The following is a 506239-nucleotide window of genomic DNA, read 5'->3' on the forward strand; positions in this document are numbered from 1 at the left end:
TCACTGACATTTTCAACCTTTCCCTGTCTGAGTTTCAAGCAGACCACCATAGTCCCTGTTCCCAAGAACACTAAGGTAACCTGCCTAAATGATGACTGACCCGAAGCACTCAAGTCTGTAGCCATGAAATGCTTTGAAAAGCTGATCATTGCTCACACCAGTATCCCAGAAACCCTAGACCCACTCCAATTTGCATACCGCACCAACAGATCCACAGATCATGCAATCTCTATTATATGCCACACTGCCCTTTCCCATCTGGACAAAAGGAACACCTATGTGAGAATGCTATTCATTGACTACAGCCCACCGTTCAACACCATAGTGCCCTCAAAGCTCATCACTAAGCTAAGGACCTTGGGACTAAACACCTCCCTCTGCAACTATATCCTGGACTCCCTGATGGGCTGCCCCCAAGTGGTAAGGGTAGGTAACAACACATCCGCCACGCTGATCCTCCACACAGGGATCCCTCAGGGGTGCGTGCTCAGTCCCCTCCTGTACTCCCTGTTCCTCATGACTGCACAGCCAGGTACGACTCCAACACTATCGTTAAGTTTGCTGATGACACAACAGCCTGATCATCGACAACGATGAGACAGTCTATAGGGAGGAGGTCAGAGACCTGACCGTGTGGTGCAAGGACAACAACCTCTCCCTCAATGTGATCAAGACAAAGGAGATGATTGTGGACAACAGGAAAGGAGGACCGAGCACGCCCCCATTATCATCGACGGGGCTGTAGTGGAGAAGGTTGAGAGCTTCAAGTTCCTTGGTGTCCACATCACCAACAAACTAACATGGTCCAAGCACACCAAGACAGTAGTGAAGAGGGCACAACAAAAGCTATTCCCCCTCAGGAGACTGAAAAGATTTGGCATGGGTCCTCAGATCCTCAAAAGAGTTTACGGCTGCACCATCGAGAGCATCCTGACTGGTTGCATCACTGCCTGGTATGGCAGCTGCTCGGCCTCCGACCGCAAGGCACTACAGAGGGTAGTGTGTACGGCCCAGTACATCACCGGGGCCAAGCTTCCATCCTGGACCTCTATACCAGGCGTTGTCAGAGGAAGGCCCTAAAAATTGTCAAAGACTGTTCTCTCTGCTACCGCACAGCAAGCGGTACCGGAGCGCAAAGTCTAGGTCCAAGAGGCTTCTAAACAGCTTCTACCCTCAAGCCATAAGACTCCTGAACAGCTAATCAAATGGCTACCCAGACTATTTGCATTGCCCCCCCCTTACGCTGCTGCTACTCTCTGTTATTATCTTTGCATAGCCACTTTAATTACTCTACCTACATGTACATAATTATCTCAATTACCTCGACACCGGTGCCCCCCGCACATTGACACTGTACTGGTACCCCCCTTGATTACCAACAATGACGAGATGGCCTACAGAGAGGAGGTGAGGGCCCTCGGAGTGTGGTGTCAGGAAAATAACCTCACACTCAACGTCAACAAAACAAAGGAGATGATTGTGGACTTCAGGAAACAGCAGAGGGAGCACCTCCCTATCCACATCGATGGGACAGTAGTGGAGAGGGTAGTAAGTTTTAAGTTCCTCGGCGTACACATCACGGACAAACTGAATTGGTCCACCCACACAGACAGCGTCGTGAAGAAGGCGCAGCAGCGCCTCTTCAACCTCAGGAGGCTGAAGAAATTTGGCTTGTCACCAAAAGCACTCACAAACTTCTACAGATGCACAATCGAGAGCATCCTGTCGGGCTGTATCACCGCCTGGTACGGCAACTGCTCCGCCCACAACCATAAGGCTCTCAGAAGGTAGTGAGATCTGCACAACGCATCACCGGGGGCAAACTACCTGCCCTCCAGGACACCTACACCACCCGATGTCACAGGAAGGCCATAAAGATCATCAAGGACAACAACCACCTGAGCCACTGCCTGTTTACCCCACTATCATCCAGAAGGCGAGGTCAGTACAGGTGCATCAAAGCAGGGACCGAGAGACTGAAAAACAGCTTCTATCTCAAGGCCATCAGACTGTTAAACAGCCACCACTAACATTGAGTGGCTGCTGCCAACACACTGACTCAACTCCAGCCACTTTAATAATGGAAATTGATGTAAAATATATCACTAGCCACTTTAAACAATGCTACTTAATATAATGTTTACATACCCTACATTACTCATCTCATATGTATATGTATATACTGTACTCTATATCATCTACTGCATCTTTATGTAATACATGTATCACTAGCCACTTTAAACTATGCCACTTTGTTTACATACCCTACATTACTCATCACATATGTATACACTGTACTCGATACCATCTACTGCATCTTGCCTATGCCGTTCTGTACCATCGCTCATTCATATATCTGTATGTACATATTCTTTATCCCTTTACACTTGTGTGTATAAGGTAGTAGTTTTGGAATTGTTAGGCTAGATTACTCGTTGGTTATTACTGCATTGTCGGAACTAGAAGCACAAGCATTTCGCTACACTCGCATTAACATCTGCTAACCATGTGTATGTGACAAATACATTTGATTTTATTTGATTTGTACATGGCCCCACTATTGTTATTTACTGCTGCTCTTTTATTATTTGTTATTCTTATCTCTTACTTTTTTGGGGGGGTGGGATTTTCTTAAAACTGCATTGTTGGTTAAGGGCTTGTAAGTAATCATTTCACTGTAAGGTCAAACACCTGTTTGATTTGATTTGATTTGACGTTGGTTCGCTTGAAAAGGCTACATGGACTGAACATGGATTAAGAGCGAGGTCAGGTTTCAATGTGTTGATACACTGCACAGCCCTAACACTTGGCTGCCACTGAACGAGGAGAAGCAAAGTTCAAGCAAACATTGCATCACATAATTCTGCGTGATCATCAGCAGAAAGTAACTGTAGTCTACCTAGGTTTTGTTTTTGACGCAATGACAGTTTTTTCCCCCCCTAACATAAACTATTGTTTCAAAACAAAAGTGTAGTTTGTGTCATTATTTAGGCTTTTGTAATTAATGTCGAGGTCCCTTAATTGCAGACATATGATATGCATGATAATACAACTCTAGTAGTCCTAATATAGTCTACATTGCTTAAAAAAAGGAACTGTAGCCCTAGAAATAGTAGGGTCAAATTCATAATATAAATAATAAATATTTGCATTTTTATGTAAAAAATACAATATCTAAACGCGAATGAGTATTTTTTTATATCATGAATTTGGCGTACTGTTTAAGGCTAGGGAAACCACAAAATAATGACTGTAAAACTTTGATTTATAAATGATGTAGGATCTTCATTTGATCACTCTTTTGTTGCTGAGAATTGTCCTGCACAGTAGGAAATGCAAACTTGTGGTGTATTTGAGTTTTAAAAATGCTTCTAAAGCTTGTTATTTCCAGTAACCAAAAACGTATCAACCCCCATAAAAATGTCCATTCATTAAAATCCACATAATAATTCTAATTTCCTATTGCTGCAGGATTATTTTCCCGCTGTAGCAAACTGGCTCAAATTAAGATCCTATATCTGTATATTTTCCACCTTTGCTCACTATTGCCTTTGTCAAAACATTACTCTTGATGTCTGTGTGTGGACTTCAGTCCCTTGCATGCAGCCAGGGAATGTTGACTTTCTGTTCAAAGACGAGGGTCAGATTCAATCACAAAACGTAGGCGGCCTGGACAGTGGACTCCTAGGAGTGACGAACTGGGACCATGGGATGTGAACTCCAGTGGCATATTTGGATGTGAGAAGATAGACAGTTTACTGTTGAACCTACAGAGGAGATGACCAACAAACTGAGAGAGCATCAGTTGCTCTCATCACTTACCTTTTCTTGCCCCTGACCGTCCCTTATCCATGACGTCACTGAACGGGTCTGCCTCTGTGGGATGAGGAAGTTCTACCTGTAGACGACCTGCTCTTGTTTGAGGCAGCCTGGCAGGTTACTAATAAACGTTAGTATTACTTGACCGAGAATTATCTGCATGGAGATAGACAATTCACTGTAAAGTCTCTTTTAATGGTCTTGGTTCTTGGAGTATAATTGTTTTGTGTCCCTCTTCAGTAAATGTTATAGTGACAGTGGATGCAAAGTTGTATGCATTGTCTACAGATACCATTGATGATCATGCAATTTTAATAGCACATCACTTATTTTAGGCAATGTTACTACTTTTGTGTAAAGATGGGTCGCAGTGAAGTGTACAAATATGGAGCAACTCTTAAAGAGTTCACGACCCCTGGATTATTGGTCCAGAGTGGTCAGATATGGGATACTATCATGATTGGGAGCATCATCTTAAAATTCCTCTGGAGCTGTGACAGTTTAGCCTAATGCCAGTGTCACCTGTCATCTTCTTTTTGCTAAATATGGTCATCTTTGAATCGTTGGTCCCAAAAGAGCAAATATTGAAATACATTGAAAATACAGTGTGATTGGAGAATATTAACTGTCTCACTGTCTGAAATGTTAGACATTTAATTGAAGACAAATACACAATCTCTGTCAAATACATTTGTCTTAATGTTTGTGTAACAGGATGTCTATCCTGTTCTTGTTGTGAAGAGTTCAGAAGTCATCACTTATGCAGTGTTGGGTATTAGTGAACCACTGTATATGCAGTCAACTAGTTCAATCCACAAAGCTCATCACTAAGCTAAGGACCTTGGGACTAAACACCTCCCTCTGCAACTATATCCTGGACTTCGTGATGGGCTGCCCCCAAGTGGTAAGGGTAGGTAACAACACATCCGCCACGCTGATCCTCCACACAGGGATCCCTCAGGGGTGCGTGCTCTGTCCCCTCCTGTACTCCCTGTTCCCTCATGACTGCACAGCCAGGTACGACTCCAACACTATCGTTAAGTTTGCTGATGACACAACAGCCTGATCATCGACAACGATGAGACAGTCTATAGAGAGGAGGTCAGAGACCTGGCCGTGGGGTGCAAGGACAACAACCTCTCCCTCAATGTGATCAAGACAAAGGAGATGATTGTGGACAACAGGAAAGGAGGACCGAGCACGCCCCCATTATCATCGACGGGGCTGTAGTGGAGAAGGTTGAGAGCTACCGGAGCGCAAAGTCTAGGTCCAAGAGGCTTCTAAACAGCTTCTACCCCCAAGCCATAAGACTCCTGAACAGCTAATCAAATGGCTACCCAGACTATTTGCATTGCCCCCCCTTACGCTGCTGCTACTCTCTGTTATTATCTTTGCATAGCCACTTTAATTACTCTACCTACATGTACATAATTATCTCAATTACCTCGACACCGGTGCCCCCCGCACATTGACACTGTACTGGTACCCCCCTTGATTACCAACAATGACGAGATGGCCTACAGGGAGGAGGTGAGGGCCCTCGGAGTGTGGTGTCAGGAAAATAACCTCACACTCAATGTCAACAAAACAAAGGAGATGATTGTGGACTTCAGGAAACAGCAGAGGAGCACCTCCCTATCCACATCGATGGGACAGTAGTGGAGAGGGTAGTAAGTTTTAAGTTCCTCGGCGTACACATCACGGACAAACTGAATTGGTCCACCCACACAGACAGCGTCGTGAAGAAGGCGCAGCAGCGCCTCTTCAACCTCAGGAGGCTGAAGAAATTTGGCTTGTCACCAAAAGCACTCACAAACTTCTACAGATGCACAATCGAGAGCATCCTGTCGGGCTGTATCACCGCCTGGTACGGCAACTGCTCCGCCCACAACCATAAGGCTCTCCAGAAGGTAGTGAGATCTGCACAACGCATCACCGGGGGCAAACTACCTGCCCTCCAGGACACCTACACCACCCGATGTCACAGGAAGGCCATAAAGATCATCAAGGACAACAACCACCTGAGCCACTGCCTGTTTACCCCACTATCATCCAGAAGGCGAGGTCAGTACAGGTGCATCAAAGCAGGGACCGAGAGACTGAAAAACAGCTTCTATCTCAAGGCCATCAGACTGTTAAACAGCCACCACTAACATTGAGTGGCTGCTGCCAACACACTGACTCAACTCCAGCCACTTTAATAATGGAAATTGATGTAAAATATATCACTAGCCACTTTAAACAATGCTACTTAATATAATGTTTACATACCCTACATTACTCATCTCATATGTATATGTATATACTGTACTCTATATCATCTACTGCATCTTTATGTAATACATGTATCACTAGCCACTTTAAACTATGCCACTTTGTTTACATACCCTACATTACTCATCACATATGTATATACTGTACTCGATACCATCTACTGCATCTTGCCTATGCCGTTCTGTACCATCGCTCATTCATATATCTGTATGTACATATTCTTTATCCCTTTACACTTGTGTGTATAAGGTAGTAGTTTTGGAATTGTTAGGCTAGATTACTCGTTGGTTATTACTGCATTGTCGGAACTAGAAGCACAAGCATTTCGCTACACTCGCATTAACATCTGCTAACCATGTGTATGTGACAAATACATTTGATTTTATTTGATTTGTACATGGCCCCACTATTGTTATTTACTGCTGCTCTTTTATTATTTGTTATTCTTATCTCTTACTTTTTTGGGGGTGGGATTTTCTTAAAACTGCATTGTTGGTTAAGGGCTTGTAAGTAATCATTTCACTGTAAGGTCAAACACCTGTTTGATTTGATTTGATTTGACGTTGGTTCGCTTGAAAAGGCTACATGGACTGAACATGGATTAAGAGCGAGGTCAGGTTTCAATGTGTTGATACACTGCACAGCCCTAACACTTGGCTGCCACTGAACGAGGAGAAGCAAAGTTCAAGCAAACATTGCATCACATAATTCTGCGTGATCATCAGCAGAAAGTAACTGTAGTCTACCTAGGTTTTGTTTTTGACGCAATGACAGTTTTTTCCCCCCCTAACATAAACTATTGTTTCAAAACAAAAGTGTAGTTTGTGTCATTATTTAGGCTTTTGTAATTAATGTCGAGGTCCCTTAATTGCAGACATATGATATGCATGATAATACAACTCTAGTAGTCCTAATATAGTCTACATTGCTTAAAAAAGGAACTGTAGCCCTAGAAATAGTAGGGTCAAATTCATAATATAAATAATAAATATTTGCATTTTTATGTAAAAAATACAATATCTAAACGCGAATGAGTATTTTTTATATCATGAATTTGGCGTACTGTTTAAGGCTAGGGAAACCACAAAATAATGACTGTAAAACTTTGATTTATAAATGATGTAGGATCTTCATTTGATCACTCTTTTGTTGCTGAGAATTGTCCTGCACAGTAGGAAATGCAAACTTGTGGTGTATTTGAGTTTTAAAAATGCTTCTAAAGCTTGTTATTTCCAGTAACCAAAAACGTATCAACCCCATAAAAATGTCCATTCATTAAAATCCACATAATAATTCTAATTTCCTATTGCTGCAGGATTATTTTCCCGCTGTAGCAAACTGGCTCAAATTAAGATCCTATATCTGTATATTTTCCACCTTTGCTCACTATTGCCTTTGTCAAAACATTACTCTTGATGTCTGTGTGTGGACTTCAGTCCCTTGCATGCAGCCAGGGAATGTTGACTTTCTGTTCAAAGACGAGGGTCAGATTCAATCACAAAACGTAGGCGGCCTGGACAGTGGACTCCTAGGAGTGACGAACTGGGACCATGGGATGTGAACTCCAGTGGCATATTTGGATGTGAGAAGATAGACAGTTTACTGTTGAACCTACAGAGGAGATGACCAACAAACTGAGAGAGCATCAGTTGCTCTCATCACTTACCTTTTCTTGCCCCTGACCCGTCCCTTATCCATGACGTCACTGAACGGGTCTGCCTCTGTGGGATGAGGAAGTTCTACCTGTAGACGACCTGCTCTTGTTTGAGGCAGCCTGGCAGGTTACTAATAAACGTTAGTATTACTTGACCGAGAATTATCTGCATGGAGATAGACAATTCACTGTAAAGTCTCTTTTAATGGTCTTGGTTCTTGGAGTATAATTGTTTTGTGTCCCTCTTCAGTAAATGTTATAGTGACAGTGGATGCAAAGTTGTATGCATTGTCTACAGATACCATTGATGATCATGCAATTTTAATAGCACATCACTTATTTTAGGCAATGTTACTACTTTTGTGTAAAGATGGGTCGCAGTGAAGTGTACAAATATGGAGCAACTCTTAAAGAGTTCACGACCCCTGGATTATTGGTCCAGAGTGGTCAGATATGGGATACTATCATGATTGGGAGCATCATCTTAAAATTCCTCTGGAGCTGTGACAGTTTAGCCTAATGCCAGTGTCACCTGTCATCTTCTTTTTGCTAAATATGGTCATCTTTGAATCGTTGGTCCCAAAAGAGCAAATATTGAAATACATTGAAAATACAGTGTGATTGGAGAATATTAACTGTCTCACTGTCTGAACTGTTAGACATTTAATTGAAGACAAATACACAATCTCTGTCAAATACATTTGTCTTAATGTTTGTGTAACAGGATGTCTATCCTGTTCTTGTTGTGAAGAGTTCAGAAGTCATCACTTATGCAGTGTTGGGTATTAGTGAACCACTGTATATGCAGTCAACTAGTTCAATCCACAAAGCTCATCACTAAGCTAAGGACCTTGGGACTAAACACCTCCCTCTGCAACTATATCCTGGACTTCGTGATGGGCTGCCCCCAAGTGGTAAGGGTAGGTAACAACACATCCGCCACGCTGATCCTCCACACAGGGATCCCTCAGGGGTGCGTGCTCTGTCCCCTCCTGTACTCCCTGTTCCCTCATGACTGCACAGCCAGGTACGACTCCAACACTATCGTTAAGTTTGCTGATGACACAACAGCCTGATCATCGACAACGATGAGACAGTCTATAGAGAGGAGGTCAGAGACCTGGCCGTGGGGTGCAAGGACAACAACCTCTCCCTCAATGTGATCAAGACAAAGGAGATGATTGTGGACAACAGGAAAGGAGGACCGAGCACGCCCCCATTATCATCGACGGGGCTGTAGTGGAGAAGGTTGAGAGCTACCGGAGCGCAAAGTCTAGGTCCAAGAGGCTTCTAAACAGCTTCTACCCCCAAGCCATAAGACTCCTGAACAGCTAATCAAATGGCTACCCAGACTATTTGCATTGCCCCCCCTTACGCTGCTGCTACTCTCTGTTATTATCTTTGCATAGCCACTTTAATTACTCTACCTACATGTACATAATTATCTCAATTACCTCGACACCGGTGCCCCCCGCACATTGACACTGTACTGGTACCCCCCTTGATTACCAACAATGACGAGATGGCCTACAGGGAGGAGGTGAGGGCCCTCGGAGTGTGGTGTCAGGAAAATAACCTCACACTCAATGTCAACAAAACAAAGGAGATGATTGTGGACTTCAGGAAACAGCAGAGGGAGCACCTCCCTATCCACATCGATGGGACAGTAGTGGAGAGGGTAGTAAGTTTTAAGTTCCTCGGCGTACACATCACGGACAAACTGAATTGGTCCACCCACACAGACAGCGTCGTGAAGAAGGCGCAGCAGCGCCTCTTCAACCTCAGGAGGCTGAAGAAATTTGGCTTGTCACCAAAAGCACTCACAAACTTCTACAGATGCACAATCGAGAGCATCCTGTCGGGCTGTATCACCGCCTGGTACGGCAACTGCTCCGCCCACAACCATAAGGCTCTCCAGAAGGTAGTGAGATCTGCACAACGCATCACCGGGGGCAAACTACCTGCCCTCCAGGACACCTACACCACCCGATGTCACAGGAAGGCCATAAAGATCATCAAGGACAACAACCACCTGAGCCACTGCCTGTTTACCCCACTATCATCCAGAAGGCGAGGTCAGTACAGGTGCATCAAAGCAGGGACCGAGAGACTGAAAACAGCTTCTATCTCAAGGCCATCAGACTGTTAAACAGCCACCACTAACATTGAGTGGCTGCTGCCAACACACTGACTCAACTCCAGCCACTTTAATAATGGAAATTGATGTAAAATATATCACTAGCCACTTTAAACAATGCTACTTAATATAATGTTTACATACCCTACATTACTCATCTCATATGTATATGTATATACTGTACTCTATATCATCTACTGCATCTTTATGTAATACATGTATCACTAGCCACTTTAAACTATGCCACTTTGTTTACATACCCTACATTACTCATCACATATGTATATACTGTACTCGATACCATCTACTGCATCTTGCCTATGCCGTTCTGTACCATCGCTCATTCATATATCTGTATGTACATATTCTTTATCCCTTTACACTTGTGTGTATAAGGTAGTAGTTTTGGAATTGTTAGGCTAGATTACTCGTTGGTTATTACTGCATTGTCGGAACTAGAAGCACAAGCATTTCGCTACACTCGCATTAACATCTGCTAACCATGTGTATGTGACAAATACATTTGATTTTATTTGATTTGTACATGGCCCCACTATTGTTATTTACTGCTGCTCTTTTATTATTTGTTATTCTTATCTCTTACTTTTTTTGGGGGGTGGGATTTTCTTAAAACTGCATTGTTGGTTAAGGGCTTGTAAGTAATCATTTCACTGTAAGGTCAAACACCTGTTTGATTTGATTTGATTTGACGTTGGTTCGCTTGAAAAGGCTACATGGACTGAACATGGATTAAGAGCGAGGTCAGGTTTCAATGTGTTGATCCACTGCACAGCCCTAACACTTGGCTGCCACTGAACGAGGAGAAGCAAAGTTCAAGCAAACATTGCGTCACATAATTCTGCGTGATCATCAGCAGAAAGTAACTGTAGTCTACCTAGGTTTTGTTTTTGACGCAATGACAGTTTTTTCCCCCCCTAACATAAACTATTGTTTCAAAACAAAAGTGTAGTTTGTGTCATTATTTAGGCTTTTGTAATTAATGTCGAGGTCCCTTAATTGCAGACATATGATATGCATGATAATACAACTCTAGTAGTCCTAATATAGTCTACATTGCTTAAAAAAGGAACTGTAGCCCTAGAAATAGTAGGGTCAAATTCATAATATAAATAATAAATATTTGCATTTTTATGTAAAAAATACAATATCTAAACGCGAATGAGTATTTTTTTATATCATGAATTTGGCGTACTGTTTAAGGCTAGGGAAACCACAAAATAATGACTGTAAAACTTTGATTTATAAATGATGTAGGATCTTCATTTGATCACTCTTTTGTTGCTGAGAATTGTCCTGCACAGTAGGAAATGCAAACTTGTGGTGTATTTGAGTTTTAAAAATGCTTCTAAAGCTTGTTATTTCCAGTAACCAAAAACGTATCAACCCCCATAAAAATGTCCATTCATTAAAATCCACATAATAATTCTAATTTCCTATTGCTGCAGGATTATTTTCCCGCTGTAGCAAACTGGCTCAAATTAAGATCCTATATCTGTATATTTTCCACCTTTGCTCACTATTGCCTTTGTCAAAACATTACTCTTGATGTCTGTGTGTGGACTTCAGTCCCTTGCATGCAGCCAGGGAATGTTGACTTTCTGTTCAAAGACGAGGGTCAGATTCAATCACAAAACGTAGGCGGCCTGGACAGTGGACTCCTAGGAGTGACGAACTGGGACCATGGGATGTGTGTTGCATCCTCTTCTGAGTCCAACTGAACTCCAGTGGCATATTTGGATGTGAGAAGATAGACAGTTTACTGTTGAACCTACAGAGGAGATGACCAACAAACTGAGAGAGCATCAGTTGCTCTCATCACTTACCTTTTCTTGCCCCTGACCCGTCCCTTATCCATGACGTCACTGAACGGGTCTGCCTCTGTGGGATGAGGAAGTTCTACCTGTAGACGACCTGCTCTTGTTTGAGGCAGCCTGGCAGGTTACTAATAAACGTTAGTATTACTTGACCGAGAATTATCTGCATGGAGATAGACAATTCACTGTAAAGTCTCTTTTAATGGTCTTGGTTCTTGGAGTATAATTGTTTTGTGTCCCTCTTCAGTAAATGTTATAGTGACAGTGGATGCAAAGTTGTATGCATTGTCTACAGATACCATTGATGATCATGCAATTTTAATAGCACATCACTTATTTTAGGCAATGTTACTACTTTTGTGTAAAGATGGGTCGCAGTGAAGTGTACAAATATGGAGCAACTCTTAAAGAGTTCACGACCCCTGGATTATTGGTCCAGAGTGGTCAGATATGGGATACTATCATGATTGGGAGCATCATCTTAAAATTCCTCTGGAGCTGTGACAGTTTAGCCTAATGCCAGTGTCACCTGTCATCTTCTTTTTGCTAAATATGGTCATCTTTGAATCGTTGGTCCCAAAAGAACAAATATTGAAATACATTGAAAATACAGTGTGATTGGAGAATATTAACTGTCTCACTGTCTGAACTGTTAGACATTTAATTGAAGACAAATACACAATCTCTGTCAAATACATTTGTCTTAATGTTTGTGTAACAGGATGTCTATCCTGTTCTTGTTGTGAAGAGTTCAGAAGTCATCACTTATGCAGTGTTGGGTATTAGTGAACCACTGTATATGCAGTCAACTAGTTCAATCCACAAAGCTCATCACTAAGCTAAGGACCTTGGGACTAAACACCTCCCTCTGCAACTATATCCTGGACTTCGTGATGGGCTGCCCCCAAGTGGTAAGGGTAGGTAACAACACATCCGCCACGCTGATCCTCCACACAGGGATCCCTCAGGGTGCGTGCTCTGTCCCCTCCTGTACTCCCTGTTCCCTCATGACTGCACAGCCAGGTACGACTCCAACACTATCGTTAAGTTTGCTGATGACACAACAGCCTGATCATCGACAACGATGAGACAGTCTATAGAGAGGAGGTCAGAGACCTGGCCGTGGGGTGCAAGGACAACAACCTCTCCTCAATGTGATCAAGACAAAGGAGATGATTGTGGACAACAGGAAAGGAGGACCGAGCACGCCCCCATTATCATCGACGGGGCTGTAGTGGAGAAGGTTGAGAGCTACCGGAGCGCAAAGTCTAGGTCCAAGAGGCTTCTAAACAGCTTCTACCCCCAAGCCATAAGACTCCGGAACAGCTAATCAAATGGCTACCCAGACTATTTGCATTGCCCCCCCTTACGCTGCTGCTACTCTCTGTTATTATCTTTGCATAGCCACTTTAATTACTCTACCTACATGTACATAATTATCTCAATTACCTCGACACCGGTGCCCCCCGCACATTGACACTGTACTGGTACCCCCCTTGATTACCAACAATGACGAGATGGCCTACAGGGAGGAGGTGAGGGGCCTCGGAGTGTGGTGTCAGGAAAATAACCTCACACTCAACGTCAACAAAACAAAGGAGATGATTGTGGACTTCAGGAAACAGCAGAGGGAGCACCTCCCTATCCACATCGATGGGACAGTAGTGGAGAGGGTAGTAAGTTTTAAGTTCCTCGGCGTACACATCACGGACAAACTGAATTGGTCCACCCACACAGACAGCGTCGTGAAGAAGGCGCAGCAGCGCCTCTTCAACCTCAGGAGGCTGAAGAAATTTGGCTTGTCACCAAAAGCACTCACAAACTTCTACAGATGCACAATCGAGAGCATCCTGTCGGGCTGTATCCCCGCCTGGTACGGCAACTGCTCCGCCCACAACCATAAGGCTCTCCAGAAGGTAGTGAGATCTGCACAACGCATCACCGGGGGCAAACTACCTGCCCTCCAGGACACCTACACCACCCGATGTCACAGGAAGGCCATAAAGATCATCAAGGACAACAACCACCTGAGCCACTGCCTGTTTACCCCACTATCATCCAGAAGGCGAGGTCAGTACAGGTGCATCAAAGCAGGGACCGAGAGACTGAAAAACAGCTTCTATCTCAAGGCCATCAGACTGTTAAACAGCCACCACTAACATTGAGTGGCTGCTGCCAACACACTGACTCAACTCCAGCCACTTTAATAATGGAAATTGATGTAAAATATATCACTAGCCACTTTAAACAATGCTACTTAATATAATGTTTACATACCCTACATTACTCATCTCATATGTATATGTATATACTGTACTCTATATCATCTACTGCATCTTTATGTAATACATGTATCACTAGCCACTTTAAACTATGCCACTTTGTTTACATACCCTACATTACTCATCTCATATGTACATACTGTACTCGATACCATCTACTGCATCTTGCCTATGCCGTTCTGTACCATCACTCATTCATATATCTGTATGTACATATTCTTTATCCCTTTACACTTGTGTGTATAAGGTAGTAGTTTTGGAATTGTTAGGCTAGATTACTCGTTGGTTATTACTGCGTTGTCGGAACTAGAAGCACAAGCATTTCGCTACACTCGCATTAACATCTGCTAACCATGTGTATGTGACAAATACATTTGATTTTATTTGATTTGTACATGGCCCCACTATTGTTATTTACTGCTGCTCTTTTATTATTTGTTATTCTTATCTCTTACTTTTTTTGGGGGGGTGGGATTTTCTTAAAACTGCATTGTTGGTTAAGGGCTTGTAAGTAAGCATTTCACTGTAAGGTCAAACACCTGTTTGATTTGATTTGATTTGATGTTGGTTCGCTTGAAAAGGCTACATGGACTGAACATGGATTAAGAGCGAGGTCAGGTTTCAATGTGTTGATACACTGCACAGCCCTAACACTTGGCTGCCACTGAACGAGGAGAAGCAAAGTTCAAGCAAACATTGCGTCACATAATTCTGCCTGATCATCAGCAGAAAGTAACTGTAGTCTACCTAGGTTTTGATTTTGACGCAATGACAGTTTTTCCCCCCCCTAACATAAACTATTGTTTCAAAACAAAAGTGTAGTTTGTGTCATTATTTAGGCTTTTGTAATTAATGTCGAGGTCCCTTAATTGCAGACATATGATATGCATGATAATACAACTCCAGTAGTCCTAATATAGTCTACATTGCTTAAAAAAGGAACTGTAGCCCTAGAAATAGTAGGGTCAAATTCATAATATAAATAATAAATATTTGCATTTTTATGTAAAAAATACAATATCTAAACGTGAATGAGTATTTTTTTATATCATGAATTTGGCGTACTGTTTAAGGCTAGGGAAACCACAAAATAATGACTGTAAAACTTTGATTTATAAATGATGTAGGATCTTCATTTGATCACTCTTCTTTTGTTGCTGAGAATTGTCCTGCACAGTAGGAAATGCAAACTTGTGGTGTATTTGAGTTTTAATGCTTCTAAAGCTTGTTATTTCCAGTAACCAAAAACGTATCAACCCCCATAAAAATGTCCATTCATTAAAATCCACATAATAATTCTAATTTCCTATTGCTGCAGGATTATTTTCCCGCTGTAGCAAACTGGCTCAAATTAAGATCCTACATCTGTATATTTTCCACCTTTGCTCACTATTGCCTTTGTCAAAACATTACTCTTGATGTCTGTGTGTGGACTTCAGTCCCTTGCATGCAGCCAGGGAATGTTGACTTTCTGTTCAAAGACGAGGGTCAGATTCAATCACAAAACGTAGGCGGCCTGGACAGTGGACTTCTAGGAGTGACGAACTGGGATCATGGGATGTGTGTTGCATCCTCTTCTGAGTCCAACTGAACTCCAGTGGCATATTTGGATGTGAGAAGATAGACAGTTTACTGTTGAACCTACAGAGGAGAGGACCAGCAAACTGAGAGAGCATCAGTTGCTCTCATCACTTACCTTTTCTTGCCCCTGACCCGTCCCTTATCCATGACGTCACTGAATGGGTCTGCCTCTGTGGGATGAGGAAGTTCTACCTGTAGACGACCTGCTCTTGTTTGAGGCAGCCTGGGAGGTTACTAATAAACGTTAGTATTACTTGACCGAGAATTATCTGCATGGAGATAGACAATTCACTGTAAAGTCTCTTTTAATGGTCTTGGTTCTTGGAGTATAATTGTTTTGTGTCCCTCTTCAGTAAATGTTATAGTGACAGTGGATGCAAAGTTGTGTGCATTGTCTACAGATACCATTGATGATCATGCAATTTTAATAGCACATCACTTATTTTAGGCAATGTTACTACTTTTGTGTAAAGATGGGGCGCAGTGAAGTGTACAAATATGGAGCAAGTATTAAAAAGTTCACGACCCCTGGATTATTGGTCCAGAGTGGTCAGATATGGGATACTATCATGATTGGGAGCATCATCTTAAAATTCCTCTGGAGCTGTGACAGTTTAGCCTAATGCCAGTGTCACCTGTCATCTTCTTTTTGCTAAATATGGTCATCTTTGAATCTTTGGTCCCAAAAGAGCAAATATTGAAATACATTGAAAATACAGTGTGATTGGAGAATATTAACTGTCTCACTGTCTGAACTGTTAGACATTTATTTGAAGACAAATACACAATATCTGTCAAATACATTTGTCTTAATGTTTGTGTAACAGGATGTGTGAACCATATGTACTATTGTTGTATACACTGTATGAACCTTAACCTTACTGAACTAGACATGAGAGTCCCAATGATCATAGAAACAATGGACGTTTTGTAGTGTAGGGCTCTTCAGTTCTGTGTACTGTATATGGACGGATCTGTTGTCTGAGTCTATCCTGTTGTTGTTGTGAAGAGTTCAGAGGTCATCACTTATGCAGTGTTGGGGATTAGTGAACCACTGTATATGCAGTCAACTAGTTCAATCCACAAAGCTCATCACTAAGCTAAGTACCCTGGGACTAAACACCTCCCTCTGCAACTGAATCCGGGACTTCCTGACCGGCCGCCCCCGGGTGGTAAGGGTAGGCAACAACACATCTGCCACGCTGATGTACTCCTGTACTCCCTGTTTACCCACGACTGCGTGGTGAGACAGCCTATAGGGAGGAGGCCAGAGACCTGGCAGTGTGGTGCCAGGACAACAACCTCTCCCTCAACGTGAGCAAGACAAAGGAGAAGATCGACTATAGGAAAAGGGGTGCCGAAACGCCCCATTCACATCGACAGGGCTGTAGTTGAGTGGGTCAAGAGTTTCAAGTTCCTTGGTGTCCACAATACCAACAAACCATCATGGTCCAAACACCCCAAGAAAGTCGTGAAGAACGCCTTTTCACCTTCAGGAGACTGAAAAGATTTGGCATGGGTCCCCAGATCCTCAAAAAGACCTACAGCTGCACCATCGAGAGCATCCTGACCAGTTGCATCACCGCCTGGTATAGCAACTGCTCAGCATCTGACCGCAAGGCGCTACAGAGTGTAGTGAGTACAGCCCAGTGTAACGGATGTGAAACGGCTAGCTTAGTTAGTGGTGCGCGCTAAATAGCGTTTCAATCGGTGACGTCACTTGCTCTGAGACCTTGAAGTAGTAGTTCCCCTTGCTCTGCAAGGGCCGCGGCTTTTGTGGAGCGATGGGTAACGATGCTTCGAGGGTGACTGTTATTGATGTGTGCAGAGGGTCCCTGGTTCACGCCCGGGTATGGGCGAGGGGACGGTCTAAAGTTATACTGTTACACCAGGGGCCAAGCTTCCTGCCATCCAGGACCTATATACTAGGAGGTGTCAGAGGAAGGCCCCAAAAATTGCCAAAGACTCCAGTCACCCTAGTCATAGACTGTTTTCTCTGCTACCGCATGGCAAGCAATACCAGAGAGCCAAGTCTAGGTCCAAAAGGCTCCTTAACAGCTTCTACCCCAAAGCCATAAGACTGCTGAACAATTACTAAAATGGCCACACGGACTACTTGCATTGACCCCCCCTTTTGTTTTTACACTGCAGCTACTCGCTGGTTTATTAGCTATGCATAGTCATTTGACCCCGTCCTACATGTACAAATTACCTCAACTAACCTGTACCCCCGCACATTGACTCTGTACCGCAACCCCCTGTATATAGCATCATTCTTGTTGTTTTATTGTGTTACTTTTTAACATTTTTACTTTGATTTAGACTGTACCGCAACCCCCTGTATATAGCATCATTCTTGTTGTTTTATTGTGTTACTTTTTAACATTTTTACTTTCGTTGATTTAGACTATTAATCGTGCAAAATACACAATATCACGCAGAACTATATCTTAATATGTGGACACACCCCTTATGTGTGTTGTGTGTTGGTTGGTACTGTCTTCTAGAACCACACATATCTTTCCCTTATGTTGGGATTATGCTGTATGTTTTAGGTTGATTTTGGGCGCTGGCTGATCGAGGGCAGTCCCTATGTGATCCTATTTGACACGGGGTCAGCAGCCTGGAACCTGGACCGATGGAAGGGGGATCTGTGGGACACCTGGGGTTATCGGTATGCCCGCTCATGACAGTGAGGCAAACGTTTTTGGAACCATGGTTGCCTGGTTCTTTAAAAAGGTAATTTGTCAGCTTGTTAAGGATGCTGTGAAAAATACTCTGAAAGAGGTTTAAAGATTGCTGTATGGGTTTGTTTTTTGAAGTCACGGATATCTGCTCGATGTGAATACTTTAATGTCCGATACCTTTAAAAATAAATGATACAGTAGCCTACTTCTTTTTACTCAAAACATATTCACCCTCTTGGGTAATATGAGATGATAGAGCTAATCATCAGTAATTTGTTGCTTTCATTCCTAGTTAACCGACCAGCTTGGAGACTCGCCCAATGTCCTCGACCATTTCCATGAGTGGCAGGCAGGGGGAGGACTTATTCTCTGTCGCTTGCGGAAGATTCCCTTGGCAACCATCCTCACAACCTATGCCACTCTGTTGGGACAATACCTCTGTGCCGGAAATGTGGACTTCTACAACAAATTGGACAAGGTAAAGAGGCCACACACGCACACACACAAACCTATAAACTTTTGTTATTTAAATTCCTCACTAACCCTTTTCAGCTTTAACAATGTTGGGGTAATAATACATTAAGCGTTGTTTGAGTTAGTTTGAGTTTTGTTTCCCCCAGTATCTCTCCAGTGCGTCAGTGAGCTATAGGTCTGTGGCTTTGTTATTCAAATGACTCAGAAAATGTTTTGCTTGTCACAGAGTCAGGTGTTTTTGTTAGATTTAGAGTTTCTCCCAGTATCTCCCCTGTGTGTCAGTAAGCTATGGGTCTGTGTTGTGTTTGCGCTGGTTGTATGGTACTGTAATTGGCCCTCAGGCTAAGTGTACAAAGGTCATTGTGGACCTAAAGGTCATTCACTGAGCAGGCTGGGTAATTGACAGCAGCTTCTCATTATGGAGAGGAACAGGAAGCCTCCTCCTCGCTGGCAGACAGGTTACTCAAGGGAGAGCCTACTTCAAACATTTGTCAAACTCAAAATTAACCCCATAGCCCCAATAATAGTTAGTGTAGAACATTTCAAAGAGTTTTAATCAAAGGTTTCATTCAGTATTTAACTGATATTTACTTAGAATGTGCATGACAATTGGTAAATACACAATAGTTATCTCTTAATAATGACATATTAATGACTCTTGTGTTGATTTCTGATGTGCCCCTGTCAGCTCAACATAGACCAGGATGCTGGTGAGGGGCAGATCTACCATCGCTACTGTCTGGAGAGAGCTGCTGTCCACTGTGCCCATGTCTTTGCAACTGTACTTTACAACTGTACTCCTATTGAACATAAATTGACGGAGCAGGGATATTTGATATTGAATAGGCTGGGTTTCTCTCTATCTACTGTACAGCTATGGTGATGCCGAACGGATTGAACATCAAGAAGTTCTCAGCCATGCACGAGTTCCCAGAACCTTCACTCCACTAGCCAGGGTCCGATTCAGGAATTTATCAGGGGACACTTCTATGGGTAATAATTAAGTCCTATGTTTTCAAGTTTGTTATCCAATATACTGCTAACTACAGTACCAGTCAAAAGTTTAGACACACCTACTCATTCAAGGGTTTTTCTTTATTTCTACTATTTTCTACATTGTAGAATAATAGTGAAGACATCAAAACTATGAAATAACGCATATGGAATCATGTAGTAACCAAAAAAGTGTTAAACAAATCAAAATATATATTTTATTCAAGACTATTTAAAGTGGTCACCCTTTGCCTGCCTTGATGATAGCTTGCACACTCTTGGCATTCTCTCAACCAGCTTCACCTGTAATGCTTTTCCAGCAGTCTTGAAGGAGTTCCCACATATGCTGAGCACTTGTTGGCTGCTTTTCCTTCACTCTGCCATCAACTCATCCCAAACCATCTCAATTGGGTTGAAGTCAGGGGATTTTGAGGGCCAGGTCATCTGATGCAGCACTCCATCACTCCTTCTTGGTGAAATAGCCCTTACACAGCCTGGATGTGTTTTGGGTCATTGTCCTGTTGATGTATTGTTGCAGAATGCTGCGGTAGCCATGCTGGTTAAGTGTGCCTTGAATTCTAAATAAATCACTGACAGTGTCACCAGCAAAGCAACCCCACACCATCACACCTCCTCCTCCATGCCTCATGGTGTGAACCACACATGCGGAGATCATCCGTTCACCTACTCTGCGTCTCACAAAGACAAGGCGGTTGGAACCAAAATTCTCAAATTTGGACGCATCAGACCAAAGGACAGATTTACACCGGTCTAATGTCCATTGCTCGTGTTTCTTGGCCCAAGCAAGTCTCTTCTTCTTATTGGTGTCCTTTAGTAGTGGTTTCTTTGCAGAAATTTGTCCATGAGATTTTTGGGCGGCAGGTAGCCTAGTGGTTACTAGTGTTGGACTAGTAACCGAAAGGTTGTAAGATTAAATCCCCGAGCTGACATGGTAAATAAATCTGTTGTTCTGCCCCTGAACAACATCCCACTGTTCCTCGGCTGTCATTGAAAATAAGAATTTGTTCTTAACTGACTTGCCTAGTTAAATAAAGGTAAAATGAAGTCCTGATTCACAAAGTCTCCTCTGAACAGTTGATGTTGACATGTGTCTGTTACTTGAACTCTGTGAAGTATTTACTTGGGTTGCAGCTCTAATGAACTTATCCTTTGCAGCAGAGGTAACTTTGGCTCTCCCTTTCCTGTGGCGGTCCTTATGAGAGCCAGTTTCATCATAGCGCTTGATGGTTTTTGCGACCGCACTTGAGGAAACCTTCAAAGTTCTTGACATTTTCCGTATTGACTGACCTTCATGTCTTAAAGTAATGATGGACTGTCGTTTCTCTTTGCTTATTTGAGCTGTTCTTGCCATAATATGGACTTGGTCTTTTAGCAAATAGGGCTGTCTTCTGTATATCACCCCTACCTTGTCACAACCCAACTGATTGGCTCAAACACATTAAGATGGAAAGAAATTCCACAAATTAACTTTTTACTTTTGACTTTTAACACCAGTTAATTGAAATGCATTCATGAAGCTGGCTGAGAGAATGCCAAGAGTGTGTAAAGCTGTCATCTAGGCAAACGTTGGCTACTTTGTAGAATCTCAAATATAAAATAATATTTTGATTTGTTTAACACTTTTTTGCTTACTACATGATCCCATATGTGTTCTTTCATAGTTTTGATGTCTGCACTATTATTCTGCAAAGTAGAAAATAGTAAAAATAATGGGCCTCTAATCCATACTGCACTTCTACTGGTCTCTCTCAAAACAAAATGACAGTTTAATCCTAAATTCTTCATCTCATTTATGCTTTTTTTCCTTCTCTCCCAGGTGCATAAGAATGACGTCACAGTGGTGGTTTTCTTCATCATGCCAGCCAAGACCAACAACTTTAACGTGGAGATGCTGAAGGGACAGGCGGTATGCAAACAGCTCTGGTACGTCTCTGCAACCCACAATGGTACACCTCATGGAGTTCTGCAAAATGTCTGCAATGTTAGCACCCATCATTTAATGAAAATAACATTCTAATTTGCATTCTTCTTAGAATTTTGCCTTGGAACTCGAATTGCCAACATGGTTCCTATTAACATGTTCAATCTCAAACAGTTTGCTCATTATCTACTGTATGTATCTCTCTCTGACAGGGACACTGTGAAAGATACTGTAAGTTTGGCAAGAGGCTTTACGAGGCTTTGTTAAATTAAGTTAATTAAAAACAATTTAAAAAATATAGAGGCTCTCTTCCACCAGTGTATTCGCCATACCTGTACTGTATGTCATATCAGTGTAACACCCCTCTATTTGACAACCCTGCCATTTAGCCAGGAAATCATTAGCAGGCTTTTGTTATGAATGAACTAAGGCTGCACTTCAAATTAAATCAAATCCAATGTTATTTGTCACATGCGCCGAATACAACAAGTGTAGACCTTACCCTGAAATGCTTACTTACAAGCCCTTAACCAACAGTGCAGTTCAAGAAGAGTTAAGAAAATATTTACCAAAAATAATAAAAAGTAACACAATAAAATAACAATAACTAGTCTATATACAGGGGGTACCAGTCAGTGAGAAGGGGTACAGTTTAGTTGAGGTAATTTGTACATGTAGGTAGGGGTGAAGTGACTATGCATAGATAATAAACAGCTAGTAGCAGCAGTGTACAAAACAAATGGGGGAGGGTCAATTCATAGGGATGGTGTGTGACCTTTGGGTCTTCCACGTTACCAAAGTGTGGAACGAGCTTCCGTGTTAATGAAGGGCTTGTCAATGCGGGTTCTAATGTGATTACTTGAGTGTTGCTTTTCTGACCTGCTGATGACCTCATGATGTCTTCAGAGGAGACATCCCTGTATTGGACACCTTCCTGGACAGAGACGACTTCACCGTCACGAAGAGAGCCATCTATGCCACACAGGTAGGAGTTGAGACAGATCATGTATGAAATATACTGCGGTAAAGGTTATAGAATAGAATAGTTGTAAGAAGTGCATTATACACAGTAATAAAGCCATTAAGTGTTAGGTTGTTGAGAATGCTGACAGTCACCATGTTGTAGATTGGGTCAGGTCTACACTATGATTAAAATACTGGCGTATAGACATTTGTGTGATGAACATCAAATAAAACAGAGTTGGGGTGTGAGACAACCAGAGTGGTAGAAAGACAGAGAAAACTGGACAACAAGGTAAATAAAGTGATGTATCGTCCAGAGAATCCCCATACGCTGTACCCTGCTGTTTTCTGAATGGAGTAACTAAACATTGACGTGGTGGAATGGGCCGATAGGGTCAATGTGAGCTATGACCCTGTAAGGTGATCAATTCAGAATGGGACTGGGGGACACCTGGTGCTAAAACCATGAATGAATGGACCCTGCAGTTATACAGCCCAGCGTGAATCATTGAACCTCCATAACACCAGGCCATGGGCCAATAGATTGGATGGTGTTGCAGTGTTTAATAGCGAAGTGCCAATAACAATGGCGTTGTCACATAGATTTATTCATGTCACACGTGTTCAGGCGTTAAAAGGATGACACAGGTGTTTGATTGGTGGACAGATGGTGGCCGTTGACGTTTCCGTTGGCCCTGAGATGGACCAGTGCAGAATGACTTGTCTGTCTGCACTTCTGCTGCATTCACACAGTGGTTAGGGTGACAAATGGCTTTGCATGTCTGCTAAGTTCTTACGCCTCAGAGCTGACGTGAGATGTAGCAGCCTGTTCACTTGTGACATGTATTTCGCATTACTGTCTGTTCAGCAACTCTTTTACAAGCAAGTTAATATCTTCTGGGAGAAAGGCTTGTGTTTCTTTTGAGGGTAATCCCAAGAGAAGAGAATCATTAAATACCATTAGGCCAATGGATAGATATTCTTCTTCAGATCCATATTCCTGATGTCTACCCGTAAAGGTTATTAGTCATGGATCAGTGACTTATAGATGTTGATATACGTGCCGTGTTTACTGCTCAAGGCACGTGCACACTGATGACGCAGTCACAGCACATGCACGTGCATGCACGTACACAGACACACACACACACACACACTGTACTCTGTCTGTCTCTCTCTCTCTGCAGAGACACACCCTTCCTCCAGTGACCACTCACAGCGTGCGGGATGACACCTCTGACCCCATCGGCCTCTTCAGCGCTCGCACTGACCGAGTCAAGGTCTGCAGGATGTTCGTTCGATGTCCGTGTTTGTTTATGATAATGTTTTGCCTCGTTTATTGTGTTAAACCAGTTGAAGAATTGTCTGGAGAAGGTCTGGCAGCCGAGACATTGACAATATAGAAAGTATCATAAAGGCTCATGCGTGCTTATGATAAGTAATACCTGTTGCTTTTATGTAAGGTACTATCAAAGTGTTTTTTCTTCTTCCATTAGAGCAGTGGTTCCCAAACTGTTGGTCGGGATGACATTGGTATAGAAAAACGCTTTCATTGTAAACTTAAAGGACTAAAATCAAATAGAAAGTATGTGGAAAAGATAATGGACTTACACATTTTTCTAAAATAACTTATAATGGTTGAGAATTTACAATCAACTAAATAAAAGCTAGACAATTAGGCCCCCATTGACTTTGTTATAATGTTTGAGCATAAGAACAAACCATTAGCCATGGCAAACTGTATAGAATTTCAGGAAACTGGCTTTAAAACTGCAACATTTTCTTTCAGCTCCATGGCAGGATGTGTGCAATTGCAAGAGATCAGCTTTGAAATTTCCTCTCCGCTGCCATGAGCAGAGAGGTCTGTGTATGTCTTTTTTATGTATGGTCTGTGTATGTCTTTTCACCGCACAACACTTATGGTGGGTTACGGCTCAAAAGACTGTTCAATTGGTGGGCCACGAACCAAAAAGTTTGGGAACCCCTGCATTAGAGTATACACTATATGCCATTTAGCAGACACTTTTATCCTTAGTTACTTACAGTCATGCGTGCATAGATTTGACATATGTTTGGTCCTGGAAATCGAACCCACTATCCTAGTGTTGCCAGCGCCATGCTCTACTAACTGAGCTACAGAGGACCCTTGGAGCATACAGTATAGCCAGTGTAGTGCTGATCTATATTTTATTCTAAATGGTACTAACAGACATGTTTCCTGATACTATCAGATAGTGTTCCACCCAGAGTTCCTGTCCCCCACCAGTCCCCTGCTTCCTATGGACAGTGGGGAGTTTGTACGAGGCTGTCGCCTGGGGGTCTTCCCTTCTTACTACGAGCCCTGGGGATACACACCAGGTGACCTGTCACACTTACACAGCCTGCAAACATAAACTCCATCACTTTGGTTTTCTCTGGCTAATGTTTATGTCTATGTTTTTGTGTATTCCTTCATGTGTGTGATGTGTGGGTGCACTATTATGTTGTCGTTGTTATTGTTCCCCAGCTGAGTGTACTGTGATGGGGGATACCCAGTGTGACCACCAACCTGTCTGGCTTCGGCTGCTTTTTGGAGGAACATGTGTCAGACACCACAGCATGTGGTATGTACAGCACATGCGTACACACCTCTTCAGTTTCATAACCAAATCAGTGCATAGTTTGATTGACCTCTTGTGGAAGAGCTATGATATATTTGGGGAGTTCCCCGAAAACCCAGAAGAACAGAGAGACTCTCTCTTTTATAGCCCCTACTTCAAGTCAGCAGTTTAGAATAGAATAAATACTCTGTTTATAATAGAATGGAATACATTATTCCTGCATCTCACTGGTCCGTACCTGTCCCGCTCCTCTCAGGAATCTACATAGTGGACCGGCAGTTTAGTAAATGACAAGACATCCTTTGGTATTTGTCCAATCTGTTACTACTGTTTTCTGAGCACTTCCTTTTTTACTTTTAAATTTGTATTTTATTTGATTTATTTCACCTTTATTTAACCAGGTAGGCTAGTTGAGAACACCTTTATTTAACCAGGTAGGCTAGTTGAGAACACCTTTATTTAACCAGGTAGGCTAGTTGAGAACACCTTTATTTAACCAGGTAGGCTAGTTGAGAACACCTTTATTTAACCAGGTAGGCTAGTTGAGAACACCTTTATTTAACCAGGTAGGCTAGTTGAGAACACCTTTATTTAACCAGGTAGGCTAGTTGAGAACACCTTTATTTAACCAGGTAGGCTAGTTGAGAACACCTTTATTTAACCAGGTAGGCTAGTTGAGAACACCTTTATTTAACCAGGTAGGCTAGTTGAGAACAAGTTCTCATTTGCAACTGCGACCTGGCCAAGATAAAGCATAGCAGTGTGAACAGACAACAACACAGAGTTACACATGGAGTAAACAATAAACAATAAACAAGTCAATAACAGTAGAAAAAAAAGAGAATCTATATACATTGTGTGCAAAAGGCATGAGGAATAATTACAATTTAGCAGATTAACACTGGAGTGATAAATGATCAGATGAACATGTGCAGGTAGAGATACTGGTGTGCAAAAGAGCAGAAAAGTAAATACAATAAAAACAGTATAGGGATGAGGTAGGTAAATTGGGTGGGCTATATACCGATGGACTATGTACAGCTGCAGCGATCAGTTAGCTGCTCAGATAGCAGATGTTTAAAGTTGGTGAGGGAGATAAAAGTCTCCAACTTCAGAGATTTTTGCAATTCGTTCCAGTCGCAGGCAGCAGAGAACTGGAAGGAAAGGCAGCCAAATGAGGTTTTGGCTTTAGGGATGATCAGTGAGATACACCTGCTGGAGCGCGTGCTACGGGTAGGTGTTGCCATTGTGACCAGTGAACTGACATAAGGCGGAGCTTTACCTAGCATATACTTGTAGATGACCTGGAGCCAGTGGGTCTGGCGGTGAACATGTAGTGAGGGCCAGCCGACTAGAGCATACAGGTCGTAGTGGTGGGTGGTATAAGGTGCTTTAGTAACAAAACGGATGGCACTGTGATAAACTGCATCCAGTTTGCTGAGTAGAGTATTGGAAGCTATTTTGTAGATGACATCGCCGAAGTCGAGGATCGGTAGGATAGTCAGTTTTACTAGGGTAAGTTTGGCGGCATGAGTGAAGGAGGCTTTGTTGCGAAATAGAAAGCCGACTCTAGATTTGATTTTGGATTGGAGATGTTTGATATGAGTCTGGAAGGAGAGTTTGCAGTCTAGCCAGACACCTAGGTACTTATAGATGTCCACATATTCTAGGTCGGAACCATCCAGGGTGGTGATGCTAGTCGGGCGTGCGGGTGCAGGCAGCGAAAGGTTGAAAAGCATGCATTTGGTTTTACTAGCGTTTAAGAGCAGTTGGAGGCCATGGAAGGAGTGTTGTATGGCATTGAAGCTCGTTTGGAGGTTAGATAGCACAGTGTTCAAGGAAGGGCCAGAAGTATACAGAATGGTGTCGTCTGCGTAGAGGTGGATCAGGGAATCGCCCGCAGCAAGAGCAACATCATTGATATATACAGAGAAAAGAGTCGGCCCGAGAATTGAACACTGTGGTACCTCCATAGAGACTGCCAGAGGACCGGACAACATGCCCTCCGATTTGACACACTGAACTCTGTCTGCAAAGTAGTTGGTGAACCAGGCAAGGCAGTCATTAGAAAAACCGAGGCTACTGAGTCTGTCGATAAGAATATGGTGATTGACAGAGTCGAAAGCCTTGGCCAGGTCGATGAAGACGGCTGCACAGTACTGTCTTTTATCGATGGCGGTTATGATATCGTTTAGTACCTTGAGCGTGGCTGAGGTGCACACGTGACCGGCTCGGAAACCGCATTGCACAGTGGAGAAGGTTCCTTCTTGAGTAAAACATCTCCCTGTATCTCTCTCTCTGCTCATGTGTTCACGGTTTGTATGTTGTATGTATTGTACAGGTGCAGTTGCGCTGTGGTTTGTCCAGAGACATTAATAATTTGTCTCTCTCTTTTTCTCTCTCTCTCTGTGCCCCCCTCCCCCTCGGCGTCAGTGCACTCTAACCCCCACCACAGTGATGAGGAGGATGATGACGAAGAGCCATATGATGAAGATGAGTTGGCAGAGCGGGACAGGTAGAACATCAAAGCCCCCTTCACTGTGGGTTTCACCCCCGAGGGCAAGAAGACACACCCAGAAGAGACTGCCAACCGAGAGATCTCTCGCTACTAGCCTGGGATGGCCAACCCTGGTCCTTGAGAGCTGCAGTATGTGCAGGTTTTTGTTCCAGCCCAGAACGTACAATATTGGATCTGTTTTAGGGACACTGAGCCTTAAACAGCTGTTACACATACCACCTTTGCATATTTTCTAAGAGAAAATAGCTATTCTTTTGATGATCAAGTCCCCTCACGCCCATAGGAAATGAGACATGAATCGTTTAATCAATAATTATATATCAGGAATTGCATTGAGAGGTCTCTCTCTCTATAGCCTAGGATGGCCAACCCTAGTCCTGAGTACATTACTTCTATGATCAGATACCCTTAGACAAGTGTTGCTATGAATTCAAAATAATTTTATTAAACATTTTCTTGAAATAATACATTCAAACATTTTCAGTGTAGCCGTACTTAAGAGTCCAGTGTTTTTCTCACGTCGCATTAAATAGTCTACATCCAACAACAAGAGATCAACAGATGCAATAGATTAGAATGTTGTCAACAATAATAAATACATGATAAAATGCATCAGAAGTACTCTCTTTTCCATGCCGGCAAGTCTTGAAAGTACAGCTGTTCAGGATTTTCTTCTCCTGAAACGAAAAAAGATAAGTGCAATTAACTTTATGGCAATTTCAAACCTATAGCTTGGATGTAGTTAAGGGAACCCGATGCCTGAATTAGCGCTTATTGAGGTGCGCTCCCTGGCTAGCTTGGATGTGTCCTTAACCATTACCGTAGGCTGCAATATGACCCAACTCACCATCCTCCTTGGCTTGCTGCAGGAAATTGAGCAGGACTGTGGCTGCCTGGTTCACACTGAGTTTCTCTGTGTTTTGACTCCGAGTCTCTGAAAAGAGGATGCCATACAGAGTAATGACAGGTAAAAGATGATGGTAAAATCTCACATCACCCTATTCCCCATACAGTGCACTACTTTACAGAGCCATACAGGAGCAGAGCCATACAAAGTAAGAATATGTGCATACTGCCAAATACAAGTGTATTGTATTTACCTAAATGTAATGTGTCATATACGTCTCCCTCTTTCCTGTCCTCGCTGATAAACCGCCGTCCCTCTGTAAAAACATACACAGTCACACAGTTATGAAATACAATATATTTTAGTTGCATTCATAAATAAACATACATAATTAGGAAATAATAGGACAACTTCAGATTTAAATTATGTTAATCCCTTTACATTAAAGATTATTATAGCCACAAAAACAGCTTATAAATGCATATTATTTCCAATTATTCTGTGTGGAGGACATAAATGCAGAAACACATTTGAAAGGTATGTCAAAGGAATGCAAAGTATGATTAGGCTAATATAGGTAGAAGACATACGGGTGCCCTTGAGGTACAGCATTGCCTGAGGTGACCAATTTCTCCTCTGGAAACTGCCCTTCGGTGCGCTCCACGAATGGGAGACGAGAGTTACCAGAAGTAAAAGAGCAAGTGCATAAGCTGTAATAGTCCTCACGCCCTGAAACAGTCAAAAGTAGAGCTATATGAACAAGCAGACAATGTAAAACAAATATGCGTTCAAAATGAATGACAAGGTAATCATTTGCATGTGCCATGCTCATCTCCATTCATAAAAACGCAAAAGATCAAAATGTACCTCAACAGGCAACTTACCTTCATTGCGACGGACGATATTAGATCCCTGTAATGCCAGTAGAGATCCGTTTCAAGTGGAAAAGGGCAGAAGTTGTGTGCCTTGGCAAATGTTACCCCTGTATTTATATTGGACTGGTGAGGGAGACCTCGTAGCCCACAGCGCAACGCGTTATGGATGTCAACAGCAATAGGTCATGTCAATTTGATGAAAGAGAGGTGGACTCCAAGCGCAGAGAGGGAATGCAGAGAGGAACCAATCAAATCAATTACTCACATTTTAATGTACACAATACACATTTTATGTATACAATTAGCTGCCAAAGGCAATCATAGATCTACAGTGCCTTCAAAGTATTCACACCCCTTGAATTTTTACACATTTATTGTGTTACAAAGGTGGGATGATTTACAATGGATTTAATTGTCATTTTTTGTTAATGATCTACACAAAATACCCTGTAATGGCAAAGTTGAAAAAAATGCAAAAGTTTGTTAAAAAGTCATTAAAAATTAAACAGTAATACAGTATATCTTCATTACGTAATTATTCGACCCACCGAGTCAATACGTGTTAGTAATTACAGCTGTGAGTCTTTCTGGGTCTTTAAAAGCTTTCAATACCTTGATTGTACAATATTTGCATGTCAACATCTAAATTCTTCAAGCTCTATCAAGTTGGTTGTTGATCTTTGTTAGACAGCCATTTTCAAGTCTTGCCATATATTTTCAAGACGATTTAAGTCAAAACTGTAGGAACATTAGATGGACATTGGTAAGCAACTCCAGTGTATATTTGGCCTTGTGTTTTAGGTTATTTTCCTGCTGAAAGGTGAATTTGTCTCACAGTGTCTGTTGGAAAGCAGACTGAACCAGGTTTTCCTCTAGGATTTTGCTGGTGCTTAGCTCTATTACATATATTTTTGTCCTAAAAAAAAATCCCTAGTCCTTGCCGATGACAAGCATACCCATAACATTCAGCCACCACCGTGCTTGAAAATATGAATAGTGGTACTCAGTGAGTTAGGAAGGACGCCTTAATCTTTGTAGTGATTGGGTATATTGATACACCATTCAAAGTGTAATGAATAACTTCACCATGCTCAAAGGGATATTCAATGTCTGCTTTTATGAGAAAAGAAATGCCATCTACCAATAGGTGCCCTTCTTAGAGAAACCTTCCTGGTCTTTGTGGTTTTTATCTGTGTTTTAAATTCACTGCTCGACTGAGGGACCTTACAGATAATGAATTGTATGTGTGGGGTACAGAGATGAGGTACTCATTCAAAAATAATGTACAAAATCTATTATTGCAAACAGAGTGAGTCCATGCAACTTAATATGTGACTTGTTAGACACATTTTTACTCCTGAACTTATTTAGGCTTGCTATAACGAAGAGGTTGAATTCTTATTGACTCAAAACATTTCAGCTTTTTAACATTTTATTTGTAAAAATGTCAAAAAATATACAGCACCGGTCAAAAGTTTGGACACACCTACTCATTGAAGGATTTTCTATATTTTTACAATTTTCTACATTGTAGAATAATAGTGAAGACATCAAACCTATGAAATAACACATATGGAATCATGTAGTAACCAAAAACGTGTTAAACAAATTATAATATATTTTATATTTGAAATTCTTTAAAGTAGCCACCCTTTGCCTTGATGACAGCTTTGCACATGCTTGGCATTCTCTCAACCAGCTTCATGAAGTAGTCACCTGGAATGCATTTCAATTAACAGGTGTCCCTTGTTAAAAGATCATTTGTGGAATTGCTTTCCTTCTTAATGTGTTTGAGCCAATCAGTTGTGTTGTGACAAGGTAGGGGTGGTATACAGAAGAAGATAGCCATTGTGACGTAGAAGTCCATCACTGCCCGCGGGCAGCATTTGGTACTTTAACGCACGCACACATTCATTCATTACTCCTCCCTGCTCCATTATCAGATAAGTTAACAATGTGGGTCGACACACAAGTTAACTTCTCTATCTTAGTACATACATTTCACACTTACTTCAGCAACCAGTTATGGGATAAAGAAATAATCAGACGTGGACATATTTAACATAAGCAATATTTATTATACTTATCAATGTTATGGATGAGCGTGTTTGTTTGTTTGTTTGTTTGTTTGTTCTGTTCCTCTCTCTCTCCATCTCTGTAGCTTCCGGGTATGCTGGATAAGGACCCGAGCTAAGGGAATGGGATGACTTTGTAGTGCCTGTCCCGAATGGCTCATTAATGTAAATGGGAATATAGACAGACACTATGTCAGTAGTGATGTAATTTTGTAAATGTTATATTGGGATATTGTTTCATAAAAAACGTGTTGCAATGTATATACTTTAGTATGCTTAGTGAATGGAAAATGTAGGTTTTAATAGGTAATTGCTTAATTAATTAGTGTTCATTGTTCTGAGGGGAGGGGCTAGTCCTTCAAAAGGAGCCTCTCTTTCAGTTCATGAAGAGGCATTTTGGATTGAGCTGTGGATGGGGGCAGCATTGTTTTTAGCTGTCCCATAAGGTATATGTTTGATGGAAGTACTGTTGTTTTTGTTCTGGAATCACTATGTAAATAAACACCCTTGCACAGAATAACTTTTGCACCTCTGCCATCTTTTTATTTTGATAGAGGTTAGGTTTTCCAGTTTAGCCTTCTGGCCCACTCTACGTGACAGCCCTATTTGGTAAAAGACCAAGTCCATATTATGGCAAGCGCTATGATGAAACCACAGGAAAGGAAGACCCAGAGTTACCTCTGCTGCAGAGGATAAGTTCATTAGAGTTAACTGCACCTCAGATTGCAACCCAAATAAATGATTCATGGAGTTCAACTAACAGACACATCTCAACATCGACTGTTCATGCCTTCATGGTCAAATTGCTGCGAAGAAACCACTACTAAAGGACACCACTAAGAAGAAGAGACTTGCTTGGGCCAATGAACACGCACAATGCACATTAGACCGGTGAAAATCTGTCCTTTGGTTTGATGAGTCAAAATTTGAGATTTTTGGTTCCAACCGCCATGTCTTTGTGAGATTTTTGGTTCCCACCGTGAAGCATGGAAGAGGAGATGTGGGGGTGCTTTGTTGGTTACACTCTGATTTATTTAAAATTGAAGGCACACTTAACCAGCATGGTTACAACAACATTCTGCAGCGATACGCCATCCCATCTGGTTTGCGCTTAGTAGGACTATCATTTGTTTTTCAACAGTACAATGACCCAAAACACACCTCCAGGCTGTGTAAGGGCTATTTGACCAAGAAGGAAAGTGATGGAGTGCTGCATCAGATGACCTGGCCTCCACAATAACCCAACCTCAACCCAAGTGAGATGGTTTGGGATGAGTTTGACTGCAGAGGGAAGGAAATGCAGCCAACAAGTGCTCAGCATATGTGGGAACTCCTTCAAAACTGTTGGAAAAGCTGGTGGCTAATTTGAAGAATCTCAAATATAAAATATAATATATAAAATAAGTTAACACTTTTTTGTTTACTACATGATTCCATATGTGTTATTTCATTGTTTTGATTTCTTCACTATTATTCTACAGTGTAGAATAGTACAAATAAAGAAAAACCCTTGAATGAGTAGGTGTGTCCTAACTTTTGACTGGTACTGTAATTCCACTTTGACATTATGGGGTATTGTATGGAGTCCAGTGACAAACAAACATCTAAATTTAATAACTTTTAAATTCAGGCTGTAACACAACATTTGGAAAAAGTCAAGGGGTGTGACTATTTTCTAAAGCCACTGTTTAAGGTCATATTTTATCAAAATTAAAGAAAGAAGCCATTTCATGCAAAATGCTGAGACACTATCAGTATTCTTACTGTTGTAAAAAATGAAAGTAATTGCTTTGGAAATATTGATATGTTTACTTCTTGTGCAGTGAAGCGGTTCATGGATAGATGCCTGGTCGTTTTTATGAATGAACAGCTGACAGTCTCCCAATGAATGTAGGAGTGTTTGATTGGGATAGACTCAGGGAAGCTGGAGGTGATGGGTTCCCTGGGATTCTCATTGACATTACCATCAATGATTATATCTAGCCTAATGCTGGTAAACAATCCACAACTAAAACTAAACAATTGCAGAGAAGTTTAGCAGTAGGCCTAGCATATGCCTACAGTGAAATGTGTATTGAGACAAAGAATACATTCTTCCAAAAGTTATTCATACATTAAAAATGAACAAAATGATAGTAGGACCATCTGGACCTGTGATAGTTAAATAAAAGAGTACAAAGAAAAGCTCTACAAACATACAACTTATGTGGATAAATGTTGGGATAAATAGGCCTGCCATTATTATGTGTTCCATTTTCATTTTTTGGGGTCCCGAGTGGCGCTGTGGCCTAAGGCACTGCATCTCAATGCTAGAGGTATCACAACAGACACTCTGGTTCGAATCCAGGCCATGATTGGGAGTCCCATAGGGCGGCGCAGAATTGGCCCACTGTCGTCCAGGTTTGCCGGTGTTGGCCGTTATTGAAAAATAAGAATTTGTTCATAACGGACTTGCCAAGTTAAGTAAAGGTTAAATAAAAAGTCCATTCATGTGAGTAGTGATGTCATGTTTTTGACCCTGTGAGACTATTACCATAGTGTATACAAGTGCCTTGTTTGGCCTATGCCATTGTGTAGATTGATGAGGGAAAATAACTATTTAATACATTTTAGAATTAGACTGTAGCGTAACAAAATGTGAAAAAAAGTCAAGGGGTTTCAGAACAAAAATATGAACGCAAAATGCAACAATTTTACTGAGTTACAAGTCATATAAGGAAATCAGCCAATTGAAATAAATAAATTAGGATTTCACATGACTGGGCAGGGCCGCAGCCATGGGTGGGAAAAGGCCCACCCACTGGGGTGCCAGGCCCACCCACTGGGGAGCCAGCCCCAGTCAATCAGAATGATTTTTTCCCCACAAAAGGGCTTTATTGGAGACAGAAATACTCAAGTTTCATCAGCTGTTCGGGTGGCTGGTCTCAGACGATCCCGCAGGTGAAGAAGCCGGACGGGGAGGTCCTAGGCTGGCGTGGTCGGAGTAGAGTTTGGGTTGGTCTGCGGTTGTGAGGCCGGTTGGACGTACTGCCAAATTCATTAAAACGACTTTGGAGGCGGCTTATGGTAGGCAAATTCAATTATCTGGCAACAGCTCTGGTGGACATTCCTGCAGTCAGCATACCAATTGCACACTCCCTCAAAACGTGAGACATCTGTGACATTGTGTTGTGTGACAAAACTGCACATTTTAAAGTGGTCTTTTATTGTCCCCAGCACAAGGTGCACCTGTGTAATGATCATGCTGTTTAATTAGTTTCTTGATATGCGACATCTGTCAGGTGGGTGGATTATCTTGGCAAATTATAAATATTGACTAACAGGGATGTAAACAAATGTGTGCACATCATTTGAGAGAATTAAGATTTGTGCTCGTATGGAACATTTCTGGGATCTTTTATTTCAGCTCATGAAACATGGGACCAACACTTAAGATGTTGCATTTATGTTTTTGTTCAGTATATTTGCAATTTGTCACAATCAAAACACAATGAATGACAGACAACGGCACAAGGCAAGTTCTTTTAAAAGTGTAATTACAAAAGTGTCAGACAAAACATTGTCAAACCATTGTCATTTCACATATAACCATTCCATTCAGTTCCTCCATTCCTATAGTTTAGATTGATACAATTCCAACTCAAATGTAGCTCTTTAAAAAAAATCAAAACAAAATCTACAGAAGTTCTCATCCAGTCATACACAGAAATTACAGAAAAATAAAGGGGAAAATATGCAACTGCCAGATCTGGTACTCATAACAGGCGTGAGAGAAAAGGAAAGTAAACCTATTTTCTTTCACAGGACTCAAGTTGTAGTCCAGAAAGTACAGGCACCATAAGTAAGACCAGGAGTCTTTCCAATACCTGACCAGGAAACCACCTATAACTACGGCTTTGAGCTTTCCCTGGTCATATTGTCAAGAAACCCTAACATGGTCTGAGATCTGTTTGTGCCATCTTGCTAACCCCTAGTTCATTTTTGGCAAGACAGCACAGCATTAGGAAAACCCCCTGGCCACATCTACATTGTAATAATAGGACTAGCTCTCCTCCACACCTCTTCTGAGATTGTCCAGAGGCTATCTTCAGAGGCGATGACATGGTGAGTTTGTCTGTACATTCAATAGTAGAGTAAGAGAGCCAAAATGCTTCTCTTCAGTCCATTAGAGGGACTCTCCTCCTCGTGGGGAGTTCTCCAGTAGAGGAGAGCAGCATTCAACAACGACATGTAAAACATTCTGGGGTAGCCATCGTAACCAACTCCAGATTCATTAGTAACTGTCGCCCGTAGCAACCAGGACTGGTACGGACCTTAAAACTGCAGAATCAAGATACAAAAAAGCAGACAGTTTTCCCTTTAAATGGGAAGAGGTCTTCATATACAAAGTCTCATGAAAATGACCTAGCTAACTGTTGGAAGTAAGCAATTGACCAATGGGGGTTAAGTGGCTTTATGAGAACCTCTGTATCATAAATATAATAGAGATTTATTTTCTTCATAAACAAAAAGTCACTGTTATACCATGGTGTTGCTCTCTCCCACTTTGTCCACAAACTGAAAGAGAGAGAGAAAATAAACAAATATAAGTCAACAGTTTACTGTCCCCTTTGCAAAGTAGAGCAAAATAGATGACATATACAAGCTTCACTAAAACGTTTAGTGCATAGTTGTACACGGGAAATGAAATGTTTGCTTGACGTGACTGAGTAGACTATACAAAACAGTGTGAAGGATAAATGCTGTTGCTGGTGTCCTAGTATAAATTACTTCCAATACCAATGGCTCCCTACTCTGGTCAGGCATAAGGCAACATTACAATATAACATACATTATAAACAGATGTGGATCATGCTCACATGCAAGTGAAAATCTGCAGTGACTGACCAAGACTGCGGATTGTCCTCAGAGTTAATTACGAAGGCTTTAAAGAGAGAGACACATTCTCCTCAAAACAAGTGACTCCACGAACATACACCTCAGAACATATATACACACACACACACACACGCTCTTATATGAGAAGATTGAGTGACACTGTATGAGACACTACAGCCTTCCAGAACCACTGTCAGAAACAAAGTGGACCCTGTGTTGTCTTTAGTGTAACCACCTCAGCCCACACAGCACCCACTGCATTGTAGCTCCTGTTCCCATACTCTTACTCACCCAGTGGTGCAGTGGAGGGTAAACGCAAGTAAACACAGTTTACCCACCGGGAAAAATACATCGAAACTATAGGAGCGTTACTTTTTCGCCACAACCGGCGTTCAGAATTAACCCAACATCACTGTACTCACCCCACTGATGAATGGGAGGTTTAGCAGGGAGCCCAGGATGGGTATCCTTCTGATGAAGCCTACTGCCACTGGGAAGAAACCCCTGGAGAAGATAAAGAGAAAGACAGAGAGAGGGGCAGAGAAAGAGAGTTAGTTGATAACAGCAAGCACATGATGATGGACTACGACTCTTTACACGCAGCAAGCCCTTGCATTAAATGGGGGCTGCACTCAACAGGGGGTGGGGGCGAGACACAGTTGACAGGATAAAACAAAGTTTGGCTTGATTCCCTCCAGACTAGATCTTATTCTAAAGATAAGCTTAACAAACTGAGCCTGTTGCCTGTACTGTACTGTCCCCACCTGAATAAAAGGAAGAAGCCATAGACCTCCAGGACCACTCCCACAATGGGCCAGCCTATAAGAACGATCAACACTCCACCCAGGAAGAAGCTGGTGGCCTTCATCTTGTGTTTCTGGAAGAAGAAGCGGAACGTCCTCTCCAGACCGATCACAAACGACAGGCCAGCCACAAACAAGATCTAAAGAGACAGAAGGGACAGGGAACGGACAATGTCAATGTTTGTTGACAATGACAGAGTACTTCACAATTACTACTCTATAAGGTGGTGATTGTTGAGAGAGAGAGGCACACACTGATAGAGGGTGAACTGTTAACCCTCAAGCAAGGAGCTCTGACTGCAGCTGTGTGTTTCTTCAGTGTCACTCAGAGATAATGGAATTGCAGATCACACCAACATCCAATAAATATAGCAAAACATAAGCCTCATGTATGTAGCTGCAGAAGGTAGGCAAACATCCTGAATATGAACTGTGGATGGTGATGATGAAATCACTCACATTTCCTATTGCAAGGAGGGCTTTGTCAAAAAACAGGATCATTCCAAAGAAGAGGAAAAACACACCGAAGCCTGTAAGTCCCATTCCGATCTCTGCAAGAAAAAGGAATCACATTATTTCAAGTATCCAAGCACACTAACGTTAATACGTTTCAAATCACCGGAGGCTGCTGGGGGGAGGACGGCTCGTTATAATGGCCGGAACGGAGCGAATGGATGGCATCCAACATACCATTCCACGAGCCTGTCCTCCCCAATTAGGTGCCACCAACCTCCTGTGGTTTCAATGTACGTCATCGCTCCCTTGCCAGCCATCTGGCTCAGAATTAATGTCATTAATTCGCTAGCTAACGTTAGCTTTCAATGGTCACTCTATCTAGCAAAACAGCTAGCTAGCTGTTTCTAGCTGGTTTCCTCACATAAAAGAATAGCCTAGCTTAATTTAGCTAGTAATGTAGCTGAGAGAGGCTAGCTTGCTAACGTTAGCTAGAGAGCTGGAACAAGTTGGCCAGCAGCAACAGCCGTTAGATAAAATAGAAATCGCCTTACTCTGTGAGTCCGTTAGAGAGATCATTTTGTCAATGAATCAACAGCTTGTAAAATTTACAAGTTGACACTGTTAATTGTACTGTACTAAAATACAAGTTAAATTACTATTACAACAGCTGCCACTGTAGCACTAGCCACGTCTTCCGGAAACACGCCTTCTTGGTTACATTAGAAAGATTATTCTTCCGGACAAAATCAGGGGGGCATTCAACATTCTTAAATGTTGTATCAAAAATGTTGGTGAAAAGGTTAAGGAGAGAACTTCTCTGCTGAATATAACTAGGTAGTTGTTGGAAAATATCTGCCCTGCCTACATACACTTGTCCATTTTCCGGATGGAAAATGTATTCTAGGTTGTATTGTATTGTAAAATAAAGGTTAAATAAAATAAAACATTGATTCAGCATTGATTGCAGTTGGTTTGTTGAATGTACCCCATACGTGGAGATAGTGAAAGCAACCGCAATTTGATTGGTCTCCACAACATTATTTTTTTCACCGGCGGGAGCTGTGGAGCAACCATCACGAAAAAAGCGAGTGCAAATGAACAGTGCAAACTCAAGAAGTAGGGAGAGTGAATGGTCAACGGTGAGTGTTGCTTTGCTTTGTCATATCAATTCTACTTTCCATAATTTCGTTACACACGTTAGTATCATTAATGGCTCGCCAAATATGTAGCTGTCAAAAAGTTGAAGTATAATTTGCTAGCTGGTCGGCTATGTTGGCTAACGTTAGCTGTTTGGAGCAGGTGGCTGATTCCCGATGGAGGCTTGTTATCGTACTGCTAGGGTGGTTGATTATTGGTAGTCTATTAGCTATCTAACTATCATTGGCTAGCTATCTAATGTGATGAAGAAAAGTATAAGACAAAGAGTAAAGCCACATGGAGGAAGAGGACGGGTGGGGGCTTTCCCGGTTCACACACATGTCCGTTTACTTTACACAATGAATGTGTACATTCCGGCCTGCTTGTCAAAGCTCAAGGAAACCGCTTGTTCATGTATGGATAGATTATACGTGTATTTTATGCATGGTATATTGTATATCAGACCATATACCACGGGTATGGCAAAACATTTAGTTTTACTACTCTAATTGCATTGGTAACTAGTTTATAGTTACAATACGGCTCCTCGGGGGTTTGTGATATATGGCCAATATAACAAGGTTACTCCGCGTTGCGTTGTGCCGTGGTAAGAACATACTTTAGTCATGCTTAAGAACAGCCTTTAGCCGTGGTATATTGGCCATATACCACACCTTTTCGGGCCTTATTGTTTAAAATTAAATGATGCACAGTATATTTGCACGCTAGAATTCAATGGCAATAGTTCATTATTACATGTTCTATGTTTGAGCTGCTTTTGAAAGCAATAGTCGAATTGAAAACATTATTGGCATTGTTGAATTCGATTTTCATAATGGAAAGCTAAGACTGATGGCTTGATTAGCTAAACTAGCGGGTCTGTTTGTTTGGTAACCATAGCAACTACTGTAGCTATCTAGTAAGTTTGCTAGCTGCTTCAGTGAATGTTGAACACATTTCTAGCGGCAAATGTGTTAAATTATAGCCATGGTGTAAAAGGGATATTCAACCCGGGACTCGTTCTACTTTCTGAAGGCACTGTAAATAACATGTAAAGCATTGCTTACAATCTGTATCCCTTAACATTGCATATGTAAGGGATAATCAACGAGGGGCTATGCGTTCTCTGTGCCTTCAGAAAGTATTAACACCCCTGGACTTTTTCCACATTTTGTTGTGTTACAAGGTGAGATTAAAATGGATTTTAATTGTCATTTTCTGTCAAATATCTACACAAAATACTGTAATATCTACTATAGAGTCTTCTAAAGACTCCCACCATTGATTATGTTGTTATTCATTTGCTTACGTGCCATTGTACTTATGCTCACTGTATAGCTGAATATTGAGGCCTTTGTGTCTAGCTCTCTGCCAAAACTCGCAGCCCCGCGTTGGTGAGAAAAGGGACTGAGGGTGATAGCCAGACAGAGACAGCGTCTGTTTTTCTTTGAAACAAGGGCAGATTTGCATACTGCAGAGACAGGTTCTCAGAAACCTTGTGTTAAGAATAACTTGTTCTTTTAGCTGCACATGCAGGGTTTGACATAGGAGATCATACCATAAGGTGTGATCTCGGGTATATAATATATATAATAATATTTATTTTGTTTGGGGCAGAACTCAGGAGAGACATCAGTTTTATGTCTGATGTTTGATCTTTGACTTCTGTCTACAGCTGTATTTTGATAAAAATTGTTATGATTAATAAGTGCACATTTTGAGTGTTCCTTATTTGTAAATAACAGAGCCCAGAAAAGTGGAACCAACGCTACACAAAAAAATCTAACATTTGTAATCACCTTTGGCAGCAATTACAGCTGTCTTTCTCAGTAAGTCTCCAGCTTGTACACCTGTATTGTACAATATTTGCACATTTATTATTTTTTACATTTCTTCAAGCCCTGTCAAGTTGATTGTTGATCATTGGTAGACAGCCTTTTTCCAGCCTTGCCATAGATTTGCAAGCCATTTTGTCAAAACGGTAACTAGGCCACTCAGGAACATTCAATGTTGTCTTAGTAAGCATGCATGCCGATGACATGCATACCCATAACATTCAGACAACACCATGCTTGAAAATATGGAGTTCTACTCAAGATGTGTTGTGTTGGATTTGCCCCAAACATAACACTTTGTATTCAGGACATAAAGTTAATTTCTTTGCCACATTCTATGCAATTTTACTTTAGTGCCTTATTGCAAACAGGATGCATGTTTTGGAATATATTTTATTCTGTACAAGCTTCTTTCTTTTCACTCTGACATTTAGGTTAGTGTTGTGGATTAACTACAGTGATGTTGATCCATCCTCAGTTTTCTCATATCAAAACCATTAAACGCTGTAACTGTTTTAAAGTCACCATTGGCCTCATGTAGGACTGGGCGATATGGCCTAAAAATCATATCTCTATTTTTTTCCTTCTAACTTATGGGCGATTCTCGTTTAAAAAAAAAAAATACAAGTTTTCTCTAAGGGTTGTTGTACTATTAAAGGTCAAATACACAGCATTTCAAACAATCAGCAATAATGTCATGAATTCAGGGCTTTTGATGTTATACCTAGGCTAAATATAAGCCTTTCCTCAACCATAAAAACCACTAATAATTGAATTAATTTATCAAAATAGTTTAACCTGCTTTTTTTGTCGTTGCAATAATCAGTGATCTGGCTTTCAAGTCTGCCTATGAAAACGCCCCATTTTCTTTTCACTAATGTAACTAGAATTATGCATAATGCACATTCACTAATAATGACTAACTTATTGTAGAAGGCATTAGGCTATAGAACATTAACACAGGTCTCATCATCAATCTTTGTATTTAAAGTTTAGCCAACTTGGATCTATTTGCTAGCTAACAGAGTTGAACAGTTGTATTGTTATGAACACAACCTTCTCTCTGTCTCCAACTGTTTGAAAAGCATGTTTGCATGTCCACTTTGTTCAGATGTTAAAATCAAGTGGCCTACCTTATTTCTCAGAATGAGTACGAGTTTCCAATTCCTCATAGAATTGTGTTTTATGCTTATTGCACATTTATAAATCAGACTAAATAGCTAGTATAATAACAGCCTTTGGCTAAAATGATGCTAGCGGTACGTGGTACCCCAATGCCGCGTACGACAAACTGAGCAATCATTTTCCAGAATCTATGTACATTGATACTCTCGTTTTAGTATTCTACTCTGTGCGCAATTTGAGCAGTTGAGACAACTTTTTTTTATTGAAAAACATTTGAACTTCTCTATTACAGTAAAAATAATGTCTCAATGTGTTTTGGTTTCCATATGTCTTATTCTGCTGGACCAAACCTCAAATGCAAATAGTGAGACTGCTTGTCGGAGAGGAAGATGTGATCTCTCATCTTTGTTGGCATGAGAGGCAGGGTCTTGGTGTGTGTGTGTGTGTAAACCATAGAGGAAGAGACGAAGCGAGAGGTTTGACTTTCGCTAAAATCTGTCAAAAAATAAAGCCAATGTGTTTCTATGGGCTTATTTTGGACCTAATCTTGTCTACTGCCTCTCCGCTTTTGGGACAATGACCCCCATTGTTAGGGTGGAGACGTGTATCTCATCATTATATACAGATCTGTGGTGTAAATGGGAAGGTGCACAGAGGAATGAAGGAGATGAGACCATCTACTGATAGGTGCCCTTTGAGAGGCATTGGAAAACCTCCCTGGTCTTTGGGGTTGAATCTGTTTTTGAAATTCACTCCTCGACTGCAGGGACCTTACCGATAATTGTTTGTGTTGGGTACAGAGATGATCTAGTCATTCAAAATATCATGTTAACCACTATTATTGCACACAGTGAGTCCATGCAACTTATTATGTGACTTGATAAACACCGTTTTACTTCTGAACTTATTTAGGCTTGCCATTGCAAAGGGTTTGAATACTTTTTGACAAGACATTTCAGCTTTTAATTTGTAAACATTTCTAAAAACGTAATTCCACTTTGACATTGTCTGGTATTGTGTGTAGGCCAGTGACACACAATCTCATTTTAATCATTTTTAAATTCAGGCTGCCTGTAACACAACAAAAGTAAGGGGTGGGAATTCTTTCTGAAGACACTATCTTGCTAGCTACATTGCATAACACTGACATTTCCCCCCTTATTCAACAGAGTGTTAACTCTGCAAGGTGGTTGATTGGATTGTAGATTTACCTTGGAAATGGACAGTGACAGTGCCAATGGTAAGTGACTGATCTCACATTTCTATCCCCCTTCCTCAAAAGTATGGTACAAACCCCATAGAGAAACAGACAGAGCTGAGCTTGGATCTCATCATCCAAGGTATTGGATATGTTACTGTTTTTGAGAGTCCACAGGGACGGGTGCTCCTCCCCCAGACGGTGTAGGGGTGACTGTAAGAGACTGACGTGTCTGACACCATTAGCGCCCTACCTGTGAAACATAGGTCGTTAGTGACTTGGAGGTGTCAGACTTGACAGTCTCCTTGTGTAGGATCGCATGACATTGGTCCCACAGGAAAGCTAACCAGGGCAGATTGTGGCAAACTTTGAAATGGATTGATATTAGGCCCTGGCCATCAAATATGTATGGTGTTTATCTACAAGGATTTAGCAAAGCATTTGAAAGAGAAGTGCGCTTGCTGTTTTCCATTTCTGATTCACGGTACCACTCTTGTCTTTGTGCATGTGTGTTCAATGCATATTCTATATTATTTATATGTAGGGCCTAGATACTGTAGAGAATGTTGACTGCAGTGTATGGAAAAAGTAATTAAAAGTTAAAATGGTGATTAGCCTGTTGTTCTCCTCCCTACCAGAGGGGCATGTGTGTTACATGATTGCTCCATCGTAAGCATATACAAAATCTTTGTTAAATAATTGTTTTTATTTTTTTGTTAATATTCTCCTCCCCAGATGTGCAGGCAGAGCTGGACTCTGTGGAGGCAGAGCTGGAGGTGGTGGAGCTGCAGATAGCTGAGCTGCTGGAGAAGCAGGCTAGCCTGACCTCCAGGAGGAAACGGCTGCTCCGCAAGCTGGAGGAGGCATGTGACTCCGCCCAGCCCTCTGGATCCTCCTCAGGCTCTGGAGCTGGCCCTGCAATGACCAAGCAGGAGCTGCTGCGCTATGAGAATGATGGTACAGTAGAGGCTACAATGTATAGGATGTGGCACATGCGTACAATATACACTGAGTGTACAAAACATTAAGAACACCTTCCTAATATTGAGTTGCACTTTTGCCCTCAGAACAGCCTCAAATTGTCAGGGCATGGACTCTATAATGTGTCTAAATCATTCAACAGGGATGCTGGTGAATGTTGTCAAGTTTTCTGAATGTCCTTTGGTTGGTGGACTATTCTTGATACACACGGGAAACTGTTGAGTGTGAAAAACCCAGCAGCGTTGCAGTTCTTGACACACTCAAACTAGTGTGCCTGGCATCTACTAACATTCACCCTCCTGAATGGCACACATGCAGAATCCATGCCTCAATTGTCTCAAGGTTTAAAAATCCTTCTTTAATCTGTCACCTCCCCTTCATCTACACTGTTTGAAGTGGATTTAAGAGATGATAGCGTTTACCTGGATTCACCTGGTCAGTCTGTTAGGGATGCAAATTTTCTGTATATAATGAGATCTGTATATAATGACGAGATACTTGTTTTTCCCGCCCTAACAATGGGAGTCGTCCCAAGACGGGAAGGCAGGGACAAGTTTAGGCCCAAAATAATCCCATATCAATTTTGGACAGATTTTTGTCGAGAGTGAAACCTCTTGCTTCGTCGCCTCTTCCTCTCTGATACTATGCATGCGTACAAGGACTGGACATTTTTCATTAAAAGCCTAATGGAAACATGCAACAATAACAAGCCTATTGTCTTACAGTCAAAAGGCGATTTAACATGCAACTCCTGTAATGAAGCAGCTAATAAAACCACATTTTCAAACATTTGCCCAAATGCAAATAGAGGAAAACATCGTTCTAAAGTAGGCACCTAATGCGAAGAAAAGTAAAACGTTCAGGTTTCAAACTATTATCTGCCTCACGCTCACATTGCAAAGTGGTGGGTGACGCACTGATAGTCAATGGTTGGCATGCTATAGCCTACAGTATGCATCCGAATGGGAGGCACGCTTTACGAGTTGCTTGAGAAATAAAAATAGCTCCTTTTTAATCGTGGCCACAAATTAACACGCAATTGCATTTAGAATTATGATGGGCTTACAATGACTGGGCTTACAAAAGCAGGTTTTATTCCAGTAGCCTACAGTCTTTTTGAGGTGCAACTCTTTCTGACAGGTGGTAGGCTATTCTGCTCCTCAAACTAGGCTCTGTATGTTGTGCACGTGTGATAAATCAAATGGATAATGACTAACGAAAATATACATGCGGCAATTTTAATTCCACCAAATTATGATAATTAACCTTTTGATCGAGAAGCATGACCGGTCAGGTTTATTTTTGGCTAACCGAGTTATCTTAACATCCCCAGTCTATGTCATGGAAAGAGCAGGTGTTCCTAATGTTTTGTACATTGTGTGTGTGTGTGTGTGCACAACCGTTCAAAAGTTTGGGGTCACTTAGAAATTTAAAATAACATCAAATTGATCAGAAATACAGTGTAGACATTGTTAATGTTGTAAATGACTATTGTAGCTGGAAACGGCAGATTTAGTTTTTAATGGAATATCTACATAGGTGTACAGAGGTCCATTATCAGCAACCATCACTCCTATTCAAAGATTTGCAAAGAAAAAGCCATATCTCTAACTGGCCAATAACAAAAAAAACAATTTAAGATGGGCAAAAGAACACCGACATTGGACAGAGGAACTCTGCCTAGAAGGCCAGCATCCCGGAGTCGCTTCACTGTTGACGTTGAAACTGGTGTTTTGCGGGTACTATTTAATGAAGCTGCCATTTGAGGACTTGTGAGAGGCGTCTGTTTCTCAAACTAAACACTAATGTACATGTCCTCTTGCTCAGTTGTGCACTCTCCCACTTTCAATCTGTTAGAGACAGTAATTTACAATCTTCAACTTGGCAATTTCTCACATGGAATAGCCTTCATTTCTCAACAAGAATAGACAATTTGATGTTATGTTAATGGACCTAAAACCCACAAATGTGATGCTTTTCTTTAAAAAAATTGCAAATCAGACATTTCTAAGTGACCGTAATTGCAAAAAGGGTTTTCTACCGAAACTTTTAAAATGATAAACTTGGATTAGCTAACACAGCATGCCATTGGAACACAGGAGTGATGGTTGCTGATAATGGGCCCCTGTACGCTTACGTATCTCTCACATCAATTTGATGTTATGTTAACACAATGTGCAAAAAAACAAGGACATTTCGTTTTTGTGTATTTGTGAGCTATATCTAAGGATCCCCCATTCGCTCCTGCCAATGCACCAGCTACTCTATCTGGGGTCCAGAAACATTAAGGCAGTTATATACAATTTAAAATATTACATTACATTTCATAACACTTTAGTCAATACAGTTAGTGTGTTCCCTCAGGCCTCTACGCCACTCCTATATTTACAATACAACATCCATGTGTTTTATTGTGTGTCTGCCTGTCTCTTTACAGTCCTTGCTATTCCATAAGGTGTATTTTATCTGATTCTACTGCTTGCATCAGCATCAGCCATGGCTCTATGTAGTACTGTGCGCATGACCAAAAGTATGTGGACACCTGCTCGTCGAACATCTCATTCCAAAATCATGGGCATTGATATGGAGTTGGTTCCCCTTTTGCTGACATACCAGCCTCCACTCTTCTGGGAAGGCTTTCCACCAGATGTTTGAACATTGCTGCAGGGACTTGCTTCCATTTAGCCACGAGCATTAATGAGGGTGGGGGGTTCCGTTCTGTGAACTTGTGGCCTACCACTACGTGGCTGAGCCGTTGTTGCTCCTAGACGTTTCCACTTCACAATAACAGCACTTACAGTTGACAGGGCAGAAATTTGACGAACTGATTTGTTGGAAAACTGGCATCCTATGATAATGCCACATTGAAAGTCACTGAGCTCTTCAGTAAGGCCATTCTACTGCCAATGTTTGGTTATGGAGATTGCATGGCTGTGTGCTCGATTTTATACACCTGTCAGCAACAGGTGTGGCTGACAGCCGAATCCACTAATTTGAAGGGGTGTTCACTGAATTTTAAATATTGTTAATCCTCAGTTATACTAGAGACATGAGGGGTGCATAGTCTAGGGTTTTACACCAGAAGTTAATGGTTATCTGTAGGAGGAATGTATATGGTGAATGCAATTATTAAGCTTAGAATGAATGTACAGAGTGCAGGGAAGACGATCACGTGTTGGCAGGCACTGATAAGGGTGGAGAGCTGTGGATTTGTGTGGAAGGGGGTCGAGGTCAGGTCAGGTCACATTATGGGAGAAGGAACAGTTTATTGCCCGTATCACTTGTCTTTATTGTTAGGCATGAAGTTAATGTAATGTTTAGAGAGAAGGAGGAGACTTCACCTAAATTGGGTTACATATATTTTATTACTGGAGGAAATATGTTTTTGTCTTATGTACAGTTGAAGTCGGAAGTTCACATACACTTAGATTGGAGTCATTAACTCGTTTTTCAACCACTCCACAAATTTCTTGTTAACAAACTAGTTTTGGCAAGTTGGTTAGGACATCTACTTTGTGCATGACACAAGTGGTTTTTCCAACATTTGTTTAACAGACAGATTATTTCACGTATAATTCACTATCATAATTCCAGTGGGTCAGAAATATACATACACAAAGTTGACTGTGCCTTTTAACAGCTTGGAAAATTCCAGAAAATGATGTCATGGCTTTAGAAGCATCTGATAGGCTAATTGACATAATTTGAGTCAATTGGAGGTGTACCTGTGGATGTATTTCAAGGCCTACCTTCAAACTCAGTGCCTCTTTGCTTGACATCATGGGGAAATCAGCCAAGACCTCAGAAAAAATAATTGTAGACCTCCACAGTCTAGTTCGTCCTTGGGAGCAATTCCCAAACGCCTGAAGATACCACGTTCATCTGTACAAACAATAGTACGCATGTATAAACACCATGGGACCACGCAGCCGTCATACCGCTCAGGAAGGAGATGCGTTCTGTCCCCTAGAGATGAACTTTGGTGCGAAAAGTGCAAATCAATCCCAGAACAACACAGCAAAGGACCTTGTGAAGAAGCTGGAGGAAACGGGTACAAAAGTATCTATATCCACAGTAAAACGAGTCCTATATCGACATAACCTGAAAGGCCGCTCAGCAAGGAAGAAGCCACTGCTCTAAAACCACAATTTAAAAAAGCCAGACTAGGGTTTGCAACCGCACATGGGGACAAAGATCGTACTGTTTGGAGAAATGTCCTCTGGTCTGATGAAACAAAAACAGAACTGTTAGGCCATAATGGCCATTGTTATGTTTGGAGGAAAAAGGGGGAGGCTTGCAAGCCAAAGAACACCATCCCAATCGTGAAGCATGGGGGTGGCAGCATCATGTTGTGGGGGTGCTTTGCTGCAGGAGGGACTGGTGCACTTCACAAAATAGATGGCATCATGATTAAGGAAAAATGTATGTGGATATATTAAAGCAACATCTCAAGACATCTGTCAGGAAGTTAAAGCTTGGTCGAAAATGTGTCTTCCAAATGGACAATAACCCCAAGCACACTTCCAAAGTTGTGGCAAAATGGCTTAAGGATAACATAGTGAATGTATTGGAGTGGCCATCACAAAGCTCTGACCTCAATCCGATAGAACATTTGTGGGCAGAACTGAAAGTGTGTGCGAGCAAGGAGGCCAACAAACCTGACTTAGTTACACCAGCTTTGTCAGGAGGAATGGGCAAAAAAATCACCCAACTTATTGTGAGAACCTTGTGGAAGGCTACCTGAAACGTTTGACCCAAGTTAAACAATTTAAAGGCAATGCTACCAAATACTAATTGAGTGCATGTAAACTTCTGACACACTGGGAATGTGATGAAATAAATAAAAGCTGAAATAAATCATTCACTCTACTATTGTTCTGACATTTAACATTCTTAAAATAAAGTGGTGATCCTAAGACAGGGCATTTTTACTAGGATTAAATGTCAGGAATTGTGAAACTGCGTTTACATACACCTTAGCCAAATATATTTCAACTTCCGACTTCAACTGTATATATATATATATATATGTGTGTGTGTGTGTGTTTAGTTAAATGAATTAAGAAGCACAAACACACTGCTGTGTGCGTAGTATGTTCCAGACCTGGGTTCAAATACTATTTTAAAAATCTCAACTACTTTCACATACATTTCTAAGTAGGTATTCAGATATTTCTTTTTTGATAAGACAAGTAGTTGAATATTGATATGTATTTGACAATACTCATACATTGACTCAAATACACTCCCATTCATTTAAATCAGGTATTTAGAAAAAGTATTTGAAAATATTTTCAAATATAAAGTCTATTTCGGAAATTAAAATACTTCCAATAGAAGTATTTGATTCCGGCCACATTTATTTGAAAATACACAACTACCTAGAAAATATATATTTCAATAACAAATAATCAAATAAACTCTGGTCTGATATGTTCACATCCAATAAAGATGGGCAATCTTTCAAGGCGCTGAATTGAGCACACAGTTCAATTACAGCAAGAATAAATATGTAGGTTGTGTCCGAAGTGCTATTTTATTAGGTAGGCTACAATCTTGAAGGCTGAATATATTGCTGTACTGTATTTTGACATGCTTGAATGTTTTCTTTCCAAACCTAGATTTCTCGTGGTCTACAGAGCTGCAGCAGAATCTGAAGGATGCGTTCCAGCTCTCTAAGTTTCGTTCTCTCCAGCTGAAGGCCATCAACCTTAGTATGTCTGGTAAAGACCTCTTCCTAGTGATGCCCACTGGACGAGGGAAAAGCCTCTGCTATCAGCTACCTGCAGTCTGCTCTGAGGGTAAGGGGAGAATGCACAAAGGCGCACACACACAAAATTCATACATGCGTATATAGATGCAGACACACATGCACACCAGGTGACGTGCATATACTGAAAAGCCTAATGTTACAGTTCATTGAATGATTGTGTATCGTGACTTTTTACTTTAATTATTTATTTAATCCACTAACTGTTTAATTGTTACCTTATTTTAAATTAATAATGTAGCAATTAACTCATTAGGTTTTGGGGCACCACGGAAGAAGTTGTTTACAGCGTTACCATCTCCCAAATTAAACTCCTAAGGTCTATAACATCGATAAACAGTCATCTTGTTAAACACTACCTCTTATCAAATACTCATTCTGAACGATTGTAACCTTGGATCTGCAAAAACCCCAGCATTATTCACTACTACACATTTACTAGCTAACTAAATAATAATGCAGAATACACACACACACTTACAGTTGAAGTCGGAAGTTTACATAGACCTGAGCCAAATACATTTAAACTCAGTTTTTCACAATCCCTGACATTTAATCCTAGTAAAAATTCCCTGTCTTAGGTCAGTTAGGATCACCACTTTATTTTAAGAATGTGAAATGTCAGAATAATAGTAGAGAGAATGATCCATTTCAGCTTTTATTTCTTTCATCACATTCCCAGTGTGTCAGAAGTTTACATGCACTCAATTAGTATTTGGTAGCATTGCCTTTGTCACGCCCTGGTCGAAGTATTTTGTGTTTATCTTCATGTATTGGGTCAGGCCAGGGTGTGGCATGGGGTTTTTGTATTGTGGTGTGTTTTGTCTTGGGGTTTTGGTGTGTATGTATTGGGATTGTAGCTAGTGGGGTGATCTAGCAAAGTCTATGGCTGTCTGGAGTGGTTCTCAATCAGAGGCAGGTGTTTATCGTTGTCTCTGATTGGGAACCATATTTAGGCAGCCATATTCTTTGAGTGTCTTGTGGGTGATTGTCCTTAGTGTCTTTGTTCCTGTCGCTGTGTTAGTTGACAAGTATAGGCTGTTTCGGTTTTCGTTACGTTTATTGTTTTGTAGTGTTTGTGTTGATTCGTGTTACGTTTGTTTTGATTAAACATGGATCGCAATCTACACGCTGCAGTTTGGTCCGACTCTCCTTCACCACACCTAGAAAACCGTTACAGAATCACCCAACTAGCTACAATCCCAATACATACACACCAAAACCCCAAGACAAAACACACCACAATACAAAAACCCCATGCCACACCCTGGCCTGACCCAATATATGATGATAAACACAAAATACTTCGACCAGGGCGTGACAGCCTTTCAATTGTTTAACTTGGGTCAAATGTTTTGGGTAGCCTTCCACAAGCTTCCCACACTAAGTTAGGTGAATTTTAGCCAATTCCTCCTGACAGAGCTGGTGTAACTGTGTCAGGTTTGTAGGCCTCATTGCTCGTACACGCTTTTTGAGTTCTGCCCACAATTTCTATAGGTTTGAGGTCAGGGCTTTGTGATGGCCACTCCAATACCTCGACTTTGTTGTCCTTAAGCCATTTTTCCACAACTTTGGAAGTATGCTTGGGGTCATTGTTCATTTGATAGACCCATTTGCGACCAAACTTTAACTTCCTGACTGATGTCTTGAGATGTTGCTTTTAATATATCCACATACATTTTTCCTTAATCATGAAGCCATCTATTTTGTGAAGTGCACCAGTCCCTCCTGCAGCAAAGCCCCCCCACAACATGATGCTGCCTCCCCCGTGCTTCATGGTTGACATGGTGTTCTTTGGCTTGCAAGCCTCCCCCTTTTTCCTCCAAACATAACGATGGTCATTATGGCCAAACATTTATACTTTTGTTTCATCAGACCAGAGGATATTTCTCCAAAAAGTATGATATTTGTCCCCATGTACAGTTGCAAACCATAGTCTGGCTTTTTTTATGACGGTTTTGGAGCAGTGACTTCTTCCTTGCTGAGCGGCCTTTCAGGTTATGTCGATATAGGACTCGTTTTACTGTGGATATAGATACTTTTGTACCTGTTTCCTCCAGCTTCTTCACAAGGTCCTTTGCTGTTGTTCTGGGATTGATTTGCACTTTTCGCACCAAAGTACGTTCATCTCTAGGAGACAGAACGCATCTCCTTCCTGAGTGGTATGATGGCTGTGTGGTCCCATGGTGTTTATACTTGCATACTATTGTTTGTACAGATGAACGTGGTACCTTCAGGTGTTTGTGGAGGTCTACAATTTTTTTCCTGAGGTCTTGGCTAATTTCTTTTGATTTCCCATGATGTCAAGCAAAGAGGCACTGACTTTGAAGGTAGGCCTTGCAATACATCCACAGGTACACCTCAATTGACTCAAATTATGTCAATTAGCCAGATCAGATGCTTCTAAAGCCATGACATAATTTTCGATTGTCGTAACTTTAATCATATAGTTTGCTCACGAACTGCAACCTGTTTGGAGTACGAAATCATGAATGTATTTACGTGTGAAATGCTTTGTTTCGTTGTTTATCTCTGTCGGAACCAAGCCTTATTGGAGAGGGTTGGTGGGCATTTCCTGTGAGCCACTTGTACATGGTCTGATTTTCCACCAGAGGTCACAATGTCCTTCTTAGTTGTCCAGTCTCCATGAAGTGTTACCTCAGAACTTCCTCTTAGCTGTGCCAGTGATTTGTCTGGGAGGGGAGTTCTCCTCTCTCCACCTCTGGTAGATAGTCAAAGTTTCAAATCACTTTTCACACGCAGCTACAGATTGGTGTCCTGGTCTGGTAGGTGAGTTAATTTCCTTCACCTCGTGTTGTGGTTGAACGTTTCAACCATTTCAAACATGTAGCTCTCCGCCTCACGTTTCCTGGTCTAAAGGTTGATTCCTCTTCCAAGCCTTTATGCACTCTTGGTAAAAAGGGATGTTACTGTTACATGCTAACAAGCTCTCTGAACTCCCTCGAGGCGTGGCTACTTAATGTGTAAAGGATATGATTAGAAGTTGTATCACGACTCCTAAAATCTCCGATCTTAACAAAAATAGTTTCATATTTATTTTCAAATAATTTGCACAACACATTGGATGGGAACTTGACAGATGAAGGGGGCATCCTTTCCAAGTTACAGTTTTTAATAACATCGCAAAATGAAAAACAACATGACATTAGTTTTCTTCATCTCCCCACTAACCATTCCCCAAGTGTCTGTGAACTAAGTCATTCCTTTGGTTGATATTAAAGGGTAGAGAGAGACTTCTCTCCTGCTTAAATTTACGATGGGGTGTGGAGGTGTCAAACCCCCCCCTTTGCGGGTGGGAAAGGGTCTGGTTATTGTCAGCCATTGCTAAGCTGATCTGACCTATTGTGATCCTCACAGGACAGTCATGATGTGTGTGCTGTGCAAACACGTACTGCAGACAGGGCTCTAAATAAATAAAAATCCTTGGTAGCACTGGTGCTCCCAACTTAAAGTTAGGAGCACCAGAAAATACGATTTTTTTATTTTATTGAGATACAGCCTATGAATTTTTAATTACTTTTGAACCACACGTTGTGCCCTAGAAACTAATATGTAACACTGTAAAGACATTTGTTTATTACAAAAGTTAAAATGTTGACACGAATACCTGTCATTGGAATTACAAAGTCATTTGGAGAATGTTCGTTTTTCTAAATTATGTAAAAGCACTGTTTTCCAATTGAGATGCATTACATTTTAGAACTATACACTATCTTTAAGAACGTCAGGTTTGTGATGACATGCAGGAGATAGCTTTTTCAGGAGAGCAATGACTGAATGACTATCTATTTTCCTTTCTGTTCCCCCAGATGTTTGGATATACTGGTGAAGTTACCAGGGTGTTAGCTAGCTAGCCAATGAGGTAAACAAATGGTTAACGACAAGCAAATAGCTTTAGAACGGCCCATGACGTGGTTCATGAATATAAAATGTGATCCGCTATAGGAAAGTAAGAATGTTGCCCTGGTAATATGGGTCAGATCCTTTGACCAGGTTGTTCTAGAAGTAAGCCATTTTCGCTGTGGTAATGGAGCAACAATGATGCTAACGAATCTGCACTCCCTTTTTCTCTAGGGAATTTGGAAACAACGGTACAGCCTTTATTACAACTATTATTATAAGGGAGATTTTTTTTTCCCTTTGATTTTTTCCCCCCTAGGCGCATTGTGCTCCCAAAATAAAACTCCTGGTCACACAGCAAAATATTTGGTCACATATGCGACTAAATTGGTCTGACTTTAAAGCTCTGATCGCAGATGGTTGCAGCCATTACTCACTGCAGTGTTATTTTAATGTGTGTTTGTGTGTTTCCAGGTTTCACTCTGGTCGTAACTCCTCTAGTTTCTCTGATGGAGGATCAGCTCATGTATTTAAAGTCCATTGACGTTGACGCCGTCTCTCTCAACGCATCCAGCAGTAAGGTAATAACCAACACAAACATTTTTGACATATTGACACTTGGCTGGTATTGATTATACCTTTTAGGACTTCTGTTTTATTAGACTTCTGCTGTGTACCTCAGGAACATGCTAAAATGGTCCTAGCGGGGATGACGGACACCAAATCGCTTTTCAAGCTGCTGTATGTGACTCCAGAGAAGATAGCGAAGAGCAAGCTGCTGATGTCGAGGCTGGAGAAGGCCTACAACGCAGGAAGGCTTAGCCGTATTGCTGTGGACGAGGTGCACTGCTGCAGCCAGTGGGGACACGACTTCAGACCTGGTGAGAGACCGTACAACTGTACTGTATATGGGCTACTTACTTTTTATTAGTCTCCTTACTTTGTTGTGGAAGGTAAAGGGCTACTCCAACAAATCACTCATTGTAGAATTCCCAAACAATACCCAAACAAGGATATCCTCATAATTAAACAGTACACTTCAATGTATCTTTATGCATGCCACTTAGATTGCTTAATTCTAAGTAGTATGCTCAGGTTTGTGTGGGGCTGATAGCCAACTACCCTTCCTCTCCTGCCAGACTACAAGCTCCTGGGGATCCTGAAGAGGCAATTCCCAAAGGTTCCATTGCTAGGGCTGACTGCCACAGCAACCAGCAGTGTTCTAAAGGACTGTCAGAAGATCCTGTGTGTCCCTGAGCCAGTCACACTCACTGCCTCCTTCAACCGCACCAACCTCTACTACGAGGTGGGCGTCATGGCAACCTTACACACCTGGCCGCCACCTGCTTGGCAAACACCTGTTGTTCTTTTGACCTTTAAAAATACACACACTTGTTTTGCTAAAGGGGATGCTTGTTAAGATTCCCGCTGTGTCTCTGCACTGAAGTATTGAGGATCTGTACTGTTTTTGTGTCTCGCAGGTACTTCTTAAAGACTCGAACAGTGTTGATTCAATCAGTGACATTTCAGCACTGATCAAAGAGAGATATAAGGACCAGTCAGGTACTTTGAAAGGGAAAAACAAAGAATAGTTCAGCATTCAGTTTGTCACATTTTTTAAACATCAGCAGCTTGTTATCCAGACTTGAGGTGTTATGCTTCTGATTTTGGCAGGGATAGTGTACGTGTTTTCCCAGAAGGATGCAGAAACGGTGTCAACAGACCTACAGAAGAAAGGCATCAATGCATATCCATACCACGGTAACATGAATCCAGAGGACAAGTCACGGGTTCACCGCAAATGGGCCAACAACAAGATCCAGGTGGTGGTAGCTACTGTGGCGTTTGGGATGGGGATCGACAAGCCTGACGTCAGATTTGTCATCCATCACACCATCAGCAAGTCCATAGAGAACTACTATCAGGAGAGCGGACGAGCAGGTAGACGACTCTATTTTTTTTTCCTTCTTCCCCCACTCAAAAATGTGATAATTTAAGAACACCTGATCCCTTTACTCCCCAGTTTTTAAACTCTTCCTCTTAACTCCTAATTTATTTTCCCCTTATCTTTTAACATGATCCTCTCTCCGTTCCTCCAGGCAGAGACGATAAGCCGGCTGACTGCATTGTGTACTTTGGCTTCAACGACATCTTCAGGATCAGCACCATGGTTGTCATGGAGAATGTAGGACAACAGAAGCTGCTGACCATGGTCGACTACTGTCAGAACGTAGACAGGTACTGACTGAGCTGGACCAGTCACAATGCTCTCATTGACATCACTAGATTACTTGTGACCATTTCAGTTGTGTAGATAGCTGTTTGAGGATCTCAAGGGTACAGTACAATGTATCTCTATTGTTTTAAGGTGTCGGCGCTCAGTGATCGCTGTTCACTTTGATGAGGTTTGGGATAATGAAGGATGCAACAAGATGTGTGATGTCTGTCGCCGTGGCAATGGTAGGAGTACAATATGGTGAACATACCACTTTTCAAATCCAACATACATGGCATGCTAGGGGCATAGGGGTAGAATTGGAATTGGGCACATGAGTTACTCTCCCATCTAATCGAAAGAGCTGGCATAATTTATGTTGAGTCTTCATACCTAGTATCCCTGTGTTTCCTTCCAGACTACATCACGGTGGACATCACGCAGCATGCTAAAGATGTGGTCCAGATTGTGGAGCTGGCGGGCTCTCTGGACGAGAAGCTGACCCCCCTGAAGGTGACTGAGGCGTGGATGGGGAAGGGTCCGGCCAAACGCAGGAAGATGATCCAGACCACCACCTTGTCTCGCCTGGAGGTGGAGGCCATCATCACAAGCCTATTGCTGCAGGGATATCTCAGGTACTGGCTGACTTAACTTTAAACCCTTTTCCAGTTCAATATGCTTACTGCTGCAGGGCTACCTCAGGTAGGCCTATGACCTAGGGCATATTCAGTGGGGCACATCATAGGAAAGACTTTTGCATCAAAAATGTGTTTTCATTTCAGGCAGTACCTCCCAAAAGAACATATCCTTGTCTTACACCAGGTACTGACTAAGGACAAATAGGGTTGTCGAGAGTGGAGGCTGGAGAGAATTGTGAGCAGGTCATAATGGACTTGCTTTTAGAATGTTGATCTTTGTTTACCCCTTTTTTAAAATGTTCTCCACAGTGAAGACTTCAGTTTCACTCCATACACTACCTACTTCTACCTGAAGCTGGGTCGTAAGGCCCCAATGCTGAAGAACCAGAGTCACTCCATCACCATGAAGAGGAGGAGGACAGGCCTGGAAGCAAACACGGTCAGTACTACACAGCAAACGGTACAGAAATCATTCAGGAAGGCCTTTGGGTGCATCTCAATAGACTAAAGTGGCCTCCTTTCATCTGCACGGAATCGATATGATAATTGACTACCCGGTAACTTTTTTTCCTTTTTTTTTCCTAATCCGTGCAGACTAAGGCTAGGAAGCCACTTTTGTCTGAAATACATCATCCTGGGATGTCTTATCTTTTCTGCGTATCACATTTTATTTGTCTATTTCTCCTTCTGCACTTCTGACTGAAATGTTTCAGTTTAACGTAATTATTTCCCCGTTTTAAAGTAGTACTTTACTCAACCTATTTCTCATCGTCTCAATCCTCATCGCCGATGTCTTTGCCCCATCTTCTCTGCTCTTTCAATCTGTTTTTTTTGTCTTCTCTGTTTCTGCTCTGAGTACCTCTATTGTTTACCTGCAGGTAAGTGAACTATGTTTGTCAGTTTCTTTTCCTTTCAGGCCAGCGGATGAAGACCTGGATATTTTTTTCTTCGTCATTTTGATTGATTGTTTTATTCAATCACCAGCTAAATCAGAGCGTTTCCCTTTTTATCAATGTTAATTATTATTTTAAATATTGAGTAGAATCATTCTTACCATCACCCTTGATTGTCATTAGCACACTTACTGTAAACAAAACAGATTTCCCTAATCACTGTATATGTAAATCACTGTAGTTCTAATGCTGTAGGTTTTCTAAACAATGTAGTGTTGCGTAATACCAGACAGGCGCCAGTGTCAGGGCTCCAAGTGCAGGACAACAGCTGTGGTTTTGGGTGTTGCTGAGCTCTTATCTAATCCATGTTGACATTTGCTAAATGTGACCAAGGTGCTGGTAATGGTTGATAATCAATCCTAACACCTTGATATGGGAATGATTCATGTTTCTGGTTCTCATGTCAATTCTTAAACCCTTCTCTGCTTACGTTATCACCCACACCTAGCTTAGCTTAGCTGTGTGTGTGTGTGTGTGTGTGTGTGTGTGAGAGAGAGAGAGACAGGCAGGTTAAAGCTGTTGTTGATGACCTACAGGTAAAAGTGTCCCAGGTAAAGACCAAAGCAGGAAAGAGATCTGATGACAATGCTACAAACTCCCCTGTCAGCAAGAAAGTCAAGAAAGACCTCTAGTGCCCTTCTGAAGATGCCAAAGAAAAAGTACAGTTCCCTGATTCTCTATTCAACCCACTGCATCTATGGCATGGCACTGTCTGGACAACCATGTGTATGTCAATTAGGTTAAAGACATGCGTAATGTTTGGTCCTGAATGATGTCCTTACAGAATGCATAATTATTCCTAAAGTAATTATATATGCATGATGTCATACAGTATCAGTCAAAAGTTTGGACACCTACTCATTCCAGGGTTTTTTATTTGTAATATTTTCTACATTGTAGAATAATAGTGAAGACATCAAAACTATGAAATAACACATGGAATCATGTAGTAACCAAAAAAGTGTTAAACCAAAATATATTTTATATTTGAGATTCTTCAAAGTAACCACCCTTTGTCTTGATGACAGCTTTGCACATGCTTGGCATTCTCTCAACCAGCTTCATGAGGTAGTCACCTGGAATGCATTTCAATTAACAGCTGTGCCTTGTCAAAAGTTAATTTGTGGAATTTCTTTCCTTAATGTGTTTGAGCCGATCAGTTGTGTTGTGACAAGGTAGGGTTGGTATACATAGCCCTATTTGGTAAAAGACCAAGTCCATATTATGGCAATAACAGCTCAAATAAGCAAAGAGAAACGACAGTCCATCATTACTTTAAGACATAAAGGTCAGTCAAGTGCAGTTGCAAAAACAATCGAGCGCTATGATGAAACTGGCTCTCATGAGGACCGCTACTGGAAAGGAAGACCCAGAGTTACCTCTGCTGCAGAGGATAAGTTCATTAGAGTTAACTGCACCTCAGATTACAGCCCAAATAAATGTTTCTGAGTTCAAGTAACAGACACATCTCAACATCAACTGTTCAGAGGAGGCTGCGTGAATCAGGCCTTCATGGAAGAATTGCTGCAACGGAACCACTACTAAAGGACACCAATAATAAGAAGAGGAGACTTGCTTGGGCCAAGAAACACGAGCAATGGACTTTAGACTGGTGGAAATCTGTCCTTTGGTCCGATGAGTCCAAATGTTTGGTTTTTGGTTCCAACCGCTTTGTCTTTGAGATGCAGAGTAGGTGAACTGATGAACCTCGCATGTGTGGTTTCCCCTGTGAAACATGGAGGTGGTGTGGGGGTGCTTTGCTGGTTACACGGTCAATGATTTATTTAGAATCCAAGGCACTTAATCAGCATGGCTACAACAGCATTCTGCAGCGATACGCCATCCCATCTGGTTTGCACTTAGTCCCACTATCATTTGTTTTTCGACAGTACAATGACCCAACACACCTCCAGGCTATGTAAGGGCTATTTGACCAAGAAGGAGAGTGATGGAGTGCTGCATCAGATGACCTGGCCTCCACAATCATCTGACCTCAACCCAATTGACATGGTTTGGGATGAGTTGGACCGTAGAGTGAAGGAAAAGAAGCCAACAAGTGCTCAGCCAATGTGGGAACTCCTTCAAGACTATTGGAAAAGCATTCCTCATGAAGCTGGTTGAGAGAATGTCAAGAGTGTGCAAAGCTGTCATCAAGACAAAGGGTGGCTACTTTGAAAAATATAAAATAGATTTTGATTGGTTTAACACTTTTTTTTTTTTTTTTTTGTTACTACAGTACATGATTCCATGTGTGTTATTTCATAGGTTGTCTTCACTATTAATCTAAAATGTAGAAAATAGTAAAAATAAAGAAAAACCCTTGAATGAGTAGGTGTGTCTCAACTTTTGACTGGTACTGTATTTCTGTACACTCAACCATTGTTACTGCTTTCATGGTTTGTGTCGTAACTCAGCCCTGTGTGTATGTCCTGTCAATGTCTACACACATGGCTGTAGATTCATTATGGAGCATGCTTTCACTAACTCATGCTATGCTACACTAACATTGGGGTTCACTAACATGGTTCTGTATAACAGCATGCCCAGTCCCAAGTCAACCCGTCTTCGATTTTATATGATTGTTTCTTCAGTTAAGTCAGGGGTCACTGACACTTCCTTTTGTCTCCCACAGGAGGACCAATTAGCTGGTGGAGCTAAAGAGGTGGTGGTGACCTCCCAGTCCCCTCCTCCCGTTGCCCCCAACGACAGCAGCACTCCCCCTCCCAGACACAACAAACTGATCAAGATGCATAAAGAGCAGCAGAATCTGGCCAGGAAACGAGACGAGAACCATGACCAGACAGAAAGCCAGACACGGGAGGACCAGAATGACCCTGCTGCTGCCCAGCCCACTGCCATTGAAGTAGACGTAGAGATCAATATTGTAGAGAAAGTTAATGACAGCGAATCCCCATTACCGCCATTAAAACGCAATTCTAAACCTAAATCAACAACTCCTCAAAAGAAGCGGAGGAAACCCTGTACTGCTGCTCTTGCTGCAGTCCTAGCTCCCTCAGAAGCTGTGGTTACAGACTCTGAACACCAGAGGCCAGCATTGGTCAACTCTCCCTCCCAGGTCTCCATCTCCGAGGCTGCAGTGGAGGAGCTCTGTGACCTGAGGAACTACTACAGCAAACAGCTGAGGCAGATAAACAACATTTCCCATGAGTACTTGCAGAATCAGGGGTGCTCAGACTCGGGGTGCTGGCCTGTATCAGAGAGCCACTAAAGAGCCTGCACATCCCCCGTGGCTCAACCATCGCCCGGACGGCACGCAACCTGTGGAACCGAGTCAGCTCCAGAAGGAAACTCATGCAAAGATGACCATTGACCTTCCCTGGGACAGTTGCCGTTCAAATATGGACACTCCTGTATCTCTCTTTTCCAGGTTTCACGTTGCCAGACCTAGAGCCCTGGGGCAGACAAGTCTACTTTCTTTTTGTAACACCTGTTCTATTTTTCTGGACTGAGAGAATATCCCCATCCAAGTTAATTTGAGATTGTAATATTTTACTGTTGGATCAATACCACTTGTTCGCCTAAGATAAAGAATGAAGAGATGGTTTTGTTTTGGATAAACTTACCACACGTGAACTGAAAGGTTAGTTTGAACTGAATAATGTTTTCACAATGTATTATTTGTAAATATATATTAGAGCATTCCCTAATCTAACAGCCACAATGTGCACGTTCATGAATTTGATTCGCTCTAATACGTTTTATAATACTGCGCTGCAGCTTTGAGAAGGTCCATTCACATTTGTGGAGCACAGTATAATCTTTAGCTATCATTAATAAACATTGATTTAAAATAGAAATGTTTCATGTGACCATTTCAATCTTTTTAAGTTATTTTATTTGCATCCTATTCTGGTATATTTTCTAATTCCTTTTGCGTTCCATTAACCCCCCAAAAACACAGTAAGAGCACTTACCTGGAAAATAATTAAATTTAAAAAATAATATTGAATCTACATACGCTGTAAAAAAATTAAAAAATGGGATGAATCTGCTTAAACAAATTTAAGGCATCAATTTACACTATTATTGAGTAGGTGCAATTGCCTTTTGTTTTTGAATAAAACACTTCAATAAGTTATTCAAATGTACACAAAGTCCAGGGAAATAAGAATAGCTGTAATATGAATGAGATTTACTTCATTTCTGATTAGTTACTTTCAGTGATGATGTCTTAATGTTTAACTTTGTTAATTTGCCATTTACCAGCTTTGGCATGTATTGTTAAGTGCTCAATCCACCTGCAGTAATTGGAGGTAGAACTGCAAGCATTACAATGTGCTGGATTTGCCTCTGTCATTTAGGGTGCTGATGGTATCACCATTAGGTCAATTTGTCTGACTTTTGATATCCGTTCATCATGATCCATTACACCTCATGCCACAACAAGCTGCTTAATCTTAATAAATAAATATACTAGTCTTTCTTCAAACATGTACATAACATTGTGTAAAAAAAAAAGTCTACAAATGTTTAATTACCCACAATCCTCTAAAAACAGAGCCACTTGGCAAGTTGTTGCAAGAATTAAAAATGTTAAAATTAAGTAAATTAAATCAACTCTTTGGTTATCGTCAAAATATACTTACATTGAGTTGGATTTATTCTTAACCTGTTTGGTAAAATTACTTGCATTGATTTTTATTAAGTATATTTTGGTTCAATTCACCCCAGATTTTTTTATTTTTACAGTGTACAGCAGATGAATCATAACACTTGGCTTGATATTGATACAAATGTTCTTAGCCCTGCATGATTCAGTCAAGAGCCCCGTTTATACCTGGTGATAACACACGTCCTAATATTGTCCAAATTTTTAGACGATTAAAATAACTGATTGTGATCAGATTTTTCGGACTGTTTCCCCGAGGTAGTTGGGGGCGAATTGATTGGTTGGATGAAAGCTCGATGGACAGGTCAAAGGGTGGAGTGTACAGGTGATAGAAATAAAGAATAGCCACCTTTAGGGAGGTTGGGTTGCGACACACAAGGTCCCAGTTCGAATGCCAATGCAGGTTTTGTTTTCCAACCTTACTAATTACAAGTCTACTTGACTGAACAGCTTTGTATAGGTAAAACATTTATTGTTGTGCCCTCCCAATTGCTTGCGCAGTAGACTAGGCACTGGGATAGGGACCAGAACGTCACAAGTTCTAAACTTGCCAATGCCCTTTCTCAACAAAGGTATATTTATAGCCCTGGTTACACCTTGCATTAACATGAGGTTTTCGTGATCAAACACATGGATCACACACAAGCGGGTTGACTCATAACCCGCAATCTTGTCACGTTCTTTCAAAATCGAACCCAGAAGCAGACAAGGAGAGTAAGGAAGAAGGTGAGTATTTATTTACAAGTGAATGTGAATGGGTAGATATATCCAGGTGGCGTAGCGGGCAGCGATGGTGAGTTGATGGGAGTAAATAGGTGGATCCAATGGGGTAGCGGAATCCTCAGACGACCAGGCGGGAATGGGGTAAATGATCCGGGTGAGTAACTGAAGACAGAACAAACGGAGGTAAGTTTAAGGCAAGCAATACGTAATGAAAATAAAAATTATATCCAACTTGAGGCTGATACTATGGCACAACATACTGTTCATGGCTAACGATCCGGCAGGGAATGGATGTCAGGTCAGAGCTTTTGAAGGGGAGAGGTGATGATCAGGACAGGTGTGCAGATTATTGATGGGATACAGGTGCGGGTGAACATCGATCTCCCAACAAGCTAATTCGCCCGGCAACCAGACAGGGTTCGTTCCAGGACACCGGAAACACATTCCAGGACAGAAACACAGGCAGACTCAGGAAGCGGGATTCGTGACAAATCTGCTGTTATATCTGGGTTTAGGGTCATGAAATAGTGTGGATGATTGGGGGAGTGGGTTGTAATGCAGTTTGAATAAAGAAAAAAATGCATAATAAAAATTATTGTGCAATTCATATCTATAGGCTACATTGCAATTTTTTAAAACATTTTTATTTCATTATTTTTTTATCTGGCATTAGTGCGTAGGCCCTAAAGCGTCGGCCTAACTATGCGCGCATCAAATGTTTTGGGGAAAAAGTTATCAATCCGCCAAGGCAGAAAGGGAACTGTAAAGCGCATTCTCTATATTTGCGGGTTTAGGTTCGGCTCTGGGCCTCAGAGTTTCACTATCACATATAGTTGGGCGGTTGTGGATGGGTTATTAGCAATTACTGATGGGTGCTGGTGAACAAACAGCTGACCCGCGCATCACTAGTCTACACATTTGCAGCATCTAAACATTGTATTAAAATGTGTCTCTTAAGCCTTGTTCACATTGGCAGTTTTAAAGCGACTCAAAATAAAGAAAAAAATGCATATCTGATTTTAAACTGTTCTTTTTCTTTCAGTCTGAACAGCCAAAAAGCACATGGAATCTGATGTTTCAAACCACCTTCGTAAGTGATTTGAAATAAGATACAAATCTGATTTATTTGCTCTCAAGTGGTTTTTGGACTTATTTGGCATATCGTGTTACTTGCTCACTACAGTGTTGACAGTTTGGCAAGAATATGTGGTAGCTAACGAGCTTGTTAATTGTTTACAAAAACATTTGTGAATGTGCTAGAAAGCTAAATGGCTACCTAGCGTCTGTTCTTCCACTATAATTTTGAACATTTAAAGCAACTGGGAAATGTCCATGGCAGGCATTGTTGTTAATTTAGCTTGCTACAGTACATAACTTTGAGTGATAGGAAGCAAGAGCAAGACCACCAATCAGTCTGCACCCCTGCACACACACTCGTTGTTACTATGACAACTAGCGTAGGCATGTTAGCAAATGATTGCTGTATGACCACATTCGATTTGGTCACTTGTAACTTGCTGTTTGGACAGTCAGTGTTCCAAAATGTATTTGAAAAATTAAACTGATTTCAGCATTGAGGGCTGCAGTGTGAACAAGACTTTCTATCTACTGTGTCTGCATTGTGTTTGAGAGCCATTGTTTCAAAATAATGTGTTATGTTAAAACAAATACTGACACATTGAGTCAATAGTGCCACCTGTCAATGATTTTAGAGGGACAATTTTAAATGGTTTGATAATCCAGATCTGTTTACACTATCCAGATACAATGTGTCCCTGACGACTTCCGGAGGTGGTCAAGAAGATCAGATCACAATCAGTTTTTTTAATCGCCTACACCGATCTAAAAATGTGGGCAAGATCAGGACATGTTAGCACCAGATATAAACGGGGCTAAAGCCGACATTAGTATTGATTTACGAGGAAGTTCTTGGCCCCTCAGTCAAAGTAGTCCTTTATGTTGGGGTTGAGTAGCTCTTCTCTGTAGGGTGTTAGGTCCATCTGGTTGAGGATGAGGTTCTCAAAGGTCTCCTCCAGGTCAGTCTCTCCAATAAAGACTGCTCCCAACATCCTCCCTCCGCTCAGCACCATCTTGACATACTCATGTCCCTTAATACAGCGCACTAACAACTCCTGGTTCAGACCCAGACCCTGGCCGGTAAACTTCCCCAGCAGAACCACCGGGAGGAAAAACAGCACAGCAAGTGGACACACCTTATTTAGCAAGTCAAGTGATGATGTATTATTACAGGAAATTCATGTAGTTGCAGGGAACACACCATAAAAGCAGATTTAACACGTATCAACATCTGACGCAGAAAGGCATAGCAACTTTGCCTTCACATACCTTGTAGTTTAAGAACTTTGTAATGTGAGAGAAGAGAGCCTCCCGAGTGGTGCAGTGGTCTAAGGCACTGCATCGCAGTGCTAGCTGTGCCACTTGAGATTCTGAGTCCACGCTCTGTCGCAGCTGGCCGCGACCGGGAGACCCATGGGGCGGCGCACAATTGGCCCAGCGTCATCCGGGTTAGGGAAGGGTTTGGCCGGCAGGGATGTCCTTGTCCCATCGCGCACTAGCGACTCCTGTGGCGGGCCGGGTGCAAGTGCATGCTGACACGGTAGCCAGGTGTACGGTGTTTCCTCCGACCCATTGGTGTGGCTGGCTTCTGGGTTAAAGTGGGCAATGTGTCAAGAAACAGTGCGGCTTGGTTGGGTTGTGTTTTGGAGGACGCACAGCTCTCGACCTTCGCCTCTTCCGAGTCCGTACGGGAGTTGCAGCGATGAGACAAGACTAACTACCAATTGGATACTATGAAATTGGGGATTTTAAAAAAAAAGTGAGAGAAGAGTTCAAAGCAGAAGTCCAGCTCTATGGTTTCAGACAGAATATCAGCAGACATACATCGCCCTGCGTACCAGCCCACCTGACGAGCCTGCGTCTAGACACATATACGGCGGAGAGATGTATACAGGATATCATGTCATATCACAACTGAATTGATGACAGGATCAAATCAAATTTCATTGGTCACATGCAGATATTAATGTGAGTGTAGCAAACTGCTTGTGTTTCTAGTAGTGACAGTGGAGTAATATCTAACAATTTCACAACAACTACCTAATACACACAAATGTGTAAAGGGATGGAATAAGAATATGTACATATAAATATATGGATGACGAGCGGCATAGGCAAGATGCAATAGATGGTATAAAATACAGTATATACATTTGAGATGAGTAATGTAAAATATGTAAACATTATTTAAAGTGACTAGTGATCCATTTATTAAAGTGGCCAGTGATATGAGTCTGTATGTAGGCAGCAGCCTCTCTGAGTTCGTGATGGCTGTTTATCAGTCTGATGGCCTTGAGATAGAAGCTGTCTTTGTCTCTCGGTTCTAGCTTTGATGCACCTGTACTGACCTCATCTCCAGGATGGTAGCGGGGTGAACAGGCAGTGGCTCGGGTGGCTGTTTGTCCTTGATCTTTTTGGCCTTCCTGTGACATCGGGTGCTGTAGGTGTCCTGTAGGGCAGGTAGTTTGCCCCCGGTAATGCGTTGTGCAGACCTTACCACCCTCTGGAGAACCTTGCGGGTTGAGGGCGGTGATACAGCCCGACGGGATGCTCTCAATTGTGCATCTGTAAAAGTTTGAGTGTTTTAGGTAACAAGCCAAATTTCTACAGCCTCCTGAGGTTGAAGAGGCGCTGTTGCGCCTTCTTCGCCACACTGTCCGTGTGGGTGGACCATTTCAGTTTGCCCATGATGTGTATGCCGAGGAACTTAACTTTCCACTTTTTCCACTACTGTCCCGTAGACCTGGATAGGGGGGTGCTCCCTCTGCTGTTTCCTGAAGTCCAAGATCATCTCCTATGTTTTGTTGACGTTGAGTGAAAGGTTGTTTTCCTGACAACACACTCCAAGTGCCCTCACCTCCTCCCTGTAGACTGTCTCATCGTTGTTGGTAATCAAGCCCACTACTGTTGTGTCATCTGCAAACTTGATGATTGAGTTGGTGGTGTGCATGGCCACACAGTCATGGGTGAACAGAGAGTACAGGAGGGGGCTGAATATGCACCCATGTGGGGCCCAAGTGTTGAGGGTCAGTGGAGTGGAGATGTTGTTTCATACCTTCACCACCTGGGGGCGGCCCGTCAGAAAGTCCAGGACCCAATTGCACAGGGCAGGGTTGAGACCCAGGGCCTCAAGCTAAATGATGAGCTTGGATGGTACTATGGTGTTGAATGCTGAGCTGTAGTCAATAAACAGCATTCTTACATAGCTATTCCTCTTGTCCAGATGGGATAGGGCAGTGTGTAGTGTGATGGCGATTGCATCGTCTGTGGACCTGTTGGGGCGGTATGCAAACTGAAGTGGGTCTTGGGTGGCAGGTAAGGTGGAGGTGATATGATCCTTGACTAGTTTCTCAAAGCACTTCATGATGACAGAAGTGAGTGCTATGGGGCGATAGTCATTTAGTTCAGTTATCTTTGCCTTCTTGGGTACAGGAACAGTGGTGGCCATCTTGAAGCATGTGGGGACAGCAGACTGGGATAGGGAGCGATTGAATATGTCCAGCCAGCTGGTCTGCGCATGCTCTGAGGACGCGGCTCGGGATGCCGTCTGGGCCAGCAGCCTTGCGAGGGTTATCACATTTAAATGTCTTACTCACGTCGACCACAGAGAAGGAGAGGGGGGCCCGCAGTCCTTGGACGCGGGCCGCATCGGTGGCACTGTATTATCCTGAAAGAAAGTGTTTAGTTTGTCTGTAAGCAAGACGTTGGTGTCCGTGACGTGGACGGTTTTCTTTTTGTAGTCCGTAATTGCCTGTAGACCCTGCCACATACGTCTCATGTCTGAGCCATTGAATTGCGACTCCACTTTGTCCCTATACCGACATTTCGCTTGTTTGATTGCCTTGCGGAGGGAATAAATATACTGTTAATATTTGGCCATATTCATCGTCATCTTTCCATGTTTGAATGCTGTGGTTTGTGCTTTCAGTTTTGCGCAAATGCCGCCATCTATCCACGGTTTCTGGTTAGGGTAGGTTTTAATAGTCACAATTGGTACAACATCTCCAATGCACTTCCTTAAAAACTCAGTCACCGAGTCAGCATATAGATCGATGTCATTCTCTGAGGCTTCCTGGAACATTTCCCGGTCCGTGTGATCAAAACAATCTTGAAGCGTGGATTCCGATTGGTCTGACCAGCATTGAATGGTTCTAGTCACGGGGTACATCCTGTTTGTGCTTCTGCCTGTATGACGGTAGAAGCAAAATGGAGTCGTGGTCGGATTTGCCGAAGGGAGGGCGGGGGAGGGCCTTGTATGCTTTGCGGTAGTTAGAGAAGCAGTGGTCCCGTGTATTGCCCGTGCGCGTGCTACAGTTAATGTGCTGATCGATTTTAGGTAGCCTTGTTCTCAAATTAGCTTTGTTAAAATCCCCAGCTACAATAAATGGAGCCTCAGGAAATATGGTTTCCAGGATAGTTCACCACAAAATCCAAAGGCCTCATACCCAAAGAAATAGTCAGACGCAGCATAACATCATTAGAAGAGATTCAGTGTGGTTTGTGTACCTGCTGCCAGAGGTGGCTTGGCTCCCAGCCTGCTGTACATACGTTTCCAGCAGAGTAAATGTCTGGTTCTGTCATCATGTGATCGTCCACTCTCCGCCCAGAGTCCTCAGCCAATGCAAACGGAACAGAATATGTATAGACAAATATTGGTAAATATTGCTTCTGTGTGGAAGTGGCATGAGTTGTCATGAAGTAATGGATTATATGAAACATCTAGCATCTGTTTTACTTATGTTGTTTCCATGGAGAAAAGGTTTGGTGTTTGGCACAACTCCTGTGGCACTGACAATGAAGTCACAGCCAAACGTCTTCCGATTGGTCAGCTGAGCGTACACTGGCCAAGAGCCTATAGTTGGGGAAAACAGCACAGTGGATGAAAAGATAAATCAACTAAACAAACAAAAATGTAAAGTGTTGGTCCCATGTTTCATGAGCTAAAATAAAAGATCCCGGAAATGTTCCATAAGCACAAAAAGCTTATTTCTCTCAAATCTTTGGCACAAATTTGTTTACATCCCTGTTAGTGAGAATTTCTCCTTTGCCAAGATAATCCATCCACCTGACAGGTGTGGCATATCAAAAAGCTGATTAAACAGCATGATCATTACCCAGGTGCACCTTGTGCTGGGGACAAAATACCACTCTAAAATGTGCAGTTTTGTCACACAACACAATGCCACAGATGTCTCAAGTTTTGACTGCAAAAATGTCTACCAGAGCTGTTGCCAGAGAATGTAATTTGTAAGTACATCCGCAGACCAAGTGTATGGCGTTGTGTTGTCGAGCGGTGTGCTAATGTCAACGTTGTGAACAGAGTGCCCCAAACTATGGACACTTATTTCCATCTCTTTCACACTGGTATGGTCCACTGTCATAGGTTCCACTCACCAGTGTCTGCTGTCTGTGAGGCAAGTGGTGACAGCAGGAAGTCCTGGTGAGTGTAGATCTGTTTCACCTCAGACTGGTACTCCACTGACACCCTGTGAGACACCTGGCCACAGCAAGAGTTAAAACAACTTAGGTCACTATGAATTACTACTCCAGGCTGACCTTTCTTTCCTCGTTCCAGACAAATTCCCACCTCTGGATGGATACATTTCAACCAATGTGTTATCTTTTTATAACAGATTTATTAACCATCTATAAACTAATAAAATTGCTTTACTAAAACAAAATAACATTGTGAACACAAAGAGGCACACTTACCTCCTCTGCTCCTCTCAGACTGATGCCTTCATGCCAGTATGGTCCCAGGGCACTGCCTGGCTCTTCCAACCCTCTACTCTGGCCTTGTCTGTTGCCACTTACAGCAAGGCCCTGTGTAGCCGCAGCCCCCTCTATGGTGTAGCGAGCCCTCTTACAGGTAGCAGCTCTCTCTGGTTTGTCTGTGTGTCCAGGGGGGGATGAGGAACTGGTCGGCTCCCGCGTCAAAGAAGGTGTTTCCTATGGCCTTGTCTTTCACTGCCCAGATCACCTCACAACCTCCCACCTCATACCTGAACACAAAATATACAGTACATTTAACTATAATATATACACATTTGAGATTTTAGAACAAGACCAATTCAGACAAAACAATGGCAGAATGTCGATATACTCACACTTGGAAATCCCTCCGTTTCCAACGACTACAATTCGCTTGGCTTTGGATAACCGCGTCTAATTCTCCTGCCAGCACAAAATACATCATGAGTACTAGATTAACTGAACTGAATGGGTGCTAAACAAGAACATCTGTACTAGGAAGCCATTGTCAAGTACCTGGGCACAGTTTGTGTCTCGTATCCCCAGCACATAGGGGTTATCCTGGGTAAGGAGTTTGGGTCTGCCCCCACTACAGATACACAGCTTCTCATAGTGGATCTCCAGACCATTCACTGTTTGCAGAGTTTGAGAGAAGGAACATCCCATTATGCTTGCATTTTAATAGCACATACTGTACAGTATTGTATGCATGCTCTGTATGACAGGTGACATAGTAATTATTGAAAAGACATCCACAAGGTGGTAGTGTTGGATAGGGATTTATGCTTGGGACCTAATGGTACACTATATATACATACAGTGGGGCAAAAAAGTATTTAGTCAGCTACCAATTGTGCAAGTTCTCCCACTTAAAAAGATGAGAGAGGCCTGTAATTTTGATCATAGGTACACGTCAACTATGACTGACAAAATGAGAGAGAAAAAATTCCAGAAAATCACATTGTAGGATTTTTTATTAATTTATTTGCAAATTATGGTGGAAAATAAGTATTTGGTCACCTACAAACAAGCAAGATTTCTGGCTCTCACAGACCTGTAACTTCTTCTTTAAGAGGCTCCTCTGTCCTCCACTCGTTACTTGTATTGTTATCAGTATAAAAGACACCTGTCCACAACCTCAAACAGTCACACTCCAAACTCCACTATGGCCAAGACCAAAGAGATGTCAAAGGACACCAGAAACAAAATTGTAGACCTGCACCAGGCTGGGAAGACTGAATCTGCAATAGGTAAGCAGCTTGGTTTGACAAAATCAACTGTGGGAGCAATTATTAGGCAATGGAAGACATACAAGACCACTGATAATCTCCCTCGATCTGGGGCTCCACGCAAGATCTCACCCCGTGGGGTCAAAATGATCACAAGAACGGTGAGCAAAAATCCCAGAACCACACGGGGGGACCTAGTGAATGACCTGCAGAGAGCTGGGACCAAAGTAACAAAGCCTACCATCAGCAAGGGCATTGAAGATGAAACGTGGCTGGGTCTTTCAGCATGACAATGATCCCAAACACACCGCCCGGACAACGAAGGAGTGGCTTCGTAAGAAGCATTTCAAGGTCCTGGAGTGGCCTGTCTCCAGACCTCAACCCCATAGAAAATCTTTGGAGGGAGTTGAAAGTCCATGTTGCCCAGCAACAGCCCCAAAACATCACTGCTCTAGAGGAGATCTGCATGGAGGAATGGGCCAAAATACCAGCAACAGTGTGTGAAAACCTTGCGAAGACATACAGAAAACGTTTGACCTCTGTCATTGCCAACAAAGGGTATATAACAAAGTATTGAGATAAACTTTTGTTATTGACCAAATACTTATTTTCCACCATAATTTGCAAATACATTCATTAAAAATCCTACAATGTGATTTTCTGGATTTTTTCCTTCTCATTTTGTCTGTCATAGTTGAAGTGTACCTATGATGAAAATGACAGGCCTCTCTCATCTTTTTAAGTGGGAGAACTTGCACAATTGGTGGCTGACTAAATACTTTTTTGCCCCACTGTAAGTATGTGGACATCCCTTCAAATTAGTGGATTTGGCTATTTCAGCCACACCCATTGCTGACAGGTTTTTTTAAATCGAGCAAACAGCCATGTAATCTCCATAGACAAACATTGGCAGTAGAATGGCTTTACTGAAGAGCTCAGTGACTTTCAATGTGGCAATGTCGTAGAATGCCACCTTTCCAACAAGTCAGTTAGTGCCCCGGTCAACTGTAAGTGCTGGAATTGTGAAGTGGAAATGTCTAGGAGCAACAACGGCTCAGCTACGAAGTGGTAGGCCACACAAGCTCACAGAACGCGACCATGGAGTGCTGAAGCACGTAAAAATCGTCTGTTCCAACACTCAGTTCCAAACTGCCTCTGGAAGTAACATCAGCAGAAAAACTGTTCGTCGGGACCTTCATGAAATGGATTTCCATGGCCGAGCAACCGCACACAAGCCTAAAATTACAATGTGCAATGTCAACCGTCGGCTGGAGTGGTGTAAAGTTCGCCGCCATTGGACTCTGGAGCAGTGGAAACGCGCTCTCTGGAGTGATGAATCACGCTTCACCATCTGGCAGTCCGACGGACAAATATGGGTTTGGCGGATGCCAGGAGAAACGCTACCTGCCCAAATGCATAGTGCCAACTGTAAAGTTTGGTGGAGGAGGAATAATGGTCTGTTGCTGTGTTTCATGGTTCGGCCTAGGCCCCTTAGTTCCAGTGAAGGTAAATCTTAACGCTACAGCATACAATGACATTCTAGACGATTCTTCGCTTCCAACTTTGTGGCAACAGTTTCGGGAGGTCCTTTCCTGTTTCAGCATCACAATGTGGTCCAAGAGGCTATGTTGAAAGGGCGTTCAATCGGAGGGACTGAAATTGAAACCGTCAGGGTGGTGGTAATGTTGGTTTGTATGCTTGACAGATTGCCCAGACACTCTCCCTATATTGATGGAGGGAAACTAGGTCATTCCTTATCACTGTTTCTACAATGTTTTCTTTTTCCAAAGTGGTTTTTCTCATTCTGAAGGTTTTATTTCTGTCTGGATGCCTCCACTCTCTATTTGTTAACCGGTGTGGCATGTTGGTGGCATCACTGTTTTGGCTAAAGGAGAGAGAGCCATTGATTGTCCCAATAAAAAGGCCACAGCAATTTTGTGTTTTGAAAAAAATAAACATATAGTTTGAATATCATGAAAAATATTCCGTTGTAAAACATGCATGCTTTTGCTAGTAGAGAGTTTTTTTTTCAATTTGCAAAGGAGAAAATCCATATTCTGTCCTTTACGATCCATTATATACAGGTTTCTCTCTGCATAATGAAATGTACTTTTGACCCAGCCGCTTGCCATAAATTTGGTCACCAACAAGGAAGTATATTGCGTTGAAAATTCAGAGCAACAAACTAGTGAATATAATGCATTTAAACACTGTATAGTTTATTTGACATAAAACAATTTGGATGCATACAGCGCAGTCCAGTAGAAACTGGTACACTGAAATGGACTATTATGGGTTACGGACATTGCGCGAGAACTTCTGTCAATGCAGGCATGCTAGCTAGCTAGCATGCTACTTTGATGGGTGAAACAGTGATTGGTGAAAATGCACTCCCCTCCCTGGCCAGGTATCTAAAACGTTGGAGGAGTTTGATGTGGAGGAGAGGCCCTCCAGTGTTCTTGAGAAAAAGTGCCCTAACCTGAGAGTCATCCAGTCTGCAGTGAAGGCCCTTCATGCACAACAACATTGTAAACACACACAGGCTGAAATGCATTAGATTAGGCTAATACTGTACATGGTATACTTATAATAATGTATACAGTTATATTATAGTTATCTATATTAATATAACCTTTCAAATGTATTAATGTACACTACATGACCAAAAATATGTGGACACCTGGTTGTCGAACATCTTATTCCAAAATCATGGGCATAAATATGGAGTTGGTCCCCCTTTGCTGCTATAACAGCCTCCACTCTTCTGGGAAGGCTTTCCACTAGATGTTGGAACATTGCTGAAGGGACTTGCTTCCATTCAGCCACAAGAGCATTAGTGAGTTGAGGTCAGGGCTCTGTGCAGGCCAGTTAAGTTCTTCCAGACCGGACCATTTCTGTATGGACCTCGCTTTGTAGGGGGCTATGTGAAAACCCAGGTTTTAAATGTCATTGAGAAAATGTAACATTAAAAGGCATAATTGACAGACATTTTATTTTGTGAATGCAGCCATACACATATTTTAGTCATGTAGCAGACACTCTTATCCAGAGCATCTTACAGTTATGAGTGCATGCATTTTCATATTTTTTTTCCAAATACTGGTTCCCCGTGGGAATCAAAATCCACTACCCTGGCATTGCAAGCACCATGCTCTACCAACTGATCCACAGTGGACCTGTATTACCAAAATAATGCACACTAAATGCTGAAAGTAGTAGCCTAGTTATTCATGCATGCAAACAAAAATATTGCATTTTGGCTTAGAATACTGGCAAAAATGCAAATGAATGAATGTGAACAGAACAAAACTGGTCCCAAATATGCCTAGTAAGCAAAATATAAGATCAATAAAGGCATGGTACAATCTATATTTAGGCTAGTTACATTAACAGTATATAAATGTAGTAGACAAAGGGTGAATGGATATCCAAATAACCAAAACATAGCCTACAGCCTACCACAGTGAGATGCAGCTATGCACAACTGTCTTGCCAAAAAATATGCCTATAGGCCCGCTTCAAACATGGAAAATCATACTACTCATGAGTACAGCAACACGTTGTGATATGGCACAATATAGTGAGCTCCAAAAGTACTGGGACATTGACACATTGTTTGTTTTGGCTCTGTACTCCTGCACTTTGGATTTGAAATGATGCAATGACTATGAACCGTTTAGAAATTACAGCACTTTTTGTAGGCTACTGTACATAGTCCCCCAATTTTATAGGACAAAAAGTATTGGGACAAATTCACTTATACAGTGCATTCGGAAAGTATTCAGACCCCTTCACTTTTTCCACATTTTGTCACGTTACAGCCTTATTCTAAAAATGATTCAATAGTTTTTTCCCTCACCAATTTACACACATTACCCCACAATGACAAAGCAAAATCAGGTTTTTGTAAATGTTTGCTAATTATTATAAATAAAAACTGAAATAACATTTACATAAGTATTCAGACCCTTTACTCAGTACTTTGTTGATGCACCTTTGGCAATAACTACAGCCTCGAGTCTTCTTGGGTATGACACTACACGCTTGGCACACATGTATTTGGGGAGTTTCTCCCATTCTTCTCTGCAGATCCTCTCCAGCTCTGTCTGGTTAGATGGGGAGCCTTGCTGTTCAAGTCCAGCCTCTGGCTGGGCCACTCTAGGACATTAAGACACTTGTCCCGAAGCCACTCCTGCATTGTCTTGGCTGTGTGCTTAGGATTGTTGTCCTGTTGGAAGGTGAACCTTCGCCCCAGTCTGAAGTCTTGAGTGCTCTGGAGCAGGTTTACATCAAGGATCTCTCTGAAGTTTGCTCCGTTCACCTTTCCCTCGATCCTGACTAGTCTCCCAGTCCTTGTTGCTGAAAAACATCCCCCCAGCGTGACGCTGCCACTTCCATGCTTCACTGTAGGGATGGTGCCAGGTTTCCTACAGACGTGACGCTTAGCATTCAGGTTGAAGAGTTTAATCTTGGTTCCATCAGTCCAGAGCATCTTGTTTCTCATGATGTGAGAGTCTTTAGGTGCCTTTTGGAAAACTCAAAGTGGGCTGTCATGTGCCTTTTACTGAGTAGTGGCTTCCTTCTGGCCAGTCTACCATAAAGGCCTGATTTGTGGAATGCCGGAGAGATGGTTTTCCTTCTGGAATGTTCTCTTTTCTCTAGAGCTCTGTCAGACTGACCATCGGGTTTTGGTCACCTCCCTGACCATGGCCCTTCTCCCCCAATTACTCAGTTTGGCCAGGTGGCCAGCTCTAGGAAGAGTCTTGGTGGTTCCAAACTTCTTTAATTTAAGAATAATGGTGGCCACTGTGTTCTTGGGGACCTTCAATGCCTCATACATTTTTTCCCCCCAGGTCTGTGCCTTGACACAATCCTGTCTCGGAGCTCCATGGACAATTCCTTCGACCCCATGGCTTGGTTTTTGCTCTGACATGTATCGTTAACTGTGGGACCTTATATAGACAGGTGTGTGCCTTTCCAAATCATGCCCAATAAATTGAATTTACCGCAGGTTGACTCCAATCAAGTTGAAGAAACATTGCAAGGATGATAAATGATAACAAGATGCACCTGAGCTCAATGTCAAGTCCCATAGCAAAGGGTCTGAATACTTATGCAAGTAAGGTATCTTTGTTTTTATTTTTAATAAATGTGCATTTTTTCTAGTGTTTTTCTTGAATTTTCTTACTCTGTTTCGTGTATTACTTCATACACCCAGGTAGAACTATTGGAATATGAATTGCTGGGTACACACTGCGGCGTAACAAAAGTCTAGCCTCTTAGGTGAGGCGCCGGGCAGCCTGGGAGTCCTACCAGAGAGAAGGAAATGAAGATGCTGACTGAGAGGCAGATATGACGGGGTCTTATTGAGTTTGAGATGCCGGGCAACCCATCCTCCATTACTGAGCATACTACTGGCCAATGTTCAATTATTAGTGAATGAACTTGGCGAACTCAGAGCAAGGTACTCCTTACAGAGGGAGATCAGATTCTGCAACATTCTCGCTTTTGCTGAGACTTGGCTTTCCTCCGACATGCAAATGGAATATATAAAACCAGCAGGTTTTACAGTTCATCAAGCAGATAGGAAGTGGACTCTCTCTGGCAAGAACAAAGACGGTGGTGTCAGCTTCATGACCAATTACAAGTGGTGCGATGGGAGAAACGTACAGGAACTTCGAGCTTGTGCTCTCTCGACTTGGAATACTTGATCATCAAATGCTGCTCTTTTTACCTTCCAAGAGAGTTCTCAGGCATTATTGCCATGGCTGTCTAAATCCCGCCCGAAGTCGACACGAAAAATCTTAATTGGACCCTAAACAAACTGGAGACTGCGTACCTGGATGCAGAGTTCATTGTAACGGGGGACTTTAATAAAAGTAATTTGATGTCCGTGCTCCCGAATTACTATCAACACAGTGACTGTCCAACTCATGGATATTTCACTCTTGACCACTGCTACACGCCTTTTTTGACAAGGATATAAGGCCATCTCTCATCCTCCTTTCAGCAAATCTGACTATGACTCCATTTTGCTCCTCCCCGCCTATAAACAAAGACTCAAGAGGGAAGTTCTGATGGTCAGATCTGTACAACCACTCAGAATCCATGCTCAAGACTGTTTTGATCACATGGACTATGGTGTGTGTGATGTCATCTAATAATAATTTAAATTATTTTGACCAGCATGTGCCAAATCAAATCAAATTGTATTTGTCACATACACATGGTTAGCAGATGTTAATGCGAGTGTAAATGCTTGTGCTTCTAGTTCCGACCATGTAGTAATATCTAACAAGTAATCTAACCGAACAATTTCACAACAACTACCTTATACACACATGGCTGTTTAACAGTCTGATGGCCTTGAGATAGAAGATGTTTTTCAGTCTCTCGGTCCCCGCTTTGATGCACTTGTATTGACCTCGCCTTCTGGATGATAGCGTGGTGAACAAGCAGTGGCTCAGGTGGTTGTTGTCTTTGATGATCTTTTTGGCCTTCCTGTGACATCGGGTAGTGTAGGTGTCCTGGAGGGCAGTTAGTTTGCCCCCGGTGATGCGTTGTGCAGACCTCACTACCCTCTGGAGAGCCTTACAGTTGTGGACGGAGCAGTTGCCGTACCAGGCGGAGATACAGGCCAACAGGATTGTGCATCTGTAAAAGTTTGAGTGTTTTTGGTGACAAGCCGAATTTCTTCAGTCTCCTGAGGTTGAAGAGGCGCTTCTGCGCCTTCTTCACCACGCTGTCTGTGTGGATGGACCATTTCAGTTTGTCCATGATGTGTACGCTGAGGAACTTAAAACTTTCCACCTTCTCCACTGCTGTTCTGTCGATGTGGATAGGGGGCTGCTCACTCTGCTGTTTCCTGAAGTCCACGATCATCTCCTTTGTTTTGTTAACATTGAGTGTGAGGTTATTTTCCTGTCTCTATGCATTTCAGTAACGGGTGCAGGAATTCAATGATTGGATTAGTTTAGAAAATAATTACTTATCTTTGTGTAGCATAATATTTCATAAACTATTCACTCAATGTACATGCAAAAACACATGAAAAACTATTCCAAAAAAATCTACCTGCGTTAGAGTTCAAAATACCTTGAGAATTACAGTGTAGCAGCAACAGCATATCAGATGATTGCAGGTGTGGCTTATTAATGTGGCATTCAGCTGGCTCTTTTTGGTCTCCCATGAGAGGGAATTTTGTCCCAGTTAATCTGCTCTGTTGTATTCTGTTCATGAACATTAAACTTGAACATGGTTAGTTCTCCAGCTTTGTTAAAGGCTGACATAAGTGCATGTGATACCAAACACCCATCCAAAATTTAATTTATAGATAGTTACCATGTCATTGTAATAACAACTTCTCGGCTACACCATCAGGTCAGTGAGTGACAGGTTAGCTACAGTAAATTACTGTGAATTTTACAATAACACACTTGTAACTGTTAGAAAATAAGTTATTGAAAACTAAACATTAAGTGTGTGTGTACCAGCTGCCATTAAGCTACAGGAAAATGCATAGGAACTTCTTAACAGTGCAACTCTGGATTGTCACAAGTACTTACACCAATTGAAGAACTAACATGTCAAAATATGTGCTCAACTTTCATCAACATAACGATACACCCTTTAAACTGGTACAATATTTCCACTGATGGATGGCACAAACATATTTTAGACCAAAATGCTAATGAACCCCACCAGTACATTGCCCCACATACCTTATATCGAATATATTGGGCAGAAAATGTACCTTTATACTTGATTATCTGCACATGTACCCTTAATGGTACTGACCAAGTGGCACAGTGCTGAGGTGCCACTATGGCCTGGGTCACAGCTGACCGGAACCTCTGTAGGAAGGCACACAATTGTGCCGTCCGGTTTAGGGGAGGGTTTTGCTCATTTTGCTCTTGCTAGTCCTTGTGGCAGGCCATATGCCTGCAAGCTGACGTCAGTTGAACGGCTTTTCGTCTGACCCGTACTGCTACTTTTTTGTTGGTGCTGTCAGATAATCACACAATTATTGACTTAATTCTAGGCAACCTTTAGCAGTGCAGAAATGTATTCTTGACAATAAATCTGTTGCCGATCTTTGTCATGGCCACAGACCTGGTGCCGTGGTAAGAAATTCAGGTTGCTAGCATCCCCTTTATGAAAAAAAAATATTTCACATGGAAAATCACAATTTCACATGTGAAATGTCACATTTGAAGTGCCACATGTGAAGTGTTCCAAAAACACATTTTCACATGAAATGTCACATGTGAAGTTGTAATGGCCACTCACCTGGTGGCGTAGCAAGACATTCAGGTTGCTGGTAATCCCCCTATGGGAAAAAGCATGTGAAATCATGTGAAAACGTTTTTTTTGGGACACTTCACATGTGACATTTTTCAATGTTACATACGCAAGTACAGTGAAATGCCTTTCTTCCAAGCTCTAACCCAAACAATGCAGTTATCAATAACAATGTAATACAAAAAATAACAAGGTAGAACAAAAACATGAGAAAAGATGAGATATAAAAATAAGAAATAAGAAGAACATGATAAAGTAACTAAGCATACAATATACAGGGTCAGCACATTTACAATGTGCGGGGATACTGGATTGATATGTATAAGGGTACGGTGACAAGGCATCAGGATACATGATAAACAGAGTAGCAGGAGTGTATATGATAATTGTATGTAAGTGGGTAAATGTAGAGTCAGTATTATAAATGTATGTGAAAATTATGGAGTGAGTGTTTTTATGTGTGAGTATCAGTGTGTGTAGTGTGTAGGGCCTTGTGAGTGTGCATAGTTCCAGTGCAAAAATAAGACTAAAATACAAAGGTCAAAAGTCTGTAGCCATTTTGTAAGCTATTCAGTTGGCTAATTAGCAGACTTATGGCATGGGGATATAAGCTAGGATCAGGATCCTGTTAGTGTCAGACTTGATGCACCGGTACCGCTTGCCATGCGGAAGCAGAGAGAACAGTTTATGGCTTGGGTGGTTGGAGTCTTTAACAATTTTCCAGGCTTTCCTTTCACACCGCCTGATATAGAGTTCCTGGATGGCAGGGAGCTTGGCCCCAGTGATGTACTTGCCTGTCCGCACTACCCTTTGTAGCGTCATGCGATAGAGGTCAGTGTTATTGCCATACCAAGCAGTGATACAGCTCTAAACCTTTTTGAGGACTTGAGGTCCAATGCCAAGCCTTTTCATCCTCCTGAGGGGGAATAGGCCCTGTCACACCTTCTTCACGACCGTGTGCGTGTGTGTGGACCATTTTTAAGTTCTTAGTGATCTGGACATCAAGGAACTTGAAGCCCTCGTCCCGCTCCACTGCAGCCCGGTCAATGTGGATGGGGGCGTGCTCGCCCTCCCATTTCCTGTAGTCCACGATCAGCTCCTTGATCTTACTGACGTTGAGGGAGAGGTTGTTGTTCCGCCCCCACAATGCCAGGTCACTGACTTCCTCCCTGTAGGCTGTCTCATCGTCGCCAGTGATCAAGCCTACCACCCTCGTGTCATCAGAGTCATTGGTGGCCACACTGTTGTGGGTGAACAGGAAGGACAGGAGGGGACTAAGCACACACCCCTGTGGGGCCACTGTGTTGAGGGTCAACATGGCGGAGGTAATCTTGCCTACCCTCACCACCTGGGGTCAGCCATTCAGGAAGTCCAGGATCCAGTTGCTGAGGGAGGTGTTCAGGGTCCTATGCTTTGTGTCGAGCTTGGAGGGGACAATGGTGCTGAATACTGAGCTGTAGTCAATGGACAGCATTCTCACATAGGTATTCCTCTTATTGTCTATGGATCTGTTGGGGCGGTATGCAAATTGGAGTGGGTCTAGGGTGTCTGGGATGATGGAGTGGATGTGTGCCATAACCAGCCTCTCAAAGCACTTCATGATTACAGATGTGAGTGCTACAGGGTGGTAGTCATTGTGGCATGAAGCCTTAGAATTCTTGGGAACAGGAATGATGGTGGTCATCTTAAAACATGTAGGCATTACAGACTGGGAAAAGGAGAGGTTGAAAATTCCCGTGAATATACACCTGCCAGCTGTTCTGCTCATGTTCTTAGAACGCGCCCTGGAATACAATCGGCCTTGCGGGTATTTACCTGATTAAAGACTCACGTCAGCCTCTAAGAGTGAGATCACCCAATCTTCTGGGTTGGTGGCAGCCCTCACATCCGGCATGATGTTGTTATTATCAAAGCGTGCATAAAATGCTTTGAGTTCGTCTGGTAGAGAGGCACCGTTGGGCAGATCAGAGCTGAGTCATCCTTTGTAATCCGTAATGGACTGTAGCCCTTGCCATATGCGGTGGTCGGCGGAGCCTGTGTAATATGGTTCCACCTTATTCCGATTTTGTGCTTTTGCTCGCTGTGGAGGTCATAGCGGGACTTTTGTACTAGTTCCTGTCCTCAGCTGTAGCCTCAGGGTTGTCTGCGATAGCCCTGTGTGCGGTAGACCTATCCTTTAGTTTAGCACCAATCTCAGTGGTAATCCAGGGCTTTTGATGAGGAAAGAAGCAAACCATAACTGTGGGGACAACATCGCCAATGCATTTCCTAATGACGCCGGATATGGAGGTGGTTAGGTTGTTGTTTGCCGTTGTTATCAGCGGAGTCCCGAAACAGCGCTAGCAAAGCAGTTTTGTAGCATAATCTCATTCTGGAGACAATTTCTCCATGGAGCGAGTCATGGGTAATTCCTGTTTGAGCTTCTGTTTGTAAATAGGAAGCAGGAGTACAGAGTATGCTTGCTCGTGAGTAGAATTATAGTGGTCTAGGACTTTATCACCCCTAGTGGCGAGAGAAACTTGTCGAAGGCAGTTGGGCGTTACGTGTCTTAATGACGTGGAATTAAAATCGTAGGAAATCAGAAAAGCAGCCTCTGGATGTATGTTTTCCTACTTGGCTTTAGCCTCATGCAGTTTGTTAACTGCCAGCTTGTTATTTTTCTTGTCTTGAGTTGGAATGTATAGAACAGTCACAGCTGAAGACCGTGGGAGGTGAAAGGGTCGGGCATTTGACTAATCCAAGATGGGTGAACAGGTGAATGGGTCGACACTTCCACTGCGCTTGAGTCAGCACACCAGTTGTTGTTGATGAAGAGGCAAACCCCTTTACCCTCGATATCCCCGACTCCACTGTCCTGTCTGCACAGTGAATGGAAAATCCATCAAATTGAACAGCCATGGAGGGTATTTTATCCGAAAGACATGTTTCAGAAAATCAGAGAATGTTGCAGTGTCAAGACTCCTGTTGATAGCAAATCCGCAATCGGAGATCATCCATCTTATTTTCAAGTGACTGGCCAGTAGAATGGAGGGAAGAGGTGGCCGGTTGTCTCTTTGCCTTAATCTCATCGGGATCCCCCCTCTCTTGCCTTTGTAAATCTGCTTTTCCTCTTGGACTGCCCAAAAATGGGGTCGGAATTATAGAAAGAGCAGATGAGACGAAGTTGAAGCTGGAATAGCTGGAAACTATGAAATAACACACATGGAATCATGTAATAACCAAAAAAGTGTTAAACAAATCAAAATATATTTTATATTTGATATACTTCAGAGTAGCCACCCTTTGCCTTGATGACAACTTTGCACATTCTTGGCATTCTCTCAACCAGCTTCATGAGGTAGTCACCTGGAATGCATTTCAATTAACAGGTGTGCCTTGTTAAAGGTTAATTTGTGGAATTTTTTCCTTCTTAATGCGTTTTGAGCTGATCAGTTGTGTTGTGACCAGGTAGGGTGGTATACATGGCAGGAACAGCTCAAATAAGCAAAGAGAAACGACAGTCCATCATTACTTTAAGACATGAAGGTCAGTCAATCTGGAACATTTCAAGAACTTTGAAAGTTTCTTCAAGTACATGAAATGTTTTTCTTGGCCCTGGAAACAATTACAGAGTTCAGACAGAAGGAAAGATCTCACCAGATTTCATCACCAATCAGACGTCATACTCTTATGAGTGTGCCCATGTGTCAATTAGTGATACAAATCAGAGTTAAACAGACTTACGTTTCTACATCCAGACAGAGTAGAATCGACTTAATGTGCCGAGCATGTTAATTACCCTGTGACAAGGGACCGTAACCTCTGACCCTCCTGATATGGAATTGTGTAGACATTCACGGCGATGTGAGAGATATAAAACAGTGTGTGAGATATAATAGCCAGCCAGATATCCATGACTGCTGTTACATGTTTGATTAAGGGCTAATGTCAGAGTCTGGGGTGTTGTTTAAATGCTGGGATTATTAAAAGAGAAGTGATCTGACATTAGATGGGAAAACACATTTCCATTAGCTGCCTGGTATAATTATGCTGTGGGAGTATAACACAGGTGAAGGGTGAAGTGCTACTGATGTGACATTATAATGAACGGGCCTCTCCTCTCTGCTCCATCCACACTATTTTTAGAACACAGTTATGTGTAGCATTAGTAAAGATATGATCAATAAACTTGGAAGATATAGTTCCTGTTCTGTTTGTAAATGCTCTGGTAGGTTATAATAGCTCTATCCAGTGAATAGCTCTATCCAGCATATCTGACTGCCCCCCCCCCACATCACTGGATTCCTGCCGTAATAGACTGCAAAGCATTGCTTTGCTTTATATTGGCCAGGTCACAGTTGTAAATGAGAACTTGTTCTCAACTGGCCTACCTGGTTAAATAAATGTGAAATAAAAAACTTTAAAAATACAATTTGAGTAATAGGCTACACTATCAACAGTATTAATGGAATTAGCTCAAACAATCCATAGAGATAAAGCTTTTATCAACCTACCAGTGTGTTTACAGAAATTACAGGAACTACATCATACAAGAGTATTGATCATATCTTTACTAATGCTGCAGAACTTTGTTCTAAAGCTGTATCCACACCCATTTGATGTATTGACCATAATATAGTGGCTATATCCAGAAAAGCCAAGGTTCCAAATGCTGAGCCTAAAACATTGTATAGAAGATCATAAAACAAGGTTTTCCTATGTTGAATGTAAATAAGATTTGGTAACCTGATGTGCCTAATGAGGAGCATCCCGGCACTGCTTTTGATGCATTTATGAAATTTTTACTTTCAGTTATCAATAAGCATGCACCTATTAGGAAACTGACTGTTAAAACTGTTATGGCCCCCTGGATTGATAAGGAATTGAAAAACTGTATGGTTGAGAGAAATCAAGCAAAGGGAGTGGCGAATACGTCTGGCTGCACATCTGATTGGAAGACATATTGTAAATTGAGAAATTACGGGACTAAACTGAACATTTTATTATAAAATTAAGATAAATTATATAAAGTATGACGGAAAAAAGCTTCGGAGTACTTTAAATGAAATTATGGGCAGAGAGACTAATTCAACTTCAATCTTTCATTGCATCTGAGGGCTCATTCATCATAAAACCTTTTGATATTGACACATTTATTTAGAACTATTTCATTGGCAAAGTTGGCAAATGTAGGCATGAAATGTCAACAACAAACTGAGACCATAATTTTCATGCATAAAATACCTAATAATGAAAGAAAAGCATTGTAATTTAGACTTTTATAAAGTTAGTGTGGGAGAGGTTGAAAAGTAATTGCTGTCAATCAATAATGAGAAACCACCTGGTAATGACAACCTAGATGGAAAGCTACTGAGGAAGATAGCGGACTGTATTGCCACATCTTTATTCTGAGCCTGGAGAAAAGTTTGTCGACAGACCTTTAGGGAAGCTACAGTCATTCCGGTACCCAAAAATGTGTAAAGCTCCCTTTGCTGGCTTTAACAGCCGACCAATCAACTTGCTGCCAGTTCTTAGCAAACTCATTGAAAAGATTGTGTTTGACCAGATACAATGCTATCTCTGTGAACAATTTAACAACTGACTTTCAGCAAGCTTATAGGGAACGACACTCAACATGTACTGCACTGACACAAATGACTGATGATTGGTTGAAAGATATCGATAATAAGATACTGACTGTCATTTGTTCTATTTTTTTGTTTTTGCATGATCTGCCATATCATGGATAGAGAGCTATCTACCTAATAGAACACAGAGGGTTTTCTTTCATGGAAGCTTCTCTAACGTAAAACATGTAAAATGTGGTATTCCACAAGGGAGCTGTCTTGGCCCTTTACTGTTCTCAATTTTTACAAATAATCTACCATTAACGTTAAACATAACCTGTGTGTCTATGTATGCAGATGATTCAATACTATACACGTCAGCACCCACAGCTAGTAAAAACCCTAAACAAATATTTGCAGTCAGTTTTATAATGGGTGGTTAGGAATCAATTTGGCATGAACAAACAGTATTTAAAACCTAAAGAATTGCATTTAGCACAAATCACTTTCTAGGTACTGGACCTCAGCTGAATCTGGTTGTGAATAATGTGGCTGTAGAGCAAGTAGAAGAGACTAAACTTCTTGGTGTTACCTTAGATTGTAAACTGTTATGGGCGGCAGGGTAGTCTAGTGGTTAGAGCGTTGGACTAGTAACCGAAAGGTTGCAAGTTCAAATCCCCGAGCTGATAAGGTACAAATCTGTCGTTCTGCCCCTGAACAGGCAGTTAACCCACTGTTCCTAGGCCGTCATTGAAAGTACGAATTTGTTCTTAATTGACTTGCCTAGTAAAATAAATAAAAAACATATTGATTATATTGTTGTAAAGATGGGGAGAAGTTTGTCTGTGCTGAATACATGCTCTGCTTTTTAAACATCATATGCAACCAAACTAGTCCTGTAAGCTCTGATTTGATCGTATCTTGACTATTGCCCAGTTGTATGGGCAGGAATGGCGAAAAAGGACCTAGAAAAGCTTCAGCTGGCCCAGAACAGAGCAGCACATCTGGCCCTCAAATGTACATGGAGGGCCAATGTCAATAACATGCATGTCAGTCTCTTCTGGTGGAGGAGAGATTGACTGCATCACTCATTGTTGGTCTTTATAAGAAGCATTGACGTGCTGAAAGTACTGTCTGTTCAGCAAGTTTACACACAGCTCAAAAACCAATAAATACCCCACAACACACGTAGTCATTGGCCTCTTCACAGTCCCCAAGTCCGGAACAGAGGCTGGGAGATGCACAGTACTGTATAGAGCAATGACTATATGTATCAGGTTTGAAGGTAAGACCCAGGTGCAGACTGTTAAAGTAACAAAAGTTTATTCAATCGAACACGGGCAGGCAAAGGTACAGGACGGCAGACAGGCTCAGGGTCAGGTCAGGCAGAGGTCGGTAATACAGAGTTGTAGGGCAAAGGTACAGGACGGCAGACAGGCTCAGGGTCAGGTCAGGCAGAGGTCGGTAATACAGAGTTGTAGGGCAAATGTACAGGACGGCAGGCAGGCTCAGGGCAGGCAGAAAAGTCAAAACAGGGAAAACTATAAAAACAGGAACTATAGACAAGACAGGAGCAATGAGAAAAACGCTGGTAAGTTAGATGAACAAACAAACTGGCAACAGATAAACAGAGAACAAAGGTATAAATACACAGGACAATGGGGAAGATGGGCAATACCTGGAGTGGGGAAGAGACATTCACAAAGACAGGTGAAACAGATGTGACAATTCCGTGTGACAAGGAATTCTCTTTTTCACCTCAGGCAACTCAGGCAAGCAATAAAATCAGTTTAAAAAAAACAACACATGAAACAACACCCCAAGAAACACACACACACACACACACACACACACACACACACACACACACACACACACACACACTATTCTTAGTACTATTTATTCTTCTTCTTTTTTTAAGGAGTTGTATTGTTCTTTAGTCATAGTCTTAGTTTAAATTTGTGTTGCTTTTCCTGTCCATCAGTGTTCTGTATTTTGTCATGTTCTATGTTTTGTGTGGACCCCAGGACGGACACCTGCTGTTTCTTCAACAGCTAATGGGGATCTGAATATAAATCAATATCTGTATTATTTTGATTGAGGACCTTGATGTTTTCATTATATTATGGCCATTGACGCAAAGATGGCCTAAAAAGGAAAGGTTGTACTTGTCATCTCTGTACTTATGGTTATATTTGACAAACGAATGCTCAACCTGTGGTGCCTGAAGGTGCTATAGCCACACTGAATTGGTTATTTCACTCATGCATACTCTATCCCTCCCTGCTGTGATATTGATGTGTTTTATTCATTTCTGGACCTCATACCTATCTACAACATTTCTATGAGCTATTCGGAAGGGCCTATTACTTTTCTTCTGGAATGCTGTTAAAAGACATGTCCAACTTGTTGTCAGCAGCAAGTAATGATCTCTAAATGGAAGTAATATGGTGAGTGAGAGTGTGTGTGAGAGAGTGTGTGTATGTGTGTGTGTGTGTGTGTGAGAGAGAGAGAGAGAGAGAGAGAGAGAGATTAATGGAGTAGTTCAAAATGTCATCTGTGGTATTGTCACAGGTAGACAACTCTCATCAGAAATCAGTATTGCAGTGCATCAACAACATCTCCGTCGATGTGAATGACCCCTGTCTAATTGACTACTCTTGATGTACATTATCCTAGAGGTAGGCTATATGCTTGTTATTCATATGAATAGCTTGACACACCTCTGAACCCTATCCCACAGTGTCAGCCATGTTTTGGGGGCTTAATGGCTGGTCTGTGTATGGCATCATCAGCTAAATTAACTTCTGTGCTATTTTTTTAAAATATCCTCTCATGTCTGGGTTAAAAAGCAGTGGAATACAGGTGTAATTTTCTGCTCGCACTGGGAATGGTATTAATCAAACACAGATTAATTAATGTAGTGTCACACCTTTCCCCTCCAATACCTGAAAGTACATGTATCTGTTGAGTAACTCATGTATTATACTGTATGCCTGCGTGTATATGCCTTATTGAGTCTACATGTTGCCTTTCATTCATGAGCACACCATTTAATTATAATTTATAAAGCATTTACGAGTATTCATAAGCATACTGGTTTGTTAAGTTAATAAGTTAATGCTTTATTTAAGTTATCAAAGAGCTCAACATTGTATCTGCATGACTGAAACTATTAATGACGTGCGGTGAAACCAGCGACTTTTAAAAATCTTTCAACTTTATTACAAAAACAAATAACCTACACAACAGTCAAACAGAAGGACAAAACTTGTATTTTATATGCCTTCTGCACCCGTTTACTTTTGACTTGTTTTTAATTCACATGCCGTGGTGGGGTTAGTGTTGAGTTGAACCAGCTGGGCTCACAGAACAGAGACTAGAATCTCATCAGCCTCTAGTCTGATTTGTGTAACAAATACTTCTTTATTATTATTCTATACCAAAAGGCACTGTTTTTTTTTCTGAAGTTCATAAAAGAAAGAAAAGCTCAAGTTAATGATACACAACCATCCTTGTTGTTTACATGGTGGTGTGGTCATTTCAGCTGAGCATATCCTACATCAGTGGGCTTTGAACCCATGCATCACTAGAGAGGCATATAGCTGCGAGGCTGCAGAAGATCCCGTTTCCCGTAGGTGCTGGAGCCTACGTTGGTGGGGGCGTACACCGTGCCAATGGTGTTGCTGGAGCGGGTCAGGAAGTCGGCCAGTCGCTGGGTTACACAGGTAGCCGTGTTGCACTTCCTTTTCTCCATGTGGTGGCTGATGGGATTATCAGAGGACAGCAATCAATGAATCCAATATGTCGAACAAATTATGCATGACTTATCTAAACATTTATAGAGTGGTAGAGATCAGGAAAATATAGCAAATGTATTGGCCTACCAGACATACTGTATAGTAAGTGGATAAAAATAGCCACTATATGATACTAATAGTCAAAGTGCCCAAACTGAGCTCTAACTTGAGAAAACTCTCAAACACAGTGCTTTTAACATTCAATGTTTTTTACCTACATATTTCACACATGTTCATTTATAGATGGCGGCATAGTAGGAAGATAGGAATTTGTGAACCAAGAGGTTGTTAGTTCAAATCCCAGGTGAGGACATGTTGAATAATAATTACTGTATAAAATGAACATGCACAATGTAAACATGTTTATGTCAATGTGTGTCAAATATATAGGTTGAAAACATTGCATGTTAAAAGCACTATATGAATGTGTGGGTGTCCCTAACCTAGATTTTTCTTAAATCAGAGTTAATTTTGGGCCAACCAAAAATGTTCAGTTCAGATAATATTTTAGTATATTTTGACTGACAAGTTGAGTAAAATCCATGGATCCATTTACTAAATAATAATTAGTTTAATCAACTCGATTATTTTACATTGTTTTGTCTGCAAAATTATCAACATTTGCACTCAATCAACAAATCAATAAATGAGGTGCAACTTATATAATAAGGTGCAACCTTACCTGTTGACAGGTGTGAGCCCTCTCTGGAGCCGCACGCCAATGAGGCCAAGGTAGTGGTTGGAGACGATCCCGGGCACGAGCCAGCCTTCTCTGTCCGGGAGCGCGCTTTCTTGCTCCCTAGATGAGGTGAAGTACCTGAATCAGGATGAGGAAAGAGCCAAACCGTCACTCCGACTGGTGACTGATGCCCACTTCAAAACATAATCTCAATTCTCGAGGGCGCAATGGAGTGGCCACGATTCACATATTCCTGTCTCTGCCTTGGCAGGACAAAACCCGACCTCTCGGATGTCACGATTGCAATGGATATTCATCTCAATGATCTCATCAATGTCATTAGCCGGTTGTAGAGTTAGACTACCCACGTCGTTAATTGATTTTTACTGTTCAAGATGGATGTGCCAAATTACGTACAACTTAAAACCGGTGCTATATCAGTTGAGTGATTAATTCACCTGCAAAATTAAACCCACTTCCTAGTGTCAATTGAACTTTGGACGACACTTGTAACTGTACATCACAGAAGTGACACTCAGAAATAACGGAAATAACTGAGGCAGCTTTGCGCTCTCACCTGTTGCTAGGGAGGGTGGCGACACATGGCAGCAGCACGAGAAGGAACACGGGCAGCTTCAGGTAATACATCGTGCACGCGGGATCCCTGCACGAAAACAAAAGATGGTAAGTCAATAATCACACACACTGTTGAATTACACAAGTAGAGGGATGCACATGCCTGTGAATAGTGTAACCCTCACCCATCAAGTATTCAGTTTATGCTACTAGAACACTTTAGAATAGAATGACAGCAGAAACGGCCAAAGTTCTGTAGAACAGCTAAGCATGCAAACCAACGACCACAAAACAGACAAGCCACTCAACAGCCTACCCTCAACCACACAGGGAAAAGAGAGACAAATACTTGGGATAGTATAGTGTAGTGTCCTGGTCTCCATCTCTCTCAGATCAATATGCATTCTAATGGTCTGGTTAACTCACCCTCAGTAGTTAAACCCAATCGCCAGTGGATCCAAAGACAGACACTGCTACTGTCAGTGGTTTCTTAGACTGTCACAGACACACACACTCTCACACAGATATAGGCTTCACCGTCAACCACTTGTGACATCACCCCTCCAAATATAGTCCTGCGTTTCCATTAGCAGGGATGAGGTTCACTGAAAGAAACTCAAATCCACAGCAAGAGTCACCTACTCCACACACACACACGCACACACACACGCACACAACATCATCTTCGTCATTCTCATCATCAGCGTCATCGAACTGTGGTTGGACTGGTCTGCTGTAAACTCACACTGGGGGAGACAACACAGCCGGGGCGGAAACCACACATACATTTTACATCAAAATATTGCATTAAGTTCTTAGGGCAGAAAGTTTATTTTTCTCCAATAATGGAGGTAATCGCTTGGCAAAATTATGGGATAACAACTACAATATTGCGGATAAAGGGTTCAGGAGCTAGGTTTCACCCCCAGTTCGTTTTCAAATGTAGTTACTGGTGAGTGTAGGAATTAGTATGTACTATCAATACCTCATCATGTCACCCACTTCTCCTCCATCCCACTACCTAGTCTGCAGTACCTATAGTCCACACGCTCCACAACCCACTCTGGTGGGAGGGGAATGATTTAAGCGGTGAAAGGAACCACAGTAACTATACTAAACAAAAATATAAACGCAACATTTTAAGTGTTGGTCCCATGTTTCATGAGCTGAAATGAAAGATCCCAGAAATTGTCCATGGACACAAACAGCTTATTTCTCAAAAATGTTGTGCACAAATGTGTTTACATCCCAGTTAGTGTTTCTCCATTGCCAAGATAGTCCATCCACCTGACAGGTGTAGCATATCAAGAAGCTGATTAAACAGCATTATCATTACACAGGTGCACCTTGTGCTGGGGACAATAAAAGGCCACTCTAAAATGTGCAGTTTAGTCACACAACACAATGCCACAGATGCCTCAAGTCTTGAGGGAGCGCACAATTGGCATAATGACTGTAGGAATGTCCACCAGAGCTGTTGCCAGAGAATTTAATGTTAATTTCCCTACCATAAACATCCTCCAACGTCTTTTTAAAGAATTTGGCAGTACGTCCAACCAGCCTCACAACCGCAGACCACGTGTAACCACGCCAGCCTAGGAACTCCACATCCGGCTTCTTCACCTGTGGAATCGTCTGAGATCAGCCATCCGGACAGCTGATGAAACTGAGGAGTACCTCTGTCTGTAACGAAAGGTTTTTTGTGGGTAAAAACTCATTCTGATTGGCTAGGCCTGGCTCCCCAGTGGGTGTGCCTATGCCCTCCCAGGTCCACACATGGCTGCACCCCTGCCCAGTCATGTGAAGTCCATAGATTAGGGCCTATTGAATTAATTTAAATTGACTGATTTCCTTATATGAACTGTAACTCAATATATAACCTTAGAAATTGTTGCATGTTGCGCTTATAATTTTGTTCAGTATAGTTCAAGTTAAACTCCATGGAAGTTGCTAGCATGGATATCTCTGAGGTTGTTTTGCGCTCACACACACCCTGATTACCCAGAATCCTCCCCTCAGAGACTCTTTCTTCACCACCACATACAGGCTCGTAGGGTGGTCTGTAGACAGAGACATGGTCCTAGTCAAGTGCAGAGTTTTACCAACAGGCCTAAGTTAGGGGAGACATGACTTACGCTTACGACTTACGTGTGGTTTAGCTAGGCCTGTTGGATGCAAGATTCTCCCCCTGTTTCTCCAGTGATCCTGTAACACATACACACTCACCCCATTTATGGAAGCGTTTGACCCAAAACTGTTCTACCATGATGTCCTTATGTTCATCTAATTCTAAAATTCTGTGAGATAATATGATTTCTCTCTCAGGACAATCTTACATTACATGTGTTTTATTATAAGACAATACGTATGGCTCGATGGTACACTGTCCTTCTCTCAGCACATATCCAAGCTGCAGGCTAAGGTTAATATAAACTTGGTTTTCCCTATCGTAATCGCTCCTTTTTTTAACCCAGCTGCCAAACTAACCCTGATTTAGATGGCCATCCTTCCCATGCTAGATTACGGAGACGTCATTCATAGATCGGCAGGTAGGGTGCTCTCGAGCGGCTAGATGTTCTTTACTATTCGGCCATCAAATTTGCCACCAATGCTCCTTATTGGACACATCACTGCACTCCATGATCCTCTGCAAACGGGTCATCTCTGCATACTCAACGCAAAACCCACTGGTTGATGCTTATTTATAAATCCCTCTTAGGCCTCACTTCCCCCTATCTGAGATACATAATACAACCCTCATCCACATACAACACCTGTTCTGCCAGTAACATTCTGTTAAAGGCCCCAAAGCACATACATCCCTGGGTTGCTCCTCTTTTCAGTTTGCTGCAGCTAGCAACTGGAACAAGCTGCAAAAAACGCTCAAACTGGACAGTTTTACATCCATCTCTTCAGATAAAGACTCAATCAATCTTACTGACACTTGTGGCTGCTTTGTGTGATGTATTGTTGTTTCTACCTTGTTGCCCTGTGCTGTTTGTACCAGGTTTTGTGCTGCTACCATGTTGTGCTGCTGCCATGTTGTGTTGCTACCGTGTTATTGTCATGTTGTGTTGCTGCCATGCTGTGTTGTTGTCTTAGTTCTCTCTTCATGTAGTGTTGTGGTGTCTCTCTTGTCGTAATGTATGTTTTGTCCAACATTTCTATTTTTAATCCCAGCCCCCGTATACATAATGGTTAATGTGAGACGTTTTCTGATGCCTAATGGAAGAAAATTAGACTGTTGAGAGTGTTATTGACGACCTGGTGAATTGAGAGACAGTGAAAGGGTGGATTAAGAAGATTGGATAAGGAGAGAAAGAGGTGATGAAGGAGTCTGGGGTGTGAACGAGTGGGAGGTGGAGAGACAACGATGACAGAGCAAAGAGAGAAAATACTTGTATTGTATAATTGAATGAGTCTATCAAAAGTTGGGATGAGCTAACAATACGGCGTTAGTGCTTGAAACAAGAACTGAGGAAAGAGACAGGCGTGCAAACATGAAAAAGGACACCAAGCACATTCTTAATGTCTCATGTAACAATTAGTCTTTGGCCCCCCAAAAAGATGTGAGGCTCTTTTTGATAAAATATTTTGACAGACATGACACATTAGCTCTGTGCTATCACCAAGTGGTGACTAATGTTCATTACAGTAATAGTTGTAATCCTCATCATAATAATGGAAAAAAATAGAGGAAAACAACACCAACTCCTTAAAACAACAGTTGTTGAGACAAATAACCTTTAACCTAGCACATGGTTATTGTTAAATGTAGTGCTGCACTAGACTAGCTTCCTCTTAATCAGCAGGATGACAAGGCCCAGTAGCACGTAGGCACATGCATCCAGAGCCAGCACCACACCTAAGAGTGAAAGAGATCTGTGACCCCGCTAGCCAGCCTGGTCTCATAGACAAGACGTAGCATAGTAAATGTAAATCTGCCTAACAATTTCGTATCATATGTTACGTTTTGGTATGGTTAAACAAGACAGATGGTTACTTAAGGCAAAAACCAAAGTAAGGTGCTTGGTTAGGGTGGATGGGTTGGCATATAACGTCTAGCAACCCGAATGTTGCAAGTTTGAATCTCATCATGGCCAACTTCAGCATTTTAGCTAGCTAGCAACTTTTAAAGTACTTTTTAGCTAATATTGCAACTACTTAGCATGTTAGCTAACACTTACCCTAACTTGTTGAGGTTAGGGGGCAGTATTTTCACTTTGGATGAACTGTGTGTTCACCATAGTGAACTGCATCCTACTCAGTCCTAAATTGCTAATATATGCATATTATTATTACTATTGAATAGAAAACACTCTGAAGTTTCTAAAACGGTTTGAATTATGTCTGTGAGTATAACAGAACTCATAGGGCAGGCAATCTTCCAAACAAGAAGTGAAATTCTGAATGTGGGGCAACTTTGACGTCATCGCCCCCTCGTTTCCCAACAATATATGGATCTGGTAGCACCTACGCCTTCCACTAGATGTCCTCATTCAGTAGAAAGTGGAATGGAGCATTTGCTGTGAACTTTGACCGAATGGGAGGGGAAATAGTCAGTGTCCCGACAGAATGCCATTTTCCTGTGGCGCATTTCTCTGGGGGTGCTACCGCTGTTCCATTTGGCTCCCTTTCAAAAAATGTAGAACGAAGGCCAGATATAGCCCTTGGTTCACTCCAGACCTGACTGCCCTCGACCAGCACAAAAACATGCTGTGGCGGACTGCACTAGCATCGAATAGTCCCGCGATATGCAACTTTTCAGGGAAGTCAGGAACCAATACACGCAGTCAGTCAGGAAAGCAAAGGCTAGCTTTTTCAAACAGAAATTTGCATCCTGTAGCTCTCACTCCAAAAAGTTTTGGGACACTGTAAAATCCATAGAGAATAATAGCACCTCCTCCCAGCCGCCCACTGCACTGAGGCTAGGTAACACTGTCACCACCGATGAATCCATGATAATCGAGAATTTCAATTCGCATTTCTCTATGGCTGGCCATACTTTCCTCCTGGCTACTCCAATCCCGGCCAACAGCGCGGCACCCCCCCGCAGCTACTTGGCCAAGCCTCCCCAGCTTCTCCTTCACCCAAATACAGATAGCAGATGTTCTGAAAGAGCTGCAAAACTTGGACCCGTACAAATCATCTGGGCTAGACAATCTGGACCCTCTCTTACTAAAATTATCCGCCGCCATTTTTGCAACCCCTATTACAAATCAAATCAAATGTATTTATATAGCCCTTCGTACATCAGCTGATATCTCAAAGTGCTGTACAGAAACCCAGCCTAAACCCCCAAACAGCAAGCAATGCAGGTGTAGAAGCACGGTGGCTAGGAAAAACTCCCTAGAAAGGCCAAAACCTAGGAAGAAACCTAGAGAGGAACCAGGCTATGTGGGGTGGCCAGTCCTCTTCTGGCTGTGCCGGGTGGAGATTATAACAGAACATGGCCAAGATGTTCAAATGTTCATAAATGACCAGCATGGTCTAATAATAATAAGGCAGAACAGTTGAAACTGGAGCAGCAGCACGATCAGGTGGACTGGGGACAGCAAGGAGTCATCATGTCAGGTAGTCCTGGGGCATGGTCCTAGGGCTCAGGTCCTCCGAGAGAGAGAAAGAAAGAGAGAAGGAGAGAATTAGAGAACGCACACTTAGATTCACACAGGACACCGAATAGGACAGGAGAAGTACTCCAGATATAACAAACTGACCCTAGCCCCCCGACACATAAACTACTGCAGCATAAATACTGGAGGCTGAGACAGGAGGGGTCAGGAGACACTGTGGCCCCATCCGAGGACACCCCCGGACAGGGCCAAACAGGAAGGATATAACCCCACCCACTTTGCCAAAGCACAGCCCCCACACCACTAGAGGGATATCTTCAACCACCAACTTACCATCCTGAGACAAGGCTGAGTATAGCCCACAAAGATCTCCGCCACGGCACAACCCAAGGGGGGGGGGGGGGGGGGCGCCAACCCAGACAGGATGACCACATCAGTGAATCAACCCACTCAGGTGATGCACCCCTTCCAGGGACGGCATGAGAGAGCCCCAGTAAGCCAGTGACTAAGCCCCTGTAATAGGGTTAGAGGCAGAGAATCCCAGTGGAAAGAGGGGAACCGGCCAGGCAGAGACAGCAAGGGCGGTTTCATTGCTCCAGAGCCTTTCCGTTCACCTTCCCACTCCTGGGCCAGACTACACTCAATCATATGACCCACTGAAGAGATGAGTCTTCAGTAAAGACTTAAAGGTTGAGACCGAGTTTGTGTCTCTGACATGGGTAGGCAGACCGTTCCATAAAAATGGAGCTCTATAGGAGAAAGCCCTGCCTCCAGCTGTTTGCTTAGAAATTCTAGGGACAATTAGGAGGCCTGCGTCTTGTGACATACGTGTAGGTATGTATGGCAGGACCAAATCAGAGAGATAGGTAGGAGCAAGCCCATGTAATGCTTTGTAGGTTAGCAGTAAAACCTTGAAATCAGCCCTTGCTTTGACAGGAAGCCAGTGTAGAGAGGCTAGCACTGGAGTAATATGATCAAATTTTTTGGTTCTAGTCAGGATTCTAGCAGCCGTATTTAGCACTAACTGAAGTTTATTTAGTGCTTTATCCGGGTAGCCGGAAAGTAGAGCATTGCAGTAGTCTAACCTAGAAGTGACAAAAGCATGGATAAATTTTTCTGCATCATTTTTTGACCGAAAGTTTCTGATTTTTGCAATGTTACGTAGATGGAAAAAAGCTGTCCTTGAAATGGTCTTGATATGTTCTTCAAAAGAGAGATCAGGGTCCAGAGTAACGCCGAGGTCCTTCACAGTTTTATTTGAGACGACTGTACAACCATTAAGATTAATTGTCAGATTCAACAGAAGATCTCTTTGTTTCTTGGGACCTAGAACAAGCATCTCTGTTTTGTCCAAGTTTAAAAGTAGAAAGTTTGCAGCCATCCACTTCCTTATGTCTGAAACACATGCTTCTAGCAAGGGCAATTTTGGGGCTTCACCATGTTTCATTGAAATGTACAGCTGTGTGTCATCCGCATAGCAGTGAAAGTTAACATTATGTTTTCGAATAACATCCCCAAGAGGTAAAATATATAGTGAAAACAATAGTGGTCCTAAAACGGAACCTTGAGGAACACCGAAATTTACAGTTGATTTGTCAGAGGACAAACCATTCACAGAGACAAACTGATATCTTTTCGACAGATAAGATCTAAACCAGGCCAGAACTTGTCCGTGTCGACCAATTTGGGTTTCCAATCTCTCCAAAAGAATGTGGTGATCGATGGTATCAAAAGCAGCACTAAGGTCTAGGAGCACGAGGACAGATGCAGAGCCTCGGTCCGATGCCATTAAAATGTCATTTACCACCTTCACAAGTGCCGTCTCAGTGCTATGATGGGGTCTAAAACCAGACTGAAGCATTTCGTATACATTGTTTGTCTTCAGGAATGCAGTGAGTTGCTGCGCAATAGCCTTTTCTAAAATCTTTGTGAGGAATGGAAGATTCGATATAGGCCGATAGTTTTTTATATTTTCTGGGTCAAGGTTTGGCTTTTTCAAGAGAGGCTTTATTACTGCCACTTTTAGTGAGTTTGGTACACATCCGGTGGATAGAGAGCCGTTTATTATGTTCAACATAGGAGGGCCAAGCACAGGAAGCAGCTCTTTCAGTAGTTTAGTTGGAATAGGGTCCAGTATGCAGCTTGAAGGTTTAGAGGCCATGATTATTTTCATCATTGTGTCAAGAGATATAGTACTAAAACACTTGAGTGTCTCTCTTGATCCTAGGTCCTGGCAGAGTTGTGCAGACTCAGGACAACTGAGCTTTGAAGGAATACGCAGATTTAAAGAGGAGTCCGTCATTTGCTTTCTAATAATCGTAATCTTTTCCTCAAAGAAGTTCATGAATTTATCACTGCTAAAGTGAAAGTCATCCTCTCTTGGGGAATGCTGCTTTTTAGTTAGCTTTGCGACAGTATCAAAAAGGAATTTCGGATTGTTCTTATTTTCCTCAATTAAGTTAGAAAAATAGGATGATCGGGCAGCAGTAAGGGCTCTTCGGTACTGCACGGTACTGTCTTTCCAAGCTAGTCGGAAGACTTCCAGTTTGGCGTGGCGCCATTTCCGTTCCAATTTTCTGGAAGCTTGCTTCAGAGCTCGGGTATTTTCTGTGTACCAGGGAGCTAGTTTCTTATGAGAAATGTTTTTAGTTTTTAGGGGTGCAACTGCATCTAGGGTATTGCGCAAGGTTAAATTGAGTTCCTCAGTTAGGTGGTTAACTGATTTTTGTCCTCTGGCGTCCTTGGGTAGACAGAGGGAATCTGGAAGGACATCAAGGAATCTTTGTGTTGTCTGTGAATTTATAGCATGACTTTTGATGTTCCTTGGTTGGGGTCTGACCAGATTATTTGTTGCAATTGCAAACGTAATAAAATGGGGGTCCGATAGTCCAGGATTATGAGGAAAAACATTAAGATCCACAACATTTATTCCATGGGACAAAACTAGGTCCAGCGTATGACTGTGACAGTGAGTGGGTCCAGAGACATGTTGGACAAAACCCACTGAGTCGATGATGGCTCCGAAAGACTTTTGGAGTGGGTCTGTGGACATTTCCACGTGAATATTATAGTCACCAAAGATTAGAATATTATCTGCTATGACTACAAGGTCCGATAGGAATTCAGGGAACTCAGTGAGGAACGCTGTATATGGCCCAGGAGGCCTGTAAACAGTAGCTATAAAAAGTGATTGAGTAGGCTGCATAGATTTCATGACTAGAAGCTCAAAAGACGAAAACGTCTTTTTTTTTTGTAAATTGAAATTTGCTATCGTAAATGTTAGCAACACCTCCGCCTTTGCGGGATGCACGGGGGATATGGTCACTAGTGTAGCCAGGAGGTGAGGCCTCATTTAAAACAGTAAATTCATCAGGCTTAAGCCATGTTTCAGTCAGGCCAATCACATCAAGATTATGATCAGTGATTAGTTCATTGACTATAATTGCCGTTGAAGTAAGGGATCTAACATTAAGTAGCCCTATTTTGAGATGTGAGGTATCATGATCTCTTTCAATAATGACAGGAATGGAGGTGGTCTTTATCCTAGTGAGATTGCTAAGGCGAACACATTTACATTTACATTTAAGTCATTTAGCAGACGCTCTTATCCAGAGCGACTTACAAATTGGTGCGTTCACCTTAAGAACACCGCCATGTTTAGTTTTGCCCAACCTAGGTCGAGGCACAGACACAGTCTCAATGGTGATAGCTGAGCTGACTACACTGACTGTGCTAGTGGCAGACTCCACTATGCTGGCAGGCTGGCTAACAGCCTGCTGCCTGGCCTGCACCCTATTTCATTGTGGAGCTAGAGGAGTTAGAGCCCTGTCTATGTTGGTAGATAAGATGAGAGCACCCCTCCAGCTAGGATGGAGTCCGTCACTCCTCAGCAGGTCAGGCTTGGTCCTGTTTGTGGGTGAGTCCCAGAAAAAGGGCCAATTATCTACAAATTCTATCTTTTGGGAGGGGCAGAAAATGCAGGTGTAGAACCAGCGATTGAGTTGTGAGACTCTGCTGTAGAGCTCATCACTCCCCCTAACTGGGAGGGGGCCAGAGACAATTACTCGATGCCGACACATCTTTCTAGCTGATTTACACGCAGAAGCTATGTTGCGCTTGGTGATCTCTGACTGTTTCATCCTAACATCGTTGGTGCCGACGTGGATAACAATATCTCTATACTCTCTACACTCGCCAGTTTTAGCTTTAGCCAGCACCATCTTCAGATTAGCCTTAACGTCGGTAGCCCTGCCCCCTGGGCCTTACTCGCCGTAAGGTGAGTACAGCGACTGCAATTAGAAGGCATCATGTTAATGTTACTACTTAGCTTCGGCTGTTGGAGGTCCTGACGAATCGTGTCCAGATAAAGCGTCCGGAGTGAAAAAGTTGAGGGAAAAAAATGATATATATAAACGGTAATTAAAAAGTAAAAACCGTAAAGTTGACAGGTAGCAAAATAGGTTGGCAACAAAACGCACAGCAACTCGAAAACAAGTCTGGAAGTTGTGACCGGAAATGACGTCCATTACCAGTCTGTTCAACCTCTATTTCGTATCGCCTGAGATCCCTAAAGATTGAAAAACTGCCGCGGTCATTCCCCTCTTCAAAGGGGGTGACACCCTAGACCCAAACTGTTAAAGACCTATATCCATCCTGCCCTGCCTTTCTAAAGTCTTCGAAAGTCAAGATAATAAACAGATCACTGACCATTTTGAATACCACCGTACCTTCTGCGCTGTGCAATCCGCTTTCCGAGGTAGTCACTGGTGCACCTCAGCCACGCTCAAGGTACTAAATGATATCATAACCGCTATCGATAAAAGACAGTACTGTGCAGCCGTCTTCATCGACCTGGTCAAGGCTTTCGACTCTGTCAATCACCGTATTCCTATCGGCAGACTCAACAGCCTTGGTTTCTCAAATAACTGCCTCACCTGGTTCACCAACTACTTCTCAGACAGACCTCTGGCAGTCTCTATGGGGGTACCACAGGGTTCAATTCTTGGGCTGACTCTTTTCTCTGTATATATCAACGATGTCACTCTTGCTGCGGGTGATCCCCTGATCCACCTCTACGCAGACGACACCATTTTGTATACATGTGGCCCTTCTTCGGACACTGTGTTAACCTCCAAACGTGCTTCAATGCCAGACAACACTCCTTCAGTGGCCTCCAACTGCTCTTAAACGCTAGTAAAACTAAATGCATGCTTTTCAACCGTTCGCTGCCCGACTAGCATCACTATTTTGGACGATTCTGACTTATATGAATATGTGGACAACTACAAATACCTAGGTGTCTGGCTAGACTGTAAACTCTCCTTCCAGACTCATATTACGCATCTTCAATCCAAAATTAAATCTAGAATCGGCTTCCTATTTTGCAACAAAGCCTCCTTCACTCATGCCTCCAAACATACCCTCGTAAAACTGACTATCCTACCGATCCTCGACTTTGGAGATGTCATTTACAAAATAGCTTCCAATACTCTACTTAGCAAACTGGATGCAGTCTATCACAGTGCCATCCGTTTAGTCACCAAAGCCCCTTATACCACCCACCACTGCGACCTGTATGCTCTAGTCGGCTGGCCCTCACTACATATTCGTCGCCAGACCCACTGGCTCCAGATCTTCTATAAGTCTATGCTAGGTAAAGCTCTGCCTTATCTCAGCTCACTGGTCACGATAACAACACCCACCTGTAGCACGTGCTCCAGCAGGTATATCTCACTGGTCATCCCCAAAGTCAACACCTACTTTGGCCACCTTTCCTTCCAGTGCTCTGCTGCCAATGACTGGAACGAATTGCAAAAATCGCTGAAGCTGGAGACTTATATTTCCCTCACTAACTTTAAACATCAGCTATCTGAGCAGCTAACCGATCGCTGCAGCTGTACATAGCCCATCTGTAAAAAGCCCACCCAATCTACCTACCTCATCCCCATATTATTTTTATTTACTTTTCTGCTTTTTTTGCACATCAGTATTTCTACTTGCACATCATCATCTGCTATTTATCAGTCCAGTGTTAATTTGCTAAACTGTAATTACTTCGCTACTATGGCCTATTTATTGCCTTACCTCCTGTCGCCATTTGCACAGACTGTATATATACTTTTTTCTATTGTGTTATTGACTGTACGCTTGTTTAGTCTATGTGTAACTCTGTGTTGTTGTTGTGTCACACTATCTTGGCCAGGTCGCAGTTCTAAATGAGAACTTGTTCTCAACTAGCTTACCTGGTTATATGAAGGTGAAATAAAAAATAAATTAAACAATTCTGGTAAAATAACAACTATGTTAGCAACAGCAAGCTAGCTAAATAGGACAAATTAGCTAGCAAGTGCAAGCTAGCTAGCTAAATTGCCATAAATGTTTAATGCTTTTCGACCTGTCCCCAAATGAATGTAATTGGTTCAGAGTTCGTTTTGATATTTTAACCTGCGTGTCGTGATCACGTTTGGTGTGGGGAGACAACATAAATGTATGCACGATGGCGCACGATGGCGCACGCTCGCACACAGCTGGTTTGGGTTCCATGTTACACGTTGTCTGCGGTTGCCTCTGCTTATGGTAGAGAAATTAACATTCAATTCTCGGGCAACAGCTCTGGTGGACATTCCTGCAGTCAGTAAGCCAATTGCACGCTCCGTCAAAACACGAAACATCTCTGACATTGTGTTGTGTGACAAAACTGCACATTTTAGACTGGCCTTTTATTGTCACCAGCACAAGGTGCACCTGTGTAATGATCATGCTGTTTAATCAGCTTCTTAATGTCACACCTGTCAGGTGGACGGATTATCTTGGCAATGGAGAAATACTCACTAGCAGGAATGTAAACAAGTTTGTGTACACAATTTGAGAGAACTTTTGTGCGTATGGAACATTTCTGGAATCTTTTATTTCAGCTCATGAAACCAGCATTTTACATATTGGGACCAACACTTTACATATTGTGTTTATATTTTTGTTCAGTGTAGTTATTCGGTTGGTAGATTGGGAACCTATCTGGGCTAGCTAAAGCCAACTTCATGGCTAGTAGTATCACAGAGAAAATACAACAGGAAAAATTTTAACATCAAATCTGAGGGGGCAAGTGACCCTGTGACCTCTATGGGGATGATTCCTCTGCTATCAACCACATCATTCTGTATCTGTGACAAAACAGACACCTTCATTCAGCTCTGGTACTGGTCCTACCATATAGATCAGGGATGGGAAATTCCAGTCCGGAAAGGAACAACATTGAGGAACAACATTAACAAGTGTTCAAAGATGGCGCCGGAGAAGAAGGCAGACGTTTTACAGCCGATTGTTTTAAAAAATATATATATATCTGTTTTATTGACTTATTTTGTACATAATGTTGCCGCTACCGTCTCTTATGACCGAAAATAACTTCTAGACATCAGGACTGCGATTACTCACCACGGACTAGTATAATAGTTTTTTTTCCTTTCACGACTCTGACAAGCCCGACACGAAGGATATACTGCTTTCTCGGGAACAGGCCCCGATCCCCGAGATCTGCGTGAAGAGGAGGCAGAAAAAGAGAAGCCGAAGGTCGGGCTGCCTTCGGAGAATTTGTAGGCGATCTAATAAACCCCCACTTCCCTCCATTCTACTAGCAAACGTGCAATCTTTCTAGAATAAAATCGACGAGTTATGCGGAAGATTAAACTACCAATGGGACATTAAAAACTAACATCTTATGCTTCACAGAATCGTGGCTGAACGACGACAATATCAACATACAGGACTGTCACGCCCTGGCCATAGAGAGGCTTTTATTCTCTATTTTGGTTAGGCCAGGGTGTGACTAACATTTTCTATGTTTTGTATTTCTTTGTTGTTTGGCCGGGTGTGGTTCTCAATCAGAGGCAGCTGTCTTTTGTTGTCTCTGATTGAGAACTATACTTAGGTAGCTTTTTCCCACATGGGTTTTGTGGGTAGTTGATTTCTGTTTAGTGTTTTTCACCTTTCAGGACTGTTTCGGTTATTCCCTTTGTTATTTTTGCATTTAGTGTTCAGTGTCAATAAAGAAACATAAATACGTACCACACTGCACCTTGGTCCTCACCTTCTTCCACCAACAGACTGGCCTGTTATATGATGTACCGGCAGGATAGAACAGCGGTGTCTGGTAAAGACAAGGGGCGGGGTCTATGTATTTTTGTAAACAACAGCTGGTGCACGATATCGAAGGATGTCTCGAGCTATTGCTCGCCTGAGGTACAGTATCTCATGATAAGCTGTAGACTACACTACCTACCGAGAGAGTTTTCATCTGTATTCTTTGTTGCTGTTTACATACCATCACAGTCAGAGGCTGGCACTAAGACAGCATTGAATGAGCTGTATTTCCGCCATAAGCAAACAAGAAAACCCTCACCCAGAGGCGGCGCTCCTAGTAGCCGGGGACTTTAATCTGTTTTACCAAATTTCTATCAGCATGTTAAACGTGCAACCAGAGGAAAAATATCTCTGGACCACCTGTACTCCACACACAGAGATACATACAAAGCTCTCCCTCGCCCTCCATTTGGCAAATCTGACCATAATTCTATCCTCCTGATTCCTGCTTACAAGCAAAAATTAAAGCAGGAAGCACCCGTGACTAGATCAATAAAAAAGTGTTCAGAGGAAGCAGATGCTCTGCTACAGGACTGTTTTGCTAGCACAGACTGGAATATGTTCCGGGATTCCTCCGATGGCAATGAGGAGTACACCACATCAGTCATTGGCTTCATCAATAAGTGCATCAATGACATTGTCCCCAAGGTGACCGTAAGTACATACCCCAACCAGAAGCCATGGATTACAGGCAGCATCCGCACTGAGCTAAAGGCTAGAGATGCTGCTTTCAAGGAGCGGGACTCTAACCCAGAAGCGTATCAGTAATCCTGCTATACCCTCCGATGAACCATCAAACAGGCAAAGCATCAATACAGGACTAAGATCGAATCTTGCTACACTGGCTCTGACGCTCGTCGAATGTGGCAGGGCTTGCAAACCATTACAGACTACGAAGGGAAGCACAGCCGAGAGCTGCCCAGTGACACGAGCCTACCAGACAAGCTAAACTACTTCTATGCTCGCTTCGAGGCAAATAACACTGAAACATGCATGAGAGCACAAGCTGTCCCGGACAATCAATTTTGAATCTCCGTTCTGGCTTAAACAAAGCAATCTGATCATGCTCCAGTAAAATACACGCTATAGGTAATGGCACAAAATGGCTTCTGTAAAGCACCTATACATTGTCCAATCAACATCCACACAATGATTTCATTTTTCGCATCCTTATTCAAACACAAACACATTTGGAATTAAGTGCTCTTTCAGTGTCTTGTTGCAGGTTGTGCAATGTTCAAAAGTGTGTGTGAGTTTATCATTAACGTATGTGTGTGTGTGTGTGTGTGTGTGTGTGTGTGTGTGTGTGTGTGTGTGGTGTCAAGTATGGATGGTTGTACATATGCAAATAGCCAAGATTGGATATTTCAGCACCATGGACAGCAGAGAAATTGGAATATCGAGATCTGTCATTCAGCACCACATGACATCAGACAGCGACCATCTCTTGTGAAATTGGTGCTGAGAAAATCCCATGTAATGGGAAATGAGGCCTAGGAGGCAAAACGACTGAAGGAGAAGACTCACATGAACTCTCGTGCCTTAGAGGACCATGACAATGTAGGCACGCAACAGGGTAACACAACAACCACATTTTCAATTGATAATCATTGCTTTAAATGGATGTGGCCAATAGATTTGTATAGGAATATATAAAAAATTATAATATTTCACTTGTAGGCCACTGTTGGATTAGTAGGTCTAGGCAACATGCACCTGGATAAACGTGTCATTTTAACATCTGCTTCCAACTCACACTCTCAAACAAGTATATCCCCTGAACGCAGCTCACTTTCCAGCCCACTTTCCAGCTCAAGCTCTCAAACACATAGATACCCTGAACACGCTCATTCTACAGGGGCCGGATTCACAAAACATTACTTACAAAAAAAATTAAGAAGCTGCTTAAGACAAAAAATAAGAAGTTCACAAGATAGTTCGTAAATGCAATTCCTCAAAATGTTCTTAGGAATTCGTAGTTTTCTTAAGAACTTCGTAAAATATCTTCTTATGTTGCATTGACATTAGTGACGTGCTTGAAACTAATAAATACGCCTATGTGACAGGGATGATACGTCCCTTCTGTCTTCAAGAGAGCGAGAGTTGCACCCCTTCTGAAAAAACCTACACTCGATCCCTCCGATGTCAACAACTACAGACCAGTATCCCTTCTTTCTTTTCTCTCCAAAACTCTTGAACGTGCCGTCCTTGGCCAGCTCTCCCGCTATCTCTCTCAGAATGACCTTCTTGATCCAAATCAGTCAGGTTTCAAGACTAGTCATTCAACTGAGACTGCTCTTCTCTGTATCACGGAGGCCCTCCGCACTGCTAAAGCTAACTCTCTCTCCTCTGCTCTCATCCTTCTAGACCTATCGGCTGCCTTCGATACTGTGAACCATCAGATCCTCCTCTCCACCCTCTCCGAGTTGGGCATCTCCGGCGCGGCCCACGCTTGGTTGCGTCCTACCTGACAGGTCGCTCCTACCAGGTGGCGTGGCGAGAATCTGTCTCCTCACCACGCGCTCTCACCACTGGCGTCCCCAGGGCTCTGTTCTAGGCCCTCTCCTATTCTCGCTATACACCAAGTCACTTGGCTCTGTCATAACCTCACATGGTCTCTCCTATCATTGCTATGCAGACGACACACAATTAATCTTCTCCTTTCCCCCTTCTGATGACCAGGTGGCGAATCGCATCTCTGCATGTCTGGCAGACATATCAGTGTGGATGACAGATCACCACCTCAAGCTGAACCTCGGCAAGACGGAGCTGCTCTTCCTCCCGGGGAAGGACTGCCCATTCCATGATCTCGCCATCACGGTTGACAACTCCATTGTGTCCTCCTCCCAGAGCGCTAAGAACCTTGGCGTGATCCTGGACAACACCCTGTCGTTCTCAACTAACATCAAGGCGGTGGCCCGTTCTTGTAGGTTCATGCTCTACAACATCCGCAGAGTACGACCCTGCCTCACACAGGAAGCAGCGCAGGTCCTAATCCAGGCACTTGTCATCTCCCGTCTGGATTACTGCAACTCGCTGTTGGCTGGGCTCCCTGCCTGTGCCATTAAACCCTACAACTCATCCAGAACGCCGCAGCCCGTCTGGTGTTCAACCTTCCCAAGTTCTCTCACGTCACCCCGCTCCTCCGCTCTCTCCACTGGCTTCCAGTTGAAGCTCGCATCCGCTACAAGACCATGGTGCTTGCCTACGGAGCTGTGAGGGAACGGCACCTCAGTACCTCCAGGCTCTGATCAGGCCCTACACCCAAACAAGGGCACTGCGTTCATCCACCTCTGGCCTGCTCGCCTCCCTACCACTGAGGAAGTACAGTTCCTGCGCAGCCCAGTCAAAACTGTTCGCTGCTCTGGCCCCCCAATGGTGGAACAAACTCCCTCACGACGCCAGGACAGCGGAGTCAATCACCACCTTCCGGAGACACCTGAAACCCCACCTCTTTCAGGAATACCTAGGATAGGATAAAGTAATCCTTCTCACCCCCCTTAAAATATTTAGATGCACTATTGTAAAGTGGCTGTTCCACTGGATGTCTTAAGGTGAACGCACCAATTTGTAAGTCGCTCTGGATAAGAGCGTCTGCTAAATGACTTAAATGTAAATGTAAATGATATGATTTGGCCCACTATAAGTGTTGATATTTACATTTTATTGCATTCATTTTTTTGCTTTATGTCTCGAGAAACATTTTTTTTAGTTGGCTCGCGATCAGACTAACGTTAGCTACTGTACATCAAAATAAAAAATGGATAACCAAGGAAAGCGCGGTAAAAACAAACAAGAGCTTGAAGTGATGGTGGGGGAAATAGCAGCAAGGAAAAGGTTGCTGTTGGGGAAACCTGATAACTGCGGGGTCACTGCAAACACCAAAAAGAGAGGATGGGCGAGAGTGGCCGAGTCTGTCTCTGCCGTCGGGGGTATGGCAAAAGACAGGGATAACGTTAGACAAGTTCTTCTTTGCAAATTGACGAGATAACGCAAGCTATTTAACACTTCTAGAATATTGTAATATATTGTTGATTACTAGCTAGTGTGAGGTTTGAAAATATGCTTGGCCTATCATGAGGGTGTCTGTGTGTGTTAGAACTAACATTTTGCAACATATGGTGTGACTAGCGGAAAGGCTGTGGCTGGCCTTGGGTGTAGGCAGTTATCATGAATTGTTGGGGGCACATACAGAACATAGTGTTGCGAGAACAAACAGTCTTTTGTTAGATAACAGGAGCCAGATGTGTGATAACTATATCGAGAGTATGAGCTCATAGATATTCTACACAGCAACAGTTACATCTATCAACTGGAGCGCCTGGGGGACTGGGACCAGCCTGTGCGCCAACGATAGGCTGGTGAGTTTAAACCAGTCTCTACTCTGTGACAGGCCAGCTCAGAAGCAGGAACTACTTCTGTCAGAGTATTTTAGAAGAAAATATTAGTGTATTGGCTAGTTCTCTGTACTGCCCTGCGTGGTGTTACAGCGAACCCGTATATACGAAAATTGCATTTACCATTTATTGCTTAGCAAATAAAAGTACATAGTATACAATCGGTGACTCAGTGTCATACTTGTTCTGATACCAGTTTCGAATTGACGCAACCCTAACACTAGCTAGATAATGCACGTTTAATTTGTTTTCTTGCTGTATTTAAATATCCGGTAGCCAACTGTGTCTGTGGTGCAAGAAAATGTTAAATGTTTACAAAAGTATCCATTCGTCTCAAGACAAGGGTTTAGCTGTCCTAAAGTTAAGTAGATTTTCAAGAAGGAATCCTAAAGCATTATTTTCAAGAATCCCATTTCTTCTTAACTTTTTTATCAGGAAGATACTTAGGAAAAACCTTAAGAATATTTCCAAGAACTTTATTGAGAAATAGCAACTTTGTAAATGGCAGTTAAGAAGTCATTTCTTCTTAATTAAGAAGGTTTTGTGAATCCGGCCCCAGATCCCAAAACACCTGAATTCTGATCACTTGCTCACACACCTGTATGTCATTATCACACATTATTTAGTTCAGTTCTTTGCACCCCATCATTGTGAGCTATTGTTTGTTTTGTGACACATTTCTATTCAGAGCTCTGGTTGTTCCCGTAATTTAATCCTCCCGTGTATGATAGTTTTTGCCTGCCTCACTAACGGCGCCTTTTGCCTATTCCCTGTCTGTACTTTAACCTATTGGATTTCCTGTAATCAACCTATTGCCTGATTTCCCGGACGACGTTACTAGCCTTTTCCCTGCCTGTACTATTGCCTTTTTGGACCCCCTGTGTATGACCTCCTGCCTGCCCCTGGACCCATCTACCTGCCTCCTCTTGAGGTCCTTTACAAAAAAACACCCTGCGCTTGAAACCAGCTCTCTGTCTCCCATTGTGTTCATTACAGTCATGAATCGGAACGGGCTCCAACTTCCTCATATACTCATGTCATAACTCTGCTGTGAAGATCTGAAGGATCAGGTTACAGTGGGTCCTGTCTACAGCGCCCTCTCTCTCCCCCAGAGGTGGAAGGGGCCGCTTTATGGCAGTCGTAAAATACTCTGCTTCTGGGCTCTGTAGTATCGAGATTGGAATGTGACTGTGGACATAGAGCAACACTTGGACATCAAAATGCTGAATAATTTAACAGTATCTCTGTATTCCAAGCAGTTGGAGTGGTCTGTGGACACTTAAGGAACAGTCATGTCGAGTTTGTTTCATTTGGTGACCTCATGAGGGACAGGAGACACGCATTACTGTTTCTTTGTTTGTATACACTTCTCAATTATGGGGTTTGTATCTGAATGTTGTATAAAATAAATGATTGAGTATAGGAATACTTTAGGAACGTTAACAATGTGATCTTAGTCTTCTAAGTGAGAATTGTTTTTCATAGTAACTTAGGATCAATCAGTGGCCACGCCCTCGTGATCACAGACATTACACAGCGTCATGGAACGCCCCCTTTTCTACTAAAATACAGGGATGGGAGTTCCCACGTTGAAATGGCTAAGAAATCTACAAACTAAATACCAATTATTCAGGCTGCAGCTGTTTAAGTACATTAGTCTGGTAAACACAATCGGTCGAACGACCGAATGGGACTCTGATGTACCCATAATAACAAGCTACAACTACGAAAGACTGATCTCTGGTGGATAAACCTGACTATTCATCAGACGGACCGGCGATCGCAGAGAGGGACAACAAAGACATACACTCGTAAATATGTCAATTGCATTTTCTTTTCAAATGAGCGGTTGTTCATGTTCAAAGTATTAGCATTTCCATGAGTGTAGTATCCACTCTGAATTTCCCACTCTTGAGCTGTCCCCACCCCTTTCCTTTGTCTACTAAGCCGTCATATCGGTTTTGTCCACCACTTTTCTTTGTGTCATGTTAGTAACCAATGTATGAGCTACTGTGTGTGTGTTTATGTAATTCTGTGATTGATTAGTAAGTTAGTAAATAAATAATTAAGCCAATTTGTATATCGCTGATTTATGTCAGGGTTCGTGCAGATATCCAAGGGTTTGCGACATTCAAGAATGAGACTGATGAGGTAATAATACATCAATAGAAGACTGTAATCGATAAGATAATAAAATATCTGAAGAGTTAAATTCGGGAAATTGTAACTCTATAAAAAACTCTGTGATTAGTTTAATCACAGAATAATTACACCGAGAATTGATTTGATAATATAACAGTCTTCACATTTAATGAATAAGACACATTACGACACACATTAGGACAAAATAAAGAGCTTAATCTTTCACGAAAAAAGACATTGGAGCAAACCCATTTATACAGGTTCTACACATTCCATAATGATAGAATGTAAACATTATATTTTGTGCCAAACATTGCCTACAACTCAATTCTCAGTGTAGCATTTTGGATAACTCCACAGTCATTGATCATTTGCGTCTTTAAGTCATTCCTGTTATCTCTAGAGCATCCCGTATATATATAGTGCTGCATTTCTTCCCCGTCTGACCATGAATAGGGGTGGGAGCATTCCGGATGGTCCCATTAACTTGTTAGAGAAGCGGTCCCGTTGTGGGAATCAAATCAGCGGAAATTTCAAGTGCGCCACGTATAGTTTTTGATAAAACTCAAACTTTCATTAAAATACACATACAAGGTACTGAATTAAAGCTACACTCGTTGTGAATCTAGCTACCGAGTCAGATTTGTAAAATGCTTTTCGGCGAAAGCATGAGAAGCTATTATCTGATAGCATGTACCCCCAAAATACTGCAACGTCACCTAACGACAGATTTTGCGGTAGCCGGGGCTACCCAAAACGCAGAAATAAAATATAAAACATTCATTACCTTTGACGAGCTTCTTTCTTGGCACTCCTAGATGTCCCATAAACATCATTTTGGGTCTTTTTTCGATTAAATCGGTCCATATATAGCCTAGATATCGATCTATGAAGACTGTGTGAACAACGAAAAAAATAGCGTTTTCTAACGTAACGTCATTTTTTTTAATTAAAAAAGTCGACGATAAACTTTCACAAAACACTTCGAAATAGTTTTGTAATGCAACTTTAGGTATTAGTAAACGTTAATAAGCGATCAAATTGATTATGTATATTCTATAGCTGTCCGCAAAATATCCGGTCGGATACCTGAAGAAATGGGCTGTCTCTTCTTCGTTTGACCAAGAAACAAAGCCTAGGCAAATGACAAGACTGTTGACATCGTGTGGAAACTGTAGGTATTGCAACCTCGGCCTCATTTAATCTGGGTCACCTTTAACAATCGGTTGAAGTGACGCATGGATATATTTGTCAATTTTCAGTGATTTTCCTGCACTTTTCGATTTAACCAGTTTTAGAAACGTCTGAGTGTTTTCTATCCACACATACTAATCATATGCATATACTATATTCCTGGCATGAGTAGCAGGGCGCTGAAATGTTGCGCGATTTTTAACAAAAAGCTGCGAAAATTCGCAACAGCCTTAAGAGGTTTTAAGGTAATCTTAGGAGATATTGATTTTTAGCATACTGTAAATGCCTGTGCATAATGTGCCTAATAAAGCATAATTCGTTTTATTCTCTTCAAAGGAATTCTGTAGCAGCAGCCTTTATTTTCAGACTCTGCAGGCCTGCTGGGAGGCAACATATTATAATAAACAGGTAAGATTCATCCCACAAAAACAGGAACAACAGAAAGAAGAGAGAGATTCATCCCAAAACAAGTTTTATTTCAAGGCAGTTTAGAGAAGGTGGTCATAAGATGTAATGTCGTGTGTGTAGGTGGCAGGGAAGTCAGGCGCAGGAGAATCGAACTTGGTATAAATGGAATCGTTTAATAGACTTGACAAAACTCCATAATCAAAAATACAAGATAAAATAAAAGTGGGTACAAGAACGCGTCGCGTACCAATACATAATACACAAATATACAAACAAACTATCTCTGACAAGGACATGAGGGGAAACAGAGGGTTAAATACACAACATGTAATGAATGGGATTGGAACCAGGTGTGTAGGAAGACAAGACAAAACCAATGGAAAATGATAAATGGATCAATGATGGCTAGAAGACCGGTGACGTCGACCGCCGAGTACCGCCCGAACAAGGAGAGGCATCGACTTCGGCAGAAGTCGTGACATAAGAGTTCTAAATATCACTTGCAAATTGTGAGGCATGAGCAGTTGTGAAATGTTGTGAGAGGCCCTTCTGAAAGCACATTATATGTTATTTCGTGGCACGTTCTCACACCTTACCTCATCTTGTGCAAAAGAAGCTCATGGTTCACTATCTGTTGCTCCTGAGTCAAGGTCAGGTCCCGCCCCATGTGACCACGGAGCGACTGGCTGGTGTCTCAGGGCAAAAAATCCCTTAGGGAGAGGTGAGTACCACATCAGCACTCACCCTCTTTGCCAAAATAAACAACAGAACAATAGGAAGTCAGGAAAGTTTAATTTATCTGTGTTTTATTTAAAGGGTGTGGAAGGAAACCCTGGAGGAGGTCAACGACCTTGCTCGGCTGGTAAGAGAATGAGAGTTAGAGACATACTACAAACCAGTGCGCTCTTTTCTAGCCTTTCAACAACTAGTTATTACAGTAGAATATATCTGTTGTGAAATTACACTAATGGGACTTCCTGTATCCTACGGCAGGCCTGGGAAGTAAACACTTGCCTAATAATGATGTATTTAGAGCACGAGGCTTTCTGCACCCCACCTCTCCAGCTGACATGTGTTCCATGTACTGCCCTGCAAACGGCTTGATCCATTCATCAACACATCTGGAGCTATGCAGAAAAAGACTAGGGCAGTGTCCTCTGTGCACATTGCACGTCGTTTAGCTTTGTCTTCTCCTTTTTGTTGATTTCAGCGACCCTAAGGTCCACAGCATTGTGGAGAAAGCTGTGACGAGCATTCCGTGCGAGCTGTCCAATGAGCCGGTATCAACCTGCTCAGCCCATCACAAGTGGTGGTGGAGGTGGTGCCCAGGCTCCTCCTGGCGCTGTGGCTTCAGCCAGAGGAAGGCCATTCAGAGCACCCTATCCTCCTAAGCAGGATGGCCGTGTGCACAGTGGCGGCCAGAGGGGGGAAGCTCTCCACTATGTTGAAGGCCCCTTCCTCTCAAATCCCTTTCTCCCGGGCTGCTGCTTTTGACACTATGCGGTTGATCCTCGGGAGAATCAGTCAGTCCTTCTCCACGCACTGCCTTTATTAATGAGCTCTGTCTGTGCCTTTGTGGCGGACGAGGTGCAGAGCTGCTTCCAGCCCACTGCAGCCACCCTACCAGTCCCCCCTGTCCTCGCGGTGGACGTCTCCACCACACTACCAGCTGATATCCAAGCAGGTGAGTAGCACTGATAGAGAGCACTCTGACAGATGCCTATCAGGATTGTTGTTGTCACCCCTAACACAGAGGCAGACCAGGCTTCTTCCCACCTGGAGGTTGTGGACATTGGCCCTAACACAGAGGCAGAACCCGTCTCTTCCTACCTGGAGGTTGTTGTAAACCCCCCTAACACAGAGGCAGACCAGGCTTCTTCCCACCTGGAGGTTGTGGACATTGTCCCTAACACAGAGGCAGAGCCCATCTCTTCCCTCTTGGAGGTTGTGGATGTCACACCTGAAGAAAAGACTCTCACGACGTCTGTCTTCGCCACTCTGCCAGCTGACATCCAAGCAGGTGAGTAACACTTACAGAGAGCACTCTGACAGGTGCCGTTTATCATGACATCTTGGTAGAACCTTTCAACTGGCCAGAGTTTAGAACCTACAGTTTGCATTTGTTTACATTCTGTCCCTCTTTTCCCTTTCTGTTGCTGTGGTCACCCCAGATGTCACCCTGGATTTTCCATGCAGAGCGAGGAAAGGGGCAGTCCGGCAATTTTTCATTTTTTAAAATAAAAATAAAAACATTTGAGGGCAGTGTGCTGCTGCTCCTGCCACAAGGAAGAGGAGTAACAATATGAATTATTCATCAGACTTTCAGAAATGGAATTGATCCATAGACCATTAAATTATTTGCATTATAATTGGCTTCAATTCTGCTTTTCTTCTGTTTACTACTTAATTCATTTCAGAAAATGTCTATAAACTTTCACTTTGAAAGTGTGGAGTAGGTTGTGTAAATAAGTGGGAAACATCCCAATTGCAATTTTAATGATTTTAATCATTTACTTATTACATTTTTATTTATTACAGTATTATTTGCCCAAAAAATGGAGGGTGCTCAACCAACGTTGAGGTGCAACCAAATACTTTAATCAAAATGCGTTGTTTTATTCAAGCAAAGTTAACGTTTCGGCCTGGTCTATGATGATATGCAAGTTGTGTTTGCCCAGTAAAAGGGAGACCCAGACTCACCCTGCTTCTTAAGGGTTGCAGACAGTGAAAATTTATACTTTTAAGTAAATGGCACATTTAAATTATTGAGTACAAATCTTTAATGAACATGAATTTAAATACAATTGACTTGAGGAGCAGGCAGGCCGACTGGCTAGCCCTGAAGGCCCTCTACCTCTGTGTGGTTCATCTCAGCCAAGAGGTTGTGTGGGTTGTCTTTCTCTCTGTGGGTGTGAATCACTATGACCTCTCCCTCCGCCTGCTCGTTGGCCTGATCAGAAGGCTTCTCGTCTTCCTTGCTCACAGGAGCAGGAGGGATGGCATCTGGAGTAACATCCTCCTCTCTTCTACTGAACACCTCTTCCACCTCCTCTTTCTGGCTGTGAGTTAGACTGAGGTCACTCGTTCTCTCTACTTGGGTGTTGGATAGTTCCTCCTCCACCTCTGTGTCTTTTTGAGTTTGGAGGGAGTTATCCTGTTCCGGCTCTCCCTCTCTTTCTCCCTCTTTAGGGGTGTGCACCTCAATTTCCTTCGGTGTGTTGAGGGGTTCAGTGGTTTTTGGGGGAGTCTGAAGTTCGATCGCTAGCGATGAGTGTGGGGGCTGTCCCGTTGTGGTGTCCCCCTCCTTCCTAAACTGTATCCTCAGCAGGGCAATGACTGCGATGATGAAAAAGTAGGAGGAGCCACTGAGACATGTGATGAGGCCAAGGAAGATCACCCTGCAAGGATGGGATAGGACACATCACAACACTGCTGCTCATTCATATTCAAACACACCTCAGAGTATGCACACACACATGGACGCACGCACACATTGGCGTGAGCCCACACACACAATGAACTTACCTGTACATATCAGAGTCATACATTCGACAGGCACCTCTGCCCCCGCATTTCTTGATCCCCCACCTCAAACATGTTGAGTCAATCAAAGCCCCGAAGTACACTGGTGCTGGAATACCCCCTACAAAGAGATCAGAGTTCAGTAGGCTGTATTAAGGACCTCTATGATATCAAGGGGTCTTTACGTACAACAGAGAAAATTAAGACTTACCTAGGGTTCTCATCACCAAAGTTTGGATACCTAACGCCAGGGATTTTAGCTCGGGCTTGATGCACCTACAAACACACATTACACATCACATACACAGTCTAACACAGTCTTGTGGCAGCAGGTGTCCCAGGTTCCAACCCCGGTTGGTCACACAAGTATTGGAACATGGCGACTGACCGTATGATGACCATGTATCCAGGCGTGGTCCCAAGGGAGTTGATAAAGGAGCTGAGTACGGACACAGCCATGTAGGAAGTGAAGCTGCGGCTGCACTCTCTGCTGCGAGGACACTGGCCTAATATTACTGACATGCTGCCCTCTGGTGCAGAGGAGGACAGCACACAGCTACAGTTGTGGAATACCTTGTAGAACAACAACAAATACAGTAGTTATAGTTTCTCTGTTATGGTCTATAATCTCTCTCTCTATATATATATAGTATATAGCTGTTTTTTTCCCACTATTTTATAACCTATTTATTATCTTTACAGTTTGCTGATAATTTCACAGTTAGACGATGACTGACGTTGTACTCTTATTGCAATTATGAGAGTGCACATATCACATACTTTTCTACTATTTCACAGTGTCAACATAGTTCAGTGGAGATAAGAGCACACACGGTCAATTATTTACACCTTGTAGTTCAAACAATAGACAAAACATGGCTGTAAACCGAAGGAGGCAGCTGAGGGGAGGACGGCTCATAATAACGTCTTGAACGGAGCGAATGGAATGGCATTCCGTTCCAGCCATTACCAGGAGCCCATCCTCCTCAATTTAGGTGCCACCAACCTCCTGTGCTGTAGACTCACCAAACCCATGTCTAAGGGTTAGGGTTACCCTGGGGGACTTCCAATGCTCTGATCAGGTAAAGTATTTGCTCTTTGACACGACTGTCAAAGCCACAGGAGTCTACAGCCTTGTCTCGGGGCAGTAGGGCCTAGTATGTAATGACGTAATACCATGTTTACCCCATATCCTGTGTTTGTGTTGAACTTTCTCTACATGGGAATTGAATACCAACTTTTTTTCCGTACATCAAAATAATACTTGATTGCCAATCAGCAATTACTTAGTCCTCTTCGTCCCGGGTGGGAGATAAGGCCCAAGGTAATTGTTGAAAATAACTTTTTTCAATGCCGGTTTTTGTTAAGAACTGACACACTGCTGGGTTTTTTACGCTCAAAAGTTTCCCGTGTGCATCAAGACAAAGGACATAGCCAACTTGACCCAACTGTGGGAAGCATTGGAGTCAACATGGGCCAGCATCCCTGTGAAGGTTTTGTACACTCAGTACATTAATAGTATTTGTACCGTGTTCTTGCCGTATCCTGTAGAGCTGGAGCAGCCTGCGAGGCAGGGGGAGGTGTACGTGATGCCGTTGTCTGAACACACAGGGTCCCACTCCCCAGCCAAGCAGGAGCAATCTCTGTTACACTCTGACCACAGGTTGCCGTTGTACACTACACCAGGGGTCCTGGGGGACAGAGAAAATGGATGCCAATCATAATGATGTTTAAATAATTGTTGCTGAACTATCAATGACATAGGCACAGTGACACAACAGGCAGGGATCCTGGCTCAGTAACAACCATACTGTATATTCCCACAAGAGGGAGCCCCGGCACAAGCCCATGTGTGTTTTGGTCTCACTCTCCCTCATATTCCACTGATTAAAACTTTTTTTGTTTTTATATAAATGAATTAACTCAATGATTGAATGAATTAATCAACCTACCTACCAACCAACCAACCAACTAATCAGATGTCATATTTACCCATTGTAGGACACGGTCAGCCCAGCCACCTGAACGTTGTCACACTTAGTGCCAAACTGCAGAAGGAGGAGGAGGTAGGCCATGAAGGAGGTGACGAAAGACAGCTGGGCTCCAGACACAACACCAAGCTTATACCTCTTCATCAGTAGACCGCCCAGGAATATCCCCACGGCAACCACAGGCAGGTTCAACACACCTGGAAAAGTAATACTTCCATCTATAGTGTTACCAGAAAAATATATATACTGCATCTAAAGATGCATTAGATCACCAGTGTACTGGAGTTTCTTTTCTACTCAGTCACAACAAACCTACATTTTTTATTTATTTAATGCCATTCAACATCAATGCTGACATGAGGGAACATTTCAGTTGGAGCATGTCCAGGTTTCTATGGCTTTGTTTAGACAGGCAGCCCAATTCAGATCTTTTTTTGAGCAATTGGTCTTTTGACCAATCAGATCAAATCTGAAAAATATCTGATGTGAAAATATCTGATGTGATTGGTCAAAAGACCAATTAGTGGAAAAAATATAATTTGGGCTGCCTGTCTAAAACGCAGCCCTTATGTCTCTGTCTTTGACCCAAACCTCAGGTCCAATCCAACCACTAGAGTTTGACTTTACAATGAAAACGAAGCAGAAAGAAACGTGACGGAGGGGCCACAGTTGGTTTATAAAGACGGTAGCTGATTGAGAAACATGTAGCTACAGTATCTAACCAATGAGGAAGTTGGCTCTGGCTGCTGATTGGCCAAACTGCTGTTCCATGTACTTGGCTTTGAACGTGAGCAGGCCAATGAAGGAGTTGAACTTCAGGAGGCTGCCACACAGAAGCAGAAAGTACGCTGGTGTGCTCAGCAGCTTCTTCAGTGATGGTATGAAACCTGAAGATACACGAGAAAAACATACAACACAGTTACTTTTTCTGGTTTTGGTTATGTGAATGCTTTGAGTCTTTATTATTTACAGTTAGAGGGCCCTGTATATAATGTATGGTTCCTGTATTGGAATATAAATGTCCATCATAAAATATACAGGATTCTATTTCCTGTACATAAATAGGGCCAGGCATTTTCTTGTTCACTTGACCTGAGTGACTGGGCTCTATTCATAAGCGATCTGAAAATCGCCAATGAAAGACTGACCACCTTTTGCAATTTCAGCCAGCGCCATGGCCTGATGTGAGGTGGCGTCGTTGTTCTCTGTCCCATCCTGAGTAGGGGGGCTAGGGGGCAGCTTGTTCTCCTCTCCCTGCTTTGGCAGCGAGCGGGGAAGAAACCAGAAGGGGATGCCTGACAGGAGCATGATGACAGAGGAGACCAGGAAGCCCAGCCACCAGGCCCCCACCCAGCGGGCATCCTTGGGAGTGATGGTCACAGTCTCTGGAAGTGTGAGAGACATCTCTATCATAAGCACTGATACACATACTATACTGAGAATACAAATAACATAAATATAATTATTTGAGTCTTTTTGAGTGGTTTTGAATTCATTTGGATCCAAAATGAATATACATTGCTTAGTAGAAAGGACCCTAACACAATAATGTGTACAGTATGTGATTCTCTTACCCAGATCGACATATCCAATGTCTACATAGAGACTGGCACACAACGACCCCAGCAGGAAACCGAACATGGGACCTAGCAGTGTGATGGTCTGTAGACATGCTGTCAATCATAAAACACACAGTTAGGCCTACAGCCCGATCTACTCAGTTTACTGTACATAAGTCACAACTAGGGTTGTAAAATTCCTGGAACTTTCAATAAATGCGAAACCTAGTCATGACATATTTACAATACATGACTCACACTCATTTGACGGTTAACACACACACACACACACACACACACACACACACACACACACAGTGGCTTCTGCTCTGCTGCGAGTCAAATTAACGCACCAATGTAAAAAGCAGAGTTTTCAGCTTTAGCGAAGTCGTCGATGTAGGAGATGCCTAGTGGGGTGACGGGGGTCTCTCCTATGCCCCTCAGAGCGTTTCCCAGAAACACATAAATCCACATGTGGGAGCTGGAGTCCCTCACACAGTCTACAGAGGGAATCATACAGAGACACACAGGTGCACAGTATAACTCCTCTATCAGGGATGACGTATGTACAACTTGTACGCTGCACCATGGTTCCCTATGAAGCCAATAGGGCATCTGTAGGGCCTGCAGAAATAGCATTGTAAGTAAAGTCTCATGCTGGTTCAGCCTTTGACAAGACTCCTGCTGTAAGGTACAAACAGGTGAAGATGTTTCTCTGTGATTGGTACCTGTGTTGATGTCCGAAGGTGTCTCCCTCTGGATCTCAGGGATGTCTGTCTGATTTAGAAGATCCAGACATGGAGTTATACTGACACTGTCATTCATTGAGCCTTGGATGACTGTGTCAAATGTGTAGCTGTAGAAGAGACAGACCAGTTAGTAGTCATGTCATGTTCTACGGGCCATGTGATGAATACGGATTCAAAAGATGTGATTCGTTGAGATGAGACGCTGATCAACAACTAATCTTTCGTGGACAGATCTACGTAAACACAACTGATTACGCAGAACCCGTGAGGAAGGAATGGGATGCATAGGCTAACGAGCAGCAGTAGTTTCTGTGGTTTTGTTGTTACTGGTTATTTTGTGTGTTAGCAGATTTCCAATTTCGAAAGGGGAGGGGACATTTGGCCCGTTGACTTGGACTTGTAAAGAGAGAAGGCGGAGCTCCTCATTCCGATTACGCTCCTTCTTATAGCATCTGCTAATCTGTTAACATGTATAGCTCCATAACACAATCAAGCAGCTGACCAATTACGCAATACTTTAGTTCTTAGTTAACCGAGATTAATCAGCAACTGCATACATTTCTTTATTTCTAAAGTGAAACTATCATCCGTATAGGAGTATCTCGACAATATAAGTTTAACCAGTATTTCAATTGTTTTACCGTTCCATGAAGAAGTGTGGCAGGCCTGTGAGGAATGATCCTACAGCCATGAGGAAACAGCCCACAGCAATGAGCCTGGGCCGGTGCATCTTTGCGCCAAAATGGCTGACCACAGCCAGGAACAGCAGGTTACCTGCAAGAAACCACAATACTACAGTAGCCTGGAAACGCAAATTTAAGCTCAAATTTAAGCTCTGTTTTTTTTCAACTAAAAATAGCATAACAGTTTGGGTTCCAGGCTACCGCAACATAGCAGCACATAAAACAATGTTAGGGGTTTGACAGTAGAGGTGTGGACAAACTGCCAGTTAATCAATTAATAGGAACAACTACAAAACAGAACAGTATTGAGAGCAGACTGACTGAATCACAACAAAAATGGACCACCCTGTAGTCTGTAGTGAAGATCTAGTTTTCACGACATGAATTCTCAAGCAACTTAATGTTATTGTTGATACCCATCTCAAAGCTGCCGTCTATGAGTCCGATGAGAGAGCTGGACAGGTCAAAGCGTCTCTCTATCTGAGTGATGGCACTCTTCATGTAGGTCCCTGACAGAACCTTGGAGAAGTAGGCGAATGACAGGGCCACGATGAACAGCTGACAAACACAAGGGAGAGAACATTAGTGTGTGTTTCTCCGGGTCTATGTGCTTGCCAATGGTTGTTTGTCAACGTGTGTGTGTGTGTGCATGCTTATGTGCGTGCCAATGTGTACTCATGGGAATGACGTGAGTGCATATGTTTCGCACATCTGTCTGTGTGTGTGCACATGCGTGGATGCGTGTGCAGACAGAGTGCATGCACATTAATTTGTGTGCATTTTAAAGCATTATTAAGCACCTTGAGTGTGGAACAGCAGGGGCGTTTGGTGGCCTGCTTGTCAGAAACACATAGCTCCTGTTGGCTGGTCAGCTTCCCTCTGTCCTCCGCTGGATCGCCCATTCTATCCAGTCAGATACAGGACAGCCCACTGCCTCTCAGCTTGCTCACCCTTACGCAAAAAAACACATGAATTTCACACGTGAAGTGTTCCAAAAACATGTTTTCATGTGATCACGTGATCTTATGTGAAGTTAATGTGATAACATGTAAAGCAACATGTGATTACACAAAACTACACATGTGAAAACGTGATCACTTGAAGTGTTTCAAAACATGTTTTCACATGATTTCGCATAAAATATCACATGTGAAATCATGTGACTTTCAACAAGTGAAATAATGTGGTTTTTCTGTAAGGGCAGAAATATAAGATGCATTTTGATGTTATGTTTGATGTTACATGATCTTGAAAAGGCAATGTTCTTTGAGGTTCTTCCATGTTCCTTTCCATTTATTTTCCATTTTACTCGTTTTCACTTTCCTTGGCAAAACAAGCTAAGTCAAGACTTGTTCAGAGCCAACATGAATTGAAAGCAGCTTTCAATGGATTTTAAACCATTCAACAAATAGTTTTATAAAGAGTAGACCCAACTAAACACTTTTGATTCTTTACACACACATCAAGAGCCTACACGACCGTAATTATCCCCAAACTGAGCATGGTAATATGAGTAAGAAAATACTGACTTAATAACTTACCTCTGGAGTATGAGATTCCAAAAGTGGCTATTCACAAACACCTCGGCACAGTTACTGTCAGGTACTGGAAATCAAATCCATGTTCTGAGATGACGAAGATGATTCTGGCTTCATTTAAATGCTAGTAACAATAGGAAACACAGGCCAACACAATGCAAATATGTACATGAGTTAGATGGTGGATCAGGGAGCATAGCTGGACAAAGGAACTAGCACTTTTTCTGTTTTCTGATAATCCCCCCCCAGATTTAGCCTGGCTAATTCTCTCTCCCCTCCCAAATTCTCAGCACTCCAACCTGAAGTCTCATAATAGCAGAGTCAGAATCCATCAAGTACCCCCAAAACACACACACACACACACACACACACACACACACACACACACACACACAGAGAACCTCACTGGATAAATGTTAAAGTACCTGACCTGAGTTGGGGCTCCTCTCTCCTCCTGTGTATCCCAGACAAACAGTCTCCCGCCTCTTTCCCTCCTTGATTATGGTGGCAGACCTTTCCCCTCCTACTCTCTGCCCCCTGAGCCTGAGCCTGAGCTCCTATTATATGAGCGGGTGGCAGTGGAGGTACTGAGGACCGGCCTAACAAAAGGCCTGGAACATTTCTATTCCACACACATGCCTAAATAGAAACAAGTGGAGAGAGTGTGGAGAGAGAGAGAGAGAGAGAGAGAGAGACGCAAATCAACTTAGTTACCTCTTGAGAGGCTGCACAGCATCTCCCTTTCTCACACAGCCTGCTTTCCTCAAACCAACCTTTCTGGGTGCCAAACATCAAGCACCCCTAAGGGTCCTTGGGGGCGCCTGTAAGTGCAGGCTGCAGGTTTTGTACACCACCAAAACCTCAGCTGCACGTGTTAAGCATTTACAGTTTTTTCCAACTGCTTACACACAAAATCTTTTCATGTCACACGATTTTTGAAACCTCTCACTCAAAGTGCAAAACTACACACCAAATATCCAAAACCATAAGCTATTTCTCAGCGTTTGACTCAGTTGTCAATTGCATAAAACACTTTTTTCAAAACACTACACACAATTATCTACCTGAAACACAAAAATCGAACAGGAAGTGACTTGCTTTCCTTTTCCAAACACAACCAATCAAAATGCTACACTTATTCACCAGGTCACACACACACTCCTCACATGTGCAAACACTAATAGCTTAACTGATCACTAACCAATCACTGCTTTACTGTAGTATAAGCCTATAAATAGGTCAAAGGTCAGATGACCTGTTTTGAACAATGGATGCCAACAATGGACAGAGAGCAAGAGGAGTAGGAGGGAGAGGAAGAGGGCAAAGAAGAGAAGGAAGGAGAGCCGTCTCTGATGAGATTAGGGCAAAACTTGTTGATCATGTGATCAACCACGGTTTGACCATGAGAGAGGCTGGACTGAGAGTCCAGCCCAACTTGAGTCGATTTACAGTGGCATCCATAATTCGAACCTTCAGAAATGAGAACAGGTATGCAACTATCTAATGACTATTTTAGCATTACAGCAATGTACTGTAAAAATACGTACGACTGCATAGTATTGCATAAACATTTGTAACTTTAAGCCATCCATTTACTGCACTGCATTGAATGAATGAGGTTGGTTATCATGCTGTACTACATTTTTTTGTACATTGTTTACAGTTCCTATGCTGAACACATACTGTGTTTGAATTCTGTACAGAGTGGAAAGGCAAAGCCATGGAGGACGAGGACGCTTGTTTACAGATGTACAAGCGACTCCAATTATAAATATGGTCTATGTGGGGACATAGAGGTTGCCTCTGTCCAAGGTTGGATACGCCATGCTAGGAGATACTTCCCTCAATGTTTGGCAAGAGAAAACGTATCCTGTGAGTCTGGCCAAGTATTGTGGCCAGACTCCGGCTGGAGAAGAGATGAAGCGTAGCTTAGCACTGGTGATCCCCCCCCTACCAATTCCTGGACTGACCCCCCGGGACCCCACACACACATTGTGTTCTTTACTGTATTCTAAAGAATATACTTTTGGTTTACATATGTTTATGGTTTTGTTGTATGCTACTGTATACAACAGTAATGTTTGGCCTAATAAATATTTTCTGTTTCTACATTGCATTGGTGTTTACAGTGTACTTGTTACCCCTCTCAGCAGATTACCTTCACTGTAGAACATTGTATTGAAATATAGATATAAGCCTATGAAAGACCAAAGAGCTTTAGATTTAGAACAACAGTGTTTACATGGTATATCCAAAAAATGTACTATTATGAAAGCAGTGTTTGCCATTTGATGCAAATGCTTCATTCTGACATGTGTTTATGGCATTTTGAATGCAGTGTTACATTTTGAAGGAGATGTGAGGCATTTTGTGTGTGCAGTTTTGGGAATTGTGTGTAGAGTTTTGAAAAAAAAGGAGACAGTTTTGAAAACTTGTGTAAGCAGTTGGAAAAAACTGTAATCTGTCAAAGAGGACTATAAGGCAACATTGCTGGTTACAAAACCAGCTCGGCCAAATGTGTCCCAATGGGTGGACCCAGCTGAGTCTGAGTCAGGGGAATGTGTTATTAGCATGTTTAACCAGCATGCATGTGGTGCAGGCAGACAGGTCGCCCTGAAAGCAGCTTTGCCCCAACAGGAGTTTTAGGGATTAACAGTTAAGAACCTGACACATTTCTGGGCACCAACCAAGGGAAAGTGCCCTTTGTGTTGAGACCTTACTATTGCTTCACGCTTTTGTCAAATGGCATGGCAGAGACACATTTATGTTTAAGTTCCATACTGTAGGTAATAGAAGTGCCAGCGGGTGACGTTAGGAAGGTACTGCAGGTTAAGATATATATTGAACATACAGGTTTAACACTTAGGTGGATTTTGCGTTGTTTGTACTACAACGCATGTGCAGACTCAAGGTCTAGTTGACCTTCATTCCTTTCCTTTCATCGTACTGTTCAGCAGAATAACAGTGGAAAGAAGATGTTATACTTTCTGTAGACAGTGCAGCCTTCTGGTGATATTGGTTACTGCTTATTTTCACCAGTTGTTGAAGCCATATCAATGGTTGAGATTAAAGTAAAATATCAACAGGGCACAATCCCCACATAAATTATTTACTAGAAGTTATACACTTAATGGCCAATTTACAAATCCTTGGAAATCATTGAAAATGACAAGAATATGCAAGGTTAACAACGGCACAACAATATCACCATAACAGTATATGTCCTAATCACTGGCTACAGTACTGTATATACAGCATTCTCAATGTTGACAATAATTATTTATATTAATTCACAAGATCGCTTAAAAACAGGGCTTTACAAGGTAAAAAATAGTACTACCAACAACATTCCATCACCACTGATATGTTCTCAAACTAATATTCTTCAATTGCAAAAAAATAGATTACAACATTTAGAACAAAGCTAAAATTGAGGGTCAACAAACCAACAAGCAGGTTAAATGGAAGGATGAAATAGTATGAAATTGCTTATCAAAATTTAAATCTCAATGAAAACATGTCATCTTTACCAGTAAATGTGTGCTTGTTTTCTTTGGCAACTGTGGTGTAAGCGGGATAAACGCCTCTGCTCCGCACATTATCTGGAACGAATCAAATCGGGCAGTAGCAAGTCGTCCATTATTTCCATATAATGTACAAAGCTTCAGTGTTTATCCCTTACATGTACGTGTGTATGTAAATGTGTCTGTCTCCCTGGATCTATCCGCCCTTTCCTTGCTGTGTTTAGTCCTCTCCTTTCTCTTTCTGGTACAAGCTACAGCCACCTTATGACAAACTTCTCCGTCTCTCCATCTCTCCACCTTTTGAATAACAGAAAAAAAGAGCAAAATAAGTAGTTACAACAATTAGTCAGATTTTGACACCACACAAAAATCCTAGGAATCACAATCCAGACCTCAAACACGAAGCACATGAACACAACACAATAACCACAGAGGTTTTCAATTTCAACAGATCAATTTTCAATTTCAACAGATCAATTTTCAATTTCAACAGATCAAGAGATATAAATATGTTCCCGTTGTAGCGCCACCGTGTGGTCAATTTGAAAACTTGCATATGTGGAGTCTTGACAGGGTTTGGAACATGTGCACCAAGTTTAGTTACATTACAAATATCCGTGTCTGATTTATGCACATTTATGTGCCAGACTACACCCACATTAATGTTTTTGTTTGAAATACTAGTCTGTAAAATATTGCGTTGAAAGACACTTGTCCATAGATGCCATATATCAAGTTTCATCCACATTGGCGGGCCCCAAAGGACTCGGATCAATTTCCTGGATTTTTTTATTTTATTTTTTTTACTTTTAATTAACTAGGCAAGTCAGTTAAGAATAAATTCTTATTTACAATGATGACCTACCCTGGCCAAACCCAGACGATGCTGGGACAATTGTGCGCTGCCCTATGGGACTCCCAATCATGGCCAGATGTGATACAGCCTGGAATCAAACCAGGGACTGTAGTGACACCTCTTGCACTGAGATGCAGTGCCTTAAACCACTGCGCCACTCGGGAGCCCAGATGCAAGGTCCGGCCATCCATTATGTAAAAATTCTAGTTAACCATGTTTTGAGGCTACAAGGTGTTTGTTTTCAGTTAAACAGGTATATGTTTGGTTCTGATGGGGATGTGGCAGCTGTGGCAGCTAGTAGACCGGTGACGACGACCGCCGAGCGCCGCCCGAACAGGCAGGTGAGCCACCTTCGGTGGAAGTCGTGGCATAATTAGAATTGATTGAGTGAAACTGTTAAAAACAATTTTTTGTAGCATATTGAAAATAATAGGCTAGTGTTATCATATGGTAACACAATTAAATATTGTACATAATATTAACATCAACATACATTATTGTTTAATTCAATTTCACATATATATTTAATTGTTTCCTATTTCCTATTATTTTTTGTTACATGTAATCTTTTGGTTCAACCATAATAATAAGCATCAATAACAGGGGGAACATATTGGGTGTCTGCTGATAAGCTGTAGAAATAATATGTCCATTGATAAGACTTGTTCACAAGAAGGGCCTGAGATCAAAGTCAATATTCAGACCACCAGGGGTGAATGTGTTTAGAAAGAATATCCAGTAAGCCTCCCTTTGTAGTAGTTGGATCTCGATGTTACCTCCTTTGCTTGGTAGTGCAGCATGCTCAATGCCTGTGTATTTGAGGGAGGAGATAGGATGGTTCGCTTCAACTGCTACTGGATAGTCAATGTTCTTACACCTGATTGAGCTGTGGTGTTCAGCTATGTGTTGTTTTAATTGTCTTTTCGTTTGTCCTACGCAGGCTTTCCCACATGAACGGGTTATGAGTTAGATTACTCCCTTTGTCTTGCATGAGATGATACCCCTAACAGGGATTTTTTGACCTGTATGTGGGTGTCTGAAGGATGTTTTTATAGTGCTATTGCACTGTCGGCATGAGCCACATTTTGTAGTTCCCATTTGGAATGGGTGTCAAGAGTGTCTGAGTGGGCTCAGGGGGCAGGTCAGATCTCACCATGCTATTGGGGTGGCAGGGTAGCCTAGTGGTTAGAGCGTTGGACTAGTAACCGCAAGGTTGCGAGTTCAAACCCCTGAGCTGACAAGGTACAAATCTGTCGTTCTGCCCCTGAACAGGCAGTTAACCCACTGTTCCCAGGCTGTCATTGAAATAAAGAATGTGTTCTTAACTGACTTGCCTGGTTAAATAAAGGTAAAAAAAAAAAACTCCAATATTGGGACCATGCTTATAGACCACCAGTGGGGGTTCCTTGAAGAGGTGTGCAATTGTTTTTTGTCTGCACTAAGCCAGTGTTTTTTCAGGATTTCTTTTATTTTCTCCGAACACTTTCTCCGAAGACTGTTGCATTGTTTTTCTTCTTTGGTTGAGTTTTTAGCAATTCCTCTCCTGGTTTTTGAGATATTTTTTTTAATCATTGCAGCATCAAGAGGTTTGTCCTTGTAGCCTCTCATTTTGAATTTATCTGTCATTTTTTTAGCATTGTTGTCAAAATCTGTCTGGTGGCCACAGTTTTGTTTAACACTGCATTACTGCCATTCTACAGCGTAAGAGATGAGGTCTCATGCTGGGTGGAAGTTTGCATCACCAGAGGACATCGCACCCTGATTCCAGAGGTCCTGAAAGTGTGAGCGCTTCGCATGGCACTTGAGCGGCACCTGGGCATCTTTAAGGGGAAGCAAAGGCGCAGGGACACGGTCTGGTAGCGAAATATTGACAGTGATATTGAGGTCTTGTGAAGGACTGCACAGCATGTCCGATGAGTGGGAAATCAGGCAGAACCACTCCTGCACCCCTGACACCAGTGGAATGGCCAAAGGCTCCCTGTGACCAGCTTGAGGTGGATATATGTGGAGAGTTGCATGGGGCCCTGTCATGCCAAATAGTGTCCCCCTCTACGTCACAATGGGATTCGATAAACTATTAGCGTCCGTTGCTATATCAACGGTGTGATGACCTAATGATTAGAATTTTGGAGATCATTACAGCCTAAATTACGTTCTCTTCGTCATCGCTATGCAAACAAGGCTGATTTCCACAACCATTTCACTTTTTAATCCTGAGTGGCAGTCTAAGGCACTGTGTCTCAGTGCAAGAGGTGTCACTATTGCACCTGGTTTGAATCCAGGCTGTATCACATCTGGCTATGATTGGGAGTCCCATAAGGTGGCGCACAATTGGCCCAGCGTCATCCGGTTTTGGCCGGAGTAGGCCGTCATTGTGAATAAGAATTTGTTCTTCACTGACTTGCCTAGTTATATAAAGGTTAATAAGAATTAAACACGTTTTGTTTAGATAATAAAATGAAAACATTAATTCTAACTACTTTTTGGTACCTTGTTAACATTACAACATGAAATCCATGTCTTAAACATTGCTACGTTTCGGAAATGGCCATGGCCATCCGCCTGGATACTCTCATGCGTGCCCGTCGTCGCCCATCCCGGGGGTCCGGGTCTCTCCCAGGAACCTCCAGCGAGACTGAGTCCATGGAGGTGGGCACGACGCACCTTCACCCTGTGGAACGTCAACGCCGCCGTCAACAGGGTCTCTGCTCCTACTGCCGGGAGTCGGACCACCCCTGGAACACCTGACACAGAACGAGAACAAGGCGAGGAAGCGACAGGCCGAGGAGAGCTCCTGCACCTTCCCAGGTAGGCGTGGACATGCCTTGCTCCTCTCTGGCCACCCACCCAGCCCGTCCTCCTCCCTATCACCTTCCCTGACTATCCTGGCCCCCCACTGAGTCCTGCCCTAGTGGACTCAGGTGCTGCAGACCGGTCAGTGGCCTTATCATTGCGCATTCCTCTAGTTCCTTTACAACCCCCCATCCCAGTCCTTTCCCTAGACAACCGTCCCCTAGGAACAGGACTGGTGCAACAGACCACGATTCCCATTTCCCTCACAGTTACTCACAAACACCATGAACGCATCACTTTCCTCATCTTAGACTCTCCTGCACACCCCGTAGTTTTAGGTTTCCTCTGGCTCTAAAATATTGTAATTGACATTTAAGACACCTGGGGTTTCAAGTGCTCAAATGGTGTCACGTGTAGTGTCATGGTATCACATGTTGACATTTTGCATCCCCATGTTGTCACATTTATTTTTCATTTATTTCACAAGATTTTATTTTCACGTGCTCACATGTTGTCACGTATAGTTTCATGTATCACATGTTGAGATGTTGCATCCCCATGTTACATTTAATTCACATGAGATCATGTTCTCACATGTTGTCACGTGTAGCTTTATGTTATCACATGTTGCTTCACATGTCACATGTTATCACATTAACTTCACATCAAATCACATGTCATCACATGTGATTTTCAATTCTTGCCATAGCTTTTCGGGCAGATTTAAGTCAAAACTGTAACTTGGCCACTCAGGAACATTCACTGACTTCTTGGTAAGCAGCTCCTTGTGTTGTTTGGCCTTGTGTTGTTGGTTAGTGTCCTTCTGAAATGTGAATTCCTCTCCGAGTCTCTGGTGTAAAGCAGACTGAAGCAGGTTTTCTTCTAGGATTTTGCCTGTGCTTAGCTCCATCCCTTGTATTTTAATCCTGAAAAACTCCCCAGTATTTGCTGGTCAAAGCATAGCCATTCAATGATGCAGCCACCACAATGTGGGAAAATAAAGAGTAAGTTACTCAGTGATTTGCCCCAAACATAAGACTCTGCATTTAGACCAAAACTGCCTTGTTGCGTACAATATGCATGTTTTGGGATATTCTCTATATTTGTATTTTTTTCACTCATTATTGTGGAGTCAGTGCAATGTTGTTGATCCATCCTCAGTTTTCTCCCATCACAGACATTGAACTCTGTGGCTGTTTTACAATCACCAATATCCTCATAGTAACAGTTTAATTCCTGTCCAGCAGCTCAGATCAGAAGGACGGCTCTATCTTTGATGTGTCTGGGTGGTTTAATAAATCATTCACAGCATAATTACTAACTTGACCATGCTTAAAGAGATATTCCATTTCTGATTTGTTGTTACCCATCCACCAATCACTGCCCATCTTTATGAGGCTTTCGAAAAGGTCTTTGTAGTTGAATCTGTGCCCGAAATTCAATACTTGACTGAGGGACGTTAAAGATGTATGTATGGGGGACAGAGGAAGGTTAAGTCATATAAACCTCATGTCAACCCCTATTATTTCACACAGACTGAGGCCATGTAACTTATTATGTGATTTATTAAGCCTCATTTTACTCTTGAACTCATTTAGGTTTGCCTAAACAAAGGGGCTGAATCCTTATGCAACGACTGTATTTTAGTTATGATTTTCTTTATTTATATATATTTTTAAATTAAGATATTCCACTTTGACATTAATGTTGACAAATAAATTACAATTAAATACATTTTAATCCCTCTTTGTAACACAATAAAATGTGAACAAATACAAGGGGTCTGAATACTTTTGCATGGCAGTGTATGTAACAAGAGAGCAATCGAAATAGGACAGAAGTCGAGTTTTGAAAGCAGTTGTAAGAAGTTTTTGGTATATAGTATGTACAAGGGTCCTTCAGATAGGAAAGGGGGTGATAGAAACACGTAATAGTGGTTGTGGTTGGTAAACTACTTTCAATGAACTCATATGGAGAAATACTTCATTGGGATCATATTTTAACATTAAGAGGATGGTAAAATGCATCGGGGCTTCGGTCGAAGAAGTCTAGCAGCAAAATCATTGTTACCCAAATAGCGACCAATTCCTACCAATGCACTGGGTCTTGGCTTAAGACCGTACCGAGTTGTGGCAAAAAAATCTACTTGTTAATTTGACAAGTGGGTCACCAAATACCCCAAAACACTTTGGGTGGATCATGGCCGTGGCATAAAACAGGATCAGAAACCATTGGTTTTGGAAACCTCTTTTCGGTATCTCAGATAGTGCTCTCCCTGTCCCTGTCCAGATCATCTTTCTTCTTAAAAATGCTGACCATGGCATGTCCATTGTGATTGTTGTTCCCATTGGCCTCCAGTGCTGTAGCCTTGGCCTTCCTCAAGGTTCTAAGATTGTTCATACCTTCCACAAACTTCTCTTACTTACCCAGAGTTCTGACTATCCATGTCTGCATTCCAAGAGCCAGTGTATAGATCGGGGTGTATAGATCTGAAACAAAATAAAAGCAACACATTGAGGGTAAACAAAGGTTGCAAACAAATCAATACAAAAGTGATTCCAATCCCCACTGCCTCCACAGGCCCCAAGGACAGAGACAGCCATGTAGAACTTAAAAAATCCTGTCACAGTCACTCTTCCTGGGGCACTGGCCCAAGATGGCTGACATGTTGGTTGGTGGAGCCACCTTGTACGCATCTGTAAGTGAATGTATGTGTGTGGACAGTATGTATGGCTGAATAAATGCAGACACAATCACTGTAATCCCATTTGCCATAGTCAACAGCAGCAAATATAAAAGCCAGGCGGCCTTTCAAAACTTATTAACTTACTTAGTCGTCTTCATTCCTATGTGGAACATAAGGCTTCCACAAGATAATGCCACTATTCCCTAGCTTCTGCTTGTCTGGCCAATACTTCAATCAGGCTTATTTAATCTAATTTAACCTTTATTTTTCTCTTTTCAGGATACGTATTTTTCAAAAGAGACACCAGAATGTTCTCCTTGCATGTTCTGTGTGGACCACTATTAATTCCAAATGCTTATTTCCAAGTGCATCTAATTTGACTGTTTCTCATCATCATCTACTAGGAGGCATACATCCTTACTAACCTGAATGCCCTGATGATGAAATGAGTACCAACTAGTTACCATCACAGAGATTCATGATATTATTATGAATTATAACACCAACTGTCACGCCCTGACCATAGAGAGCCTTTTTATGTCTCTATTTGGTTTGGTCAGGGTGTGATTTGGGGTGGGCATTCTATGTTTTGTTTTCTATGATTTTGTGTTTCTATGTTTTGGCCGGGTATGGTTCTCAATCAGGGACAGCTGTCTATCGTTGTCTCTGATTGGGAACCATACTTAGGTAGCCCTTTTGCCCTCCTTTCTGTGTGGGATGTTGTCTTTGTTTGTGGCACTTAGTGTGTAAGCGTCACGGTTATTTTGGATTGTTTATTGTCAAATCAATCAATCAATCAATCAACATACTGTGAGCAACACACATGATCTAACACAAGGAATGTTGTGAAATACAATATATTGATAAAAACATTTTTTTTACCAGTGTAGCAGCAGAGGTCCCACGAGGAGATGGAGAGATGTGTTAGATTGGTAGAGGATTTCACTGACTGGACTTTGGTCAAAGAGCAAACCTTTATCTCAAAGAGGTATTATAACACAGGTAGTTTGGATCCTGGACGTTGATTGGCTGAAACTATAACATCCATTCTACAGTAGTGAGTAACCGCAGGCCACCACTCGCGAACTCTTTGATCATGTCAACATGCAGGTCTTCCCCTAAAAAACATGAGTGTCCATGAGAGAGGTAGGACCCATCCATAGGTATCCTGGAGAAGAGAGTCCACAAGGTTCACGGAACACTATGGCACAGATGCAAAACACAATTACACACAGAAACACGCTCACACATTTACACACACACAACTGCTGTACTCATGGAGAGAATATCATATGAGAGACTCCATGATACACTGTAAATCCTCTCCTTGAGTCCTACTACTAAAAACAACGTATTTTACAAGCCTGTCATGCAGAGTTAAAGTACAAATCTTCTACAGACTTGCAGTGATTAAGGTCCTTTTTCCTCCCTCGTGAAACTCACAAATGTTTTTCTCAGGCAGGGTGTAGCCATGCGAATTCAAAGTCTTCCAGTCTTCTTTGATATAGAGTTTCAAACAATGTCGCTCTCCCTCAACTGAGGATGAGACAGGAGGCTGTGGAACAATGGTTCTCAACCAGGGGAGCTAGAACACCTAGTGGGCTTACAGAGTTCTGACGGGTCTATGGAAAAGCGTGGAAAAACAAAATATACTATCAACATGCCAACATGAATAGAACAACATCAGCAACAAGAAGGAAACATTTTATGGAAGAGCACTGTTGTTTCAAATGTAAATATATTATTCTTGTTTAATATGAAGACTAAAGGGTTAGTGTTAGTGACATTGAGCCATTTAATTTCAGTAGGGTTTCATCTTTAAAATATTATCTCAGAAAATATATGTATTATTCTTACAGGGTCTCCAGATTTGACGGGTGTCTCAGTATGCCCCAGAGAGGAAAGGTTGAGAACCCATGGCAGCCATAGAATTGCCCTAGAAACTGATCCTGATTGGTAGGTAATAGCGTACCTATACATCTCTGATAGGATTAGCACTGAATTAGCAACTTTCGTTGAATTCAGCTAATCAATACTGATGTTAATGTATCAGATTCATCTTAATAAATACTTATGCTAGTGCAAATGAATCAATGAAAGTCAACTGATTGTGTTAAGTAAATGGTTATTCAATGTAGAAGCTTCAGTACTTTATTTAAAATAAATCAGCAAAACCAATGTGGTTACAGTTCATGAAACGATTGGCAAACATACAGTACTCGTATAACTAAAATAAAAATTTCAATAAAATAAGAAAATCATTTTCAAATTGGAGATGCAGTCTTTTAGATTAAAAAGTGCTAAAAGTGCTGTGTTGATCATTAGAAGATGTCCTATGTGAAATCTAATGAATACATACAATCAACAATATGCTACATACAATGGTTAACTTCCTGCACTGGAACAGAGTAGATGCAATATAGAAAAAGGCCTTTCGACCGATGTGCACTAGCTGAAAAAACAGAATTCAGTTACCCTCCACAACAGTAGTCATCCAACTGGCCCTGACACTCAATGTGTCAGGGCCATCTCTGTTGGGCACCCGACAACTGAAAAATGTACAAAGTTATTTAGTGAATAAATGTTATTTCTCCCTTCTTATCCTTGGATCTTAATGAATTTCCCCTGCACCAGTACACCATGTTGGATGAATGATTGTTTTTTAAATACACAAATACAAATACATTATTAAATTTTTTAAAATCAATGTCTCAGTTGATTTTCCAAGCACCAATACATATTTTAGGAAGCTTAAGAATAAAATAAAAAGTTTAATTACCACAGGTCCTATTGGTGAGTTGTCTCCAGTCCACACAGATTATAAATGCTATTTATAGTCATTTGGGAAAATGTGTCCATACATCACAGATTTTTGTTGATATTCTGACCCCTCAGTCCCATTAAAGGGGCAATAAGCAGCTGAGGGATGGGGCTAGTCTTCCACACTACCCTAACCATTAAAGACATAATTAGGCATTATACCTGTTATTTATATAATTTGGCCCCATGAAGTTTGGTTGGCGGCCATTTTGGAAAACTATTGCCCTACAGGTAAAATCTGCATTTGGCACTATACAGTAGCTGGACATCTGTAGTAAAGACTGGCTTTTTGTAAGTTTTGTGGTCTCATCATAAAGGGATTTTGTTAAAATGGGTTAACTCTATTCCTGCTGGACATAAAAGTGACAATAATATAATATGATATAATTTATAAACTGGGTGGTTCGAGCCCAGAATGCTGATTGATTGACAGCCGTGGTATATCAGACCGTATACAACGGCTATGACAGAACAATTATTTTTACTGCTCTAATTACGTTGGTAACCAGTTTATAATAGCAATAAGGCACCTTGGTGGTTGCGGTATACAGAATGGCCAATATACCACTGCTAAGGGCTGTGTCCAGGCGTTCCGCGATGTGTCGTGCCTAAGAACAGCCCTTAGCCGTGGTATATTGGCCATATACCACACCCCCTTTTGCCTTGTTGCTTTAATATACAGTGCCTTCAAAAGTATTCAGACCCCTTGACTTTTTCCACATTTTGTTACATTACAGCCTTGTTCAAAAAGTTATCAAATTGTGTTTTCTCCCCTCATCATTCTACACATAATATCCCATAATGACAAAGCAAAATCAGATTTTTGCAAATTTTTGCTAATTTATTACAAATAAAAAACTTAAATGTCACATTTACATATGTATTCAGACCCTTTACTCAGTACTTTGTTGAAGCACATTTAGCAACGATTACAGCCTCGAGTCTTCTTGGGTATGACGCTACAAGCTTGGCACAGCTGTATTTGGGGAGTTTCTCCCATTCCTCTCTGCAGATGCTCTCAAGCTCTGTCAGGTTGGATGGGGAGCGTTGCTGCACAGCTATTTTCAGGTCTCGTCACAGATGTTTGATCGGGTTGAAGTCCAGGCTATGGCTGGGCCACTCAAGGACATTCAGAGACTTCAAATCAAATTGTATTTGTCACCGAATATAACAAGTATAGACCTTACAGTGAAATGCATACTTACGAGTATTTAACCTACAATGCCGTTAGGAAAAAAATGGTTTTAAGTATAAAATAGACAAATAAAAAATAACAGTAGCAAATAATTAAAGAGCAGCAGTAAAATAACAATTGCGAGGCTATATACAGGAGGTACCGGTACAGAGTCAATGTGCGGGGGCACCAGTTAGTCGAGGTAATTGAGGTAAAATCTACATGTAGATAGTTAAAGTGACCATGCATAGATTTAAAAAAACAGAGAGTAGCAGCAGCATAAAAGAGGGGAGGGGGCAATGCAAATAGTCTGGTTAGCCATTTGATTAGCTGTTCAGAAGTCTTATGGCTTGGGGGGTAGAAGCTGTTAAGTTAAGAAGTCTTTTGGACCTAGACTTGGCGCTCCAGTACCGTTTGCATTGCGGTAGCAGAGAGAACAGTCTGTGTGGCTGGAGTCATTTAATATTTTTAGGGCCTTCCTCTGACACCGCCTGGTATAGAGGAGACTGGCAGGAAGCTTGGCCCTAGTGATATCCTGGGCTCTACGTACTACCCCCTGTAGAGCCTTGCGGCCGAAGGCCAAGCAGTTCCCATACCAGGCAGTGATGCAACCCGTCAGGATGCTCTCGACGGTGCAGCTGTAGAACTTTGAGGATCTGAGGGCCCATGCCAAATCTTTTCAGTCTCCTGAGGGGGAATAGGCTTTGTCGTGCCCGCTTCACGACTGTCATGATGTGCTTGGACCATGTTAGTTTGTTGTTGATGTGGACACCAAGGAACTAGACGCTCTCAACCTGCTCCACTACAGCCCCGTTGATGAGAATGGGGGCGTGCTCGGTCCTCCTTTTCCTGTTGTCCACAATCATCTACTTTGTCTTGTTCACGTTGAGGGAGAAGTTGTCTGGCCTCATCCCTATAGGCTGTCTCATGGTTGTCGGTGATCAGGCCTGCCACTGTTGTGTCATTGGCAAACTTAATGATGGTGTTGGAGTTGTGCTTGGCCATGTCGTCATGAGTGAACAGGGAATATAGGAGGGGACTGAGCACGCACACCTGAGGGGCCCCCTTGTTGAGGATCAGCGTGTTGTACCTACCCTTTCTACTTGGGGGCAGCCCGTCAGGAAGTCCAGAATCCAGTTGCAGAGGGAGGTGTTTAGTTCCAGGGTCCTTAGCTTATTGATGAGCTTTGAGGGTTCTATGGTATTGAATGTTGAGCTGTAGTCAATGAATAGCATTCTCACATAGGTGTTCCTTTTGTCCAGGTGTGAAAGGGCAGTTTGGAGTGCAATAGAGATGGCATCATCTGTGGATCTGTTGGAGCGGTATGCAAATTGAGGGGGTCTAGGATTTCTGGGACAATGGTGTTGATGTGAGCCATGACCAGCCTTTCAAAGCACTTCATGGCTACATACGTGATTGCTACGAGTTGGCAGTGATTTAGGAAGGTTATGTCAGTGGTCTTTGGAGCAGGGACTGTGGTGGTCTGGTTGAAACATGTTGGTATTACAGACTCAGTCAGGGACAGGTTGAAAATGTCAGTGAAGACACTTGCCAGTTGGCCACACTACGGGAGTCTTTACGTAGCTGGTGCAGCTAACGAGCATCCTCTCTCCCGGACAACGGAGAATCAAACACCTTACGAACTTCCTCCACAAAGTCCTCCAGACTGAGGCAGACGGCGGACTGTTGCTCCCACACCGACGTGGCCCAGGCGAGTACCCTTCCAAACATCAGCGTTATGATGTACGCTATCCTCGAGCGGTCCGAGTGGAACGAAGAAGGCTGCAGCTTGAAAATGATGGTGCACTGAGAGAGAAATGCCCGACAGGTTCTGGAATCTCCAGCGTAGCACTCCAGAGGAGGTAGGCGGGGTTCTTGGACACTGGAGTAGGCTGGGAGATTATGGGTGTGACCTTAATTGCACCTCTGTCACTCGGTCGCGTCATGTCATTGTTATGAACGGTCTCAAATCACCCTCTGCCGGCGACATAGTGTTACCCTAAAGGGCTACCGAGTGGCGCAGCAGTCATTGCATCTCAGTGCAAGAGGTGTCACTACAGTTTCTGGTTCAAATCCAGGCTGTATCACATCTGGCCATGATTGGGAGTCCCATTGGGCGGTGCACAATTGGCCCAGCGTCGTCCGGGTTTGGCCGGGGTAGGCCATCATTGTAAATAAGACTTTGTTCTTAACTGACTTGACTAGTAAAATAAAGGTTAAATACAAAATACAAATAAAAGTGGTAAACTCAGTCATTCTGGATGGAGGCTAACTACTATTGTCTAAATTACACTATAGTGCCTGGAAATACAATGACATTGCTAAAGTAGTCAAATGTTTAGTAGGAAACAACTTTGCCAGCATTATCATGTCATCAAATTTACTTCAGACATATGGCAATGTTGTCATTAGTTAGCAAAGTTAGTCAATGCTAACGTTAGCTAGCTAAAATCCGGTGGCGTCCACACAATTTGAACTAGCTAACGTTATACTGCATCTAAAGTCAATCTGGGGACATCAAAATTATGACAATTATTTGCCTCTTTTGAATATCATAGTATTTCCCCGCCACTGTAATGCACTTTTTATGAAATCTTCATCTGTGCTCATTGACATGCATTGAGTAGAACCAGTGGAGGCTGCTGAGGGTTTATAATGTCTGGAATGGAGCGAATGGAATTGTAGCAAAACCCATGGAAACTTGTGTTTGACGTATTTGATACCATTCTACTTATTCTGCTCGAGCCATTACCACGAGCCCGTCATCCCCAATTAAAGTGCCACCAACTTCCTGTGAGTAGAAAGCTCAGTCGGGCATCAGTTCAAAACAATATTGTGACGAAACATGCAAAGAATTTTGAGCATAAACAAAGAAATGCAAGCGCAAATAAAGCACTTTCCTTAAAATTCAATGTTGCTAAAAGTAATTTGCATAGAAGTGGAGAGCACTCAACCAACGTGAATCCATGTGCAACCCCAAAATGTGATCATCATAGAAAAGGCACAATGCTTGTTCACCATTATGTTTTATTTAAAATATTATTCAAAGTAATACGTCATTTTGAAAGAAGCATGCTTTGAATTCGTGTCCCTCAGTCATTAGGCACGTTTTTTTTGTCACACTCCCTTCTAACAAGTCCTTGTCCAGAAAGGGAAACAGAAGCCACATATGTGTTAGACTGGCAGCTTTCAGGAATGGGGTCCTAATATTTTGTAGCTTAAACCGTTCAAGTGCTAGAGCCAAATTCATATGAAGAAAACAACAACAAAAAATCAATATGCCACAAAGGTGCAAGAAACCACAAAAAAACGCTAGTGCTTGTCCTTTGGGCCGCCAGTTGAATAGCCCTGCACTATAGGTTATTTATGATGCAAGGTGATAGGTAAATCAGTCAGTAGGCAGTCACCTGCAGTAATTTTGATTCTCTGGAACACGGCCAGTGTCTATATGGCAGCTTGCAGCAAAGCAATACCTCTACGTCAGAGCGCGAGAGAGAGACAGAGAATTAAAGAGTAACCCTCATCAGTACCACTTCTGTAGCCTGTGACCACGGCTACAGACCAACTTCTGTCAACTCGAATTATTAATAATTAACGGTTTTTGGACCAGTTGCTCGACTGTGAGGACAACAAACATCTCTTAACAATTAACCAACCAATTACAGTCCTGTGAACATTTCGTCGGTGCGTTTGTTTCCCTTATGTCCCGAAAATCGAGCGACAATGACTATAATCTTCGTAGTATGAGCAACCTGATGGGTGAGAGGAGGAAGAAAGTGAACGATGACGGAGAGCGGAGCCTCATCAAAGCTTCGTCCAACGCGAGCATCAACAGCCAGGCTGCCGATGTCCCTGCCAATGCCACTGCCGCCACCTCCACCCGGGACCTGGAGAGAGAGGCGCGTAAACAGTTCCAGCAAGATGTCACACCTGTGTTTGTTTATGTTCTAGCTGCGTTCTCCGCGCTGGGTGGCTTTCTGTTCGGCTATGACACCGGGGTAATCTCGGGAGCGATGCTCCTGCTCAAGAGGGAGATGAATCTCAGCGCCCTATGGCAGGAGGTTCTGATCTCTAGTACTGTGGCTACCGCCGCGCTGTCCGCGTTGGCTGGCGGGTTGTTGAACGGAGTTTTCGGGCGCAGGGTCTGCATCCTCCTGGCTAGTTTTATCTTCACAGCTGGGGGAATAGTGCTTAGCGCAGCTCCTGATAAGGAGGTTCTACTGGTCGGACGTCTCATTGTCGGGCTTGGACTTGGTAAGGTTTCTGCAACTTTTCACTTGTTTACTTATCTCATTCACAAGACACCATGCGCAATTAGCATGGGAGACACAGTTGACAACGTTTTAGTTATTAAAATAAAAATGATAGAAAAGGGGTGTCTTGCCCAACTATTGGGGCAAGAGGTCCGCTGAAAATTACTGTGATAAAACCCATTTTATCAGTTTAATTTAGTCATTTTTGAGTAATTGACTTTTGAAAGCTAGTTATCATTTTTATTAGACTAATCAAATATAGAAACAAAATGGCATTGCACATCTCACTAATAACCTATGCGTAGGTTTTTATGTAGACCTAACACATGCATTTTTTTTACCTGCAAATTCTCTTAATTCCCAGCAGATGCTAACTAACTAGCTAGCTAACTCATCAAAATCAACATTTCTAAAGATATTGTACGATTTATTTCTGCACATTAAGATATTGTATGATTTATAACCTCCAGATTCACCAGAAATGTTCTTACATTAATATTAGAAACAAATTTCCAACCTAAAATGGGTAATGTGCCCCAGAGGTTTTCAGAGTTTTACATATAGAATATTAGAGGAGGTGTTTAGCAGTAGGGCCTAGGCTATGTATATTAAAATGGCCGCCTATCTGTCAGGTTTTTGCAACTGATTGCAACCAATCACATCATGTTTTGTGTCCGATTGTGATTGATCCCCTAGCCTATAGGAGGCCATTTTGAAATATATAAAAGCATCTTCCTTTTTCATCTACAACCAACACAGAAGGCCAGAACCGAAGATCTGGTATGTCAATGAGAGATTAGTAAAACCTTGATGAAGGCCAATGACCAAAATGCGTGGGTTTTACTTTTAACAATAAAGAATCTCCTTTATCAACTTCCACTGTCCTCAGAGAGTTGCTGAATTTACTTTTCACTTCAGGCTAATCTCGTTCACCTAGACAAGGTTATCTGTGTACGGGTAGGCCATGACAGCACATTTTCACCTTTATTTAACCAGGTAGGCTAGTTGAGAACAAGTTCTCATTTACAACTGCGACCTGGCCAAGATAAAGCAAAGCAGTTCGACACATACAACCACACAGAGTTACACATGGAATAAACAAACATACAGTAGAAAAAGTTTATATACAGTGTGTGCAAATGAGGTAAGATAAGGGAGGTAAAGGCAATAAATAGGCCATGGTGGGGAAGTAATTACAATATAGCAATTAAACACTGAAATGGTAGATGTGCAGAAGATGAATGTGCAAGTAGAGATACTGGGATGCAAAGGAGCAAGATAAATAAACTACAGTATGGGGATGGGCTATTTACAGATGACAGGTGCAGTGATCTGTGAGCTGCTCTGACAGCTGGTGCTTAAAGCTAGTGAGGGAGATATGAGTCTCCAGCTTCAGTGATTTTTGCAGTTCGTTCCAGTTATTGGCAGCAGAGAACTGGAAGGAAAGGCGGCCAAAGGAAGAATTGGCTTTGGGGGTGACCAGTGAGATATACCTGCTAGAGCGTGTGCTACGGGTGGGTGCTGCTATGGTGACCAGTGAGCTGAGATAAGGCGGGGCTTTACCTAGCAGAGACTTGTAGATGACCTGGAGTCAGTGGGTTTGGCGACGAGTATGAAGCAAGGGCCAGCCAACGAGAGCGTACAGGTCGCAGTGGTGGGTAGTATATGGGGCTTTGGTGACAAAACAGGATGGCACTGTGATAGACTGCATCCAATTTGTTGAGTAGAGTATTGGAGGCTATTATGGAAATGACATTGCTGAATTCGAGGATCGGTAGGATGGTCAGTTTTATGAGGTTATGTTTGGCAGTATGAGTGAAGTATGCTTTGTTGCGAAATAGGAAGCCGATTTTAGATTTAATTTTGGATTGAATATGCTTAATGTGAGTCTGGAAGGAGAGTTTACAGTCTATCCAGACACCTAGGTATTTGTAGTGTTCCACGTATTCTAAGTCAGAACCGTGCAGAGTAGTGATGCTGGGCGGGCAGGCAGGTGCGGGCAGCGATCGGTTGAAGAGCATGCATTTAGTTTGACTTGCATTTGCCTTGTAGGCTGCAGTATTTTGATTGGCAAACTTGATACAAAACTGAAAAGACTTCTTAAGCTATCGAGTCATCTAACATGAGAAATAAGTGAGACGTGTGCCAGTAGTATCCTCGTGGGCGGGCCTAACTAGTTGTGAATGTGATGGGTTATATTGCCCAACATCTATGTAGGTTAAATTTAAAGGATAGTCAATACTTTATTTAGCCATATACCAAAACAATAATCAAACCAGATGTTGCTAACTTCATCCCATTACTTTGGGACTGCTTGTTTCCAGGGTTACTGATATTTGACTTCAGTGCCTAGGCCTATGGTCTTTTTGGAGGTAGGAGGCTTTTACAAGATTTCATGCTGTTTGGCATTCAATGAGAATTCGACGTACCAAAGGAATTTCTAGCAACTTCTGGGTGACTCATAGTCTTGACCTTGTCTTTGATTGGGAATGAAGATTTGCGTGTCGTGCTTAGTAGAATAATGTTCATAGTCTGGAGTTACTTTGGGCAGGAAAATCATGTAGTGGTAAAGTAGTGTGCCGTGCTTGGAAGTCATCACTGTAAAAAGCCTTGTCTTAATTCTCGCTTTCATTGAGCACAATAAGTGGAGGAATGGATGAAGAGTGCTATGCTTTGTGCGTTTTTGCTGTTTGAATGTACTAGTCATAGTGATTTAGCTCATCTTTTTTTTTGGACACCACTAGACCCAGTGAGTAAGCCTGTGAGAATATGAATCAGCCTTTTATCTTTCAAGTACAAAAACTACTCACTCACACACACACACACACACACACAGTGAACTCTCTCAATATTACCCCACAGACCCATCAATCTTTCAAAACATTGAATGGTTGCTATTTTCCCAAGATTGAAAGAGGCAATTTATCAGGCCATTTAAATAGTTAATTGATCAGGTCACGCGGGTTTACATTGATATCATTTGCCTCTCCATCTCTAGGTATGGGGTTTATTTCTGCTCATGTGTTACTCATTTTGATGCCAAACCTACCACTGGTGTGGGGGTGGCTAAAGAGCTCTATTTTCATGTCATCCCAACAAATGTAAATGCCTGGAGTTTGCTAAACAGCATTGTCACTTGGATTGGAACCGGTACTTTGGTCAGATGACATGAAAATAGAGCTCTTTGGCCACACACACCAGTGGTGGGTTTGGCATTGAAATGAAAATGCGTGAGCATAAGGCTGCATACCTATTGTAAAAAAAATAGTGGTGGACCTTTGACGTTATGGAGCTGTTTTGCTCACATATGGATATCAAGGATCTGGAAGGATTCTGTGTGGAGAAATGGTCTAAGATCCCTCCCATTTTAGAAAAAGACTTAATGCCATTATCCTTGCAGGGTAAGGTATTGCACCTGGGGTATGAGAAAAACAATTATTACTCGTAAAAAAAAATCTTTCTCGGGGCAATTGTATTATTATAACAGAATATAATTTCCCTTGTTTGAGTATACAATATACCTCAGTATTTTATACAGTCATTTTTGCTAATCTTTACCAAGTGTGTCAATAATTTCGGACCCCACTGTATTCCGAACCTATCCTGTCACACATCCAATCACATTTACATGGTGGCAGGCCGGGCTCTTCATACATTTAATTGCTTAGCATTTCTGAGGGAAAGCGGGAAGGTCATTCTTGCCGTTTGTCAGGAGGAGGCAGAAATGAATACCTTTGACTGGTCTTTAACACAAGCCTGGGGTGTGGTCCATCTCACCATCTTGGGAAAATTATTGGTGAGCTGACCTTTAGGTGAGCACATGGGAGAGCTAGGGGTGAACTGTGCATAGTCCCAAATTGCACCCTATTCCCTTCATAGTGCACTACTTTTGACCAGGGCCTATAGGGCTCTGGTCAATAGTGCACTAAATAAGGAATAGGATGCTATTTTGGATGCATACTTGTTCTGTGGTTTGTCTATAAGGTACAGAATGATTATGATCTGTTTCTAATGAATGATATTGTCAGTTGTATTATTAGTGATGCACCGATATTACGTTTTTGGCCGATATCCGATATTTTCCTTGCCCTCAAAAAACTGATACCGATAACTGATGTATATATATCTTTGGGCCTTTTAAGCATTCTAGTACATTTAAATAGTTAGACCACTGCGTCCATGTGTGTGTGCTAAGGCACTGCATCACAGTGCAAGAGGCGTCACTACAGTCCCTGGTTCAAATCCAGGCTGTATCACATCCGGCTGTGATTGGGAGTCCCATAGGGTGGCGCACAATTGGCCCAGCGTCGTCTGGGTTTGGCTGGGGTAGGCCGTCATTGTAAATGTGTTCTTAACTGACTTGCCTAGTTAAATAAAGGACACACACACACACACACACACACACACACACACACACACACACACACACACACACACACCGACCAACAAGTTATTTTGTTGGCATTTACGTATGTCCCCATTACCAGTATAAACATAATCAAAACCTATTTTTTTCACTTACTTGCTGTGCTGTTTCGTTGTTAATTTGTTTAGTCATTTCGTTCTCAACCAGGTTTTCATCATACATGTCAAGCAGTGAAGTTTCAGTTCTGTCTGTCCGTGGCCTCTCTTCCTCGGTGCTCACTGTCACTGTGTCCGTTTCCAACTTGTCCAGCTGTGTCTGTATTTCACATAAACCCTGTTTCTTGTCTTCATTGAAGCAGCGATTCTTGTACATAGCATCGAGCATGGTGGCGACACAGTAAAGAGAGAATGCCACCGAGTTGCTTGTTCACATCCTGTCTTCAACTGGCTTCAAAAGGCAGCTTCATTAAATGATAACCTGCTGATGATACTGTTGTGTATTCTATTGGCCCCATGGTCTGACTTCATTGTATTACAGAAACACTTTGTTGACCTCTAGAGTTCATAAAAATAAGTTTGATATGACATATTTTGGGGGGAATCTTTACCCCCTTTCTCCCCAATTACGTGGTCTCCAATTGTTAGTAGTTACTGTCTTGTCTCATCACTACAACTCCTGTTGACGAAGGTCGAAAGCCATGCATCCTCCGAAACACAACCCAACCAAGCCGCACTGCTTCTTAACACAGCACTCATCCAACCCGGAAGCCAGCCGCACCAGTGTGTCGGAGGAAACACCTGGTGACCTGGTTAGTGTGCACTGTGACCGGCCCGCCACAGGAGTCGCTAGTGCGCGATGAGACAAGGATATCCCCACCGGCCTAACCCAGACGATACTAGGCCAATTGTGCGTCGCCCCATGGACCTCCCGGTCGCGGCAGAGCCTGGGCGCGAACCCAGAGTCTCTGGTGGCACAGCTAGCACTGCGATGCAGTGCCCTAGACCACTGCACCGCCTGGGAGGCTTGATATCGCATATTGATGTGTTAGTTTAGAAGCTGAGAATAAAAATGGTCTTCTATTAGAAATCGGTCCTGCCTCTCGCTAAATAGATTATTCAGTCCACGTTCCTATCGGTCCTAGACTATGGCGACAGGGCCAAAAGAGCCAGGGCCAAAAGAGGAAGAGGTGCCAGCTCTGCCCAAGAGCAAAGGATAGAGAAGTCAGCTGCTGGTGTTCTCAGTGCAATTCACCCGTCTGCAAAGAGCACCGTCACATGCTTGTGGTTTGTAACTTAAGACAGCTTAAGGAAGCATCACACACATGCACACTTTGTTCCTTTTGTTCATGTTTTCTAAATGGTTTTTTATATTGATGATGAACTTTGGACTTTCAAATAAATGTTTTTTTGCAGGTGCATGGAAATAGTTGAACAAAATGAGAAGAAATAAGGGACCCGCTCTGACGAAGGCCGTTGGGCCGATACGTAAAGCTTATTAAAGAGCAGTGATACTATCAAGACCCATATAAATAAAACACAGATATTACATTATCGGGTCATTTTGACCCGGCATATGCATTCTTGGGGCTTCATGTTTATTATGCATCCTAGGGTTAAAGCCATCATAGAGCATTGCACTTTATTACAGGTGACAATTGTAGTACTCGTCACTGCATTCTCTCCCAGAAAGTTGGTTGGCCCTCTTTGATGTCACGTAGGTTATATTGCACGATACAATGCTATGTTTTCACTTATAGAGCCCTTTTACAAAAAAGTAATTGCTAAACTTTAGACATATGGGTTAGCCATACCGGAGACGGGGTGTGGTAACTGAAAATTCCTTTGGTCTCTACTGAGGTAGGTAAATCAGCTTTTAGTTGTGTTTCACAAATAAGGTGCAAGAATCTTCAAAATGTTCTTACATTTGATGTTGTGCCTTGAGGGCAGTTCAGAAAGCTGATTGAGGACCTTATTATTACTGATGAATGTGTTTTGTTTTTTATGACCATTGTGAGAGTTCCGTGACCGGCCGGAGGAAGACGACACGACAGCACCCTCCTCAGGGGATAGGTACTCAGTATAAAGTCAATCCTCACAGGTCCCCGTCTCTACTCCCAATCCTGCACATCTGGGCCCACTAATTGCTTTGTGTCTATATTAGGTGTGCCTGGAGGGGGGTGGGATTGGGAGTAGAGACGGGGACCTGTGAGAATGTCGGATTTTCCTACCACAGAAAAAGCTTATTTTACTGGCTCTCTGTTAACCAAGGCAGGCTATAGGTCGAGGAAGTGTTCCTCCCGTAACAGTTATGTGTAGACGATAGTCTAAAGACAGGACTAGCCGTTTGTTTTGTTTTCCCTTTTTGGCCACAGCCTTTTGGTCAACGGCTAAGTGTAGGTTTATTTTGTTTTGTTACACCGGCGTTTCAGTGTTGGACGTTACCCTGTGCTGGAGTTATTTTGTCGGGCAAAAGAAGACCCGTTTAGAAAACAATAACAAGAAAAGGAATCACAACCACTGCCTCTCGTCTGTTCATTTTGTGCCTCCCGCCTGTGTTAGGGTGTTTCGGACAAGCTGATTCGTTCACACCGTGTTTTTCTTTCTGCTTGCATTTTGTATTTATATTTTGATGTTTGTATTTATGTCATTCAGGGCTCATCTGTAAAAGAGACCTTGGTCTTAGTATGACTCCCTGATAGAATAAAGGTTAAATAAAATACGAGTCTTGGTGGTGGTGGACTCCACATGTGTCTGAGTAGAGGCCTGGGGAGACCGGAGGGACTGACCAAAGGCTGTCGCTGATAACAGGAGTAGGGAGTGATTGGGAGGAAAGGAGGGCTCTCCCACTCTCAGCAAACCGGGAACATTTCTTTGAACATTAGTTAAGATTTACATTAAGTTTTAGTTATGCTGGGCATGCACTACACAACTTCTAAAATCTTAACTTGGACACGCTCACATTTTCAGATTTCCTTGTCCCAAATCTTTAATTCCGCCCATCCTCAACCCCAGGATGGTGGTACTCACATTACACAATGACTCCCTAATTGATCTTGCACTGCATTTCTCAGTTGTCTTAGGAAAAAAATTCCAACGCAAACAGCAAGCTGCTTTTTATTACTGTGCACATTATGTGCAGAAACATTTTTAAAAAAGAGACAGAGATACAGAATATTGACTTAATATGAAAATATCTTCTTGGTTTCTGTCACGGTAAGACGTGGAGGTAATATTGAAAAGGCAGTTGTGTTCTGTCCACAGCTCCACCAATCACCAGTCTTCCACCACCTCGGTCCACATGGTGTATGTTGTTTCTTTCCAATTCGCCATCATTGTTTTGGTCTCACATGCTGAGTGCTCATTGGCTATTCGCAGTAATCCTTGCCCAATTGCGTTATAGCACTTCTCATACTGCAAGGTGCACAACCAACATTTCTGACGTCAGAAAATTATCGGGACATCCAACAGGGGTCTGGAAAACGGAACAGCCATCATCGGTGCGCCCCAGACCCGCTCAAACGAGGCGTGTCCCGACGTACTGCTCCTATCCCAAGTTCATAGGATTTCACCCCGTCATGAATATTCACCTGGGACGGCAAAAACATGGCAAATATATAGTGCATGTCCTGCATTAGGGTTTTATCTAATATTAGGATAACATCCCAAAAACATGAACACACTCTCTCTCCTTTATTATATTTTACTCTCCACTACTCTTAATTCCATTCAAAACCACGTGTTTGGTTCAGTTATTTGTTCTGCTCTCTGCATGTGTATGATGAAAATAAAATGACAAACATGTCAAATGTGATGTGTAGAGGAGCAGCCTTTTGACAGAAAGAGCAAACAGAGGAGAACCTGTTAGCTATGTTGAAGCATGCGCCGCTCTAGTTGTTTACTTGGTAGTGTTGCCCACTGGAGTATGTGTGGGTATGCATGCTTTTGCTCTAGCCCTGCATTAACACTCCTGACTGAAATAGTAAACTAATCAAGGCCCTCACTCTGAGTCTGGACCATGATCAGCTGAATCAGGTGTGTTAGGTCACTGCAGGGCTGGAGCAAAAAATCTGCACAGCTAGTAGCTCTACAGGTGTAGTTGGAAACTCTTATCAACCACACCTCTAGGGTTGGTCACCCCAGGTGTGTACCGTATGAGCGGCAACCCTAGGGCCACTCCCTTTAACAGTAGGACCCATCCCTCAAGTCCTCACACCTGTGTTTAAAAGAAAATGAATGAAATGCTAATAAAACGTCTCGCGTCTCCCAGATATTAACTCCAGCCGGTGTCTTATAATTGAGTGGTTGCATGGCGAAGCAAGCGGTTCCCACGGCAACAGGTAGCTACGTCGTCTGCCGGATAACTGGAGGAGAGACGGGAAGTAGTGCACTCTGGGTGCTGTTAATAGTCCCTTATCGGTGTGGCGCGGAGTGGTGATGTCACGGCCCTTGTCAGATGAATCCGGGCAAACACATGCTGTTTGTTCTAACAGTCAGTGTAAATATGTAGTCGTTTTGGCGTGGTCAGTGGCTGCAGCAGCTGAGAACAACACTGACTTACATGCTGGTATAGGCTACAATATCTCTTATGTAGGTGATGCACTTGAGATCTATGTTGTAGATCTGCTTACAGAGATGACCGATGTGATTGATGTTGTTCAGTCTGCCAGACATGATTGATGTTGTGTGAAATGATGAGGGCTCTTTAGTGCCCTAATGGCTAGTGTGTGATTGGTGCAGCAGCTCTGTGGTTGAGTGTTTTGATTAGGTTCTCTAGATGAGAGATGTGACTGAAGACACTCCGATTCCGCTTGATTGACAGAGGTAGGGGAGTGTGGAGAGGATATGTTGTTTCATGCCTAACTCAGATCCTATACCATTGTTCTTGAATTAGGTAAACCAGTGAACTGAATTGATCATAAAAGCTGAATTTGCACTTATCCATAAACTTTGACTGTATTATATGCTCCAGGGTGAAGTTTCCCCTAGGTGCAGATCTAGTATCAGCTTCCCCTCCCCTAATCCTAACCTTAACCATTAGTGGAGGAAATGCTAAACTGATCCAAGATTAGCATCTAGGGGCATCTTCACCCTACACTACAGTTCTACACTCCTCATTGTGTCTTCACTATTCCTCTGACCCATCCCACGTGAGTAGGTATTGCGTCCATGACGGTGCCAGTGTACATAGCCGAGACGTCCCCCCCCCACCTGAGAGGCCAGCTGGTGACAGTAAACACACTGTTTATCACAGGAGGCCAGTTCACTGCCAGCATCATAGACGGGGCCTTCAGCTACCTACGCCATGATGGATGGAGGTGAGACACACACACACACACACACACAAAGTATTTAGTCAGCCCCCAATTGTGCAAGTTCTCCCACTTAAAAAGATGAGAGGCCTGTAATTTTCATCATAGGTACACTTCAACTATGACAGACAAAATGAGCAAAAAAAATCCAGAAAATCACATTGTAGGATTTTTAATGAATTTATTTGCAAATTATGGTGGAAAAGTATTTGGTCAATAACAAAAGTTTATCTCAATACTTTGTTATATACCCTTTGTTGGCAATGACAGAGGTCAAACGTTTTCTGTAAGTCTTCACAAGGTTTTCACACACTGTTGCTGGAATTTTGGCCCATTCCTCCATGCAGATCTCCTCTAGAGCAGTGATGTTTTGGGGCTGTTGCTGGGCAACATGGACTTTCAACTCCCTCCAAAGATTTTCTATGGGGTTGAGATCTGGAGACTGGCTAGGCCACTCCAGGACCTTGAAATGCTTCTTACGAAGCCACTCCTTCGTTGTCCGGGCGGTGTGTTTGGGATCATTGTCATGCTGAAAGACCCAGCCACGTTTCATCTTCAATGCCCTTTGATGGAAGGAGGTTTTCACTCACAATCTCACGATACATGGCCCCATTCATTCTTTCCTTTACACGGATCAGTCGTCCTGGTCCCTTTGCAGAAAAACAGCCCGAAAGCATGATGTTTCCACCCCCATGCTTCGCAGTAGGTATGGTGTTCTTTGGATGCAACTCAGCATTCTTTGTCCTCCAAACACGACGAGTTGAGTTTTTACCAAAACGTTCTATTTTGGTTTCATCTGACCATATGACATTCTCCCAATCTTCTTCTGGATCATCCAAATGCTCTCTAGCAAACTTCAGACGGGCCTGGACATGTACTGGCTTAAGCAGGGGGACACGTCTGGCACTGCAGGAATTGAGTCCCTGGTGGCGTAGTGTGTTACTGATGGTAGGCTTTGTTACTTTGGTCCCAGCTCTCTGTAGGTATTCACTAGGTCCCCCTGTGTGGTTCTGTGATTTTTGCTCACCGTTCTTGTGATAATTTTGACCCCACGGGGTGAGATCTTGCGTGGAGCCCCAGATCGAGGGAGATTATCAGTGGTCTTGTATGTCTTCCGTGTCCTAATCATTTCTCCCACAGTTGATTTCTTCAAACCAAGCTGCTTACCTATTGCAGAGTCAGTCTTCCCAGTGGTTCAGTCTTCCCTGGTGCAGGTCTACAATTTTGTTTCTGGTGTCCTTTGACAGCTCTTTGGTCTTGGCCATAGTGGAGTTTGGAGTGTGACTGTTTGAGGTTGTGGACAGGTGTCTTTTATATTAGATAACAAGTTCAAACAGGTGCCATTAATACAGGTAATGAGTGGAGGACAGAGGAGCCTCTTAAAGAAGAAGTTACAGGTCTGTGAGAGCCAGAAATCTTGCTTGTTTGTAGGTGACCAAATACTTATTTTCCACCATAATTTGCAAATAAATTAATAAAAAATCCTACAATGTGATTTTCTGGATTTTTTTCTTCTCATTTTGTCTGTCATAGTTGAAGTGTACCTATGATGAAAATGACAGGCCTCTCTCATCTTTTTAAGTAGGAGAACTTGCTCAATTGTTGGCTGACTAAATACTTTTTTGCCCCACTGTACATACATACATACATACATACATACATGCTCTACATGCCTCATCTTTGAATATCAACGATTTTACATGGTCCATCATTTACCCAATTTGATTATTATTATATATTATTTTATTTTTGGGGGGTAGATCAGCTTTAATAGTGCAGATAGATTGTCGATTCCATCAATATAATTGTCTGCATAATTTACAATTCCCCATATAATTGTTGGTAAAAATATACAGTTTTCACTGTATATATACAGTACTAGTCAAAAGTTTGGACACCTACTCATTCAAGGGTTTTTCTTTATTTTTACTGTTTTCTACATTGTAGAATAATAGGGAAGACATCAAAACTATAGAATCGTGTAGTAACCAAAAATCAAAAATATAATCCATATTTGAGATTCTTCAAAGTAGCCATCCTTTGCACTCTTGGCATTCTCTTAACCAGCTTCACCTGGAATGCTTTTCCAACCGTCTTGAAGGAGTTCCCACATACGCTTAGCAGTTGTTGGCTGCTTTTCCTTCACTCTACAGTCCAACTCATCCCAAACCATCTCAATTGGATTAAGGTCGGGTGATTGTGGAGGCCAGGTCATCTGATGCAGCACTCCATCACTCTCATTCTTGGTCAAATAGCCCTTACACAGCCTGGAGGTGTGTTTGGTCATTGTCCTGTTGAAAACAAATGATAGTCCCACTAAGCCCAAACCAGATGGGATGGCGTATCTCTGTAGAATGCTGTGGTAGCCATGCGGGTTAAGTGTGCCTTGAATTCTAAATAAATCACAGACAGTGTCACCAGCAAAGCACCCCCGCTCTATAACACCTCCTCCTCCATGCTTTACGGTGGGAAACTACACATGCGGAGATCATCTGTCACCCACACCTAGTCTCACAAAGGAATGGCGGTCCAAATTTCCAATTTGGACTCCAGACCAAAGGACAAATTTCCACCAGTCTAATGTCCATTGCTCGTGTTTCTTGGCCCAAGCAAGTCTCTTCTTATTATTGGTATCGTTTAGTAGTTGTTTCTTTGCAGCAAATCGACCTCCCCCCCCCCAGCCCCCACCTTGTCACAACACAACTGATTGGCTCAAACGCATTAATATGGAAAGAAATTCAACAAATGAACTTTTAACAAGGCTCACCAGTTAAATTAAATGCATTCCAGGTGACTACCTAATGAAGCTGGTTGAGAATGCCAAGAATGTGCAAAGCTTTCATCAAGGCAAAGGGTGGTGACTTTGAAGAATCTCAAATATAAAATATATTTTGATTTGTTTAACACCTTTTGGTTACTACATGATTCCATATGTGCTGTTTCATAGTTTTGATGTCTTCACTATTATTCTACAGTGTAGAAAATAGTAAAAAATAAAAATAAGAAAACCCCTTGAACAAGTAGGTGTTCTAAAACTTTTCACCGGTAGTGTATGTTCTCAGTAGCCTACCTGGTTATATTTTGAGAAAACCATCACAAAAATGCTCCTCACCAATTGCAACTTGAAGTCAGAACCAAAGCATTGTGGGAAAAAGAGCATGGGCTTGTATCTTATTTCCTTATCATCAGGATAATAATTCCTTGGACGACACAAGGTTGAAAACATTTTAAGGTATGTCCATCTCGCAACAGAGCCTTCAAATGCAATGGGGCATTGCCATTCCACTCCGTTGTGGACCTACCCATTGAAGTGCATGACTCCCGAGTGGCGCAGCAGTCTAAGGAACTGCATCTCAGTGCTAGAGGTGTCACTACAGACCTTGGTTCAATTCCAGACTGTATCACAACCGGACATGATTGGGAGTCCCATAGGGCGGAACACAATTGGCCCAGCGTCGTCCGGCTTAGGGTGTGGCCGGGGTCGGCCGTCATTATAAATAAGAATGTGTTCTTAACTGGCTTGCCTAGTTAAATAAAGAATACATTTTAAAAAATGATGTTCATCATATGTTGAGCTTTATGTAGGAGAAGTGGCATTTTGATAGCATCCACTTCATTGGCAATAACGAAGGCGATTGCCATATCTGCCATTGTCAAGTTTCCCAGAAACAGCAGAAGATGTACCTTCCCCAGCTTAATAATCATCATAAAAAACAAACGTCATTACCATATCATCACAATAAACTTAAAAGTGGGCAACAGAATAACATAATTGGCTTATTATTTAACATTTTAAAATAGTTCTCACTTATAGGAATGGATAATTGTTTAAAAGTTGCTACCTGTTCCATAAAGCCATCACCGAAAACAGAATTTTCATTTTCGGTGTTTTTTGTTGTTGTTGGTAACTAGACGACACAACGTTTGGAACATTTTAAAGTGTGCGGCGTCGGTCTCACAACGGAGCCTTCAACTGTAAGGGGGCATTGCCATTCCACTCCGTCGTGCATGACATCCAGCACAACGTAACAGAGTGTTTATGGGTAATGTGAACGAGGCTTAAGTAGGCTACAGACATGTATGTTGGAACATTGCTACATTGTGGGAGGCAACCCATCAGTGGTCCCTGCTACGCTCCAGCTCATGGGGTTTCTCCTCTCTCATCCTCTCAGATGAAACAGCTAATTGATCTCTCTCTCCCCCCTTTCTCCTCCTCCCCTTTTCCACCCCCCCCCCTCTCTCCCTATCCTCTCCAAGTATACTTTATTGGTGGTTCCTGCTGTGCTGCAGTTCATGGAGTTTCTCCTCTCAAAGATGAAACAACTGATATATTACATTTTCTCTCTCCCTCGCACCCCACTCCTGCCAGTGGTTCTTGCTGTATTCAGGTTCATGGGGTTCCTCCTTTTGCCAGAGAGTCACTCTCACAGATGAAACAACTAATATATCGCTCTCTCCCTCTCTCTCTCTCTCTCTCTCCCTCACCGTCACCTCCCCCCTCTCTCTGCCTTTTCTCCTCTTCTCCAGGTATATGTTGGGTCTGTCGATGGTCCCTGCGGTGCTTCAGTTCGTGGGGTTTCTGTTCCTGCCAGAGAGCCCCCGCTGGCTGATCCAGAAAGGCCTTACCCAGAAGGCCCGGCGCGTGCTCAGCCAGATTAGAGGCAATCAGAACATAGACGAGGAGTACGACAGCATCAAGAACAGCATCGAGGAGGAGGAGAAAGACTGCGGAGGAGGTGAGAGGGGAGCAGGTGAGAGGGGAGCAGGAGGCGCAGGAGAAGCACACACGCATATAAACACACCTCACACCTGGGAAAACAGGTGCTTCCTTTGTCCGCTTGCTCCCTGACTTGTTTTCCGTGATGTCCTCATCCCTTTCTTCCCTGTCTCCATCACCTCTGATGTGATGATAGTGAGTGTCACTCTAAACACCAGTCACTCATCCACCCGTACACAGCCAGGATTAAAGAGCAATAATAAACACAATGACACATACTGTACACAGTGACAGAGCAACACAACATCAACAACACAACTAACAACTATATCTGATGATTCATGTTTTCTTTTAAAACCACAATTAGAATCCCTCCACAGCCTCATAGAGGATCTAGATACTTTTGCTAACCTCTCTGGATTAGTGTACTATATTACGTATTGGATCACAAAAAAAATTCTACTTTTACATTACTGTGTAGTTTACCAATAAAATGGTCTGATGGAGATGTGGACATACTCAGTATACAAATCCTGAAAGAAAGAAATTCTCACTCCAATAGAGTTTTATAGAAAGTTTAGCAACAATGGATAAGATCTTGCTACCATGGAAAGGAAAATACCTGTCTATTTGTGGAAATATCACCCTGATGAACTCTTTAGTCATATCACAGTTTACCTATTTGCTTATGGTTTATCCTACACCTAGTGACCTGCTTTTTAAATTATATGAACAAAATAATATTCAATTTGATTTGGAATGGCAAGCCAGACAAAATGAATAGGGCCTATTTATATATGATTAAATATTAAAGCATTAGACCTCTCACTAAAGGCATCAGTCATACAAAAGTTATACTTAATTCCGAAATGGTTTTCTAGTAAATTGGTAGGAATGTCTCACCCCATGTTAAGAATGGCCTTTTCCCCTTTATTCAGCAAACAACTGCTCACTTTCGGTTGTTTGAAAATGAAATCCTCTCCAAAATATCATTATTTTTTAAACAAGCCTTAGAAAGTTGGTTGCAATTTCAATTTAATGCACCTGAAAAGACAGACCAAATAATGCAACAAATATTTTAAACTCAAATATACTAATAGATTTTTAAAAAAGAGCTTATTTTTCGATAAAATGTTTAAAAAGGTATTTTTGTCAATTATATCATAAATAGGACTGGTGGAGTTATGTCACACATGCAGCTATCACAGAAATTGAAGAAGCAAGTAGAAGGAGGAAAAGTAAGGAACGTGCCTGTCGGCCCTGCATTAAAGAACATAAATGGTTAAAGAAAATTGTGATAAATAAAAACATATATGTGCCATATAAATGACAAAATAGTTGGGAAGAGATACCCATTCCATGGCACATGGTTTATGAATTGACACGCAAAACAACGCCTGATTCAAAACTTCACATTTTTTCAATTTAAATTATTATACAAAATTCTTGCAACCAATAGAATGTTATATATATGGGGGATACAATCTTCCCAGCTCTGCAGATTTTGCTGTGAGGAGGCAGAGTCATTAGATCATTTATTTTGGTACTGTCCATATGTAGCTCGTTTTTGGTAACAGGTCCAGGAATGGTTGAAAAATTGCCAACATTTTCCTAGAACTAATGCTGCAGATAGCAATACTGAGGGATTTGAAAAGTCAGTCAATCAATCAATAATACAATAATTATTTTAGCAATAACGTTTATCTTTAATTTGCCATCTGTAGAAGCTATGAGAATAGAAAGGTTCAGTACTTTTGTGAAGCATCACAGCACAGTTGAAAAATATATGGCAAATAGAAATCCAAAATGGATGGTGTTAAGAGATAGATGGGAGAGGTTGAATGGAGCTGAAGGGTGGGACTAATAACAAGATAACCAATGTAAAACATACAGGGTCTGTAAAATGTATATAGGTTCAGAAATGTTGTGAAATAGCACAGTTACAAATATAAATCAAACTGGATGGACATCAGAAATAGAGGAAGGACTAAAAACAAACAAAATATAACTATTGTAAAATAGATTGTGTCTGTAAAAAATGTATAAACTGAAGGAAGAAGCCTAAGTATTATTGTTAATTAATTGACTGCAATTGGGGGAAGGGTGGTAGGGTTTGCGGGGAATAATAAAGGTATATTCTAAAATAAAGTATGCATATATTTACCCCCCAAAAATATGGGGGATTGAAAATGATGCAGACAATTACACTGATGGAAGCAACAATCTTCCCGCAATATTAAAGCTGATCCACCCCTTAAGAAATATCTGTATCAACCACTGCTCTCTGATCTCTGTTTCTCTTTGCTGGAGTATATCTTATTAAAGCGTTGGGCTTCCATCTCTACCGTAGAATATATTAGAAATGCCTGTCATGGATGAATTCCCTGCCATCTTAGTACTACTAAGATAATATTTAATCTAAGATAATCTTTCCTGATATTATTTTATCTTAATCATATATGAAGCTTCCAGGAAACTCACCCCGTGTTTTTATTCAGGCCTACTGAACGTATTATATCTACATATATTAACCTATTTTACCTGGTGTATATGGCTGGGAACAAGCCTATTACCAGTCAACATGATAATGTTTTCCTCTTTAGAAGAGCGTTTTATCTCAGCGTTAGTTAGACACCGTAGTAGCCTAATAGGGTGAAGGAGGCTCACACACAGTAAGTCAGACACACAGGTAAGTCAATCAACAGAAGAGGCACCACGCTTCTTTAAGCTGTTTCCTTTGTGATAATGACCTCTGTGTGACGGTGGAACGACATCCGCTGAGCTACTCACTGACCTAGGATTGTTGGTCTTTTATATGACTGAGTTTCAGACAGGAGAGGATTCAATATATTTTTAAATATTGATGGGTCTGTGGGGTAATATTCTGAGAAGAGAGTGAGAGTGTCGTTTGCGTGGGTGTATCCATGTGTCTGTGTCTCTCTCTCTCTCTGTGTGTACAGTATATCCACATGTCTCTGTGTGTGTTTCTCCGTTTGTGTGTGCTGTTTTGATGTGCAGCGGCTGTGTGATCAAGACTACAGGTTGATTTGGAGAGAGAGGCAGAGGAGCTGTTAGAGCCCCTGATGATACTAATCACAGGACTGATACTAACACAACACACTAGTCAATGGACTCTGATTACGGTGTTCTTAGAGGGGGAGAGAGGGGAGAGGGTGGGGGGTGAAAGATGGAGAGAAATAGACAAAAGGGTGAGGGAAAAAAAGAGAGTGAGAGAGATAGACAACAGAGAGAGAGAACAAACAGGTTCTCTTCCAGCGAGGTACAGAATTAGAGAGGCTAAGAAAAGAGAATGTGAGGTTTAGAGAGAAAGGGATGGCAAGGAAGAGTGAAATTAGAGGCTTTTAATTTTTTTTTTAGCTAAAGCTTTCTTTGACATCCGAAAGGGTTCTTTGGCTGTTCCCATAGGATAACACTTTTGTTCCAGGTAGAACCTTTTTTGCTTTCAGGTAGAACTCTTTTGAGGTCCATGTAGAACCCTCTGTGTAAAGGGTTATACTATGGGGACAGCCAAAGCACCATTTTAGGTTCTAGCTAGCAACTTTTTTTCTAAGAGTGTATGTACTGCATAAAGTACTAATAATTTCTTACATTTGTGAAGCGGTTTTCATTATACAGAATAATCTCAAAGGGCATAGACAGGGCAACTGACACAAGGAACACAGCTGACACAACAAGGGACAAGGACACCAAGGAGCCCAGCTATCAACAGAAACCTTCCTAAGGAGAAAAGCCTTTAGGCCCGTTTTAAAGGAGCCCAGAGTCTGTGGTGCCTTCAGGTGACCTGGGAGAGCATTCCAGAGGATGGGGGCGGTCGAGCTGAAAGCCCGATTCCCCCTTGGCGCAGTGCTTGGTCCTTGGGCCATAGAGGAGCAGGCTATTGCTTGACCATAGGGTGCGGGTGGGGTTATAGAGGGAGAGTAGTTTGAGATCAGGCGGGGCATTGCCATGACTTTCCATACACTGGAAAGTCAGCAGGGGGGTTTTGAATTCGATCCGGAATGAGATGGGGAGCCAGTGCAGAGGTGCCAGGATGAGGGGGGGTGTGATGGCGTTTCCGCTCTCTCATCAGGATCCTGGCAGCGTTGTTCAGGATGTATTGGAGCTTATGGAGACTCCTGCCAGGGATCCCGATGAAGAGTGCATTGCAGTAGTGCAGCATTGAGAAGATAAGGCATGGATGAAATTCTCTGCATCAGACTGAGTGAAGGTAGGACGGAGTTTGGCAATGTTCTTGAGGTGCTAGAATTCCGCTTTACACAGTTGTTTGATGTGGCTGTCAAAGGTCAGGAAGGAATCCAGTTTTAACACCCAGATTGGAAACTGAGTGGGAGAGCGGGATGTTCTGTCCTGGACTACTGTATAGATGTTACAGCTGTCAAAGGCTTTGTCTTTCAACTGTATAATTAACTAATCTTCAACGGGTTTCTTGACAGGTTCTGAGATACCTCACAGCTAACTGCCTCAGAAATGATTGTTACAGCCCTTTTTATTTCTTTATTTTTTTAAACCATATTTTTCAGCCATGAAGAAATGTTTTATCCTATGCTTACCATCCCACGGCAATTTCCCCACAGCACAATCTCCCCATTTGATTCATAATTGCCATTTTGCTCTCAATGGCTGCTGCGCTTTCAGGTAATTGAATCATGCAGTATGTCATTCATAACGAATACAAGGTACTGTATGCTACTATATTTGTTATCTGTTCGCTGTACAAATTTACAATGAAGTTTTATGCAATATCCCTCTCTCTTTCTCTCTTTCTTTCTTTCTTTCTTTCTTTCTCTCTCTCTCTCTCTCTCTCTCTCTCTCTCTCTCTCTCTCTCATTCTCTCTCTCTCATTCTCTCTCTCATTCTCTCTCTCATTCTCTCTCTCATTCTCTCTCTCATTCTCTCTCTCATTCTCTCTCTCTCTCATTCTCTCATTCTCGCTCACCGAGATATGGGCAAAAGAAGCAGATAAGAAATGAGATATTACACAGTTAGACATTAATCCAGGAGATAGAGAGTGTAGCACACGTCATGCCTCTTCTACTGCTTAATTCATAATGGACCATTTTTACCATTTTATGGAATCCTGTTGGTTGGTGCCTTAGATCTGATTAAATCCTGTATCTGTTGAACTATGATCATTTGGATTTATGTCATGTAGATGTTCACATAGATTCCTTCAGTTATTATTGCCTGAAGATAGGATGCATCCCAAATGGTACCCTATATAGCCCCATAGGTATTTGGTATTTTATTAGGATCCCCATTAGCTGCTGCAAAAGCAACTCTTCCTGGGGTCCACACAAAACATAATACAGAATGACATAATACAGAACATCAATAGACAAGAACAGCTCAAGGACAGAACTACATTATTATTTTTTTGCTTACATATCAATGCATACACAAAACTGTCAAGGTCAAATACGGGAGAGGCGTTGTGCTGCATGGTGTTGCTATTTCTGTTTTTTGAAACCAGGTTTGGTGTTTATTTCTGCAATATGAGACGGAAGGAAGTTCCATGCAATAAGGGCTCTATATAATACTGTACGCTTTCTTGAATTTGTTCTGGATTTGGGGACTGTGAAAAGACCCCTGGTTGCATGTCTGGTGGGATAAGTGTGTGTGACAGAGCTGTGTGGAAGTTGACTGTGAAAAGACCCCTGGTTGCATGTCTGGTGGGATAAGTGTGTGTGTCAGAGCTGTGTGGAAGTTGACTGTGAAAAGACCCCTGGTTGCATGTCTGGTGGGATAAGTGTGTGTGTCAGAGCTGTGTGGAAGTTGACTGTGCAAACAATTTGGGATTTTCAACACAATGTTTCGTATAAAAAGAAGAAGTGATGCAGTCAGTCTCTCCTCAACTCTTAGCCAAGAGAGACTGGCATGCATAGTATTTATATCAGCCCTCTGATTACAATTAAGAGCAAAATGTGTCACTCTGTTCTGGACCAGCTGCAGCTTAAATAGTTCTTTCCTTGCAGCACTGGACCACACGACTGGACAATAATCAAGATTAGACAAAACTAGAGCCTGCAGAACTTGCTTTTTGGAGTGTAGTGTCAAAAAAAACAGAGCATCTCTTTATTATGGCTATACCTCTCCCCATCTTTACACCCATTGAATCTATATGTTTTGACCATGACAGTTTACAATCTAAGGTAATGCCAAGTAACTTAGTCTCATCAACTTGTTCAGCAGCCACACAATTCATTACCAGATTCAGCTGAGGTCTAGAACTTAAGGAATGATTTGTACCAAATACAATGCTCTTAGTTTTATTATCACTTTCTTTCAACCAATCATCAGTCATTTGTGTCAGTGCAGTACATGTTGAGTGCCCTTCTCTTTAAGCATGCTTAAAATGTGTTGTTCATTTGTTTATAGAGAAATAGCATTGTATTTGGTCAAACACCATTTTTTCCAACAGTTTGCTAAGAGCTGGCAGCAAGCTTATAGGTCTGCTGTTAGAACCAGTAAAGGCCGCTTTACCACTCTTGGGTAGCGGAATTACTTTGGCTTCTCTCCAGGCCTGAGGACTCTGGTACTGCACTATGTTGTGAATAGAGTGCCATTTGGTACACAGACAAACTCATTCACCCGTTGTATTATTGTCTTATTCATCGGTAATTTGGATTCCGTATGAGGTGTTTCGTGGTATGTTACAGTCCAATGACACCCATGTTAATTTCCTAGCTTCGTTATCTGGAGACACAAGGGGATTTGCATTGTTATTTGAAATGAGGGATAATTTAATATTAACATTGCTAGAGGGATAATTTAATATTAACATTGCTAGCGGGGTTATCTTCTAATTTAGTTCAGCTAATCGAGTTTTGAATAAATATTCCTTTTCTTCCACTGTCATTTATTCTGTTTATTTTTAAGCTCAAGGAAACAATTTTGAAACAAACTGAATTTATCTTGCTGAATATGTTTTCAATGATTTTACCCATAAATATTTTTGACATGTGGATAAAAACAACAATTTTCACAGACAACAACTATTACCTACTTTATGATATTAGATGAGCTGTAAAAAAAAAAGTAGTCAGATGAAGCAGATGCTAAACTAGAGGAACGTTTTGCTAGCACAGACTGGAATATGTTCCGGAATTATTCCGATGGCATTGAGGAGTACACCACACCAGTCACTGGCTTTATCAGTAAGTGCATCGAGGACGTCATCCCTACAGTGACTGTACGTACATACCCCAACCAGAAACCATGGATTACTACAGGAAACATTCACACTGAGCTAAAGGGAAGAGCTGCCGCTTTCAAGGAGTGGGACTCTAACCCGGATGCTTATAAGAAATCCCGCTATGCCCTCTGACGAACCATCAAACAGACAAAGCGTCAATACAGGACTAAGGTCGAATCGTACTACACCGGCTCCAATGCTCATCGGATGTGGCAGGGCCTGTAAACTATTACAGACTACAAAGGGAAAAACAGTCAAAAGCTGCCCAGTGGCACGAGCCTCCCAGACGAGCTAAATTACTTCTATGCTTGCTTCGAGGCAAGTAACACTGAAACATGCATGAGAGCATCAGCTGTTCCAGACGATTGTGTGATCACGCTCTTCGCAGCCGATGTGAGTAAGACCTTTAAACAGGTCAACATTCACAAGGCCGCAGGGCCAGACGGACATGTACTCCAAGCATGCGCTGACCAACTGGCAAGTGTCTTCATGGACATTTTAAACCTCTCTCGGTCTGAGTCTGTAATACCAACATGTTTCAAGTAGACTGTGCCCAAGAACACTAAGGTAACCTGCCTAAATGACTACCACGTCTGTAGCCATGAAGTGCTTTGAAAGGCTGGTCATGGCTCACATCGGCGATGTCATTTACAAAATAGCCTCCAACACTCTACTCAGCAAATTGGATGCAGTCTTTCACAGTGCCAACCGTTTTGTCACCAAAGCCCCATATACTACCCACCCCTGCGACCTGTATGCTCTCGTTGGCTGGTCCTCACTACATATTCGTCGCAAAACTCACTGGCTCCAGGTCTATAAGTCTTTGCTATGTAAAGTTCAGCCTTATCTCAGCTCACTGGTCACCATAGCAACACCCACCTGTAGCACACGCTCCAGCAGGTATATTTCACAAGTCATCCCCAAAGCCTACAGCTCATTTGGCCGCCTTTCCTTCCAGTTCTCTTATGCCAATGACTGGAATGAATTGCAAAAATCACTGAAGTTGGAGACTTATATCTCCCTCACTAACTAGCATCAGCTGTCAGAGCAGCTTACCGATCGCTGCAGCTGGACACAGCCCAACTGTAAATAGCCTATCCAACCAACTACCTATTTCATCCCCATATTTGTTTTTCTGCTATTTTGCACACCAGCACATCTGCTCATCTGCACATCTACCACTCCAGTGTTAATTGCTAAATTGTAATTACTTTACAACTATGGCCTATTTATTGCCTTACCTCCTTACTTCATTTGCACACTGTTTACAGATTTTTCTATTGTGTTATTGACTGTACGTTTGTTTATCCCATGTGTAACTTGTCGCACTGCTTTGCTTTAATCTTGGTCAGCTCGCAGTTGTAGATGAGAACTTGTTATTGTTATTTACTGCTGCTCTTTAATCATTTGTTATTCTTATCTCTTACTTTTTTTTTGGTATTTGCTTAAAACTGCATTGTTGGTTAAGGGCTTGTAAGTAAGCATTTCACTGTAAGGTCTACCTACACCTGTTGTATTCGGCGCATGTAACAAATAGAATTCGATTTGATATTGTACAGAGAGGGCCATTAAATTCAACACAGATCCCAATCAAGTCATTATGTAAGGATGTAAAGGAAGCATTAAAGGACAATGGAAGGCAGATGATCTTTATCAAAGCAGATGAAAGCATAATGAATGAAGATTTAGGACTGACCTTTTGTGTTGAGATGTGAATGAAGACAGAGCTATACTCTCACACTCCACCAGTCTGATACTGGCCCACTTATATGCTCTCTTCCCCTCTGTTATTTGATGTCTGTGAAGCATAGGAACACAACCCTGTACATTTGTATTAGTCATACCCCATAACACAGTGTTGCTGGTGGATTGGAAATTATTTTTGCCTTGATTCACCCATATCCACTTTTCCAATTAAAGTATTTGTTTAATGAATATTACATCCTTAACAGTACCAAGTCCCCATAATAATAGCCATCCAAGAACAACCTACGCACAAACCTCTCGGTACTCAAATGGCTCCTAGTAAACACAGGTTATTAGCTCTTCAATGATCTCAGTGCACTTACATCACAATATTCATTATTGCTAAGAGAACATTGTGTGAGTAGTAATATCCAGAGTTGTAAATGCTCTCTTGCTCGCTCGCTCTCTCGCTCTCTCACTCTCTCGCTCTCTCTCCCATTTGTATTGGGGTAGGGGTTAGTTGGGGAACCATTTTTTTTCCAGACGAAACACATAATGGGCCCAGATATTAACCTCTAGACTCACAGCTCCTAGCCAGAGCAACGCCTTAGGGGCTGAGTTGATTGGTTGAAACTGGAGGTGTGTGTGTTGCGCATGTCTTTTTGGAACAGCTCACATGTGATCACGTGAAATTCATCTGGTTTTTCTGTAAGGGTTCACATGGGGACGGAACCCTATGACGTTGTCCAGTTAGTGTTTGTCACGTGTATGTGAGGGTGGTGAGTGACGTATGTACTGTGCGTTAGTCATTTCCTCCTGTACCCAGAGATAGCCCCATACCTGCTTTGATTGAATGGATCAGTTTGACCATTGATTTTTGTCCTGTTTTTGTGAAGAAAATGCTTTGTTTTTTGTCTTCTGAAAGCACCACAGAATGCCTTCTTTTAAAGGGCCCCAAATGACTTTGTAGCAGACATCTTTTGGCAAGATTTCAGAATCCTATCCAACAGATAGTGGTATACAAGCCTTTTTGTCAGGTTTCAAGCTTCTGCTTAATGAATAAGGGGACTCAATCATGGGGAAAGTAGCTCTTATAGCAAGGCTGTCTTTTTGTATTCACCAGCAAGGACCGAGGCATCACATTTTAAAGAGAGACAGAGGCAGTAGTTAGAAACAGTTAACATAAGTATTCCTGCAACATTATTTAGCTGAAATATAGTTTAATCTCTAAAAAAATAAAGCAACTTGATTTGACCCAAATTGGCCATTTTAATTTTTAGGATTCATATAATATTTTCTAAATATAGTACACAACATCTGACTTTGACCATAGTCCTTCCTAATAATAATTAAGACCTAAGCAATCCCCAAAACATTTCAAATGTATCCCATGGAAGCCCAGTTCCCACACCAATCCCACCCAAAATGGACAGTATACAATATCAGTTCTCTATGTCTGAGAAGAGGTATGGAGCTGTGGCTTGGAGTATGGAGCTGTGGCTTGGAGTCTTTCTTCGTACAGTTGAAGTCGGACGTTTACATATACTTAGGTTGTAGCCATTAAAACTAGTTGTTCAACCACTCCACAAATGTCTTGTTAACAAACTATAGTTTTGGCAAGTCGGTTAGGACATCTACTTTGTGCATGACACAAGTAATTTTTCCAGTAATTGTTTACAGACAGATTATTTCACTTATAATTCACTGTATCACAATTCCAGTGGGTCAGAAGTTTACATACACTAAGTTGACTGTGCCTTTAAACATCTTGGAAAATTCCAGAAAATGATGTCATAGCTTTAGAAGCTTCTGATAGGCTAATTGACATCATTTGAGTCAATTGGAGGTGTACCTGTGGATGTATTTCAAGGCCTACCTTCACACTCAGTGCCTCTTTGCTTGACATCATGGGAAAATAAAAAGAAATAAGACCTCATAAAAAAAATTGTAGACCTCCACAAGTCTGGTTCATCCTTTTGAAATGCTTGAACGTACCATGTTCGTCTGTACAAACATTAGTGTGCAAGTATAAACACCATTGGACCACAGAGCCGTCACACCGCTCAGGAAGGAGATGCATTCTGTCTCCTAGAGATGAACATACTTTGGTGCGAAAAGTGCAAATCAATCCCAGAACAACATCAAAGGACCTTGTGAAGATGCTGGAGGAAACAAGTACAAAAGTATCTTTATCCACAGTAAAACAAGTGTTCCTCTCTCTCTCTCCTCGCCCCAACCCAGGGACTCTCTGCACACATCGATAACAGCCACCCTCGAAGCATCGTTACCCATCGCTCCAACAAAATCCGCGGCCCTTGCAGAGCAAGGGGAACAACTACTTCAAGGTCTCAGAGCGAGTGACGTCACGATTGAACTGTATATGCTCAATATGAATGCTCAGTGTCAATGCAATCATAACGGTCCACAGGTGGGCTAGAGGAAAGTATCATCATTTCAGTGAATGAATGATCACGAATGAAGGGAGATGGGAATACAGATTGTAATCTTAAACTATGAAATGCAGTAAACGTACACTGTGTCGTGACTTTACTTTCATTACTCTGATGACTGTTATTTATTGAATCAACCATGTTTAAATGCTACTCGATTTAAATGAATCATGTAACAACTAACTCATTACGTATTTGGAGCACCACGAGAGTAGTTGTTTAAAGAGTTACCATCTCCCGAATTTAACTCTAAAGGTCTTTTACCGATCATATCCATAAAACAGTCAATGTATTAATCATTACCTCGTATCATATCATCATTCTGAACAGTCGTAATGTCCTGCACCTGCAAAAACCCCAGCCTTACTTAAGATTCAGTGCTACACATTGGTTTAATTATTTATTTACTAGCTACTAAATGATAACACAGGATAAACATACACACTTAATACATTAGAAAAGGTCCCGAGTGGACTGGCACAACCTATGGCGGCTTGTTACCAAGGAGAATGACAGGGAGGGAGAGCTAGAGAGCGAATAAGACACATATCGTTGATACATTTTAGGAACTACTCTCACAGTAATCATATACTTTGCACATGAACTGCTGCCCGTATGGAGTAAGAAATCATGAATCTATTTATGTGTGAATGCCTTCGTTCGCCATTAATCTTTGTCGGAACCAGACCTTCTTAGAAAGGGTGTTGGGCCTTTCCTCTGCACGTTTGTAAGGCTCTGATTGTCCAAGAGGTGTTTCTCTGTTCTCCTCTCATTCGCTCCTGAAGCTTCATTGAAGATAGGCTAGCCAGCCATGTTGATGGTTCCAGTTGGGTGATGAGAGTAGCGTACTACGGTGATTTGACAGAGTGTTAGAATGTTCCCACTTAAATTCACTTTCGAAGAGATTTTACTTAGGACAGCTAATCAGCCGTACCAGTGGTTGTCCAGGAGGTGACTTTATTGTCTCAACCACGTTTGAGATTCAGAGTTCAAACCACTTTATAAGTTGGCTGAAACTCTGTCTTTCCTGGTCTACATGTCAGGCTGACGCACTCTCTGACCTCAGTCGGAGCGTGGCTACTTACAGTGCAAAGTTTATTGAAGACAATTATCTCTTATGGCTCTAAAATCACATTCCTATCTTAACAAACATATTGTCATAATTGTTAATATTTCATGCACAACATAAAGGATGGAGACTTTGTGCATGTAGTGTACATAGTTTTCAAGTTACAGTATTTCCTTCATTACACTTTTAATGACATCACAAAATAACAACCCATATGACATTATAATTCTTTAGCTCGCCTCTGACCATTCCCCACATTCTCTGTTAGGAATATTTTTTCAGTATTCCCTTTAGAACGTGTTAGAGTTTCGTCAGGAAAAGTCTCTGGAGACAATTTGGAGAGGGGTGTTCTCTGGATCTCATTTAATTTATGACAGGTTGTGAGCTGTCCCCACCAGCTCCCTCTGTGGGTGAGAGAGGGTCTGGTTACTGTCATCCATTGCCAAGCTGATTTGACCCATTCGGATCCTTACAGGACAGTCATGACAACTGAAAAGCTTAACTAACTGTTAAATAATACAAGTACTAAAACTGAGCTAGAGAGTGGAGATGTAAAAAAAATGCATCCCTCCTGTCTCCTGGCTATCTGTGTGAAATGTGATCTAACTCTCACCAGTCTCCCTTTTGTACTCTTAGCTAACCTGGAAAAGATTTCTAACTAGGAAGACAAGATTTCTTAACACGTCAACCTCAAAGGGAACAACTACCTAACTGTAGCTCTCTGCTCTCTCCATGCATGATGAAATTACACTGAGATAAGCTTTCTCATCTAATTGATCAATTGATCATTGAGATGTTTGTTGCATTGTTCTATTTGCCTGTTTGTACAGGGAGGTTTTAAAACAGTATCAGTCTTTTTACTGACATCAACAACTCCGTTTGCTTCAAAGTAAAGTCATGTCTTCTGCTCTTCTGTCATCCTGATTGTGCTCTTGTCTTCTGTTCTTTTCTCTTCTCATTCATATTAAACTGTACATCAGTGTCTCATGAGAAGACAGCAGAGTGTTATTGTCCGTAACTCAGTGACAGTGTTTGTTCTTCTGTAAAGCTAAATGCAATGGAACATAACAGAACAGGCCTGATCATAAAGGATGGATAACTAGATCTGTGTCTCACAGACCGGACAGCAGAGCTATCACACAGGGATAGGTTTACAGACAAAAGGACAACGTCAGCGAACAGAGAGTCCAGACAGACTAGGAGAATTGGGCATACATGTGTGTGTGTGTATTCAGACCCCTTGACCCTTTACACATTTTGTTAAGTTACAGCCTTATTCTAAAATTGATTCAATCGTTTTTTCACCCTCATCAATCTACACACAATATAATGACAAAGGAAAATCTATAATGACAAAGGAAAAACAGGTTTTTAGAAATTTTTATTAATTTATGAAATATCACATTTGCATAAGTATTCAGACTCTTTACTCAGTACTTTGTTGAAGCACATTTGGCAGCGATAACAGCCTCGAGTCTTCTTTGGTATGACGCTAAAAGCTTGGCACACTTGCATTCTTCTCTGCAGATCCTCTCAAGCTCTGTCAGGTTGGATGGTGAGCTATTTTCAGGTTTTTCCAGATATGTTTGATCGGGTTCAAGTCCGCACTCTGGCTGGGCCACTCAAGGACATTCAGAGGCTTGTACTGAAGCCACTCCTGCGTTGTCTTGGCTGAGTGCTTAAGGTAGTTGTCCTGATGGAAGGTGAACCTTCGCACCGGTGTTAGGTCCTGTGCGCTCTGGAGCAGGTTTTCATCAAGGATCTCTCTGTACTTTGCTCCGTTCATCTTTGCCTCGATCCCGACTAGTCTCCCAATCCCTGCCACTAAAAAACATCCCCACAGCATGATGCTGCCATCACCATGCTTCACCGTAGGCATGGTGCCAGATTTCCTCCAGACGTAACGCTTGGAATTCAGGCAAAAGATTTCAAGAGTTCGAAGGCCACTTTGTTCTTGGGGACTTTCGATACTGCAGACATTTTTGGTACCCTCTCCCAAATCTCTGCCTCGACACAATCCTGTCTCGAAGCTCTTCAGACAATTCCTTCAACCTTATGGCTTGATTTTTGCTCTGACATTCACTGTCAACTGTGGGACCTTTATATAGACAGGTGTGTGCCTTTCCAAATCATGTGCAATCAATTGACTTTACCACAGGTGGACTCCAATCAAGTTGTAGAAACATCTCAAGGATGATCAATAGAAACAGGATGGACATGAGCTCAATTTCGAGTCTCATAGCAAAGGATCTGAATACTAATGTAAATAAGGTATCTGTTTTCAAAAACACTGTTTTTGCTTTGTCATTATGGGGTATTGTGTGTAGATTGCTTAGGATTTTAAAAATGTAATACATATTTGAATAAGGCTGTGTCGTGTCTTTACTATCATTAAATGAAGACTTTTAGTTTTTATCAAAGATTCTCTGTAATTAGTATTACGCGATTAAACTGATTAATCATGTAACTGTAATTAACTAGGAAGTCGGGGCACCAAGGAAAATATTCAGATTACAAAGTTATCATTTTGCTAAAATAATTGTTCAGATATTTTCATATCTGATCCATAGTCTTCTGATTAATTAATTATTTACTTTACCTCACGTTAGTCTCATTCCAAATGTCGTAAATTGTTGGTTATCTGCACGAACCCAGTCTTCACTATGAGTCATCCATACATCTATTGTCTTAAATCATTTATTTATTACTAACTAAGTAATCCACAGAAATGCATAAACAAACAGTAAATATAGTTACAAGAAATTATAGGAGAATGTGCCCTAGTGGGCTAAACCGGCATCGTGGCTTTGTGGACAAAAAGAGAAGTGGGGGTCGACTGAGACGCCACCTCAGATTTAATAATTATAACAATTGAAATGTTAATCCTTTGCAGATGAACGCTAACTCATTCGGGAACAATTGCAATCAATATATATTTACGCTCAGTGTGTCTTCTTGATCGCTGTTGAAAAGTTGTTTCTTTTGTAGAATTGTCCGTCTCTCTCCCAATCTCTCTGTTGTGGTGGTTAGAGTGGATTTTTCAGAGTGACATTCCTTCAGTCGTTATAGAATGGATGTTTCGGCGATTGTCGTTCTTCGTTTTCAATGATACCGAATTCCTAGCTGCAGACTAGTAATTAATATTACAAGACGGAGCTGCTCTTCCTCCCGGGGAAGGACTGCCCGTTCCATGATCTCGCCATCACGGTTGACAACTCCATTGTGTCCTCCTCCCAGAGCGCTAAGAACCTTGGCGTGATCCTGGACAACACCCTGTCGTTCTCAACTAACATCAAGGCGGTGGCCCGTTCTTGTAGGTTCATGCTCTACAACATCCGCAGAGTACGACCCTGCCTCACACAGGAAGCAGCGCAGGTCCTAATCCAGGCACTTGTCATCTCCCGTCTGGATTACTGCAACTCGCTGTTGGCTGGGCTCCCTGCCTGTGCCATTAAACCCCTACAACTCATCCAGAACGCCGCAGCCCGTCTGGTGTTCAACCTTCCCAAGTTCTCTCACGTCACCCCGCTCCTCCGCTCTCTCCACTGGCTTCCAGTTGAAGCTCGCATCCGCTACAAGACCATGGTGCTTGCCTACGGAGCTGTGAGGGGAACGGCACCTCAGTACCTCCAGGCTCTGATCAGGCCCTACACCCAAACAAGGGCACTGCGTTCATCCACCTCTGGCCTGCTCGCCTCCCTACCACTGAGGAAGTACAGTTCCCGCGCAGCCCAGTCAAAACTGTTCGCTGCTCTGGCCCCCCAATGGTGGAACAAACTCCCTCACGACGCCAGGACAGCGGAGTCAATCACCACCTTCCGGAGACACCTGAAACCCCACCTCTTTCAGGAATACCTAGGATAGGATAAAGTAATCCTTCTCACCCCCCCCCTTAAAAGATTTAGATGCACTATTGTAAAGTGGCTGTTCCACTGGATGTCTTAAGGTGAACGCACCAATTTGTAAGTCGCTCTGGATAAGAGCGTCTGCTAAATGACTTAAATGTAATGTAAATGTAATATCAAAGACTTGTTCTCATTCTGTCGGTATCGATAGTCTAAGAGTTTAACCACGTGGTATGGTTAAAAGATTCAGCAATGGTTTGCAACCTTCGTCCCCTCCTAAGGGAGAAAAACATGGTCTGGTGATAATTTCTCAAAGTTGGTTTTATTCGAAATTGCAGAAAAGGGCTGTCCCAGGATGCCTGACCCTAACTGGGCTCATGGGCGGTCCTCTGATTTAGTTCAACTCAAAAGGGAATTGGAGTTTCCTTCATTAAACAGTCCAAAATCACATCACACAATTTTACAAACAGTATCATACTCACTCATTCATCTTATACAACAATTAGATGTAAGCCTCATATCTGAGGCTATTATATAAACAGCGTTAGGGCAATGTGGCCACACCGTCTCCCATGAACTTCCCCAAAATGTAACAAACGGACCAGTTCGTAGCTGGATTCTTCACCGATTTTTATTTATTTTTATACCTTGCCCCGGAACATGAAATTTGTTCGGACCTCAAGTTCTGTGAGGTGGAAGAAATTCCTTTGTTCTCTATGAAAATTCACTCTGTCTCTTATACTGTGTGGCCATGAGGCAGGGTCTTCTCAGGAATTTACGACCTCTCTCTGACCACAGCAGCATAGTTGAAGGAGGCAGAGGGAGGCAGGGAGAGTGGGATGGGCTTGCTGTACCCAAAGAGGGCAACGTCATGACAGCTGTAACGTAACGGAATGTGGAAAAAGTCAAGGGGTCTGAATACTCTCCGAAGGCACTGTATGTGTGTGTGTGCTCTCGAAGATACCGTATGTGTCTGTCTTACTGTCTGTCTGACTGGGCTTGGCAACCGCCAGCGGCCGGCCTTCGGTGCCCTCGGATAACCGACCCAGCTACTACCCTCATACATCTGTAGAGATGGAACAACAAAGCAGGAAAGGAGGAGAGGAGAGATGGAGATGTACTGACCTTGCGGAAATCTCTTACAGACACTTAGTTAAATGACATGTGGGACAGAAAGAGCTATTTCCATAAAATCAAAGGAATGGACTTGGTTGTTAATCTTCCTGTAGATGGGAGTTCCATTGATCTCTTCATTAAGTTCCTTGGGTTATCTTGATTGGGTATTATCCAAGGTCCTGTCTGTCCCGAACCTAATCAAACTATCTATTCACGACAGAGGATGACATTCCACAACCTTACAAATTACTTATTGATCAATAATAAGATGGGGACATTAATCTCCATTGCTTATCAGTAGCTGGATTGGAATCCTAATCAGTATACTGAAAAGTTGTTGAATCCTTCTCAAAGGAACGTAAAATAATCAACATGTTGTCAAACGTCTCGGTCTCTTCCACTCACTCCCCCATCCCTTCCTCTCTCTTTCTGTTATTTGCTTTCTCCCCCTCTTCCTCCCCCACATGCCCTCTTTGTCGTTCTCCACCTCTCTCCTTGCTCACTCTCCGTCTCTCGCTTTCGCTCTCTCTTGGCACTGTGGCTACATTCATCCTGTCACTCTCCTTTGTGTAGCCTAAGACATGCAGTGGAGAGAGATCAATTAAATGTTTCCACTGTAGTAATCAAACAGTGATGCGTGCCTGTGCAGAAGGTTCCATGAGAGAACATCTAGGAACCCTTTCTGGGTTATTTGATGTGCAGAATAAAACATCCCAGCTCGTGAAGCTATCGCTATACCAACATTGGAAAATTCACTCTAATTGGAGTCGCTTGGGTGTTTCCCTGGCGAAGTTTGCCAAGGGGAAATTGGATAATTGGGGATTCCATTGGTGGGTATCAAAGGGGAGAAGATACCCCATAACACTGGCCTCATCTGACTGTACACTAATTAGGTTTTAACTCAGCGGTGTCTATTGTGTTTCCTTTTTACTGTATGGCTACTGCACTCTGTAGGTTTGATATGAGTAATATGGAATTAAATTAAAGAGAGGAGCAGTGTCTTTGTGGTAGACTTTTAAAGGATAGGTGGTGCGAGTATAATGGCTAAAACGGCTTTTATGGTACAGCGGAACACATTACTTGGACAGACAGACCGTCGTGAACCAACCGGGACAGATCTAGATAAATTGGAAGCTACACTCACTCAAATGAACACAACATTAAGATGGAAAGGACATTCTATCCATGTTCCCTGCTTTCCATCCTAATGTAGTGTTCATTTGAGTGAGTTTAGCTTCCAATTTATCTCTGTCCCTCACCCCCCTATTCCTCTCTCACTCATCAATCATTCTCTCAATCTCCCCTCTATCTATCACCCCCCTTTTTCTCCCCTCTCAGTCTCTCTCTCGCTGGACTCATCTGTTCTCTGATTAGGTTAGAGGGGAGCGCTGTTCATGCCCGTGTGTGTGTGTGTGTGTGTGTGTCTCTGCCTGCGTATGTTACGTTCCCCAGCAAGAAAACCAAAAATGTCACTCAAACAGAATTGGGAAATAACAGAATCACTGACTAACGGCCACAACGAAACAGGTGTGGTTTAAGGAAGACACTCATGGGGGTGTCCACTGATAGTTGACTAGCAACAACAACTGGAACCTAAAAGCCACCCACCATGAGTGCCCACTAAACTTGCCCAATTAGAAGCAAACAAAAGAACCCCCCCCCACCCACACAAAACTTAAAGACAACAAGCAAACCAAAATCAGATAAAGGATTGCTTGTCTAGAACTCAAAATAGGGCGTGCCAACTAAAGGTGTTAACCCACTGCATCTATCAAGACAACTGAAGCATTAGGCCAGCCACTTAATATCACCTGGGCCAGCACAGGTGAAACACCTTCCCACTAACGAGATGGCAACCAGCACAGGTGTAAAACATACAGACTACGAGGTGACACCAATCGGTGTGCACTACGTGCTAACGAGCTACATTGTACGTGCTAAAGTCCAACCTCAAAACATAAATGGAAAAACCAAAGCCTGTAAAACCTTCTCCCTTAAGACATCAAATATATCCTATCCTAAGTTTGCTCACAGCAAACAACTTCTATTTCACAACATGGTCAACTTAAATGCGCCGCATTCTCCAATGTAAGCATGGCGTCTGCCGGGGGTCAACAATTAAATATAAGACATAACACATTTTTTTTAAATATACAGTACCATTCAAAGGTTTGGACACACCTATTCATTCAAGGGTTTTTCTTTATTTGTACTATTTTCTACAATGTAGAATAACGGTGAAGATATCAAAACTATGAAATAACACATATGGAATCATTTATATTTGAGATTCTTCAAAGTAGCAACCCTTTGCCTTGATGACAGCTTTGAAAACTCTTGGCATTCTCTCAACCAGCTTCATGAGGTAGTCACCTGGAATGCATTTCAACTAACAGGTGTGCCTTGTTAGAAGTTCATTTGTAGAATTTCTTTCCATCTTAATGCATTTGAGCCAATCAGTTGTGTTGTGACAGGGTAGGGGTGATATACAGAATATTGCCCTATTTGGTAAAAGACCAAGTCCATATTATGGCAAGAACAGCTCAAATAAGCAAAGAGAAACGACAGTCCATCAGTATTTTTAGACATGAAGGTCAGTCAATCCGGAAAATCTCAAGAACTTTGAAAGCTTGTTCAAGTACAGTCTTAAAAACCATCAAGCACTATGATGAAAGTGGTTTTCATGAGGACCGGCACAGGAAAAGAAGACCCAGAGTTACCTCTGCTGCAGAGGATAAGTTCATTACAGTTAACTGCACCTCAGATTGCAGCCCAAATAAATGCTTCACAGAGTTCAAGTAAGAGACACATCTCAACATCAACTGTTCAGATGAGACCGTGTGAATCAGGCCTTCGTGTTCGAATTGCTGAAAAGAAGCCACTACTGAAGGACACCAATAACAAGAAGAGACTTGCTTGGACCAAGAAACATGAGATATGGACATTAGACCGGTGGAAATCTGTCCTTTGGTATGATGACCCAACACACCTCCAGGCTGTGTAAGGACTATTTAACCAATAAGGAGAGTGATGGAGTGCTACATCAGAAGACCTGCCTCCACAATCACCTGACCTCAACCCAATTGAGATGGTTTGGGATGAGTTGGACTGCAGAGGGAAGGAAAAGCAGCCAAAAAGTCCTCAGCATGTGTGGGATGTCCTTCAAGACTGTTGGAAAAGCCTTCCAGGTGAAGCTAGTTGAGAGAATGCCAAGAGTGTGCAAAGCTGTCATCAAGGCAAAGGGTGGCTACTTTGAAGAATGTTACATTTAACAGATATTTAGATTTGTTTAACACTTTTTGGGTTACTACATGATTCCATTTGTGTTATTTCACAGTTTTGATGTCTTCACTATTATTCTACAATGTAGAAAATAATAAAAATAAAGAAAAACCATGGAATGGTTTTGACTGGTAGTGTATATACAAATGATCTTCTTATTTCACAAGTTTTTGAAAAACTCACATGTTGATATAACTCGTGTCCCCTTGGAACGAGCCCAAACAAAAGAAAATTGATCTCCAATACAGAAAAACGTGCAATCAAAATCAATTGTGAGCCAGGGCAACACACTAGCTAAACGCAAAACACAAAACTTATTGACTGCCCACCCTTGAGGCACAATCAGTAACCAAGTTGGCCTTTCAAGGGGAAACTCCTGCAATATCCTCAGTAACTTTCCTCCCATGATTTTCCTCAGTGGAATTGTCTCAGGGAAACGAGTGGCAGTGCACATGATGGTTAAGAGAAACTGGTTGCCACTCTTGGCTTTGGGCAAAGGACCAACACAGTCCACCAGAACCCTGCTGAAATGCAGTAATAGGCTGCAGAGGGGCAACTGGCACAGCTTTGTTCGGTTTTACTATCTGCTGGTAAACAGGATTTACAGTAAGACATAACATCCTGTTTCAGACCAGGCCAGAAGTGTTATGTGGAGTGGAACAAGGGAACCCAAGAGCAGACTCAGATGAGGAAACTGGGATGAAGTAACCAAGGTATTTATTGAACACAGGGGGAGATGGAGTGCAGGTCAGGGGTTGCTCGGGCGGGTTGCTGGAAACCAGGTGCGGAGGCTGAGGCAAGAGCAAGAGGGGTTGAGACAGGGTAAGCAAGTCCGGAGGGGAATCTAAGAAAGTAGTAGAGTGGGGAAACCAGGACAGAGTAGCAGGATGACGAGACGTGTGCCTGGAAACAGGGAGCAGAGTCAGAGCAGGCATAATGAGCAGAGATTACGATCTAGCAGCGTGGAAGTGGCAGGGCTGAGTATTTGTAGAGGTCTTGATTATGGAACAGGTTGCAGCTGGTGGGGATCTGCTCTGACTCCAGCACAGCTGTCTCCGCCCACACAATCACACACACACACACACACACACAGAGGGAGAGGGACAGAGTACTGGGGAGTGGCGGCAGGCCAAGAAGACACAGGATGAGCAATAGAGGGCTTTGCAGGAGTAGATGTGACAAGAAGTTACGCACGATACAGTCATTTGTCTTGTTGACCCCAAGATGGCCTGCCACTACCATCATGAGCTAGCCTCAGTATCTCTTGTCGAAGAGTAACTGGAACGACAATTTGAGATACACTGGGCCAATTGTCCTGCCCATAACTGGCGCAAGAACACCATTTTGTCATTTGAACACCATCTCTGTCAAAGTAACCCACATAAACGTCATCAAACTCCTCTGGACATACATTTGAAGTCGGAAGTTTACATACACCTTAGCCAAATACATTTCAACTCAGATTTTCACAATTCCTGACATTTAGTCCTTATAAACATTCCCTGTCTTAGGTCAGATAGGATCACCGCTTTATTTTAAGAATGAGAAATGTCCGAATAATAGTAGAGTGAATTTGGGCCATTCCTCCTGACAGAGCTGATGTAACTGAGTCAGGTTTGTAGGCCTCCTTGCTCGCACATGTTTTTTCAGTTCTGCCCACAAATATTCTAAGGGATTGAGGTCAGGACTTTGTGATGGACACTCCAATACCTTGACTTTGTTGTCCTTAAGCCATTTTGCCACAACTTTGGAAGTATGCTTGGGGTCATTGGCCATTTGGAAGACCCATTTGCGACCAAGCTTTAACTTCCTGTCACGTTCTGACCTTAGTTCTTTTATTATGTCTTTGTTTTAGTATGGTCAGGGCGTTAGTTGGGTGGGTTCTCTATGTTCCTTTTTCTAAGTTTTGTGATTTCTGTGTTTGGCCTGGTATGGTTCTCAATCAGAGGCAGCTGTTTATCGTTGTCCCTGATTGAGAACCATATTTAGATAGGCTGGTTTCACTTTTGAGTTGTCGGTGATTAATTTCCGTGTTAGTGTTTGTTACCTCACGGGACTGTTTCCTTTGTTTCACTTTGTTATTTTGTATTTTTGTAGTGTTCAGTTTATCTTATTAAAATGGACACTTACCACGCTGCAAATTGGTCCAACCTCTCTTACTCCTCATCAGAGGAATACGACAAACGTTACAGAATCACCCACCACCAAAGGACCAAGCAGCGTGGTAAAGGGCAGCAGCAGCAATCTCAGGACTCCTGGACATGGGAGGAGATTCTGGACGGAAAGGGACCCTGGGCACAGGCTGGAGAATATCGCCGCCCCAAGGCTGAGCTGGAGGCAGCGAAAGCCGAGAGGCTGTGGTATAAGGAGGCAGCACGGTAGCGCGGCTGGAAGCCCGAGAGGCAGCCCCAAAAATGTATTGGGGGAGGCACACAGGGAGTGTGGCTAAGTCAGGTAGGAGACCTGCGCCAACTCCCCGTGCTTACCGTGGAGAGAGAGGGACCGGGCAGGCACCGTGTTATGCCGTGAGGCGCACGGTGTCCCCGGTGCACAGGCATAGCCCGGTGCGATACATAGCAGCGCTTCGTATCGGCCGGGCTAGAGTGGGCATCGAGCCAGGTGCCATGAAGCCGGCTCAGCGCATCTGGTCTCCAGTGCGTCTCCTCGGGCCGGAGTACATGGCACCAGCCTTACGCATGGTGTCCCCGGTTCGCCAGCACAGCACTGTTTGGGCTATTCCACCTCGCCGCACTGGCCTGGCTACGTGGAGCATTCAACCAGGTAAGGTTGGGCAGGCTCGGTGCTCAAGAGCTCCAGTGCGCCTTCACGGTCCGGTCTATCCGGTGCCACCTCCACGCACCAGCCCTCCGGTGGCAGCCCCCCGCACCAGGCTGTCTCTCTGTCTCCTTGCTACAGGTGCTCCCGCCTGTCCAGCGCTGCCAGAGTCCCCCTCCTGCCCTGCGCCGCCGGAGTCCCCCTCCTGCCCTGCGCCGCCGGAGTCCCCCTCCTGCCCTGCGCCGCCGGAGTCCCCCTCCTGCCCTGCGCCGCCGGAGTCCCCCTCCTGCCCTGCGCCGCCGGAGTCCCCCTCCTGCCCTGCGCCGCCGGAGTCCCCCTCCTGCCCTGCGCCGCCGGAGTCCCCCTCCTGCCCTGCGCCGCCGGATACCCCGGCCAGGTCGATTAGAAAGGCCTGCTTGCAGAAGTGTTTTAGGGAGCTTTTGACAGTGATGAGGGGTGTTCGTTTGACCGCAGACCCATTACCGATGCAGGCAATGAGGCAGTGATCGCTGAGATCTTGATTGAAAACAGCCGAGGTGTATTTGGAGGGCGAGTTAGTTAGGATGACATCTATGAGGGTGCCCGTGTTTACTGATTTGGGGTTGAACCTGGTAGGTTCATTGATAATTTGTGTGAGATTCAGGGCATCAAGCTTAGTTTGTAGGATGGCCAGTTAAGCATGTTCCAGTTTAGGTCACCTAGTAGCACGAGCTCAGAAGATAGATGGGGGGCAATCAACTCACATATGGTATCGAGGGCACAGCTGGGGGCAGAGGGAGGCTTGTTTCTGGAAAGGTGCATTTTTAGAAGTAGAAGCTCAAATTGTTTGGGTACAGACTTAGATAGTAATACAGAACTCTGATGGCTGCGTGGTCCCATGGTGTTTATACTTGCATACTATTGTTTGTACAGATGAACGTGGCACCTTCAGGCATTTGGAAAGTGCTCCCAAGGATGTACCAGACTTATGGAGGTCTACAATTATTTTCTGAGGTCTTGGCTGATTTCCTTTGATTTTCCCATGATGTCAAACAAAGAGGCACGGATTTTGAAGGTAGGCCTTTGAAATACATCCACAGGTACACCTCCAATTGACTCAAATGATGTCAATTAGTCTATCAGAAGCTTCTAAAGCCATGACATATTTTTTCTGGAATTTTCCAAGCTGTTTAAAGGCACTGTCAACTTAGTGTATGTAAACTTCTGACCCACTGGAATTGTGATACAATTAACTTTAAGTGAAATAATCTGTCTGTAAACAATTGTTGGAAAAATTTATTGTGTCATGCACAAAGTAGATGTCCTAACCGACTTGCCAAAACTATAGTTTGTTAACAAGAAATTTGTGGAGTGGTTGAAAAACGAGTTTTAATGACTCCAACCTAAGTGTATGTTAACTTCCGACTTCAACTGCATCTCAGCAAAAAGAGGAGCGAGGGAAACATCTTTACTCTGTTCCACTATCAGCTAGACAATGGGGACAAGACCCCATTTTGTTTCATTCCCCCTTCTGTTTGAGCGACATTTTTGGTTTTCTTGCTTGGGAATGTGAGTGTATGCACAAGCAGTGTCTGTGTTTATCAGTCTGTGTGTGTATTTGTGCGTCTCTGTGAAGTTTGCCCACCATTCATTGACAGACCCATTTCCTAGGTTGGTTGGTTCACAGCGATCTGTCTGTCCATCTCTCAGGATCTGAGCTGCAGCTAATCAGTTCTCTGTCCTCTGGTATTGTCTCCTGGGCCCATTCAATCCTGCCTCTACAATGTTAGTGCTCTACAAATAGTTGACTCTCATAAACACATCACTTCCTATCAGTTCCTGATGGCTACATTTGTAACCTGGCAGCTCATGTCCACACTCACTTTACTCACGCAGTCGATAAACACACACACACACACAGTCCAAGTCAACATTCACTTCCGTCAGCTATAAATAATAAGGTGTACCGGTAACATTTGGAGACTGTCAACATGAATGTTTATGGCATCTTTGTGTTATTTTGTGATACACACGATATGAACAGATCTATATTTTGATTAATAACTTAGCTAAGCTTATGAGGCATAAGATGGGACATCCATACATGCATTCAAAGATAATGACAGCAGTAATAGTCAGGAAGCGTTGTGCTGGGAAAAACGGCGTGATTTGATTGGTCTCCCCAGTGTGTGTGGCTAAGTGCAGAGTGGCTCGGTCAGTGTTGAATAGTTATCGGGAGAGCCTGCTGTGACTGGTCCTGGAGAGAGTGTTTTCTGTTTCAGTGAGGCGCTGTCCGGTAGCTGTGCGTGTGTGTGTGTGTGTTCAGCCTGTCTCAGAGCTAAAGGAGCTCTTCCCAGCCCAGCGAGCATCCACCCCCTCACAGCTGCTCCAGGCCAACACTGTGTGTGTTTGTCTGTGTTTGTCTGTGTTTGTGTATGTTTGTCAGCATGTGTCTGTCTGTCTGTGTGTGTGTGTGTTTGTCCATATTTGTCCATTATTGTGTGTGTTTGATATCTCAGTGGAGTTATCAAAGCTCTGCATGCCAGACGTTCTGTCCTATTATGACTGCTTCTCCCTGGAGTCTCTGTTTGAAGGTCTCAGCTGTAAGCCTGCTGCTTCTGCTCCTTCTGCCTCAGACACAACTTTACTTTCAGACAGAACAGAACAAACTTCAGCCACTTGTTGGTGTCGCTGTTGGCCTGTTTCATGTGTATTGTGTTTGTCCATTGATAGGTTGATGATTCTAACCTCTGCTAACCTCTGCTCCTTTGTTTGTGTGTGTGTGTGTGTGTGTGTCCAGATGGCCCGGTGATCTGGAGGATGCTGACCTACCCCCCCACTCGGAGAGCACTCCTGGTGGGATGTGGACTGCAGATGTTCCAACAGCTCTCTGGGATCAACACTGTCATGTGAGTAGCCTAAGCTTTAGTATCTAAGTGGCCTGAGTGGCCCCTGCACATTGAATATGGTACTGGCACTGATCTGTATATACTTGCAGTTTCTTTCTTTTCTTTCTCATGTTTCTTTTCTTTTTCTCCGTATTCCTTGTGTTTTATGTTTGACTTTTTATTATCTAGATATATTTGTTTCTGCACTGTTTGGGAAAGAGCTCACAAGTAAGCATTTCACTGTACTGTTTCACACCTGTTGGATCCTTTGCACGTGGTGAATAACTTTGAAACTTGTTGGTTAGAGTTTCCACATTAAGGAGATTTTTCTTATTTAACTCTGCATCGTTGGGAAAGAGCAAGTAAGAATTTTACTGTAAGGTCTTCACTTGTTGTATTTGGCGCATGTGACAAATAAAGTTAGATTTTGATGTAAGTGGTAAGGCCCTGTTATAGACTAGCGTCCTGTCCAGGGGATGTACTTGTACATCAAGCTGCCTCACGCTACAGAAACAGGAGATATGCTCTGTCTCAGAGATATGCTCTGTCTCAGAGATATGCTCTGTCTCAGAGATATGCTCTGTCTCAGAGATATGCTCAGAGATATGCTCTGTCTCAGAGATATGCTCTGTCTCAGAGATATGCTCTGTCTCAGAGATATGCTCTGTCTCAGAGATATGCTCTGTCTCAGAGATATGCTCTGTCTCAGAGATATGCTCTGTCTCAGAGATATGCTCTGTCTCAGAGATATGCTCTGTCTACGATGTGCCGTTTCGGCTTGCACAAACCAAGGCTCTTGTGCAAATTCGCTGGTCTAACATGCCTAAGCTATAGCTAAGTGAGGTAACATGGTTTTGATTAAGGTACATTCATATTTACAGGATCAACACCGTCATGTGAGTGGTATAGTAACATGCCTATGTAGCCTTCAGCTTAGTGGGCTTGCAAGGTCCTATGAATCATGTCGAATACCAGTTCAATGGCCCAGTCAACGCTTAGACAATGACATGCAGGATCTACACTATCATGTGCTGTAAAGGAGATAGTTCACAGAGCCACACCTGTGTGATTGGTAAGCAACTTTGCCCGAAGAAAATTGACAATTGACAGTGGTAACCTACATTATACATTTTTTGGGGTGTATCAAATTCTTTCACGTAACACACCCCTTTTTCTGTTGCTTTTAATGCTTCATGCACTTTTATGCACTTTTCAGGGTCAATCGCTCACGGAATTTCCTTCGTGCCTGTAAGGTGTTAGACCAATAAGTCTTTATTTCCATCTCAAGTGAGATTGCCTCGTCTAGCTCTCTCTCATCCCCCCTGATCTCAAGCATATTCTGGGCATTGTAAACAATCTTGCGATATGTGCTGTTGCTAAGCAACCATTCGAGGTGAGAGGAATAGGACAAGTGGGTGTGCGTGGGTGTCGGTTTGGTGTGCGGGTGTGCTAGCGTGTGTTTGTGTGTACGTGCGTGTGGGTGATAACCAAGGTTTTACGTGTGTGTGTGTGAATCTATTAAGGCAGCTAGTGTGTGTTTTGGTCCGTTGCTGTGTTTACTTCTCCCTCTGGTCATTTGTAAAGCCACAGGTGGTGGCAGAGACAGCCAAGTGACAACAAATCAGGTTGATGGGTTGTCTGCCTCAGTGGGATCCGACATGGGGCACATGCCTATGTGTCACTCACTCCTCACCCAGCCCCAGCCAGAGCCCTAGTCCCAGCCAGAGCCCTAGTCCCAGCCAGAGCCCTAGCACCAGCCCCAGCACCAGCCCTAGCCCTAGCCAGAGCCCTAGTCCCAGCCAGAGCCCTAGTCCCAGCCCCAGCACCAGCCCAAGCACCAGCCCTAGCCCCAGCCCCAGCACCAGCCCAAGCACCAGCCCAAGCACCAGCCCTAGCCCCAGCCCTAGCCCAGATAGAACAGCAGCACCGAGAGTCACAATGGTGCAGGGCAGTCACACAGAGACACTCGCTCTTTCCTTGTCCAGCCCAAGATCATCTCAGCTGGCTAAGGAGTATATGGAGAGACAATCCCGCATCCTCTGTTCAACTCAGACCTGTTTGTGTTACTTACTCATCCTCTGCTCAGCCCTCAAATGAAACAGCATGATTCCTCTTCCTAAGATGCTTTGGAAGAGTTTCATATGGTATGAATCCTGTCACCCACTCTGAGTACCTCTTTCTTTGTTCTGACCCTGTCACGAAGAGATTACTCTAAATGCTGTTCAGCCAACATCCCAGCTTTGGTTCCTCTCAGACCCTCTCAGGCACACTCCTATAGCGGACTCATAGATACAAGTATACACACACACACAGACACACACAGACGTTGTTGTGAACTGAACTCAGAGTGCTGTCGGATTGACGTCTCCACCTGCCAGAGAGCGTCGGGATGAGAGATGTATTGATGCATATCTCTCATGGACTTAAGGTCTCCCGGGATGTGCCGATTTTATGGCAGTTTGGGATATGTTTGTGGTTCCTTGTGGACTTCTCTCTCTCTCTCTGAATCGCTCTCTCTCTCTGGCTCTCTCTCTCTGGCTCTCTCTCTTTGGCTCTCTCTCTCTGGCTCTCTCTCTCTGGCTCTCTCTCTCTGGCTCTCTCTCTCTGGCTCTCTCTCTCTGGCTCTCTCTCTCTCTCTCTCTCTCTCTCTGGCTCTCTCTCTCTGGCTCTCTCTGGCTCTCTCTCTCTCTCTCTGGCTCTCTCTCTCTCTCTCTGGCTCTCTCTCTCTCTCTGGCTCTCTCTCTCTCTCTGGCTCTCTCTCTCTCTCTCTGGCTCTCTCTCTGGCTCTCTCTCTCTCTCTCTCTGGCTCTCTCTCTCTCTCTCTCTGGCTCTCTCTCTCTCTCTCTCTCTCTGGCTCTCTCTCTCTCTCTCTCTGGCTCTCTCTCTCTCTCTCTCTGGCTCTCTCTCTCTCTCTGGCTCTCTCTGGCTCTCTCTGGCTCTCTCTCTCTGGCTCTCTCTCTCTCTCTCTGGCTCTCTCTCTCTCTCTGGCTCTCTCTCTCTCTCTGGCTCTCTCTCTCTCTCTGGCTCTCTCTCTCTCTCTCTGGCTCTCTCTCTCTCTCTCTGGCTCTCTCTCTCTCTGGCTCTCTCTCTCTCTCTGGCTCTCTCTCTCTCTCCCTCTCTGGCTCTCTCTCTCTCTGGCTCTCTCTCTCTGGCTCTCTCTCTGGCTCTCTCTCTCTCTCTTTCTCTCTCTCTCTGGCTCTGTCTCTCTCTCTCGGGCTCTCTCTCTGGCTCTCTCTCTCTGGCTCTGCCCGTCCGTTTATTTGTCTGTCTGTCATTGTGAGCCACAATGAGGAACAAGAATGAACTGGCCTGTCTTGTCAGTGAGGATGTGTCCTCTTTCTATTAGATCTGGAATCATAATGATTCGATTAGCCACATTATCCAGCACGCAAAGGTCACTGTAGGAGAGAGAGGGAGGTAAAGAAGGAAGGAGAGAGTGGGAGGGAGGTAGAGAGAGTTACATGCAGGCAGAAGAGAGAGTAAGGTGATTTAAGAAGTGGACAGAGAGAGAGAGGGGGGAGATAAAGGGAAAGAGAGAGAATTAATGAGAGAATGAGGGGCCAAGAGGGAAGGTCATCTGTCTGTTTCTCCTCTGCCAGAAGTTAAGCATGAGAGCACAGCAGAGGCCACAGGTGTTGTTGATCCATCCATAATTTAACAATGTCAATTAGTGATGGTGTCACTGAACATTGGCCATGTTTTGCTCTGGTCTCAACATGATACTCATGTACACAGATTACTTACAGTATATTTCAAAGTTTGTATTTATTACTGTAAAATTATACATGATTTGGAATTAACCAGCATAGGGTAACCTTTCATATTATATTGTTTATATCTTAATCTTTTGGTTTGTCATATTTCAGTGTATAATTTAGTTTTTATGTGTGCATGTTTGTTTTACAGGGGGCAGTTGGCAGACAGATGGTCAGCTATAGAAATGTCATATTGGAGATGTTGAGACATGCCAATTAAACTAGTGACTCAAATCAAATCAAATTGTATTTGTCACATACACATGGTTAGCAGATGTTAGTGCGAGTGTAGCGAAATGCTTGTGCTTCTAGTTCCGACAATGCAGTAATAACCAACAAGTAATCTAGCTAACAATTCCAAAACTACTACCTTATAGACACAAGTGTAAGGGGATAAAGAATATGTACATAAAGATATATGAATGAGTGATGGTACAGAGCGGCATAAGCAAGATACAGTAGATGGTATTGAGTGCAGTATATACATATGAGATGAGTATGTAAACAAAGTGGCATAGTTAAAGTGGCTAGTGATACATGTATTACATAAGGATGCAGTAGATGATATAGAGTACAGTATATACGTATACATATGAGATGAATAATGTAGGGTATGTAAACATTATATTAGGTAGCATTGTTTAAAGTGGCTAGTGATATATTTTACATCATTTCCCATCAATTCCCATTATTAAAGTGACTGGAGTTGAGTCAGTGTGTTGGCAGCAGCCACTCAATGTTAGTGGTGGCTGTTTAACAGTTTGATGGCCTTGAGATAGAAGCTGTTTTTCAGTCTCGCGGTCTCAGCTTTGATGCACCTGTACTGACCTCGCCTTCTGGATGATAGCGGGGTGAACAGGCAGTGGCTCGGGTGGTTGCTGTCCTTGATGATCTTTATGGCCTTCCTGTGACATCGGGTGGTGTAGGTGTCCTGGAGGGCAGGTAGTTTGCCCCCGGTGATGTGTTGTGCAGACCTCACTACCCTCTGGAGAGCCTTACGGTTGTGGGCGGAGCAGTTGCCGTACCAGGCGGTGATACAGCCTGACAGGATGCTCTCGATTGTGCATCTGTAGAAGTTTGTGAGTGCTTTTGGTGACAAGCCGAATTTCTTCAGCCTCCTGAGGTTGAAGAGGCGCTGCTGCGCCTTCTTCACGATGCTGTCTGTGTGGGTGGACCAATTCAGTTTGTCTGTGAAGTGTACGCCGAGGAACTTAAAACTTACTACCCTCTCCACTACTGTTCCATCGATGTGGATAGGGGGGTGTTCCCTCTGCTGTTTCCTGAAGTCCACAATCATCTCCTTAGTTTTGTTGACGTTGAGTGTGAGGTTATTTTCCTGACACCACACTCCGAGGGCCCTCACCTCCTCCCTGTAGGCCGTCTCGTCGTTGTTGGTAATCAAGCCTACCACTGTTGTGTCGTCCGCTAACTTGATGATTGAGTTGGAGGCGTGCGTGGCCATGCAGTCGTGGGTGAACAGGGAGTACAGGAGAGGGCTCAGAACGCACCCTTGTGGGGCCCCAGTGTTGAGGATCAGCGGGGTGGAGATGTTGTTGCCTACCCTCACCACCTGGGGGCGGCCCGTCAGGAAGTCCAGTACCCAGTTGCACAGGGCGGGGTTGAGACCCAGGGTCTCGAGCTTGATGACGAGCTTGGAGGGTACTATGGTGTTAAATGCTGAGCTGTAGTCGATGAACAGCATTCTCACATAGGTATTCCTCTTGTCCAGATGGGTTAGGGCAGTGTGCAGTGTGGTTGAGATTGCATCGTCTGTGGACCTATTTGGGCGGTAAGCAAATTGGAGTGGGTCTAGGGTGTCAGGTAGGGTGGAGGTGATATGATCCTTGACTAGTCTCTCAAAGCACTTCATGTTGACGGAAGTGAGTGCTACGGGGCGGTAGTCGTTTAGCTCAGTTACCTTAGCTTTCTTGGGAACAGGAACAATGGTGGCCCTCTTGAAGCATGTGGGAACAACAGACTGGGATAGGGATTGATTGAATATGTCCGTAAACACACCAGCCAGCTGGTCTGCGCATGCTCTGAGGCTGGGGATGCCGTCTGGGCCTGCAGCCTTGCGAGGGTTGACACGTTTAAATGTTTTCCTCACGTCGGCTGCAGTGAAGGAGAGTCCGCATGTTTTAGTTGCGGGCAGTGTCAGTGGCACTGTATTGTCCTCAAAGCGGGCAAAAAAGTTATTTAGTATGCATGGGATCAAGACATCCTGGTCCGTGACAGTGCTGGTTTTCTTTTTGTAATCCGTGATTGACTGTAGACCCTGCCACATACCTCTTGTGTCTGAGCCGTTGAATTGAGATTCTACTTTGTCTCTATACTGACGCTTAGCTTGTTTGATTGCCTTGCGGAGGGAATAGTTACACTGTTTGTATTCCGTCATGTTTCCAGTCACCTTGCCCTGATTTAAAGCAGTGGTTCGCGCTTTCAGTTTCACGTGAATGCTGCCATCAATCCACGGTTTCTGGTTTGGGAATGTTTTAATCGTTGCTATGGGAACGACATCTTCAACGCACGTTCTAATGAACTCGCACACCGAATCAGCGTATTCGTCAATGTTGTCGTCTGACGCAATACGGAACATATCCCAGTCCACGTGATGGAAGCAGTCTTGGAGTGTGGAATCAGATTGGTCGGACCAGCGTTGAACAGACCTCAGCGCGGGAGCTTCTTGTTTTAGTTTCTGTCTGTAGGCAGGGATCAACAAAATGGAGTCGTGGTCAGCTTTTCCGAAAGGAGGGCGGGGCAGGGCCTTATATGCGTCGCGGAAGTTGGAATAGCAATGATCCAAGGTTTTTCTTGCCCTGGTTGCGCAATCGATATGCTGATAAAATTTAGGGAGTCTTGTTTTCAGATTAGCCTTGTTAAAATCCCCAGCTACAATGAATGCAGCCTCCGGATATATGGATTCCAGTTTGCAAAGAGTCAAATAAAGTTCGTTCAGAGCCATCGATGTGTCTGCTTGGGGGGGAATATATACGGCTGTGATTATAATCGAAGAGAATTCCCTTGGTAGATAATGCGGTCTACATTTGATTGTGAGGAATTGTAAATCAGGTGAACAGAAGGACTTGAGTTCCTGTATGTTGTTTTGGCCACACCACGTCCCATTAACCATAAAGCATACGCCCCCGCTGGACAGCCTGGGAGGAGAGCTGTAAAGGTCCAGTCGTTCATGTTTGTTTGTGTCTGTCTCTGTGTGTGTCACCCTTGTATTGCCCTTGATGACTGATGACAGTCAGTTGTGTATTTCTTATAGTTGATAAGCAGCTTGTAGGCTATCGTAGTAGAAAGGCCTCATGCCGCTTATGCAGATCACATAGCTGTGATCACATAGCTGTATGTAATTAGCCTATGGTAATATTCACACACAATAACACCCATCCACAACAACCTATTTTTTAATTTTTTTTTAGATGTGCTAATTGTTCTTTTATTATCTTCTCTAAGTTTGTCAAAGTTTATGTTGTTGTGGTGTGTGTTGCTTTTGCTGTTGTAGTTCATTTTCGGAGACTGTTATGACTTTGTTGTGGTACTTGTTTAGTTTTTTTGACTGTCTGGCCCACCTGACCAGGAAAAACTCTGGACGCTAGCATACAGTAGTTGCTGTTGTTTTCCTTTAGAGGTGTGTAGGCGTCACCGTGTTTGTTAGTGTAGTTGTACAGGCTTGAGCAGAGTTGAGCAGTATCCTGGTGTTCTCTGTGTTTAGTGAACTCTGTCTCTGTGCGTCTCATTGTTCAGCAGCATTCGACATGAGTGTGATAATGCATTCGTCTCCTTTCATGAGAGAAATAGGCCAGTTCCCAAGAGAGACATTTCTCGCCTCCATCTCTCCATGTCTATCGCTCCCTCTGAGTGCTCTTAGGCCCCTATGCTTTCTAACTCTCTTGTTTCTCTCTCTTTCCCTCCCCTCCTCCCTCTCTTGCATTGGTATGATTGCATTATTGTTACCTGGTTAGTGTGCTGTCTGTGAGTATCAATGTGTTTAAATGATTGTGCCATTGAACTCCCAGTAATGAGTGGTTATTGGTTAGGGATGTGATAGCTGGTCCTCTCACTCCTCGCGTCTCACACACACACACACACACACACACACACACACATACACGGTCAACGCTGCTTCTCTAGTATACACTATCTATTCAACTGTGTGACCAAAACACTATCCAATATATTTGTAAATACTGTCATGCTTGACATAGCGGTAGCACATTCATTATCTATACTGTATATAATATCGTGTCAATATCAGGCTATTACTATGCATACTACCTATACTATTATTATTATAATTTGTATTTTTTTTACTCTTATTATTGATTATTGTACTGCAATGTTATGGGAGCTAGCACACAAGCATTTTGCTGAACTTTTTATACCTGCTGTAAACCGTGTACGTGACGAATATTTGATTTGAGTTGACATACACAAACACACACTCCTCGTGTCACACTGAGGCTGCCAATGCATCCATCCGCTTTAACGATCAGGCCATCATGACCTTTCCAAACAATATCATCTTGTTTTGTCTTTATGTCAGCTAACAGCATAGCCAGCCTTAATAAAGGAGCTCTGATGGTGTTATTGTTTGCTGAGTCCTTAGACCCTCCAAGTACCTTTCTCTGGCTGCGTCCCTATATATATATATATATATATATATATATATTGCACTACTTTTGACAAGAGCCCTCGCAGCACTGGTCAAAAGTAGTGCGCTATGTAGGAAATAGGGTGTCATTTGGGACCCAGAATCTATCTCTTGGGAAGGAGTGGGCTTTTCAGCTAGCTCTCTCTTTCCCTCTTTAATCCTTTACAATCGGGAGCATATTCAATGAAGCTCCAGTAATGCATTTGTAAATGTCAGCCGTAAGTGAACAATTTATGTCCCTCTCACCTTAAGAGTGAAATGGACTGGAGCACGACAGGTAGTCAGAGAGAGGTGAGAGGGGGAGCAGAGGGGTGAGGATGAAGGCGAGAGGGGAGGAGAGGTGAGGGGGAAACATTTTCTTTCTTATGAGTAGAATTCATTGTACAGGAGTTCTTCCTGGCCATGTGATTAACTCCAGGTCACACACAAACACGTACAGGCCCACTCCTCTCTGTGTTTTCTTCCTCTCATCCACCTATCTCTCTTTAGCCCGCGCAGCCAAGCCTCAGAGGTGAGTGCACACAAACATATCTCTTTCAGACACCACTTCCATCCTTCTCCCTTCCACCCTGACGTTCCATTCCTCATACTCCACCTCATACCCCTCTTTCCCCTCCTCCACTCTCTCTTCCTCCCCTCTCTCTGACATCTTTGTTGTCACCTTGTCTTCATGTCGGAGAGAGGAGAAAGGTGTGAAGTGAATATACTACAGAGGATAGCCAGTGGAGTGCAGACAGAGTGCAAGTTCTATTTTTAGAACAGAGGTTCTGAAGGCCATTTTACACCTTCTGTCTGCTCCTCTCACATTACATACAGCCACTGGCACAATCTGAAATGGAACTATATTCCCTATATAGTGCACTGCTTTTGACCAGAGCCTATAGTGAGTAGGGTGCCACTCTGTTACATAACCTCCATCTTGGATCTTTGATCTTTGATCTTGGATCATCTTGGAGAAGGTCAAGGGGTCCGTGTTGGTGGCACACTGGAATCTTGTTCATGTCGACGTTGTTGTAGTTGTTGTGTTTTTGTGTATTTACACAATCTACAGTCTACCATGTCACCTTGTGTGTTTTGGTTTTCAAGAGCCAGCTTGTGTGTCCTCCTTCAAACCCAATCAAAGTCAGCCAATGTTTATCTAGCTACACTTTTTTCCTAACATCTCAAGTAGGAGATGAGTGTTTCTTGTTTATGTAATGATTTGTTTGTCTCTCCACTCCACTGTGATGTTCCTATTGAGCTTGTTATACTTGCATAAGTGCACAATCTTACACTGAGAGAATGTAATAATGTAATAGTCACAGCGTAACAGCTTGAAAATGCATTACAGCAGTCGTTGCCGCACAATTTGAGCATAAGCACCATAGCTAATGCAGTGGAATACTTGATTATTACACTTGATGACTCTCACTCAGTCACTCAGTCACTTTCCACATCCGTTTCAGTCTATCTACCTCTCGTCTCTTCTCCATCTTCCTGTCTTTCTCTTAGCTGTATGGCGTCTTGTGGTGTCTTGTACTATTTGCATTCCAGAGTTCACTCTCAGACCAATATATGGAACAGTCCTGTGTATTTGTCCCTATCCTACACTTGGCCCAAGTGATTCCCACCGACCTCAGATGTACAGGGCTATAGATGGATGTAGAGGGGTGTGCAATTGTGGGGTGCAGAAGGGTGTGCGTGTGCGGAAGAGTGTGTTAGAGGGTTGGAATTGAACATGTCCATGGCATATTTCTGACGTATTACTAGATATCACTTATTAAAGATGGTGGTTACCATGGTGAATGGAACTGGCTTTTTTCTCCTCCCATACTCGCTCGACTTTTTTCTCCTCCCATACTCGCTCGCTCTCAGCTTTGATCCATATTATCACACTGTGGTAAGTCTGTTATTGTGTCCATGCAGTCTCACGGTAATTGAGCATTAATTAACATAAACACGTTTAGCATCTCTAGGCCTCCACGCATGCAAGCTGCTGATGCCGCCTTTGGAACATCTACATTTGAAGTGAATATACACCATCACAGTAAATCCATTATTTATTTTAGGCAGATTTAAAGAAACATTATGATACGAAGAAAATGTATTTCAAAAGAACAGAATATGAGTTTGCCTACTGATTGTTATCTGGCTATGTGCCATGTCATAGGCTGTAGGCTTGTTCATTTCGCTGACAAGACATTCTCATAAGTCCCTTGCCATTATTTTATGTTAAATTATTTTATAATAAGAAGATTATAACTGAACTTAGCTGAATAAAATAGAAAGGATATTTTTCCCATTTAGAGCGAGAGTGCACATATGAAGTGGCTATTTTGAGCATAGAAGTGATGATTTGAAACAGGTCCTATACCCTTGATTTAGAGTTATTTGGCAACTTTAGTTGTGAATGATACAATCCATAAAATTTCTTAGAAGTCAAAAGATATATAGGCTGCATGATGCAACTTTAGGCTATTGATGTTTTGCGAAAGTCACACAAAAGATTGTGCTCTGTTCCTTGCCTCAGGCTGCACAATTGTGCTCTGTTCCTTGTCTCAGGCTGCACACACTGTTCTCCTGTCAAGTTATCATATTTTCACTCAACAGACTATTCTCAATTTAATATTGTCTTTAATAACCAGAGACTCTGGGTTCGCGCCCAGAGTCTCACGAGACCGCGAGGTCCGTGGGGCGACACACAATCACAATTGGTCTAGCGCCGTCCGGGTTAGGGAGGGTTTGGCCGGTAGGGATATCCTTGTCTCATCGAGCACCAGCGACTCCTTTGGCGGGCCGGGCGCAGTGCGCGCTAACTAAGGTCGCCAGGTGCACGGTGTTTCCACCGACACATTGGTACGGCTGGCTTCCGGGTTGGATGCGCGCTGTGTTAAGAAGCAGTGCGGCTTGGTTGGGTTGTGTTTCAGAGGACGCATGACTTTCGACCTTCGTCTCTCCCGAGCCCGTACGGGAGTTGTAGCGATGGGACAAGATAGTAGCTACTAACAATTGGATACCACGAAATTGGGGAGAAAAAGGGGGTAAAATTCAAATAAAAAAAATAATATGTCAAATTTGTTTCGATTTAGAATGACCCATTATCAAATGGGCAGGAACAGTGACAAGAGAAAAAATACATTTAATCCGTATTTAAACTCAAATAGCGAATAGGGGCCGGTTCGTTTCACTCATGTCAGGTAGCTAACTCCGGTTACTTTGCTTCGTGACAGGTGATATTCCGCCCAAACTCTGTATGCCATGGGCTCTCCAACCCTGTTCCTGTAGCTACCCAGTGCTTGATTTGGGAAAGCAAGTGAAATCTGTTCTGGAACATCTATAGTAACATGTTTACATTAAGCAGATGGAAACACATGGTAGTGAGATACTCTGTAGCTAAAGGTAATGTGTCAGCCTATTAATTAGGCTATCGCCCTATTACTAGGCTATTCAAAATCCAGTACAAATTAACTAATTGTAGGCTAACTCTGAATTTGTTTAAGTTAAAATTGACCAATTATGTATCAAAGATAAAACCCTGGGTGTTTTTTAGTTGTGTTGGATTAATAGCAGTGTTGGTTACAGAGCTTCAGACTTCTCGTCCACTCATACATAGGCTATATCATTTGAATGTTGTTTTTATGAATGACAGCTTTATTGAGTGTCTGAGACCTTCCAGACTGGTCAGAAATGACAAATGACATCTGTGTCCAGTTCAGAGTAGTTACCCTGGTCTAAAATGTATTACGTTTAATTACAAATTGAACACAGCCATTTCAATTAGCACAGGCTGTTATTATCTACAATCTACAGTATCATCGCCATTTGTTCATCTCACCACCTGTGATAGAGGGCCACATGGACGTTGTTAGCAGAATGTTTTAGTGGGCAGTGTAATTTATGTAATTGGGCTGTGAGCTCCCCGGGAGTCCAAGAATGAACCTGCAGCTTCATCGTTAGAAGAGTCTGGGGAAGGTTCATTCTTCCCTCTGCAAGTGGCCTGGGAGGGGGTCTCACCCACAAAAAGAAATCAATTTTTATTCCACATTTCTGGAATGAACCCAGAGCCTAAAGATACACACAATTTGGCAAACTCTGTTTGAGACTATGATTTTTCACTGGCACCATGTGGTTTCCACCCAATAGTCTGTATTATGGCAGTATTTGGATGCCATGTTGGAAGTGTTTCAAAGTACACTGTTTTACAGCACTCTTTGTAGCTGGTTATATCATGTTTGTTGTGGATGTGGTGTGGTGGTGATGCTGTGTTCTGTTAGAGCAGAGGGTAGCTGACTGGGCTGGTTAGCTGTGCTTCCCTTCCAGCTGGCCTTGCTGCTTCTTAATCAATCTGATTCAGACCTGAGATGGAGCTTAGCGGGCCTCTACTGCAGAGAGCTTTTACACCCGATGCTACTACAAACCCCTTATCAGTCATACTATGTTTCTGTGTGTGTGTGGGCAGATGCATACTGAGATTGAAAGCCTTTGAGAAGCGAGACAGAAATCAGGCGGCTTTGTTGCCTTCCGCCCAAACATGTTACATCGCTGCATGTGGTTATTGCCCTTGCTGTGGGCTTTGCTTGACTTTTATTGACCCTGTGTGTGGTCCTCGTGACCCCTTACACCTGTACTTTAACTCTGAAGTATTGAAGTTAGTCTCAAGTTGAGAAACATGTTGGCTGACTTACATAAAGGAAAGATTTATGCAAATAGGCAATCGGTAGGAGTGTTTTGTTTTGAAAAAGAGCAGACGGGTGCAGATGCTTTTTAAGAGATGGGAAAAACAAAATGCTAATTCACTGCTCTCTGCAGAGAATGAGTGACAAAGTGAGGGAGCAAGAGAGAAAGGAAAGGGAATGCCTTTTATTTTTAACTTTTAATGAATGTTTTCCTCTCGTCTTTTTTTGGTACGAATCGTTGCGTTGCGTTCCGAGTGTCTGTATTTTCTCATTTAACCTGGAGAGCAGACAGTGTTTTTCTACAGAGGCTGGGATGCTGCCTTGTGAGGCAGGGAGAGGGTTGATCAGAGAGCGGCGTAGTTTCCCTTAACCACTGATGTGCGGTCCGAGTTCTTTTTGTCAGCCACTGTAGGGTAATCTGATCCTAGATCTGTGTCAACTTCTACCTTGAGCAGCTCTCTGGGCGTCTACAAGTTCCACAGGGCTAGGATCTTCCTCCCCCGTCTCTATCACCTGGCGCCCTAGCAATGAAGCAAGTCAAGGAGAGAATGTTTAGAGGCCCTGTCTGTCGAGCTTGATGAGGTGTAATCTGCCTAGTTGAAGAGTTCAGCATCCTCCAGGCAGAAAAGTGGCACTTTAATTAGACAGTGACACCAGAGTGTGTGCGTCCCTAATGGCACCCTAAATAGTGCACTACTTTTGACCAGGACCCATAGGGCTCTGGACAAAGGTAGTGCACTATGTAGGGATTAGGGTGCCATTTGGGACACATGCAGACACGAGTGAAGGGGGTGGATGGATGGAGACTCGGCTCATTGTGTCTATTTAGGGTTGATTGCCTTACCAGTGATTGATTGGTGGTCACTCAACTAAAGAACATAATGGAGTGTACCTCTTCTCTATGGAGAGAATCATTAGTACATGATGATCTGTCTCTTTCGATCTGTTTCCTAGTTCTGTTTCGCTCTCTCAAGCTTTATTGGCATGAGAGGGACAATCCAATGCAATACAACACACAATTGAAATGACCTTTGGGTTTCCTGTCCTGTCCTCAATAGTCTGTAGATGGCCATTCCAGAAGGACATTACTACCTGGCTCTTCTTTCCAGCATGGCCAGATAGTGGCCACCACCCTATTGTCTTTGTGCATCAACATGGCGTCCAGCTAGTGTCAAACTTAGCCAAACTCTCTCTTTACATGGTAGCCATGTGGTGTCTGATGATGACCATATCCTGTCCTCTGTGTGCAGGTACTGCGGCACCACCATAGAGATACATTATATCAAGATGGGCCAAATTCTCTCTCTTTCTCCATGGTTCTTTTGACTGATGGAACACCTTCTCCTCTTTGTGCAGGTACTACGGCGCCACCATCCTGCAGATGTCGGGAGTGCGGGATGACAAGGTGGCCATCTGGTTGGCTGGGGTCACAGCCTTCACCAACTTTCTGTTCACCCTACTGGGGGTGTGGCTAGTGGAGAGGGTTGGCCGCAGGAAACTCACCCTGGGGAGCATCATTGGTAAGGGTCAGAGGGTCAGGGTAAAGATGAACGCATGGATCCTGATGATTCAGGGACACATTTAGTGTATGTGAAAAGGCATATTGGATCACAGTATACGTTTCACAGATAGCTCCACAGATAGATTTGAATGGAATTACATGGACTATGTGAAATTGTAATACATGTAACTACACAGGCACTAGTAGTAACCCATATTATGTCTAAAGCAGTACACTGTTTGTTTAGACTGTATGTGTATGACTGTGTTGTTTCTCCTAGGTACATGTCTGAGTCTGTCTCTGCTGGCCATTGGGTTTCTGCTGTCTGCCCAACACACCCCTCCTGTCACCCTCCACACCACTGACCCCTCAATGGTCAACTCCACCTGCAACAGACACCTGTGAGTACTCCCTACTATACTACTGTATCATACTGTACTCTATCTGCACTGTATTCTACTGTCTGACTCAATACTGAATATGCCGTACTATTCTGAATATTAATGGTTAAGTGTAATGTTCTGGGGGGCCTCCCGAGTGGCGCAGTGGTCTAAGGCACTGCATCACAGTGCTTGAAGCGTCACCACAGACCCGGGTTTGCTGGCCGTGACCGAGAGTCCCATAGGGTGGCGCACAATTGGCCCAGCATCGTCCGGGTTAGGGGAAGGGCCGGAGGGGCTTTACTTGTCTCATCACGCTCTAGCGACTCCTTGTGGCGTGCCGGGTGCCTGCAGAACGGTGTTTCCTCCGAAACTTTGGTGTGGCTGGCTTCCGGGTCAAGCGGGCTCGACCTTTGCCTCTCCCGAGGGGGGAGTTGCAGCGATGAGACAAGATCATCATTGGATATGACGAAATTGAGAGAAAAGTGGGGTAAAAATAAAATAAACATGTTCTGAAGGTAACATTGACATATGCACATCATTTTATTGTTTAGTGCAGGAGTAAAAAAAAATCTCAGTATGAACCTGATCCACCATGAATTGAAGCATGGTCACTAATGAGGGTGATCTTTAATGGAAGCCTCTCCAACAAAATCCAGGTAGAATAAGGAATTCCCCAGGGCAGCTGTTTAGGCCCCTTACTTTTTTCAATCTTTACTAACAACATGCCACTGGTTTTGAGTAAAGCCAGTGTGTCTATGTATGCAGATGACTCAACACTATACACGACATCTACCAGAGGCGACTGAAATTACCACGACACTTAACAAAGAGCTGCAGTTAGTTTCGGAATGGGTGGCAAGGACTTGGTTCATCCTGAATTTTTCAAAAACTAAAAGCATTGTATTTGGAACAAATCATTCACTGAACCCTAAACCTCAACTAAATATTGTAATGAATAATGTGGAAATAGAGCAAGTTGAGGAGACTAAAATATATGATTAAATATGTAAATACTTTTGTGAAGACAGCAATGTGATTTTGGCCTTATAAATGAGATAATTGATTTTCCTATAAACTGTGCCCAGTCAGTAGCCATGCCCAAGTGAGCTCAGAGTTCGTGACCGCATGACGGAACGCCACTTTGGCCAGAGTGCTTAAAAGGACTCGCTAAGAATCAACATACAGACCAAAACTTGCCGGGTTGCTGCTGGCATGTAAAGTGGTCAGGAGCTGAACCTTGAATAACCAACCATTGAGACCAAGCAGACGGACGGTGTAAACCGGACGTCACGAATGGTTAAAACTATAAGACCAAGAAGACATGAGGTTGTGGTCCACACGTTGAAATGGTTAGAAACTTTGTACTGAGACCAGACAGCGTGGAGCAGTGGCTACACAACTGAAAATGTTTTAAACTCTACAGACCAGCCGACAGTGGGAGCTGAACGTTACGAAATGGTTAGAAACGCTGAAACTCTCAACACAAGTGAAGAAGGTAAAGACTAGACCAGAACATTCAGTCTGCAGTGGTGCATGAAAAAATGGTCCTACATTTTTTTACTAAAGACACAAGGGGGGAAGGAAGACAATCCCCTCTGATACAACTGTTGGTACGTCTGAAGTAACTATTCCAATGAACACTTCAAGCAGAGAAGCTCTACAACTAAGAAGGACATTGTGACCTCTGGTGGACCACCAGAGCCTTACATCAAGCCACAACCCATAGACGGGGTAGTGGCTACGTGTAATTATATATTGTATTCCTAATCCGAATGAGTGGTGGTTAGGGTGCTAAGTATTCTGGTTACTGTAAGTGTAGTTTCCAAATACATGTACGATAAGTTGACTCTCTTTGTCTCTCCCTCTCTTTGTCTTTTCCCACCCCCTTTCCATTGTGTAACAAGCCGTCATATCGTATCAGTCCACTATGGACTTTTACCTCATGTAAGTGTATATGGTATTCTGTGTTGTTATTTAGTTAGTTAATAAATAAATGATTAAATCAATTTGTGTAGTCCTGAATATTCAAAAGCACTAGGGTTCTTGCGGATCCACGGATTATGCAATGTTCAGAATGAGACTGATGAGGTACTAATGAATACTTGCCTGTTATTGATGTAAGAGATATCGGTATATCTTTAGAGTTTAAGTCGGGAGATAGTAACTTGTTAAACATCTCTTCTCTTAAAAAAAAAACATATCTTCCCTAATGAGTTAATTGTTACATGATTAATTTAATCGGCTAACAATTAAACATAATTCATTTGATTCAATAAATAACAGTCATCAGATTAATGATAGTCACGTCACGACAACAGAGAGCTAACTTTAATAAATGCATGTCAATCTCTCCTGGCTACGTGTATTTGTGAGAGGTATTGACTGTTTGAACTACTGGCACACAGCTCGGACACCCGTGCATACCCCACAAGATATGCCACCAGAGGTCTTTTCACTGTCCCCAAGTCCAGATCAGGCGCACAGTACTACATAGAGCCATGACTACATCGAACTCTATTCCACATCAAGTAACTCATGAATGCAGTAAACACATAACATACACACTAATTACACACATTATAGATATGTGGTAGTAGAGTAGGGGCCTGAGGACACACTTAATATGTTGTGAAATCTGTTATGATTCTATTGTAATGTTTTTAAAATGTATAATGCCTTAATTTTGCTGGACCCCAGGATGAGTAGCTGCTGCAAAGGCAGCAGCTAATGGGGATCCATAATAAAAACAAATTAACATTTTACAGGGTTTGTTTCTTAATACATTTTCCCTGTTCTTCCATCTAGGATTAAATTAATGTTATGTCCATATTAACTGTACATGCTTCTGAACACTTACCTAGCAGATTATTCTAATATCTCAGCTCTGGTCATATTTTTATTCTACCAGGGGTTCATTTTAACTGCAACAACAGACTCTATTAGCGACAGTGCTGCAGGCGTTGGGTCTCTGTTAATAGAAATGATGGCGAGGGAGAGATAGAGACCCTGTCTGCCCTCTGAAAGACTGAGCCACTCTCTGTCCTAATTTACACAACAGCATGTAGACTGAGTGTACAAAACAGGAACACATGCTCTGTCCATGACATAGACTGACCAGGTGGATCCAGGTGAAATCTATGATCCCTTACTGATGTTACACTTCAATCAGTGTAGAGGAAGAGGAGGAGACAAGTTAAAGAAGGATTTTTAAGCCTTGAGCCAGTTAAGACATGGATTGTGTATGTGTGCCATTCAGAGAGTGAATGGGTAAGACAAAATATTTACAGTGCCTTCGGAAAGTAATCAGACCCCTTGACTTTTTCAACATTTTGTTACGTTACAGCCTTATTCTAAAATTGATTACATCTTTTTTTCCTCCTCATCAACCTACACACAATACCCCAGAAGGACAACGCAAAAACAGGTTTTTAGAATTTATTGCTAATTTATGAAAAACCAAAAAATGAAATATAACATTTACATAAGTATTCAGACCCTTTACTCAGTACTTTGTTGAAGCACTTTTGGCAGTGATTATAGCATGAAGTATTCTTGGGTATGACACTACAAGCTTGGCACACCTGATTTGGGGAGTTTTTCCCATTCCTCTCTGCAGATGCTCTCAAGCTCTGTCAGGTTGGATGGGGAGCGTTGCTGCACAGCTATTTTCAGGTCTCTCCAGAGATGTTCGATCGATCGGGTTCAAGTCCGGGCTCTGGCTGGGCCAATCAAGGATGTCCTCGATCCTAACTAGTCTCCCTGTCCCTGACGCTGAAAAACCTCCCCACAGCATGATGCTGCCACCACCATGCTTCACTGTAGAGATGGTGCCTTGTTTCCTCCAGACGTGAAACTTGGCATTCAGGCCAAAGAGTTCAATCTTGGTTTCATCAGACCAGAGAATCTGGTTTCTCATGGTCTGAGAGTCTTTGGGTGACATTTGGAAATCTCCAAGCGCACTCCAATCAAGTTGTAGAAACATCTCAAGGATGATCAATGGAAACAGGATGCACCTGAGCTCAATCTCGAGTCTCATAGCAAAGGGTCTGAATACTTATGTAAATAAGGTATTTGTTTTTTATGTTTAATAAATGAGCAACAATGTCTAAAAACCTGTTTTCAGTTAGTCATTATGGGGTATTGTGTGTAGATTGCTGAGGATTTTCTTTTGCTGAAGATTTTTTTTCAAACTGGTGTGCCAGGCACCTCCTACCATACCCCATTCCATTTTAGAATAGGGCTGTATAACGTAACAAAATTTGGAAAAAGTCAAGTGGTCTGAATACTTCCCGAAGGCACTGTGAGTGGAACGGGGTATGGTAGGAGGTGCCAGGCGCATCGGTTTGAGTGTATCAAGAACTGCAACGTTGCTGGGGTTTTCACAATCAACAGTTTCCTGTGTGTATCAAGAATGGTTCACCACCCAAAGGACATCCAGCCAACTTGATAGAACTGTGGGAGGCATTGGAGTCAACATAGACCAGTATCCCCGTGGAACGCATTCGATACCTTGTAAAGTCTTGCCCTCACGAATTGAGGCTGTTCTAAAGGCAAAAGGGGGTGAAACTGAATATTAGGAAGGTGTTCCTAATGTTTTGAACACCAGTGTATATTTACCAGCACTCTCTCTGGTCACATAATTTGCAAATAAATTCATTAAAAATCCTACAATGTGATTTTCTGGATTTTTCTTCTCATTTTGTCTGTCATAATTGAAGTGTACCTATGATGAAAATTACAGGCCTCTCGTCTTTTTAAGTGGGAGAACTTGCACAATTGGTGGCTGACTAAATACTTTTTTGCCCCACTGTAGCCCATCTGTAAATAGCCTACCCCACTACCTCATCCCCATATTGTTATTAATTTTGTTTTTCTCTTTTGCACCCCAGTATCTCTACTTGCACATCATCATCTGCACATCCATCACTCCATTGTTTAATGCTAAATTGTAATTATTTCGCCACTATGGCCTATTCTTTGCCTTCCTAATCTTACTAATTTGCACACACTGTACATACACTGCTCAAAAAAATAAAGGGAACACTTAAACAACACAATGTAACTCCAAGTCAATCACACTTCTGTGAAATCAAACTGTCCACTTAGGAAGCAACACAGATTGACAATAAATTTCACATGCTGTTGTGCAAATGGAATAGACAACAGGTGGAAATTATAGGCAATTAGCAAGACACCCCCAATAAAGGAGTGGTTCTGCAGACCACTTCTCAGTTCCTATGCTTGATGTTTTGGTTACTTTTGAATGCTGGCGGTGCTTTCACTCTAGTGGTAGCATGAGACGGAGTCTACAACCCACACAAGTGGCTCAGGTAGTGCAGCTCATCCAGGATGGCACATCAATGCGAGCTGTGGCAAGAAGGTTTGCTGTGTCTGTCAGCGTAGTGTCCAGAGCATGGAGGCGCTACCAGGAGACAGGCCAGTACATCAGGAGATGTGGAGGAGGCCGTAGGAGGGCAACAACCCAGCAGCAAGACCGCTACCTCCGCCTTTGTGCAAGAAGGAGCAGGAGGAGCACTGCCAGAGCCCTGCTAAATGACCTCCAGCAGGCCACAAATGTGCATGTGTCTGCTCAAACGGTCAGAAACAGACTCCATGAGGGTGGTATGAGGGCCCGACATCCACAGGTGGGGGTTGTGCTTACAGCCCAACACTGTGCAGGACGTTTGGCATTTGCCAGAGAACACCAAGATTGGCAAATTCGCCACTGGCGCCCTGTGCCCTTCACAGATGAAGCACATGTGAGCACATGTGACAAACGTGACAGAGTCTGGAGACGCCGTGGAGAACGTTCTGCTGCCTGCAACATCCTCTAGCATGACCGGTTTGGCGGTGGGTCAGTCATGGTGTGGGGTGGCATTTCTTTGGGGGGCCGCACAGCCCTTCATGTGCTCACCAGAGGTAGCCTGACTGCCATTAGGTACCGAGATGAGATCCTCAGACCCCTTGTGAGACCATATGCTGGTGCGGTTGGCCCTGGGTTCCTCCTAATGCAAGACAATGCTAGACCTCATGTGGCTGGACTGTGTCAGCAGTTCCTGCAAGAGGAAGGCATTGATGCTATGGAATGGCCCGCCCGTTCCCCAGACCTGAATCCAATTGAGCACATCTGGGACATCATGTCTCGCTCCATCCACCAACGCCATGTTACACCACAGACTATCCAGGAGTTGGCAGATGCTTTAGTCCAGGTCTGGGAGGAGATCCCTCAGGAGACCATCCGCCACCTCATCAGGAGCATGCCCAGGTGTTGTAGGGAGGTCATACAGGCACGTGGAGGCCACACACACTACTGAGCCTCATTTTTACTTGTTTTAAGGACATTACATCAAAGTTGGATCAGCCTGTAGTGTGGTTTTCCACTTTAATTTTTGAGTGTGACTCCAAATCCAGACCACCATGGGTTGATACATTTGATTTCCATTGATAATTTTTGGGTGATTTTGTTGTCAGCACATTCAACTATGTAAAGAAAAAAGTATTTAATAACAATATTTCATTCATTCAGATCTAGGATGTGTTATTTTAGTGTTCCCTTTATTTTTTTGAGCAGTGTATATTTTTCTATTGTGTTATTCACTGTACATTTGTTTATCCCATGTGTAACTCTTTGTTGTTGTTTTTGTCGAGCTGCATTGCTTTATCTTTGCCAGCTCGCAGTTGTAAATGAGAACTTGTTATCAACTTATCTACCTGGTTAAATAAAGGTGAATTGTTTAAAAAAATTGTTTTCATGAGAGCTACTCTCTCTGTGAATGAAATGGGTCTGCCATATGCTCGCCACACTACACACTCACGCATGCCCACACATGGATGCACAAACACACACACAAATACTGTACGTACTCACACAGACATAGATTATTCTCATGTTATCAGAGTAAAAGCTCAAGATAGCATCTTCTCCATTCACAGTGAGTAAATGTGTTCTGTTATACCTCCTCAAGGATCTTGTCTCTGTTTATGACATCTCTGTCCAATCCTCCTTGTCATCCCAGGCTGTGTGAGCCGTGTATGCTGGACCCGGGGTGTGGCTTCTGTTACCGTGAGAACAGCACAGCTCTGTTCGCCTCCTCGTGTGTACCTGTCAATACAGCCTCCACTGAGAAGGCAGCCTGGGGCAGGTGAGCTATGTATCTGTCAATACAGCCTCCACTGAGAAGGCAGCCTGGGCAGGTGAGCTACAGGCGGCACTAAGGGGAGGGAGTGTGTTTGCGCATAAGGCAGCAGGGGGCAGGTGAGTCATAGAATGTGCTCTGTGTGTGGGTTTATTTGTTGTGTGTTTGTGAAGGGGATGGAGGGGGTTAGTGGAAGAAGGCTGGAGAAGTGGTTATTCTATAATACTGTACTCATAGTACCCCTCTATCCATAACATAACTACTGTTGCTACAATACAATAACTGTCTTGTACCATGTTATTCCAGGTGTTCCAACTCGACCCAGTTGAGAGTCCATACGTACTGGGCCTATAACTACTGTCCCACCTCCTACTCCTGGGTGGTCCTACTGGGTCTTGTTCTCTATCTGGCCTTCTTCGCCCCAGGTGAGAGGCAACACTGATCTATGTCGAGATTCAATTTACGCTGTATTTCACTTTCACTGTGAGGCAGCTACTAACTAAAGAAATGCATTATTATAAAATGTGATCTCATTTCAAGTTTGGCGTTAACCATGCATTGATGTCATTTGGTATACTTGCTTAAAGGTTTGTATGCTTACTGTATTTGTATGCTTACTGTATATACATCTTGATTCAACATTGTTTGCATGCGGGGGGTAGTTACTGTACTGTGGAGCTATCGTAAGCCCTGTGCCATCCCTCTACTTCCAGGTTTGGGTCCAATGCCATGGACAATCAACTCTGAGATTTACCCCCTGTGGGCACGGAGCACAGGGAACGCCTGTTCAGCTGGAGTCAACTGGACGTTTAACTTCCTGGTCTCCCTCACCTTCCTCCATGTGGCTCAGAACCTCACCTACTACGGTAACACACATCCTCCTCCACGTGGCCCAGTCCCTCACCTACTACGGTACAAACCGTAGGCACTGATCAATACCTCACTTACAGGACATCCTTGATCAATCAACCTGAACAGCATGTATGCTTCTACTGCAGGATCTGACCTGTTGGACATTTGATTAATCTAGAGAGACTAGAGATATCTTATGATAGGCTCGATGTGTAATGAATGTAGTTTCATCATGTTTGATTACTTGCTGTCATTTAATAATGTGCAGTAGATACTGGATAGCGTTTGACAGAATTGTACTGTTGCAGACTAGAACTGATCTCTGCTGTCAGCACAGGAAAACCTCTGGGCACTTCTTGGTCAAGTCACGTACGGTAGTCAGGGAAAAACTGCAGGCCCTATTAATGACTGACAATGATGTGTAGTTGTTGTTATTGTTATTTCCCAGGAGTGTTTTTCCTTTACTCCAGCCTGGCTCTGCTTGGGTTCTTCTTCATCTACGGCTGTCTGCCTGAAACAAAGAACCGGAGGCTGGAGGAGATTGAGTCCCTGTTCGACAACCAGCTGTGCTCCTGCGGGGCCACAGACTCTGATGAGGACCGGCAGGTGGAGTACATCAGGGTGAAGGGGAGCAACTACCACCTCTCTGATAACGATGCCTCTGACGTGGATTAGCCCTAGCCTGAGTGCCAGTCAGTTTGTGCTTTCATGCCAACTCATTGTCATGCCAAATGGCTTGATGATGACAGCCATGGAGTTGGCAAGAGCACACATAGATCTGGTCCCAGTCTAGTTTGTAACTTTGGCCTTGGATTTTGTCCCTGTTCTCTCAACTCAGAAAGTATGTATCAAGTGTTTCGGAGTAGGTGTGTTGATTTAGGATTAGTTTGGCCTTTTATCATAATTAATAATATTACATGGACAGGAAGCTTGATACATACAGCCCCTGATCTACAACCTCTCTGAGTCCTGTTCTCTGGTTTGCCTCAGTCACGTAGGTTACATTGCTCCATCTTTTTCACACACAGGGTAGCTATTTATAACACAAGTTACTTACACATTTGATGTTGCCAATGTAATGTTGTAGTTACTTCTATAGTTTGATAAGAATCTTCTTTTTGATTTATAAACCATAATGTAAATAGTATTAAGCATACATTACATTCAAAATTATCCTCAGCATTTAGACATCCATTTTACTGTTCATATGTCGCATTATTATGAATTTCCATATATGAGGCAGACCAACAATTAACAAAACTATTGCCTTTTCCCTCACATAAAAAACCCTATGATTAGAGATAAAAACCTCTTCAAAACAAAACCTTTATTGTAGGAGTCCAAACGTCCACTAAAATGGCCATGATATTACAAGTTTTAAAATCAGAGAGAGGGATTGTAATATAGTGTTGATACCAGTATGCCTTTCTATATGAAACACAACTCAGAACAATATTGTCTCAGCTTGTCTGTAGCATCACAAATGGGGTGTCAGACACTAGTAGTACACCTGGGCTTTGCATCCCAAACGGCACCCTATTCCTAGTGCACTACTTTTAACCAGAGCCCTATGGGCCTTGGTCAAAAGTAGTGCAGTATAAAGGGAATAGCATGCCATTTGGGACTTAACCTGTTCTCTGTCTATGATGTTCAGTCTTGCTTTGCTATTTGTTTTATCATGTTGGTTGGTAAGCTACAGTAGCACATGACCCATCTGTTTTCTCATTAGTAAACCTATGGATTATTATGCTATTTATTCTAATATATTTTACCCATGATGTCGGTGCCTGTACTGAAGTGAAATGTATGAAGGAGTTGACTATATGGCCAGCCAGCGTGATGATAGCCTTTCAGAAGTTGCGTATGTTTTTATTGATCGATGTAGACTAGACTATTCATTGGGTTGTACCTCAGTCTCCGAGGGAATAACCATGCATTGAAATGGACAGTTTAGTCAGTTAATGTCACACACAGTTGTTCTTTGGGAAAACAAATGTCAGAAAGAATGTCTTATTTTGTCTCCATTTTACGTTGTCTTCCTCCACAGCCTTATGTACAAATTGCAATGCATACTCTTCACGTGAAAGAGCTGGGGTTCTCGTGTTCTAAAGGGTCGAGGAGTACTGTATTGTACTTGCTAATGTTGTTTTATATATCGTAAAACTATGTAAGGTGACACCTTTTTAGTTGAGTACTTGAGTACACATAGATTTGAGTGTAGCAGACTGGTTGAAAGTGGTCAACATAATGTCGCTGAGAATATGTCTGTGTATTATTGTCTGTGACAAAACAAGATAGATAGCTACTATTGGGAATTCAAATAGGATTTTCTCCAGACTGAAATGAAATGACAGCATTTCCAAGGATCACAGTTCATTGGAACATCAGTGTCAATACTAGATTATTGAGTATTTATTATCAATATTTGAGTATTTGATTAGAAAAGAGAGGATACTAGAGGTAGTCTAAACTGGAGGTTCACTGGAAGATATGTCTTTTTTATTTTATTATCACAGTGTTTTATAGAGAAAACACTTTATTGCACAGCCCCTTCACAAAGGTGACAACATTGCCGTCATGTAACAAACTTGAGATAGTGTCAAACAAGTTATTTGATGTTTTGTGATTTTATGAAAAATGCTCAACAACCCCTTGACAACCCATTGTGTTATTATTATATTGCCTTCTTTGCTTTAATTCCTAAATGGGGACATCCAATGTGTTTATGGTGAACGGGTGCAATTGTTTCTATGTGAAAACAAATTAAATGCATTGTTTCTATTCTAGATTATGAAGAAGAACTAGTGAAGAATTTAAAAAAAAATGCATCCAGTGCTGTATAGTATACATTTGATTATTGTTGCTGTAAATGTTTTGCTAGAATTTATATTCTATCAAAGTAAATATATTCATGAGAATCTAGAACACTTAAATATGTATTGGGAAAAAATAAACTAATTATCTTGCAATGTCTGGCTTTCGTTTTAATGTAGAATCCCAAGGGCATTGTTATAAACCTTTAAATATGCAGAAACAGATTCTGTAGTAATGGGATGTAGTTGATAGTATTGTCCACAACTCTTAAAGGGATACTCTCCTCTCCTGTCCTTCCCACCTCTAATCTTTTTTCCTCTGCTTCAGCATGAGCAGAATGTCTGCTATTTCCTGAAGTGTCTCAACCTCCTCTGAAAGCCTGTTAACTCCGCTCTCAGCAGTGACCTCCTCCCTCTCCTCTGCACTCCCTCTCCGTTTCTCCTCTTTGTCATCTGGAAGGTCTTCTCTAAGAGGAACATTCTCAACAGGTTCCAGGACCTCTCTTTCATCTTCCTGTTCTCTATGCTGCAGCTGCTCATCTCTCAAGTCTGGAAGGAATAGAGAAAAACATCATCAGGGAGCAACATCCATTTTCAAAATACTACTGAAAATACAAAAAAATAACACCATTATGAATCTCGGTCCGTAAGAAAATAACTGCAATAAACTATATGGAAGAATGTAAACATATTGGGGACACTGCCCTGTGTAGGGTGCCGTCTTTCGGATGGGACATTAAACGGGTGTCCTGACTCTGAGGTCATTAAAGATCCCATGGCACTCATCGTAAGAGTAGGGGTGTTAACCCCGGTGTCCTGGCTAAATTCCCAATCTGGCCCTCAAACCATCACGGCCACCTAATAATACCCAGTTTACGATTGGCTCATTCATCCCCCTCCTCTCCCCTGTAACTATTCCCCAGGTCGTTGATGTAAATAAGAACATGTTCTCAGTCAACCTACCTGGTAAAATAACAGATAAATAAAATAAATATACAGATCAGAGTAAATATAATTGCAGTATAACGTGTGCTTGTTACACGCATTCACTAGCTTTACAATCAATCGATTATCTATGACAAATTACACCACATATGAAGTTGTTTGCATTAATTTGGAAATCATCTGCCATTAGATATGTCTATATCGGCTACACTGATTTGTTAATTACATTTAAAAACATTTGCTATTTATACCTTTTACATCATTGGTGGTGAGAACGTCTAGTATAGAGGTAGTGGGTCTCTGAATAAACACTCTACTCTCAGTGTTAGTGTTACGACACTTGTTAGAAGGGATGATTGATGGATGGTGCCCAGTTCCAGCCTTGAGCTCTCTGGCTGTTGATTTTCTCCATGGCGTTTGCTCTTCTCCCTCCTTCCTGGATCTGTCTGATAATGCTCTGTGTGTCTGTTGTCTCATAGACTCATCTCTGTGACTTGACTGCCCTCTGGTAGTTGGGGTCGGTATTACATTGTAAGCAGACTTGTGGGATTCAGAGTCCATGAGGTTGTTCTCTTTACACTCCAGTCCAAAACTGCACTGAGTTGAAATGTCCGATGTTGGACATTTCGAGGTGATGGTGGTGACAGTCTGTGTTCCCATTTCTCGTGTTTGTGTTTCTCGTGTTCCAGTGGCTTCCATCTTTTGTTGGTGAATCTCAGAGCACTGTGATTCAGACAGAGGACAAGATGGGACATACTGATCACTTATAACCCTAACCTGGCCGTTACTGTCATCTGTAACTGTACAGCCTGACCGTCTCTCAGTGTAGCCGGAGCTCTCCAAAGCTCTCTGGTCGTTTCCACAGTTCCCTGTGCATTGAGGCCTAATGGGTGGGGTGTAAGGTCTGGGTTGAGACTGAGGGTGACCCAGTTGTTGTGTGTTCCAATGTGATGAACCTTGGCTGAGGATAGGGAACTCTTCACTACAGGACCTCACTGTGTGTGACTGTGAGGATCCACCCTGGTGACACTGGTGATAATCCTCCACCTCCTGATATGACATTTAAAGATTAGTATGAAAATATGCAGCCTAAGTCCCAGATCTGTATGTGCTGTCTTGTCAACTCCATTGCTGTCATTGTCATGCTACGTGACAGCAATGGAGTTGACAAGACAGCACAAACAGATCTGGGACTCAGGCTAAGAAATATGTTGATATTACCATGTAAATGCAAAGCAGTTACTATGTAACAACATGTTATAAACAGTAATTATGCAAACTTATAAGAGCAACTAAATGCAAAGTGTTACCAAGTCAGTAATGGTAGGCCTATGGGATCTATGGAAAATCAAAGCATCCCCTTACAGTATATTAACCAAAGCAGATGTAAACAGTATTAATTGTTGTTTACTTACGTCATCATCAGAGTCTGAACTAAAGTAACCTCCTCTTGGAGAGTAACTGGGCGATGATTCGCAGAATTCCTTAGGACCATGATGAGTGTTTCCAGGACAAGCTGAAGACAGATCGGCAAGTAAGTCTCTACCAGGTTGCATCCCAAATGACACCCTATTATTCCTCATTAAATTCCTAATTTGGCACTACAGTGCCTTGCGAAAGTATTCGGCCCCCTTGAACTTTGCGACCTTTTGCCACCACATTTCAGGCTTCAAACATAAAGATATAAAACTGTATTTTTTTTGTGAAGAATCAACAACAAGTGGGACACAATCATGAAGTGGAACGACATTTATTGGATATTTAAAACTTTTTTAACAAATCAAAAACTGAAAAATTGGGCGTGCAAAATTATTCAGCCCCTTTTACTTTCAGTGAAGCAAACTCTCTCCAGAGGTTCAGTGAGGATCTCTGAATGATCCAATGTTGACCTAAATGACTAATGATGATAAATACAATCCACCTGTGTGTAATCAAGTCTCCGTATAAATGCACCTGCACTGTGATAGTCTCTGAGGTCCGTTAAAAGCGCAGAGAGCATCATGAAGAACAAGGAACACACCAGGCAGGTCCGAGATACTGTTGTGAAGAACTTTAAAGCCGGATTTGGATACAAAAAGATTTCCCAAGCTTTAAACATCCCAAGGAGCACTGTGCAAGCGATAATATTGAGATGGAAGGAGTATCAGACCACTGCAAATCTACCAAGACCTGGCCGTCCCTCTAAACTTTCAGCTCATACAAGGAGAAGACTGATCAGAGATGCAGCCAAGAGGCCCATGATCACTCTGGATGAACTGCAGAGATCTACAGCTGAGGTGGGAGACTCTGTCCATAGGACAACAATCAGTCTTATATTGCACAAATCTGGCCTTTATGGAAGAGTGGCAAGAAGAAAGCCATTTCCTAAAGATATCCATAAAAAGTGTTGTTTAAAGTTTGCCACAAGCCACCTGGGAGACACACCAAACATGTGGAAGAAGGTGCTCTGGTCAGATGAAACCAAAATTGAACTTTTTGGCAACAATGCAAAACGTAAAAGTGTAAAAGCAACACAGCTCATCACCCTGAACACACCATCCCCACTGTCAAACATGGTGGTGGCAGCATCATGGTTTGGGCCTGATTTTCTTCAGCAGGGACAGGGAAGATGGTTAAAATTGATGGGAAGATCGATGGAGCCAAATACAGGACCATTCTGGAAGAAAACCTGATGGAGTCTGCAAAAGACCTGAGACTGGGATGGAGATTTGTCTTCCAACAAGACAATGATCCAAAACATAAAGCAAAATCTACAATGGAATGGTTCAAAAATAAACATATCGAGGTGTTAGAATGGCCAAGTCAAAGTCCAGACCTGAATCCAATCGAGAATCTGTGGAAAGAACTGAAAACTGCTGTTCACAAATGCTCTCCATCCAACCTCACTGAGCTCGAGCTGTTTTGCAAGGAGGAATGGGAAAAAATGTCAGTCTCTCGATGTGCAAAACTGATAGAGACATACCCCAAGCGACTTACAGCTGTAATCGCAGCAAAAGGTGGCGCTACAAAGTATTAACTTAAGGGGGCTGAATAATTTTGCACGCCCAATTTCAGTTTTTGATTTGTTAAAAAAGTTTGAAATATCCAATAAATGTCGTTCCACTTCATGATTGTGTCCCACTTGTTGATTCTTCACAAAATAATATAGTTTTATATCTTTATGTTTGAAGCCTGAAATGTGGTGGCAAAAGGTCGCAAAGTTCAAGGGGGCCGAATACTTTCGCAAGGCACTGTATATAGGGAGTACGGTGCCATCAGTGTCAGACAGATGGTGAACAGCAGATGATTTTGAATATACTGTGGAAACTTACATGAACTGACATCAGTGCAGTTGGAAACCTGTTGGAATACAGGCGTAACAATGAAACAGGCTAGCCTTGACTGTATGAACACATTTCCCCTTACCTTTACCTACTATCATTCTCTCATCAGGTCCTCAGTGGCTCAGTTGGTAGACCATGGTACTTGCAACGCCAGGATAGTGGGCTCGATTTCCGAGACCACCAGTATGTAAAATGTTTGCACGCATGACTGTAGTAGCTTTAGAAAAACTGTCTGCTAAATGGTACTGTATTTTATCGTCATCATTGTTTAGCTCTGAAATGATTCCAATTCTGCCACTAGGTGGCATTAGACACCTGATGTAATGCTGCTGCCTGCAATTACCTGAGTCAGAAAATCAGGTTCAGGGTCTTGGCTCTGTGATTCATTCACATCTCTGGAAGACGTTGGTACTTCCTCCTTGAGATATATCTTAGACATCCCCTTCTTAAAATTAGCTGCTGGGATGAATTGACATACATACAGTACCAATCAAAAGTTTGGACACACCTACTCATTCAAGGGTTTTTCTTTATTTTCACTATTTTCTACATTGAAATAACATATATGGAATCATGTAGTAACCAAAAAAGTGTTAAACAAATCCAAATATATTTTACATTTGAGATTCTTCAAAGTAGCCACCCTTTGCCTTGCTGACAGCTTTGCACACTCTTGGCATTCTCTCAACCAGCTTCCCCCTGTGTAATGTGGACGCTGGGAGTCGGGAAGCAAGTGCAGGTGCCGACCCCCACGATGTCGGGAGTCCAGTAGGGATCTGACGGCATAGGCGAGACCTCCCTCGACATCCAGTGGGGTGGGTGGGTGTTGTGGGGGACAGCATCAGCCAGGGGACCAGGAACCACCAGAAGGGAGACATGAAATGAAGGTGAGATACGGTAATCACTGGGAAGCTGTAACCTATAAGTCACCTCGTTAACCCTCTGGAGAACTTTGGACGGCCCCACAAACCGGGGACTCAGCTTCTTACAGGGCAGGCTGAGTGGGAGGTTCCTGGTGGAAAGCCAGACGATCACCAGGATGGAACATGGGCGCCACACTGAGGTGGCGATCCGCCTGCTCCTTCTGGTGATGGACGACATGCTGGATCCTCACATGAGCATCACTCCAAACCTCCTCTGTGCCCTGGAATCATTCGTCCACAGCAGGGGCCTTGGTATGGCTCGGAGTCCATGGAGCCAGTGAGTAAGCCCAGTGGAGGAGTGACGTAATGAATTCTGTGGATATTCCACCCAGGGAAGGAATCGGGCCCACTTCCCCTGCCGGTCCTGGCAGTGACTCATCAGGAACCTCCCCAGCTTCTGGTTCATCCTCTCCACCTTCCCGTTGGACTGAGGCCGGTACCTAGAAGTGAGGCCGTGACCCCCAGATTCTCCATGAAAGCCCTCCATACCCGTGACATGAATTGGGGGTCACGGTCAGAGACAATGTCCTCTGTGAAGGCCATTAAGGAAGGGAGACCAGAGACAGGAATAAACTGGCATGATTTAGAAAATCTGTCCACAATCACCAGAAGGGTGGTGAAACCGTCAGAGGACGGGAGATCGATAACAAAGTCAATGGATAGATGAGACCAGGGACGCTGAGGCACAGGAATGGGAAGGAGCTTCCCTGCTGGAGAGTGCCGTGAGACTTACTTTGGGCACACACAGAACAGTAGTTGACGTAGCGAGTAACGTCCTGCGCCAAGGTGGGCCACCAATACTTTTTTTTGTACGGGTGATTAAGGATGTCCAGCGACGACAGCTGTGTGTGCCCAGGTCATCATTTGCTCCCTTATCCCCATGGGAATGTAGATGCGCTCAGGAGGACAGGTAGTGGGAGCGGGTTCCCTCACCAGAGCCTGGCGAATGTCCACATCTACGTCACAGACCACAGGGGCTACGACACGAGAGGCAACAGGAAAACAGGTCCTCCAGCATTCGGGTGACCAGTCCGTGATTCTCATCCTTGACCATGAGATGGTGGGGTTATGGCGTTGGAGACATGGGAGGTCGAGGATGATCTTGTGAGCTGGTGCACTAGTGATGAAGAAAGGGATGTTTTCCTGCTGAATGGACTCCACGGTGAGAGTGATGTGTGTGATGGTTCCAGATTCTAGTGGCCGATTTATCAAGAGCTTGAACTGGAAACGGTGAGGAGAGCGGGTATGAGGGGATGTTCAGAGAGGAGGCAAGGATCTGGTCAATTCCCCGCGGCACCGGAATCCACTAGCGTTGTAGAAACAGTACATGAGGGACAGTTAGCTAGTGTGATTGACACTAAAAGGGTTTAGCAGAAACGGATGAAGATGGGATACTCACATCTGCCCCAGGAGGTGGAAGATCACGTGACCGTCCCTCTGGGCTTGTGGATCCCGAGTTGGGACGTACCGGACACTACTGAAGCTGGTGCCGCCCTTGACCACAATAGAGACAGAGCCACAGCTGTCTCCGTCTGCGTCGCTCTGCAGCGGGGAGGTGTGTGACCGCTACCTCCATAGGTTCAGGCTCTGCTACAGAGTGTTCACTGAGGGAAGGAGAGAAGCGATGTGGGTACCGAGGCTCCCGAATTAGATTATCCAATCGGATGGCCATCGCGATGAGTGTGTCCAAGGAGAGGCTGTCGTCACAACATGCCAGTTCCGTTTGGACCTCCTCGCGCAGTCCTCTTTGGAATAGTGTACGGAGCGCCTGCTCATTCCATCCACTGGATGCTGCTACTGTCCGAAAGGTGAGCGCGTAACCGGTAGCGGTCTGGTCATCTTGCCAAAGTTGGAGAAGGCGCTCACCCCCCTCTCTGCCCTACGAAGCCAGCTCCTCCTCTCTCCCAGACGGCCGTAGCCCGCTCCAACGCCCGCCCAGTCAGCAGAGAAATAACCATGGCAACCTTGGACCTCTCTGTGATGGGGGCTCCCATCTGATACGCAAAATAGAGGGAGCACTGGAGTAGGAAGCCACAGCATTTAGATGGGGTTCCGTCATATTTATCCGGGAGGGACAAACGGGCATCGCTGACCTGGGCGGACAGCTGAATGGACTGATGTGCTGGCTCGCTGGGTCGACTGGTGGAAGAGTATCCTCTGCTAGTGGAAGGCAATGCCTCTCGGGCATGTTCGAGACGTTGAAGACTGCAAAGAACCTCTTCCATAGCCGTCCCCAGTTGCGCCAGCTGGTCGTGGTGTTTACGAAGTAAGTATCCCTGTTCGTCGACCGTCTGGGAGATGCTCTGATTTCCTGCTGCTTCCATTTAGTGAGGCAGTATTCTGTAACGTGGATGCTGGGATTCGGAAAGCAAGTGCAGGTGGTGAGTTTAATAATAAACGGAACATGGAGCAAAACAAGAAACACGAGTAGCGTACAGACATGAAACACATAGTCAATACTGCCTTGGGAATGGAACTAAGGGAGTAACAGATATAGGGGAGGTACTCAGAGAAGTGATTGAGTCCAGGTGTGCCTCATGATGAAGAGCAGGTGCGCGTAATGATGAATGCCAGGTGCACGTAATGATGAGTGCCAGGACAGGTGGTTAGTAAACCGGCGACGTCGAACGACGGAGGGGAGGAGCGGGAGTAGACGTGACAACCTGGAATGCTTTTCCAACAGTCTTGAAGGAGTTCCCACATATACTGAGCACTTGTTGGCTGCTTTCCCTTCACTCTGTGGTCCAACTCATCCCAAACCATCTCAATTGGGTTGAGGTCGGGTGATTGTGGAGGCCAGGTCATCTGATGCAGCACTCCATCACTCCCCTTCTTGGTGAAATAGCCCGTACACAGCCTGGAGGTGTGTTGGGTCATTGTGCTGTTGAAAAACAAATGATAGTCCCACTAAGTGCAAACCAGATGGAATGGCGTATTGCTGCAGAATGCTGTGGTAGCCATGCTGGTAAAGTGTGCCTTGAATTCTAAATAAATCACAGACAGTGTCACCAGCAAATCACCCCCACAACATCACACCTCCTTCTCCATGCTTCACGGTGGGAACCACACATGCAGAGATCATCCATTCACCTACTCTGCGACACGGCAGTTGGAACCAAAAATCTCAACTTTGGACTCATCAGATCAAAGGACAGATTTTCACCGATCTAATGTCCATTGCTCATGTTTCTTTGCCCAAGCAAGTCTCTTCTTATTATTGGTTTCCTTTAGTAGTGGTTTCTTTGCAGCAATTCAACCATGAAGGCCAGATTCACGCAGTTTCCTCTGAACAGTTGATGTTGAGATTTGTCTGTTACTTGAACTCTGTGAAGGATTTATTTGGTCTGCAATTTCTGAGGCTGGTAACTAATGAACTTGATCATCAACAGTTGACAACTCCATGTCTTCCTTTCCTGTGGCGGTCCTCATGAGAGCCAGTTTCATCATAGCTCTTGATGGTTTTTGCGACTGCACTTGAAGAAACTTTAAAAGTTCTTGAAATTTTATGGATTGACTGACTTTCATGTCTTAAAGTAATGATGAACTGTTGTTTCTTGTTGCTTATTTGAGCTGTTCTTGCCATAATATGGACTTAGTCTTTTACCAAATAGGGCACTCTTCTGTACCCCCCCACCTTGTCACACCACAACTGTTTGGCTCAAAAGCATTAAGGAAAGAAATTCCACAAATGAACTTTTAACAGGGCACACCCGTTAATTGAAATGCATTCCAACTGACTACCCCATGAAGCTGGTTGAGAGAATGCCAAGAGTTTGCAAAGCTGTCATCAAGGCAAAGGGTGGCTACTTCGAAGAATCTTAAATATAAAATATATTTTGATTTGTTTAACACTTTTTTGGTTACTACATGATTCCATATGAGTTATTTCATAGTTTTGATATCTTCGCCGTTATTCTACAACGTAGAAAATAGTACAAATAAAGAAAAACCCTGGAATGAGTAGGTATTTGACGGGTATATGTCAATAAAGAGAGATTGGCAAACTTTATGCAAAAACATGTATCATAGTTTTAGTGAAGGGACATGATTAATAGCCTACATAATGCACACTAGACATGTATGCGTAGCAAATGGAACCCTATTACCTACAGTGCTATACTTCTGACCAGAGCCCTATGGGCCCTGTCCAAAAGTAGTGCACTATATAGGGCATAGGGTGCCTTTTGGAATGCAACAGTACCTTCACTTCCATATTCCTCATTACTGCAGGCCCTGAAGAGTGTTTTCTCGTGTTGCTCTTCACTCTCTATTTGGTTGAGAGAGAACTTCATTGTCTGATCTTTGAGAGAGAACTCCAAGGTGTGGTCTTTGCCCTCCGATTGGTTGATAGAGAACCCCACTGCGTGCATGATATGGTCTCTGGTGTCTGTGCTACTGGGTAGGCAGATGCATACCCCATTCGTCAGTGCACAAGTTATGGAAATATCAACTAATACATCTGTCTTCACAGATGTAATCAATACAGCAATGGAAATCAGGATAAAAATAATATCAGTTCAGGGGGGGTTGTCAATCTCAATAATGTATGAACAGAAGATGGATAAAGAAAATCAACATTTCCTGCATATCAGGTAAAAACACATCTTTGATATTTCAGTTCAGTACTCACTCAGGCTCTGTGCCTCCAAACAGTACTCTGGACACAGTGGGGGTCATGTTCAGCTGCTGTTTGGGTCCACTTGGTCCTGTGGCCCACGGGGAACACTCTCTCCTCCCTCCTGGCTGAGAGAAAGGTCTAAACTACAAAATCAAATATCCATTAGGTTTCAGTTATATTTTTTCTTTACTTTACAAAACTGTTAGTACAGTCGAATGAATGCACATTCATTTGTCTTTGTTTCATGTGTTTGTGGGGTAGAGGTGGGGTTAAATCCATTCCAAATGAAGGAATACTGTTACTATGACTATTTGAATGAATACCTGTAGTTGCTCTGAGGTGGAGGTATCCCATGGGGTTCTAGGGGAGCAGTGTAGCTGTGGCTTGACCTGTGCTATGTGCTGGAGGGAGAACAGGCCTGCCCCTGAGGAGGAGACTGACGACGATGCCGAGCAGAAGGGGCTCAGGGTGTCCTGGATGCGTTGCTGGTAGTCTGACGTACTGGTGTCTGACATGTTCGACTCCAGCACTGGTGAGAGCTGAGAGCAACAACCAATGAACCAGCCAAATGTCACAAGGTTGAGTCAACATTTCCATAAAGCTTACTGTATCTGTATTTTCAGAAATATGATCAAAAGAGTACTAGTGAAGTAAGGTGATGTATTTGTGTTATCAGAAAATATGAATCAGTGTGAGTAAATGCCGACTGACCTGTCTACACTTGAATCCATCAGGAATGCAGTGCTTTCTCTTTCTAGCAGTCTGGACACTAAAATACATGAGTAGTACACTACCGTTACTACAAATACTTGAATGTCATTAAAGATGAGTAACTGTTTCACTTTTCCTCCTAAAATGATTCTATAATTGCTTGACGTGATCTTCCTGTCTGGGTTGGCGCCCTTCCTTGGGTTGTGCTGTGGCGGAGATCTTTGTGGGCTATACTCGGCCATGTCTCAGGAAGTTAAGTTGGTGGTTGAAGATATGCCTCTAGTGGTGTGGGGGCTGTGCTTTGGCAAAGTGGGTGGGATTATATTCTGCCTGTTTGGCCCTGTCCGGGGTATCGTTGGACGGGGCCACAGTGTCTCCCAACCCCTCCTGTCTCAGCCTCCAGTATTTATGCTGCAGTAGTTTATGTGTCGGGGGGTTAGGTCAGTCTGTTATATCTGGAGTATTTCTTCTGTCTTATCTGGTGTCCTGTGTGAATTTAAGTATGCTCTCTCTAATTCTCTTTTTCTCTCTGTCTCTCTCTCTCTCATGACCTGAGCCCTAGGACCATGCCTCAGGACTACCTGGCCTGATGACTCCTTGCTGTCCCCAGTCCACCTGGTCGTGCTGCTACTCCAGTTTCAATTGTTCTGCCTGCGGCTATTGAACCTTGACATCTTCACCGGACATGTTACCTTGTCCCAGACCTGCTGTTTTCAACTCTCTAGAGACAGCAGAAGCGGTAGAGATATTCTGAATGATCGGCTATGAAAAGCCAACTGACATTTACACCTGAGGTGCTGACCTGTTGCAGCCTCAACAACCACTGTGATTATTATTGTTTGACCCTGCTGGTCATCTATGAACATTTGAACATCTTGGCCATGTTCTGTTATAATCTCCACCCGGCACAGCCAGAAGAGGACTGGCCACCCCTCATAGCCTGGTTCCTCTCTAGGTTTCTTCCTAGGTTCTGGCCTTTCTAGGGAGTTTTTCTACACCTGCATTGCTTGCTGTTTGGGGTTTTTCGGCTGGGTTTCTGTATAGCACTTTAAAATATCAGCTGATGTAAGAAGGGCTTTATAAATACATTTGATTTGATATATATAACCGATACCTGTACAAAGGCTGGCTCTCCACAAGGGAAAGCCGTGATGGGGAGCAAGGGCTCATGGGTAACTCCAGGGGCCCCTCCCTCATCGACTTGGGTCCTCCTTTATCATCAGTGATGTGAGTTATCTTTGGCTGATCTGGAACAAACAAAGTTATTGTTGTGGGATCCTTTTTCAATGTTATTAGCATTTATCCATAATCTATAGATTCCTTTCTGAACTCACCATTGTTTTCTTTCTTTGCAGCAATCTGGTTTACTATGAATAAAGTCACTAGGTCCATACTTCCAGAACTGGCTCCTTTAGGAGAGGTTGGTATTCCTAAGGTTTTCATCTTTCTCTGCATTTTTTTCTTTTCAAAGAATTCCTGATAAAATGTTGGCATATGTATTATCATGTCACATACACTACAGTTCAAAAGTTTGGGGTCACTTAGAAATGTCCTTGTTTTTGAAAGAAAAGCACATTTTTTGTCCATTAAAATAACATCTAATTGATCAGAAATACAGTGTAGACATTGTTAATGTTGTAAATGACTATTGTAGCTGGAAACGGCAGATTTTTTATGGAATATCTACATATCTACAGGCATATAGAGGCCCATTATCAGCAACCATCACTCCTGTGTTCCAATGGCACGTTGTGTTAGCTAATCCAAGTTTATCCTTTTAAAATGCCAATTGATCAGTAGAAAACCATTTTGCAATTATGTTAGCACAGCTGAAACCTGTTGTGCTCATTAAAGAAGCAATAAAACTGGCCTTCTTTAGACTAGTTTAATATCTGGAGCATCAGCATTTGTGGGTTTGATTACAGGCTCAAAATGTCCAGAAACAAATAACTTTCTTCTGAAACTCATCAGTCTACTCTTGTTCTGAGAAATGAAGGCTATTCCATGTGAGAAATTGCCAAGAAACTGAAGATCTCGTACAACGCTGTGTACTACTCCCTTCACAGAACAGCGCAAACGTTGGGAGGCCCCGGTGCACAACTGAGCAAGAGGACAAGTACATTAGAGTGTCTAGTTTGAGAAACAGACAGCTCACAAGTCCTCAACTGGCAGCTTCATTAAATGGCACCCATAAAACACCAGTCTCAACGTCAACAGTGAAGAGGCGACTCCGGGATGCTGGCCTTCTAGGCAGAGTTGCAAAGAAAAAGCCATATATCAGACTGGCTAATAAAAATAAAAGATTAAGATGGGCAAAAGAACACAAGACACCGGACTGAGGAACTCTGCCTAGAAGGCCAGCATCCCGGAGTCACCTCTTCACGCTGGTAATTTGCGAGTAAGTTACTATTTAATGAAGCTGCCAGTTGACAACTTGAGAGGCGTCTGTTTCTAAGTGACTCTAAACTTTTGAAAGGTAGTGTATACTGTATTATAATGTATACAATATGGGACCTTATTTAAGGCCACTGTGGGTTTAACTTACCCTCTGCTTTTTCATGTCATTTCTCATCATAAACCGGTTCCTGAATATTTATAATGGAAAATCAAGTTAAAATTCCTATTTAGAAAAGGGGGTCAATATAATGTTTTTTTAAAGGGGGTCAGTAGAATACTTTTGATAAATAGTAACAGTTATGTTACAGTTCTAATGTTATTTGTCAAAGAAAGAGAAAGTTAATGTTGAATATTTGCTAACAAGGTTTTCTAAAACTCGTTCCACCCAGACTGTCAAAAAGCACATATGTAAAAGTGCTAACGTTAGTTTAGCAAGCTAACGTTAGCTAGCTAGCTGTCAAACTTACCTTGAACCACCGACCCAATTCATTTTGTCCAGTAAAATCAGACAGAAAAAATTAACTCTATTAGGCCATGTATTTTATCAGCACTTTTGAACTGTATCTAGCAGTATAAAAGAGGTGACCGTTGTTGAGTTTTTATGAAACATAGCTAGCTAGCTACTAGTGAAACTTTCTCATGAAGTAGCCGATTATAATGATGCTTCAGTTGAGTTGACAGGTACAGCGCGTGACACAAAGATGCTGGAGCCAAGCGAACAGACGTCAAATAAAGGACGTAGCTACTTTGTCCCTCTCAGATATGAGAGAGACGTTGGTAGTAACCATGTTATAACACTCTATAACAAAATAACATTATTATTGTTTCAATTATGACATTAGTTTATTAAGTGTACTATACACAGATGTTGGGCAAATAGTCACGATACAGTATGTACAGTAATACGTACAGTAGGACCTCATTTTAATATGTCACTCACAACCGATCGTGTCTTTCCGGGGTGTTGCCCAAATAAAACACTGCCAAACCAAATGACGGAAATACTGGAACGTAGTAGCTAGCTAGCGGTTGAGTTTTCTAGCTGAAGCATCGCACCATTGTATGAGGTAGATTGTTTTTCCATCATGATACTAACTCCCGGTGGATGTAGAACGGAATAACATCAAAGAAGACTAGCTCTTTGATCGCTTTGTAGGGGAAAGATGTCCAATATACTTGATGCGGCGTCCAGAGTGAAATGGGACCGGGCGACTGCAGCGAAGCGAGCTATCTTTCTCGCGGCCGCTGCCTATGGGGTGAAAACCCTGTACCCCATCGTCTGCAGACAATTCGTGAAACGGAAAGAATGCAGGAATAGAAGGGGGTCTAAAGGAGAGGAAAATGGCTCGACGATGAAATCACAAACAGATGCACTGAGTCATAAAAAGTCACCTGGTGTAAACGCTGAATTTTTTAAGCAGATACTTGAACTCATTAAAATTCTCTTTCCAAAGCTTGTCTCCAAAGAGCTTGGATTGCTGTCTCTGCATTCGGTCGCGTTGATTTCCCGGACGTTTCTGTCTATCTATGTCGCAGGCTTGGATGGCAAGATTGTGAAAACAATCGTTGAGAAAGAACCACGAAGCTTCATCATCCAACTGATGAAATGGCTCCTTATTGCTATCCCGGCCACATTCGTGAACAGTGTTATCCGCTACCTGGAATGCAAGCTGGCTCTCGCCTTCCGCACACGGCTAGTGGACCATGCCTACACCACCTATTTCACAGACCAGACCTACTACAAAGTTAGCAACATGGACGGGAGACTGACCAACCCGGACCAGTCTCTTACCGAGGACGTAATGATGTTTTCCCAATCCGTGGCGCATCTCTACTCGAACCTCACTAAGCCCATCTTGGATGTGATACTCACCTCCTACACCCTCATCCAGACGGCTCGGTCCAGGGGGGCCAACGCCAGCGGGCCGACCCTGCTGGCTGGGTTGGTGGTGTTTTGCACGGCCAAGGTTCTGAGGGCCTGCTCGCCGAAATTCGGAAAACTAGTAGCTGAAGAGGCCCACAGGAAAGGCCATTTGCGCTATGTGCATTCCAGGATCATTGCCAATGCAGAGGAGATCGCCTTCTACAGGGGCCACAAGGTATAGGAGGAAGGATGCATGGAGGATTTTGCATGCATAGTCACTATGTATTTATTACAATAGAAATACTCATGGGTTGGATCCCTTTGAGTTGGATCCAATGCACACCCATGACATCATATCCAATTCCCAAAAGTGATTTTCAAACATTTGATTGACAGCCTCCTTATATGAGCTTGTTTTAGATAAGACTGTCTCCAAGAGCAAAATAACTCAAATGCAATGTGAATGTAATGTGAAAACTATTGTAGTACATTTGTTGTAAATGTGCTATACTGTGTATGCTAGGTACTTGTGTGACTGCAATGCAAACTGCCTGTTTGTGTCTGTCTGTCCTGTGTGTGTCAGGTGGAGATGCGTCAGCTGCAGAAGTGCTACAGGGCCCTGGCGGAGCAGATGAACTTGATCCTGTCCAAGCGTCTGTGGTACATCATGATAGAGCAGTTCCTCATGAAGTACGTGTGGAGTAGCTGTGGACTGGTCATGGTGGCTGTGCCCATCATCACAGCTACTGGCTTCGCTGACAGCGGTAATAGACAACACGACATCATCTTGTTTTCTTCTAAACCCTCTTGTTTTCGAGTAGTTAGTTGCAATGGGAATAGTTGTAATGGGTTATCTCTGTTTCTGCATGGTTTATCTCTGTTTATGTAGGTAGCCTATTCTGTCTTTCATTTGAACCGACTGACATTTGATTCTATTTAGGTAATTTTGTGCTAATCTCACAAAGCCCAAAAAAACAGTCCCTCTTAATTTGCGTATGCCACATACAGTTGAAGTTGGAAGTTTACATACACTTAGGTTGGAGTCATTAAAACTCGTTTTTGAACCACTCCACAAATTTCTTGTTAACGAACTATAGTTTTGGCAAGTCGGTTAGGACATCTACTTTGTGCATGACACAAGTCATTTTTCCAACAATTGTTTACAGACAGATTATTTAACTTATAATTCACTGTATCACAATTCCAGTGGGTCAGAAGTTTACACACACTAAATTGACTGTGCCTTTAAACAGCTTGGAAAATTCCAGAAAATTATGTCATGGCTTTAGAAGCTTCTGATAGGCGAATTGACATCATTTGAGTCAATTGGAGGTGTACCTGTGGATGTATTTCAAGGCCTACCTTCAAACTCAGTGCCTCTTTGCTTGACATCATGGGAAAATTAATAGAAATCAGCCATGACCTCAGAAAAACAATTGTAGACCTCTACAAGTCTGGTTCATCCTTGGGAGCAATTTCCAAACGCCTGAAGGTACCATGTTCATCTGTAAAAACAATAGTACGCAAGTATAAACACCATGGGGCCATGCAGCCGTCATACCGCTCAGGAAGGAGATGCGTTCTGTCTCCTAGAGATTAAAGTACTTTGGTGCGGAAAGTGCAAATCAATCCCAGAACAACAGCAAAGGACCGTGTGAAGATGCTGGAGGAAACAGGTACAAAAGTATCTATATCCACAGTAAAACGAGTCATATATTGACATAACCTGAAAGGCCACTTATCAAGGAAGAAGCCACTGCTCAAAAACCGCCATAAAAAAACAGACTACGGTTTTCAACTGCACATGGGGACAATGATCATACTTTTTGGAGAAATGTCCTCTGGTCTGATGAAACGTAAATAAAACTGTTTGGCCATAATGACCATTGTTATATTTGGTTTGTTATATTTGGATTGTTATACACCATCCCAACTGTGAAGCATGGCGATGGCAGCATCATGTTTTGGGGGTGCTTTGCTGCAGGAGGGACTGGTGCACTTCACAAAATAGATGGCATCATGAGAAAGGGAAATTATGTGGATATATTGGAGCAACATCTCAAGACATCATAACTTCCTGAAGTTAAAGCTTGGTCGCAAATGTGTCGTCCAAATGGACAATGACCCCACGCATATTTCCAAAAGTTGTGGCAAAATGGCTTAAGGACAACAAAGTCAAGGTATTGGAGTAGCCATCACAAAGCCCTGACCTCAATCCTATAGAATATTTGTGGGACATTCTGAAAAAGCATGTATGAGCAAGGATTGCCTACAAACCTGACTCAGTTACACCATCTCTGTCAGGAGGAATGGGCCAAAATTCACCCAACTTATTGTGGGAAGCTTGTGGAAGGCTGCCCGAACTGTTTGACCCAAGTTAAACAATTTAAAGGCAATGCTACCAACTACTAATTGAGTGTATGTAAACTGCTGACCCACTGGGAATGTGATGAAAGAAATAAAAGCTGAAATAAATAATTATCTCTACTATTATTCTGACATTTCACATTCATAAAAATAAAGTGGTGATCCTAACTGACCTAAGACAGGGAATTTTTACAAGGATTAAATGTCAGGAATTGTGAAAAATTTAAATGTTTAAATGTATTTGGCTATGTAAGCTTCCGACTTCAACTGTACAGTAGTAGCTGATCAGCATGTGTTAACCCACAGGAACCAAGAACTTTGTTGTGTTGTGCTGATAAGGGTATATTCATCCTATTGTCCCTATTATCCTGTTAGCTGCTAACTAACTGAATGCTACTGTTGTTTCCACCAGTGGAGGTTGCTGAGGGGAGGACAGCTCATAGTAATGGCTGGAACGGAGCTCTAACCACTAGGCTACCCTGCCGCCCGCAATTAAGGAGCCACCAACCTCATGTGTTCTCCACCCCAATCAGTGTCATGCACACTGATAATATGGCAACTGTTTGGTTTTTGGCCACAAAAAACGAGCTGTCATTACAGTCTTACTGGTCTAAGCACAGAATGGATCTGTTCCATTTCAATCTTTAGCCCCTTTCCCTTGTTCCTAGGCCCTTCCTTAGGCCATTCCCCATAGGAGTTCACTGATCAGAAAGCCAAGGGGCTAGGGGCCCAGTATGTCATCTCATAGTGTCTCACCTTAATTTCCCCTCTCACAGAAACCGCCGACGGTCAGACTCAGGTGCTGGTGAGCGAGAGGACAGAGGCTTTCACCACCGCACGCAATCTCCTGGCCTCTGGAGCTGACGCCATCGAGAGAATCATGTCCTCCTACAAAGAGGTGACGTCTCAGTCTTCTCTGTCCTCTCTTCTCTCTCTCCCTCCTTCTCTTCTCTCTCACTCTCTCTCCTGTCTCGTCTCCTCTTACATTCAAGTGGCATTATAGAGTGATAGATAGGACAGTGTTAGAGTGAGCCACTAGACCCACTCATGACAAGAGGACTTTCAAACTGTCTGTCAAGGTTGCAGACCAACATGAAGCAGCACCAAAGAAGGGCCGTGCTCATTCATTGAATCATAGGGACGTAATCCCTTATTTTAATCCCAGAATGATGATGTCTATTCATGCATATATATTTTTAGCAGTCATTTATTTATGAGTTACCAGAATTTGGCCCAAAAGGACATTTTATGTCCCCCATCACAGTGCTGATTTGAACGTTGTCTGTGTTGGTTGTCATATGCTCACTTAAATATTTGTGAATATGACAGTTATATCTACGGTATTACAAGGATGTGAGAAAAGGGGCTGATGCACAAGACAAATGTGCACTGGTTCACTCTGTGGGGGAGGGTTGACCTTTCAATAAGAGGAATTGAGTATTGTTGGTGTCAGACTGGTTTTTGTAATCCTTTGCCTTGCAAATCAGACCGCTGTCTCTGTCTTAGATCTACAGTATCACACTTCCTGCTGAAGGTTAGGCTACTTTTAGTCATATCCCATACAGTGTGGAGAACACACAGAGTATGAAAAAGGACAGAATGTGATAATTAGGCCGTTTTTTTGGATGTCACCCAACAAGTATGTGCATACAGGGATTGTTGCTGTGTGTTGCTGTGGCACCCTAAGAGGCAGGCAGTGCCTGCCAGAGATACATTCCTGAGGTAATATTCACTCACTGCAGCTCACCCTGCAGCTAGCCTATCGCAGTGTCTGAACAGGGCCACACACCCCAATGGGTTATGTAATAGTATGGTATGTTATGCTGCAGGGGCACACACATTCAGACAGACACAGGTAGTACACATTACGCTACTGCTGCAGTCACAGCACACTGTCTGAACACAGCCTGAGACTAGCGGTCATAACATTTTGTCCGCCGGTGATCAAATAACTGCCGGTCTCACGGTAATTGACCGTTAATTCACATAAACACATTTAGCATCTTCTGGCTTCCACACACAAAGCCTACTGTAACAGACCCCCCCCCCCCCATACTGATGCTCATTCTGTTCACCAGTTCCGGAGATCTACGTCACAAAGGCTTCACTGAACGGGATTTATTATCATCAACCCCGGACTGTCTTGTCTGATTACACACCCCTGGTTTCCATTCCTCCTGATTAGTATGTTATATATTGTCGGTTATTGTTCCCATGTTTGTTGGTGGTGTGAGTACCTATGCATTGGTGCAGCTGTTATGCGGCGTGCTATATATATTGTGTATTACGGGTATCGTCCCGTGTCGGTCAACAAGGTTTACCATCGCTCTTTTGTTTGGGTACAGCCCAGTGTTTTTGTATACGTGTTTGTTTTGGGTGTATTAAAAACCCCTATTGTGTATCCCTGCGCCTGTCTCCTTTATACCAGCGTGACACCTACAAGCCACTGATCTTTGGAGCGTCTACATTTTAAAAAGTCTGAGAAATCCATGTAATATAGCCTACACCATCTACACCAATAAAGAAAGAGAGTCATACACTCTATTTATAAACTACTAGTAATTTATTGAGTAAACCACCAGGTGGTTCTATTGGCTATGCAATTGCGTGAGAAAACAAAGTGATGGCCGCTATTAAAAAGAGGAGGATCCCATCAGCTTTCTATAGGCTGGGCCTACTATATTTATTTCTCAACTTTCCTAATATTAAGCACATTGTTTATCTTTACAACAGGAGTATAGCCGACCTGGCTGGCATGAAAATGAAGCAAGGGAAACGTGTCCTCCATTCGCTAATTAAGTGCATAGATGACTCGCTAGCTAGCTATGCTGAACTTGAATGAATGTTATCCACAGTCAGCACATCTCTTAGTTGTCAATCAAATGTATTTGGCATTGATAAAATGGGCGGGCAGGCAGGCAAGTTCCCATTCAGTTATCAATATGTGGGTTGGGACAAGCAGGCCAGATGCAGGAGGACGAGCAAGCTACTATTCCCCATCGTTTATCAGTGCAATTTTGATGGCCACTGAAAAAGTTTGAGAGGGTTTATATAATGTTCCCTCATTAGATTTTAGCTCCTCCCACTCTGGCTAGCATTAGTTGTTGATCTTGTTGATATGCATAGGCATACGAGGGCTACCATTTCATGGTTGTTTGATCAATAGGATTTTAAAGTTCCCAAATGTAAGACTCCAGTGGTATTTACATACGGTATTTGCAGAAATCCATTCAGGTGTATTTAGTGGCTTTTGTCGAATGATTTCTAATGATCTAAAGATGCGCTGTTGCTACGGCCTGTAAACACACAGTCCAGTTCAAAGTGAATGATCGTCAGGCCCATGTGGCAAATGGCTTGTTTGTATATAGGCCTACTGTAGCTCTGATTGGCTATGGCGCGCAGGTCTGCGTAGACTCCGGTCCTGGACAGGACAGATGTGTTTATTCTGTTTTAATTACTCCAGCATCTTAATTGTCCAAACGCACGGCCGCTTTCCCTCTCTATATGGCTATAGAAATGTCACAAATGCCTTACTACATCATTCCCAAACATTCTATGAGTTTATGAAAACGTGAAAAATTCTCGCTTGTCAGAAAATGTTTATTTTTTATTTTTTTATGTAATATTCTTCCTGGGGGTGTACAGATTTGACTAAGATTGAATATTGTTCAAGTGATGTCACTTTAAGGCTTTCCCCCTATGCCACTCTGCTGGCTGGCTGGCTTTGCCTAGCTGTGAATAAACCTCCATCTGGTTTATAATTATAATCCTCCACCAGGGAAGACTACACCTAGTAGCCCTCTCTCCCAGGAGAGAGTTAACACAGCCAGCCAGCCAGCCCCAGAGGCTGCCTGCCACAACCCATGTAGCCTGTCTGGCTGGGTTCAGCTCCTCATTACCAATCCAACAGCACCCTAACTAACCTGGAAGAGATCTCCTTGAAATGTTTGAGGTTTTGCATGCAACTCATTTGAATCACGCATGTATGACTGATTCGATTTTTGTAGGCATGCAGCACTGTAGACTGCATCCTCTGTAATGTCTAGGCAATCTGTTTGTGTCTATGGCTAGATAATCTCAGTAATGATCATATACTGTAGGCCTATTTTTAGTCTGTTTAGGTTGTTTTCAGGGAGTTCCCTCTAGCAGTAACATATAAGGAGATGATTCCATGACTGGAATTGTTTCTGTCTCTAGGCTACAGTTTGTCACTATCTCTCTCCATCCCCAAGTGTGAGAGATGGTTGCTCCTGTGAAAACAGGTTGCTCCTGTTGACACTACACTCTTAGAGAAAAAGGTGCTATCTAGAACAAAAAAAACCTTCTTCGGCTGTTCCCATGGGATAACCTTTTGAAGAACCACTGTTGGTTCCAGGTAAAACCCTTTTGGGTCACAGTCATCCAGGCTGTATCACATCCGGCCGTGATTGGGAGTCCCATAGGGCGGCGCACAATTGGCCCAGCGTGGTCTGGGTTTGGCCGGGTTTGGCCGTCATTGTAAATAAGAATTTGTTCTCAACTGACTTGCCTAGTTAAATAAAGGTAAAAAAAATATTATAAAAAAAAATAGAACCCTTTCCACAGAGAGTTGTACATGGAACCCAAAAGGGTTTTACCTGGAACTGAAAAGGGTTCTCCTATGGGGACAGCTGCAGAACCCTTCTAGAACCCTTTTTTCTAAGAGTGTACAGCCGTCCCATTATACAGGCTATGACATCTGTAGGAAGGCCCCGGGCCATCACCAGTACTGTGTGTTCCCTAAACACAGATACATGCAGCTATTAAAAAAACAAAAACAGCCATTGTTTATTAAGCTATGAGTGAAAATGAGTTGCATAAATTATACAGAGGGCTTTTGCATCATCTGATCAAATAATGTCCCTTCACCTTATCCTGACCAGATTTTCAGTGCACACTGCAATACACTGCTATACACAAAGCTCTGCTGCTGGCTGCTCCCGTAGTTCATGTGCATTAATGTAAGTGTTTTCCCAAAGACACACACACTGCTCTTCTTTGCAAGCATCTACTTTTGGGCAGTGGTAGGGAACTCTGTTGGGTAAGATGACCTAACTAACCCCTTTCTGTTCAGTCTGACTCCAGTGTTATTTACCTCAACGAATGACCTCTGACCTTTCTGGTTGTCTGTAATAGGTCACAGAGCTGGCAGGCTACACAACGCGCGTCTACAACATGTTCCTGGTGTTTGGTGAGGTGCAGAGGGGCGTGTACAAGCGCTCGTCCACATCTACCACGGGAACAGGAGAGAAGAAGAACGTGGCCAGGCCAGAGATGCACATCGATGGGCCTTTGGAAATCAAAGGTAGACTGTCTGAGATGTTAATCATTTAGTACACATTTGTCCAGGGTACATATACACATACACATTCTGAGACACTTAAATGTCATGCTATTCCCTATTCAGTACACAACTATACCATAGTATACCACTTTACTACAGGGGTTGGTGGTAGCATCTGGGTTAGAGAGGCGGGCCGGTAGCCTGGTAACCGAAAGGTTGCCGGTTCGAATCCCCGAGCTGCATGCAGGGAGAGAGCCAGCAGCCGTAGGGTTACCAGCCTCAATGATAATTGTGCATCTGTAACGTCATTATTCGCGATTCATTCAGGATATTCCGTAATCACGATATAGCATCCACATGAATGAAGAAGTGTTCAGAAACACAATCTATTCTTATTTACAATAAAAGTGACTCCAAAATGACACAATATTCACCATTCATTTCTATTGGGCACAAAATAATCTGAAACAACCAAAATAAACAGCAAATGCATCCAACAAATTTGTAGTCACAAGATTGATGTAGTTGTTGCGTGGTAGTAATACTGGATCAAATACTCTAATACACATTTAGTTGATTTTGTCCCAATACATTTGGTTCCCTGAAATGTGGGGGGCGGCAATGTACAAAAGTGCTGTAATTTCTAAAACGGTTCACCCGATATGGATGAAAATACCCTTAAATTAAGGCTGACAGTCACTTTAACCTCATAGTCATTGTATCATTTCATATCCAAAGTGCTGGAATACAGAGCCAAAACAACAACGAAAAAGTTACTGTCCCTATACTTTTGGAGCTCACTCTATATGCACAAATGTTGAGCAAACTCACTATCCAACTGCAGCTTGTTGCCTTACAATTGTACGTTGAATCAACTTTAATGCTATTTTGTTGAGCAAACTCACAATCCTATTGCATCTTGTTGCCTTACAATTACAGTATACGTTAAATCAACATATTTTTTTAAAGGTTACAGAGAGACATAGAGTCCGCCCCAAATGGCACCCTATTCCCTATATAGTGCACTACTTTCAGTGTTTCTCCATATTAATTTACCAGTGGCAGGCCACCGCTTCTAAATCGTTGCCGCATATATATATATAGTTGAAGTCAGAAGTTTACATACACCTTAGCCAAATACATTTAAACTCAGTTTTTCACAATTCCTGACCTTTAATCCTAGTCAGAATTCCCTGTCTTAGGTCAGTTAGGATCCCCACTTTATTGTAAGAATGTGAAATGTCAGAATAATAGTAGAGAGAATTATTTATTTCAGCTTTTATTTCTTTCATCACATTCCCAGTTGGTCAGAAGTTTACATACACTTAATTAGTATTTGGTAGCATTGCCTATAAATTGTTTAACTTGGGTCAAACGTTTCGGGTAGCCTTCCACAAGCTTCCCACAATAAGTTGGGTGAATTCTGTCCCATTCCTCCTGACAGAGCTGGTGTATCTGAGTCAGGTTTGTAGGCAATCCTTGCCCGTACACGCTTTTTCAGTTCTGCCCACAACATTTCTATTGGATTGAGGTCAGGGCTTTGTGATGGCCACTCCAATACCTTGACTTTGTTGTCCTTAAGCCATTTTGCCACAACTTTGGAAGTATGCTTGGGGTCATTTGCAAGCCTCCCCCTTTTCCCTCCAAACATAACGATGGTCATTATGACCAAACTGTTCTATTTTTGTTTCATCAGACCAGAGGACATTTCTCCAAAAAGTACGATCTTTGTACTTTGCAGTTGCAAACCGTAGTCTGGCTTTTTTATTGTGGTTTTGGAGCAGTGGCTTCTTCCTTGCTGAGCGGCCTTTCAGGTTATGTCGATAAGGGCTCATTTTACTGTGGATATAGATACTTTGTACCTGTTTCCTCCAGTATCTTCACAAGGTCCTTTGCTGTTGTTCTGGGATTGATTTGCACTTTCCGCACCAAAGTTTGTTCATCTCTAGGAGGCAGAACGCGTCTCCTTCCTGAGCGGTATGGCGGCTGCGTGGTCCCATGGTGTTTATACTTGCGTACTATTGCTTGTACAGATGAACATGGTACCTTCAGGCATTTGGAAATTGCTCCCAAGGATGAACCAAAACTATAGTTTGTTAACAATAAATTTGTGGAGTGGTTGAAAAAATGAGTTTTAATGACTCCAACCTAAGTGTATGTATACTTCCGACTTCAACTGTATGTATACAGTACCAGTCAGAAGTTTGGGCACACCTATTCATTCAAGGGTTTTTATTTATTTGTACTATTTTCTACATTGTAGAATAATAGTGAAGACATCAAAACTATGAAATAACACATATGGAATCATGTAGAAACCAAAAAAGTGTTAAACAAATCAAAATGTATTTTATATTTGAGCTTCTTTTAAGTAGCCACCCTTTGCCTTGATGACATCTTTGCACACTCTTGGCATTCTCTCAACCAGCTTCAAGCCGTGCCGATATTTTTTTATATTCAGCGTATATAAAAAATATATTGCCATGGTAAAACGTGTTCAGTGTAAAGTTAAATGACTAAAACAGAGAAAGTATGTATAAAAGATAACGGATCTATATATTAAACATTAAATATGGTCATCTTTGAGAACTGACAATCACCAAATTAAAGCTAGACAGTCAGGCAGAATCTAAAATTCCCAAAATTGCATGGCATTATTTTGTTAGAATGTTTGAGTCATTCAGATGGCATAAGAACAATGCATAAGTGTGTAGAATTGCAGGAAATTTGCTCTAATCGGCACATTTTCTCTCAGCCACATGGCAAAATGTATAAAATTGCAGGAAATTCGCTTTAAAACTTAAATGTTTTCTCTCCGCCCCATGACAGAATGTGTCGAATTTTAAAACAGCTAAATTTTTTCTCTGCGGCCAGGAGGAGGGCCTCTAAAATGTTCAGTCGCCTGGAGTGACAAGTTACAACATATATTTGTATCACTTTATGCATTCAGTCTTTTTTAAATTTTTCGGAAAGTATTCAGACCCATTGACTTTTTCCCAATTTTGTTACGTTACAGCCTTATTCTAAAATGTATTAAAGAAATGTTTTCCTCATCAATACCCCGTAATGACAAAGCTACAACAAGGTTTGAGAAATGTTTGCAAATGTATTAAAAATAAAAACAGAAATACCTTATTTACATAAGTATTCAGACCCTTTGCTAAGAGACTTGAAATTGAGCTCAGGTTTATCCTGTTCACATTGATCATCCTTGAGATGTTCCTACAACTTGATTGGAGTCCACCTGTGGTAAATTCAGTTGATTGGATATGATTTGGAAAGGCACTCACCTGTCTATATAAGATCCCGCAGTTGACAGTACATGTCAGAGCAAAAACCAAGCCATGAGGTTGAAGGAATTGTTCTTAGAGCTCCAAGACAGGATTGTATTGAGGCACAAATCTGGGGAAGGGTACCAAAACATTTCAGCAGCGTTGAAGATCCCCAGGAACACAGTGGCCTTCATCATTCTTAAACAGAAGAAGTTTGGAACCACCAAGACTCTTCCTCGAGCTGGCCGCCTGGCCAAACTGAGCATTCTGGGGAGAAGGGCCTTGGTCAGGGAGGTGACCAAGAACCCGATGGTCACTAGGGTTGCACATTTTGGGGAATATTCAGAGGTGGAAACTTTCCATGAGAATTAATGGGAATTAACGGGAATATATCGGAATTTATGGAAATATATGCAAGTTAATATTAATGCATTTAAATCTAGATGTTTTTTGCATTGGATATATTTTCCATATCATATGGAGACAGAAACATAAACCCTTTACCGTATCATAAGTAGAAGTAATTGCATTTGATTCAATCCCTTCCAATATACATTTTAAAAACTATTTAGTTACGAATTGAACTTTAATTAAATGAGTTGACTCTTCACATGAGATGATTTCACTGAACAACAAAGTAAGGGAATATTGAATGATCCCCAATGACCCATCACATCTCCCAAAAACATTTGTAAAATGATAGTCTAGAAACTTAAACTTTGGTTGTCTTCCTGTCAGGCTTCCTTGTCTTCTCCCTGGACCTCCTCAATGTCCACCTCTTGAAAATCAGACTCTGAGGCCTCATCTTCACTGTCACTTTCCAACCTTGGTAAGGATGGCTCATTGTCAGGTGCAAAAAGCCTACAATTTGTCCGGATGGCCACCAATTTTTCAACCCTTGTATTGGTCAGCCTGTTGCATGCTTTGGTGTGTGTGTTCCCAAACAAGGACCAGTTGCGCTCTGAGGCGGCTGATGTTGGTGGGGTTTGCAGGATGATGGACGCAACATGGGGAAAGAACCTTCGGTCCACAAAGTCCCTTCCACCAGGTGGCTGATGAGATATGCTGGTACGACTGCCATATTGCATCTCCATCCCAAAGCTCTTGCTTGGAAGTGTACTTCGCCAGACTGCCAAGAACCTTGCCCTCAACAATGCCAAGATGGCGAGACACGGTAGTGATGACACCATAGGCCTTGTTAATTTCTTCACCAGACAGAATGCTCTTGCCAGCATACTTGGGGTCAAACATGTACGCTGTGGCATGTATGGGCTCCAGGAAGAAGTCTATATGCTTTTTGATGTATTTTAGAACTGCAGTTTCCTCTGCATGGAGCAACAGTGAAGTGGGCAGGGGAGTATGGATTTCTTCGCTTAAGCAGAGTCTGAACATCAGACAGGATTGCATTGTCTTCCTCAATCAGTGCAATGGCTACTGCTATCGGTTCAAGGAGTTTCAGGCTGCTTACCACTCTCCCAAAAGACATCATCCAGGAGGATCCTCTTGATGGGGCTGTCCATATCGGCAGACAGTATAGTAGTGTGGGCTCAATAGCATCTCATTAGTGTGCAAGATATTGAGAATCAGCTGTACATGTGATGGAAGAGTGCACTGCACATGTTTATTTATTTTTTATTTTACCTTTATTTAACCAGGCAAGTCAGTTAAGAACAAATTCTTATTTTCAATGACGGCCTAGGAACAGTGGGTTAACTGCCTGTTCAGGGGCAGAACGACAGATTTGTACCTTGTCAGCTCGGGGGTTTGAACTTGCAACCTTCCGGTTACTAGTCCAACGCTCTAACCACTAGGCTACCCTGCCGCCCCAATGTTTGTGATGAAAGAATGCACTGTGCATGCAGAGGGTTGCAATTCTATTGAATTGGGGATAACCAAAATATGCCACAAGACCTAGAAATGCCTTATGTGTATCCCTCAAAAAAGGTTCACTGTTATAAGATAACTTTTTTGATGAATTGAATCAAAATTCCCCAAATTCCCAGGCTTTACTTCCCATGGAAAATTTCCAGAAAAATTCTGGAAATTTACTGGAAAGTTTCCGACCCTTTGCAACCCTAATGGTCTCTCTGACAGAGCTCCAGAGTTCCTCTGTTGAGATGGCAGAACCTTCCAGAAAGGCAACCATATCTGCAGCACTCCACCAATCATGCCTTTATGGTAGAGTGGCAAGACGGAAGCCACTCTTCAGTAAATGGCACATGACAGCCTGCTTGAAGTTTGCCAAACGGCACCTAAAGGACTCTCAGACCATGAGAAACAAGATTCTCTGGACTGTTGCAACCAAGATTGAACTCTTTGGCCTGAATGCTAAGCGCCACATCTGGAGGAAACCTGGCATCATCCCTACGGTGAAGCATGGTGGTGGCAGCATCATGCTATGGGGATGTCTTTCAGCGGCAGGGACTGGGAGACTAATCAGGATCGAGGAAAAGATGAATGTAGCAAAGTACAGAGAGATCCTTGATGTAAACCTGCTCCAGAGCAATCAGGACCTCAGACTGGGGTGAAGGTTCACCTCCCAACAGGACAACGACCCTAAGCACACAGCCAAGACAATGTAGGAGTGGCTTCGGAACAAGTCTCTGAATGTCCTTGATTGGTCCAGCCAGAGCCCGGACTGGAACCCGATTAAACATCTCTGGAGAGACCTGAAAATAGCTGTGTAGCGACGCTCCCCATCCAACCTGACAGAGGATCTGCAGAGAAGAATGGGAAAAACTCCCCAAATACAGGTTTGCCAAGCTTGTAGCGTCATACTCAAGAAGACTTGAGGCTGTATTCGCCAAAGGTGCTTCAACAAAGTACTGAATGGGGACTGTAAATGCAGATGGGCCATCCCAAGCCTCAGCCTATTCATTTCAGGCTACAGGTTATAATGTTTTAAAGGGAAAATTATATTTCAGATGGTGTCAACATAATCATGTATTCTTTCATTTTGGAGTAGAATGTTCTTTTCAAAAGTCACCAGAAGTGACCTTGTCACAGACGTTCCCCCCCACGCTAACTTTGCCACCGCTGCTGAAAAGAATCCTCATAGGAAACACTGACTTTTGACCAGAGACCTATGGGCCTTTGTCAAAAGTAGAGCACTATAAAGGGAGTAGGGTGCAATTTGGGACACAGCGTAAGCTAATCCTGTGCAGTGTATCTTTATTGCCGTTTTTTCCAACCATCTTGGTCAAATTACTCAGCTGTAATCATGATATGTTTTGTTTTATTTTCACGTACACCTGATATGTACATCGCCAGATTTTTTTTACCATGTCAGCCCGGTATTCGAACTAGCCACGTTTTGGTTAGTAGCCCAACGCTCTAACCGATAGGCTAATACTAATGGTGAATGTGTGCATCTGGACATACTCGTCACTAACACAGCTAGTTAGTCAGTTGGCTACATCCTCAGTATCTACAGCTGCACTTTTTTTTTTACACTTTCTCACACTTTTTAAATGCTGCCTCACATTTTTCTGGCAGCCACATGTACTCTCGTTGACTGAACTGATGATCATATGAATTATTGATCGACACACAATGACTGATTTCTCCTTTGTTTTTTGTTTCGGTCTTCTGCAGGAAGAGTCATCGATGTGGACAATGGCATCGTGTGTGAGAGTGTCCCTATCATCACTCCCAATGGAGACATAGTGGTCTCCAGTCTCAACTTCAAGGTGAGAAATATCACAGCAAAATCCTGGGCGATGTTCAGTGGTGATGAAACGTTTTCAAATGAAGTAAAAAAAACTTCAAATGAAGTAATATCTGAACTTATCCAATAAGAAAACAGATTTTTGTTTTCCATTTCTAGAGTGTTGTGAAAGTGTGTCCTACTGAAGATCCTGCTCAGCATCCTACTAAATGTTGATGTGTGACACACAAATATAGTGATGTGTCACTATATTTGCCTAACTCTCTAGCCATCTTCCCCCAGGGTAGGGTTGTACATGCTTTTGTTCTTTGTTGTGTTACCAGGAAGTTAGCTCACTTTAAAATTTGAATTTATTTTTTAAGTGAACCCTGGCTAGGAAGCACAGAAAGCACACGTAATAATCACACACGTACACACACACACACACTAAAATTGCACGGTATAAAATAAGGACAGTATGGCTTCCTAATACTCATCATAAACCATGTCAAAAAATATGTAGGGACTACATAGAATCAAATGATTCAGACTAGTCTGGCTTTTCCAAACTCTTGTCATGGGTTGTTCGACACATTAGCTGTGATGAGACTATTCAGTACTCCAAGGCTATAACGTGTGTGTGTGTGTGTGAATGCTGTTTCTTGCAGGTGGAGGAAGGTATGCACCTGTTGATCACAGGTCCTAACGGCTGTGGGAAGAGTTCTCTGTTCAGGATCCTCAGTGGGCTGTGGCCTGTCTATGGGGGGCTGCTGCACAAACCCTCCCCACAACACATGTTCTACATACCACAAAGGTTAGTGGTTGTCACTGTCACACACATCCTTATGCCCACACATGTACTGACTCTGACACACATGTACCCATGTATAGATGTAGGATATTCATTTGATCACTCTTTTGTTGCTGAGAATTTTCCTGCACGGCAGGAAATGCAAACTTGTAGGGAATTCAACTCCTACAAAAAATGTCCATTAATTATAATCCACATAATAATTCACATTTCCTGTTGCTGCAGGATTATTTTCCTGCTGTAGCAAACTGGCTCAAATTAAGATCCTACATTTGTACATGTAAGCTTGCATAGAGGCACACACACAGGCATGCACGGGTGAATATTCTGTATGAATGCACACACACACACTCTATACACACAGTGAAAGGTATTGAAAATCAGCAGTAGGGATCCTTACCCTCTAGACTCAGTAACTGAATCTCCATGGAGAGTGAGAGAGAGAGAGAGAGAGAAACCAGACCTTAGAGTAGTGAAATATTTACCACATCTCCCAGGTGTTTGAAGGCTTTTCAATAATCCTGAAACGTGACACACACACACTCACAGATTTGTATTGCTATCCTTGTGGCGGCCAAATAATTGAATCCCATCCAAATTCCTATCTTCCCTTACCCCTAAACCTAAATCAAACCCTAAACTTACCCTAAGCCTAACCTTAACCCCTAACCCTAAAACTATACTAAACGTTAACCCCTAACCCTATCCCCAACCTTAATTCTAACCCTAATTGTAACCCTAAACCTAACCCCTAAGCCTAAAATAGCATTTTTCCTTGTGTGGACCGGCAAATGTCCCCACTTGTCAGAATTTTTCTTGTTTTACTATCCTTGTGAGGACTTCTGGTACCCACAAGGATGGTAAAATAAAAACACAGACACACACACACAGTTAAATGTATTCAAAATAAGCAATAGCTAACCTTACCCTCTAGACTCTCCATGGAGAGTGAGAGAGAGAAACCAGACCTTAGAGTCGTAAAACATTTACCAGATCTTCCAGGTGTTTCAACGGCTTTATTGGAATGGTGAAACATGACACACACACACACACACACACTCAAACGTTTTTACCTAAATGTTGTGTCTGACTATCTCCCCCCTCCCTCTCTCTCTCCTCAGGCCGTACATGTCCATTGGAACCCTGAGAGACCAGGTGATCTACCCAGACTCTCTGAAGGACATGCATGACAGAGGCTACAGAGACAAGGACCTAGAGGTCATACTGGACATCGTTAACCTCAACCAGATAGTGACCCGCGAGGGCGGTAAGAACCCGGGGAGGGGCAGTGAAGGAAATCCGATCTGAGTCAGCCTGGAAGAAAAAAGGTTGTGTTGGTCTGAAGGCGTAGTAACAGGTTCACTTTGAAAAGAGGTAGCTGAAGCCTGACAAAACTCCCAGTGACCTATTTTTAAGCCATTTACCCTTGAGATGAATGATATGGTTTCCATGGGGATTCCCTAACAACAACAGACATGTACTGAATGGGGCCGTCTTAGTTCAGCGAACACATCCTTCCTCAAAACGTTTTTGTATCTCTTATCATACTATGCGCTGTCTGTAGTGCATTTGACCACTCAATAAGTTATTTCTGTATTTTTCTAGTGGCATCAGTCTATCCCTCTCTATATCATTGGTTTTATTAAGGACATGTAGTTTAATTGGAGACCAGTGGTCCTGTTATTCTCCAACAATCAGCTCTATCTTTAATTATTTGTTACTTTTATTTCTTATTCTGATTTTTTGTTGTTGGTGTTTTTGTAATAAATAAAAAATTACTGCATTGTTGGTTAGGGCTTGTAAGTAAGCATTTCACTGTAAGGTCTACCTACACCTGTTATATTCGGCGCATGTGACAAATACAATTTGATTTGATTGTGAGCGTGTTTGCGTATTTCTCCTATTGAATATTCTTGAACTTTGAACTTTCACCACAGTTGGTACCACGGTTACACACAATTTAAACCCTTTGCGTTGTTCTTTGTGTAGTGTTTAACCTACTTATTCCAATGGAGAATAAACTGTAGTCAATGACAGTACTTCCGATATTAGCTGACTGTGATGTGTGTCTGTTTGTCTGTGTGTAGGTTGGGATGCAGAGATGGACTGGAAGGATGTGTTGTCTGGGGGAGAGAAACAGAGGATGGGCATGGCTCGCATGTTCTACAACAGGTGATACTTGGCCTGCCATCTTAGGCCTTCTTAAACCCTGTTGGAAAAACATAATAGTAGATATTTAGAGGTGCTGTTGATGGAATAGCCCATATTCCTCTCTTGTTTGATAGCTGATTGATTGGTGTCTAGTTGATTTAATTCATTGTTCATTAGAGAGTTATAAATGACTAAATTCCATTTTCTTGTGTGTCAGGCCAAAGTATGCCCTGTTGGATGAGTGCACCAGTGCTGTCAGCATTGACGTGGAGGGAAAAATATTCCAGGCTGCAAAGGATGCTGGGATATCATTACTGTCAATCACCCACAGGCCTTCCCTCTGGTAAGAGATATATATCATATCTGGACCAGTCTGTCCAGCCCAATTCTGATATTTTCTCCACTAATTGGTATTTTGACCAATCACATCAGATCTTTTCACGTCAGATATTTTTCAGAGCTGATCCGATTGGTCAAAAGACCAATTTGTGAAAAAATATCAGAATTGGGCTGCCTGTGTAAATGCAGTCATAGTGTCTCTTCCGACAGCCGCTGCGTCTCCCCGATACTTAGGCAGAGCACCATGAGTATGGCAAGCAAGACTAGTCAGATAGTTTCTTCAACGTGTAATATTTTATGCCACTTTTGGTCTTGAAGCACACAGATTCTGTACTGAACACTGTAGAACAGTTTTAAAGGAAAACTGTATAGAAACCTGTCGAAAAAATAAAAAAGGAAATATTTTAAAAAACAACGCAAAACAACTAATGCGCTACAAGCAAATGCACCACTAGTTGTCACGTCAGCAGTGCTCTGTTCTGTATTCTCTCTGAGTTAGCCTCAGGCATTAAACATGATTGCAGCGCAAACACAAACAGTACTACCACAATATTGTGCAAGTCTGTTCCTCTCAGGAGATTGCTGCTGCTATTTAGTTGCTTGTTTAACCTTAGCAGTCACTTAATAACCCTATTACATTTTACACAACATGACATGACACTACAAGGCTGGGCACAGCACAAAATAATCACAACATAACTGCAACCACAATAGAACAGAAGACATGCAGCATCATTAACACTGCAATAATGTTTCATAACATAACAGGCCAACGACAATTGTATACTATTTGGAAATAATGTTGTGCTTGGACTGGATAATGAATTAATTAAAATGAGAAACCTAGCGCAACCATGAAATAATCCCATCCTTAACCCATATTCTTGCTCCACTTTTCATACCTACAGGAAGTACCACACCCACCTGTTACAGTTTGATGGTGAGGGAGGATGGAGGTTCGAGCAGCTGGACACCGCTACTCGTCTCTCCCTGACCGAGGAGAAACAGCGCCTCGAATCCTCACTTGCAGGAATACCCAAGATGCAACACAGACTCAACGAACTCTGTAAGATCCTGGGAGAGGACTCAGTCCTCAAAACAGCCGACGCAGCAAAGGACTGAAAGAAGAGGAATGAAAGAAAGAGCGAGATGGATGTTCAGGAAAGTCAAAGTATTCTTTTTCTTTGTTTCAACGCACACCGACCGCATATTCCCATACGTGTCCAGTGTTGGGGTTGAATTTGAAGAATTCCTCAACAATGTTGTTTTATAGATGTTTTCATCGCTGGAATAGTTGAGACTTGAAATCTCTGACAAGCTGAGACTCACATTTTATTTGGTTGAACAATGAAGTAAAAATATTGTTCATTTTTAGCACTTTACTCAAGTTGAGGAAATGTAAATTGTTATTGCCGTTGTAGTTATCAAGTGAAGTAGTAGGCTTATGTTTTTTTTTGCGAGACGGTATTTTCCTTATTTTATTGTGTAGATTTGTTTGTGTTAATAAAAAACTACTATGTACAGGAAAAGGCTCAAAGCTTTCCATTAAAAAAATGCGTAGTTTTACGAGACAAGTTTAAAAGATTGACGTTTCGGCATTTAATCGCCTCCTACGTCAGTCTTTAAACTGGTCTAATAAAACGTTGTTTTAATTATGGCGAGCGAGCGTTGCGCCTTTACCTGTCCAATGATGTCTACAAATGTTTTTATTTAACCTTGACTCACTTTGGTTGAGCACATCTTTATATTGAAAAATACTAGAAAGGTAATTGGATGATATCAAACAATGATCATCCAAGTTTTTACAATCATATGAAAGTTATTCATTAAGGTTAGGCTAATAAGCATACAGTTTTAAAGGTAGCCCAGCTGGTCAAATTTAAAGTACAATAATAGAGTGTCCCCTTCTGTTATCTCAGCCACTGGCGCTGGGTTATGTCATAAGGACATCTTCCTTATTACATTACCGAATGTGTTTTTCACAGGTTTTCTCCTCAGAACTGCAGTATAGTAATATATTCAAAATACCTCAGTAGCTTTCAAGTTATCTGGCTCTGTATTTTAAATAACACCCTTCCCTAGACCTATATAGTGCACTACTTTGACCGCAGGCCTGATTTGCCTTTGTTAGTGGCTAAGAGATGGTTATCTTAGGAGCTATTATTGGACATTAGTGCATAAGTGACAGCTGTTGGTCTGTTGCAATAGGCTTCTGGTTAACTGAACAAATACAATGGATTTCAAGGCATCCTGTCTTGTCTCCAGCAGAGCACCGCAGGAATTGGACTGGGCTCGCTCACACAAACGCACGCACAAGAACGCTAACGCACACACACACACACATCACCTGGCAAAGCCCTCCTCACTGTCACTAGGGTAATATCTGTGGAACAGGATGTTTTGTGTTGTCTCGGTCTGCAATCTTCACCCCTATAAGAAATAATGTCACATCTTCGGCAAGAGGTTTACATTGTGTTCTGCGATAACCACTGTTGTTTTCCGTTGTGGTTCAGTACAGTTTACTTGGTTGCTGAGTACAATTAACTGTTACCTTGTTATATCCACCCACACTAAAATCAATCTAGTTCAGCAATTCATATTTGTTATCAGCGACTTATCTCAGACTATATACTGTGAACTTTGTTGTTTCTTTTTTTGATATTGTCATAAAATGTATTTTTAATGTATGCATTTTAGAGTTTGATAATGCTGCCTCTGTTCAAACCTGTGTATGTACAGTAAATCTTCTGCTGAACAAAGCTGCCAGCTCTGCTGAGGTTACTATATGTCAAATCCAAGACCAGTCCTTCTAGTACTGTAGCCTTATAGCCTGGCTGTGTTAGTGTATCACCTATACCAGGGTTCTCCAACTGGCGGTCCGTGGACCGAATTTGGCCCGCAGGTGATTTTATTTGGCCCCCCCAAGAGCAAAAAAAAAGTGTATTTTTATTTTTTATTGTTTGACATAAAATACTAAAAACACCAGCAAATCAGCTCCTAGTGATTTACATTTTGGAAATGTCAAACTATTCCCAAGCATAATAGAGAGATATATGTGATCGAATACAGATGTAAGCAAGGTTTGAAATTATTACGTTAAAGTCAAATATTATATATGTTTGGGCTTCTTGCCGTCAATTTGCAGACTTCAAATTATTTGTAATTATTTTCGGCCTCCCTGACCAGCCATTCAAGAAAAAATTCAGTGGCTGAATCTAGTTGTTGATTCCTGCCCCATACTGTATTTTCAATCAGTAATACCTACAAACACTGAGTATACTGATTGGGTGGCACATAGTAGTGCTTGGTTATTTAATTGGCTTATACCCTGACTGTAAGAACTGTGACATCAGTGTCACAGAATGAAATCAGTAACTGCAATGGCAGAATATTTACACTTGTTGTACACATACAAGTGTAGAACAAGTGCAACTACTATATTTTTACCACTACATCTCAGACTAAACTGTCTTAAAGAGAAGTGACATGGAAAAGAATGTATGTAAGTTATAAATATGTAAACTATATATTGTAATGTTAATATGGTACTTATATTTGCCTTTGCATGGAATGGGTGAGTGTGAGTGATGCCTCAATCACATTATATTTGAACTGTCTCTTTCAATCATTGCTAAACAGAGAGCATTGTGGGAGGATAAATAAAATAAATTGCACCATGTATAGTTAGTTGTTCATGGAAGTAAAGTATTGGACTTTTGTAATATACTTGGGTATAACTACTGTTATAAATAGGTTATAAGCCTGAAAATAACCTACATATTCAGGCTTCTCCTCATTCTTTGGGATTCTAACTAAATACTTTGTGTCTTGAAATGGACACCTGACATAATGAAACCTGATTTGACTGTACTGTAAAAAAAAAAAAAATAAACTGTTGCTCAGCCCTGTTGATAGGAAGTATCTATAGTATACTACTGAATGAAACAGTGTCTTAAAGTGACTGAGAATAGTATGGAATGAGTAGAATCAAGAGGTGATGCTTGAAACTATACATGAAAACATGTATACGTGACCGTGAGTTAGCTATCTAACCAATACTATGGATCAAACTCAAACAAAATCAAATATACTTTGATATTCTATAAAATTGCAACTGTTAAGTTATGGCTACTCTAGTATGTTCCCACAACACTTTTACTTACTAACAATTCATGGATACAATTCTTTTGTCAATTTTTTAATAAGTGGAACATCCGAATGTATTGTATTTGACATGTATCATAGCATTTTACTTTGTCATAGGCAATTCATTCAATTTTTTTGCAACGGTGACAATTTAAGTTTGATTTGCAAAATGGTTGTTAATTTAATGGTACCTCTTGTAACTAATGCATGTGTTGTGTCATTATTTTCTTTAACTAATTTCTGTTATGTGAATGGGGTCTGTATTGTGCTATAGGCCTAGTGATGCTGTTTCAGTCAAGAAAGACATAGGACTGACAGACAATAAGAGGCATTGTCTCCCCTCTTTTCTAGTCTCCTTTTGAATTTTTTTATGGTGAGAAAACAGACTAAATGTTTTAATTAAGCCCACCTGTTCTGGCACTGTTGTTCATTCTGCATGTGAGGATGTGCACTGAGTGTTCATTTACATCAATGTGAAAATGTATTTTCCTGTAAATAAAACAAGACAACCACTAAGACTGCAAAACTCAAGTAATTGACTCATTCATTGGTGTGTTGTGTTGTTATTAGTCAGCATTTTGTGGTTGGTTGCTTATTCCAGCCTCAAGAGTACAGGGGCATTCAATGTAACGTGTATCTGCTGCCATCTAGTGTATAAAGACGGAAATTATTTGGATCAAACTGCACTTTTATCATCTTAACCAATGACCACACGATGCTGCCATTCTCCATCCATACACCCGTACATCAGTAATGTCATTGCAACACTAACTATTAGGCCTACACCATTTGGTATTTCACAAACATATTCACGTTAGATTGGAATGTCAAACTGTATGGCTACATACAATATGCCAATGCTCTTCGTTTTTAATTAGATCGGCGGTTTTTAACTGCATTGGACGTTTTAAATTGCATTGCAGGTAACAAGCTGGTGTGATTGTTTGAGACTCAGCTAGTGGCCATCAATAATCCAACATATTCCATCAATTGGCCTCTATAATTGGCCTTGTGATTGGTTACCATTTACCGAACCGTTTAACATTCGTAAGAAAACGATATACATTCACTTTAATGATTACAATGAACGGTGTTAAAAAATAGAGCGGCCACGATGTTTCTTCACTCATTCAATGGGCTTGATATTTTCCCACTGTCAGGTTGGTAGGGGACATCTCAGAAGGCGTGGCTTGATTACGTTTCACTCCTCCGGTCACACACACCGGAGCGGGCAAGTGTATTTTTCTGTCCCTATCACCTCGCAAGGCTGGCCTCTACACGGGAATAATGCAATGTCATTGAAAATGTTACCTCGTATATCGTAGCCTACGTTTATTCAGAATGCGCCTCGCCCGAGATATAAGCACAGACAATAGCACGCTAATGCTGACTTCGTATTGAAATGATTTGTATCAGGTGGATGTGAGCTGCGGTGGCTCAAGCGCATCGGTAACGAAGCTGCATGCTGTAAGACCATTAAATAAAAAGAAAACCAAGCTGTTTATATCGTGGTTGTTCCAGCAGTGACGACCCTCCGGACGTCGTAACCATGAGCGGACAGGACGAAAGTTCGGTGCGGGTCGCGTTGAGGTAAGCCTGTGACATTGGATGGTGTTCTGTTCTGTCGGAAAATAATGGTCATCCTGGTCACGCCTCTCCAGGATAATGTACCTATATTATTATGGTGACAATGCCGGTGTTGATAAACCACAGCACGGGCTGTTATAATGGCCTAGTTACTGTGCAATAGCACGAATGTGTGGATAGCCTGAACATTTGCGCATTGGTTCCAAAATAACGCACAGTAGACTACAATGTGGCAAAGCAATCGACGTTTACGTAGGGATTATGGATAGCAATAACACTATGTTTCTCCCGGCATTTATTCTAGGACACATGTCAATTGTCAAACAGCTAAAGCAACACGGCCGTGGATTTGTTTTAAGTGTCACCATCAGCCCTCCGTATAGGCCAACACAATTTCGTAGGTAATGTTTCATGGCTTTCCTTTGTTGGTGCTTAAGCTACAGTACACCTTTTCTCAGTGTCCTGGCTGCAGACATAGTGACTACATGGATTTATGAATGAAGGGAGAAGGGGCGGATATGGCACGAGAAAGCAATACGGCTTGCGTCTGTGTGTGTCATAGATCTGTAAGGTCATGTGAGAAGGATCGGTGGAAGACAGACTAAGACCTGGTTACACCGCTCTCTCGTTACTGCAGGCAGACTTTGACCCAGTACTCTGTTTACTAAGTCTCTGTCTGGACTGGGCCTTGGTTTTACAAGCCTCTCTCCTGCATATTACATGCAGCCATATTCATGAGACAATATACTAGCAGCAAGCACATCTACATATACATGATACTGTAGAGACTGTTTTAATTGCAGACATTTCACGCAGACAGCATTTAGAGTTTTCAAAAACGATATACTGTCATTTCACGTTAAAAGCATGTAACTGCAAGGACTAAGGACTAATTGCAATGACTGCATAATAGCCACTGAACTGTTGGCAGCATAAGCAGTACAGAGACTGTCCTCGGTGTTAAAATAGCTCCCCACAACACAATCGCAGACAAGTGTGTGTAAACCCTGCCCATGTATCCATCTGCATAGAAAGCACATGCCTCATGAATTATTTGCTAGCTTTGTATAAATCTAATCAAATTATATTGGTCACATTCACATGGTTAGCAGATATTAATGTGAGTGTAGCGAAATGCTTGTGCTTCTAGTTTCAACATTAATATCTAACAAGTAATCGAACAATTCCCCAACAACTATTTATACACGCAAATCTAACAAGTAAATTGACGTTGCTCTTATACCCAATAGTTCTTCCCGGCTGTGTGTAATAAGACTTAAGATTTCCTGGGGTAACAATGTAACAAACAATACATAAAAAAAAGCTAATACTGCATAGTTTCCTAAGAACGCGAAGCGAGGCGACCACTCTGTCGGGGCCATTACTGTATGCATTATGCCAGTTATTTTTTAGTCTCTCTATTTTGCAACTTTAATTTGGTCTTTTGTTTCCTCGACAATCAGGCTCCCAGTCTTTATTCTCATGGAGGAGCCAGTGGAGAGAGTCTATACAGGACAAGGCCAACTACTGTATCTAACTGTGATCACGAAAACGAAGACACGCATAGACTCAGATTATCAGATAGCATGTAATAACATGTTCATAATGTGTATTATAGGACCCTGAGCTCGAAAAAACTCTGGGTCTTTGTTCTAAATCTCCCACACACCATTGCCTCTTCACCTGCCCCTGGGCCCTGATATAAACTTTGGTACCTGTCACTAATCCAAGTGTCCAGTGTATGGGCCAGTAAGCAGATCCCTTAAGCCCACAGTAAAGGGATACCTTCCCTGACCCTGCACCTTACTGCTCTCTCTGCTATTCTGAGAACTCCGGCCCAGCAGACCAAAGCTTACTTTATCACATTATGTACACATCGACTCACGGCACCCACACGCTGGCACATCCTTGCCAAGTCCCTCTCTAAGCATGTAGCCCGCTTTTCCTTTCTCTCTCCCTCTACCTATCCCTGTCTCTCTCACACACACACACACACACACACACACTGGCACGACAGCCGTTACAGTGGCTCATAAATAGATCGGCACTGTTTTTTCTTTCACGAAACCCTCAGACAGACGCAGACCTCCAGTACAAAATGTTACACACACTCCTGAGATCTAGAGAGTCATTTCAGAGACAGCCCTGTGTCGGTCTAAGCCTGTTTTCTGCTGTTGCCTTGGGTCCATTAGGCTGATTGTCTGTCTGTCTCTGTGTCAGAGGAGTTGTTGCATGGTAACATCAGCTTTGTCTGCTCTCTGCCAACCTGTCTGAAGGATAATGCTATTATATAGGACATTTCATCTTCTGATATAATGTAATACTTGCAGCCTGGTGGCCGCCAGATCTGTATGTGCTTGCCTTGATCCAACCCTACTGACTTGAAAGCACATAATGAGTATGTATCTGGCATCCAAGCTGACTCAAAAAGTTAAAGCATCCACTTAATCATTCTTGTCGTGACTTTACAACATAATCAAAGCTGCTATCGTTGCAACCACATTGTACATTAGCCCTGACGAGTTATAGTAATATCCATAAAGAAACCCCCAACCCACTATTCAATTGTGAGTTTGCATCCCCTCCCACTGTAATTACTTCTGTGTGCTGGTGGAGACTGTCGAGCAGCAACTAAGTACATGTTTAAGACAGGTTGACTGACAGGTTTTCACTGACTTGTAGCATTTGAAACAGACACCACACACACACACACACACACACACTCACAGCGATCACCAATGTAGCTTGTTGTTGTTAGATACACAGCCTGCCGGTGCTAGTTGGCCAACTGCTGTCAGTTAGCGAGGCTTAATGCTTCAGCCCCAGTTTCATGCACAAGGCTCATATGGTCCATTATCATCCTAATGCTCTTGTGAAGTTAATGAGCGCGACAAGTAAAAGTTCAATGTTTTGGCACCAGAAGTGCACAGTCCTGTTTTCACCGATTCATTGGTGCATTACTGCGACGGAGTCGATCAGTGACTCTCATGAACATATGTTTTCCGACGCTGCTCTTGAACATAAATGACTGGCGCATAGATTTTGGTTCCACTTTTTCTGTGCTTTACACGACTTCGTTTTGTGCTCATTACACCTGTTTCATGTTTTTAGGCCAGCGCTTTTAAAACACACAGACAAGGCTATAGCTGTCCTTGACGCAACTATATTGAAGTATTTATTCACTGGGCAGTATCGTATGAGTTCAGTCTAAATGGAATAAACATGGCCCGTGTAAGTGTTAGTATGTTTGATCAAGTAAAGTGTGCCCAGAGGAGCCAGTCAAGTGGTCGTTTCATCAATATCCTTGAAGTGAATGAATTATGCATGCCCTCAAGCCTGGAGCTGGGCTACAGTGGTAACAAACAGTGTTGTTCGTTTCAGGTTTCAAGTTGTTCATGTTAGAAGCTAGACAGGCCTTTTACGCTATTTCAGGTAAAGTCAAAAGAAGACAATTATTTCAGAAAGCAATAGAATTTACACTATAATGGATATGCCTTGTTATGTTAGTGTGATATATAGAGTGCAGCTTCTGTTTCAGATTTTCACATGTGGGGCATAAGTCACCAAAACAGCCGCTATTGTGCAATGGGACCAAACCCTCACAGAGTAACATCCTTTCCACTAGTCAAACTGTCTCCATGATTAAAACAAACAAAAACTTATACCCCTTGCAGTTAAGACACTTTGCAATTAAGAACTTTTGTAGCACCACAGCTACTTCTAAATTTCAGTCCAAGCCTGGTACCTTTTTTAAAAGGTGTGGTTTTTAAAAAACGCACAAGATGCCCCTCTTCGGACACCTTGTCTATGCTGACCATCCACACCTCCCATTGGTTTTTCAGTGTCAATCAAAGCCCAGCTGCTCCTCCTGCTCTTAGCTCAGGGTGGATTACTTTTAGGAGAAGAGTGCACTTCCTGCCACGGCACTAGAAAATGTTATGGTTTTACAGTACATTCATGATACATATGCACAAACCGCCATACAAATACATGCAAACCAGCTGCAGGCACACGTCATGTGATATTGCAACGTGTCCTTACTTACTACCCGAGACAATAACAATAGTTACAGTACCTATTCAATTTCATCCACTTCTCTCAGTATACAAGTAAGGCTACGTGTTGTAGCTGAATCCTTCTGGCTGAGACTCCTCTATATGTATTTTACTCTTAGGCCATAACTGATAACCGAGTACTTCTTTGTGTCTCTGTCAGTGTTGCACCTTGTAATCGTTCCCTCGCCTACAGCTTCTTTGTTTATATATAGAGAGATGGGTCTCTTGACTCTCTTCTGTCGAGAGGCACTTTGCAGCTGAGCTGCTGCACTCAACCGCCAGCCCAGTGATGTAGTCAAGTCACTAAACCTTGAGTCCGTGTCGAGTTCCCAAGTCCCTAGTGTTCGATTCCGAGTCCAAGTCCAAGTCCTTTATACTCGAGTACTACAACATTGCCCCAGCCTGTTAGCCAGAGGGACAGAGTGTTTACTTTCTAAAATTAGTTTTATTTTAGTTTCACACATAGATATAAGATATTTATCTTTCACACAACAAGATCATCACAACATGCCCTTAAACCTGAACATGACCAAAATACAAGCCCTTAAAACGGCACAACAGAATATCACAAGATAAGCTTGTGTTGGCTTGAGGTCAGATACATTAACTTAGCCCAGATTGATAAACTAATGTGTTTTAGGAGTCTCACTGTTATCCCATTGCCAGAAGAAAATAACGTGTCTCTCAATTTATTTTCTGCAATTATCACTCATTGCCCTTGGCTGTGTCATTGCAAAACATTCTTGGGTTGTTTTCTCCCATCCGAAATAACTCCAACTCACAAGGTTGTATGTCTGCTAGTGTCATCCTCTTATCTGGTGTTTTGACAGAGTTCCCTTTGTGGCATAGTGCTATTTAACTGCCCTGAATGTTTCCACATATGATCGCTGTTATTTTGTGTCATTCATCACAGTGCTTGGCTTGAGGAAGAGAAGATGGGTGTGTGTGTATGTGTGTGTGTGTCCTTTGTCTCTTGTCCTGGTTTCCCCCCCCTAACTGACAGTGTGAAATCGACAGCCACTGCGTGGACCCCTGCTCCTCTTTTCCTGCTCTTCCCTGTAGCTGCAATGTGACCTCTGACCCAGGAAGCATTAGAGCTGTGGCCACTGGTCAGTGAACCCCACCCCGCCCAGTGTGGTTACCCTGTGAATGGACATCACTCGCCCGTTTAGAAGAGCCCTGACAGATTTAAGCCAGGTGAAGAGAAGTGGGGGTTCTTGAGTTGCAGAATTCTCTGGCTAGAATCCTCTGGCTGAATCTTCCCCTTCTTTCACTAGTGGCCTTGGTAACTGAAGTGACATCATTTTCCTGTGTGGAGACTGGACACTAAGAGAGACATTTGTTCCTTCAAAGACCATTTGAAGGAAGACGTTTTAGGGAAAAGTAGTTTGGTTTATTTGGTTGGAGGCGCTTACATGCATCGTTTGCATCAGTTGATCGTTGTTGAAATCTGCAGAGTTTGTCTTTCTGTGCTCTAAGGGGTAAAAAGCCTGTTACTACCTGTTAATCACAGAGCATTGACATTGAGAATTATCCACTGACTTGCTTCATGATCTCCAGTACAGTACTTAAAAATGGACAGACTGTTCCTAAAAGCAAGTACAATGGACCATAAGTTAGTTTGAAGACTGAGCATTAAACACTGACACCGCTGTTGTCAGCTGTTCTTTTTTGCTGTAGCTATGACTCACAGTGATGCTCTGTAAACGTAGCTTAATGCACGTATTCCCCATTACAACACTGATATTATGACAGACTCTAAACAATGTGTCTGTCAGTGAGTCAGGGGCCTCTTAAGGTCGAGGCAAAAAGAGATCACACCTGATGTCCTGAAAAAGGCAACCGATGAACAGTGAATGATGACAGGTGACATCGTCATCCACACGCACAACACACAGTGTTGCCTTTTGCGTTTTGCTTCACAATGTCATAATTGAAACAAACACACAACATTGGAGCATGAGGACAGGAGCACTTTGTATGAAATCCACTCCATATGACGACAGTGGATGATGTCAGTCATGTGACAGTGGAAGTAATATTCCCATTGAAGTGCCTTTTTCTACAACCCAGCCCATTTCTTCATCCTCCCCCAGCTCATCTCCGTCAGAGGCATATCATATGACATCGGTGGATGTCGTTAGATAATGATGATGATGATGATGACAATAAGAATATTCCCATTAACCTTTTACTGCAGTGGGCTAAATCAGGGTCTACTTTGAGAGAAAAGTATGCACCTCACACGTATGGTTATGGGCTTTAAAAAAAGACACCTGTAACATGTCAAGAGCTTAAATTTTGAGTTTGCATCCCGACATTACACTTTATATACAGTACCAGTCAAAAGTTTGGACACACCTACTCATTCCAGGGTTTTTCTTTATTTTTTTACTATTTTCTACATTGTAAAATAATAGTAAAGACATCAAAGCTATGAAATATCACATATGGAATCATGTAGTAACCATAAAAGTGCTAAACAAATCAAAATGTATTTTATATTTGAGATTCTTTAAAGTAGCCACCCTTTGCCTTGATGACAGCTTTTCACACTCTTGGCATTCTGTCAACCAGCTTCATGAGGTAATCACATGGAATGCATTTCAATTAACAGGTTTGCCTTGTTAAAAGTACATTTTGGAATTTCTTTCCTTCTTAATGCGTTTCAGAAAATCAGTTGTGTTTTGACAAGGTAGGGGTGGTATATAGAACATAGACCTATTTGGTAAAAGCCCAATCCACATTATGGCAAGAACAGCTCAAATAAGCAAAGATAAACAACACTCCATCATTACTTTAAGACATGAAGGTCAGTCAATCCCAGAAAACTGCACTCGCAAAAACCATCAAGCGCTTTGATGAAAGTGGCTCTCATGAGGACTGCCACAGGAAAGGAAGACCCAGAGTTACCTCTGCTGCAGAGGATAAGTTCATTAGAGTTACCAGCCTCAGAAATTGCAGTCCAAATAAATGCGTCACAGAGTTCAAGTAACAAACACATCTCAACATCAAGTGTTCAGAGGAGAACACGTGAATCAAGGCCTTCATGGTTGAATTGCTGCAAAGAAACAAGCAATTGACATTAGATTGGTGGAAATCTGTCCTTTGGTCTGATGAGTCCAAATTTGAGATTTTTGGTTCCAACCCGCCGTGTCTTTGTGAGACGCAGAGTATGAGGAGGAGGTGTGGGGGTGCTTTGCTGGTGACACTGTCTGTGATTTATTTAGAATTCAAGGCACACTTTACCAGTATGGCTACCACAGCATTATGCAACGATACACCATCCCATCTGGTTTGAGCTTAGTGGGACTATCATTTGTTTTTCAACAGGACAATGACCCAACACACCTCCAGGCTGTGTAAGGGCTATTTGACCAAGAATGAGAGGGATGGAGTGCTTCATTAGATGACCTGGCCTACACAATCACCCAACCTCAACCCAATTGAGATGGTTTGGGATGGTTGGACCGCAGAGTGAAGGAAAAGCAGCCAACAAGTGCTCAGTATATGTGGGAACGCCTTCAACTATTGGAAAAGCATTCCAGGTGAAGCTGGTTAAGATAATGCCAAGAGTGTGCAAAGCTGTCATCAAGGAAAAGGGTGGCTACTTTGAAAAATCACAAATATAAAATATATTTAGATTTGTATAACACTTTTTTGGTTATTACATGATTCCATATGTGATATTTCATAGTGTTGATTTCTTCACTATTATTCTACAATGTAGAAAATAGTAAAAATAAAGAAAATACCTTGAATGAGTAGATGTGTCCAAACTTTTGACTGGTACTGTCACAGAAAACTGAAATATAACAAAACCTTTTGACATAGAAACACCAGATTTTAAATTATGTTTAATAATTATGAAATCATGAAAAATATTAATACAATTCCACCCATTAGGCCACTAGGTCATTTGACTGTAGGAAAGGGCTACAGTGCCATTTCCTTCCCCATCCCCTCTCTTCTTCCTCTATCCCTGGGCATCCATTAACCCAGGCCTGTTCTGCTCTAACCCATGTCATAGAGGGCGTAGCTGAAGCTTTTCATTCTTCTTTCAAGGGGACCTTTCAAAACTGATTGAGACACTTGTTGTAAGCAGCACAACAACAGAACCATTTATCGGCATTTGTGTGTGTGTGTGTATCCGAAGTTCACTGTAAATCCGGAGTCCAAAGTTCCCTGGTCTCAGTTTCAGGTGCAGTGAAGGGCCAGAGAAGAGTGTGTGTGTGTGTGTGTGTGTGTGTGTGTGTGTGTGTGTGTGTGTGTGTGTGTAGAACGGTCCCTCGTTAACCTCTGCTCTACAGCATCAGTGTCTCAGGTTAAAATCAACCCGGGAAGTAAAGGGTCTGTTCCAACGCTCATTAAAGGCCCAATGCAGTCAAAATATGTTTTACTATGGTTTACAGTATATCATGTTGTACAAAAGCTGATGAAACTAACACTGTAAAAGTGTGATCAAATTGGATCACTGTTATTTAACTGATAGTGGCTGGTTGAAAATACAATCTACTACACAGGACCGTCTAATCAGAAGGTTTGCATAGTGTTTTGGCTTTCCATGGAGACATCACCATGCAGTAAATTGATTAATAGACCAATAACAACGAGAGTTCCAAACCTCTCTGCCAATTTAACTAGGCAAGTCAGTTAAGAACAAATTCTTATTTATGATGACCACCTACCAGGGAACTGCCTTGTTCAGGGGGCAGAACGACAGATTTTTCTCTCGTCAGTTCGGGGATTCGATCCAGCAACCTTTCGGTTACTGGCCCAGCGCGCTAACCACTAGGTTACCTGCCACCAATAACAGCTCATTTTTAGTTTTCCCCTCCCAACACAGAGACCTCTCCCAGACAAATTTTAACTATTATTTTATTTAACCAGGCAAGTCAGTTAAGAACAAATTCTTATTTATCCCTATGGAACTCCCAATAACAGCCGGATGTGATGCAGCCTGAATTCGAACCAGGTACTGCAGTGACTCCTCTTGCAGTGTCTTAGACTACTGTGCCACCCGGGAGCCCTAATTAAATACAGTAAGGTACTTAATTGTTATGCAGAAATAATTTGCTCTTGATATTAAAAAAAACGTCTGCATTGGGCATTTAAAAACCCTTTTCCTAGTGCCTGAATTCTCCAGGTACTTGGCCACAATTTAACCTCTGATATGAGTAGAGTTAAAAAGCCATCTGCCTAACTCTATTCTCCTCCCTTTGCAATGTGTGGACACAGGGCAGCAATCCTCCCTCTTCTTTCTGTTTTCTTCTCAAATGAATCCGAACAAGTCTATATGAGTGAAAGTCTATATGAGTGAAAGATTGATTGTTTCCTGTAATCTAGTTGTGTATCGTGCCGGTTGTTTCCCTTCAGTGTGGGTCCAGATGCTTCTCTGGACTCGTTGTAGCTCTAGAATTAGATTAGGGCTGTGACTGCTGTGGTTTGCAGATGGGAAATGATGTGTGCTGGTCTCTCAGGGGACCATTGTGGTTGGCTGAGGCGGAGGCAGGGGCTGAGGTCAGGTCCTGATCTGCAGAGAGTCAGCATGATTAAAGCTGTGACTTAATCACCTTTCTTACCAGTATAGTTATTATTATTCATGGAGATCTACACACATACTGTATAGACTCAACCATATCCATAGCAAAGAACACTGTTTAGGACGGTCACCAGCCTTCCCCGGTGCAGCCAGTGCACCCTGGCCTCTGGCCTGCAGTACATTTCAAATTTTACAAGAGCCATTCTGTTTGAAGTGTGCTTGTTTAGTAGGAGATTATGCTGGCGAGAAATGTGACTGTGCTACCGCCTGGCCCTGCGTCTTGCTGCCCTTTGAACCAGGTCAATGTGTGGTGGTGGTAGCTGTGTGGAGGAAGGGGACAGAGAGAGGGAGGGAGGGAGGGAGGGAGGGAGGGAGGGGGAGGGAGGGATGGACAGAGAATGAGAGGGAGGGAGGGAGGGAGAATGAGAGGGAGAGAGAGGGAGAGGGAGAGGAGAGGGAGAGAAGGACAGAGAGAGAATGCGACAAAGAGAGACAAAGAGAGACAGACAGGCAAGGCTGCCCCAGATAATTCGTACTGGGTCCATAGGAGAGAAAGGAGAGTCTCGGCTCAGGCCCAGGACAGCTGCTTCTGAATGGGGTAGAGCTATAGTGAGCTAGCCTGGCGCTGCCCATTTTATTCTGAGAGGGGTTAGTGAGTTACCAAGTGCCGCCGCCATGGTGCATGGCTCCTCTGGCTGTCACTGTAATCGCTGTAATGAGGTCTCCAGCGTGACGCTAACTGGACATGTCACATGGGGAGAGTCTGTCAGGAGCTCTACGGTGTGTGTCCGGTACACGTGTGTGTTGGCTTGCGTGTATGTGTGTGCGTCAGTCCATGTGTGTGTCAGCCTTTCATCTCACAGAAGCGACCTATCCCACCTCAGTTAACTTCAGCCCACCTCTTCTGAACCGGATTATTGCATACTTTCAACATATATTTTATATTCCCTGAAGCAGGCTTAACCTGACCGGGGGGTTGACTGAGTTGTCATGGAGGGTAAATGTACAGTCGTTATCACTGAGAGCTAATAGCTCTCTGCTCAGTCCGTCAGTCCCCTTGTACTGTGTTAGGCAAAGGCTTTGGGTCCCCTATAGAGGTACAGGAACTGGAGAGTTAGATTACTAGAAAACAACACATAAGACTTCATACTTTTTGGCACAATAGTGTAGTGTTGTCCTATAATGGTCCTGGGGATGGAGTTGGACTCAAAGGGTGTATATTTTTGGTTCAGGCCAGCACGAACACACATCTGGTTCAACTAATCACCTAATCACTGATTACCTTGATTCGTTTTGTCAGAGCTGGGCTAGAACAAACATTTACACCACTCTGGATCCCCAGGACTAGTGTTGAAAAGCACTGCTGTAGTCTAGAGGGTGAATTAGTGCTTTAAGTCTACATGAAGGTATGGAGCAGCTACTGTATATGTCAAACATTATTCACCCTGATGGATCCAGTGTTTTCATTTCACTCATAGCCTAAAACCTGTCAGTCAACTATCCCAGCTAGAGGACAAATGTAATGTACACAAGTGCACTACTCACTCACACTGCACTGTGAAGTGTGCTCAACACTCATAAACTTCTCATTATATATAATGTCAACAGTGAAGAGGCGACTCCCGGATGTTAGCCTTCTAGGCAGAGTTAGAAAGAAAAACCCATATCTCAGACTGGCCAATAGAAATAAGAGATTAAGATGGGCAAAAGAACACAGATACTGGACAGAGAAAGTCTGTCTAGAAGGCCAGCATCCCGGAGTCGCCTCGTCTCTGTTGACGTTGAGACTGGTGTTTTGTGGGTACTATTTAATGAAGCTGCCAGTTGAGTGAGGCGTCTGTTTCTCAAACTAGACACTCTAATGTACTTGTCCTCTTGCTCAGTTGTGCATTGGAGCCTTCCACTCCTCTTTCTATTCTGGTTAGGGCCAGTTTGTGCTGTTCTGTAAAGGGAGTAGTACACAGCACTGTACGAGATCTTCAGTTTCTTGGCAATTTCTCGCATGGAATAGCCTTCATTTCTCAGAACAAGAATAGACTGACGAGTTTCAGAAGAAAGTTATTTGTTTCTGGACATTTTAAGCCTGTAATCGAACCCACACATGCTGATGCTCCAAATAACTAGTCTAAAGAAGGCCAGTTTTATTGCTTCTTTAATCAGACCAACGGTTTTCAGCTGTGCTAACATAATTTCAAAAGGGTTTTCTACTGATCAATTAGCGTTTTAAAATGATCAACTTGGATTAGCTAACACAACGTGCCATTGGAACACAGGAGTGATGGTTGCTGATAATGGGCCTCTATATGCCTATGTCCATAAAAAATCTGCCGTTTCCAGCTACAATAGTCATTTACAACATTAACAATGTCTACACTGTATTTCTGATCAATTTGATGTTATTTTAAATGGACAAAAAATGTGCTTTTCTTTCAAAAACAAGGACATTTCTAAGTGACTCCAAACTTTTGAACGGTGGCACACATTGATCTATATGGCTCTGGTCTAGAGGCCTATACTGTTTAAACAAACTTCTGGTCTGAAATATCTTTCTGGTGTTGAGAAAGCAGCTTTGAAGTGGCAGTGGTCAGTTATGTTTATTGGTCTTATTTAGGAGGAATCTGTCAACAATCTTGAGCTGGTCATATATCCTGGGAGAATCTCACTTTAATTTCCTCGATTCCTCATGTTCTCTCTCCTCGCCTCAAGGAGAGAGCAAGCAAGGAAACAAAGGAAATGCAATTGAGATTCTCCCAGGATATTGTGTATGGAAGACACTGGGGGATGTCACAGAGCAAGGCTGGAGTCCTAGACATGCACACACAAAGAGGAGTGTTTGACTGTTTGTCTTGCGTCACCGCCTTGGCTGGGATGCTCTCATCACAATCAATCAGACCAATGATGTGATTTACACTGCACTGAACTCACTCTCTTTCCTCATGTAGGGACATTTGACACCAAATGAAATGCTATTGAATGTAATCTCATGACCAGTGCTGTGTATTACCTAGTATCTTTGATCTCATCTTTGGCTGGAAGCCAGCTCAGCATTCTCACTTTTAGTATTTTCGTATTATTGTTACTTAACGTGTTGTAAGCGGTGATGAGTATTATCTTTGTTGTGATGGTTCTGTCCTGTTTTAGGAAGTGGGCCAAAGGGATTACTGTGGATTCCCCCTAACCCCCCAAACCCCTAAAACTTGTGTCAAACAGAGGTCTGTCAGAGGGGTGTTCTGCAGGAACATGAACAAAGAGATCAGTAATGGACTAGTATACTAGCCTACCTGTTGAGGCAGCAGCAATACGGAAATACTGAAATACTCTGTAGCAAATACAGAAGGAAGTTATGACCCAGATTATGTACTAGAGGTGTAACATTACAGGTAATGCAGCCTCCTCTTCCCCTCTTCTCAACCTCCTTTCCTCTCATCTATCCCTCCCTCGCTTTGTCCCCTCTTCACATTCACTGTGTAATCCCAGAGAGAGAATGCTAAATAGCCGGAATCTGATGTCACTGGGGCACAAGAACACCACTGTAGCCTGACTGTGTGTGTGTGTGTGTGTGTGTGTGTGTGTGTGTGTGTGTGTGTGTGTGTGCGTGCGTGCGTGCGTGCGTGCGTGCGTGCGTGCGTGCGTGCGCCTAACACAAGTAATGCATTTACTTACAGTACTCTTCCATCAAGTCTTCTGAATATTTCCCATTTGAATTTAGTTGAAATCCTGTGATATTTGTCCAGTGAGTTCTGTGATGAGCTAGACAGGCGCAGGGGCAGCGTGTATGGGGGAATTGGGGTATGTATGGGGTGGCAGGGTAGCCTAGTGGTAAGAGCGTTGGTCTAGTAACCGGAAGGTTGCAAGTTCAAACCCCCGAGCTGACAAGGTACAAATCTGTCGTTCTGCCACTGAACAGGCAGTTAACCCACTGTTCCTAGGCCGTCATTGAAAATAAGAATTTGTTCTTAACTGACTTGCCTAGTTAAATAAAGGTAAAATAAAATAAATAAAATTGCAAGGCAGGGTGTGACTGTTTACCTCATGTAGCTCCACAGCTTCCACTCTTCTCTGAGCCCAGGCTCGAACACTGAAGGCTCTGTATGGGGCAGAGTGGTGGAGTGTGCTGGCAGCGTGAGGGGAATCGCACACACAGACACACATACGCAGGCACGCAAACACACACACACGCAAGTATGCACGCACGCAGGCACACATACAAACATGCAGGTATACGCACACACACACACACACACACACACACACACACACACACTCCAGGCCCCTAGAAAAACAGATTACTGAATAATACACGTATTACTAAGAACTGGACCAACAGATCTACTGTATGTAGCACAGATGAAGCTAACTGTTTTATAGAAGCAATAAAGCACTCAAACGTGGCATATCGTGAAAAGACGGGTTAAGTGGTTAACTTAATGTCTAACAGTCAACCATAACCCTGAATCATACTCGACATGAAACTTTCAAACTCAGCTTATCAAACTTTCAACATTCAAACTCTGCTTATCAAAGCTTTGCCCTTGAGGTTTTGTCAAGGAGCTAAGGCCTCTCTACCATCTGCATGCCACATCTCTGCATACCACAAGTAAATATGTCAACACATCAGAATAAGTACTGAGTCGGGTGTAGTGACAGTGCGATATGGGATAACGTTTCCATGCCTCTTCTGATAACACTATAGAAGTGAAGATATTAACAGATCAGACACATCTACCGAAGGGTGGAATGTTATGAAATGACTAACTGTTATGTGATAATGTTTTCCGTGCCTCAAATGTAACTTTGCCTTCAGCAAATAAGAAGGCATAGATGGAAACCAAGCACACAAAACATCTCCATTATAAACTCTCGCTTCCTCTCTCTGTCTCTCTCTGTCTCTCTGTCTCTCTGTCTCTCTCTCTCTCTCTCTCTCTCTCTCTCTGTCTCTCTCTCTCTCTCTCTCTCTCTCTCTCTCTCTCTCTGTCTCTCTCTGTCTCTCTCTGTCTCTCTCTGTCTCTCTCTCTGTCTCTCTCTGTCTCTCTCTCTCTCTCTCTCTCTCTCTGTCTCTGTCTCTCTCTGTCTCTCTCTCTCTCTCTCGCCGTCCCTCTCCGTTTCTGCATATCTATTCATGTTTAACATTTTATACAGTTACAAACCGTAACCCGGCATCTCTCTCGACCCTCTCTCAGGATTCGTCCTCAGCTGGCGAGGGAGAAGATCGAGGGATGTCACATCTGTACGTTCTGCATGCCCGCCGAGCCCCAGGTGATGCTGGGTAAAGACAAGGCGTTCACTTACGACTACGTGTTTGACATGGACTCCCAGCAGGACATCATCTACACACACTGCACTGAGAAACTCATCGAGGGATGCTTCGAGGGGTACAACGCTACCATCTTCGCCTATGGACAGGTCAGATATTTGCATGACACACACACGCACACACACACGCACGCACGCACGCACACACACATACACACACACACACACACACACACACAGAGGCGTACATGCACAAATGCATACATATACACACATGCACACACACACACACACGCACACACACACACACACACACACACACACACACATACACACACACACACAGAGGTGTACATGCACAAATGCATACATATACACACATGCACACACACATTTACAAACATGCGCACAAACGCATAAAAAACACCAACACATACACGCACCATATTTGCCTACAGACGCAATGCGGTTCAGTGCTGGACACACCCAAGGAAAGGGATGGGCTCTGCCACCCCCAGGAATCCACCACGTGTCCTGTGGTCTCTGGTCCCTTGCCGGATGAATTTAAAAAACAGTGTTGTTACTGTAAGCAAGCAGAACATGTTATCACACCTTGTTTCCAATACCAAACTCACACTGGCTATTACAACGTCATTCATCAAACCCCTGTCTGTGACTCAGTGAGGGATATACTATAACTCTGCTAAACTCACATTGACCGTAGCATCGTCATTTATCCAACCTTATAACTGTGTATCAGTGAGTTATATAGCACTGCTTTGAAACTGTTCTCAGTTAGGCTCCACGTCTTCATAGAGCTGATTTCAGGTGAAGAGAGAAGCCAACAGGCCACGAAGACTCAGTCAACTCAGCAACAGCAGGCATGTTCTAACGGGACCAACCTCAGGGTTTTTATTGGCTTGATAGATTAACACCTGCGACTGACTTTCTACAGTACATGTTCATATCTATCTATCAGGCTCTCTTTCACTATCTCTCTCTCTCTCTCTCTCTCTCTCTCTCTCTCTCTTTCTCCCTGCTCTCTCCCTCTTTCTCCTTGCTCTCTCTCTCTCTCTCTCTCTGCCTGTCTGTCTTTCAGTGGAAGGCATTCAGTTGTACAACTGAGTAGGTATCCCCCTTTCCCTTTCATGCTCTTACTCTCTCAAACTTGTTCACTTTCTCTCCCTCTCTCTCTCTCTCTCTCTCTCTCTCTCTCTCTCTCTCTCTCATATTTTTTTGTGTTTGCTTCTGTCACAACCTCTTCCTCTGAGCTGAAGCTCTATAGAGGAGCTCTGCCAAACTCTCCTTTCACTCCTCTCCTCTTAATCTCTCTGTCCATTCTCCTCTGCCGGCTCCATTCTTCTCAGCCCCGTTGTCTCCCTGTCAGACTCTCATTCAGGGGGTACAGCGGGTTGCGCACACGCAAACGCATACACATGCACACTCACACACAACCATTTATATGTACGCATGCATGCACACACACTCACATTACATCTACACAAATACACACAAAAACGCACGGCACACACACACACACACACACACACACACACACACACACTACTGTCAGAGTATCTTTCAGGTGACGTGTGAATTAGCGTCGCATTCCTTTGGTAGTCACCATGACAACCAAGCCCCCAACCCCAATGTGTGTGCACTGTGCAGTCGTAGCTACATATATTAGGAATGGCTTTAGTCCAGGAGAGTCATTTTGACAGGGCTTGTTTTTCATCTATTCTGGCGTTTTGTACTGTTTTTTTTTTATTTGAGTAAGAAAAGCTGATCCCTCACTCCCCGTTTATAACTTCCTGTATTCATGAAATAGCAGCATAGGCCCACTGACTGTCTGAATAAGTTTCAAGTCAGATAAATGAGTAAATAAATGAAACAATATAATTGGTTATTGATCCTATCATATCCTCGCCCTTCTTGTCCCTCTCCCCTAGACTGGTTCGGGGAAGACCTACACCATGGGCACAGGGTTTGACGTGAACATCAGTGAGGAGGAGTTGGGCATCATTCCCCGGGCAGTCAAGCACCTCTTCAGGGGCATTGAGGAACGACGGCACTCCGCCACAGAGCAGGGCAAGCCTGTACCCGAGTTCAAGATCAACGCACAGTTCCTGGAGGTATGTGTGACGGAAAGGACAAAACGTACTAGGTGCTTTTTGTAGCTGAGGTGATTTGGTTTAAGACGTTGGGTTGGTGAGCGGGAGACCCGTATTCAATCCCCACTGGTTACACTTTTGAACCAGAAATGCAATCTCTCTCTGTTAGTCTCCCATTAGCTCTACAACATGAGGAGGCTTGGAGATGCAGGTTTCTAATCATCTGAAAAGAAGCCCATTGGCCCTGGAAGGCTAGGTTGGAGCCTTCGTTATTGCTTACTTAAACCTATCCGGTTCCCTTCCCTTAGAGCTGCTAACACAAGAGCGGTATTAGGGGAAAGGGTTCTGGCTAGGGGTTGCAGCAGCTGTGTGTAGCAACCTGGAGCAGATGGAAGCATACTGTACTTCTGTCTGCTCATGGGATGTGTTCAGCTAATTAAACTCTACAGGCAGATGATTTATCACCATAGAGTAATTACTAGGGAATTACGCGTCTCACTCAAATCTGATATCGCTTGCTGCTACATGTCTCTAAAAACTAATAAAGCAGTATACTTTCTATAACCAAAATGACTTAACTACTGATGTTTTCCATGCACAGTTATTTGGATTTGGGGTATTGGTTCATTGGCTTGTTTTTTTCCCCTCCTATCCCAGCTGTACAATGAGGAAGTGTTGGATCTGTTTGAATCAACGCGGGACATGGATGGGAAGAGACAGAAGTCCACCATCAAGATTCATGAGGACGCTAGCGGAGGCATCTACACTGTGGGAGTCACCACGCGCACGGTCACCTCCGAGGCAGAGGTTAGTCTCAATCATTACATTACATTTACATTTAAGTCATTTAGCAGACGCTCTTATCCAGAGCGACTTACAAATTGGTGCATTCACCTTATGACATCCAGTGGAACAGTAGTGCATCTAAATCTTTTAAGGGGGGGGTGAGAGGGATTACTTTATCCTATCCTAGGTATTCCTTAAAGAGGTGGGGTTTCAGGTGTCTCCGGAAGGTGGTGATTGACTCCGCTGTCCTGGCGTCGTGAGGGAGTTTGTTCCACCATTGGGGGGCCAGAGCAGCGAACAGTTTTGACTGGGCTGAGCGGGAACTGTACTTCCTCAGTGGTAGGGAGGCGAGCAGGCCAGAGGTGGATGAACGCAGTGCCCTTGTTTGGGTGTAGGGCCTGATCAGAGCCTGGAGGTACTGAGGTGCCGTTCCCCTCACAGCTCCGTAGGCAAGCACCATGGTCTTGTAGCGGATGCGAGCTTCAACTGGAAGCCAGTGGAGAGAGCGGAGGAGCGGGGTGACGTGAGAGAACTTGGGAAGGTTGAACACCAGACGGGCTGCGGCGTTCTGGATGAGTTGTAGGGGTTTAATGGCACAGGCAGGGAGCCCAGCCAACAGCGAGTTGCAGTAATCCAGACGGGAGATGACAAGTGCCTGGATTAGGACCTGCGCCGCTTCCTGTGTGAGGCAGGGTCGTACTCTGCGGATGTTGTAGAGCATGAACCTACAGGAACGGGCCACCGCCTTGATGTTAGATGAGAACGACAGGGTGTTGTCCAGGATCACGCCAAGGTTCTTAGCGCTCTGGGAGGAGGACACAATGGAGTTGTCAACCGTGATGGCGAGATCATGGAACGGGCAGTCCTTCCCCGGGAGGAAGAGCAGCTCCGTCTTGCCGAGGTTCAGCTTGAGGTGGTGATCCTTCATCCACACTGATATGTCTGCCAGACATGCAGAGATGCGATTCGCCACCTGGTCATCAGAAGGGGGAAAGGAGAAGATTAATTGTGTGTCGTCTGCATAGCAATGATAGGAGAGACCATGTGAGGTTATGACAGAGCCAAGTGACTTGGTGTATAGCGAGAATAGGAGAGGGCCTAGAACAGAGCCCTGGGGGACACCAGTGGTGAGAGTACGTGGTGTGGAGACGGATTCTCGCCACGCCACCTGGTAGGAGCGACCTGTCAGGTAGGACGCAATCCAAGCGCGGGCCGCGCCGGAGATGCCCAACTCGGAGAGGGTGGAGAGGAGGATCTGATGGTTCACAGTATCGAAGGCAGCCGATAGGTCTAGAAGGATGAGAGCAGAGGAGAGAGAGTTAGCTTTAGCAGTGCGGAGCGCCTCCGTGATACAGAGAAGAGCAGTCTCAGTTGAATGACTAGTCTTGAAACCTGACTGATATGGATCAAGAAGGTCATTCTGAGAGAGATAGCGGGAGAGCTGGCCAAGGACGGCACGTTCAAGAGTTTTGGAGAGAAAAGAAAGAAGGGATACTGGTCTGTAGTTGTTGACATCGGAGGGATCGAGTGTAGGTTTTTTCAGAAGGGGTGCAACTCTCGCTCTCTTGAAGACGGAAGGGACGTAGCCAGCGGTCAGGGATGAGTTGATGAGCGAGGTGAGGTAAGGGAGAAGGTCTCCCGAAATGGTCTGGAGAAGAGAGGAGGGGATAGGGTCAAGCGGGCAGGTTGTTGGGCGGCCGGCCGTCACAAGACGCGAGATTTCATCTGGAGAGAGAGGGGAGAAAGAGGTCAGAGCACAGGGTAGGGCAGTGTGAGCAGAACCAGCGGTGTCGTTTGACTTAGCAAACGAGGATCGGATGTCGTCGACCTTCTTTTCAAAATGGTTGACGAAGTCATCTGCAGAGAGGGAGGAGGGGGGAGGGGGAGGAGGATTCAGGAGGGAGGAGAAGGTGGCAAAGAGCTTCCTAGGGTTAGAGGCAGATGCTTGGAATTTAGAGTGGTAGAAAGTGGCTTTAGCAGCAGAGAGAGAAGAGGAAAATGTAGAGAGGAGGGAGTGAAAGGATGCCAGGTCCGCAGGGAGGCGAGTTTTCCTCCATTTCCGCTCGGCTGCCCGGAGCCCCAATCACAATCTAAAGCAGAAGAACACCAATCTGTACCTATGGTCGTTGGTTAAACATATGTTATTGCTGTGAGCCTAAATCTGTCTGTGAATGTGTTTGGGTCAAGGCTCAGGAGAAGACCCAGATGCAGACAGTTTCGAAGTAACAAAAGTTTATTACAAAAACAGGGGGGCAGGTTAACAACAGGTCAAGGGCAGGCAGAGGTCAGTAGTCCAAAGCAGAGTCTGAAAGGTACAGAACGGCAGGCAGGCTCAGGGTCAGGGCAGGCAGAGGTCAGTAATCCAGGGTGGTGTGACAAGGTACAAAACGACAGGCAAGCTCAGGGTCAAGGCAGGCAGAATGGTCAAAAAACGGGAAAGCTAGAAAACAGGAACTAGACACAGACAGGAGCACGGGAAAATCCGCTGGCATTCTTGACGAAACAAAATTAACTGGCAACAGACAAACAGAGAACACAGGTATAAATACACTGGGGATAATAACGAAGATGTAGGGGGGTGGATACAAGCACAAAGACAGGTGAAACAGGGTGTGACAAACAGAATTTCTCTCTTGAATACACTGTACTAACTCTAAACTCTCCCATTCCTTTCCTGTCCCTGGTCCTCCCTCCCCCTCCCTGTACAGATGATGCAGTGTCTGAAGCTGGGTGCTCTGTCCCGTACTACAGCCAGCACCCAGATGAACATCCAGAGCTCGCGCTCCCATGCCATCTTCACCATCCACCTGTGCCAAGTCAGAGTCTGCACTCCAGACGACAGCGTACGTGGCATTGCACCAGTGGCCTGGAGCTCTCTAGAGCCAAGCCTAGGATAGGATACACTTTTCACAGTCTATTTCACTGGCTGGACTATTTTCACTGTCATTCTTTAGAAATTACATGATAAAAAGGTTATTAAGCTGCATAATCATTACCATTTTATTTGGGGGTTGTTGTAACATACAACCACTCGTTTGTTTCCGATTGTGAAAATACACATTAATAACATTTCATTTCCTAGTATTTATGAGATAAACAATAAACACCCCCAGCTGATAAACAAGAGGACTGTGAAATGCAGCGTTACCCAAGCCTCCCACACAGCTCCCCAGCCAGCGACACAGCTCACCACACAGCATATCTCCCCACATAAATCCCAATGGACACACACACCAGCTGGGCATGATGTCACCCTCCTCTCTCTGCTCCGCTGATTAAATGGACAATATACAGGCTGCTACAGACACAGATATGTCTATCCACTGGTGTTGCTATTGAGAGCTATAATGGAAGACGAAAGCCACCAGTTATATTTCTCATAAGCCTAAATCAATGCTCGAGCCGAAATGTCCAAACGCATGTCCAAGACATGAAATTACACACACAATCACCGGGTGTATTTTCCCCCAGTCTCTTCTTTGTTTTATTCACCATACCCATCTCCTTCAGGAGTCCAATGAGACAGACGGCCGCCTGGCCAATGGTTCCTCTGAGATCAACTCTGAGTTCGAGACGCTGACGGCTAAGTTTCACTTTGTGGACCTGGCCGGGTCGGAGAGACTAAAGAGGACAGGAGCTACTGGGGATAGAGCCAAGGAAGGCATCTCCATCAACTGTGGACTGGTGAGACTCTCACTGTAAAATAATGCATGCTATAGTTAGAAAATTGGTGAACACACAGTGCCTGGTTTGGGTCAATTTATTACAAGTTGACGGACTTTAAATGGAATTGACCCGCACCATTCCCAATGCTAGAACAGTGCATGTAAAGGTCATAGGTTACTCAGCACTAAGAGGTTTTAGAGAGTCAGGACAGTGGTGATGCCATGTCCTCTTCTTGGATGACTGACCTGAACTGTTTCAATGATACACTTGTTGTGTAGAGCTGAGAAGCTATCGGGGAAAGCGCCACCTGGTGGCTGAGAAAGATATTGCCGATGTCCTACCAACACTGTGGCACCACCTCTTTGACAACTGCATTTAAACATCACATTAAAGGAAGGATTTGATACTTTATTTTTGATAGAATGCAGATGCTTAAGCCTCATTTTTAAGGATCTCATCTCATCTTCATGTCTCCTCGGTCTGTTTTTCCTCTCTCGCTGCAGCTTGCTCTGGGTAACGTGATCAGTGCTCTGGGGGACAGGAGTAAGAGGTCCACCCACGTGCCTTACAGGGACTCGAAACTCACCCGGCTACTGCAGGACTCTCTGGGAGGAAACAGGTCTGTACGTCCTCATAAACCACATAAAGACACTGTATGTAATAGTGTTTGAAGATATAGATATAATAACAGTTGTATTCTAATTCTGGAATATCGCTAGAACCTCTCCTTGAAGCTTTATTATCTGGATTCATTAATTATCTGTCTAATGAAGGTCTGCTGACTAAAATGTCAATGTTTTAAAAGTAATCTATTAAAACCGGATTATCTTTACGCCAGTGGGTGAATTAATGACCATATATTTGAACATTTATCTATTTTTTAAATAAATTCAAATAATTAATTAGATTTATTTTCCAAGTAGTTGACAAAGTGATTTACATTGACGTTGCCTATGTGGTTATTCCGTTTCTAATGATTTTTGTGTGTATCTACGGCCCGTGTCTGTATTCTGTCCATCTTCTTTCTCTCTATCCCCAGTCAAACGGTGATGATAGCGTGTATCAGCCCATCTGACCGGGACTTCATGGAGACACTGAGCTGTCTGAACTACGCTAACCGAGCCAGGAACATTAAGAACAAGGTGATGGTGAACCAGGACAAAGCCTCCCAGCAGATATCAGCTCTCAGGACTGACATTGCCAGGCTACAGATGGAACTGATGGAGTACAAGACGGTAAGAGAAGGAAAGAGAGGATGGAGGGTGCAAGAGAGAGAGAGAGAGAGAGAAAGAGAGAGAGAGAGAGAGAGAGAGAGAGAGAGAGAGAGAGAGAGAGAGAGAGAGAGAGAGAGAGAGAGAGAGAGAGAGAGGGAGATTCAATTTTTTGTTGTTGTTGCTATTTTTAGATATCATTATAAAGGCACTGTTTTCCAGGTCAAGTCACATGGTTAACTGTACCATAATATGGATCCATATAACTTTTAAAACGTACTAACGGCTGCACATGTGTCCATTGAGGTTGTATTTCTGGTAGCCTGGAATCCAACTAAACAATAGTGAAACGGAGGGATATTCAGTGTGGATTGTCAGTCGATATTTCTCTATGACCTGCACTCATCTCTCTGTTTCCCTCTGATCTGAGCAGGGCAAGCATCTGGTAGGGGAGGTATAACAATGTATAGTTGTATTGGCCTGACTGATCTACTATAATGATCTACTATACTAACCATAGTCCTCTGGTCTCTCTCTGGTCTCAGGGCAAGCGTATGGTGGGGGAAGACGGCATGGAGAGCATCAACGACATGGTCCATGAGAACAGCATGCTACAGACAGAGAACAGTAACCTGAGGATCAGGGTCAAGGCCATGCAGGAGACCATTGACGCCCAGAGGGCCAGACTCACACAGTACCTCAGTGACCAGGCCAACCAGGTTCTGGCCAAAGTGGGTACGTACTGGGACAGGAATAATGGACCTTATTCACACTGCGCCGTGATGATTCAAAATCCAGGCTAGTGGGATAGGAAGTGCTCCATTAATAAAGTTAATGGAAAAAGTGCTGAAAATGCCCTCATGTTCGATTATCTTCCAGGTGAGGGGACTGAGGAAATTGGAAATATGATCCAGAACTATATCAAAGAAATCGAGGAGCTCAGGTATGATGCATGACGTGTCTCTTACATGCACAGTATGATGTGTCTGTAGAAAGGAAGTATTGTGACCTTTGGTTTTGGAGTTGGGAGGCCCACAACAGTATTCTGACTGTTGGTTTTGTGTCTGCAGAGCCAAGCTCCTGGAGAGTGAGTCAGTGAATGAGAACCTCCGTAAAACCCTGTCCCGTGCCAACACACGTTCCTCCCTGTACGCTGGTGGGGGCTCCTTCTCCCCAGCCCACTTCGCCCCCGAGATAGTGGCTTCCGACATCATCGAGATGGCCAAGAAAGATCTGGAGAAACTCAAGAAGAAAGAGAGGAAGAAAAAGAAGAGGTAGGAGTTGTTTTTGTCCCCTTCATACCTTTGATATTGCACTCTTTGATATTGCGCTCACTCCACGTTGCTGTTTTGATGTACATTTCACATACAGTACATGCCATGAAACCGATTGCATTAGGTTTGTTACAATTTGTAACTAAGTGTATATGTCCAAACTTGTGGATGAAACAATACAAATAAAACTAAGCAATGGGCAGACTTTGATGGTAGGCCTTGAGTCTGACAGTGATATGCTCGGAGGTGGTTAGAGATGGTCTGGGCATGGCTAGGTGAGGGGGAGAGGTGGTAGAAGGATGTGGGGGGATTACAGAGGCGAGGGGAATTGGTTTCCGTTGTTGTCCCAGGGTGTTTTGGGTAATTAGTTCTGGCACCCAGCCTTTCCCCTTCAACAGATACCTATTTCCTCTCTAATGTCTATCTACTGTAATACCCCATACATGATGATGGGTTTATATAACAAGCCCAGTCATGTTCAGATGTACCTGTACTGTACAACTGGTCTCCCTCTTTCTCTGTGGTTTAATACACATTTGATAAATGTTTGATAAACAACATAACACATAAACGACTTGGCACACACCAACAAGCCAAAAGAAGACAACCAGCGCCAATTCCTCAAAGGTTAACCTGTTCTTCCTTGCTACACTATTCTCTGCTCTCTGGTTCACTCCCTTCCCCTGCCAACCTCACTCTCTCCAACTGTCTCCCCTGTTCTCCTCCCCCACTCTGAAGACTGCAGCGGCTCGAGGAGAGTCACCATGAGGTTAAGCTTCCCAGGTTTGCTATACCCCTCTCCCCCATCTCTCTAACCCCCTCTCCTCCCACTCTCCTCCCATTTTTCTAACTCCCCTCTTCCCACCTCTCTAACACATCTTTTACACCTGCAGGTAGTTGCCACACCTGGAGGAAAACACACTTGTAACCTCTCACCCTTCTCCTTATGCCTCTCCCTCTTTCTGCATTGTTGAGACCCTTAAACTAAAATAAATGAACTAAAAGATTCAGCTCTTTTTGCCATGATGCAGCCACATAATGTCAATCAATCATTCACTAACGTCTTCTTCAAGGATGATTCTAACAAACAAATGATTTGGGTTCTGATTGAATTGTGATTCTAACCTTAAATGCATTTTTACATTATGCAGAAAAATCAAGATAGTGTGTTCATGTGCTGTATGGTAGTGCTATATGGTATGGTAGTGCTCCCTGATAGTCTAGTGACCTGATGTCTTGCGTTTGCGGTCAATGACTACCTAAACCTCTGGTTCTGTTCTCATAGTGTGGTCAAGGAGGGGGTACCAGACAACGAACAGGAACGAGGCAACGACGAGGCTGAGGGGGTACGTCTAAGAATGTCCTTAATTGGCATATTTATGTCAGTGTGTTTGTGTGTGTGTGCCGTGTGTGTGTCCTTTGTACTCACATCGTGTAAATGTGTGTGGACAAGGAGGACCACGTCAGTGACCATGAGGAAGGAGAGGAGCTGGAGGGAGAAGAGGAGGAGTATGAGATGGAGGGAGAGGAGAGCTCGGACGAGTCCGACTCTGAAGAACTGGATGAGAAAGGTAAAACTCTCTCACACACACACACCTACACACACACACATCCAAAGGTGCTTTTACACTGTCATACAGAATGCCTTCGCAACTTTGGTCCTGGAGGGCTGTGGGAAGTGTGTGAAGAGTTTTCAAACCCAGGTCTAGCACTCCTTATTCATTCACCGTGATTAGATTATTCTGTTATATTTTAATAAAAGTAGTGACGAATAGTGAATATGTCAATGAAGCCCGTCTCGTATAGCTAGCGCTGTGTGTGTACCCTGAACAGAGGACTTCCAGGCGGATCTGGCCAACATCACGTGTGAGATTGCCATCAAGCAGAAGCTGATAGACGAGCTGGAGAACAGCCAGCGCCGTCTGCACACGCTCAAACAGCAGTACGAACAGAAACTCATGATGCTGCAGAGCAAGATCAGAGACACACAGCTGGAGAGGGACAAGGTGCTGCACAACATGGGTACGTATACGAGAGAAAGTGACGTGCACAGGATATGATGTCATGCATCATGGTCACAACATCGGTACAGCAGAGGCGCACAGGAATATGGTGACAGATTAATGAAGGGTTGCATTTATTTGTTTAGGTGCTTATGTCGCTAGATCTCAGAGTGAGTATATTATGGAGTTATATAACTAACTCTATCTAACTAATCCTTTCCACCACCAATGACACCATACCTGTACATAACAATTTCATGTATTTTTGTGTAAGTTTGTTATTTTAGACACCATAAAGTACATGCGCTTGTGTTTAAACAACCTTATTTCTAGAGGGCTGTCATATTCTGTCAATCACTTTGTGACTGTGACAACGGTTGCTTTAAAAAGGCTAACATTTGAATGACTGATTTGATTGATATTCCATTGTGGCTGTGCTGAGCTGTGTCGGTTGAACCGAACTGTGTTGTGTTGTTTCCACCGTGACCGTGCTAAGCTGAGTTAGTTGTGTCTGCAGGCTCAGTGGAGACTTGCACGGAGGAGAAGGCTAAGAAGATCAAGTTAGAATATGAGAAGAAGTTGAGCTCTATGAACAAGGAGATGCAGAAGCTGCAGTCAGCCCAGAAGGAACACGCACGCCTCCTCAAGAACCAATCACAGTACGAGAAACAGCTCAAGAAACTCAACCAGGATGTGGCTGAGATGAAGAAAACAAAGGTACAGAAAAAAGTGTGGATGGAAGGATGGGAGGGGGGTGATGGTAAAGTGGTTGAGTGAGTGGGTGGGTCGATTGGTGGTTGGGGGGATGGATGGATATATTGACTGATTGATTGAGTGACATGTAAATGGTGGGTGTTTTGCTAGGTGGGCCTGATGCGCCAGATGAAGGAGGTGCAGGAGAAAAACAGAGTGTCAGAGTGCCGACGCAACAGAGAGATCGCTACTCTGAAGAAGGACCAGCGCAAACATGAGGTAACGTTACAGACAGGAAATAATGTGTGTTGCGAAGTTGTGTGTTAGTCTGTGACAAAGTTAAATGAAATTAAATGGTATTGATATTATGTGCCTGTCACTTACAGCACCAACTGAGACAGCTGGAGGCTCAGAAGAGGCAGCAGGACCTGGTACTACGCAGGAAAAATGAGGAGGTAAGATAAACATGGTCATGTTCAGTATGGCAAACTGTAGCAAAACGTTTTGCAATGGACAACAAAACATCTTTGTCCTTTTATCCATACGGAACGTGGCCCTGCCTTCCCCCTTCGCTAGGTGACAGCTCTGAGGAGACAGGTGAGGCCCACCTCAGGGAAGGTGAACAGAAAGGTGAGCCTACCGGAGCCCCTCCAGGAACCTTCACACCGTGGCATCCCAGGCAGACCTCACTCTGCTGGGGCAGTAGCCCCCAATGGAACCCCAAGGTACTGATGGTGTGGGTGAGAGTGTGTGTGTGCATGTGTGTTTGCCATGTGCATAGGCATGATGTGTTTGTTAACCAAATAGCTACCCAGACAATCTGCGATGATCCTCTTTGCACTAACTCGTTTCACTCATCAAATACGCTGCTCCTATTGTTTATTATCTATCCTGTTGCCTAGTCACTTCACCCCTACTTATATTTACACTACATATCTACCTCAATTACCTCATGCCCCTGCACGTTGACTATGTACTGGTACCCCATGTACAGGGATGGGCCAAAATCACAAAATACAATTACAAAATACAGATACAAAATACCATAAAAGATCAATGTGTCAAAATAAACTACAACATACATATTTGTAATGTATTTCATAAAAATACATGTATTTTAAAATACAAGTAGCCGAGCCGATCAGCAACAACATTCCCAGTAACGGTTGCAAAAACGTTTTGCTTGCTATGACTGTGATATATTGTCATTCTGGATAAGCATGTCTGCTATATTACCAAAATGTAAACGCATTTATGAAAATGCACATACCAAATTGAATTGTTTCAGGGCAGGGCTCATTAGAATAATACTCAGCATGCTTTGCAAGTGTTATATACATCATTAACAGACTTTCTTATCTAGAGCAAGGGCACGTCAACAGATTTGTCACCTAGTCAGCTCAGGGATTCAAACCAGCGACCTTGTTGTTTACTGCTCCAACACTCCTAACTGCTTGGCTACCTGCCATTCATTTAGCAGATGATTTTATCACACCATAGTGCTATCAGACTGATACCAATGCAGGTTGAAAGGGGGGGACACAAAATGTGTACTACTATAAAACATTTAGGAAAGTATTTAGTATTTTGAAAATACAAAATACATTGGAGTGTAGTTCAGCCCAGTGTTATTCAAATGTCAAAATACTCAGAAGTAATTAAACCAATGTATTTCAATTCTATGTAACATAAATACTGCCCATCTCTGCATGTGTATTTTGCCAAGTTATCGTTACTCATTGTGTATGTATTCCTTGTGTTATCATTTTTTCGATATTTTCTCTGCATTGTTGAGAAGGGCCCGTAAGTACGTATACATTTCACTGTTTGTCTACACCTGTTGTTTACAAAGCATGTGGCAAATAACATTTTATTATACTTTTTACTTGATTTGATTTGTGTACATGAAATGACTCCTACTCTAGCTGAAACAGGACAACAAACAAGTCAACAACTGACCTCTGTTGAATTCCACTTATCAGGAAGTACCCGTTGAGGACGGGGAGTGTCTACACCACCAGGACAGCCCGGGCGAAATGGCAGTCTCTGGAGAGACGCATCACTGACATCATCATGCAGAGGCTGACCATCTCAAACATGGAGGCTGATATGAACCGCTTCCTCAAGGTAAAATAGATCCGCTGTAGTTTTACTGTATTGCTACTGTATTACTACCAGGTCTACTGTATTCCTATCAGACTGATGCCAACATGGTTTTCTGTCAGTGGAAAAAACGCAAAAACCGACAGGGGAGTATAAAGAGACCTATCATTTTTGCCGTTTTGGCTACACTCTAGAAAAAGGGTGACTCCATGAACCATTGCAGTCAATGGGTTCATATTTGTACCATTGGTTAGTTGAGGGGTTCTTGAAGGAACCTTTCAAGTTTAAATTTAGCAAAGATTACTGGGAGAACCTTTTTGTCGGGACATGCAGAGCACTTCAAAATATTGTTTTCACCGATGGCTTTATGGGATAGCTAGCAACTTGTAAACAATTACCCATTCCTATACGGGTACTATTTTAATACCAATGTTGAATAATACATCATTGGCTGTCAAGCCAATTATATTATATGTCTGTAGCTCCTGTTTTAATTCCCGAAAAGTTTACTGTAATGGTAATGCCATTTGTTTATGATGATAATTATTAGGTTTTGGCTTAGGTTGCTAGCTAGCTATAGTATCTTCAACCTAGCCAACACTCTTAAAAATACTTGGTTGTTTGGATGACCCAACTGCTGGGTTGCAGGAATTGGGTCACTAAGTTGGGTCGTTTACTTTAAAAATGGCCAGGTTGGGATGTTGATGCTGGGTTATTAAGATATGACCCAGCGGGTCAGATGAGAAGACTGCGGAGGGTGGCTTAGTTTAGTAAGGGTGTTGCTTTCAGATAGTTCTATTTTGCCACCCGTGGGCAGAAACATAATTCCCATTCATATTTTCTGTTGTGTTGTATTGTCATCACGTGTTATGGTTGAACACTAATAGATTTGTAGCTTTTAATGAGGCTTACAGACTTGTATGAGTTCCTCAAGAGCCTTTAGACTGGTTGGTTGTTTAGCAACTAATGTGGCAAAAAAAGACAGGGTTGGCTTAGATTTGTAGACAAACTATATTTAGTATCCAATGTTTATTGAAAACAAATACATTTGCACAATAAATACATAGTTGCAGTTGTTGGTTAGCTAGCGAATTCTTTTCATATTAGCATAGATGTGACATGAGTCAAAACAAGACATGGTATCAAGAGCAAGATACAACTAGCTGAAACGAGCCAACTACGATTTCCCATATGGCAGCTTCTTGTCATTGTTGCTGGCTATCTTGCCATCCAGAATTACAACACACCACCTTCTGCCTCATTGAAGCTGATGCATCGTTTTCGTGATATTGTAGCCCGTCTATATACAAATCCCAATGTTACTACTTTATTACTATATAAAGATGGCATTGCATTCAGAGGACTGTCATGGCTCTATAGTGCCTTCAGAAAGTATTCACACCCTTGGACTTTTCCCTCATTTTTAAAATGGATTAAATTGAGACTTTGTATCACTAATCTATACACAATACCCCAAAATGTCAAAGTGGAATTACGTTTTTAGAAATGTTTGCGAATTCATTAAAAATGAAAAGTTGAAATGTCTTGAGTCAATAAGTATTCAAATGTGCTTAGCAAGTCACATAATAAGTTGCATGGACTCACTCTGTGTGCAGTAATAGTGTTTAACATGACTACCCCATCTCTGTACCCCACACATACAATTATCTGTAAGGTCCCTCAGTCGAGCAGTGAATTTCAACCACAGATTCAACCACAAAGACCTGGGAGGTGTTTCCAATAGTTCGCAAAGAAGGGCACCTATTGGTAGATGGGTAAGAAAAAGAAAGAAGACATCGAACATCCCTTTGAGCATGGTGCAGTTATTAATTACGCTTTGGATGGTGTATCAATACACCCAGTCACTACAAAGATACAGGCGCCCTTCCTAACTCAGTTGCCGGAGAGGAGGGAAACTTCTCAGAGATTTCACCATGGGGCCAATAGATATTTTAAAACAGTTACAGAGTTTAATGGCTGTGAGAGGAAATACTGTAACTGAGGATGGATCAACAACATTGTAGTTACTCCACAATACTAACATAAATTACAGAGTGAAAGAAGGAAGCCTGTACCGAATAAAAGTATTCCAAAACATGCATCCTGTTTGCAATAAGGCACTAAAGTAATACTGAAAAAATGTGGCAAAGTAATTACCTTTTTGTCCTGAATATAAAGCGTTATGTTTGGGGCAAATCCAACACAGTACATTACAGAGTACTACTTTTCATATTTTCAAGCATGGTGGTGGCTGAATCATTTTATGGGTATGCTTGTCATTGGCTCGGACTTGTGAGTTTTTTGGGGATAAAATAAATGGAAAAGAGCTAAGCACAGGCAAAATCCTAGTGGAAAACTTGGTTCAGTCTGCTTTCCAACAGACACTGGGAGACAAATTCACCTTTCTGCAGGACAATTACCTAAAACTCAAGGCCAAATATACACAGGAGTTGCTTACCAAGACGACATTGAATGTTCCTGAGTGGCCTAGTTACAGTTTTGACTTAAATCGGCTTGATAGTCTATGGCTAGACTTGAAAATGGCTGACTACTGTAGCAATGATCAACAACCAAGTTGATAGAGCTTGAATATTTTTTTTAAATAATAGGCAAATATTGTACAACCCAGGTGTGCAAAGCTCTTAGAGACTCAGAAAGACTCACAGCTGTAATCGCTGCCAAAAGTGATTCTAACATGTATTGATTTAGGGGTTGAATACTTATCTAATCAAGATATACAGTGTTAATGTTTTATTTTCCATCAATTAAAACATTTAGGTTTTTGTCTAGATTGCTGACAAAAAAACAACAATTAAATCAATTTTAATCCCACTTTGTAACATAACAAAATGAGAATAAAGTCATGGTGTGGGAATACTTTCTGAGGGCACTGTATATGTAATCAGCAAAGTGAATATTATATTCAGAGGGATCGCACGAGATCCAAGGCGAAATTCAACGGGACGTCAGGAGACGGCATCAAAACTAGCCACTAAAAGAAAAAATGGGGGGGGGGATAAACACTGGGATTGAACACACGGTCTACGGAGCCAGAGGCTTAGACTTCTCCACCATCTCCAGCAAGTCCAGTCAGAATGAATAAGTTTTAACCCTATCCTGTGGCACTTATGTGAAAAACATATTGTTCGTGTCACAGGGGTTCATCAAATGACCTTTTCAGAGGTGTTCCTCGAGGAACCTTTGTGACCTGGATAGGTTCCCCCTGTGTGGCAATTTTTAGAACCCCAAAAGGTTCCTCCAGGCTCCTTTACTTCTAAGATCGTAAAGCAATAGGTATAAAGGAACGCAATTCGGAAACACTTTTATTATAACTCTTTCTTTCCTCCTCTCTCTCCATTCCTCCTGCCTCTTACAGCAACGTGAGGACCTGACCAAGCGAAGGGAGAAGGTGTCTCGTAAGAGGGAGAAGATCGCCACAGAGGGGACCGACACGGACCGAAGCATCCAGTCTTTGAACGAAGAAATGGATGCCATGGCGGCCAACATCGACTACATCAACGACAGCATCGCTGACTGTCAGGCTAACATCATGCAGATGGAGGAAGCGAAGGTTAGCTGACGCAAACACACACATTTTCTTCAGGAAGTTGACCCTTTCTAGTTATTAGTACAGCTGACGCCAGCACACACATTTTCTTCAGAGTTGTTATTATGACTGACTGTGATGTTGTTGGGATGCAGGAGGAGGGAGACACAGTGGACATTACCGCGGTGATCAGCTCCTGTAACCTATCAGAAGCCCGCTTCCTGCTTGATCACTTCCTGCACATGGCCATCAACAAGGTAACCACAGTACACCTGTCCCTACTGAGTTCTCTCTACCTTTTGATTAAGCGGCATTCAGGGTATTGTAAATCTACCAGCTTTATACTTATACTACCAACTTTAAGCACTATTTTTATTTCAGAGTTGAACATGCGTATCTGCTGTTCAATGGGCTAAATGTCACACCACTCTGTTGATGTCAGTGTGGGATTTATGTGTGTGTTTGTCATGTATGTAATGTGTGATTTTACTGGTACGTGCATCTCCCAGGGTCTGCAGGCGGCCCAGAAGGATTCCCAGGTGAAGATGATGGAGGGCAGGCTGAAGCAGACAGAGATCAACAGCGCCACTCAGAACCAGCTGCTGTTCCACATGCTGAAGGAGAAAGCTGAACTCAACCCTGAGCTGGACGCTCTGCTGGGCAACGCACTGCAAGGTATAGATGGCTCAGTGGTATAAACACGCTGCTTTTCAGTTCTTCATCTTTTGGTTACACTTTATTTTATAGTCCACTATTTTATCTGACATTCACAATGGTAATGATTGACCTAACAATAACAAATTATAGAAACGTATTTCCCATATTGTTTTTCTTTCGGATTCAGTAAAACATGTACTATTACATATTCTCTTAGTAAATAGCCTACCAGGAAAATACCCACTGAAACAGGACTGTAAAATAAAATGTCTCCATTATTTTAACTTTTGTTTCCTTTGATTTCTTTGTTCTGTTTTCCTGTTTGTTCACCCTGAATTCAAACAGAGATAGGTTACCTACTGGTGGGTAAGTAACAGACACCAGACTGACTGGTCCCAGAGAGCATGGGTCTCCCTTATTAAAGCCCCTCCTCCCTCTAAAACTCCCCGTTAAGACTAACCTGAGAACGTAACTTTGCCATGAGGTGGTATGTTGCCCCCTGTCGTCTGACCCCCACTTCCCTGTCTGACCCTCCCCTGTCCTCTTTGTGGATGTATAGTTTTCTCCTGTTCAGCAGACTCATTCAGGATGACCTGAATATTAAGAATCAGCACTAGCTTAAACCCTGACCCCCATGCTAACCTGAAGTTCAGGCCTTAAGTAGAGTACTACTTCAACTCCAACCTTTACTAAGTTACCCTCCTTAAAATGGAAACGTCAGATGCATCATACTAATATATAGAATACTATACTATCATTTTGATATTGTCTGACCCCTGATGTATTTAAACTGACCTCTGAACTTTGAGCCCTGTACCTTAGAGCTCTTTTGAATTCAAACTATTGTTTTGCTGCTGCTGCAGCATTAGTTTGAAAACACTGTAATGCATTTGCTTTCTTTGTGATATCCTGTAAATTGACTTTGAAAATGGTTTACCTCTAACAGTTTAAATAGTAAAGTAACACAAGTTTAGTGCTTGTAATGGGATATTTGAAAACATGCTGTGAAGCCATAACTACCCCATGTCAGAACATGCAGTAACTGAGGCATGTTGTGTATTTGAGGGCCCAGTGTAACAAGGTGTACTGTATGGTTCTGTCCTCAAGGAGAGAATGGAGATGACAGCAGTAGTGATGAGTCCTCTACCCCAGCCCAGCCACAGAGGGAAGGTAAATACCATTTGACTCAGACAAGACAATGAGGATATTGAATTTATTTTCGTCACTAAAAGCAGGAATCCTTATTGGTGAGACTGCCACATCCGTTTGCAATATTACAAAAACAAAGAAGTTACTGCAAATGAACACTGTTTTTTCCCCCCTTGAACATCATTGTACGTGAGATAGAACAGCAGAATATGTATGCAAATTTTTTATCACGTTGGGCCGCCCTTCTCACCTGTAGTTTGTCACTAAACAAAAACAATAGAAATGGACGTGGGTTATTCAGTGGCGCTGTTTCTCCTACTGCGGAATCCATCTTTAATTTCTGATGATACTTTCTTTGGGTAGTCCATCAACAAACTATCAATAGACTATGTGTAACATGTAAATTGACCCTCTATGTTTGCTTCAGTTTATTGGCCTCTGACCTCCTGAAACTGTGTGGAGAGGCCAAACCTAGGAAGGTACAGTCATCTACAGTACTTCACACACAAAGCCATTTTCTAAATGCCACTTGAATGCCATTTTCATAAAGTCTAAAGTAAAGAAGTTACTGATAAGCACTTTGAGATAAATGCTATTTGTAAAACACTCTTTATGAATGGATATGTTATTGAGTGATTGATTGACTGGATCGATCCCTCTACCACAGGCACGCAGAAGGACAACCACCCAGATGGAGCTGCTGTATGCTGGTAGTGGGGAATTTGACTCCCCTACGGGGGACTTTTCTGCCTCCCTGCTACCCCTGGCAGAGGCCCAGGAAGGGACAGGGGACATGGGGCCAGTAGCAGGACATCTCGGGGACAGGGAACTCACTGTGTCCCCCTCAGCACTGTCCACCAGGATAGCTGGACTGTAAGTCCTTATTTTGGTCAAATGTCTTTGTGTTTAGTTTTTAGAACTATAGTACAGGAAATACAGTGAGATACTTGCGGAGTAAATCCTTACCTACTGTATGTGCATTTGATGGGTCAGGCTTCACATTTTAGCAGTGTTATTGTTGAAAAAAACAAGTGCATCAGCACAAGAAGGATAGAACGTTTAACTTGACCCAGACTGCATTGTAACCTTCAATGATGTACAGTCGTGGCCAAAAGTTTTGAGAATGACACAAATATACATTTTCACAAAGTCTGCTGCCTCAGTTTGTATGATGGCAATTTGCATATACTCCAGAATGTTATGAAGAGTGATCAGATGAATTGCAATTAATTGCAAAGTCCCCCTCTTTGCCATGCAACGGAACTGAATCCCCAAAAAACCCTGCCCTGCCACAAAAGGACCAGCTGACATCATGTCAGTGATTCTCTCTTTAACACAGGTGTGAGTGTTGACGAGGACAAGGCTGGAGATCACTCTGTCATGCTGATTGAGTTTGAATAACAGACTGGAAGCTTCAAAAGGAGGGTGGTGCTTGGAATCATTGTTCTTCCTCTCTCAGCCATGGTTACATGCAAGGAAACATGTGCCGTCCTCATTGCTTTGCACAAAAAGGGCTTCACAGGCAAGAATATTGCTGCCAGTAAGATTGCACCCTTAAATCAACAATTTATCGTATCATCAAGAATGCTTCCGGGCGCCCAAGAAAGTCCAGCAAGCACCAGGACCGTCTCCTAAAGTTGATTCAGCTGCGGGATCGGGGCACCACCAGTACAGAGCTTGCTCAGGAATGGCAGCAGGCAGGTGTGAGTGCATCTGCACGCACAGTGAGGTGAAGACTTTTGGAGGATGGCCTGGTGTCAAGAAGGGCAGCAAAGAAGCCACTTCTCTCCAGGAAAAACATTGTGGACAGACTGATATTCTGCCAAAGGTACAGGGATTGGACAGCTGAGGACTGGGGTAAAGTCATTTTCTCTGATGAATCCCCTTTCCGATTGTTTGGGGCATCTGGAAAAAAGCTTGTCCGGAGAAGACAAGGTGAGCACTACCATCAGTCCTGTGTCATGCCAACAGTAATGCATCCTGAGACCATTCATGTGTGGGGTTGCTTCTCAGCCAAGGGAGTGGGCTCACTCACAATTTTGCCTAAGAACACAGCCGAGAATAAAGAATGGTACCAACACATCCTCCAACTTCTCCCAACCATCCAGGAACAGTTTGGTGACGAACAAGGCCTTTTCCAGTATGATGGAGCACCTTGCCATAAGGCAAAAGTGATAACTAAGTGGCTCGGGGAACAAAACATCAATATTTTGTTTCCATGGCCAGGAAACTCCCCAGACCTTAATCCCATTGAGAACTTGTAGTCAATCCTCAAGAAGCGGGTGGACAAACAAAAACCCACAAATTCTGACAAACTCCAAGCATGGATTATGCAAGAATGAGCTGCCATCAGTCAGGATGTGGCCCAGACGGCATCCCCAGCCACGTCCTCGGAGCATGCGCAGACCAGCTGGCTGGTGTGTTTACGGACATATTCTATCAATCCTTATCCCAGTCTGCTGTTCCCACATTCTTCAAGAGGGCCACCATTGTTCCTGTTCCCAAGAAAGCGAAGGTAACTGAGCTAAATGACTATCGCCCCGTAGCACTCACTTCCGTCATCATGAAGTGCTTAGGGACTAGTCAAGGACCATATCACCTCCACCCTACCTGACACCCTAGACCCACTCCAATTTGCTTCCCTCCCCAATAGGTTCACAGACGACGCAATCGCAATCGCAATCACACTGCCCTAACCCATCTGGACAAGAGGAATACCTATGTAAGAATGCTATTCATCGACTAAAGTTCAGCATTTAACACCATATTACCCTCCAAACTTCAAGCTCATCATTTAGCTTGAGACCCTGGGTCTCGACCCCACCCTGTGCAACTGGGTCCTGAACTTCCTGACGGGCCGCCCCCAGGTGGTGAGGGTAGGTAACATCTCCACCCCGCTAATCCTCAACACTGGGGCCCCACAAGGGTGCGTTCTCAGCCCTCTCCTGTACTCCCTGTTCATCCATGACTGCGTGGCCATGCCCGCCTCCAACTCGATCATCAAGTTTGCAGACGACACTACACTGGTAGGATTGATTATCAACAACGACGAGACGGCCTACAGGAAGGAGGTGAGTGCCCTCGGAGTGTGGTGTCAGGAAAGTAACCTCACACTCAATGTCAACAAAACAAAGGAGATGGTCGTGGACTTCAGGAAACAGCAGAGGGAGCAGCCCCCTATCCACATCGGTGGGACAGTAGTGGAGAAGGTGGAAAGTTTTAAGTTCCTTGGCGTACACATTACGGACAAACTGAAATGTTCCACCCACACAGACAGCGTACCAGGCGTTCTTCAGGTGGCTGAAGAAATTCGGCTTATCACCGAAAACACTCACACATCTTTACAGATGCACAATAGAGACCATCCTGTCCGGCTGTATCACCGCCTGGTACAGCAACTGCTCCGCCCACAACCGTAAGTTTCTCCAGAGAGTAGTGAGGTCTGCACAATGCTTCACCGTGGGAAAACTACCTGCCCTCCAGGACACCTACACCACCCGATGTCACAGGAAGGCCAAAAAGATCATCAAGGACAACAACCACCTGAGCCACTGCCTGTTCACCCCGCTATCATCCAGAAGGCGAGGTCAGTTACAGGTGCATCAAAGCTGGGACCGAGAGACTGAAAAACAGTTTCTATCTCAAGGCCATCAGACTGTTAAACAGCCATTACTAACACTGAGTGGCTGCTGCCAACATACTGACTCATCTCTAGCCATAATGAAAAAATTGATGTTATAAATGCATCACTAGCCACTTTAAACAATCCCACTTTATATAATGTTTACATAACCTACATTACTCATCTCATATGTATATACTGTACTCTATACCATCTACTGCATCTTGCCTATGCTGTTCAGCCATCACTCATTCATATATTTTTATGTACATATTCGTATTCATTCATTTACACTTGTGTGTGTATAAGGTAGTTGTTGTGAAATTGTTAGATTACTTGTTAGATAATACTGCATGGTCGGAACTAGAAGCACAAGCATTTCGCTACACTCGCATTAACATCTGCTAACCATGTGTATGTGACAAATACAATTTTATTTGATGTGGCCCAGAAGTTAATTGACAGCATGCCGGGGAGGAGTGCAGAGGTCTTGAAAAAGAAGGGTCAACACTGCAAATATTGACTCTTTGCATCAACTTAATGTAATTGTCAATAAAAGCCTTTGACACTTGAAATGAAATGCTTGTAATTATACTTCAGTGTGCCATAGTAACATCTGACAAAAATATCTAAAGACACTGAAGCAGCACACTTTGTGGAAATTAATATTTGTGTCATTCTCAAAACCTTTGGCCACGACTGTATATGACTTCAGCTGATCATCCAGTGGGTATCAATTGAATTGTCTCTCTCTGTGTTGTGTAGTTCTGGAGTCTGGTCTTCGATGGGAGCTGAGAGTAGATCACTGGAACGCTCACCTCGAACACCCAGGAGGATGCTAGAGAAGGGAGGACAACCTCCCTTAGACGTCAAGGAACACACACCTATGGACCCCAAAGGACACCCGGCACGAGAGACAAAGTCACACATACCCACGCCCACAGCCACCGAGAAGACTAAAATCACAGACACCAAACAAACGTAAGAGCCGTTGCATGAAGCCGTTAACACACCACTACACAATGTTTGCCACAAATGTCATGTTTTGTACGACGTCCCGATGGTCATAGTAGTACCTACGTCTTGTGTTTCAGGATGGAAGAGTCGATTATATATCATGGACAAAGGTATGTAACACTACTGTATGTCTATCTATATACTATACTACTGCATATATCTAATTTCCTAACACAGGGGTTCCCAAACTTTTTCACTCTGGGCCCCCGTTCCAGCATTGAGGAACATCCCTCTAGCCCGTGCCCCCCCTGCCCCCCACAGTTTGAGTCTGTTAGGACAGTTAAGTCCTAACAGACTTAATACATTGTCTTTTGTCCCTGTTACAGAGGGGTGATCAACCCCGTGTCATCCCCTAAGAGCAGCCATACTGCCAGACTACAGTGTGTCTATGTGGCTGAGGGACACACCAAACCTGTCATGTGTGTCGACTGCACTGATGACCTGCTCTTCACTGGCTCTAAAGGTACAGCTCTCTAGTTCTATAATGTTCGGAAACTAAATCAACCCTTGACCTCTAAACCATGACCCTAGAGACTTCTCACACCTGAAAGGCTCAGATAAGTGTAAGTCGTATTATTTGGTATTAGCTTCATCTAGCTTTCTGGTATGGTTGATGGCGTGTCTGTCATATATAACACTCATCGGAACCCCTAACCATCGACCTCTAACCCCTGCGTCTGCGTGTGTTTGTATGCGTGTTTTGTCAGATCGTACGTGTAAGGTGTGGAACCTGGTGACTGGTCAAGAGATCATGTCTCTGGGAGATCATCCCAGCAGTGTGGTGTCTGTTAGATACTGTTCCAGCCTGGTCTTCACTGTCTCCACCGCTTTCATCAAGGTCTGGGACATCCGAGACTCCGCCAAGTGCATACGCACACTCACGTGAGTATATATATATATATATATATATATATATACACAAACACCAGGAGTATTTATATACACCTCTAGTAATAAACCGAAGACCTTTGTTATGTCAACAGTTGCAGTTGAGCATGCCAAGTTCCTTTTTCAACACATTCTAGGAGATTCTAACACATTCTAGGAGATTCTAACACATTCCAACACAGCTCAGGGAACTTCAGATTCTTATTGGCTACATGAAAAAAGTATTTAACAGTTAACCCACTGTTCCCAGGCCGTCATTGAAAATAAGAATGTGTTCTTAACTGACTTGCCTGGTTAAATAAAGGTAAAATTAAAAAAACATTTTTTTCTTTTACACAATGTCATTCCCATTGACATGGTATTATATGTGTGTGTGTCGCAGGTCGTCGGGCCAAGTGAGTTCAGGGGACAGCTGTGTGTCTCTCAGGTCCCTGTCCATCCCTCCAGGAGAGAACCAGATCAACCAGATTTCTCTGAACCCTACGGGATCCTACCTCTACTCCGCCTCCGGCAACTTAGTCCGCATGTGGGACCTCAGGAAGTAAGAATGAAGGCCAAAAAAAAAACTGTTTTTTTTTTTCCCACCAAGAGTAGTTGAATATCTTGTTTAGTTTAAGGAAGGACTGGAGGTGGCACAAAATGAAGATAAAAGGAGAGAAATTGCATACGCCAGAACAGGCACAGGTGCTGAATGTAGAGTGTAGGAAAGATAGCTAGTGAATGCTTGTCATTACTTCACAGTATGATCTTTAGTTGTACCAAAGAATCCTAGATCGGAACTCCCTGAACTCTCCTTGAACCCTGACCTTATGCTCTAGGTTTGTGTCTACTGGGAAGCTGACGGGTCACCTGGGTCCGGTCTTGTGTCTGACCGTCGACCAGATGGGCAACGGTCAAGACGTGGTCCTAACTGGGTCCAAGGACCACACCCTGAAGATGTTTGAGGTGACGGAGGGTGTCCAGGGCAGCATTGTGTCCTGTCACAACTTTGAGCCACCACACCAGGAGTGTATCGTCTCTCTGGCTGTTCAGGGGAACAGCCTCTACAGCAGCTCCAGAGACTACTGCATCAAGAAGTGGGACCTGTCCCGGAAACGACTAGTACAGGTGAGACATACTGGACACTAGCTGTATATTCAGTACTGCTAGTACCTGAAAGTGAGACGAGGCACTCAAAAACATACAATAGCTGTGATTTTCACATTGCATGTTGCTTTGTAAGCATCAAATCTTGTTCTGTTGAATTGTTTTTGCTAGCTGCAACATTATCATCATTATAAGACCAGTAATGGTAGTAAACAAAATGTATTGTCCCAAGGAGTTCTTTTTCAACAGTTTGTAGCCCTGTTTTGACCTAGTGCGTACTTGCTTCCTCCACAGCAGGCGGCGAGCGCCCACTCTGACTGGGTAAGTGTGCTGGGTGTTGTGCCAGGGTGCCCGGTAATGCTGAGTGCAGACAGGGGAGGTCTGCTGAAGCTGTGGCACGCTGATACCCTGGCACCGCTAGGAGACCTGAGGGGACACGACAGCCCTGTTAACGGATTGGCTACCAACAGCAGCCAACTATTCACTGCCTCAGAGTGAGTTTATCGCCTAACCCTAACATGACCCTCGAATGCCATAGGAGTCTGACCATAACCCCTACCTTCAGAGAATATATCTCCTAACTCTGACCATGATCCCGTTCATACCCTGACCCTAACCCTCTGAGTAAATCAACCCACTGTTACTATAATAACAAAGCCATAGTTTAACCTAAAAGAGAGATAATCAAACCTCTGATACACATGTTGATCCAGCGATGTCATGTTCTTTCTTGTGTGACAGTGACCGGACAGTGAAGATTTGGCAAGCAAAGGGTTCTTTGGAGGAAGGCATCCATTGACACTGAGAAGGAGACCTCTGGACTGTGACCGGACACAACTCTGGGGACCTACTAGATTACTCTGGATCTACTACAGCCTATGGATGTATTGCTGCCTGCTGGATCTACTACTCAATCTATTTGCTTGCTGCTCTGCACAATGATCCGTGGATGAAGGACCTCCGAAGATGGTCACAGGGCAGATGACCAGCCCTGACACACATATGACCCCTTGAGTTCACCAACACAAGACGTTCACTCGACAAGGTTGGAGGAGAGTAGCACAGCAGTCATGGTATTCACCTGAAGGACAGTGAAACTCCAGTGTAATGCCCATGGTTCTGTCTCATGCTGTGTCCTCTCTATACATATCGTAGAGGAATCATCCACTACAGTGCGTGGAATCACGCAGGCGGGGGGGATGTCTTCTAAATAAAGGCCCTATGGAGGTTGGTTTTACTTCAGCTGTTACTGCCAAACCCTATGGGACACTCATATAGCCTTAGCGGGGAATAGGGATATCTCAGTAGGAATAGCACAGTGAACTAATGGTGTGGGACGGTGTAGCTGATCTCTGCCACAGAAACAAAGCTCAATGAGGGTGTGTCGTCATCATACTACAAAATGTGCTTGTGGATTTTCATCTCAACCAAATTCAAGTGTTGCTTTTAATGTCGTTACCTGCAGATTGTGTGTGACCAAAGTACAAACCTTCTCTGTGTTAGTCAACGGGCTGTGATGAGAGTATCTTTAGCCAACGTTGTACTTGCCTGTGTACAGTACCTCTATCGTGGTCTTACTCTCTTTGTTTCGTGCAAGTACATTCAAACCTCAAACTACAAAAAGTGGTTTGATCTGTAATTTTCTGTCAAAGTGTTTGTATTTACGTGTGTTTTCATGGTGACTTTGAAACCTCCAAAGTTCTGAGCTTCCATTTCATGTTTGTATCCAATGGCCTGCGTCAATCATTTCAGAGCCCAGGTAAAGTGAGGTTACCTGTGCACAGGCGTATGCCCCATCTTTAAATCAACTCAAAAGTGTATTGGTCGCATGCACAGATTTGCAGATGTTATCGCAGGCGCAGCGAAATGCTTGTGTTTCTAGCTCCAACAGTGCAGTAATACTTAGGAATAAAACATTTCTGAGTGAGCTTTCCTGTACCCACGTATTCCATTCCCCCAATCTGATTCAGGAACGGGCTGAACAGAATGGAACAAAACATAGAGGTGTGTGTTATTATCAGTGCCTGTCAATTTTATACTGTAGATACAGTAGTACAGTATCACAACCTAATCTGTGTGGACTAGCCCAGGATCTCTAGATTGGGATGACATAGGTTTTATGACCACATCTTTATGTAAATAAGAATCCGTTTTTCTTCCTCCTGGACATATTGTGCGCAAAGTCCGACTTTTTAGTGATTCTAATTTCATATGCAGTGTGGAAATAAATGTCATCTGTCAAAAATAACATGAACTGGTATATCTTTCAACGTGGAGATGTGTGTTGCCATAATGCCACCAATTGGTGGCAGTGTAATACAGTATCACATTAGGGAACATGACACGGTTTCAAAACAGAGAAAGCTTTGGAGCGGGAGATTTGTTTCCCTTCCTCCTGTTCTTCGTTAGATATTCAGTTCAGGCCGTTTTTAATTTTTTGCAGGAAAACAATTCTATCCGATGTCCATGAACCAATCTCCTTGACAGGTGCCCTTACTTTTGTAGTAAATTCCTGATAGCACAGGTGGATTTGCAAATGTTCATAAACGCAATGCAAATCAACCTGCTTTCTAAACGTAGATCTTTGGTTGGGTCTGTTTTCTCATTTGTTTGTAGCGAAGGTAAAAGCATTGCAAGAATTCCATAAAGGCATATCATAGATCCAAGGTATAAACCATGGTAAGAACTATACAGTATGCTCTCTATATACCTGTGAATTCCCACTTCCTGCATGGTCACCTGTGTGCCTACCTATGCATGTGACCCATGACCCAACATATGTGGGGTCATCATGGGTCGCTGGTTACATAGGCACAACAGTGTATACATTTATTGAGGAGGAACTACGATGAAATCCTTGTTTTTTTCCATTATCTTCTTTGTCCTTTTGATAGCACTGCAAGGTGGAATCATCATGTTCCGTACATCCCCTGAAGAAGAGAAGTGATGGGTTGGTGCATCAGAGTTTCATGTGTACAATAAGAACAGAACAATCTCTTGCACCATAAACACTGCATTACTTCTGTACCACGGACTATTTCCATTTTTAAACACTGTTCCAAAAACCACAAGCTACTGTATATTTAAAATAAAATAAAAATTGCTAGCAAGCATCGGTCAATACTGAAGCCACTTTTTCAAAACTCTTCACAGTCTGCATTACCAACATGCATCTTGGCCAAACAGTTAATCTCACCTCCAAAATTGACTCAAACCACCAAAACACTTCATTACATTTCTCAAAATAAGCTCGTTCGACCAGAACACTGGCAACAATTCTCTCTCAGAAAGCATACATTGTCATTCATAACACACTGAACTAAAAAACACTAACAACAGGGAGCATTACATAAATGATTAACTTCTCTTTGAAGTTTGAATGATTTTTCACATAAATCAGTATTTCATTATATAATAAGAATAACACCTTTTCACTTTATTGACTGTACTAAAGTATACGTAACAAGAATTAATCAGAAATGCCGCAATTTGCTTCAACAGACTTTATTTTTTTCTATCTTTGCATCTAGTAATTTACTTGTGAAAAATAAAAAGTTGAAACAAATTCCTGAAACTCCAGGGCTGCAATAATAATTACCAACAAAAACATCAACAACATGTATAGTATAATCACTCATACTGTACAGTACTGTGAGGGTTCTAGTTCTCCCTCTCTCCTGCATTTGGCCACAAGTTCTTGTCAACATGACACCTTATGTCTTCTCTGGCGATGCATCTTGGACAGTATTTTCTGAAATGTCTAATCCAACCCTGGCAGTCTTCAGGAGAAGTTTCTCCACACCCCACATTCATGGCATCCAGTAAGGACATCTGGTGATGTGGAGGGGGGGTCATAAACCTTCCACCTCCACACAGAGAAAAACTCCTCTATGGGGTTTAGGAAGGGGGAGTATGGAGACAGGAATAGTTCTGACATCCTGGGATGTGCAGCAAACCAGTCTGACTGCAGCAGAGTAGTGGAATGCCACATTATCCCACACAACAACGAAGGTAGAGGAGTTTCTTACCCCTCTGCTGGCACAAGTCGATTCTTCAGGTCATCCAGAAAATAAACGAGTCTCAAGCAGTTGCCGTACCAGGCGGTGATACATCCGGACAGGATGCTCTCGATTGTGCATCTGTAAAAGTTTGTGAGTGCTTTTGGTGACAAGCTGAATTTCTTCAGCCTCCTGAGGTTGAAGAGGCACTGCTGCGCCTTCTTCACCACGCTGTCTGTGTGGGTGGACCAATTCAGTTTGTCCGTGATGTGTACGCCGAGGATCTTAAAACTTTCTACCCTCTCCACTACTGTTCCGTCGATGTGGACGGTACTGCTCCCTCTGCTGTTTCTTGAAGTCTACGATCATCTCCTTTGTTTTGTTAACGTTGAGTGTGAGGTTATTTTCCTGACACCACACTCCGAGGGTCCTCACCTCCTCACTGTAGGCCGTCTCGTCGTTGTTGGTAATCAAGCCTACCACTGTAGTGTCGTCTGCAAACTTGATGATTGAGTTGGAGGTGTGCATGGCCACGCAGTTGTGGGTGAACAGGGAGTACAGGAGAGGGCTCAGAACCCACTCTTGTGGTGCCCCAGTGTTGAGGATCAGCGGGGTGGAGATGTTGTTACCTACCTTCACCACCTGGGGGCGGCCCGTCAGGAAGTCCAGTACCCAGTTGCACAGGGCAGGGTCGAGACCCAGGGTCTCGAGCTTGATGACGAGATTGGTGAAGAGTTTTGACAGTGTGACTTCAGTATTGACCCATGCATGTTAGCAATTAAAAAACTGTAATAGAATGTGGTCCAGCCATATAGAGTTAATTCAGTGTTCCTAAAATAACCATGATTCTTACTGCCCTGTCAACACAATCTGACATATTTTATTGGTCTAATCACTGCATTGTTTCTCCATCAATTATTATTTCCATTTTAAAACGCTGAACATCAGAGTTTTAAAATAACCATTATTCTTACTGCACTGTCAGTATATTCTGATAGGGTTTCTTGGTCTGTTCTATGTTTCTCGGATTTATAACATACTTTATCCCAAGTTAACACTAGGACCCAGACGGTACTCTTATAGTTTCATAATAAATGAATGTACAGACTGACCTCAATAGCGGCTACATGGGATAAGAGTTCCCGTCCGGGGTTATTTTAAGCTCAATCTATATGGGTTTGACAGGGATCTTCTGTGCTTTTCTGAACCTGGTTTGGTATCCTTTATACCTGAGGGAAAAGAGCTGAGGTGTATGGTAAATAGGTTGTGTCCCACATGGAACCCTATTCCCTGTATAGTGCACTACTTTTCACCAGGGTCCATACTCTGTCCAAAAGCAGTGTATTACACAGTATAGGGAATGGGGTGCCATTTGGGATGCAGCCATTGTAGCCAGAGACTGATAGTATTTTTAGGCTTTGGAATTTGTAATGGGGATTATGTGACTCCCTACATTCATCCAATCTCTCTTGGTGTGTGTGCGTGTGCATGCGTGTGTGTGTGTGTGTGTGTGTGTGTGATCATATTAACCCTGCGAATCATTGCTTGAATCATCACTCCCTTCAGTGCCTGTAGATACACAGGTAGATGTTTCTGCAATACCCTTTATTTCCCTGTTATGTCACAGGTTGTGTCATTTGGCTTTTGGAATAAAGGGTTGACCAAGAGAGGGAGCAAGATAGATTGATTCGACTGAGAAACAGTGAGAGGGTCGATGCCAAACACAACCATGCTTACCTCACATACAGGGAATAATGTGCCATTTTGTACCCAGCCAGAGTGAGTTTCCTGGCATCTGCTGGGGGAGGATAGAGAGGGTGGTGAGAGGATGGAGAGAGGGACGAGAGGAATAGGGGAAGAAATGTCAGGGAGATGTTCTGGACCTCAGTACACAGATCATGGGGTTATGATGAGGTGTATTTTATTACATAAGGGCATTTCCATTTAAAAGACCCATGAGCACCAACATGTGAAGTTCATGGGAGCATATCAAATTGGGTGTCAAATGAAAGAGTCTATGTTTTTGGGAAGTTAAGGCATAGATTCATTTTTCAACCATTTTCTATCTTAAAAATGTGGCATAATTAAAGGCTTTGATTTCTGGATAAACAGATGGAAAGGGGGTCTTACAAAACATTCACCAGAAGTTAAATGATATCAGAAATACGTCAAAACACAATAATGTTGACATAGAGACTGCCAACTAATATCAATGTTTTGGAGAAATGGTTTACCTTCTGTAAGTTCAAGGAATATTGCCTTGTGCCTTGTATACGCATCTTTGAGATATTTTCTCATTTCTCTCCCTCATGAGGAGGGAGGATAATTAAAGTTTGCAGACGTAACAAGCAGTGGTAGACTTACCAATTCATTAAAGTGATTTTACTGATATTAATTTTGTTTATGAATTATCAAGTGATTAAAACTTCGTCATTCGGTTATCATACTGTTATGTTCAGCTCATAACTGTTTTTTCTCTTTCTTGTCACATTGTGATCAAAACAAGAATGTTATAACAGTCTGGACTACCCCTCCCTCTCTCTCTCTCTCTCTCTCTCTCTCTCTCTCTCTCTCTCTCTCTCTCTCTCTCTCTCTCTCTCTCTCTCTCTCTCTCTCTCTCTCTCTCTCTCTCTCTCTCTCTCTCTCTCTCTCTTTGTGTCTCTCACTCTCCAGTTAATGTCACCCCTCCCAGCTCTTACTGACACCTACCCATGACCCCTCTCTCTTTCCCTCTTTCCATTTACATTAACTAGCATCCTCACCTGCTGAGCGCCGACCAACACCAGACGTCCATGGACGTTAAAAAGTAGTTGAAATTTGATCAGTCTACCCTAGCCTTGGTGTTAATGTCCACAGACGGACATGACTGGACCAAATCTGAACCTATCGTAGAAGTGTGTTTCACAAGTTTGGTGTTTCACAAGTTTGGATTGCACAGTATAGTACAGTATACATTACAATAAGTAGAGTACAGTACAGTACAATACAGTTCAGTACAGTACAGTCAGTCGAGCAAGTAGAGTACAGTCCAATACAATACAGTACCGTAAAGAAAAGTAGAGTATAGTACAGTACAGTAAAGTACAGTAGTACTGCACTGAACTATACTGTACTGAACTGTAATGTACTGTACTCTACCCTACTCTGCTCTGCTCTGCTCTGCTGTGCTGTATTGCACTACAATTTACCTCTACTGTGCTGTGATGTCCAAACTTGGGGAGACATAGAGAGAATGACAATCAAATCCATAATTATGCATTTCTGTGTAGTACAGCTCAGGGACCCATGATGTAATTATGTTACCATAATTCTGTTAACGGGTGTAAATACTCTTCACTTACTGTAATTCAATAACCAAAAGAGATTTTTTTCTAACTCAAGGAGCCATGTTATAACTTCTGGAAAACGTGGTCACATAAAAACTTGAGGGAGATTTTACCAGCATTCCGTTACCAAAAGTTTGCATCTGCACAGTTCTTCCACTCAATTCGTTTTTGTACATTTTTCAGTGGAAATTGTTCAAAGTAGTCATTGTTCATAAAGTTGTATGGTTTGTTAAACTGTGAAATCAGTATTTTTTTTGTTTTTGCACACATTTTAAAGTAGGATTGCCCATATACCTTGCAGTAGGCTCACTATCATTAACACATTGACCTGTTACAGCTGAGTGGGCAGCTGACATTATAGGCTGTTTCATTATATTCAAGCTGCTCTGTCGGGGTGTGTAGGAGGGCACTCAATACAAGTGGGGTCAATTACTCCTGGTCTGAGAGCGCAAGACTGTTGCCATACATACACGTCACTAAATAGAGTGAAATAGGCCTTACTGTATAAAACATTAGAGGACACAGGCATGGACTTCCTCGTGGAATCCTCTTTCTCCTGACCTGTGTGGTCATGTGTTAAATAGGCTACCGTGTTACTTTCACCCGGATTCCTCACACCTATGAGTGGAAATGGATGCTGTTTCATGTTTTATGCATATGTTTATACAGTAGTGTATACTGTGTGTGTCTCTGTCTCTCTCGTTCTCTCGTTCTCTCTCGCTCTCTCTGTGTGTGTGTGTGTGTGTGTGTGTGTGTGTCCATGCATGTGCGCATTCCGCGTCATGACTGTGTGTTTTGTGTGTGTGCGTGCATGTGAATGTACATATTTCAAAGGATCTTTTGGGCATCACTTACAGTAACTCTTTGATGAGTGCTGGCTGGTTGCCTAAAGGTGTGGTAATGGTTTCTCTCACCAGCTAACAGAGGGTCTGTTTTTGAGCTATATTTAGAGGTGGAGGTCAGGCCTGAAAAATACTGGGTAATGAAAATGATGAGCCACCCCTGGGATCAAATGTCTTCTATCCAAACATAGTAAACACATACTTTCTTTGTAATTACTTTTCCTGGTGTCGGGAAAATTATGATGGGAAAATAAATAATAAAATATAATTTGGAACACTTTAAGACCTATTACACACAGACACACACACAAACACTCGCTCTATCTATTATTATAAGTCATGACAGGGGCAGTGTAGCTTAACTCCTATTTGATGACTAGTGTCCTTACTGTAGGTATCTTATGAATGCCTGTTATGATTGTAGACTATTTATCAGATGGGCATCTGTGGAATTATTTTGTCTAAGGCGCACATTCCGCTCGCAGCGCAAGTAGGTGACGCTGACTGTTGAAGTGACATCAACCCACCGCTAGTAGCCTGCTTCGGAGCATTCCTCTTCGTTCAGTCCACATGCATTCATTCTCGTTTCGCTAAAGGAGGTGTAGTTTGTTCGATTGTTGCTGCTGAAAGGGGTTGGACAAAAATATTTTTCACCATGAACAACTGTAATAGCTTCGTCAACATGGCGTCGATAGGAGATTTCGACCCGCTCAATGCTTCCATCCCCGCCACCAAAGTTGAAATCACAGTGTCTTGCAGGTAAGATAATGGCTTCAGTGTAACCCATTTTTTTGTCGGGTGTTGTTATGACTGTTGTCACAGTAGAAGGATATGGAATGGGCAAGTATTCCGGGTTTTATCTGCCATTCCAATTGGCCAACTGTCAAACAAGTTCTGCTTGTAGTGACATTTTGAAAAGTCAATGTTGTTCAGCCAACCGCACTGTTTCTGATTATTTTTAGGCTACATTGTATCTAGATAAGAGTGAGGTGTTGAAGTTGTGACTTTGTTTTAGTTTTGGGTGGTAAGTTTACAATTCACTTTCGAACTGTAGTCTATCAGGTATTTAATAGGCAGTAACCTGGGATTCTGCCTGTTAGAGGACTGGCAATGGATATCAACAGGCGTTAATAATAGGCATCGTCAACAATACCAACATTCCCTATCTTGGTATACTGCCGTATGTTAGAAGGCTGTTCTCACCGAATAATTTGACACTTGTTTTATTCTGACCCGTGGCTTGTTGTGGGCTGTCACTCACGATCTGATCAGAGGAACATAAATAGATTTACATTGACCTTTTACAAAAGGTAAGCTATATGCCAGGAGTAGGCTAGTGATTTGATGTAGCATAGCCTACGTGCAGCGACAGTCAGACTAGTGTATGTGCGTGTTGAGGGTGTATCACTAGCCGGTTTATACCCACCCTGACTCTCTGGAGCCGTGGCTTCCGGTTGCGTAACGGCTCCCCCAGTCCCTGCCAAACCTTGTGTAGTATTTAAGGGGTCCCTTAAGAATAGATCAACTGAGGGAATGCTGGCCTCACTGGAATGGGAATCGTAGTGTTGTCACTGGACTGTCACTCATGATTTAATCAACTGATAGTGAAGGAAAAACGACACACACAGTGAGACTTTGTAAGCGCTCAGTAACACGTCATAGTGAAACAAAGTGGTGGCCTTCTTAGCAAGGAAATTCCCGTTTGATCTCTCACAATGGACTCAATTGAATAAAAGGGAAATAAATGTCGCAATAACCACACACAATACACAATAACTAGTTACACAATATCTGACCATACCATGCGGAACCAGTAGTCTACTTGTCTAGGGGAATCAATCCATTAAAATGTGTTATTTCTATCACCTCCAGGGAACAAGTCACATATTACCCCTTATGTGTCAGCCTCTGAAGAAGAGATGGAGGGTTGTGGCACTATATACATAAGGGATGTTCGGTCAATTCTGGTACTGAGTCACGCTCTAGTGCCTGCTGGGCATAGAGGGGGTCTGTAGGGAATGCCTTCACACTCATTACAACCCAGAGAGGAGGTGAGGTACCATGGTAACGCGGCCAGGTGTGTGTGTGTCCGTGCCTGAAAGGCTCTGATCTCTCGTGCTCTCTCTCTATCACAACACTACACACACACACACACACACACACACGCACTATGCACGCACTGTGTGTCTGACGAAGGGATAAGAGTCCCTCTCTATCTCTCATTCTGACTTACTTTCTTCTCTCTGCCCAGAGCTCCAATGAAGGCCCAGACTGTTAGTACAGATAACTATATCTTTTCCTGCCTGCAGTCATCTGATGTCATGTTTACATGTGGGTACGATAGGCTACTGTAGGTGGATGGCTCTGCTCTGGTTAGGTTGGGCTATGCCTATTTACTGTCGTCATGACACGGTAAAGTTCAGTTAATATGAATAAGTTGGTGAATATTTATGAGGTGTTCTTCTCTGCTAGATTTCTCAGTACCCCTCGGATCCTCCTGGGTAAATTGATCCCTGGCTTGCTGTAATATAGCGGGCCTAACTGTTTCAGGAAGTATTTTATTGTACGAGCACTGTATTCCCAATCCAGTGATTGGTTCTACCTCTCTGTGAGTGTGAATGCATGAATTGTTCGGATATTGCATTATCTTGCTATTTCCGCACCTGGCACATAAATCTGATTTGTGGTATCTGGCTGGTTGTCTCTGTGGTACTGTAGTTTAGTGTGCGGTTCCCTGTTGTTTAGGGGAACATCACTCATGTGTGGTGTCTGGCTGTGCTTATGGTAATCTGTGGTGTCTGGTTTTCTCAGTGCTTGTTCAGGGATGTGTCTAATCAGTGATAGGAGCACAGATGTCAGAGCTGGAGGCCTCATTACCTCTCTGATTGAAGAGGAGGGCAGGGGGGCACCAGGAGCTCCATAGGGACCAGGGGTACATGTTTGGGCCCAGCTGTGTACCCTTTTTCCCCTTTTCTCACTCCCTTTCTCCCCTTTTCTCACTCCTTTTCTCACACCTGTCACTCGTCTCTCGCTCATTCCTCTCTTTCCCTCTCTTTTTCCTGGATACCCGTCAATGTGTCTGTCCCCTCTCCCTGTCGCTTTCCTCTCTCCCCTTCCTCCTCTCTTTCCACCTCTCTCCTGGGTTTTCTCTCCCTGTCAGTGTGTAACTGACTCTGACTCCGTGCTTCTACACCTGCATTGCTTGCTGTTTGGGGTTTTAGGCTGGGTTTCTGTACAGCACTTTGAGATATCAGCTGATGTACGAAGGGCTATATAAATAAATTTGATTTCATTTGATTTTGACAGTGTCCTTAGATGTCAGATCTCCCTCTCCATCTCGTTCTCTGTGAGACTGCCTCTCTTACCAGCACAACTGTCACCAATTGGCTGACTTAATGACAGCCACTATTATCAATCCAAAAGTTTTGTGGTAATTTTTTCTTGAGTTTATTTCAGGTTGACCATGCCTGACTGTTTCTCAATGCTTACCCTCCCTACTCCCTAAAATACTGTTGTTTGAGGGAGTAAGTTTGTTTTGGGTTGAAACACAGCACAACTTCAGGGATAAGAAACCCCCTGGTGTGTTCTCCAAACACCAAAATGTAAATAAACATGTTTAATTATAAATCTACAAATCTAATCCAGACAGTCAGTGAAAGCTTGCTGGGCCAGTGCTCCCTTTAAAAAAATGTATCTCAATGGGATCATTGTGGTAACGCCATTGCGCTAACGCTAGTTAGCAATTCCGCCAACTCCAGTTGGCAACTTCCTTCTAACTGCACACAGAGAGATAAAAATGGTATCCAGAAGTTCATCTGACTCTGGGAAAGTAGATAAAGGGCTTCATTGCTAGACGTTGGATAGAAAAACTAAGCAAACCTTCCCTCAGCCCACTTTCACCTTCTGAACAAATTCATATTTTAACCAATGTCTGGATTTCAGTTGGGTTACTTCAAACAGTTAAAATATTTCTCCCCTGGCTGTTGGAACAAAATTCTCTCTCTCTCTGTCTCTCTCTTTCTCTGTGTAATGGCTTGGCAGCCCTCCTGTATCCTGTCTGTCTGCTTAGTTTATGGAACTGAATGGTGGCCTTTAATTTGAAAGGGTAAATGGAAAGTAAGACTGAGAGTGGAAACATGGCTCTAAGTGTGGGTCGCCTTGGACATCTTTCAGGTGACAGTCATAGGGTTATTGACGATGGCCAGTTTTGAGCCTGGATGATGTCAGATATTCATTAGCTAGGGGACGGGAACGGGGGGGTGTTGTGCACAGACTGGTGATTCGCAGACTGTTGCGGTTCATCATTCGCCCACGTTGTCTTATAGTAATGATGCCACATATGCTCCCGGCAGGCCCATTTATTCAGGAAACGTTTAAATATTTGTCATTTAACTTTGAAAATATGTTACCTTTTTTATATGTGGCATAAAAACAACCAGTCAATGTTTTAATCTGATTTAAGCTACTTCAAAAGTTTCCTTTAGGCATATGCACGTTCGTCCAAAATATCATTCCAGCATCATCAAAATGGCTTGACATTAACCAGGTTTCCATCCAACCTTTTTGTGTGAGTGAAGTACATGTCTGATAACAACTATCACGCTATCAAGGGAAAGCATGCAATTGATTAAGGCTTCAGATGAAATAATGATGAACTTCACAGGGTGCTGAAAGTGCGAGGTGATGAGCTTGATGCTCCTTTCAATAAGTATCGAGGGTCTTATTCTGATGACATGATCATCGATGCTTGGCTGCTGTTTGACAAATAAAAATGATATCGAGCTTTTGTCCATAATAATCTCATCGTGTAGGTTATACCCACACTGTATCTGCGAGCTGTGTGCTAGAGCGCACGTGCCTATACCAGACTGGGAACATTCGCTACCTAAACAATTGTTTTTTTGTGGTAAAACCATCAGTGGGTTAACTGCCTTGTTCCAGCGGCAGAACGACTGATTTTTACCTCGCCAGCTCGGGGATTCGATCCAGCAACCTTTCGGTTACTGGCCCAACGCTCTAACCTGCCGCCCCCAGGATACAAAGTGTGCGAGCTAGGTTACTCACTTTAGACCTGTCCAGGACTCACAGATCACCATGGATAAAGGAAAGGGAGGCAACAAGAGGAAGCTGTTGTCGAATATTGACACGCAGCCCTGGCTAGAAATAACAGATAAGAGATCAAATAAGAAAAATGGAATTAATCTGGGTCGTGTGAATGTAAACTTCCCCTTTCTCTGTCAGAGACTAGAACCTGGATCACATGAATGATTTGTCCATACCAGGCGAAGGCAGGCGGAACATTCCAATATCCAATGCGCACAGGCATAAAACATGTGCACAACACACACAGACACACATTTGATTGGCTCCAACCCAACAGTCACAAGTGATAATAAAGACGATTCACTCTTATCTGCAACATACTTTCAAGTATAGATCCAGACCTGTCTTTTTTATGATAGAAACCCAACAACACTCAACTAGTTCCTTGCTTGTCTTGAAGGTTATTTTTGGTGCTTTGGTTCCCTCTTTGTATTTCCATTTTGGATCCATAAAGATCAGCTAATGGCTTGTATTGGAGAAGTGACAAAAGTGTCTGGATGGATTGATCTGAGACTGGCCATGCTGTGGCCTGGTTCAATACGACTCGGAGAAAGACAGGAAGATACCTCCATTGTATCTCACATAGGAGAGGTGGTTGAAAAGAGAGTGAAAGACAGGCAAAAGACTGCTGATCCATGATCAATGGACATTTGGCTGGAACTGTTGGAGCTGAATGGATTTTGGAAGACCTTACAGGAGCAAAGCAATCAGTGGGATTTGCAATTTGGCTGAAAACATATGGAGCTGAAATGAAATTGGAAGACATGGTCTCTGAGCCTGGGTAATGGCCAGTGTGTGTGTGTGTGTGTGTGGGTATGGGTGGGACCTGCCATGTAATAGGGTTTGGGTCTGCTTGGGGAGTCTAGCACACCTCGTAAAGATCCACACACAGAGGAAATGACTATTGACCGCTCCAACTACCCTGGGCTCTGAGGTGATTTTCTACATGGCTGGAAAAAAAGTTCCACAGAATTGTGTGCAATTTGCATGTAGTGTGTTTAATCTGCATTGCTGGGAATTGCCAGGGACTTCACAATACAATTTTATCACGATACTTCGGTGCCGATAGAACATGTATTACGATTATATATGTATTTCAATCCGATACTGTGATTTTTATTGCGATTTGATGTTCCGAACATATTGCTCACTATGTAAATGCATGAGAAAACGAGTTTCGATTAGTCAGGGAAATAAAAGTGGTGAAAACAAGTTAGCCTGGCTCACTATTTAAAAACCTACAGTAACACATTTTTACAATAAAAATAATATTGCGATGTGTAACTGTATCGATTTATTTTTCACCCATCACTAGTAATCTGTGTGATTTAGCGTGTTTCTTTGCTTCCATGCTCATTGTTGAACCACAGAAGGTAAAGTTTGTGACTCACATTGGATTTGTTTTTCCTCTTTCTCTCTCAATTCAGTTAAATTAAAAGGGGCTTTATTGACATGAGAAACAAATGTTTACTTCGCCAAACCAAGTGAAATAAACAACAAAAATGAGAAGAAACAAAACAAAAAAACGATCAGAAATTATACTGAACTTAAATATACACACAACAGGTAAAGTGTTGTTTCCATGTTTCATAAGCACAAAATATAGAGGTACAGGGTGAGACCCAGATGCAGACACGGGAGACAGATGGTTATTAGTATCCAAGGGGCAGGCAAGAGAATGGTCGTGGGCAGGCAAAAGATCTTGGTTCGCTCGCTCTGACTAGCCGTTGGATTGGGGTTGGAATCCGGAGGACAGGCTGGCTGACGACCCAATAAGGGTGCAAAACGGTTTCCAGAACTGAGACGAGAACTGAGAACCCCGGTCGGAGACCATGTCTACCGGGAGTCCGTGGATCCTGAAGACGTGCTGCACCATGAGCTGGGCCATCTCTTTGGCAGAGGGTAGTTTGGAGAGAGGGATGAAATGGGCGGCTTTGAAAAACCCGCTTGTTACCATCAGACGGAGGGAGCCCAGTGACAAAGTCCAGGGAGATATGGGACCAGGGACGATGAGGGACAGGTAGTGGCTCAAGGAGGCCAGAAGGGGCTTGCCTCAGAGTCTTATTCTGAGCACAAATGGTGCATGCGGCGACGAAGGCAGAGAGGCATCAGGAACCATTGTGGGCCTCCAGAAATGTTGTCGAAGGAAGGCCATGACATGTAAGCTCTGAGGAATGAGCTCATTCCAGGACCCGGGACCGGACTGAATTAGGGACGAACAACCGGTTAGCTGGGCCCCCTCCAGGGGCAGGCTGGGAACGTTGTGTCTTGTGGACCAAGGTCTCAATATGCCAGCCCACAGCAGCCACAAGGTATGAGGTAGGGAGGATGGTCTCGGAGTCAGATGATTTGGCAACGGGACTGTACAGGCAGAGAGAGGGCATCAGGTATAACATTCTTGGACCCTGGGCGATAGGAAATGATGAAGTTGAACTTGGTGAATAACAGAGCCCACCAGGCCTGCCTGGAGTTAAGGCGCTTGGCTGTGCGGAGATATTCCAAATTCTTTGGTCCAATCCAAAAATGGATGTTCTGCTCCCTCCAGCCAGTGTCTCCACTCCTCCAGTGCCATCTTGACCACCAGGAGTTCTCGATTACCCATGTCGTAGTTTCTTTCTGCAGAGTTGAGATGATGGGACAGGAAGGCACAGGGATGGAGCTTTTGGTCCTGGATGGATCTCTGGAACAGGACAGCCCCCACTCCAATGTCAGAAACATCAACCTCAACCACAAACTGACAGGACGGGTCCAATCCACTACTGCTTTCACCTTTTCCGGGTCCATCTGGACATATCCTTCAGCGATTACATATCCCAGAAAGGAAAAAAACAGGATGTTGTCGAGGTAGAAACGATTTAACATATCCCGGAGCACATCGTTTACCAGGCCCTGGAAGACCACACTGGTGTGACCAAACGGCATGACCAGGTACTCATAATGTCCACTGGCAGTGTTGAAGGCTGTCTTCCACTAATCCCCTTCGCGTATCCAAACCATGTGGTAGGCATACCAAAAGTCCAGCTTGGAGAAGCTGGTAGCGCCCTGGAGATGTTCGAAAGCTGAGGAGAGGAATGGTAGGGGGTAACGATTCTTGATCGTTATGTCATTAAGGCCCCGGTAGTTAATGCACGGACGCAGGGTCTTGTCCTTATTTTCCACAAAGAAAAACTATGCGCCGGCAGGTGATGCAGAAGGACGGATACCTCCAGCAGCCAGAGAATCCTCAATATACTCCTCCATGGCCTTGGTCTTTAGGATAGGGAATATAGCCGACCACGAGGCGGTGTGGTACCTTTGAGAAGGTCAATGGCACAATCGTAGGGACGATGCGGGGGAAGAGAAATCCAAGGCTTGACTTAAGCTCTGCGAAGGCCGTCTCTGGGACGGCTGCGCTGCTTTGAGGCAATGAGAATGGCAGAACGGACTCCAGTGCTCTAGTGTCCATGGGAACAGAGAGGAGTTGAGTGGGGATACCTAATTCAGAAACTAGGGTAGCGTCTGTAAAACTCTCATCTAGCTCTGCCCAGTTGCATATGTTCCGGTGTATCTGACTCACCCGTCGCCGATGATTCTTGAGGGAGCTCGGGTGGCTTCGGGTCTTCTCGGAAATACTGCCTTCGGGGACTCCCGGATTCGTTCGGAGATGAACGAGCAGCAACAGATGCATGAGTGTGCCCAAGACCAGACCACCTCTCACTCCTGCGTTCCCGTAGATGCCCATCCATCCTAAGAGAAGGGCGAGGACAGGTGAAACAGATCAGGGTGTGACACAAAAAGCTTATTTCTCTCAAATGTTATGCACAAATTTGTTTACATCCCTGTTAGTGAGCATTTCTACTTTGCCAACATAAACCATCCACCTAACAAGTGTGGCATAACAAGAAGCTGATTAAACAGCATGATCATAACACAAGTGCACCTTGTGCTGCCGACAATAAAAGGCCACTTTAAAATATGCATTTGTGTCACACAGCACAATGCCACAGATGTCTCAAGTTTTGAGGGAGCGTGCAATTGGCATGCTGACTGCAGGAATGTCCACCTTAGCTGTTGCCAGAGAATTTAATGTTAATTTCTCTACCATAAGCCCCCTCCAGCATTGTTTTAGAGAATTTGGCAGTACGTCTGACCGGCCTCACAACCCGCAGACCATGTGTAACCACGCCAGCCCAGGACCTCCACATCTGGCTTCTTCACTTGTGGGATCATCTGAGACCAACCAATATCCAGCAACCGGACAGCTGATGAAACTGTGGGTTTGCACAACCAAAGAATGTCTACACAAACGGTCAGAAACCGTCTCGGGAAGCTCATTGTACTCACCAGGGTCTTGACCTGACTGCAGTTTGGCGTCGTAACCGACTTCAGTGGGCAAATGCTCACCTTCGATGGCAACTGGCATGCTGGAGAAGTGGACTCTTTATGCATGTATCCCAGTTTCAACTGTACTGGGCAGATGGCTAGTATGGTGCCCTGTGGTGGGGTTATGGTATGGGCAGGCATAAGCTTCGGCCAACGAACACAATTGCATTTTATCGATGGCAATTTGAATGAGGTAGCGTGACGAGATCCTGAGGCCCATTGTCGTGTGCCGCCATCACCTCATGTTTCAGCATGATAATGCACGGCCCCATTTCTCAAGGATCAGTACATAATTCCTGGAAGCTGAAAATGTCCCAGTTTTTCCATGGACTGCATACTCATCAGACATGTCACCTATAGACCATGTTTGGGATGCTCTGGATTATGGCTGGGCGATATGGCCTAAAACTCATATCTTGATATTTTTTTATATCTTTTTTACTTATGCGCGAGTCACGATATATATCTCGATTTAAAAATATATATATAAAAACATCTCTAAACTTTGTTGTACAATTTAAAGGTCAAATATACATTACATTTAAATCTGTCAGCAATAATCTAATGAATTCAGAGATTGTAAAATTATACCTCGACTGAATATATATGCCTTCCACAACCATAAAACCCACTAATAATGTCATTATTTTATCAAAATAGTTGTACTGACTTTTCTTTTCAATAAACACTGATTTGGCTTTCAGGTCTGTCTATAAAAATGCTCTTTTTGTTTACAAATTTAACCTGAACCATGCATAATGCACATTTACTAACAATGCAGTAGGCATTGTAGAAAATTAACACTGTTTATGAGACCAATCTCTCAAGCACAAACCACATTCTAGTGCTAGTGAGTAGCCAGCTAATATTTGTATTTTAAGTTTAGCCAACTTGGATCTAGGTATAATTTCACAAGCTCTGAATTCATCGAACAAGGCAAAACAGTTGAATTGTTATGAACACAACCTTCTGTTCGTCTCCAACTGTTTGAACAGCATGCTAGCCTGTCCACTTTGTTCAGCGGTATGTAGGCCACAAATTAGGTAGGCCACAAATCATGTGGCCTACCTAATTTCTTAGAATTAGAACGAGTTGCAAATTCCTTATATAATTATTGTATGCTTATTGCACATTTATAAAACACGACTAAACAGCTAGTATAACAATCTTAATTGACTAAAATGCTGCTAGCGATACGTGGTACCATAATGTGCGTGCGACCAAACAGAATGAATGTTCATTGGTACATCCGATTTAGTAGCGTCTGCTCGAAATTTTGAGGGGATGAAACATAAACAGGTTCTGCCCCTGAACAAGGTAATTAACGCACTGCTCCTAGGCCGTCATTGTAAATAAGAATTTGTTCTGAACTGACTTGCCTAGAAAATTAGGAATTCTATATACAGTTGAAGTCGGAAGTTTGCATACACCATAGCCAAATACATTTAAACTCAGTTTTTCACAATTCTTGACATTTAATCCTTGTAAAAATTCAGCAATTTATTTTAAGAATGTGAAATGTCAGAATAATAATAGAGAGAGTTATTTATTTCAGCTTTTATTTCTTTTATCACATTCCCAGTGGGTCAGAAGTTTACATACACTCAATTAGTATTTGGTAGCATTGCCTTTAAATTGTTTAACTTGGGTCAAACGTTTTGGGTAGCCTTCCACAAGTTTCCCACAATAAGTTGGGGGAATGTTGGCCTGAAGCAGGTTTGTAGGCCTCCTTGCTCATACACGCTTTTTTAGAACGTCCCACAAATTTACTATAGGATTGAGGTCAGGGCTTTGTGACGGCCACTCTAATACCTTGACTTTGTTGTCCTTAAGCCATTTTGACGCAACTTTTGAAAGTATGCTTGGGGTCATTGTCCATTTGGAAGACCCATTTGCGACCAAGCTTTAACTTGATGTCTCACACTGATGTCTTGAGATGTTGCTTCAATATATCCACATAATTTTCCACCCTTATGATGCCATCTATTTTGTGAAGTGCACCAGTCCCTCCTGCAGCAAAGCACCCCCACATCATGATGCTGCCACCCCCGTGCTTCACGGTTGGGATGGTGCTCTTCGGCTTGCAAGCGTCCCTCTTTTTCCTCCAAACATAACGATGGTCATTATGGCCAAACAGTTCTATATTCATTTCATCAGACCAGAGGACATTTCTCTAAAAAGTATGATCTTTGTCCCCATGTGCAATTGCAAACCGTAGCCGGCCTTTTTTTATGACGGTTCTGGAGCAGTGAGTGTCCTTGCTGAGCAGCCTTTCAGGTTATTTCGATATAGGACTCGTTTTACTGTGCATATAGATACTTTTGAACCTGTTTCTTCCAGCATCTTCACAAGGTCCTTTGCTGTTTTTCTCGGATTGATTTGCACTTTTCTCACCAATGTACGTTCATCTCTAGAAGACAGAACGTGTATCCTTCCTGAGCGGTATGACGGTTGCATGGTCCCATGGTGTTTATACTTGCGTACTATTGTTTGTACAGATGAACGTGGTACCTTCAGGCGTTTGGAAATTGCTCCCAAGGATGAACCAGACATGTGGAGGTCTACAATTGTTTTTCTGAGGTCATGGCTGATTTATTTTGATTTTCTCATGATGTCAAGCAAAGAGGCACTGAGTTTGAAGGTAGGACCTTGAAATACATCCACAGATACACCTCCAATTGACTCAAATTATGTCTATTAGACTATCAGAAGCTTCTAAAGCCATGACAACATTTTCCGTTGGTCTGTGAGTATCTGTCCTTTGTGAGTTTGGCTTTCGTGCTGCGTGTATTGTGCACTTGTTATTACGGGTCTCGTCCCGTCCCGTGTATTGTTGTGCATTTGTTATTATGGTTCTTGCCCCGTGTAGTGTATTGCAGGTTTCGTCCCGTGTATTTATTAAAGGTTTTAACTCACTTTTTTGTTTGGGTTACATCCCTGTGTTTTTGTATATGTGTTTGTTTTGGGCTTCGTCTCCATGCCTTTTCATGGCATTTTGTATATTTTGGGTGGAGTATTCAACTCTCCTATTACGAATTCCTGCACCTGTCTCCAATCAGTTACGTGACAAAATAACACATGGAATCATGTAGTAACCAAAAAAGTGTTAGTTTTGGTGTCTTCGGTATTATTCTACAATGTAGAACATTTGTAAAAAATAAAGAAAAATCCTGGAATGAGTAGGTGTGTCCAAACTTTTGACTGTTCCTCTATGTCAATAAGGTGTTTTTTAATTAAAAAAAAAAATCTTTAATACATTTGCAAAACAATCAAACAGATTCTACTTCGTCATTATGGGGTATTGAGTGTAGGTTGATGAGGATTTGTATTTATTTAATACATTTGAGGCTGTAATGTAACAAAATGTGGAAGAAGTCAAGGGGTCTGAATCCTTTTCGAATGCACTGTATACAAGTATTTGTAGTTTATATTGATACATTGTACTGATTTAAATACACCTCCCATCTTGCCAATAAAGTCGTCCATGGTCATGTGACCTTTGGAACGCTACATGGTGGGAGATACTGGTGGATGTTCTCTTCAATGACCAGAACCTTAATGGTTAACATTTAAGGCATTTGGCATATGGTATGCTAGACATTTCTGCGTCCCAAATGTCACCCTATTCCCTATAAAGTGCACTATTTTGAACAAGGCTCATATAATAGATTCCTGAATACATCAATAACCATAATTACAAGTCAACAGCACTTGCTCTAAAGAGCTCCTCTCTTCACACCGCCAAGCGCCTAGTCAGCCTACACTGAACTCACTTCAATCACCCGGTGACATATTGCTTTTTTTTGGCCCTGATCTTTCTTTTTGGAAGAGTGTGACCCTCAACTTAACTCCAGTTCCTTTCACTACTGTAAGCACTTTGCTTGCAAAATGCAAATAAAACAAAATCACATTTTTGCCGTGAAGGGTTTTTGTATGGATTCGTGAAATTACTTTTTTTTTTTACTATGTAATTCTAAGATTAAATATTTAATGTTATCATGCTTGGTTACTTTATATATGTTTAAATATAGTATGATTAGTTGAAGGTATGTTAGCACTTGGCTGGAACACAGCTCTGCACATCACATGGGTCCTTTGCACCAGATTTGAAGAGCCCTATCTTAACTGTATAAATCACAGGCTAAAGTTTTTTGAATGACAGGTGAAGGTTTGAGTGACAGCCACAGGTGGTCATGATTCTTTCTTCTCAGCCTTTTCACTGTTGGAATATTATAAACAGGCAGTTAGGGGTCTGGGCCTCACAACCTGACTCTGTCAGTCACTGTCACCATGGTGATATCGAGGCTGACAGACTGCTGGAGAAGCAAGTATCCATGTCCACATCTGTTCCTCTCTCTCTGTCTCTCTCGGTCTCTTTCTCTCCGTGCTAAGAAATATGTAGTCTTGCATGTGTGTATCAGTCATTTGTGTGTGTGTTTGTTCATGTACTCTAATTTCCATATACTTAAATGACAAAGATGTCAACCAGATGCCATCAGATAGAAACGCTACAGTAATGATTTACGAACATGTCGTAATAAGATTTAATGGACCCGTCATGTCCTCCTCTTGAGTCATATAGAAAGAAGGAGGGAGAGAAGAGATGGTTTGAGAGAGATAAACAGAGGGTATGACTAACACACACACACAGACAGACTCGGCACATTCCAGTGAGTGGGGTACTCTCATGGGCCTAATATAGTAATCCCCACCCTGGTCACATCTCTCTTGTAGTTAATATTCCTCTGGGTGTCCCCTCTCTCATCTCTACCCTGGGGAGGCAGACAAACGCTCTGCTCTTCTCTGCACTGCTTAGGGATCCCCTGGCTCCCGTTGGCCTGCTGCCCTGCCATGCTGCTGCCATACTGCCAGCCTTAACAGCCTTTCCTCTACTGGGCTCTCCTCTCTGCTGGAGGACTGGCACAGTGGAGCAAGGGAAGCGGGAGTGTAAGAGAGGGAGCGAGGTGGAGGAGGGGAAGAGAGTGGAGAGAGAGTTGGAGGAAAGGTCAGAGAGAATCTTAGCGAGAGAAACAGACAGACAGAAAAGATATCACCTTCAATCAATCAGAATGGGTTCTCAACAGAATCCATGAATAAAACAATGACAATTCAGTAAATGTGTTATTGTGCCTAGCTAAGATGGGATACATTGATAGATGATGGTAAGACCTGAGATTGAGAGGGGAAGGGGGGGGGTGCAGGGAAACAGAGTGAAAAGAAAGAGATAGAGATAAGCATATTAACTACATCTGCCAGGGTTTATAGTAAATGGTAATGCCTAGTTGTGTCTCAGAAGAAGGGCTATACTTCTGTGGCATGTCACTCATGACCACCACTGAGTTTGCATGTTGACATAAGAGTGGATTTGCCTAATAATGTAAAACATGGCAAGCACAGGTTGAAATATTAATTGTGTGTTGTGTGTACGAAGGTGATCGCATGCGTACACATTGCCTAGTCTCTTTGCTCACCCAGCCCAGCTTGTCAGTAAAAATTAGGGCAGGTCTCTCTGAGAGAGGCACAGAGAATATACAAGCCACAGCGCTGCTGATGCTCTCTTTCTCTCTGTGTGTGTGTGTGTGTGTGTGTGTGTGTGTGTGTGTGTCTATGAAAGAGGTATACTTGGCGAGAAATGATAATGTGTGTTAGAAAGAAAGAGGGAGGGATAGGGAGAAAGATATAGGGAAAATGTAGAGAGAGGGGAGACAGAAAGACAGACAGACATAGCTTGCTTCTACCTGTGGAGCTGGGCTCAGTGACCTGTTGAAAAGCCTCCTCATATTAGCATGCTCTGTTGCTCCTGTTCTCTCCAGATGTTGCCAATGTTGCCACACTCATATCCATGTCCTTTCATACAGTACAAGCCGCCATGGAAATAGAAAACCATTTAATTTTTTTTATTTCACCTTTAATATTAACCAGGTAGGCTAGTTGAGAACAAGTTCTCATTTAAGAACTGTGACCTGGCCAAGATAAGGAAAAGCAGTTAAGACACATACAACAACACAGAGTTACACATGGAATAGACAAACAGTCAATAATACAGTAGAAAAAGTATATATACAGTGTGTGCAAATGAGGTAGGATAAGGGAGGTAAGGCACTAAATAGACCATGGTGAAGTAATTACAATATATCAATTAAACACGGGAATGGTGGATGTGTAGAATATGAATGTGTAAGTAGAGATACTGTGCAAAGGAGCAAGATAAATAACTAAATACAGTATGGGGATGAGGTAGTTGGATGGGCTATTTACAGATGGGCTATGTACAGGTGTAGTGATCTGTGAGCTGCTCTGACAGCTGGTGCTTAACCTCTTCAACCTATGGGGGCGCTATGTCATTATTGGATAAAAAGACGTGCCCGTTTTAAGCGCAATATTTTGTCACGAAAAGATGCTCGACTATGCATGGGATTGACAGCCTTGGAAAGACAAAACTCTGACGTCTCCAAAACTGCAAAGATATTATCTGTGAGTGCCCCAGAACTAATGCTACAGGCGAAACCAAGATGAAACTTCAAACAGGAAATGAACAGGATTTTTGACGCTGTGTTTACTAACGTCTCCTTATATGGCTGTGAATATGCTGTGAACGAGCTTATGCGCTCTGCCGTTCATCCAAGATGTCTGCAGCATTGTGGCGTATTTGTAGGCATATCATTGGAAGATTGGCCATAAGAGACTACATTTGCCAGGGGGCCGTCCGGTGTCCTTTGTTTAAATCGGTGCGCAATTGTCAGTAACACTCATTTTGCCATGGGATACAGACAGAGAAGCACACTTCCAGGAACGATACCACATTGAAGAGATATGTGAAAAACACCTTGAGGATTGGTTCTAAACAACGTTTGCCATGTTTCAGTCGATATTATGGAGTTAATTTGGAAAAAAGTTCGGCGTTTGGATAACTGAATTTTCGTGTTTTTTTGGTAGCCAAACGTGACGCACCAAACGGACCGATTTCTCCTGCACAAAAAATCTTTCAGGAAAAACTGAACATTTGCTATCTAACTGAGAGTCTCCTCATTGAAAACATCCAAAGTTCTTCAAAGGTAAATTATTTATTGAATGTTTTTGCGAAAATGTGGCCTGCTAATGCTAACGCTAAATGCTAACGCTAAATGCTAGTTTGCTATGGTAGAGAAGCATATGTTACGTTATGGTAATGAGCTTGAGGCTGTAGTCACGATACCGGATCCGGGATGGCTCGACGCAAGAAGTTAAAGCTAGTGAGAGAGATATGAGTCTCCAGCTTCAGTGATTTTTGCAGTTCATTCCAGTCATTGGCAGCAGAGAACTTGAAGGAAAGGCGGCCAAAGGAAGAATTGGCTTTTTTGGGGTGACCAGTGAGATTTACCTGCTGGAGGGGTGGGTGCTGCTATGTTGACCAGTGAGCTGAGATAAGACGGGGCTATACCTAGCAGAGACTTGTAGATGACCTGGAGCCAGTGGGTTTGGTGACGATTATGAAGCGAGGGCCAGCCAATGAGAGCGTACAGGTCGCAGTGGTGGGTAGTATATGGGGCTTTGGTGACAAAACGGATGGCACTGTGATCGACTGCATTCAATATGTTGAGTAGAGTGTTGGAGGCTATTTTGTAAATGACATCGCCGAAGGATCGGTAGGATGGTCAGTTTTGCGAGTATGTTTGGCAGCATGAGTGAAGGATGCTTTGTTTTGAAATAGGAAGCCGATTCTAATGTCATTTTGTATTGGAGATGCTTAATGTGAGTCTGGAAGGAGAGTTTACAGTCTAACCAGAAACCTAGGTATTTGTAGTTGTCCACATATTCTAAGTCAGAACCGTCCAGAGTAAAGGTCGACCAATTAATCAGAATGGCCGATTAATTGGGGCCAATTTCAAGTTATGACAATCGGAAATCTGTATTTTTTTTGCGCCGATTTGCAGATAAAAAAATATATATATATTTTAAAAAATAATAATAATTCACCTTTATTTAATCTTTATTTAACTAGGCAAGTCAGTTAAGAACACATTCTTATTTTCAATGACGGCCTAGGAACGGTGGGTTAACTGCCTCGTTCAGGGGCAGAAAGACAGATTTCCACCTTGTCAGCTCTGGGGATACAATCTTGCAACCTTACAGTTCACTAGTCCAACGCAATAACGACCTGCCTCTCTCGTTGCACTCCACAAGGAGACTGCCTGTTACGCAAATGCAGTAAGCCAAGGTAAGTTGCTAGCTAGCGTTAAACTTATCCAATAAAAAACAATCAATCATAATCACTAGTTAACTACACATGGTTGATATTATCTAGCATGTCCTGTGTTGCATATAATCTGACTGAGCATACAAGCATACAAGTATCTAAGTATCTGACTGAGCTATGGTAGGCAGAAGCAGGCGCGTAAACATTCATTCAAACAGCACTTTTGTGCGTTTTGCCAGCAGCTCTTCGTTGTGCATCAAGCATTGCACTGTTTATGACTTCAAACCTATCAACTACCGAGATGAGGCTGGTGTGTCCGAAGTGAAATGGCTGGCTAGTTAGCGTTCGCTAATAGCGTTTCAAACTTCACTCGCTCTGAGCCTTGGGGTGGTTGTTTTCCTTGCTCTGCATAGGTAATGCGGCTTCGATGTGGTGGCTGTTGTCGTTGTGTTGCTGGTTTGAGCCCAGGGAGGAGCGAGGAGAGGGACGGAAGCTATACTGTTACATTGGCAATACTAAAGTGCCTATAAGAACATCCAATAGTCAAAGGTTAATGAAATACAAATGGTATATAGGGAAATAGTCTTATAATAACTACATTCTAAAACTTCTTACCTGGGAATATTGAAGACTCATGTTAAAAGGAACCACCAGCTTTCATATGTTCTCATGTTCTGAGCAAATAACTGAAACGTTAGCTTTCTTACATAGCACATATTGCACTTTTACGTTCTTCTCCAACACTTTGTTTTTGCATTATTTAAACCAAATTGAACATGTTTCATTATCTACTTGAGGCTAAATTGATTTTATGGATGTATTATATTAAGTTAAAATAAGTGTTAATTCAGTATTGTTGTAATTGTCATTATTACAAATACATTTTAAAAAATATTTATTTTGTATTTTTTAAATCTGCCGATTTAATCGGTGTCGGCCTTATTGGTCCTCCAATTATCGGAATCGGCGTTGAAGAATCATAATCGGTCGACCTCTAGTCCAGAGTAGTGATGCTGGACGGGCGGGCAGGTGCGGGCAGATCGGTTGAAGAGCATGCATTTAGTTTTACTTTCATTTAAGAGCAGTTGGAGGCCACGGAAGGAGAGTTGTATGGCATTGAAGCTCATCTGGAGGGTTGTTAACACAGTGTCCAAAGAAGTGCCAGAGGTATACAGAATGGTGTCGTCTGCGTAGAGGTGGATCAGAGAATCACCAGCAGCAAGAATTAAAAAATATATTTTTTACATAATGAATAAGAATAATAGTGAAGACATAAAAACTATGAAATAGCACATGAAATCATGTAGTAACCAAAAACATTGCTCAACAATATTTTGTATTTGAGATTATTCTAGATGGCCACTGTTTGCCTTGATAGCAGCTTTGCACACTCTTGGCATTCTCTCAACCAGCTTCATAAGGTAGTCACCTGGAATGCATTTAAATTAACAGGTGTGCCTTGTTAAAAGTTGATTTATGGAATTTCTTTCTTTAATGCGTTTGAGCCAATCAGTTGTGTTGTGACAAGGTAGGGCTGGTATAGAGAAGATAGGGTTATCTGGTAAAAGACCAAGTCCATATTATGGCAAGAACAGCTCAAATAAGCAAAGAGAAATGACAGTCCATCATTACTTTAACCTGTTACTCCTACCCCCTACTTTTTCGAACATTCTGTTAAAAATCGCGCAACATTTCAGCGCCCTGCTACTCATGCCAGGAATATAGTATATGCATATGATTAGTATGTGTGGATAGAAAACACTCAGACGTTTATAAAACTGGTTAAATCACGGCTGTGACTATAACAGATCGTGAGTTTCATCCAAAAGCGCAGGAAAATCTGATCACTGAAAATGGAAAAATATATCCCTTGAACCCATTGATAAAGGTGAACCACATTTAATGGGGCTGAGGTTGCAGTACCTACAGCTTCCACACGGTGTCTAGAGTCTTGTCATTTGCCTACTCTTTGTTTCTTGGTCAAACAGATGCAAGGCAGCACAGTTCTTCAGGTCTAGGACCGGATATTTTGGTTGAGATTCTACCCGGAGATTTTTCCAGACGGACAGCTATAGAATATACTTCGTCTCGTGATTAATTTGATCGCTTATTAACGTTTACTAATACCTAAAGTTGCATTACAAAAGTATTTCGAAGTGTTTTGTGAAAGTTTATCGTCGACTTTTTGAATTTAAAAAAATGACGTTACGTTATGAAACGCTGTGTGTGATCAACGAAAAAAAAGTCTACATAGAACGATATCTAGGCTATATATGGACCGATTTAATCCAAAAAAAGACCCAATAGTGATTATGGGACATCTAGGAGTGCCAACAAAGAAGATGGTCAAAGGTAATGAATGTTTTCTATTTTATTGTGCGGTTTGTGTAGCGCCGAATATGCTAATTATTTTGTTTACGTCCCCTGCGGGTCTTTTGTGGTGTTACATGCTATCAGATAATAGCTTCTCATGCTTTCGCCGAAAAGCATTTAAAAAATCTGACTTGTTGCCTGGATTCACAACGAGTGTAGCTTTAATTCAATACCCTGCATGTGTATTTTAATGAACGTTTGAGTTTTAACTAATACTATTAGCATTTAGCGTAGCGCATTTGCATTTCCAGAGCTCTAGATGGGACGCTTGCGTGCCAGGTAGAAGCAAGAGGTTTTAAGACATGAAGGTCAGTCATTGTGGAAAATTAAGAACTTTGAACGTTTCGTCAAGTGCAGTCGCAAAAACCATCAAGCGCTATGATGAAACTGGCTCTCATGAGGACCGCAACAGGAAAGGAAGACCCAGAGTTACCTCTGCTGCAGAGGATAAGTTCATTAGAGTTAACTGCACCTCAGATTGTAGCCCAAGTAAATGCTTCACAGAGTTCAAGTAACAGACCCATCTCAACATCAACTGTTCAGAGGAGACTGCATGAATCAGGCCTTCATGGTCGAATTGTTGGAAATATACCACTACTGAAGGACACAGATAAGAGAAAGAGACTTGCTTGGGGCCAAAAAACACAAGCAATGGACATTAGACTGGAGGAAATCTGTCCTTTGGTCTGGAGTCCAAATTTGAGATTTTTGGATTCTAACTACTGTCTTTGTGAGACGCAGAGTAGGCAAACGGATTGCCTCCATGTGTGGTTCCCAACGTGAAGCATGGAAGAGGTGTGGGGGTGCTTTGCTCGTGACACTGTCAGTGATTTATTTAGAATTCAAGGCACACTTAACCAGCATGGCTACCACAGCATTCTGCAGTGATACTCCTTCCTATCTGGTTTGCGCTATCATTTGTTTTTCAACAGGACAATGACCCAACACACATCCAGGCTGTGTAAGGGCTATTTGACCAAGAGTGATGGAGTGCTGCATCAGATGACCTGGCCTCCACAATCCCCCGACCTCAACCCAATTGAGATGGTTTGGGATGAGTTGGACCACAGAGTGAAGGAAAAGCTGCCAATAAGTACTCAGCATATGTGGGAACTCCTTCAAGACTGGTTGAGAGAATACCAAGAGTGTGCAAAGCTGTCATCAAGGCAAAGGGTGGCTACTTTGAAGAATCTAAAATATATTTTGATTTAACACTTATTTGGTTACTACACGATTCCATGTGTGTTATTTCATAGTCTTGGTATCTTCACTATTATTTTACAATGTAGAAAATAGTAAAAATAAAGAAAAAAACTTTTAATGAGTAGGTGTGTCCAAACTTTTGAGTGGTACTGTTTGTGTCTAGTCTGTTATTCTGTAGTATTCCCATTTGTATGAGATACAATCACATCTAAATGAAGAAGGTACACTGCATATATTTCCCTAATTTGTTTCTGTATCAGGATCTCCTTCAATGTGGAGGTAGATTAGACTCCTAGCACTATGTTCACTACTACAACAGGCAGAAGGAATCTCACAGCTTGAGAGTGTTTTTTGTTCTTTGGTACTGTGGCTGTATGGAAGCTCAGATGTAATATTCTACACCACACTTTGAGTTACAATCGGCACACTGTGTGTGTTTGGCAGAGCCGTTTTCTTCCATGGTGGTGACTGTATCTAGTTCAGTGTGATGGTGTATTCTCTGTGGATCCATTATCTAGGCCACACTGGGAAGAGAAAGTGAAGAGAGAGGGGAGCAAGAGGTGAGAGGGAAGGGAAAGAGAGGGAGGAAAGGCCCTCTGTGAGATCTGACTTTGTTCTGGGAAAAACCCCTCTCCCACACCAAGGAGAGAGGACAGAAGAGGAGAAGACAGGAGAGGAGAGAATGTGAGAAGAGAGGAAAGGAGAGAAAATGTTTGCTCACATTTACAATCTTACCTCCTTTCCTCTCCCCTCTCCTTTTATTGTTTTCTCTCCGTGCAGTGAGAGTGTTACCGGTGACCAGCAGGACCGTAATATCCCTGGTTAAGTCACAGTTTCACAGATCAGTGCCTGGTGTTGCAGTTTTTTTCCTTCTAATTCTGAAGTGCCTTTTCTTACTCTACATGGGGTGGGGCTGTAACTGTACTGTGTGTGTGACTTCATTCCATTCAGGTAAAATCTATTTCTTGAGGAGCACAGTAGAGGATGATGGGTAATGTAGGTCAGGGTCCTGGGGGTCTGCCACATGTTCAGCGGGTTATCATGGTAATGCTGTCATAACCAAACAGTGGCGATCTCTCATTTGTGAGCCGATCATAGAGACATGCTTGATATGTTCATTAAATTAAATGTCTGTACGAACACATCTCATCAGAGATAGCGAGAGGGAGAGGAGAGAGGCAATGAGAAGAGAGAAGGGGGATACTACCAAATCAATTTTTACTTTTCATGTTGTTTAGCAGATGTTATTGTGGGTGTAGCGAAATGCCTGTGTTTCCAGCTCCAACAGTGCAGTAATATCTAACAATTCACAGCAATACGCAGAACCTAAAAGTAAAATAACAGGATGAGCAATGTCAGAATGGCATAGACTAAAATACATTAGAATAGAATACTGTATATACATATGAGATGAGTAAAGCAAAAATATGTAAACATTATTAAAGTGACTAGTGTTCCATTATTAAAGTGGCCAGTAATTTCAAGTCTATGTATATGGGGCAGCAGTCTCTAAGGTGCAGGGTTATGTAACCGGGTGGAAGCCGCCTAGTGATGGCTATTTAACAATCTGATGACCTTGAGATAGAAGCTGTTTTTCAGTCTCTCGGTCCCAGCTTTGATGCACCTGTACTGACCTCGCCTTCTGGATGATAGTGGGGTGAACAGGCAGGGGCTTGGGTGGTTGTTGTCCTTGATCTTTTTGGCCTTCCTGTGACATCGGGTGTTGTAGGTGTCCTGGAGGGCAGGTAGTTTGCCCCCGATGATGCGTTGGGCAAACTGCACCACCCTCTAGAGAGCCCTACTGTTGCGGGCAGTGCAGTTGCCGTACCAGGTGGTGATACAGCCCGACAGGATGCTCTGAATTGTGCATCTGTAAAAGTTTGTTGGTTTCAGGTGCGCCTTCTTCACCACACTGTCTGTGTGGGTGGACCATTTCAGATCTTCAGTGATGTGTACGCCTAGGAACTTGAAGCTTTCCACCTGCTCCACTGCTGTCCCGTCTAGGTGGATAGGGACGTGCTCCCTCTGCTGTTTCCTGAAGTTCACGATCAGCTCCTTTGTTTTGGCGACATTGAGTGTGAGGTTATTTTCCTGGCACCACGGTCCCAGGGCCCGAACCTCCTCTCTGTAGGCTGTCTCAGTTGCACAGGCCAGGATTCAGTCTCAGGGCCCCAAACTTAATGATGAGCTTGGAGAGTACTATGGTGTTGAATGCTGAGCTGTAGTCAATGAACAGTGTTCTTACATAGGTATTCCTCTTGTCCAGATGGGATTGGGCAGTGTGCAGTGAGATGGTGATTGCATCGTCTGTGGATCTATTGGGGCGGTAAGAAAATTGTAGTGGGCCTGTAGTGTCAGGTACGGTAGATATATTCCTTAACTATCCTCTCAAAGCACTTCATGATGACAAAAGTGAGTGCTACGGGGCGATAGAAACAATTGTGGACATCTTGTAGCAAGTGGGGGCAGCAGACTGGGATAGGGAGAGATTGACTATGTCCGTAAGCACTCCAGCCAGCTGGTTTGAGGACGCTCTGAGGACGCTGCTAGGGATGCTGTCAGTGCCGGTAGCCTTGTGAGGGTTAACACGCTTAAATGTCTTACTCACATTGGCCACATATGTCTTGTGTCTGAGCCGTTGAATTGCTATTCCACTTTGTCTCTATAGTAGCGATGTACCGATATTACATTTTTGGCCGATACCGATATCCATTATTTTCCTTGCCTAAAAACACGATACCGATATTGAACATTTTTGCGGCATTTTAAGCATTCTAGTAGAGTTAATTAAATAGTTAACCTGTTGCGACGAGCAATCCCGTATCTGGGATCGTAATTATAGCCTCAAGCTCATTACCATAACGCAACGTTAACTATTCATGAAAATCGCAAATGAAATGAAATAAATATTGGCTCTCAAGCTTAGCCTTTTGTTAACAACACTGTCATCTCAGATTTTCAAAATATGCTTTTCAACCATAGCAAAACAAGGATTTGTGTAAGAGTATTGATAGCTAACATAGCATTAAGCCTAGCATTCAGCAGGCAACATTTTCACAAAAACAAGAAAAGCATTCAAATAAAATAATTTACCTTTGAAGAACTTCAGATATTTTCAATGAGGAGACTCTCAGTTAGATAGCAAATGTTCAGTTTTTCCAAAAAGATTATTTGTGTAGGAGAAATCGCTCCGTTTTGTTCATCACGTTTGGCTAAGAAAAAAAAACGTATCCGGGAGTGTAATTATAGCCTCAAGCTCATTACCATAACGCAACATTAACTATTCATGAAAATCGCAAATGAAATGAAAATATTGGCTCTCAAGCTTAGCCTTTTGTTAACAACACTGTCATCTCAGATTTTCAAAATATGCTTTTCAACCATAGCAAAACAAGCATTTGTGTAAGAGTATTGATAGCTAGCATAGCATTAAGCCTAGCATTCAGCAGGCAACATTTTCACAAAAACAAGAAAAGCATTCAAATAAAATCATTTACCTTCGAAGAACTTCGGATGTTTTCAATGAGGAGACTCTCAGTTAGATAGCAAATGTTCAGTTTTTCCAAAAAGATTATTTGTGTAGGAGAAATCGCTCCGTTTTGTTCATCACGTTTGGCTGAGAAAAAACGAAAATTCAGTCATCAAAACGCCAAACTTTTTTCCAAATTAACTTCATAATATCGACAGAAACATGGCAAACGTTGTTTAGAATCAATCCTCAAGGTGTTTTTCACATATCTATTCGATGATAAGTCATTCGTGGCGGTTTTGTTTCTCCTCTGAATCACATGGGAAAATACATGCAGCTGGAGATTACGCACCAATTTCGACGGAGGACACCAGGCGGACACCTGGTAAATGTAGTCTCTTATGGTCAATCTTCCAATGATATGCCTACAAATACGTCACAATGCTGCAGACACCTTGGGGAAACGACAGAAAGTGTAGGCTCGTTCCTGGCGCATTCACAGCCATATAAGGAGACATTGGAACACAGCGCCACAAATCTGGCTCACTTCCTGTTTGAAGTTTCATCTTGGTTTTGCCTGTAGCATTAGTTCTGTGGCACTCACAGACAATATCTTTGCAGTTTTGGAAACATCAGAGTGTTTTCTTTCCAAAGCTGTCAATTATATGCATAGTCGAGCATCTTTTCGTGACAAAATACATATTTTTTATTTTTTTTTATCCATAAATTAAAAGAGCGCCCCCTATATCCAAGAAGTTAACAGACTGCTGCGTCCATGTGTGTATGGCACTGCATCTCAGTGCAGGAGGCATAACTACAGTCCCTAGTCCGGGACTGGGTTAAGTAGCTGGCTAGCTATTTCTTTTCATCAACTGAAGTTCAATTTCAATAGGCGAACAATTGTATTGGTGATAGCTAGGTACCATGCTAAAGCTATCCCAGAAGATGCGGTCAAACAAATTATGCTTTATTACCAACGCAAAGACCCAAACGGTGTTCCACAGTATGTATGTCGTGAAGCTAATAACAGTGACGCTATTACTGTGTAAGGCAACATCAGAAAATAGCACACTCGACCGGTGCTCGACCAGTCGGCGAACGGCAACATCACCCACGACATATAATGGTTGATTGTCAAGGGCAATGAATTCCATTATCTTGGCTTTAACCTCTTAACTCCACCCGAGATGCATGCGTCCCATCTAGCCATCTGGAAATGCAAATGTGCTACGCTAAATGCTAATAGCACTCGTTAAAACTCAAACGTTCATTAAAACACACATGCAGGGTACTGAATTAAAGCTACACTCGTTGTGAATTCAGCCAACAAGTCAGATTTTTAAAATGCTTTTCGGCGAAAGCATGAGAAGCTATTATCTGATAGCATGCAACACCCCGAAATACCTGAAGGGGACGTAAACAAAATAATTAGCATAGCCGGCGCTACACAAAACGCAGAAATAAAATATAAAACATTCATTACCTTTGACGATCTTCTTTGTTGGCACTCCTAGATGTCCCATAAACATCACTATTGGGTCTTTCTTTTTATTAAATCGGTCCATATATACCCTAAATATCGATCTATGAAAAGTGTGTGATCAAGGAAAAAACAGCGTTTTAAAACGCAACGTCGACGATAAACTTTCACAAAACACTTCGAAATACTTTTGTAATCCAACTTTAGGTATTAGTAAACGTTAATAATCTATCAAATTGATCACGGGGCGATGTGTATTCAATAGCTCCACGTCTTGAAATCATGTTCGGAAATTTCTCATCCAAAACATCCTGTCGGAGACCGGAAGGAATGGGCTCTCTCTTACTCGTTTGACCAAGAAACAAAGCCCAGGCAATTGACAAGACTGGTGACATCCTGTGGAAGCTGTAGGACTTGCAATCTCAGCCCCATGTAATTTGCTTTCCAATAGACAATACATGCAAGTGGCGCATTGATATATTTTCCAGATTTTGGTGATCAGTTTTTCTTCCGCTTTTCGATGAAACACACGTTATGTTATAGTCACAGCCGTGATTTAACCAGTTTTAGAAACGTCAGTGTTTTCTATCCACACATACTAATCATATGCATATACTATATTCCTGGCATGAGTAGCAGGACGCTGAAATGTTGCGCGATTTTTAACAGAATGTTCGAAAAAGTAGGGGGTGGACGTAAGAGGTTAATGGATTTTGCCTTTGAGTTGTCTAGCTGAAATGTTGTTACTCATTCAAATGACTACTCGACTTGTTGACTGCACAATCCACACAGCAGACTATGAATGCTGTGTTGCACGTGTAGCGCAACATTTTACGTGGCGTCATTACATCATGTACCTACGTTATATTGGTATGCACCGTAGATTTAACATCGGCGTTAAATTAGACATCGGGTGATACCGTTGTTGGCATTTTTAGCTAATATCGTCCGATTCCGATATGTTTGCCGATATATCGTGCATCCCTACCCTATACTGACGTTTTTCCTGTTTGATTGCCTTACGAAGGGAATAACTACACTGTTTGTATTTGGCCATGTTCCCAGTCACCTTGCCATGTTTGAATGCGGTGTTTCACGCTTTCAGTCTTGAGCAAATGCTGCCATCTATCCACGGTTTCTGGTAGGATAGGTTTTAGTCACAGTGGGTACAACATCCCCTATAAACTCAGTCACCGTATCCTGGTATTTGTATGTTATGTTATTCTCTGAGGCCACCTGAAACATATCCCAGTCCACGTGATCAAAACAATCTTGAAGCGTGGATTGGTCATACCAGCATTGAATAGTCCTTAGCACGGGTACTTCCTGTTTGAGTTTCTGCCTATAGGAAGGGATGAGCAAAATGGAGTCGTGATCAGATTTGCCGAAGGGAGGGCAGGGGAGGGCCATGTAGGCATCCCGGAAGTTGGAGTAGCAGCAGCACGAGTACTACAGTCAATGTGTTGATAAAACTTCTGTAGCGTTTTCCTCAACTTTGCCTTGTTAAAATCCCCAGCTACAATAAATACAGCCTCAGGATATGTGGTTTCCAGTTTGCCTAAAATCCAGGGAAGTTCTTTAAGGGCCGTCGTGGTATTGGCTTGAAGGGGAATATACACGGCTGTGACTATAACCGAAGAGAATTATCTTGGGAGGTAATACGGTCGGCCTTTGATTGTGAGCTATTCTAGGTCAGGTGAACAAAATGACTAGAGTTTCTTTATGTTATCACAATCCCACCATGAGTGGTTAATCATGAAACATACACCTTTCTTCTTCCCGGAGACTTCTTTATTCCTATCTGTGCGATATATTGAGAACCCAGCTGGCTGTATTGACAAAGACAGTATATCTCGAGAGAGCCATGTTTCTGTGAAACAGAGTATGTCTCTCTTGAAGGAGATTCTCGCCCTGAGCTCATCTACTTTATTATCCAGAGACTGAACATTAGTGAGTAATATACTCGGAAAAGGTGGATGGTGTGCGCACCTCCTGAGTCGGACTAGGCGTCCACTCTGAATACCTCTTCTCCGCCGCCGGTGTTCGGATCAGCATTTGGAATCAGTTCAATTGCCCTGGGGGTAACACAAGAAAAACAAAATACTGCAATAAAGAGCTCCCATATCTGTCAGTGCCATCTTGCTATTTACTCTGTGTAACAGCTCTTGTCTCTTCTCCTGTTTTTAAGGAGCAAAGGGCTGACATCGTCTAATCGGGAGCGGCTGTCTGAGTGGGATAAATACTCCTACCCCCAAAAAACTAGATGTCGGACGGTTGCTATGGTTACCGTTGTAGCTGAGACATTCCATCACTCGGGCCGAGTGAAGAGGAGAGAGGACCGAGTCTGGCCTCGCTGGGGCTTGGTGACTGGGAGGGGGGCGTGACTTACACGTGACAGACAGTGCCTTTCTCTCTCTCTCTCCCCACCTAACAATGTACTTATTGCCAAAGAGTACTTCTCTCTCTGTTTAAAAGAGCTCTGAAAGGCTTTTAGAATAATGAAACCTCTCTTCTCACACTCATCTATCCCTGTCTGTCTCTCTTTCCCTCTCTATTTCTTCCTCACCTACTGGGGACAGCCAGCCAGCCAGATAGACACCTGCTCTTATGGTTCTGTTGGTGCTTTGGTCTTTTTCCCATTTGCTTTTCTAAAGAGAGATTTGTCTGGCCTGGTGTCAGATCTCTCTCCTCCCCCACTTGTTCTCAGATGTCAGGTTTGTTATGCACTGTGACTGATGGCCCTCACACTGGGTGAATCTCAGGGGCATTGGCCTTCTGTCCTCCTTACCCTCCTGGGGAGAGGAGATGAGGTGACAGAGACACAAACTTATTTGATCAGATCTGGAGTCAGTTCTCAGCAGTTTTTTGGCAGAGCCTCGGCCAGTCCCCGGAGGCTAGGCTGGATGCTGGGGAGCATCTCTGTCAGCTGCTTGGTCTCGGCGTGGCCAGTGATGGGTGAAGGTGTTGGCTGCCAGGGAGACCTTCACTTGGGGGTTGTTGAAGGGGATCACTGTCCCCTGGTTCGTAAATATTATAAATGAGGACACAGTACTTTTTGAAATGAGGATACAAAGATGGCATACTTTTTGTGATCATGTCAAATATTAGTATCCACACAAAACTGGTCAAAACCATGTTGATGCAATTGTGCCATAGCAGATTTGGGTCAGTTATCACTTGTTGCTAGGTCAGATTTGGGAGCCATTTGTTTAGAGTTAAGATTGGTGGAGGCTGGAGCCCACAGTTGTTTGGCTAGTTGAGCTGGTCTACACAGGAAGGCCCAATAAGAACATATTTGCTTGACAATCACCGGCTGACTAAATGTAATGACCGATACTGCCCTGATGCTGACACACACACACAGGGGGAATCCAGGGGCCCATTACACACACAGCAAGGACCAAAGGGACCGTTTCAGTGATGTAACCAGCCAACACAGTCTGGCTAAAATATTTATCTCCTGCTATGATGAAGGAAGCCTGGTTTAAAATGCCGTCACGACCATGCAGACCCTATTATAGCCTCTGCAGCTTTTAGACATTTTCACACACACACACACACACACACACACACACACACACACACACACACACACACATACACTCACTGACAAAGTGAGTGAGTCAGTGAGCAACATGGGTAACAGGAAACAGGAAGGCATGGACACAGACAAATCAGTGTTCCCTCCTGTCCTACAGCAGACCAAAGCCTCTGAACCCTGGGCTTTAACGGGATAAAGTGGAACATGTCAGAATTTCCTGACATTTCATCACCTTTACACAGCTCAGTAAGTGTCAGGGATAGTTCAATGGGACATGAACCAGCAGGTCAGGAGGAGAGAAGGGTAGTTATCTCTCCCGGCAGAACCTTTAACGTTTCCAAGCCATGGCAGAGAAGTCACTTACTGTATCTCATCTCACGTTCTGTCACGATCGTCGTTGTAATCATACTCAAACCAAAGCGCACCGTGGAATCGGTTCGACATCTTTTATTTTAAGGAGAACCGAACAACAAAACAATAAAGAATAAACGATACGTGACGTGACGTTCTGTAGAGCTCACAGGCATCAACACAAAAAACAAGATCCCACAAAAACCCAGTGGGAAAAGGTTGCCTAAATATGATCCCCAATCAGAGACAACGATAGACAGCTGCCTCTGATTGGGAACCATACCAGGCCAACATAGAAATAGAAAAACTAGAGTACCCACCCTAGTCACACCCCGACCTAACCAAATTAGAGAATAAAAGGCTCTCTCAGGTCGGGGCGTGACACGTTCCCTCACTCCATCCATCCCCCCCATTCCTTCATCGAATCCTGATCTTATAGGATGAATGGATGTGTGTCGGAATCACTCCAGCAAATTCACTGAAGAACAGCTCAATTATATTGGAGGTAACTGTATTACCCAAATCCCCTGCTTTAAATTAGTCAATCTTCCCAGCCCTATTTGATAAATATTCTCCAACTCCCAGAGTGAAGTATAAATGCTTTATGACTGGTGCAAGATCTGTCTCTGGTTGTGGAGTTAACCTTAACCCCCACCCGCCTTGAAATGCTATTTTGTTTGTAAACGAGTCATTGATTCCAGTGGGGTTTGAAGGTGTTCATGGGTAGGGGCTTAGGGGTAGTTTCGTCTGTTTACTGTAAATTAATAGTTTAATTGACTGAATCTCTAGGGGTTGGGACTAGGGGGTTGAAAGGCGGCCCCATCCCAAGGGAGGTGCACAGGAGGTGTTACTGATCACTGATGATGCCTTCATTATAAACCCCTTCTGAGTATCATGATATAGGAGGTGTTCTTGATCACTGATGATGCCTTTATTATAAACCCCCTCCTGAGTATCATGATATAGGAGGTGTTACTGATCATAACGGATGGGGCTTTTAAACAGCACTGTCGGTGTGCATTTCATGTCCGCCTCTCTCCCTTACCTTAATCTTTCTCTGTCTGGTAATTAGCCTGAGAAGACGAGACCCGTTCCGCTCTGTAACGGCTGCTACAGCAATCCCTCGTTTACAGGCCTCATCTGCTAGCCAATCAGAGCATGACACTCATGTCTCTCTTCCCAAATGGCACCCTATTGACCAGAGCCCATTGGGCTCTGGTGAAAAGTAGTGTAATATTAAGGGAATAGGTTGCCATTTGAGACGCAATCCTGTCTGTCACGCTTGTATCCTGTATCTATCCCCAACGGTGTTCCCTGCCTTAACTAACGAGAGCCTTAATGAGCCAATCAGCGTCTCGTTGTGCTTAACGAAGCAACATGGTGTCAGTTTTACTTATTCACACCTCGCTCCCTCCTGTTTGTTTCCTCTTCACAGAAATCTGCTGGACATGGATACCTTCTCCAAATCAGACCCAAGTAAGATCACTATGGTTTTCTGTTTATTTGTTTGTTTCACAATGACACGGTAATATCTGTTCCATAACAATGTTTCTGTATAAATGGTAAGTGTGTGAGTGTGCCTGGGGGCTTCCTGAAGCTTCGGCTGGCTCTACTGATGAGCCAAAACATCTCCAACAAGCATTCTATCCTTTCAGCAGGATTGGGGTCCATTTAAATTCCAGTCAATTCAGAAAGTTTACCGAATTCCAACAACAATTCAAATTCTTCCTCCTTGAAAAGCTATGAAGAAAATTGGAATTTCAGTGTACTTCCTGAATCGACTGGAATTGAAACAGAATTGACCCCAGCCCTGCTGTTCAATCATTTAACCCCTCTCTATGCCCTAATCCAAGACCTAACCTGTCTTAACCCATCCTCACACTCCGTATCCAACCTCCTCTCTCTGTCTGGGCCCATTTTCCCAAAAGCGTCATTACAACCTTCGTATTAGCATTGGTAGCCCATTACACTCGTACCCATATACGGGTTGAAAATGGCAGATTTGGGCACTGATAAGCCCCTAAATTGGAACGATGTGGCTGTACAGTAAAATGAACAAGCTTTAAAATGATGCCTAACTGACCCCGATTGTGATTTAAAATGGGCAGTTTTTGGATTGTGTAATGTGTTACTTTTATTTTAAAAAGTCAGTTAAGAAATTATTATTTACAATGATGGCCATCGTTTCAAAACGTAACGTCATTTTTTAAAATTCAAAAAGTCGACGATAAACTTTCACAAAACACTTCGAAATACGTTTGTAATGCAACTTTAGGTATTAGTAAACGTTAATAAGCGATAAAATTCATCAGGAGGCGATGTAAAGATCATTAGCTGTCCGTCTGGAAAAATGTCCGGCTAGAAACTCAACGAAAATATCCGGTCCTAGACCATAGGAGATACGGTGCCCTGCATGTGTTTGACCAAGAAAAAACTCGAAGGGAAATGACAAGACTCTAGACACCGTGTGGAAGCTGTAGGTACTGCAACCTCAGTCAATTAATTGTGGTTCACCTTTATCAATGGGTTCAAGTAGCGCATGGATATATTTTCCCATTTTCAGTGATCAGTTTTTCCTGTGCTTTTCGATGTAAATGCCGTTCTGGTAAAGCCACAGCAGTGATTTAACCAGTTTTATAAACGTCTGAGTGTTTTCTATCCACACAGACTAAGCAAATGCATATACTATATTCCTGGCATGAGTAGCAGGGCGCTGAAATGTTGCGCGATTTTTAACAGAATGTTCAAAAAAGTAGAGGGTCGACTTAAGAGGTTAAAGGAGCACGGAAATGACTTAGGAACTTTGGAGAGGTGTATGGCCTCTTGGAAACACCAATTAGTCCCTCTCACTCAAACCTTTGTCATTACTTTGTCTTATGTTGCATCTACCGCACATTTTTCAGGAATATTCTTGTAATCTGACTGAATGTATCCAGGTTATCTTCATTTTTAAAAAATGTAAAATTCACATCAAATGTACAGTGGAATATTTGGATTCAGTCTTGTGTCAGTTGAACTGTTGGGTTCTCCAAACTGTTCCTTTTCAATTACTACCATGCTTATGTATATCCTTTTCATATTTCTTCTTTAAGAAACCTTTAAATGTAGCCCGATCCATTTAGGCCAATTCTCACTCATGTAAAGGGTTAAATCGCAAAGCTGTTTCCCAAAACTGTAAAAGGCTTGTTATTTACTGACCGCTTCAGACCACTCGTAGAATAGCTAAGTGAGCCGTTGGATGCTTTGGATGCCGAAGATCTCCGCTAAACATAGAATCAATATGTTTAACTGTCTCTCTTTGACCGCTGATAACTTCAGAACAAAATCAAATACAAAGTTGCCAATGTCTTTCCAATTGTTACACAAGCCTAGGATAAAAAGGTGCTTCAAATGAAAACTGTGGGTGACTGCATTAAACAATTAATACAGCAGGCCTATAGGCTACAAACAGGCCTACATACACTGAGTGCACAAAACATTAAGAACACCTTCCTTATATTGAGTTGCACCCCCTTTGCCCTCAGCACCGCCTCAATTCGTTGGGGCATGGACTCTACAATGTGTCGAAAGCGTTCCACAGAAATGCTGGCCCATGTTGACTCCAAGTTGGTTGAATGTCCTTTGGGTGGTGGACCATTCTTGATACACATGGGAAACTGGGAAACTGTTGAGTGTGAAAAATCAAGTAGCATTGAACTTCTTGACACACTCAAACCGGTCCGCCGGGCACCTACTACCATACCCCATTCAAAGGCACTTAAATATTTCGTCTTGCCCATTCACACTCTGAATGGCACACATGCACAATGCATGTCTCAATTGTTTCAATGCTTTCAAATCCTACTTTAACCTGCCTCCTCTCCTTGATAGACACTGATTTGAAGTGGATTTAACAAGTGACATCAATAAGGGATCATAGCTTTCACCTGGATTCACCTGGTCAGTCTGTCATGGAAATAGCGTTTCTAATGTTTTTCACACTAAGTGTATTTCAATCATATTGAAATCAATTTCATGTTCAATCAATTTAGTTATATTTTGCTAATTGTACAGCTATAGTGTCTGTAATTCTTGCCTTATTATATTTCATAATGTGCAACAATGTGCGCATTATGAGCCATCTCCATATTTGCAACCGTAGGTGATAATGTCTCTCTTGGAACTGATACGTTGTCAGTATTATGAAATAATGTTAATGTCACACCCTGACCTTAGAGATCCTTTTAATTCTCTATTTTGGTTAGGCCGGGGTGTGACTAGGGTGGGCAGTTTAGTTTTCCTATTTCTTTGTTTGGCCTGGTATGGTTCCCAATCAGAGGCAGCTGTCTATCGTTGTCTCTGATTGGGGATCAATACTTAGGCAGCCCTTTTTCCCACCTTAGTTTGTGGGATCTTGATTTTGTATAGTTGCTGTGTAGCCTGCAGAACTTTACGTTCGTTTTGTATTTTGTTGTTTTTCGGTGTTCATTTTAATAAAAGTAAGATTTTTTTATTTTACCTTTATTTAACCAGGCAAGTCAGTTAAGAACACATTCTTATTTTCAATGACGGCCTGGGAACAGTGGGTTAACTGCCTGTTCAGGGGCAGAACGACAGATTTGTACCTTGTCAGCTCGGGGGTTTGAACTCGCAACCTTCCGGTTACTAGTCCAACGCTCTAACCACTAGGCTACGCTGCCGCCCCCAAGATGTCCGCCTACCACACTGCACCTTGGTCTCCTCATTCAAACGACGAGCGTAACAGTTAAGATGACATTTGAATGGGGAAAGCTGATCCAAGAGCAACGCTGCCTTTCTTTTCGAACACTATCGACACATGCCCAGAGGGGTTTGTTTAAATGCGGAAGACACATTTCAGTTGAATGCATTCAGTTGTACAGCGGACTAGGTATCCCCCTTTCCCTTTCTAACGACCCACTTAGTGAATGCCTTTTCAATGTTAGTCATCCGTTGCTGGATGAATGACATTGACAACGGATGATTCTTTCACAAACAATCTATCTTATGATGGATACAACTCGTATACATTAACATGCCATACAACATGGATTACACATAAAGGTGTGAATCACTCCCTACTTTTACATATTTCATTTATTTTTACAGTAATTGTGTGAAGAACAAGCAACACGGAGCATGCAGACAGAGAAACATACTGTAGAACAACCAACCCGTAGCATGCAGACAGAGAAACATACTGTAAAACAAGAAACACGTAGCACGCAGACAGAGGAACATACTGTGGAACAAGCAACACGGAGCACGCAGACAGAGAAACATACTGTAGAACAAGCAACACGGAGCACGCAGACAGAGAAACATACTGTAGAACAAGCACACGGTGCACACAGACAGAGAACATACTGTAGAACAAGCAACACGTAGCATGCAGACAGAGAAACATACTGTAGAACAAGCAACACGGAGCATGCAGACAGAGAAACATACTGTAGAACAAGCAAAACGTAGCATGCAGACATAGTAACATGCTGTAGAACAAGCAACACGGAGCATGCAGACAGATGACCATACTGTACAACAAGCAACATGGAGCGCGCAGACAGAGAACCTACTGTAGAACAAGCAACACGTAGCATGCAAACAGAGAAAGATACTGTAGAACAAGCAACACGGAGCATGCAGACAGATAAACATACTGTAGAACAAGCAACACGTAGCATGCAGACAGAGGAAAACATACTGTATAACAAGCAACACGCAGCATGCAGACAGAGAACATACTGTAGAACAAGCAACATGGAGCATGCAGACAGAGGAACATAGTGTGGAACAAGCAACACGGAGCATGCAGACAGAGAAACATACTGTAGAACAAGCAACACGGAGCGCGCAGACAGAAACATACTGTAGAACAAGCAACATGTAGCATGCAGACAGAGAAACATACTGTAGAACAAGCAACACGGAACATGCAGACAGAGAAAAACATACTGTATAACAAGCAACACGGAGCATGCAGACAGAGAAACATACTGTAGAACAAGCAACACGGAGCATGCAGACAGAGGAACATAATGTAGAACAAGCAACACGTAGCATGCAGACAGAGAGAAATACTGCAGAACAAGCAACACGGAGCATGCAGACAGAGGGGCATACTGTAGAAAAGGCAACACGTAGCATGCAGACAGAGGAACCTACTGTGCAACAAGCAACACGGAGCACGCAGACAGAGAAACATTCTGTAGTACAAGCAATACGTAGCATGCAGACAGAGAAACATACTGTAGAACAAGCAACACGGAGCACGCAGACAGAGAAACATACTGTAGAACAAGCAACACGTAGAATGCAGACAGAGAAACATACTGTGGAACAAGCAACACAGAGCGCGCAGACAGAGCAAGGCAGAAAAAACAACTAAACAAAACGCATAAAAGCAGCAGTTCGGCTAAAGGTCAACCCAGTGTTTTCTTAATGCTTATCTGGAGGGTCACGTGAAACACGGGAAAATGTAATAAGGCTTTGGGAAAACCATGCTTCGTGAATGTTATTCATATCAGTGTGATGTTATGCATGTCAAATCAAATGGTATTGGTTGAATACAACAGGTGTAGACTTTACAGTGAAATGCTTACTTACGAGCTGTTCCCAACAATAGAGTTAAAAAGTAAGGAAAATATTTGCTAAATACTGTAAAAAGGAAATGGTAACACAATAGTAACAATAACAAGGAGTACCAGTACCAAGTCAATGTGCATGGGTAACAGGTAGTTGAGGTAATTGAGGTAATACAGTATGTACATGTAGGTAGGAGTAAAATCAGGATATATAATAAACAGAGTAGCAGCAGCTTGTGTGTGTTGGAGTGTCAGTGTAGTATGTGTGTGTTGGAGTGTCAGTGTAGTATGTGTGTGTTGGAGTGTCAGTGTAGTATGTGTGTGTTGGAGTGTCAGTGTAGTATGTGTGAGTGCGTGGGGAGAGTCAAGTGAGTGTGCATAGAGCCAGTGCAAGAGAGTTGGTGCCAAATGTTGTATGTATGTGTCAGTGGGGCTGCTGAGGGGAGGAGGGCTCATAATAAAGGCTGTAATGGAGTCAGTGGAATGGTATTAAAGATGTGGTTTCCATGTTGATAACACTCCGTTGACTCCATTCCAGCCATTATTATGAGCCGTCCTCCCCTCAGCAGCCTCCACTGGTAGGTAGGTAGGTGTTATTATGTTTTACTGATGAATCACTCTGGGCTGTGTGTTAATCAGTAATGTGTGTATTGTTGTGGCACTATTGCCTTCTCTCTCTCTATCTCCATCTTTCTCGTTTGCTCTCTTGCTCTCTTCTCTTTCTCTTTCTTTCTCTCTCTGGTTAGAAAGCATCACATATGCTCTTCATCTTTCTGTTTTTCTTTTCTTTCAGGCATTTTGTCCGCTTGTCTCCTTTTTCTGCCTGTCTTGACATTCTTGATCTCAATATTCAGCATCTCGAGATTCTGTCTCGGAGTCTCGCCCCCGAGTCTCGCCCCCCTCTCCTCTCCCCTCTCCTCCTCCACAACTCCAGCCCAAAATAGAAACAGGGCGTCTTCCTTCCTTCTCACGCCTCGTGAGTCAATCAAAGTGACTCCGCTCATATGTCACGGGTCATATTCTCAAGGCAGATTTATTCATATTCATGTATGGGATCTGCGGCAAAGATTAGGGAGAAGGAGGCTTTGTGACTAATGATGATAGGCTTATGATGATGAGCCAGGTCCAGGGCCATGTACATTCATGTAGGGAGGCACTTGTGCTGAGTGGCCGTCTTAATCATGCTGAGTGCTGCTGCTCAAGTCTACCGGGATTAAGATGCTTCAGTGGGCAGCGAGAGGAGCCAGGGGAGGGATAGGGGGGGCAAGAAGGACAACTTTGGCCTTTTCTTCCCAGGTCTCAGGTGAGACTTGGGGGTCATATATCTCTCTTTGGGCGTGCCTTTGAACAGGAAGGGAGAAGGAGAGAGAGCGAGATCCAGAGATAGTGGGAGTGAGGTAGAGAGAGAGAGAGGAGAGTGAGAGACGGGGTGAGAGGGAGTGTGAGAGAGATGTCAGTGATGGCGGGACAACGGCTGCTCTTATGTTTGCTACATTCCTCTCTTCCCTCTGTAACAAGCATATGTGCAGAGGAAAATTGGCTTCAGTTCTCCTCGGGGCTGCCGAGTAAGTGATTAAATAATGCAGGTGTGTGTGTGTGTGTGTGTGTGTGTGTGTGTGTGTGTGTGTGTGTGTGCGCGCACGACTACCTTAACAGGAGTTTATTATGCTGTGCATTCTCAAAGCCCTACTGAAATAGGTGCACCATGAATGAGCTCAGTTTTTTTCCCCACTAGAGCATTATGATGATGTTAAAATATTCCTCCTATAATGTTTGTAACCCTGTAATGCATTTTCCTCACACTCAACAGGTCATGCAGGGTCCCCTGTTTAACCTTGTTCTTCTGTGTTTCTCCCTCTTCAGTATGCGTTCTGTACACACAAGGCATCGGCAATAAGGAGTGGAGAGAGGTAAGTCCCCTTCAGTTAGCCTACACAGTACATCAGATACTGAATTGAAAAGGCCTGATATTCAACATGATCTTTGGCACTCAAACCCCAATATTTATACAAGTAAATTATGAAATGAATCCTCAACCCCATCTCTGCATATTTTCCCCTATGATTAATCATTACTGAAATATCAGACCCATATAACACTTATAGATCGCTGTGTTAGGTATTACTCTGTCTGTCCCAAATGGCACCCTATTTCCTACATATGGTCCCTGGTCAAAAGTTTTGCACTGTATTGGAAACAGTGTGTCATTTGGGAGGCAGCCTCTGACATCGGTAATGTCACTCTCAAGTAATGAAATCTTAATATTTCATTTATTCATTTGAAATTGAGATGCGCCATGATATTTTTTGAGCGGTCAATTTGTTTCTCTCTCCATTAGAAATTGTATGTCACGAATGTAGTCTGTCAAATACCCACATTCAACCGAAGGAAGTATCTTGCGTGCCTTTGACCCTCAACTTTTTCATCCTCTCTCTCGCTCTCTAAAGTTTGGAAGGACAGAGGTGATTGAAAACACTCTCAACCCGGAGTTTGTTCGTAAATTCATCTTGGATTATTTCTTTGAGGAACGACAGAATCTGAGATTTGACCTGTAAGTAAACATTTGTATGTGCCTCTTTGTTTTTTACTACCTTTGTGTAGTTATGTGTGTGTAGTGTATAAAGGAGTGTATCTAGAGTGTGCATTGTCAGTACGGATTGGTGTCCCTGCCTAGTGTCCTGTCAAAGTGTGTGTGCACGCTTGTGTGTGAGTGCAGCCTTGTGTTTGTGTGTGCGCGTGTGTATGCATATCGGTGTTCCTCCTCGTCATCCTGTCAGAGTAGGTATTTAAATTTCTCTCTGACTTGCGAGGGGTCAGGAGGTCGCGTGGGCACTCTCTCGCCGATACAAGAGAGAAAATTAAGTGCTGTGTGTGTGTCAGTGCCTGAAAGACCAACTAGGGCCTGTGAATTAATACAGTAAAAGACACATTCCATTACTGAGAGACACACAGCTAACAGAACAAACAACTAACTGAATACACACAACTAATTGAATGATACACAAATCTCTATTTACTCCAATAGCATTATTTACTCCATGTGAAATGACCTGACTGGGACCGTAATAAACGATATATATACAGAAGTATGTGGACACCCCTTCACATTAGTGGATTCGGTTATTTCAGCCACACCCGTTGTGACAGGTGTATAAAATCAAGCATACCGCTATGCAATCTCCATAGACAAACATTGGCAATAGAATGGCCTTATTGAAGAGCTCAGTGACTTTCAACGTTGCACCGTCATAGGATGCCACCTTTCCAACAAGTCAGTTTGTGAAATTTCTACCCTGCTAGAGCTGCCCCGGTCAACTGTAAGTGCTGTTATTGTGAAGTGTAAATGTCTAGGTGCAACAATGGCGCAGCCGTGAAGTGGTAGGCCACATAAGCTCACAGAACGGGACCGCTGAGTGCTTACGCACGTAGCGTGTAAAAATCGCCTGTCCTCGGTTGCAACACTCAGCACAAGTGTTTGTCGGGAGCTTCATGAAATGGGTTTCAATGGCACACCATGCGCAATGCCAAACATTGGCTGGAGTGTTGTAAAGCTTGGCGCCATTGGACTCTGGAGCAGTGGGAATGCGTTCTCTGGAGTGATGAATGAAATTAATTGCTTAGTGCTAACTTTAAAGTTTTAAGGAGGAATAATGGTCTGGGGCTGTGTTTCATGGTTCAGCCTAGGCCCCTTAGTTCCAGTGAAGGGAAATCTTAACACTACAGCATACAATGACATTGTAGACGATTCTGTGCTTCCAACTTTATGGCAACAGTTTGTGGAAGGCCCTTTCCTGTTTCAGCATGGCAATACCCCCGTGCACAAAGCGAGGTCCATACAGAAATGGTTTCTTGAGATTGGTGTGGAGGAACTGGACTGCATTGAGCCCTGACCTCAACCCCTTTCGAACACCTTTGGGATGAATTGTGTGTGAGTGAGAGAAAAAGTGTGTGTGTGTGTGTTAAGGGGGAGGCGTGTGTTCACGACCTGTGTGTGTCTCCCCTCAGGCTTAAGATGTGTGTGTGTGTGTGAACATCAGGCCATACTACATCCTCCACTGGTGGCTGTGCTCTGCTCAGATAGCTCAAGCTCTTTTTTTCTCTCTTTATACCTGCTTTTCCTCTCCCTTCTCCCGCTCCCTCTTTTTCCTCTCCCTTCTCCCTCCCTTTTTCCTCTCCCTTCTCTCTCCTCTCGCTCCCTCTTTTTCCTCTCCCTTCTCCCTCCCTCTTTTTCCTCTCCCTTCTCTCTCCTCTCGCTCCCTTTTTTCCTCTCCCTTCTCCCTCCTCTCGCTCCCTCTTTTTCCTCTCCCTTCTCCCTCCTCTCGCTCCCTCTTTTTCCTCTCCCTTCTCCCTCCTCTCGCTCCCTCTTTTTCCTCTCCCTTCTCCCGCTCCCTCTTTTTCCTCTCCCTTCTCTCTCCTCTCGCTCCCTCTTTTTCCTCTCCCTTCTCCCTCCTCTCGCTCCCTCATTTTCCTCTCCCTTCTCCCTCCCTCTTTTTCCTCTCCCTTCTCCCTCTTTTTCCACTCCCTTCTCGCTCCCTCTTTTTCCTCTCCCTTCTCCCTCTTCTCGCTCCCTCTTTTTCCCCTCCCTTCTCGCTCCCTCTTTTTCCTCTCCCTTTCTCTTTCTCCCCCCACTGATCACTCGCTCTTCTTTCCTCTCTTTTCCCCTGTCTCCTTCTCTCACCTTCCTTGGAGTTCTTTCTGGTTTGTGTCAGAGTAGACATGTAATAATATTCTGTCATTCATGTTTTGGCTCGGTTGGTGTCTTGACTGTGTTTAAAGGTTAGGTAGGGCAGCTTTTCATTCTTGTCTATCCTGGTCTGAAATAGAATTTTCCCAGGCAAGCGAGTGGAACTCTAGTCGAATGGGTTTCTGAGAGAGGTGGACAAGAGAGTGAAGGAGCCCTGCTAGGCTGTGTTAGTGTCAGAGCTGAGGCTTAACACACACAGACAAAACACACACACACCACAAGCATGTGCACGCATACAAGCTGCTGATGCTCGCCTTTGGAACATCTACATTTAACATTTTTAAAGTATAATAAATCAATTGAATATACACCATCACAATAAATCCATTGTTTTAGGAAGGTCCATCTAAAGAAACATGATGATATGAAGAAAATGTATTTCAGAAGAACAGAATATGATTTGGCCTACTGTATGTTATCTGGCTACGCGGCATGCTGTGGGCTTGTTCATTTAGCAGGCAAGATATGCTTAAATCCTGTACCATTATTTTATATTATATGATTTTATAGTAAAAAAAATATGAACATAGCTGAATGAAATAGAAAGGAAATTTTTTCCCATTCCGGAGTGAGAGTGTGCATATGAAGTGGCTATGTTGACCGTAAAAGTGAAGATTTGAAGCAGGTCCTATACGCTAGACTTAGTTATTTGGCAACCATAGAATGCATTAGAAATGAAACAATATATGGGCTGAATGATGCGACTATAGGCTATTGATGATTTGAGAGGGAGAGGAGATGGAAACGCATGGTGGTGAGGTTTTCTGTAGCTAAAGGTAATGCCTATTAATTATAAAAATATAAAAAAATGCCCTATATTACTAGGCCATTAAAAATTGTAGGTTAACTCTGAATTTGTTTAGTTTAGGCTAGAACAATGTAGATAGAACAATGATAGAACAATTATGTACCAAAGATGTCTTAAATCAGTATTTTTTTTAAATGTTTGATTTTTTGCTGTGTGTAATATGCAGTAGGCTATCTATTTTATAACGGCATCATCTTAATTCCGTTTTATTTCAGGCTTGGACATATACAGTATAGGCCTATGCAAATGCATAAGCTCTAATATCCATATGGTTGTTTTGAATGAATCATCACCTTAGAAAACACTGTCCATTTTGTTGTGTTAGGCTTTGAAACAACATCCACAACGATCATGTTTTTCACTCAGTTTGAACCTGTTGTTGAACTTCTTCAAATTTAGCACCATACTGTTTTTGTTGAGAAGTGTTTGGTGTGATTTTCAAACCCATTTGCATTGATGTCAGAGTGGTTAGAGGGACAATAGTGTTCCTGAGTACCCGACCATTAGGACCTGATGATCATTATAGAGTTGGGTGCTACTAACACATGTCCAGAGTGCATAAGAGGAGATTACCCTGACTCAACGGTCACGTAGAATTCTACTGTGGTCATGACTCATGATTGCCTGAATGGCGGTAATACGGTCACCGCAACAGCTCTACGCACACAAGTATGTATACTGTACATCATGGACAGACCGAGACAAAAATATGTGCACGCACACACGTGGTAGTGTGTGTTTGTGTGTGTTAGATGTTGGGGGGCATTTTTTTTTGGCGGCTGAATAAATACAAAAACACATGCCTTTGTGCTGTGTGTCTCAGGAAATGATTTTTTCATGGATGTAAGTGATCTGTTTCAATGGAATAGAACATTAGAGCTGCTGTGCCTCCAGTGCTTTGTGAGTTACATAACAAACATCCCAGAGCTCATTCTGACAATACACTCAGAATGACAAATACACCATCCCATCTCACTGACAGTGGCAGTATGCCACATAATCTGTCCTGCTTGCTAGACTGTGTGTGTGTGTGTGTGTGTGAGGGGAAGCTGGCACAGGACTAGAGCCCAGAGACCCACGAGTATCACACAGAGAGAGATATTCCCTCACATCTCCCATCAACAGAATCAGAACCTACTAGTTGTTTGATGTGTGTAATTGAGTAAGGCCATCCTGTTGAGACAACATTGACAGAGATGATAGTGGATGAAAACACGGGCCTGATTGAATAGACAATTTCCCCTCGGGCACACATAATGTTTTCTGTCAACAGAGTTATGTCTATTTCTGGCCTATGTGATAGTGGGGAGGTGATGTTCCAATATGTGATTTAAATGGAATCTATGTTCTATGGCTGATGTTGTATAGCAGTGTTGCTCATCCTTTTTGTTAAAGCTCCAGTTTGTGGTTTGGAAAGCTATTCAATGGTCAATGTTTCAATAGTCTCAGCTGTATACAAGTGACGGGACCATTTTGGTCTTATGCTATCGAAATGACTAACAAAATCAATGGGGGCTCCATGCCATGACCTTTAAGGAATTTTGGATTCTCCCGGAATCAAATTTTATTTTCGTGATTGTTGGTTCTCAAAGGTGATCTTCTAAAAAAAAAGACATTGCTCCATTTTCTATTCTACATCATTTACATATGGTTTAAGTTGTTTAAGTGTACACAGATGTATTTTTTTTTACCATCCCCCAAAATGTTTTTCAAATAAATAAGATGGCATTTCGATTTTTCTGGTGGGGTGGCGGCCACGATTTAGCATATCGGGGAAACACTGTAGACTGTAGCTTTAACCAGGGCCTGACAAGCAGTGGTCCTTTCTCCTTGGTAGTTTGTTTCGATTAAATGTAATGGTTCTCACTGTCAGAAAAACCACAGGGGCTACAGTAGTGGGTCTTTGTATCACTGCTTTTCTTTCAGCTACGTGAGGCTCAGTCTCCATAAAATTGCTTTCAAATATTACCTCAAAAATAGACGTCTATTTTTAGTAGCTGTGTAAAATGACCTGGACTGTGAAATGACTTTAAATTGGTTCCTGAATCTGCAGCTGATTGCAGCCCTGTTGGGCAAGAACCCCCCTTTCCTAACTGGCTCACACAGACACCCGCATTGTTACAAGGATACAAACACAAGCCCACAAACACTTAAACACCCAGGGAGTCCTCCAGTATGACATGTCAGGATACTAAAAGGATTGAAAAGCACAAGAAGACTTAATAATACTCTGTGTGACTTCATTGCTTTATACATTTACTGAGCGGTCTGAGTGTCCCCTTCTGTAAATCACCTGTTGCTCCCAGCCGTACTGCTGTCATCTCCATGGCCCTCTAACAGTGTGTGTTTCTGTTCTCTTCTCCAGGTACGATGTCGACTCAAAGAGCTCCAACCTGTCAAAACATGTAAGTCTCTCTTTCTGTGTGTGAGAGTGCGTGTGCGCTTTGGGGGTTCATCCTATTGTCATTAGCACCCCCTTACTACAGTAGTTACTCTCTGTTCTTTAATTACTGGGTTTAGTATTTCATAGTGGGGTTACCTTCCCTGGGTAGCCAGTGTGTTTTAGCATAACTGTGCACTCACACACTCGCTCTCGCCTTCTCTCAGTTCCATGTGATGCGCTGTGTGTTCTCTACCCTCCCTGCCCCTCGCCTGTCTATTGTCATCGCTGTGAATAAAAACACACAGATTACAGTAATTTCCTGTAACAATGCCATCAGTCTCTCTTTGTTGACACACAATAAACCCTGATTCTTCTTTAAAATGTGATGATTTTATTTACATTTAGATAGACAGACACAGGCAGGCACACACACACACACACACACACGTTCCGATGGGATCTATTTTGATCTTATCTGTTCTTATAAAATCTAGAATAAGAGATGCATATTACCCACTGCAGTCTTACCACAAGGACCCCATCTGTGCCTGTCACACGCTCTGGGAATTGCTCATTCATGTGGTCCCTTTCTCTCTTCTGCGCACCACTCTATTCCACAAATCTCTGTCTGCTAGCTCCCCCCAAAGGAGTTTGAGTTCTGTACTTTTGCCTTGGACACCTGTTCAGTCACTGAATTAAAATAAGTTGAATGGAAATAGTGCAGGCTTTCGTACCAGCCCAACTCTAACACACCTGACGCTTACCATCCAACCTGATAGAGCTTGAGAGGATCTGCAGAGAAGAATGGGAGAAACTTCCCAAAAACAGGTGTGCCAAGCTTGTAGTGTCATACACAAGAAGACTCAAGGCTGTAATCACTGCCAAAGGTGCTTCAACAAGTATTGAGTAAAGGGTCTGTTTACTTATGTAAATTTGATATTTCCGTTTTTTGTTTTTAATACAATTGCAAAAAAAATTTAACTGTTTTTGCTTTGTCATTATGGGGTATTGTGTTTCGATTTATGTGAGGGAAAAAATCTATTTAATCAATTTTAAAATAAGGCTGTAACGTGACAATGTGTAAAAAGTCAACGGGTCTGAATACTTTCCAAATGGTGTGTGTGTGTGTGTGTGTGTGTGTGTGTGTGTGTGAGCGATACAGTACCAGTCAAAATATATTTTGAGATTCTTCAAAGTAGCCACCCTTTGCCTTGATGACAGCTTCGCACACTCTTGGCATTCTCTCAACCAGCTTCACGAGGTGTCACCTGGAAAGCATTATCAATTAACATGTGTGCCTTGTTAAAAGTTAATTTGTGGAATTTCTTTCATTAATGTGTTTGAGCCTATCAGTTGTGTTGTAACAAGGTAGGGTTGGTATACAGAAAATATCTCTATTTGGTAAAAAATCAAGTCCATATTACGGCAAGAACAGCTCAAATAAGCAAAGAGAAACGACAGTCCATCATTACTTTAAGTCATGAATGTCAGTCAATGCGGAAAATTTCAACACACAATTACATGACCAAAAGTAAGTGGACACCTGCTCGTCGAACATCTCATTCCAAAATCAAACCAAATTGTATTTCTCACATGCGTCTAATATAACAGGTGCTATGTTCCCTCTAAGCTGCGCGCAATATCCCTGAAACTGCCGTGCAAGCTCCCCCAGGACGGTCTTGCAGAAATATCAGCCCACAGTGAGAAACACGAGATTGAACTTCACCCAACTTACTAGAGCAGTGGTCACCAACCCGTCGATTACGATCGACCTGATCTCCAAGGCATTCCTAGTCGATCGCCATAGATGCTGTCTTTGTTTAAATTCTTACTCAGCACTGTCAACACTTTTATAAGCCATAAAATGCAAATTCTTCCTATTGCCACACAGCGCTGCAGCAGTAATGAATGAGTAGGAAGTATCTATAGGCTTGGGTCTTTTTTAATATCAGGGAATATTTCACTTTCTCTGTTCATAGGAGTAACAACATGAATTTGTGCATGAGGCATAAATAATGCAGGGACGACTTGAGTTTTGCCATCAACAGGAAGACGGTGTCCCATTTTGGTCAGTGTCAGTGGAGGAAAGGGAGAGTGGAGGGATGTTAAGAGACAGACCCTCAGTCTGCTGCTCAGACCATCAGATGCAGCCCCCCCAAAATGATTTAAAAAGCAGATTATTTAAATGTATGCTCACTCAGCTGTGCTTCACAAGTAATACAACAACAATCTATTACTGGTGTGATCATAAAGCCTATCAAATCAAATCATGGCCCAAACAACAATGCCTTGGTAGGGCAATTCAAGCAAAGCCAATTTGCAGTAATAATGTATTGGGCCTATAGCTTACTGCACAGACCTCCTTGCTACAGTATTGTTATTAAAAGGCTTAAGTTTTTCATGTAAAAAAAAATCTGAGCGGTAGATCTCTGCTTGGATTTTGACTCAAAGTCATCTTGACTCAAGGTTGGTGACCAATTTTCCCTGTTAACGCTATCAACGTTTCCGGATGTCGACCCCTGCACCTCTCTGATTCAGCGGGGTTGGGTTACATGTGGAAGACACTTTTCAGTAGAATACATTGTTGAACAATGACTAGGTACCCCCCTTTACTGTGGCATTTGTGATCGAATTAACACTATTAGCCACATTCAATGCAATATACAGAAACCAAACGAACTATAGAAGAGATGTTGTGGTAGGCGGAACGCATCGGAGTAAGATTCTACTGCATTGACATGCATTACTCATGTCAATGCATTACTCATGTCGGAGCTGCAGTAGGCCAATATGCAAATAGGCCGTTGCCATATATGGATCTGTGTCATTTACTTTGAACTGGTGTATGTAGCATGTAGCCACGTGTGCAAAAATGTTTCAGATCCTTTGCTAGTTAGTTATTAGCACAGTTATAGATAATTTGTAGTCAGCAATAGGCGAGTGATTGCTTCCTACAAGAGCACAACATGTATACATTTCTAGACATCTTTGAAAATCAAGTCAGGTGAAGAGATTTATTTTGTCTTAAAGGGGCAGTGTTGTATTTTGAGACAGGCTTGAATATCTAAGTAGCCAATAGGCAGATGGTAGCATAATTTGTTTGATTCTCTGTAGTAATGGTATGGGAATAATAACATTTTATTTTGTAAAGGGGTTTCTTGCATCAAACAACAACATTTTCAGTCACCTCCTTGTCTGAAGGACAAGTGGATAAGCAGGTTGTCAAGCCCTGCATGTTTTTCCCCCTAAGAATGTAGGCCTACATTGAACACTACATATTGGCTGCTACTGTAGGCTGAATGACAGAACAGCTATTTCCATGTTAAAATGTTATGGGATGCATTTTCTCCATTGTTTTTGATGGCAGGCCACTCTGGTAGACCTACATTATGATCAAATAGCCACAGCAGCCTACTTGGCCACTGTAACTTAAAGCGGGTACAACTTCAGTGTTCACAGTAAATGCAAGTTGGACATTGCACAGAATTTTCACAACGTTCAAGTTGCGCTCACCCGACCTGAAATTTGCTCAGTGCTGAATTTTTTTTGAGAGAACGCTGAACAGGCCTTACTGTGAAATGCTTACTTACAAGCTCTTAATGAACAATGCCGTTCAGAAAATATTTTTACGACTTAAACTAAAGTGAAAAAAAGTAACACAAGAAAATAAAAATAACGAGGCTACATACAGTGGGTACCGGTACCAAGAAATGTGTGGGGTTAGTTGTACAGGTAATATATACATGTCGGTAAGGGTAAAGTGAATATGCATAGATAATAAACAGTGAGTAGCAGCAGCATTAAAAAAAAGGGGGTGGTCAATGCAAATTGTCCGGGTAGTCATTTTATGAACTGTTCATGGCTTATGGCTAGAAACTGTTAAGGAGCCTTTTGGATGTCGACTTGGCGTTCCTGTACCGCTTGCCGTGTTGTAGCAGAGAGAACAGTTTATGACTAGGGTGGCTGGAGCTTTTGACAATTTTTAGGGCCTTCCTCTTACACCGCCTGGTATTGAGGTCCTGGATGGCAGGAAGCTTGGCCCCAGTGATGTGTTGGGCAGTACGCACTACCCTCTGTAGCATCTTGCAATTGGATGCCGAGCAGTTGCCATACCAGGCGGTGATGCAACCAGTCCGTATTCTCTCAATGGTGCAGCTGAGTAACATTTTGAGGATCTGAGGACCCATGCCAAATCTTTTCTGTCTCTTGAGGGGGAATAGGCGTTGTCGTGCCCTCTCCCTCACTGTCTTGGTGTGTTTGGACCATGATAGTTTGTTGGTGATGTGGACACCAAGGAACTTGAAGCTCTCAACTTGCTCCATTACAGTCCTGTCGATGTGAATGGGGGCGTACTCGGCCCTCCTTTTCCTTTAGTCCACAATTAACTCCTTTGTCTTGATCACATTGAGGGACAGGTTGTTGTCCTTGCACCCCACTGTCTTGTCATTGTTGGTGATCAGGCCTACCACCGTTGTGTTGTCGGCAAACTTATTGATGGTGTTGGAATCGTGCTTGGCCATGCAGTCGTGGGTGAACAGGGAGTAAAGTAGGGGAATAAGCACGCACTCCTGAGGGGCTCCCGTGTTGAGGATCAGCGTGTCGGATATGTTGTTGCCCTTTCCCACCTGGTCAAAAGGAACCTGGGGGCGGCTATTCAGGAAGTCCAGGATCCAGTTGCAGAGGGAGGTGTTTAGTCCCAGGATCCTTAGCTGGGCAATATGATGTTTATTTTTTTATTTTATTTTATTTAACTAGGCAAGTCAGTTAAGAACAAATTCGTATTTACAATGACAGCCTAGGAACAGTGGGTTAACTGTCATGTTCAGGGGCAGAACAACAGATTTTTACCTTGTCAGCTCGGGGATTCGATCTAGCAACCTTTCGGTTACTGGCCCAATACTCTAACCACTAGGCTGCCTGCTGCCCCGAGCTGTAGTCAATGAACAGCATTCTCACGTAGATGTTCATTTTGTCCAGGTGAGAAAGGGCAGTGTGGAGTGCAATAGAGATTGTATCATCTGTGGTTCTGTTGGGACGATATACAAATTGAATTGCCTCTAGAATTTATGAGATTATGGTGTTGCTGTAAGCCATGACCAGCCTTTCAAAGCACTTCATGGCTACAGAAGGGTCGGTAGTCATTTAGGCTGGTTACCTTGGAGTTCTATAGCACAGGGACTATGGTGGTCTGCTTGAAACATGTAGGTATTACAGACTCTGTCAGGGACAGTTTGAAAATGTTGTTGAAGACACTTGCCGGTTGGTCAGCGCATTCTCTGTGTACACGTCCTGGTAATCCATCTGGCCCTGTGACCTTGTTAATGTTGACATGTTTAAAGGTCATACTCACATTGGCTATGGAGAGGGTGATCACACTGTCCTCCAGAACAGCTGGTGCTCTCATGCATGCTTCAGTGTTGCTTGCATAGAATTAATTTAGCTTGTCTGGTAGGCTCGTGTCATTGGGCAGCTCGTTGCTGGGTTTCTCTTTGTAGTCCATAATAGTTTGCAAGCCCTGCCACATCCGACGAGAGTCAGAGCCGGTGTAGTAGGATCGATCTTAGTCTTGAATTGATGCTTTGTCTGTTTGATAGTACGTCGGAGGGCATAGCGGGATTTCTTATAAGCTTCCGGGTTAGAGTCCCGCTAATTGAAAGCCGCAGCGGAAACCTGTGGTTTCTGGTTGGGGTATGTACGTACGGTCACTGTGGGGACAACGTCATCGATGCCCTTATTGATGAAGTCGGTGGCTGATGTGCTGTACTCCTCAATGCCATTGGATGAATCCCGGACCATATTCCAGTCTGTGCAAGCAAAACATTCCTGTAGCTTAGCATCTGCATCATCTGACCACACAGCCATGCAATGTCCATCGAACTCTGAATGCTGAAGCATCTGTCCTCGGTTGCAACACTCACTACCAAGTTCCAAACGGCCTCTGGAAGCAATATCAATACAATAACTGTTAGTCGGGAGCTTATTGAAATGGGTTTCCATGGCCGAGCAGCCACGCACAAGACTAAGATCACCGTGTGCAATGCCAAGCGTCGGCTGGGGTGGTGAATCACGCTTCACTATCTGTCAGTCCGACGGACAAAAATGATTTTGGCGGATGTCTAGAGAATGCTACCTGTCTCAATGCATAGTGCCAACTGTAAAGTTTGGTGGAGGAGAAATTGAGGTCTGGGGCTGTTTTTCATGGTTCGGGCTAGGGCCCTTAGTTCCAGTGAAGGGAAATCTTAACACTACAACATACAATTCGATTCTGTGCTCCCAACTTTGTGGCAACAGTTTGGGGAAGGCCCTGTCCTGTTTCATGGGATGAATTGGAACGCAGACTGCAAGCCAAGCCTAATCGCCCAAAACCATTGCCCGACCTCACTAATGCTCTTGTGGCTGAATGGGAGCAAGTCCCCGCAGCACTGTTCCAACTTCTAGTGGAAATCCTTCCCAGAAGAAAGGGGGTTTTAACAGCAAAGGGGAGACCAACTCCATATTAATGCCCATGATATTGGAAAGGAGGTGTTCGACGAGCAGGTGTCCACATACTTTTTGTCATGGAGTGTACTTTTGTATATATAGTGTAGATTGATAATTAGATATACAGTATATACAGGCTAGGAAGTTGGCAAAGTTAGCATTATATAATCTCCAATTACACATTAAAAGGTACTTATTTAAACTCAGGGACGCACAACAAAAGGACACATGGAAATGGTAACAAACTGCATTTATAGCTGAGGAAAGGAGAGAAATGGTGATTGTTAGAGTGAGTTCCGGTGTGCTGAGTTGGCAGTAGAGGGGGCATGTCCAGAGGTTAATTAGAGCGTTTTTTGGAATGACCCTTCAGAACACCATCCATACCAATCAGGATTTGTGATGCTGCCTTTCTAAACCACCTCATATTGCTAAATATGGTCTCAAGTGACATTAATTACATTGAATTCACTGGACTGAAAGCATTATACTACATTATCCTGGCATTATCTTACCTAATGATCACCATAAGCTCAGCCTACTATTAGCAAAATGTTCCTTTTATCCCTAGGATTGACTAGATTCATTTAGCATTTCTATCCCTGTCTTATCTTATCTTATCTTAGTCACATTTCACACTTTGCTCTCTCCTGTGTTTGCTTTGGCAATTTGGAAAAACCAGTCTGCCCACATTGCAGGGAAATGTTCTGTTTAGACTTTGTTTGGCAAACAACCGCCTAAGGATGAAGGTCATTAGATAAGCACAAACAATGAGAACGAGTTATTATATGTTTGACCTTAAGGGATACCTTTTCTGTTATTTGGACAGCCTTCACATGTTGGCTTCTCACATGGCATGTGTCATGCATAGCTTTATTTACCATTACCTGACTAATGTGGCTGATAATCTGTTGGGTAATGTTTTAGTCTAGTATTCTAACAATGTTCACATAGTGAGCAGCGTGTAAAAGTTTCCATGGTGAAAGGATAAAAGGGGGAGTGGTCACTGTGATGTGGGCCAATCGCCTTTGTCATCAATAGTGTGCAGTCATGGAAAATAACTGCAGTTTTTCCACAATGTTTGGTGGATGATGTGCACAATTCAATGTGTGGAGTACAAGAGATGCTCCTCTACCTGTTGGAGTTGGTACAATAGTAACGCTATAATAAAGCCCATATCTCCTGGTCCACTGTCTGTCGTGTTGTGTAAAATACGTTGCATTAACGTTGCAGTTACATTTTTTATCCTTAAAGGTACGCAACCAGGGACCCTAGCACACACATGCTGTGCACACACAAACACTCTTAGTCACAAGGCTTTTTTCACTGGTCCTCCATTCTGGAACTGTCTCTCCCAATTTCACAGACATTCACGCTGGATACATTCTCTATCCCTATCCCTCTCTCTCTCATTCCCTCCGCCCCCAATCTCTCTCGCTCTTGCTCTCACTCTGTCTCTCTCCTTTTCTTCCTTCCTCGATCAGGCATATAAACAGGGGATAAAATCAATCATCTCAGGCTGGGAATGACACACTTGGCAGTTTTAGAGGCTGCTTAGCAGCCCTGGCCAGTGGGGAATTCCACTGGAGATCAACCTTTACTGTGTTAACATGTGAGAGGCAGATAGGCAGATAGGCAGGCAGGCAGGCAAGCAGGCAGGCAAGCAAGCTGAGCAGGTGTGGTAGTGGAGCTGGGAGGAAATCAGACCTGGGTTCAAATACTATTTGAAGTCTTTTCAAATACTTTATCTAGGCTTGGTTGAGTTTTCTTGGCGCAATGGAACCAATACAATAATCCTAAAACTGATCAACTGACCATTTGGTAACCCAGGCAGGCTAGAGCAAATACTTAAAGTATTTCAAATAGTATTTGCTCCAGGTCTGGATGCTGGAAATAACTGGGCTATAAAGCCTATAGGGATTATACAGCACACACTGTTTATACTAGACATTGTGGTCAGAGAAGACCACAGTGAGATTCCATTATGAAGTGTTGGTGTTTTTCCAGACACTGGCTAATAGAATCACAAGGGTTCTCCCTCCCCCAAAATGTGATTCATTGTATTAATGTCAATGTCATGTTTCATAAAGAGTATTCTATGCGCAGTATGGAATGGGAGTCTGCTGTGTGTGGATGTGTGCACCCATGCATGCGTGTACCCATGCATGCATGCGTGTGTGTGTCTCCTATATATCTTCCACTTCACCAGAATGTGCCTATATATATATATATATATACAAACTTGTATCTCTGTTTCCGTAGGACTTCCTTGGCCAGGCGTTCTGTACGTTGGGAGAGGTGGTGGGATCGCTGGGCAGCCGTATGGAGAAACCTATGGCGTGAGTACCTCTGTTCCTCCATTTTAAACCAATAACCTCTGACCCCTATTATACGGTTTCACTCTAACCTCAAAACTCCATGCTATACAACATCACTACAATCACATCTCAAACCCATAGACAGTATGGTCCTTTGTAGCTCAGTTGGTAGAGCATGTCACCAGGATAGTGGGTTTAATTCCCGGGACCACCCGTATGGGTAGCCTAGTGGTTCGAGCGTTGGACTAGTAACCGAAAGGTTGCAAGTTCATATCCCCGAGCTGACAAGGTACAAATCTGTCGTTCTGCCCCTGAACAGGCAGTTAACCCACTGTTCCTAGGCAGTCATTGAAAATAAGAATTAGATCTTAACTGACTTGCCTAGTTAAAAAAGGTAAAATGTTAAATGTATACATGCATGACTAAGTCGCTTTGGATAAAAAAAGTCTGCTAAATAGCATAATTGGCAACAAAATAAAAAAACATTCTATAAAGATTCTATATGCAGGCTAACCCTGACCCAGTTCTTATGGCATTCACTCCATAAAACAAATCACATTTTATATGTCACATGCGCCAAATACCTTACAGTGAAATGCTTACTTACAAGCACTTAACCAACAAGGCACTTTTAAGAAAATACCCCCCCCCCCCTAAAAAGAAAGAGATAAGAATAACAATTTAAGAGCAGCAGTAAATAACAATAGTGAGGCTAAATACAGGGGGTACCGGTACAGAGTCAGTGTACGGGGCACCGGTGTCGAGGTAATTGAGGTAATATGTACATGTAGGTAGAGTTATTAAAGTGACTATGCATAGATAATAACAGTAGTAGCAGTGTAGAAGAGGGTGGTTGGGGGGCAATGCAAATAGTCTGGGTAGCCATTTGAGTCGATGTTCAGGAGTCTTATGGCTTGGGGGTAGAAGCTGTTTAGAAGCCTCTTGGACCTAAACTTTGCGCTCCGCTACCGCATGCCGTGCGTGAGCAGAGAGTCTATGACTAGGGTGGCTGGAGTCTTCCTCTGACACCACTTGGTATAGAGGTCCTGGATGGCAGGAAGCTTGGCCCCGGTGATGTACTGGGCTGTACGCACTACCCTCTGTAGTGCCTTGCGGTCGGAGGCAGAGCAGTTGCCATACCAGGCAGTGATGCAACCCGTCAGGATGTTTTAATGGTGCAGCTGTAAAACCCTTTGAGGATCTGAGGACCCATGCCAAATCTTTTCAGTCTCCTGAGGGGGAACCGGTTTAGTCGTGCCCTCTTCACGACTGTCTTGGTGTGCTTGGACCATGTTAGTTTGTTGTTGATGTGGACACCAAGGAATTTGAAGCTGTCAACCTGCTCTACTACAGCCCCGTAGATAAGAATGGGGGCGTGCTCGGTCCTCCTTTTCATGTAGTCCACAATCATCTAATTTGTCTTGATCGCATTGCGTGAGAGGTTGTTGACCTTGCACCACATGGTCAGGTCTCTAACCTCCTCCCTATATGCTGTCTCATCGTTGTCGGTGATCAGGCCTACCACTATTGTGTCATCAGCAAACTTAATGATGGTGTTGGTGTCGTGCCTGGCTGTGCAGTCATGAGTGAACACGGAGTACAGGAGGAGAGTGAGCACGCACCCCTGAGCGGCCCCAGTGTGGAGGATGTGTTGTTACCTACCCTTACCACCTGGTGGCAGCCGGTCAGGAAGTCCAGGATCCAGTTGCAGAGGGAGGTGTTTAGTCCCAGGGTCCTTAGCTTAGTGATGAGCTTTGAGGGCACTGTGGTGTTGAATGGTGAGCTGTAGTCAATGAATAACATTCTCACATAGGTGTTCCTTTTGTCCAGGTGTGAAAGGGAAGTGTGGAGTGCAATAGAGATTGCATCAACTGTGGATCTGTTGGTGTGGTATGCAAATTGAAGTGGGTCTAGGGTTTCTAGGATAATGGTGTTGATGTGAGCCATGACCGGCCTTTCAAAGCATTTCATGACTACAGACGTGAGTGCTACGGGTCAGGAGTCATTTAGGCAGGTTACCTTAGTGTTCTTGGGCACAGGGACTATGGTGACCTCCTTGAAATATGTTGGTATTACAGACTCCGACAGGGAGAGGTTGAAAATGTCCATGAAGACACTTGCCAGTTGGTCGGCGCATGCTCAGAATACACGTCCTGGTAATCTATCTGGCCTTGTGAATTTTGACCTGTTTAAAGGTCTTACTCACATCGGCTGCGGAGAGCGTGATCACACAGTCATATGGAACAGTTGACGCTCTCATGCATGTTTCAGTATTACTTGCCTCGAAGCGAGTGTAGAAGTTATTTAGATCGTCTGGTAGGCTTATGTCACTGGGCAGCTCTCGGCTGTGCTTCTCTTTTGTAGTCTGTAATCGTTTGCAACCCCTGCCACATCCAACGAGCGTCGGAGCCGGTGTAGTACGATTCGATCTTAGTCGTGTATTGACACTTTACCTGTTTGATGGTTCATCGGAGGGCATAGCGGAATTTCATATAAGATTCCGGGTTAGAGTCCCACTCCTTGAAAGCGGCAGCTCTACCCTTTAGCTCAGTGCGGAAGTTGCCTGTAATCAATCCATGGCTTCTGGTTGGGTTATGTACTCACAGTCACTGTGGGGACGATGTAATCAATGCACTTATTGATGAAGTCGGTGACTGATGTGCTGTACTCCTCAATGCCATCGGAAGAACCCCGGAATATATTCCAGTCTGTGCTAGCACAACAGTCCTGTAGTTTAGCATCTGCTCCATCTGAACACTTTTTTTATAGACTGAGTCACTGATGCTTCCTGCTTTAATTTTAGCTTGTTAGCAGGAATCAGGAGGATAGAATTATGGTCAGATTTGCCAAATGGAGGATGTGGGAGAGCTTTGTACGTGTCTCTGTGTGTGGAGTAAAGGTGGTCTAGAGTTTCTTTCCCTCTGGTTGCACATTTAACATGCTGATAGAAATTAGGTAAAACTGATTTAAATTGACCTGCATTAAAGTACCTGGCCACTAGGAGCGCCGCCTCTGGATGAGCGTTTTCCTGTTTGCTTATGGCAGTATACAGCTCATTGAGTGCGGTTTTAGTGCATCGGTCTGTGGTGGTATGTAGACAGCTATGAAAAATACAGATGAAAACTCTCTAGGTAGATAGTGTGGTCTACAACTTATCATGAGATACTCTACCTCAGGCGAGCAAAACCTTAAGACTTCCTTAGATAACGTGCACCAGCTGTTGTTTACAAATATGTATAGGCCCCTGCCCCGTGTCTTACCAGAGGCTGCTGTTGTATCCTGCCGATACAGTGTGTAACCCACCAGCTGTATGTTATTCATGTAGTCGTTCAGCCATGACTCATGAAATATAAGATATTACAGTTTTTAATGTCCCGTTGGTAGGATAAACATGCTTTCAGTTCGTCCCATTTATTTTTCAGCGATTGAACGATAGCTAACAGTACTAATGGCAAAGGCAGATTAGACACTCGTCGCCTGATCCTCACAAAAATCTTAGTTTCTTTCTCCAGTGAATGACGGGCATGAGGGCCTGTTTGGGTGTTTGTATATCCTTCCTGTACGACTCATTAAGGGACAACTATTCGTCCAATTCAAGGTTAGTAATCGCTGTTCTGATGTCCAGAAGCTCTTTTCGGTCATAAGAGAAGGTAGCAGCAACATTATGTGCAAAATAAGTTACAAACAATGTGAAAAAACAAACAAAATAGCACAGTTGGTTAAGAGCCAATAAAACAGCAGCCCTCCCCTCTGGCGCCATCACTCGCCTGATCATTATAGAATTTGCACCAACACACGCAATTATAACTTTGGTTCACCATTTTCCATCGTAACTTTAACCCTGACCCATAATCTACTTCTCATGGCGGTCACTCACCTGTCATTTACTCTGAAATATTTACATCGACACACACATGTTTATTGTCAACATATCAGTCTTTGACACGTGACCCAGTTCATTGTCAAGACCGGAAGACAAAAAAATACCAATAAACACACTTTCTCCCATATATACAGTGCTCTCCCATATATACAGTGATACAGTGCTCTCCCATATATACAGTGATACAGTGCCTTCAGAAAGTATTCACACCCTTTGACAATTTCCACATGTTGTTGTGTTACAGCCTGAATTTAAAATGGATTAAATTTAGATTTTGTGTCACTGGCCTACACACAATACCCCATAATGTCAAAGTGGAATGTTTACAAGTTAGATGTTTACAAATTAATAAAAAATGAAAAACTGAAATGTCTTGTCTAAGTAAATGTTCAAACCCTTTGTTATGCTATCCTAAATAAGTAGAGGAGTAAAAACGTGCTTAACAAGTCACATAATAAGTTGCTTGGACTCACTCTGTGTGCAGTAATAGTGTGTAGCATGATTTCTGAATGACTACCTCATCTCTGTATCCCACACATACACGTATATTTAAGGTCCCTCAGTCAAGCAGTGAATTTCAAACACAGATTACACCACAAAGTCCAGGGAGGTTTTCCGATGCCTCACAAAGAAGGGCACCTATTGGTAGATGGGTAAAAATAAAGCAGACATTCAATATCCCTTTGAGAATGGTGAAGTTATTTATTACACTTTGGATGGTGTATCAATACACCCAGTCACTACAAAGACGCAGGTGTCTTTTCTAACTCAGTTGCAGGAGAGGAAGGAAACCTCTCAGGGATTTCACCAATGGTGACTTTAAAACCGAGTTTAATGGCTGTGATAGAACAAAACTAAGGATGGATCAACAACATTGTAGTTACTTCACAATACTAACCTAATTGACAGAGTGAAAAGAAGGAAGACCGTACAGAATAAAAATATTCCCAAACATGCATCCTGTTTGCAACAAGGCACTAAAGTAATACTGCAAAAAATGTGGCAAAGGAATTAACTTAAGTCTTATGTTTGTAATCCAATACAACACATTTCTGAGTACCACTCTCCATATTTTCAAGCATAGTGGTGGCTGCATCATGTTATGGGTATGCTTGTAATCGTTAAGCACAGGCAACATCCTAGAGGGAAACCTGGTTCTGCTTTCTACCAGATTAATTCAGCTTTCAGCAGGACAATAGCGTAACACACAAGGCCAAATCTACACTGGAGTTGCTTACCAAGAAGACAGTGTCTGTTCCTGAGTGGCCAAATTAGTTTTGACTTAACGCTGCTTGAAAATCTATGGCAAGACATGAGAATAGTTGTCTAGCAATGATCAGCAACCAATTTGACAGAGCTTGATGAATTTTGAAAACCGTAATGGGCAAATGTTGCACAATCCAGGTGTGGAAAGCCTTTAGAAACTTACCAAGAAAGACTCACAGCTGTAATCACTGCTAAAGGTGATTCTACAAAGTATTTACTCAGGGCTGTGAATACTTACGTAAATTAGATATTTCTGTATTTCATTTTCAACACATTTGCAAAAGTTTCCTAAAACATGTTTTTAACTTTGTCATTATTTGGGTATTCTGTGTAGATGGGTGATTTAAAAATATATATATATTTTGAGTTCAACCTGTAACACAACACAATATGGAATTAGTTAAGGGCTATTGATGGCACTGTATGTGACCACACTCCTCACAGCTGATGCATAATAGCCAGTTATGAAATGACAGCCTACAAACCCACTTACTCTAGGTTACTGGGTTTGAACAGTCTGTTGCTATCTCAGGTTTCTGTGTATCTGGGGAACAAAAATCTCCCGGGGTTTTACTGTAGGAGCGAAATCACTCACTAATTCAAATGTATGACACAAGTCTCAAAGCACTGAAGTAAAAAGGCTGTTGGGAACATGCATTGAGGGTGGAGGTGTGTATGTGTATGCATTTCAACACCACTCCCTCATTGTCGGTCTTCCTGTTAATAGCAGGTGTGAGCTCATGCTCTCTAATGAGATGTTTTCTCACACACAGATGCACGATAATGCTAACGCTGATGCTCAATACTAGAAGTCTGCTCTTTTATGCCTTTCTCACCTCTCTCTTCCCCACAAACCTTGTGTCACAATCCTCGGCCTGTTTGTTTGACTGTAGTTATTAAAGGAAAAATCTACTCAAACTATCTTCTGGTATTGGTTTCATTAGTCCACTGTTGATACAATGTCACATGCATCTTTATCAATAAAGACTAAGGTGGGCCAATTCCTTTTGTAGATTTTCTCAACTGAAATCAAATATAAAGCTGGTTCTGGAAGTACAGTGATTATTAGATTGCATAAACATGATGAGGGCTTTCCCCCAACAATTTTGGCCTTCACATTTTGTTTCCTAAACATTGGCTAAATCAGGAGTATAGGTTGTTGCTCCTGGTCAGTCTGTGATACATGCAGGCTGCCTCTGACTGGGTTTGTTGTAGGATAGATTCTTTGTTTGAAAGTGCATGTAATGTTTTGAAAGCAAGACTAAAGAAATGCGTAATTGTGTGTGTGGGTGTGCGCGCGCCAGGCACGTAACTTGCAGGGGGGGGTCGTCATGACAGTATTGTAATACTCCAGACTGGTCTCATGACAGTGAGGACTTGTAATTTCTTCCTGAGACCAACGGAGCATCATAATTATCAGCTTCCATTCAGTCAGCGCATAAAACCACTTCGCCAGGCCAAATACATACACTCCTTTCTTGAAACATTAATATCTTTAACAGTCTTTATATCTATTATAGACATGTTTGCGCAGTGGCGAACCTATAGGCTTTCAGTGTGTGACAGGTTCTTGATTCTGAAAGGACAGCAACTGTAAAACCAGCCCACTCATGTAGGAGAGTGCACTTTTTTGTAAAACACAAAGGGCCAGTGGTGTAGTGGAGGGTATTCTCAGGTACTGTATAAACCATATACACACTTTTATTTTCAGTGGGCAATGTGTATAGTAGAGGAGGTATATGATTTATCAATTATGTAGTACAATAGAGAAATCATGCACAAAGTAGCCTACACAATCACAGAGCACGTGAAATATATTCACATGCTCGCTGCACACACAACCTAGTTTCAACAGAATATAATCTGCAGGCAGCAAGTGTGCAGCTCTCAACTGGTTTTGGCTTGAAGCAGCTCACAGAAGAATGACATCGGTAGCCGGTGGGGTAGGAAAAAAGTTAAACTTATGATATCTACTAGTAAATGCTAGTAAGGGAACAAGCAAACCAGGTATTGAAAAAGTTTTGTGTTGGTTACTTGGCTATTTGTGATGCGCAATTGTCACGCTCAAATGGGCCTGGGTGACAGGCCCACCCAATCAGATTGATGTGGTTTAAGCATTGTTGTGGACCTGAAGCATCAAATTTGTCCCTTTTTTCTATAAAAACAAAAGTGTGATTTTGAGAGTGAAAGTTGGAAAAATGTATTGAAAACATTTTTTTTTTTTTTTTAACCATCAGAGAACATGGAATTTTTCATACAGGGTGCCTTTCCTTCACTGAGCGGGCTCTTCTCGGGAAACTTTTTGGAACATTTTAGTAAATACCCACTTCTCCTGGCACCATTACACCACTGAGTAGGGCCGATGGAAAGACAACAGTCACACACAGCATTATACACGGAACCCAAACCGGCTGTGCGCGCTATCGTGCATTAATTTATTTTGCCCCTACACCAAACGCGATCACAACACGCAGGTTAAAATATCAAAACAAACTTTGAACCAATGACATTAATTTGGGGACAGGTCGAAAAGCATTAAACATGTGTGGCAATTTAGCTAGTTAGCTTGCACTTGCTAGCTAACGTTAATTTGTCCTATTTAGCTAGCTTGCTGTTGCTAGCTAATTTGTCCTGGGATATAAACATGGAGTTGTTATTTTACCTGAACTGCACAAGGTCCTCTACTCCGACAATTAATCCACACATAAAACGGCCAACCGAATCGTTTCTAGTCATCTCTCCTCCTTCCAGGCTTTTTCATCTTTGAACTTATATGGTGATCGCATCTAAACTTTCATTGTATTACCAGACAACCGGCAACAAAGTTTGTCTTTCAATCACCCACGTGGGTATAAACAATGAGGAGATGGTACGTGGGTAACTGCTTCTATACACCAATGAGGAGATTGGAGAGGCAGGACTTTCAACGCGATCTGCTTCAGAAATAGGAATTACTTATATTTTAGCCCTTGGCGTCGCAGACGCTCGTTGGCACACACGAGCAGTGTGGGTACAATAATTTAGTAACATGGATTTCTACATTTATTTTGCGACGCTCGCGCACGTGTCCGGTCTGGTCAGCATGTTATTTTAAGGTTAAGCAGTCTATAAACGCAGACATAATAAGCCAACCATTAAGCATTTCCCAATCTAAATGTACAACTATTACTTCCCATTGCAAAAAAAAAAAACATTTTACGTTTAGTACACAAAGTAACTGGTGACCTCAAGTTTAAAGTGCAACTGACAGCGTTTAAACTACTTTGCAGATATGAAACAAACAGATTTCATAATATCAGTAAAACAAATATGAGAGTGCATCTCCATTCGAGATGTTTCAGTTGCACTGTTTCAGTTTCAATGACTCAATATTTTGGACAAAAACTGACGAATGTAACAAAGGCTGGGAATGTCAATACAATTAAACTAGCAAAGACAATGGTCGCGTCAGTCATAACATAGGCTAGTGCATCTATTTATGTAGCAAGCTAAAACCAGCTAGCTACTAGGAGGTTGCCATGTCATGCAATTGAAGGAGTGGGAGAGTGATTGACTTTTTACCCTCCTATTGTTTCTCAGTTGCTATACACAGCTAGAGATGCATGTGTCATTTGGTTATCTAGCAAGAACTTGAACAACTGTTATCCAGTTAGCATGCCTCTTGTGTTCGCAAATTCACTATGGCTATCTACTCCGATTTCAGGACACTCTCGTCTGAGTGTGCCAGAGTGCAGAACAGCTGATGAATTTACAAACACACAACACAGGATGAATATGACCAGTGGTAGTAAACGGACAAAAAAAGTAATAATTAGTAAGAACGCTCTCCTTAACATGTCAACAGCCTTACCAGCTCTGCTATGGCAAGTAAAATGGACAGAGTGAGGTGTTCTCTCATTTGTGTCTGGAAGTAGCTAGCTTAGTTTGGGTGCTTGGTGGGGACAAACATGCATTGGCAGGCAAGCTACAGAAGGATGATGAGGCTACAATTCTCCATTGTTTATCCGGGCAAATTTGACAGCCAAATAGCTGAATAAATTGGAGAAGGTTCATCTAATGTTCCTTCACTATATTTTCGCTCATCTTGCTCTGGCTAGCATTAGTTGTTGATCTTGTTGTTGTTTAATGTGCATAACTGAGGGAGAGAGAGACTACCTTTTCATGTTGTTTGATAAATAGGACTGTCAAATTCCCAAATGTAAGAGGACTCCCCTGGTGTTTAAATATTTGCTGAAATCCATTCAGGTGTATTTAGTGTCTTTTGGCGAATGCGTTCTGATTATTCAAAGTCGTGCTGTTGCAACTGCCTGTAAACAAACAGTCCAGTTCAAAGTGAATGATGGCAGGCCCGTGTGGCAAATGGCTTGTTTGTATAAAGGCCTACTGTAGCTCTGATTGGTTATAGCGCACCAGTCTGTGTCAACTCCGGTCCTGGACAAGGCATATGTTTTTATTTACTGCAGTGTCTATTAATTCTCCAAATGCATGGTCGCTTTCCCACACCATATTGCTATGACATTTTAACAAATGTCATAATTCCTACACATTCTAAGAATTTATTAAAACGTGAAATGTTTTAAAAAGTGTCATTTTCTTCCTGAGGTTATAAATTAAAATATTTTAATAAGATTTCATGTTGCTAAATGCAGCAATGTTTCACCCAAAGTTAATTTCAAAGAAATGGCTAACAACAGCAAGCGCGCTTGAATAAAAACACAGTTCCACTCACCAGATAATGATCATTTGAAACTTAACTTCATGTTAAAAGTTATTCTTGAAGAGGGAGGAGCTAACAAATTAGCAACAACATCCTCTTTGATAACACCTGCTGCTGCCTCTGCAAACTAGCCACAACAAAAGCTAGCTAGCTAGACTGTGGGAAAACTACTGATCGCAATTGCGTAGTAACCTGTTGGCCTTCAATGCAGAAGTTTCCATACGTTTTTGTAAAAATGGTCCTACCCACTAACTCAGAATGTAATTGGTTTATTCCACTGTCACTCCCAAATACAATTGAATGGCAGATGCTTTTATCCAGCTTGTGATGGTCTAGCCGATAGCTGACTTAGCTAGTTAGATTTATCTCCCCAGAGACCAGAAAATAAAAATCCTGATTTGGATCTTTTTTTCACTTCAGCATTAACCCTTTCATTTCCAACAAAAGCTGAAGAGATTAAATCAGAACATCATTGGAAATAATAATATTAGAATTATATTATTAGAGTTCTTATTTTATAAATCCTTAGCCCTTCTCTGAAGGTGTAGAAGACCCGTTGTTCCCCACTGTGTTTGGGTTAGTAATAATTTGTAGAGTGGCTCTATTTTCCCTCAGCATGGATTTTTTTTCACTACTCTGAATGTCTAAAGAATCCACAAGTTGTCTTGAAATATGAACACAGAAATACTGGACATTTTGAACTCTTATTATGGTGGTGATTTGTGATTTGACAAAATTACAATCATGGTCTTGAATTGGACTGGCATTTTTCTGGTCAGACCCCTTGTCCCCCTCCCGGTCTTGACTCGGACTCTTCTTGAATCGGTCTCGCTTTAGGTGGTCTCAAACGCAACACTGGGTCATGGCCCTCCCAATATTTGAAATATATCAATTTGACACCCCCTCTTGCCTTGGTGACCTGTAGCAACACCCATAGTTTATAATCCTACCAACGTTTTTTTTTTACTCGCAAAATTGAGCACATTATAATTGTTACCAGTTGTCACTCGAGATGCTCACATTGTCACCAGGAAACCTTCATTTGAAAAATATCACATTTTATTAGTCACATGCGCCGAATACAACGAATGCAACCTTACAGTGAAATGCTTACTTACGAGCCCCTAACCGACAGTGCAGTTTCAAAAATATGGATAAGAATAAGAGATAAAAGTAACAAGTAATTAAAGAGGAGCAGTAAAAAATAACAGTATATACAGAGGGGTGCCGGTTAGAGGTCGACCGATTAATCGGCATGGCCGATTTTAATTGGGGCTGATTTCAAGTTCTCATAACAATCGGAAATCGGTAATTTTGCGCGCCGATTTCGAAAAATTTTCAAATACATTTAAAAAATTATACCTTTTTATTTAACTAGGCAAGTCAGTTAAGAACACATTCTTATTTTTAATGGCGGCCTAGGAACGGTGGGTTAACTGCCTCGTTCAGGGGCAGAACGACAGATTTTCACCTTGTCAGCTCGGGGGGTCCAATCTTGCAACCTTACAGTTAACTAGTCCAATGCAATAACGACCTGCCTCTCTCTTGTTGCACTCCACAAGGAGACTGCCTGTTACGCGAATGCAGTAAGCCACGGTAAGTTGCTAGCTAGCATTACACTTATCTTATAAAAACAATCAATCATAATCACTAGTTAACTACACATGGTTGATGATATTACTAGATATTATCTAGCATGTCCTGCGTTGAATATAATCTGACTGAGCATACAAGCATACAAGTATCTTAAGTATCTGACTGAGCGGTGGTAGGCAGAAGCAGGCGCGTAAACATTCATTCAAACAGCACTTTCGTGCATTTTGCCAGCAGCTCTTTGTTGTGCGTCAAGCATTGCGCTGTTTATGACTTCAAGCCTATCAACTCCCGAGATGAGGCTGGTGTAACCGAAGTGAAATGGCTAGCTAGTTAGCGCCCGCTAATAGCGTTTCAAACGTCACTCGCTCTGAGCCTTCTAGTAGTTGTTCCCCTTGCTCTGCATGGGTAATGCTGCTTCGAGGGTGGCTGCTGTCGTTGTGTTGCTGGTTCGAGCCCAGGTAGGAGCGAGGAGAGGGACGGAAGCTATGCTGTTACACTGGCAATACTAAAGTGCCTATTAGAACATCTAATAGTCAAAGGTTAATGAAATACAAATGGTATAGAGGGAAATAGTCCTATAATTCCTATAATAACTACAACCTAAAACTTCTTACCTGGGAATATTTAAGACTCATGTTAAAAGGAACCACCAGCTTTCATACAGTATGTTCTCATGTTCTGAGCAAGTCACTGAAACGTTAGCTTTCTTACATAGCACATATTGCACTTTTACTTTCTTCTCCAACACTTTGTTTTTGCATTATTTAAACCAAATTGAACATGTTTAATTATTTACATGAGGCTAAATTGATTTTATTGATGTATTATATTAAGTTAAAATAAGTGTTCATTCAGTATTGTTGTAATTGTTAATTAATTAATCGATATCGGCTTTTTTGGTCCTCCAATAATCGGTATAGGTATCGGCGTTGAAAAATCTTAATCGGTCGACCTCTAGTGCCGGTACAGAGTCAATGTGCGGGGGCACCAGTTAGTTGAGGTAGTATGTACATGTAGGGAGAGTTAATTAAAGTGACTGCATAGATGACAACAGAGAGTGGCAGTGGTGTGGATAGGGGGGTGGGGTTAATGTGAATAGTCTGGGTAGCTATTTGACTAGATGTTCAGGAGTCTTATGGCTTGGGGATAGAAGCCGTCCACACGTGCACAGTCGCTTCATACTATATATTATGCATTTATTTTGTCTCGCTTTCAAGACTTTGTATGCACTTTCTAAGAATCTACCCTGTTGCTTCAAGCTCCGATCAGCTGCCTGAAAGCAATTTCTTGGCATCTCTTCAAATGTATATGTCTTTATAATAGGATTTGCCAGTTGAAGAGTGCTGTGATGAGCTAGAATTCAAATTATAAACAAAGGCCAATCTGGCAACCCCCTGTGGGTGCTCCACACTCTTCATAGCATGACCTGCTCACATCAGAGTGCTACTCTTGGCCTCATTTCAAACCACACACACGCATGCACTAGCATGCACGCTCACATGCACAAGTATGCACACACATACAAATGCACGCTCACATGCACAAGTATGAACTCATACACATGCATGCCTGTAAGCTGTTTATATATATTTTTAAAATTGGTTTTCACATGTGTTATTATCAGTAATACAATAATAATGCTATAATGAATTATTACAACATAGCATTCATTTAATTTTACAGGTGGGGGAGGAGAGGGTGCACGTAAGCTGGCACACACACACACACACACACACACACCCCCTGCCCCCTCCTAGAAAACAGTCACCATGGTGATAGTCATTCCAGTAAACTTGTACTGTGTTTTATTGGCCCTTTCGCATTCCTTTCCAAAGTGCAAAATGATGTTAGTACTCCCTCTCAGTCCTCTTTTCTCTCTTCTCATACTCAAGTCATTACTGACAATGGATAATGCCTAAAACCTTTTTAATTCAAACTATTATTTTAGGGTGTTGCTCTAGGCCACCAACTGTGAACAGTCAGTATCTAAATAATGTGTATAAAAAGCTTGATAGTGTATGTGATGTAAACAGAGAGGTCTACTTTCTTGGGGACCTGAATATTGACTGGTTTTCATCAAGCTGACCGCTAAAGAGGAATCTTCTAACTGCAACCAGTGCCTGTAATATGGTTCATGTTATTAACCAACATACCAGGGTGTTAACAAACACCACAGGAACAAGATCATCCACATGTATTGATCACATTTTTAATACTTTAAAACTTTGTTCTAAAGCTGTACCCATTGGATGCAGTGATCACTGATACACCATTGGCTATATCCAGGAAAGCCAAGGTTCCAAAAGCTGGGCCTAAAGTAGTGTATAGGAGATCATACAAAATATTTTATGTGGATGATGTTAAAGATATTTGTTGGTGACTAATAAGCAGCATCCAGATGCTGCACTGAATTTCTGAAATTGCTTCTTCCAATTATTGATAATCATGCACCTGTTAAACTGTCAGAACTGTTAAGGCTCCATGGATTTATGAGGAATGGAAAAACTGTATGGTTGAAAGAGATGGGGCAAAATGGGTGGCTAATAAGTCTGGCTGCACATCTGAATGGTTGACTTATGCAAATTGAGAAATTATGTTACTAAACTCAACAACAATAAGAATAAACTATATTATGAAGCTAATATCAATGATATAAAGAAAGATGTGAAAAACTTTGGAGTGCTTTTATTTATTTTATTAATTATTTTAATCACTGGCCAAGTGGGCAAACTTAGGCAGGAAATGCCAACTATGAACAGTGAGCCATCGTATTCATACAGAAAAAAACCCGAGTCATTTCACATTTGATAAAGTTAGTGTGAGAGAGGTGTATTTTTTTGGCATTGACAACGAGGATGTAAATCTAGTAAAGATGGTAACTGACTCTATAGCCACTCCTATCTATCATATCTTTAATCTGAGCCTAGAGGTGTTTGTCCTCAGGCCTGGAAGGAAACCAAAGTCAAGAATGGTAAAGCAGCCAAGAATAGTAAAGCATCCTTTGCTGGTTTTTATAGTCGACCTATCAGCTTGCTGCCAACTCTTAGCAAACTGTTGGAAAAACTACAATGCTATTTCTTTCTTTATTGACCATAACCATACTTTTTTTCTGTTTTTACCAATGGCCTGCCACTGACATTAAACAAAGCCTATATGTCCGTGTATGCTGATGATTCAACCCTATACACCCTATACATGTCAGCAACCCCAGTTAGTGAAATCAATGCAACCCTAAACTTGGCGTTTCAGTCAGTTTTAGAATGGGCGGTCAGTAGGACTGACCCCAATTCGTCTACTGGTTGATTGTTTGGCCCGTAGGCTGTTGGTAGAACGAGATTTCTTTAGTCGAGCAGTCACAATTATTTATATTTGTTTATGGTGCACAAGACACTTCTCTGAGTCGCGCCTGTCTCAGTGGACAAATCCATTGCCGATCCATGGGGATGGCACAGTCAATCACTCTTAAGATGTAATACTGAAATTCTATATGGTTATTTTATGTAAAAAATAATTGTGCAACACTAATAAATCTAATATTATTTAAAGACAAATGCGCTTTCTCCTGCATTGGATACAATCGCTGTCTGCGGTTCTGAAACATAATCTTCAGTGCACCATAGAATTGGTGCCTTTCCATATTTTGCTATGTGCATAATAGCAAAGTTAACCAGCCTATTGGGATTGAGAACAATGTTGTGGAGGCAGCAGCCCTTGACTCAGCCTAATTGCCTAAGAATATTGAGGATAGAGGAAACTCCAATTTAATTAGGTCTATAATCAATAGCCAAACTGTTAAATGGGCCTGGCTTTATAAATCATCCATATTTACTGTATAAGACAGATCTTGCTTCTGTTGCTTGTTTGAGTGTTTGTTTAATAGCCCACTGATTCAGTGAGCACCAAGCCTCATGCATTGGCAAAATGTTGGATAAAGCAATTTAACAGATTTGGCTGTTTTTAATCTTTGCTATGCTGTAATAAAGGCTTGACAATACATTTTTTGGGGAACAGACTGGTATTACTTTTAATTTATTCAGTGTCACCCAGCATACCAGACATTCATGCTTTGAAATGCAATCAAGCATTGAAAAAAAAAACAGAGGGAGCTTTGAATAATTAGCCTAAACAATAAATAAACCCAATTCACAAATGCATGCACCTGTTTTTAGTCTGCTGTAATAAATGCTGTATCTTTTTATTTGTATTTATTAGAACAGACTCTCTGCTACACTTATTTATTTAGTGTTTACACAACAACAAATTATCAGAAAAAATTATATTGTAATCTAACAGCAACTGTTTGATACACATAATACTCATGCAACGCTTGCTCATATATCCTCCTTTTTGTTGATCTCCAGTAGGTTTCAGAACTAAGTCAAATGTCAATTCCCCTTTAATTAACTAAGTCAATTCCCTTTTCCCTCCTGAGCAACCATTAAACATTTGCCTGTTTCAATTTCTTTTTCATGTCCTCCGCATCCATTTTGCTGTTGAGATTAATATGTTCAGAGTTTGTTATAACCAATTTATTGATGTGATTATGATATGCTATAGGTCAGTCCCTATTGGTCACATGCATGCGATGCTTACATGTTTCATGTAAAGAGAGCAAGGGTTGAGGGTAGGGTTGCACATTTTGGGGAATATTCAGAGGTGGAAACTTTCCGTGGGAATTAACGGGAATATATGGGAATGAACGAAAATATATGCAAATTAATATTAATACCATTTAAATGTAGATGTTTTTTTTTGCGTTGGATATATTTACCATATCATATGGAGGCAGAAATATAAACCTTTTACCTTATCATAAGTAGACATAATTGCAAATGATTAAATCCTTCCAATAGAAATGTTTAAAAAAACAATTTAGTTACGAATTGAACTTTACTTAAATGAGTTGACTCTTCACATGGGACAATTTCACTGAACAACAAAAGAAAGTGAATATTGAATGATCCCCAATGATCCATCGCATCTCCCAAAAACATTTTCAACATACATCTGTAAAATTATAGTCTAGAAACTAAGGCTTTGGTTGTCTTCCTCTCAGGCTTCCATGTCTTCTCCCTGGACCTCCTCAATGTCCACCTCTTGAACATCAGACTCTGAGGCCTCATCTTCACTGTCACTTTCCAACCTTGTTGGGATGGCTCGTTGTCAGGCTCAAAATGCCACCAATTATTGGATGGCCACCAATTATTCAACCCTTGTATTGGTCAGCCTGTTGCATGCTTTGGTGTGTGTGTTCCCAAACAAGGACCAGTTGCGCTCTGAGGCGGCTGATGTTGGTGGGATTTGGAGGATGATGAAGGCAACGGGGAAAGCCTCAGATCCACAAAGTCCCTTCCACCAGGTGGCTGATGGGATATGCTGGCACGACTGCCATATTGCATCTCCATCCCAAAGCCCTTGCTTGGAACTGTACTTCGTCAGACGAGACACAGTAGTGATGACACCATAGGCTTTGTTGATCTCTGCACCAGACAGGATGCTCTTGCCAGCATACTTGGGGTCCAATATGTATGCTGCGGTGTGTATGGGCTTCAGGCAGAAGTCGTCACACTTTTTGATGAATTTCAGAACTACAGTTTCCTCTTCTTGGAGCAACAGTGAAGTGGGCAGGGCAGTACAGATTTCTGCGAGCAGAGTCTGAACACAGACAGGATGGCATTGTCTCCCTCAATCCGTGCAATGGCTACTGCTTTAGGTTTCAGGAGTTTCAGGCTGCTTACCACTCTCTCCCAAAATACATCATCCAGGAGGATCCTCTTGATATCGGCAGGCTGTGATATGGCCATTTCTTTGAAAGATTCCTTCCCCTCCAGGAGACTGTCAAACATGATGACAACACCACCCCAATGGGTGTTGCTGGGCAGCTTCAATGTGGTGCTCTTATTCTTCCCACTTTGCTTGGTGAGGTAGATTGCATATTTAACCATTTTCTTGTCTCTTGTAAATCCAATCAAACCAAATGTATTTATATAGCCCTTCGTACATCAGCTGATATCTCAAAGTGCTGTACAGAAACTCAGCCTAAAACCCCAAACAGCAAGCAATGCAGGTGTAGAAGCACAGTGACTAGGAAAAACTCCCTAGAAAGGCCAAAACCTAGGAAGAAAGCTTGTTGTGAGCGCTGAGGGAACTTTATGCACTTGGCCAGATGATTCTGCATCTTTGTTGCATTCTTCACATATGATTTGGCACAGTATTTGCAAACGTACACAGCTTTTCCTTCTACATTAGCTGTAGTGAAATGTCTCCACACATCAGATAGTGCCGTGTCATTTTCCTGTAAAGATTTTACAGATAAATAGTTAGTAGCAGTAGCAATAGCAGTTCGATTAAACAACTCCTTTGTAAGATACATGTTTTAAAATGAAACATGTATGGAACAGGTGAAGCAAGCTAAAAACCACATGGTAGCAAAAATGACCTAGCAGAAATTGTTATCAAGTTAGAAATGATTTAAACACACTTTGCTGTAGGCTACTATTTACCAGTAAACAAAAAAATAATGTATGTCTTATAAAATATATTCATCCCACCCGGTATTGTAATCAAAACTTACCAGAAAGCATGTAGTCCTTGGCTCAGACAGTGTAGTAGTGTGGGCTTAATAGCATCTCATTAGTGTACAAGATCTTGAGAATCAGCTGTACATGTGATGGAAGAATGCACTGTGCATGCAGAGGATTTCAATTCCATTGAATTGGGGATAGTTTAACCAAAATATGCCACAAGACCTAGAATTGCTTTACGTGTATCCCACAAAAAAAGGTTCACTGTTATAAGCTAATTGTTTTGACGAATTTAAGAAGCATTTCCAATATTCCAAGGCTTATCTTCCCATGGAAAATTGCGGAAATTTACCGGAAAGTCTCCGTCCCTTTGCAACCCTAGTTGAGGTAATAGGGAATGTTTTAAACACATAAGTGATTTCGGTAACAGAACTTTTCAGTCAGAAACTAGTAAGAAACTTAATGGCTGACATGATGTTACAGCTTCTGCACGGACAGCTCAATAAACACTTGCTGCGCTGTGGTGCCTTTTCATGGCAGTAGGGAGGAGAGCGAGACATCGCAAGCCAGTCACACAGGCACTCGCTGTCATTTATTTTTTAAACCCATTGTGATCATCAGGCTTTTTCTTGAGTCATTTGTCTCTTAGTTATTTAATCGAACAGTGTGCTTAATCAAAGCATCAGACAAGCTCAGTGCATATGTAGTAGATTTTATTCAAACACATATGGTGTCTGTCTATGGAAAAATAAATTCAAACATTTCGACCAATCAATTGGTCAACCAAGATGTTTTTTTTGTTGGGGACAGTCCTAGTAGCCAGTAATAAACTGATCCTGAACTGATCCCACATCTCTAAAACTATGAATATTGTATTTGGTACAGATCATTCCCTAAGTTCTAGACCTCAGCTGAATCTGGTAGTGAATGGTGTGGCTGTTGAGCAAGTTGAGGAGACTGAATTACTTGGTGTTACATTAGATTGTAAACATATTGTTTCAATTGTTGTAAAGATTGGGAGAGGTATGTTTGTGATAAAGAGATGCTCTTTTTTTGACACCACACTCCACAAAGCAAGTCCTGCAGGCTCTAGTTTGATCTTATCTTGATTATTGTCTAGTCATATAGTCAAGTGCTGCAAAGAAAGACTTAGTTAAGCTGCAACTGGCCTAGAAACGATTGTCACGTTTTTGCTTTTGCTTTTCTTGGCTAAGAGTTGAGGAAAGACTGACTGCATCACTTCTTGTTTTTATTAGAAACAATGTGTTGGAAATTCCAAATTGTTTGCATAGTCAACTTACACTCAGCACTGACACGCACACTTCTGATTCAGTCACAATGGATGGTTGATTGATAGGTAATTATCATATTTCTGAAAAGAATATGCTGAATGCATGCATTAGATGATACAGCACAAAGCTATTTAGGGACATGTACAGATATTGAATGTTTACTTTGATGTAATACTACCAGTCACTGATAGATTGGTAGACCTGTTTCTGAGCTAATATATTCAATTTTCTAAGCTAATGTATGCCATTGCCTATATTCATTAATTATCGCCGCCAGCATGTTATATTCAGCTACAGTAATTGATTGTTCACTTGGTTCTCATGCTGAGGTGAGTAGAGAGGTAGGAGAGAGAGAGAGAGAGAGAGAGAGAGAGAGAGAGAGAGAGAGAGAGAGAGAGAGAGAGAGAGAGAGAGAGAGAGAGAGAGAGAGAGAGAGAGAGAGAGAGAGAGAGAGAGAGAGAGAGAGAGAGAGAGAGAGAGAGAGAGAGAGAGAGAGAGAGAGAGAGAGAACCAGAACGAGAGTTGGAGGGGGAGAGGGAAAGAGAGAGCAAGACAGAGTGAGAATGAAACAGAGGGAGCGATATTGGGAGAGAGAGAGAGATGCTCTAGTGCCTTTCACCCTGTCTGTCGTCAGACATGCACCTGACCGTGACGGGGGACCTTTATTTTCCCTATTGAATGTTAATTACCTCTAATTATACAGTTCAATCAGCACTCCAATGGGCGTATGTCTGGTGTGGGAGGGGGGGGGTTGACTCATCAGTGACTCTCAGTTTATTTTAAGACAATGGCTGTCAGCAGATTGAGGAGTGTGTTGACATCTATAGCGTGCCATGCCAACTGTAGGTGTCCTATTATTTGATTGAATAGTTGTGTGTGCTATCTCATGAATGATTCAAAGTGATCAGCAAGGCAGTAAAGGCCCCAACATACAGCTGAATGAGTCAAGGGGAAAAGAGGGAAACACAACTGTGATGTCATGGTTTTCTCTACGTCTGCTCTGCACTTCAGAGGTGAGGCTGGCGGTTCTCATCCTATGATGTCACAAGGAGCCTAGTTCTCCCAGTTCAATAAAGGTTTGAAATGAAGAAGGGATAAATGGGTAAACACAGTAAGACTTGGATAAGTACACACCCTGGTCTGAGTAAACTCGGGCAACTCAATAATCTACTACTCGAACAGTATATTGAAGGTATTTAAAGAATAAATGTGGATACTTAAGCTATTTTTACTAAATTATCCCTCACTTAACAAACCGCCCCCTCTCCCTTTTCTTTTTGTTGTTGTTAAATTGAAAACAGCTCTTGAGTTAAGTACATTCCGCTGTAGCAATTTGCATTCCATTTCCATAATATTATCAATAACGTTTTCCTGGGCCACCGTAATGACTTTCAGATTTGTCATGGCGTCTTTCATTTTTATGGCCTCTTGAATATTCAATAAGCCACAAAGGGCATGACGGAAAGTCTTTATCTGAACATGAATCCCTTTCCTCTGGAAAGGTGATATTCATTTAATACAGGACAAGAGGCTGTAGGAGACTAGAGAACAGTTATACGACTTTAATATAGACTGCTGTTGTGAGAAGGAGAGAGAGAGAGAGTGCAGCAATATCCTTTTCAAACTGCTGAGCCAAGCCAAGCTGTACTCTGCTGGCCTGGTTCCCTACGTTGCTGGAACGGTGCTTGTAAAGATGTTTGAGGTTGCAGTAGTAGTAGTGAGGACAGAAAATAATGTCGGCCTCAGTATTTGAGTTGAGCATCCCGAGCTCTACCTGGGGGCGAAAGGAGGCTTAGCCCCCTCAGTTTAAATTTGTGCCCCCAAACTTTTAATTTGATGTACCTATATCAAAAATTGCAAAAAAGTACAAGGGACAGGTTAGTGCAAAATGGACAGAACGTGCCGCGTTGTGCGTAGGGGGGCTATGGAAAACCACTGTGGCGGTTAGGTATGACTAGGGCTGTCGCGTGGACCGTATTACCGCCACACTGGCGAGTCACAAGACCATTTAGTCACAGAAATTAGGCTCCTTCTAGCTCTGATGCTGTCATTAGTAGCCTACCGAACTTGCTAACTGCCTGGTACTCAGCACTCTATTGTCCCTCTAATCACTCTGACATCAATGCTAATGTAATCGAAAATCTAATCAAACACTTCATGAGAGCCCATGAGCTCATGTTGCGCAACATTTCAGTAGGCTATGCAATTGCACAAGAAAACAGAATGATGGCCTACTAAAAAGATGAGGATCCCATCAGCTTTCGACAGACTAGGCCTACTATATGTATTTCTGAACTTTCCTAATATTAAGCACATTGCTTATATTTACAACAGGAGTGTAGCCTACCTGGCTGGCATGAAAATTTACCACGGGAAAAGTGTCCTCCATTCGCTGTTTAAGTGCATAGATGACATGTATTTTCTCCCACTGCCCCTGTTTCGATACAGGTGCTTGATAATGGTCCACTTTACATCAAAACAAATTTCACACATACAATACCAGTCAAAGTATGGACACACCTACTCATTCAAGGGTTTTTCTTTATTTTCACTATTCTACATTGTAGAACTATAGTGAAGACATCAAAACTATGAAATAACAAATATGGAATCATGTACTAACCAAATAAGTGTTAAACAAATCAAAATATATTTGATATTTTAGACTATTTTAAACTCTTCAAAGTTGCCACCCTCTGCCTTGATGACAGCTTTGCATATGGTTGGCATTCTCTCAACCAGTTTCATGAGGTAGTCACCTGGAATGCATTTCAATTAACAGTTGCATTTTGTTCAAGTTAATTTGTTGAATTTATTTCCTTCTTAATGCCATGAGACTATCAGTTGTCTTGTGACAAGGTAGGGTGTTATACAGAAGATAGCCCTATTTGGTAAAAGACCAAGTCAATATTATGGTAAGAGCAGCACAAATAAGCAAAGAGAAATGACAGTCCATCATTACTTTAAGACATGAAGGTCAGTAAATCGGGAACATTTCAAGAACTTTGAAAGTTTCTTCAAGTGCAGTCGCAAAAAACATTAAGCACTATGATAAAATTGGCTCTCATGAGGACCACCACAGGAAAGAAGGACCCAGAGTTACCTCTACTGCACAGGGTAAATTCATTACCAGCCTCAGAAATTGCAGCCCAAATAAATGCTTCAAAGAGTTCAAGTAACAGACACATCTCAACATCAACTGTTCAGAGGAGACTGCATGAATCAGGCCTTCATGGTCAAATTGCTGCAAAGAAACACTACTAAAGGACACCAATAAGAAGAAGAGACTTGCTTTGGCCAAGAAACAACACAAGCAATGGACATTAGAATGATGGAAATCTGTCCTTTGGTCTGATGAGTCCAAATTTTAGAATTTTGGTTCCAAACGCCGTGTCTTTGTGAGACGCAGAGTAGGTGAACCGATGATCTCCGTATGTGTGGTTCCCACCGTGTAGAATGAAGGAGGAGGTGTGGGGGTGCTTTGCTGGTGACACTGTCTGTGATTTATTTAGAATTCAAGGCACACTTAACCAGCATGGCTACCACAGAATTCTGCAGCGATATGCCATCCCATCTGGTTTGCGCTTAGTGGGACTATCATTTATTTTTCAACAGGATAATGACCCAGGGCTATTAAGGGCTATTTGACCAAGAAGGAGTGTGATGGAGTGCTGCATCAGATGACCTGGCCTCCACAATCACCCGACTTCAACCCAATTGGTTGTGGATGAATTTGACTGCAGAGTGAAGGAAAAGCAGCCAACGACTGCTGAGCATATGTGGGAACTCCTTCAAGATGTTTGGAAAAGCATTCCTCATGAAGCTGGTTGAGAGAATGCCAAGCATGCGCAAAGATGTCATCAAGACAAAGGGTGGCTACTTTGAAGAATCTTAAATATATAAAACATTTTGAATTTGTTTAACACTTTTTTGATTACTACATGATTACATATGTGTTATTTCATAGTTTTGATATCTTCATTATTATTCTACAATGTAAAAAAATAGTAAGAATTAAGATAAACCATTGAATGAGCAGGTGTGTCCAAACCTTTGACTGGTACTGTACATTTGTAAATATTACCGTCATCTTTGAAACACAAGCGCTGTGTAAATAGATCTAAAACTCTTTTGCACCTCTACCTGTCTGCCTCCTGCTAAATCTTTGTCCTCACTTCTGCTAGAAGGCCCCTATTTTTACGCGGCGGAGGTAAGCTACAGATTTCGCGCCAACCTGTTACTTTTAAAAGCACCCAATGATCTCGAACTCTGAGTCTCTGCATTTGATCTTCATGTGTATTGTGGCGTAGCGTGATATAAGCAGAATTCAACATGATTCCCCTCGCCGATTTCAACTGCCCCCTTAGTCACTTTATCCTGGCGCCCGGTCTGTTCTTCAGAGAATAAGACCCTAATTGAGTTGAGCTGAATCAAGGAAAGTAGCTAATGTTAATATGACAGCATCTTTGTAATATTGAATATCGCGGATAAACTCTGGCGGAGTTAAAAAGTCAGCCTTTCTAAGACCTCACCTGCGTATCTCTACTGGGTGGGAAAAGAGAAGATTACACACTGTACATAGATTCCTCTGGCTCATGGTGTGTTGTCTGATAGTTGTTATTTCCTCAAGGCCTCTTGTCTCTCCAGGGGGGGAAGGAGGAATATAATTGCAAGCGCATTGTGCGCTAATAAACCCCGCACCCCCCCTAGTAACGCCACAGGTTGCTAAGATTGAATTATAATTACCTACCTAGCGCTCTCCCTCTACTCTGCTCTCTCTTTCGCCTAACACTGATTGCAAATCCATGTGTCTTGATTGGAAGTGTTGCTTCTGAATACACGCAGACCAAGAAGAAATGGAGGTTAAAGAGAAAGCAAGATAAAGGAGAAAGAGCGAGAGAAGGGGAGGTGAAAGAGAGCAGAAGATGGAGGGTAGAGAGATGAGAAAATAAGATAGATGTGTATGAGTGAAAGTGACCGAGAGAGCATTTACTTCTTGAGGCATTTATGATGATTCATTTTCACATTTTCCGTTAATGTTATTGACCTCCAGACTGTCCTGTCATCTATGGTGTAATAAATACCCGTTTTAGTCTTCCACTCAGAAGATGTCTATTTCTTGGGTCATTCCATGAAATGAGTGCCTTTTGTGACCTGTGTGAAGCTAGCCACAATAAGTATTACCCACAATAGTGGAATTCGCGGTTCACCTTCAAAATAGAGGTCTCCATTTAAAACTGATGAAACGGATACAAATAGTGGAATAATGAAATATTTGGACTACAAAACGCTGAACAAGGTTGGAATGTTATATAAATTAAACAAAAGACAGTTACACACAAAAAAAGAGAAAACATCTGTTGAAATCGCACTGTTGATGTAATATATTGACATATATTAGCTCTGTTTCTCTTATTGTGGGACTTTAACTATGGGAAATCCCCTCACTATCCAGCCTTTTGAGCATATTGACATTCATATTGCAATGTACAGCTTTAGCTATGGGTCTTGGGGAATGTTCCCTCTAAGTTGCAAGCAGGCGCGCAGCTCCCCCAGGACTGCCATACAGAAGAAATATCAGCACGCGCAGAGAAGCATGAGATTGAACTTTTCCCCATTAGTGAACATTATCAACATTTCCCTTTTATTTTGAAAATTGTGAACAAATCAACTCAATATTAGCCCCTTTCACTGCAACATACCGAAACAAAACTAACTATGCAAGAGATTTTGTTGTAGGCAGAGCTTGCAGTAGGCCTATATGCAAATAGACCATTGCCATATATGGATCTGGGCCGTTCATGTTGATCTGTACTGTTTTTACAGCATGAACGGTCATGAGTAGATGCGCTTGTTTTGAGATCGAAGCGAGAGCGACATGTAGCGTATTGTGTACATTTGTTCATATCCTTTGCTAGTTACTGAGTTATTAGCCCAGTTATAGATCATACTGTAGGCTGAACGATAGAACAGCTATTTCTATGTTCAAATGTTATGGGATGCATTTTCTCCATCGTTTATTTTATGGTAGGCCACTTTGGTATAGCCACAGTATTCCACTTGACCACTGTTTAAACTAACTTAAAGCAGGTAGAGCCTCAGTAAACGCGCGCCCGGAAGTTTCGCAGGATTTTCACAACTAAAGTTTTCTCTTAGCAGATGTGAAATTTGCTCAGGGATGGAAAAAAAAACATTGGTCTTGGGTCCATGAAATGGTGTGTCAACCTACTCGGTGACACCCACAGAACACAACTGTGAAGAGTTTACACAAATACTAGAGTTGTTGCTCTTATTGTGGGACTTTACCTGTTAACTATTGAATATTCAAAGCATGTTATATTAAATAAGGTGTCCTTTAATATAGACCACATGGAGAATTCAATAAATCAGCATTTTGACATGTCTCAGTTGTGTTCTGTTGGAATCACTGAGTAGGCTGATGACCCAAGGGTGTATATTGCAATATGAATGTCAATACGCACAGTAGGTTGACTGACAGTCACATTAGCTCACCAAAGTCCTGCAATAAGAGTCTACGATACTGACAACTCTTCACAGTTGTGTTCTTTGGGTGTCACTGAGTAGGGTGATACTCTTTTTCATGGACCCAGATCCAAAAGTAAGGATAAGGATGTACATTGCAATAAGAATGTCATACAGTTAAAGTCCCACATGAAGAGCTACGACACTAATATGTGTGTACACTCTTCATTAGTTGAGTTGGCTGAAACCCCATTTCATGAAACCTGTCTTCTGTGGACTGCATTCTTGCTTTACCTGCGCTAGACCTATGCCCCCCGCCATTCATACCCCCATTATTAAATATAATTGGCCCTATCCCTGCAACCCACAAAGACCTGTTGGTAGTGTAGGCCTCGCCAACCAACCCAGGAGGAGCTCTATGTGTGTGAGTCCTCCGATGGCCCTGGTCTTGTTTACTTGTTTGATTTATTGTCTGACAGACCCACTGAATTGGCTGTGATGGGATGGGACGGAGCTTTGTTCAGTACCCATTCACAGTCACCCGCACAAAGACAGCAGTGTGTGTCTTCTGGTGCAGCTCTGGTCTGCATGCTTGCGTGCGCATGCGTATGTTGGCACCAAGGCAAGAAAGACAGGGAGACTGAAAAGAATAAAGGGTTTCTTTCTGTTTTTTTCATTCAACCACTCCTATTGTAAGAAGCATAGGCAGTTAAGCTGACGTTCAGTGTTGTTCATGGGGGTTGTAATATGGCAGCAGATCTGAATTGTGCTGATCTGGTTAGGCAGCAATCAGCTTATAGGTGTGTCCCAAATGCCACCCTATTCCCTAAATTGTGCACTACTTTTGACAAGACCCATATGGGCCCTGGTGAAAAGTAGTGTACCCTAAAGGGAATAGGCTACCATTTGGGAGGCAGATTTGGTCTGAAATGGCTCTATCCTATTTAGAGTGAGTGGCTGTGCCTGAGGGTTACAGTGCACCCCTCTTCTGCTGCGTTCAACGGCACACACACTTTTAGAGCTAGCTACTTTGAGGCACTACACATATGCATACAAAAGCACACACATACACTGGGAAAGAGAGACAGAGCAAGAGGGAGTGAACTGACTAGAATTTGTAAGTGACAATCAAAATCCATAGGTGTCTATTACTGGATGAGAGGACGTGTGGAATACTTGTGAAACCCTGTCTGAATCCTATTTGTGTGTAATCCTGTTATTAACTCGTCTACAGCAGGATTTCCTTACGTGGCTTTTCACTCTATGCTTGTGGAATCAACTGCTACAGTTTTAAATTTAATTTATTTTGGCATTCGAAGATTAGAACTAAACCGAACATTCACAATCAAGCTTCTCTGTAACAGTGGCTGGGCCTGCATTCATAAAGCGTATCAGAGTAGTCCTAGGGGTGCTGATCTAGGATCAGTGTGAACATACTCATGTGTGAAGTTCAGTTTTTCATCTCACAATTACTCTTTTTACAGAGAAACAACCAAATGGGATGTTCTGAGTCCATGTCAATTACATTTTTTTTTAATCAAAAGACCATTTTTGGCATCCCAAATAAATCTAACACGTTTAGCTTTTTGTGTTGCGCACTTAGCTAGAGAGGAACGTGTTTTGCTAGCGGTGTTTCTGTAGCAGAGTTTGCAATACAAATGCCCACCCGATTGATACAAAGCATGACATAATTCTGCCACGTAGGCCTACTTTTCAGTTAACATTTACATGGTTGAGAAGGTTTTGGGGAAAGCATTTCTATTTCCCACAAGATAGTTATCATTATCATCGATACTGGCTACACAAAGTGATAGCCCTAGTTATTACATGTGGCATTGATTTTGCAAACACCCGTTTGCGAATGCTCGGACATGGACTCATCTCCTAACAGACCATGCGATTAATCAGGGGGGGCCGGATCATAGATCAGCACTCCTACTCTGAGACTCTTGTGAATACAGGCCCTGGTCTACTCCAATTGGAGTGATTTCCCCCATCGTAAAAGACAGAGGGTTTAGGGATTAATCAACAGTCGATTTGGTACACGGGCAAAATGGAACATAGTCCTAAAAGTGTATTTTTTTTCTTACATAATTACAATGAGGAGAATGGGTCGATTTCATGGTGGAGGGAAGGGAAGGGAACACTGGACAGTACAAATGACCTAGGGGAAATTGTCAGAGAGGGAGGGGAGAGAGAGAAACCTTTTCATTTTCTTCTTTTGCAATTTTACTCCCATCCTTCAGAAGAGGTAGGCTATTGGTTTTTGGGATAAAAATAGATAGATGTTCTTCCCAATGTAAAGCACTGATACAAAAAAAAAACATCCAGATCCTTTAGATAGGTCTATCAGCTGTCTCATTCAGTCTTGCTGTCTAAGTAAAGGGGACTTGTATTACTCTTAGGCTGGGGTCCTAGACCCCAATTTCAGGCTGCCTAAATGACTGGCTGAGTACATTTCTGCAAGGTGGGTCTGGCTAGTGCTATGACAGCACTAGTCATCAGTGTTTCTCAGAAGTTCAGACAACTAATATCACTGTGGTTTCTTACCATGCCTTATGGGTTCCATTTGAAAGCTTATTTTGTCCTCTGACATGACTTGGACACCACTGCTTGGAGGGATGGTGGATGCGTTGTGAAAGGGGCCTGTGTAAGTTGGGTGTAGTGTGTTGGATGGAATCCTGGATAAACAGTGCCGGGTCAGGAAAGGCGTAGGGGAAGGTGCACACACAAACACACACACACCCTCTTTCTCCCCCGCTCTCTCTCTCTCTCTCTCAAAGCTCAACTTGTATTCTCTGGCTTTAGAGGTGTTTTGGGAATACTCCCTCAAGTGCTCACGTTTTCCATGGCATGATGGGTGAGGCTTGTTATGACAGAAACCTGCACAGACATCACCGTTATGCGTTTCCGTTTGACCATATAGTCCATTAGTTTATCAATGAATGGCGTCTCTGTTTTGTCTTCAACAGGGGCATTCCCGGAAAGAAGTGTGGAAACATCATTGTTAAGGCAGAAGAGATGGGAAACTGCAGGGTGAGTAGTGATGGCAGGGGATATGGAGGGAAAGGAAGTTTTGGGCTGCATCCCAAGTATTCACCCCCCCCCCCCCAAGCATTTTTCCTATTTTGTTGCCTTACAACCTGGAATTAGGTTGGGGGTTCGTATCATTTGATTTACACAACATGCCTACCACTTTGAAGATGTTAAATATATTTACTTGTGAAGCAAACAAGAAATTAGACAAAAAAACAGAACTTGAGTGTGCATAACTATTCACCCCCTCCTTAGTCAATACTTTGTAGAGCCACCTTTTGTAGCAATTACAGCTGCAAGTCTCTTGGGGTATGTCTCTATAAGCTTGGCACATCTTGCCACTGGGATTTTTGCCCATTCTTCAAGGCAAAACTGCTCTAGCTCCTTCAATTTGGATGGGTCCGATGGTGTACACTGTACAGCAATGTTTAAGTCATACCGCATATTCTCAGTTGGATTGAGGTCTGGGCTTCGACTAGGCCATTCCAAGACATTTAAATGTTTCCCCTTAAACCATTCGAATGTTGCTTGAGCAGTATGCTTAGGGTCATTGTCCTGCTGGTAGGTGAACCTCCGTCCCAGTCTCACATCTCTGGAAGACTGAAACAGGTTTCTCCTCAAGAATTTCCCTGTATTTAGTGCAATCCATCATTCCTTCAATTCTGACCAGTTTCCCAGTCCCTGCCGATGAAAAACATCCCCACAGTGAAGCATGGTGGTGGATGTTTTTCATCGGCAGGGACTTGTAAACTGGTCAGAATTGGGATGGTATTCTCGTGGTGATGCGAGGTGTTGGGTTTGTGCCAGAAATAGCATTTTCCTTGATGGCCAAAAAGCTAAATTTTAGTCTCATCTGTCCAGAGTACCTTCTTCCATATGTTTGGGGAATCTCCCACATACCTTTTTGTTTGCTGATTTTTGTTCTTTAAGCAGTGGCTTTTTTTCTGGCTACTCTTCCTTAAAGCCCAGCTCCGTGGAGTGTACGGCTTAAAGTGGTCCTATGGACAGATACTCCAATCTCCACTGTAGAGGTTTGCAGCTCCTTCAGGGTTATCTTTGGTCTCTTTATTGCATCTCTGATTAATGCCCACCTTGCCTGTTCTGGGATTTTTGGTGGGCGGCCCTCTCTTGGCAGGTTTGTTGTGGTGAAATATTCTTTCCATTTTTTAATAATGGATTTAATGGTGCTCTGTGGGATGTTCAAAGTTTCAGATATTTTTTTATAACCCAACCCTGATCTGTACTTCTCCACAACTTTGTCCCTGACCTATTTGGAGAGCTCCGTGCCGCTTGCTTGGTGGTGCCACTTGCTTAGTGGTGTTGCAGACTCTGGGGCCTTTCAATACAGGTGTATATATACTGAGATCATGTGACAGATCATGTGACACTTAGATTGCACGCAGGTGGACTTTATTTACTAATTATGTGACTTCTGAAGGTAATTGGTTGCACTAGATCTTGTATAGGGGCTTCATAGCAAAGGGGGTGAATACATATGCATTATTTTTGAAACAAGTTACTTTTTCCATTTCACTTCACCAATTTAAACTATTTTGTGTGTGTCCATTACATTAAATCCAAATAAAAATCAAGTTAAATTACAGGTTGTAATGCAACAAAATAGGAAAAATGCCAAGGGGGATGAATACTTTTGCAAGGCACTGTACATCATACCATCATAAGGACAACATCAATCAATAACCACTTTGCCATGGCATATACATTAAATTATATTGTTATGGATTTACTATCGTAGGATATTACTCTCACCTTGATGCTGAGTAGAGTTGCCCTGAGCTGTGTCCTGTAATGTTACTGTTGACTGATCAGCATTAATGTCTGCATCTACTATCCGAAGTCTCTCACCAGTATCTGCTGTGAATACTGAGCTGTGAGCTGTGCTGTCAGTTTCATCAGTCTCAACGTCTCTCTCTGTTATTGTAGGAGTCCGTGATGATGCAGTTCTGTGGGAATAAACTGGACAAGAAAGATTTCTTCGGCAAGTCAGACCCATTCCTCGTCTTCTATCGCAGCAATGAAGACGGCACGTGAGTATACTTTACCTACCCCTTCTTCAGATCCTCTCCCCCATTCAATTCCATCCATCAGTCCCGCAATCTGATGGAAATTAGATTCCATTGAATTCCTTTAGGTAAACAACCTTACATCTCTTTGCGTGTGTGTGCGTGCGCGCGTTACAGCCTACTGGGTCTTCTCTCTCATCAACACAGGTCAGATAAGCAGGTCTACTCAATCAATCAATCAAATGTATTTATAAAGCCCTTCTTACATCAGCTGATGTCATAAAGTGCTGTACAAAAACGCAGCCTAAAACCCCAAAAGGCAAGCAATGCAGGTGTAGAAGCACGGTGGCTAGGAAAAACTCCTTAGAAAGGCCAGAACATAGGAAGAAACCTAGAGAGAAACCAGGCTATGAGGGGTGGCCGGTCCTCTTCTGGCTGTGCCGGGTGGAGATTATAACAGAACATGGCCAAGATGTTCAAACGTTCATAGATGACCAGCAGAGTCAAATAATAATAATCACAGTGGTTGTCGAGGGTGCAACAGGTCAGGAGTAAATGTCAGTTGGCTTTTCATAGCTCTCTAGAGAGTTGAAAACAGCAGGTCGGGGACATGTAGCACGTCCGGTGAACAGGTCAGGGTTCCATAGCTGCAGGCAGAACAGTTGAAACTGGAGCAGCAGCACGGGCAGGTGGACTGGGGACAGCAAAGGAGTCATCAGGTCAGGTAGTCCTGAGGCATGATCCTAGGGCTCAGGTCCTCCGAGAGAGAGAAAAAGAGAGAATTAGAGAGAGCATACTTAAATTCACACAGGAGACCGGATAAGACAAGAGAAATACTCCAGATATAACAGACTGACCCTAGCCCACCCGACACGTAAACTACTGCAGCATAAATACTGGAGGCTGAGGCTTTATCACACACACACACACACACACACACACACACACACACACACACACACACACCTACCTATGTTGAAGCCGGCAGAGCAGAGAGGAGATGACCTAGAGGGAGCAGTGGTTGGAGGGAAAGCTCCCTATTGCCCCCCTGACCTCTCTGTACAGGGGTCAATCTCTCTCTCTCGCTCTCTCTCTCACTCACACTCACACTCACTCTCTCTCTCTCACTCTCACTATCAGTTAATGGAAGGTGAAGCTCTCTGAACTCATATTCCACACGGCACTATATTCACTTTAAAACCATTTACTTTTACAGTGAATGATGATTATACTGAGAATTACTCAGTTGATGCTAATTGCTCTTAGAACTGAAACATATATTTTTTGTGCCGGTCATCATGATGAAATTTGAAATGTTTTTTTTTATCGCTCGATATTTTGCCAAAGTATGGAAAAAAGGAATCAATGTCTTAGAGATTTGTATCACTAAATGAGTGCAATTTATCTTCTTGGGGGGGAAGAAAGATCTGAGGGAGCTGAGAGTCAAAGAGAGACGTTTAAACTTGAGAAAAATCTTGAGAAGATCACAGGAAGATAGTTTGTCTCGCTAACTCTGACTTTGCACAGACACTCTGAGGAAGAGAGGAAGATGTGGGGATAAAGAGGAACAGTGAAAGGAATATTGTCCAGTGATTGATTGACCCATTGATAAGTGAATGGCTTGTCTTGTCGCTGTGTTTCTTCAGGTTCACAATCTGCCATAAGACAGAGGTGGTGAAGAACACACTAAACCCAGTGTGGCAGGCCTTCAAGATACCTGTCAGAGCACTCTGCAATGGAGACTACGACAGGTCAGTGTGTGTGTGTGTCTACGTGTGTGCGTGTCTGTGTGCGTGTGTGTGTAGTGTGGCCAGCAAGATTAAACTGGCATTAACTGTTTTGCTGAAGTGTGTGAGGGCCATGTTGATAATCTTCTTTTTTAAACTTTTTTTTTTTTACAATTGGCGTGTTTTGTAAAACTTATTTGGTTGACAGGATCTAATCTGCAAGAGGGGAAAATATTTTTTAGATGCACTCCATTTTCCAAGAATCACCATGCATGCATAGAATTCCTTGGTTGCTAAATTGGTTGTGAACCTATTAAATGCATATGGAAGCTATTATAATTAACTCCAAAGGAGAAATCAATGCTTGGTCTGCTTATGAATAGCCTTCCTCTCTGCAATCATCTTTCTCCCTCAGTGGAATAGTCTATTCACATGCCTGACTGACAGACAGGTGTCATGCCCTCACTCAAATGTAATGGCCCTTAAATCCAGGGTGTAAGAAGCACTGCAATAGTTTTTCACCCCCAAGTTTGAACTCCCCCAGTGTGTGTGTGTGTGTGTGTGTAATGTAAAGGACAATGTGTGTGTGTGTGTGTCACTCTGTAATCCCATCTCAGGGATTGTGTTTGTATTCATCTCCAGTTGTCAGTGGGCTTGTTTGCCAGTGATAAGGCACAAAGCCCCAGATGGATGGTCTGAGCTAGTCAGGCTGCATTGATTGGAACAGAGCTGGGCCCTGGCTCTGTCTGAGTTGTTAGGAGGTTAGTTAGAGAGAGCTCATTGTTATCAGTGTGTGGGGATCCAAGGAAGCACACGAATGAACGCTTACACACACATATACATTGATTTACGCACACACACACACACACAGCGAGAGTGCGAGTCTCTGGGGGTCTGGGATGAGAGATAAGGGAGAGGCAGGACGAGAGCCACGAGAGAACGCTAACAATGGAGAGCTGTGTGTCCCCCTGCTGATAGTACCACCGCTGATGGGCCCTTGTTAGGGACACACACTCTCACGCACGCACACATACACACTTTCTCCCGCCACCCCGGGGACTACAGAAGGAGCAGCAAACCCATTGTCTGTCCTGCCAACTCATCGCTCCTGTCGTGTCCTCAGAGCATCTTTAGGTTGCGCTTCAATACAGTAATTGTTTTCCAATGAGGTAGTTAATAAAGTCCACTGCTGTTTGTATGAGGGGTCATCCCCCGTGCTGTCCTCCTCTACAGTAGATGTGCGTCCCAAATGGGTGCCATTTGGGTCGCAGTGCAGGACTCCCTCCCTCAGGACCCAGGGGAGGTGTTCTGGTAGATTACTGTCGGGCTGGATGGCTTTATCTTCTAAGCCTTGTATCTAGTCAGCTTAGATGGATGGTGATGGGCTCATCCTTCACTCCATTTGATAGGAGGCTGACCTGTGTGTGTGTGTGTGTGTGTCTTTGTGCTCTGACAATGCCGGATTGTGCCTCATACCCTCTTACGAACCCCTTCGGGAAACTCATTAATAACCTGTGACCTCTCACCCGGTGGTAATCTATAACTAATGATTACCTTTTCATCTAAGCATCTGTTCGTTATTTTCTTTTTTTCCTCATCTGAAAAGAGAGGTGAAATTGAGACAGGTGAAATTGGTGCTGGGTGGAAATACGCATAGCCACAGTGAACTACTCATCTCTTGGCTCTGGTGAAGGAAAATGGCCACTTGTCAGGGGAAAACGATTCTTCAGTTTGAGAGGATTGGATGATGGTAGAAGAGCACTGCTTTTCTCTCTCTAGCGTTCGGTATTTTGGAAACTAATATAGACATGATATAGATTACTATAAACGATCCTCCTTCAGAATAGTATGAATTTGAACTTAAAACTTGTTTGGTGGGAATGTACAATGCCATGATCATAGATTCTGCTGATAATTGTCCTGTTAAACGAAATAAATCTGTTTCTGATATATATATTTTTTCACCCTACTAGAACGATCAAGATAGAATGCTACGACTGGGAAAGAGATGGAAGGTAATTTAATTTAAGTCTTAATTGAAATGCACCTTCATTAGCATGATGTAATCCACTGTGTTATCTAAATTAGGATACTTGAACTAATCATGATCTATATTTCTAGAAGGTAAGGAAGCTGGAGGGGATGCTGATTCATTCAACACACATTGACATGTTGTTGTTGAAGTGGGGGAATTGGCTCATTTAAATATAGAGGCGGGGCCAAGGGCGGGGCAGCAGTAGAAGAAACACCAACTTGATTTGAGTGTCACCATTTCATATTATGGGTTTAGTGGACAAGGTTACTGCACTGGGGTGTTGCGTTACGGTATGCTCTCACTCCCTCTGTCTCGTTGCCTCTTTATACCCGTCAGCGCTGTGTCAGGTGTTACCAGATCTCTCTTTGCTTGCAGGTAGAGGGGTTACACTTTGTTTCCGAATTCATTTTATTTTAAGGAAGTGCATTGAACATACAGTGCCATGAAAATGTATTTGACCCCTTCTTTTTTTTCCTTCTCTACTTTTGCATACATTTGACACGGAATGTTACAGGATCTTCAACCAGAATCGAATATTAGACGACGGGAACCTGAGCGAACAAATAACACAACAATTACATACTTATTTCACTTATTTAATAGACACAGTTGTACAGCAGCCAATGTCCCTGGTGTGAAAAAGTAATTGCCCCCTTGCACCTGTTAGATTCTACGTTTGAGTAAATCAATCACGGACACCGAAGAAGCTTAACCACGTCTCCTCCTTATCTCTAAACATTGCATCATTATTGCTGAGCAGGGAGCTAAGTGATATGATCCTTCAATGGGGTCCCCCCCCGTATCAGTACTGCCACATGCGATCGTGTTCCCTGCACTCCGCCCCTCCCAAGCTTCATTATGGCACCCCTCATGTCCCTTTTGTAACTAATGTTCCTATTCTTCTGAGTATAACAATGTTCAACGTCTACCCCAGAATCCAACACACTTAATAACTGGTTGTGTCACCTTTCAGCTGCTTGTTGATCAGTCGTCGTGGAGGATTTTGTCATCCAGAAAAGTTACTTTTGAATCATTTGTCCGTAGAACATTCTTCCAAGAGTCTTGCTGATCCTCCAGGTGCTTTTTGGCAAACTTGAGTCAACTTTTTGGACGACACGGATCCCGTTATGCCTGGCGAAAACCAAACGCTGCATTTCACTGTAAGAACCTCTTACCAACGGTCTAGCGTGGTGGTGGTAGTGTGATGGTTTGGGGATGCTTTGCTGCCTCAGGACCTGGACGACTTGCCTTAATAGAAGGAACCATGTATTCTGCTCTGTATCAGAGAATTCTACAGGAGAATGTCGGTCCATCTGTCTGTGAGCTGAAGCGCAGCTGGGACATGCAGCAAGACAATGATTCAAAACACACAATCAAGTCTACATGAAAATGGCTAAAAAAACAACCCATTTTGAAGTTTTGGAATGTCATAGTCCAGGCCTAATCCCAATTGAGATGTTGTGACAGGACTTGAAACGAGCAGTTCACGCTTGAAAACCCACATATGTCGCGGAGTTAAATTTGTTCTGCATGCAAGAGTGGGCCAAACTTCCTCCACAGCAATGTGAGAAACTGATCACCAACTACAGGAAGCATTTGGTTGCAATCACTGCATCTAAAGGTGGCACAATCAGTTATTGAGTGTAAAGGGGCAATTACTCTTTCACACAGGGGAATTGAGTGTTGCGTAGCTTTGTTTATTGTAAACTCAGGTTCCCTTTATCTAATATAAGGTTTTCGTTGAAGATCTGATAATATTCAGTATCTGTAACAGTTCTCTTGTGGTGAAGGAGAGTCGGACCAAAATGCAGCGTGTAGATTGCGATCCATGTTTAATAAACAAACGTAAAACACGAATCAATTACAAACACTACAAAACAAAGAACGTAACGAAAACCGAAACAGCCTATACTTGTGTAAACTAACACAGAGACAGGAACAAGGACACTAAGGACAATCACCCACGAAACCCTCAAAGAATATGGCTGCCTAAATATGGTTCCCAATCAGAGACAACGATACACACCTGCCTCTGATTGAGAACCACTCCAGACAGCCATAGACTTTGTTAGATAACCCCACTAAGCCACACACCCAACACCCCACAAAACCCCAAGACAAAACACACCACAATAAACCCATGTCACACCCTGGCCTGACCAAATAAATGAAGAAACACAAAATACTTCGACCAGGGCGTGACAGTATCGAAAATAGAGAGAATCAGAAAGGGGGCAACTACTTTTTCCCACCCTCAAGTGGCTGCATGAAAAACACAAGTGAAATCTCTCCTTAATCACTCTCAAATAATGATTAAATGTCTATCTATCTCACTCTTTCTTGCTTTAACATTTCATGAATAATAACTTATCTCAACTGATCTCATTCCATCCACTAGACTATTATAATACTTTGCAATACACTTAGGCACGTCGATCAGGCTTCTGCAACTAACAGTGGTGCTTTGTGGGTGTGTATTTGAAATCCTATGATTTTACTAATGATTGTTTTGTGCGTTGTGTCCTTAGCCATGACTTCATAGGAGAGTTCACTACCAGCTACAGAGAGCTATCCAGAGGCCAGTCCCAGTTCAATGTGTATGAGGTAAGTGTGTGTGTGTTTACATGTGTGCATGCGTCATGTTTACGTATGTATGTGTACTTGGTGGAAGCAATATTATGTATCTGTATACTTTTAATGTCACTCACCCACACAGAAGCACATTTAGTAAATCTCCTCTGGAGCGATTCTTCATGGCATTTCTCCTGAATTTTAGTTCACGGAGTTTGACGTAAAGTGAGGGAGTTTTGATGGATGGCCAGCCTCCACACTCCGTCTCTTAAGATAGAACTGAACAGTTGTTCATTAAAAACAATATTCTGAGTGGGAAGCACACAGGGGGACCCTTATTTTAAGCAGCTGGTGTTTGTCTAGTGAGAGAAAGAAGACACACAGCCACACCGTGATTGTGTGCTGTCATCCAAGATTCTGGCACTGGGACATGACAATCTATCATCATTTCCCAAGTCACAGCTCTTGGCTTCCACCCATATTCTCTGGTTCGTTTTTTTCCTCCACAGTAAATTGTACTATTTAGGAGAGGAGGTTCTACATCACTACTGTGTGTGTGTGTGTGTGTGTGTGTGTGTGTGTGTGTGTGTGTGTGTGTGTGTGTGTGTGCCTTCCCTTAACCATCCGTCCATTTGTTAACAGTAAGCACCCAATGCCCAGCATCAAATGTATTTGTCACATACAAATTATTAGCAGTTAATGCGAGTGTAGCGAAATGCTTGTGCTTCTAGGTCCGACCATGCAGTAATATCTAACAAGTAATCTAACCGAACAATTTCACAACAACTACCTTATATACACAAGTGTACGAATATGTACATAAAAATATATGAATGAATGATACCCGAATGGCATTGGCGGTATAGAGTACAGTATATAGATGTGAGATGAGTAATGTAGGGTATGAAAACATTATATAAAGTGGCATTGTTAAAAGTGGCTAGTGATACATTTAATTACATCAAGATGCAGTAGATGGTATAGTGTACAGTATATACATATGAGATGAGTAATGTAGGGTATGTAAGCATTATATAAAGTGGCTAGTGATAAATTGATTACATCAATTTTTCCATTATTAAAGTGGCTAGAGTTGAGTCCCCGCCCTGTGCAACTGGGTACTCGACTTCCCGATGGGCCGCCCCCAGGTGGTGAGGGTAGGTAACAACATCTCCACCCCGCTGATCCTCAACACTAGGGCCCCACAAGGGTGCGTTCTGAGCCCTCTCCTGTACTCCCTGTTAACCCACGACTGCGTGTTGCTCATGCACGCCTCCAACTCAATCATCAAGTTTGCGGACGAGACTACAGTGGTAGGCTTGATTACCAACAACGAAGAGACGGCCTACAGGGAGGAGGTGAGGGCCCTCGGAGTGTGGTGTCAGGAAAATAACCTCACACTCAACGTCAACAAAACAAAGGAGATGATTGTGGACTTCAGGAAACAGCAGAGGGAGCACCCCCCTATCCACATCGATGGGACAGTAGTGGAGAAGGTAGTATGTTTTAAGTTCCTCGGCGTACACATCACGGACAAACTGAATTGGTCCACCCACACAGACAGCGTGGTGAAGAAGGCGCAGCAGCGCCTCTTCAACCTCAGGAGGCTGAAGAAATTCGGCTTGTCACCAAAAGCACTCACAAACTTCTACAGATGCACAATCGAGAGCATCCTGTCAGGCTGTATCACCGCCTGGTACGGCAACTGCTCCGCCCACAACCGTAAGGCCTCTGGAGAGGGTAGTGAGGTCTGCACAACGCATCACCGGGGGCAAACTACCTGCCCTCCAGGACACCTACACCACCCGATGTCACAGGAAGGCCATAAAGATCAGCAAGGACAACAACCACCCACGCCACTGCCTGTTCACCCCGCTATCATCCAGAAGGCGAGGTCAGTACAGGTGCATCAAAGCTGGGACCGAGAGACTGAAAAACAGCTTCTATCTCAAGGCCATCAGACTGTTAAATGTTTTACTTACGTTGGCTACAGTGAAGGAGAGCCTGCAGGTTTTGGTATCGGGCCGTGTCAGTGACACTGTATTGTCCTCAAAGCAAGAAAAAAAGTTGTTTAGTCTGTCTGGGAGCAAGACATCGTGGTCCGCGACGGGGCTGGTTTTTCTTTTGTAGTCCGTGATTGACTGTAGACCCTGCCACATACCTCTTGTGTCTGAGCCGTTGAATTGCGACTCCACTTTGTCTCTATACTGACGCCTAGCTTGTTTGATTGAATAGCTACACTGTTTGTATTCGGTCATGTTTCCGGTCACCTTGCCTTGATTAAAAGCAGTGGTTCGCGCTTTCAGTTTTGTGTGAATACTGCCGTCAATCCACGGTTTCTGGTTGGGGAATGTTTTAATAGACGCTGTGTGTACAACATCACCGATGCACTTGCTAATAAACTCACTTACCGAATCAGCGTATTCGTCAATGTTGTTGTTCGCCGCAATGCGGAACATATCCCCGTCCACGTGATCAAAGCAATCTTGGAGCATGGAATCCGATTGGTCGGACCAGCGTTGAACAGACCTGAGCGCGGGAGCTTCATTTTTTTAGTTTCTGTCTATAGGTTGGGAGCAACAAAATGGAGTCGTGGTCAGCTTTTCCAAAGGGAGTGGGGGGGGCCTTATATGCGTCGAGGAAGTTAGAATAACAATGGTCTAGGGTTTTGCCAGGCCTAGTAGCACAATCGATATGCTGATAGAATTTGGGGTGCCTTGTTTTCAGATTAGCCTGTTTAAAATCCCCAGCTACAATAAATGCAGCCTCAGGATATGTGGTTTCCAGTTTACATAGTCAAATGAAGTTCTTTCAGGGCCGTCGATGTGTCTGCTTGGGGGCGAATATAAACGACTGTGATTATGATCGAAGAGAATTCTCTTTGTAGATAATGCGGTCGGCATTTGATTGTGAGATATTCTAAGTCAGGTGAACAAAAGGACTCGAGTTCCTGTATGTTGTTATGATCACACCACGTCTCGTTAATCACAAGGAATACACCCCCGCCTTTTTTCTTGCCAGAGAGATGCTTGTTTCTGTCTGGGCGATCCGTGAAGAAAACAGGTGGCTGTACCGATTCCGATAGCGTGTCTCGAGTGAGCCATGTTTCCGTGAAACAAAGAACGTTACAGTCTCTGATGTCTCTCTGGAATGCTACCCTTGCATGGGGTCCGATCTCTGTTGTACACATTACCCCTTCACACAAACAAACACAAACACTGCTTATGGTTGTCCACCGTGCCCGATGATCACCATCTTCTCTTTTACTTGTGAAATACGCCGCTTGTGAGCAGCTCCCGTCTCCCTGGTCTTCTCTGTCTATCTGTTGACTTGATGTGACATCTATTCTTGCCAGAGCAGTTACTGAACACAACACAAGGGAAACCAACTGCTACTGTGTCTGTGTTATGTGTGCGTGCGTGCTAGTGTGTGCATGTATTTTTTATTTAAAAAGAAATGTATGTATATATATTACTTTATTCCCTTACTTATTCCCTCCAATCTCCACCAAGGATGCAGAGGGTTAGAAATCCAGTGTAAATTGGGCTGCTTCCCAAATAACACCCTCTTCCCTTATAGTGCACACTATGGGCCCAGGTCAAAAGTAGTGCGCTACTAAGGCCACGGTTTAATTTAACACCTTAAAGCTCAGATTGAGAGAGAGAGAGAGAGAGAGAGAGAGAGAGAGAGAGAGAGAGAGAGAGAGAGAGAGAGAGAGAGAGAGAGAGAGAGAGAGAGAGAGAGAGAGAGAGAGAGAGAGAGAGAGAGAGAGAGAGAGAGAGAGAGAGAGAGAGAGAGAGAGAGAGAGAGAGAGAGAGAGAGAGAGAGAGAGAGAGAGAGAGAGAGAGAGAGAGAGAGAGAGAGAGAGAGAGAGAGAGAGAGAGAGAGAGAGAGAGAGAGAGAGAGAGAGAGAGAGAGAGAGAGAGAGAGAGAGAGAGAGAGAGAGAGACCCCTGTACAGAGAGGTCAGGGGGGCAATAGGGAGCTTTCCCTCCAACCACTGCTCCCTCTAGGTCATCTCCTCTCTGCTCTGCTGGCTGCAACATAGGTGTGTGTGTGAGAGAGAATCAGACTCCATGTTTGAATGAGGCTGCTGTTCTCTCCACAGGTTATGAATCCGAAGAAGAAAGGAAAAAAGAAAAAATACCTAAACTCTGGAACGGTAAGCCACAACGGCCACTGTCCATCCGTTCTTTTTATCTTGTTTATGTTGATTTGAGCTTGGTTTAGTCATTGTCTTTATTGTAAAGCCTGTTCCATCCTGCCATCCTTGTATCCATATTGTCTCCAGGTAACTCTGCTCTCATTCCTGGTGGATATAGAAGTCACCTTCCTCGACTACATCAAAGGAGGGTGAGTGACACTGCATTCTCTCTCTACAGTGTGAATGCAGAGACGGAGTGAAAGAACCTCTCACTCCTGCATTCCCTCGTTTATTCATATAGAAAAGAAAAAGAAAGACAGAGAAGTCGAGAGAAAAGGGAGAGATTGACAGGTATGCAGATGTGAAGTCCGGTGGAGGGGGACGTGAGGAGAGTGAACTGTATTGTGTGTTCATTCCGGCCCTCTAGTCCATGGCTGAATGGGTGATGGTGGCTGAGTGTGTGCAGTGGTGCGTAGCAGAACGCTCGCCCACACACACTTTCTGACTTTCATAAGACTCGCAGGGAAGGCTAGTCAGGCTTGCACTCCAGAGCATGGGTCGAACGGTTAAACAAGGAAGAGAGGGAAAGGTTTAGAGAGACCGAGATGGAGAGAGTCAGAAAATCAGAGAGACAGAAAGAGAGGGAGAGAACGTGAGAGAGGTCTGTGGCGAAATGACACAGACACAGAATGGCCATTTTGAAAGCAGCACTCCAGTCCTCTTATGGCCTGTTCTTGACAACACTTCTCATCTAAAGGTCATGGATCATGTGTAGAATTGTACAACAAGGATATGTAGGGTAGCAGACTAACATGTGGTGCATTGACCCTTACACTGTCAGAGCTCTCTCAGTATTTCGATGAGCATTTACATTGTCAATGGCAGTCAGAGGAGGAGCGGGGAGCTTTTTTCAATCAAGCACAACATCTCATTGATATGGAGCTTTTTCCTCTCGGCATGTAGTCAGTCCTATACAGTCTGACATGTAGGAAGTTGGTCCTGTTTTGAGCTGTCGCCTGAGGGTGAGCTGAGGGGTAATCATCACTGACACTGACCCTCCTGTGTAGTTCAGGAAGTGTAGTCATGTGCTGTATGTGAATCTACCCTCAGGTTACTGTTGTGAATGTGTTCTCAGTCAACATCAATTTTAAAATACATGTTAATGAATATATAAATAACTAGGGCCGGGACAATACCAGTGTCGCGATACTTGTTAGTGTGGTGGCAAGGAAGCAAAATATGAAGGAAATTTGACTTCTTTAGGAAAAACGGACCTAATGTTGGAAACAAACATCATTATGTTGTCATCCCGAGTCACATTTATTTATTTTCCAACCTTTAGCACACAATATTTGGCACACATGAGGTTTTTAAAGGACCAAAGAGTTTGGTCTGCTTCGTGTAAAAAATGTTGTCATGGAAAAAGTATTGCAATACTGGTAAATTGTCCCGGGCCTATAAATAACAGTGAACGTCTTCACAGCCCCAGTCAATGAGACAGCTGATGTATCTACATGTTTATAGAGGTGGATGTCTCTCCTCCCATCATATATGGGTAATACAGGACAAGCCAGAGGCTGAGGTCACTGACCGTTCCATGTGAGATCTACATTTACTTCCTCTACCAATCAATAAGGTATCGGCAGAATACCAAAGAATATGTGGATAATAGATGGATATACTGAACAAAAATATAAATGCAACATGAAACAATTTCAAAGATTTTTCTGAGTTACAGTTCATATAAGGAAACCAACCAATTGAAGTAAATTCATTAAGCCCTAATCTATGGATTTCACATGACTGGGCCTGGGAGGGTATAGATCCACCCACTTGACAGCCAGGCCCACACACACACACACACACACACACACACACACACACTGGGATGTGAAGCCAGTTGGACGTACTGCCAAATTCTCTAAAACAACGTTGGAGGTGGCTTATGGTAGAGATTTCAGCTTCAGATTTTGAGCACTTTACATGTTGTATTTATATTTTTGTTCAGTGTAAGTGACTGATTTGGTCTTATGTAGCAAAATTTGAAATGGTGTTTTTTACATTCAATAAAAGTAGAGACTCAGAGCTAGAAAATGATATACCATGCACTACAATGGAGTGATTTGAAAGTTGATAAACCCCACTTCTAATTTGAAAGTTGATAAACGCCAATTTTGAGGAAATGTCCCTTTTCATTGTCTACACCCATTTAGCATAATTCACATCTTCTTAAGCCTTAGCCCCACCCATCTCTTTAAGGATTCACATGTGAGACCATGTGCTAAACGGAGATGGTAAGTTAGTGTAGTAAACAACCAAAGTGGTGAAAGTAGTAGCCTGCAATAAGGAAAAATTCCAGGTAAAAATACACTTTATCTAGTCCTTGACCTTTATCCTAATCTGACTTTGGTACAGGTCGTGTTGTTCGTCACATTACCATCTGTGGTAAACACACACTATATAAAATACAAGTTTGTCACATGCACATGATACAGAAGGTGTAAACGGTACATCTACAATGCATTTGGAAAGTATTCAGACCCCTTGACCTTTTCCACATGTTGTTACTTTACTTACAGCCTTATTCTAAAATATATATTTTTTAAACTATTTCCTTCATCAATCTACACGCAATACCCCATAATGACAAAGCAAAAATTAGAAATGTTTGCAAATGATTACAACATTTTTTAAAATCACATTTACATAAGTATTCAGACCCTTTACTCAGTACTTTGTTGAAGCACCTTTGGCAGCGATTACAGCCTTGAGTCTTCCTGGGTATGTTGCTACAAGCTTGGCACACCTGTATTTGGGGAGTTTCGCCCATTCTCTTTGCAGATCCTCTCAAGCGCTGTCAGGTTCAGTGGCGATTTTAGCATGTAAATCTTAGTGGGGCAAACTCCCCAATTTTTTTTAGATGCATGCCAGCAAAGCCACTACACAACACTAAACAATACATTACTTGCACTATAATGACGACACGCGGTGCCCACAAGCTGTTAGGGCCTACATAAAGCTGTCCCAACAGCAGAGCTTTCTTTTCAGCACAATGGGGTGAATCCTTACCACCGCTACACCTGGCTATCAGCGGAGCCTTGTCTGGCAGTTCTATCAGCCTTGTTTACTGCCTTTTTAAAAACATAGCTGATTTGGCTGACTCGCTTAAACAAATGTGGTTTCTACTGTCAATTGAGATGTAGACACTATGGCATAAGGGAATGATGTGCGGATAAGAGCCATTCTGTAATTTCGATATTAATGAGTGAGCTAAGGCGGACATAGTCAATATTACTGTGTTCAGCACTTTTGAAATGTACAGCGACAGAATGCAGAACATGGGCTGCTCTTACAGTATTTTCCATGTACACCAAGTCATAACCGTAGGATAAATAAAAGGGGAATATAAGCAGACAATGAAACATCTTACAATATTATATGATGTTTCTCAAAAACAGGTTATAGGCTACACATGCACCACCATGTCAGAACAGTAACGTAGGCGAAATTAAGAGGTGAAAATAGACCAAATTATTTGGATGAGGCACATGGGCTACTAACAGCTTACCACACAAAATACAGTTGAAGTCAGAAGTTTACATACACTTAGGTTGGAGTCATTAACTTGTTTTTTTCAACCACTCCACAAATTTCTTCTTTAACCAACTGTACTTTTTGCATGTTGGTTAGGACATCCAACAATTGTTTACAGACAGATTATTTCACTTATAATTCACTGTATCACAATTCCAGTGGTTCAGAAGTTTACATACACTAAGTTGACTGTGCCTTTAAACAGCTTGGAAAATTCCAGAAAATTATGTCATGGTTTTAGAAGCTTCCGGTAGGCTAATTGACATCACTTGAGTCAATTGGAGGTGTACCTGTGGATGTATTTCAAGGCCTACCTTCAAACTCAGTGCCTCTTTGCTTGACATCATTGGAAAATCAGGGGGAAAAAGGGTAGACCTCCACAAGTCTGGTTCATCCTTGGGAGCAATTTCCAAAGAATGAAGGTACCATGTTCATCTGTACAAACAATATTATGCAAGTAGAAACACCATGGGACCATGCAGCCGTCATACCGCTCAGGAAGGAGGCGCGTTCTGTCTCCTAGAGATGAACGTACTTTGGTGGGAAAAGTGCAACTCAATCCCAGAACAACAGCAAAGGACCTTGTGAAGATGCTGGAGGAAACGGGTACAAAAGTATCTATATCCACAGTAAAACGAGTCCTATATCGACGTAACCTGAAGGGCCACTCAGCAAGGAAGAAGCCACTTCTCCAAAACCGCCATAAAAAAGCCAGACTACGGTTTGTAACTGTGCATGGCAACAAAGATCGTACTTTTTGGAGAAATGTCCTCTGGTCTGATGAAACGAATTATAGAACTGTTTGGCCATAATGACCATCGTTATGTTTGGAGGAAAAAGGGGAAGGCTTGCAAGCCGAAGAACACCATCCCAACCATGAAGCACGGGGGTGGCAGCATCATGTTGTGGGGGTGCTTTGCTGCGGGAGGGAATGGTGCACTTCACAAAATGGATAGCATCATGAGGATGGAACATTGTGTGGGATATATTGAAGCAACATCTCAAAACATCAGTCAGGAAGTTGAAGCTTGGTCGCAAATGTGTCTTCCAAATGGACAATGACCCCAAGCATACTTCCAAAGTTGTGGCAAAATGGCTTAAGGACAACAAAGTCAAGGTATTGGTGTGGGCAGAACTGAAAAAAAACATTTGTGGGCAGAACTGAAAAAGCATGTGCGAGCAAGAAGGACTATGGGCCAAGATTCACCCAACTTATTGTGGAAGGCCACCGAAAGCGTTTCACCCTTGTTCAACAATTTAAAGGCAATGCTACCAAATACTAATTGAGTGTATGTAAACTTCTGACCCACTGGGAATGTGATGAAAGAAATAAAAGCTGAAATAAATCATTCTCTCTACTATTATTCTGACATTTCACATTCTTAACTTCTTGCGACTCCAAACCCGTATCCGGGAGCGTAATCATAGCCTCAAGCTCATTACCATAACGCAACGTTTCCTATTCATGAAAATCGCAAATTAAATTAAATAAATATATTGAAACACAAGCTTAGCCTTTTGTTAACAACACTGTCATCTCAGATTTTCAAAATATGCTTTTCAACCAAAGCTACACAAGCATTTGTGTAAGAGTATTGATAGCCTAGCATAGCATTAAGCCTAGCATTCAGCAGGCAACATTTTCACAAAAACAAGAAAAGCATTCAAATAAAATAATTTACCTTTGAAGAACTTCGGATGTTTTCAATGACGAGACTCTCAGTTAGATAGCAAATGTTCATTTTTTCCAAAAAGATTATTTGTGTAAGAGAAATAGCTCTGTTTTGTTCATCACGTTTGGCTAAGAAAAAAAAACGAAAATGCAGTCACTTACAACGACAAACTTTTTTCCAAATTAGCTCCATAATATCGACAGAAACATGGCAAATGTTGTTTAGAATCAATCCTCAAGGTGTTTTTCACAATTCTATTCGATGAAAAATCATTCCTGGCAGTCGGTTTCTCATCAGAGGCAAACGGAAAAATACTGCAGCTGGAGATTACGCAATAATTGCGACGGAGGACACCAAGCGACCACCTGGTAGATATAGTCTCTTATGGTCAATCTTTTTACTGACCTTCCCGTCTCCTTCAGTTAAAGGTGCTTCCTCTGCATTGGAATGTCAGGAAGATGTACGTAATATATCTGTGGTAATATATCTGTAGTAATAGTGGAATGATAGTTTCATAATGTTGCTTAACCCGGCGGCGTTGTGGATTGGCTGATTTTCGCCTGTTGATTTCTCCTGGCCATTTCCCGGTTGCTAAAATTCAAATATTTTGGTTAACTTTGGTTTTATGTGATAAAATAATCAGTCATTGTGTAGAGAATCATTGTTCCGTCTAAAACTGCTGTTAAATGTCTTTTCAATCATAAAATATTGTCTTTTCAGTTATTTGAAGCTGGTGCACAAAAAAACTTAACAGGAAGTATAGAAATAGCGACATAGATCATATCTACCTCTTCTTAGACTTGCTTTCACTGAGAATGACAGATCTATAACGCCCATTTCTATGTGAATCTGGTCTGGTCGCCCAAAAAGCTACACACCGTTTGCAGCTTCTTCTTTTTCAAAACGCAGCCCGTCTGGTGTTCAACCTTCCCAAGTTCTCTCACGTCACCCCGCTCCTCCGCTCTCTCCACTGGCTTCCAGTTGAAGCTCGCATCCGCTACAAGACCATGGTGCTTGCCTACGGAGCTGTGAGGGGAACGGCACCTCAGTACCTCCAGGCTCTGATCAGGCCCTACACCCAAACAAGGGCACTGCGTTCATCCACCTCTGGCCTGCTCGCCTCCCTACCACTGAGGAAGTACAGTTCCCGCGCAGCCCAGTCAAAACTGTTCGCTGCTCTGGCCCCCCAATGGTGGAACAAACTCCCTCACGACGCCAGGACAGCGGAGTCAATCACCACCTTCCGGAGACACCTGAAACCCCACCTCTTTAAGGAATACCTAGGATAGGATAAAGTAATCCCTCTCACCCCCCTTAAAAGATTTAGATGCACTATTGTAAAGTGGCTGTTCCACTGGATGTCATAAGGTGAACGCACCAATTTGTAAGTCGCTCTGGATAAGAGCGTCTGCTAAATGACTTAAATGTTATGTTAAATGTTAAATCTTCCAATGATATGCCTACAAATACGTCACAATGCTGCAAACACCTTGGGGAAAACGTGGAAAACGTAAGCTGACTCCTAGCTCCTCCACAGCCATATAAGGAGTCATTGCCATGAGGCGGTTTTAAAAAATGCGGCACTTCCTGATTGGATTTTTATCTGGGTTTTTTCTGTAACATCAGTTCTGTGGCACTCACAGACAATATCTTTGCAGTTTTGGAAACGTCAGAGTGTCTTCTTTCCAAAGCTGTCAATTATATGCATAGTCGAGCATCTTTTCGTGACAAAATATCTTGTTTAAAACGAGAACGTTTTTCATCCAAAAATTAAAATAGCGCCCCCTAGTTATAAAAGGTTAAAATAAATGGTGATCCTAACTGACCTAAAATAGGGTATTTTTACATGGATTAAATGTCAGGAATTGTGAAAAACTGAGTTTAATTGTATTTGGCTAAGGTGTATGTAAACTTCAGACTTCAACTGTACGTGTCTTTACTATAAAACCCATTACAAAAACACACAGGAGGTCCCATAATAAAAAAAAGTGACTCCTTGAATGTTACAGTATAATTCGCACTCTGTAGGGCACTTTCAAGTGAATTTACTGCTGTATGCTAATATATGTTCTGGACACGCCACTGCAAAGCACCTCCTGGAGTTTGATAAACGGCATTGGTGCTATCACGAAATCTATTTCTCCGAGAAATTGTATTACTATAAAATAATAACCCTATATTTTTTTTTGCATAGAATTGATTTTATACAGTATTTTTTGCTCATCTTTATCAAGGGTGCCAGTAATTATGCACCTGATTTGTATGTAACACAATGGCCATTGTCCACAGTGATATGGAGGTGTGACCATCTCTGAATTGATCCTGTGGATGCATGTAATATGTGCTGTACACTGAGTGTACAAAACGTTAAGAACACCTGCTCTTTCCAGGATGTAGACTGACCAGGTGAATCCAGGTGTGATCCCCTATTGATGTCACTTGTTATATCCACTTCAGTCAGTGTACTGTAGATGAAGGGGAGGAAATAGGTTAAAGAAGGATGATTAAACCTTGAGACAATTAAAACATGGATTATGTATGTGTGGCATTCAGAGGGTGAATGGGCAAGACAAAATATTGAAGTGACTTTCAACTGAGTATGGTAGTAGGTGCCAGGCGCACTGGTTTGTTTCAAGAACTGCAACGCTGCTGGGGTTTTCACACTCAACGGTTTACCGTGTGTACCAAGAATGGTCCACCTCCCAAAGGACATCCAGCCATCTTGACACAACTGTGGGAAGTTCCTGTGGAACGCTTCCGACATCTTGTAGTCTATGGGGGAGGGGGGCAACTCAATATTAAGAAGGTGTTGTTCATGTTTGTACACTCTGTGTATATTGATGTGGTTTAATGTGTATGAGTGTGATGGAGGTTAACAGTGTAACTGGAGACAAGTGTGTAGGAGACAGGACAGCAGTTTACTCTTTTACTCAGCTTATGTAAAATGCATACACAAAACTAGGTCCTTCTGAATGTTGTAGAATAAAAAGCACTTTCCTAACTCCCAACATTGTATGTGTTTTTGACAGAGTGGGCCAAGGAGGGTAAGTGGTGTACCCTGACATTTGTGTGACTAAATGAAGTGGAAAGCGATGTTTTTGCTGTTTGAAGCCTAAATGGATGATAATGGACTATAGTGCTCATGTTTCATAATAACTGCTTCATGCTGAGCTCTTCTCACACAGCCTTCTCATACCCCTTGTGTCTCTTCATCTGTGTGGCTTGTTTGATAAGAAATAGCATGTTACTTTAATAGGTATAATCTACACTGAACAAAAATATAAATGCAACATGTAAAGTGTTGGTCCCATGTTTCATGAGCTGAAATAAAGATCCCAGAAATGTTCCAAATCCCTGTTAGTGAGCATTTCTCCTTTGCCAAGATACTCATCGTTTGCTGATGTCAACATTGTGAACAGAGTGCCCCATGGTGGTGGGGGGGGGTTATGGTATGGGCAGGCATAAGCTACGGGAAAATGAACATAATCGCTCTAGTGACTCCTTGTGGCGATCTGGGTGTCTGCGGGCTGACTCCGGTCACCAGTTGAACGGTGTTTCCTCCGATACATTGGTGCGGCTGGGTTCCGGGTTAAGCTGGCAGTTGTTAAGGAGTGCGGTGAGGTGGGTCATGTTTCAGAGAACGTTTGATTCCACCTTCGCCTCTCCCGAGCCTGTTAGTTAGTTGCAGTGATGAGACAAGATTGAAAAAAGGGGGTAAAATTCAAATTTCTGGAAGCTGAAAATGTCCCAGTTCTTCCATGGCCTGAATACTCACCAGATATGTCACCCATTGAGCATGTGTGGGATGCTCTGGATCGCCGTGAATGACAGCGTGTTCCAGTTCCCGCCAATATCCAGCAACTTTGCACAGCCATTGAAGAGGCGTGGGACAACATTCAACTCTATGCAAAGGAGATGTGTCGTGCTGCTTTAGGCAAATAGTGGTCACACCAGATACTGACTGGTTTTCTGACCGATGCCCTCACCTTTTTTTTAAGGCATTTGCCACCAACAGATGCATATCTGGATTCCTAGTCATGTGAAATCTATAGATTAGGCTGTTAATAAATTTATTTCAATTGACTGATTTCCTTATATGACCTGTAACTAAGTAAAATCTTTGAAATTGTAGCATTTATATGTTTTTTCAGTATATAATCCCTTTTTATTTTCTTCTCTTCTATTCTTTGTTGTTTCTCCTCTCCACAGCATTTAGATTTTGATTGACACCTGTATGGAGATTCACTTCATTAGCCAAGAGCGCATTGAAGCCCTCATCCTGACAGGTTCTGAGTGAGAGCAGCCATTGTTAGTGACTCACTCCAATCTGCTAATTTTCATTAGCTCAAAAGTGAATGGGAAAGCACCACAACTATTAGCATTGGAATTAGCATAGAGAATGGATGGGTAGTGTGTTGTAAATCCCCTATCTCTTATCTGGCAGCACACAGCTGTTATGTGTGTGCATGTGTGCGTGGGATTGGGACCCTCATTCAGTGTTAATGTATCAACACCAGTTATTGTATTCAAAGGGATGAACACGGTCCATTTGAAACAGAATTAATCCAACCTTCTGTTCTGCTTGTGCGGCTTTCAAGTTGTATTAAGCGCGCATCAATGTACCCTTAGTGGTTGCTGGTGTTACCTTATGTGGGCAGCATGTAAACAATCAGTCTTCTTCTCCTCCTTCTATCCTCCTTTCCTTCTTCTCTAAACTTTCACAGTGTCCTCACCACTGCACAGTACCATGGTTTGTCATACATTGTCAGAGCCTTGTCCAGTTGAAGCACCCAGGGCTTTAACAATAACACTAGGAATGGATCGCTCTCCGAGTCCCAGCTGTTCAATAGGCATTTCCCATCATATATCTCCCCTCCTTTCTCATTAACCCAGCCCACCTCTCTCTCTCTCTCTCTCTCTCTCTCTCTCTCTCACCCCATCTCTCCACTCCAGGAACAAAAGGAGGATGCTTCTCTGCTCACCCTAATCTTCTCTACTTACACTGCCATTGTTTTCATTAGCTCATCTTTCCTCATCTCTCCAGACGAGTTTCTTTCTTTCCCAGATGTTTTTATTTTTCTGTGAATTGGTCATCAGCTGGCTTTGTGACAGACAGACGGGGGGGGGGGGTTCTTCCTGCACGGAGGCAAATAAAAGGAGCGCTGTAGAGAAAGGTGCTGCACTGATCGCCCCTGGGTGATACTATCATATAGGAGACATAAGCATGAGTCGGGGTGTGTGCGCACCTCATCCCCCTGCACTCTGATAGCTTCAATATGGCTCACACTCCTCCACTCTTTCTATTTTCTAACCTTTATTTAACCAGGGAAGACATTGGGATTGACATGATTTTTTCAAGTGAGCCCATGTAGTCTCTCTATAGACTGCCTCGTCACTTACGCTTGGGGAGATGGAGTCCTAATTTATGCATGAAACTATCGAGTGGGGTCAGATGAGGATTTTAATTAGCCACAGGACCAATACAAATTACTCCTACAGGGTTTCCCATGTCCGCTGGCAGGGGCAGATGGATGCCACTAATACAATAACACTCCTTTAGTAGTGCTATTTACTTATTATGAATCACTACTCATAGACAAGGCTGGAAGGGACAGTATGTTAGTCATAGTATGTTAGATGTTTGTTTAGCATGAGAAAATCCCCCCCCTCTCTCTCTTCCCCTTTCCGCCCCCTACCTCCTCCCACTCCTCATCTCCTCTCTTCCACTCTCCTCTCCTCTCTCTGCTTCTCCTCTCCTCTCTGCTTCTCCTCTCCTCTCTCTGCTTCTCCTCTCCTCTCTCTGATAATGATCCAGCTAATAACACAGGCAGACATGAAATGGTTTGCTATGAAGTCCTCATAGTCACTTCCTTAGGGATTTCCTGCTTTACCGTCACTTGAGAAGAGCTGAATTTCTATCCGTTACTTTAATGTTCTTTTAGATAACGTTTCAAGGCAAGCTTAGCTAAAAATTCTCTCTCTCTCCGTATCTGTTTGAGCTGGGTTAAAGCGGCGGTAAGCAGTAGAAGCAATAACAAAGCGCAATCCCTGCCCCTATTTCGGTAAAAAGCTGAGGGATGGGGCTGGAGAAAGGTTAACTGTCTCAAATTCATAGACAGATATATGGATGCAAGGCCTGACCATCCATGATATCAGCTTTATTGTTTTAACTATGTTTTGAGGCTATACAGTGTTTGTTTGCATTTACTTTGTTTACCAACATTGGTTTACAAACAAGCGTATATTTTGGGTACTGATGAGGGTACAAGCGTATATTTTGGGTACTGATGAGGGTACAACAGTTGAACTAAGCTCATGAGTTATTTATAAGTGATATTCTTTAAGAACAAATGGGTACATATCATTAATTTATTAGTGAAAAAATTGATGTCGCAACTGCTGATTGCCCCTTTAAGGTCAGAACGGGCTGGCTAGTTTTCCTGGAACATGCATCGCCAGGGGCAACACCTGGAGCCAATGGGGTGATGTTTCACTCTTACCTCACTGTGCACACTCATCGGTGATTGGTGCAGAAGCTTCAGCTGACCTTTAGCGAGAGTCCTCTGCATTGTAATGGGAATAATTAGATTGTATCTCCACTGATTTACAGTCTCTGAGTTATATGGAAATGACTGAGTAATATTTCATTTCAGACTAGGATACATTTCTCTACTCTACTTTTTTTTCTCTCTTTATCCATCTCCTTCCCCTGTTTCTGGCTGTTCTCACACTCTGAGCGAGGTGGAAACTCTCAGTGTGTGGGTGTGTGTGTGTTTGAGGAGAGATCCATAATTCAGGCTGGTGGGCCAGTCTGTCTGTCTCCCTCTTGGCACAGAGAGCTAGACCAGATATGACTCCAATACACCACTGTCTCACCTCCTTTTCTCCTTGAATACTTGACTCCCTGTTCCTTTCTCTGAATATTAAACTGTCTCCTCTCCACTGACTTCTGCAGCGTACCAATGCTCTTAAATATTGAGTGGTACATCTTGGCACTGAATTATACTGAGGGAAAAAATAGTTAAAACATGATATGATATGTTTGATGCAGGATAGCCCAGTATAATGTGCACATTGACTTACACTAGCAGATGTAACTTTTTACCCCTACACAAATATTCTTTAAGAAATGTGCTCAATGGCTTCTGGGTTAAGCGAGCAATGTGTTGAGAAGCAGTGCGGCATGGTGGGGGTCGTGTTTCAGAGGACGCATGGCTCTCAACATTTGCCTCTCCTGAGTCCGTATGAGAGTTGCAACAATGGGACAAGACTGTAACTACCAATTGGATATCACGAAATTGGGTTGAAAATAATATATATAATAAGAAATGGGCTCAAACACATTCTTAGCATGCATGCAAAACGAAGCGTAAATGAGTGATTTAACACTACATTTGTGATTTAACTCGGGGGGAATGATGCAAGCATCCCTCTGCTCCTTCCTTATTCCTCCCTCCTCTCATCCTCCCTCTCCCCTCCTCCCCTCCCAGACTCTATCTGCCCTAACATGAGGCGACAGTGCCGTACTTCAGGCATCACTGTGTCTGTGTGTACTAGACAGTAGCGCAAAGCCCGACCAGGGCCCTATCCATCCATACCCGCCTCATGGCTCCTAGCCTGACCTGAACCACAGCCAACGCAGGCAGAGTGGCTCAGAGCTGGGGAGAGGAGAGTACAGAACCCCTGGTCTGGTTCTCCCCCTCCCTCACAATGAGTAAACAAGCTTCTTCAGGTCTGCTGCACTAACATGTGTCTGCGGGCTGTGCAGTGCACTCCACATTGCGTCACAGGGTGACAAGTCCAATGGTTCCTTACAGTACCTGATCTATTCAAATACAGGAGGTGGTGGAGAGGGCAAGAGGATGTGTGAGCTATAGCGCACGGCACGCACAGCACACATCAGCACTGTGTGCGCTCATCTGTTGAACCTGTTTTTTGTCTTGACTTGGGATTAGAAAGTTATCTCTATTTAAATTAGATTTTGTTTCTTCAGGCACCAAGGGCAAGGAGTGCTTTCAACTTGCCTGTTTGCTTGAGCTATGATAATCAGAATATTATTGTGTTTACTAAAGTTCATTAAGCCAATGGTGTGTGTGTGTGTGTGTGTGTGTGTGTGTGTGTGTGTGTGTGTGTGTGTGTGTGTGTGTGTGTGTGTGTGTGTGTCTATGCTAGCATGTGGTAAATGTAATAATTACTCTCCTCTTGCTTTTACCTTCCAGGACCCAGATTAATTTCACAGTGGCAATTGATTTCACCGCTTCAAACGGTGAGCAACACACACACACTCAACACTTCTCGTAATGCTCAACCAGGGCTGTTTAAATGTATGCATATGGGGTGATCTGTAATAGCCCTACTCCATTATTGCAGGGCAGGCTAAAATCTAATGCTGTAAAAGAGATGATAGCTTAGTGGTGATAACAGGAATGAATGTGCCTCTCTTGTATATTTTAATGTGTACCTGTTATAGCAAGGCTGGAAGGAAATGACCCGTCTCTTAGACGTTATAGTGAGGTTGCCTGGGACTACCATATCTCTTAGATAACAGCAGATGGTTCAATTCAAACTTAGACCCCACTGATAACTCATGAGCGTAGGGTTATTGCTTCCTTGTTTTTATTTGACGAGGTCCAATATATGATGTGCTGGAGCTGATGTTATGGATGTGTGTCCAATAGGGCCGTTAAAAGATCTAAAGTTCATGTCACTATACTCATAACCACTACAGCCAGTGTGCTGTAAAGTGAAATGATTCTCCTGCTCATGTTGGTCATGTAGTTATGCATGTCACTCATACTGTACCCACTACCCAGAGTCTTATATAGAGGGAAAGGCAGGGAAAGAGATCTAACACGGTCTAAGGTGAAATGGTGTATTATGCTATCTAAAAATATCAGCCTTTTGGTTGAACACTCAACTACCTTTCTGGGCAAAATTCAGATAACACTGTTCCACATATAATGCACCACTTTCTACCATAAACAGCATGCGCTAGCAGTGCACTAAGTGGGGAATGGAGTTAGATTTGAGACACAGCCGTTCCTTTCTATATCTGGCTCTGTTGTTCCATTATTGTACCTTGTTATTACTGTCCCATTATTTACCATTACTGTACCTGTTTCCCAGGCAACCCAGCCCAGCCCACCTCCCTCCACTACATGAGTCCCTACCAGATGAATGCCTACGCCATGGCCCTGAAGGCTGTAGGGGAGATCATCCAGGACTACGACAGTGATAAGATGTTCCCTGCTTTGGGCTTCGGAGCCAAGCTGCCCCCCGACGGACGGGTCTCACATGAGTTCGCCCTGGTGAGTGACCTCTAACCCCTGACCTCTAACCCCCTAAACCCTGATAAGATAATCCCTGCTCTTGGCTTCAGAGAGGTTGGACGGGTACCCCAACACCAGAGTTGTTCAGTCCTGGCTCGGTTGGTTAAATTGTGGGTTTGCTCCCTGCATGGAGCACATGTACTTAATGCGTTTGCCGTGGTTACGGGCGTGTTTTATTTATACCTGGTTAAAAGCTGCAGATGCACCAATCGAAATGTAAGCAATTAGACAAGTGAAAGAGCGGCAAAACCCTAAGCAAACTCCACCTATCTGGCACTCCAGGCAGGCTCAAAGTTTCAATGTCTACTTAGTGGCTGTATTGTCGAGGCTTAAGATGCCAAGTCCTAAAAAAAAAATACTACCACTGAGCTCTATGACTGCCAAGGAGAACAGTAACTGTCCTCTCTGTAAAGAAAAACATTGATCACAGACAGCCCTCCCTCCCATGCCCTCCCTCCCCCTCGCTCTCTTTCCGTCTTCAGCTCTACAGAGTACTGTAAACAGTAGGATACCACTCAGACAGGAACATGCCTCCAGCATGCTCAGCAGGGATTTTCCATATCTCTGACTGGGCCTAAAGTTGTATTGATGAAAGCTGTGTATTTATCCTCCTCTCCGTCTCTTCTTTCCTAGTTCTCCTACTTCATTCCCCTGCTTCAGAATTTAATTAGAAATATCTTACATTTTTCTTTTTAGATTCTTCTCTTTTTTAAAAAATGTTATTCTCCTGCTTGACTGGGATTGATGAAAGATGTTTAACTACCCTCCTTCTCTTTTTGTGTCTTCCAGAATGGCAACCCCCAAAACCCATACTGTGCAGGTATAGATGGAGTGATGGAGGCATATTACCAGAGCCTGAAGTCTGTCTGCCTCTACGGCCCAACCAACTTTTCTCCTGTCATCAACCATGTGGCCAGGTAAGGGGGCTATGAGGAACACAGCTGGACTTGAAACAGCTTTAAGGTCACTTCAGTTTTCGATTAATTTTCCGTGAATCTGTGAACCAAATTGAAATTCAATTTGTCATTTGAAAATGATATTACCCGCGGTTTTCTATTGTGGAGTCTTTAGATTCACTCCCTGAACTGACTGGATACACATAGCAGGGTGATAAAAACAGAGGGCGACATCTACAGGTCTTCCTTCATTACATTTCAGATCACATTCCTACCAATGCACACCTAAATCTCCCAGGCATGAGAGAGCCATATGTCTATATAGAGCCATATGTCATGATTCCTGAGTCCTGAGTAGATCAATACTAACTAAGATGGCCTGAACGTGTGTATCGATTCACTGTCCTCTGCGTTCCAATGAGCCATTCGCGACGCAGGCTGTGTGTTGCGATTGAGTCGTTTCCCTGGGAGCAGAAAGGACGACAGAGGAAGTCTGCTGACTAACAGAGAGTTAACTGAGATGGATCAACTTTTATAAGTGCAAGTAGATGTTTCGGTACATAACTCAGAGTATTATGCTGAGTATAAGTTGGTGACAGTGTTACGGTCAGACTAACGGACACTTAACCAAGATTTTTCAATTCTTAAGTGTGACTATGCTACTCAGCTCACAAGCACAGAGACAATCTCACAAATAATCAGTGTGACAGCATTCCACTGTAGAACTTTAACGTTAATTGAGTCTCATAAAAGGTGCTTCTGAGCTGTTACATAAAACAGTATTTTATTTTATTTTTACTTTTGTCACGTTCTGTTCTTTAGTTAACCTGTAAACATGTTGTTTGTGTGAGTGAACAGTGAACAATGACTACACAGTCCTTCCCACACACATACATGTGTGGGCGCGCGCACACACACACACACACACACACAGTCCTTAAGCCTTAATGAGTTTTGCTTAATGAAGTAAAGGTGCTGTCAGAAGACTTGATTAACAGATTTGTGTGTGTGTGTGTGTGTGTGTGTGTGTGTGTGTGTGTGTGTGTGTGTGTGTGTGTGTGTGTGTGTGTGTGTGTGTATCCATGTGCATGTGTGTGTGCCTATTTGTTGTTGCTCGGAAGCCAAGGTAGAAATATTGAGTTGAGGGGTGACAACCCAGTGCAAAATTTGTGTGTGGCTTTCAGAATCCACAATCATTAGTGCCATCCTAGAACACTACCTTACCCCTCCCTCCTTTCCTCTCATCTACTCTGTCTCATCTCCTCGTTTCGCCGTGTGCCACTCGCCCCCACGTTTTAATAATAACCACTCCGTTCCTTCTCTGCCTTGCCTCACGCTCCTCGCAGTTTAATAACTGTTCAATTGACTTCTCTGTCTTCGTCTCTGTATCCGACGCTGCAAGCATCTGATGTTCTGTCTCTCCTCACACCTTACGTGTGTTTGAGAAGCACAGGAAGCAGTCAGAGGCCAGGGCCCATGTTGTGTAAAGTAGGTGCCGGAAATAATATCACTACCCAGCCAGTTCATGCCGGGTTTGAAAGGTTACATCTGTAGGAAATAAAGACAATTGTATAATGTAGGGTTTTATGGATAATATAAACACTTGTGTGGCTCACCTATGTACTCTGTGTTTATCTCTCCTGTCTGTAGGTATGCTGCGTCAGTGAATGACGGCTCTCAGTACTTCGTCCTTCTCATCATCACAGATGGAGTCATCTCAGATATGGCCCAGACCAAGGAGTCCATCGTCAACGTAAGAACAACAACAACTGCTAAGCATTGTTCCCACTTTGGCGAAGACCACATTCACGGTAAACCCTGCATATGTCGGCTCAATCGGAATGACCTTTAAATGGACAATTTTCCAAATCTGATCTGAATTTTCCACGATCTGATTGAATCCCGGCCCTAGTCACTAGATATATATATAGGGAGAGGTAAAGGCTGACTTGGGATCAGTTCCTAGATAAACAAGACATTCTGAAAAACTCATCATTCTACAGCCCTGGGGTAACACCTCAGTCAAACTAACTCATCATTCTACAGCCCTGGGGTAACACCTCAGTCAAACTAACTCATCATTCTACCGCCCTGGGGTAACACCTCAGTCAAACTAACTCATCATTCTACAGCCCTGGGGTAACACCTAAGTCAAACTAACTCATCATTCTACAGCCCTGGGGTAACACCTCAGTCAAACTAACTCATCATTCTACAGCCCTGGGGTAACACCTCAGTCAAACTAACTCATCATTCTACCGCCCTGGGGTAACACCTCAGTCAAACTAACTCATCATTCTACAGCCCTGGGGTAACACCTAAGTCAAACTAACTCATCATTCTACCGCCCTGGGGTAACACCTAAGTCAAACTAACTCATCATTCTACCGCCCTGGGGTAACACCTAAGTCAAACTAACTCATCATTCTACCGCCCTGGGGTAACACCTCAGTCAAACTAACTCATCATTCTACAGCCCTGGGGTAACACCTAAGTCAAACTAACTCATCATTCTACCGCCCTGGGGTAACACCTCAGTCAAACTAACTCATCATTCTACCGCCCTGGGGTAACACCTCAGTCAAACTAACTCATCATTCTACCGCCCTGGGGTAACACCTCAGTCAAACTAACTCATCATTCTACCGCCCTGGGGTAACACCTCAGTCAAACTAACTCATCATTCTACCGCCCTGGGGTAACACCTAAGTCAAACTAACTCATCATTCTACCGCCCTGGGGTAACACCTCAGTCAAACTAACTCATCATTCTACAGCCCTGGGGTAACACCTCAGTCAAACTAACTCATCATTCTACCGCCCTGGGGTAACACCTCAGTCAAACTAACTCATCATTCTACAGCCCTGGGGTAACACCTAAGTCAAACTAACTCATCATTCTACCGCCCTGGGGTAACACCTAAGTCAAACTAACTCATCATTCTACCGCCCTGGGGTAACACCTAAGTCAAACTAACTCATCATTCTACCGCCCTGGGGTAACACCTAAGTCAAACTAACTCATCATTCTACCGCCCTGGGGTAACACCTCAGTCAAACTAACTCATCATTCTACAGCCCTGGGGTAACACCTAAGTCAAACTAACTCATCATTCTACCGCCCTGGGGTAACACCTCAGTCAAACTAACTCATCATTCTACCGCCCTGGGGTAACACCTCAGTCAAACTAACTCATCATTCTACAGCCCTGGGGTAACACCTCAGTCAAACTAACTCATCATTCTACAGCCCTGGGGTAACACCTCAGTCAAACTAACTCATCATTCTACAGCCCTGGGGTAACACCTCAGTCAAACTAACTCATCATTCTTGTGGGGCGGCAGGGTAGCCTAGTGGTTAGAGCGTTGGACTAGTAACCGAAAGGTTGCAAGTTCGAATCCCCGAGCTGACAAGGTACAAATCTGTCGTTCTGCCCTGAACAGGCAGTTAACCCACTGTTCCTAGGCCGTCATTGAAAATAAGAATTTGTTCTTAACTGACTTGCCTAGTAAAATAAAGGTAAAATAAAAAAAATAAAAAAATAGAAAACAATTCTACAGCCCTGGGGTAACACCTCAGTCAAACTAACTCATCACTCATAAAGATGGAGAGAGCAGTGGCGGGGTTATGGCACAAACACACACACACACACACCAAGACACACATACACACACACAAGTGTTGGGGGAGTGTGAGTTGAGGGACTTTTATTTATTTATATTCTCATCCCCAACTTCCGAGAGGTGTTCCTGTCCCACGCAGCCCTCAGGAAGATGCTACATCTCACAGACACACGCCATGAATATTTACACACACACACAGACACAGCTTGGGGTGAATCAACTTTATTGTATAGGCTGTAGGCTGTATAGGTTCTCAGTCAACATCACTCATAAAACTCATTTCTCAGACTGTCTGACAGAATCCTATGAATATTTATACTGTGTGACAGACTCAACGTTATGTCACAGACACAATGCGGAGAATATGGGACTCAACTTTGTTTCCTCGTGTCCTATCCAGGCATCGTGTCTTCCCATGTCGATTATCATCGTAGGGGTGGGACCAGCAGAATTTGATGGTAAGAAACAACACAAACACACACACAGATGCACAAATGCACGTACCTGCGTATGCGCACACGCATCACATACACACACACACACACACACACTCCACTGAGCAGAGGATAACTACAGTATCATGTTTCTCCTCAGCGATGATCGAGTTGGACGGGGATGAAGTGAGGATCTCGTCGAGAGGAAGATATGCGGAGAGGGACATTGTTCAGGTACGCCGTGTTCCTTCTGTAGGTTCCACTGCTCGGCTGCCAGATGCATGGAGTCAAATAGGTAGGGTTTTGGGAGCATTAGAATACGCCTCACAAACAAAGAAACTGTCTGCATCCATCTGGCCCCACTTTGTGACAACTGCTATTGTACAAAGGGCTTTATAAAAATACACTATTTTGCATAGCATAGCACAGAACAGTCAGGGCTACGGACAGAGGCTACAACATACTGTTTATATGCACATAATGATGATCAATGGTAGTAGAATCTAGAAACTAGAAGTACTAGAAAACAAATTGGGAAGGAAATCCGAACGGGGGAATCAACAGAATCGTACATAAAAAGCACAAAAAAGACCTTTACACAGATAGTAGTGCTTGTACATTAGAGTTAACATCTGTGTCGTTAGACAGACAGACATCTGGTCTGAGTTCAGATCCTTCCCACCTGCTCTGCTCTCCTTCATCAGGCCAGATGGACAGAAACCCCGCAGAGGGTTTTCCTAATCTCTGTTAACCAAGAGGTCAAATCTTGCATAATTTCGTCAGCTGCTTGATTAACTTCTGTGATCATACGTGTTAGAAATTGAGAGTTTCGGCATAATCGAAGTCTCCACCCTCGCAAAAGGAAATTCTCAGCCAAAGCCCCCCCCTTCCTATCCGTGTGGGCACATGCACGAAGCACTCGAGGCGAAGAAGTTTAAGCACAGCCTTCGCCCAAATCCTGATACATCCAAATAACCTGTGACGCATCCCATTCAGTCCTGTCCACACACAGAATCTGCCCACAGGACATTACCCCAGCCCTGATGTGGCTTGCCTCCATTCTACATTAGCCCTGATGTGGCTTGCCTCCATTCTACATTAGCCCTGATGTGGCTTGCCTCCATTCTACATTAGCCCTGATGTGGCTAGCCTCCAGGCTACATTAGCCCTGATGTGGCTAGCCTCCATGCTATGCTATTGTGCCAAATGGCTAGCCTCCATGCTATTCCAAATGGTTAGCCACCATTATATGATAATAGCCTATTAGGCACCGTTTCCTATCAGGTCTTCCCCTGCTCTGTTGGACAACAGAAGGGGCTCCTCTCTTCCTCCCTCTTTACTTCCCTCCCTCCTCCTCTTCCTCCTCCTCCTTCTCAACCTCCTCTTTCCCTCTTCCCTCACCTCCCTCCCTCTGTGTGGATGATATGATAGAGGGCTAGATCATTACGCTCCCCCTGCTCATTAGTGAGCCTTGTTAACACAGAGAGAACATCAAGGCTGCTCTGCTGTGGACCTGGCTAGGAGGTCTACACACACACACACACACACACACACACACACACACACACACACACAGGGTGTGAGTGGGCTAGAAAGAGGTCCGTTCTGCTCTTTCTAGCCCACTCACACCCTCACAATCTGTCAGTCTGGATAGTTAGCTGCCTCTACACACAGACAGGCAGGACCCCTATGAAAGACACTTCTGTGATAAAACTGTCTCTGCCCCCAGCCTCATTAGTTCAGATATGAAAGCGACTGAGCGTTCGCTAGCAATGCACTGTACATAGCAACAAGAGATGAGGGAAACTAAAGGCTTTTTTTGATAGCTGATTAGCTAGGCCTCTTTCACCTCGCTCTGAATTTGCCAACTGTTATGAATAAATTAATGTTTTACTTGTACTGTGGGTCCAAAAAGTCTGAACATAGGTTTTTCAAAGGTCTTTGGAAGTAATTTGCAGAATTCACACATAATGGCCTAACACCTACTATATATTGCCGATACTTTTATTTTTGTAAATTTTTTGTATATATTAGAGTATATTTCTCCAGCTCCATTTCTTCTCTCTGTCGGTTTTCCAGTTAGGATTCAGCATTTAGTAGCTAAACAAACCTATATATTAACTGTACTGTCACTAATTCCAGCCCTGTCTTTGTCTTTCTCTTGTCGTCCAGTTTGTCCCGTTCAGAGACTACATCGACCGGACAGGGAACCACATCCTGAGTATGGCCCGTCTAGCCAAGGATGTCCTGGCTGAGATCCCTGACCAGTTCCTCTCCTACATGAGGACCAGAGGCATCAAGCCCTTGCCCACACCCCCCCCCTACACACCCCCAGGGTACCCTGTCCAGAGCCCCGATGGACACCCATTAAATACCCCCCCAGGACACCCCCTGCAGACGCAGATCTGAAGGGTGCGGAGATGCCCCATGGTCTCAAACAACACCTCTTCAAATATTTCTTTGTCTCTCTCCTCTCTGCATCACTCAGTGATAGGAGAGGCCTTCTTGGCTTTCTCGCGCTCTCTCTCATTGCACTAATGGAGATTGACTGACTGGCAGAATGTTTTTACTGAGCGGTTCTACTTTGGAACGGGTAGATGGAGTCAATAAGGGCATGTTTACTTTCATTGTCAAGCGTTCCTCTGTCTGGACTTTCTGTATATCGGCAAATGGAGACACTCTCTGGGACACAGATAGACAGAGTCTGGTCTTCCCAGCTCACCTGGCATGGATTAGCAGAGTTAAGGAAAGGATGAATGGTGGAAGGAAGAATGAAAGGAGGATAGGAAGGAATTTCCTGGGGACTGGCCTTTTCAGGAGCAGAGTGGCGAAAAGGTTCTATTGTCTCTGGATGTGGAATCACTTGACTGTTGTACTGGAAATGTATTTCCTTCTCTCTCCCTCTATTTCTGGTCTCTTTCTATCTCTCTCTACTCTATCTCTGGTCTCTTTCTATCTCTCTCCCTCTATCTCTGGTCTCTTTCTATCTCTCTCCCTCTATCTCTGGTCTCTTTCTATCTCTCTCCCTCTATCTCTGGTCTCTTTCTATCTCTCCCTCTATCTCTGGTCTCTTTCTATCTCTCCCTCTATCTCTGGTCTCTTTCTATCTCTCCCTCTATCTCTGGTCTCTTTCTATCTCTCTCTACTCTATCTCTGGTCTCTTTCTATCTCTCCCTCTATCTCTGGTCTCTTTCTATCTCTCTCTACTATATCTCTGGTCTCTTTCTATCTCTCCCTCTATCTCTGGTCTCTTTCTAGCTCTCTCTACTATATCTCTGGTCTCTTTCTATCTCTCTCCCTCTATCTCTGGTCTCTTTCTATCTCTCTCTACTCTGTCTCTCTATTCTTCCAACTCTCACTCAATGTTTACAGTACATGTTAATGATAATGATTTTTTACCATTGGACACTTTTATATAATATTCGTACTTCTTTCAGTATGAAACTTTGGAATATCAACTGATATTCTCTCTATCTCGCAGCGTGTTGTCTTTGCCACGGGAGTCAGGTTGAGGTTGCAACAGGTCCAAGTAGCCACTGTTATTGTACTGTACTATACTATGTGTCCGTTTGCATGAGTGTATCGTCAGAGCATGCATTGTGGTCCTACACTTCCCTGCCTGTCACTGCTCTCAGGCTTTGGGGTTCCATGTTTTTAACTTTTAACTCTGTTGTTGAAGCGCATTCTGCTCCTTTCTAAACTGCCTTGGCGATAGGGTGCCCATGCCAGCCACGCTGCGAGTGCCCACGGGTTTTCTCACTGTGTCGAGAACAACAGTGACTCAACCAACAGCATATTCCCTTCCAATCCATTTAAATAACAACACCTGCTCTCAGATCCAGTTTGAGACAACAGCAGAAGCCCAGTGGTCAAAAACAGTAACACAAATGCTTTCCGTTTCTTTGGTTCTTGTTCTTTTGTGTTATTATTACATTTACATTTGAGTCATTTATCAGACGCTCTTATCCAGAGCGACTTACAGGAGCAATTAGGGTTAAGTGCCTTGCTCAAGGGCATGTCGACAGATTTTTCACCGAGTCGGCTCAGAGATTCGAACCAGCGACCTTTCGGTTACTGACCCAATGCTCTTAACCGCTTGTTTGCCTTGGAAGCTGATATTCTTAAGTATATTGTTTTAAGTTGCCTTGTTAAGGTAATTTTATTGTTTTGAGTTGTGCCAATAAATATGTAATATTATTTAATTGTTATAATGTTAAGCCCTGAATGTGTTGGCCCTAGATGATGGTGTCTGGTGGTTGTCATGACAACATGTTCTTCCTAAATATTGTAAATCTCATCCCATAATACCAATTAACAAATACCCACTGAGGGCTAGGAGTTTTTCCTCACAGAGGAAAAACTCCTGGCCCATAACCATTATACACAGTCAACCCTCTCTTACTTCTTACAGCCAGGGTATCCTCTTCAATCTGCTGTCTTAATGGGCTTAGAGTTTATATCATCTGCCTTTTAATTATTAATAATACTAATAATTATTATCATAATATAACTATTAGCTAGTGCTTGTATGGAGGTGGTTTGTAATTGATAACTTGATTGGTTGCATATCAATCAATATTCCTTATCAAATTAACAGACATTGCAACACCACATTTATGTGTTTCGCAGTTGTTGCCATTTTCATGTGTGTGCCGCTGTCGGTCTGTTACCTGTCTGTCTGTTGCCATATCATTACTGATAGACCGATGCCCTTTGCCACACTTCAACCACATAAGCAACACCTCTGTTTCTCTCTCTGTGTAATTCCTCCTCCTGCCTCACTGCAGCTCTGTGGACGCTGCCTCACAGAGTGCAATAGACTGTGTTTCAATGCTTAAATAGGATTGACTCCAAGCCAATAATATTTGGCATGGCAGGAGGAGAGGGGGATGAAAGAGGGGGATACAGCCCAGTGGGTTATGTCATTGGAGGGTCGTTCCATGTCATTTCATCATTCTATGTCAATGTTAAAGGAATAGTTCACCCAAATTACAAAATTACATATTGGTTTCCGTACCCTGTAGGCAGTCTATGGACAAAGTACGACAGCATCCCATTCTTTGGTTTTGTTCACCTGGCCACTGTTTTGAATTCTAACTTTTTAGCATTTGTCGCACAAATCCAATGCAAGTCAATAGTACCTATATTAGCATTTCCGCGCTTCATATCCAAATCATCTTTGATAACGTAATTGATTTGAACACGACGTGTAAAAATGCCAATATATATCCTCTTTCTTGTGTGTTTTGAGGTGGAACGACCCTGGACAGAAGTAGACAAACAGGTCAACCCTCTGATGTAGTCAGAAGAGTACGGGCATTAGTGCTACATGCCTGAGTCAACACAGTGCCAAACCTATACAGAGAGATGTTGGCTAGCCTAGAAAGAGAATAACCTCACTCGGTATATTCAACATGACAGTCTGTCATTTTAACCCATACATTTTACACAACATATTTGATAAGAAACCTCTGCCTTGTTTAAAAAAAGACATACAGTAGACACACACTGTATTTTTATTTTCTCACGACTTTCACTGATGTCTTCTTTTGTCGTGTTTTTCTCACAAATTTGAAAGCCTTCCATAATTGGCGCTCTGCATCTGTAGTTGTAGCCTAGCCTTGAGTCTGTGTATCATATGAAACCCTAGCGAAATCCATATAGTGCACCACGTGGCTCTTGTCAAAATAAATGCATTATGTGGGGAACAGCTAGTGTGTTATTTGAAACCCAGCTTGTCTGAGTCTGTGCTGCAGTCTCCCACTGGGCTTGTAGCAGAGCAGAGCAGGAGGTATCATTAGGACTTTGGGTCACAGTCTAGAGATCGTTATAGGCTCCTATTAACCACCCACAGGCTACTGACACAGTGTGGATACACACGTGTGCGCGTGCATATACACAGGCACACGCACACCGCTCACACACAGACACACATACCGCTGAGACCATGGTCACCATCGTGGACTACTGACATTGTCATTTATTAGTGCTTTCTCAGTTCAAACTACTATGGAAAGGATCATTCTTTTCTTTCACTGCTTTGCTAGTGCCACAACTCTTGCCATCTGCTTGCCGTGTGTGTGTGTGTGTGTGTGTGTGTGTGTGTGTGTGTGTGTGTGTGTGTACTTGCCGCCAGAGTTTAACAGACCATGTGAGTTGACACACGTGATCTTTGTTTACTAAAGATATACAAATAATATATTGTATGCTCATCATATCTACTTATAACGTGCACTATGTTTGCATGTACAGTTTTACATGAGATGCACCAGTTCTTTTTGTTATAATTGGGTGTTTTGGAAAAAGAAAATCTATGAAAATAACTGTACAAAATTGCCTTAAAAACGTTCACTGATTTCTTGGAATTTGTGCGATGCCTTCAGATATTGACTTGTTCTCTATTTTGTGTCAGTGTACAATATTTGCTTTTCTAGTGTATATTTTCTTTGCATAACTTCATTTATGGGGAAAAAATATATTGTATTTTTGGAATCGGTGGTAAATCAGATAAAAGCCTGACTGAAGTTCTGATTGTCTGGTAATCCATATTATAGATGACTATTTCTGTATTAAACTACTGATTTTTAAATAAATATTCTTACTAAACACTAACTTTCTGCTGAAGTGCTTTTCTTTGCATGCATTACTTTCTCAATAGATCACTCCAGCCTTCTCTTCTCCTCCTGGCTTCCAACAGTCTGGCTTCCAATGTCTGTTTTGTGTGTTGGTGTGACGTTCTAATTGCAGAAGGAGAATATGGTTTGTTGGCCGACTGGCAAATAATTATTACCCTTGGCAGAGGATTTGGGAGGCTGAGGTCCTGAACAGGGACAAAGGATCACAGAGAGTTTGGACACAAAGATAAAATAAATAAATAACTCAGAAAACCTTCTGTGTGGGTGGCAAGTATCATGAATAAAATTATAAACATAACATCTTAAGTGTTGGTCCCATGTTTCATGAGCTAAAATGTTGTCCACAAATTTGTTTACATCCCTGTTAGTCAGCATTTCTCCTTTGCCAGGACAATCCATCCACCTGACAGGTGTGGCATATCAAGAAGCGGCTTAAACAGCATGATCATTACACAGTTGCACATTGTGCTGGGGACAATAAAAGGCCACTCTAAAATGTGCAGTTTTGTCACACAGCACAGTTTTGAGGGAGCATGCAATTGTCAGGAATGTCCACCAGAGCTGTTGCCAGATCATTTCATTTTAATTTCTCTACCATAAGCCGCTATCGTTTTAGAGAATTTGGAAGTACGTCCAGCTGGCCTACAACCGCAGATCATGTGTAACCACGCCAGCCCAGGAACTCCACATCCGGCTTCTTCACCTGTGGCATCGGCTGAGACCAGCATCCCGGACATCTGATGAAACTGTGTGTTTGTGCAACCGAAGAATTTCTACAGAAATCGTCTCAGGGAAGCTCATCTGCGGGCTGCTGAAGGTCTACCAATTCAAATGCACCTACCGCCAACAGCTCAGAACGAATGTTAAAAAATAGAAACGCAAGGCTTTATCGTTGTTGTTTTTTACAGAAATGTTTGGTGAGCGACTAGGAATGGCTTGGAGATCGACCAGTTGGTGACCACTGGTCTAGATGCTTAAATGCGACAGGTATGCATTCACAAGTCGGAGCAAAATTGTTATCTTAAATAAAGAACCATCTTGTTGAAAACCTTTTAATTATGTTTTCAATGCCACTCACTACTAATTAGCTATATACCTTGAAACTTCCACTCATTATAATCTTTCAATCTGTTCACATGGACACATAGCGTGTCTCCACCAACATGTTTTTGGTCCGTCCTAAATATTCTCGTTTGAAGTAGCGTACGCACATCCAGTAACATGCAGGTGCAGAGTAGAGTGAACTGTTGATGGGCAGATAGGTACATGTATCTACACACTGTTGATTGCTTCCGTAGTTTTATTGTGCAACATTTTTGACCCGAAGATCTTCGCCCATTCTAAATATTCACCTTTGACCTCAAATCCAAAGTGTTTACACAGGCAGCCCAATTCAGATTTATTCCATGTAACGGTTTTCGTAGGTGGAAGAAGGTGTGGACCAAAGCGCAGCGTGGTACGTGTTCATGATTTTAATAATGGAACACTGAAATACAAAACAACAACATGAATAAACGAAAAAACCAAACAGTCCTGTAAGGTGACGAAAAACACTAAACAGAAAATAATCACCCATAAAACACAGGTGGGAAAAGGCTACCTAAGTATGTTTCTCAATCGGAGACAACGAACGACACCTGCCTCTGATTGAGAACCATACCAGGCCAAACACATAAACACAACATACAAAAAAGAACATAGACTACCCACCCCAACTCACGCCCTGACCAAACTAAAACAAAGGCATAACAAAGGATCTAAGGTCAGAACGTGACATTCCACTAATTGTTTTTTTGACCAGCTGATCTGATTGGTCAAAATACCATTTAATGGTAAAAAATCTGAATTGGGCTGCCTGTGTAAATGCAACCACACACACACACACACACACACACACACACACACACACACACACACACACACACACACACACACACACACACACACACACACACACACACACACACACACACACACACACACACACACACACACACACACACACACACACACACACACACACAGACAGACAGACAGACAGACAGACAGACAGACAGAGAGAGAGACATACACACAAACACACAGCGCTTTAGCCAATTAGCGCTAACAGAGAGTATGTTATTGTCACACACAGCATGTATCTGTAATATTGTTTTTGAGTAGTTGAACAGTAAAGCGTCAGCATGGAGTATCTTATCGTTAATTAGAGGACTCAACAGATTCCAGCATGTTAATTAACTTATGATGAAAAGCGGTATGTTTAATGAAGTCAACAGCTAGAAAATATATTCTCATTATAGGATACCCTGCGAGCTGCGTTCATTATTTACAGGATGCTGCTATTCCCTGTCATGAAGATGGAATTGTACTTGAACATGTTCATGTGAAGTTTCTTTTCACAGTGTTTGTGATTTAACTCAACTAGCTCAACTAATTTGTTGAGTACTATACCTACATATTCAATAAATCACTTCCTGTGATAGTAACTACTCTGGTGTAAACTTATTTACAGCCAGGAGTGAGTAGATTAAGTAATTTAATGGAGGTTGGCTGTGGGAGATTCATAGTAATTACTCAGCATAAAAAACATCCAAGTTGTCAAGTAACAACTATCACCTCGGTTGCAGTGTGTGTAAGGGCTGGGTCTGAGTGAGCAATGTCTGGACAGAGTCAGGGTTGAGCTGCTGGTGTAGCAAAACAAACCACACCCCCTGTCAGTGATTAAGGTTGTTTGTACTTCCTGATGTCAGAGGTCAGGTTTGTCCTACCAGTGTAGCGGTAGAAACCACACACCATGTCAAGCAGGGATGGGCTTTCTACTTCCTTATAAGTCAGAGGGTAACTCAGGTCAGGGTTGGGGTCGCTCTGTATGCTGTTATGGTCTGTGCTCAGATACCTTTAGCAGTGAAATAAAACACTAACCAAATAAAACCCAAAACGACCAGCTCCACTCCGTCTTTTCACCTCATAAGGACTAATGCAGCCCGTGGCTGAATCAAGTTGCCTACACCTGGACTAGAGGGTGTCAGGCAGGGAGGCACAGTGTCACAGTGTGGCAGTCAACTAATGAGACAGAAGCTACAGGCCTTTCTCACAGGTCACTGTCTCTACCAAAGGTGATCTATTATATTGAGAAGACAGTCAAGTGACCGCTCTAACAATGGAAATACATGTCCTCAAAGATGGGAGGCAGGCGGGTGGAGGCGAGATCAGGTGGGACCATTATAGCCAATGAGATAGTTGTGTGAACAACAGGCACAAATAAGTTGTTTTAATCAAAGTTGCTAGAATGGCACATGCATATCAGTACATTTGTAACAGCCTAAACATTATCAAACTTCAATTCGATCAAATAAGGTTCACATAATTTGAAACACTCTCATAGACCTCCATACAAAGAAATCACCACTTATCTCACGTGAACAGATTTGGGGTGGAGTAAATGTTCTCGCTTCGTCTGTCTGTCTGTGTCTCTCTCTCTCTCTCTCTCTCTCTCTCTCTCTCGCAGAAGAGATTAATGGAAACCTTAACTGAATGAGAGGAGAAGCAGGAAGTGGTTTGACTTCGGCTAGCAGATCTCATAAAGCCAGGATGTTCCAAAAGTCAATAGAACTGGATATTCATGTTTTTTAAAATTGATTTATGATGAGGAAACGTGCTAGTCTCATCATGATAGAGCTGTCTGTCTGGTAAATGTATGGCATACATACATGCATAGGTGCAAGAGTGCTTGAACACACGTGTTTGCGCACACACAGGGCTATAACTATGACAGATGGCACAATTGAATTGTCCACAAATCTTGTTCGGGTGTCAGTTAGATGACAGTATATCAATCTGTTTTGACACCATTTGTAACGCTCAATGAATGACTGGGTGTGGAGTCAGGCGCAGAGAGCAAAGGATGCGGGAAAAAACACGCTTTAATGTCCAAAATAGTATACCCAAACAGGCGTAACTATACAAAACAATATAGTACTCTTAGGTAAAAAATACCAGGACAGCAAGAACACCCAACAAACACTAACACCTCTCACAAATACAGAAGAACAAGCCTGCACAAACAGAAGCGGGCTAAACGAACTTAAATAACCCCACCCTAACAACCAAACAATGAACAGGTGAAACCAATTAGACAAAACCAAACGAACACGGAACAAAGGATTGGTGGCAGCTAGTAGACCAGCGACGACGACCGCCGAGCGCCACCCGAACAAAAAGGGGAGCCACCTTCGGTAATATTCGTGACACCATTGGGAAATATAAAGTTTTACAATAAATTAGGCTTATTAAATAAAATAAATACATTGTATTTACAGCAGAAATGATCCCAAAACAAATTCATAGAAAATACGCCAGTAACATCTGATCCTGGGTGTTCATTTAAAAATACTTAATAAATGTACTATCAATCCACATTTAAAAGACACGTCAAAAAAATATTGGTTGGAGTGAATATTGTGAAATATATATATGTTTTGTTTACATATATATTTATTAGTTCCAAATAGGACAATCAACAATTACAGAAATAACCAATGACCAAGTGAGGGGGAACTGACACACTTCCAATGGAGAGCAATTGAACGTCTAGCTTGAAATAGACAGAGGTCAACCAGCAAAGCATTTGTGTTCAGTGAGTCCGCCAGATCAGACGCAGTAGGGATGAGCAGGGATGTTCTCTTGATGTGTGTGAATTGGACCATTTTCCTGTCAAACTGTAACGAGTACTTTTGGGTGTCAGAGAAAATGTATGAAAAAAAGTACATTGTTTTCTTTAGGAATGTAGTGAAGTAAAAGTAAAAGTTGCCAAAAATATAAGTAGTAAAATACAGATACCCCAAAAAACGACTTAAGTAGTACATTAATACAAGTATTTTTTACGTAAGATTAAGTAGTATCCTTCTTTAGTTTCTTAAATGAAGCAGAGTACAAATATCCATCCAAAGTTAACCCTTTTGTGGACAGCATTTCAGTCTGCACCTAGGGTAAGTAATTGCTTCCTGGAGAACCAAAACATTGTAGCCCTAAGTTGTGGAGCCCAGTAATACCACTGTAGATTTGGAAGTTACAACCCCCCTCTGTCATAGGGCAAATAAAGTAGAGAAAGTCTAAGCCTTGGATTTCTGTTACTCCAGATACAATTTGAGAGTATCTTTTTGATCTGTGGGGAAAAATAAAATTATTTGGTGGAGCCAGAGCAATTTATTGAAATAAATATAGAAATTTGGCCAGAATATTAATCTTTGTCTCGTATACTCCCTCTCCGGCCTCTAGGTCATCAGGCTGCTGATTATCCCGCACACCTGTCACCATCGTCTCCCGCACCTGCGCCTCATGACACTCACCTTGACTCCATCACTTCCTTGATTATCTTCCCTATTGCTGTCACTCCCCTTGGTTCTTTCCTCGGGTGTTATTGACTCTGTTTCATGTCAGTGCGTTGTTTGTATTTCGTGTTTATTGTTTTGTTTATTTACTAAAACACTCAATCCCTGTACTTGCTTCCTGACTCTCAGCGTACTCGTTACAATCTTAATGATATTTATTCTACCAATAATAGACAGAGGAGATTATGAAAAATGGCACTGGACGGGGAAGGCTGCCGTTTTACGGGTTCCTAAACAATTGTGCTATTTTGTGTGTTTTTTCACATTGTGTGTAACTTATTTTGTACTGTACATAATATTGATACTATTGTCTCTTATGACCGAAAACAGCTTCTGGAAATTAGAACAGCGATTACTTACCTCGAACTGGACAAAGAGTTTTTCTTTAATGAGTCTAACGCGAAGGATATAATGTTGCCCCGGACAAGGACCAAATCCCTTTCATTCGCATGAAGAAAATAAGGAAATACAGGGGGCGCAGATCAGGTTGCCTTATGAGAATTTGACGGTGAGTGGGTAACCCGCCTTTACCATTCGTTCTACTGGCCAACGTGCAATCACTGGAAAATAAACTGGATGAGCTCCGTTCGAGACTCTCCTACCAATGGGACATTAAAAACTATAATATCTTATATTTCACCGAGTCGTGGCTTAATGACAACACGGATCATTGCATCGGCAGAACAGAACATCTACTTCTGGTAAGACGAGGGGTGGGGGTGTGTATCTATTTCACAATATGAATAATATTAAGGTAGTCTCAAGGTAGCGAACCACTGCTTTTAATCAGGGCAAGGTGTCTGGTAATATGTCCGAATATAAACAATGCAGCTATTCCCTCCGCAAGGCTATTAAACAAGCTAAGCGTCAGTACAGAGACAAAGTGGAATCTCAATTCAATGGCTCAGACACAAGAGGCATGTGGCAGGGTCTACAGTCAATCACGGACTACAAGAAGAAACCCAGCCCAGTCACGGACCAGGATGTCTTGCTCCCAGGCAGACTAAATAACTTTTTTGCCCGCTTTGAGGACAATACATTGCCACTGACACGGCCTGCAACGAAAACATGCGGTCTCTCCTTCACTGCAGCCGAGGTGAGTAAGACATTTAAACGTGTTAACCCTCGCAAGGCTGCAGGCCCAGACGGCATCCCCAGCCGCGCCCTCAGAGCATGCGCAGACCAGCTGGCCGGTGTGTTTACGGACATATTCAATCAATCCCTATACCAGTCTGCTGTTCCCACATGCTTCAAGAGGGCCACCATTGTTCCTGTTCCCAAGAAAGCTAAGGTAACTGAGCTAAACGACTACCGCCCGTAGCACTCACTTCCGTCATCATGAAGTGCTTTGAGAGACTAGTCAAGGACCATATCACCTCCACCCTACCTGACACCCTAGACCCACTCCAATTTGCTTACCGCCCAAATAGGTCCACAGACGATGCAATCTCAACCACACTGCACACTGCCCTAACCCACCTGGACAAGAGGAATACCTATGTGAGAATGCTGTTCATCGACTACAGCTCGGCATTCAACACCATAGTACCCTCCAAGCTCGTCATCAAGCTCGAGACCCTGGGTCTCGACCCCGCCCTGTGCAACTGGGTTCTGGACTTCCTGACGGGCCGCCCCAGGTGGTGAGGGTAGGCAACAACATCTCCTCCCCGCTGATCCTCAACACGGGGGCCCCACAAGGGGTGCGTTCTGAGCCCTCTCCTGTACTCCCTGTTCACCCACGACTGCGTGGCCATGCACGCCTCCAACTCAATCATCAAGTTTGCGGACGACACAACAGTGGTAGGCTTGATTACCAACAACGACGAGACGGCCTACAGGGAGGAGGTGAGGGCCCTCGGAGTGTGGTGTCAGGAAAATAACCTCACACTCAACGTCAACAAAACTAAGGAGATGATTGTGGACTTCAGGAAACAGCAGAGGGAACACCCCCTATCCACATCGATGGATCAGTAGTGGAGAGGGTAGCAAGTTTTAAGTTCCTCGGCATACACATCACAGACAAACTGAATTGGTCCACTCACACTGACAGCGTGAAGAAGGCGCAGCAGCGCCTCTTCAACCTCAGGAGGCTGAAGAAATTCGGCTTGTCACCAAAAGCACTCACAAACTTCTACAGATGCACAATCGAGAGCATCCTGGCGGGCTGTATCACCGCCTGGTACGGCAACTGCTCCGCCTCAACCGTAAGGCTCTCCAGAGGGTAGTGAGGTCTGCACAACGCATCACCGGGGCAAACTACCTGCCCTCCAGGACACCTACACCACCCGATGTTACAGGAAGGCCATAAAGATCATCAAGGACATCAACCACCCGAACCACTGCCTGTTCACCCCGCTATCATCCAGAAGGCGAGGTCAGTACAGGTGCATCAAAGCTGGGACCGAGAGACTGAAAAACAGCTTCTATCTCAAGGCCATCAGACTGTTAAACAGCAATCACTAACATTGAGTGGCTGCTGCCAACACACTGTCATTGACACTGACCCAACTCCAGCCACTTTAATAATGGGAATTGATGGGAAATGATGTAAATATATCACTAGCAACTTTAAACAATGCTACCTTATATAATGTTACTTACCCTACACTATTCATCTCATATGCATATGTATATACTGTACTCTAGATCATCGACTGCATTCTTATGTCACTAGCCACTTTAACTATGCCACTTTGTTTACTTTGTCTACATACTCATCTCATATGTATATACTGTACTCGATACCATCTACTGTATGCTGCTCTGTACCATCACTCATTCATATATCCTTATGTACATATTCCTTATCCCCTTACACTGTGTATAAGACAGTAGTTTTGGAATTGTTAGTTAGATTACTTGTTGGTTATCACTGCATTGTCGGAACTAGAAGCACAAGCATTTCGCTACACTCGCATTAACATCTGCTAACCATGTGTATGTGACAAATAAAATTTGATTTGATTTGATTTGATTTGAGGTATTGCTCATCTGAGATAGAGTACCTCATGATAAGCTGTAGACCACACAAAAACACATATTTTTCATCTATTTTTCATCTACTGTTCTAGCCGTTTGTTACTATTTAGATCCTGTTATCATGTTGTGCCTGTTTTCCCGAGCTTCCCAGTCCCCTCGTCTGAGTCTGCTCTTAGGTTTCCCTGTTCCTCTCCGTGTAACACTCCCTCGCCCTCCATTTGGCAAATCTGACCATAATTCTATCCTCCTGGTTCCTGCATACAAGAAAAAACTAAAGCAGGAAGTACCAGTGACTCAATCAACACGGAAGTGGTCAGGTGGAGTGTATGCTAAACTACAGGACTGTTTTGCTAGCACAGACTGGAATATTTTCCGGGATTCATCCAATGGCATTGAGGGGTATATCACCTCAGTCACCGGCAACATCAATAAGTGCATCGACAAAGTCGTTCCCACAGTACTGTGCATACATATCCTAACCAGAAGCCATGCAACATCAGCACCGAGCAAAAGGCTATAGCTGCCATTTTCAAGGAGCGGGACACTAATCTGGACACTAAGAAGAAATCCCACTATGCCCCCAGACGAACCATCAAACAGGCAAAGCGGCAATACAGCACTAAGATTGAAACCTACTACACTGGCTCTGACGCTTGTCGGATGTGGCAGGGCTTGCAAACTATTATGGACTACAAAGGGAAACCCAGCCGCAAGCTGCCCAGTGACGCGAGCCTACCAGACAGGCTAAATGCCTTTTATGCTCGCTTCGAGGCAAGCAACACTAAAGCATGCATGAGACCACCAGCTGTTCCGGACGACTGTGTGATCACACTCTGTAGCAATGTAAGAACAAAGCCATTCTGATCTTCGTGTATTAGATATGGGAACACTATATCAAATCTCCTGGCTAAGGCTTTAGCAATATTTATTGAGTTTGAGTTCAGAAGAGAAATCGGTCTATATCATTCACATTGGGGATTTGGGGATTTATCAGGCTTCAGAATAAGAATGATTAAAGCACTCCTTAGAGAGGGGGGGAAACAACCTTGCTGAAAGGAATCAGCATGTATGCTGAATAGCATGTAGCTGAATAGCAATAACACATGACATTTCACATGTGAAAAAATAAAATCACATGTGAAGTGTTCCAAAAACACGTTTTCAAATATGAAATGCTACATGTGAAGAGTTCCATGATTTTACATGTGAAATGTCACATTGGAAGTGTTAAAAACACGTTTTTACATGTGACATGTCACATGTGAAGTGTTCCAAAAACACATTTCACATGATTTCACATGTGAAATGTCACGTAAAGTGTTCCAAAAATACATTTTCACATGTGAATTTCATATTTTACATGTGAAATCTTGTGGTTCAACATGTCATAACATGAAACTATACTGTTGGACATTGCTGTTAATTTTGTGGTGAATTATTGTCATTTTACGATAAATTTCTGCAGTAATAGGATACTTCCTGCATTAATGTTTTGCTATATACACTGCTCAAAAAAATAAAGGGAACACTTAAACAACTAAATGTAACTCCAAGTCAATCACACTTCTGTGAAATCAAACTGTCCATTTAGGAAGCAACACTGATTGACAATACATTTCTGTTGTGCAAATGGATAGACAACAGGTGGAAATTATAGGCAATTAGCAAGACACCCCCAATAAAGGAGTGGTTCTGCAGGTGGTAACCACAGACCACTTATCAGTTCCTATGCTTCCTGGCTGATGTTTTGGTCACTTTTGAATGCTGGCGGTGCTTTCACTCTAGTGGTAGCATGAGACGGAGTCTACAACCCACACAAGTGACTCAGGTAGTGCAGCTCATCCAAGATGGCACATCAATGCGAGCTGTGGCAAGAAGGTTTGCTGTGTCTGTCAGCGTAGTGTCCAGAGCATGGAGGCGCTACCAGGAGACAGGCCAGTACATCAGGAGACGTGGAGGAGGCCTTAGGAGGGCAACAACCCAGCAGCAGAACCGCTACCTCTGACTTTGTGCAAGGAGGAGCAGGGGAGCACTGCCAGAGCCCTGCAAAATGACCTCCAGCAGGCCACAAATGTGCATGTGTCTGCTCAAACGGTCAGAAACAGACTCTATGAGGGTGGTATGAGGGCCCGACGTCCACAGGTGGGGGTTGTGCAGAGAACACCAAGATTGGCAAATTCGCTACTGGCGCCCTGTGCTCTTCACAGATGAAAGCAGGTTCACACTGAGCACATGTGACAGACTTGACAGAGTCTGGAGACGCCGTGGAGAACGTTCTGCTGCCTGCAACATCCTCCAGCATATACGGTTTGGCAGTGGGTCAGTCATGGTGTAGGGTGGCATTTCTTTGGGGGGCCGCACAGCCCTCTATGTGCTCGCCAGAGGTAGCCTGACTGCCATTAGATACCGAGATGAGATCCTCAGACCCCTTGTGAGACCCTATGCTGGTGCGGTTGGCCCTGGGTTCCTCCTAATGCAAGACAATGCTAGCCCTCATGTGGCTGGAGTGTGTCAGTAGTTCCTGCAAGAGGAAGGCATTGATGCTATGGACTGGCCCGTCCATTCCCCAGACCTGAATCCAATTGAGCACATCTGGGACATCATGTCTCGCTCCATCCACCAACGCCACGTTGCACCACAGACTGTCCAGGAGTTGGCGGATGCTTTAGTCCAGGTCTGGGAGGAGAACCCTCAGGAGACCATCGGCCACCTCATCAGGAGCATGCCCAGGCGTTGTGGGAAGGTCATACAGGCACGTGGAGGCCACACACACTACTGAGCCTCATTTTGACTTGTTTTAAGGACATTACATCAAAGTTGGATCAGCATGTAGTGTGGTTTTCCACTTTAATTTTGAGTGTGACTCCAAATCCAGACCTCCATGGGTTGATAAATTTGATTTCCATTGATCATTTTTGTGTGATTTTGTTGTCAACACATTCAACTATGTAAAGAAAAAAGTATTTAATAAGAATATTTCATTCATTCAGATCTAGGATGTGTTATTTTAGTGTTCCCTTTACTTTTTTGAGCAGTGTATTTACCGTCAATCGCAATGCACTTGAGTAGGCTACGCTTTGGCCCGTTCCACAAATTAACTTGGAATGCCTCACTTGCAATTGCATATCAACTTATAGATACTTTAGATGTGCTTATTATTTTATAGCAAGTTACCGGCTAATCAGTTGGGGTGAAAATAGTAAACACAACTTTTTATGTTGTTTTTTTTTTACAGCTAAACTGTATTTTGTCAGTAAATACACAGCAACAAACTGTATTCAGGAAGAACACACTGATTCTGATTCCAATTATTTTCAATGCTTTTCAATACCTGAAAATTAAGAAGTGGAATTTGGTTTACTTTCTGAATTGAAGGGAACTTAAATGGAATCAACCGCAACATGGTTTGCATCACTCCCAGGATCTGAACTCACACCCTCTTAGATGTCAGCAATCTGCATTTCCTGCTTTGCCATCAGGTCTGTGGCAATGACAGAGATCGACCACAGATTTATTGGCACGAATACAGTTCTGCACTTTGCTAAAAGTTGCCCAGAATCGGGCCTCCCGGGTGGCGCAGTGACTAAGGGTGCTGCACGGCAGCGCCAGCTGTGCCACCAGACTATGGGTTCGCGCCCAGGCTCTGACGCAAAATTGGCCTAGCGTCGTCTGGGTTAGGGAGGGTTTGGCCGGTAGGGATATCCTTGTCTCATCCCGCACCAGCAACCCCTGTGGCGGGCCGGGCGCCGGCTGGCTTCCGGGTTGGTTGCGCGCTGTGTTAAGAAGCAGTGTGTCTTGGTTGGGTTGTTTATCGGAGGACGCATGACTTTCAACCTTCATCTCTCCCGAGCCCGTATGGGAGTCGTAGCAATGTGACAAGATAGTAGCTACTAACAATTGAATACCACGAAATTGGGGAGAAAAAGGGGGTAAAAATCACCCCCCCCAAAAAAAGTTGCCCGGAATCAAGTCAATAATTGAGCAATTATCTGACAACACCAATGAAAAAGTAGTTGATATGTTGACAAATGGCTCCGACTCTCCCTGTAATGTAGAGGTAGCAGATTTTAATACAGCCATGGCGGTGCTGAAAGAAACACGCGAGCATTCTACCAGTTCGGCAGAAATATGGGAAAAATTTAGCAAATGAGATAAAATTGGACAACATTTTCCTGCTAACGGTGAATTAAAATTAGAATAAAGAGTTCAGGGAGGCAATTACGACTTGGCACAAAAACATAAAACCAGAATCAAAAGCTCAATATACCAGCGTCTTGATGTCAGCATTCTATCAACATAATACATCACGATAAATCCAGAATGAGTACTGGTATGCTACCAGAGAAAGACTGCGAACAGGAGTGCATTGTTGGAATATGCACTTCTGCTTTGATGGCAGGTTTGAACCCTGTGATCAAAACGGTAATTGCGGGGATAGTAGATTTAATTCAAGACGGTGTTTTAAGAATGGAATAATGCTCCGCCCACCTCTCAGATGTGCGAGGGGTTAATAGGTCCATAGAGAAAAGCACTAACTATAGTTTCAATGGCCAAGATAAGACAAAGAAACGTAGCAGAAAAACATCAAAGCGTAAGGAGACACATCTAAAACAAGGAGCTATCGGGCATTGGACGAATGAGTGTACGGTGATACTGGAACCTACTGCATTCAAAGGAAATGCCGCTATAGAAGAGTTTGCATCTCTTTCAAAAGAGCAACAACGAATCGTTTTGAGATTAGCAAGATTAGCAAGAATGGATCTTTCACCTTTTCTAATATTTTTTTTATTTGACCTTTATTTAACCAGGTAGGCTAGTTGAGAACAAGTTCTCATTTGCAACTGCGACCTGGCCAAGATAAAGCAAAGCAGTGTGACACAGACAACAACACAGAGTTACACATGGAGTAAACAATAAACAAGCCAATAACACAATAAACAAATAAATGACACAGCATAAAAAAGAAAGTCTATATACAGTGTGTGCAAAAGGCATATGAGGAGGTAGGCATACACCTAGGGGTGTATATATGTTTTATCGATTAGTGGTTCATAGAGATTACAGTTTATATATGAAGGAAGACGTATGAGATCACGCTTTACCTAACTTTTTAGTAGAGGCCAGGGATTAATTATTGCGGATTCCTTGCAATGAGAAATTGGCCAAATCTGCCACAGGAAAACGTATTTTGGATGGAAGAATCTAGGCGAAAAACCAGGGGAATGGAATCTAAAGGTAACACATTTAAATGATATAGCCAAACACTTCTTACAATCTCAGACAGCCTTATTGGTCACGAGGAATTGGTACAGGGGTTACCAAACCTAAAATTAACTTCACATTATTTTATGTGGTGCGGTGGTTATGAAGAATCTTGGGGGAAAGGAAACCAGTGAATCGTTAGACTCGTTGGAGAGATAATGTAGCCGTGTCTAAGGGTAGTACGTGCTAAATAAAGGATGGGGTGGATTAAAACAAACATTTAATGATTGGAGATTTACAAATAACAGGTTTGGTTTATAATGAATACTTTTGGATTGCTGATTAAAATGTTGCATAGTGAATGCTAACGAAATGTACACTCTCTTTTCCGAAAGAGGTGGTTTCATTATTTTGCGTTGGAAGGTCCCCGGAGATTGTGGGGGGTGAGCATTTAGTGATATTCGGCAGTTTGAGGTATTAACGTATCTGGATTAGGCCATAAACGAGTTCCAAATCATAAGTGATGCCTGTTCATGTGTGTTCTGGACCTACGGTTCAGCAACAAGCACACACCATTTACTGGTTACGAATATGCATTAGTGGTGTGTTGATACTGTGGGATTTATTGGATGGGGTCTTTTCAATTCCGTTAAATTGGGTATGCAGAAGGATGGAAATGTTTTAAATGTATTTAAATCGTTTCTGAAGGACAGGGAAAGAAAGGCAGAGGAAACATTTTAATGGTGTCAAATGCCCTGTATACTAAAATGTCTCGTGAGGAATGATAAACCTCACTAGAAATTAACGAAACAGGGGGGATTTAATTATAAAATGAATGAGAAACTTCAAATTGTGCCATTACGTTAGGAGATTATTATTTCCATAGGGAGTTAGAAAGAGTTGTGATTCTAAATGTATTAGTTATTCGAATTAGTTTATTTTTGATTTAACATGTTTTTGAATCACGTGTTTGAAAGGGGTAAATGACCAGTTCCCTGAGGTCCTGGTCTTTGAGGTACTTATACAGTGGTTCTGTGTTCAGGCTGCATATAGAAAGGGAAATATATGTTGATAAGGGGAGACAGTTACTTCAAATGGATTGTGATATATGTATTGCTGATTTCATTTTGTGTTTTTGTTTCGATACAAATTTCACCAGATTGGGGAATTCTGCGAGGGGTTAGGGTGCTAACTTCATACTCTGGTAACTCTTCTGAGAGATCGCCAGTAGAACAAGGGAATATGGACTTATTTCGAAAATGGTTTTAGCAGTAACATTATGTTATGCTTTTCTGACATTTGTCGCAGAGATAATGTTATTAAGAAATGGTTAATGTCATAATTCGTCATAAAGTCAATGTTTGTTAGGTTTCCTGAAACATAAATTAAATTGGCTAAACTGTTGTTTTTTTGAGGTTATCATGGAAGGTGACGTCAGATCTTGTCTTCATGCATGGTAGGAATAACTTGACCACAGACAGTGTGTGTAAACCTCAAAACCCTCCCTAACCGGCTGAAGAAAGAGCAACAAAGGTGTGCAATGAGAGACAGTGTTTTTACCACTCTTATCTGAGTCCGAGTCATAAACCGGGGCCAGTGTGCTGAGAGCGCGTGTGGAGTGAGCGTGTAGAGAAAGAACAGCCCAGGTGAGAGACTCGTGTACGTGGGAGAAACGGAAGTATCTACTTGGATATTAAAATAGGACTGTAAACGATATCTGAAGAAGACATGCTAGAATGATAAGTGCCGGGCGAAGAAAAGGGGGGTATATGTCCTGCTAACTATTTAGACTAAGAATGCATTGAGATACTGATATTTCATTACCAGGCCACTCATGACAGGAAAACAGGGACAAAGGGGAGCTGTCATGAGAAGAGTTATGACCGGCAACAAAAGGTTGTTTATAAATGTATGTTCTAACAAGGATGATGTGTGCTAAATTGAGAAGCTGGAATTCGAGTCCTAGACTCAAAATAAGCACCTAGGACTGTCATTCTAAATTTGGGTTGGATAATTTATAAAATGTTTTCTTTGTGATTGGGATGCAAAGTGAGGGAATTGAACGATGAGGGGTGGGGGCGCTGCTAACCGAGAGAGTCTCCAGAAACCTTATCTCGAGGTGTCATCCTGAGGTGGTTTGTTAGGGGAATCACTGGATGATAGCTTGGGACAACCATGAACGTTTTTTGTTCTCTTTTGTTTGACCCTGTATTCAGAATTGTTATGTTACATCGCATCAATGGGTGGTGCTAGGTTACTAAACATGTACTTTGTTTCTCTTTCCTTTTAAAGTCGATATGTTTTTTGGTTTCGTGGAACATGAGGGTGTTCAATGTTCCAGAGGAGGGAATGATGTATATTGACTAACGGATTTGAGAATGTGTTAGTATGTTTATAACTGTAGAAAATGCATTAGGAGTAGTGATTAGTGTGTTCTGGGTTAGATGTAATGATAGAGGAGTATCGTGTGTTATGGGTTAGATGTAATGATAGAGGAGTATCGTGTGTTATGGGTTAGATGTAATGATAGAAGAGTATCGTGTGTTATGGGTTAGATGTAATGATAGAGGGGTATAGTGGGTTATGGGTTAGATGTAATGATAGAGGAGCATCATTCCCAGAGACTGTATATTGTTACGGGAGATAGCTCATAGGTGAGGGAGGACAGCCAACTGTACACAATATGGGGGTTTAGTTGAACATTACAACATACCTAGATCATGCTGCGAGTAGAAGAGGTAGTGGTGGTATTTCAGACACTATGGTAAACTTTCAGGACACCTGTGACCCAGAGTTTTGTTAGGTTGGATATTATTCCCAGCTCATTCATTTTTCTCCAATTTCTAACAGCCGGCGAACATTTGACAGATTACATGCAGGAGGTATTCTCATGGCAGTCGCTGTAATGACAGTAACTGAAGGAGCAGTACTAGTAGCGTAGAATGCTATATTGACAGCATGGAATTGGAGTACTGTGCAAATGAGGGGTATTGTGAGACTATAGTCATGGGCCATGTTTGTAGTAGCAGGGGTTACTTTAGTAGCATTGTTGGGATACCAGTTTAAGATGACTCATGCCACATGGATTGGTTACTGGTAACTGGGAGACCGATGGGAGTACAGGGGATGCGGTTATTTACAGTGGGGCAAAAAAGCAACAGCCCCAAAACATCACTGCTCTAGAGGAGATCTGCATGGAGGAATGGGCCAAAATACCAGCAACAGTGTGTGAAAACCTTGTGAAGACAGAAAAAGCTTGACCTCTGTCATTGCCAACAAAGGGTATACAGCAGAGGGAACACCCCCCTATCCACATCGATGGAACAGTAGTGGAGAGGGTAGCAAGTTTTAAGTTCCTCGGTATACACATCACAGACAAACTGAATTGGTCCACTCACACAGACAGCATCGTGAAGAAGGCGCAGCATCGCCTCTTCAACCTCAGGAGGCTGAAGAAATTTGGCTTGTCACCAAAAGCACTCACAAACTTCTACAGATGCACAATCGAGAGCATCCTGGCGGGCTGTATCACCGCCTGGTACGGCAACTGCTCCGCCCTCAACCGCAAGGCTCTCCAGAGGGTAGTGAGGTCTGCACAACGCATCACCGGGGGCAAAATACCTGCCCTCCAGGACACCTACACCACCCAATGTTACAGGAAGGCCATAAAGATCATCAAGGACATCAACCACCCGAGCCACTGCCTGTTCACCCCGCTATCATCCAGAAGGCAAGGTCAGTACAGGTGCATCAAAGCTGGGACCGAGAGACTGAAAAACAGCTTCTATCTCAAGGCCATCAGACTGTTAAACAGCCACCACTAACATTGAGTGGCTGCTGCCAACACACTGACACTGACACTGACTCAACTCCAGCCACTTTAATAATGGGAATTGATGGGAAATTATGTAAATATATCACTAGCCACTTTAAACAATGCTACCTTATATAATGTTACTTACCCTACATTATTCATCTCATATGCATACGTATATACTGTACTCTATATCATCGACTGCATCCTTATGTAATACATGTATCACTAGCCACTTTAAATATGCCACTTTGTTTACATACTCATCTCATATGTATATACTGTACTCGATACCATCTACTGTATCTTGCCTATGCTGCTCTGTACCATCACTCATTCATATATAAGACAGTAGTTTTGGAATTGTTAGTTAGATTACTTGTTGGTTATTACTGCATTGTCGGAACTAGAAGCACAAGCATTTCACTACACTCGCATTAACATCTGCTAACCATGTGTATGTGACAAATAAAATTTGATTTGATTTGATTTGTATATAACAAAGTATTGAGATAAACTTTTGTTATTGACCAAATACTTATTTTCCACCATAATTTGCAAATAAATTCATAAAAAATCCTACAATGTGATTTTCTGGATTTCTTTTCTCATTTTGTCTGTCATAGTTGAAGTGTACCTATGATGAAAATTACAGGCCTCTCTCATCTTTTTAAGTGGGAGAACTTGCACAATTGGTGGCTGACTAAATACTTTTTTGCCCCACTGTAAATGTCAAAAATTAGTGATCTTGTCATAGGAGGAGAGTTCATGTAGTCAGGAAATGACCCATGTGTTGCAGTGTGTATATCCTCAGGTGAAAGCAGAGATAACCAAGGGCACGGGCTGAATTCTGGAGATTGAGTGTACATCAAGAGACACCAGGCGGGGGTGTTGGGACAGCGTTGGTTTGGGCTACACACACACTACTCCGTACCATACCTGCAGCGATAAATATTGTCATGACTCTCCTTGGAGGGTGCATAGTTCTCACGTGAAGTGAGGTTCAGCTGCATAATGGGTGAGTGAAGACACCATGACAGAGGAAGCGACGCGAGAGAGAGAGACTAGATTCCACTGTAAGACATAGAGATGGGTTGGGTCTGGGAGTTACTTCTGCCTTAATGCAAGAATAGAAGGCATTTAGCTCCTCTGGTAGGCTCGAGTTACTGGGTTTCCCTTTGTAATCTCTGATAGTTTGCAAGCACTGCCACATCCATCGAGTGTCAGAGCCGGGCATAGTAGGATTCGATTTTTGTTTGCTTTTAGCTCAGTGCGGATGTTGCCTGTAATGCATTGCTTCTGTTTGGGGTATGTATGTATGGTCACTGTGGGGAAGACGTTGTGGATGCACTTATTAATGAAGCCCGTGACTGACGTGATAAACTTACAGTCCTGTAGCTTAACATCCGCTTCATCGTACCACTTCCTTATTGAGCGGAAGTGGTTTATGCTTGTAAGCAGGAAGCAGGAGGATGGAGTTGTGGTCTGATTTGCCAAAGCGAGGGTGGCCCTTGTACGCATTTCTATGTGTGGAATAAAGGTCCTTTAGAGATTTCCACCTCTAGTTGCACAGGTGACAAACGGATCACCGGCCACTAGAAACGCCACCTATGAATGTGCATTTTCTTGTCTGCATATGGCTCGTTGAGTGCGGTCTTAGTGCCAGCATCAGTTTGTGGTGGTAAGTAGACAGCTGCAAAAAATAAAGATAAAAACTCTCTTGGTAAATAGTATGGTCTGCAGCTTACTATGAGATGTTCTAACTCAGGCGAGCAAAAACTTGAGACTTCCTTAACATTAGAAATCAACATGGGAAACTGATTGGATTTGAAAAAATGTATCACCCAACTCTTAACCTAAATCTAATTACATGGTGATATGACAACTCATCCAAATGTAAATAAAAACTAGATGTTGGATTGACGTCAGTGGGTCTCCTCTGGAGTAAAGGCTTTATTTACTATAAAGCTTGTTAGCCTGTAATTTCCCTCAGGTTGCTAGAGGCCAACTGACACCATATTGCTGGTCAATCCCTCTTTGTGATGGCTAACAATATATAATAGCTAGGCCAAGGTGTCAAGTTGGTGTATTCCTTACTGCATTGCCTGTAAATAGGGATTTTGTTATATGGTAATTGATGCAACATATATTTTTTATCTCGATTATTTCAAAGATACTGTAATGTATAGGCTGCTTCTAAAACAATAGTACAAGACACCAGAACCAAACTATACCAGAAAACCCATGAGTGATTTCAGCTAGAAAAAAAGCAGAGGAGCCATGTGTGACTTTATTGGAGGTTGGCTAGAGAGACTCACCAGGTGTGAACAGCTCTCCTCTCCATCCAGCTCTCCTCTCCACACATCTGTGTGTGTGTGTGTGTGTGTGTGTGTGTGTGTGTGCGTGCGTGCGTGCGTGCGTGCGTGCGTGCGTGCGTGCGTGCGCGTGTGTGTGCATGCCTGTCTGCTTGCCTGAGTTCCTGTGCACGTGTGAGTGTAAGTCCATCAGTGTGTGTGTGTAGTTGTGCTCTGTCTTGTTGCAGGCATGCATGCTCTGCACAGTCCGCTGCACCAGAGAGAGAGAGGGGTATAGGCTATAAATACATTTACTAGTTATCTCCCGGCTGTATGACAAAGGGCTCTATTCAATCAGATCCACTTTAGCCGACATCCGCATAGCGGAGGTGGAACTGCATTAGAGCTGTCAAATCCACAAGTGGCTCCCATCATTACACCTAAAGCAGACATTGGCTGCACAGAGTCACATTAAGAGGAATCCCATGCAGCCTTGTTTACAAGTTGAACACTGGAATGTGAGATGTAATCTACACCTCGATTAGGATAGTAGAAACCCTGATTATTTTGATGAATGTTTTAAAAATTTGAGCGGAATTATTTCTATATACAATGCCTTCGGAAAGTATTCAGACCCCTTGACTTTTTCCACATTTTGATTCGTTACAGCCTAATTCTAAAATTGATTTAAATAAATAATTTTCCTGACCAATGTACACACAATAATCCATAATGACAAAGCGAAAACAAAAAATAAATAACAGAAATACCTTATTTACATAAGTATTCGAAAATGAGACTCTAAAATCAGCTCAGGTGCATCCTGTTTCCATTGATCATCATTGAGATGATTCTACAACCTGATTGGAGTCCACATGTGGTAAATTAAATTGATTGGACATTATTTTGAAAGGCACACATCTGTCTATATAAGGTCCCACAGTTGACAGTGCATTGTCAGAGAAAAAACCAAGCCACGAGGTCGAAGGAATTGTCCAAGCATCATGTCTGGAGGAACCCTGGCACCATACCTATGGTAAAGCAGGATCATGCTGTGGGGATTTTTTTCAGCGGCAGGGACTGGGAGACCAGTCAGGATCGAAGCAAAGATGAGCGGAGCAATGTACAGAGAGATCCTTGATGAAAACCTGTTCAGGACCTCAGACTGGGGTGAAGGTTCACCTTCCAACAGGACAACGACCCTAAGCACACAGCCAATAAAATGTAGGAGTGGCTTCGGGACAAGTCTCTGAATGTCCTTGAGTGACCCAGCCACAGCCCGGACTTGAATCTGATCGAACAACTGGAGAGACCTGAAAATAGCTGTGCAGCAACGCTCCACATCCAACCTGACAGAGCTTGAGAGGATCTGCAAAGAAGAATGGAAGAAACTCCCCAAATATAGGTGTGCCAAGCTTGTAGCAACATACCCAACAAGACTCTGCCGTAATCACTGCCAAAGGTGCTTCAACAAAGTACTGAGTAAAGGGTCTGAATATTTATGTAAATGTGATATTTCAGTTTTATATTTGGAATAAATTAGCAAAAATGTTTTTGCTTTGTCCTTATGTGGTAGATTGATGAGGGGGAAAAACAATTTAGTCAATTTTAGACTAAGGCTGTGACGTAAGAAAATGTGGAAAAGTCAAGGGGTCTGAGTACTTTCCGAAGGCACTGTAGCCTACACTTTCTTGCTCTGACCTTCTAACTCGACTTGGGGGGTATGGCTTACCGACAACGATGCAAGAGCAACGGCTCACCGATGTGACGGCTCCAACACAGTTCCACCTCTAACACCGCCAAAACATCCGCTGTGCTGCTATCGCCAGCTAATGATTGATCTGATTGAATCAAGGCCCGGTTTCTGCTCCAGAGACACAAATCAGACAGACACACACACAGGGGCCCTGATCAACGAATGAATATTAAATGTCCAGGAGGCTATTTATAGCCAACGTGCTTCTACATCTGCATTGCCTGCTATTTGGAGCTAAAGGCAGGGTTTCTGTATAAGCACATTGTGACATCTGCTGATGTGAAAAGGGATTTATAAATACATTTGATTAAATTGGATTGAGGGAGAGTCCTCAAGTGAGCTTTTACTATCCATATGAGACTGTGTCATGTGTCTTTGAAAGGGTAAGGAGTTAAGTTAACTCTCTGTATATGGCAGAATTTTCCTTCCCTGAGAACTAGTGCTGAAAATAATTTGTTGCAATAGTATGAATGTGAGTTAGAGCCTGTGTGTGTGTGCGTCTGTCTGTTCCATATATAGCTGGTCAGTGCTCTCTTTATCTTCCAATTGTCTGCATGTCCAAAACCCACCACAGGCACATTCTCACATGGGGCTTATTGTACGGCTCAAAGTTGAATTAAATTAAAATCTGTGTCTCGAGGGTGCTATCTATCGCTGGGTCTCTCTTTCTCTCTCTCTCTCCCTTTATCTCTTTCCCTGTCGCTCGCTCTCTCGCACCCTGTGTATGTTTATCTGCGTGTGTGTTCTTGTGTGTGTGTGTCTCTACGGTGCTATCTCTCGCTACATGGGTCTCATCTGGGAGTAAAACCAGCTGCCTACGGCCTGGCCTCTGCCCCCCCCCTGGCCCAGTGTGCTTGAGCCTGGGTCAATGTTCTGTAGACTGCCTGGGTCCTAAGAGTGGAGGCGGGGTACTGGAGGGACTGTGGAGGGTGGGGACTCTGGGGTTTGCAGAGACCTTATGGGGACTGAGGAGTAGCCCACTGGGGGCACACTAGTTGAATCAACATTGTTTCAATGTAGTTTGTCAACATATTGTGACATGGAATCTATGTGGAAAACTGTTGTTAAAGGGTGAAATTTCAACCACAGGATTGTCATCATGGTAACCAATTTTCAAACATAGACAAACATTGTATAAAATATGTTGAATTTGTACCTTTGAAACAACATCAGATCTTCAATGTTATATCCACTACCAGAAAAAAATATCAATAGGCTGGGCAGCACCTCCTACCAGAGAGTTAATCTGTCTACAGCTATCCATTTGGTCTCCCAACCAGTGTTTTGACAAACACCAGCCCTGCTTAGCATTGATCTTTGTCACTGAATACTACCTGTGTGCTATCATGAGAATAATTATTGAGAGATCTAAATAGATTCACTGTTGCTATCAGTCGTTCCAAAGGATTGGTTTAACAGAGCAAATGAAATGTAACCATACTTGAAAGTAATATATCATCAATGGTACTATTTAGTCCTATATAGCATTTGTGAAGTCATCATGCTATTGTTTAAAATTCAACCCAAGGTTCAACTAAAATTAACCAATACATTTAGGTCTAGGGTTTCAAGCAGTTTTTATTTCAAATGTAATCTTCAAGTTAATATTTAATATGGTGGATTCACGTTTCCATCTCAACCAACACTCTAAGTTAAAATGCGCTTTATTAAATCAAGGTTGACATGATTTAGTCCTATTCTTTAACTTAGATTGTTGGTTGAGATGGAAATGTGAATCCACCATATTAATTATTAACTTGAAGATTACATTTGAAATAATGTTATTTGTAGACAAATTTGAATGAAAGTCTGACTAAAATCAGTGGCACAAAAGATGCATCTCCTTCTATTTGGGAGCGTTGACAACCAAACAAAATTCAATATCACTTTTGCAATACAGTAAATAGCCTATTAACAACAAGTTAAATGTTGGATTCATGTCTTCAACTAAACCAAAAATTAAAATTAAAGAATAGGCTCAGATGAAACTCTCCATTAGATCTGTATAAAATGTTGATGTTTGGTTGCGTTGTCAACCAAACACAATTCAATATCCCTTTTTTAATACAATACATAGCAAAAAGTTAAGGCTATCTCATAAACTAATTTAACAGTAGTTTTTCATATATTTATATTTAAAAAAACACTACCTGACCAAAAGTATGTGGACAACTGCACGTCGCACATCTCATTCTAAAATCATGGGCATCAATATGGAGTTGGTCCCCCCCTTTGCTAATATAACAGCCTCCACTCTTCTGGGAAGACTTTCCACTAGATGATGGAACATTGCTGCGGAGACTTGCTTCCATTAAGACACAAGAGCATTAGCGAAGTCGGGCACTGATGTTGGGAGATTAGGCCTGGCTCGCAGTCATACACTTTAGCCAAATACATTTTTCACAATTCCTGACATTTAATCCTAGTAAAAAGTCCCTGTCTTAGGTCAGTTAGGATCACCACTTTATTTTAAGAATGTGAAATGTCAGAATAATAGTAGAGAATGATTTATTTTAGCTTTCATTTATTTCATCACATTCCCAGGGGGTCAGAAGTTTACATACACTCAATTAGTATTTGGCAGCGTTGCCTTTAAATTGTTTGATTTGGGTCAAACGTTTTGTGTAGCCTTCCACAAGCTTCCCACAATAAGTTGGGTGATTTTTGGCCCATTCCTCCTGACAGAGCTGGTGTAACTGAATCAGGTTGTAGGACTCCTTGCTTGCACACACTTCTTCAGTTCTGTCCACAAATGTTCTATAGGATTGAGGTCAGGGCTTTGTGATGGCCACTCCAATACCTTGACTTTGTTGTCCTTAAGCCATTTTGCCACAACTTTGGAAGTATGCTTGGGGTTATTGTCCATTTGGAAGACCCATTTGCGTCCAAGCTTCAGCTTCCGGACTGATGTCTTGAGATGTTGCTTCAATATATCCACATAATTTTCCATCCTCATGATGCCATCTATTTTGTAAAGTGCACCAGTCCCTCATGTAGCAAAGCACCCCCAAAACATGATGCTGCCACCACCGTGCTTCACGGTTGGGATGGTGTTCTTCGGCTCACAAGCCTCCCCCTTTTTCCTCCAAACATAACGATGGTCATTATGGTCAAACAGTTCTATTTTTGTTTCATCAGAGGACATTTCTCCAAAAAGTACCATCTTTGTCCACATGTGCATTTGCAAATCATAGTCTGGCTTTTTTATGGCGGTTCTGGAGCAGTGGCTTCTTCCTTGCTGAGCAGCCTTTCAGGTTATGTCGATACAGGACTCGTTTTACTGTTTCCTCCAGCATCTTCACAAGGTCCTTTGCTGTTGTTCTGGGATTGATTTGCAATTTTCGCACCAAAGTACATTCATCTCTAGAAGACAGAATGGGTCTCCTTCCTGAGCGGTATGACGGTTGCATGATCCCATGGTGTTTATATTTGCATACTATTTTTTGTACAGATGAACGTGGTACCTTCAGGCATTTGGAAATTGCTCCCAAGGTTGAACCGGAGGTCTACAATTTTTTTCTGAGGACTTGGCTGATTTCTTTTGATTTTCCCATGATGTCAAGCGAAAAGGCACTGCGTTTGAAGATAGGCCTTGAAATACATCCACAGGTACACCTCCAATTGACCCAAATGATGTCAATTAGTCATCAGAAGTTACTAAAGCCATGACATAATTTTCTGGAATTTTCCAAGCTGTTGAAAGGCACAGTCAACTTCTGACCCACTGCAATTGTGATACAGTGAAATATAAGTGAAATAATCTGTCTGTAAACAATTGTTGGAAAATTACTTGTGTCATGCACAAAGTAGATGTCCTAACCGATTTGCCAAAACTATAGTTTGCTAACAAGACATTTGTGGAGTGGTTGAAAAACGAGTTTTAATGACTCCGACCTAAGTGTATGTAAACTTCCGACTTCAACTGTACGTACCCATTTAAGGGTTTTTCTTTATTTGACTATTTTCTACATTGTAGAATAATAGTGAAGACATCAACTCTATGAAATAACACATATGGAATCATGTAGTAAGCATGTAGTAAGTAAAATCATGTAAAAAAGCATGTAGTAAGCAAAATATGTTTTACATTTTTGATTTTTCAAAGTAGCCACCCTTTGCCTTGATGACAGCTTTGCATTCTCTAAACCAGCTTCATGAGGTAGTCACCTGGAATGCTCATCACAAATGATCTCAATTGGGTTGTGGTCGGGTGATTGTGGAGGCCAGGTCATCTTATGTTGCACTCCATCACTCTCCTTCTTGGTCAAATAGCCCTTAAACAGCCTAGAGGTGTTTTTTTGTAGCAACAAAAATGAAGGCGTATTGCTGCAGATTGCTGTGGTAGCCATGCTGGTTAAGTGTGCCTTGAATTCTAAAGAAATCACAGACAGCGTCACCAACAAAGCACCCCCACACCATCACACCTCCTCCATGTTTCACAATGGGAACCACACATGCAGAGATCATCTGTTCACCTACTCTGCGTCTCACAAAGATATGAGGGTTGGGAGCAAAAATCTCAAATTTGGACTCATCAGACCAAAGGGCACATTTCCACCGGTCTAATGTCCATTGCTTGTGTTTCTTGGCCCAAACACGTCTCTTCTTCTTATTGGTGTCATTTATTTTATTTGAACTGAACACTGAAATAACAAAGAGAATGAATGAAACAGAAACAGAAACTACCCACAAAACACAGGTGGGAAAAGGCTACCTAAGTATGGTTCTCAATCAGAGACAACGATAGACAGCTGCCTCTGATTTGAGATCCACACCCGGCCAAACACACAGAAATAGAAAACATACCCTCACAGCGGGCCCCTCGGGACTCTCGCCGCCGACCCCGGACTGGGGACCCTCGCAGTGGGCCCCGGACAGGAGGGTGACTCTGGCAGCTCCGGACAGGAGGGCGACTCTGGCAGCTCCGGACAGGGCACAGGCACAGGACTCACCAGGCTGGGGAGACCTACTGGAGGCCTGGTCCGTGGAGGAGGCAAAGGATAGACTGGGCTGTGGGGGAGCACTGGAGATCTGGTGCGTAGCCTTGGCAGCACTATCCCAGGCTGAATGCCCAGTCTAGCCCGGCACGCTGATATCCTGGCCCGAGGAGACACACTGGAGGTCTGGAGAGCAGGGCTGGCACAATCCGTCCTGGCTGGATCCTCACCCTAGCCCGGCAGATGCGGGGATCTGGGATGTAGCGCACCGGGCTAAGAACGCGTACTGGAGACACCATGCGCTCCACCACATAACACGGTGCCTGACTAGTACGACACCCGCCACGGTAAGCACAGGGAGTTGGCTCAGGTCTCCAACCTGACTCTGCCACACTCCCCGTGTGCCCCCCCCCAAAATTTGGTTTGGGGCTGCCTCTCGGGCTTCCTTGTCAGCCTTGTTCCCTCGTAATGTTGCCGCTCAGCCTTAGCTGCCTCCAGTTCCTTTGGTGGTGGGTAGTTCTATAATGGTATTGGAAGGAGAGGACCAAAGTGCAGCGTGGTACGTGTTCATACTTTTATTTGAACTGAACACTGAAATAACAAAAATAACAAAGAGAACGAGCGAAACCGAAACAGTTCTGTCTGGTGCAGACACAAAAACAGAAAACAACTACCCACAACAACAACACAGAGTTACACATAAACAAACGTACAGCCAATAACACAAAAGAAAAGAAAACAGAAAAATCTATGTACAGTTTGTGCAAATGTAGAAGAGTAGGGAGGTAGGTAATAAATAGGCCCTAGAGGCAAAAATAATTATATTTTAGCATTAATACTGGAGTGATAGATGTGCAGATGATGATGTGCAAGTAGAGATACTGGGGTGCAAAAGAGCAAGAGGGTAAGTAATAATATGGGAATGATTGGCTGTGTTCAGGTACAGTGATCGGTAAGCTGCTCTGACAGCTGATGCTTAAAGTTACAGAGGGAGATATAAGACTACAGCTTCAGAGACTTTTGCAATTCGTTCCAGTCATTGGCAGCAGAGAACTGGAAGGAAAGGCGGCCAAAGGAAGTGTTGGCTTTGGGGATGACCAGTGAAATATACCAAAATTTGCACAGGTTCGAAATAAAATAAATAATCAAATATGAATAAGCACCTTTTTATTTGTTGAATATAATTCAAAATGAAATAGGTCTTTACATGTGGTCATTTTATATAAACTATTTATTAATTGAATTTACAGAAAATGTGCAATATCGTGATATGTATCGTTATCGGGATATGAAATGAACTATATTGGTATATGAGATTTTCACTATATCGCCCAGCCCTACTGTGCTGTAATGTGGACAAAAATAGCACCTGGCATCTGAAATAAATGACAGCACTGTACATTCTTCTGAATACTAAGAGCACAGAAGTAATTACAATATGTGGCTTATTCAATTTGCGCTGTATAAGTGTCAATACAATTAACTGTATTCCATATACCAGAGCCATTCTTTAATTCACATCTGTGCATATTCATATCTCCCTTTTACAAAAGCAAGTTTATTCAAAAACATGAGTCCTGCTGCGTGTACTTAGAAGCACACAGAGACATCACACAATAAAATACATATTCTACCCAAGATTATTTCTCGTAATGGTAATTATACATTCCTTGCACAGTGGATGGGAAATAATGCATGAATTAATTAAATCATTATTGTAATAATTTGATTTGTTCAACAATGACGGGGAAAGGTCAGATGGGGATTAAATTTTTTTAATAGATTTATCAAATCAACATTTCTGCTGTTTGGGATGCCCATGTCTTTGTCTGGAATGGCAACCTATTCCCCAGGGCCCTACTGAGGTAATAGGGTGCTATTTCAGACATATGTAAACCTGGGTGGCCATAACCTTCTCATGTCATTGATTCTTGTCAGACCTGGTAGCATATCAGAAGGTTATGGCTAGGGTTAGGGATATGGGTATGGCTAGGAGTAGGGTCGAGCCAAGGTATGGGTTAGGGCTGTGGTTGAGGGTTAAGGTTTAACCGGGATGTGGACATGAGCTAGTGTTAGGGTTGTGGCTAAGATCAGGGTTGGACATATATCCAAGATGGCGTAGCGGTTGGACGTGTGTTTGTCTTGTCCCGTATAAATAGTCTGTAATAGTCTGTTTTCGTTTTTTCTGATATATTTTAATCTCACTTTCCATCTACAAACTAAATATACTTTCCTGCAACCCGCCTCACCCAATGTGGTATAGATCTGCTTTTTTTATACTTTATAACTGGAACCTCCATCAGGAGCTAGCTAGATAACTAGCTACTAGCTAGTAGTCATTGTTAGCCACTGCTAGCAGTCTTCACCTTTAGCTCGGACACCAGCCAGCTTTAGCTCGGTCAATACCTGCCAGGCTGCACAGTGCGATATCAACCCAGAGTATATCAGACTGCTTTTCTCTACCACATCACCAGATTCCTGCTGCAAGCTCTGGACCATTACACTGGATCATCGCAGCTAGTTAGCTGCAACCGAGTGGCTATTGTTGGCTAACACCTCTGTCCCAAACAAGCACCAGTTAGCCTTGAACTAGCCTCGAGCTAGGCCCATCTCCCGGCTAGCCGACAAAGTATATCAGCTAATTTTTGGGCTACAATACCTCTTTTCCAATTGGCCTGGACCCTTTTTTTGTCGACACGGAGCTCCGCCAATCCATCACGACTGGTCTGCCGACGTAATCGTCCGATGTGGTTTCAACAGGATTTTCTATTGCGATGTCGCCGAAGCCCATCTGCTAGCCCCGACCCGCTACATTTCTGAATGCCGTGTCTCCCGCTCGCCTAGCGTAGTAGCGACTACCGAGCGGCTCCCTGACTCACCTATTGCTGCTCAATGGACCCGATGATCACTCGGCTACACAGCTGATGCCTGCTGGACTTGTTCACTAATACGGTACCTCATTTTTGTTTACCTGTCGGTCCCAGCCTCGAACTCAGGTCCTGTGCTTACCTAACTGACCCTCTCTGCCCATTGATCGCCATTGACCCGTTGTTGTCTTAGCTCTCCCGATCAGCACCTATGATTGTTTATGCCACTCTATTGTCAATATGCCTTGTCTACTGCTGTTTCGGTTAGTTTTTATTGTTTTATTTCACTGTAGAGCCCCCGGTCCCGCTCAACATGCCTAGAAAGCTCTTTTGTCCCACCCCCCACACATGCAGAGACCTCACCTGGCTTAACTGGTGCCTCCAGAGATGCAACCTCTCTCATCGTCACTCAATGCCTACGTTTACCTCCACTGTACTCACATCTTCACATGCCTTGTCTGTACATTATGCCCTGAATCTATTCTACCACGCCCAGAAATGTGCTCCTTTTATTCTTTGTTCCCAACGCACTAGAGGACCAGTTCTTCTAGCCTTTAGCTGTACCCTTATCCTACTCCTCCTCTGTTCCTCTGCTGATGTAGAGGTTAACCCAGGCCCTGTAGCCCCCAGTACTACACCTATTCCCCAGGCGCTCTCATTTGTTGACTTCTGTAACTGTAAAAGCCTTGGTTTATGAATGTTAACATCAGAAGCCTCCTCCCTAAGTTTGTTTTATTCACTGCTTTAGCACGCTTTGCCAACCCTGATGTCCTAGCCATGTCTGAATCCTGACTTAGGAAGGCCACCAAAAATTCTGAAATGTCCATCCCGAACTACAACATTTTCCGTCAAGATAGAACTGCCAAAGGGGGCGGATTTGCACTCTAAGGCTCTCACTGTCGCCGCTTGTTATAGAGCCCCCTCAGCCCCCAGCTGTGCCCTGGACATCATATGTGAATTGATTGCCTGCCATCTATCTTCAGAGTTTGTATTGTTAGGTGACCTAAACTGGGATATGCTTAACAACCAGGCCATCCTACAATCTAAAATAGATGCCCTCAATCTCACACAAATGATCAAGGAACCCACCAGGTACAACCCGAAATCCGTAAACATGGGCACCCTCATAGATATCATCCTGACCAACTTGCCCTCTAAATACACCTCTGCTGTCTTTAACCAGAATCTCAGCGATCACTGCCTCATTGCCTGCGTCCGCAATGGGTCCGCTGTCAAACAACCATCCCTCATCACTGTCAAACGCTCCCTAAAACACTTCAGCAAGCAGGTCTTTCTAATCGACCTGGCCCGGGTATCCTGGAAGAATATTGACCTCATCCTGTCAGTAGAGGGTGCCTGGTTGTTCTTTAGAAGTGCTTTCCTCACCGTCTTAAATAAGCATGCCCCATTCTTAAAAATTAGAAATAAGGACAGATATAGCCCTTGGGTCACTCCAGACCTGACTGCCCTTGACCAGCAGAAAAACATCCTGTGGCGTACTGCATTAGCATCGAATAGCCCCCATGATATGCAACTTTTCAGGGAAGTCAGGAACCAATATAAAGAGGCAGTTACGAAAGCAAAGGCTAGCTTTTCCAAACAGAAATTTGCATTTTGTAGCACTAATTCCAAAAGGTTTTGGGACACTGTAAAGTCCATGGAGAATAAGAGCACCTCCTCCCAGCTGCCCACTGCACTGAGGCTAGGAAACACTGTCACCACCGATAAATCTACTATAATCGAGAATTTTTAAGCATTTTTCTACGGCTGGCCATGCTTTCCACCTGGCTACCCCTACCCCAGCCAACAGCTCTGCACCCCGCGCAGAAACTTGCCCAAGCCCCCAGCTTCTCCTTCACCCAAATCCAGATAGCTGATGTTCTGAAGAACTGCAAAATCTGGACCCCTACAAATCAGCGGGGCTAAACAATCTGGATCCTCTCTTTCTAAAATTATCAGCTGAAAATGTTGCAACCCCTATTACTAGCCTGTTCAACCTCTCTTTCATATCGTCTGAGATCCCTAAAGATTGGAAAGCTGCCCCGGTCATCCTCCTCTTCAAAGGGGGAGACACTCCAGGCCCAAACTGTTACAGACCTATATCCATCCTACCCTTCTTTTCTAAAGTCTTCAAAAGCCAAGCTAACAAACAGATCACCGACCATTTTGAATCTCACCGTACCTTCTCCACTATGCAATCTGGTTTCAGAGCTGATCAAGGGTGCACCTCAGCCACGCTCAAGGTCCTAAATGATATCATAAACGCCATCGATAAAAGACAGTACTGTGCAGCCGTCTTCATCGACCTGGCCAAGGCTTTCGACTCGGTCAATCACCGCATTCTTATTGGCAGACTCAACAGCCTTGGTTTCTCAAATGACTGCCTCGCCTGAGTCACCAACTACTTCTCAGATAGAGTTCAGTGTGTCAAATCGGAGGGCCTGTTGTCCGGACCTCTTGCAGTCTCTATTCTCAGGCCAACTCTTTTCTCTGTATATCAATGATGTCACTCTTGCTGCTGGTGATTCTCTGATCCACCACTACGCAGATGATTCCATTCTGTACACATCTGGCCCTTCTTTGGACACTGTGTTAACTAACCTCCAAACGACCTTCAATGCCATACAACACTCCTTCCGTGGCCTCCAACTGCTCTTAAATGCTAGTAAAACTAAATGCATGCTTTTCAACCAATTGCTGCCCACACCAGCCCGCCCGACTAGCATCACTACTCTGGATGGTTCTGACTTAGAATATGTGGACAACTACAAATACCTAGGTGTCTGGTTAGACTGTAAACTCTCCTTTCAGACTCACATTAAGGTTCTCCAATCCAAAATTAAATCTAGAATCTGCTTCGTATTTCGCAACAAAGCCTCCTTCACTCATGCTGCCAAACATACCCTCGTAAAACTGACTATCCTACCGATCCTTGACTTCGGTCGATGTCATTTACAAACTAGCCTCCAAAACTATACTCAGCAAACTGGATGTAGTCTGTCACAGTGCCATGGCTCTGCTGCCAATGACTGGAACAAATTGCAAAAATCTCTGAAGCTGGAGACTTCTGTCTCCCTCACTAACATTAAGCATCAGCTGTCAGAGCAGCTTACCGATCACTGCACCAGTACACAGCCCATCTGTAAATAGCCAACCCAACTACCTCATCCCCATATTGTTATTTCTTTTTTTTGCTCTTTTGCACCCCAGTATCTCTACTTGCACATCATCTGCACATCTATCACTCCAGTGCCACTTTGGCCTATTTATTGCCTTACCTCTCTACTTTTACTACATTTGCACACACTGTACATAGATTTTTCTATTGTGTTATTGACTGTACGTTTGTTTATCCCATGTGTAACTCTGTGTTGTTGGTTTTGTCCCATTGCTTTGCTACTTTATCTTGGCCAGGTTGCAGTTGTAAATGAGAACTTGTTCTCAACTGGCCTCCCTGGTTAAATGAAGGTGAAATAAAAAAATTAAAAAGTGTTGAATCGGGATGTGGACATAAAGCTACACTGTAAAAAAACAAGTTTAGTGATTCAACGTACAATTGTATGGCAACCAGCTGTAATAGGATTGTGAGTTTGATCGCTAAAATAGCATTGAAATTGATTCAAAGTACAATTATAAGGCAACCAGCTGCAATAGGATTGTGTTTTTGCTCAACATTTGGGCATATAAATGAACCAACATACATTCTCAAGTTGAATTGTATGTTCACTCAACTTAGATTTTTAGGTTGAGTGAACATACAATTGAACTTGAGAATTTATTGTACCTTATTTGCATATTTCCCAGTGTGCCATTCGAGTGAATTGTAGTTACCACCCATGACTGTATTTGTTAGTGACAGAGACATGGTTGTTGTATTCATTGTCTTTCAGCCCTACAGCCATCACCAAGTGAGTGTCTTAGTGACTGATTCAGACTTAGGAAAGCTATTTGTTTTTTACACATTTTGATTTAGGCACTTCTCAGTAGTTGGTATCCAGGCTTACTATATGCAAGTGTATAATGGACAGGTATGGCTCCCTAAATGTAAATGTAATTCAGTTGCTGAAAACCCTCCCACTTGCTGGGTTTTCATTCAATATGGTTTACAATACATTTATCTAAAGCCATTCCTTTAAATAGTGTACCTTTAAAGCTGCAATATGTAGCTTGTTGGGAAACCTGACCAAATTCACATAGAAATTTGAGTTCGCATTGAGAGCAAGTCTAAGAAGTGGTATATCTGTTCTATGTGCACTATTTCTATGCTTCCCATTCTCAAGTTTTGTTTTTGCTTCTATTACTTTCAGGTTTTGTACACAAGCTTCAAACAGCTGAAAATACAATATTTTTGGTTATCGAAAAGATATTTAACAGCTGTTTAGATGATACAATGATTCTCGAGACTTTACTTGCTTGTTTTGTCACATATACTGAAATTAAGCAAACTATTAGAATTTGAGCAACCAGGAAATGCCCGAGTGATTTTGGCATGATGCATCTTTAATTAGATTTATTTCGACAAATTTACTAGAATATCGAGAAAATGTGTTCAGAGTAGGGAACATTGAAAAAAAACAATTTGATTAATCATGAAAGTTGTTCAATCCATTATATATTTTAAGGTGAGAGAAGTGTACGTTAGGGGTTGAACAATAGTCCTGTAAATCTACCCTAATCCTCACAGCAGAGAGACGGCCAAATGATGTTACATCCCCTGGACCAGGAGTGAGTATTCCATCTAGTGCCCTTCTTCCTGTTAGACTCTTTTTAGTACCCATCACTCTGGCTGAATGTCCCTCATGCCCTGTGTCTACAGATTTAGTGGACTCTGGCGCCGGAAGGAACTTTATGGATCAGACCCTTGTCTCCTCTCTCAATATTACTACCTGCTCTCCTTTCCTTTTCCGGTTCAAGGTCTCGACTGTCGGGCCCACTAAAATTGTATCCTTGTGCTTTCTTCTCCAAGAAACTGTCCCCCACAGAGAGGAATTACGACGTCGGCGATCGGGAGCTCTTGGGGTTGAAGTTAGAGGAGTGGAGACACTGGCTGGAGGGTGCCAAGGAACCATTTGTCATCCTCACCGACCATCGGTACCTTGAGTACAAACGGACAGAGAGGAGACTGAATCTGCGCCCACTTCTTCACCAGGTTCGACTTCACGCTGACCTATTAGGTTCTAAAACCATCAAGGCCGATGCCCTGTCCCTTATCTACAATTCGGGAGAGGCTTCTGTCCAGTGGGCACCCATAATCCCATCCTCCCGAGTCGTGGTTCCAGTGGTTTGGGACGCAGATGTGGATATCTGTCAGGCTATTGAGAGGGAGCCCGCACCCCGGAATTGTCCTCACGCGTGCATCTATGTTCCCACGGGGATAAGGGATCGGCTGCTGCCCTGGTCACACACAGCTTTCGTCGCCAGACATCCAGGTATTTCTCGCAACATCCATTCCATCACTGAGAAATACTGGTGGCCCACCTTGGTGCAGGATGTTACGCAGCATGTCAACTCCTGTTCCGTGTGTGCTCAAACCAAGTCCCCCCGGAATTCTCCAGCAGGGAAGCTCCTGCCGCTTCCCGTGCCTCAGCAACCTTGGTCTCATCTATCCATTGACTTTGTGATTGATTTTCCCCATTCTGTTGGTTTCACCACCATTCTGGTGGTAATGGATAGATTCAATTAATCCCTTTTCCTGGTCTTCCCAATGCTCTCTAGGTCGCTGAGGCACCCTTGCAGCATTATGGCCTTCCGGAGGACATCTTCTCGGACCGTGGCCCCCAATTCACATCCAGAGTAAGGAGGGCCGCCTTGGAGAAGCTCGGGGTCACGGTTAGCCTCACATCCGGGTATCGGCCCGGATTTAGCCCATTGTGACACAGGGAGTGAATACTATTTTGAATGACAAGAACCTGCCACAATTTTGAAATCCGTGGGTGGCAAGCCAATCCAATGAATGCTCTTTTAAAGGCTCTCTGACATTTAATCGGTAAATATTTTCACAGCTATTGTCTTTCCTATATTGCCCTTAAATTACTGCTCAAATTTATATTTTCTACAAACCTTCCAAAGAGACCATGGGTATTGGCAAATCTTGTTATAAGCAACTTCTTGGTGACTGGGAAGCAGTATTGAGTAGCTTCGATGAATAAGGTGCCCAGAGTAAACTGCCTGCTACTCAGCCATAAAAGCTAGAATATGCATGTAATTTGTATATTCAGATGGAAAACACTCTGAAATTTCTAAAACTGTTTGAATGATGTCTGTGACCCTGTTAGGGATGCTGCGAATTTTCACAGCTTTTTGTTAAAAATCGCGCAACATTTCAACGTCCTGCTACTCATGCCAGGAATATAGTATATGCATATGATTAGTATGTGTGGATAGAAAACACTCTGAATTCTCTAAAACTGGTTAAATCATGTCTGTGGCTATTCAGAACGTGTTTAGGAGTAAAAATCCCAAGGAAAACTTCACAAAAAACACACAAAAAATATCCATCCGCCAGTCTATGTATTGTTTACGGCAAGGCAAAATAGATAGAGTCCCGTTTACAATGCCTACATCTCCCACACGATGTCGCCAGTACTGGCATTTCATTGGTAGTTTATCCTTGGTGTGATGACGAATAGGCACTTCCTGTCTTGGGGTACACCGAAGGAAGTTATGAAAGGGAAAATATGGACGATGATTTCAAGACTTGCTGCTATCGAATACAGATCGCCCCGTGATCAATTTTATCGATTATTAACGTTTATTCATTCCTAGAGTTGGTTTACAAAAGTAGTTTGAAGTGTTTTGTAAAAGTTATAGGCAACTTTTTTAATTAAAAAAAATGACGTTGCGTTTTGGAAAGGCGCTTTTTCCTGGATCAGACGGGCTTCATAAATGGACATTTTGGGTATACAATGACGGATTAAATCGGGAATAAGACCCAATTATGATGTTTATGGGACATATAGGAGTGCCAACAAAGAAGCTCGTCAAAGGTAATGAATGTTTTATATTTTATTTCTGCGTTTTGTGTAGTGCCGGCTACGCTAATTCTTTTGTTTATGTCTCGTTCAGGTATTTCGGGGGGGTGCATGCTATCAGATAATAACTTCTCATGCTTTCGCCGAAAAGCATTTTACAAATCTGACATGTTGGCTAGATTCACAACGAGTGTAGCTTTAATTGAGTACCCTGCATGTGTGTTTTAATGAAAGTTTGAGTTTTATCGAGTACTACAGTTGGCTCTCTGAAATTTCCGCTGATTTTTGTCCCTGTACAGGGACCGCAGCCGTAAAAGGATAACAGAACTCATATGGAAAAAATCCAACCAGGAACTGAGAAATCTGAGGTTGGTTGTTTTTCAACTCATTACTTATTGAAGATACAGTGGAATATTGGTCATGTTGCACTTCCTAAGGCTTCCACTAGATGTCAACAGTCTTTAGAAACTTGTTTGAGGCTTCTACTGTAAAGGAGGGGCTCATAAGGGCTCTTTGAGTCAGTGGTCTGGCAGACTGCCACAGGCTTGTGACGCGCGGTCATGAGAGAGTTCCATTGCTTTTCTACAGACAAAGGAATTCTCTGGTTGGAACATTATTGAAGATTTATGTTAAAAACATCCTAAAGATTGATTTTATACATCGTTTGACATGTTGTTGTTTTTTTGTGTGTTTTTTTTCTTAAAGGGGTGGATCAGCTTAACTTCTTGCGTCGAGCAATCCCGTATCCGGGAGCGTAATCATAGCCTCAAGCTCATTACCATAACGCAACGTTAACTATTCATGAAAATCGCAAATGAAATGAAATAAATATATTGGCTCACAAGCTTAGCCTTTTGTTAACAACACTGTCATCTCAGATTTTCAAAATATGCTTTTCAACCATAGCAACACAAGCATTTGTGTAAGCGTATTGATAGCTAGCATAGCATTAAGCCTAGTATTCAGCAGGCAACATTTTCACAAAAACAAGAAAAGCATTAAAATAAAATCATTTACCTTTGAAGAACGTTTTTGCACGCCCAATTTTTCAGTTTTTGATTTGTTAAAAAAGTTTGAAATATCCAATAAATGTCGTTCCACTTCATGATTGTGTCCCACTTGTTGTTGATTCTTCACAAAAAAATACAGTTTTATATCTTTATGTTTGAAGCCTGAAATGTGGCAAAAGGTCGCAAAGTTCAAGGGGGCCCGAATACTTTCGCAAGGCACTGTATCTATATTTCTGCTTTTTGTGACTCCTCTCTTTGGCTGAAAAAATGGCTGTGTTTTTCTGTGACTTGGTGGTGACCTAACATAATCATTTGTGGTTCTTTCGCTGTAAAGCCTTTTTGAAATGGCTGGATTAACGAGAATTTTATCTTTAAAATGGTGTAAAATTATTGTATGATTGAGGATTTTTAATTATGTTATTTTTGTTGTTCTGAATTTGGCAACCTGCACTTTCACTGGCTGTTGGCGAGGTGGGACGCTACCGTCACGAATATCCAAGAGAGGTTAAAAGCCCATTGCAGTCAAAATAGTTTTGTATCATATTATACAACAGTGGAAGAAACTAAAACTTTAAAAGTGTGAAAAAATCATAATACGAAGTGTAATATTTGCTGCTTGAAAATACAATCTACTCAGTCAGAATCTTCTAATCAGTAAGTTTTGCATGGGTGGAGTTTTAGCTTGCCAGGTGACATCACCAGGTGGTTTAAGTTAATAGACCAATAACACAAATAGTTTGAAACCTCTGTGCCTAATAACAGCTACTTTGCAGGTTATACTGTATATCCCTCCCATTAGGCCCCTTTGCTCTGGTTGATTGATCTACATTGTGGTTAATGCACTGCTTTAGAGTCCTTCCCCTCCCCATTCAGACCACTCCCAGACAGTCCTAGCTATTTTTTTTTATTGTAGACCATTTTAATGGAAAACTATTACAGTAAGGTACTTAATTGTTACCCAGAAATAATTTGATATTGAGATTTTTTTTAAACAGCTGCATTGGGCCATTTTAAAATGCAGGAAAGGCAGAGCCACTTTAGCTCTGCATTAAAGTTTCAGATAGTTAGCATAGGAAAGGAATTTGTGATACATAATTAAAACATGCTTTTCTCTGCCTACCCACCAAACACCTACTGTATAATTATAAATAGCGCATATTCTCATGTACTGTAATTGTTTTTATAGTAGAGTTGCTAAGCAGAGCAGAAGTGAGGCCACAGTAAATGCCCGGCCTGTTAGTCTGGGTTGTCATCCTGGTAGGTTGTGTACTATAAATACAATAGCAACACATATTTTTAAATTATTTATATAGAAAGGTTCAACAGCTTGCAATGACTCATTTTGCCAATAAAAGTACATTACAATACCAGGAAATTTTAGGTGTTTCTAAGGCAATGCGTCTTGTCGCTCTCTCTCACACACACACACACACACACACACACACACACACACACACACACACACACACACACACACACAAACTCTCACACACACACACACACACACACACAATCTCTCTGTCTCTCTTTCTCTTGCTCTCTCTCTCTCACACAGACACTGATGCTGCTCTCCTCACAGGCTTCAGAAACATGTCTGCACTCTGCAGACCGTGACACAGTAGTGAGTTACTCACACACACAAGTATAGACACACACACACATGCTCACATATTTCATGCAATCAATTACAAAGAAAAAGAAGACAAGAGGAAATACATTTACAGATGAGGTTAGAAATGCAATTTATGGGACTGGAACTCTCCTGTAATCCAGTCTGCTGTATAAAACATGATAGGAGAAGTAACAGTTCTCTACAGACATGCCTGTCTGTCCTCTGTGGTGATTTCACCCTATTTAAGCCTAAGAAGGCCAATGTATTATGCAGGGATGCAGTAAGCAGATGTACTGTACGTAGCGCCCAGAGCAAAGCTGGATCTACAGGGAATGGAAAAATGGGGAACTGAGTAAGTAGTAGTGTGCACGTGTGCTCCTTTCTGTGTGCATGTTTTTGTGTGAGTGTGTGTGTTTCGGGGTGTGCACGTGCAGATGTGAAATATGTGTGTGTATTTGAGTGTGTGTGTGTGTCTGTTTTCAGGGCTGATTGATTAACAGTGACAGCGTCTTGAGGAGAGTGGGCAGGGAGACCATAGGATCCTCTCTCCCAGTCTCTAACACAATGACATCACTGCTACTCACCGGCAAACTGCCCTTTATTACCACTGCAATGTAGCTCTGCATCCCACCTGAGACACAGAATCCCCTGTGTGTGTTTGTGTGTGCCCATGTTCATGCATGAGCATGTGTGCTTACATGTGGGTGCATAAAGTGCATTCAGAAAGTATTCAGACGGGGGCTTCTGGTGACGCAACTTAGGAAATGGTTGCCTCGTTTTTCGTACTGCACATCGGTTGGGTATTTTCCCCGCTAGGTCGCGGAGCTACAGCAACAGCCTGTAACAAGACAGCAGAAGAAATAAACGTCGATGAACCCGAAATGGCTAATGCTAGCGCAAATAAGATAGCAGCAGCAAAAAGACCCTCATTTCGTGAGGTGATGAAGGAGGAATTGCGCGAGGCGCTCACAGGCTTACGAGAGGAACTTCGAGAAGATGTAAGAAAATAACTAAATGAGTTCAAGAAGGACATTAACAAGAAACTGGAAGACAACAAATTCGAACATCACAGCATATCTACAAGAATGGGGGACTCAGAACAGCGCATTGGGGAAACGGACAGATGGAACTCCGCAGTAAAGGAAATACTTGAACAGTCACTGAAAAGCCAACACGCAGGCAAAAGTGACAGAACTCGAAGGTTTCTCACGTCGAAACATTAGACTTTATAACATAGTAGAGGGCGCAGAAAAATACTCTGTGCCCAACTTCGTGGAGGGTCTATTCAAGGGCATACTTGAAGATGACACTGACCTGGGAATCGAGAGAGCACACCGAGCTCTGGCCTCAAAACCCCCCAGCGGCGCCCCACCAAGATCCATAGTAGTACGGTTCCTAAAAGTCTCAGTCAAAGAGAAAGTCTTACATGCAACCTAGAAAAAGCCTGTTAACTTCCAAGGCCAACGAGTGTTCTTTGATCATGACTACGCGGGAGAGATACTGAAAAGAAGGAAAGAATACACCACCATTAAGAAAGCACTTAAAGAGAAGGGTATTTGCTTCCAAACACCATACCCGGCAAAAATGCGGGTATTTCTGGAAAATGGCCCGGTTACATACGAGCATGCAGACGAGGCGGCTGAGGACCTGAAGTCAAGGGGCTTCCCAGTGGAGTATACCGCCAGGAGAAATGCGACATCACCAGCGGAAAGACTCGAGCAAGCTCTCCCATGGATCATTGTTGACAAGCAGGATCATGGAGAAAGAGGGAAACCATCTCGGCGAGAGGACGTTCGCATCCGAGAGTGACTCGGGCATTTCTAACGGGAAGATGTAAGACACTGAATCGGATTTAACAGAATTAATAGTTACCGTGAGCTGTTAAGACTTTGGGTTGTTACGGTTGACATTACAATAGGTAAAATATATCCCCTATTTTCCCCCAATGCTGAACAAGGGTGAGTAGCCAAAAGCATGTGTTCTTTACGAACACACTAAGTAGCGTCACGTTAATAATATATATATTAGCTAAGGAGTAATGACACATTGGCAACGGGGCGACAGAAGGGCACATCAAGGGGAGGATTCATGATATGCAAGCATGACCAATATACTTTTCACTTGTAATTAACCAATGTGTATAAGCGACGAAATTAGGTGCCCTTATTATTTTCGGTTCCACCAGGTCTTGTTTGTGTCTACGTCACGCATTTTCATATCTGAGCGAGGGGCCCATCCTGTGGACAGGCTCATCCCCTCATACCCCAGAGGCAAGAGACAGTCCTCTGACATGGGAGTCCAAATACCAAAGTATTTTCCCACTTTGGTTGACTTTATTATCGTTCTTGATTTTTCGTTCATTTTTAGGTTCATGATAAGCAGGCAGATATGGTGCCCAGGTTTTTTTTATTTATATCGATGCATCATGGGAAATTTAAGGTCATAAGTCTCAATGTAAACGGACTGAGGAGTGACATTGTCACGCCCTGGTCTAAGTATTTTGTGTTTATCTTTATGTATTGGGTCAGGCCAGGGTGTGGCATGGAGTTTTTGTATTGTGGTGTGTTTTGTCTGGGGGTTTTGGTGTGTATGTTAGTGGGATTGTAGCTTAGTAGGGTGTTCTAGGAAAGTCTATGGCTGTCTGGAGTGGTTCTCAATCAGAGGCAGGTGGTTATCGTTGTCTCTGATTGGGAACCATATTTAGGCAGCCATATTCTTTGGTTGTATTGTGGGTGATTGTCCTTAGTGTCCTCGTTGTTAGTTTGCACCAGTTTAGGCTGTTTCGGTTTTCTCATTACGTTTATTGTTTTTTTTGTAAAGTTCGTGTTTCTTTATTATTAAATAAACATGGATTGCAATAGCCACGCTGCATTTTGGTCCGATCCTTGCTACACCTCCTCTTCCGAGGAGGAGATAGAAGAAAACCGTTACAGACATCAAGAGAAGTAAGGTAATAGCAATGATGAAACGGGAGAGAGTTGACATACTATTCTGTCAGGAAACTCACTTATCCACACCTGAACACGAGAAACTCAAGAAAATGGGATATAGGAACTCTTTTTTTTTCTTCTTACAAAATGGGTAGAAGGGGAGTTGCAATCTTGATCCCAAATTCAGTTAATTTTGAGTTTATGTCAGAAATAAAAGACAACGGGGGTAGATTTATACTTGTTAAATGTAAACTGGATAACAAGGAAGTTACATTATTTAATGTATACGCACCCCCAGGGAGTGACATGGTCTTCTACAGGAAGGTGTTTGATTTAATTGCCACAGAAACCACTGGCACTCTGATCTGTGGAGGGGACTTTAACACAATTCTAAACTCAAAATTTGACAGCACAATCCAAAATAGGAAAATGAGCCTAGTTGCCAAAAAGGTAAATAGGATACTGCAGGATCTAGGACTGCTCAATGTATGACACCCACAAGACCGATAAGGAATATACTTTTTACTCAGCCCGCCACACTGAATACTCCAGGTTAGACTACTTTTTAATGTACAGTGCAGATAGACACAGGCTTAAGGATTGTATGATCGGGCACAGCGACTTATGAGATCAGATCATAATGGAGTTTACCTAACTCTACACCTTGATAGCAAACCAAGAAGTACTATATGGAGACTTAATTCAAGCATGCTGAATGATCCAGCATTCAAGGAATCAATAAAGACAGAATTTAACATCTATCTGGAGAAGAATGATAATGGGGAAGTATCTCCTGCTATATTGTGGGATGCAGCTAAGGCGGTTATTAGAGGGAAGATCATAGCCACATCATCTCTCTCAAGAAAAAGATTAGCACAGAAACTGCTGAAATTACAGGAAACCCTAAGAAACTTAGAACGATCTCATAGTCAATACAGATACCCTTTTATATTATGAGAGATTCAAAAGGTAAAACAGGAAATTGACCAGATTTATAGAGAAGAAGTAGAGAAAAAGCTTAGGTTCCTGAAACAATGATATTATGAAGCAGGCTCAAAGACAACCAAATTACTAGCATGGAGACTCAGGAAACAACAAGCACAGAATACCATTTTCAAAATAAAAGACCCCAAAACAAAAAAGATCACATGCAAATTAGATGAAACACAGAATGCATTTGAATCATATTACACAAATCTGTACAAGCAACCAGAGAAGGTAGATGCACAGACAATAGAGCACTTTTTGAACTCACTTGATCTCCCCTCAATTGGGACAGAGCAAAATTATAGACTAACTTTAGAAATATCCACAGAAGAAATTAATAAAGCAATATCTCAACAAAAAGTCAACAAGTCTCCAGGTACTGATGGCTTCCCTTCAGAATGGTTCAAGACCTTCAGAGAACAATTAGCACCTCTACTTAAGGCCTGTTTTAACTGGACTCTGAGGGAGGGGGGTCTCCCGCTGTCATGGAGAGAGGCCATCATATCAGTAATCCCAAAAGAGGGTAAAGATAAGAAAGAATGCAGTTGTCCTGACCTTAGTTCCTTTTTTTATGTCTCTATTTTAGGTTGGTCAGGGCGTGAGTTGGGGTGGGCATTCTATGTTTTGTTCTATGTTTGTATTTCTATGTGTTTGGCCTGGTATGGTTCCCAATCAGAGGCAGCTGTCAATCGTTGTCTCTGATTGAGAACCATACTTAGCCTGGTTTCGCCCTTGAGTTGTGGGTAGTTGTTTTCTGTTTCGTATCTGTACCAGACAGAACTGCTTCGGTTTTGTTCGTTCACATTGTTGTTTTTGTATTTTTCAGTGTTCTATTAAAATAATTATGAACACGTGCCACGCTGCACCTTGGTCCTCACCTTCCACCTACGACGACCGTTACAGCAGTTCATATAGACCTATCGCAATTCTTAACACAGATTATAAACTATATGCATCAATAATAGCCAAAAGAATAGAGAACATAATCCCAGAATTGATTGACGGAGATCAAACTGGTTTCATACAAAATAGGCAGATACAGGACAATACAAGGAGAACACTACATGTCATGGACCACATTACTCAGAATAAGACAAGTGCAATATTAATTAGCCTAGATGCAGAAAAAAAGCATTTGATTCAGTGGGATGGGATTACCTATTCCAAGTTATGGAAAGATTTGGTTTCAACAAAGAAGTGATACAGTGCATCAAAACACTGTATTCATGTCCGACCGCTAGAATAAAGATAAATGGACATTTGACACGAACGATAAAATTAGAGTGAGGGGCAAGACAAGGATGTAATCTTTCACCCGCACTCTTCTCCTTGTCCCTTGAACCATTTGCACAGGCAATAAGACAGGACCCAACCTTAGAGGGAATAACAATAAGAGGCAGGGAACATAAGATATGCATGTATGCTGATGACGTTCTGTTATTCCTTAAAGACCCAGGCTCAAGTGTACCTAGATTGATGGATGATTTACAAACATTTGGAACATATTCAGGGTATGTGCTTAACGTACACAAGACCCAAGCCCTAGTATATAATTATACCCCACAGGAAGAGCTGAAGAGCAGGTATATCTTCACCTGGACCTCTTCATCCATTAAATATCTGGGAGTAAATTTACCAAAAGATACACCCAAACTTTATTGCATGAATTACGATCACATTAACAAGAAAATATATGATGACCTAGACAGGTGGAATTCATTTCCCTTAGATCTTAGTAGTAGAATTGAAACAATCAAAATGAACTTCCTGCCAAGGTTACTGTATTTGTTCCAATCACTGCCCATAGAAATACTGCCGCCTAAACAGTTTAGGGAATGGGATAAACGGATATCAAGGTTTATCAGGAACAGTAAGAGACCAAGAACTAGATATACAACATTACAGTTACCAAAAAACTGTGGGGGTATGGCCTTACCAAACCTAAAAGATTATTATGTGTCAGCCCAATTGAGACCTCTGGTGTGTTGGTGTAATTCAGAATACGAATCCAAATGGAAAGACATCAAGACTACTTTGACAGAGATAACCATACAGTCAGTTTTGGGAAATAATGACATGGTAAAATAAATATACAATAGACAAAATCAGTGGATTAATTTCTCTCTGAAGAGATGGTTTAGGGTAGTTAAGCAAAATAATTTAGACAGGTGAGTTGGTCTGCATATGACCCCAGCTTCATCCCTGCAACTCAGGACAGCAGGGTTAAACAATGGACGCAGAAAGGCATCACATCATTCAGTACAATTATAAGGAATGGGAACCTAGATAACTTCCAGGAACTAAGTTTAAAAAAACATGGCTTGGATAAACAAGATTTTTACAGATACCTACAAGTTCGACACTATTTCTTAAGGGAGATAAAAGTGACTGACCCTCGAGCACCTCCAAAATTAATCCAAGTATTCACTAACGCATGCAACTTGGGGAGTAACAAAAAAACGATTTAAAATCTCTACTTGGGTATTCAATCCTCAAAGAAACATTCTACAAACTAAATAAAAAATAAATGGGAGGAGGAACTTAACATTGAAATAACTGATGAAACATGGTTGAACATATTAGAGACTCAACAAAGCTCCACCAACTCAAGGTCATGGAGAGAATTCTGTTGGAAGAATGTTATATGTTTCTTCATTAACACCTAAACTGAAATCAAAACAGACTGGCTCACTACACCCTTGTTGGAGAGAATGCGGTCTATTGAGGGTGGACCACTCTCATATCCTTTGGACTTGCCCTGCAATCGAAACTTACTGGGGAGAAATAAGATCTAACATTGGAAAAATAATGGGATTTGACATAGAACAAACATTCATTTCTTTGTACATGGGTGAAATACCTGATAACTTACACAATAGAGAAAAGTACCTCTTGAAGGTCCTACTGGCAGCCGGTAAAAATGCTATCACTAGGAAATGGCTACAAAAAGACCCTCCCACAGTGACACAATGGATAGACATTGTAGAAGAAATACACCACATGGCGCGTATGACCTTTGCTTTAAGAACTCAACAGGAGAGAGGTCAAGAATACTGGGAAAATGGGTTTCGTACTTGGAAAAGGTCTAATTCAAAGATGTCAATGTAACTAATATGATGATAAAGGTATGAAGTGCACTGTAACTGCCAGATCTTTTAAAAAATCTTTTATTTGACTTTATTTTTCTTTCTTTGTGTTCCTACAATAAAAACAAAGTATAAAAATTTTAAAAAAGTATTCAGACCCCTTCCCTTTTTCCACATTTTGTTACGTTACAGCCTTAATCTAAAATGGATTAAGTATTTCGTTTTTCTCACCAATCTACACACAATACCCAAAAATTAGAAAACGGAAAAAGTTTTTTTTAGAAATGTTTGGATATTAATTACAAATAAAAAACAGAAATACCTTATTTACATACAGTACCAGTCAAAGGTTTGGACACACCTACTCATTCAAGGATTTCTCTTCATTTTTACTATTTTCTACATTGTAGAATAATAGTGAAGACCTCGCCTCCCGAGTGGTGCAGTGGTCTAAGGTACTGCAACGCAGTGCTAGCTGTGCCAGTAGAGATTCTGGATTCAAGTCCAGGCTCTGTCGCAGCCGGCCACGACCGGGAGACCCATGGGGCGGTGCACAAATGGCCCAGCGTTGTCCGGGTTAGGGGAGGGTTTGGCCTGCAGGGATGTCCTTGTCCCATTGCAAACTAGTGACTCCTGTGGCGGGCTGGGCACAGTGCACGCTGACACAGTCACCAGGTGTACTGTGTTTCCTTTGACACATTGGTGCGGCTGGCTTCCGGGTTAAGTGGGCATTGTGTCAAGAAGCAGTGTGAATTGGTTGGGTTGTGTTTTGGAGGACGCACGGCTCTCGACCTTCGCCTCTCCCGAGTCTGTACGGGAGTTGCAGCGATGAGACAAGACTGTAACTACCAATTGGATACCATGAAATTGGGGAGAAAAAAGGGTAAAAACATTGTTATAAAATAACCAACTAATAAATTCTAAAAAAACTATGAAATAAACACATATGGAATTGTGTAGTAACCAAAAAAATTGTTCAACAAATCTAAATATATTTTAGATTCTTACAGACAGATTATTTAACTTATAATTAAATATCACAATTCCAGTGGGTCAGAAGATTACATACACTAAGTTGCCTGTGCCTTTAAACCGCTTGGAAAATTCCAGAAAATTATGTCATGGCTTTAGAAGCTTCTGATAGACTAATTGACATCATTTGAGTCAATTGGAGGTGTACCTGTGGATGTATTTCAAGGCCTACCTTCAAACTCAGTGCCTCTTTGCTTGACATCATGGGAAAATCTATAGAAATCAGACAAGACGTCAGAAATAAAATTGTAGACCTCCTCGTTCATCCTTGGGAGCAATTTCCAAATGACTGAAGGTACCACGTTCATCTGTACAAACAATAGTATGCAAGTGTAAAGACCATGGGATCACGCAGCCGTCATACCGCTCAGGAAGGAGACGTGTTCTGTCGCCTAGAAATGAACGTACTTTGGTGAGAAAAGTGCAAATCATTCCCAGAACAACAGCAAAGGACCTTGTGAAGATGCTGGAGGAAACAGGTACAAAATTATCTATATTCACAGTAAACTGCCATAAAAAAGCCAGACTACAGTTTGCAACTGCACATGGGGACAAATATCATACTTTTAAACTAAAATAGAACTGTTTGGCCATAATGACCATCGTTATGTTTGGAGGAAAAAGGGGGAGGCTTGCCAGCCGAAGAATTACTATCCCATCCGTGAAGCACGGGGGTGGCAGCATCATGTTGTGGGGGTGCTTTGCTGCAGGAGGGACTGGTGCACTTCACAAAATAGGAAGGAAAATTATGTGGATATATTGAAGCAACATCTCAAGACATCAGTCAGGAAGTTACAGCTTGGTCGCAAATGGGTCTTCCAAATGGACAAGCATACTTCCAACGTTGTGGCAAAATGGCTTAAGGACAACAAAGTCAAGGTATTGGAGTGGACATCACAAAGCCCTGACCTCAATCCCATAGAAAATGCGTGGGCAGAACTGAAAAAGTGTGTGCGAGCAAGGAGGCCGACAAACCTGACTCAATTACACCAGCTCTGTCAGGAGGAATGGGCCGAAATTCACTCAACTTATTGTGGGAAGCTTGTGGAAGGCTACCCAAAACATTTGACCCAAGTTAAACAATTTAAAGGCAATGCTACCAAATACTAATTGAGTGTATGTAAACTTCTGACCCACTAGGAATGTGATGAAAGAAATAAAAGATGAAATAAATAATTCTCTCTACTATTATTCTGACATTTCACATTCTTAAAATAAATTGGTGATCCTAACTGACCTAAGACAGGGAATTTTTACTAGGATTAAATGTCAGGAATTGTGAAGAACTGAGTTTAAATATATTTGGTGTAAGGTGTATGTAAACTTCTGACTTCAACTGTATGTAAATGTGATATTCCAGTTTAATATTTTTTACACATTTGCCAAAAACCTTTTTTTGCTTTGTCATTAAGCGGTATTGTGTGTAGATTGATGAGGATTTAAAAAAATCAATTTTAGAATAAGGCTGTAACGTAACAAAATGTGGAAAAAGTCAGGAGGTCTGAAAACTCTCCGAATGCATTGTATGTGTGTGGGTAACCTCCATACCAAAAATCTGAAACAAAAGCGATGAACCAAGCAGAATGAGTTATTCACCCCAGCTTTGCTCTTTAAGATGACTCCCACACATCTGAACTGCTGCCAATTTTATATGAGCCTATTGAAGATCCCAACAATATCCCCTCACACAGAGACAGTATTGTTCCCTGCACCATCTACACTCACAAAGCAAGAAGCGACTCAGATCCAATATCACAACGACGTTCGGTACATCAATAGCGTAGGAGGAAACTGGAACGGTCTCATTTCGTAAATACACTGGAGGGTGGTAATAATAATAATCAAAAATGACATTGGTTTAGCCAGCAAGCACTTCACATAGTGTTATTGGCTGGTACAGATATAGCTTTGCATCATGGGGCCCACCGGTCTCCTTACATTAACAGAATTTACCCACTATTATTGCCTGTGAGAGATTACACCAGATATTTCAATAATCTATCCACCTTGTTCCATTCTAGACCCCTTTTCAGTCTCCACTCTATCCCACTATCCCATAGAGAGATATGATTTGATCTCCGGCATGCAGTATTCTTTATGTCAGCACAGGTAATTGTCTTGTTCATTAGTGGCATCTGTGTGCAGTCTTTATTAGAGGTTGACTGATTATGATTTTTCAATGCCGATACCGATACCAATTATTGGAGGACAAAAAAAGCCGATACCGATTAATTGGCCGATTTTTGAAATGTATTTGTAATAATGACAATTACAACAATACTGAATGAACACTTATTTTAATATAATGCATCAATAAAATCAATTTAGCCTCAAATAAACAATGAAACATGTTCAATTTGGTTTAAATAATGCAAAAACAAAGTGTTGGTGCAATATGTGCCGTGTATGAAAGCTAACGTTCCTTGCTCAGAACATGAGAACATATGAAAGCTGGTGGTTCCTTTTAACATGAGTCTTCAATGTTCCCAGGTAAGAAGTTTTAGGTTGTAGTTATATGAATTATAGGACTATTTCTCTCTATACGATTTGTTTTCATATACCTTTGACTATTGGATGTTCTTATAGGCACTTTAGTATTGCCAGTGTAATAGTATAGCTTCCGTACCTCTCCTCGCTCCTTCCTGGGCTCGAACCAGGAACACAACGACAACAGCCACCCTCGAAGCAGCGTTACCCATGCAGAGCAAGGGGAAAAACTACTCCAAGTCTCAGAGCGAGTGACGTTTGAAACGCTATTAGCGTGCACCCCGCTAACTAGCTAGGCATTTCACATCACATCGTTACACCAGCCTAATCTCGGGAGTTGATAGGCTTGAAGTCATAAACAGCAGAGCTGCTGGCAAAACGCACGGAAGTGCTGTTTGAATGAATGCTTATGAGCCTGCTGGTGCCTACCATCGCTCAGTCAGACTGCTCTATCAAATCATAGACATAATTATAACATAATAACACACAGAAATGCGAGCCTTAGGTCATTAACCTGTTACGGCTGTTGCGAATTTTTGCAGCTTTTTGTTAAAAATCGCGCAACATTTCAGCGCCCTGCTATTCATGCCAGGAATATAGTATATGCATATGATTAGTATGTGTGGATAGAAAACACCCAGACGTTTCTAAAACGGTTTAAATCACGGCTGTGACTATAACAGAACGGGCGTTTCATCGAAAAGTGCAGGGAAATCTGATCACTGAAAATGGAAAAATATATCCGTCCGCGACTTCAAGGAATTGTTCAAAGTGAACCGAATTAAATAGAGCCGAGTTTACAGTGCCTACAGCTTCCACACGATGTCTAGAGTCATGTCATTTGATTCAGCTTTGATTCTTGGTCGAGCCGAATCAAGGGAACTCATTCTCTCCGGTCTCCGACCGGATGTTTGTTCGACCTCTCTTCAGACATGTTTTTCTACACGGACAGCTAAAGATTTTACATCGCCTCCTGATGAATTTTATCGCTTATTAACGTGTACTAATACCTAAAGTTGCATTACAAAAGTATTTCGAAGTGTTTTGTGAAAGTTTATCGTCGACTTTTTGATTTTTAAAAAATGGCGTTACGTTATGAAACGCTATTTTTTTCCGTTTATCACACAGTATTCTTAGATCGATATCTAGGCTATATATGGACCGATTTAATCGAAAAAAGACCCTAAATGATGTTTATGGGACATCTAGGAGTGCCAAGAAAGAAGCTCGTCAAAGGTAATGAATGTTTTATATTTTATTTCAGCGTTTTGGTTTGCGACGGCTAACGCTAAATCTGTCGTGTTAGGTGATGTTGCAGTATTTTGAGGGTGCATGGTATCAGATAATAGCTTCTCATGCTTTCGCCGAAAAGCATTTTACAAATCTGACTCGGTGGATAGATTCACAACGAGTGTAGCTTTAATTCAGTATATTGTATGTCAATTTTAATGAAAGTTTGAGGTTTATCAACCTCTATGGGTGGCGCTCTTGAACATTTCCGCTGATTGTGGTTCCCACCTCGGTACCACGTCCATGGTCGAATCCGGAAACTATCATCTTGAAAACAAGACGTTTATTCTTTCAGTGAAACGGGTGGCATCCATCAGTCTAAATATTCCTGTTACATTGCACAACCTTCAATGTTATCTCATAATTACATAAAATTCTGGCAAATTAGTTCGCAATGAGCCAGGCGGCCCAAACTGTTGCATATACCCTGGCTCTGAATGCAATGAACGCAAGAGAAGTGACACAATTTCACCTGGTTAATATTGCCTGCTAACCTGGATTTCTTTTAGCTAAATATGCAGGTTTAAAAATATATACTTCTGTGTATTGATTTTAAGAAAGGCATTGGTGTTTATGGTTAGGTACACGTTGGAGCAACGACAGTCCTTTTTCGCGAATGCGCACTGCATCGATTATATGCAACGCAGGACACGCTAGATAAACTAGTAATATCATCAACCATGTGTAGTTATAACTAGTGATTATGATTGATTAAGTTTAATGCTAGCTAGCAAGTTACCTTGGCTTCTTACTGCATTCGCGTAACAGGCAGGCTCCTCGTGAGCAGGTGGTTAGAGCGTTGGACTCGTTAACTGTAAGGTTGTATGATTGAATCCCTGAGCTGACAAGGTAAAAATCTGTCGTTCCGCCCCTGAACAAGGCAGTTAACCCACCGTTCCTAGGCCGTCATTGAAAATAAGAATGTGTTCTTAACTGACTTGCCTAGTTAAATCAAGATTAAATAAAGGTGTAAAAAATATATAAATAAAAATAGACAAAAATCGGATTCCAAAATTACCGAATTCCGATTGTTATGAAAACTTGAAATCGGCCCTAATTAATCAGCCATTCCGATTAATCGGTCGACCACTAGTCTTTATGAGCTTCCTATTCAATGATGTACTGTGAAGAGATAGACATTTGGTCCTCCTGTCTCTTCTCAGCAGGGCTTGGGATATAGCCTCAGGCACCTAGGTTCTAGGAGTGTACTGTTTAGTATACAGTACACTCCTAGAAAAAAAGGGTTCTATCGCTTGATTCATATATGGAACCCCTAAAAGCGTTGCCGCCTGCTATAGACCACCCTCTGCCCCCAGCTGTGCTCTGGACACCATATGTGAACTGATTGCCCCCCATCTATCTTCAGAGCTCGTGCTGCTAGGCGACCTAAACTGGAACATGCTTAACACCCCAGCCATCCTACAATCTAAACTTGATGCCCTCAATCTCACACAAATTATCAATGAACCTACCAGGTACCCCCCCAAAGCCTTAAACACGGGCACCCTCATAGATATCATCCTAACCAACTTCCCCTCTAAATACACCTCTGCTGTCTTCAACCAAGATCTCAGCGATCACTGCCTCATTGCCTGCATCCGTAATGGGTCAGCGGTCAAACGACCTCCACTCATCACTGTAAAATGCTCCCTGAAACACTTCAGCGAGCAGGCCTTTCTAATCGACCTGGCCGGGTGTCCTGGAAGGATATTGATCTCATCCCGTCAGTAGAGGATGCCTGGATATTTTTTTAAATGCCTTCCTAACAATCTTAAATAAACATGCCCCATTCAAGAAAATTAGAACCAGGAACAGATATAGCCCTTGGTTCTCCCCAGACCTGACTGCCCTTAACCAACACAAAAACATCCTATGGCGTTCTGCATTAGCATCGAACAGCCCCGTGATATGCAGATGTTCAGGGAAGCTAGAAACCGTTATACACAGGCAGTTAGAAAAGCCAAGGCTAGCTTTTTCAAGCAGAAATTTGCTTCCTGCAACACTAACTCTAAAAAGTTCTGGGACACTGTAAAGTCCATGGAGAATAAGAACACCTCCTCCCAGCTGCCCACTGCACTGAAGATAGGAAACACTGTCACCACTGATAAATCCACCATAATTGAGAATTTCAATAAGCATTTTTCTACGGCTGGCCATGCTTTCCACCTGGCAACTCCTACCCCGGTCAACAGCACTGCACCCCCAACAGCAACTCGCCCAAGCCTTCCCCATTTCTCCTTCTCCCAAATCCATTCAGCTGAAGTTCTGAAAGAGCTGAAAAATCTGGACCCCTACAAATCAGCCGGGCTAGACAATCTGGACCCTTTCTTTCTAAAATTATCTGCCGAAATTGTTGCCACCCCTATTACTAGCCTGTTCAACCTCTCTTTCGTGTCATCTGAGATTCCCAAAGATTGGAAAGCAGCTGCGGTCATCCCCCTCTTCAAAGGGGGGGACACTCTTGACCCAAACTGCTACAGACCTATATCTATCCTACCATGCCTTTCTAAGGTCTTCGAAAGCCAAGTCAACAAACAGATTACCGACCATTTCGAATCTCACCATACCTTCTCTGCTATGCAATCTGGTTTCAGAGCTGGTCATGGGTGCACCTCAGCCACGCTCAAGGTCCTAAACGATATCTTAACCGCCATCGATAAGAAACATTACTGTGTTCTGGAACTGCCGATCTGCGGCCAACAAGGCAGAGTTCATCTCAGCCTATGCCTCCCTCCAGTCCCTCGACTTCTTGGCACTGACGGAAACATGGATCACCACAGATAACACTGCTACTCCTTCTGCTCTCTCTTCGTCCGCCCACGTGTTCTCGCACACCCCGAGAGCTTCTGGTCAGCGGGGTGGTGGCACCGGGATCCTCATCTCTCCCAAGTGGTCATTCTCTCTTTCTCCCTTACCCATCTGTCTATCGCCTCCTTTGAATTCCATGCTGTCACAGTTACCAGCCCTTTCAAGCTTAACATCCTTATCATTTATCGCCCTCCAGGTTCCCTCGGAGAGTTCATCAATGAGCTTGATGCCTTGATAAGCTCCTTTCCTGAGGACGGCTCACCTCTCACAGTTCTGGGCGACTTTAACCTCCCCACGTCTACCTTTGACTCATTCCTCTCTGCCTCCTTCTTTCCACTCCTCTCCTCTTTTGACCTCACCCTCTCACCTTCCCCACCTACTCACAAGGCAGGCAATACGCCGACCTCATCTTTACTAGATGCTGTTCTTCCACTAACCTCACTGCAACTCCCTCCAAGTCTCCGACCACTACCTTGTATCCTTTTCCCCTCTTGCTCTCATCCAACACTTCCCACACTGCCCCTACTGGATGGTATCGCGCCGTCCCAATCTTCGCTCTCTCCCCCCGCTACTCTCTCCTCTTCCATCCTATCATCTCTTCCCTCTGCTCAAACCTTCTCCAACCTATCTCCTGATTCTGCCTCCTCAACCCTCCTCTCCTCCCTTTCTGCATCCCTTGATTCTCTATGTCCCCTATCCTCCAGGCCGGCTCGGTCCTTCCCTCCTGCTCCATGGCTCGACGACTCATTGCGAGCTCACAGAACAGGGCTCGGGCAGCCGAGCGGAAATGGAGGAAAACTCGCCTCCCTGCGGACCTGGCATCCTTTCACTCCCTCCTCTCTACATTTTCCTCTTCTGTCTCTGCTGCTAAAGCCACTTTCTACAACTCTAAAGTCCAAACATCTGCCTCTAACCCTAGGAAGCTCTTTGCCACCTTCTCCTCCCTCCTGAATCCTCCTCCGCCCCCCTCCTCCCTCTCTGCAGATGACTTCGTCAACCATTTTGAAAAGAAGGTCGACGACATCCGATCCTCGTTTGCTAAGTCAAACGACACCGCTGGTTCTGCTCACACTGCCCTACCCTGTGCTCTGACCTCTTTCTCCCCTCTCTCTCCAGATGAAATCTCGCGTCTTGTGACGGCCGGCCGCCCAACAACCTGCCCGCTTGACCCTATTCCCTCCTCTCTTCTCCAGACCATTTCCGAGACCTTCTCCCTTACCTCACCTCGCTCATCAACTCATCCCTGACCGCTGGCTACGTCCCTTCTGTCTTCAAGAGAGCGAGAGTTGCACCCCTTCTGAAAAACCTACACTCGATCCCTCCGATGTCAACAACTACAGACCAGTATCCCTTCTTTCTTTTCTCTCCAAAACTCTTGAACGTGCCGTCCTTGGCCAGCTCTCCCGCTATCTCTCTCAGAATGACCTTCTTGATCCAAATCAGTCAGGTTTCAAGACTAGTCATTCAACTGAGACTGCTCTTCTCTGTATCACGGAGGCCCTCCGCACTGCTAAAGCTAACTCTCTCTCCTCTGCTCTCATCCTTCTAGACCTATCGGCTGCCTTCGATACTGTGAACCATCAGATCCTCCTCTCCACCCTCTCCGAGTTGGGCATCTCCGGCGCGGCCCACGCTTGATTGCGTCCTACCTGACAGGTCGCTCCTACCAGGTGGCGTGGCGAGAATCTGTCTCCTCACCACGCGCTCTCACCACTGGCGTCCCCCAGGGCTCTGTTCTAGGCCCTCTCCTATTCTCGCTATACACCAAGTCACTTGGCTCTGTCATAACCTCACATGGTCTCTCCTATCATTGCTATGCAGACGACACAATTAATCTTCTCCTTTCCCCCTTCTGATGACCAGGTGGCGAATCGCATCTCTGCATGTCTGGCAGACATATCAGTGTGGATGACGGATCACCACCTCAAGCTGAACCTCGGCAAGACGGAGCTGCTCTTCCTCCCGGGGAAGGACTGCCCGTTCCATGATCTCGCCATCACGGTTGACAACTCCATTGTGTCCTCCTCCCAGAGCGCTAAGAACCTTGGCGTGATCCTGGACAACACCCTGTCGTTCTCAACTAACATCAAGGCGGTGGCCCGTTCCTGTAGGTTCATGCTCTACAACATCCGCAGAGTACGACCCTGCCTCACACAGGAAGCGGCGCAGGTCCTAATCCAGGCACTTGTCATCTCCCGTCTGGATTACTGCAACTCGCTGTTGGCTGGGCTCCCTGCCTGTGCCATTAAACCCCTACAACTCATCCAGAACGCCGCAGCCCGTCTGGTGTTCAACCTTCCCAAGTTCTCTCACGTCACCCCGCTCCTCCGCTCTCTCCACTGGCTTCCAGTTGAAGCTCGCATCCGCTACAAGACCATGGTGCTTGCCTACGGAGCTGTGAGGGGAACGGCACCTCAGTACCTCCAGGCTCTGATCAGGCCCTACACCCAAACAAGGGCACTGCGTTCATCCACCTCTGGCCTGCTCGCCTCCCTACCACTGAGGAAGTACAGTTCCCGCGCAGCCCAGTCAAAACTGTTCGCTGCTCTGGCCCCCCAATGGTGGAACAAACTCCCTCACGACGCCAGGACAGCGGAGTCAATCACCACCTTCCGGAGACACCTGAAACCCCACCTCTTTCAGGAATACCTAGGATAGGATAAAGTAATCCTTCTCACCCCCCTTAAAAGATTTAGATGCACTATTGTAAAGTGGCTGTTCCACTGGATGTCTTAAGGTGAACACACCAATTTGTAAGTCGCTCTGGATAAGAGCGTCTGCTAAATGACTTAAATGTAAATGTAAATGTGCAGCCGTATTCATTGATCTGGCCAAGGCTTTCGACTCTGTCCACCACCACATCCTCATCGGCAGACTCGACAGCCTTGGTTTCTCAAATGATTGCCTCGCCTGGTTCACCAACTACTTCTCTGATAGAGTTCAGTGTGTCAAATCGGAGGGTCTGCTGTCCGGACCTCTGGCAGTCTCTATGGGGGTGCCACAGGGTTCAATTCTTGGACCGACTCTCTTCTCTGTATACATCAATGAGGTCGCTCTTGCTGCTGGTGAGTCTCTGATCCACCTCTACGCAGACGACACCATTCTGTATACTTCCGGCCCTTCTTTGGACACTGTGTTAACAACCCTCCAGGCAAGCTTCAATGCCATACAACTCTCCTTCCGTGGCCTCCAATTGCTCTTAAATACAAGTAAAACTAAATGCATGCTCTTCAACCGATCGCTACCTGCACCTACCCGCCTGTCCAACATCACTACTCTGGACGGCTCTGACTTAGAATACGTGGACAACTACAAATACTTAGGTGTCTGGTTAGACTGTAAACTCTCCTTCCAGACCCATATCAAACATCTCCAATCCAAAGTTAAATCTAGAATTGGCTTCCTATTTCGCAACAATGCATCCTTCACTCATGCTGCCAAACATACCCTTGTAAAATTGACCATCCTACCAATCCTCGACTTTGGCGATGTCATTTACAAAATAGCCTCCAATACCCTACTCAACAAATTGGATGCAGTCTATCACAGTGCAATCCGTTTTGTCACCAAAGCCCCATATACTACCCACCATTGCGACCTGTACGCTCTCGTTGGCTGGCCTCGCTTCATACTCGTCGCCAAACCCACTGGCTCCATGTCATCTACAAGACCCTGCTAGGTAAAGTCCCCCTTATCTCAGCTCGCTGGTCACCATAGCATCTCCCACCTGTAGCACACGCTCCAGCAGGTATATCTCTCTAGTCACCCCCAAAACCAATTCTTTCTTTGGCCGCCTCTCCTTCCAGTTCTCTGCTGCCAATGACTGGAACGAACTACAAAAATCTCTTAAATTGGAAACACTTATCTCCCTCACTAGCTTTAAGCACCAACTGTCAGAGCATCTTACAGATTACTGCACCTGTACATAGCCCACCTATAATTTAGCCCAAACAACTACCTCTTTCCCAACTGTATTTAATTAATTTATTTATTTTGCTCCTTTGCACCCCATTATTTTTATTTCTACTTTGCACATTCTTCCATTGCAAAACTACCATTCCAGTGTTTTACTTGCTATATTGTATTTACTTTGCCACCATGGCCTTTTTTGCCTTTACCTCCCTTCTCACCTAATTTGCTCACATTGTATATAGACTTGTTTTTTTACTGTATTATTGACTGTATGTTTGTTTTACTCCATGTGTAACTCTGTGTCGTTGTATGTGTCGAACTGCTTTGCTTTATCTTGGCCAGGTCGCAATTGTAAATGAGAACTTGTTCTCAACTTGCTTACCTGGTTAAATAAAGGTGAAATAAAAAAATAAATAAAAAAAAGTTCTATATAGTACTCGCTTATAGGGTTCTTTGATTAGAACCCTAGAAGTTCTTCTTCACTGAACCAAAATGGTTCCATGTAGAAACCTGCATGGTGTCATTTATGATGGCTACTGCTATTAAATATACTGAACAAAAATATAAACGTAACATGCAACAATTTCAATGATTTCATTGAGTTACAGTTCATATAAGGAAATCAGTCAATTGAAATAAAATCATTAGGCCCTAATCTATGGATTTCACATGACTGGGCAGCGACGCAGCCATGGATGGGCCTGGGAGGGCATAGGTCCACCCACTTTGGAGCCAGGCCCACCCACTAGGAGCCAGGCCCAGCCAATCAGAATGAGTTTTCCCCACAAAAGTTGTTTATGACAGACAGAAATACTCCTCAGATTAATCAGCTGTCCGGGTGACGGGTCTATGAGTATAGAACATTTCTGGGATATTTTATTTAGCTCATGAAACATGGGGCCAACACTTTACATGTTGCGTTTATATTTTTGTTCAGTATAGTAATATTTTTTTGCTAAGAATATACTGTAATTTTATAAACAATTAAATATTAAATATTATATACAATTAAATATTGGACTAAAGAATACCAGCACAGCATAGGCATCTCTTTGTTTGAATGATGGCCCATGTCAACTCTGGCTGACCTCTTTACAATACAATAGAACTTTATCCATAGAACACAGCGAACAAAGAAAATGTGACTTCTGCTCAGTTCCCAACCCCCCCGAACAGCAGACCTCACACATACAGTTGCAGCGCCCCTGGATGGAGAGCATGTTGTGGGGTTAAGGGCCTTGCTCAAGTGCCCAACGGTTGGGTAATGTTAAGAGAATGTGAACCCAACAGCCCTCCAATTATCAGATCAATCCTGCCCGCTTTTCCAGCGTCCGGACCAGTATTCAAACCAGCCACCTTTCAGCCACAGGTCCAACTCCTTAGCCGCTGGGCTACCTACCATAAGTACAGTACATAAGTACATAAGTTGCTGGTTCCAGAGAAAAAATAAATAATGAGTAAAAACACAAGTTAATCTTTAGAAATAAGCATGAGTTAATCTGCCAAAACGAAATCAAAATGCTATGCAAACATACACGTATAATTACTATAATGTTGAGGAACATCTTACTGATATGCAGTGGTCAGCAGCAGCCGAAAGACAAATGATAGTTCTGGGGTTACTGCCAGATTGAGCAAAACATAGAGTAACGTAATCATTAACTAGGCTATTCTCAGTCAGCAACAGTCTTCTACTGGCTTCATGAAACATAGTCCCCTCAATTGACTCCACACTGAAATAAAAGTAACCATTAGCTAATTTCCAATGTCAAGCTGGGTCTCTAGCTCTATTTGGCATATCCTATAATAAAAAGTATGTTTATTTGAAAGAGTTGGCTGGCTAGCTTGTAAAGAGGCAAATTAAAGTAGCCTAGCTAACATTAGCTAGCTAACAAACAAACAAACAAGCTAAAATTTTAATAAAATATACTTTCTTTTTCTAGCCTGTAGTTTATTATATGACTTTGGCTTCATATATTTCAATTAAATTATCAACTTTGCTTTCCTTAATATGTTGAGCAATAATCCAGCCAATTTGCCACACCTGTGGGAAGCATTGGAGTTAACATGGGCCAGCATCCCTGTGGAATGCTTTTAACACCTTGTATAGTTCATGTCCCAACGAATTGAGGCTGTTCTGATGGCAAAGGGGGTGCAACTCAATATTTTGTTCCTAATATTTTGAATACTCAGTGGTAGAACCCCTTTTTTTAAATCTATGATTTTATTGAACACATTATTTCCTCTTGCTTTTAGCTAGCACTTTGTTTTAAACAGCACAGGTTTGTATCAGTGGAGTACCATGCTAAGTGAATTTTATAAAAATAGTGAAACATTTAAAAAGCTATCCTTCATAGCTAAAACTATACTAAATATATTCCTGTCACCAAATAATTGATTAAAACACACTGTTTTTCAATGAAGGTCTACAATAGCCTGAACAGCACTCTGTAGGGTAGCACCATGGTGTAGCTAGAGGAAGCTAGCTTCCATTGACTTCAATACAAAACCTAGGAGGCTCATCGTTCTCACCCACTTACATAGACTTACAGTAATTATGACAACTCCTGGAGGACATCCTCCAACCTATCAGAGCTCTTGCAGCATGAACTGATATGTTGTCCACCCAATCAAATGATCAGATAATAAATATAGTACTGAAAGAATAAGCTACAGCTAGCCCTTCAGTGCATCAAATGTGGTAAGTAGTTGACTCAAAAAGAAAGACAATAGTTGAACAGTTTTGAACAAATGTATTTCTTCAAATATGAAGGAGCGAGCAGGAGCTATATTTACGTTCTACTTTCACTTTAATTTACTTAGGTAGCTAATGCAGTTAGCTAGATTAGCCTACTCAAACAGAAAGGGATGCTATTTTAGTTAGCTGGCTATGGCTATCCAACACTGGAACTCTTCCAAGTCAAGGTAAGCTTTTGATTTGACTAATTTATTGCAAACGGGGCCCACTGGCGTGACTGCTAATTGCTTACTGACTGTACTGCATGATTGTAGCGGGTTTACTATATTAGCTATGTTGACTATGACATTACTTTAGATAATATGGTGACAAAGATGTAGTTGTTAAGAAATTAAAGTTTGGCTTGGAAGGGTTTTTATTTGACTGTTCACAGACAGCTGATGTGTTGTGCATTGAAGTCCATAAGCGAAGGGAACAGGTGAGAGGAGGAGAGCGTGTAGCTGCGAGTTGGAAAACCATGAGCTGTTTGTATCTGGCTATGAAAGTGAGCTGTTTACGTGAAATCAGGGATGTATTCATTCTGTTGATTCTGTTGAAAAACGTATAGGGAAAATTTAAGTATCATGTACTTGCCTAAATCTATCGATGTTGCATTGAACTGCGTGAATGCTCATTAAAAAAATTGCACCGACCGCCAATAGTTTGTATGAACCTTGCTGTTTGTCACTCAGACCTGGCAACAATGTTGCAAAATATGACATGATCTTCTCCCTGCCTTAGAGAGATAAATGGCTAGTTTGACAGTTTTATGACCAGGTGAAATATGGATATAAATGTCAATGTAAAATAGCTGAAACAAAATTAAAAGGTTTCATAGAGTTTTATGTGACTGGGTTAGCTTTAGCTGTTTTCTTAAATCCCCATTACACTCTGGGGTTGGGATTAGGGCTGTGGCAGTCGTGACATTTTGTCAGCCGTGACTGTCATTCCAATAACTGCTGGTCTCACATTAATTGACTTAATAAACATTACATTTACATTACATTTAAGTCATTTAGCAGACGCTCTTATCCAGAGCGACTTACAAATTGGTGCATTCACCTTATGACATCCAGTGGAACAGCCACTTTACAATAGTGCATCTAAATCTTTTAAGGGGGGTGAGAAGGATTACTTTATCCTATCCTAGGTATTCCTTAAAGAGGTGGGGTTTCAGGTGTCTCCGGAAGGTGGTGATTGACTCCGCTGTCCTGGCGTCGTGAGGGAGTTTGTTCCACCATTGGGGGGCCAGAGCAGCGAACAGTTTTGACTGGGCTGAGCGGGAACTGTACTTCCTCAGTGGTAGGGAGGCGAGCAGGCCAGAGGTGGATGAACGCAGTGCCCTTGTTTGGGTGTAGGGCCTGATCAGAGCCTGGAGGTACTGAGGTGCCGTTCCCCTCACAGCTCCGTAGGCAAGCACCATGGTCTTGTAGCGGATGCGAGCTTCAACTGGAAGCCAGTGGAGAGAGCGGAGGAGCGGGGTGACGTGAGAGAACTTGGGAAGGTTGAACACCAGACGGGCTGCGGCGTTCTGGATGAGTTGTAGGGGTTTAATGGCACAGGCAGGGAGCCCAGCCAACAGCGAGTTGCAGTAATCCAGACGGGAGATGACAAGTGCCTGGATTAGGACCTGCGCCGCTTCCTGTGTGAGGCAGGGTCGTACTCTGCGGATGTTGTAGAGCATGAACCTACAGGAACGGGCCACCGCCTTGATGTTAGTTGAGAACGACAGGGCGTTGTCCAGGATCACGCCAAGGTTCTTAGCGCTCTGGGAGGAGGACACAATGGAGTTGTCAACCGTGATGGCGAGATCATGGAACGGGCAGTCCTTCCCCGGGAGGAAGAGCAGCTCCGTCTTGCCGAGGTTCAGCTTGAGGTGGTGATCCGTCATCCACACTGATATGTCTGCCAGACATGCAGAGATGCGATTCGCCACCTGGTCATCAGAAGGGGGAAAGGAGAAGATTAATTGTGTGTCGTCTGCATAGCAATGATAGGAGAGACCATGTGAGGTTATGACAGAGCCAAGTGACTTGGTGTATAGCGAGAATAGGAGAGGGCCTAGAACAGAGCCCTGGGGGACACCAGTGGTGAGAGCGCGTGGTGAGGAGACAGATTCTCGCCACGCCACCTGGTAGGAGCGACCTGTCAGGTAGGACGCAATCCAAGCGTGGGCCGCGCCGGAGATGCCCAACTCGGAGAGGGTGGAGAGGAGGATCTGATGGTTCACAGTATCGAAGGCAGCCGATAGGTCTAGAAGGATGAGAGCAGAGGAGAGAGAGTTAGCTTTAGCAGTGCGGAGCGCCTCCGTGATACAGAGAAGAGCAGTCTCAGTTGAATGACTAGTCTTGAAACCTGACTGATTTGGATCAAGAAGGTCATTCTGAGAGAGATAGCAGGAGAGCTGGCCAAGGACGGCACGTTCAAGAGTTTTGGAGAGAAAAGAAAGAAGGGATACTGGTCTGTAGTTGTTGACATCGGAGGGATCGAGTGTAGGTTTTTTCAGAAGGGGTGCAACTCTCGCTCTCTTGAAGATGGAAGGGACGTAGCCAGCGGTCAGGGATGAGTTGATGAGCGAGGTGAGGTAAGGGAGAAGCTCTCCGGAAATGGTCTGGAGAAGAGAGGAGGGGATAGGGTCAAGCGGGCATAAACACATTTAGCATCTCTGGCTTCCAAACACAGCCTACAAGCCACATTTGAAAAGCGTAATAAATCACAATAAATCCATTAGTTTAGGCAGGTTTGAAGAAACATTATGATATGATGAAATGGAGCCTATTTCATGGAGTCCTTATGTTAGGCACTGATCTAGCCATGCCATATGGCTGTGGCATACAATAGTTCATTCAGCAGACAAGATTTGCTTCCAATTCCCATGGCATTATTTCATAGACTATTGTTTTACAGTAAGAAGAATACAATTGAAGATAGTTGAATAAAATAGACAGGATATTTCTCCCCAAACGATTTTCGAATGAGAGCATGTGTTTCGAGGGAGAGTGCTCATGCGGCTATTGTGTTGAGGGTTTAACAAACAGGTCCTCCTATATGCCTAATTTAGAGTTATTTATGCAACTTTAGTTGCGATACAAAAGTTAGGCTATATGTTTTGATTTCTAATACATTCTAAGGCTGCATGATGCAACGAATGGTGATTGGAAAAGTCGCATGAAAGGGAAGTGCTCTTTATTTCTTTCTTGCACAGGCTGCAGACACTTCATCAATCTCTCACTCACAATTTGACAAGCACTTAATAATATTCTCACGCAGTATTCTCAATTTAATCTAGTCTTTACATAGGCTATATTAATAGGCTATAGGCCTATGTGTGGAATGATTTTTGATTTAGAATGCCCCACAAAAAAAGGAATCCATAGCCTGCACTCCAATAGCGAATGGAGGTTATGTGCAGTTACGTTTTTAATAAGCCACTTACTTTTACTTTTGATACTTAAGTAGAATTTGACTGGGTGACTTTTACTTGAGTCATTTTCTATTTCTTCTTTCTATTTCGTTTCTTTTACTCAAGTATGACAAATGGGTACTTTTTCCACCATTGGTCAAATCTCTGTTTTCACATGTGATTGCGCAATGACTGTGCTTATAAGAACACATTTCACTAGGCTCTAGTCTATGGGCTCTCCAACCATGTTCCAGCAGTCTTGGACCTATAGGCTACATTTGGAGTTATTTGGCCACTTCAGTTGTGATTAGCGATGTACCGATATGACATTTTTGGCCGACATCAGGCCTTCATGGTCAAATTGTTGCAAAGAAACTTCTACTGAAGGACACAGATAAGATGAGACATGTTTGGGTCAAGAAACAAGAGCAATGGACATTAGACCGGTGGATATCTGTCCTTTGATCTGATGAGTTCAAATTTGAGATTTTTGGTTCCAACCACTGTGTCTTTGTGAGACGCAGAGTAGGTGAACTGATGAACATCACATGTGTGGTTCCCAACGTGAAACATGGAGGTGGTGTGGGGGTGATTTGCTGGTGACACTGTCAGTGATTTATTTAGAATTCAAGGCATACTTAACCAGCATTGCTACCAGAGCATTCTGCAGCGATACGCCATCCTGTCTGGTTTGCTTTAGTGGGACTTTCATTTGTTTTTCAACAGGACAATGACCCAAAACACACCTCCAGGCTGAAATGGTTTAGGATGAGTTGGACCGCAGAGTGAAGGAAAAGCAGCCAATAAGTGCTCAGTATATGTGGGATCTCCTTCAAGACGGTTGGAAAAGCATTCCTCATGAAGCTGGTTGAGAGAATGCCAAGAGTGTGCCAAGCTGTCAAGGCTACTTGGAAGATTCTAAAATATTTTTTTGATTTAAGACTTTTACATGTTAAATGATTCCATATGTGCTATTTCATAGTTTTGATGTCTTCACTGTTTGTCTACAAAGTAGAAAATATAAAAAGTAAAGAAAAACCCTTGAATGAGTAGGTGGTCAAACTTTTGACTGGTGTCAAATATATATGTATATATATCTCCCTTTTTCAGGATCCTATCTTTCAAAGATAATTCGGAAAAATCCCAATAACTTCACAGATCTTCGTTGTAAAGGGTTTAAACACTGTTTCCCATGCTTGTTCAATGAACCATAAACAATTAATGAACATGCACCTATGGAACGGTCATTAAGACACTAACAGCTTACAGACGGTAGGCAATTAAGGTCACAGTTATGCAACTTTAGGACACTGAAGGGGCCCTTCTACTGACTCTGAAAAAAAACACAAAAAGAAAGATGCACAGGGTCCCTGCTCATCTTTGTGAACGTTTCTTAGGCATGCTGCAAGGATGCGTGATGGCTGCAAGGAGGCATGAGGACTGCAGATGTGGCCAGGGCAATAAATTGCAATGTCCGTACTGTAAGATGCTTAAGACAGCACTACAAGGAGACAAGACGGATAGCTGATCATCCTCGCAGTGGCAGACCACGTGTAACAACTCCTGCACAGGATCGGTACATCTGAACATCACACCTCCGGACAGGTACAGGATGGCAACAACAACTGCCTGAGTTACACCAGGAATGCACAATCCCTCCATCAGTTCTCAGACTGTCCACAACAGGCTGAGAGAGGCTGGACTGAGGGCTTGTAGGCCTGTTGTAAGGCAGGTCCTCACCAGACATCACCGGCAACAACGTCGCCTATGGGCACAAACCCATCATCGCTGGACCAGACAGGACTGGAAAAAAGTGCTTTTCACTGACGAGTCACATATTTGTCTCACCAGGGTGATGGTCGGATTCGCGTTTGTCGTCGAAGGAATGAGCGTTACACCGAGGCCTGTACTCTGGAGCGGGATCGATTTGGAGGTGGAGGGTCCATCATGGTCTGGGGTGGTGTGTCACAGCATCATCGGATTGAGCTTGTTGTCATTGCAGGAAATCTCAACACTGTGCGTTACAGGGAAGACATCCTCCTCCCTCATGTGGTATCCTTCCTGCAGGCTCATCCTGACATGACCCTCCAGCATGACAATGCCATCAGCCATACTGCTCGTTCTTTGCGTGATTTCCTGCAAGACACGAATGTTAGTGTTCTGCCATGGCCAGCGAAGAGTCCCATCGAGCATGTGTGGGACATGTTGGATCAGAGGGTGAGGACTAGGGCTATTCCCCCCAGAAATGTCTGGGTACTTGCAGGTGCCTTGGTGGAAGAGTGGGGTAACATCTCACAGCAAGAACTGGCAAATCTGGTGCAGCCCATGAGGAGGAGATGCACTGCAGTACTTAATGCAGCTGGTGGCCACACCAGATACTGACTGTTACTTTTGATTTTGACCCCCTTTGTTCAGGGACACATTATTCCATTTCTGTTAGTCACATGTCTGTGGAACTTGTTCAGTTTGTTATGTTCGTGCAAATATTTACACATGTTAAGTTTGCTGAAAATGAACGCAGTTGACAGTGAGTTGATGTTTCATTTTTTTCTGAGTTTTATACAGTTGAAGTCGGAAGTTTACATACCCTTATGTTGGAGTCATTAACTCGTGTTTCAATGCCTCCACAAATGTCTTGTTAACAAACTGTAGTTTTGGCAAGTTGGTTAGGACATCTACTTTGCGCATGACACAAGTAATTTTTCCAACAATTGTTTACAGACCAATTATTTCACTTATAATTCACTGTATCACAATTCCAGTGGGTCAGAAGTTTACATACACTAAGTTTGACTGTGCTTTTAAACCACTTGGAAAATTCCAGAAAACTATGTCATGTCTTTAGAAGCTTCTGATAGGGTAATTTACATAATTTGAGTCAATTGGATGTGTACCTGTGGATGTATTTCAAGGCCTACCTTCAAACTCAGTGCCTCTTTGCTTGACATCTAAAGAAATCAGCCAAGACCTCAGAAAAACAATTTGATACCAAACGCCTGAAGGTACCATGTTCATCTGTACAAACAATAGTACACAAGTATAAATACCATGGGACCACACAGCCGTCATACCGCTCAGGAAGGAGACGCGTTCTGTCTCCTAGAGATTAACGCACTTTGGTGCGAAAAGTTCAAATCAATCCCAGAACAACAGCAAAGGACCTTGTGAAGATGCTGGAGGAAACGGGTACAAAAGTATCTATAACCACAGTAAAACAAGTCCTATATCGACATCTGAAAGGCCGCTCAGCAAGGAAGAAGCCATTGTACCAAAACCGCCATTAAAAATGCCAGACTACGGTTTGCAACTGTACATGGGGACAAAGATTGTACTTTTTGGAGATATGTCCTCTTGTCTGATGAAACAAAAATATAACTTTTTTTGTTTGGAGGAACAAGTGGGAGGCTTGCAAGCCGAAGAACACATGTTGTGGGGGTGCTTTGCTACAGGAGGTACTGGTGCACTTCACAAAATAGACAGCATCATGAGGGAGGAAAATTATGTGGATATATTGAAGCAACATCTCAAGACATCAGTCAGGAAGTTGAAGCCTGGTCGCAAATGGGTCTTCCAAATGGACACTGACCCCAAGCAAAATGGCTTAGTATTGTCAAGGTATTGGAGTGGCCATCCCAAAGCCCTGACCTCAATCCTATAGAAAATGTGTTGGCAGAACTGAAAAAGTGTGTGCGAGCAAGGAGGCCTACAAACTTAACTCGGTTAAACCAGCTCTGTCAGGAGGAATGGGCCAAAGTTCACCCAATTTTTATTGTGGGAAGCTTGTGGAAGGCTACCCGAAACGTTTGACCCAAGTTAAACAATTTAAAGGCATTGCTTCGAAATACTAATTTAAGGAATGTAAACTTCTGACCCACTGGGAATGTGATGAAATAAATAAAATCTGAAATAAATCAATCTCTCTGCTATTATTCTGACATTTTTAAATGTATTTGGCTAAGGTGTATGTAAACTTCTGACTTCAACTGTATGTATGTATGTATGTATGTATGTATGTATGTATGTATGTATGTATGTATGTATGTATGTATGTATGTATGTATGTATGTATGTATGTATGTATGTATGTATGTATGTATGTATGTATGTATGTATGTATTTAATCATGACAATTACAAACAATACTCAATGAACACTTTAATTAACCTAATATAATACATAAATACAATCTACTTAGTCTCAAATAAATAAGGAAACATGCTTTTTTTGGAGGAGAAAGTAAAAGTGCAGTATGTGCCATTTAAAAACGTTTAAGTTCCTTGCTCAGAACATGAGAACATATGAAAGCTGGTGGTTCAATATTCCCAGTTCTTCTATATTCCCAGTTAAGAAGTTTTTGTTTGTAGTTATTATGGGAATTATGACTCATCAACTATTTCTCTCTATACAATTTGTATTTCAAATACCTTTACCTATTGGATGTTCTAACAGGCAGTTTAGTATTGCCAGCCTAATCTCAGGAGTTGAGTTGATAGGCATGAAGTCATAAACAGCTCTGTGAAGCAAGCATTGCTAAGAGCTGCTGGCAAACGTAAAGTTTGAATGAATGCTTACGAGCCTGCTGGCGCCTACCACCACTCAGTCAGACTGCTGTATCAAATATCAAATCATAGACTTAATTATAATATAATAAACACAGAACAAACGAGCGTTTGGTCATTAATATGGTGAAATCCAGAAACGATCATTTCGAAAACAAAATGTTTATTCTTTCAGTGAAATACGGAACCGTTATGTATTTTATTGAACGGGCGGCAAAGTCTAAATGTTGCTATTACATTGCACAACCTTCAATGTTATGTCATAATTATGTAAAATTCTGGCAAATTAGTTCGCAACAAGCCAGCCGGCCCAAACTGTTGCATATACCCTGACTCTGCGTGCAATGAACGCAAGAGAAGTGACACAATTTCCCTGGTTAATATTGCCTGCTAACATGAATTTCTTTTAACTAAATATGTAGATTTTAAAAAAAATATTTCCGTGTATTGATTTTAAGAAAGGCATTGATGTTTATGGTTAGGTACATTCGTGCAACGATTGTGCTTTTTTTGCGAATGCGCTTCTTAAATCATCACCCATTTGGCGAAGTAGGCTGTGATTCGATGATAAATTAACAGGCATAGCATTGATTATATGCAACGCAGGACATGCTAGTTAACCTAGTAATGTCATCAACCATGTGTAGTTATAAAATTTTATTTGTCACATACACATGGTTAGCAGATGTTAATGCAAGTGTAGCGAAATGCTTGTGCTTCTCGTTCCGACAATGCAGTAATAACCAACGAGTAATCTTACCTAACAATTCCACAACTACTACCTTATACACACAAGTGTAAAGGGATAAAACATATGTACATAAAGATATATGAATGGGTGATGGTACAGAGCGGCATAGGCAAGATGCAGTAGATGGTATAGAGTACAGTATATACATATACATTTGAGATGAGTAATGTAGGGTATGTAAACACTATATTAAGTGGCAGTTAACTAGTGATTATGTGAAGATTGATTGTTTTTTATAAGATAAGTTTAATGCTAGCTAGCAACTTAACTTGGCTCCTTGCTGCACTCGCATAACTGCCACGCAGTTTCCTCATGGAATGCAATGTAATCGGCATCCATAAATGCAGATTTCCAATTGTTATGACAACTTGAAATCAACCCTAATTAATCGGCCATGCCCATTAATCGGTCGACCTCTAGTGTGTGTATATGTGTACCAAAAATATAAACAAAACATGCAACAATTGTAAGTTTAAGTCAGATTCTTGATATGCCACACCTGTCAGGTAGATTGATTATTTTGGCAAAGGAGAAATGCTCATTAACAGGGATTTAAGCAATTTTTTTGAGAAATAAGCTTTTTGTGTGTATGGAACATTTCTGGTATCTTTTATTTCAGTTCATGAAACATGAGACCAACACTATACGTGTTGCGTTTCTATTTTTGTTCAGTGTTTTATATAAACTTTTTTAGTAAAGGGTTCTTTAATCTCATCCAAAGAACCAAAAGGTCCTGTATAGAACTCCAACGAACTTTTTTTGTGTGTGTAGTACCTTTATTCTACATGACAGTTAAATTGAATGGGGGGGAGAGCTCTTAAATGTTTGTTTTTCCTTCAGGTTGGCTGAAGTGACAATTACTCTCGCACAGCAGGTGTCAATCTAGAGACAGTATCTGGGGCAGAGATAAAGTTGATAATGATGTGAAAATGGTCTTCTATCTTTTTTCTGCTTTCACAGCAAAATCTTACAGCTTCAGTGAACAATTCAAGCGCAGAGCCGGATTACATTATGAAGTTCATTAAAGTCCCAAAATCAGTAACAATGTTTGTCTGCTTGTCCTTTAGGCAATTGATGCCTATTTTTTTTCTTTCTGCTAAAAGTTAATTAATTTCACAGATCCAGTAACACAAGTGTTTTAGTGCCTGGAAGAAATGATAAGACATCCTAATCATCTTTATGTGCAGTACATGATTACCAAGTGTCCAGAATAATGAGAGTTGAGAAATATTTGCTAGGGTTCTTTATAAAAGAAACCACCAGAACTTTTTATTCGCTGACTTTTTATCCATCAGTGTTATTCCATTTCCATAACAATAAATAATAAGAAGATTTCATTTGTAGAGTGCAGTTCCCACTCTCAATGCGCACAACTTTTGAAAACCAACTGAGCAAGCAGTGTAATGCCCAACACAGGAGATGAGAAGCAGGTACAGGGAGTGAACCATTTTAATATAGACAGACATGCAACCGGAAACGAACAGCGTCTGGACATAAACACGACAAACAATGCTACTACAGGCAACAACACAGAGGAGCAGACATACATGCAGGGGCAATCAACAAAGTGAGGGAGTCCAGGTGAGTTCAATGAGTGCAGATGCGCATAATGATGGGTAGCCTGGCACCCTTTAGCGCCAGGGAGGGGGAGCGGGAGCAGGCGTGACAGTACCTGAGGCATAGGAACCCTGACGAGCCGGCTGAAGCATGACGTGGGATGGGAACCTGCTGAGCCACCTGGGGCAAAGTAACCTATCGAGCCAGCTAGGGCATGACAGCCCGACGAGCCAGCTTAGGTACCCCCGGTTCCATTGGTGGCAGCCCCCTGGTCTGACGTCACCAACAAAACAAAACCACAACTCCCTGATGCTTCTTGTAATGGTAGTAGCATTCTGTAAGGCCCAACGCAGGGTTTATGTTGTGTTTATGTCCAGACGCTGTTCTTGTTCCGTTGCATATCGGTCTATATTAAATGATCATTCGCTGACTTTTTATCCATCAGTGTCATTCCATTTCCATAACAGTGAATAATAAATGATAATATTTGTAGAGTGCATTTCCCACGCTCACTGCGCACAACTTTTGAAAACCAACTGAGCAAGCAGTGTAACGCCCAATGCAGGAGATGAGAAGCAGGTACAGGGAGTGAACCATTTTAATATAGACAGACATGCAACAGAACAAGAACAGCGTCTGGACATAAACCAGACACGACGAACAATGCTACTACAGGGAACAACACATTGGGGCAGGGGGCAGACATACAGTTGAAGTCGGAAGTTTACATACACGATAGTCAATTACATTTAAACTCAGTTTTTCACAATTCCTGATATTTAATCCTAGTAAAAAGTCCCTGTCTTAGGTCAGTCACCACTTTATTTTAGAATGTGTAATATCAGAATAATAGAGAAAATGATTTCTTTCAGCTTTTATTTCTTTCATCACATTCCCAGTTGGTCAGAAGTTTACATACACTCAATTAGTATTTGGGAACATTGCCTTTAAATTGTTTAACTTGGGTCAAACATTTTGGGTAGCCTTCCACAAGCTTCCCACAATAAGTTAGGTGAATTTTGGCCCATACCTCCTGACAGAGCTGGTGTAACTGAGTCAGGTTTGTAGGCCTCCTTGCTCGCACACGCTTTTTCAGTTCTGCCCACACATTTTCTGTAAGATTGAGGTCAAGGCTTTGTGATGGCCACTCCAATAGCGCCCCTACAACATGATGCTGCCACCCCCAAGCTTCACGGTTGGGATGGTGTTCTTCGCTTGCAAGCCTCCCCCTTTTTCCTCCAAACATAACGATGGTCATTATGGTAAAACAGTTCTATTTATGTTTAATCAGACCAGAGGACATTTCTCCAAAAAGTACGATCTTTGTCCCCATGTGCAGTTGCAAACCGTAGTCTGGCTTTATTATGGCGGTTTTGGAGCAGTGGCTTCTTCCTTTCTGAGTGGCCTTTCAGGTTATGTCGATATAGGACTCGTTTTACTGTGGATATAGATAATTTTGTACCTGTTTCCTCCAGCATCTTCACTTTGCTGTTGTTCTGGGATTAATTTGCACCTTTCGCACCAAAGTACATTCATCTCGAGGAGACAGAACGCGTCTCCTTCCTGAGCGGTATGACGGCTGCCTGGTCCCATGGTGTTTATACTTGCGTACTATTGGTTGTACAGATGAAATTGGTACATATAGGCATTTGGAAATTGCTCCCAAGGATGAACCAGACTTGTGGAAGTCTACAATTTTTTTTGAGGTCTTGGCTGATTTCTATAGATTTTCCCATGATGTCAAGCAAAGAGGCATGAGTTTGAAGTCCTTGAAATACATCCACAGGTACACCTCCTATTGACTCAAATTATATCTATGTGTCAGGGGAGAAGCTCCAGGTGGTATCTGATTTTAAGTACCTTGGCTTCATACTTGATTCCAACCTCTCTTTTAAAAAGCGCGAGAAAAGGGTAATTCAGTAATTCAACCTAGCTAATTTCCGATTTATACCAAATTGTTTGACTTCAGAGGTAGCAAAACTGTACTTCAAATCTATGATACTCCCCCACTTAACATACTGCTGGACTAGTTGGGCCCAAGCTTGCTGTACAACATTAAAACCTATTCAGTCCGTCTACAAACAGGCTCTCAAAGTGCTTGATAGGAAGCCCAATAGCCATCATCACTGTTACATCCTCAGAAAGCATGAGCTCCTGAGTTGGAAAAATCTTGTGCAAAACACCGACGCATGTCTTGTATTCAAGATCCTAAATGGCCTGGCTCTCCCTCCACTCAGTATTTTTGTTAAACAGAAAAACCCAAACATATGGCAGCAGATCCACAAGGTCTGCCATGAGAGGTGACTGTATAGTTCCCTTAAGGAAAAGCACCTTTAGTAAATCTGCTTTCTCTGTGAGAGATTCCCATGTCTGGAATACACTGCCATCAGACACACATAACTGCACCACATATGACACTTTCACAAAATGCATGAAGACATGGCTAAAGGTCAATCAGATTTGTGAACATAATCCCTAGCTGTGTGTTGCCGCTTTCCATGTCTGTTGTCTGTAGCTTGTGAGGTGTGGAAACACTTTGTTGCTTTTATGAATTTTGTCTTGCTGCTTTTTGTTCTATGTTGCTCTGTCTGTATGCTACGTTTTGCTTGTCCTATGTTGCTCTGTCTGTATGCTATGTCTTGCTTGTCCTATGTTGCTCTGTGTGTGCTCACTGCTCAATGATTGTCTATACTGTAATTGTTTTTAATAACCTGCCCAGGGACTGCGGTTGAAAATTAGCCGGCTGGCTAAAACCGGCACTTTTACTGAAACGTTGATTAATGTGCTCTGTCCCTGTAAAAAATAAAATAAACTCAAATTAGACTATCAGAAGCTTCTAAAGCCATGTCATCATTTTCTAGAATTTTCCAAGCTGTTTAAAGGCAAAGTCAAATAAATGTATGTATGAAAAACGAGTTTTAATGACTCGAACCTAAGTGTATGTAAACTTCCGACTTCAACTGTATATGCAGGCGCAATCAACAAAGTGAGGGAGTCCAGGTGAGTCCAATGAGAGCAGCTGCGCATATTGATGGTAACCGGTGCGTATAATGATGGGAAGCCTGGCACCCTCGAGCATCGGGGAGCGGGAGCAGGAGTGACAAGCAGAGCACATATGGTCCAGCTGATATGTGAAATAATTGTTCTATTTTATGACACAGGTATCAAACTTGGTACACTAATACTAGATAACTTAAGTAACATTTTAAGATTGCCGGCAGTCTGGGAACCCTGTCAGTCAACCTTTCTGATTTCCTGATAGAAGAAAATATGTGGAAAATAGGAAACACACTTACTCTTGGCTTGACATGATTTAAAGGTGTGAATGAAGCAATCAGGCCTGTCCTGATAATTTGTGGTGTGTGTGTGTGTGTGTGTGTGTGTGTGTGTGTGTGTGTGTGTGTGTGTGTGTGTGTGTGTGTGTGTGTGTGTGTGTGTGTGTGTGTGTGTGTGTGTGTGTCATTGAGAGAGAGAGTCAACAGGTGGCATCAACTTGGTTAGCAGCATACTACTTCATCTTAGTAGTATGCTGCTCCTCTGAGAGCCTTTGTACAGCTGCCAACCAGCTGTAGGTGGCCGTATTGGTCACAATTCACATGGACATATCTCCATACATATTTGGTACATACAGCCCAATGATGGCTTAAAATGTTTGAGGATGTCTGGAAAACACAATAAAATGGCACAAAGATGCCATATGCAGTGCCTTTGGAAAGTTTTCAGACTCCTTGACTTTTCCCACAGGTGACAGTGCATGTCAGAGCAAAAACCAAGCCATGAGGTCGAGGGAATTGTCCGTAGTGCTTTGAGACAGGATTGTGCCGAGGCACAGATCTGGGGAATGGTAGCAGCATTGAAGGTCCCCAAGAACACAATGGCCTCCATCATTCTTAAATAGAAGAAGCTTGGAACTACCACGACCCTAACTAGAGCTGGCCACCCGGCCATCGGGGGAGAAGGGCCCTGGTCAGGAAGGTGGCCAAGAACCTGATGGTTACTCCGACAGAGTTCTAGAGTTCTTCTTTGATCTCTGCAGCACTCCACCAGGCCTTTATGGTATAGTGGCCAGACGAAAGCCACTCCTCAGTAAAAGGCTCATGACAGCCCGCTTGGAGTTTGCCAAAAGGCACCTAAAGACTCTGATGATGAGAAACAAGATTCTCTGGTCTGATGAAACCAAGTTAGTACACTTTGGCCAGAATGCCAAGTGTTGAGTCCAGAGAAAATCTAAAGCATGGTGGTGGCAGGAATACCTATGTAAAAATGCTGTTCATTGACTATAACTAAGCATTCGAATCAAATCAAATCAAATTTGTTACATACGCCGAATACAACAGGTGTAGCCCTTCCAGTGAAATCCTTACTTACAAGCCCTTTAACCAACCATGCAGTTTTGAGAAAAATGACTGTTAAGTTAAAATTAGATAAAAAGTAACAAATAATTAAAGAGCAGCAGAAAAATAACAATAGTGAGGCTATATACAGGGGGTACCGGTACAGAGTCAATGTGCGGGTGCACTGGTTAGTCGAGGTAATTGAGGTAATATGTACGGTACATGTAGGTATAGTTATTAAAATGACTGTGCATAGATAATAAGAGAGAGTAGCAGCAGTGTAGAAGGGGGGCAATGCTTGGGGGTAGAAGCTGTTAAAAAGCCTTTTGAACCTAGACTTGGCCCCCCCTGGGAATCGCTTGTCGTGCGGTAGCAGAGACGACAGTGTATGACTCGGGTGGCTGGAGTCTTTGACAATTTTTAGGGCCTTCCTCTGACACCGCGTGGTGTAGATGTCCTGGATGGCAGGAAACTTGGCCCCAGTGACGTACTGGTCCGTATGCACTACCCTCTGTAGTGCCTTGGGGTTGGAGGCCGAGCAGTTGCCATACCAGCCAGTGATGCAACCAGTCAGGATGCTCTCGATGGTGCAACTGTAGAACTTTTGGGGGACATGAGGACCCATACCAACTCTTTTCAGTCTCTTGAGGGGGAATAGGCTTTGTCGTGCCCTGTTCACGACTGTCTTGGTGTGTTTGGACCATGATAGTTTGTTGGTGATGTGGACACCAAGGAAATTAACCTCTTCAACCTATGGGGGCGCTATGTCATTATTGGATAAAAAAACGTGCCCGTTTTAAGCGCAATATTTTGTCACGAAAAGATGCTCGACTATGCATATAATTGGCAGCTTTGGAAAGAAAACACTCTGATGTTTTCAAAACTGCAAAGATATTATCTGTGAGTGCCCCAGAAATGATGCTACTGGCGAAACCAAGATGTAACCTCAAATGGGAAATGAGCTGAATTTTTGAAGCTCTGTTTTACTATCGTCTCCTTATATGGCTGTGAATGTGTTGTGAACGAGCTTATGCTCTCTGCCGTTCGTCCAAGATGTCTGCAGCATTGTGACGTATTTGTAGGCATATCATTGGAAGATTGGCCATAAGAGACTACATTTGCCAGGTGTCAGCCCGGTGTCCTTTGTCTAAATTGGTGCGCAATTGTCAGTGGCACTCATTTTACCATGCGATACAGAGGGAGAAGCACACTTCCAGGAACGATACATCATTGAAGAGATATGTAGAAAAACACCTTGAGGATTGATTCTAAACAACGTTTGCCATGTTTCAGTCGATATTAATGGAGTTATTTTGGAAAAAGTTTGGCGTTTTTATAACTGAATTTTCATTTTGTTTTGGTAGCCAAACATGACGCAGAAAACGGACCGATTTCTCCTGCACAAATAATCTTTCAGGAAAACTGAACATTTGCTATCTAACTGAGAGTCTCCTCATTGAAAACATCCGAAGTTCTTCAAAGGTAAATGATTTATTGAATGTTTTTGCTGGTTTTTGTGAAAATGTTGCCTGGTGATGCTAACGCTAAATGCTAATGCTAACGCTAAATGCTAAATGCTAGTTTTGCTATGGTAGAGAAGCATATTTTTGAAAATCTGAGATGGCAGTGTTGTTAACAAAAGGCTAAGCATGAGAGCTAGCATATTGATTTCATTTCATTTGCGATTTTCATGAATAGTTGACGTTGCGTTATGGTAATGGGCTTGAGGCTGTAGTCATGATCCCGGATCCGGGTTGGCTCGACGCAAGAAGTTAAAGCTCTCAACCTGCTCCACTACAGCCCCGTCGATGAGAATGGGGGCGTGCTCGGTCTTCCTTTTCCTGTAGTCCACAATCATCTCCTTTGTCTTGATCACGTTGAGGGAGAGGTTGTTGTCCTGGCACCACACGGCCAGATCTCTGACCTCCCTATAGGCTGTCTCATCATTGTCGGTGATCAGGCCTACCACTGTTGTGTCATCGGCAAATTTAATGATGGTGTTGGAGTCGTGCCTGGCCATGCAGTCATAAATGAACAGAGAGTACAGGAGTGGACTGAGCACGCACCCCTGAGGGGCTCCCGTGTTGAGGATCAGCGTGGCGTATGTGTTGTTACCTACCGTTACCACCTGGGGGCGGCCCGCCAGGAAGTCCAGGATCCAGTTGCAGAGGGACGTGTTTAGTCCTAGGGTCCTTAGCTTAGTGATAAGCTTTGAGGGCACCATGGTGTTGAATGCTGAGCTGTAGTTAATGAATAGCATTCTCACATGGGTATTCCTTTTGTGGGAAAGGTGGGAAAGGGCAGTGTGGAGTGCAATAGAGATTGCATCATCTGTGACTCTGTTAGGGCGGTATGCAAATTGGAGTGGGTTTAGGGTTTCTGGGATAATGGTCTTGATGTGAGCCATGACCAGCCTTTCAAGGATTTCATGACTACAGATGTGAGTGCTACAGGTCGGTAGTCATTTAGGCACGTTGCCTTAGTCTCTGTGCCCAAGAACACTGTGGTGGTCTGCTTGAAACATGTTGGTATCACAGACTGTCAGGGACAGGTTGAAAATGTCAGTGAAGACACTTGCCAGTTGGTCAGCACATGTCCTGGTAATCCATCTGGCCCTGCGGGGTTGTGAATGTTGACCTGTTTAAAGCTCTTACTCACTTCGGCTACGGAAAGCGTCATCACACAGTCGTCCGGAACAGCTGATGCTCTCATGCATGTTTCAGTGTCACTTGCCTAGAAGCATGCAGGGAAGTAATTTAGCTCTTCTGGTAGGCTCGTGACACTGGGCAGCTCGCGGCTGTGCTTTCCTTTGTAGTCTGTAATAGATTGCAAGCCCTGCCACATCCAACGAGCGTCTGAGCCGGTGTAGTACATTCAACACCGCAGTAGCCTCCAAGCTCATCATTAAGTTTGAACCCAGGGTCTGAACCCCGCCCTGTGCAACTGGGTCCTGTACTTCCAGATGGGTTGCCCCCGGGTGGTGAAGGTAGGAAACAACTAGTTATGCAACTAGTTATGCAAATGATATTGTTGGCCGATACCGATATCCAATATTTTCCTTGCCAAGAACAAAACGATACCGATAACCAATATAAAAATTGCGTCCTTTTAAGCATTCTAGTACAGTTAAATAGTTAACACACACACACATGGACACAGTGTTCTAAGGAACTGCATTGCAGTGCAAGAGGCGTCACTCCAGTTCCTGGTTCGAATCCAGGCTGTATCACATCCGGCCGTGATTGGGAGTCCTGTAGGGCGGATCACAATTGGCCAAGCGCCGTCCGGGCCATCATTGTTAATAAGAATTTGTTCTTAACTGACTTGTCTAGTTAAATAAAGGTTACACACATCAAACTGACCAAAAAGTTATTTTGTTGGCATTTACGTCTGTCCCCATTACCAGTAAAACATCATCAAAACCCATTTCTTTCACTTGCTGTGCTGTTCGTTGTTCATTTGTTCAGTCGTTTCATTCTCAACCACGATTTCTATGGAATGCCGTTTGGGTCTTTGCGTGTCAAAAAAGTGTCAAATAACACATCTGTTTCAGTAGCTGTGGTTAGCTAGCTAACTCTATTGGTAGGTGTCATCTAAAACAACCCTAATTTATAAGAGTTCTTATTTGATTAATGGTGGTCGGACCCATCTATGTGAAGCTAGCCACAATAAGGATTAGCCACAATAGTGGACTTTGCGTTTAGCCTTCAAAATAAAAGTATGACATAATTCTACTATTTGTATTCCTTTGCATCACTGTCAATGGCATACTTTTATTTCAAAGACAAACTGCAAATTCCACTATTGTGCCTAATCCGTACTTACTGTGGCTAGCTTCACAACACAACCAAATCAAATCAAATGTATTTATATAGCCCTTCGTACATCAGCTGATATCTCAAAGTGCTGTACAGAAACCCAGCCTAAAACCTAGGAAGAAAACTCCCTAGAAAGGCCAAAACCTAGGAAGAAACCTAGAGAGGAACCAGGCTATGTGGGGTGGCCAGTCCTCTTCTGGCTGTGCAGGGTGGAGATTATAACAGAACATGGCCAAGATGTTCAAATGTTCATAAATGTCCAGCATGGTCAAATAATAATAAGGCAGAACAGTTGAAACTAGAGCAGCTGCACGGCCAGGTGGACTGGGACAGCAAGGAGTCATCGTGTCAGGTAGTCCTGAGGCATGGTCCTAGGGCTCAGGTCCTCCGAGAGAGAGAAAGAGAGAGAGAAAGAGAGAATTAGAGACACTTAAATTCACACAGGACACCGAATAGGACAGGATAAGTACTCCAGATACAACAAACTGACCCTAGCCCCCCGACACAAACTACTGCAGCATAAATACTGGAGGCTGAGACAGGAGGGGTCAGGAGACACTGTGGCCCCATCCGAGGACACCCCCGGACAGGGCCAAACAGGAAGGATATAACCCCACCCACTTTGCCAAAGCACAGCCCCCACACCACTACAGGGATATCTTCAACCACCAATTTACCATCCTGAGACAAGGCCGAGTATAGCCCACAAAGATCTCCGCCACGGAGTCCAGTCGAGCGTCTATTTCCAGATGAAGCTAAACTCAGCAAAAAACGAAACATCCTCTCACTGTCAAATGCGTTCATTTTCAGCAAACTTAACATTGGTAAATATTTGTATGAACATAACAACAACTGAGACATAAACATAACCTGCACAATTTCCACAGACATGTGACTAACGGAAATGGATTTTTTATTTTTTATTTCACCTTTATTTAACCAGGTAGGCTAGTTGAGAACAAGTTCTCATTTGCAACTGCGACCTGGCCAAGATAAAGCATAGCAGTGTGAACAGACAACACAGAGTTACACATGGAGTAAACAATTAACAAGTCAATAACACAGTAGAAAAAAAAAATGGGCAGTCTATATACAATGTGTGCAAAAGGCATGAGGAGGTAGGCGAATAATACAATTTTGCAGATTAACACTGGGGTGATAAATGATCAGATGGTCATGTACAGGTAGAGATATTGGTGTGCAAAAGAGCAGAAAAGTAAATAAATAAATAAAAAAAACAGTATAAAAACAGTATGGGAATGAGGTAGGTGAAAATGGGTGGGCTATTTACCAATAGACTATGTACAGCTGCAGCGATCGGTTAGCTGCTCGGATAGCTGATGTTTGAAGTTGGTGAGGGAGATAAAAGTCTCCAACTTCAGCGATTTTTGCAGTTCGTTCCAGTCACAGGCAGCAGAGTACTGGAACGAAAGGCGGCCAAATGAGGTGTTGGCTTTAGGGATGATCAGTGAGATACACCTGCTGGAGCGTGTGCTACGGATGGGTGTTGCCATCGTGACCAGTGAACTGAGATAAGGCGGAGCTTTACCTAGCATGGACTTGTAGATGACCTAGAGCCAGTGGGTCTGGCGACGAATATGTAGCGAGGGCCAGCCGACTAGAGCATACAAGTCGCAGTGGTGGGTGGTATAAGGTGCTTTGGTGACAAAACGGATGGCACTATGATAGACTGCATCCAGTTTGCTGAGTAGAGTGTTGGAAGCCATTTTGTAGATGACATCGCCGAAATCGAGGATCGGTAGGATAGTCAGTTTTACTAGGGTAAGCTTGGCGGCGTGAGTGAAGGAGGCTTTGTTGCGGAATAGAAAGCCGACTCTTGATTTGATTTTCGATTGGAGATGTTTGATGTGAGTCTGGAAGGAGAGTTTGCAGTCTAGCCAGACACCTAGGTACTTATAGATGTCCACATATTCAAGGTCGGAACCATCCAGGGTGGTGATGCTAGTCGGGCATGCGGGTGCAGGCAGCGATCGGTTGAAAAGCATGCATTTGGTTTTACTCGCGTTTAAGAGCAGTTGGAGGCCACGGAAGGAGTGCTGTATGGCATTGAAGCTCGTTTGGAGGTTAGATAGCACAGTGTCCAATGACGGGCCGAAAGTATATAGAATGGTGTCGTCTGCGTAGAGGTGGATCAGGGAATCGCCCGCAGCAAGAGCAACATCATTGATATATACAGAGAAAAGAGTCGGCCCGAGAATTGAACCCTGTGGCACCCCCATAGAGACTGCCAGAGGACCGGACAGCATGCCCTCCGATTTGACACACTGAACTCTGTCTGCAAAGTAATTGGTGAACCAGGCAAGGCAGTCATCCGAGAAACCGAGGCTATTGAGTCTGCCGATAAGAATATGGTGATTGACAGAGTCGAAAGCCTTGGCGAGGTCGATGAAGACGGCTGCACAGTACTGTCTTTTATCGATGACGGTTATGATATCGTTTAGTACCTTGAGCGTGGCTGAGGTGCACCCGTGACCGGCTCGGAAACCAGATTGCACAGCGGAGAAGGTACGGTGGGATTCGAGATGGTCAGTGACCTGTTTGTTGACTTGGCTTTCGAAGACCTTAGATAGGCAGGGCAGGATGGATATAGGTCTATAGCAGTTTGGGTCCAGGGTGTCTCCCCCTCTGAAGAGGGGGATGACTGCGGCAGCTTTCCAATCCTTGGGGATCTCAGACGATATGAAAGAGAGGTTGAACAGGCTGGTAATAGGGGTTGCGACAATGGCGGCAGATAGTTTCAGAAATAGAGGGTCCAGATTGTCAAGCCCAGCTGATTTGTACGGGTCTAGGTTTTGCAGCTCTTTCAGAACATCTGCTATCTGGATTTGGGTAAAGGAGAACCTGGAGAGGCTTGGGCGAGGAGCTGCGGGGGGGGGGCGGAGCTGTTGGTCGAGGTTGGAGTAGCCAGGCGGAAGGCATGGCCAGCCGTTGAGAAGTGCTTATTGAAGCTTTCGATAATCGTGGATTTATCGGTGGAGACCGTGTTACCTAGCCTCAGTGCAGTGGGCAGCTGGGAGGAGGTGCTCTTGTTCTCCATGGACTTCACAGTGTCCCAGAACTTTTTGGAGTTGGAGCTACAGGATGCAAACTTCTGCCTGAAGAAGCTGGCCTTAGCTTTCCTGACTGACTGCGTGTATTGGTTCCTGACTTCCCTGAACAGTTGCATATCACTAATAATGTGAATAATGTGTCCCTGAACAAAGGCGGGGTCAAAATCAAAAGTAACAGTCAGTATCTGGTGTGGCCACCAGCTGCATTAAGTACTGCAGTGCATCTCCTCCTCATGGACTGCACCAGATTTGCCAGTTCTTGCTGTGCGATGTTACCCCACTCTTCCACCAGGGCACCTGCAAGTTCCCGGACATTTCTGGGGGGGAATGGCCCTAGCCCTCACCCTCCGATCCAACAGGTCCCAGACATGCTCAATGGGATTGAGATCCGGGCTCTTTGCTCTGGCCATGTCAGAACACTAACATTCCTGTCTTGCAGGAAATCACGCACAGAACGAGCAGTATGGCTGGTGGCATTGTCATGCTGGAGGGTCATGTCAGGATGAGCCTGCAGGAAGGGTACCACATGAGGGAGGAGAATGTCTTCGCTGTAGTGCACAGTGTTGAGATTGCCTGCAATGACAACAAGCTCCGTCCAATGATGCTGTGACACACCTCCCCAGACCATGACGGACCCTCTACCTCCAAATCGATCCAGCTCCAGAGTACAGGCCTCGGTGTAACGCTCATTCCTTCGACGATAAACACTAATCGTCACCCCTGGTGAGGCAAAACCGCGACTCATCAGAAAAGTGCACATTTTGCCAGTCCTGTCTGGTCCAGTGATGATGGACTTGTGCCCATAGGTGACTTTGTTGCCGGTGATGTCTGGTGAGGACCTGCCTTACAACAGGCCTACAAGCCCTCAGTCCAGCCTCTCTCAGCCTATTGCGGACAGTCTGAGCACTGATGGAGGGATTGTGCTTTCCTGGTGTAACTCGGGCAGTTGTTGTTGCCATCCTGTACCTGTCCCACAGGTGTAATGTTCGGATGTACCGATCCTGTGCAGGTGTTGTTACACGTGGTCTGCCACTGCAGGATGACATACAAATCATTAAAATCCAGACAGAAAATATTTACACAAGAAGCAAACTAATATCACACAGTCAAAACTCTCCGTCGTTTAGTTGAGTTCACCATTCTGCGATTCTCACTGTTAATAAACATCAGGCGTTTCAACACAACGGCTCCCTGTATTGCCGTCTTAGGCGTCTCACAGTACAGACATTGCAATTTATTTCCCTGGCCACATCTGCAATCATCATTCCTCTTTGCAGCATGCCTAAGGCACATTCACGCAGATGAGCAGGGACCCTGGTGTTTTTCAGAGTCAGTAGAAATTCCTCTTTAGTGTCCTAAGTTTTCATAACTGTGAACTTAATTGCCTACCGTCTGTAAGCTGTTAGTGTCTTAACGGCCGCTCCACGGGTGCATGTTCATTAATTGTATATGGTTCATTAATTGTATATGGTTCATTGAACAAGCATGAGAAACAGTGTTTAAACCCTTTACAATGAAGCTGTTTGAAGTTATTTAGATTTTTGCAAATTACCTTTGAAAGACGGTTCTGAAAAAGGGATGTTTCTTTTTTTGCTGAGTTTAGATGGCTGCTTTATAACGTTCAATTTCAATAGGAGAACAACAAGTGGCAACCTAGCTAATACTTACTCACAAGGATTTCTAAATCATTGCTAAGAATAATGAAAATGGCTGCAGTAGAACACTGGTCGTTGTTTTCAGGCTAGTTGTATTGGTGCTAGCTACTTACCAAGCTAAAGCTAGCTACCCCAGAAGTGTCGGTCGAATAAATTATGCTTTATTACCAACTCGGTATTGTAAACATATCGTTTGTGGCCGTTGTTTGCTTGTTTGCAGACTTTTTTGTACAGCCAAGACAGTGCTACTGTATCTTTTTTGACATCCAAAGACAGTGTTCCATAGTATGTATGTCGTGAAGATCATAGCAGTGATGCTATTACTGTTTAACTCCGGTAGGGAAGCATTGGAAAAATAGCGCACTTGGTAGTGCTAACCGGTGCTCGACCAGTCGGTGAACGCCAACATCACCCACGACCGAGAACGGTTTATTGTCAAGGGCAATGAATTCCATTATCTTGGCTTTATTGGATTTTGTCTTTGAGTTGTCTTGCTGAAATTTGTACTTGTTGGCTGCTCGATCCACACAGAAGAGATTGTGGGCTAGTGTAGGAATGCTGTGTGGCACGTATAGCGCAACATTTTACGTGGCGTCATTACGTCATGCACCTTTGTTATATAGGTATGCACATCAGCTTTGACATTGGTTAAACTAGACATCGGCTGTTACCGATGTTGGCATTTTTAGCTAATATTGGCCAATTCCGATATGTTCACCGATATATTGTGCATCCCTAGAAACATCTCCACTTCGCTGATCCTCAACACTGGGGCCCCACAACGGTGCGTGCTCAGCCCCCTCCCACGACTGTGTGGCCATGCAAATCTCCAACTCAATCATTAAGTTTGCAGATGACACAACAGTGGTAGGCCTGATTACCAACAATGACAAGAAAGCCTACAGGGACGAGGTGAGGGCCCTGATTGACCTGATCGTGGACTTCAGGAGACAGCAGAGGGAGCACACCCCCATCCACATTGACAGGGCCGCAGTGAAGAAGGTGAAAAGCTTCAAGATCCTCGGTGTACACATCACTGACCATCTGAAATGGTCCACCCACACAGACAGTGTGGTGAAGAAGGCGCAGCCAGAAGAGGACTGGCCTGGTTCCTCTCTAGGTTTCTTTCTAGTTTCTGACCTTTCTTGGGAGTTTTTCCTAGCCACCGTGCTTCTACACCTGCATTGCTTGCTGTTTGCGGTTTTATGCTGGGTTTCTGTATAGCACTTTGAGATATCAGCTGATGTAAGAAGGACTTTATAAATACATTTGATTTGAACAGCACCTCTTCAGTGTCAGGAGGCTGAAGAAATTTAGCTGGGCCACTAAGACCCTCACAAACGTTTAGAAATGCACCATTGAGAGCATCCTGTCAGGCTGTATCACTGCCTGGTACGGCAACTGCACCTTCCGTAACCACAGGGCTCTCCAGAGGGTGGTGCAGTCTGCCCAACACATCACCGAGGGCACATTGCCTGCCTTCCAGGACATCTACAGCACCCGGTGTCACAAGGAGGCCAAGAAGATCATCAAGAACCTCAGCCACCAGAGCCACGGCCTGATTACCCCATTACCATCCAGAAAGCGAGGTCAGTACAGGTGCATCAAAGCTGGGGCTGAGAGACTGAAAAAAGCTTCTATTTCAAGGCCATCAGACTGTTAAATAGTCACCACTAACCGGCCACGCCCGGTTACTCTACCATGCACCTTAGAGGCTGCTGCCCTATGTACATAGTCATTGAACACTGGTCACTTTAATAATGTTTACATACTGTTTTACCTACTTCATGTGTATATACTGTATTCTAAGTCCTATCCTATTTAACTATTGCTGTACATACAGTATACTATTCTTTAGATATACTACATATTCTATCCATATACTGTCAGTACATCCCATCGCATATTTATACTCCTGACTCTGACAATTCTTGTCCTAATATTTCTATATTTTTTCTATATTCCATTCTTTTACTTTTTTAGATGTATGTTTATTGTTGTGTATTGTTATATATTGCTGCATGTTTTGAGCTAGGAATACAAGCATTTTGCTACACCTGCAATAACAAATGCTAAATATGTGTACACATCCAATAAAATTTGATAATGATTTTTATATTGTGTTTTGTGCCAACTTAAGGAAACATGCCCTGTAAAATCCCATGTGAATGCATTATGTCCAGCAGAGAGACAAGTCCACCAATATAATGAGACCTTTCAATCTTTGCACAAAGTGAGTAAAGTACTACATAAAGATGTCTAGCTATAGTACCACTGCATATTTTAAAAGACTAGTTTTCCGAAATGACTGCCAACCAGCCAAATTGGTTCTAATTGGACTGGATTCACATGGCCATATTTCCATAAATAATTGGTACATACAGCCCAGTGATGGCATAAAATGTTTGAGATGGTGTGGAGAACTGCTTCTTCAAAGTAGCCACCCTTTGCCTTGAGAGAATGCCAAGAGTGTGCAAAGCTGGCATCAAGGCAAAGGGTGCCTACTTTGAAGAATCTAAAACATAAAATATATTTTGATTTGTTTAACACTTTTTTTCCGTTACTTCATGATTCCATATTTGTGTTATTTCATAGTATTTATATCTTCATTATTATTTTACATTGTACAAATAAAGACAAATCCATGAATTAGTATTTGTGTCCAAACTTTTGACTGGTACTCTAGGTAGGTGCTACCGAATGTCATTTTTGGTTATTTATAAGTGAATGTGAATGAGAGATATTGTGCAAATGAACAAAGGTTTGTTGCATGCTTGTCTGAATGAAGAACAGTACTGGCTCTAGAGCAGCATGTGTACACACTGTGTCTGAAGGCGCTAGGGCAACGGGCCTGTCTGCTCCGCTCAGAGGAAAGGGGTGAGGAGAAGACAGACCAAGAATGGAGAGAATATCAAGATAGTGGTAGCTGTACAAATAACTAATTCAAATTGCTTTGACTTCTCAAACCGAGAAGAAAGCTAAAACAATATGATGCCATGTCACTTTATTAATTCTGCCACTTACTTAGATAACTAGCAAGTTAAACTTAGGGGTCGTGTGACCACAGAATTCTGAATTTTTCACGAAGGGAAAAAATATAAAACGCATTAGATATATCTTGCTGCATTTTGTAAATGCTGACACACCCTGATCTGTTTCACCTGTCTTGTCTCCACCCCCCACCAGGTGTCTCATATTCTTCCCCATTATCCCCTGTGTATTTATATATACCTGCGTTTTCTGTTTGTCTGTTGCCAGTTCGTCTTGTTTTATCAGGTCTTACCAGCATGTTTCCAGTTTCTCCAGTTCTCTAGTTCTTGTTTTCTAGTCTTCCCGGTTTCGACCTTGCTCCCTGCGGTTCTGTCCCTGATTTGACTCGGCCTTGGATGATGAACCTCTGCCTGCCCTCTGCCTGCCCCCTTTTGTTATAATAAATATTCTGAGAACCAAACTGTTCGCCTCCTGTGTCTGCATCTGGGTCATATCCTGAGTCGTGATACATTTCTGCTCGGCATCAGACAAATGTTGTGCTTCAGTTGCACTTCACCATTCAGATGGGAATTCATGAACGGGCATTCTATAAGCAGACATGGCTCTGACTGATGTGTAGCTACTTTTCTCTGATACATTTCTTGGTGTAGCCAGCCCACTTTTCTCCGGTTAAAATGCAAGATAAGAGAAAGTTTAAGCAAAACATAAGGAAATGTAGCTGGCTACATTCTTTCTATGATAAACATCAGAAATGTGATGGCCATGCATTATTTTTGCAAAAAAAGACCTTGCTTTATCATTGTAAGCTCATTTACTTGTGTGGCTGCCAGCCAAATAGGCTGGCACTTCTGTTGTCATCTGATGTAAATGAATCGATTTTCTGCCAAATGTGTTGCACTAATGTATTTTATGTGAAGGAAAACTATAGTTGCACGTCCCTGATAACTCTATTGAAGCAACAACAAAAAACATTGACTTTCAATGTACAGGAAAGATTTCTTGTCACATTTATTGAAATTGACAAAATAGAGAATATCATATTTTATGTCTTTAGGGAACAGCCATTTGACAGTTTTAAGTATTTAAATGTAAAATACTGAAAATGAGGCTGAAAGTATGTTCAAGATTCAGTAATTTTGGTAGATTCTTGTGCACTTTTTCACCACTTCTTCAAAATACTTAAAGGATGCATATACAGTATATGGCAGACAAATCAATGTCTCCAGACAAATCAATGTCTCGCAAGATCACTGAATGAATGATTAATTATTATTATGCATTTGTGTGGTATTAAAGATTCTCTATTATGTTGAATTGTATGACATTTTTTTTTATATAAGGGCAATTTTTCTCAGACCTGCAAAAATGATGATCGATTCATTCAATGCTTCTACTATAAAGGAGATCTTTCCACCCCGACTCTTGTCAATGGTGGTCAGGTAACCCACAACCTTCTGGCCAGCAGCCCAGTTTCTAAAACTGCATATGTAAGGCTCTGGTCTGTTCAAGGACTAAGAGTAAACGGTCAACATGTTTTCTGCTATCCACTTTTGTTTTATAGGGAAGGGGCCATCCATTTTCATTTCAGAGAAGTCCAATCCCTCCCTAATAGAATATCCTCAGTGAGAGTGTGATCAAAAGGTTATTGTTGGCATTCAGATGCAGCTTGGACATTTCACCCATAAAACGAGACTAATTATCTTTCACGATTGGCCAAATGCTCTCATCATAATAGTATTTTGTTAAAATGGGTTACACATCTCTCTGCTGGACATAATCCATTCCTAGGGGATTTTACCTAAAGTGACGTCTACAGGACAGATTTCCTGTACGTTTTCTTAAAATTGACACACAACAGAATATCATATCATTGCAATCAGTAGACTTCAGGGAATACCATATACATTTTTTTTGTATTTACGTGGAAACTATTGGAACAAACCATGAAAACATTAACAAAAAACATACATTTGGCACGCTTTTTCATCACTTTTCTACTAAAAGTTTAAACGAAACGTATTTGTGGCCCATTTACTGTGTTTTCCAAACACCTTGAAACATTTTAAGCCATCATTGAGCTGTATGTACCAATTATTTATGGAGATATGGCCAAGTGAATATCGTCCAATATGGCCACATGTAGCTGGTTGGTAGACATGTGGAAATGGTCGCCAGGGGGTTAATGGACAAAACCTTCTTTAGACATGCCCCAGCTGTGTGAAATTTGGTGGCTCTATCGCAAAGTCCACAATTCTCTCCCGTAGCCACTGGACTATGGTCAAAATGACCTCAATTTGACCCCCATGAAGGTCTTCAGAGTATTTTGAGTCAGAATTGTTGTCTATATTATCTGTGGGGTTTATTTAATGGGTAGATAACATTACAAAGTCATTTTGATATTATTTGTAATGATGTTACCCTATTTTATTCTAACAGGAAACCCGAATTGCTGCCATTTTATTAAAATGGCTGCCTTGGTTGACTGACATGCTTACCAGACTGCCTCCAATCTTTAAAATGTTCCTGAAGGTGGTATTTAGCATTAGTGTACCAAGTTTGATACTTGTATCATAAAGTGGAACAATCTCTGGTATATTTGGTTCTTATCTGCTGGACTAATAAAAAAATACTGTGTGTATTCTGTGGGCACAAAGGGAATGCTCAGAATTGGGAACAATTTGTGTGTGTGTGAGAGTAAAGATAAAACCTCTACAGACACCTCTACCAGCCACACACCTAAAATTTTATACTTGCAACAATAACAAACCTTAACTGGTTTTCCTTATTAAAAATAATACATTGTTATTACACAGAGCTTTCTCTGCCCTTCCAAGCCTTAATATTAAAACAGCATATAACATTGTGCATTCATATGAGGAGCTGATCATTGCAATAACAACAAGATGCTAATTGGTCGTTAACCAGGCAACTTTTGGCTCAATAGTGTAATCAACACTGGAAGATTATTCCAGTTACATCCTGTCTGTCTCATTATAAAACACTTATGTAAACAGCAGAGAACTCATGTTGAGAACAGTGTGATTATACTCTAGTAGGGCCATCGGTTGCGTAGGTAGAGAGTAGGGATGTGCATTGTTCCCTTTTAAGACGATTTGATACGTATCTAGATACAGTGCCTTGCGAAAGTATTCGGCCCCCTTGAACTTTGCGACCTTTTGCCACATTTCAGGCTTCAAACATAAAGATATAAAACTGTATTTTTTTGGGAAGAATCAACAACAAGTGGGACACAATCATGAAGTGGAACGACATTTATTGGATATTTCAAACCTTTTTAACAAATCAAAAACTGAAAAATTGGGCGTGCAAAATTATTCAGCCCCCTTAAGTTAATACTTTGTAGCGCCACCTTTTGCTGCGATTACAGCTGTAAGTCGCTTGGGGTAATGTCTATCAGTTTTGCACATCGAGAGACTGAAATTTTTTCCCATTCCTCCTTGCAAAACAGCTCGAGCTCAGTGAGGTTGGATGGAGAGCATTTGTGAACAGCAGTTTTCAGTTCTTTCCACAGATTCTCGATTGGATTCAGGTCTGGACTTTGACTTGGATAAGTTTATTTTTGAACCATTCCATTGTAGATTTTGCTTTATGTTTTGGATCATTGTCTTGTTGGAAGACAAATCTCCGTCCCAGTCTCAGGTCTTTTGCAGACTCCATCAGGTTTTCTTCCAGAATGGTCCTGTATTTGGCTCCATCCATCTTCCCATCAATTTTAACCATCTTCCCTGTCCCTGCTGAAGAAAAGCAGACCCAAACCATGATGCTGCCACCACCATGTTTGTCAGTGGGGATGGTGTGTTCAGGGTGATGAGCTGTGTTGCTTTTAAGCCAAACATAACGTTTTGCATTGTTGCCAAAAAGTTCAATTTTGGTTTCATCTGACCAGAGCACCTTCTTCCACATGTTTGGTGTGTCTCCCAGGTGGCTTGTGGCAAACTTTAAACAACACTTTTTATGGATATCTTTAAGAAATGGCTTTCTTATTGCCACTCTTCCATAAAGGCCAGATTTGTGCAATATACGACTGATTGTTGTCCTATGGACAGAGTCTCCCACCTCAGCTGTAGATCTCTGCAGTTTATCCAGAGTGATCATGGGCCTCTTGGCTGCATCTCTGATCAGTCTTCTCCTTGTATGAGCTGAAAGTTTAGAGGGACGGCCAACTGGCGGCCTGTGGGACAAATTTGGTTTATATGGCCCGCCAAGTTTTCTGATAAAAAATAATCATTTTTTTTTCTCCCCTTGCTGGACTGTAAAAACACCAGCAAATCAGTTCCAAATTCAAGAAATCTGTTCCCAAGTATAATATTCAAATATTATCGTATTCAAATAGCTTGAAATGAAATATGTTTGGAGTTTGGACCTTTATTTAACTAGGCAAGTCAGTTAAGAAAACATTCTTATTATCAATGACGACCTAGGAACAGTGGGTTTAACTGCCTGTCTGGGAAGAACAACAGTTTTGTACCTAGTCGTCTCGGGGATTTGAACTTGCAACCTTCAGGTTAATAGTTCAACGCTCTAACCACTAGGCTACCCCGCCGCCCCAAGTTGAGCAATAAAGGAGGCTCAACAGCGCACAAATAACAATAACCTAGAAAACGACATCGGTTCACTCAACTAATAAAGCCTAATATCACGAAGGCCATTTTAGCATTTGAATGCTGAAGGTGTAAGATTGGGAAAAGGCCAGTTTGACTAGGCTACTGATAATATTGCCTGGGGTTGTGTGGAATGCAAAATTACTTGTAAATCAATGACTGTCAACACAGTAACATGCAATTCGAAACTGAAGGAGAGGACGCATCTATTGACTTAAAAGATGAGGTATTTGGTTGAAAGAATGTAATATGAGCAAAACACTTTAGTGAACCGGCGATTCATAATGTTTTAATCGATCTTCTGACGGATGCGTGCTACCTACATTTGTTTCGGGTTGTGGTCTGCTGATCGATGCACTTAAAATTTTGAATCGGGGACCGGCGAATCATTACATCCCTAGTAGAGAGCATACTTGATTACTCTATTGACAGTGTGGGTAGGAAGAGCACTTCACAACACTATAGCTACAAGGCAATCAATACCTAATTTACAGTAAGCATGTTCATTCTTGTTTCTTTGTCTACCCTTTGTTTCTTTACAAGGAGTCACAAATTCTGATATACATTTCCATTTACACACTTAAAAAGGTTTGACAATTATATTATGTTCTATCAAATCAATGTTTCCCAATCAAGCTAAATCGTGCACAATTCAAGATTGAGTTTACATGTATATTTACAAAATATTAGAGCACCACCTTGTGGTAAAATGGGTGTATTGAAGCATCAGGCAGTGGCTCAAATTCACTCAACAATATTAGTATTACATGAATAATTTTGTTGCATCTTCATTTGCATCTTCATTCATTTGATAATTTCAGCCCAGGGACAGCCATACAAGGACAAGAAAGATCAGTAGCAGACAGATAAAGATGCAGGTAGGAAATACAGGTAAAAGTAACCGAATGTTGACCAAAGAAACATTTCTGAAGCCAATGTACACACTACGTTTGAAGAATCTACATACAATACCAGTCAAAAGTTGACACACCTACTCATTCCAGAGTTTTTCTTTATTTTACTATTGTCTACATTGTAGAATATAGTGAGAACATCAAAACTATTAAATAACACAATCATGTAGTAACCCAAAAAAGTGTTAAAGAAATCAAAATATGTTTTATATT

The 506239-nt window shown here is 42.7% G+C and overlaps 11 protein-coding genes, 1 long non-coding RNA gene and 1 pseudogene across 17 annotated transcripts; 7 read left to right on the top strand and 6 right to left on the bottom strand.

The window, feature by feature from the left end:
- Nucleotides 1–18572: 18572 nt before the first annotated feature.
- LOC115133235 (glycogen [starch] synthase, liver-like) lies at nucleotides 18573–29536 on the top strand. Of its 3 annotated transcripts, none has more exons than XR_010464540.1 (8): nucleotides 18573–18747; nucleotides 19432–19736; nucleotides 21574–21680; nucleotides 22585–22663; nucleotides 23829–24502; nucleotides 24873–24999; nucleotides 25148–25244; nucleotides 27675–29536. XR_010464540.1 is itself a non-coding variant. In XM_065021755.1 (8 exons), the coding sequence occupies exons 5-8, from the start codon at nucleotides 24491–24493 to the stop codon at nucleotides 27682–27684; spliced, it is 246 nt and encodes an 81-aa protein (XP_064877827.1). In that variant the 5' UTR covers nucleotides 18580–19736; nucleotides 21574–21680; nucleotides 22585–22663; nucleotides 23829–23921; nucleotides 24431–24490; the 3' UTR covers nucleotides 27685–29536. The 3 variants fall into 3 exon arrangements, 2 of the variants coding, with proteins under 2 accessions (XP_064877827.1, XP_064877826.1); XM_065021755.1 differs by having other exon boundaries at nucleotides 18580–19736; nucleotides 23829–23921; nucleotides 24431–24502; XM_065021754.1 differs by having other exon boundaries at nucleotides 18580–19736.
- Nucleotides 28185–29650, bottom strand: LOC115133234 (spexin prohormone 1-like). The gene is made up of 5 exons (XM_029666257.2): nucleotides 29491–29650; nucleotides 29197–29335; nucleotides 28860–28922; nucleotides 28607–28693; nucleotides 28185–28436 (listed from the first exon to the last, which is right to left on the bottom strand). The coding sequence occupies exons 1-5, from the start codon at nucleotides 29494–29496 to the stop codon at nucleotides 28372–28374; spliced, it is 360 nt and encodes a 119-aa protein (XP_029522117.2). The 5' UTR covers nucleotides 29497–29650; the 3' UTR covers nucleotides 28185–28371.
- A 5425-nt stretch (nucleotides 29651–35075) lies between these two features.
- LOC115133237 (vesicle transport protein GOT1B-like) lies at nucleotides 35076–38421 on the bottom strand. Of its 2 annotated transcripts, XM_029666263.2 has the most exons (6): nucleotides 38245–38421; nucleotides 37697–37788; nucleotides 37199–37377; nucleotides 36857–36938; nucleotides 36081–36113; nucleotides 35076–35876 (listed from the first exon to the last, which is right to left on the bottom strand). In XM_029666263.2, exons 1-6 carry the CDS (start codon nucleotides 38267–38269, stop codon nucleotides 35871–35873), a joined length of 417 nt encoding a protein of 138 aa, XP_029522123.1. In that variant the 5' UTR covers nucleotides 38270–38421; the 3' UTR covers nucleotides 35076–35870. The 2 variants fall into 2 exon arrangements, with proteins under 2 accessions (XP_029522123.1, XP_029522122.1); XM_029666262.2 differs by having other exon boundaries at nucleotides 35076–36113; nucleotides 38245–38418.
- Nucleotides 38422–38669: 248 nt separating this feature from the next.
- LOC115133236 (ATP-dependent DNA helicase Q1-like) lies at nucleotides 38670–61224 on the top strand. Its single transcript, XM_029666259.2, is given in 15 exon segments — nucleotides 38670–38832; nucleotides 42960–43030; nucleotides 43724–43945; nucleotides 49591–49770; nucleotides 54075–54181; nucleotides 54283–54481; nucleotides 54740–54906; nucleotides 55082–55163; nucleotides 55275–55541; nucleotides 55700–55838; nucleotides 55969–56060; nucleotides 56234–56450; nucleotides 56763–56892; nucleotides 60039–60600; nucleotides 60603–61224. Coding segments are annotated over 14 exon segments (2514 nt in total). The 5' UTR covers nucleotides 38670–38832; nucleotides 42960–43008; the 3' UTR covers nucleotides 60731–61224.
- Nucleotides 61225–64696: 3472 nt separating this feature from the next.
- Nucleotides 64697–70253, bottom strand: LOC115133829 (pyridine nucleotide-disulfide oxidoreductase domain-containing protein 1-like; annotated as a pseudogene).
- Nucleotides 70254–87862: 17609 nt separating this feature from the next.
- LOC115133740 (calcitonin gene-related peptide 2-like) lies at nucleotides 87863–90209 on the bottom strand. The gene is made up of 4 exons (XM_029667226.2): nucleotides 90145–90209; nucleotides 89720–89806; nucleotides 89146–89280; nucleotides 87863–88427 (listed from the first exon to the last, which is right to left on the bottom strand). Exons 2-4 carry the CDS (start codon nucleotides 89788–89790, stop codon nucleotides 88253–88255), a joined length of 381 nt encoding a protein of 126 aa, XP_029523086.1. The 5' UTR covers nucleotides 89791–89806; nucleotides 90145–90209; the 3' UTR covers nucleotides 87863–88252.
- Nucleotides 90210–114062: 23853 nt separating this feature from the next.
- On the bottom strand, nucleotides 114063–122259 carry slco1e1 (solute carrier organic anion transporter family, member 1E1). Its single transcript, XM_029666264.2, has 16 exons — nucleotides 122039–122259; nucleotides 121617–121737; nucleotides 120876–121026; nucleotides 120492–120633; nucleotides 120034–120166; nucleotides 119372–119499; nucleotides 118997–119143; nucleotides 118659–118757; nucleotides 118236–118469; nucleotides 117807–117971; nucleotides 117086–117281; nucleotides 116622–116784; nucleotides 115482–115666; nucleotides 115305–115369; nucleotides 115097–115214; nucleotides 114063–114969 (listed from the first exon to the last, which is right to left on the bottom strand). The coding sequence occupies exons 3-16, from the start codon at nucleotides 120975–120977 to the stop codon at nucleotides 114405–114407; spliced, it is 2442 nt and encodes an 813-aa protein (XP_029522124.1). The 5' UTR covers nucleotides 120978–121026; nucleotides 121617–121737; nucleotides 122039–122259; the 3' UTR covers nucleotides 114063–114404.
- Nucleotides 122260–122892: 633 nt separating this feature from the next.
- Nucleotides 122893–123729, top strand: LOC135572775 (uncharacterized). Its single transcript, XR_010464473.1, has 2 exons — nucleotides 122893–123101; nucleotides 123317–123729. It is a non-coding gene; the product is annotated as an uncharacterized LOC135572775 (long non-coding RNA).
- A 15280-nt stretch (nucleotides 123730–139009) lies between these two features.
- LOC115133240 (proton myo-inositol cotransporter-like) lies at nucleotides 139010–205692 on the top strand. The gene is made up of 10 exons (XM_065021758.1): nucleotides 139010–139720; nucleotides 149240–149399; nucleotides 153921–154129; nucleotides 180326–180434; nucleotides 194840–195003; nucleotides 195265–195385; nucleotides 202384–202509; nucleotides 202810–202928; nucleotides 203217–203369; nucleotides 203804–205692. Exons 1-10 carry the CDS (start codon nucleotides 139168–139170, stop codon nucleotides 204028–204030), a joined length of 1941 nt encoding a protein of 646 aa, XP_064877830.1. The 5' UTR covers nucleotides 139010–139167; the 3' UTR covers nucleotides 204031–205692.
- Nucleotides 205693–205812: 120 nt separating this feature from the next.
- Nucleotides 205813–218742, bottom strand: LOC115133239 (uncharacterized). 2 transcript variants are annotated; one of them, XM_029666267.2, is made up of 11 exons: nucleotides 218023–218742; nucleotides 217803–217935; nucleotides 216689–216746; nucleotides 216301–216516; nucleotides 215990–216120; nucleotides 215561–215751; nucleotides 210780–210892; nucleotides 210425–210452; nucleotides 208529–208629; nucleotides 207365–208163; nucleotides 205813–206717 (listed from the first exon to the last, which is right to left on the bottom strand). In XM_029666267.2, exons 1-11 carry the CDS (start codon nucleotides 218273–218275, stop codon nucleotides 206473–206475), a joined length of 2268 nt encoding a protein of 755 aa, XP_029522127.2. In that variant the 5' UTR covers nucleotides 218276–218742; the 3' UTR covers nucleotides 205813–206472. The 2 variants fall into 2 exon arrangements, with proteins under 2 accessions (XP_029522127.2, XP_064877829.1); XM_065021757.1 differs by lacking the exon at nucleotides 218023–218742 and having other exon boundaries at nucleotides 217803–217997.
- A 1323-nt stretch (nucleotides 218743–220065) lies between these two features.
- LOC115133241 (ATP-binding cassette sub-family D member 2) lies at nucleotides 220066–243499 on the top strand. The gene is made up of 10 exons (XM_029666272.2): nucleotides 220066–221184; nucleotides 221533–221713; nucleotides 224093–224214; nucleotides 228471–228639; nucleotides 235485–235579; nucleotides 236205–236350; nucleotides 237469–237614; nucleotides 238435–238519; nucleotides 238716–238841; nucleotides 239746–243499. The coding sequence occupies exons 1-10, from the start codon at nucleotides 220249–220251 to the stop codon at nucleotides 239957–239959; spliced, it is 2220 nt and encodes a 739-aa protein (XP_029522132.2). The 5' UTR covers nucleotides 220066–220248; the 3' UTR covers nucleotides 239960–243499.
- A 706-nt stretch (nucleotides 243500–244205) lies between these two features.
- LOC115133242 (kinesin-like protein KIF21A) lies at nucleotides 244206–287481 on the top strand. Its single transcript, XM_029666273.2, is given in 35 exon segments — nucleotides 244206–244573; nucleotides 259348–259570; nucleotides 261370–261552; nucleotides 262189–262338; nucleotides 265026–265160; nucleotides 265828–266001; nucleotides 266487–266602; nucleotides 267023–267218; nucleotides 267740–267929; nucleotides 268074–268137; nucleotides 268265–268468; nucleotides 269754–269814; nucleotides 269922–270039; nucleotides 270302–270490; nucleotides 270989–271188; nucleotides 271336–271443; nucleotides 271551–271619; nucleotides 271741–271889; nucleotides 273147–273291; nucleotides 276644–276838; nucleotides 276970–277071; nucleotides 277324–277489; nucleotides 277817–277837; nucleotides 278579–278617; nucleotides 278620–278641; nucleotides 279048–279099; nucleotides 279288–279493; nucleotides 283008–283223; nucleotides 283337–283369; nucleotides 283586–283722; nucleotides 283967–284141; nucleotides 284530–284688; nucleotides 284966–285254; nucleotides 285528–285727; nucleotides 285975–287481. Coding segments are annotated over 35 exon segments (4785 nt in total). The 5' UTR covers nucleotides 244206–244532; the 3' UTR covers nucleotides 286033–287481.
- Nucleotides 287482–293950: 6469 nt separating this feature from the next.
- Nucleotides 293951–414227, top strand: LOC115133243 (copine-8-like). 2 transcript variants are annotated; one of them, XM_029666279.2, is made up of 20 exons: nucleotides 293951–294158; nucleotides 324893–324933; nucleotides 331902–331948; nucleotides 332486–332589; nucleotides 337956–337995; nucleotides 346713–346789; nucleotides 375502–375565; nucleotides 377510–377613; nucleotides 379236–379340; nucleotides 381290–381331; nucleotides 383880–383955; nucleotides 388030–388083; nucleotides 388213–388274; nucleotides 401552–401598; nucleotides 402459–402640; nucleotides 403451–403578; nucleotides 405208–405310; nucleotides 407582–407639; nucleotides 407776–407849; nucleotides 409788–414227. In XM_029666279.2, exons 1-20 carry the CDS (start codon nucleotides 294055–294057, stop codon nucleotides 410022–410024), a joined length of 1749 nt encoding a protein of 582 aa, XP_029522139.1. In that variant the 5' UTR covers nucleotides 293951–294054; the 3' UTR covers nucleotides 410025–414227. The 2 variants fall into 2 exon arrangements, with proteins under 2 accessions (XP_029522139.1, XP_064877831.1); XM_065021759.1 differs by lacking the exon at nucleotides 324893–324933 and having other exon boundaries at nucleotides 294003–294158.
- Nucleotides 414228–506239: the final 92012 nt, after the last annotated feature.

This window comes from Oncorhynchus nerka, linkage group LG8 (genome assembly GCF_034236695.1).
Source record: "Oncorhynchus nerka isolate Pitt River linkage group LG8, Oner_Uvic_2.0, whole genome shotgun sequence".
In the NCBI taxonomy this organism is placed as follows: Eukaryota; Metazoa; Chordata; class Actinopteri; order Salmoniformes; family Salmonidae; genus Oncorhynchus; species Oncorhynchus nerka.

Coding starts and splice junctions, on each gene's coding strand:
- LOC115133235 (XM_065021754.1), top strand. Junction 25,000..25,147: donor GCCCTGGGGATACACACCAG/GTGACCTGTCAC, acceptor ATTGTTCCCCAG/CTGAGTGTACTGTGATGGGG.
- LOC115133234 (XM_029666257.2), bottom strand. Junction 28,694..28,859: donor ATATGACACATTACATTTAG/GTAAATACAATA, acceptor TCCTCTTTTCAG/AGACTCGGAGTCAAAACACA. Junction 28,437..28,606: donor GCAGCAAGCCAAGGAGGATG/GTGAGTTGGGTC, acceptor TTTTCGTTTCAG/GAGAAGAAAATCCTGAACAG.
- LOC115133237 (XM_029666263.2), bottom strand. CDS start 38,269: ATGATCTCTCTAACGGACTCACAGA. Junction 37,378..37,696: donor CCCTCCTTGCAATAGGAAAT/GTGAGTGATTTC, acceptor CTGTCTCTTTAG/ATCTTGTTTGTGGCTGGCCT. Junction 36,939..37,198: donor GGCTTCTTCCTTTTATTCAG/GTGGGGACAGTA, acceptor TATCTTCTCCAG/GGGTTTCTTCCCAGTGGCAG.
- LOC115133740 (XM_029667226.2), bottom strand. CDS start 89,790: ATGTATTACCTGAAGCTGCCCGTGTTCCTTCTCGTGCTGCTGCCATGT. Junction 89,281..89,719: donor GCCACCCTCCCTAGCAACAG/GTGAGAGCGCAA, acceptor ATCCTGATTCAG/GTACTTCACCTCATCTAGGG. Junction 88,428..89,145: donor GGGCTCACACCTGTCAACAG/GTAAGGTTGCAC, acceptor TAATCCCATCAG/CCACCACATGGAGAAAAGGA.
- slco1e1 (XM_029666264.2), bottom strand. CDS start 120,977: ATGGGCGATCCAGCGGAGGACAGAGGGAAGCTGACCAGCCAACAGGAG. Junction 120,167..120,491: donor AGACGGCAGCTTTGAGATGG/GTATCAACAATA, acceptor GGTTTCTTGCAG/GTAACCTGCTGTTCCTGGCT. Junction 119,144..119,371: donor ACCTTCGGACATCAACACAG/GTACCAATCACA, acceptor TTCCCTCTGTAG/ACTGTGTGAGGGACTCCAGC.
- LOC115133240 (XM_065021758.1), top strand. CDS start 139,168: ATGTCCCGAAAATCGAGCGACAATGACTATAATCTTCGTAGTATGAGC. Junction 139,721..149,239: donor CATTGTCGGGCTTGGACTTG/GTAAGGTTTCTG, acceptor CCACGTGAGTAG/GTATTGCGTCCATGACGGTG. Junction 202,929..203,216: donor TCTGGCCTTCTTCGCCCCAG/GTGAGAGGCAAC, acceptor CTCTACTTCCAG/GTTTGGGTCCAATGCCATGG.
- LOC115133239 (XM_029666267.2), bottom strand. CDS start 218,275: ATGGACAAAAAATGTGCTTTTCTTTCAAAAACAAGGACATTTCTAAGT. Junction 216,517..216,688: donor ATGGATTCAAGTGTAGACAG/GTCAGTCGGCAT, acceptor TGTTGCTCTCAG/CTCTCACCAGTGCTGGAGTC. Junction 215,752..215,989: donor TTTGGAGGCACAGAGCCTGA/GTGAGTACTGAA, acceptor CCTACCCAGTAG/CACAGACACCAGAGACCATA.
- LOC115133241 (XM_029666272.2), top strand. CDS start 220,249: ATGTCCAATATACTTGATGCGGCGTCCAGAGTGAAATGGGACCGGGCG. Junction 228,640..235,484: donor TGGGCCTTTGGAAATCAAAG/GTAGACTGTCTG, acceptor GGTCTTCTGCAG/GAAGAGTCATCGATGTGGAC. Junction 235,580..236,204: donor TCTCCAGTCTCAACTTCAAG/GTGAGAAATATC, acceptor TGTTTCTTGCAG/GTGGAGGAAGGTATGCACCT.
- LOC115133243 (XM_029666279.2), top strand. CDS start 294,055: ATGAACAACTGTAATAGCTTCGTCAACATGGCGTCGATAGGAGATTTC. Junction 375,566..377,509: donor AAGAGATGGGAAACTGCAGG/GTGAGTAGTGAT, acceptor CTGTTATTGTAG/GAGTCCGTGATGATGCAGTT. Junction 407,850..409,787: donor CGGAGAGGGACATTGTTCAG/GTACGCCGTGTT, acceptor CTTGTCGTCCAG/TTTGTCCCGTTCAGAGACTA.